At 40.8% G+C, this 450,904-nt stretch overlaps 2 protein-coding genes across 2 annotated transcripts; one reads left to right on the forward strand and one right to left on the reverse strand.

Annotated features, from left to right (window-relative positions):
- The first annotated feature begins 34,199 nt into the window (after positions 1-34,199).
- On the forward strand, positions 34,200-447,118 carry syn2b (synapsin IIb). The gene is made up of 13 exons (XM_043707946.2): positions 34,200-35,188; positions 267,786-267,843; positions 277,899-277,990; positions 303,160-303,316; positions 305,148-305,237; positions 361,569-361,631; positions 362,139-362,281; positions 376,988-377,062; positions 395,473-395,575; positions 425,875-426,024; positions 428,084-428,150; positions 443,829-444,123; positions 445,838-447,118. The coding sequence occupies exons 1-13, from the start codon at positions 34,893-34,895 to the stop codon at positions 445,971-445,973; spliced, it is 1,725 nt and encodes a 574-aa protein (XP_043563881.2). The 5' UTR covers positions 34,200-34,892; the 3' UTR covers positions 445,974-447,118.
- LOC122558957 (metalloproteinase inhibitor 3-like) lies at positions 306,940-337,323 on the reverse strand. The gene is made up of 5 exons (XM_043707947.2): positions 337,058-337,323; positions 313,238-313,326; positions 310,823-310,931; positions 310,032-310,159; positions 306,940-308,736 (listed from the first exon to the last, which is right to left on the reverse strand). Exons 1-5 carry the CDS (start codon positions 337,176-337,178, stop codon positions 308,539-308,541), a joined length of 645 nt encoding a protein of 214 aa, XP_043563882.1. The 5' UTR covers positions 337,179-337,323; the 3' UTR covers positions 306,940-308,538.
- Positions 447,119-450,904: the final 3,786 nt, after the last annotated feature.

Below are 450,904 nucleotides of genomic sequence, written 5' to 3' on the forward strand. Positions count from 1 at the left end.
ATTTCTAGCAACTAGGACATATGCCTACATTCATATAGTCCACTACATCTCCACACACACTTTCATTGCTGCTAGTCCCATACCTCCATCTCTCAGCTTCCATATCCATCTGGAAAAGAACTGCTGTGTGTAGCAGCATCATGGCTGTTAAAACACAAATAGATTGTTAACTTGTCCAAACAGTAACTTGCTAACTTGGCCAAACAGTGAGGATGCTGGATGCATTTGCTAAGTAGAACACTGAAATCACAAAACTAATACACCAGATGCTGTGCAAACACAGCAACAGTTATCCCGGACAGACATTCCCCAACAACTTATCCACTAAACAAAGGGGACCCAAACAGAAAGATATCAGGTCCTGCTACTCAAATTAGTGTCATCCAACTAATTGACTCTATTTCAAACTATTAAGTAGTCCAGAATTATAGAATGTTCCAGAAAACTATCTAAAAATGTACAAAAACAGGGTTCACCTGCAAACCACCCTCTTGAATCTTCTGGTGGCCTTCTGAGGAGACCAGTATGGTAAGAGGCGGAGACCAGCTGACCATCCAGGGCGAGGGAGAAAGAGAGAAAGAGAGAGGAAGAGAGAAAGCAGCTTCACAGACCCAGAGATAGAGCTAGAGAGACAACAACTGCATAAATCTACAAGAGAGTTGGGAAGTATTGTAAGCTTATGGGGTTGAATAGGATTAGAGAGATATGTTTAATATTAAAGGTTATTGTAACTTGTTTCTGAAAGAAGTTGGGACTGCTTTGCACTTGTACTGGCCTGTAGTGATTTTGACTGCTTCAGTATTGTGGGACACCTGGATGAATTAATTCATAACATGCTGGTCGGAGTTGTGTAAGAAGGAAGTAGACAACATGAGGGACAAACATGGCTGCAGGTATTTAGTCCATGAACAGAAGCATTATTGAGGCTGTAGCAAAGTGATGTTACTGAAGCAATCCAGAATGATGATTTAGTAACCTTCTCATACATGAATAGACCAATACAAACAAAATTTCTTACTGTACTGCCAAGCATGTCAGAATGTCTGTTGCCACTGTCAGGTAGTATGGAGAAATCTAACTCCAATGTAGCAAAGAGCTTCACTCATAGCTTAGAGTCCATCTGTTCTAGACTGGAAGCAGCGAGCAATTTCATTCTAACATTTGCAGACTCACATATCAGCTTCTATTCCAACAGAAACAGAAGCAGTGCCCTGTCTGTTTGTTGCAATGGAAGTTCAGATTGATATGACAGAGGTCCGTGCTTGTTGCTGTGCAAGTCCATCTTGGTAACATGCACTTCAACCATAGATTACTGTATTGACTGCTGGTCTTAGTTTTCAAAAATAGTGATAAATAAGGACTTTAGAATTTTAACTTCCTTTGTCTTATTGTTATACCAGAGAGCTTTCGTGAATTTTTTTTAAATGGAAGAAACTTGGGCCTAAATCGACTGCAGTAGTCACATGACCACACATCGAGGCACCCAGGAGGAAGAAACAACGCTCTCTGTGCTGAAATCACAATTTTTAATCCAAAGATATCAAAACGAAGCAATATCTAGAAAGTTGCATTTGCTGCTGTAATTCACACTTGTATGATAACTTCATGTATTTGAAGATGAGACTTGCCTCGCAACCAGCTAGATCTGAATGACAATGGAGCTCGAGTCAGGAGTATAGATCAAGACACTTACACATTAGCCAATGGGAAGATAGAGTGAAGAGCACTGTTAGAATTGTCACTCCAACTAGCTGGATGCAATATAAAAAGAAGTTTAAGAACCTCACACAAGGGGACATAGTCAGTGAGTACATCTTCAGTAGGAATGAGCTATTAACTATACCACAAAGTCTCTCACCCACTGTTCAATTCACTTCAGCTGTTTCACTCACCTGCCAAATACCCTGCGAGACAATACCCCGAGGTCATCTTCATCATAGCTGGTGACTTCAAAACAGGCCAATCTCAAGACTGTGCCACCAAAATATTAACAGCTCTCCTGTCCCACCAAGGGGCCGAACATTCTTCACCGTTGTTAGACAACCATCAAAGATACCAACGCCATCCCCCATCTGCACTTTGGAAAATCAGATCACAATGCAGTGTTCCTCCTCTCAGCTTACAAATAGAAATTGAAACATGAGAACCCACTACAGAAAGTAATATAATGCTGGTGTGAGGCAGTAGGGACTGCTTGGAATTGGTGGACTGGTCCATGTTCAACAAGTCAGCAACCAACCTAAATGAATATGCCACTAACATTACAGACTTCATTGGCAAGTGTGTAGAGGACTGCATGCCTAAGGCTTTAATCTGAATGTTCTCCAATTGGAAAATATGGATGAACCGGGAGGTACATTGCCTACTGAAGTCCAGGTGTGAGGTGTTGAAGTCAGATGACCCTGATCTTTGGAGGAAATCCAAATATGACCTCCATAGGCCATTAGACATGCCAAAAGGACTAAGCAAGAGACCCAAATTAACCACATGGACACCTGTTGTTTGTGGCAAGGCCTACACGACATAACAGGCTACAAAATAAAACAGAACAGGGTAGCAGACAAAAATACATCCTTCCCTGATGCACTCAATGCATTTCAAACAGAAGGTCAGTGCATCAACAGCCTCAGATGCACCTATTCCCTCAGTCACTGCTGCAGACATCAGATCAGACTTTTTATGAGTGAGCACACAGATGGAGTTTCCACACTGCACTCAGATCCAGTATGTACCAGCTGGTGGGAGTATTCACTGACATCTTTACCTTCTCCTTATTATGATCCGAAGTCCCCACCTGCTTCAAAAAGACCACCATCATCCTAGTACCAAAGAAATCTCATTTAGAATACCTCAATGGCTACTACCTGGTGGCTCTGACCTCTATTATTGTGAAGTGCTTCAAGAGGTTAGTCACGGCTCATATCAGTTCTAGCCTCTCAGTACGCCTTGATTCCTTGCAAATTTCCAACTATTGGGTCCATGGCAGGCCCCATCTCCCTGGCCGTACACTCCTCCCAGGAATATCTGGAATACAAGGAGACCTTCGCCAGGATCCTACTTATTGACTATAGCTCCACCTTCAACATCATGATTCCAACTAATCTCATCTCCAAACTCTGAGACCTAGATCTGTGCTCCCCACTCTGCAACTGGATCCTCAACTTCCTGACCCACAGGCTACAATCAGTGAGAATAGGAGCTGACACCTCCTCCACAATATTTGCTCAACACCGCTGCCCTGCAACGCTATGTATTCATCCCCTTACTATACACACTGTACACTTATGACTGTATGGCCAACTTCTGTTCTAACTACATCTACAAGTTCACTCCTGACAACACCATTGAAGGAGAAAGTGAGGACTGCAGATGCTGGAGATCAGACTCGAGAGTGTGATGCTGGAAAAGCATAGCAGCTCAGGTAGCATCTGAGGAACAGGAGAATTGATGTTTCAAGCATAAGCCCTTCAGATCACAAAAATAATGAGATAAAATACAGGAAAGAGAGTGTTTGGTGGCATGGCGTAAAGATCATAATTTCTTCCTCAATGTCAGAAAAATGAAAGAGCTGGTCATTGACATCAGGAAGTAAGGTGGATGGCATTCCCCCATCTATAGAATTGGAACTAAAGTGGAGATGGTCAAGAGCATCAACTTTCTAGGAGTGGTGATCACAATCTGTCCTGGACCACCCATGTTGAGGCAAAGAGTCAAGAAAGCACAATAATGCCTCTACTTCCTCAGGAGGCTAAGGAAATTTAGCGTGTCCTGAAAGACTTTTATGAATTTTTATAGATGCACCATTGAAAGCATTCTATCCAGATGCCTCACAGCTTGGCAGGGTGAATGTTTTAACCAGGAACATAAGAAACTACTGAGAGTTGTGGACACAGCCAAGTCCATCACGTGAGCCATCCTTCCATCCATTGACTCCATCTATACTTCTCGTGGCCTCAGGAAGGTAGCCAACATAATTAAAGACACCTTCCACCCCATTTTCCAACTCTCCTCCAACCTCTTTCATCAGATAGAAGATACAAAAGCTTAAACACATGGACCTAACATTCAAGAACAGCTTCTTTCTTGCTGTTATAGGACTTCTCACGTTTGGACCTCCTAAATTTTAAATTTGGTGTTGATCTCGCTCTTTGTGCACCTTCTCTGCAGCAATAGTATTGTATTCCTCACTCCATTCTATCAACCTGATGCACTTAGTATGGTATGATCTGCCTTTACTGCACACAAAACAAATCTTTTCACTGAACCTAGTTACATGTGACAGTAATAAATCAAAATCAAATCTGTCAGCAACCTCTAATTTATACACGTTATCTTTCCTTCTCATGCTTAACACTATTGCAAGCCTCACACCCACAAATCACAGCTTATACACATTGGCAGCTGTTCAACCATGACTGCCACATCCTCACAAATACTGCATGACACTCACTGTCACACTTCCCTGCAGGGGAGAGTTATGTACAACAGAAGGCAAAGAACAGGAGGAGGACCAGGTTTTAATTCTCATAGATGAGACAATGCTATTCTTTCTGGGAACTGCATTTGAAACCATTCAAAGAAGGTTCACTCCTGCAATGAGAGGTTTATTTTACGGGAAAGTGTTAGACAGGTTGGACCTAAATCCACTGAAGTTTAAAAGGATTGGAGGTGATTTTGTTGTAAGATCCTGAGGGAACTTGACAGGGTGAATGCTGCAAGGATGCTTTGCCTTGTGGGATAGACTAGAAAAAGGGGACAATGTTTAAAATGTGTTCTCCGATTCAAGACAGTGAGGAGGAGAAGTGTTTTCTGTCAGAGTGTTGGGAGCCTGTGGAACTCTTCCCTAGAGATCAATGGAGACCAATGGAGAAATTATCTTTAAGGCAGAGGTAGATAAATTTTTGACTAACTTGATGGGTATTGGAGTAGATAGGAAGGTGGAGGTGAAGCCACAATCAGATCAGCCGGAACCTTTTGAATTGTGGAACAAACATAAAGGGCCAAATGGCATCCTTCATCCAAATAATGGTTCAGATAAGGCAACGGAGGGTTATAGATTAGCTAGGAAGGATTTAAAGAGAGAGTTAAGAAGAGCAAAGAGAGGACATGAGCAGTCTTTAGCAAATAGAATAAAGGAGAACCCCAAAGCTCTCTATAGGTATGTGAGGAATGAAAGGAAGACTAGGGTAAGCATAGGGCCAGTCAAAGACAGAAGTGGGGAGTTGTGTCTGGACCCTGTGGAGATCGGAGAGATGCTAAATGAATATTTCTCATCGGTTTTCACTCAGGAAAAGGATAATATTGTGGAGGAAAAGAATGAGATATGAGCTATGGGATATGAGACTAGAAAGGATCGAGGTTAGTAAGGAAGAGGTGTTATCGATTCTAGAAGGAGTGAAAGTAGACAAGTCCCCTGGGCTGGATGAGATTTATCTGAGGATTCTCTGGGAAGCTAGGGAGGAGATGGTGGAGACTTTGGCTTTGATCTTTGAGTCGTCATTGTCTACAGGGTTAGTACCAGAGGACTGAAGGATTACAAATGTTGTGCTCTTGTTCAAGAAGGGCAGTAGAAATGACCCAGGTAATTATAGACCAGTGAGCCTTATGTCTGTTGTAGGAAAAGTTTTGGAAAGGATTATAAGAAATAGGATTTACAATCATCTAGCAAGCAACAATTTGATTTCAGATAGTCAACATGATTTTGTCAAGGGCAGGTCATATCTCACAAACCTCATTGTGTATTTTGAGAAGGTGACCAAGCATGTGGATGAGGATATGACAATTGATGTAGTGTACATGGACTTTAGTAAAGCCTTTGATAAGGTTCCACATGGTAGGCTGTTGGAGAAAATGCAAAGGCATGGGATTGAGGGTGATTTAGCAGTTTGGATTAAAAACTGGCTTTCTGTAAGAAGGCAGCGAGTGGTGGTTGATGGAAAATATTCAGCCTGGAGTCTGGTTACTGGTGATGTGCCACAAGGATCTGCTTTGGGACCACTGCTGTTTGTCATTTTCATAAATGACTTGGATGCAGGCATAGCTGGATGGGTTAGTAAATTGCAGATGACACTAAAGTTGGTGGAGTAGTGGACAGTGTGGAAGAATGTTGCAGGGGGACTTCGATAAACTGCAGAATTGGGCTGAGAAGTGGCAAATGGAGTTCAATGCAGCTAAATGTGAGGTGATTAATTTTGTGAAGAATAACAGAAGACAGAGTATTGGGTCAATGGAAAGATTCTTGGTAGTGTGGATGTGCAGAAGGATCTTGGAGTCTATGTACATAGATCCCGGCAAGTTGCCACCCAAGTTGATAGCACTGTTAAGAAGGCATAAGGTGTGTTAGGTTTTATTGATAGGATTGAGTTTCGGAGCTGTAATGTCATGCTGCAACTATACAAAATGCTAGTGTGGAGAAAAGGTCTTATGAGGAAAGGCTGAGAGACTTGTGTCTGTTCTCATTGAAAAGAAAAAGGCTCAGAAGGAATTTGATAGAGACACATAAGATGATCGGAGGATTAGATAGGGTAGACAGTGAAAGTCTTTTTCCTAGGATGATGACGTCAACTTGTATGAGGGGGCATAACTACACATTGAGGGTGATAGATTTAAGACAGATGTCAGAGGCAGGTTCTTTATTCAGAGAGTGGTAAGGGGGTGGAATGCCCTACTTGCCAATGTAGTTAACTCAGCCACATTAGGGGCATTTAAACAATCCTTGGATAAGCACATGGATGATGATGGGATAGTGTAGGGGGATGAGCTTAGATTAGTTCACAGATTGGCGCAACATCGAGCGTCAAAGAGCCTGTTCTGTGTATATTGTTCTATGTTCTATAAAAAAATGAAATAACTCCAGAAACAAAAATAGAAATTGCTGGAAAAGCTCAGCAGCTCTGGCAGCATTTGTGGAGAGAAAAATGAGTTAATGTTTCGGGTCAAGCGATCCTTCCTCTGAGGAACCCATTCCTGACAGAATGGAACGGTTAATCAACTACAACACATTAGTAAAACCCATATAATTTAGGGTCTAATTGTTGGTATCACAATTTCCATTGCAACTAAAATAACTTCTACGGCAGTATATGGCTGTGTTGGTAACTCTCCATGTGAGTTATAAGGCTTGTGTGTTCAAGTTCTAGTGCAAAACTTGAATATAACAGTCAAGTACAACACTCCAGCGCAGTACTGAACAAATGATGAACTTCATTGTAGTTTAAACAAATTTCTTTAGTTGCATTACAATCAAGAAATAGTATCAATCAATCTTTTTTCTCTTAACACAGTAAATCATGAAACCTTCAACAATTAAGAACGTAATGCTCTGTGGTTTAACACTTTCAACTAACCAAAGTTGATAGCAGCCTGCAATCATTAGGCATATACAATGTTTAATCCCAAGAGCAATTAGAGGCCAGGGTTGCTCAACCTGTCAAAAATGGCTGAATTATCTTAATTCTCAGTAGCATAGTGTTGAAGTATTTCAGACCAGCAGTCATCCAGGTCAGCTTCAGGAGGCATCTGTTATTGTTGCTATTGCCTCTCGCTGAACACTGCTGTTCTGTGACTTAAATATAAAAAAAACTCACACCTTACCCAAAAAGAAACAGATGGCTGGTTGCATCATATACTTCCAAGGGATGTGGTGAATATGTTCATAAATTCAGATTAGCAATCAAAAAACAACAGATCTCTCTTTCATCTTGTTTATTGATCATTGGTTATTAGCTTTCTGCCTCATTTTAACATTTTGGAGAAGGTTTCACAAGGCAACAAACAAGGCATTCTTGCCAGTTGAAATCAGCCAACTGCTCCTTAAAGTGGTACATATTTTCAATCACTATTCTTTAGCCTTCATTGAATGTCATTGCTTTAAACGTTATACAGCTTTGATACAGATAGACTAAATTAAAATTATTTTGTGAAATAATTCAAAAACAGCAAGATGTCTGGCATATGGGCGGCACGGTAGCACAGTGGTTAGCACTGCTGCTTCACAGCGCCAGAGACCCGCCTCAGGCAACTCTCTGTGTGGAGTTTGCACATTCTCCCCGTGTCTGCGTGGGTTTCCTCCGGGTGCTCCGGTTTCCTCCCACAGTCCAAAAATGTGCAGGGGTTAGGTGAATTGGCCATGCTAAATTGCCCGTAGTGTTAGGTGAAGGGGTAAATGTAGGAGAATGGGTCTGGGTGGGTTACGCTTCGGTGGGTCGGTGTGGACTTGTTGGGCCGAAGGGCCTGTTTCCACACTGTAAGTAATCTAATCTAATCTAATCTAATATAGTATTTAAAATGTGTCCCCTTCCCTCACTGACCCTCCCACCTCCAAAATATAACAAATAGATTTAACAATGAGCATGTGATGTCTGAGCTGAAAACCACTTGAGCATGAAGTGAGTAATTTTTGTTTTCTATCAATTACTAACTTAGTTTAGGCAACTTCTATTTTGTTTCATTTCAAAGTTTAAAAATAATTAATCTCAATCAGAGCAGTAGGGAGTATGCTTGGTGTGTGAGAAGCACAAACATTCACAAAAAGTGGAATAAATGTTGTTCTGTTGTAACTCAAAACAAAGACTATACATTATATTGTGCTGCGGCTATCTTTGCAACTTTATTATGCCTTTGTCCTTCTAATCCATGCATCCCAGAAGGCAACACTAATAAAGCTCACGAGTAACACATCTTGCATTCTTCAAAGTGGAGCTCCAAAAACAGCATTTCTGTATATTATTTGTTTTTTTCTGAAATTCCATACATCCTCAAGTTCTCTTGCTCCAGCATTAGTGAACATGCCTTGATTTGTCTGGGATCTGAAAGCAAAATGAAATTTGAAATAATTCCAGAAGAGCATAGGCTGCTCCTCATTAGAGAGAGGCGACTTTAACCTGAGGGTTACCACTCCTCAGCTGAGGGGCAAGGTTGAGAAGACAGGACCTTCATGGTGACTTCAGATGTCATTCTGTGTATTAAATCTAGTGCCCAACCAATCAAGATAACTGCTCCTAACCGCACGTAAGCTGCCTGCATCTTTCTCTTCCTTAGAGACACTCCTTAAAATTTACACTTTCAACAAGTTTTTGCTCACCTGCCCCACATCTCTTTATTGGCTTGGCACCAATTTCTTTCTGGTGTGTACCTTACTTAGGATGTGTACCTATATTGAAGATGCCATTTGTATGGAAAGTAGTTGACCTGGTAAGTTCTTACCCTGAAGAACTTTCTCAGTGATGTCCTGGGACTCAGATGATTGACCTGTAACAACCATAATTATCTTCCTTTGTTCCAGGTATGAATCCAACCAGTGGAAAGTTTTCCACCTAATTCCAGTTTTGCTGCAACTACTTTGATGACATACCTTGTCAAGGCAGCCACTCTCACTTTGCTGCTGGAATTCAGTTCTTATATTTAGACCAAAGCTGTGGTGAGGAACAGGAATAAGCCAATCAGCCCACTGAGTCTGCTCTGTCATTTGGTACAACCTTGGCTGATCAAAAAATGCAATGCCTTTGTCCTACACCATCTCCACCTCCACAGACTTTTATTTCTTTCGCAGTTAGGAATCAATCAATCTCTACTTCAAACGTACTCAAACAGTAAGCTATTCCATCCCTCTGGAGTAGAGAACTGCAAAGATTCACAACCCTTTAATTCAAAACATATCCTCATCTCCATGTTACATGGAATTCATTCTTATTTTTAAATTGTGCCTCCTCGTTTTACACTCCTCAACCAGGAGAAAATCTTGCTTGCATCTACCTTGTCTATCCTTATGAATATTTCCATGAGATCACCGCTCATTCTTCAAAACTCTAGAGAACTCAGGCCTAGTTAGCCCAATCTTTCTTCATAGAAAAGTCACACCATCCTGAGAACATTTTTGCTGAGCCTTTGTTGTACTTCCTCAAAAGCAATCACATCTTTCCTGAGGCCAACAGCCCAAAACTGCACACAGTACTCCAGGTACGGCCTAAACAACAATTGAAGTAAAAGTGCGTTATTCTTCGACTCAAATCCTCATGATAAAGGTTAATAATCCATTAGGCTTCTTAAGAGCTTGCTTTATGTGCAAGTTAGCTTTCAGTGACTAATCGATAAAGACACCTAGGGCTTTTTGTACATTTTTACTTCCTGGTCTTTTACAATTTAAAAAACACTCTGCACATGTGATCTTCCAACCAAAGTGGATAACCTCATATTTTCCACAATGTTTTCCATCTCCCATGTTAGAACATAGAACATTACAGCGCAGTACAGGCCCTTCGGCCCTCGATGTTCTTGCTCATCCGTAAAGCCTGTTCAATTCCTGTTTTACAGCTTTGTGGCAGCAGACATTCCCACTTAATCTTGTATCATCCCCAAATTTGCAAAAACTTACATTTGGTCCCCGACTCCAGATCGTTGATCTGTAGAATGAACAGTTGATCCCCAAAGTACAGTAACACTATGCACAGCCTGGCAATGTAAGAACACCCTGTATGTGCCTTTTCTCTGTTTTCTGCTTATTTGCTAATCCTCAATCCATTTCCTCTTATCCCATAAGCTTTAATTTTTCTAAACAAACTCTTGTGGTAGACCTCATCAAAAGCTTTCTGAAAATCCAAATATTGTATGCCCATCAACTTCCCTTTATCAATTTTGTTAGTAACATGAAATCCTATTTACAAATCAATGTTGACTATGCCCAATCATTATTATCCAAGTTTTCATTAGGTAAAAAAGTAAATGTAAAAAAGTAAGGTCACCATAGCCTTGGTAGGAATAACAGTAAAAAAGACTATTATTTGAATGATAAAAAAAAATTGCAGCATGCTGCTGTGCAGTGGGACCTGGGTGTCCTTGTGCACAAATCACAACTGGGGAACTGTGATAGAAAAATACTAGCAGATATACTACTGTGATAGTACCAAGATAGAAATAGAGAGGATGTTTCCACTGGTGGGTGAACATTAGGGGGAGCAGATTTAGGACTGAATTGAGAAGGAACTTCTTCACCCCATGGGTTGTGAATCTGTCGAATTCCCTGCTCAGTGAAATAATCGAGGCTTCCTCATTAAATGTTTTTAAAGCTAAGATAGATCATTTTTTGAACAGTAAAGGAATTAACGGTCATAATGAGAGGACGGGTACATTCAGCTGAGGCCATGAAAAGATCAGCCATGACCTTATTGAATGGTGGAGCAGGCTCGAAGGGCCAGCTGGTCTACTCCTGCTCCTAGTTCTTATATTCTTATGTACTAGGCCTACTATAGGGCTACTGTCTCATTCTGGTGTGTAGTCTGGAGTCAACATTCCCAGTAAACTGCGAGGCTGCACAGTCAATCGGCATATTGATAGATTGGCTTCTATTTGTGGACCCTGCCTGGACCTCATGGCATAAAATATTAGAGGCAATGTTGTTTGCAGTTCACTTTTTCCGACTCATTCCCTTCTTAAGTAGTAGAGTGACATTTACTAGTTTCCCATCAGGAGCTGTGTAGCCCTGGCGGACCCCAAACTGTGTACCATTGACCAGATTAGTGCTGAGAAAGTGCCACATGAAAACACTGTTGACAACCCCTTGTAGCACTTTGCTGGTGATTGAGAGCAGACTTTAAACAGTGGTAATTTCCTGCATTAGATTTGTGTAGCTTTTTGTGGACAGGACATATGAGGTTGATTTTTCACATTGCCGAGTAGATACTGTTTTTTTTTAGATGCGTTAGAGCAGTTTGCCTGTGGGCACAGCTAGCTCAGGAGTACAATTCTTCAGTCTTATTACTAGAATATTTGTCAGGATCAAAAGCTTTTGCAGTATCTGTTCATAGAACCATAGAATACATAGAATGCAGAAAGAGGCCATTCGGCCCATTAAGACCATCCCACCCAGACCCACCTCGCATGCAGTTTTACCATGTCTAACCCACATATTCTGCACATCCCTGGATGCTATGTGACAAGTTTTAGCATGGACAATTCACCTCACCAGCACTTCTGTTGGCATCAGCTGTTTCATGCTATCACATCGAGTGAAGCAAACCAGTCGAAGACTGGCATCTATGGTACTGGGCGCCTCAGGAGAAGACTGAGCTGAATCATACACTCGGCACACTGACTGGAAATGGTTACTAACAGTAATAGCATGAATAGTGGAGTAGCATAAGTATCAGAGTTTCTTTTACTTTACCTTAGATATACAGTTCTTCCTCATCATTTGTATCTTGCCTGTTGATAAATGTTGGGCCAGGACTTAATAAATCAGATTGTCCCAAAAATATTGGTATAAGTATACTATGTTAGTAACCCAGTAGAATTTTAACTATTTGATAACATTTTCATTTCCTCCATAATATATATAAAAATTACTTCTGTACTCACAACGACGGTGGATGAAAATAAGAGAATGCCTGTTTCAGGTACTGGCAATGGCAATATCCAGGCACCACCTCTAATTGAGGAATACAATGTGCAAAAGTTGTGCTGTTTATTCACACAAGCTATCATTGTGCTCCAGCCAGAGAGCAAGGCATAGCTTACCACAGGCTCAGCCAATGCACAGGTAGTGTCCAGTTCTTAAAGGCAGTCTGCTTCTATGAAAGGGTAGAGAAATTGGCCTGTGGCAGGTGCTGGAACAATACTGGTCCTCATGGCAGTCCAGCAGCATGTGCTCCGGTTGATTACTCGGTGAAATGGCAGTGATTAAATGGATTTTTAAAAAACTCTCATGTGGCATGGGTGTCGTTGGCTGGTCAGCACTTTTTGCCATTCTAATTGTCTTTGAGAAGGTGGTGGTGAGCTACCCTCTTGAACTGCTGCAGTTCATATGCTGTAGATAAATCGTCAATGACATTAAGGAGAGAATTCCAGGATTTTGACCCAATGACAGTGAAGGAACAGCAATATGTTTCCAAGTCAGGATGATAAGTGGCTTGGAGGGGAATTTTCAGCTGGTAGTACTGCCATGTATGTGCTGCCCTTGTTCTTCTAGATGGAAGTGGTCATGGAATTGGAAGATGCTCTCTAAGGATCTTTCATGAATTTTTGCAGTGCGTCTTGTAGGTAGGACATACTGCTGCTGAGAGTCAGTGGTGAAAGGACTGGATGCTTGTCAAAGTGGTGTCAATCTATTAGGCTGCTCTTTCCTCGATTGTGTCAAGCTTCTTGAGTATTTTCAGCATTGTTCAAGCACCCATCCAGGCAAATGAGGAGTATTCCATCACACTCCTGACTTGCGTTTTGTAGACAGTGGATAGGCTTTGGAGAGTCAGGAGGTGAATTACTCACTGCAGTATTGCTAGCCCCTAACCTCGTCTCATAAACATTGTATTTATGTGGTGAGTCCACTTGGATTTCTAGTCAATGGTAACCGCAAGAATTTTAATAGTGGGGGGTTCGGTGATTGTAACACCATTGAATGTCAAGAACCAGTAGTTAGATTAACTCTTATTGAAGATGGCATTTGCCTGCTATTTGTGTGGCATGAATATTACTTGTCATTTCTCATTCCAACTTGTTCTTTCTTAGGAGGACAACATTCATGTTCCCAGCACTGCTGCTCCACCAGTGTTCCTGATGATGTCTGCCAGCTAACCAGCCCAGATTGCTGCTCTCCACATTGAGGTGGTGCCATTGGAAGCTATGTTTGCAAGGTTCAGAACTGCTCAAGCATGCCCTGTAATACTAGCTGCAAACTCCCTCACTACAGGTCGGCCCTTTTGAAGCAAATGCAACATAATGCCACATCCTCTTCCTCCTCTTGAGGTGCCCTCCAAAGACCTGATGTTAAAGGCTATGTCCTAATATTGGCAATGTTGTGTAGGACACGTAGATGACCATGTACTTTGAGATTCTCTTTGGAAAGGAATAGAGGACTCTGCTTCAAGTGGTCCAGGCAGTGGAACCATTGTTTAATGATGCCAATGATTTGATCTGTGATGCTCCTGGTGGTGACTTAGCTCTTATTTTACAATGCTGTCCTGGATTGGTCAGTTCGAGGAAGGGAATCATGAGCAAAGTGTGGAGTGGGAAGCCTTGTCATCACACAGCCAGGCTTTGGTTCATTGTGATGGCCAGAGGATGAAAGGTATGGCTGACAGGTGATGATGAATTGTGGTTGTGGTTGCTGCCAAGATCACTGCCTGTACTGCTGTTCATGGAACCATCGTCTTTGTGATTGCAGTATAACTTGCTGCTGATTTGTGAACACACAGGGACACGTGTATGAATTCAATGGCATTCTGCAACACTGGGAATCCCACTGGCCAGGCAGAACCAATGCTCACTCCTCATGTTTCTCTGTGGTAAGGGAAAAGACAATGAAGTCCTCTCCCCTTCTATTTATGGCCTCTATCATGTTCCTAATAAAGTGTTCCTTACCCTGATGTGCAGATAGAATGCTTAGTGTCATGGTGCAAAGAAAGAATCCCTCCCTCAATGTCAGCAAAACTAAAGAGTTGATCATCAACTTCAGGAAGAAAGGAGGACATGGTCCTATCCACATCAATGCAGCTAAAGTGGAGAGGGTCAAGAGCATCATGTTTATAGGAGTGACATAACCAACAAGCTGTCCTGGGCTGGACCATCCATGCAGATGCAATGGCCAAGAAGGCACAACAATGCCTCTTCTTCCTCAGGAGGCGAAGAACCCTCATCAACTTCGACAGATACACCATAGAACGCATTCTATCAGGATGTATCACAGACTGGTATGGCAACTGCTCTACCCAGGACTATAAGAAACTACAGAGAGTTGTGAACATAGCCCAGATTATTACTCAAGTCAACCTTCCATTCATTGACTCCATCTACACTTCTCATTGCTGCAGAAAGGCAGCCAACATCAGCAATAACTCCAGTTATAATCTCTTCTAACCATCATACAGATGATACAAAAGCTTAAACTCATGTACCAACACATTCATGAACAGCTTCTTCCCCACTGTTATTAGACTTCCGAATGGATCTCTCAAATTTCGAATCTACTGTTAATCTTGCTTTTGTACACCTTCTGTGCAGCTGTAATTCTGTATGTCTTGTTCTGTTCAATTACTCTATGATCTGTGTGTCCTTGGATGTTATGATGTATCTGTACTGCATGGAAACAAGCTTTTCACTAAACTTAAGTACACGTGACCACAATAAATCCATTCAATTCAAATCAAATCAGATGCATGGTCAATTATAGAAGGTAGAATTATAGTTCAGTCAGCCTATCCTTGAGATGTCACAGAGGGTTCTTAGCCTCCTCAGGAAGAAGAGGCTCCCTTAAATCTTTGGTGCACGGTCTTCCGTGAAGAACTCCCCTCTTCCTCCCACTGTACACAGTTTCCTGTTTCTGCTGCCTGTGCTCCATTTTCAGGTTGCAATAACTGCGCAGAGGCTAGTATCCCATCACCAAGCTGCCCTCTATTTACATGTGCACAGTAACACTGGCTGTAACCACCCAACTCGGAGTCAGTCCCCTGGACTGCGGAGATTCTAACCCTGATTATATATTTTTTATGGAGAAAGTGAGGTCTGCAGATGCTGGAGATCAGAGCTGAAAATGTGTTGCTGGAAAAGCGCAGCAGATCAGGCAGCATCCAGGGAACAGGAAAATCGACGTTTCGGGCATAAGCCCTTCTTCAGGAATGAAGAAGGGCTTATGCCCGAAACGTCGATTCTCCTGTTCCCTGGATGCTGCCTGACCTGCTGCGCTTTTCCAGCAACACATTTTCAGCTATATATTTTTAATCTAATATAAACCCCCACGCTACCGCCTAACAACAGTAGTGCTTATTGTTCCCCAGCAACCATATCATGTGTATGCAGATGTAGGACACAGTGAAAGAAAACCTATGAGTGATTTAACTCCTGGTTATGTTATTTATTTTTCAGGAACACATTGACTATGGTCCAGCCAGCACAGAGTTAGTGCCCTAAACTGAGGATATTCTAAATATCCTGGTTATATCAATTTTTTTGAATCTCCTGGTTTTCTTTTATTTTCCCCCACACTACCGCCTAACAGCAGTAACTCCTAGTTATATCTTTTGTTATTTCTTTCTCTTTCCCCAGAGACAAAGCAGAAACCAACAGCAGCAGGAACACACTGACTATACCCCAGCCAGAACAGAGTCAGTGCTCTAAACTGTGGAGACTATGAATCTCCTGGTTATATATATTTTGTTCTTTTTTTAAAAATGCCCTGGTTTATTTTCTCCATACTACTGCCTAACAGTGGTAACTCCTGGTTATTGTGTTTTTGTGTGTAACCCAAATTTATTTCCAAGCAAGTTACAAAATAGCACATGAATGGTGCAGTGTGAAGGCAGGAACAAGGTCACAAGGGATAATACTGTATCACTCCAGCTTCTCCTCATTATATCACCAATGGACAAGATATAGTCAGGGCATGGCAGCAAACCACATACAATATTTACAGTGCAGTAACTGATGAAAAAAAGGAATCAACAGAAAGCATTTCCATCACTAGAGACAGCAGCCCAAAAGATCGATGGGCATGAGCACACAGCTTAGAGCCAACCAGATCTACATAACATGTCTGATTTTGCAAATTAATCAGTAACTTTAAGCTACAGCCATATTCATGCAGACAAAGTTAATAAACTGGGTGCAACAATCGTCAGTTTCCTAAATCTCTCAATTTAATTCTCCAATCATGTGAAGAGTCAGCAAATCATGCATTATTTTAAAGACTGCAAGACTGGACTCTTTTTAAATGTCAGAACACTTCTCATACACAATAGAATATTTTAAATACTCTAATGCATTCACTACGCATTTCTGTTCCAGCAATATCCCAAAGCACTGCACAAAACTGACGACTACAAACTAAGTGCAGGATGTACAAGTAGCAAGCAAGGAAAAAAATTTAGATGTTTGCAGGTATATTAGAAAACACATGAATTACCAGTAAATACAAAACAAAACGCTCATAATTCTTGGTTATACTTTCTTTTAAGGCCTAGGCAGCAGCAGCAATGCTGAGTTGTAGGCAAGCCTCAGGCTGCAGCAGTAGAGCAGGGCCAGGCTGCAGCAGCAGCAGTGATGGTAACTGCTTGTGCAGCTGAGCACAGCTCAAACGTACAGGAAAAACACAGCTAAAAAAAAACCCAAAAGAACAAATGCCTTCCCTAAACAAGCGGAAAGAAAGAGAAAACTCTTCTCCTCCAAAAAAAAGCAGAAACCAACAGTATCAGGAACACTTACTGTAGCAATCCCCGGATATATTTTTCTTTTCTTCCTTTTTCCTTTTTTACCCCCACACTACCGCCTAACTGCGGTAGTGCTTATTCTTTCCCCAGCACCCATGATGTGTGTGTGTGCAGGTGTGAGACACAGTGAAAGACACAAGGTGTACAAATCTTTATTCAATTTCCACCACCAGGAAGATAGGAAACACCCGAGTGGCCAGTGACAAACACTGCCCTTCACATCAAAGGGCAATGCTGTGTGATCAAACAGTGAAGGGGAGGGTAGGGATTAAATCAAAGTAGAGTTGGAAGGGGGAATAATGCACTCCACTCCTTGCGGCGCCCACCTCTCCCTGAACAACTCCAGGGTGTTGGTGGAGACCGCGTGCTCCTTCTCCAAGGACACCCGGGCCCTAACGTAACCGCGGAAGAGGGGCAGGCAGTCGGCCCTAACAACCCCCTCCACGGCCCGCTGCCTGGACCTGTTGATGGCCAGTTTGGCCAGGCCCAGGAGCAGATCCACGAGGAGGTCTTCAGACCTGCCCTCCCTCCTCCGTACCGGGTGCCCGAAGATCAGGAGCGTGGGACTGAAGTGCAACCAAAAGCAGAGGAGGAGGTTAAACTCCTGGTTATTTTTTTCTTTTCTTTCTTTTTTTTCTTTTTTTCTGCGGTAGTGCTTATTTTTTCCCCAGCACCCATGGTGTGTGTGTGTGCAGGTGCAACTCCTTGTTATTTTTTTTTATTATTTTATTTCTTTTTTTTCGTGATAATTCCCTGTTTATTTTTTTTCTTTCTTTTTTTAAAATTAACCCCCACACTACCGCCTAACTGCGGTAGTGCTTATTTTTTTCCCCAGCACCCATGGTGTGTGTATGCAGGTGCAACTCCTGGTTATTTTTTTCTTTTTTTGTGTGTGTGCAGGTGTGAGACACAGTGAAAGACACAAGGTGCACAAATCTTTATTCAGTTTCCACCACCAGGAAGACAGGAAAACACCTGAGTGGCCAGTGACAAGCACTGCCCTTCACATCAAAGGGCAATGCTGTGTGATCAAAACAGTGAAGTATCATGAACAGAAGTGACTTAGTCCTTATCACTTTCAGATTTAAAAGAATTGGTAGCTTTCACTTAAAGTCAAACTGCTGGAATTTCTTGAGTGTCTGCTCATGGAATAGCTTAGAGAAAAATTAATAATCAATTATTTTTGCAATTTCAATTTACTCTATTCTTTACATTTCCTAAGGTGTGTTATTACAGTTGATCCTATTATGAATGCTTTGCTGCATTTCAATAGGTCCAAAAACACTAATATCAATAATGGATTGTTGTATGTACCATATCTTTTCATTTTTCCATACATTTCATTTAATAGTAAATGAGAATCGCGCTGCCTTTAAAAGCCAGAGACTGTTGAAGGATTGCTTTACTTATTAAAAGCATGTAAACTGACACTCATTGTAAGTACAGCGTACACAGCTGCTTGTTCAAGCAGTATTGGAAAACTAGTTTGCCGATGGTTTGAAGCCAAAGGGTTTGTACAAATGGAGCTTTGATTAGCAACAAATAGCTGACTGATTTTAGAATTACTACAGTGTGGAAACAGGCCCTTCAGCCCAACACCAACCCACCCAGAACCATTCCCCTACCCTATATTTACCCCTGACTAATAACCTACACTATGGGCAGTTTACCTAGCCGAGACATGTTTAGATTGTGGGAAGAAACCGGAGAGCCTGGAGGAAACCCACGCAGACACAGGAAGAATGTGCCTACTCCATACAGATAGTCAGCCGAGCTGGAATCAAACCCAAGTCCCTGGTACTGTGAGGCAGCAGTGCTAACCACTGAGCCACCCTTTGTGGAATAATTATCCAGTTATCAAAAACAGTGACCTGCACCTTGCATCAAGCTTACACAGTAGGCAGATGGCTAGGGCCTTACTCATGAGGTTTCTAGTACAAGTGATCAGATGAAAAGGCCAACACCCACAATTCTTGGCCCCAAGATGTGCCCAGTGTCCCTCAGATTACTCTGGAAGGGGAAGGTGTTTCAAAAGTTTGAACAACAGGTAAAGCTAATTGTCTCATGTTACTATGATGTAGTAAACCCACAAGTGGTTTTTCTCTATTAATTGGATGCTATAGTCAAGCCAAAACAACATTTTGCTGATCATACCAATGCATAAAGCAATATGAGTTTCAGTGCCAGTGCTAGGTATGTAGGCTGTATACACTAACGCCTAGTGGACAATATTATACAACATGGTCCATTAACCATTCACAGTGAACATTATTCTTCTCATGTTCAACAGGCCTGAGTTGGAAGCCCATCTACCAGTAGATGGAATTCTGTTATTGGAAATCAGCTAGTGAATAATCAAGATTGTGCTAAGAGATACACCGGAAACCAATTTAAGTTCAGCAGTTAGCCTTGCATGGTGATACATTTCCACATACTGGAAACTACATATATAAACATAGAGCCTGCTTTAGAAGATAAAAGATATTTGTACATATATTACATCATTTTCATGTTCAAAAATGGATCATAGAGACAGCCAATCTTTGCTGCAACTACATGGCAACATAGCTGACCAATCAGAATTTGCTTGTGTGTTTCGGAAGGGTTTAAACTAGTTTGGCAGGGGGGTGGAAATCGGAACCACATATCTGAGAGGGGATCAGTTGCAGACAGGACAGTGACAGGATATATTGAATTGATCAGGAAGGTTTCTCATGTGATGAAACAAAGGGATCGGTTAAAGTTTGTCTGCTTTCATGCAAGGAGTGTCCGGAATAAGAGTGACAAACTTAGAGCATGGATCAGTACTTGGGACTACGATATTTTGGCCATAACGGAGACGTGGGTTTCACAGGGGCAGGGATGGTTGCCAGATGTTCCAGGGTTTAGAACGTTTAAAAAGAACAGGGAGGGTGGAAAAATAGGAGGGGGTGTAGCATTACTAATCAGAGAGTGAATCACAGCTACAGAAACAAAGGTTGTTGAGGAAGCTTTGTCTACTGAGTCAGTATGGGTGGAAGTTAGGAACAGCTCGGGAACAGACACCGCATTGGGGGTTTACTACAGACCAACTAATAGCAGTAGAGAGATTGAAGACCTCATAGGCGGGCAGATTTTGGAAAAATGCAGATGTAGCAGGGTTGTTGTTATGGGTAATTTTAACTTTCCCAATATCAACTGGAACCTCCGAAGTTCAGATGGTTTGGATGAAGCCGTTTTTGTCAGGTGTTCAGGAGGGTTTCCTTACTCAGTATGTAGACAGACCGATGAGGGGAGTGGCCATTTTGGATTTGGTGCTCGGCAACGAACAGGACAGGTGTCAGATCTCACGGTGGGAGAGCACTTTGGTAAAAGTGATCACAACTGCCTCACATTTAGCATAGCCTTGGAGAGTGAAAGGAGCAGTTACCGAGGGAAGATATTTAATTGGGGAAAAGGAAATTATGACGCTATCAGACAGGAGTTGGGAAGGACAGACTGGGAGCAATTGTTCCACATAAAAGGGCACAGCAGATATGTGGAGACTATTTAAGGAGCAGTTGTTGCGAGTGATGCACAAATTTGTTCCTCTGAGATGGGTAAGAAGGGGTAAGATTAAGGAACCTTGGATGACAAGAACAGAGGAGCTTCTCGTCAAAAGGAAGAAAGCAGCTTATGTAAGGTGGAGGAAGCAAGGATCTAGCATTGCTTTAGTGGATTACAGGCTTGCTAGAAAGGAGCTCAGAATTGGACTGAGGAAAGCCAGGAGGGGGCACGATAAAGGCTTGGCAAGACATATTAGGGATAACCCAAAGGCATTTTATTCATACATGAGGAATAAGAGAATGATCAGGGAGAAGGTAGGGCTGATCAGGGATAGCGTAGGGAACTTGTGCGTGGAGTCTGAGCAGATAGGGGAAGCTTGGATACAGTATTGATCAGATCAAGATTGATGAAGATGATGTGCTAGAAATTTTGGAAAACATTAAGATTGATAGGTCCCCAGGGCCAGACCAGATTTATCCTGGGCTGCTCCAGGAAGTGAGAAAGGAGGTTGCTAAGCCGCTGGCGAGGATCTTTGCCTCCTCACTCTCCACGGGAGTCGTACCGGAGGAGTGGAAGGAGGCGAATGTTGTTCCTCTTTTCAAGAAGGGTAATAGGGAAATCCCTGGCAATTACAGACCAGTTAGTCTCATGTCTGTGGTCAGCAAAGTTGTGGAAAGAATTCTGAGGGATAGGATTTATGACTATTTGGCAAAGTATAGCGTGATGAAAGGCAGTCAGCATGGCTTTGTGAGGGGCAGGTCATGCCTCACTATTCTTATTGAGTTCTTTGAGGAGGTGTCAATACAGGTCAATGACGGTCGAGCAGTGGATGTGGTGTATATGGACTTCAGCAAGGCATTTGATAGGGTTCCCCATGGTAGGTTCATTCATAAAGTCAGGAAGTATGGGATACAGGGAGATCTGACTATCTGGATTCAGAATTGGCTGGCTGACAGAAGACAGAGAGTGGTTGTAGATGGAAAGTATTTTGCCTGGAAGACAGTGTTGAGTGGGGTCTCGCAGGGCTCTGTTCTTGGGCCTCTGCTCTTTGTAGTTTTTATAGATGACTTGGATGAGGAGGTTGAGGGGTGAGTTAGTAAATTTGTAGATGACACAAAGGTTGGAGGTGTCGTTGATAGAATAGAGGGCTATTGCAGGCTGCAGCGTGACATAGACAGGATGCAGAGCTGGGCTGAGAAATGGGAGATGGAGTTCAACCTGGATAAATGCGAAGTGATGCATTTTGGAAGTTCAAACTCGAATGCTGAATATAGGATTAAAGACAGGATTCTTTGCAGTGTGGAGGAACATCGGGATCTGGGTGTGCAAGTACATTGATCCCTCAAAATTGCTACCCAAGTGGATAGGGTTGTTAAGAAAGCATATGGTGTTTTGGCTTTCATTAACAGGGGATCGAGTTTAAGAGACGCGAGGTTTTGCTGCAGCTCTACAAGTTCCTGGTGAGACACACTTGGAATATTGTGTCTAGTTCTGGTCACCCTACTACTATAGGAAAGATACAGAGGCTTTGGAGAGGATGCAAAGAAGGATGCAAAGGGGATGCAGGGCAGGATTGACTGGTACGAGAAGTCATAGTTTGAAGATAGGAGGAAGGTATAAAGGAGACATCAGAGATAGGTTCTTTACGCAGAGAGTTGTGAATGCATGGAATGCGTTGCCAGCTGTGGTGGTGGAAGCATAGTCATTAGGGACATTTAAGCGACGGCTGGACATGCACATGGATAGCAGTGAGTTGAGGGGTGCGTAGGGTAAGTTACTATATTTTACATTAGGATTAAACCTATCCATGCTCCTCATGATTTTATAAACCTCAATAAGGTCACTCCTCAGCCTCCGATGCTTCAGGGAAAACAGCCCCAGCCTAATCAACCTCTCCCTATAGCTCAAATCCTCCAAACCTGGCCAAATCCTTGTAAATTAAACCTCAGCACAACATCGTGGGCCAAAGGGCCTGTTCTGTGCTGTACTTTTCTATGTTCTATGTGCTAATTAAGGTTGACAGCTAACTGTTCTTGCTGCTTCAATGCCAATAATGACCAACCAATCAGCACCCCCTCTTTTCATGCTGGATAAAACGGTGGCCCTTCTTTTAAGTCTGCTTTGGCATTCTAGTTTTGATTAGTACAAATGGAAGGATGTTATGAAACATGAAAGGGTTCAGAAAAGATTTACAAGGATTTGGCCAGGTTTGGAGGGTTTGAGCTATAGGGAGAGGTTGATTAGGCTGGGGCTGTTTTCCCTGAAGCATCGGAGGCTGAGGAGTGACCTTATTGAGGTTTATAAAATCATGAGGGGCATGGATAGGATAAATAGACAAAATCTCTTCTCTCGAGTGGGGCAGTCCAGAACTAAAGGGCATAGGTTTAGGGTGAGCAGGGAAAGATATAAAAGAGACCTAAGGGGCAACTTTTTCAGGCAAAGGGTGGTACGTGTATGGAATGAGCTGCCAGAGGAAGTGGTGGAGGCTGGTACAATTGCACCATTTGAAAGGTATCTGGATGGGTATATCCTGTAACCAAGTCACTCTTTATTTATGCATGTATAGTACCTGTCACTGGTTTGGCTTCCTTCGAGCCAGCTCTCAAAGTGAACAGAATCTCTGACACTCCTGTATATATCTGTCAGCCAGTGGTCCCTGATTGGAATCCAGATTAACAGTCCCAGGGAATTCATATTTTATAAAGTCCACCTGGCTGACTTTGTTCCAATTACTACAAGCAGTGGTTATATGAGGAATTCGAAGTGTGCGTGAGAGCATGGGACAGATTAGAGATAGGTTGGAGGATGAAGAGATATGAGGGGTGAGGGGGCCTTGAACACAACAGAGCAGGTCTTCTAATAAGCTCATTTCTCCACTCTTTTGCCTGTGTGGTCATCTCTGACTTGTCTCTGGAAGCAGGGGCCTGACTTCATCTCATCCTCATTTCCCAGAACTGAGGGGTACATTTTGAAGGAGATGAGTGTACCAGATGAGATAATTTTCAGACTCTTCCTTAATGCCTATTAGTGAAAACATGACTGTGGACTGCAATTGGTAATAACTATTAGTTTGCTATCTTTTGATCTAGCTAAAAGGCATGTATTACGTTGGGTGAGTTTGTTGCTACCATGCAAATTATTTGCTGGTTTGAAGTTTAGCCTACCGTTTGAGAGAAACAGGCTTTTGAAATGATCTGAAGGTTCCTTCACAAGATCTTCGTGGCCTGAGTGTTGAGAAGGTAAATGTGTTGATGGTGGAATTCAGTTTGATTCCAAGGTTAAATGGAACTTGAGAATTTTAACCAGAAGGCATCATTAAAATGTTATTGGAATAGTCAAGAAGCAGATATGAAATGCCTGCTGGCCCTGTTCCAAACTCACAAGGTATAAGTCTGACTTAAATTGTCTTTATTGAACAGACTGTAAGGTGGATGCCTGCAGCAAGTGCCTCATGGTAGAAGTAACATGATTTTGACAAACCAGGAAGATATATTAGTACAGGATTGCATTTCTATCCTCATGGGCCTAGGGTAATTTAGGCAACATTCAACAGGCATGGAGGATTCTCAGTGTGTGCTGTGCAGGGAAGAAAGAGAGAGTCCAGGCCAGGAACGTAGACTTTCCAACTCCTCTAGGCCAAACAAAGGAAAATACTAACCTTATTTTGAAGGGCCTCTTTTGCTTCCAGTCCTTTTCCAAGTTGAGTTAGCTGGCAGAAAGACTATAGCGACTTCCTTGCTCGGGCCGAAGTTACAATAATAGGCAGACTAGATAATATCAACAGATCTCTTCATCTGCACAGATAAAGCAGGTCCTCCGTGGCTTCCGTTGGCATTTGCTCTGTACTTGCACTTGAGTAACACATTGACAGTAAATCATCAGGTCAATTGTTAACTGCTTCCCTGGCCAGACTACAAATAATCCTCTGTTTCTAAATCTGTAACCATCAAAATCAACACTTTCCTGAAAGATCAACGATCTTTCCATGATCAAACCGTAGAACAAATCATATAGCGGTCCAATTAATTTGGGAGTTTGTTTGTAATTCTGAACAAATCAATAATACTTCAGGCATGAATGAAAAGCCCAGGTACAAATGTAGAACATCTCCTCAGTGTAGTAGACAATTTTCATTGAATAATGGAAATCATTTTGGTAAGAGAACACAATATTCAAATACAAAATAAACAGCTTTGTGCACTTTAAAGCAGGGAAATGAGAGGCATACTAAGTAAATTAGCAAAGTTGATGTAAAATAAATCATCTGGTCTGGCTCCATTTTCAAAGTGGAAACACTAATTATCACTTTTGGATATTCAGAGATTAGAATATAATTTCAGCCTCAAAGGAGACCTTCCAAGCTTACCTGCTTGTGCAGTGCTGTATCTTCAGCTGTTCTCTTTAAAGCCCGCTTTTTTTGTTGTTAGCCTGTTCTTTTGACTTGTAGATGGAGCCAAAATTTCTTCCTTTATTTTCCTCATGCAACACCCTCCTCAAAAGTGGTAGAGGAAATTTCTGGCAGTTCTTCTGTGAGGAAAGAGTGGCTGGGGATAGATGCTGGGGTTGGATAAGCCATGGCTTCATGAGAGAGTCATAAGGAAGTGATTTCATTAATCCAAACCCCCATAATGAAAGTTTCTTTGTGCTTATCTTGATTGGCCTTTTCTGTTATTCCAGCAATTGCAGACCTGCTACAGGTTGGCAGGAATGTTACTGTGGTTTCCTTTGGAGGATATAGGTACCCTATTGACATAATAGGGTATTATGGATATTCAGATCATTTTCAGATAAATGCTGTGAATAGGTGGATTTTTTATCATAATCTAACTCTGCAAGTTAAAATCATAGAGGGTCAAGCTACAGTTGGATAAGTAACTGCCTCGTTTTAATTGTCCACCTTTCCAGTTTTTGCTGGATAGCTCAGTTAAAATTAAATGCATCCTTTAAATATTGTCCCAACCCTTGCATTTATTCACTTTCTCTCTCACTTCTCAACAATATTTTTCTTTTCCTTTTGGCATGTACTTTGTCAGTTTTGTCTTATTTTATTCTTTCCATGTTTAACCTTGCTTTGGCACTCCATCTGACGAAGGAGCAAGGCTCTGAAAGCTTGAGATTTCAAATAAACCAGTTGGGCTATAACTTAATGCCGTGTGACTTCTGACCTTATTCACTGATAGATTTAGTCATAGTTTGTCAGATTGCTGCCTTCCACTAACTTTGTTCTCCTGAGAAAACCAAGATCTAAATGCAACATAGAATCATTGTAAGCCAGACCAAGAAGGAATGTGACAGTTTTAATTAGTGGCTGAAGAGACAAGAAAATTGCACTTGATTGTTGCCTGTGGTAGAATAAAAACTACAATTCTCTTTCTACTGCACATTGAGAACTTTTGCTACAATGCTGAACAACTGGAAGATAAGATGCTGCAGCGGGCGAATGTAATTACAGGTTGACGCATTAAAGTGCGTAGTTTATATTATGAATCTCAGTGTAAGACGTTTACGTACACACATGACAGAAAAGATGACAATGGCTAGCAGGTTTTTGCAAGAAATGCTCAAAAATTAAATACTTGTGATATGTTATCAATTATATGGTTATTCAAGAACTTTGAAAAATAATACGGTTAAAGATTCCCTTTGTGAATACGCAAAAGTTTTGAATGCACCTTCTAAATCCAATGGAAAGTATACAGTTTTGTATTTGTTCATCTATGTTTATTTGTTTAGTGAGAGGATTCTTTCAAAACACATGTGCATAATACATTATTTATGATTGTATAAATAATAATGGGAAATCTTTAATTTAGCTAATGAGGTGTACCAAAGGTGTACCCTTTGAATATGTGGAAATTTTTTCCTAAATGTGGCTAAGTTTGAATTTGGCTAATTCTTTCTGGTGAAGGATACAAGGATAAACCCACAACAGCTTAGATTTAAGCCTTGTGGACTTTCAAGTCCTCAATTTCTGAAAATTCTTGATCCTTTAATTTGTGCTCTCTCTCGAGACTTTCATTCAGAATAGACAATATTGCTGTTCTTGAATTTTGGGAGCAGCAGATGCTGCAAATCATTTAAATAGTTGAAAACTATGGCTTTTATTGCACGTCAGGGAGGACGGGAGAAAGAAATAAGAAAGAAGCTGCATTTACCTTTGCTCATAGCAGAGGCTGCTTGCCATTTGTGACAACAAAATGTTTACATGCAGTGAATGATGTGTTCACCCAAATTGTATCTCTAGGAAGTGGTTCTTAATTAAATTCTGTCTGGCTTGTTATGCCTAATGATGCCTCGCTCTATCACAGTGTGAGTGATGCTCCTCCTGTTCAATGTCCTGATTTCCTCCTCAGAAAACTGCTGTCACTCTCCCAGCTCTTCAGCATCTATAAAATCCCCTTTTTGCCTGCTCCCATTGAGCCGAGTACAACTGGCTAGGATTATGAGTCATGGTCATCCGGAGTTTATTGCAATGCCCCTCAGATTGATTCTAGCATCAGCATCCATTCCTTTGTATGCAAAAGAATGAGCTGCATTGCATTGTAATTTGCCTTGGTCAGGACATTCCTGAAATGAGTCATCAGTAACGGTTGGAGAGGGAAGCCCTTGACTCTAACTAGCCATCCTTGTGTGGAATTTGTCCCTTTGAACATGTCAGGAATAAGAAAGTTATCAAGAATATTGGCATCATGGCAGCTGCCAGGATACCTGGTGCAGATCTGTGATGGGATGGTCTCCTATTTCCTCAGATCACAAGTGCTGCTCCAAAAGATGACAGAGTTCTGTAATGGTGCCCCAGGGTATGCTCAGTCTACGTCTGCACTGAGCTGAGGTCATGTGAGGAATGACAGCAAGGTTGGTTCACTCTTGGCCTTCCAAAGCTCCTCCACATCGTGAGAAGGATCTTCTGCTGGAGTTTCTTCAAGTGGAAGCTGTTCAGCATTAGCTGAAGGTTGCGGTTGGTCCTGGCCTTTCTGACTCCTTGATGCTCTTCAATGTGTCAACAATAATGATAGCACCTGCCATTAATGGATCCATTAGGGACAGTGCAGTGAACCTACATGGGAATATCAGGACAAAACACCTTATAGGAATTTTGAGTCCTGACAGTCATATCAAACATACAGACTGCTATACAAATGACATGGGGGCCTCCCAGAGGGAGGGCCATGAAATGCATCTAAATTGGTCTCTGAGATATTATACTTGATGCAGGGGTATAGCACAAGCCATGGCACAAATTTCCTTTATTGGTCAGAGCATTGAGTATAGGAGTTGGGATGTCATGTTGCGGCTGTACAGGCTGTTGGTTAGGCCGCTTTTGGAATATTGCGTGCAACTCTGACCTCCTTCATATTGGAAGGATGTTGTGAAACTCGAAAGGTTCAGAAAAGACTTACAAGGATGTTGCCAGGGTTGGAGGATTTGAGCTATAGGGAGAGACTGAACAGGCTGGGGCTGTTTTCCCTGGAGCATCGGAGGCTGAGGGGTGAGCTTATAGAGGTTTATAAAGTCACGAGGAGCATGGATAGGATAAACAGACAAGGTATTTTCCCTGGGGTGGGGGAGTCCAGAACTAGAGGGCATAGGTTAAGGGTGAGAGGGGAAAGATATAAAAGGGACCTAACTGGCAACTTTTTCACACAGAGGGTGGTGCGTGTATGGAATGAGCTGCCAGAGGAAGTGGTGGAGGCTGGTAAAATTACAGCATTTGAAAGGCATCTGGATGGGTATATGAATAGGAAGGGTTTAGAGGGATATGGGCTAAGTCCTGGTAAATGGGACTAGATTAGTTTAGGATATCTGGGCTGCATGGACGATTTGGACTGAAGGGTCTAATTCTGTGCTGTATATCTCCGTGACCCTATGACTCTAAATATTTTGGGATTTTGTAACTGTGGTGGGAGTACTACTATGTGCAAAAGAGATAGCCCATCCATGCTATCATGTTATGCTATAGCTGACCTCGCCCTTCTGTTTGGAATTGGCCTCTTCACAGTCATTATCCCCTCTGTGACTCAGCACAATGCCTCCAAACACCTGGCAAGTTCCCACATTCCCCAAAACAACATGGACTGGCCCATGATAACCCCAACTAACCCCCAAACCCCTCTCTTGATATCTACTGCCCAGACCCTAGGACTAGCTGTGGCCCACTACCTTCACTCAGATTGACCTGTTAGCATAGCCCCCGCTGAGGTTGGTGCAGCACCCAGACTGATGTCTCTACAGCTCCTTGAGAGGTCTTACCTCTAATCCCTGGACTGATAGGACTTGACCTACAGAACTGACCATGGCCTGATCCTTGGTTTGGACAAACAAGCATCCCCTGACCCCCAACTGCAGCAAGCACTTGTGGTCTATGAACACCCCCTTGAACTTGTATTGAGCAATGCCCTTGATTGAACATGATAGCACCCTGACTGATAGTCTCTCTTCACTTGACTGAGGACTACTCTCTTTAATGGTTCAAACATGGCTATTTGGTTGAAGCATATGCAGTGTGTTTGCTGTATAAGCTGTTGGTATGTGCTGTAAGTGTGATGTTGATGTAGCATAGTGCCGTACAGGCAAATGTGCACTTCTTGATTTTTTCATACTGACAAGTATGACAATGGTTTTCTGCCAATACTGAAAGGCAAGTGTGTTGTGAGCCTGTAGGTTTTGAATGAAGTAGCAATGCCCTAAAGGTAAAGCAAGACAGAGGCATTGTGAGTGCCCAAATAAGTGCAAAATGAATGAGTGCTAAGAAGGCAAGCCACGAGCTCGGAGATCATTGTGTGCAGGTGGATGAGATGGGTATCTGTACTTACATGCAAAGGAACATTGCAGTGGAGAAGTGCCAAGGTATCTTCTGAAGTGGCCTTATATCTACCATGATGATGTAATAAGGCTAGAGTCTTGCCAATGCCAACTTGTATGAATATAAGGTGGAGGTTATTGCAACCCATGGTCTGTGCCCTGAGATGTTGGGAAATGATGGCCAAGACGGAGGCTTGGAGAACACACTAGTGAGCTGCAGTTACCAAGTAACCACTCAGACTTAAAAGTTTGGAATTGGCTCAATCGATTCTCATTAAGCTATTGAAATCTTAAGGGGAATATCAGACTTTCTTCTCTAAACACTGACAGTCTAATTTTATCATTTTCACCACAAATTGTTCACTATTGCTCACACTACTTAAGGCCTGGGAAGATTCCGCCCACTGGTTATGTAATTGAATTGATGGGAAATGACGAGTGGTGTCCCACAAGGATTAGTGCTTGAGCTTCAACAGTTCACTATAGACATTTCTACCTTAGAAAACACACCAGAGAGTCACATATTTAGATTTGCTGATGACATAAATATTGTTGCTGTGGAAAGTATTGCAGATGGGACCATAACATTACAAGGCATTGATAAATTGAATGATTGCGCTAAACTACAGTGGATGGATTCCATGTTAGATTGTGCTTGCTGAACCAAAGGTGGATTAATTTGATTTTTTCTTTATTCATTAGGAAGGTAGAAACACCAAATGGTCAAAGTGATTTACGGATTCATATACACAGATAACAAAATTGTATTAGTCAGGTCCAAAAAAATTTCAAAACCTAACTGAATTTTTGTCTACATAATGAGAAAAATAGATTATTAGGAGAGGAAGTTTTGCTATAATCATATAAAGCCCTGGTGAAATAACATCTGGAACACTGTGCACTGTTCTGGGTACCACATGTGAGAAAGAATAATTGATTTTAAAAGGAATACAGCACTAATGCATCAAAATGTTACCAGGACTCATAACTTTAAATTATGAAGAGAGAATAAATCAACTCTTGGAACATAGAAGGTTAGGTAATTTGATTGGACTTCAGGATTTTGAAATAAATTCTTAGGTTAGATAAAAGAAACATTTTTCAGTCTGGAGGGAGCCTAGGAAGGGGAAGGTAACCTTAATGTCAAAGCCAGGTCATACAGCAGAGAGGTAAGGAAGAATTTCTTCACATAAAGGACAATAAAGTATGGAACACCCTCCCAGATAAATCCTTGCTCATTCAATTACTTTCAATCTGAGATCAATGGATTTTGAGCAGTCCAAGGTATTAAGGGATTATGGAGCCAAGTTGGGAGAAGCCATGATCAAATTGACTGGTAGAAGATGCTCAATGGGTTGAATGGCCTGCTTCAGCTACTATATCTTCTTGGGTTTTAGTATTGTTCTGAACAGTCTGTCCTGTAATTTTTCCATTTCCTTGTCAGCACAGAAACTACCATAAAGATTCAGTGTAAGCAGACTGCCTGTCATTTGATTCGTAACTGGGGAAGAAATCCAAGGTCAAAATGGATTTTCCCTGGTTATCTCTTGTCCTGGTCTCATCATATTGATTATTACAATTGACTTCACATTTTTCATTCATCCAGTAAAATACTTGCATTTCCTGCCTAATACAGTATAGTTAAACATGTCTGTTTTCCAATACATCTCATTCTGCACTCTGGCAAGCAGTGAAAGTGACAGTTTTTGTATGTCCTTCTCCAAATTGAAGCTAAATAGTCATGTTGTATGACAACCTTATAGCAAATAAGACAATACCCAAGTTGAAACCTATCTATATGGGCCTTTATGGGCGGCACGGTGGCACAGTGGTTAGCACTGCTGCCTCACAGCGCCAGAGACCCGGGTTCAATTCCCGCCTCAGGCGACTGACTGTGTGGAGTTTGCACGTTCTCCCCGTGTCTGCGTGGGTTTCCTCCGGGTGCTCCGGTTTCCTCCCACAGTCCAAAGATGTGCAGGGTCAGGTGAATTGGCCATACTAAATTGCCCGTTGTGTTCGGTAAGGGGTAAATGTAGGGGTATGGGTGGGTTTCGCTTCGGCGGGTCGGTGTGGACTTGTTGGGCCGAAGGGCCTGTTTCCACACTGTAATCTAATCTAAAAAAAAAACAGCAACTTATCATTATCTGTAAGAGAATGATGTCACTTTCTCATGTTATTTTAGCTGTATCTGTGAGGAAAGGCACAATTGGAAAATATACATAAAATAGGGTTCTGTGCATATGGATTCCCTTACTTTTTTTGTAGGTAGTTAGATTTTTTTAGTAGAAGTGATGGAGGGCCAGCAGAGTGCTTGTCCAAATGTAAATAGCTGCATTTAAATTGGTGTTCACGTATTACATCCTGTCTTTTTTGCTTTATTGGCACTGGATAATAATGACAGCAGCACACAACAAATATCCAGCCTTGCAACAAGTAAATGTCCAAAGCAGGTAGTATAATTAATGGCAGATCTACACATCAGTTTCATATTGTCACCCTATTAGTTCTTTAATCAGCATTGCTACTTCATCCACCCCATACCCTTTCATCCATGTATCCAAAGTGCGGTTGGGAATGTTGCTACAATCTACCACAAAAAAATTGAAATTAGACTGAGAAATCTATTTGGGCTTGAAGACAGTACAATGAATGGACATAGCCATCTCCCATTCTGCCAATGTTCGGCCGGTAATCCCAGCAAGCAGAAAATTGAGACAAAATAATTCACATATTGAAAAATCTCTGATAAAAATTGACTGAATGACCTGAATGTCTGTTTATACTTCAAAAAAATGTTTCTATGTGCCTACAAACATGTTATCTACATTTTAAACATTTCAGTTGAAAATGCTTCAGAAGCTTTTGGAGATAACACCATCCATCAATTATTTTTCACACATACGTCATTTTGAAATGCAGATTCTGATCTGACAGAAAGTGCAGTATGCTAAGACCCAACAACATAGCACAGTCTGATCATAGTGAAACAGTGCTATTAAATAGTGAGATAGAAGCTATTTTCTATTTTAGCATAATACTATTGCAAGTACTTTATTACAACAATTCTCTCTTGAAAAATTAATTTGCTAATTACATTACTTCAACATCAACGTGATCATAGTAATCCAAAAGGAGTAAGAGTTCAATATAAAGTCAAAGTCATATGCAGCCTCTGCTTTGAAGCAGTCTTCTAAGCAGCCATGTGGCACGGAATCAATATTGTGTTTTTTTTAAAATACTAGCTTGAGAAATCTTTCTTTTATTCTGCACCAGATGGGTAAATTCCATGAAGGAAATGTCTCTTCCAAGTCTACAAGACACTCTTGCAATTGGTTTGAATTATTGTATATGAGAAAACATAGGCATTTTGTATATGAGAAACTTGCCTTGACAATTCAGTTAGATGGACTGCCAGTTTGATAAATTAGGGGGATGTCAGTTCTCATGGAGCTATGCACTAGAAGACTTTACTACACATTACTAGAGGTTCAGTAACAAAACTAATACAAAGTCAGGAGCCAAATGATCATTATTGGTTATTGTAAGAATCTAATTCCTACATTGAAATTGTCTGAACAATGCAACAAAAGAGGAATACCCAATAAGAGCATTTACAATAATTAGAGCAGGGATATAAGCAACAGAGAGGTGAAGAAGAAATAATATAATAGGAATATTTCAAGTTATTCACCAAGAATTGCTTATTGAATATTTTGTCAACTGTCAAAAAAAATCATAATTCTGGATAACTGCCACTGAATACATGTTGGAAATGTAATAACCATTGATAGAGGCCTGACATAATCCTGAAAAGCTATTGTAATTTCAATGGAAGGCATTGGCAAACAATTCAAATTGGTTGCATAAATTTGCTCTTAAGTTAACAGACTTTATTAAAATATTGTGCATTGCCAATAAAAAAAATTGGTGTGATCTTTTTTTCTCTTTGTTTTACAAACCTCTATAATACCAGCATCACCCCAGATTTTCAAGCCCCCATACTTTATAATTATGTTGGATTCTGCAAACTGAATTTTCAAGGGAAGTTTCACATACACAAAATACCTGTGTTTTCTCATCCACAATAATTTTTGCAACCTGAGAGGGCTCCTCACACTTCCAGGCTTTCAGTACAAATGTGACAAGGTTGCAGTGGTTTGCTTCATTCAGAAAACACAGGGAACAAGCCCCCTTCTCTGGATGTGTACACTTCTGCAATTCTACTTCATAATGTTAAATTGTGTGTTGGTTATAGAAAATAATCTGGCAGGAATCGTAGGGTAGAACACACAGTGAGGAGTCAAACAGCAAGCAATTTATCAACATCATTAGTTATCAAAAACTCTACAACAGGGGAAGATCTGACGACAAAAACATGACAGGAGCTACATATCACTGCATCACATTTTCCTATTTACTCGCTCCCAAAGTGTTAAATCACTGTTTTCTATGGTGACAAAAATGAACATGAAATTCCAAAAGCAAATTACTTATTATTTTCATATTTATTTGGGAACATTTATACAAGTCTAAACTCTGACCTGTTCTGAAGCTGAATGATTGTGTAGTATGCTTGAAAGGATAATTATTAAAGAACAAAAATTTTTAAAATGCTCTTTGACTATATTTAATGGATTATTCATCTATTGATTACTGTAACATAAGGGCATTGCAGAGAAAACATATTATTGAAATCTTACTGGTAAAATAATGCAATTTAGCTGTGCCTGAGAATAACCTTTGGAACGAAATTCAAAGGCGTTGCATATTGAGAGGTTGCTGAGTGCATTTGTTAGCCACGGTTATTGGAAAGCTATAAATAAAACACATTGTGGCACATCTGTTTGTCCAGTGACGATATACATATAAATTTAATCTGTTCAGCTTTCTTTAATGCCCTGCAACTAAAAAGCAGGACTAAAAAGTCAGCAAGAAGTGTGGTCTATGTCCCACCTTTTATCTGAATATTTATGCAGGGGATTGACTGGCTGCCATGTGACAACTCCATGCCACCTATAACATTCAAGAGCACATCACTCGGAGCGTTCTGGATCGTGACAGAGGATGCAGTTTGCATTTGACTGCTAATCAGGCAGTGGCTGGGTCTGAGCAAGGCTTCAGTCAAGGAAGGCAGAGGAGAGCAAAGGCATCGGCTCTGTGACTACAGGCTCAGCAGCTGTGCCAGGGAAACGTCAGCATATGTGCGGATCTGATTCTCCAGCTGAGCACGCTTGACAGACACAGATATAAAGACATCGCACAGGAGCTTGCTCATTACGCAGGTTCGCTTCTGAAACTCCCCTGTCCAACTGCTTGGCGCCCAGCCTTTCTGTTTTTTTTTTGGTGCTCCAGGTTCCACCGTAAGATTCTGCACAAATGATGAACTTTCTGCGCCGGAGGCTCTCTGACAGCAGCTTTATTGCTAATTTGCCAAATGGATACATGACTGACCTGCAGCGTCCAGATCCCCCTCAGCCCCCTCCGCCGGTTTCCCCCACCCCAGAAAGGAGGCAGTCGAGCCAGTCTACCGGAAGCAGCTTCTTCAGCTCCATCTCAAATGCTGTCAAGCAAACTACGGCTGCTGCGGCTGCCGGATTGGTGGAGCAAACATCCACCGGCGCTGCCAAGAAAGCCAAAATTCTCCTCGTCATTGATGAACCTCACACCGACTGGTAGGTACCCCTGGGTCTGATCGTTCAAGGCAGCTTAGCACAACGTCGTGAGCAGTGTTCCCTGCTAAGCAATAGCGCAACAAAAAAGCACTCACTAAAATTGTATTCTTGGAGAAATAGCTTCAGTGTCATTGAAAAATACATGTCTGCGTTTGAAATATCGTTACAAGGCTTAATAAATGCTCTATTTTTGGACACATAATAAATGTAAAGGCAGTTGTAGATTCTCAATAAATTGTATCTATTTCCTTTTTATTGAGATAAGACTAGGACTGGGGGGTGGGGAAGCAGTGGTTTACTTGAGTTTTCAGTAACAAGCGGTTTGTACTTGCTGCTTTCTTCCTTTTTAATATTGATTGCTGTGGAGGAATACTCCAGACGGAGGAGGGGATATACCCAAAGTGCTCCTGTAACTCTCATGAGTCTTTACAACCTTCCACACTGCACTGCAGAGCAACAAGCCTGTGTTTTCCAGCTCTCTGAACCATACTTCCCCTACAAGGCAGCAGTCACAATATGAAAAAAAACATTTTATTTTGGCCGAAACATTACACACTGTTAGATGACTATTACATCAATACACACAAAGCTCTTATTTAACATAAGCACTTCATATCTGGCAATGGTATTTCACTCCAAGGCCGGGATTTCCCTCTTCATTGTATAGGTGTCTTGTCAAGAAAGATCAATGCAAAACAAAAATTGTTCAAGTGATCTCTGAGCTGAAGCAGCATTCTAGAAAGCCACAGACACTCATTTGTTTTTGAAAGCAAACATATTTTTAAGTGACATTTATTGTTAGCTTGAACTGAAATAATAAAATTAAGTGTATATCACAAATTAGCTTTTGCTGCATGCTGTCCAGCCACAATTGCTTGACAATATCAGTATTGTAATGTTTTATTAGAGATTGAAGCATTTGTGGTAGATCTCTCCTTTTCATTATGCTAATCAGTTCTCCACTCCTATTTATTGGGAATGTTTCTCAGTTGCTGCTCACCTTTCTGGCCCAGTGTCTTTGTGCCCTCCTGTATTTGAGTTGTTATGTTGCCATGACACCTCTTGCCCTGTTGTGAATGATGAGTAGACTGCACCTGCACAGATGTTGTGTTATACCCATTCTTCCATTACATCATTTCCAAATAATTGAACTAATGTTACATTGAGGCTGATAAGCCCTCAGTCTTGTTACTTAAATGGAATTTCCATCATGGCAACCAATGCTTAATTAAATGAACAATTTGATTTGGACCACTGTCATTCTATGGATTCTTAAAACAAGCAAATAATGATATACAATTAGTCAGTTAATTATAAAATTTATAGATATTGCTAACAGAGGTGTTTGTCACGAAAACTTTGTTTTGATATAACTGACTTTTAGAAGGTTCTTTTTAAACATCAATACATTTATTGTGATGTAAGATAATTCATTTTCAAAATGCCTATTATACACTTTAAAAAGGTGGATTGTTCTGAGTATAAAATGCCAGATAACCTGACCATTTTCCTCCATACACAAACATTGACGGAATTTGAGTCTACCTTAAGAATTTAATCATGGCAGGGAACTTAAAAAAAAATAATTTCACTGTCAGATAATGTGGGAGCTTATATTTTGTTTTTGCTATTCTTGTTGACTGCAAAATCAATATGTTGTTGCTTAGGTTTCAGAAAGTGTTAATCTGGATACAATGCATTTCAGTTTTTGCTCATCCACACATTTATGTTTACTGATGTGTGAGTATTAAATGCAATAGAACATTACAGGGACAATGTCAGATTCCTCACAGAGACTTTGATTTATTAAGTTTTATATTAATTTCATATGTATTTCTTTTATGACATTGCTGAGTCAGTTCCTCATCATTATACAGTAATACCGGACTTTATATCTACAAATGTAATTCATTAACCAGCTCAAAGGTGGTATGATTCTCAAATGATTGTGGATAATTGTTTAAAATAATTGTATCACATTCCTGTTCACTGCAGCATTATTGGGTGGAATTAATCAATTTTGACTGAGAAAACTTATCAATACATAACAGGCAAAGTTGTTCTGAAAAATAAATTTTAGTGCAAGATTATAACCAATATACAAATGTGATTTACCTAAATGAAGAAAAGTAAAATCAATTTACGCTAACGTTCAAGAAGAAAAATGAAAAACAATAAATTATAAATTACTGTTGAATAAATTGGTATTTTCGATTAATCAAGTATGTTAATGGCGCACAATCTGCTTTTGGACCCCTGATTATAATTTAATGAATGAACTGTTACAGTAAATATAAGAATATGTTTCCCTTGGATTCTCTCTTGCTTCTCCCGAGCTACAAAATGCAATTGCCCAGTTACAAAGTGTATGAAGGTTACGATAGTCTTCTGACCTTATATAGTTGCATAATAATTGAAACTAAGCTTGTGTATCTTTGTTATTTGCAAATTCTAAGTTGTGAAGTTTCTTTTTACTTATGAAGTAAAACATATATTAATACTCATCTGTGAGATGTAGATGCTGCAGGTAAGGTTGATGTTTATTACACCTCCCTGATTGCCCTTGAGAAGATTGTTCTTTTTGATCCACTGCAGTCCTTTTATTGAAGGTACTCCCACAGTGCAGTGTTACAGGCAGTTCCAGGATGTTAGTTTCATAACACCACAGAAGTCTATTGCACATAAAAAGCCCTTCAGCCCATTACGTCTGCACCAGTCAAAAACAACCACCTAACTATTCTACTCTCATTTTCTGCCACTTTGCCAATATATGCCTTGGCATTGCAAGTGCCTGTCTAAATACTTCTTAAAGTAGATCCTGGAATGATGAAGAAACATCAACACAAGTTTATGTTAGATAGTGTGTGATTTGCAGTGAAACCTGGAGATTATGGTGTTTCCATTCATCTGCTGCCCTTGTCATTCGAGACAATAGAGCTCAAGGGTTTGGGAAGTACCGCTAAAGATGACCTTCTGAACTGGAAATTGTACATGCAGACGGTAATCATATCAGTGGTGCATAGAGTGAATGTTTTAAGCTGATGGATGGGGTGTCAATTAGGTAGACTGCTTTATTCTAGGTCATGTTGAATTTGTTGAATATTGTTGCAGCTGCCCAATCCAGGCAGGTAAGGAACATTCCACCACACTTCTGATTTGTTGAGTGTTGAAGGAGAGGGGTTCAGAATGAAAGAAGTGAGTCATTTTACCACAGAACACCTAGCCTTTTGTCTGCTCTAGCAGACGTAGAGCATAAGCTTATAGGAGTCTGAGCAATGCAGGCTTTATCGAGATGTGAGGCAGAGTCAGACAGGAAGTCTGGAAAGGTCCATCTCTAGGTTGAGTTCATCTTGCTCTGTATTACAGTAAATGCTTTTCATAAACGGTGAGGTGAGATTTGTGCTAGGCATCAGCAAGATGCCAATTGATGGTGATTACCAAATGTTAGATACCTTATTAGGTACCACAACTTGCCTCATTAATATTCACCCTTCCATCTTAGCAAGCAATCTAAATGTCAGAGAAATCTGGCAAAGAAGCCAGAGTGTATACTTGGCAGATTCAGCTTGCTGCTTGCTCCAGATACCTTCCATTATTGGACAGGAGTCAACATCATCTTAGGGAATGGTACATGGGCACCAGCCAAATGCACTCCTCCTCCATGACCATTGGCAATGGAACCAATCAACCGATCATGAGCATACTGGCATTTATACTACGACCAGCAATGTGTTCTGGACACACAGACTTGCATTGCAGGGTACACCAACTAGCATTGTGCGACTGCACTGAGGACACTAAGAGGGAAGGAAACAGCTCATTGACAGGACCAAGCTGTATTGTAGGGATGCTTGCTTGCTTTCTTAGTACTTGCTCACTTTGTGCCAATCAACATGCTCACACATCCCTACCTTTGCTGCGTCCATGGAGACAGCCAGGTGGTCACATGACTCACTGCACTGGGCAATGAGAACTGTTATGTCTCTTATATTTGCTTGTAGCTCCTGTTCCTCCCTGTGCGTATGGATGAAGTCCCTGATTGCCAACACCACAGAATTGTCTCCTGCCTGGGGCTGAGCCTGGTCTCTGACAGTGTTCTGAGTGCCAACTCCTTGGCCATGTCTTCCCTGGCAAGCTGTAGAGCTCTTGCAGGGAAGTGCTCATCACATTGTATACCCACCCTCTCTGTGCCTGCACTTCCCACCAAGGTGTCAGTATCAACCTGGTGGGGAGTCAGCCTTGCTGATTTTTCCCCTGAAGCTTCAGTACTCTTGTCTTCAGAGGATGAGGAGGGTGATTCTTCCATAGCTAGATAGTCTGACAGAATTTGCAAGACAAAAAAGAGAGAAGGCGATGCAGCCAATCTTAAGAAATGATATGCAATGACTGAAAGTGACACTGGGCGCTAATGGAAGCGTAGCAGTGGAATAAGGAGTTGTGCTTAGTCATTAGGTGGTTTAGGAGTGGTATTGGTCTGTGAGGGCATGAATTCTCTCTTCATGGGGGCGAGAACATTGACGTCAGGTGCCCTCCAGCCATATGGGCCTGTCCTGTCATGAGTTGTCTTCTCCTGTAATGAGGAACAGGGGGAAATTAGTGACATTACAGTGGGTGACATAGTTATTAGTGCTGGTGCATGTTGAGGAAAGATGGGACAGAGATAGGTGAAAGAGACACAATGCAAGCAGGACAGATAATTAATGATGTGAGTTGTTAAGATGCAGTGAGAAATCCAACTGGACCTTTGTTATTAGGGACCCTCAAAAAAAACACTGACAAATCTCTGGATTAGCCAAAAACAAAACGTAATGGGCTACATGTTCTCAGGGTCTGAGTGATGTGGCTGTGGTGAGATGAGTACTAAAATTGGGCAAAATGTTCAGTGGACCCTATCTCAATGTTGAGATCATCTCGTTAAATCTTGGATTATTTTCTCAAGCAGTGTGGTGAGATTCTCTCAAGGCAATGATGAGTTCCCAGTTGACTCTCATTATTGCTTAGCCTCACTTTATCAATGGTCCAGTCTTTGGTCAGAGGATCACAGCGCAGTAAGTGATGACACCCCCTTGCTTACAGTTCTGGTCACCACACTACTAGAAGGATGTGGATGCTTTGGAGAGTGTGCAGAAAAGGTTTACCACGATGTTGCCTGTTATGGGGCATTGTAGCTATGAAGAGAGGTTGGATAGGCTGGGTTTGTTTTCACTGGCACACAGGAGATTGAGGGGCAAGCTGATAGAAGTTTGTGAATTGCACAGATAGAGTGGAAAGTGAGGCTTTTTCCAGAATGGAGGGGTCAATTACTCGGGGACACAGGTTCAACGTGTGGGGGAGATGTTTAAAAAAAATGTGCAAAGCAGGTTTTTCTCACAAAGATTGGTGAGTGCCTGGAACACATTGCCAGAGGTGGTGGTGGAAGCAGACACAATAGCAGCATTCAACAAAATCCTCTGCTGAAAAGGGGCAAGGATCCAACCAACAGACTGATTCAAATTTCACCTTCCTGCCCCACTGCTGCTAACAGTGACTATTGGCCATTGATTGACATGCCTTTATCATGCCTTAATTTGATGCCTGGTTATCATATTCTCCAGTGTTTCTCTTCTCTAAATTCAAAACATGCATATCATTTTTAAGCTAGGATGTTGTCTGATTATTTTAATTGAGGCATTCAATAATACATGATGTTAAAACAATTAACCAGGTTTATGAATTCAGCTTTGACCAATCCATTGTGTCTATCTCTTAAATAATTTCTTGTACTTAATAATCACATCAAGCTTTTAAATTTAGATTTTTTTTTAGATTTGAAAATTATCCATAATGTACAAGAGTTCTCTGGCACTATCCTTAGAGCAGGAGGTCATTCAACCCCTCAATATTATTCTGCCATGACTGTGGCTGATTTACATTCATCTGCCTTGCTCTAATATCTCCTAATACTTTGACCTAACAGTAAAGTATCAGTCTCAGTTCTGAGCATTTTAGCTGACCTGGCGTTCACATTCTTTTGAGGAATGAATGTTGAATTTCCATGATAATCTTTTTTAAAGATGCACTTTCACTCTTGAAAGATCTAGCTCTAGTTTTAAAATTATGGCATCTTGTACCAGAGTTCCAACCATCAGAGGAAACAATTATATTTAGCCTCCCAAATTCCTTCAACATTTTAAATAGGTGAATTAAATCAACACACTTCCTTTTACTGAAGGCAAGTCTACATGACATATTCTACCCTTTCATAACTTAACCTTCCAAACGTTGGTACATTTCTGAATTACTCATGCACCCCTTCCATACATTTAATGAAGTTTGGAGCTCAAATTAAATGCAATATTCTAGATGGGGGTCATATTAAAGTTGTAAGTAACATCCTCAGTGACTGTGGTAAAAGTAAACTCTTCATTCTTGTATGATGTGAATGGTTTACCACTATCATCATGCAACAACTCTCCACTGTCATCTGGCTGTTTATGATCAATGTGCTGCCTCTCCGTGATAGCAAGCAAAAGCACAGCCTTCGTTTAAACATGTACTCTGACAGCCAGCTCAATCTCACCACCACTTCTCTCAATTCTTCAATGTTGTTAAATTATCAGGCTACTTATCCAACTTCCAGTGCTGGATGAGCAAACATTTCTTCAAATTAAATATTGGGAAGAGTGAAGACTAACTACTGAATGCTTTTAGGAGAAAGTGAAGATTGCAGATGCTGGAGGTCAGAGCTGAAAATGTGTTGCTGGAAAAGCGCAGCAGATCAGGCAGCATCCAAGGAACAGGAGAATCGACGATTCGGGCATAAGCCCTTCTTCAGGAATCCTTCTGTGCAGAGGAGATGACCTGGGGTGTGCAGTGAGAGAGGGACTCACTGAAATCCTTGTAGAGGGAGGAAGAGAGCTTCTTCAAGGAAGGCATCCTTGTAAGAGGATTCGCAGTAGGTTAAAATCTTCGGGGAGAAAGTGAGGACTGCAGATGCTGGAGATAAGAGCTGAAAATGTGTTGCTGGAAAAGCGCAGCAGGTCAGGCAGCATCCAAGGAACAGGAGAATCGACGTTTTGGGCATAAGCCCTTCTTTAGGAATCCTGAAGAAGGGCTTATGCCCGAAACGTCGATTCTCCTGTTCCTTGGATGCTGCTTGACCTACTGAATGCTTTTAGTCTTGGCTCAAAGTTCCTTTTTAATTACTGACTCTATCCACCTTCCTGCCAACACAGGCAAATAAGTCACATAAGCTTCAGACCTTATATTCATGGCATTTATCTAGACACCCGTAATATCATTCACCATTGCTCCTGCCTCAGCTCCTCCATGCCTTAACACTAATTCAATGCACTCCTAGTTGGTCTCCCACATTCTACTCTCTGTAAATGAGGTCATCTAGACCTTTTGCTTACAACAAGTCTTGATCCCCTATCACTTCTATGCTCGGCGATTTAGTTAGCTCCTCACCCAGCACCATCTTGATTTTGAAATTGTCATTCACATTTTCAAATCACTCTGCATCCTAGCTCTTTACAATCTCCTCCAGCCCCACAACTCAGAGGTATCTGTGCTTCTCTGCAGACTCTTTTTGTGCATTCCCAATCATAATTGCTCTGCTATTAGTGGTCGTGTCTTCAGTTGTCCAAACTCTAGAAAACCCCTCCCTCCCCCTTTGTGTACCAGAGCTCATGTTCCTACTTTAACACCTTTTTGAAAACCCACCTTTTTCACCAAACCTTTGGACATCTGATCTGATATCTCCTCATGGAGCTCAGCATCACACATTGTTTGATGATGGTACGGTCAAAGCCTTGGAATAGTAATTACATTAAAACACTATTTAGATAAAGGTGGTCATTGTCGATACAGACTCTGCAGCTGAAAAATAGATTTTTTTTTCCCTCTTGAATTCCAGGGCACTTAATTTTAAAGCAAAATTTATTTCAATTTAGAGATGATGGTGAGCAACTACAGTGATTGTCTGAGAAAGGGCAACATGTGCCCATCCACTTAAACTGCTGCCACTCACATGGAGCTGGAGCTCATCATTTGGACTGATTGGAGTGAGGGAAAACTGTCAACGTTGAGTGACTCCTTGAAACCTTTTTCCACGTGCAGCAAGAAGGACATCTGTCTGTTCAAGCAGGAGCACAGTTAGACCCTACTCTTTGAAATATTATATTCCATCTTAAGAGACCACAGTGGACTTGCATATGAACGTTAAAGCAAATAAAGGGAAGCAATGCCACAGGTCTCTCGAAAATCCAGACTACCACAGCCAATTTCCAGTTTTGTCTTGTTTTCTCATTCATACTCACATAGGTGGGCAGACCACCATGTGAATATCTCTCACAAGCTGTATCCAGTACTGGGAGCTCTTTTAACAGCTGTTTAAAACCAACAGTTTACGATTTTTTCCAATTCCGTCATTTTAAATATGGAAAAGTAGCCTGACAGTTCTCTCAGTGGATCAGAACAAGCCATCAGCTCAGAGAACTCTGTACAGAATCCCTTTCACAAAATGTTTTCAACACTGAGACAGAGATCAAAGGGTGCAGTCACAATGAGACTGTAGGAGATTACAAGTGCTACATGAGGGCTGGCGCCTCCTTCCAGCCCACATCGCCCAAGAAAAGGATCATTGCATATCTGAGCATGTTGCAGAATATTTGCAGTTCAAGGTGAGAGGATTCAATTCCATGTCCCTGTGCAGCCTAGTGGAACTTGCATTTGCTTTACATTTTATGCCTACAGGTGAAGATTTTACCTTCATCTGTGATTATTTCTGCTTCACAGAGAAGGCTACCTTTAATCTACAATGACCAATGACATAGTCTTGTTTGTTTTGAGACCAACATTTGTACCTCACACAGTTGGACTCTGCACACATTTCACATACACAATGTTATGATTACAGATCCCTTCAGCCTGTACGCTGCAAGTACATGATTGATACAGTTGCCCCTTGAAGGGCTTCCCATCTCTCAGAAGTGGATCTGATGTGTGGAACAGAAAGAAGACACTAACTCTGCCCACTCTGCGTCTGGTCACAGCCATTTTCCATTTGAAGTTCGCTTCTCGAAATCAATTACATTTGGAAGGCAACACTGGTTATATTTGGTACAATGAGGTTCATAGTCAGCCTGATAGTCAAGGTATCCCCTACCCTACCACAACCCATCTCCATTACCCCTTGGTCAGCATGTCACTACCAATCCCACGCATGTTTCTCCATACCACCTGGAATTACAACTGCTGTTCTCAACCTCCAAGCTCAGTCCCTACAGTTTAGTCCTACCCGCTGTTGTGCTGCACGCAGCTCCCCCACCCCATCAAGGCCGCAGTGGTTGTGACCACCTGATTAATTCTACACCCGCCTAGCAGATCTCCATGTCCTATTGTCTCCCCCCACTTCCTGACTTCACCGTCATGGACGGTGATCACACAATGCCCTTGACTTACAGAAGTGTGAACTCCGCTGGCTGATGGAAGACCACCTCTACATGATTGAGGATAGCATTCCTTCGACTTTTGATGCGTGTGCATCAAACAGCCATGCCATGTGTTTGCCATGAGATGGCTGGCGCATGCTGTATGTGTGAGATTGACATGGGATAGTGCTGTATTGCCACATGCCCACCCCCTTGTCTGATTACTGCTGACAATCATGACAAGCTGCTGGGCTGCCTGTTTGAGCTAACCTGCATGGCAAGTTGGTTTTAAAGATGCAGCTGAGGGTCAAAGTGCCAATAGGCAAGCCAGCGTATCTGTGAGCATTGAAGAAGGCACATAATGAGTGAGGGATAAGAAAGGTATGATTAGTCCTGAGGTGCTCCCTGAGCCAGCCCATGAGATGGGCTACTGTCTCTCTGCACAAAGTATCTTGGCAGCAGCATTGCAATGAAAGATAGCAGTGTAATCTGAAGTGCAACACTGAGGTGTCAAAACATAAGGAAATTGGATTGGAGATACATCATGAAGATATGGGGTGAGGCTGGTACATATTGGATGCCAATGTCTACGGATGGGCTATGTGTGCAGTCACTGCCCCATAACCTGTCCTGAGATGATAATATGTGGTGCCCAGGATGGAAGTCCAAAGGAGCAAGTGGTGAGTGCAAGTCATAGGTATCTGCTGTGACTTTTTATGTCACCATCTAGTTTCTGTCCCAGTGGATGGGAGATCAGAAACTGTATAATAACGAAATGAGATTCAGTGATATTGAGATAATTTGTGCTAATACATACAAATAGGCCTCTTGCCGCCCACTAGCAAGAATCTCATCTTGCCATTGAAACTCCTTGTTGGAAAGCTCACCCAATTTTCCCAACTTTCTCGGCATGGGCTGTGTAGATTCCATTTACAGTTGTTTTGTCATTGGCCATTAGATGTGACATGGTCTACAGGAACAATTGGCAGCTTAATAACAAATTAATTTTGCTGCAATGTCAATTTATTCCTCAACCATAGGCAAACAAGGTTCTTTGAAAGCAATCTCCTAATTTTATAATATCTTCTCTGAGATGGTAATCAAGGATGTAACATCAATTTCAGGGTATTGTGACCAAATTCAACAACTGGATCTGGATATAGGTTTGTTCACTGAGCTGGAAGGTTCATTTCCAGACGTTTCGTCACCCTACTAGGTAACATCTTCAGTGGGCCTCAGGCAAAGCACTGTACATGATTCCTGCTTTCTATTTATATGTTTGGGTTTCTTTGGGTTGTTGTCACTTCCTCTGGTGATGTCATTCACTTTTTCTCAGGGGGTGGTAGATGGGGTCTAATTTGATGTGTTTGTTGGTACAGTTCTGGTTGGAATGCCATGCCTCGAGGAATTCTCATACGTGTCTCTGTTTGGCTTGTCCTAAGATGGATGTGTTGTCCCAAAGTGGTGTCCTTCCTTATCTGTATGTAAGGATACTCGTGAGAGGGGGTCATGTTGTTTTGTGGCTAGTTGGTGTTCATGTATCCTGGTGGCTAGTTTCTGCCTGTTTGTCCAGTGTAATATTTGTAAATTAAGTTAGTTTTGCTTGTTGTCTGTATAGGGTCTTTCAAGTTCATTAGCTGCTGTTTTTAGTGTGTTGGTGGGTTTGTGGGCTATCATGATGCCAAGGGGTCTGAGTAATCTGGTAGTCATTTCCGAGATGTCTTTGATGTGGGGGAGAGTGGCTAGGGTTTCTGGATGTGTTTTTTTTTCGTCCAGAACAAAGCACGTCCAGAAACCCTAATTTCTCTCCCCTACATCAAAGACATCTCGGAAATGACTGCAAAACTACTCAGACCCCTTGGCATCATGGTAGCCCACAAACCCACCAACATACTAAAACAGCATCTAATGAACTTGAAAGACCCTATACAGACAACAAGCAAAACTAACTTAATTTACAAAATACTGTGCAAGAACTGTAACAAACACTACATTGGACAAACAGGCAGAAACTAGCCACCAGGATACATGAACACCAACTAGCCACAAAACAACATGACCCCCTCTCACGAGTATCCTTACATACAGATAAGGAAGGACACCACTTTGGGACAACGCATCCATCTTCGGACAAGCCAAATAGAGACACGCACGAGAATTCCTCGAAGCATGGCATTCCAACCGGAACTGTACCAACAAACACATCGACTTAGACCCCATCTACCACCCCATGAGAAAAAGAGCTGGAAATGACATCACCATAGGAAATGACATCAACAACCCAAAGAAACCCAAACATATAAATAGAAAGCAGGAATCATGTACAGAGCTTTGCCTGAGGCCCACTGAAGATGTTACCTAGTAGGGTGACGAAATGTCTGGAAATGAACCTTCCAGCTCAGTGAGCAAACCTATATCCAGAACCTCAATCTAAGCTACAAATCTTCGCAACTCGCTCAACAACTGGATCTCTAGCAGCCTAACCTGCAACCTTTAGAGGTTGTGTATGGTTTATTTCTAACTTACTCATGTGTAGCCACATTTCTAGAACAATACAACAGGCTGCTGCTTGCCACAACTAAGCCCCTCCTTTTCAAGGATTTCCCTCCCATAAAAAGGTAAAAACCATAGAGTCCTAGAGTATGGAAACAAACCCGTCGGTCCAACTAGTCCATGCTGACCATATTCCTAAAACCAAACAATCCGATTTGTGAGTTTGGCCCATATCCCTACAAACTTTTTGCTATTCATGTACTTATCCAACTGTTTTTTTTAAATGTTGTAACTGTATCTGTATCCATCAGTTTCCCTGGCTGTTCATTTCCATACTAACCACCCCATCTGTAAAATAAAAAAACTTGTCCCTTGTCCTTTTTTTAAATCTTTGTTCTCACACTTCAATATTTCAAACGGACACCATCTATGAGTTTGCTGATGACACCACCATGGTAAGATAGATATCAAACAATGACTAGTCAGAACACAGAAAGGAGATATAAGGCTTGGTGTTGTAGTGCAATGATTACAACCCCTGTCTTAATGTTGGCAAAAGTAAAGAACTGATCATTGACTTTGGAAAGGAAGGGGGAGAACACACCCCTAATTACATCAATGGAGCTGGGGTTGAGAGCAACAAGTTCCTAGAAGTGACAATAACCCGACAATCTGTTCTGGTTCCCCCACGTAGATGCAACAGTTAAGAAGACACAACAGTGTCTGTTCAGGCAGCTTAGGAAGCTCAGCATGTCCATAAAGACCCTCACCAACTTTTACTGATGAACCATAGAAAGCATATTGCCTGGGTGCATAATGGCCTGGTACAGCAACTGCTCTTCCCAGGGCTGTAAGAGCTGCACGGTGGCTCAGTGGTTAGCACTGCTGTCTCACAGCACCAGGGACCCAGGTTCAATTCCAGCCTCGGGCGACTGTCTGTGTGGAGTTTGCACATTCTCCCCGTGTCTGCATGGGTTTCCTCTGGGTGCTCTGGTTTCCTCCCACAGTCCAAAGATGTGCAGGTTAGGCGAATTGGCTGTGCTAAATTGCCCGTAGTGTTCAGGGATGTGTAGGTTGGGTGTGTTAGTCAGGAGTAAATATAGGGTAGGGGGAATGGGTCTGGGTGGGTTACCCTTCAGAGGGTCAGTGTGGACCTGTTGGGCCAAATGGCCTGTTTCCGCACTGTAGGGATTCTAATTCTAAACTACAGAAAGTTGAGTGCACAGCCCAGAGCATCATGGAAGCCAACCTCACAGCCACAGACTCAATTTACACTTCCCGCTGCTGCAGAAAGACTGCTGACATCATCAAGGACCCCTCCCACCCCGGGAATATTCTCCTACAACCTTTTCCGTCAGGCAGAAGATATAGGAGCCTGAACATGCATGAACAAGAACAGCTTCCCTGCTGTTAGTGGACTGATGAATGGACTTTCTTTCTTCAAGTAACATTGATCTTGTTAATGTTGATCTTGCTTTGCATACCTCCTGCGCAGTGTAACCTGTATGCCTCATTCTGTGTCTAAGCACTCTATATTCTGTATGTCCTTGTTTACTTTGATCTGCCTTTATTGCTCACAAAACCAAAGCTTTCATTATATTTAGGGACATGTGGCTACAATAAATCAAATCAAATAAACCCCTTAGTTTTGAACTCTACCACCCCCAAGAAAAGACCCTTGCATTTTACCTTATCTATGCCCTTCATGATTTAATAAACCTCTGTAAGGTCACCTCTCAAACTCCATTGAGAAAAATTCCAGCCTATCCGTTCCCAGCAACGTCCTGGTAAATCTTTTCTGAACCCTATCCTATTTAATAATATCCTTCCTATTACAGTGCTACCAGAACTGCACATAGTACTCCAGAAGAGATCACACCAATGTCCTGTAAACTGAACGTGATATCCAAACTCATTTACTCAAGGTCGCGGCAATGAGGATAAGTGTGCAAAATGCCTTCTTAACCACCCTGTCTACATGGGAAGCAAATTTCAATGAATTATGTAGCTTGAACCCCTAGATCGCTCTGTTCTACAACACCACCCTGGCCCTACCATTAATTGTATAAGTCCTGCACATATTTGCAATATTTCGCATTAAGCTTCATCTGTCACTCCTCAGCTCATTGACCCAATTGATCAAGGTCTCTTTGTAATCTTAAATAACCACCTTCACTGTCCACTATACCACCAATTTTGGTGTCATCCACAAACTTACTAACCGTGCCTCCTAAATTCTCATCCAAATCGTTTATACAAATGACCAGCAACAGCGAACCCAGTAGCAATCCCAGTGGAACACCTCTGGTCAAATAGTAGACGAAGAAGAAGACTATACTCCCCATTGAATGTGCACTGCTCAGCTTGGGCTCCATGTCCACATTCCTGCCAACTTCACACATCCCATAATTGCCTGAGCGATCTGAAAATCTGTTTATCTCAGTTTTAAATAATAACTTATCTACAACTGTCTGGGATAGGGAATTCACAATACTTTGAGCGAATATATTTCTCCTCAGTCTAACACAATTGCCCCCCCCCTTTCAAGATTCCCCAACCATAGGTACAACCTCTTAGTATCCATCTGTCAATTCCTATCAGAACCTTGGATGCTTCAATTAAGTTGTCTTCATTCTTCTAATATCTAGAGAACAGAAAGCTAGTTTGCTCAGCCTCTCATTATCGGACAATTTGCCCATTCTCATGAATCTTTGCTCTACTGCCTCCAATGCAAGGATATCCTTCCTTGAATATCAAGGCCAAAATTACACTCAGTATTGTAGATATAATCTCAGCAAAGTTGTTCATAATTAGAACCATAGAGTCCTAGAATCATACAATTACACAGATATCCTAAATTAATCTAGTCCCGTTTGCCAGCATTTGGCCCATATCTCTCTCAACCCTTCTACTTATATACCCATCCAGATTCCTTTTAATGTTGTGATTGTACCAGCCTCCAGCACTTCTCTTGCAGCTCATTCCATATGTGCATCACTCTCTGTGTGAAAAAGTTGCCCCTTGGATCCCTTTTAAATGTTTCCCCTCTCACTTTAAACCTATGCCCTCTAGTTTAGGACTCTGCCCCCCCCAATCCCCAGGGTGGAGATATTGTCTGTTCAGCTCTATCCATGCCCCTCATGATTTATGAACCTCTATAAGGTCACCTCTCAGCCTCTGATACTCCATGGAAAATAGCTCCACTCTATTCAGCCTTTCCCTCTTGCTCAAACCCTCCAAACCTGGCAACATCCCTGGAAGTCTTTTCTGAACAGTTTTAAGTTTTGCAACAACCTTTGTAAGAAGACTGCTCTGTTCTTGTATTCCAAAACATTTGTAATAAAGTCCAACATGCCATTTGTTTTCCTAATTATTTGTTGTAACTCTATGCTATTTTTATGTTTCTTCTATAAATACATCTCTAAACATCAAAAATTACAAAATGTGTTGAATATGCTCAGTAGGTCTGCTAGCTTCTGAAGAGAGAACACCAAATCATTGATGCAAACTAAATAGGACTCATCTCGAAAATGGCTGTGGTCAGTGGAACTGATCTGGGAAAGCGTTCAGAGGCAGCCACAAGAGCTACTGCATGCTTAGATGGGCTGTTCATGAGTCCTGGCTCAGAGCTGTGGTACTTCATCTCAGTTATATTAAAAACAGCAAGGTCCTTAGCCCTCATCTCTCATAGCTGTTCACTCCCCTTATCCGATCCATACAATCTCCACGTTCCCTTGTACTACCATAGCAAGCTTTGACTTTTCGATGTCTAATCACCCACTGCATAGAAACAATGAACTCTACCATATCCTATTGACAATATACAGCAACCTTACAAACATAGTTATTCATTCATATTTTTCTACTTCTTAAAATCTACTTCTTTTTCACTGGAGGGCAATAAAAGTATCAATTATTCCAATTTTTGAAAGCAGCAGTAGCAGAAACTATAATACTTGAAATATTGTTATTATCTGTAAATAAATATTATGTCATTAACTGAAGAGATCAGCGAGCCAAAGGTGTCTATTAACCATTGTTTAGCATGGGACTCAGTTGTTTCAACTATCTAATGGATGTCTTTGCTTACTGCCAAACCTCATTCTGCATTTGTCTGAAAATCAGATACCTTGGGAATGGGATCAGGCATCCCTGAATCAGGTCAGTCATCATTTTTGCCTCTCATCAAATCTCCCCAATTCCATGAAAACTCATCTCAGTACAACTGCATACAGTATATCAATATGAAGTATGAGGCAATTGCTGCTCTAGTGCACTGTAACAGGAAGATAAGATAATTTCTTGATAATCAAATAAACCTCATCAGTACATTGTGATAATGGTACTAAATCTTTAAAGACAGTATATTTAAAGTTCCTGTTCAATTTTGTTGAAGTTATCTACTTTATATTTTAATGGTTTCTACAATTGTCAATTAAATTGTGATCAGATAGAAAGCCTTTGGATAAGTCAATATCATATTCAAATGTTATATTAGATGTCTGTGTGTACAGCAATACTGATTCAGTTCAATATGGGAGTAACGTTCAATTCTCTATGAAGCAGAAATCATGTGGCTTTAAGACATTAGCAGCTAGGGAAGGTTAGATAATCTGGGGTTTGATGCTTGTTTGAAAAACCCAAAACAGTTTGCAGAGCAGAAGGTTACCCATGGTTGTTTATAGAATAATTTAGTAAATTCCCTACCACTGATGCGAGACTCACTGGTCTATAATTCTCTGGTTTATCTCTACCACCCTTCTGGAAAAGTGGAACACGTTATCCATCCTTGTTCTGTGGCATTTGCCCTGTGGCTAGAGAGGAATTAGATATTTGGGCCAGGGTTCCTGTAATTTCCACCTCCATCTTTTACAGGAGCCTAGGATGCAACTCACCAGACCTGGGCATTTGTCCACTTTTAAGCCTACCAAAACCTCCAATCTCTCCTGACTCCCTATACCAAGCTGCTGTATCTACATTCCTGACTTCTGTACATACATCCTCTTCCCAAGTGAAGACAGAAGTGAAGTACTTCTTTAACACTGACCAACAGCCTTTGGCTCCACACACTGATTTCTCCCTTGGGCCCTAATGGGCTCTATGCTTTCTCTGGTTATTCATTTTACCTTGATATACTTGTAGAATATCTTGGACTTCTCCCTAATCTTGCTAGCCAGCACTTTCTCATGCCCCTCGCTTTACTCGGCTAATTGCTTTCTTAAGGATACTCCCTGCACATTCTATAGTCCGCGAGACCTCTACTGACTTGCTCCTTTTATACCAGTGATATACCTCTCTTTCCTTTTATCCAATTCTGAATATTCCTAGGCATGCAGGGTATTCTGGGCCTGTTGCTCCTCCATTCCAGCCTAAAGAGGACTTGTTGAGCCTGTACTGTCCCCATTTCTTTTCTAAATGCCTCCCACTGTTTTGCTGTGCGTTTACCCTCTGTAGCTGCTCCCAGTCGATTTTGGCCATATGCTGCCTTATTAAATTGAAATTTGCCTTTTCTTTCTGAGTGCACCTTCTTCATTCTCCATAACAAACTTAAAACTTATTGTGTTGTGGTCACTATCATTAAAATACTCCCTCACTGCCACCTGTGTGTGTTGCTGGCTGGCCAGTATTTATTGGTTGCCCTTAAGGTGGTGATGGTGAGCTGCCCTCTTAAACCGCCGCAGTCCATCTGCCGTAAGTTGACCCACAGTGCCGTTGGGGTGTGAATTTTAGGATTTTGATCCTGCAACATTGAAAGAATGGCTATATATTTCCATGATGTGGAGGTGCCAATGTTGGACTGAGCTGGACAAAGTTTAAAAATCACACAACACCAGGTTATAGTCCAACAGGTTTATTTGGAAGTACAAGCTTTCGGAGTGCTGCTCCTTCAGGTAGCTGTGGAGCAGAATCAGAGGACACAGAATAGTGTTGTACAACTGGTGCAATATATTGAACAAACCTAGATTGCTGTTAAGTATTTCCTCTTTTAGAATGGGTTGCGGGTGTCGATTCATTAATATGTAAATCTCAGAACTTCTTTCAAGTCACGTTCCTGAGATAACTTGAGGTTTTACAAAAAAAAGTGATCTCTCAGTTCAGACAATGCATTAAAGGTGTCAGGTTACAGTCTGTATTCCAATCTAGAGCCAAACTTGATTTATTTCCAAAGTAGGAATTTATAAAATGTGACATGGATTGACTGCCTATACATTGTGTGCTTTTTGAACAAAATAGAATGTATCTGCAGATACTATTGTGTAAATACAAATTCACCCCATAGACTTGTGTGCATGTGCATGAGAGAGAGAGAGTGTGTGTGTGCGTGTGTGTGTGTCTGACTGAGAGAAGATCTACGTGAGTGTGTTCAATACCCATGAGGATGGCTTCAACCGGAACCTTGGGTTCATGTGACCCACCTACACTGTAATCACTCTCACTCTCTCACTCTTTCACTCTCTCTCTCACGCAGATGCACACGCAAGCACACACACACACTTACATGCTCACATGTTCAGACAGACCCTCCCTTGTACACATGCGCTCTCTCTCAGACACACACACACCCCACACTCTTTACCACGTTATCACCCTCTCGAAGACGTATACTCTGTCACGCTGATGCACACACTCTATCGAGTATGCACACACACACTCAAACTTCTCCCTCTCTCCCACACAGATGCAGACACACACACAGACTCTCACTATCTCTTGCTCACATACACATGCACACAAATATAAGCTTATGGGGTGAATTTGTCTTTGCAGATACATTCTATATTGGTCTATAAACACACAAGCTCTAGGCAATGAATCCATGTCACATTTTATAAATTCCTACTTTGGAAATAGAACCAGTCTGGCTCAAGATTGGAATACAGACAGATTCTAACCTCATACCTTTAATGAGCTGAAATGTCATTTTTTAAATCTAAAACCTCAAGTCATCTCGGGAATGTGACTTGAAAGAAGTTCTGAGATTTACATATTAATGAATCAAAACCTGCAACTCATTCTAAAAGATGAATTACTTAAACAGCAATCTAGGTTTGTTGAATATACAACACCAGCTGTATGACACGATGATCTTTTGGTATAAATTCTGTGTCCTATGATCCCGCCCCACTAGCCATCTGATGAAGGAGCAGTGCTCTGAAAGCTTTACCTTCCAAATAAACCTGTTGGACTATAATCTGGTATTGTGTGATTTTTAGCTATGTATTTCCCAGTTAGGATGGTGAGTGGCTTGCAGGAAAATTTGAAGGTGGTCATATTCCCATATATCTGCTGCCCTTGTCCTTCTAGATGGATCTGGTTGTGCATTTGGAAAGTGCTGGATTAGTGGTGCTGGAAGAGCACAGCAGTTCAGGCAGCATCCAAGGAGCAGTGAAATCGACGTTTCGGGCAAAACCCTTCATCAGGAATAAAGGTAGAGAGCCTGAAGCATGGAGAGATAAGCTAGAGGAGGGTGGGGGTGGGGAGAAAGTAGCATGGCGTACAATAGGTGAGTGGGGGAGGGGATGGAGGTGATAGGTCAAGGAGGTGAGGGTGGAGTGGATAGGTGGAAAAGGAGATAGGCAGGTAGGACAAGTCCGGACAAGTCATGGGGACAGTGCTGAGCTGGAAGTTTGGAACTAGGGTGAGGTGGGGGAAAGGGGAAATGAGGAAACTGTTGAAGTCCACATTGATGCCCTGGGGTTGAAGTGTTCCGAGGCGGAAGATGAGGCGTTCTTCCTCCAGGCATCTGGTGGTGAGAGAGCGGTGGTGAAGGAGGCCCAGGATCTCCATGTCCTCGGCAGAGTGGGAGGGGGAGTTGAAATGTTGGGCCACGGGGCGGTGTGGTTGATTGGTGCGGGTGTCCCGGAGATATTCCCTAAAGCGCTCTGCTAGGAGGCGCCCAGTCTCCCCAATGTAGAGGAGACCGCATCGGGAGCAACGGATACAATAAATGATATTAGTGGATGTGCAGGTAAAACTTTGATGGATTTGGAAGGCTCCTTTAGGGCCTTGGATGGAGGTGAGGGAGGAGGTGTGGGCGCAGGTTTTGCAGTTCCTGCGGTGGCAGGGGAAGGTGCCAGGATGGGAGGGTGGGTTGTAGGGGGGCGTGGAATTGACCAGGTAGTCACGGAGGGAACGGTCTTTGCAGAAGGCGGAAAGCGGTGGGGAGGGAAATATATCTCTGGTGGTGGGTTCTTTTTGGAGGAGGCAGAAATGTCGGCGGATGATTTGGTTTATGTGAAGGTTGGTAGGGTGGAAGGTGAGCACCAGGGCCGTTCTGTCCTTGTTAATGTTGGAGGGGTGGGATCTGAGGGCGGAGGTGTGGGATGTGGACAAGATGCGTTGGAGGGCATCTTTAACCACATAGGAAGGGAAAATGCAGTCTCTAAAGAAGGAGGCCATCTGGTGTGTTCTGTGGTGGAACTGGTCCTCCTGGGAGCAGATACGGCAGAGGCGGAGGAATTGGGAATGCGGGATGGCATTTTTGCAAGAGGTAGGGTGGGAAGAGGTGTAATCCAGGTAGCTATGGGAGTCGGTGGGTGTGTTTAAAAAAAAATGTCATGTCAAGTCGGTCGTCATTAATGGAGATGGAGAGGTCCAGGAAGGGGAGGGAGGTGTCAGAGATGGTCCAGGTAAATTTAAGGTCAGGGTGGAATGTGTTGGTGAAGTTGATGAATTGCTCAACCTCCTCGCAGGAGCACGAGGTGGCGCCAATGCAGTCATCAATGTAGCAGAGGAAGAGGTGGGGAGTGGTGCCTGTGTAATTATGGAAGATCAACTGCTCTACGTAGCCAACAAAGAGACAGGCATAGCTGGGGCCCATATGTGTGCCCATGGCTACCCCTTTGGTCTGGAGGAAGTGGGAGGATTCGAAGGAGAAATTGTTAAGGGTGAGGACCAGTTCGGCCAAACGAATGAGAGTGTCGGTGGAAGGGTACTATTGGGGACGTCTGGAGAGGAAAAAAACGGAGGGCTTGGAGGCCCTGGTCATGGTGGATGGAGGAGTAGAGGGATTGGATATCCATGGTGAAGATGAGGCGTTGGGGGCCGGGGAAACGGCAGTCTTGGAGGAGGTGGAGGGCGTGGGTGGTGTCTTGAACGTATGTGGGGAGTTCCTGGACTAGGGAATAGGACAGTGTTGAGGTAGGTAGAGATGAGTTCAGTGGGGCAGGAGCATGCTAAGACAATGGGTCGGCCAGAGTGGTCAGGCTTGTGGATCTTGGGAAGGAGGTAGAACCGGGCAGTGCAGGGTTGCTGTCTGAGGGTCTTTGGTGAATTTCTGCACTCTATCTTTATAGATAGTACACACTGCTGCTCCTGAGCTTTGGTGGTATAGGGAGTGGATGTTTGTGAATGTGTTGCTAATTGAGCCAGTTACTTTGTCCTGGATGGTCTTGAGTGTTGTTAGGGCTGCACTCATCCAGGCAAACTGGGAGTATTCCATCACACTCCTGACTTGTACCTTTTGTAGATGGTGGATAGGCTTTGGGGAGTCAGGAGGTGTTACTCGCTGCAGTAGCTACTGTGTTTATGTGGTGAGTCCAGTTGAGTTTCTGGTCAACAGTAACCCCCAGGATGTCAATAGTTGGTGATTCAGTGATGCAAACACCATTGAGTCTCAAGGGACAGTGGTTATGTTGTCTCTTATTTGTGATGGTCATAGCCTGGCATTTGTGTGGCATGAATGTTATTTGCCACTTGTCAGCTTAAGCCTGGACATTGTCTGGATCTTGTTGCGTTTGAACGTGGACTGCTTCACGGTCTGAGGAGTCATGAATCATGCTGAATATTGTGCAATCATCTGCGAACATCCCAAAGTCTGACCTTGTGATGGAGGAAAGGAAGCAGCTGAAGACGGTTGCCCTTAGGACACTACTCTGGGAGGTGTCCTGGAGCTGAGATAACTGACGTCCAACAACCATGACCATCTTCTATTGTGTGAGGTATGATACCAACCACCGGAGAGTTTGCCCATGATATCCATTGATTCCAGTTTTGTTAGGGCTCCTTGAAGCCACACACAGTCGAATGCAGGGTTGTTACTCTCACCTCCTGTCTGGAATTCAGCTCTTTTGTCCATGTTTGAACGAAGGCTGCAATGAGGTCAGGAACTGAGTGGCAATAGTGGAACCCAAACTGGGCTTTTCCTTCTGTGACCTCTTCCTTTAAACGCAGGGTCATTGGGATCGAAATGTTAACCCTGTTTTTCACTTTACAGATACTGCACCTGCTGCGTTTCTTCAGTACTTTGTTTTTTTTTCAGAGTTTTAAATTGATTTGATGACATTGTGTCATTAACATGTAGGTGGAATCTGACTTCGCCACATGGGTTATTTAAAATGCAGTTTGTGGGTTGTTCAAACACAGTTTGTCTGTTATTCGTATTTACCTCATGCCAATCCCACATCTTGGAGTCTAAGTTTTATACATAGTCTATATGGTTTGGAATCATTATCTCACCTGTTCAGCATCCCTATTTAGTCATTGTTTCTTATGTTTACATTGTTTGAGTTTTGTATAATAAAGCTTGTTTCATTGTTTCAATTCAATCCCTGAAAGCGGTCACACACTTCCTTGCATGTAGCTCTTTCTCTTATTATATTCTTTAAATGATTATGGTCCATCAAATCAAATCATAATAGTGATCTAGCTTGTCTAATGTTCTCAGAACTGAGATCCAGACAAGTGCCTGATCACTGAAAACCATTCATTTATGCAGTGTTATAATAGGGCTTATTGAGTGCACTTCAACAATGACTTGACAGAAATTTGAGGTGGTTTGAAAGGTGCATACTGTCAGATTGATATTAAGAGAGTTTTAGAAATATATCTCAGTCTGTCTTCTCACCCTGGTTTTGGCCAGTTAAAAACACTGATGGTCTATTTACACGTTAGCTGTTGAATAGGTTGCAGTGGCCTGACATTTGGACATTGCATTCTTTGTACTTTGGTTTCAGTGGCAGCAACCCCAGATATCCACCAAGTATGTGTTCAAATGGAACAATTGCTCCTAGACATGAGAAATAAAAAAAAACGTGTGAGGCAGGATTTGTAGTGATCCAATGATCAAGCGGGCCTGCCTATCTCTTGTCTTTTACAAAACAACCTTATTATCAATTTTGGCAGATGTAGGATTAATAATTGAGAACAGATGTTTCCTGATGTAATGCAAAACATCAAGAAACACAACCTCCGAAATGCTGATGTAAACACAGTAGGCTAATGCAGCTCCCACAAGGGAATTATGTGAACTCAATCCCCAGGTAGAGGAGCATTCATGGCATCAGTAACATGTATAAATATGTCTGTCAACAGTATATTTAATAAGATGTTGAAAACAACACTTAATTCCAAGGTATAAAAATTTAAGACTTTTAGTTGAGTGATTAAGAACATAAATTCTTAAATATCTATGGCCAACAAAAATTCATTTACCAAAAATGTGTAGATAGTTTATACTCTACAGAAAAAGTGTCAAATAAAACTTCCCTATTTTAATTATAGGAGTAATTTTTATAGTTGCCACTGCAAAATATAAAATTTCCCATTATTTTGTAACTATCAGTGATTCACCACAAATTCTTGCATGCTGTTCTTGACAGTTTAATAGCTTAGGAATTAGATTAAAACGCAAGGGGATAAGATTTGGTAGTTGCATTCCAAATCCTTATGTTACTAATCATTCAATAATGTCATTTTATGAAAAGAACCATAATAAATGAAATTGGGCCAAGTTAGTGTGTTTTAAATGAGAACCATTGTGCATTAAATTAAACCATTTACTCGTTATTGGTACGAGGTTTTTTTTGATTAGCTGACATCTTTATCCTAAAGCCTAATATGTAAGTCAATGACTATAAGCATAAACCTTCTTTTGCAATGATGGGTTGGATAACATTTGGCATCAGTCAGAAATCCCAGAAGAAAACATATGAGAAATATTGATGTCTAAGGTTCACTTTTCTTTATTTTGAGAAATGTTCACTTTAAGAAAATAAATATATCTCAGTTCAATCCTTCTCAATAGGCTGAACGTAGTACTGAATTTGAGTATTGAAGCTTTTGCCTTACAGCCATTAGGACGTTTTCAATAACAACAATGTAAAGAGGGCACTGCATTTTATTCTGAGGGGCGAGTGCTGATTGGTGAATAGGTGGACTCTGATCAATAGAGGCAATACCGTGGCAATTGCACCAATTAGTCCATGTTTGTCTATTCTATTGCAGGATACAAGCAATAAGGTACAAGCTGCAGCAAGAACATCCTTTATCATGAACATCGGAAAATGCAATATTTTCAAAGAAAAATGTGCACTACCTGATATTGATAATATTTTTATCATTTTGTTGCCGGAAATCTGTCTAAAATTTTTTAATTTTCTTGAGAATTAATATAAATTTTAAAAGGTGCATCTATTACAAATCTAATTATACTGCTTTGGTGTAATAAGATGTTCATCAGTAGTTACAACGACTTTTATTTATGTAGTGTTTTTAATGTCGCAAGACATCCCAAAGAATTCACTGGAGAATCATCAGAAAATTGTCAGATACTGAACAACAAAAGGAGATGTTAAAAAGAAAGAAAAGTGTAAATACTTTGCAGGCCTAGTAGGATCTATACAGAGAAAGAGAATTAGTGTTGCCAGTCAGTGATCCTTTAACTTGTGTTTCTGTCTGCAGTTTATGAAAGAAATTGGTGATGTTGAAGGGGACAGAATTGGAGGAGCACTTGGAAAGGGCTGAGGCCAGAGAGGGATTTGAATACTGAGGACGCAAATGTTAATATGGAGGCATTTCTAGAACAGAAGTCTATATAGGTCAGCAAGCCACAGGCACGAAGAGTGAGCAATGCTTGATGTGACACAGGGTATAGGCAGCAGAACCTTTGAATGAGCTCAAGTTACTGGAGGGTGTTAAGTCGGACCCTGACCAGGAAAGTATTAGAGGCAGAATTGAGGGTTACAGCAACAAATTGGCAGAGGTAGGGGCTGTGATGAGCAGTATTATGGATGTAACAGCAAGCAGTTATGGTAATAGAGTGGCCACGAGTATGGGGGCAAAGACAGACAATGTTGCAGAGATGTAAGTAGAAGGTTTACATGTTAAAATATAGTATTTAACAGTAAGGCAGTGACTTTGATTGGAATGGACTCATTTCAGGAATTACAAAAGTGGAATACTATAAAGTTAGCTTGCAGCTGGTGCATTTCCTTGATGTGCTTGTCTAAATTGGTCCAGTCCAGTTCAATCTGCATTGACTTTTTGTAATAAATGTGAGGAGACAGTTCTTCTCCAGTAGCCTTCATATCTGTCGATCTGGCAGAACCTCCAGCTATTTTTCTAACATTCATAAATTTTGTTCTGCTTCATGACTTGGCTAAAAATGTTAATGATTTCTGACATTGAAGCCATGAAATAAGATTATAATGGCTTATAATTTCCAGTGACTGGATCAGCAGCAGTCTAGGTCATGGCACCAAATTCACCATAATCAAATGTATGCAATGTCACTTGCTCTAAACATTGTCAGTTAAGCTATGAAATATAAAAAGGTCAGTGAAATTTGTTGGGGGTGAGTTCTTAAATTATACCATGACGCAAGCTGGATGGCATAAAATAAATCTGATTTGTTTTTAAGGAAAATTCAAATTCAATACAAGTCTGTATACTCAGACAAGATAAGCTTCGGTGACTTAAGCATGTTTTCATAATCAGAATTTCCATCACTACTTTGACTTAAATAATACAACAATGAGCATAAGGTCTGCTTATTTTCCTTAAAGTCATTTTCCTTCAGTATGACCTAAAATTGCTGTAAGTTCCATTAACATTAATGAGAATTCTTTAAATTTCTGAATGGTTAACTTGGTTTGCTTAAAGATCTGGTGGTTGAGGGAATCCGTCTGAATTTCACCCTGTTGCCAATAACAAAATATTTTAAGTTGTTATTTTTCCATAAACAACAAAGAGTGTAAATAATTTCAACATTCTTTTATAAATGTATAAGTTGCCAGAGGCATTAAGAAGCACAGAATTTGGTAGACTTTTCACGTAATGCTTTGGAATAGCCCAGCTTTGGTAATAGCTTCCAATGGTGAAATTCAGTCATATTTATTGCGCTTGTATTTTGACCGTGGCAGTTTTAAGTTTGTTCCTTCATATTTCATTCCTTTACGAGGACAAAAATTAAAGACCTAATACAGCTTGCTCTGTTAGTATAGTAAAATAAGAAATAAAATACAAATTTATAATTGGCAAAATGAAGATAGAAAGTATCAAGAGAACACTATGTTGAAAGCTGTACTGAGTAATCCTATTCTGCAAATGTAGATTAATAAATGTTAACAAAATACTGGTAAAAAGGATGATTCAGCTCACTAAATCATTGCTAAGGATGTTGAAGACTTTTCCACAGCTTTACAGTTAACTGAAAAGTCTATATTTCACTCTTATTTCAAATTGGTACTAATCAGTTTAATAATTGAGAAGGTTTTGAGTATTACTTCAGCCATAATGTCACAATAGAAATAGAAAATAGTAATATAATCCTTATATTTATTTTCCATGATGAAATTCCTCCAAACAATTTACAATGATAACTTTTTCAAATGACTGCTGTAATTTATTGGATTGGCCAACAATCGATGGTACTCCATCAAACTGGGAATTTGGAGGAAAGAAAGACAAAAACAGCAATAAATATTGATGAAAACTCATCAGTAAATTGAATTAAATACAAAAAGTTCTGGGAAGCAGCGGTTAATTCATACATTTCCAAAGTTGACGCATGTTCAATAGACTCCAATGGATGTGTACTGTTTGCATCCACTTTCTGTTGTCAGTTAATTAACATAACTTCAGATTCAAATACAGACAGTTATAGGGAGATCAGTAGTTGTGGATGCTTTCTGATGGAGAGAGTTAAAGAAATAGGATGGGGTTACAGAGTTTCACAATAAGATGGCAACATCTCTTTGAGGTATCACATTGCAGTTATTCACCCTGTCCAACAAGTGGTTCCATTAACTTTTAATAGAAATGATCAGATTGGGATGGACATGATACTGCCTCTTTTAAACTTAAAGTGCATTTTTTTCCCCTTCGCACCTCAGCCATGACCAGTTTCTAGCAAGAATAAATCAATAGAATGCCAAAATTGAGAAAAAAAATAGAAATCAAGATAGAGGCATTTATCTGTGGACACTTGCTATAGCCCAGAACAAACAAGATCTTTTATTAAATGGGAGAGTTATGATTCAGGCCATAAATGAATACTACTATCATTTGATGTATCAACTTTAGTAACATATTATTGCCAGTTAGCTTTGAAACAGGTGGCATGGTTCAGCATTGCTGATGCAAGCTTTGAGGACATGATTCCCTTTTAGTTATTAGTGTCCAATAGGCTTTGCCAAGTAGCTGTGAAAGGGCCTCCTACAAAGGAGGTTACAACTTGATAAATGAAACTAATTAAACTCAGTGGTTCATGATTTTTCATGCAGTGCCATAGGAACATGGGATATTGTGATTAAGCTACTTCTAAGGAAGCATCCATATGTAAGGTCAAATACCAGCAGTCTTAGTGGTCTGCTGTTCTCAGATTCCTCCTGAGATGAGATCCCTTTGCAAGCTCTTAGCATCTGGAGAGGTGCTATGTTTTTCATTTTTTTGTCATGTCATGTTTTTCATTTTGCCTGGCTTTCCTTTATTTTCCTCTTCCTCCAAATTAGCCAAGCTTTTCCAGTATGGTTACAACACTAGTTGTAACCTGACAATGTGGAAACTTCCCCAAGTGTGTCCTGTACATAAAAAGCAGGACAAATCCAGCCTTGGTCCAAACATGGATAAAAGAGCTACATTCAAAGAGGTGGTGTGAGTGTGACAGTCCTTGATGTCAAGGCTACATTTAACCACATGTGGCATTAAGGAGCCCTAGCAAAACTGGAATCGATGGGTATTGGGGGCAATCGCTCCGGTGGTTGGAGTCATACTTGACACCTGGAAGATGGTCATGGTTGTTCAAGGTCGGTCATCTCAGCTCCAGGACATCTCTGCAGGAGTTTCTCAGGATGTCCTCGACGCAACCATCTTCAGCTGCTTCATCAATGACCTTCCCTCCGTCAAAGGGACAGAAGTGGGGATGTTCGCCAATGATTGCACAATATTTAGCACCATTCGCAGCTCAACAGATACTGAAGCAGTCCATGTCCAAATGCAATAAGGTCTGTACAATATTGAGGTTTGGGCTAACAAGTGACAAGTAACATTCATGCCAACCAAATGCCAGGCTATGACCATCACCAATAGGAAACAATCTAACTACTGTCCCTTGATAATCAATTTTGCTGCCATCACTGAATCTTCCACTATCAACATCCTGGAGGATATCATTGACCAGAAATTCAACTGGACTCACCAAATTAACATGGCGAAAGTGAATACTGCAGATACTGGAGATCAGAGTCAAGATTAGAGTGGTGCTGGAATAACACAGCAGGACAGGCAGCATCTGAGGAGCAGGAAAATTGACGTTTCGGGCAAAAGCCTTTTATCAGGAATGCCTGAAACATAGATTTTCCTGCTCCTCTGATGCTGGCTGACCTGCTGTGGTTTTTCAGCACCACTCTAATCTTGACTCACCACATTAACACACCACCTGCCTCCTCGAAGTCTGTCCACCATCTGTAAGGCACAAGTCAGGAGTATGATGGAATACTCCCCAGTTGCCTGGATGAGTGCAGTTCCAACAACCATCCAGGACAAATAAACTGGCACCACAAGCATCACCTCCCTCCACCACTGATGCTCAGTAGCAGCGGTGTGTACTATCTACAAGATGCACTGCAGAAATTCACCAAAGATCCTTAGACAGTACCTTCAAAATGCATGAACACTTCCATCTCGAAGGACAAAGTCTACAGATATATTGGAATACAACCAACTTCAAGTTCCTCTCGAAGCCACTCACCATCCTCACTTTGAAATGTATCACTGTTCCTTCACTATCACTGTGTTAAAATTCTGGATTCCCTCCCTAAGGACATTGTGGGTCAACCACCAGCAGGTGGACTACAGTGGTTCAATAAGGCAGCTCACCACCACCTTCTCAAGAGCAATTAGGGACAGGCAATAAATGCTGGCCAGGCAGTGATGCTCACATCCCACAAATGAATTGAATTTTTTTTTAAATCGGAAAAAGATTTCCTATTGCTAAACTGCAGAGTAATAATGCTGAGGTTACTAGCATGGTAGATAGACAAGTATCTATGGATGTTATCTGCATGAACTTTCAGAAATTTAATATGGTTTATTAGCAAGAGTTATTGATTTTTTTTCTGAATATGCTGAGACATTCCACAGTAAAGTACTAAAGATTTTGACCTTGCTTCTAATCGATACAATAAAGGGCCAACAGGCCTCTGCCTCATTGGCTGATGAAAACATTGCCCAAGCCTTTAAGACTTTCAGACACTACTGCTCCAAAGCTTTCCAGATTCTTAACTTAAATTCATCCAAAAGCTCGGCTACCCTTATCCTGCCCTGCATCACATTCGGTACAACTTTCCTATTAGCCTTGTTACCTTCATTGAAGTTAAAATTTTCATCCTGCTTAAACTCCGTCATGATTTTAACCTCTTTATACCTAATGAATACGTCCCTACTCCAGGAAAACATATATTCCTTTTATTATGGCCTTCGGTTAATTCCACCTCCCTTCTTAGCCATATCAAAAGATGCTGACACTACCTTCTGGAGTCTTCAACAATAAACCTTGATGTATTTTGACCTCAGAGGTCAAAGTTCGGAGGAAGTGAGCAAGCTTCATTGTCATATTTTGTTAGAGACAAAAAAACTGCAGCTACTGGAATCCAAAGTAGACAGACAGGAGGCTGGAAGAACACAGCAAGCCAGGCAGCATCAGGAGGTGCAGAAGTCAACATTTCAGGTGTAACCATTCTTCAGGACTGGGGGTGGGTGTGGGGGTGCTGCTGATAAAGGGGGAGGCAAGGGCAGGGTGTTGAAGTGGGGTTAGGTGAAGACCGGTAGAATGTATGACCTGGTTGGTCAATGGGAGGAATGATTTCGGTTGGTGGCAGGGAGCAGTGGAAGGGGGGGGGAGGGGCTGGGAAGGGAGTCAGGGGGTGGGAGGGAGGTTATTTGAAATTGGAAAACTCAATGTTGAGTCATGTCTACAGGCCTACAGACTCCCATAAGTACTTGGACTACACCTCCTCCCACCCAGTATCCTGCAAGAACTCCATCCCATTGTCCCAATTTCTCCGCCTCCGTCGCATCTGCTCAGACGAGGAGACATTCCACTTGCAAGCATGTCCACCTATTTTGAGCAACACACTTTTTCCTCCCTCCGTCATCCAGACAGTCCTCCGCTGCACCACCTCCATTCCCCATTCCACTGCTCTAAACTGCCTCCCAATCTAATGACAGACTCACTCTTGTCCTCACCTACCACAGTCTCCACATCCAACGCATCACCCTCAAACAATTCCACCAACTCCAAATACACCCCACCACCAAGAACATCTACCCCTCCTCACCCTTCTCTGCCTTCCGCCAGGACCGTTCCCTTCACCAATCCTTAGTTCATGCTATCCCCTCATGTTATTCCCGCCAACGAACTCCCAGATACCTTCCCCTGCAACCAGAAAAGATGCAAAACCTGCCAGCACACCATCCCCCTCACCTCCATCTCGAGCCCCAAACAGTCCTTCCAGGTGAAAGAGGTTCACCTACCTCTTCCAAACTAGTTTACTGCATCAGGTGCTCCCGATTGGTCTTCTCTACACTGGGGAGATCACACGTAAACTTAGGGAGTGGCTCACAGAGCACCACAGCTGGGTCCGCAGTGGCTGACTGGACCTCCAAGTCACCACCCATTTTAATTCCCCCAACCACTCCCTTTCTGACATGACCATCCTTGGCTTCCTCCATTGTCAAAACAAACCACAGCGCTTTTGGAGGAACAACATCTTATTTTCTGACTCTATGTGGAATTCTCCAATTTCAAAAAGCTCTCTTCCCCCACCCCTTCCACTCCTGCTACCAACTGAATCATTCTTCCCACCAATCAACCAGATCGTATCCTCTAACTGTCTTCACCTATCCCCACTTCACCAACCTGTCTCCACTTCCTCCTTTATCTGCAGTTCTCCCACACACCCCAGCCCTGAAGAAGGCTTACACCCAAAACATCGACTTCTCCACTTTCTGGTGCTGCCTGGCTTGCTGTGTTCTTCCAGCTTCCTGCCTGCCTACCTCATTATCATATTTAGCATTTGAAGGAGCTACAAAGCGAAACCGACCAAATGTCCTAGTTGGAGATTTTGTCCTTGCACAGTTTGTTGTGGTCAATCAAGGTATGGAACCAGCACTGGTTTACATTGACAGCTGTGGCCAATCTAATGGGATGGAAGTGATTGGACCAGACAGATTATTTCAAGTTTGAGTATTGCACACAAGCTACTTTTTCCAATTGTGAATTGGTGAAGAATCTCCAGAATTGTGCTCATTTGAAATAGTGATTGGAATGAATGTGTGAAAGCTAAAACACTTAAGCATACTCAATCTTCCCCTTTAAGACTCTCCTTAATAGCTATCACTTGAGGGTATCTCTCCTAATATTTCCTTAATTAATCCTGCATCCACTCATTTGTTATCCCACCTTTGGGAAGCACCTAAGGATGTTTTGCTATATAAAAGTACTATATTGTAAATTTTATTGTTAATCAAGCCACATCTCATGGAGTAAATTTCCTTAGGTTCTACTCTTGCCTCATGACTGTACCTTTAATGGAGCCCCTGTGGATCTGTAATCTGACTTTCTGCTGAATTTCTGCAAAATTTACAGCATTCAGCCACATGAAGCCCTGAGTCAATTCACCCCTGTATAATAATTGCAGTTAGGTAGTGAAAGTGAAGTAAGTGCTAGAATGGGATATTGTTTCAAGCATTTACACCAAACTGTTTAAGGAATTCCTCATAAATACCAAACCTGCAAATCCAAAGAAAAATAATCAGATATTCCAGAAAATGAAGCTTTAACCAATCAAGCAGTTAGAAGTGACAATGTTAGTTGAAAGACTCCACCAAAGTATATAGGGGCTTTATATTTCAATTGTCTATTAGTACATGCCACTAGGACTTATATTTTTCCTTCATGGAACCAATGCCAAAAATGACCTGTACATGAAGTTCAACCTGAAACTTTCAAGTGTCTTCTTTACAGCAACTATTAAGAAATGAAGATCTGTATTTGACTGCAGTAATCATGGAAGTATTAAAAGACTCAGAGTTTAATAAAAAGCTGACAAGGTATGTCTGATCTTCAGGCTAAATATTCAGGAGATTATATTTGATTGTAAAGAGGTTGCATATGTCAGTTATTAATAATTTTATTCACTGGTTCTCATCACTATTGCCAACTTTGTAGCACTAGGAATGTTTTGGTATGGAAGAACTGAATACTTTTACAAGAGACTCATTTATAGATTTAAGAAAATGAATGGTAGAATAGAGTCACAGTCATAGAGCATAGAAACAAGCCATTCACCTGACCAAATTATACCTTCTACGCCCAAATCCAAGTCATTAATGTGCATAACAAACTGAAAGGGTCCCAGGACCTATCCCTGAAGTACCCCGCTAGTCACAGGCTTCCAATCACAAAAACATCCCTTCACCATCTCTGTTTGGATCCTGTTCACAGGCCAATGTTGGATCCAGCTTACCAACTTACCTTGAGTCCCATGGGCTCTTTTTTTTTGTGTGTGGATGAGCTTTCCATGTGGGACTTCATCAAGGCCTATGAAATCCCTGGATCTGTAAGAATTCAAACTGATTTTTTTTTGTTCAAATTATGAACATATGACCTTAAAATAAGTACTCTGGAAATAAGTATCTTCTAATAAATGACTAACTGAGTCTGATTATCACTGGCTAGCTCTTTGTTAATGACCATCTCTGTGCCAAGAAACTCTGATATGTTTGTTGCTGATATATGCAATTATTTTTACAATTAAGTGATTTGTTGTCAACTGGGACTGGAGTTATGTGCAAGCTAACTGGATGGGGATATAGATTCCTTCCCATTGATGATTACATTCTGAGCCTAAAATATCAGATTTATAATGTTAGTTTGATAACTTGTTATGATGGACTTTGAGACACTCAGTCTCTGGCATTTTAATCCATTCTGTACATATAAATGGTATTCCCTAAAAACTAGCTGATTTGTATTTGAAATTATTGTGCATACTTCGGGGTTGACTAGCAAATGCACGTTGCTTCCATACACATGCATTTATGATATATGCTAATATGAGAAGTTCTGACAAATATTAAAGATCTATTTATTCCTTCAGTAATTCTGAGATTAGAGGTGTCAGCATTGTAACTAACTAAAGTACAAGGTAACGTGTTTCCCTTTCAATTTAGATTAAAAGGTGCAGATTTATTCTTCCCTCATGTTTTATTGGGTTCTGACATTTTTTTGAAATCACATGATCCATGAGAAATGTAAAAAAAAATAACTTTTGCTTCACCTAAATAGGTGTTAGGGCAGAATCAAAATATGACGGACATATGATATCTGTATATTGGCTGTAGCTGCTAATGGAAAGTGACTTATTCAGGTCAGTCTCAGTATGAAAATGAATGATAGATAGCCAGTGGGAAATGTTGATGAAGTAGAGCAAGGAGGAGGGAAGTTATGAGAGATTGACTCAAAAGCACAGATTCCCTACGGTGTGGAAACAGGCCATCTGGCCCAACAAGTCCACACTGACCCTCCTGAAGAGTAACCCACACTGACCCATTCCCCTACTACTCTACATTTACCCCAGACTAATGCACCTAACCTACATATCCCTGTACACTGTAGGCAAATTAGTATGGCTAATTCACTTAACCTGCACATTTTTGAACTGTGTGAGGAAATGCACCCAGAAGAAGCCCACACAGACACAGGGAGAATGTGCAAACTCCACACAGTCACCCAAGGCTGGAATCGAACCCGGGTCCCTGGCACTGTGGGGCAGCAGTCCTAACTACTGAGCCACTGTGCTGCCCCAGTGCTTTGGGTCAATAATACAAAGCAGCCATTTGCAGGAAAATGTTGGTGTATATTTGCCTATGTTAACAAGGTGAAAATGTTTAATTAATTTACCTAACCTGTGACTGTATTTTATTAATCCTATTGCACTACGGTATACCTTTATCATCAGTGATGGAAATAACAGACAATATTATAAGCCTTCAGCAACCTATATGATGGGTGTGCTAGCAATCCTGCACGTGTTTAGTACACCATTGGTATTAAAGTGACAACCTGGATTGTTGTAAAATGGATAAGTGCTGGATGGAACAAATAATTCAAAATTCGTACTGCCAGGAGAATCAGGCCAGATTGGAGTGGTACTATTTGAAGTACTTGTATGGGCGGCATGGTGGCATAGTGGTTAGCACTGCTGCCTCACAGCGCCAGACACCCGGGTTCAATTCCCGCCTCAGGCGACTGACTGTGTGGAGTTTGCACGTTCTCCCCGTGTCGACGTGGGTTTCCTCCGGGTGCTCCGGTTTCCTCCCACAGTCCAAAGATGTGCAGGTCAGGTAAATTGGCCATGCTAAATTGCCCGTAGTGTTAGGTAAGGGGTAAATGCAGGGGTATGGGTGGGTTGTGCTTCGGCGGATTGGTGTGGACTTGTTGGGCCGAAGGGCCTGTTTCCACACTGTAAGTAATCTAATCTAATCTAAAAAAAAATTGCTTTTATATAGAGCTTTTCCCAATTACTGGATAACCAATGAAATAATTTTGAAATGTATTCATTCTTATGGAAATGTGGAGGTTAAGCTGCACTGAGCAAAGTCAAACAGCAATTTTGATGATGGTTTTTTTGTGTCGTTGTTTGAAGGATATATATTGGTCACCTCATGATGAATATCTCTCTCCCCTTCTCTTGTTGATTAGTGCCATGGGATCATTCACACCTTCCTGAGATGTTCATGCGCCATTCGTTTAATGTTTCATCTTAAAGATGGTTCTTCTGACACCGCAAAACTCCATCAGAACTTCACTAGAATGTTAGTGTAGATTTTTAGACTTCAGCCTAAAATGTGTTTTCAGAGCAAGTGAACCATAATGGAGAGTACAAATAGGACAACTAAGTGAATAAGAAACAACACACTTAGTTTGATGCTCACCACGTCCTACAGCAGCAACATGTTCAAAAAAGATAAAGCATTATAACTGTCATCAGTTCAGTATCAGACATGAGTCCTTGAAAACTAATTGTGCATTCTATGACTCACTGATGAATAAGCTGGTAATACATCACTATCTTAGTAATGCTGCAATTATAGATTTGAATAGGATATGATTTGTGTTTGAATTACTGTTAATATATTTACAGTGAAACAGTATTAATGAATGCAATAGATGCTCTAGATTATTTATAAGAATGTAAACTTAAGAGCTAAACTAAGCATTTACTAAATGTGATGAGATGAAATAGATTCTTTAATTCAATAATCTGAATAAAGATCCAAAAGGTGAAATACATAATGCAGTGGACTAAATGTCAATATTTAAAAAGTGTTTTGCAATATCAAGAAGTAGAGATGACAGGGTCGTTTTGGCCTAGCTAAGTTTCACCCATTTAGATATAGTCTACTGTCATCATAACATCCTATAATATAATTCAAAAGTTTTAACTCCACTATCCATTTCAGAACCCTTGTAACTTGTTGAAGAACATCCTACTGTCATTCCTAAATATATCTCTTGCCTGTCCTCACTGTCTAACACTTGTTCAACTTGTAGTAGTTTTCTGGATTTATTTCCAATTTCTTCACTGTTTGAAGGTATCAGAAGAAAAAGGATGGGTTAAAGGAAGATGTAGGCTGTGGAGCAGACAGTCCATGGTTAGACCATCAGCAGCTTACACATTTTACCAGAGAGCAGGATGAGGTTGAGCTATGCATTGAGTTATGCAATAACAGGAGCACACCATTCTCTTCAATGTTCTGAGTGGCATTAAATGCCATTCAGTCCATTACAGCCAGCTCCATGATTTTTCCCTTTAGAGTCACTGCTGCACATATTCTTGGCCACTACCAGTTTAGCCTGCTCTCTTCTACTCTGTACCGCCTTGTCCTGCAAGCCTGAGAACAAAATATCAGTAATCATGTAGCAATGTCTTTTGGTGATCTGCATTTCATAGCTGGAAGCTGCAAGATGTAAAAATAGCTAGCGTTGACTGTGAAACTCGCAACATTGCTAGATGCATATGAGTGAGGTGCTTAGTTATTGATATGAATCCTAAGTGCTAGGAAGTGATATTGTGTGTGTGTGTTTTGGAGCTATGTTCATTGAGTAGTTTGAGAGGTTGGTGTTGGTGGTAGGCATTACATTCACCAACCTTGACCATACATGTAAGGTCTTAGATGTGTACTCCAGTTCTGTCCACAGACATGATGCCTCCACAGTGTTTTAAAGAAGTGTGTTATTTTCCCTCCTTTTTCCAGTTCTATGAAATTCACTGAAAAGCGGATTGGAGTTTGTTTACTTTCTGTTTCAAACTGCAGATTGCAAGACCCTTCAACACATGGTGAATAAATCAAACACTCCTTTCTATTTTAATTTCCTGCTTTTGCTTTCTAATGCTGTGACTAGCTTCTAAAAGTTTAAAAATGGTTTATAAAGTATTTATATGTTCATGAGTTTGAGTAATAATGATTAATATTTATGACTATACAATAATAACATGCCATCTTTAATAATCTGGGAGTACTTGTTTGTCATCAACAAATTTCTTTCTTGGCAGTTCACTGCTCTACTTTTGAAGTCTCTCCCATAATTGTCCTTTCATTTCATCTTGAATTTCCATTTCTTTAGCACTGCTGAAGGAAATGGTCTGCCAAATTGTGAGCAGTGTCTCACAGAAGAGATTAAGCATTTTGAAAGGTATATCAGTTTTCTCTGATTAACAATTGCAAAGAGCTGTGTCACATACATAGCCTTCTCATACTTAATCAGATTTTGAGTTGCTTATTATTCATTTCTACTTCCAATTTCAACTAGAACAGCATCTCTCTCACCTTTTGGTAAGTTTATGTCTTCCTGTATCTGAACCCACAAGTGTCCACTAATCTGGTGTTGTTCAGGCTCATTGAACTACAGTACTAAATCTCAGACTTCACTCACAGGAAATTCAGTGATGGTAATGCAGTTGAAAGGCAAGGGACAATAGTTAGATTCTCTCTTGCTCTATTGCTTGCAGTGGGAGGAGAAGGGCTCTCAACAGAAGGCCATACTCACCTAAGGTCTTCAGCAAACACTTCACCTATCCCCAGCTCAGCCAAGGCATTTACATTTCACCATGTCGGACTGGATTTTCAGCTTCAGTACTGAGCAAGAAACTGGCTGCGAAGGTGAGGTGGAATGCTTATGCATGTTAGGTAAGAGACCTGACTGCTAGAGAATGTTGAAAATGAATGGCATGTAATACATTGAGTAGTGTGTGAAGTTAGTAATGTGATGGGTTGAAAATGGCCTTTTGTTTTAATCATTCATAGGATGTGTGCATTGCTGGTTGTATCAGCATTTATTGCCCATCCCGAGTTGCCCTTGAGAAGGTGTTGGTAAATTACATTCCTGAACCATTGCTGTTCATTTAGTGCAAGTATCCTCAGGGAATCCAGGATTTTGACCCAGTGACCGTGAAGGAATACCAATATATTTCCATGATTCGGAGATGCTGGTGTTGGACTGGGGTGTACAAAGTTAAAAATCACACAACACCAGGTTATAGTCCAACAGGTTTAATTGTAAGCACACTAGCTTTCGGAGTGACGCTCCTTCATCAGGTGATTTTTAACAATATATTTCCAAGTGAGGATGGTGAGGGGTTGGAGGGGAACATGTAGACAGTGATGTTCTCAACTATCTGGTCACAGTATTTATTATCACAAACAAAAACAGACATTGCTGGTAGTCCCTGTGGGGAAAACAGCAGAGTTAACTTTGAGTTTGGTGACTCTTCATCAGAACTTATAGCAGCTAGGAAAATGGTATTAATGCTAAAACCAAGCTGGAGAAGTCGGGGGGAAGTGGGGAGAGGTGAGCGAATAGGTAAAGATGGAGCCCAGAGAGGGAGAGAGACTGAGAGTGGTACAAAAGGGGTAACTAAACAGAAGATGATGCACAGCAGGCCAGGACAGAAGAGAAGTTAAACAAATAATAATAAGAGCTAGGATAGGAGAAAATCAGTAAGTTGTACTGAGTGCTGCCCATATAATGTGATAGTTGGTGAAGAGTATGTGAGAATGTTTTTAGCACAGTCACCCAACTAACATCATAAAATACTGTATGTGGGGTGGGTAAAAAAACATGGAAGAATGGAATCAGGCTCTATCGTTATTGAATTTGATGTTGTAGGATCCCCGAGTGAAAAATTAGATGTTGTTCTTTGAGCTTGCACTGAGGCTCACTGGAAGACCTTTACCATGTGTGTGAGGTCTTTTTGTCTATTGTCAGGTTCTTTGATCAAATTCCTTCCATTTGCTTCAATGGTATCCTGGCTTGCTGCTCCATTTCTCTTATTTCTTTCTTCTGACAGTCCCATCCATACCCATTGTGTGCCCTGCTACATGCAGAGTGCATTTCCTCAATAAGAAGTGCAGCTTGTCTTTGAGAAACACAGTATATCTTCAATGGGTACTTGCCTTGCACAAACTTGTACAAACCTCTGCTAAAGAAAGACTGCCAACATCATTAAAGTCCCATTCCACCCTGGTAATGCTGTCCTACAACCTTTCCCGTTAGGCAGAAAGTTCAATACACTCACCAGCAGGTTCATGAACAGCTTCTGCCTTGCTGTAATTAGACGATTGAATGGACTCTCTAACTTCACACAATGTTGATCTGGCCTCTCGCACGTTCTGTGTGGTGTAACTTTGTTTGCCTCACTCTAAATGTTTTTCAGCCTATGATCTGTATGTCCTTCCTTACAATAATCTGCCTGAAATGCTTGCAACAAAGCTTTTCACTGTACTTGGGTACTGAGCATGAGACCACCCAATAGCACATTTAGTGCCAGACTGCCTACCACCGTCATGGATGAGAACAAATACCATGAAATTTGCTTATTGCTTACATCACTTTCATCCAGGTCTGGTCATTTCACATCACAATCACCAGACTTACCAATGTATAACACCTGCTTATCCAACATTATCTTCCCCATTGAAATTTATAGTCAAAATGAACAAGTTAATTTAAAATAAAACAAAGAATTGTAGATAATGGAAATCTGAAACAAAACAGAAATTGCTGAAAAAACTCAGCAGGTCTGGCAACATCTCAGCAGAGAAAGCAGAGTTAATGTTTTAAGTCCAGTGATTGTTCTTCAGACCAGAACTTAATTTAAAATATTATCCTACAGAACATAAATGAAGAATCAGACTTGGACAGAACAAAATATCTGGTATAGATTGCTGGCAACGATATAGGATTATAAAATTCTCAAACTAATTTTCTCAATTATGTTTCACAATTAGAAGGATATAAATTGACCAACAGGTAAATAAAACTCCAGAAAATTAAAACTCTCAAACAGATCTCTCTTAATTTAGAACAAAGGGGAACAAGCCTTTAAGCCCATTGAGACTGCGCTGACACATGATGCCTTTCTAAACTACAAACCTTTTGCCACTATGCTGTTTGTATCCCGCTATTACCTGCCTGTTCATTGTCAAGTTAATTGTCTGTTCATTTTGGAAAGATCCCACAGAAGCTGAATTCCCCCCAACACACTGGAAAACTTGTCTGTCTTTCTTTAACCTATTAAATCAAACTGTTACACATCTAGTTGTCTGGACAATATCCGTAAAGCTGAAGCTTTTCTCTTGGTCCCAAGTCTTTCCCTTCAATCATGTTACCTTAACCCACAGAAAAACTAGTCTCTTTCACTAAGGTATTCTGTCATTAACTCAAGCATAGAAAGATTGGCACTTCCCACCTACTTGCTACTTTAACTCAACCAGGAGACTAAAGGGTTACACATTCTCTGAGCAATCCTCATAAATTTACCATTTCCCCACCTCAGCTAATCCTGGTTCACAAGCCTGAAATAACATATTTAATATCTCTGCTGTTAACATACCTTCAATTTGTCTTTCATACCTTTGGATATTTACTTCAGGGCATCATACAGATTTGGCATTTGTTTTGGATTAAATCCTTTTTCAAATATGAATCCTCCATATGGTGAAGGAACATGTGCTAACTCATTTTGCACACACTACCCCCTCAGGATAGCACTCAGTTACTTTCACCCACATTAATCTCAGAAAGCATTCTCTTCTTCCAGAGAAAATTGGAAGAAGAACTTAAATGAATTCTGCACAATGCCACTGCTGACTAACATAGCAATTAAGATGAGGCTTGATTGATGCTTATATATTTTCTCAGTAACTGCCACTGAATCGAACAAAAGGAAGCATTTCAAATTACTGGGTGTCTCAACAAAAATTGAAAAGGCACTGTTTGGAGTGATTCACAATGATATTATTAAATCACTCAAAGTTCTAATCTATTAACACCCGTTGCCAGGTTCATTTTAATTTCAAAGCTATTTTAACGCACATAGCCTTTACTGTATTTGTTACAAGGGCACCATGTTGTTTTCAGATGGGTATGGATTAAGGAAGAATTGCTGAAGGGGGTGTTGATCGAAGTACTTGTTATATGACATGATGGTCAGAGGTCTGAGAAACAAAAGAAGTATAAAGGTATCAAGTCAATGATATCAAGATGTAAGTGTCTGGTTTGCTTAATGAGAAGCTTGTAACCAGTTAAAAGATGATTTGTTTGGGGGGCTAAATATGAAACTAGTCATTGGGATTCATAATAGAATTGAGAGGATTTTCAGATGCTTTCCAAAAACAATGATTATCAATGAAGAAGACCCAGGAGGGACAATGTTCTTTCAGGGAAAAGAATCTTTAATTATTACCAGTTTTACCATGCTGCTTTTGTTTGAAATTGTTTGTTTAATGTCTTCCATGTTTTGAAGGTAATGAGGCCATAGTCCTGCTAGTTTAACGTGAGTGACATGGCACCTCAGGCAAGGGGCACGGTTGAAAAGGGGAGACCTTCATTGTGATCTCAACCAGTACAGGGATTGAACTCATGCAATTGGCATCCCCCTCTCTAGATTGCAAACCAGCTGTCCAGCTAACCCACCCCAATAATTAAATTACCAGACACTGCTATTACCCATCAATTTTTGTCAAATACCTAAGTTATCTTCACTCAGGTCATGACAGGTGAAGAGAGAACAAATAAAGTGGAAAACAGCTTGACTGACTCAGCTGAAATTATGACAGAGAATTTGCTCAATAGTGGTAGTTCTGTCTTTCAGAAATGAAAAGGGCTGGGTGCGTGTGCATGGAATGGGTGAAGATCAAAACAGCATGAAATTGGGAATGAAGAATCCTTCATTGTATCTTCTCTATCAAGAAATCTAGGTGTGAAAGGTGAAACAATACACACTGTGCAGGGTTAATACAAGGTTGGAAAAGAAGAAAGGGTACACTTATCAAGGTAAATCAGGAAGACGTCCAGACATTGCAGCTGGACAGTTGTGATCAGTAATTAGAATCATTGGCTTATATTGAAAGAACTGGAACTGAATTAGAGAGTGAACTTCCTATTATCTCAATGAAGAATTAGATAAAGGGGCTAAATATAAGTATAGCAAGATAATCAGGTATTCTAATGATAGACTCTGAACCCTCTTCTGCTGTATGTCACTAACTGGCTGTGAATATTAATCAGAAAATAACGGATATTCTTATAAATCAGTGGTTAGACCTAAGCTGAAATATTGTGGAGCATTCTAGGAACCACACTCCAGGAAAGATATAGATTAAGAAAGTTTTACCAGATGAGAAGTTTTATTAGTGATGAGAAGCTTGTTGGAGACATTGGAAAATCCAAACCATCTTTCCTTGGAACAGAGATAGTGAAGAGATTTTCATAGTCGATAGAAAAAGGTTGTTGCTTCTGACAAGTGGGTCGATAGATTTCTTCAATTTAAAATAATTGGCAAAGTAAATGGGTGGGGAGTTCTGCTTTCAGAGATGGTGAGATTGGAGACACAGGGTCCTGGAGATGGGGGCATACCCAAACCTCTCTGGATTGCCACTTCTACCAGAATTAAGTGGTGGTCAGGAAGGCTCATGGTTCATTTTTCCCATCCTACCACCAGTAGTAAATGGCCAACTAAGGATCATCTAAGGGACTCAGCCTGCGGCAGCTGGGATGAACCCAGCTGTAAGAGGGTCTGTTACTATATCGGGTGCACAATTACTACTGCCCTGGAGGTGACTTGCTGTAGTGCATTTTGTAGATGGTTCTCACTGCTGCCATTCTGCACTGGTGATGGAGGAAGTGAATGCTGAAGGTGTTGGATGGGGTAGCCAATCAGATGGAGTACTATGTCCTGGAGGATATCAAGAATCTTGAGTGCTGAAGCTGTCCACCAAGTAAGTGGACAGTGTTCCATCATATTCCTGACTTAGGCCTTCTAGATGGTAATGTTTTGGGATGTAAAAAGGTGAGTTGGCCACCTCAGAATTACTAAATTCTGACAGAACATTGTTGATGCAATGCCTAGTTTCTGGGTGATATTGATAGAAGTGTATTCGGTGATGGTGATACTGTTGAATGTAAAGATGAAATCATTAGAATTGATCTTGCTGGAGGTGATCATTATGTGGTATTTGTGTAGTGCAGACATTAATAACATGGAAAATAGGGACACAAGTAGACCATTCAGTCAATTGAGCCTGCTCCACATTCCCATAAGACCATAAGGCAATAAGACCATAAAATATAGGAGCAGAAGTTAGGCTATTCAGCCCATCGAGTCTGCTCCACCATTCAGTTGGCTGATCAGTTTCTCAAGCCCATTCTCCTGCTTAATCCCCATAACCTTTGATCCCCTTGTTACTCAAGAACTTATCTGTCTCAGTCTTAAATATACTCAATGACCTGGTCTCCACAGCCTTCTATGGCAATGAATTCCATAGATTCATCACTCTTTGGCTGAAGAAGTTTCTCCTTATCTTAGTTCGAAAAAGATCTTCCCTTTTCTCCAGGTTTGTGCCCTCAGGTCCTAGTCTCTTATACGAATAGAAACATCTTCCCAACATCCACTCTGTCCAGTATTCTTTATGTTTCAATTAGAGTCCCCCTCATCCTCCTAAACTCCAAATATATACCCAGAGTCCTCAAACGTTCCTCATACGATCCTCTGGCTCAGTTGGTTGCTTCACGGTTTCAAAATCTGTTTGTTTCTTAAATATATTTAATGGCTTGGCTTCTACAGCCTTCTGTGGTGGAGAATACCCCAGTCTCACTCTGTGAAGAAATTTCTCCTCATTTCAGCCCTCAATGACAACCCCGTATCCTGACCCGATTACACATTGTCCAAGAACCACCTAGACAGGACACACATCACCACCTCTCCCCCCCCCCCCCCCCCCGCCCCCATCAAGTCTGTCTAACCCTGTTAGAATGTTATATGTTTCAAAGAAATCCTCTCTCATTATGGAGAAAGTGAGAACTGCAGATGTTGGAGATCAGAGTCGACCGTGTGGTGCTGGAAAAGCACAGCAGGTCAGGCAGCATCCAAAGAGCAGGAAAATCGACGTTTTGGGCAAAAGTCCTTCCTGATACTGTCCGATGTGCAGTGCTTTTCCAGCACCACACGGTCGACTCCCCTCTTATTATTCTAAACTCTAGTAAATACAAGCCTAGCTGACTGAACCTCTTTGTTGACAGTCCTGCCACCCCACAGATCAATCTGATAAACCTTCACAGCATTCCCTCTCTGTCAAGTACATCCCCATGCAAAATTTTGGTTTTCTTATCAATGTGTGATCTCACCAAGGCTCTATACAACTGCAGTGAGATATCCCTGCTCCTGTGCTCAAATTTACTTTTAATGAAGGCCAACATACCATTTGCCTTGCTTTCCTGCACCTACATATGTGATTTCAGTGACTGGTGTACAGGAACACCATACTCTCTTTGCACATCAACATTTCCAAATCTAAATTTAAATACTATTCTACCATTCTGCTTTTTCTAATGAAGTGGATTGCCTCATCCTTATCCATGTTATGCTGCATCGGCTATGTATTTGCTAACTCAACTTGTCTAAATTGCCTTGAAGCCTCTTTACTGCCTCTTTACTTCTTCCTCACCACTCATCTACTCACAATTCCCACCTCGCTTTGTGTCAGCAGTAAAGTTGGAAATAGTATGCTTGATAACCTCATTCAAATTATTTATACATATTGTGAATAACTGGGGCATAAGCATTGATCCCTGAAGTAAATTGTGAATTATCACCATCCACTCTGAAAAAGATGAACTTATTATTACTCCCTGTTTCCAACCCTACAGAGGTTTATAAAATCATGAGGGCCATGGATAGGATAAATAGGCAAAGTCTTTTCCCTGGGTGGGGGAGTGCAGAACTAGAGGGCATAGGTTTAGGGTGAGAGCGGAAAGATTTCACGCAGAGGGTGAAACGTGTATGGAATGAGCTGCCGGAGGAAGTGGTGGAGGCTAGTGCAATTGCAACATATACCCATCCAAATGCCTTTTATATGAATAGGAAGGGTTTGGAGGGATATGGGCCGAGTGTTGGCAGATGGTTCTAGATTGGGTTGGGATATCTGGTTGGCATGGACGAGTTGGACCAAAGGGTCTGTTTCCCTGCTGTACATCTCTATGACTCGCTATGACTATACTAACCAATTTTCAGTCCATGCTAGTATTATCCTGAATCCCATGAGCTTTAATTTTGCACAATATCCTCCAGAGTGTAACTATATAAAAAGCTTTCTGAAAATCCAAGTACACACCCACTGGTTTTCCCTTATCTATTGTACTTATATCCTCAAAATATTTTTCAAGTTTGTCAAACCTGGTTTCCTTTTCATATATTTATGGAATCCCATTGACATTTTCCAAGTACCTGTTGGTATCTTGCCACTTATCAGCCCAAGCTTGGATGAGGGTCATCTAGGTTTTGCTTTGTAAGGACGTAGATTGAATCAGTAATTGAGTCACAAATGGTATTGAATACTGTGCAATCATTACTGAGTGTGCTGGACGGCAAGTCATTGATGAAGCAGATGAAGATTGTTGGGCCCAGGACCCTACCCTGGGAACTCAAACTCATACAGTGACATCCTGGGCCTGAGATGACTGACATCAACAATTACAATCAACTTCCTTCAGGTTAGCTATGACCTCAGCCAGCAAAGAGCTTTCCCCTGATTCTCATTGACTCTGTTTGCTATGGTTCCTTTCTGTCAAATGCTGACTTTATGCCATATGCTGTCACTTTTCATTCACTTCTTCTGTTCTGCTCTTTTATTCATGATTGGACTAAGACTGTGATGAAATTAGGAGCTGAATGGCCCTTACAGAACCCAAACTGAATGACAGTGAGCTGCTTGTTGCTGAGCAAGTGCCTCATGATAGTACTAGCAATGACCTGTACCGTCCCTTTGCATAATGTTCATAAGTGTGGCAACAGATCCTTCGGTCTAATTAGTCTATACTAACCATGTCCTCAAGCTAAGCTAGTCCCACTTGCATGCTTTTAGCCCATATCCTTCCAAACCTTTCCTATTCACATACTCATCCAAATGTCTTTTAAACATTTAAACCTGTACCTGCATCCACCACCTCCTCTTGGAGTTCATTCTACACTCTAATCAATTTGTGTAAGAAAGTTGTCCTTATGTCCTTTTTAAATATTTCTCCTCTCATCTTAAAACTATGCCCCCCTAGTTTTGAATTTTCCCACCTTAGGGAAAAATCCTCACTATCCTATATTATGGTGCCATGGTGGCACAGTGGTTAGCACTGCTGCCTCACAGCACCAGAGACCTGGGTTCAATTCCCGCTTCGGGCAACTGTCTGTGTGGAATTTGCACATTCTCCCCGTGTCTGCGTGGGTTTCCTCCGGGTGCTCCGGTTTCCTCCCACAGTCCAAAAATGTGCAGGTTAGGTGAATTGGCCATGTTAAATTGCCCGTAGTGTCCGGTGAAGGGGTAAATGTCGGGGAATGGGTCTGGGTGGGTTGCTCTTCGGAAGGTTAGTGTGGGTCGAAGGCCCCGTTTCCACACTGTAAGTAATCTAATCTAATTATTTATAAACTTCCATACAGTCACCCTTTTAATCTCCTACACTCTAGTAGAAAAAGGTCCCAGCTGACTTTTATATCTTAAACCGTCCATTTACTTCAACATCCTGGTAAATCTTTTCAGAACGCTCTCCTGTTTAATAATATTCTTCCCATAACAGGGTGACCAAATTGCACACAGTCCTCCAAAGAGGCCTCACCAACATCCTATATACTACAAGAGGAAGTCCCAACCCCTATACTCAAAGGTCTGAACAATGAATGTAAGCATACTAAATGCCTTCTTTGCTACCCTTTCTACTTTGATGCAAATTTCAAAGAGTTACGATTTGAGAGTAGACTGATCAAGTGATAATTAGCTGACCAGGCGATAATTAGCGTGTCCTGAAGAAGGTTCACTGGGCCCGGCATGTTAACTCTGATTTCTCTCCACAGATACTGCCAGACTTGCTGAAATTTTCCAGCACTTTATGATTTTGTTACAGATTTCTAACATCTGCTATTCTTTCAGTTTTTTTCGATAATCAGCTGTACTTTTTTTATCTGTACATGACATATCTGGTAATTTTCTGTATTGCCAGGTAGATGCCACTGTTGTAACTGTACTGTACCAACTTGGTTAAGGGCACCTCTAGTTCTAGAGTCATAGTGTCCTACAGCAGGAAAACAAGCCCTTCGGACCAATTCATACATTCCGATCAGGTCTCCTAAACTGAATTAGTCTCATTTGCCTGCATTTGGCCCATATCCCTCTAAACCTTTTGCATTCATGTACCTGTCCAAATGTCTTATGTTGTAATTGTAAGGACCTCCACCACTTCCTCTGAACCTTCCATTGCTTAACAATGTCAGACCCCCTAGCCTTTATTTGAATAGGAACATTTTAGAGGCGTATGGGCTAAATGCTGGCAAATGAGACTAGATTTATTTAGGACATCTGGTCAGCATAGATGAATCATAGAGTCATAGAGATGTACAGCAGACCCTTCTGTCCAACTCGTCCATGACAACCAGATATCCCAACCTAATCTAGTCCCATTGGTCAACATTTGGCCCATATCCATCTAAATCCTTCATATGCATAAACCCATGCGGATACATTTCAAATGTTTCAATTTTACCAGCCTCCACCATTTTCCCTGGCTGCTCATTCCATTCATGGACCACCCTCTGTGTGAAAAAGTTGCTTCTTAGGTCCCTTTTTATATTCTTGCCCTCTCACCCTAAACCTATGCCCACTAGTTCTGGACTCCCCACCACAGGGAAAAGATTTTGTCGATTCATCCTATCCCTGCCCCTCATAATTTTGTTAACCTCTGAGGTCACTCCTTAGCCTTCGACGTTCCAGGGAAAACAAACCCAGTCTGTTCAAACTCTCCCTAAAGCTCAAATCCTCCAGCTCTGGCAACATCCTTGTAAATCTTTTCTGAACCCTTTCAAGTTTCACACATCATTCCAATAGGAAGGAGACCCCAGAATTGCACGCAATATTACAAAAGTGGCCTAACCAATGTCCTATACAGCTGCAACATGACCCCCTAACTCCTACACTCAATGCTCTGACCAATAAAGGAAAGCATACTAAATGAGCACCTCACATTTATCTAAATCAAACTCCATCTGTCACTCCTCAGCCCACTGGTCCATCTGATCAAGATCCCGTTGTGATCGGAGGTAACCTTCTTCGCTGTGCATGACACGTCCTCCGCTCTGCCCTCATCAATCCTCTTTGTTACTTCATCAAAAAAACTCAATCCAGTTTGTGAGACATGATTTCCCACACACAAAGCTATGTTGACTATCCCTAATCAGTCCTTGCCTTTCCACATATGTGTAAATCCTGTCCCTCAGGATTCCCTCCAACAACTTGCCCACCACCGACGTCAGGCTCACTGGTCTATAGTTCCCTGGCTTGTCCTTACCAACTTTCTTAAATAATGGTACCACGTTAGCCAACCTCCATTCTTCTGGCACCTCACCTGTGACTATCGATGATACAAGTATCTTAGCAAGGGACTCAGCAATCGCTTCCCTAGCTCCCCACAGAGTTCTAGGGTACACCTGATCAGGTCTTGGGGATTTTTTCCACCTTTGTGATTCAAGGCATCCAATACTTCCTCCTTTTGTAATACGGACATTTTTCAGGTTGTCACCATCTATTTCCCTAAAATTCTATATCTTCTGCACAGTAAACACAGATGCCAAATACTCGTTTAATATCTGCCCCATCTCCTGTGGCTCCACAGAAAGGCTGCCTTGATGATTTTTGAGGGACCCTATTCTCTCTCACTAGTTACTCTTTTGTCCTTAATGTATTAATAAAATCCCTTTGGATTCTCCTTAACCCTATTTACAAAAGCTATCTCATGCCCCCTTTTTTGCCCTCCTGATTTCTCTTAAGTATACTCCTGCCTTTGTACTCTTCGCAGGATTCACTTGATCTCTCCTGTGCATACCTGTGCATCTCCTGTGCTTCCTTTTTTTTCTTAACTAAACCCTCAATTTCTTTAGTCATCCATCATTCCCTACACCTCCCAGCCTTTCCTTTCACCCCAACAGGAATATACTTTCTCTGGACTCTCGTTATCTCATTTCTGAAGGCTTCCCATTTTCTTGCCGTCCCTTTACCTGCGAACATCTGCTCCCAATCAGCTTTTGAAAGTTCTTGCCTAATGCCGTCAAAATTAGACTTCCTCCAATTTTGAACTTCAACTGTTTGATTTGGTATATCCTTTTTCAACACTTTTTAAAAACTAATAGAATTATGGTTGCTGGCCCCATTGTACTCCCCCACTGACACCTCAGTCACCTGCCTAGCCTTATTTCCCAAGAGTAGGTCAACTCTTGCCCTTCTCTCGTAGGTACATCCACATATTGACTCAAAATTTATTTGCACACAATTATCACATTCCTCTCCATCTAAACCCTTCACACTATGGCAGTCCCAGGCTATGTTTGGAAAAATTAAAATCCCCTACCTTAAACACCCTATTATTCTTACAGGTAACTGAAATCTCCTTACAAATTTTGTTTCTCAATTTCCTGCTGACTATTAGGTGTCTGTTATACAATGCCAATAAGGTGATCATCCTTTTCTTATTTCTCAGTTCCACCCAAATAACTTCCCTGGATGTATTTCTGGGAATATCCTCTCTCAGTATAGCTGTAATGCTATCCCTTATCAAAAATGCCACTCCCCCTCCTGTCTTGCCTTCCTTTCTGTCCTTCCTATTGCATTTGTATTCTGGAACATTAAACTGCCAGTCCTGTCTGTCACTGAGCCATGTTTTTGTAATTGCTATGATATCCCAATCCCATGTTCCTAACCATGCCCTGAGTTCATCTGCCTTCCCTGTTAGGCCCCTTGCATTGAAATAACTGCAGTTTAATTTATCAGTCATACCTTGTTCTCTGCTTTGTTCCTGTCTGCTCTGCATATTTGACTCACTTCTTTTCTCACTGTACCTGCCTCAGATTGATCTCTTTCCTCACTATCACCCTGCCCCCCCTCCCCCCCACCCCCATCTTACTAGTTTAAATCCTCCCAAGCATCTCTAGCATATCTCCCTGCCAAAATATTCGTCCCCAATTCAGGTGCAATCCATCCTCCTTATACAGATCAGTTCTACCCCAGATTCCAATGATCCAAAATGTGAATCCTTCTCCCATACGCCAGCTCTTCACCCATGCATTCATCTGCTCTATCCTCCTGTTCCGACTCTCGCTAGCTCATAGCACTGGGAGTAATCCAGATATCGCTACTCTCATGGATCTACTTTTTAAATTCCTGCCTCACTTTCTATATTCTTCCTTCAGAACCTTATCCTTTTCCCTTATGATGTCGTTGGTACCAATGTGTACAATGACCTCCTGCTGGTCCCTCTCCCCTTTGGGAACATCCTGCACCCTCTCTGAGACATCCTTGATCCTGGCACCAGGGAGGCAACACACCATTCTGATTTTTTGCTACTGGCCGCAGAAATGTCTGTCTGTGCCTCTGACTAGAGAATACCCTAACACAATCGATCACTTGGAACCGAATCTACCCCTCATTACATTAGTGCCAGTTTTGATACCAGAAACTTGGCTTGGACTAAAGGGTCTGTTTCTGTGGTGTACATCTCTATGACTCTATAACAGATTTACATCCTTCCTTCAATCAGGAAATCAAATACTGTCCCTCAGATATGGTCTCACCGATGCCCTAAACAACTGGGGCATTATCTCCCTACTTTTGTATCCAACTTGCCTCACAATGAGAGATAACATTCTATTGGGCCAGCATTTATTATCCATCCATAGTTGCCCTTGAGAAAGTGGCGATGAGCTACCATTTTGAAGGACAGCAATCGATCTGGTGTAGATACCCCTCACAAAGCTACTAGGGAGGGAGTTCCAGGATTATGAACCACTGATACTGAACAATTACACATTTTAAGGTCATGGTGATGAGTGGTTTGGAAGGGAACAAGCCATTGGTAGTGTTCCCATGTACCTGCTGCCTGTCTTTCTATATGGTAGTACTTGGAACGTGCCATGTAAGGAATGTCACTTACAATTTTTCACATTAGCTTTGGCCAAACTGTAACAGATTGACTTTGACTTTGAGAAAGTATTCAACAACATAGTCAAGAGCGTCATTGGGTAGATCTAGAGGAATATCTTGGCCTTTGTGTGCTTTGGGCAATCTGCTCAGCATGTCAGATGTAATCATCCTGGTACCTGGCTTTCTCTCACTTAGGTCATCTGCTTGGAGATCATGGACTGATTTGATTATATCATGTATGGCTGTTCTGATAAGTGGTTTGAACCTCCTGAATTGTCACCATACTAAGTTCTGTGCATGTTAGTACTCTTGGCATTGCTGGACCATGAATATCTAATAGCTAAGATTTTGGGAAATCAAGATGAGCTTATGTTTTGGCACTGCGGGTGTGATTCTGCCAATGCGCAGAACTGGCCACCTGTTATAAGCTGTAAGATGGTCTCTTAACGGCAATGCTATGGAGTACCACATCCTTAGGTTCATATCTTTCAGTTAGGTTAATATGTTGGCACTACTTTCCATGTCAATTTTAGCTTTTAGTGTTTGTTATTCTGCCTTTTCAGGTTATAAAAATCTCTGATTACCCTATGCTGATGGCATGGCGTGTGAGTTGAACATAGAACATAGAAAAGTACGCTCAGAACAGGCCCTTTGGCCCACGATGTTGTGCCAAGGTTTAATCCGAATGTAAAATATAATAACTTAACCTACGCACCCCTCAACTCACTGCTATCAATGTGTATGTCCAGCAGTCACTTAAATGTCCCCAATGACTCTGCTTCCACCACCATTCCATCCATTCACAACTCTTTGCATCAAGAATCTACCTCTGATGTCTCCTTTACACCTTTCTCCTAATATCTCATATCTATGACCCCTTGTACCAGTCAATCCTGCCCTGGGGAAAAGTCTCTGGCTATTGACTCTATCTATTCCACTCATTATCTTGTATATCTTGATCAAGTCTCCTCTCTTCCTCCTTCTCTCCAGAGAGAAAAGTCCAAGTTTATTCAACCTTTCTTCATAAGGCAAGCCCTCCAGTCCAGGCAGCATCCTGGTAAACCTTCTTTGCAACCTCTCCAAAGCCACTGTATCTTTCCTAGAGTAGGGCGACCTGAACCGGACACAATATTCCAAGTATGGTCTCACCAGGGACTTGTAGAGCTGCAGCAAAACCTTGTGGCTCTTAATCTTGATCCCCCTGTTAATGAAAGCCAAAACACCATATGCTTTCTTAACAACCCTATCCACCTGGGTGGCAACTTTGAGGGATCTATGTACTTGCACACCCAGATCCCAATGTTCCTCCATACTGCCAAGAATCCTGTCTTTAATACTATATTCAGCATTCTGGTTCGACCTTCCAAAATGCATTACTTCGCAATTGTCCAGGTTGAACTCCATTTGTCATTTCTCAGCCAGCTCTGCATACTGTCTATGTCGCGCTACAGCCCGCAGTAGCCCTCTATATTACCGACGATACCGCCAACCTTTGTGTCATTTGTAAATTTACTAAGCCACCCCTCAACCTCCTCATCCAAGTCACTTATAAAAACTACAAAGAGCAGGGGCCCAAGAACAGAGCCCTGTGGGTCCCCACTCGACACTGACCTCCAGACAGAATATTTTCCATCTACAACCACTCTCTGCCTTCTGTCAGCCAACTAATTCTGAATCCAGATAGCCTGAATCCAGATAGCCAAATCTCCCTGTATCCCATACTTCCTGACTTTATGAATGAGCCTACCATAGGGATCCTTATCAAATGCCTTGCTGAAGTCCATATACACCACATCCACTGCTTGACCTTTGTCGACATGTCTTGTCACCTCCTCAAAGAACTCAATAAGATTGGTGAGGCATAACCTGCCCCTCACAAAGCCATGCTGACTGCCTGTAATCACACTATGCTTTGTCAAATAGTCATAAATCCTATCCGTCAATTCTTTCCAAAACTTTGCTGGCCACAGATGAGAGACTGACTAGTCTATAATTGCCAGGGATTTCCCTATTACCCCTCTTCAAAAGAGGAACAACATTCTCCTCCTTCCAGTCCTCGGTACGACTCCGGTGGAGAGTGAGGCAAATATCCTGGCCAGCGGCTTAGCAACCTCCTTTCTTGCTTCCTGCAGCAGCCTAGAATAAATCTGGTCTGGCTCTGGGGACATACCAATCTTGATGTTTTTCAACATTTCCAGCTCATCAACGTCATCAATCTTGATCTGGTCCATACTGTATCCCAGCTTCTCAAAGTTTTCATTCACAACAACTTCCCTTTCCTTGGTGAAAACTGAAGCAAAAAACTTATCTAGGGCTTCCCCTATCTGCTCAGACTCCATGCACAAGTTCCCTCCGCTATCCCTGATCAGCCCTACCTTCTCCCTCATCATTCTCTTATTCCTCACGTATGAGTAAAATGTCTTTGGGTTCTCCCTAATCCATCTTGCCAAGCCTTTTTCGTGCCACCTCTTGGCTCTCCTCTATCCATTTGAGCTCATTTCTAGCAAACCTGTAATCCTCTAAAGCTGTGCTAGATCCTTGCTTCCTCCACCTTATGTAAGCTGCCTTCCTCTTTTTGACAAAAGCTCCTCTCTTCTCGTCATCCAAGGTTCCTTAATCTTACCCCTTCTTACCTGTCTCAGAGGAACAAATTCATGCGTCACTCACAATAACTGCTCCTTAAATAGTCTCCACATGTCTGCTGTGCCCTTTCCATGGAACAATTGCTCACAGTCTGTACTTCCCAACTCCTGTCTGATAGCTTCATAATTTCCTTTTTCCCAATTAAATATCTTTTCTTGGTAACTGCTCCTTTCCCTCTCCAAGGTTATGCTAAATGTGAGGCAGTTGTGGTCATTGTCACCAAAGTGCTCTCCCACCGTGAGACCTGACACCTGTCATGGCTCATTGCCGAGCACCAAATCCAAAATGGCCTCTCCCCTCGTCTGTCTACATACTGAGTAAGGAAACCCTCCTGAGCACACTTGACAAAAACGACTCCATCCAAACCATCTGCATTTAGGAGGTTCCAATTGATATTGGGAAAGTTGAAATCACCCATAACAACAACCCTGCTACGTCTGCATTTTTCCAGAATCTGCCCGCCTATGAGATCTTCAATCTCTCTACTGCTATTAGGTGGTCTGTAGAAAACTCCCAATGCGGTGGCGGTTCCCTTGCTGTTCCTAACTTCCACCCATAATAACAGTATGGAAAGCTTGGTCATTTTCTGAAATTTATCTTTAACTTCTTTGTTTCTGAACCTCTTTGATGTGTTTGCTTTTTTGTACTTTCCTTTGCAGCTAGCCTTATAGCATTTTACCATTTTATTGGTCACCTGTGTTTTGTTGTGGGATCTGTCTTGTTATTTGAAACCAGATTTCTTGCACATGCATACTCAGTGTTCCTGGTGCCACATGTTTAATTGGTCCTAGCTCAATGAGCACATCTGACATTTCTCTTCAGAAAAGTTACACTCGCACCTTTTGCTGCAGCATCTTTGATCAGAATGGTAAATAGAGTCTCAGGGTTGCTGCCTGTATGGTATGAGTTAGTCTGTTCATCCTGAAGTTAATTCTTATCTTGAGTTCGTTCTTGAGAACATCCAGATCTTTTTGATCATCAGAGGAAACATTCTGTCATGCTACACCTTGCTAATGGCAGCAAAAGAGCTTTTTTTCTTAGGATCATCAATGTTGATTTATAAAATACAACTACATCTATTGTTCAAACAGTATGAAATCAGGAAGGTTGTCATTGAATGTCCAGTCATTCATGAGATTAGGGTTATTCATGATTCCACTTTAAAAAGTATTGTACTGTATTACCTTCAGCCATTTAACCTGATTTTGTACCAGTGTCAGTTAAAAACTGCTCCTTCCTTAACAACAAATACTTTTATAGCTTGTTCTCAGAGACTGTCCCTGACACGTGATATGTGTAACAAAGTGTTTTAGTCTTCTGCCTTTCTGTACTACACTACACTTGGCTTTGTGTCCCAGCTTAAGAGTGCACTTTAGCCCTTTTTTATTTTTTCTTTAATTAAGGTAATCATAGAAATGTTTATCATCTTGAAAGAACTTACATTCTAATTAAGAATAAGTATATTATTCTTTTCTTTTTGGTTAATATTTTATCTCCAAGTCTATGTAGCTATCTATAATCACATGAACTGATGCTGCTTAAGAATGAGAAACATGCCTTTTTTTTTCCCAAAGTCTTTGTTGCTCAAGTTGTTGTTTGCTTCGTCTATAATTAGTTTGCCAAATGTCTACCACCAAGATATTTTATAGACAGTGACAGCTCTACCATGTTGTGAGTTTATCTTCAATCGGGTGATTTGTCTGATGTGGCAATGCTTATGTTAACTCCATGACATTCATGACATGGATGTCAATGCTGTTGAAAAATCCAACAGACATATATTCCAACTAACAATTATGTAAAAGTATTGCATACCTTTGGCACATAGCTTAATATTAGTCCAGATATCTATTATTATACAACAGAGAAGCATGCTACCAATAGAGATTTATACTTCAACTGATCCAAAGTATAATAGAATATGAGATGGTATGAGGTTACATGCCAAGATACAGCAGTGATGTCATAAGGATGTTTTCTAAAAGCATTCTAACTTACTAAAGTGAAATTTTGTGAGGCATAACATATTATCAAGTGCCACCTGGAAATCTAAATTGAGTACATCCACTGGTTCCCTTTTACCTGCTGAATATTACTTCTTCAAAGAACTCTAACAAACTCCAATAAATTGATTTAACATTATTTTCCTTCATGGAGTCCTTTTGAAGATGGATAGTGGATGGAGGGGAACCGGTGGATGGTGAAACTTGTTTACAGTAGTGTCCAATGCTCATCTGATATTGTATTTTATAAATCTCTGTAAATAACTTTATTTATGAAGCAAATGATGATTTATGCAATGTCAAAAATCACACAATACCAGGTTGTAGTCCAACAGGTTTATTTGACAACACTAGCTTTCAGAGTGCTGCTCCTTCATCAGGAACAGCATTGACATCCATGTCCAATTAATGTTATGGGAGTCAACGTGAAACACTCTATTGAAGATAAACTCACAACAGGGTAGAGATTAGATTACATTACATTACTTACAGTGTGGAAACAGGCCCTTCGGCCCAACAAGTCCACACTGACCCACCAAAGCGTAACCCACCCACACCCCTATATTTACCTAACACTACGGGCAATTTAGAATGGCCAATTCACCTGACCTGCACATCTTTGGACTGTAGGAGGAAACCGGAGCACCCGGAGGAAACCCACGCAGACACGGGGAGAATGTGCAAACTCCACACAATCAGTCACCTGAGGCGGGAACTGAACCCGGGTCTCTGGTGCTGTGAGGCAGCAGTGCTAACCACCGTGCCACCGTGCCGCCCAGATGTCACTGTCCATAACATATCTTGGTGGTAGACATTTGGAAAACTAATTGAAGACCAAGCAGACAACAGCTTGAGTCTGTTTATTGGACTGCCTAGAATATTGTGGTTGTCCTTGTGAATGCACTGTTAATGCACTCCACATCATACAAAATGTGAAGCAATGTTGTAGTGCATTAGTCTTCCACATGCAGTTTCATGGAGTTGTAAAAGCAGCTTCACAATCCATAATTCTTCTCGTACAACAGTAAATTCAACCACAGGAAGATTTGTGGTGTACTTGAAGAGGTAAATGAGGGAATGAATAGCTTGAAGAACTCTGTATGAATGAAGGATAGACCGATCATTGAACTGTTCTGGACATGTCCAGAAATTAAACAATGTCTACTGGAATGCTGGCTGTGTCTGGAGTACCATTCTGGCCAATGCAATTTGTAAACCGTGCATTGTCCTTGCAGTGATGCAGCATAGATTTACCAGAATGATACCTGAACTCCAAGGGTTAAATTTGGAGAAAGGTTACACAAACTATGATTGTATGCTTTGGAATTAAAAGGTTAAGAGATATTTGATTGTTATTTCTTTTTCCCAACAGATTAAGGGGAACTGATAGGTTAGGTAAGCGGAATCTGTTTCTCCATAACGAGAAAAGGCTGCTGCCATTTTAGTTTTCTAATGGCGGGGTGGGAATGGGGGAAGGGATCCACAATGATGGGAAATGACCTGGATTGAAATTAAAGCAAGACCTTTCAGGAGTGAAGTTCAGAAATACTTCATATAATTTTATCAGTTTCTAATTCAGTTTATGAAAGGTTTTGTGAAATTATTGTGACACCATGAAATTGATCATATGGGTGCAAATTTGAGTCAACCCAGTTATGGGTTTGAAATACTTGCGTGTTTTAAATGCCAGAGGCCCTTTTGGAAACTAGGTCTTTGGTCTCATCACCGTTTGAATGACAGTCTGTTCTAATGTAACATGATACTTACCTCCCATGTAATCCTGCATTATAAGAAAAGTATGTAACAGCAGCACCAGTTAAATCAATGGAACCAGAATTGCCCTATAGCCAATACAGATAAGGAAGGTTCATGTTCTACAAATAATGGTTCAAATTCTTCAATCGCGTTATAGCCAATTCACATTGAAGAGACATGCGTTAGAGCAGAACTGACTCTGTAAACACAGTGGGAATGAGATGTCTTGCTGGTTCCACAATGTTGTACCCATGACAGCAACACAGTGCTATAAACATACTTTTGGAATAAAGAAGGAAAAAAATGCTTAAGAGATGGTCAGTTATGGTTTGAATTAATGTGAAGCTGAGAAGAGCATTCTAACATCTCCGGCTCCACATTTAACAAAATATTTTTTAAAGGATCACTATTTTGTTGACAGTCTCTTTAAGGGCTGCTGGTTAAGTCTCATGCTGATAAAATTACCCTGAAAGCAGCAGTTAATCTGACATGTTGTTGTGTTGATTACATTCTGGGCAATCCAGCTTCAGGAAAAGAAGCTCAAAACAGCTTAACTTCTCGAATTTACAAGCACTCAGGCCATCTACATTGAAGCCTTTCCTAACACAGCAAGTGCACAGTTCAAGCTAGTAAAATGCACATACACTTGGCACCAAGCATGTTGGATACTTAACTGCTTCAATGAATTTCTATGACTTATAATTTAAACTGACATATTGGCCCGTATATATGATGTTGCTTTCTGCTTCTGGATAATAGGCTTTGATTCCAGTCACAACTAAGAAGAAAATCTCTATGGGTCACTTTTGCTTAAAGATTATATATCTCACAACTGACCTTGCCCCTCAGCGTGACCTTCTGGAGCCAAACAGTCTTCAATCTGCATGCTTTGCTTGTATTCCTGCTTTCAAAGACAGCTGAGTTGATTTACATGACTCAAAGCTGGATAAGTCACTGTTTTGTAATGAGAATTTTGCCCACACATATTTGCAATTATCTGAAAATGCCGTTGACATTTTCAGAGTGTAAAACGTTTGACTTTATTGCATATTTAATCCAGACCATCTCTATTGTCGATTCAGTGTGTTTATTTGCAGAGAATATGTTTGCATGGTGGGGTTTCTTTGCATCATTATTACTGGGAACACGCTCAGCAATGTTCCCTGTTCCACAGACTTGGTTACTCTGACATTTTTGAATAAATCAGAGCTATGTGATGTCACAGAAGAATTGAACCTGAGATCTGCAGTAAAGTGTCATTTCATTTCTTTTGTTTAAAGATTAATTTTTTGTTTAATAATTTACTTGTTTATGGAAGCCATAAGGTTTCTAATTTGAGAGCAGAAAAATGCAATCATTTTTAATATGAGGATAAGGCTAAGAAACATTTTTTTTCTCTCTTGTTTCAACTATAGATACCATGTCACATCATTCAGATATATTGTGTTAAATAGTCTGGCATTACTTTAACCAAGTATTACCATTATTTACATATGCCCAACTGAGTTTGACATATTATTTGCATTTTAACCTTGTCAAATATTGGTTACTATTACAATAAATTATAAGTGATCAATTTTCACTGAAACTGTGTCCATTTGAGAGTGCTGAGTAGACTTGTATTGCTACGCGAAAGCCTGTTTTCAGTGTTTTGATGCTCGTTATCTATCGTTCTGATATGATCTCATCATTGGGTTTGCAATTTCAGTGGTTCTCCATTGTGAGAAAAGGATGCTGTCTTTTGGTGTTCATTAGCTTTCTAGTGAGGGATAATTAGAAAGGTAGCTACTGGTTGGAGCTCAACCTTTTAAAAGGTAGTTGTGAAAGTATAATCACTTCCAATTTCTAGTGTGAGAATGAAATTTTTAGCATGTTGAATGTCAAGCTGTTTCAAATCTTTTTGATGACAGTAATAGAACAGCATCAAAGGATAATTGCACCTAAACTACCTATCTTCCCAATTCTTACTTCAAAAGTTTTGTGGAAATGCATTTTGTAATTATCAGACTTTATTAAGTCTAAAATACCATTGGCAATTCTTTTAAAAAGTTATTAAATAAGGTGCAGTCTTGAATTATTTAGATCTTTATATTTGAATATATTTATCATGCACCACAGATTTTAAAAAAAGTCAAGTGAAGTTCCTACACTTAAAGTGTATTTTGTTTTTGGTGTTAATTTGCATGTATGGCTGCATATATCTGAAGGGACCAGAATGTTCCAATCACTGTTTGTGGAGAAGTTAAAGGATTAAATTAGAAATTATAATGGTTGTGTTCAGTTTGATTCAATTTTCCAAGGTTATTCTCATACTAGATATGGTGTAGTATATGGTGTGTAGCAAGCAAATTATCGTGCTGCTCACGTATTTAATTGCAAAGAAGATCATCATTTTCTGTGTGTATTCCAGCATTTGCACTATTTTGTTTCTGTGTTAGTACTAATAGAAGGGTGTGAATTTATCTGCTGTACTTTATGTCAAATGATCTAGAATCATGGTCTTGTGCAAATTTAGAGAAGTCGATGTCACTGAGATGACTGTGTCCATGCTTTAGTTTTTGCTACGTCACTCAAAAACAAACTGTGCTTCTTTTTGGATGTGGTTTAGCCTGTTGGCTGGGCAGCTGGTTTGCTATACTGACTAGCACCAAAGGCTTGGACTCAATTCTCACATCAGCTAAGGTTACCATGAAGGACTCCCTCTCAACCTTTCTCAGCGGGGGTTTGGTGACCCTCAGGTTAAACCACCATCAATGCACTTTCTCTAATGAGAGAGCCACTGTGTGATGAGTGTATGTTTTCTCAACCTTCTTTCCTTCCCATGCTTAAAATATTTTCCAGTTTTCTTTTAAAAAATTGAATTATTTCTTGCTTACTCTTGTCCTGAAGTATGTGTGTTCTGACAGCTGTCCTTGTGAAAATATGTCTCCTCCCTCCCATCCTCACTACCTTAATGCCACTTTTAAACTAGTGTGTTACTAATTCTCCAAACAGAAGATGTAGTTATACAGAATACTCACTTTTAATTTCAAAAACCTCTTTAAACCCTCATTTGAGCCTCATCTTCATCGAGGGAAAGTTATAAAATTTATTCCTGGGATGTGGGCATCACTGGCTAAGCCCGACTTTATTTCCCTTTTTTAATCCTTCTGGAGAAGGGCATGATGAGCTGTTTTCTTGAACTGCTGCAGAGGTGGCACAGTGGCTCAGTGGTTAACATTGCTGTCTCATAGTGCTTGGGATTCTGGTTCAATTCCATCCTCGGGTGACAGTCTGTGTGGAGTTTGCCTATTCTCCCAGTGTCTGTGTGGGTTTCCTCCCACAGTCCAGAGATGTTCAGTTTAGGTGGATTAGCCATGGGTTTTTCAGGGATAGGTATCTGTCTGGGTGGATTCAATGGGCTGAATGGCCTGCTTCCACACTGCTGGGATTCTATGATTCATATGTGGTAAGTACATCTACAAAACTGTTAGGGAAGGGAATATACTGGACCCTGTTCTTTACTCACCCACCTCTTTGGTTGGATGCAGCAAGTTTAACTGAAAAAATAGAAACCTTCCCTTGTGGATACCAGGTCCTAATTAACTTATGTTTTAGAAGGAGCCAATTTAGCCAGACTTAAGTTAACAAAACGTGACTTTATTAATTACTAAATGTGAGAAGAATAAGTAATAAAACACACACATATGAATTAGAAATAAGAAATGAGTCAAAAAATGTACTTTTGAAGTACTGTGTATGGTTCTGGTTGTCCTGCTATAGGAAGGATATTATTAAATTGGAGAGGGTTCAGGAAAGATTTACCAGGATGTTGCTGGGACTGGAATTATAAGGAGAGGCTGGGACATGTTTTTTACTCGAGCATAGGAGGTTGAGGGGCGACCTTATAGAGGTTTATAAGATCATGGGGGGCATGAATAGGGAGAATAGCCAAGGTCTTTTCCCTAGCGTAGGGGACTTCAAAACTAGGTGGTATATTTTTAAAGTGAGTGGAGAAAGATTTGAAATGGACCTGAGGGGCAACTTTTTCACACAGTGTGGTTTGTATGTGGAATGAATTACCAGAGGAAGTGGAAGATGAGGATACAGTTACAGCATTTAAAGGCCATTTGGATAGGTACATTTATAGGAGAGGTTTAGAGGGATATGGGCCAAGCGCAGACAAGTGGGACTGGTTTAGTTTGAGAAATTTGATCAGCATGGATGAGTTGGACTGAAGGGCCTGTTTCTGTGCCGTAAGGTTCAATGAACCAATTAACACATGAATTATTAACGTGAAATGGATAGTTGAAGTGGAGTTTACCAATTGTGTAAATGTTGGTAGTTAAACAAGTGATATCAGAATTACTAGTTTTACATATTGGTTGAGATTCTGTTATGATTCCTTTCCACTGTCACTGAGTTCCGCATTCAGGATGAAAGGGAGTTCTTTTGTTGTCTTGTAGCTTTTAATCTGATTTACTAACTCGCTGCCTACTAGCACTCAGAATGAGATAGTCCCTTTACCTACAGCTCAGGTGTGATGAGGAGATTATGTCTTTGACTGTGATCTTCACATTATGTTAACGTTTGAATTCAGGTTAGTACACAGGTACCTTGCTCTCCAGGCATATACAACATGGGGCATTCAGTCCCACAAACATACTCCATTGAAGTTGACACTTGCTTTATAACTCCATTCCCTGTATATTCTTCAAAGTGAAAAACACAAAATGCTTCTGCAGTTTGGGGCATAGCCAATGGGAGTGGTGGGGAGAGGGCATAACATGGCTTGCTGTTGAGGAGGAGGCCATTAGCCTCTTATTGTTGTAATCATAAGAGATGAGAGTGACTTACCTCTTACCCCCATCTTGAAAGGTGGTAACTTTTTTGCTGTGAGAATTGCCATGAGGAAGGCCATAGTTCCTAGTTGTTAATGAAATTCACATTTTCTTTCTTGCTTTGACCAGTGAACTAGAGCTCAGATTCTGAGCAAACGTACACCAGTACAATTCCTTTTCTGCCATTTTTCCCTCAGCCCTTTATTCCTTCAGTATGTATTCTCAAGGAAACACAAGCACTTCCCGTATCTTGCCAAAATAGTTTAACTTAAACTTAAGCAAATGTAGGCTGGCTAATCATTCATATGGAGTGTCACAAATCAGCGAGCCACTAAATAAAGTCATTAATCTGTCAGGGAAATCATTATAATTGGCAGTCACTTATATGTACAATACACACTGTTATGCTAAATATGTGAGCATTTTTAAGTTTGTAATTTAAATTACTGTGTTTAGTTCCCTAACATTTAACTGGTAAATTTACTTAGAAGCTTCTTGTCAAGATGTTGGGCCTGAACTAAGTACCAAAATAATAGGAGGTTAATGGCATTCACTATCATTTTAAATGCATGTTGCAGAAAATCCTCAAGCAATGTGAAAATTGGAGGTTGCTGTCTAACACACACTGCTCCACCATTGTTTTCTTGTACCACCATCTGTCTGACTGGTCAGCATTGAAATGCTGTGTACAGTGCCAACTTGCTGTACTTATTATCTGGAAGTAAGAATCAGACTGGCCACAGTAAGTTTTCACTTGTCTACTGCAGCAATAGTATAATATTTATTAATTGATAAACACTTTGTTGACACTGAAAGTTATCCATTACAAGTGTGAAGTAATCTGTGACTTGTGGTTGGAGATTTTAAGAAAATTAAATTGCTTTTGTTTCTATCTTTTCTCTCTCTTATTCCAGTCTTTCCTTCTCTTTGATAACCTGATTTGACATTAAATTCTGTAATTTACACATCCTGGTCAGGTTTGGTGCTGTTCATTTCAGAATTATTCAATCTGATTAGTTAAGGAGTTATTTACCCAGTTCACTGATACCAGATGCCCTGTACGTGGTGCTAAACCATTTTTGATCTTCCACTTATGGCAATTTGCTGAGCAAAACCTCATTGCAGCAAACAGGCAAGTGCAAGTCTAATGAGTTGTGGCTGCCACTCGTTCACCAGCTATTGAAAATTCTGGCCCAGTGTGATAATGTGCCTTGTGTATAGTTTCCATTACTCCATTATTAATGATCATACTGAACACATCATACAAATCTCAGAAGACAGGGATATGACTGTGTCCTCAAATTAGAGACTGATTTCTGTAATTAGAATACATATCCTCTGGGAACAGTAAAGGCCTAAATTAAACAACATTATCATTAATATAAAACAGTCATGTACGTTTTGCTGCAGTTGGGTCAATACACATATTGGATTTCCCCCTCTGGTGTGGAGTACACAATGTTATTCTGTTATTCTACTTAGAGCTGTTGTTTTTTCTGAAACTGCAAATATCTAATGTTTTGTCATCCTAATCTGGATTTAATGATACAATGACCCAGAGTTTGTGGTCAGCAGTGGTGCTTGCTGCTAACCATTAAGATCTAGCAACCTCCCCGGTGAAACTTCCATCTCTATCCCAGTGCAGTGGCACTGCAATTGATTGCAGCATTTCAAGAGAGGAACTCGCAGTTTGAAACTGGAGTGATATCATTAGCCTGCCCGTGCAACAAATCACATGAAAACGTTTTCACAGAGAGCTAAGCAGTGGGGAAAAAAGTCAGTAAAATTTTTAATGTAGAACAAATTCATGGTTGGGACAAACACACTGCAGTGCAATTTTCTTTTCCATGGAGGTGGCAAGGAAGATGGTGAGAAGGATAAACAGTTGGGTGAAACACAAGCAGAAATTGCTGGAAAAATATATAGATCTGACAGCATCTGTGGAGAGAAAACAATATTAATGTATAGGGTCCAATGATTCATCTTCAGATTTGATTGTAGCTAGGAAAAGCTGGTATAAATGCTGAAGATGGGGTGGGGAGGGGTAAATGATAGGTGGAGACGGAGTCCATATAGAGAGAGAGAGAGAGAAAACAGTTAGGCAGACAAAGGATTGGGTAAGGGTCAGCTAGGAGAAGGAATAGCTGCAAATAGGGATCGTTAGTGGCTGACAATGGGTTGTTTGTGGTAGCAGCCTATATGAAAACATGGCCTAGTGTGTGGGGGTTAGGGTAACGACATGGGAGAAGGTATTAAGGCCCTAAAATTATTAAACTCGCTATTGGTTCCAGGGGACTGCACAGTCCCAAGCACAAAAGAAAAACTGTTCTTCCAGTTTGTACTGAGCAAGCCTGAGACAGATGTTGGCCAGGAAACGTGCTGTTATGTTAAAGTGGCAAGCACCAGGAAGCTCAGAGTCACTTTTGCAGACGGGATTTAGGTATTCTGCAAAGAAGTCACCCAGTCTGCATTTTGTCTCACCCACATAGAAGAGATACACTGTGAGCAATGAATACAATAGACTAAATTGAGTGAAGTGTAGGTAGACAAATGGGTGAATGGTCCTGGGAAGATACTTGCCCCAGCATCTAATCCCACACTCAACACTCCAGCAACTAAATGGTGAGAAGGTCTATCTGGGACCTTCTTGGCTAATCAACAATTAAGGTCCTTAAGTGGCCAGTTAATAGTTGGTTAAGAAGCTCAACACAGCACTGGCTCGATTACCTGCACTCCCCAAAGGGAAAAAAAACAGAGGAGCCTGATTCCTGACTGGAAAGCTCCAGGGAAACCTTGTCAAATGGGTTGGAAGAAGGGCCTCTATTTGCTCCAATCTGGGCCCAATTGGAAGCAGAGATGGGGGTCAAATAGTGATTTATGGAATTTCTAACAGCAACACATAGTTACAATCAACAGTGGCTTCAGTGATTGCTGGCTGCGATGGTCCAAATGTGGCGACTTGGTGGGTAAGGGGGCTGATGGTGAGTCGGGGCAATGAAGCTGGCAGGCAGCCTGTGGCTGAGCACTGTACAATAGAAAACAAATTCAGGATCAAGTCTTGAAGTTGTGATTGTTGACAGTTTACTACCAGCCTCCACACCACCACCATCAAAGACTCTCAAAATCCAAGCCATTGTGATCCATGACTGAGATTCCCTTGTGCATCCGAAAGTTTCTTTTCTTTGGCATATTACTGAGTGGATAATAATTACTCTGGCATTACACATCTGCAGGATCAGAAGATCTTGCAATTTTCCAGATCTCCTAAAGCCTTTTGTAAAGTGGAATTAATTCTCTGAACATTTGAGATTTCTTTGCTGCTGACTGTTTAATCCATAGAGGTTGACTGAGATTCTTAATCATTTAATCAAGCACCTTTTAATTAAAAAGGAGATTGTTGTTACATGTGGCCATTCTTTACAACCTTGACAGAAAAAAATGATTTATTTACTTCTATTAATAAGAACACTGTTTATTATTTTATTTCTCTTGTGAACATTGGTAGTTGGTCCATAGATATACCTGATATGTGAATTTGAACAGAGAACACAGCAGATTTAATTAAATTAAAAATAAAACTAGCTGGCCACGAAGAGATGAGCTTCTTTGAATTGTCATTACTTAGTATAAAATATGCTCTATTTATCTCCATTATGTAAAGAGAGATCATGTACTTTTTTTGTGACTTTGGTCTCCTGATATCCCAAAGCACTTCACAATAAATGAGCCACTTTTTAAAATGTCTTTACTGTCATTATGTAGGTAAGCATGGTAGCCAATTTGTTTCTTGTGAAATCCTAAAACCAATGCCAAGATAAATGACAAGTAACCTGCATTTTGATAGTGCTCTTTGTATGATAAATGGTAGCCACGAGATTCCGTCATCTATTTTTGAGCCATGTAAAAGAACTTTTTTTTTGTCTCTTTAGCCAACAAATGAAACTCTGATGCATAATGCACACTTCCTATAATTTCCAACTCTTTATCACAATTCAGATGTCATAGCCAAATTTGGCAAGGTAGTGGGAGAAAGTACAAAGGAGATTAAAAGTGATGAAACAACCCAAAACAGCTGAAGTTTGTAGATCTTGTTTATCTTAAAGACAGGATCTCGGTAACACTCAGTAGCTCTGGTTCCGATCCAGCAGGTTAGCAATAAAGGAATATGACAAGGAGAGATCAGCAATTTGGAGTGAATATCACCCCAGCAACCTATCTGTCCGTTCACATTGACGCTACAGTCAAGATAACACATCAATGCCTCTACTTCCTCAGGCTAAGGAAATTTGGCATGTCCACAATGACTATTACCAATTTTTATAGATGCACCATAGAAAGCATCCAATTCATATGCATCACAGCGTGGTATGGCAACTGCTCTACCCAAGACTACAAGAAATTACTGAATTGTGAGCGCAGCCCAGACCATCATGACAATTAAACTTCCTTTCATTGACTCAGTCTTTACTTCGCATTGCCTCAGGTAAGCAACCAACATATTCAAGGACCCCTCCCACACTGCTTATACTCTCTCCCATTGGGTAGAAGTTACCAAAGTTTGAAAACATGATTCACCAGATTTAAGAACAGCTTAAATGCATTAGAACATTATTTCAATGAGCCACCACCCACACTGCAGCACAGAGGAACTATGCAGAGCAGACGAAAATTGCCTATACTGTATATCCAAAAAGAGCGGGTACCCAATGAACACAGTCCGTGACAAACCCAAATAAACAGACAAAACACATCCAGAAACCCTATCCGCTCTCCCCTACATCAAAGGCATCTCAGAAATGACTGCCAGACTACTCAGACCCCTTGGCATCATGGTAGCCCACAAACCCACCAACACACTAAAACAGCAGCTAATGAACTTGAAAGACCCTATACAAACAACAGCAAAGCTAATATCATTTACTAAATACTGTGCAAGAACTGTAACAACCACTACATTGGATAAACAGGTGGAAAACTAGCCACCAGGATACATGAACATCAACTAGCCGCAAAACAACATGACCCACTCTTGCTAGTATCCTGACATATGCATGAGGAAGGGCACCACTTCGACTGAGACAACACATCCATCCTAGGACAAGCCAAACCGAGACACGCACGAGAATTCCAAGAAGCATGGCATTCCAACCAGAACTCTATCAACAAACACAATGAGTTAGATCCCATTTATCACTCACTGAGAAAAAGAACAGGAAATGTCACCACAGGAAATGACATCACCAACTCTAGGAAACTCAAACATATAAATAGAAAGCGGGCTACACCATCAGTGCTTCATTCGGAGGCTCACCGAAGATGTTACCTAGTATGGTGATGAAACGTCTACAAACGAACCTTCCAGCTCAGCAAGCAAACCTACATGCAAAATTTAATTTACAATCAAGCTCCCAATTGCACTGCAAGAATCTGATTTAGATATGATAAAACATGTTCTTCCTCTTCTTGACAGTGTACTCTGACATCCTGGTATCCACCGTTGTATAGGCACAGCAGTGGGTATGTAAGTAGCATGTTAGGGCTGGGTTCTGCAGACTTTGCTCCACTCAAAACCTCTTTCCACTCATTATATAGTTTGGTGAATATCACGATATGTCAGTGTGCACTTCAACACTGTGGGAAATGTCATTGGAGATTTATAATTAAAAATATTCAAATAATAATTAAGATTAATTGACACTCTCTTAGCAACCCCCATTTTGGCGACATATCCAGAGCATAGCATAAGTACAGTACATCATTAATAAAGGCATACATATCTGGTTATTCAGAAAGCTATATGCCTACATTGTTTCCAATCACCATTAAGACAAAGCAATAAAATAGAAAAAATAAATACACACAAGAAAGTTGAATCAAGCAAAATCAAATCATTAAGTTTATGTTGGCATCGGGTATGAAATGAAAATAGTGTATATCAGAGTAAGAATTCTTCTGCTAACTATGTTTGTCAAATCAAAAGTACATGAATGAAACTTGTTTTCTTTGGGATCCATGGGAGCTGGGCTCATTTAATGTGGACAGGCCCCAAGTCGATATCTTCACGACAGCAAAATCTCCCCTGATTAAATAAAACAAAGAACTGTGGATACTGGAGATCCGAAACAAAAACAGAAGTTGTTGGAGAAACTCTGCAGGTCTGGCAACATCTGTGTGAAGAAAGCAAAGTTAATGTTTTGAGTCCAGTAACTCCTCTTCAGAACTGATAGCAGCTAGGAAAAAGTTATTTATGCAGAAGATGGGATTGCGTGTTTATGAAATGGACAGGTAAACAAGGGCATTATGGATAGCAAGCCAGGATAGAAGAAAAGTTGAATAAATAATGAGAAGAGCGAAGAGTAGGAGAGAATGGGTGAACTGTTATGATTCAATGGGAGTTGCATGACCTCACTGCACTCCTGGTTCGGAGATCCAACGTCAAGACGATTGATCCTGACCTCTTGATCCAGGATGGATCTAAAGCCCCCATTCCTTTTCCCATTTAACTGAGAATGTGGGCAGAATGCAGATGTTGCGCAAAGCTGTCACCCAGTCTGCATTTCGTCTCCCCAGTATAGAGGAGACCACACTGGAAACAGTGAATACAGTAGGCTAGACTGAATGAAGTTGTAGTAAAATGCTGATTAATTTGGATGATGTGTCTGGGGCCTTGGGCGGTGAGGAGGGAGGAAGTAAACAGGCAGGTAACACACCTTCTTAGATTGAGATTACATTGGAAGATGCCATAGGGGTGTGGGAGGGGGGAGGTATTGGGAGTGGAGGGGAACTGAACCAGAATGTCCTAGAGGAAAAGGTGCCTGTGAAATGCTGACAAAGGAGGGGTTGGAGAATGGCTATCTGATTTTTGGCATCCCGTTGGAGGTGACAGAAATGGCAGCTTACAATTCTTTGGATATGGAGGCTGGTAGTGTGGTAAGTGAGGACCAGAGGGATCCTATCATTGTTGATGGGACGGAAAAGAACAGGTGAGGGGAGAAGTGTGGGAGATGGGTTGAACACAGTTAAGGGCCCTCTCGAGCACTGTTGTGGGGAGTCCCCCTGTGGAAGGTAATCCCCTGATTAAGCCGCGAGGTTGGCGGAGGTGGGTGGGGAGATGGGGAGGGGCAGAAGAGGCTGATGAGGGATACCGAGCTGCTGGCAGTGGAATGCCAGTTAGGCTAAACAATGGGTGAATTGATACCCATTATCCCTGAACTCACGTTAATTCAGTGGTGACTGAGGGATTCAATAGGACCTGCATGACCTCCTAGCACTCCTGGTTCAGAGATCCAACATCGAGATGATTGATCCTGACCTTCTGCTCCAGGATGGATCTAAAACCCCCATTCCTTCTCCCCCTGACAGTAGACTACAACCAACCTTCACGTAAGTGTGGGCTGGGGGTCCCACAGTGAACCTGGGCCTTTGGTGGTGCATTGCCACCAGCTTTCATCATTTGTTCAGCATGGGCAGCATAAGGAACTGCCAGCTTCTGGCTGTCCACCAGCTCTCAGTGGCAGGATCTGTACCACCAGAGTCCTTAGTCCAAGGGTGCCCTTGTTGAATGTTTGAGGACATTTCATTCCATTGGTATCCCCCACAGTCCCTATCTGTTGGGTGACCCCCATTGACATGAGAGAACTTCAGGCAGAGTGAACAAGCTTGTTTAGGAAGCTATATCAGTTCTTATATTGGATGCTTTTGCAGGACAAAGAGTCACTTTTTTTTAAATTTAACTCATTTTTCTAATCAACCAGTTTAGAGATGTTGTTACATACTCTGGAGCAGGTGGGACTTGAACCTGGGTCTTGCGGTCCAGGAGTGAGGACCATACCACTGCACCATAAGAGTTAACATTACATGGAATCCTCATTGTAAATACCACTTTTTAAAGTCTAATTTTTTTCATTATAAAATGGTTTCTTTTTTTATGTCCTCCCCATTTAAAGTGCGAGTACTCATTTTAACATCCCTTCCTGATTGTGTCTCACGTGGTTGCACTTCTCCTGTTATCGGGAGAATTGTGTTGTCACATCTTCAGCAGGTCCCCCTGACTGTGCTACTCATGTTGGTGCCATTGTCTCTGTGCCTTGCAGTTCGAAATCCTTTCTTTTATGTAGTTCTTTGTTCAGATACTGAAGTAAATTTATTTTGGTCTTTATTTTTAAAATTTCTCTGCTGTTGGTGCCTATTCCTGGAGAATCACTGCTGTGAATTTAGTTTTTTCCAAAGAATTATCTACTGTACTGCACTTGCCCTTTATAAATATAATTGTTGAGAAACTTCTACTGTGCCTACTGTAGATGTCTTTAAAGATTTCCCTAAAGCAAGAAGCCTGCTTAAGCCTGATGCCTTAATTGTTTTGTTTTACAGGTTATTTCAGCTTGGAATACATCGTGCTGCACATGTAAAAGCTGAAATACTGTGTTTTGCGTTGAGTTTTCTGAAAAAAAACATGCCCTCAGGAATTTGACTCTGGGTTTAACATTGATCCTGATGCAAAACCTTACTTCACTTAAAATTGTTTCACTTTAAGTAGTGATTTCTGTCATTGAATGAGATCAGAACTGATCTGATAGTCCTCAACTCCACATTCCTGCATTTTCTCTGTAACCCTTGATTCCCTTACTGATTAAAAATCTGTCTGTCTCAGGCTTTAACAGCCTAGCCTTGACAGCCTCTGTGGTAAAGACTTTCTCAGATCCAATATCCTCTGAAAAGAAATTCCTTCTCATCTCTGTCTTAAATGTGTGACCCCTTAAAAACAAAATTAAAACTTGCCTTTCGTATGTATGTCTGTCAATTAATTATGCTTTCTGGGAATATAGACTGCTTTTGAAGCAGTCACTGACTTTGCAGATGGTTGACTATTTCTAGCCATATTAATTTTTGTTGTGTAAACATCCAAGGAATATGAACAGCAAAGCAATGAATGGAGTTTTTGTTTTATTCATGTTTGTGGGACATAGGCATCACTGGCTGGCCAGCTTTTATTGCCTGTCCCTGGTTACCCTTGAGAAGGTGGTGGTGAGCTGCCTTCTTGAATTGTTGCAGTCCAACTGCTGTGGTTAGACTCACAATGCTATTAAAGGAGGGAATTCAAGGGGATCTAAGATGGCGGCGATCTGAGAAGATCACACTGCAGAGCTTCGCATCGCAGCAGGAGCAGGACAGTCCTTTAACCCACCCAACCCAGGTCATCAGGATTGCTTGGGGTGTTGGAAAGATTGTGGAGCCCCAAGAAACATATAAAAATTGACTTGCCTGTATTTTCAGCTGTCCAGAAATGCCTAAAAAGGGAGGAGGAGCATCTGAGGCCGGGCCTGCAGCAGCCTCAGAGCAGATTACTCTCCAGGACCTGGTGAACCAGCTCTCGAAATCTCGCGAGATGTTGGGGAAACAGATTGAAGAGAAGCTGGCTCCAGTCTCTCTCAGGCTGCAGAAACATGAGCAGCAGCTGGGAGACCTGGAGAAGAGGACGGATGAGGTGGAGCACAGGGTCACAGTGGTGGAAGCTGATGCCAGTTCATTCAAGGAAGAGATCCAAGCCCTGAAGACTCAGGTTCGTAATTTGCATGACCAAGTGGATGATCTTGAAAACAGGGGCAGGAGAAAAAACATTCGGTTCATCGGTCTGCCTGAGGGTAAGGAGGGTGAGCGGCCTGTGGAATTTGTTGAAGATTGGCTTCCAAAATTCCTTGACTTGGAGACTGGCATGAAAGGATTGAAGATAGAGAGGGCTCACCGGGTCGCAGCACGGAGGTAGTGTCTGGGTCAACGCCCTCGTCCTTTCCTGGTGTGGTTCCATCATTACCAGGATAACGAGAGAGTCATGGAGGCTTCCAGACTCCAGGGAAAGGATCCAAAGGCCCTAATTTACGAGGGGTCTAAGATCATGTTTTTTCAGGACTTTTCAGCGGCGGTGATCCAGAAACGAAAATCGTATGATGGTGTCAAGAGAAGACTAAAGGAGCTTGGGATTCAGTACTCCCTGAGATATCCGGCAGTGCTTCGGATCACCTTAGATGGATCCGTGTATCTCTTTGACACATCAGAGAAGGCAAGAGACTTTGTGGACAAACTAACCTAATTTAAACAATTGTAGTATGTATAAATATTGTTGCTTGGGTATGCGTTTATCATTCTGTAAAAGAAATGGAGGAAATCCGGTTGGAGCTTTGTTTTTCCCCCTTTTTTTTCCTCTATTCATAATAATTTGGTTAAAACTATGTCTGGCGGTGGTTAAGACGTACATTTTAAATTTCTAAGTTAGGACATACCAAAGGATGGATGGGGTATTTATTCCCCCTTTTTTTATAAAAGAATTTTTTTTTATTCATATTGATATTCTATGGGGTGTTTATTCTTTTTATCTTGTGCTTGCGATGTGGCTCGAGCTGGGAGAAGTGAAGGTGGTTGAGATGGTTAGATGCCTATTTATGGGCAGTTCGGGACGGGTAGTTGCCCCCTCCGGGCAGGGGGTGAGTTCCCCTACTCAGTGCTATTGGCACTTTATATGTTGGTTTGTTTTCTGGTTTTTGTTGTTTTTTATTTTTAATAATTTTGTATGTTTGTTAAATGTAGTGGTTTTAGTTTATGTAGTTTTTATATTTGGTGGATCATGCGACACTAAGGCTCAGCCATTTGTGGTTCAGGTTCTTCCTCTCTGGAATTTAAAGGTAATTGCAGAAGATTATGGCTAATGATTTGATTAAATGGTGAACCTGGAAAATCAAGGGAAGTCACTCACCAATTAAGAGGAAGAAGATACTCTTGAGTCTTAGAAAGGAGAAGGTGGATATTGCTTTGTTACAGGAGACACATTTGGATGACAAGGAGCGTCCGAAATTACAGCAGAATGGCTTTGACCGAGTTTATTTTTCATCATTTAATACCAGAAGTAGGGGAGTGGCTATATTGGTTAGGAAAAATCTCTTATTTAAATTGTTGGAATGTGTTAAAGACACATACAGGAGGTTTGTAATTCTTAAAGCCTTGATAAATGGGAAAGAATATGGCATTTTAAATGTTTATTGTCCCCCAGCTCATCCTCTTAAACTCTTGGTAGATGCTTTTTCTAAACTGATAAGTCTCAAGTCTCGGCACATCATTATAGGGGGAGATTCTAACTGCCTCATGGACCCCACAGTAGACAGATTGCCTAAAGGTCCCTCGATACCCTCTGCACAAACTAAACAGTTATTGGGTTTGTGTGGGGAATTAGGATTGGTGGACGTCTGGAGGTGTCTCCACCCTAAGGTAGGGATTTCTCCAATCCGCACAGATGTCACACGAGGATTGATTTCTTTTTTCTGACCCCTGCGGTAACCCTGGATCTGGTGGCATCCTGTACGATTGGTAATATTGCCATCTCTGATCATGCTCCAGTGTACCTCATGGCTAAAATTAAGGATGTTACAGTGGATTCAAGGTACTGGCGAATGGACCCCTTTATTCTCATGGACAGTAAGTTTGTGGAGTATTTCTCTAGGGAATTTCAGGCATTCCTAGACATCAACATAGGCTCGGTTGATAGCTCCTCTGTTCTCTGGGAAACTGCCAAAGCTTATGCCAGCGGGTTAGTTATTTCATATTCCACCAGTAGGAAGCGGCAGAAGGGTGAGCAGCAACGTCTCCTTGAAGCACGGTTGAAGGCAGCCGAGAAGGCCTATTTTGACAGACCCTCGTTGGTCAAACTACAGAGGATTACGGCACTGTGGTCTGCACTAAATTCCGTGCTCACGCAGATGGCAAAGAAGGAGCTGGCTTTTGTAAAGCAAAGGTTATACGAACATGGTGACAAATCAGGCAAATACTTAGCATACCTTGCCAGAAAGAGAAGTGCCCCACAAACCATTACAGCAATTAGGGAAGGGTCTGGGAACCTAACGTGATTCTAAAAAGACTAATGTGGCATTCCAGAGATTCTACTCTAAATTATATCAGTGTGGGAATTGAGAGGAGGGGCAGGCAAAATGGAATCCTTAGAGATCTGAAGCTCCCGGGTGTGACTCCCGAACAACAGTTCTTTCTCAATGCCCCATTATCAGAGCAAGAAGTGCAGGAAGCTGTGAGGCAGCTTCAGAGTGGAAAGGCGCCTGGTCCTGATGGACTTCCCAGTGAATTCTATAAGGAACTTATAAGTATACTGTCAGGCCAGTTGCTGAATATGTTTAATGATTCATACAGTCATGTTTGTCTCCCACCATCTCTGAGAGAGGCCAATATTTCACTTATTCTTAAAAAAGGGAAGGATCTGGAAGACAGGCCCATCTCACTCTTAAATGTGGACTTTAAGATCCTTTCTAAGGCTCTTGCATTAAGGCTGGAGACTGTGTTACCTTCTATTATTAAAGAGGATCAGACGGGCTTCGTAAAGGCTCGCCGATCCTCCAATAACATTAGGAGGCTGCTTAACGTAATTCAAGCATGCCAACAGCAGTCAATACAGGGATTGGTGATTTCTTTAGATGCAGAGAAGGCATTTGACCGAGTTGAGTGGCCATACCTTTTCTATACTCTGGACCGGTTTGGTCTGGGCGAAGTTTTCATAAGATGGGTAAAGGTTCTCTACAGTGTACCTCTCACTGCAGTCATCACCAACGGGGTACGATCAAACAATTTTAATATTTCTAGGGGCAGCCGACAGGGCTGTCCCCTTTCACCATTACTTTTTACGTTGGTGATTGAACCATTGGCAGAGACCATTCGTGGGGATCTCAATATATCAGCTCCAGAAAATTACATAAGATCTCACTGTATGCAGATGATGTTCTAATTTTCTTGACAAATCCAGCAGTTTCAGTGCCTTGCCTGATACAATGCATTCACGCGTTTGGCGCTTTTTCAGGGTATAAGATTAACTTTGCTAAATCAGAGGCTATGCCTATGGGTGGTCTTACGAAAGAGTTGGCTCTTGAGAGTGACTATAGATTCCCATTTGGGTGGTCACAGGGGTTTTTTGTGTATTTGGGCATATTCATTACTCCAGTTCTGGATTGGCTGTTCAAAGCCAATTTTACTCAATTATTTGAAAAAATTAAACAAGATCTCCAAAGATGGGAGGCACTTCCAGTCTCATGGTTGGGTCGGATAGCGCTTATTAAGAGGAATATTCTCCCTCGTTTGCTATACCCTATACGGATGCTCCCCCTGATTTTCAATAAACAAACACTCAGGAGACTGGACAGTTGGTTCAGCTCCTTTATCTGGCACCATAAATGGCCCCTCATTAAATTAGCCAAACTGAGTTGCCTCACAGATTGCGGGGGAGTAGACCTTCCGGACAATTACCAATTAAGCTTGCTTTTGACCTACATAAGTGATTGGATTTGTGGGGACCCTCTTTCAATATGGCTAGATATCGAAGTCTCCCAGGCAAGGTGCCCCTTACCAGTTTTCTGTTTTTGGACAAGGTGAGGACAGTTAGGGAATATTGCCATAACCCAATAGTCATCAATACTGTTAAAGCATGGAGGGCAATTTGGCAGAAAGAAGGTAATATTGGCAAAATATCTTTGTTTATACCTTTAGTGGATATGCCGAGTTTTCAACCAGGTATGATAGATTCAGGATTTAAACGTTGGGCAGCTAGGGGTATATCTTGCATGGGTGATTTATTTGAGGGAGATGTAATGATGTCCTTCGATCAGTTAGTACAGAAGTACGAGTTACCTAATAGAGACCTTTTTTCAAGTTAGGGATCTTATTCAAAAAAGGACCACATTTTTGACTGATCCCTACAAATCTGACATAGAAAGAGGGGTACTAAGGGCTAAGAGTACACTCTCTGTCAGTACTTTATATCACCAATTGGGGGGGTGCCACCTCAGTTGAGTCTGATCGACTCTGCAAGATGTGGGAAAGAGAGCTGGGTGTTGAAGTTTCTTCAGAGGCGTGGGAGGATATTTGGGAGAATGCAAGGAAGATATCAATTTGCAATAGGACCCATGCTTTACAGTTGAAGATTCTCCACAGGGTCCACTTAGCCCCAGACCGTTTGTCAAAATTTAAACCAGGGGTATCTTCAGCATGCCCCAAGTGCAAGGTCTGTATGGGTACTCTTACCCATTGTCTTTGGTCTTGTGACAGGCTTCAAACATATTGGAGCGCTGTGGTGGGTGCAATGGAGAGGACTTTAGGTGTAGGGGTGGAGAAGGACCCTATTTTGCTCCTTTCGGGCCTACCCATTGTATTTCTTGCAGACTCGCATAAGGCAAAACTTTTCAATATTCTTATAATCTGTGCAAGGAAGAATATCTTGCTAGGTTGGATATCAGAAAAACCCCCAGGCCTGTCGGGTTGGTGGAAGATTGTTATGGAGCATATTCCCCTGGATTTTCTCACAAATATGGTACACCACAAAACTGAGAATTTTTACAAGACATGGCAACACTTTTTGAAATACCTGGACATAGATTTATCTGCCACATTAACAAGGGCTTTTATATAGCCGTAACAATTGTGTTTCATGAGTCCAATATCCAGGGAGGTGGAATTGTTAATGTATGAGTGTTTTGTTTAGCTGGGCTGAGTTATTACTATTTATTTGTTTGTTGTTAGGTATTTATTTATTTAGTTAAATAGCTAGTTTAGGTTTTTTTTAATTTTATACTTCTCTATATATGTTTATACATTCGTATGGGAGGGTGGGTTGGGGAATTTTTTTTATTATTTGAGTTTAGTTTTGTACTGTTTTGAATTGCATTGTTTTGTATTTATTGTAATATTTAAAAATCTATTTTTTCTTAATAAAAATATATTATAAAAAAAAGGAGGGAATTCCAGGATTTTGATCCCGCAACAGTGAAGGAATGACTATATATTTCCAAGTCAGGACGGTGAGTGGCTTGGAGGGGAACTTGAAGGAGGTGGTGTTCCCATGCCCTTGTAATTTTAGATGGAATTGGTTGTGGGTTTGGGAGATGCTGTCTTAGGATCCTTGATGAATTTCTGCAGTGCATCTTGAAGATGGTACACACTGCTGCTACTGAGCATTGGTGAAGCTTGTGGATGTAGTGCCAATCAAGCCAGTTGCTCTGTCCTTGATGGTGTCAAACCTATTGAGTGTTGTTGGAACTACACCCATGCAGGCAAGTGGAGATTATTCCATCACACTCTTGACTTGTGCCTTGCTGATGGTGGACAGGCTTTGGGGAGTCAGGAGATGAGTTACTCTTGCAGTATTCCATGCTGCTGACCTGCTTTTGTAGCCACAATGTTTATGTGGTGAGTCTGGTTGACTTTCTGGTCAATAGTAACTCCCAGGATGTTGATAGTAGGGGATTCAGTGATGGCAACACGATTGAATGTGAAGAGGCGGTGATTAGATTGTCTCTTATTGAAGATGGTCATAGCCTGGCATTTGTGTGACACAAGTCTCAATTTCCTTTGCAAATATAATTCTGAGTTTTACAAAAATCACCAAGTAAACTACTAAAATCTAATTTTGAGCTGGTTTAAGTTACGTCAAATAATGAAGAGCGGTGGCAGCAATTAAAACATAAAGCAACACAAGTTTCAAATCATCCTTGCTTAGTACAAGTCTGAAGTCAGTTTGCTTTTTAATGTGGTGGACCATTTAAATGTAATTTCCAAATACAAGAATTACTATCTTTGAACATTACACCTCTTTACAATTTTATATTCAATACATAGTGAGATAATACCACACAAATTGGCATAATTCGTCACGAGCTATTGCACTTTCGATTTCCTCCAGGTATTTAGTCAAGTATTTATTCACAGTTCCTAATGATCATCATAGTCATGCTATCAGCTTTGCTGTATTATAGTTAAAACTTAGAAACTGTAATAGCTAAACCCAAGTTAAAATCTAAAAATGACCTTAAAATTTAAGTTTTTAATGTTTAGAAACAATTACTTTGACGTAACAAAATGTTTTATTCCTCCTATTTAAATTTTGCTACAAAAAGATAACTGTAGAGTCATAGAATCTGCTTGACTCTATAGTTGCCTTTTTGTCGCAAAATTTAAATGGGAGCAGTAAAACATTTTGTTGCTTCAAGTTAATTGTTACTAAACAATAACTAGCATGGGTGTCGATTTAGTTCTGTATTTTAACTGATTTTAACAGGGTAGAATTGGTTACAAATAGCTTTCTTGCCCCATTAACCTTAGTGCTGTACATAAATATCTTATAAAGTATCTAATGATGGCCACCCAAAATGCTCATTTATTTCAGGTAGTTGGTCCCTTTTAAGTGCAAATCAGGATCATAGGAGCCCAGCCATGACTCGAAGTGAGTACTGAGCAAAGTTTAAAATCGTTTTGCATGGTTCAGAACAGCTTACAGTCAGAAAGTTGTGGGTTCAATCGTCACTCTTAGGGGTGGGTTTTACAGGCTTAAATGGATGATAAACCACGCATGTCTCTAAGACAACCCACCAGAAATGGACAGGGGCGGCCCTTAATTGCTTTACCACTGGGATTTCCACTCTTTGGAAACAGAAAGATCTGTCCTAGAGAGCTGCTGGCCTATCTGATTAGGACAACATGTGGCCCTTAGAGACATGACATCTCCCCAACTTGACGACTGGGTATACCATTTGGAGGGTAACACTGAGGGGCACAGGAATCCAGATTCCTTCCTCTTCCCCCATCAACACATTCCTGCCAAAAGCAGGCTGTGCTGGCAACGCTGCTACAGATTCTGCCTTTCCCTTCCAATATTGGCCGCTTGAGGACCTCAATAAGCCTAATGCCTTACCCAACCCCCACAATATGAGGGACAGTTTAGGGATGGGTGGGAAGGCAGAGGTTTGACTATATGTTTCATTTTCTTGCACTTTGATCATGGTGGGGGAGGATAAAATATGTTAAAATTAACCCCCGGGTGCTTGAGTACAGAAGTCTGACTTGACACTCCAGTGGAGCATAGAAAGTGCTATTGTGTCAGAGGAGCCATCTTTTAAAATCATATGCATTTTAAAATTTTTTTTGAAGTGCACAAGTGAGGCATTCCTTTATCGTTAATACATTCAGAGCACATTTCAAAGGTCAGCTGCCATATTACATTAACTTACAATTTTGAATAAATTTCACAAAAGTGAAGAAGTCTTGCATTCATACCACAATTTGCAAACACCGGATAAAGTGCATTAGAGTCAATTAAGTACTTTTTACTCTTAGAATCAAGGAAACATGGTAATCACTGTATACCCAACAAGTTCCAACAGACACCAGCGTTTTGTGTTGTGAAACGAAGCAGAAATATTGGGCAGGATTTAACTTGCCTACTTTTCTTCAGTTATCGTGCCATGAGTTCTTTTACATCCACCTGGACAGGCTGGTGGGGGCCTGTGATGAATCAGGTGCTGGTGTCAATTTGAATGAGGGTCATGTGATTTTCTAATTGTGACATCATTTGGTTCCAAGCAATCACTGTGTGACCTGGAGTTGCCATGGGGATAACAGCTAAGAAGCAGAAGGTAAAAAGAAAGCTAATTACGATAGGGAGGGTGAGAGCCTGTTTTTGTTTTCTGTTGGTTTAGAAGAAAGACATTTGTGCCAGAGTCTCTCAGGATGGAACAGTTTTCTATTTGCCTGAGTTTGACCTCCTGGTATTGAAGCAGATCAATCAGAATAAGGTAGAGTCTGTGTTACTATGCTCATTACTTTCTAAAGATAGATGGGATAAAGCACTGAAGCCAGAAACAATGAGGGGTTGACAGGTTAGACAATATGCAGGTGCAGCAGTTGAAGTAATACGAGAGCCCACTAGCTCATCTAATGAGGCTAGTGAAAGTAGTCAATGGGAACTCTGTGCGACCAGTACTGTCATGATGCAAGTAAGAGAAGATTTGTAGATAAAGTGTGGATGCTGGTGATCCAAAGCAAAAACAAAGTGCTGGAGAAACAACATCTGTGGAGAGAAAAACAGAGTTAATGTTTCGGGTCATAGAGTCACAGAGATGGACAGCACAGAAACAGACCCTTCGGTCAAACTCATCCATGCTGACCAGATATCCTAATCTAATCTAGTCCCATTTGCCAGCACTTGGCCCATATCCCTCAAAATCCTTCCTATTCATCTACCCATCTCAGTGCCTTTTAAATGTTGTAATTGTACCAGTGTCCACTGTTTCCCTTGACAACTCATTCCATACATGCACCACCCTTTGCACGAAAACCTTGCCCCTTAGGTCCCTTATAAAATTTTCCCCTCTCACCCTAAACCTATGGCCTCTAGTTCTGGACTCTTCCACCCCCCCACCCCAGGGAAAATACCTTGTCTATTTACCCGAGCTATGTCCCTCATGATTTTATGAACCTCTATAAGGTCAAGGTCACCCCTCAGCCTCCAATACTCCAGGGAAAATGGACCCAGCCTATTTAGCCTCTCCCTAAAGCTCAACCTCACAAACCCTGGCAACATCCTTGTAAATCTTTTCTGAACCCTTTCAAGTTTCACAACATCCTTCCAATGGGATGGAGACCAGAATTGCACGCAATATTCCAAAAGTAGCCTAACCAATGTCCTGTATAGCCGCAACATGACCCTCCAACTCCTATATTCAATACTCTGACCAATATTCAGGATTTGTCAGGATTTGTAGATGTTCACTTTGTTTGTGTTAACCATATTGAAGGATTTTATATGGAATACAGCTGCTGGTGAATGGACTCAGAAAGAAAGATTTTTTTTATTCAAGTGTGTTAAATAGGTTCTTCCTGTTCAGCACCATTCACAATTCCTCAGATGCTGAAGCAGTCCATGTTCAAATGCAACAAGATCTGGACGACATCTAGGCTTGGGCTGACAAGTGGCAAGCAACAATCATACCACAAAAATGCTAGACAATGACCATCTTCAATAGCAGACAATCTAATCACCACCCTTTGACATTCAGTGGCTACAAGAGCAGGTCACAGGTTAGAAATACTGTAGTGAGTAGCTCACTCATGACTCCCTACATCTAATAAGCCTTCTACAAAGCGCAAGTCAGGAGTGGGATGGAATACTCCCCACTTGCCTGAATGTGTGTATCTCCAACAGTAGTCAAGAAGCTTGACACCATCCAAGCAGCCCACTTGATAGGCACCACATCCACAAACATCCATTCCCTCCACCACCAATGCTTAGTTACAACAGTGTGCACTATCTACAAAATACAGTGTAGAACTTCACCAAAGATCCTTAGACAGCACCTTCCAAACCCCCAACCACTTCCATCTAGAAGGACAAGGGCAGCAGATACATGGGAAGACCACCACCTTCACATTCCTCTCCAAGACACTCACCATCCTGAGTTGGAAATACATCACCATTCCTTCACTGTCGCTGGGTCAAAATCCTGGAATTTCCTCTCTAAGGGCATTGTGGGTTAATCTACATCATGTAGACTGCAGTGTTTCAAGAAGTAGCTCAGCACCACCTTCTCAAGGGCAACTAGGGATAGGCAATAAAATGCCAGCTATCCCTACATTCCATGAATGAATTTTTAAAAATGAGTTAGAAAATTTTAATCCTTATATAAATTCTGGGAGGCAGGCAAGCTCAATTGGCTAGACTAGTGTGGTTCATATTACTGCCAACTATCAGCATAGACTTTGATTTCTGTTATGGCAGAGGTAGACTCAGGCAGTGCTGCTATATCACCTTATGTGATGTAGACAAGTCATGATTGTTTAGCTGTGGCTTTGCAAAACAGGCAGAGTTTCTCTTCAGGCACAGAGCTTTCGAAGCTGATTTTATGATTGAGATCAATTCACCATTCTAATGTGCAATGACATTCAAAGCAAAGTAAGCAATGTTTCAAGATGGGTTGAGATTAGAGAGACGTGATTGTGGAATTGCCAAGGCAATGTTTAGGAAATAAAATTAGATGAAAGTAATAGGATATTTTTGGATTTTGTATCATAATAAATGTATTTTTAAATTGTTTTCATTTTTTTGTAGATAAATAATCACTGAACATTTAGGCAATTTAAACATTGTAATCTGCTAGAGAGCAGCTGTACATTTTGAACTGACCATTGGAAATCATGAATTTTCATGCTGTGAGGACTTATTTTGTTGACAACTACTAACTTACAAATTATATTAACTTCACATATGTATCCAGAATTTTTGTCATTAGATCTTAGATTGCTGACATTTTCTGGTGAATTTATGCTTCCTGCACAGTTCTCTGTTGCTACATTATTGTTTATTGAAATATCAACATTTCAGAGTAAAACGTCCAATTGAATGTTTCTGCAAAGTTTTATGAATAAAATATGCCTTTAAACTTTGTTTGAAAAAAGCTGCATCTTCTATGCAGCTTCCTCTCTGTACCCACCCCAGCACCCAAGCATGAGATATCTCTCCCTGTTTAAAATACACTTTGAAACTTTGACATTTAGTAGAGATGATTGACTAAGTTCACTATCAGTTTCTCCTACGAAGCATCTTAGAACATTTTATTAGGTTATAAATGGTCTATAACTAGATGTCATTGTATGATATGAAATTTGATCTTCTCTCTTAAATGTAATTTTCTTTTAATATGTCCATGGGCTATGGGATAGACCAGCATTTATTGCTCATCTCTAACTGCCCAGAAGGCAGTGAGGAATTGCCATATTGCACTTGAAGACTGACCTGTGTAATTTCTGGACTCTTAAAAGATCTGACTCATTGGATCAAACATTGGAAATGAGTAAATTAATCTTTAGTTTCCTGACATTTGCCCTGTACATGGTAAACAAGGGAAATTTGATGCCTCACTTTGCAGACAGGAACTTGAAAGTCTGAGGCAAAGGGATGACAGAGAGATCGGAAAGCCACAATCCACCCAATCATGTTAACTTAGTCTGAGGTTGCCTGTCCATTCAGTGCAGTCTCAGCTACCTGGAGAAATACACAGCAATGTAGGAAGAAGGTCAATGACTCGACCAGTGTAAGTAGCACCATCTACTTTCTGATACCTCGCACTCACTGTAGATCAGCTTCTGCACCAGCCATCAAGGCTCATTCTCTACCAATCTCATTTTTGTCTGAAACATCTTCTCTTACTAGCTCTCACCCACCACAATTCTTGACACCTGTAATCTTGCATAGTTTCTTTGCTGCCTGTTTACTGTATCTTGGAATATCTCCCCACTGGCACCAAAAGTAACACTGTGCCACCCACTTCCATCTCCTTTTTGTATCTGACTCACTCTCATTTCAGAAGGAAAACAGTCCCCCCTTGGCAGAAAGAGTCATGACAGGTGGTAGGCTGCCCACTATTTGTCTGCTTATGCTATATGAGGAGAGGATCGTGACTCTGACTGGTCCAAGTGGCTGACAGATACTGTCCAAGTGCCTGGACTGGTATCAGATGCTACTTGCTGTTTACTTGCTGTGTTGTGGCTCCTGAGAAAAGGCTATCTCCCATGGCTTGACTGAGGACTGCTGACAATCATGTCAAGCTTCCTGGCTACATGTCTGCAGTAAATGCCAAGACAATAAAATAGTACTTTGAGCCTGGTGTTTCTAGCTGAGGATATCAGGCACAAACAGGCCAAGCAAGACACGGATACTACAAGCATCCAGACAGTGTTCACTCACTGAACCTATGAGAATAAGTGAACAGCTGCTTAGATGCAACCCAATCCAGTCCATGGGCTGGGCACAGTGTCCTTGCTGCAGAATTACAATGAAACTGACTGAAAACACCCCAAGGTGAGGCTTTGAAATACAGAAGTGGTTTAAAGTGTGCCGTGCGTTTTCATAGAAGTTGGTACATATTTAATCCATGGACATGGACTGTATGTGGCTGGTACTAATAGACTGAGCCCTGAGATGTTAGTGCCATGAAGGTCCTTATAGAGCAAGTGGTGAACTGAAGTCACCAGGTACCCACTCTGACTTCCATGGTGAGAATGCTTCACATGTAGTTTGTTTGCAGTGGATGGTACAATAGGAAGCTAGCATATTAATGAGATGGGATCTTGGAATAATAAGGTCATTAACAAACAATTATCCATTTTAATTGGCAACTCTCATCGAGAATCTTGCAGCAACCCCCGGTTCTTAGTTAAAAGATTTGGCAAGTTCTCATTCCATGTTTCTGATGTTGAGATGGACTTCTCATGTGATTCTGCCACATTTTTCACTATAGCCCACATCATTCAGGTCTTTATAAGATTACAGCTGAAAATGTGTTGCTGGAAAAGCGCAGCAAGTCAGGCAGCATCCAAGGAACAGGAGAATCAACGTTTCGGGCATAAGCCCTTCTTCAGGAATGAGGAAAGTGTGTCCAGCAGGCTAAAATAAAAGGTAGGGAGGAGGGACTTGGGGGAGGGCCTTTGGAAATGCGATAGGTGGAGGGAGGTCAAGGTGAGGGTGATACGCCGGAGTGGGGTGGGGGCGGAGAGGTCAGGAAGATGATTGCAGGTTAGGAAGGCGGTGCTGAGTTCGAGGGATTTGATTGAGACAAAGTGAGGGGAGGAGAAATGAGGAAACTGGAGAAATCTGAGTTCATCCCTTGTGGTTGGAGGGTTCCCAGGCAGAAGATGAGGCGCTCTTCCTCCAACCGTCGTGTTGCCATGGTCTGGCGATGGAGGAGTCTAAGGACCTGCATGTCCTTGGTGGGTTGGGCTACGGGGTGGTTGGGTTGGTTGGTCCGGGTGTCCCAGAGGTGTTCTCTGAAACGTTCCGCAAGTAGGCGGCCTGTCTCCCCAATATAGAGGAGGCCACATTGGGTGCAGCGGATGCAATAGATGATGTGTGTGGAGGTGCAGGTGAATTTGTGGCGGATATGGAAGTGTCCCTTGGGGCCTTGGAGGGAAGTAAGGGGGGAGGTGTGGGCGCAAGTTTTGCATTTCTTGCAGTTGCAGGGGAAGGTGCCGGGAGTGGAGGTTGGGTTGGTGGGGGGTGTGGACCTGACGAGGGAGTCACGGAGGGAGTGGTCTTTTCGGAACGCTGATAGGGGAGGGGAGAGAAATATATCACTGGTGGTGGGGTCCGTTTGGAGGTGGCGGAAATGACGGCAGATGATACGTTGTACATGGAGGTTGGTGGGGTGGTAGGTGAGGACCAGTGGGGTTCTGTCCTGGTGGTGGTTGGAGGGGCGGGGCTCAAGGGCGGAGGAGGGGGAAGTGGAAGAGCTGTGGTGGAGGGCATCGTCGACTACGTCTGGCAGGAAATTGCGGTCCTTGAAGAAGGAGGCCATCTGGTTTGTATGGTTTTGGAACTGGTCCTCCTGGGAGCAGATGCAGCGGAGACGAAGGAATTGGGAATATGGGTGTCCGCGAGCTGGCGTTTAGCCTCAGCGGTGTAAAGATCCTTTACATCGCTGAGGCTAACCGCCAGCTCACGGAAACCTCGTCCTACTGCCCCCTTGACCATGACCCCACCCCCCACCACCAAACTATCATCTCCCAGACCGTCCATAACCTCATCACCTCGGGGGATCTCCCATCCACCGCCTCCAACCTCATAGTCCCACTACCCCGCACCGCTCGTTTCTACCTCCTGCCCAAAATCCACAAACCTGACTGCCCCGGCCGACCCATTGTCTCAGCCTGCTCCTGCCCCACCGAACTCATCTCTGCATACCTCGACACGATCCTGTCCCCCTTAGTTCAAGAACTCCCTACCTACGTTCGGGACACCACCCACGCCCTCCACCTCCTCCATGATTTTCGCTTCCCCGGTCCCCAACGCCTTATCTTCGCCATGGATATCCAATCCCTGTACACCTCCTTCTTCAAGGACCGCAGTTTCCCGCCAGACGTAGTCGACGATGCCCTCCACCGCATCTCTTCCACTTCCCACTCCTCCGCCCTTGAGCCCCGCCCCTCCAACTGCCACCAGGACAGAACCCCACTGGTCCTCACCTACCACCCCACCAACCTCCATGTACAAAGTATCATCCGCCGTCATTTCCGCCACCTCCAAACGGACCCCACCACCAGGGATATATTTCCCTCCCCTCCCCTATCAGCATTCCGAAAAGACCACTCCCTCCGTGACTCCCTCGTTAGGTCTACACCCCCCACCAACCCAACCTCCACTCCCGGCACCTTCCCCTGAGACCGCAAGAAATGCAAAACTTGCGCCCACACCCTCCCCCCTTACTTCCCTCCAAGGCCCCAAGGGACACTTCCATATCCGCCACAAATTCACCTGCACCTCCACACACACCATCTATTGCATCCGCTGCACCCAATGTGGCCTCCTCTATATTGGGGAGACAGGCCGCCTACTTGCGGAACATTTCAGAGAACACCTCTGGGACACCCGGACCAACCAACCCAACCATCCCGTAGCCCAACACTTTAACTCCCCCTCCCACTCCACCAAGGACATGCAGGTCCTTGGACTCCTCCATCGCCAGACCATGGCAACACGACGGTTGGAGGAAGAGCGCCTCGTCATCTGCCTGGGAATCCTCCAACCACAAGGGATGAACTCGGATTTCTTCAGTTTCCTCATTTCCCTTCCCCTCACTTTGTCTCAGTCAAATCCCTCGAACTCAGCACCACCTTCCTAACCTGCAATCATCTTCCTGACCTCTCCGCCCCCACCCCACTCCGGCGTATCACCCTCACCTTGACCTCCCTCCACCTATCGCATTTCCAAAGCCCCTCCCCCAAGTCCCTCCTCCCTACCTTTTATCTTAGCCTGCTGGACACACTTTCCTCATTCCTGAAGAAGGGCTTATGCCCGAAACGTTGATTCTCCTGTTCCTTGGATGCTGCCTGACCTGCTGCGCTTTTCCAGCAACACATTTTCAGCTCTGATCTCCAGCATCTGCAGCCCTCACTTTCTCTCTTTATAAGATTACACCCAATATATATTTTCCTTGCATTTTGGTTAATATAAACTTTTTGTTGTCTCTTTTATTCCTCTGGTGTATTTCCATATTTAGTCTCTCATTCCAAACTATGTTTTAAAGCAAAATAACATGACGATCTCTCCCAGCGGTCAATTCATCTACAGTCACAAGCAGAATGAGCTAAATACATGGCTGAAGTCCCTAGTGATTTCCATAGCCAACTTCTACAGCAGTGTTAAACGATGCAGAAAATTGTAAAACAATAGGGCAACAGTAGGTTTCTAAAGGAACAGAGAGGTGAGAGTGAACACACTTTGGTTTCTCTCAAGTTACCTAGTACTTGATTTAATGTGAAGAGGTTCTATTATTTTATTGGTTTTCAAACTAACTGCCAATTGGATATTATTTCATTATTAGTGTAAAATTATACTGCTCACCATTTAAATACCCACTGTCAACATCTGGTGAATCAGTGCAAATTTGGAATTTTAACAATAACCCAGAAATGTGCACTCGAGGATATTACTACAGCAGGATAAATCCCTGGGACCTGATCAGGTATACCCTAGAACTCTGTGGTAAGCTAGGGAAGTGATTGCTGGGCCGCTTGCTGAAATACTTGTATCATTGATAGCCACAGATGAGTTGCAAGAAGACTGGAGGTTGGCTAACATGGTGCCACTACTTAAGAAGGGCGCTAAGGAAAAGCCAGGGAAATATAGACTGCTGAGTCTGACATCGGTGGTGGGTAAGATGTTGGAGAGAAGCCTGAGGGACAGAATTTACATGTATTTGGGAAGGCAAATACTGATTAGGGATAGTCAATGTAGCTTTGTGCGTGGGAAATTGTCTCTCACAAACTTGATTGAGTTTTTTGAAGTAGCAAAACGAATTGATGAGGGAAGAGAAATGGACGCGATGTATGTAGACTTCAGTAAGGCATTTGACAAAGTTCTCATGGTAAACTGGTTAGCAAGGTTAGATCACATGGAATACAGGGAGAACTAGCTATTTGGATACAGAACTGGCTTGAAGGTAGAAGACAGAGGATGTTGGTAGGGGGTTGCTTTTCAGACTGGAGGCCTGTGACCAATGGTGTTCCCCAAAATCGGTGCTGGGTCCATTGCTTTTCGTCATTTATATAAATGATTTTGATCTGAACATGGGAAGGATAGTTAGTAATTTTAAAGATGACACCAAATTTGGAGGTGTCATGAACAGTAAAGAAGGTTACCTCCGATCACAACGGGATCTTGATCAGATGGGCCAATGGGCTATGGAGTGGCAGATGGAGTTTAATTTAGATAAATGTGAGGTGCTGCATTGTGCAAAGGCAAACCAGGACAGGACTTATACACTTAATGGTAAGGTCTTGGGGAGTGTTGCTGAACAGAGAGACCTTGGAGTGCACGTTCATAGTTCCTTGAAAGTGGAGACGCAGGTAGATAGGATTGGAAAGAAAGTGTTTGGTATGCTTTCCTTTATTTCTCAGTGCATTGAGTAGAGGAGTTGTGAGGTCATGTCACAGCTGTACAGGACATTGGTAAGGTCACTATTGGAATACTGCATGCAATTCTGATCTCCCTGCTATAGGAAGGATGTTGTGAAACTTGAAAGGTTATAGAAAAGATTTACAAGCATGATGTCAGGGTTGGAGGTGTTGTGGGGTAAACCACCAGCCTTGGAATCAGAGTCATGGTTCAACGACAGAGTTTATTGCATGAGGAAATACCAGATATCTGGGGAGAGAAAGATACCAACAGCACAATGGTCAGCTGCAAGTCTTCTTTCCACATGGAGCTCAGGTCAAGATACTTTCATATATTTTGTGATAAAATAGGTCAGTGATGAGGTTATTATCTTTGTAACATAGTTGTTTATTGTAAACATTGCAGATTCGTTGATAGTTTTGGTGTCATCATTGTCAGTTCTAGCACAGCCTTTGTTAAATTCAGCGTAGCCGTTGTCAGTTTCATTGTCTGTGTGGAAGTCCATTGCTATAGTAATGGGCGCTAATCGCTCTTCCTGAGAAGGACAATTATTGCAGCCTTGGCTATTAACACTTTGTATTGAGTCCATATCAAGCTGTTAGCATTTCTATCAAAGGTGCTGGCTGGACCCAGACACTTCGGCAGGCAGTGTACATTACTCATGAGGCTTGTTTCTGTAGTGTAGTGGTCATCACTTTCGGAGGCTTGTTTCTGTAGTGTAGTGGTCATCACATTCGGAGGCTTGTTTCTGTAGTGTAGTGGTCATCACGTTCGCGAGGCTTGTTTCTGTAGTGTAGTGGTCATCACGTTCGCGAGGCTTGTTTCTGTAGTGTAGTGGTCATCACGTTCGCGAGGCTTGTTTCTGTAGTGTAGTGGTTATCACGTTCGCCGAGGCTTGTTTCTGTAGTGTAGTGGTCATCACGTTCGCCGAGGCTTGTTTCTGTAGTGTAGTGGTCATCACGTTCGCCGAGGCTTGTTTCTGTAGTGTAGTGGTCATCACGTTCGCCGAGGCTTGTTTCTGTAGTGTAGTGGTCATCACGTTCGCGAGGCTTGTTTCTGTAGTGTAGTGGTCATCACGTTCGCCGAGGCTTGTTTCTGTAGTGTAGTGGTCATCACGTTCGCGAGGCTTGTTTCTATAGTGTAGTGGTCATCACGTTCACCGAGGCTTGTTTCTGTAGTGTAGTGGTCATCACGTTCGCCGAGGCTTGTTTCTGTAGTGTAGTGGTCATCACGTTCGTCGAGGCTTGTTTCTGTAGTGTAGTGGTCATCACGTTCGCCGAGGCTTGTTTCTGTAGTGTAGTGGTCATCACGTTCGCCACCTCCGCCCTCAGACCCAACCCCTCCAACCGCAAACAAAAAATCACCATGGATATCCAATCCCTCTACACCTCCATACGCCATGACCAGGGCCTCCAAGCCCTCCGTGTTTTCCTCTCCAGACGTTCCCAACAGTACCCCTCCACCGACACTCTCATTCGTTTGGCCGAACTGGTCCTCACCCTTAACAATTTCTCCTTTGAATCCTCCCACTTCCTCCAGACCAAAGGGGTAGCCATGGGCACACGTATGGGCCCCAGCTATGCCTGTCTCTTTGTTGGCTACGTAGAGCAGTTGATCTTCCGTAATTACACCGGCACCACTCCCCACCTCTTCCTCCGCTACATTGATGACTGCATTGGCGCCACCTCGTGCTCCCGCGAGGAGATTGAGCAATTCATCAACTTCACCAACACATTCCACCCTGACCTTAAATTTACCTGGACCATCTCTGACACCTCCCTCCCCTTCCTGGACCTCTCCATCTCCATCAGTGACGACCGACTTGACACTGACATCTTCTACAAACCCACCGACTCCCACAGCTACCTGGATTACACCTCTTCCCACCCTACCTCTTGCAAAAATGCCATCCCGTATTCCCAATTCCTCCGCCTCCGCCGTATCTGCTCCCAGGAGGAGCGGTTCCACCATAGAACACACCAGATGGCCTCCTTCTTTAGAGACCGCAATTTCCCTTCCCACATGGTTAAAGATGCCCTCCAACGCATCTCATCCACATCCCGCACCTCCGCCCTCAGACCCAACCCCTCCAACCGCAACAAGGACAGAACACCCCTGGTGCTCACCTTCCACCCTACCAACCTTCGCATAAACCAAATCATCCGCCGACATTTCCGCCACCTCCAAACAGACCCCACCACCAGGGATATATTTCCCTCCCCACCCCTCTCCGCCTTCCGCAAAGACCGTTCCCTCCATGACTACCTGGTCAGGTCCACGCCCCCCCTACGACCCACCCTCCCATCCTGGCACTTTCCCCTGCCACCGCAGGAACTATAAAACCTGCGCCCACACCTCCTCCCTCACCTCTATCCAAGGCCCCAAAGGAGCTTTCCACATCCATCAAAGTTTTACCTGCACATCCACTAATATCATCTATTGTATCCGTTGCTCCCGATGCGGTCTCCTCTACATTGGGGAGACTGGGCGCCTCCTAGCAGAGCGCTTTAGGGAACATCTCCGAGACACCCGCACCAATCAACCAAATCGCCCCGTGGCCCAACATTTCAACTCCCCCTCCGACTCTGCCGAGGACATGGAGGTCCTGGGCCTCCTCCACCGCCGCTCCCTCACCACCAGACGCCTGGAGGAAGAACGCCTCATCTTCCGCCTCGGAACACTTCAACCCCAGGGCATCAATGTGGATTTCAACAGTTTCCTCATTTCCCCTTCCCCCACCTCATCCTAGCTTCTAACCTCCAGCAACTCGATCCCCTGACCTGTCCGGACTTGTCCGACCTGCCCAGCTCCTTTTCCACCTATCCACTCCACCCTCTCCTCCCTGACCTATCACCTTCATCTCCTTCCCCACTGACCTATTGTACTCTATGCCACTCTCTCCCCACCCCCACCCTCCTCTAGCTTATCTCTCCACGCTTCAGGCTCTCTGCCTTTATTCCTGATGAAGGGCTTTTGCCCGAAACTTCGATTTTACCTGTCCTCGGATGCTGCCTGAATTGCTGTGCTCTTCCAGCACCACTGATCCAGAATCTGGTTTCCAGCATCTGCAGTCATTGTTTTTACCTCTTTTATTCTCTCCTCCACCCATCTTAAACTAATCAACTAGGTTGTGAGTGCCTTGTGCTGGCGTTCTGGTGGTCCAGGCAGCTCTGCTGTCTCTCTCCACATTGTTGTCCAGCAGCCATCTTGTGTGTCAAGTGGCTAACTTATGGCTCAGTGGCCATCTTGTGTGTCCATGTACCTAGTGTCACCCTACCCTGTGCCATCTCCCACTTCAGAGGTTTGAGCTATAAGGAGAGGCTGAACAGACTGGGGCTATTTTCCCTAGAGTGTTGGAGGCTGAGGGGTGACCCTGTAGATGTTTATCAAATCATGAGGGGAATGGACAGGGTAAATAGCCAGAGTCTTTTCACTGGGGTCAGGGAGTCCAAAACTAGAGAGTACAGGTTTAAAATGAGAGGGGAAAAATTTAAAAGGGACGTAAGGGGCAACATTTTCACACCGATGTTGGTGCATGTTTGTTGCCAGAGGAAGTGGTGGAGGCTGGTACAATTACAATTACAACATTTAAAAGTCATCGTGAATAGGAAGGGTTTAGAGAGATTTGGTCCAAATGCTGGCGAATTAGACGAATGTAATTAGGATATCTGGTCGGCATGAAAGAGTTGGTCCATCTCTGTGACTCTATGATTCGGTGTTTATTCAGGAGATTACTACTTATATCTATACCTTTGAATGAAGTTTGTTGATACAAGTGGAATTTTCAATCAAGCAATAAATAGATAAGAGATGAGTCTGTCAATAAAGGAATTTGTTTTAAGTTTGTTGTACAGCCAGGTTTTTCTCCTCTTCAATGGGATGTGTGTATCATTAACAGGAGTGACATTCGTTGTCCATTCCTAATTTCCTTAACTGAGTGGGTTGCTCACCATTTCAGACAGGCAGTTAAAAGTTAACTCCAAACCCACAGCAATGTGGTTATGTGTAGGCCAGACCAGGTGATGATGGCATATCAGTGAACCAGATAGGTTTAATAAAAATTGATAATGAATTGAATTGAATTGTCATGTGTACCGAGGCACAGTGAAAAGCTTTGTCTTGCGAGCAATACAGACAGATCACATAGTTAAGTAGCATAGATAGTAAATAATAGGTAAATAGTGTTTAGATAAGTTTCCATTAATTCCAGATTTATTAATTGGATTCAGATTCAATCACCTGCCAAGGTTGGATTCAAGCCCAGCTCACAGAACATCAGCTTAGGCCTCTGGATTGTTAGTCCAGTGTCATTATTACTGTGCTATATCTCAGTCATCTGGCTGACTAGTTTGCAATGCAGAGTGATACTGATACTGTGAGTTCAATTCCCATACTGGCTGAGGTCACCAAGAAAGTCCCACTTTCTGAACACTGCCCTTTGCCCAAGGTGCATTGACCTTCAGGTTAAACTCACCAGTGCAAAAAAAAAGCACTGCAGATAGAGATTTGAAGCAAAAATAGATATTGCTGATGGAACTCAGCAGGTCTGGCAGCATCTGTGGGAAGAAAGCAGAGTTAACGTTTGCACAAAATTTCTGTTCTTGTAAACTCACCAGTGGTTGTCTTTCTCCAGTAAGTCATGACTTGGAGGTGCCAGTCTTGGACTGGGATGGACAATGTTAAAAATCTCACAACACTAGATTATAGTCCAACAGGGTTATTTGGAAGCACTAGCTGTCAGAGCACTGCTCCTTCATCAGGCGGTTTTGAAGAGGTGCTCCGAAAGCTAGCACATAAACCTGTTGGACTATAACCTGGTGTTGTGTGATTTTTTAACTTTGTCCAATAAGACAGTGGGACTTTGGTTTCTGCTGCCTCTCTGCATTTGATGTCAACACATCAGTGTTAGGCACCTGTTTTAATGGCTATTTTAATTAGATTTATTTCACTTGATGTATTTAAGAGAAGGCATCTGGTTTGCTGTATAGGACTTTCATGACGTGAGACTGGTGGATCCCATTGGGGTTCATAGTAACCACATCTTTTCCTGCAGGAGCTCGGGCTCAGAGTTGATAAGCTGAATTCTGAGCTTCAAGCACTGCAATACATCAAGAAAGGGGGAGGGTTACCTAAATCCTATATTCCAAGAGGCAGTCACACCCTGTAGGTTAAGTACTTCAAATTCAGTCAGTGGTCAGAGACAGGAGGGTGCAACTAGAAGTGAGACAGGTAGAGGGATCTTGAATTTCACATTGGAGGAACCTCCACTCGAGACCTTGTCTAACAGGTATGAGGTACTTGGTCCTCGTGTGAATGAGGAAATGGATGGTAGGCAGGATTAGGAAACTGACCACTGCACTGTGCCACAGGAGGCTGTTCAAGCAGGGGAGCAAAAAGAAAATGGTCATGGTGGTGAGTCTATAATTGAAGGTATAGATAGCATCCTTTATAAGCAGGATTGTTAGTGAAGAAAGAGATCAGCTGAGACTGGTATAGTTGGAAAAAGAAGCAAGTCAAACAGGCAGGGACAAAGCAGAGAACAAGGTAGGACTGATAAATTAAATTGCATTTCTTTCAATGCAAGAGGCCTAAAGGGGAAGGCAGATGAACTCAGGGCATGGTTAGGAACGCGGAACTCGGATATCATAGCAATTACAGAGACTTGGCTCAGGGATGGACAGGACTGGTAGCTTAATGTACCAGGATACAAATGTTATAGGAAGAATAGAAAGAGTCCAGGTGGCGGTGGTTTGGAGGGGGAGGGGTGGTGCAAAGCGAAGGGGGAGTAGCATTTTTGATAATTGATAGCATTACAGCTGTACTTATGGAGAATATTCCTGGGAATACATCCAAGGAAGTTATTTGGGTGGAATTGAGAAAGATAAAAAGGATCATCACCTTATTAGAATTACAATTGTATATATTCCAACTCCCCCCCCCCCCCCCCCCCCCCACCCCAGTAGTCAGTGGGAAATTGAGAAACAAATTTGTAAGGAGATCTCGGTTATCTGTGAGAATAATAGAGTGGTAATGATAGGGGATTTTAACTTTCCAAACATAGACTAGGACTGCCGTAGTGTTAAGGGTTTAGATGGAGAAGAATTTGCTAAGTGTGTACAAGCCAATTTTCTGATTCTGTATGTGGATGTACCTATTAGAGAAGGTGCAAAACTTGACCTTCTCTTGGGGAAGTAAGGAAGAGCAAGTGACTGAGATGTCAGTGGGGAAAGATTTTGGGGCCAGCAACCATAATTCTATTAGTTTTAAAATAGTGATGGAAAAGGATAGATAGGATCTAAAAGTTCATGTTCAAAACTTGAGGAAGGCTAATTTTGACAGTGCTGAAAATGTGTTGCTGGAAAAGCGCAGCAGGTCAGGCAGCATCCAAGGAACAGGAGAATCGACGTTTCGGGCATAAGCCCTTCTTCAGGAATGACAGTAGCCTAGAAGTCTGTGGGAAGCTAGAGAAGTGGTTTCTGGGATCCTTGTTGAGGTACTTGAAGCATTGAATGTCACAGATGAGGTGCCAGAAGACTGGAGGTTGGCTAACATTTAAGAAAGGTGCTAAGGAAAAGCCAGGGAACTATAGACCTGTGAGCCTGACATCAATGGTGAGCAAGTTGTTGGAGGGAATCCTGAGGGACAGGATTTACATGTATTTGGAAAGGCAAGGACTGATTAGGAATAGTTAACATGGCTTTGTGCATGGAAAATCATGTCTCACAAACTTGAGGTTTTTGAAGAAGGGCAGAAGTGGATTGATGAGGGCAGATGGTGGATGTAATCTATTTGGACTTCAATAAGGCATTCGACAAGGTTCCTTTTGGTAGACTGGTTAGCAAGGTTAGATCACGTAGAATACAGGGTGAACTAGTCATTTAGATACAGAAGTAGCTCAAAGGTAGGAGACAAAGGGTGATGATGGAGGGTTGTCTCTCAGACTGAAGGCCTGTGACCAGTTCTGTGCCACAAGGATCAGTACTGGGTCCACTGTTTTCCATTATTTATATAAATGATTTGGATGTAAACTTGGGAGGTATAGTTAGTAAATTTGCAGATGACACCAAAATTGGAGGTATAGTGGACAATGAAGAAGATTACCTGAGAGTACAACAGGATCTTGATCAGATGGACAAGTGGGCCGAGGAGCGGCAGATGGAGTTTAATTTAGATAAATGTGAGGTACTGCATTTTGGAAAGATCAATCAGGACAAGACATATACATTTAATGGCAAGGTCCTGGGGAGTGTTGCTGAACAGAGAGACATTGGAGTGCAGGTTCATAGTTCCTTAAAGTAGAGTGTCAGGTGAATAGGATAGTGAAGACAGTGTTTCGTATGATTGCTTTTATTGGTCAGAGCATTGAGTATAGGAGTTGGGAGGTCATGTTGCAGTTGTACAGGTTTGGCCACTTTGGAATATTGTGTGCAATTCCAGTCTCCCTCCTATTGGAAGGATGTGTAAAACTTGAAAGGGTTCGTAAAAGATTTACAAGGATCTTGCCACGGTTGGAGGATTTGAGCTAGAGGGAGAGGCATAATAGGCTGGGGTTGGTTTCCCTGGAGTATCGGAGGCTTTGGGGTGATTTAATAGAGATTCATAAGGGGTATGGATAGGGTAAATAGACAAAGTCTATTCCCTGGGTTGGTTGAGTCAGGAACTAGAGGGCGTTAGTTTGAGGTGAGGGGGAAAGATAAAAGGGACCTAAGGGACAACATTTTAATGCAAAGGATGGTGCATGTATGGAATGAGCTGCCAGAGAAAGTGACAGAGCCTGGTACAATTACAACATTTAAAAGGCATTTGGATGGTTATATGAATAGGAAGGGTTTAGAGGGATATGGGCCAAGTGCTGGCAAATGAGACTAGATTAATTGAGGATATCTGGTTGGCATGGATGAGTTGGACCAAAGCGGTTGTTTCCGTGCTGTACCTAAGATTCTCTGACTCTTAAAAGGGCCTCGAGGGTTATAATCTTTGGAGTGTTTCCTGAGCTACATGCAAATTGCATAGAAATAAGAAAATTATGGAAGTAAATACATGTCTGAACGAGTGGCACCATTTCATGGGGCATTGGCATCAGTATATGGACAGGAAGGACTGTACCAGTTTGGATGGGGTTCGTCTGGGACAGGATCCTAGAAGAAAGACTAAATAGGTGGTCACTAGGACATTTAAATGATTTATAGGAGGGAAGAGCTCAGGAGAGGTTAATAATGTGTCCAGAACAAGTAATACAAAGAGTATGGAAAGGGTCAGGAATCTAACTTCAGGCGCAGCAGATAAGGGGATAACAATGAAAAGGGGATGCAGTCAAAGCAGGATGGAGAGTGTTGTGCATACATGAATGCAGTATACGAAACAAGTACTTGTAGTGCAGATTGAAATTGGCACTTAATCACAGAGACGTGGCTGCAACGGGGTCAGGGCTGGGAACTAAATTTCAATATGCAATCTATCGAAAGGACATGCAGGTGGGCAGAGGGGATGGGGTTGCATTGTTAGTAAGAAATGAAATTAAATGGATTTTGCTCTGTGAAAGTTAAGCTTGCATTTTTACATCAGCAGTCCGGCAACTGAACTTATCAAGTTTTATGTTTTCTTTTTGAGTTGAAACTACAGATTGTTATGACATCATTGCAGAGCATTATTCCCAGGAAATCAGGACCAGCACCATTCCACTTACATTTTGTATGATAGAACATAGAACATTACAGCGCAGTACAGGCCCTTCGGCCCTCGATGTTGCACCGCCCTGTCATACTAATCTGAAGCCCATCCCACCTACACTATTCCATGTACATCCAATTGCCTGTCCAATGACGACTTAAATGCACTTAAACTTGGTGAATCTACTACTGTTGCAGGCAAAGCATTCCATACCCTTATTACTCTCTGAGTAAAGAAACTATCTCTGATATCTGTCTTATACCTATCTCCCCTCACTTTAAAGTTGTGTCCCCTCGTGTTTGCCGTCCCCATACTTGGAAAAAGACTCTCCCTGTCCACCCTATCTAATCCTCTGATTATCTTGTATGTCTCTATTAAGTAACCTCTCAACCTTCTCTCTAACGAGAACAGCCTCAAGGCCCTCAGCCTTTCCTCGTAAGACATTCTTTCCATACCAGGCAACATCCTAGTAAATCCCCTTTGCTGGGTTACGCCAGCAATTGATCATAATTTCATAGGCAGAGGATTTATCTGGCTGGTCCAGTTCCATTTCTGGTCAATTGTAATCCCTGTGATGTTGATGGTGCATGATTCATTCAGTATCATAAATCGTAATGCCATTGAAGATCAGTGCAAGATGGTTAGATTGTTAGAAATAGTCAATGCCCGGCACAGTGTGTGTTGGGCATGAATTTTACTTGCCGCTTGTCAGCCCAAACCTAGATATTGTCCAGGCCTTTCTGCATTTGGATATCAACTGCTTCAATTTCTGAGGAGTTGTGAATGATGCTGAACATTGTGCAGTTCTCAGCAAACATAATTCAGGGAAAGTGATTGATGAAACAATTGATGAAAATGGTTGGGCCTAGGACATTACCCTAAGGAACTCCTGCAGAGATGTCCTGAAACTGAAATGAATCACATGCAACTGCATTAAATATCTACTGGTAATGTACTGGTAATGACTCCAACCTGCAGAGTTTTCTCTATAATTCCCATTGACTGCAGTTTTACTTGGGCTCCTCGATGCCATATTTGGTCAAATGCTATCTTGATGGCCCCATGGCTCCATGTGGGGCCAAGGTTGGGAGTGGCCCTGTTGGAACACAAACTGCATCAATGAGCATTTTATTCATATGCAAGTGCTGCTAAATCTCACTTTTGAAGATCCTTTCCAGCATTTTGCTGATGTCTGAGAGCAAAAGTCGATAAGCAAAACTGGAGTCATTAGGAATCAGGGGAAACACTCTGCTGGTTGGAGTCATACCATTCATAAAGGAAAGTGATTGTGATAAGTGCCGGTTTTTGGCTCAGTTGAATTCATTTTCACTGTCCTGTGCCTTTACCTATTTCTCGATATTCCTTGAAATGAATTGGATTAGCTGAATCTACATGCTGGAAAAATTGGTATAGGCTTTCTTAAAATGTTTCTAAGTTCACTTAAGTAACCTTACAAGTTATTTTACAACCATGTTAACACTCACTCATATTGTAGTCTTCTCGCCCTGTATAACTATAAAAGTAAGGAAGTCTGAACCTTCAGAAGACTCCAACACCAACTCGGAAGTGGGAACTGTTTCAGTGATTTCCAGATGTTAGATAATTGCCATTGCAAGTTTCAACTTCCTCACAAATTCCTGGGGAGTCGGCTGTATTGAGATTTGTGCATTGTCCTGATGTGCAACAACTGAAGCTTGGATTAGCTGCCACCACGCGCGGTGGGGAAAGACCACTGTGTAAGGCCCTTCTGCCTAAGAATAACAGGGGCCCATTCAGTAACTGGGTTCCGCTGATACCTCAGCTAAATGCCAAGAGGCTGGATGGTTAACATACGGAATTGTAAATACCAGTGAGTCAGTCTGTTCTCTGAATGTAAAGATGTGTAAAGTATACATCTGAATGGCATCATCAACCGTACAAAGATTTGTATGAATCAAAGATTTCTTTGAATAAAGTATATTTTTGAAATAAAAAAATTCTATTTCAGAACACTTGGAGCAATGTAGGATATTTTCATACAACATATGCTATTCTTCCTCAGGATCTTTGAAACCTCAAACTGGATTCTACAGTTGGAAAAATGTTTAATTTTCCAGAATATCTGGCTGCATTTGATGAGTGCAAAATTGACCCAACAATCATTTTGAAAGAATAATTAATGGATTCTATTTTGAGTAAATTAAGCTTGATAAGCTGATCGATCAGAATTAGTCTCATGAAATGACTTGATATTTTAACCAATAGTGTCATAGAGAGTTCATGTATAAGAATCTTTCCTGTCTTACTATGTGGTTTTAAATCCAAATCGTAGAATGTTAATCATATGAACCTATGTAGCATGGACAATTCCATATTGTATCCAAATCATGAATTTAAACATTGAACTTCTGTAAAATAGGAGGAGTAAATCATACCAATATATTAAGCTTACTTACTGTAAGACATTCTGAATAAGATCATCATCCATGTATGTATTACAGCTATCCCATTCTTAACACATACACACAGTTTTGTATTTGGGATGCATGGAGGAAATTCTCATCCACAAAGTCGTTATCAATTTAAAAACAAAATTGGTAAAACATCACATTGCAAAATTTATCAAATAGATTAGAAATTTTCAGTTCATTTCACCTATATTTAATAAAATGCCATGTTGAATGCTGTTCTGGTTTTTAAATTGGTTGCCACATTGCAAAGAAGACCATTTTCAGGAAAGCTAAGAGAAATTTGATGAGAGGAACTCTTAACAGAGTTCCAGGTATGTATGGAGAAACATAACACATCTTACAAAGAATGCCCCGTGTGTTTGGGAAAATTGACCAAAGCTGACCTTACTGACCTAAACATCCTTTAGCAGTCTCTGGGCTCAAATAAATTATGTAGCATGAACAATGTGGTCATCTGTCAATAGGCTGTGTAAGGAGCCAAATTAATGGGTTGAATGGCCTGAGGATCTCTTTTTTTTAAAATACTTCCCAAACATTTTTCCAACATGGAGCCATTTTGGTGCTTGCAAGTTCCAGGGACTCCAGACCTGTGAGAGCACTGGAACAGGGGAAAAGACCTGTGAATGCAAGCCTGGGTGTACCTGTGTGGGCCTTGGCATGGAGGTATACATGGGAGAGGCGTCCCAGATGGGGAAATCTAAATTAAAATCCAAATCATAAAACAACCAACCTTTTCAGGACACTTAAAAGGGGCCACACAGCTATTAAACACTCTGAATTCCATGGCAGCCAAAATTGCCTCAGATATCATGACCCAGAAAGCTTGCATTGTGCTCCCACTTGAGGTCGCAGCCCAGGTTTGGGAACCTCTGTCCTAAATCTTGGAAAAATATGTTGTTATGTCATTAGTAACCAAAATATCAGTTAGCAATGTAACAGCATTTTGTTTTTGTTATAAATAAAGGTTTATTGTCCAAGTTAAATGAATCCATTTTTGAACCAATAGTACTCCTCAGAACTATATGCTCAAGCAGAAATTATAATTTAAATCCACTTTTCATGTAATGATAAACTGATAGGGTCATTGGTATAAATTTCTTTTCTTTAATGTGTGTATAGTTTTGCCAGGTTTTAACGTAACACTGATTAAGCAAGAAAATATTACAGGCTTTAAACATTTTAATATTCCAGTTATCACATATCTAAATAGAACATTTTTGCTGAATTAATTGTAGACGATAAAGACCATAACCTGCAATTTTTAAAAAATTGCTTTTTAGTTGGATATTTGTTTTGAAATGTTACTATAAATCAAAATTGACATGACCAATAAGTTGCAAAATGTATTTTCAGCACTTATTCTTCGTAATAGGTCAGTAGAATAATTTGTTTGTTTGCCTGTAGCTTGCAGAAGTTTAATGAGCTGAAACTAGATCTCAACCCAAAAGAGAAAACCTATAAATGAGATAATTGTCCAGAACAGTGCTTCAGTAAAACCAAATTGTGTTTTGATGTTGTTTTTAATCTGGTTTTTCACTTTGGCAAAGCACCTTAGTTTTTTTATTGACTGAAAATCATTTTTAAAATGGTTACCGTGGTTGAAGTTGACCTCAGTTCTCCTCTTTAAATAGTGTTGTACAATTTTTATGACCCAGCGGCAGACCTTTGGGTAAAACTGGTCCATGATATGACACACAAAGTTAAATCTTATGTGCTTTGGCTAAGTATTAATTTTGTTGAGTTTCATTGGAGGAGTTCTTTCTGAGGCTTACTATGCATTTTCAGGTCATCATCCAGTTTCTCCTCATTAACCACCTACACCACCCCAATGGAACCCCCTCAACCAATGCTAATATGATTCTCCCACTCACCATAGCCAGAAGAACTCAGTGTTGCCCAGATATCCCAGAATGCACCACCACATTGGCACCAGTGACCTATTGTATATCCTACTTTCATTTCCCGCAATATCTACCTGTCTGTTTGAAGGAGTAAAGCAGCCCCCTAAAAAGCAAAAAAAAGTCAAGATTGATGGTGGGCTCCCAAACATTCAGCCCTCGCCCATTATAAGGACAGACCCCTGACAGCCCTAAGTGGCTGACTGAGCATGTCGAATCTCTGGGACTAGTAATGGAAGTTGTCCTTGATGTATTGTGGTGGAACCTGTGGGATGAGTGTGGGACCTTGACTTGACTGAGTGCTGCTGCCATCCAAGGCCGTGTTTCTGTCTTTGTGTCTGCACTAAATGATGGTGCAAGACAGAAGTACTAAGTTTGCTAGCTGTGGTTGAGGTGGCAAACCACAAAAAAAGGAAAAATAGGGATGCTGTGAGTAACTGAACAGGCTGAAGGTGAGGGAGGGGTAAGAGAGCGAGCGAGCAGCCCTGAAATATAGCCTGCTTCAGTCTGAGAGCTGGGTCCCTGCTGTGTATCTGTGCAGCAGCATTGCAGTGATCTTTGCTGGTGTGCCCCATTGTACAGTGTGGCTGTGCAACAGCAAGGTTCAAGTGGATCGGGGACATGCCATGGTGATAACGAGAGTCTGGCAAGTGTCTGATGCTCAGGCCTGTGGATGTGGGCAGATGTAGCCGCTGCCCATGGAGTTAGCCCTGAAATGCAGGAGCCGGGTGGCTATGTCAGAGATCCAGAGGTGGAAGCAGCAAACTAGACTCGCTAAGTATGCCCTTAGATTATCATGTCAGGAATTCTCAGCGACTAGTTTCCTCACTATAGGATAGAAAACTGTTTATTAACCAGTGAGATTTGCAGATCACAGGCTGACAGCAGGCAATAATTCCCATTAATAGGCATGTCACCACTCACTGGCAACATGTATCTCATCTCAATACCTCCAGCTCTGTTGGAAAAGGCAACTAGTTGCTCCTGTTGTCCCCCAGAAACGCCTCTCTGGACTTTCACATGATTGTGCAAGATTTCTCATCATTGACCATGTCACTCAGGTCCTATAAGATTCTATCCAACATTTCCTCCACTGTTATATTGTCCTGCCCTGTCCCCAGACCTCTCTATACCCCGCTCCTTCATTATGCATCATGTTTCCTCACAGAAACCTCAGTACAGATTGATTCTATTACAGCAAACTTTGTTTTAAATAGCACCTTATGAACCAGTACTTCTGATAAATAGGTAAAAATTATAAACCTCAAATACTGTATTACTCTAATTATTATAGTTTTAAAAGGTTATTTGCTTCAATGTAAATATACTTGTTCAATGAAATATTCACAGTTGATTCAATTTCTCCTCAATTACTGCAATCTTTTCCTGATTTCTGAGTAATTTGAATCTGAGTAATTTCTCCGGTCCTCCCTCCTTGTTCAATAAAGGATCAAGACAAAAGGTGGAAAATTATACACCAATTAGCCTAACCCCGGTTGTTGGTAAAATTCTAGAATCCATCGTTAAGGATGAGATTTCTAAATTCTTAGAAGTGCAGGGTTGGAATAGAACAAGTCAGCATGGATTTAATAAGAGGAGGCCGTGCCTGACAAACCTGTTAGAATTCTTTGAAGAGGTAACAAGTAGGTTAGACCAGGGAAACCCAGTGGATGTTATCTACCTAGACTTCCAAAAGGCCTTAGATAAGGTACCTCATGGGATGTTGCTGAGTAAGGTCAAGGCCCATGATGTTTGAGGTGAGCTACTGGCATGGATTCAAGATTGGCTGTCTGACAGAAGGTAGAGAGCTGGGCTAAAAGGTTCTAAATGTTCAAAATGACAGCTGGTGACAAATAGTGTCCTGCAGGGTTCAGTGTTTGGGCTGCACCTGTTCACTTTATATAGTAATGATCTGGATGAAGGGACTGGGGGCATTGTGATATAGTTTGCCGATAGTACAAAGTTAGGTGGACAGGCAGGTAGTATTGAGGAGGTGGGGAGGCTGCAGAAAGATCTAGACAGTTTAGGAGAGTGGCCCAGGAAATGGCTGATGAAATTCAACGTGAGCAAATGTGAGGTCTTGCACTTTGGAAAAAAGAATACAGGCATGGACTATTTTTTAAACGGTGAGAAAATTCATAGAGCTGAAGTATAAAGGGATCTGGGAGTGCTCGTCTAGGATTCTGTAAAGGTTGACTTGCAGATTGAGTCCGTGATTAAGAAAGCAAATGTAATGTTGTCATTTATCTCGAGAGGATTGGAATATTAAAGCAGCGATGTGCTTCTGAGACTTTATAAAGCTCTAGTTAGGCCCCATTTAGAATACTGTTTCCAAGTTTGGGCCCCACACCTCAGGAAGGACATACTGGCACTGGAGTGTGTCCAATGGAAATTCACACGAATGATCCCTGGAATGTAGCTCCAACATACGATGAACGGTTGAGGATCCTGGGATTGTATTCATTAAAGTTCAGAAAGTTGAGGGGAGATCTAATAGAAACTTACAAGAAAGTGCATGGCTTAGAAAGGGTGGATGCTGGGAAGTTGTTTCCATTAGGCAGGGAGACTAGGACCTGCGGGCACAGCCTTAGAATTAGAGGGGGTCAACTTAGAACAGAAATGAGGAGACATTTCTGCAGCCAGAGAGTGGTGGGCCTGTGGAATTCATTGCCACGGAGTGTAGTGGAGGCTGGGACGTTAAATGTCTTCAAGGCTGAGATTGGTAAATTCTTGATCTCGGCTATGAATTAAGGGCAATGGGGAGAGTGTGGGTAAGTGGAGTTGAAATGTCTATCAATCATGATTAAATGGCGGAGTGAACTCGATGGGCTGAATGGCCTCACTTCCACTCCTATGTCTTATGGTCTAATTAGTTGAGGGACTAAGTGAGAAGTCTCTCTACTGATAAGTTTTATTTAAGGCAAAATTGCATTACTATTTCAGTGATATATGCTGTGATGTGTATACCCCCGTGTAATGTTTCCATTACGTAGTGTGTGTTTTTACATTTGATTATGTGGACCCCCTGATTATCCGAAATATTTGATCAACCAACACGCCCCATAGGTGATGGTTAATAAAATACTGTCTATAATGTAGCAGTGAGCTTCATCTTCTTATTGCTCTCCATGGAAATAAATTCCTCCAAAATTCTGTATTTGACATGTCAGCTGTGATGATATTGTATTTCTGCCTTTGTTCAGGACTCATGTACAAGTACAAAAAAAGTTTCTCCTTATCCACAGCATTGGATTTCTTTACAGATTTGAAGACCTGTATTAGGTCTCCTCTCAGTTTTTCCTTTTCTTGAGAAGATAGTCCCAGCCTGCTGAAAGTTTCTTGGAAGCTACGATTCTCAATTTTAATCACATTGTCTGCCCTGTCTCTGTCATTTTATGTCTTGCTAATTTGCAGAGATAACACATACATTCCTATGTTTAGAAGTGTTTTGTTTACAATGCTTCTAAAATGTCCCTGCTCAAGGTCACAGCTTCTTACTTCTGTTTCTCTGTCGCCACACCCTGGAAACCAACAGTGAGCAAAGAACATGTAGATGTGCCTACTCCAACAAATGAACAATTGAGTGCTGTCGGTGTAATCTTTTGTCCTTGCTCATGATGAGTGTGGTAGTGCAAGGCATTTAATCAGGCGAAAAGGCGTGGATGGACAGATTGCTCCCTTCCTTTCTCCAACTTCCCACTCCATTCCTGCCTCCACCCACCCACTCACTTCCTATCTCCACTTGATATCCATGACAGGAAAATCAATGGATTGCCTTCCTGCCCTGTTGCCAATTGAGGCCCTAAAAAACAGTTAATGCCCACTTAAAAACCACATCCCATTGCTGCAATTATTAATCCAGTGGTGTGTGTGATGGGTGGGATGGTCATCGTGAGAGAGGAACAACAAGAAAAACCTGGCTTCTGGACCTCCAGGGTTAGTCCCTTATTCAACGACACTCAATGCCTGATTGAGGGACCCAGCACCACAAAGCCAGGATCCACATGAGAACTATCGCTGCCCTTATTGGTCAAACCCAGTCTTTCTCCTCCCTCACAAGTCCCTTCCCACCATCCCTCGTGTGGGACTGGATATTCTTCTACCTAGTCAATCTGAGGTCTCAGATGGCTGTAGTACCAACAACAGCCACTGTCTCCCTGGGTGTGCAGCTGAGGTACTGCTTGGCCTCTGATTGGTTGACAGCTCTTGGCAGGAAGGACCTCTATTTCCAGGCTGTTTAATTCAGGGTATGACCTGCCCTGATAAAAGATGCAAGGAACTTGTCAAAAAGAGACAACGTGGACTTCACACCAGTTTCTAGCCAGTGGGTAAGAATCCATTATCTCCATTAGATTTCAACCTACAACCTCTCTCCCTTGCATAAGTAAAGGACTTTATTTAATACATGACCATCCTACACAACAAACACAGTGCTCAAATCTAGGAACTTAAGGTCATGGTGATTGGTTCAATGAGATGGATGATCAACACGGTCACTCAACAGCAAAAGAAATTTTTTTCATGGTCACTGTGCTTGAAGTACCATGGTCTGCTCAATATAAAGTAACTCACATTCTGTTTTATAAAGTTATCCAACTATGATTTGGTCATTTGATGTGATAGACCTCAACTTCCAACTTCACATCATGGTTCCCTTGTGCCTTTTCGCTTGTTGAAACAGTTTTTTTTACCTTGAGATGTGAATTTTGCTTAAGCAGGGTTTTTAGCAATGCTAATGTTAACCCTTGTAACATAAGAAACTAGACATGAATACCACGATATTGAAGAACCCAGCAGACATTTATTACAAGTAGCTATTATATCACTTTCACAGACACACAGGTACCTGGGCAAACATTCCACTTTTAGATTAAACAGACAGCATACTTTCAATAGCATGTCATGCTTCAAGTGATGTCAGGCTAAGATAGAGTATGAGATCTTTATACCCTCAGGTCACCTGAAATGACAGCAATGGCATCATGAGCATGTCATTTAATTGTACATTGGCAATATTCACTCTATCTTTCAGCAAGATGACGGCAGAGTAAGATACTCCAGCAAGAGTGCCTCTCCTCAGCCTGTTCTTTTACTTTTTACTCTCTCTTTTTATTGCCTTCTTTCTACATTTGTTTTTCAAGTAATGACTTGAACTTACCTGGAGGGGAATGGAGGAGTTGGCAAGTCCCGGAGGCAAATCCAGAATGAAGACCTGTGCAAAGAAGCAGTCCTGGAGGGGAATAGAGTCCCGGAGGGGAATAGAGTCCCAGAGCGGAGGCCGGCAAGGGGGAAATGTGTCCCAGAGCGGAGGCCGGCGAGGGGAGGCAAACCCGGAGCATTGACAGGCGAGGGGAGGCAATCCTGGAGTGGAGGCTAGCATGGGGGGTGGGGGGGGGCGCAGTCCTGGAGGAAACTTACCTTGGAGCAGCTGAGAGCTGGTGTGGAACAGACTGGAGGCTTAGAGTGGAGCGGGGACGGTTGTTGGACTGGGGCCTGGCACGGGTGGTCAGACCATGTGTGGAAGCTTCTGTGCTCAGCTCCTGCAATGTAATATTTATTTGTAATTTGTTTATCTGACTGTAATGTCTATCCTTTTAACTATGTCTTATTTCTAACTTATAATGTGAATCACTGAAAAATAATGCAACTACTTCTCTTTTTTTTGTATCTAAGATTTGTACCTAGGGATTATATGATGCCATAAGTGGCGATATTGTAAAACTTTTCACTGTGCTCCTGTACTTCTGTATTTGAGTACACGTGACAGCTAAGGATGTTCTATATTAACTGTGATTGCTTCTAATTTCACTCTGAGATTCTAATTCGATAATGTTGGTTTAAGAATAGTCAGTGGCGTGTGAAAGTTACAATCAGTCATAGTTTTAGCCGGAGTGTAGTCAGAGAGCATAGGATGGATTGATACATATGAAGTATGATATGACTGGATTGTTCAGATGCTTTCTCCTCTGACATGCTCAGCTTGTTCAGTGCTGCCATTTTACTCTGGGTTACATCATGATATTAGACATTGGTGAATTCCATACTCACTAGGATCTCCATGATTGATGGGAAGTAAAGTTAAGTCCCTTGTTTGCATGGTAGGCTCCAGAAAACCACATGTTGTAAACAACCCTACGAGAGTGTTAATGACCGAAGTGGTGGTTAAGGAGTTTGAAGTAATTTCCAGTCATTTGCTTGGATATTGAACAATACACAAACACATTGATTGAAAGGGCTGCCTGCAGTTCTCCAAAAATATCCGCTGGAAGTTGTTGCCATGGTTTTATGGCCATGAAGTCAATTCTGGAGGTGCAGGACAGATTTTAACAGATTTCTCATTGAATGTACATGCTACACCATTCCTAATGAAACTTTCTGTGCAGCAATTTATTTCTGGCTGCCGGACTGCTTCCCAGGATTGTTATCTCATCTTAACAACATCCTGATGTTGTTCATAGAAAAGGTGCAATATTCATTGTTGTTGCACTTTCAGATTAAATGCTCAAATTCTGCATGCAACAGTTTTCAGCAAACATTGTCTGTTCATTGCATATTCTGTAATACCAGATCAGTTTTTCCTGGATTTCATGAGGGCAGTTGGCTTCTAACTAATGACTTACTTTCTGTCCTATACCATCTGTCACTGATTCTGCCTTTAGCACTTCTATAGGTGCAAGTAGAGGTTGCAGTTCTACTGTCCCCATGGCCCCCTCATATCTCTATGCCAACTTATTGCCTACACACCCCTTCTCCTAACATGCCAACTAATTGAGATTCCAAAGTACCCATGTACATAGGACGGAAATATGTAGTTCTATTACTAAAGTTTTATTATCAAATTTATTGATAATTGAGAAAAGCAATGTCATTCATAAAACTATCTTTTTGACACTTTTTGACAAGTCCCAATAAGTTGGGGCAGTTTCAAGAGGTTATCATGTTAATGGATCAGAATCCTGAAGTACTGTTAGCAATTTAAATCTGCAATTCCAAAGCTGTTTTTAAAAGAGGACTGATACAGCCCATAGGCAATGTTCCAGTCCACGAGCTGGGTGTGTGTCCCTGAGCACAGTGTCCTGGCTGAAACATTGCAATGATAGTTGGCAGTGCAGCATTGAAGGGCGGGCATGTCCTGTACCTAGATCAGAGATGTTCCAATATGGCTTTGAGGCTGGCACATTTGGATGCCAACAATCTGTAGACATTGGTTCTAAGCAACCAGCACCCATATCTTCAGATTGTTGATGCCTGGTTTCGAATGTGGAAGTTCCTCACAGCCAGCAGTGAGCTAAAGCCACCAAGTACCCACTCTGCCCTCCATGTCAAGACTTCTTGACATCTAGCTTGTTTGGCACATTTGCTAAGAGTAGAAGTTGAATGTTGATGAGATGAATTGCAGTGATACAAAGTTGTTTAACAAGTTATAAGCTCCTTTTACTATGCAATTTGCTGCTGCCTAGTGAAAAACTCACCTTGCCACACAGCAGTTGCATGAAAGACTCAATAAGTTTCTTCTCATGCTGAGCATCTCATGTGGTTATGCTGCAATTTGGTGCCAGAGCTTGTATCATTCAGAGCACAATAAAATTCCACAATAAGCCCATGTTTGCTCATTTTTATGTCTGATGCTATTTCTTTATTTGGATTCTAGTGCCTTTCCCATCTTCTCTCAAGTTTGTTTGAGTAGTCACAGATATAATTCACCTGGATCTGGGGTCTTCCCCTTGGGTTTGTCTATTTCAGTAGATTAATTACCACGTAACATTTACGTGAGGGATTTTCATCATCAGATCGTGCTCTTGAAAACCACTAATATATTTAACAGTACTGTACATAGGCATGCTACACCTTTTCTCAAATGACCATCTAAATCAGTTCTGTGACATTAGCAAATAATGCAGTAATCTGATTCGGTGGTTCATTGTGTCAAGATACCATTACAAAGATTTCTTTGTTTGGTCAATGTATTTGATTTGCTACAATCTTTTGCATTGGCGTTGTGTTCACCTGCTGTGTATGCATTCTGTACTGTAATAAATTCTTCTTTCATTAGTTAAATAATTCCTCACAGTTAAAGCTTGAGTTGTATTGTACAAATGCAAGTTTATATCACAGACACGCAAATAACGATTATAGTGATTACACTGTAAACTTATTGAAACTGGTGTTCTGGATACCAGGATCAGACTTGGTTTCTGTGAATTTCTCTTCTGACTGCCTGTGAGCTTTCCTCCAAAGGGGCATCACTATTCTCGGAGAACTTTATGCTAATTCCTCCTAATAATAAAGTCCAGACCTCCTTCTCTATGTCAAATCATGTTACCTGCTGCTCACCAATGTAAAATGAAGTGAGGTTCCATCTGGCCAACCCTCCAGACACCAATATAATGGCCATCTAGATAGTTTAATTGCTTAATTTAATTTAATTTAATTTAATTTAATTTTAGCTGGTGTGTCCTGTTAGGCAACATGAGATGCCTTGGGCATCTCAGATAATGTGATGACATACTGGCTGCATTATTCTAGTTAATCTTCAATGTTAATCCAAACCCTTATCTGAGATCTTGTTACCTTAGATGGGATATAAAGCAAGTTCTAACATCCATACAATTCCTACTGTGCAGCCAGAGGCCATTCAGCCGATTGAGTCAGCACCAACACTCTAAAGAGCATCCCACCCAGACCCATGACCCCACCCTATACCCATAGCTCTGCATTATCCATGGTTAATCCACTAAGCCTGCACATCTCTAGACAATATGGGGTAATTTAGCATGGCCAGTTCATCTAGACTGCACATCTTTGAACTGCAGGAGGAAACCAGAGCACCTGGTGGAAACCCATGCAGACACAGAGAGAATGTGCAAATTCCATATAGACAGTCACCCAAGGCTGGAATTGAACATGGGTTCCTGGCACTGTAAGGCAGCAATACTAACCGCTATTTGTAGTTTGTACTTTGAATTTTTATTTAGTTAAATTCATATTGATCTTATCTTTATAGTTGAATTTGCTTAAAAACATTTTGTCTGTAAAATAGTAAACTTTCTTGACTTGCTTGGGAACTTCCACTATGTAATTAACTGCTGCGTATACTTTGCCGTGTTGACTCTCATTTGACTTAATTTTCCTTAATGTTCCAATTTCTGCTGTGAGGATTTGGGCACCTAATTAGAAAGCACCTTGCAATATTTCATGTAAACTTCTAACTCTGTCTAAGAATCTGTTTTCAAAGGCTCTACTGTTAGAGGAACACAATGATATTACATTACTAAAACTTTGAAAAACTAACCCTACTTGAAGTGACCGAAGAGATGAAAAGGTAACTTAATTCTAACAGTCCTTTCTAAGAAAGAAATTATCACAATAGATACAGAAAATGACTTAGAATTGTGATCTACAAAAAGCAAAGCCAAAAGTAGAGGTTGTATAACTTTGTACTTGATTATAAAAGGTTAGTTAATTTGCTAGGAGTGAAATCTTGTGGAGTGTGTAGGGGACTTGGCTGCTGGCTGGAGAGCAAGCAACAGATGCCCACCTCCTATTTCATGGCAGGTCCACCACATATTATTCCACTCAGGCACTTGACAGTCTGGCGATGGGCCTTCGATCAAAGGCCCTGGGTGGAGATATCATTGGCAATAGGCACTGAGTGTGTTTGAATGAGAGACTTCCCTGGGAGCATGTGTAAGAAACACTGCATGGAGTTGTTTTCTGTAGTCTCTGTGTGGTTAGCCCATTGCCCACTTTAAATAAGGCTCCAAATGGGCAATTAGCAGTGAATAAGGAAGGCCATGCATTGGCCTTCCTGCCATGGACATAATCGCAGTGGAGGCAGGAAGTGGGTATTTTCACAGAAGATCCCACCTGAGGAATTTAACTGGGAACTCAATAGAAACCGTAATGAAAACATTGCTAAAACATTATTCACTTACTTGTGAGAGGAGTACAAATAAAATGTCCTCAATCTGTCTTTGTTCCTAATGCTCAGTTCTACACCCAAAATCTCCTTTCTCCCTTGGTGATGCTTTGATGGGAAATGAATTATCATTTTGCTGAGCAGTGATGGCCAAAAGATGAATCAATCTTTGGACCAGCATGCAGATTTTCTTTTTGCTCTTTACTGAAGTGTAAATGCATGATATATTTTGTCTTCCACATGCTCTGAAATTATCGTAATCAAGGTGCTCTGTTACCCATTGAGAATAGAGATTTTATTCAGAAGCTCTGACATGAAATCCCTTGTCTAATTGAAAAAGAAGTTATACTGGTTATTAAGAGGTTCAGAGGCTGACCAACCCATGTAATTGTACGCTGTTTTACATTGCAGTAGTGTTGGGAGATGATTGGTCATAGCTCCTGATTTATTCTACGTGGCCAACAGAAATGTAAAATTAATTATTGCAATCCCAAATTTTATAAACCATTAAACTTGTAAATCTTTGTGGGATGTTAATTCTCTATCAATATCTCAATTAATATGAATTTAAAACTACAAACCCGCAGAAGCCATATACATAAATTCTTGCTTTATTGACCAGGATGCAAAACATAATGGAAAAAAGATGCTGAGTAGCCTAGAGATTCCCCATGATTTCCATCCAGATGGTGGTTTAATCTAATTGGAATTGAATAAAAGTGCTTAAAATATTCAGGATTCTGCCAGGTGCACTCAGCTCCTGACCTCATTAGTCAAGGTTTAAACATGGACAAAGAGCTGAACATGAGGCAGTCACCTTCACTTCCCCTCTTAAGGCATCAAAACAACATTTGACGAGGTGTGGCTTCAAGAAGTACTGAGCCCAACTTGAGTCAATGGAATCAGGTATCAATCTCCACTGTTTGGAATGATACTTAGTGCAAAGGAAGTTAGTTGTGTTCAGTTAGGGTGAATTATCTCAATCCAAGAATATCACTTCAAGAGTTTCTCAGAGTGGAGTGCTGGGTTCAATCATCTTCAGCTACTTCATCAATGGCCTTCCCTCCATCATAAGGTCAGAGGTCTACCTGCAACTCCACTAGGTGAGATATGCAGCTGCACCCCAAGGTGTCTTTATTCAGCAACACTACAATTAACTGTATAAGTCCTGCCCTGGTTTGCCTTACCAAAATTCCCTCACATTTATCTAAATTAAATTCTATCTGCCATCCCCAGAGTCCTGTTGTACTCTGAGATATTCTTCGCTGTCTATTACATCACCTATTTTGGTGTCATCTGCAAACTGACTAACCATGCATGTCATCTTTCAGATGTAGAGATGTTGTATACCAAAGGAACAGGTGGGACTTAAACTCAGCCCTTCTGGCTCAATAGTTTTGGGACAGTATCACTGCATCACAAGAGCCCATGCTGTCACCTGGACACTTATTGACATCTAAAAGTCAATTTGTCTTAAACAGACCCGATCGTGAAACTGGTCACGTCCCTAGCTTAGAATGCTGATTTCCACTAATTGAATCTTTATGGGGTTTTCATGGTATTACACCCAGAGTCTTTAAGCTGCAAGCAAATTCTAACTACCTGAGGTTTCATAGGGGAAAATAAAATCAGTTGGGGTTTTTCCAAATCCTGCTTCAGTGTTAGATGAAATTTTTATTGGAGCAATAGTACCAAGGAATGCTCAGCTAGTACACAGCACCACGATGCTCCAGCTCAGATTCCTCTAATGCTAACTCATTCTTATACCTCACTGTAACCCTTCAAACTTTGAACCAGACTATTCTCCTTTGTATGTGGACTTGATTATCAGTTTCCCCCGTAACAACAAAAGCCTCTTAGCTCATGGCACTGTGCATAGTCTCATAGGGCATGTATCTTTCTCCTCATGAGGTTTGTTCCTTTATTATTCATCAGCTTAATCTATCTAAATATAATTGCTTTAAAAAAATGGCTGGCAAGAATATTAGCTTTCTCCTCAGCCTCCATTCAATAATGCTTGGTCATTTTGTTTCAAATTTTTGTCCTGTGTAAGGACTTGAGAAATAGGAACACAGTTAGTACTTTCGGGCCCTTCCAGCCTGCTCTGCCATTCAATAAGATAATAACTGATTTTCTGCCTCAACCTCACATTCCAGTCTTATCTCTTGCTTCTGTCAGTAACAATCCATCTATCACCATTGTGAATAGACTCTATGACTCAGCACCCGCAGCTCTGCAGACAGAGAATTGCAAAGATTTAAAAAGCAAATGTTAATTTGAGGAAAATATTTGTTTACAGAATGAGTGATTCACGTCTGAATTGAACTGTCTGGGTGGAGGTAGGTTCCACTGAGATATTCAAGGGGGCATTAGATGATTATTTGAACTGGAACCGTGTGCAAGGCTTTGGGGAAAAGCGACAGAGAATGGGGCTAAGTCATGATGCTCATTTGTTGAGCCAGTCCAGGTACAGACTGGCCTCCTTCTGTATCCTGAGATTCTGTGATTCTTTGAATGCTGAAATTTCTCCACACTGCAGTCCTAAATGGATGACCCTTTATTTTGAAATCATGACCTCTAGTTCTGGTTTGAGGAAACGTCCAGCCAGCATCTACCCTGTCAGCTTCTGTATGTTTTAATTCATCCATATCTGTTCATCTGAGTATGAGAGAATATAGGCCTAATCTACTCATTCTTTCTTCATACCACAATTGCCTCATTGCAGGATCCTGTCCAAAATGTCACATTTTAGCAAAACCAATTTTAAATCTCCTCTTTTATTCCAGTCTATTATTCTAATATTTTATTCGTGAGAAAAAGCACCAAAGATTCAGACAGTACTCCAGATTTGGCTCATTCGAGCTTTACAAAACTGTAGACATGCTTTTTTATTCACACACTCCAGTCGCTTTTTAATAAAGGATAATACAACACTTACTTTCCCAATTGTTTGCTTTACCCACCTGTTATTATAATCTGTCATTATTACTGACAAGTCAGATCCCAGACAAAAATCTGGCTTGTTATGTTGTTGGGTTTTTTTCTATTCAGAAAGGTAGTCTTTCACTGAGAGACAAGCATGCACTGTTGAAGATTTGGTTTTAGCAATAAAATAGAAATTCATTAGACAAAATAAATAAAGCTAAAATAGAATAGATTTTTTTTTACACGTCACACAATATAGAAATTTTGCAACACATGGTGAAATGAGAGCAAACAGAATGCTGGAGAAACCATCAATGTCTGGTAGCATCAGTGGAGTGAGAAACAGAGTTAGTGTTTCAAGGCCAATATACATAGAGTGATAGAGGTGTACATCACAGAAACAGACCCTTCAGTCCAACTCATCCACGTCGACCAGATATCCTAAATTAATCTAGTCCCACTTGCCAGCATTTTACCCATATCCCTCTAAGCCCTTCCTATTTATGTACCCATCCAGATGCTTTTTAAATGTTGTAATTGTAACCAGCATCCACCACTTCCTCTGGCAGCTCATTCTATACACGCACAACCATCTGTGTGAAGAAGTTGCCCCTTGGGTCTCTTTTAAATTTTTCCTCTCTCACCTTAAACCTAGTTTTGGACTCCACTACCTAGGGGAAAAGACCTTGGCTATTCTCCCTATCTATGCCCCTCCTGATTTTATCAACTTCTGTAAAACGTTTGAGCTATAGGGAGGGGCTGAATAGACTAGGGCTATTTTCCCTGGAGTATTGGAAGCTGAGGGGTGATTTTATAAACTTCTATAAAATCACCCCTCAGCCTACGATACTCCAGGGAAAATAGCCCTAGCCTATTCAGCCTCTCCCTATTGCTCAAACCTTCCAAACTTTGCATCATCCTTGTAAATCTTTTCTGAACCATTTCAGGTTTCACAACATCCTCCCTATAGCAGGGAGACCAGAATTGAATGCAGTATTCTAAACGTGGCTTAGCCAATGTCCAGTACAGCTGCAGCATGACTTCCCAACTCCTATACTCAATGCACTGATTAATAAAGGCAAGCATACCAAATGCCGCCTTCACTATCCTGTCTACTTGTAACTTTACTTTCCAGGAACTATGAACCTGCACTCCAAGGTCTCTTTGTTCAACAATACCCCCAGGACCTTTCCATTAAGTATATAGGTCCTGCCCTGATTTGCCTCTCCAAAATGCAGCACCTCACATTTATCTAAATTAAACTCCATTTGCCACTCCTTGGCCCACTCGCCCATCTGATCAAGGTCCCATTGTACTCTGGGGTAACCTTCCTGGCTGTCCACTACACATCCAATTTTGATGTCATCTGCAAACTTACTAATCATACCGCTTATGTTCACTTCCAAATAATTTATATGAATTACAATAAGCAGTGAACCCAGCACCGATCCTTGTGGCACGCCATTGGTCACAGGCCTCCAGTTTGAAAAACAACCATCCACCAATGCCCTCTTTACTACCTTCAAGCCAATTCTCTATGCAAGTGGCTAGTTCTCATTTATTCCAAGTGATGTAACTTTTTCAGAATGGGTAACATATAAATCCATCTATCCAATACCATCACGTTACAGTACTCAAACAAGGAGAGAGTACACTCCTGTATCAGATCAATCGATTTCAGTTAGCTGTTTGTTTCAATTCCTGGTCTTGAGTTGAGAAAAAAGGACAAAAACAGCCTTTTTTCTTGATTTGTCACATAATTGAGGATAAATCTTCTGAGCTTCAATAATTCCCTTAAGTTCACAACAAAACGGGTTTCAAACATGAATCAATACATAGTGCTGGATGAGGTTCTGGGCAAAGAAGCCAGGAAAGTGATCCTTGTGGCAGTGGGGGAACATTTTAGCAATAGCAACCACAACATTGTTCAAATTTGTTCTGGACAAGGAGAAAGGTGGCCTGCAGAAGGTGGCTTTGGATTGGGGGAAAACTGATTTTATTAAAACAAAGCAGGATTAATGTTGTGAAACTTGAAAGGGTTCATAAAAGATTTACAAGGATGTTGCAAGGGTTGGAGGATATGAGCTATAGGGAGGGGCTGAATAGGCTGGGGTTGTTTTCCCTGGAGTGTCGGAGGCTGAGGGGTGACCTCAGCAATACCCCCAGGACCATGAGGGGCATGGATAGGGTAAATAGCCAAAGTCTTTCTCTGAGATGGAGGAGTGCAGAACTAGAAGGCATAGGTTATGGGTGAGAAGGGAAAGATAGAAAAGAGACCTAAGGGGCAACTTTTTCATGCAGAGGGTGGTGCGTGTGTGGAATGAGCTGCCAAAGGAAGTGGTGGAGGCTAGTACAATTGCAACATTTAAAAGGCATCTGGATGGGTATATGAATAGGAAGGGTTTAGAGGGATATGGGCCAAATGCTGGCAAATGGGACGAGATTGGGTTGGGATATCTGGTCAGTATGGACGAGGTGAACTGAAGGGTCTGTTTCCGTGCTATACATCTCTATGACTCTATAACTGTATCTGGCCACAGTTGACTGGGAACAGTTCTTTGCAGCTAAGGCTACAGCAGAGCAATTGGGACCATTCAGAAAGGAGCTGGGGAGAGTATGGGTCCAACATGTTCCCTTGAGATAGACATGTAAAAGCAATAAACTCAGAGGGCCCTGAATGTCTTGGATAACACAGGACTGGATGAGAAAGAAGAGAAGGGGTTTTAGCAAGTCCAAAGGGACCAGTTCAGCTGCAGCCTTAGAGGAATACAGGAAGTGCAGGAGGGACCTTAAGAAAGCAATTAGAAGTGCAAAAAGGTCTTGCAAATAGGATTAGGGAGAACCCTAAGATATTATAAATACATTAGAAAAAGATGTTAACCATGGAAAGAGTGGGGCCCATTAGGAACCAAGGGGGCAATCTGTTTGTGAAGCCACAGAATATTAGGGAGTGTTAAATGAGTACAGAGGAACGAGATGGGTGGGCACTATTTTGTTCGGATAATTGATTATTCAGTTAACTGATTCAATGCCTTTCCTCTGGGGCTCAGAGCTTTCTGTTAAGTCCACTCCCCGTTCAGGGGACATGGCAGCAGTACACTAGACACGAGCCCACGCTACATTCTATTTGTCAACTTCTTAGCTCCTCATAATGGATATATCATTATTTAGTCACATTGTACTTGAAATGTTACCTCTATTTTGTCACTCCACAGACACTACCAGAGGGCTGGGTTTCTCTAGCAATTCTGATTTTATTTACATCCTTTCATAGCATCGCTGTTCTTTTTACAGTTTACTTTCCAACGTAGCTTTGTATCCTTGACAAATTTGGATTTTTTTTCCCTTCATCAAATAATGGATATAGATTGAATAGAGCTGAAAGCCAATCATCAATCCTTGCAAAACTTCAGTTGTTAGAATCTACCAAATCAAAACTGACTGAGTTTATTCCTATTCTGTTTTCAATGCAATAATCAATCCACAATCCATATATTACCATTGATATCTTGCAACCTAAGCTTGTGCAATAACCTCTTATGTGGCATTTTATTGAATGAATTTCCAAAATCCACTTTGCTCCCCCTTATTTCTCTTGCTAGTTATAACATTAGTAATTACTGACAGATTTAATAACATCATTTTCTTTTCCATGTCAACTCAGTTTTTTTGTGTTTTCTCATTCACACTCGAAATGTTGGCTTCTCTGGCTGGAGCAGCATTTATTATCCATCCTGAATTGACCAGAGGGTAGTGTAAGAGTCAACCTTATTGCTGTGGGTCTGGAAGTCACATGTAGGCTGGACCAGGTAAGGATGACAGATTTCCATCCCTAAAGGACATTAGTGAACCAAGGGTTTTTCCAACAATCAACAAGTGTCATAATTGAACACTTAATTCCAGAATTTTTGTTGAATTCAAATTCCTCTATCTGCCATGATTAATTATGTTATGGTTTTCTAAGTGTCTGTCACTATATTCTGAATAAGAAATTCTAGATTTATTTTTTACTACTGATGTCAGGCTAACTAATCTCCCTCTTCTTTTGGTCACAGTAGCATGTTTACTAAAATATGGGAAATTCAGGAAGATCAAAGTTATTCCTTATCACTGTAGCTACCTCTTTTAATAATGTAGGATGTAAGCCATCAGTTTAATGGAATTGTTCAGAATTTGGATTGAAACCATCTAACTATTTTGGCTTGTTAATTGTTGTCACAGCTGTGGTTGCAGTATAAACAAATGATATTGGGAAAGCTCCCATTTCAAAATTCCTTTTCGAGTTATCTTTTTTCATTCACTTGTGGAAAGTAAGGATGAGGGAACATGAATCTGGATCAGTGGTGCTGGAAGAGCACAGCAGTTCAGGCAGCATCCAACGAGCAGCATCCAATCGACGTTTCGGGCAAATGCCCTTCATCAGGAATAAAGGCAGTGAGCCTGAAGCGTGGAGAGATAAGCTAGGGGAAGGTGGGGATGGGGAGAGAGTAGCATAGAGTACAATGGGTGAGTGGGGGAGGAGATGTAGGTCAGGGAGGAGAGGGTGGAGTGGATAGGTGGAAAAGGAGATAGGCAGGTCGGACAAGTCCGGACAAGTCATGGAGACAGTGCTGAGCTGGAAGTTTGAAACTAGGATGAGGTGGGGGAAGGGGAAAAGAGGAAGCTGTTGAAGTCCACATTGATGCCCTGGGGTTGAAGTGTTCCGAGGCGGAAGATGAGGCGTTCTTCCTCCAGGCGTCTGGTGGTGAGGGAGCGGCGGTGAAGGAGGCCCAGGACCTCCATGTCCGCGGCAGAGTGGGAGGGGGAGTTGAAATGTTGGGCCACGGGGCGGTGTGGTTGATTGGTGCGGGTGTCTCAGAAATGTTCCCTAAAGCGCTCTGCTAGGAGGCGCCCAGTCTCCCCAATGTAGAGGAGACTGCATCGGGAGCAACGGATACAATAAATGATATTAGTGGATGTGCAGGTAAAACTTTGATGGATGTGGAAGGCTCCTTTAGGGCCTTGGATAGAGGTGAGGGAAGAGGTGTGGGCACAGGTTTTATAGTTCCTGCGGTGGCAGGGGAAAGTGCCAGGATGAGAGGGTGGGTCGTAGGGGGGCATGGACCTGACCAGGTAGTCACGGAGGGAATGGTCTTTGCGGAAGGCGGAAAGGGGTGGGGAGGGAAATATATCCCTGGTGGTGGGGTCTTTTTGGAGGTGGCGGAAATGTCGGCGGATGATTTGGTTTATGCGAAGGTTTGTAGGGTGGAAGGTGAACACCAGGGGCGTTCTGTCCTTGTTACGGTTGGAGGGGTGGGGTCTGAAGGCGGAGGTGCGGGATGTGGACAAGATGCGTTGGAGGGCATCTTTAACCACGTGGGAAGGGAAATTGTGGTCTCTAAAGAAGGAGGCCATCTGGTGTGTTCTATGGTGCAACTGGTCCTCCTGGGAGCAGATACGGCGGAAGCGGAGCAATTGGGAATATGGGATGGCATTTTTGCAAGAGATAGGGTGGGAAGAGGTGTAATCCAGGTAGCTGTGGGAATCGGTGGGTTTGTAAAAAATGTCAGTGTCAAGTCAATCGTCACTAATGGAGATGGAGAGGTCCAGGAAGGGGAGGGAGGTGTCAGAAATGGTCCAGGTAAATTTAAGGTCAGGGTGGAATGTATTGGTGAAGTTGATGAATTGCTCAACCTCCTCACGGGAGCACGAGGTGGTGCCAATGCAGTCATCAATGTAGCTGAGGAAGAGGTGGGGAGTGGTGCCGGTGTAATTACGGAAGATCAACTGTTCGACATAGCCAACAAAGAGATAGGCATAGCTGGGGCCCAAAGTTGTGCCCATGGCTACCCCTTTGGGGAGACTGGGCGCCTCCTAGCAGAGCGCTTTAGGGAACATCTCCGAGACACCCGCACCAATCGACCACACCGCCCCATGGCCCAACATTTCAACTCCCCCCCTCCCACTCTGCCGCGGACATGGAGGTCCTGGGCCTCCTTCACTGCCGCTCCCTCACCACCAGACACCTGGAGGAAGAACGCCTCATCTTCCGCCTCAGAACACTTCAACCCCAGGGCATCAATGTGGACCTCAACAGCTTCCTCATTTCCCGTTCCCCCACCTCATCCTAGTTTCAAACTTCCAGCTCAGCACTGTCCCCATGACTTGTCCGTACTTATCTGACCTGCCTCGCTCCTTTTCCACCTATCCACTCCATCCTCTCCTCCCTGACCTATCACCTTCATCTCCTCCCCGACTCACCCATTGTACTCTATGCTACTCTCTCCCCATCCCCTAGCTTATCTCTCCACGCTTCAGGCTCTCTGCCTTTATTCCTGATGAAGGGCATTCGATTTCACTGCTCGTTGGATGCTGCCTGAACTGCTGTGCTCTTCCAGCACCACTGATCCAGATTCTGGTTTCCAGCATCTGCAGTCATTGTTTTTACATGAGGGAACATGAGTTGAACAGCACTGGCTTTAGGCTCAAAATCACCTTTGGCTGTTAAGTATGCAATTCCACTGATTTCTGAATAATTGAAGCTCTCCAAATCATATTTCACCATGGATAATAGACTTCTGAGAAATTCCTGATGAATTAATATATTTTTAAGTTTTCCATCACATAGCAGTTTATTATATCTGACAGATGAGCTCTTTCAAGGCATTAGAATTTGTAGTTAATAACATATAAGGATTTTTTGTCTGCTGAGCTCTCAGATGTCACTCAGTGAATTCCTACTAAGGTTCTGCCAGTGAAGCAGTTGGTGCATTAACCTGTCAAAATTGACATTGTTTCCTATCTTACAATTGCCCACATAAGTTTACTTTTCTATCTCTTGATCAATCTTTGAAAATTTTCAGATAAGAATCTCACTGTTCATGATCAATACTTGTGCTGTTCTGAAGTAAATTTAATACTGACATTTATCATGGGTACAATTTTCTTTTGAAATGCATTTGAGTACAAAAGTTACTAAACCTTAACATCCTATTGGCCATTGTCAATTTGAAAATTCCCCTCCCTACTTTGGCATGCAGGATTTCAACATAAACTTAACTCTACCCTTGAAAAGTATTTTATTTGTAAAAAACATTGAGTAATTTGAGTGTGCAAAACTGGATTGTTTGAAATTGGGCAAAATGTAACCATTTTGTTTAACTCAAATCTGTGTCCAACCATCTCCGAGCTCACCTTCTTCCAAGTCTAACTGGACAAGCAGTGGGTGATGGGCAACAGGATTCTTAAAAGATCACAGTGTGATCAGGCAGAACCAACAGGACTTTGTGAAAGGAAAATTTTAACAAACTAATCTATTAGAGCATTTTGATAAAGTTACGGCGCATAGTGGCTCAGTGGTTAGCACTGCAGCCTCACAGTGCGAGGGACCCGGGTTCAATTCCCACCTAGGGTGACTCGTCTGTGTGGAGTTTACACATTCTCCTAATGTCTGCATGGGTTTCCTTTGGGTGCTCCGGTTTCCTCCCACAATCCAAAGATGTGCAGGTCAGGTGAATTGGCCATGCTCAACTGGCCATAGTGTTGGGTGCATTATTAGATTAGATTATATTTCTTACAGTGCGGAAACAGGCCCTTTGGCCCAACAAGTCCACACGACTCTCCGAAGAACAGCCCACCGAGACACAGACCCCTACATTTACCCCTTCACCTAACACTACAGTGCTAACCACTGTGCCACCATGCCACCCCGTTAGTAAGGGGTAAGTGTAGGGAAATGGGTCTGGATGGGTTACTTTCAGAGGGTTAGTGTGGACTTGTTGGGCCAAGGGGTCTGTTTCTATACTGTAGGTAATCTAATATTCACAGTCCTTTTAGGGAACAGATAGCTATGGTATATTTATACTTCCAAAATGCACAAGAGCACATGTTTAGGGGGTAACATTAATGTGGATAAAGGTTTAATTAGGAATTAGAAACCAGAAAACAGTTATAACTGTATCATTCTCTGTTTGGCAAGCTGTAACTAGTAGAGTAGCACAGAACTCAGTGCTAGGTCCTTAACAATTTAAAATCCATATTGATGATTTGGATGAGGAGTCCAAATGTATGGTAGCTAAATTTGTTAATTCGACAGATAGTAGAACAGTAAATTGTGAAGGGCTTGTAGAGGGTCTGAAAAGGGATATAGACAGGTTAAGTGAGTAGGCAAACAATTGGCAGATGGAGTATAATATATTAATGTGAACTTGTCCACTTTGGTAAGCAGAATATAAAATCACGTTACTAGTTAAATAGAGAGAGATTGCAGAAACTCAATGTCACGGAGTGATCTATGCAACCTGGTACATAAATCATAGAAATTTAGTGTGCACACACAGCAAGTGTTTAGGAAGCTGAGTGGAATATTGTTGTTTAATGGAAGGGGAATGCGGTATAAAAGGAGGGAAGTTTGTTTGCAGCTGAACAGGTTGTTTGTGCTTACACAACTGACTCAGTTTTGACCAGACAGGAAACTTTTCAACACCTAAGCCTGATCCAGACTAAGATGACCTTTCATTCATATCCTTGACGTACAGTACACTGACAGCTATACACATGTCTCACATTGCAAGCAACATTAATCATATCTTAATCTTCTTCAACTCCACTTGCAAAGGGGATATTAATCTCTCACTCAATGCCAGCAGGACCAAAATCCTCCCTACCTCTCTGCCTGGACAACTATTTACATCTCCAGTTATTGTTATTAGTGGGGAGACTTTAGAAGTCATTGAACATTTGGCATATCTTGAAACTACCTTCCTCAAAGAATCACTGTTGAAGAGAAGATTATTATAGAAGCAGCTATGCCAGAGCAACTTTCCAAAAATTGCCTCACCTATTCTTTGAAAATAGAGATCTCCATAACAGAACACAGGTTTTAGTCTGCAAAATATTGTTTGTCACATCTTTCAGTATGATTGACCTGGGTCACCCAGCCAAGACCCCCTTACATGTTAGAGAACTTCCACCAGCAGTATCTCCACACAAAGGTCAAAGTGAAGAGGGAAGGCAGGTGCAAAACTTCCTGCATCATCACTGAAGCCTTTTCCTCCAACATTGCAACCAACTTTACCTCAAGGGATGTCATTAATTAAATTCCTACCCAAAAGTGAGTAAAGCACAATAGTGATTCTCAATGATCAAAAGATGCCTTCAAGCTGAATCTGTTTTATTCCTCCTGGGCAGGACTTTCTGCTTAGTGGCATTGATTTTCTGTTTTGGTGTCATTCACTCAAGTCAGTCATCCAGTACAAAGGATTGAGGAAGTTCAAACTCAGTTAAAATCCAGTGGAAATCAAGTCTCCACAGTCTTTAAAAACAGTGGAACAGTGAATTTTCCCTTACCTGGAGCTGGTGAGAAGAGGAAACAATTGGACAAGGTTGGATGATCTGTCTGTCAGGTTAGAGAAAGTTCTAATTACAAAAAATGGGGACAACAGGGGGCAGGAGGCAAAGATGTGGTAGTGGGGAGACACAGTGAAGGAGTCTGAAATCCATCCCACTGTCCTTACCTCCCTACCCCCAATCAAACCCCTTCTCCTCAGGACCCCTACCACAGAGAAGAGCTAAGTAGTGCTTAACTTCTCACTACTGGGTCTCCAGAGGATTTGGCCTAAAGTGGCAGACCTTCAGCTGCCATCCTGTAATTGGACAACAGCATCTGGGGACCCTGTGATTCACTGAGAAATTCATCTGTCAGCTCTTGATGAGCTATTTGATGAACAATTGAACAGGTTCACGTAGTTGTGGGGAGTGGCAGGTTCATCACCATCTAATAAACCTGCTCCTACACTTCAATAATGTGGAAGTGCAGTAGTTGGATTGGGGTGGACAAAGTCAGAAGTCATACAACACCAGGTTATAGTCCATGAGGCTTATTTGAAATCAAAAGCTTTTGGAGTGCTGCTCCTTTGTCAGGTGACAAAAGCTTGTGATTTCAAATAAACCTGGTGGGCTATAACCTGGTGTTGTGTGACTTCTGACTTTGCACAGTTCAATAAAATATGGGAAAATTCCACTCATTCTGCTAGAAATTGACCTTGTCCAGAAGCTGGCCATGAGCCCAGTTAAATTAATCACCATGATGAGATTACATTAATTGTGTCAGTTTAGTTCCCTCAAAGAAGTTCTTCAGATTTATTTAGGTGCAAGGGGACTAATGGTCCCCTTGTAAAAAGCCTTTTAAATAGTAAGTTTGATAAGCTGAATGGCCTCCTGTGCTATAGCATTCTGAGGTTACTTCATTTTAATTTTCTCAGAAACTGATTACTGCACACTAACTTGTTTCATTTAATATGAGATTGTGTCCAGGTGGTGAATGAGGCACTTGTTAAAAATGCATATTTATTTATGATAGATCCATTTTCAGCTGTGTTGACATAACTGCACCAGGTTATCACACTTGAAGACATTGGCAGACTTTTGTCAACAATATGCAAATTAGTGAAGTGGAGCAAAGAAACTACTTTTAAAAGCTGGCATTAATTTAAGTGCAGCTTGCACTCCAGTTCACCCAAAGTGACATTTTTTGCCTTTCTATTATTTTCCATCATCTCAATGATATCAACCTATCCCTTGGCTTCACTGGTCACTAATATGACTGATGTACAAACTGCAGAATAGGAACATTAAAAAATGTGGCCAAGGTAGGCCATTTGACATATTGAGCCAGTTCTGCAATTCAATATGATTATGATTTTTTTTAACTCTCCTGGTCTCTCCACACTCCTTGTCGCCTCTAGCTGCTGGAAATCTATCTAGTTGCTTCTTAAAGATATTCAAGCACTTGGCATCCATCGCTTTCTGTGCTAGACAATTCCACAGGTTCACCACACTCCTATTGAAGAGGTTTCTCCTCAACTCAACCTGAAAAGGCTGACCTTGTTTTCTGAGACCCTTTGTTCTGGATTAACTGGACAGAAAGAACATCATCCAGTCTTTAGCTCTGTCAGAATTTTATATGTTTCAATTAGATCCCCCCTTATTCTTCAAAACGCACCAGAAAATACAGGTCCAGTTAACCCACTGTCCCCTCACTCATCAAACCTAACATCCCAGGAATCAGTCTGGTGAATCCTTGTTGCATTCCGTCTCTGAAAATTGTATATTTTCTTAGGTCTGGAGAAAAAATGTGCACAATATTCTAGCTGTGGTCTCCCTAAGGTCTCCTATAGCCGTAATAAGACAGACTTATTCCTGTACTCAAATCCTCTTGCAATGAAACAAACCAGAAGGTGCTGGAGAAACTCAGCAGGTCTGGCAGCATCTGTGGAGAGAAGAACAGAGTTACCAATTTGAGGCCAGTGACTGTGTTTATCAGAACTGAAAGCAGCTGGGAAATGGTGGTACTTATCCTGATGAAGTTAGGGGGTGAAGTTAGGTGGGGAAATAGGAATGAGTCGAATAGATGGAGACAAAAGGATGGAAGCAGCCAAAGGGCTTGCTGATGACAGGCCAGATGAGAGATAAATCTGAAAGGATGCAACCAGAAAGTGACAATAGTTGAAAATGGGTTGGCTGCGCTGGGAACAACCCATACAGAACAGACCCTGTGTCTGTGCAAGTGGGTAATGAACATGGAGGAAGAGGGCTTCCCATTCTGAAATTATTAAACTCAAACATTGAGTCCTGAGAGCTGTAAGGTACCTAGGCAAAAGATGGGGTTTTGTTCCTCCAGTTTTGCTCTGAGACAAAAATGTTGACATCGGAACACGGTGGTGTGTAAAAGTGGCAAGCAACTGGAAACTTGGGGTCATTTTGGTTTCTTATTCAGCTTTATATATTTTCTGTCCACTGATGTTGCCAAACCTGCTGAGTTTCTCCTGCAATACTGTTTTTGTTTGTTTTCAGACCTCCAGCATCTTATCTTCTTTGATATTCAAAGTGATAATAAAACAATAGTCCCCAATCTATCCCTATTTAAATAATCCTCTGCCATTATGTTTGTCCTACCAAGGTGGACAACTTCACATTTATCCACATTATGCTGCATCTGCTATACATTTGCCCAGGTTCTCAACTTGTCAAAACTACTTGCAAGGCTCTTTACATTCTCTAACTACAAATACTCCCACCCAGTTTTGTGTCATTGACAAAGTTGGAAAAATTACATTTGATTCCAAATTCAAACCATTGCTATGTATCGTGAGTAACTGGGGTCCAAGCACTGATTTCTGCTGTATTTCATTGGTCAACACTTGCCACTCAAAACAACCCTTTTATTCCACTTCCTGCTCCCCATCTGCTAACCAATTCTTGATCCATGAGCCCCTATTCATCCTGATTACAAATGCATTAGCTATCACATCCTGTGTACAAATTGTTTTATTAGAAAATGAAAGTTAAATTGTTTGAGTACAGATGAAATAATTCCTTTTTTTGCCAAAGACCTTGACTTGAATTTTGGCATAATTTCAATATGAGGAAACAAGCATGATATAGAATAACTTGGCAGTTTAAAGCTGAGGTCTTTGTGAAAATGAACTTTTGGTTTTGCTAGGCAACCATGCTCTGCCATGCTGGATTAATCCAATGCATTCTGAATTTTCTGCTCTGCAAAGATAATCTTTTGTAACTGCTGTGGTTTTGTTTATACGAGTGTGTGGAGATTCAAAATATTGCACAGTTAACTTTCCTCTTCAGTTAGGAAATACTGCCCCTTTCATTTGATTATTTAAGTGTGTTTTGCTATTAATTGAAGTCATTTGGATAATGCATGCTAAATTAGATAGGTTTCAATCAGTGGTAGCTGAGCTACTGCAGAATCACAGCTATCACGATGTACTGCAGAAAAGAAATGAGCATGACTGCTGTCATCTGATTACATTACTGGTGGATCACCTTCACACTGCAGCAACGCACTGAAAGAATGATTTGTGAAGAAGGGGTTTTGTTGTTGCAGGATGTTTAAATTGAGCACTGTATCAACAGGTGCCATTTTACATTTTGGTTATGTGACCCAAGCCATATTCTTTCATACTGCAGAATTTGTACAACATTTAACAATAAGCAACCAGTTAAGTCACACATCAGTGAGACCCCTGCACAATGTTTCCCTTTAATTTTCACATTGCAGTTGTCAGGTTTTATACAAATATGAATTTGAGATAGGCATGAACTGGGGACACAAGGCTGGGTTCTGAGTGATGTGAGCTATGGCAAGATTTGTGACTGAATCAGATGAGAATCTGGTGACACCTGGTTCGATGTCAAGAATATCTTGTGGATCTCTGATGCCCTGGCCAAGTGGCAAGGCAGGTTTTTCATTCAGCAGCAGCAAGTTAATAATTAAGGCAGATTGTAACTTGTTAAATATTGAAAAGTGTGGCGCTGCAAATCAGGCAGCATCCGAGGAGCCGGAGAGTCGATGTTTCAGGCATAAGTCCTTCATCAGGATGCTGCCTGACTTGCTGCCCTTTTCCAGCGCCACACCTTTTGACTCTGACTCTCTAGCATCTGCAGTCCTCACTTTCTCTCTGTAACTTGTTATTTGCCTTGTTAACAACTTATTTAATCTTCAGATTCTTATCTTACCAAATACACCATACGTGAGAAATCTCGCTATGGAAATCAGAGCAGATACTTGTGACTTCAGTTTGTTCCTTGCTCCGAAGGACCTCCATATTGCTAATGAACTAATATCTCAGAGAAGTAGCTGCACACATCTCTTCTTCACAGACATTGACATCCAGCATTTGCCAACATCATACAATTCATCATAGCAGCTGTCTGATCCATAGACAGGCCAATCGGGAAGTACATACTTGCACTGAAAGGCTACAGCAATGACACTGTGCACAGGGCTAGGCACTGAACTGATGGGTTGGGCCAGGCTACAGCTCATGGCTGCTCACATGCTCTCTTCATGCTCACTCACTTCACACCTACTTGCATCCTCACAAGATCCATGCCTTTGCACTGCCTTGCCAGTTAACACATTGGCAATTCTGCCAGAGTCAAAGGCTATCAGTGTTGCCATATTGACATATCCTTTTGCACAGAACCACAGACCGCCTGCTGATCATGCTTGTCAGTAAAACATCTGTCCAATAGGGGTGGGACAGCTTGCTCTATGGCATACTGAGATGTCAATCTAACACCTGTGGTATATGCCAAATGCCTGCATAGCAAGCATACTATACTTGTATTCAACCAAATATCCAGGTCAGAAACTGGGCAGGGCATAATCCTCAGTCCAGTCAAGGGATGGGGCTACTGTTTGTCAGGGTACCCAAATATTATCAGACAGGACCACGGTCCGCACACAGTCAGGGTCTCAGCCATGATTAGTTATCAGCTTTGGATGCACACGGTCAGAGAGCCAGTCCTGCAGGTCAAGCAGCAGCAGCAGTCAGGGGAGTTGTGCATTATCAATCGCAGTCGGAGGTCTGGGAGTGCATCCATCGATCACTTCAGAGGGTGCAAGGTGGGCTAGTGGGGGAGATTACTGCCAATGTCAGGGGAACAAAGGATGGAGGTGGGGAAACAGAGGCATTTGTGAAACATAGAAAATAGGAGCAGGAGTAGGCCATTTTGCCCCATGAGTCTGTACCATTATCATTATGATCATACTTCATCATCCAACTCAGTTCTTGTTTCCAGTTTCTTCCCATTCACCCTTTGGTCATTTTAGCCCTAACAGCTATATTACCCCTCTTCTGGAATGGGAAGCAGGTTGGAGCCCTGCAGACATTCTGTCTTGGATGAAATCTGTTGGTCACTCAGCTGGTTCACTGAGTTGGTGCACATTCTGTGACCTGGGGCATGGTGGATCAGATCTCAAGTATCACCTGTACAGATTGTGCTGCATCATCCTGTGTCCTATGTTCTGCACAACTGAAGCAGGTAACAAGGCAATGTGATAGATGCTAAGGAAGTAGGGGAATATGTGCAGTCTTCTGGAGAGAAAGATAAGGACATTGGGGAAGAGGAAACTCTCCTTGTAATTGACAGAGATCAGTTATATCAGGTCGTACAAACAGACAGGACCTGACTGACCCAGGTTCTAGAAGATGAAACCATTATGGATAGTTAAGATTAAGATGTCAGCACTTGGTTTGTAATATGCAATCTGTAATCATTTCCTTTGTGCTCCCTTTTGCTGACTATCTACAAAAGCTCAGGTTTGGACTTGTCCTCATCGTGCCTGTAGGTATTGTTCCCTTACTGGACAATAAAAGATGCGAGTGACCACTGAAAGAGTATCAAGGATTCGGACAGGGTCTTCAAAAGGGGCATGTACAAGGACAGTTAAATTGAGTGGTGTGGTGTTCAAACGGTGACTAGGATGAGAGAATGGGGTTATATGTGCGAGGGAGTATTGACCGTGATAGCTATGCATTATGGACGGTGTGGCTTTTTGGCTGCCGGGCCATTAAATTGCCAGTGAGGGGCACTGCCAGATTGCCAATGCTTGTCCAGGTGCACAGCAGCCTATCAAAGATGATGCAGATACAAGAGATGTTGGTCTTTCAGTGGGTATCTACTGAGTGAGGAGGTGTTCTGGGAATGGTGAGTGTTAAGACATGGAGAGGATTAAGTGTGAAGCATGCCATAGGGATAGGTTAGGCAATTAATGAGGCGAGTTTAGTAAGATATGGTAAAAGTCTTGCTGGGCTTTGATGTGCGATCCGTTCAAAAGAACAGAAAGCAACCTAAATTTAACCAAAGCAAACCCTCAGCCCACAGTATTACTGCCTGACATCTGCTCCATGTCAAAGGAAAAGTAAGTAATGTAAATTTGTTTCTCAGTGCTAATATAGAGGATGGTTTTCAGAACAAGAAACCTTTGGACCCTAATTTTGCTATTAGATATAATAGCATATATTAAATTCCCAGGTTTCTGAAGTGACGGTTAAACACATAACTTTATGACTTAGAGGCACGAGTGCTATCAGTTATTACATTTCACAACACATGGTTCATCTGATCCATGGACTACCTCTGCAGGCCTGATCCTGACCTATTCAGTATCCCTTTTCCTCTTAAGCAAAGCATTAATCAGGTTAGACAGCTGCTGCTGGGGCAGCATAATAAATACAAATCAAATGAACAAAGGAAATATACAGATCTGGAACAGAAACGTATCAAAATCAAATCAAAATAACATTATCACAGTGGTAGTATCCCTTCTAACCTTCCATAAATATGTGCTACACAAGCTCAAAGTTGACAGCTCGTTATGTTATGGGCTGTGTTTTAATGTACATGGCTACCTCTTTCCTGAGCAAAGGAATTCCTGACCAGCACAGTCCCTCAGTGACCTTAGAGCTGCCTTTTGTTCCATGGGATTTTACCTTTGGTGACATTGGGAAGGACCTGGATTAGATTTCTAAGAAGTCATCTAAATTCGAAGATATTATGGTTTTCTTGATTTATATCTACACATTGGCTTAATAGAATGCCTTCTCGCATTCAAATGTTTTATGGAATTCATCCAGAACTAAGATACAAGACTAACTACAGAAATTAATTAATCTTTATCTTACAATGTCACCTTACAATTGAGAACATTTCGTATAAGTTGATGCTGACCAGAATACCACTACCTTAAAAGCTCTTTTTGAGCAAAGTGAGCTTCAGAAGTTACATGATGAATGAAAGAACAAATAGAAATGTCTTAGGAGCAATCTGTTTATCAGTTAAAAGCGTACAGTTCACAACATGATAATTTACTATCCCCAGTTTGTTGGCCTGCTCCATTAATTGGTATCCATGGATTAAAAAGATTAAGCCAAGACGCATTAAATGTCAGGGTCTGGGCATCCTGCCATTTGAAAAGGTTGTCGATTTTAAAAGGTTGGATCTGTTTTTAAATTATAGGTTTTTAGAGAAAATGGAATAAGAACTGTATATTCCAACACAATGTAATAAGGCTAATGGAATGCGGGTTGTTATAACTCAAAGACTAGAATATAAGTGGTTGAAACCAGGTGCAGCTATGTAAATTGGCCATACAGGTGGACTGTGTTCCATTCTAAGCATTGCATATTAGGAGGGATATATTGATATATGGGCACTTTGCAGAATGACATTTTTGAAAAAAATGTATTATTGTTTAAGGAGAAGTTAAACAAACTAGGGTTGTATTTCCTGGAATATAAAGAGTTGGAGTGATTTGATTAAAGATTAAGATATTAAAGGGAACAGGTGAGTCCACAACATGGATCATACTTTAAATCTTAGATGTTTCAGGAGTCATACACTACTACAGCATGGAGACAGGCCCTTTGATCCAAACTGGTCATGCCAACCAAAATGTCCATCCATGATAACCCCTTTTCCCTGCACTTGACCCATATCCTTGTAAACCTTTCCTATCCATGTATTTGTCCAAAGAACTTTTAAATGTTGTTAATGTACCCGCCTCAACCACTTCTGCTGGCAGCTCATTCCACATGTGTAAAAAAAATTGCACCTCAAGGTCCATTTCATTTTTTCCCCTCTAACCTTAACTGATGCCTCTAGTCCATGATTTCCTAACCAGGGAAAAAGACTGAGTGCATTCACCCTATCCATGCCTCTCATGATCTTATACACTTCTATAAGAGCCTCTCTCAGTCTCCCATGCTCTAAAGAAAAACATCCGAAAGAAAAACATTAGGGCGGCACGGTGGCACAGTGGTTAGCACTGCTGCCTCACAGCGCCAGAGGGGTAAATGTAGGGGAATGGGTCTGGGTGGTTTGCTCTTTGGAGGGTCGGTGTGGACTTGTTGGGCTGAAGGGCCTGTTTCCACACTTTAAGTAATCTAATCTAATCTAATCCTAGCTTGTCCAACCTCTCCTTATAATTCAGACTGTTGAGTCCTGGCAATATCCTTGTAAATTTCTTCTGCAATCTTTCCAGTTTAATAACATCCTGCAGCAAGGTGACCAAACTAAACACAAAATTCCAAGTGCGACCTCACCAACGTCTTGTACATGTTAGAAAACAGTTCTATCTACAAAAGATTGGCAGAGGTTTCAAACTGAATTCTGCAAATGACAGTTGGTGTTAGGTCAATTCGTAATTTTAAAAATAAGATTTTTTTTTCTAATCAAAAGCATTGGTAAGGTAGGTAGATAGAGTCAGATCATAGATTGACCACAATTTATTGAATAGTGGAGCAGGCTTGAAGGGCTAAACTGCCCATTCATATGCTCCAATGGCCCTGGGTTTGCTTTGACAGAATTTCAGAGGGCTGAGGAAACATTTGCTAACTGTCTGGAATTTAGCAGGATTATGGTGTGATCTTTGTAATGGAAATGCAGCTGTTTTATCATCACACAATGTTTACAGCACAGAAGCAGGCCATTCAGCCCAATAGGTCCCTGTAGGCATTTGTGTTCCATACAACCCTTTCTTTTTATCAAACTCTATCAACATATCCTTCTATTTTGCTTGCTCTCATGTGTTTAGTTTCTTTTTAAATGTATCAAGGCTATTCATCTCAAACATTCCATATGATGGTGAGTTCTATATTCTAAGCATTCACTGAGGCAAGGAACATCTCCTGAATTCTCTTATTGGATTTATTAATGACCCTCTGATATTTATGAGACCTAGTTCTGTCTGGAAACATCTCTTCTACATCTATCTTAAACACTTTCAAAGTAACATCCTCCATTAAGTAATTCCTCAAACATCCTTTTCCAAGAATCTGTCTGTCCAATCTTCCCAACAGATATAAGGACTCATATCGAGTGTCATATCATAAATCCTAGATCTTCAGGTGCACGAGGTATGCTGGAAGTGATACTGAAATTTGGGAGTTCCTGCCTCTGTTTCAGCATTGATTTTTCTGACCTCTAGTATCATGAAGGATTACTGTTTAAACATACTATTTAAGAATTGCACCTCTGAATGCTGGGAAGTTCAGGGGAGTTCAGGGTTAGGTTTAAATCCTACATGTCTCTATCCCCCAACCATCATGTTGATACATTGGCTTTTGCGTCTTGACAGGAAATACACTATTTTCCACATTAAAGCATAGGGAAATAAAGAGCACCAATAAAGAGACAACAAACATTTTCATTACTTTGCAAAGAAGTGGTCTGCACTGCTCACATGGGAAATAGAGAGATTTCCTCTGTATGTGTGAATAGTTCCATGGTGCTGTATTATGGCCAATCCCATTTTACTATGAGAATCCCAAAAAAATTCATGCCCTTCCATGTGAACCAGAAATACATCTGCAATGGGAAGTCAGCATCTGCAAAAAGTTATCAATTTGAAGACTGCTAAGGGTTATTGAGCATCATTTAATCTGATCAGCAAGAACACATTTAGACTGTTACATTTATTATCATTTGTAACTTGTTGAAATCTTAGGTTTAAACAACTCTAACAATTCCAAGTCAAGTATTGTATAATAGTCTGAACTAATATCAGGGAACAGAGTATGAGTAGTGCAGAGAAGCAGAGGAAAATTAACAAGCGAGCATGTGAAATCTTTGATGTGACTGGTGATATTCTCTACATTTGATTTCTTTGTTTTGACTTGTTTTAGTTGTCAAGAAACATTTGCCCATTTCTCAAAGATATTTTTGTTGTCCTGAAGTTACATGTATTTCTGTTTAGTTATTATCAGCAATACTAATCGATTGAAAGGTTAAGCCAGCAAAATGCAAGCACATGTCTAAAGTGAGTGCAAACAAAATAATGAAAGACTGAGGAATTCATTGCAATGATTGACATTCTTACAGAAGAGAAGGGAATGGGCCCTGAGACAATTAAAGGCTAAAAAAAACCCCTAAGATTCAATGATAATCATCCACAGTAACCTATAGTTATCTCCAGTCACGATTTGCCTGCAAAGACCAGTGGTTGATTTTGATGTTATTTTTGGATTCATTAGTAATACCAGGCACAGTCTTCAAAACCTTTGTAAAAACAGCTTGAAGGGAGAGAATTTGTCAGACTGTGGGGCAAAAAACAGGGAAGAGGGTCTAATTGGTCAGTGTTTCAAAGAACTAACATATGTATAATTGGTCAAATATCTTCCTTCTGTACTGTATGTCATGGATTTTTATTATTTTGTACAGAAAAGTGACGGACAGGCTCCAAAAAGAAGCAGAAAACAAAATGATTTTTTTTCAATAAGCTTAGCATTGATGCATCAATCACAGGTACATTTTAGAAACTGAAATTACAGTGCAATTTCAATCTGTCCACTGTGAATATTGCAACTGAATGCTTGCTTTCCTGGTCATTTGCTGTCCATCTTCAGTTAGCCTCAAACAAAATGTGTGAGTGATGAAATCTGATGTCCCTGACTGCAACAAATTCAACTCTTGTCTGATTGCTCAGAAGCTATGAATTGGCAAATGTGTATATATTAGAAACCTTCCCAGTAAACTGTAGAGAACAGACAATGAACAAAAGGCTGCTAAAGAGAAACAGAAATTGAGCATTGTACAATTCTGGTCACCCTGCTATAGGAAGGATGTTATTAAACTGGTGCAAAAAAAGATTTGTAAAGATGTTACTGAGACTAGAGCTGTGAGTTAATAGGAGAGGCTGGATAGGTTCAGAGATTTTTTCCCTGGAGCATAGGAGGCTGAGAGTAACCTTATAGAGGTTTAGAAAATCGCAAGGAGCATAGGCAGGGTGAATAGCCAAGGTCCTCCCCAGGGTAGGGAAATCTAAAACTAGAGGACATATTTTTAAGCTGAGAGCGATAAAATTTAAAAGGGACCTGAGGGGCAACTTCTTTCACACAAAGGATGGTGCATATATGGAATGTCCTGCAAGAGGATGTGGTGGAGGTGAGTACCATTAAAGCATTTAAAAGACATTTGGACAGGGTGCTTCACTAGCAAAAGTTTCAAGGGATATGGGCCAAACACAGGCAAATGGACTAATTCAGTTTAGAAAGCCTGGTTGGCATGGACGAGTTAGGCCAAAGGGTCTATTTCCTTGTTGCATGATTCTGTGACGCAATAATGTTTTATCCTTGAGATAGATTGATTGCAAGTTTATCAAACTACTGGCCAATAAACCTTCAAGATTTCTAAACCTATTGGTTTTGTATTGGATTGTGTATTCGCCTGCAGTAGTGACTGGTGCAGAATGTGCTATCAGAACTGTCTCTGTTATTAAAAAAACAGTCAAGGATGACCATGTAAAGCTATCAAATCGAATGATCCTTTCCATGGAAATTATATTTTAGAATCAATCACAAATAATGACATCATTTTGAATTTTATGTTGATGTTCAGCTTGGAAGAAGCTATTGATTGGTAAGTATTCTTTAAATCTGTGTTTGCTATTTTTACCAGCATAAAAGCTTCGCACAATGTTCTCAGTATATGGTTGTACAGACATTCTATGGTTGTACTTCCACAGATACTGGCAGTCTGGGAGAATATTGTACTCAAAGATGATAGACCCTGCCTTCCAAGACTTTGAGTGGAAGGAGATGAGAAGACAAGAGGATACTCTGTTGGCTGCTCTAAATAAATGTTCTGCAACTTGCCAGTAACTGCAATTTAGTCCTACCTGCTCAGAACAACATCTCCCAAAGTCAAGGACAGTAAATATGGGTCTGAAGTAAACCAAATTTATTGTTCAATGCTGAGAGTCACAGGATTCTTTGGGTTTCCTTGGCACATACATCAATAAGTAAAACCTTTCTCCAAGAAAACTAATTATATTGTGTCACCTAGAGTGTCATCTAGTATCCCTACAGTGTGGAAGCAAGTCATTTGGCCCCACACTGACTCTCTGATGAGCATCCCTTGCATTTCCCATGGCTAAGCCACCTAACCAGCACATCTCTAGACATTAGGGGAAATTTAACACACCAGTCCACCTAATCTTCACATCTTTGGACTGAGTACCCGGAGGAAACCCACAAAGACAGTTACCCGAGGGTGGAATCAAACCCAGATCCCTGGTACTATGAGACAATAATGCTGACCACTGAGCCACCTTGTCTCCCTAAGAACATTTTGAAATATACTATTTCTTAAAAGTGCGGTTGCTTTACCTGGCCATAAAAACCAATTCAGCTTATCAAATGCTAAAATATCAACAGACTTTGTGAAGGTCTTCTAAACCTTGCATGGTGTCCATTGGGTTTATATCTGTGCTAAACTTTACCTTTAGTCAGGTGGTACAGCTCTTGAGGGCAGGAGGAGGTATGTGTCTCAACATCTTCTGGAGTCAGAACCTAACTCAGGAAATGAAGGTCTTGTTTATCACTACTAATAGATAAAAATTATCCTTCTCGGAGAGTTGCAACACCTATTTGTTGTCCTTGACTTCAGGAAATGTTCTTCTCAGGAGGTAGGGCTATCTTATACTTACTGGGAGAAAGTGAGGACTGCAGATGCTGGAGATCAGAGCTGAAAATGTGTTGCTGGAAAAGCGCAGCAGGTCAGGCAACATCCAAGGAGCAGGAGAATCGACATTTTGTGCATGAGCCCTTCTTCAGGAATCTTTTCTTCCTGGCGATCGTGGAGGCAGTTGTCTAGGTGGCGATCGCGGAGGCTGCAAGGTCGGTGGGGGCGGAAGTGACGTCATGGTTCGTGGCGGCGGTTATACTTACTGGCAAGTTGCAGAACACCTAATTAGTAAGCAATAGAGCATCCTCTTGTCCTCCGATGCCCTCCACTAAGTCTTGGAAGACTGTATCCATTACATTTGCATTCCTTCACACATCGCAATCACCAGTCAATTAAAACACAATTAACTAGATCAAAATGAAGGAGCTAAATTACAAGGTTTTCTTGAGTGATAGAAGGATGAATTTTGACTAACTACTAATCCCAAAAAAACTAATAAAAATGTGACATCAAACACACATGAACACAGGTAATAAGTTTACAAAGAAGTTGGGGGAGCAGGTAGAGTGTCTAATACCAGCAGGAAAAAAACAGGAATTGCAGTTTAAACTTTTTAAGAGTCCTTGACTTGTAACAGTGACCTGAGTGCTGTTGCTGATCTCCTGTCCTGTTTCTTCAGCAGTTACAAAGCTTGCAGAAATCCTTGAATTCTTGATGCATGGCCAACCTACCAAATTGCTTTTTCACCAGGCATAGGATTTTGTCATTAAGAGAGACAGAGAGAGCAAGGTTTACAGTGTCCTATCTGTTATCAGTTTGTATTTCTTTCTCCCTCTGTTATGCATTTCAGAGCAGCTTTTGATATTAGACATTTGTATATTTCATTATCTGCCCTGTTGTCTTTCCAAATTTACAGTTGTATGTAATGTTTGATATCCAATATGAGCAACTTGTCACACATGTGAATCAAATAGGATGTGCAGACTTTACTGACATTGACTCACTTGGCTGGTTTTAGTGTTTGTGGGAATATTCTGATTTCAGTGCAGCCCATTTTAATTTTTCCATTTGGTACACAGATAGCCTCAATCTGTGTTCAGGTGATCACAGCAGCTTTTTAAAGTCAGTTTGGCTCTTTTAAAAAGGCACTTGTAATTCATGAAGGTCCCAGCTATAAAATGGAATATTGGAAGTTGAATATTGATATTTCATGTTCACAGTGATACACAAGCCTCAAGGACTCAACAGGTAAAAAGAGGTGAGAAGGGCTAAATGTTGGTGGGTCAGAAGCAGCAGCAATATTTCCTGTGCACTGAGTAAGTAAAGTTACAAATGCCGCAATTACTCAGGCCACCATCTCCTCATCTCTACAACATCTGTTGACAATTCTTGTGGCCACTGACTTTCCTGTAATCACTGTCCCACCAGTGACAAACAGACACAGCACCATCTCTAATCTCTCTCTGATGCCACCCCACACCTTCAACCTCTTGACTTTCTCTGAGTGCTTCTGTCAGCTAAAGTTTCAACGTGGCTTCAATTTCTTGTGTTTTTCTGCTGGTGAGATGGGCCAATCCATGGAAAATGGAATTCAATCTGAGTAGTGTGAGGTGAGCAGGACAAACATGGCAACGGAATACCTGATGAACGGGAGGACCCTGGGAAGCACGGTGAATCAGAGGGACCTTGGTGTGCATGTCCATTGGTTCTTTCACGTGGTGGGAGAGGTAGATAAAGGCAGTTGGGGTACTTTATAGTCAAGGCACAGAGTTTAAGAGCAGGGAAGTTGTGCTAGTTAGGCCTCAGCTATTGTATTGTGAACAGTTCTGAAATCTATATTATAGGAGGGATTTGATTGCACTAGAGAGAGTACAGAGGAGATTTGTCAGATTATTGTCTAGGCTGAAGAGTTTTTGTTAGGAAGAGACATTAGGCAGACTGGAATTGTCTTCCTTGGAGCAGAGGAGACTGAGGAGGGGACATGATTGTGATGTATAAAATTATGAGGGGCCTAGGGAGGAAAGAAGAGAAAGGAACATTTCCCCTTGATGGAGGAATCAACAACCACTGAGCAGAATGAAGGTCAATGCAGAAGTTTTAGAGAGAATGTGAAGAAAAATCCTTTCATCAAGAGGGTGGTGGGAATCTGGAACTCCCGGCCTGTAATGGTGGCAAAGGCAGAAACTCTCATAACATTTAGTCAGTGTTTAAATATGCTTTTGTGATGCCAAAGCATACAAGCCTATGGACCAAATGCTGGAAATTTGAATAGAATAGTCAGGTGCTTGTTTTTGTTACGATATGGGGTAAACCCTCCTGCTTAATTTAAAACCAGCAACACCTAAAAGATTTATCCCATGCAGGAGTCTGTAAACATTCGAGTGGCCAGGAATTATGTAAAGTAAAAATTAACAAGTTTACTTCTTAAAAGTAAAACAGAGAATAATTAACTAACCACTATTTACAATTTCTTTCTCTAACCTATGTTCCCTTCTATAATACTAGTCTGATAAAACTCCCAATTAAGATTTATAAAACAACACTACATATCTCAAAACCAGGTAGCTGCAGGTTCTTGTCTTCAGATCTTACTGTGTCTTAATTTCTTCTTGTTAGGAATTACTGCGTTACAGGTTACCGATCAAAAAGAGAGTTATTTTCAAGCAGTCTGTTTACATGCTGGTTCTCCTCTCAGCTGTTCAGTTTTCCCCGGTCTTATACTCCAGAGCATCAGATTGTGTCATTGGCCCTCAAGATTGTCAATATACTCAATACAAACTTGATTGGAGTTTGATATGTTTTGGATATAATTTAAACTGATTGGCTGAATTTGGGTTTGTTTTTGTCTCCAAGCAACGAACTATTAAGTTATTCAACCCTGTGTTACATAGTTACCTTTTTGAGTGCACTTGGTGCTGTGTCCATTAGTTCTGCTGCTTTTAACTCTCTGAAAGTACACCCACATCTTACACCTCTCCCCCCTCCGATAATCCATGCAGAATTGATGAGTCCCATCTGGTTTGGGAACTAAGACTATCGGCGAACTCCACTCACTCTGGCTTGGTTCGATGATGTTCTCATTGAACATGGCCTCCACCTCCTTCTAGCCCTGTCTGGCTTTGAGAAGAGTAAGCTGATAGGGGTGTAATTTTATAGGAGCAGTATTTCCTATGTCTACTTCATGTACAATAGCATTAGTCCTCAGTGTCTGATTCTTACATTTGTCCTTGTACTGTAGTAATAAATCTTTCAACTTTGCTCCATGCTCCTGAGACAGATAACTTATTAATCTATCCCACTCCTCAAGGACTTCTTCATTTTTTAATCTATTTTGAGGCACTTCAAAATCCATATCATCTGGATTTGATTCCTCACTCTGCAGTTCAGTAACTAACACCTGTTTCTCCAGTTCTTTCTCTCCGGTGTAATACAGTTTCAACATGATCACATGACATATCTGATATCTTTTAGTTCTATCTGGCATCTTTACTAAATAGTTCACCTGACTCAACTTTTTGTCAATTTGATATGGACCACTAAACCTTACTTTGAGGGGATCACCTATCGTTGGGAACAGCACTAACACGTTGTCCCCCTTGGGAAAATGTTTGAGTCTCAGAGTTTTTATGAGCCACCTGCTTCATTCTACAATGTGCCCTCTTTAGGTGCTGCTTAACTAACTCACCTACTCAATTTAATCTTTCCCTCACCTCTGATACATAATCAAATTGTGAGATCTCTGATTTTAGTCCTGTCAATTTTTCTTTAATTAATTTCAAAGGGCCTCTCACTTCATGACCGAATATTAACTCAAAGGGAGTAAACTGAGTAGATTCATTTGGGGCATCTCTAATGGCAAACAATACGAATGGGATACCCTTATCCCTATCATTTGAGTAACCCTGACAATATGCTCTCAACATGGTCTTCAAGGTCTGATGCCACCTTTCTAAAGCTCCCTGGGATTCAGGATGATACGCACTGGATTTAAAATGCTGTATACCTAAGCTGTCCATAACCTCCTCAAACAGTCTAGCAGTAAAATTTGACCCTTGGTTCGACTGAATCTCTCTGGATAGCTGATATCATGTGAAGAAAGCTACTAACTCCTCTACCATCTTTTTTTCCTGAAACTCCATAATGGAATTGCCTCCAGAAATCTGGTAGACACATCCATTATGATTAACACATACTTTCAGCTCTCGGGAGGTGACCTACACAATCAGTTATGTGAAAGGTTCTTCAAATACAAGAATTAGCAACAAAGGGGCTGGTTTTATTACCAGCTGTGGCTTACCTACGATTTGGCATGTATGACACGTTAACTACATCCTTGTGCATCCCAGGCCAATAAAAATGTTTTTGTACCTTAGCCTGAGTCTTTCATACCCCTAGGTGACCACCTACAGGTAGTTCATGTGCTACCCATAACACTTCCTGTCGGTATGCTACTGGTAACACAATCTGGTGCACTTTTGCCCATTACTCCTCTGCACTAATCTGCTGTGGTCTCCGTTTCCATCTGAGGATTCTATCTTTCAGTTAATAACCCTCAGAATATTGCCTGCCACTTTTTCAGAGTATTTTGTGAGGTGAATTTGTACTTGCAGAGTTACTTTGTACTTTCCTCAAAAACTGCATGAATTCATGTAAAACTCCGTTATCTCACTTTTTAGATTAGAATCAATCTAAACATCATGGCATAGACAGAGAACACAGGGGGCTAACACCTTCAACATATTGTCTAGCTATCGCCCATTGTTACAGCTAACCTGAGAATGCAACTTTTAAAAAAAGAAAAGGTTTTCTGATTTACACATGAAAGAAGTGAAACTATCATGATATTCAAACAGATGAAAGACTCAACAGACAATCAAGATATTTTTCAATGTATAATTTCAGTTACATCACACTGTAAATTATTGCTATAAATTCTGTGTCTTAGGTTTGAGTCCTCGACTATCACCTGATGAAGGAGCCTCGCTCCGAAAGCTAATGTGCTTCCAATTAAACCTGTTGGACTATAACCTGGTGTTGCGTGATTTTTAACTTTGTACACCCCAGTCCAACACCTGCATCTCCAAATCATGGCTAATTCTTCTGCCCTTCTCACTCCCTGAACTTCCTGTTCCTCCAAGTGAATTCTTACCATCTTTGGAAGTAAGTGTTTAAACTCCTCCAGCAGAATAATCTCTCTGTGAGCCTCAAATGTCTTATTGATTTTCAAAGCACATACCCATCGATTAAAATGACTGTTTAATTCTTTCGAACTCGATATAAGTCTGACCTGGTTCCTTCTTTGTGCTTCTGAACCACTGTCCGTATGCTTCTGGTACCAATTCATTAGCACATAAAATAGTCTGTTTTACCTCTTCATAGTCTCTTGACACCCCATCTGACAATGCGGCAAATACCACATTAGCTCTGCCTACCAATTTAGTCTGAACTAGCATTACCCATAAAGCCTTAGACCACTCCATCTGCCTAGCCAGTTTTTCAAATGAAATAAAGAAAGCTTCAACATCTTTCTCATCAAAATGTGACAGAGTTTTGACATATTTATACATATCACTATCTTCTCTTTTAATCTGCATATTGATAACTTTATTGTGCTGACCAAGTTGCAACTTCTCAAGTTCAAATTCTCTCTCTCGTTCTCTTTCCCTTTCTTCTCTCTCTCTCTTTGCTCAGCCAAGAACCTACTCTCTCTCTCTCTCTTTTTCCTCTCTCTTCCTCTCTTTTCTCTTTCCATTTCTCTTTCCCCCTTTCTTTCCTCTCTCTTCCTCTCTCTGTTTATCTTCTAACTCCATTTTCCCACATTGTAACTTAAGTTTTTCTACCTCTCCTGCACTGGTCTGTTTCTCTCTCACACCTACGTGTTTGAGTAACTCCCTTACAATTTCAGCTTTATTTTTGTCCTTGGTTAAACCCATATCTAACTGTTTTGCTAATTCTAAAAGTGTGGCCTTTTTCTTTCCTGATAAACCTTGGCAAATCAGAGAATCATCTTCAATCCCAGAATCTCTTTTTGCAATTTTAAGAGCCATTTCTCTCACATTTAATTTAATCAACCACAAGTCACCAAAATTAAACAAATTATCTCACCTGCATTTTATTTAAAAATCTAGAACCTGCAAGTGTTTAAATCTGGGATTTTTCATACCCTCAAATCTATTCAAATCTGTCTAAACCAGTTCAAAATCACGGGCCCGAGCCCCCAAGCTGTTACAACATGGGGTAAACCCTCCTCCTTAATTTAAAACCAGCAACACAGAAAAGATTTATCCCATGCAGTCATCTGTAAAGATTCGAGTGGCCATGAATTATATAAAGTAAAAATTAACAACTTTAATTATTCTGTTTTATTTTTAAGAAATAACTAACCACTATTTACAATTTCCTTCTCTAACCTATCTGTTACCTTGCCTTCTATAATACTCGTCTGATAAAACTCCCAATTAAGATTTACAAAATTGTCATACTTGGTAGTGTGGATGAGCAGAGGGATCTTGGTGTCCATGTACACAAATCTTTGAAAGTTGCCACCCAGGTAAATAGTGCGGTGAAGAAGGCATATGGCGTACTGGCTTTTTTTGGTAGAGGAATTGAGTTCCGGAGTACTGAGGTCATGTTGCAGTTGTATAAGACTCTGGTGCGGCCACATCTGAAGTATTGTGTGCAGTTTTGGTCGCCATACTATAGGAAGGATGTGGAGGCACTGGAACGGGTGCAGAGGAGGTTTACCAGGATGTTGCCTGGTATGGTAGAAAGATCGTATGAGGAAAGGCTGAGGCACTTGGGGTTGTTTTCATTGGAGAAAAGAAGGTTTAGGGGTGACTTGATAGAGGTGTATAAGATGATTAGGGGTTTAGATAGGGTCGACAGTGAGAATCTTTTTCCACGTATGGAGTCAGCTATTACAAGGGGGCATAGCTTTAAATTAAGGGGGGGTAGGTATAGGACAGATGTTAGGGGTAGGTTCTTTACTCAGCGAGTCGTGAGTTCATGGAATGCCCTGCCAGTAGCAGTGGTGGACTCTCCCTCATTATGGGCATTTAAGCAGGCATTGGATAGGCATATGGAGGATAGTGGGCTAGTGTAGGTTAGGTGGGCTTGGATCGGCGCAACATCGAGGGCCGAAGGGCCTGTACTGCGCTGTATTCTTCTATGTTCTATGTTCTATGTAAAACAACATTTCTTATCTCAAAACCAGGCAGCTGCATTTTCTTGTCTTCGGATCTAACTATGTCTTCTTTTCTGTTTGTTAGGAATTTCTGCATTACAGGTTACTGATTGAAACAGTACTTTTAAGAGAGAGCTATTTTCAAGCAGTCTATTTACATGCTGGGCTGTGGCAGTTCTCCTTTCAACTGTTCAGTTTCCCCCAGTATTATACTCCAGAGCATGGATTGTGTTACTGGCCCTCAAGTTGTCAATGTACTCAATTCAAACTTGATTGGAGTTTTATATATTTAAGGTATAATTTAAACTGATTGGCTGAGTTCAAATTTGTTTTTGTCTGCAAGCAATGAATTAATTGAGTTATTCGATCTATTGTCACCTTTTTGAGTACATTTGATGCTGTTTCCAGTAATTCTGCTGCTTTTAACTCTCTTAAAGTACACCCACATCTTCGTAACATTTTTGACTGGCACAGACTTGATCGGCCAAAGGACTATTTTCTGTGCTGTATGACTCTATGATGCTCCCCCCATCCTCCTTAGTCTTTGATCTTGCTACTTGATCACCCCAAACTCTCCAAGACAACATAATTTAACCTGATAAAGCAGGAAATAAATAGCAGGTCAGTCAGCATTTTTAAAGAGAAAATGCAGCTGTGTGCCTTAAATCAGAACACTATTTTTCCCCCTTACAAATGCTGTTTTCTTTATTGTCAACCAATTTAAAATTTATTTTTAAGATTTCCAATATCTACAGCATTTTATTTATAAATTTAAATTGTAATGTCTCTGGTTTCATTTCTCATCCTGAATTGTCGATTTGTTAGCAACAGAAATTCTTAACATGCAACACATTCTGAAACTTGCTCAGTTAGTAATAGCAATTGCTTGTCAGGTATCAGGTGTAAATGGAACACATGAAATGTCTAAAACATAAATTTTGGCTTACTTAAAGTTGAACATTAAAGCATTTCACACAAATTATACAAAGTAGTAAGAATTTGCATTGAGCAGGATTCTCACAGAGCAGATTTATCTTCAAAGCAGTGGAATGAACAATCTTTTTGGATCAAGAGTGCATTGAATGCTTTTTAATGGAAGCAAAACAACACAGTATGGTTTGAAGAATGGTCGGTAATCAGGAACAATTTTTAAATGGAATTTAAATTCATTGGGGTTGCTTTTGTTTAGTCATTTAGATCATAATGGAGCTCACTGTAAGCAATTAGATTGTTAATGAAGCACTATGCAGCACATAAATCCATTGCTTTCATTTTAACAATCCTCCTGGTTTGGTAAGGCATGCTCTATCATAATCCAAGTGCTTTTCCTTCTTAAAAACTGCTAATTGTTGTCTTTCACGGTGTGCTATCACTGGCAAATGCAAACAGAAAGATGGAATTTGTTGAAGAAAAAAAACATTTTTTTTCAAAAGACTTCATAAAGAAGAATAATTGGATCTAAAATGAGAGTCTGCCCTATTTGTTATATTTATTATTTTCTGTGTACTTGCTGAATATTTGTAAAGATTTTGCACAGTACTAAAAACTACCTTATTTATTTTTCCTGCGATCTGGGTGTCACTGAGTCGTAGAGCTGTACAGCATGGAAACAGGCCCTTTGGTCCAACCTGTCCATGCCGACCAGATATCCCAACCCAATCTAGTCCAAACTGCCAGCACCTGGCCCAGATCCCTCCAAACCCTTCCCATTCATATACCCATCCAAATGCCTCTTAAATGTTGCAATTGTACCAGCCTCCACCACTTCCCCGGCAGCTCATTCCATACATGTACCACCCTCTGTGTGAAAAAGTTGCCCCTTAGGTCTCTTTTATATCCTTCCCCTCTCACCCTAAACCTATGCCCTCTAGTTCTGGATTCCGCGAGCCCAGGGAAAATACTTTGTCTATTTATCCTATCCATGCCCCTCATGATTTTATAAACCTCTATAAAGTCACCCCTCAGCCTCTGACGCTCCATGGAAAACAACCCCAGCCTGTTCAGCCTCGCCCTAAAACTCAAATCCTCCAACCCTGACAACATCCTTATAAATCTTTTCTGAACCCTTTCAAGTTTCACAACATCTTTCCGATAGGAAGGAGACCTGATTGCACTAGCTAGGGCAATATTTATTACCCATCCTTAATAACCCTGCAGGAGTTGGTAATAATTAACCTTCTTAAACTGCTGTAATCCTTAGATTGCAGGGACATCTGCAGGCTGTGGGAAGTGAGGAAGTGAGTTTCAGAACTTTGATAGCAACTGTGAAGGAACAGCAAGTGAGGATGGTGTATGACTTGAAGGGGAATTGTAGCTTGTGATGTTTCCTTGTGTCTACAGCCATGCCCCTCTAGGTGGTTGAGGTCACAGGTTTGGAAGGTGCTGTCAAAGGAGTGTTGATGCATTACGTCAGTGCGTCTGTTAGATGGTACAAACTGCTGCCAATGTCCATTAGCGATGAAATGTGAAAATGTTGAAGATGGATGGGGTATCAATCTTGAGTGAAAATGACTGCTCCCATGTATAGAAGCGTAATAAGCATTGTGCTTAAGATTTTGTGAGAGACCTACATTCTAAAAATGCACAGTCCTATAGGTTCCAAGTAAAAAAGCAGAAGGAATTTTTTTTTGCTGTGCTTCCAATGTCCAGAGATTTGCTCCTTCTTTAGCTCTTTTGGCCTTGTGTGCTCCTGCCTCTACACCTCAAAATCAATAAGCAATAAAATATTGATCAGAATTGAGTGATATTGTATAAAATTACCAAAGTAGGGTTGTAGAGGATAATAAGAAATGATATCGAGAGAATAGGAGTTTTATTGGAGTAGGGGTACACAGTCTCATTGTGGAGGAATGCTGATTCTCTATGTTAGCTCAGAGTTGATCCAGTCTTGCCACATGCAGTCGTGAATTGTAGTGGACAATTAAACAACTCACTGGAGAAGGGGGCTCCACAAATATCCCCATCCTCAATGATGGAAGAGCTCAGCACATCAGTGCAACAGATAAGGGCAAAGCATTCATAGCAACCTTCAACCAGAAGTGCCGAATGATGTTATCAACAATGCTATTAAGCAGCACCTGCTCAATGATGCCCAGTTTGGGTTCTGCCAGGGCCACCTCATTACAGCCTTGGTTCAAACATGGACAAAAGAGCTGAATTCCAGAGGTGAAGTGAGAGTAACAGCCCTTGACCTCAAGGTTGTAATATTAAAACTTTTACAGCCACTAGGCCTGTTATAAAGAGCCATTGAATACAAAAATTGTATTCTCTGTGGTAGACACTTCAAACTGAATCATGTTTTTGTGGCTAAGTGGGAGTTCTATTGAGTCTTTTGGTGGATTTTTTTGGCACAAGACATAGCGATCTTGTTCACTGCATATTATCATGAACAACTTACCACAGCTATATAGTGTTCTTCTGATTTGATTTTATCACCCTCTTTGTCCTGGTTGGTGTCAAACCTCTCTTGAGTGTTGTTGGAGGTGCATTCATCTCGGCCAGTGGGTTGTATCACGCACCTGGCTTGTACCTTGTAAGTGATAAACAAGCATTGGGGAGTTGGGAAGTGAGTTACTTACTGCAGGATTTTTGCTCACTGATTTGATCTTGTTACCACAGTATGTGGCCTATCCAGTTCAGTTTCTGGTCAATGGTAACTTCCAGAATATTAATAGTGGAATATTCATTAACACTAATCTCAGTGACCATCAAGGGTTAATGTTTTGATTCTCTCTTGTTGGAGATTGTCAATGTTTGGCACTTACATGGCATGAATGTTACTTGTTACTTGTTTTTGGATTACCGTGAGGGTTTATGATAAGTGTGGTAAACATTGAAGCTCATTAGCTGTTTTTGTTTCAGAATAATCTATGATTGATCATGGTGTAGAAAAAACAGAGATTAAAAGGTTTTGGGTAGTTGAAAGGATTTCTGACTGGAGTTAAAAGCAAATATAATTGATCTCCTGAAGGAAATAGAGTACAGAATATTTCAGGTAAAGTACAGTTACTTCAGTAGAAATGTTTAGTGTGCAACTTCTACATCAGGAAATTTTGGTTAGAAATTTGCAGTAATTTAAAAGCTGAGAAACTCAAAGCTAATTGATTTGTGAGTATCCATGTAAGAAACCATCACAACTTACACAGAAGGACAATCAGTTATGTTTAATTAAAGATTTGATATAGAGGGGCTGTTTTTTCTGGATTTGATTCACTGTAAATTAGATTAGTTACAGTGTGGAAACAGGCCCTTCGGCCCAACAGGTCCACACTGACCCGTCGAAGCGCAACCCACTCAGACCCATTCTCCTACATTTACCCCTAACACTACGGGCAACTTAGCATGGCCAATTCAACTAACCTGCACGTTTTTAGACTGTGGGAGGAAACGGGAGCACCCAGAGGAAACCCACGCAGACACGGGGAGAATGTGCAAACTCCACACAGTCAGTCTCCTGATACTGTGGTGGAATAAACTGACACTTTGTCTTGTTGGGTCTTTTAAGTTTTTGGTTTCTAGTTGTATTCTTTGTCTGTATGGAGGAGAAAGTGAGGACTGCAGATGCAGGAGATCAGAGCTGAAAATGTGTTGCTGGAAAAGCGCAGCAGGTCAGGCAGCATCCAAGGAGCAGGAGAATCGACGTTTAGGGCATGAGCCCTTCCTGAAGATGAGCTCATGCCCGAAACGTCAATTGTCCTGCTGCGCTTTTCCAGCAACACATTTTCAGCTTCTTTGTCTGTATAACTTGGTTTGTTTTTATTTGATTTTCATCTTTTGTGCAATAAACCTCTGTTCTATTGCTCAAGAAACTCTCAAAACTTGTGTGACTATGTTTTCATAAATGACCACTCTATTAACACAAAGCAAACACATGGTCCATCAGGCCAGATTTCTTTCTGGGATCTGACACTTCCAGTGGTACCATGTCCTTGGATCATATCAATTTGGACGTGGACTATTTTGGTACCTGAGGAGTTGTGAATGGTGCTGAACACTGGGATGCTCACTAATAATTGCACACTTCTGACTTTATAATAGAAAAGGTCTCCATAATAGAGAGAAATTGTGCTGAACTTCGTGCAATCATCAGCGAACTTCTGATGGAGGGAAGATCATTGATGAAGCAGCTGAAGGTGGTTGGGCATAGGGCACATTCCGAGTAATGCCTGCAGAGATGGCTTGGAGCTGAGATGACTAACCTCCAGTAACCACAGCTCTTTTTCCTTTGTACCAGGTATGTCCTATCTACATGAACTTTCACCTGCCCATATTTCCCCCCTCCTTGCCCCTAGGATATGAGGGTAGCCATGCCATGTGGTCATACACTGTCTTCCCCTGAAGCCAAGGTGATCCTGACCGTTGACAAACTCCCTTTTGCATTAACTTATTCCCATCCATGCTTTACTATATCATGCCCTTATAAATATAGTTGACTGCCTTCAAGTTGTCATCCAACTTGCTTCCAGCTTTTGCATCCCCCCCAATGCTGACAAAGAGATTCCCATGTTTCCTTGCTGTGGGAGCTTGATATTAGTAAGGAATAACTCATATTATCACTACACCACTATCTCCTCTCATGGTTACATCTTATCTAAATGCTACTGATTTCTGCAGGGCCTCCTCCTGCAATAGACCAACCATTCTGGGCACCAGTTTCTCTTTTACCTCTGACAAAGAAGACCATTTTACTTGTCAAGTAGTTCTCAACTCCAGTCTGATTTCCCCACAATAACTGACTCCTCTGTGGAGCTGTAAGCCACACTTCCTGTTAAAGGCTAACCCAGCACCACCAAATTTCAGTGGAGTGGGGGTGCCTGAAATGTCCATCACTGCAATGGAGCCATCAAAGTTGGGACCTGACAAAAATTTCCAGAAATGGAACTGGGTCAGCCATCCTGGAATGGGGTTCCACTTGCCATGTTTATAGCCCTTCGTGTGTGTGTGTGTGTGTGTGTGTGTGTGTGTCTTTGTCTTTGTCTTTTTTGTAGATGTCAGATGAGGATTGCAGTGAGCTCATTGATTTTAATCAATGTTGATGTTTGTCACAAAGCAAATCAACATCAAAACTCCCTGCCTTCAAGAAAGGCAAAGACCAAACCTTAAAGAAAGAAGTATTTTGTTTCCCCTGTTCAGTTTGATCCGAGCAGGCAAGCAGCAAAAATGAAACCATTAATTCTCTGTCCCTGTACCTGTGCTTGGGAGACTCTGAGTAATTGCCAAAGGCCAGGAGAATACCAATGGAATTTTAACCCATCCTGCATGCAATGCATGCTGCTATTGTCTCACTCAGTGACAAGGACCTGCCAAGGTAGATAAAAAATGTCTACCTTAGTGCTCTTCTGGGCCCAATAAGGAAAGTATCATTCATCGCTGTGCAGAACCCTCCATCCCCATGTGCAAGATCCTGCCAAACAGCCCCCAAGTACATTTACTTGATGGAGAGCCTTCTCCTAGTATAAAAGCAAAAGACTGTGTTACCTAGAGCTGTGAAACTAAAGCAAAATATGCCAGAGGCACCCGAAAATATGTTTCCAGGAGTCAGATTTGGTACATTCACTATTTCTCTCTCCACAGCTGCTGCCAGACGTGCAGAGCTTCTCCAGTACTTTCAGCCTTCTCTTAGTGCTGGCCAATGTGCCCTTCAGACAATTCAACATTCACTCCTTACTGTCGACCAGTTGCCACTTTCTGCTAACCTCGGCAAAGGTGGGGTCTAGGAGTTAAAATACCTTAGGCTGAAACTTCTTGCAGTATGCGCATTTTGTACTGGGTCAAGAATAGAGTGGTGCTGGAAAAGCACAGCAGGTTAGGAAGCATCTGAGGAGCAGCAAAATCGATGTTTCAGGCAAAAGCCCTTGATCAGGAATGAGGCAGGGAGCCTCCTGGGTGAAGAGAGGTTTGGTCTCCACCCCGGAGGCTCCCTGCTTCATTCCTGACCTGCTGTGCCATTCCAGCACCACTCTGATCTTGACTCTGATCTCCAGCATCTGCAGTCCTCATTTTCACCATTTTGTACTGGGCCTACCTCCAGCCTGCTCAGGATTAAAACCCAAGCAATAATTGCAAATTAGAAGGAAAACAAAAGTGGCACCTGAATTGAGCATTAGCTAAATCAGAATATTGAGTACTAATGGTATGATACATTTGTTAAAGAGCTCAGATTCACTTTGAAATGAAGTCAGCAATCACCGTCAGAATTATGTTCTGAGTTTGTATTAATGAAGATATCTACCACTGTCCTTGAATCAAGACTTTGCTGGTTTTACCACGTTTTCATTTTTTTAACAAGAAGAGCGGTTCGCATGTGGAATTAACTTCCTGAGGAAGTGGTGGATGTGGGCACAGTTACAACATTTAAAAGACATTTGGATGGACACATGATTAGGAAAGGTTTGGAGCAATATGGGCCAGGAGCCTGCAGGTGGAACTAGTTAGTTTTTGATTATGTTCGGCATGGATTGGGTCTGTTTCTGTGTGTATGGCTCTAAGAAAAAACAATTACAGAGCCCTGAAATAACCGATTTAATAAACGCACGTATGTGAGGCATTCTCAAATGATTAGTAAAACATCTCAGTTTAGATGGAAAACTGGAGATATTTTTTAAAGACTATCATACTCGGCATCACTCAGGCATTGTACTTATACTTCGCATAGTGTTCTGTGCCGATGAGACTGGTACTTTAATGTATTTTTCTTCCACAAGATCACATTGTGGCATTTACCTCATCAGTCATTTGTACATTATGTCCACTGTGCCGTTCCCTTGATTCTATTAGGAAACGATGAAATGTTATTCAGAGTTTGGCAGATTTTGTAAACCAGTATTCTGAATGTAGAAGTTAAATAACTTTTTCACTGGATTAATGGGGTGAGAAATTAGAGTTGTACCTGAATTGTGAGGGAAAGTTAAATGAGTGGTGTCTATCTATCAAACCAACTCTAATCCAAGATGGAGGATGGGAAAAATTTCTGGCTGTAAGAGCTGCTCCTTTTTTGAGGTATTTTAGGTGCTGGAGGTGATTTTCTCGAATTCCAGGAGCAGAATTACTGTTTTATATGCTATTGCATTGTTTTGGAACTTTGGAAAAACAAAAGTCAAGACAACACCAGTTTTAAAAGAGAGAAGAACAGACAAAGGAAGCACATGGTGAGGACAGTGCAGGACGGACCGAGAGAGGGAGAGAAAACCTGCACAGTTACTGCCTTTACTGTTTTTGAATTCATGTGTCGCTGGACATTGGAATGCATCTGGGAAAATTAACAAACAGTGAATTTCACAACTAATCTTGGATGAACCGGTTTGGGCGAAGTTCACAGCACAGAATCAGATAAGTTAATTGTTGTTTTAAGTCTGTCCAAGGGAAAGGCTGTATTAATGAGTACAGTGGGTTCTATCTTGATTATATGTTTTTGGAGATAAATCTCTTGATTAAACATAAAATATAAGCTATAACTATTAATTTAACCTGGTGCAGTATTTTGGAGAGGAATAAGACGGTGTTATTTTCTAGGTCTGTAGATTGTGAAGGAGCAAAAATGGCCTTTGCAGTGATATGTACTTCTTGTCAGCTGTGGGAGTTTAAAGAGAATTTAAGGGTTCTGCGGATTATATCTGCCATAATGCTGTTGGATGCGAATCTTATAATCTTATCAGATCGAGTGGATCGGTTGGAGAGACAGACAGAAGCGATGAGGAATTTGTAACAGCAACAGTATGTGATGGATGGCAGTTATAGGAAGGGGGGAAAGTCTCAGATACAGTCACATAGACGGGTTAACACTAGGAAGGGTAAGAGAAGTAGGCACCTAGGGCAGGAGTCTTTTGTGGATACACCCATTTCAAACAGGTATGCTGTTTTGGAAAATGTAAGGGGTGATGGATTGTCAGGGGAACTTAGCACGAACAGCCAAGTTTCTGGTATTGAGACTGGCTCTAGTGCAACGAGGGGTATGTCGGCTTCCAAGATATCAATTGTGTTAGGGGATTCTGTAGTCAGAGGTACAGACAGACATTTCTGTGGCCAGCAGAGAAAAAGCAGAATGATGTGTTGTTTCCCTGGTGCCAGGATCAAGGATGTCTCAGAGAAGATGCAGAATGTTCTCACGGGGGAAGAGGGGCCAGCAGGAGGTCATTGTACACATTGGAACCAACGATATAGGAAGGGAAAAGGTTGAGATTCTGAAGGGAGATGACAGAGAGTTAGGCAGAAATTTAAAAAGGAGGTCCTCAAGTGTAGTAATATCTGGATTACTCCCAGTGCTACAACTAGTGAGGGCAGGAATAGGAAGACAGAGCAGATGAATGCATGGCTGAGTAGCTGGTGTATGGGAGAAGGATTCACATTTTTGGATCATTGGAATCTCTTTTGGGGTAGAAGTGACCTGTACAAGAAAGATGGATTGCACCTAAATTGGAAGGGGTCTAATATACTGGCACGGAAATTTGCTAGAACTGCTTGGGAGGATTTAAGCTAGTAAGGTGTGGGGGGACGGGGCCCAGGGAGATAGTGAGGAAAGAGATCAATCTGAGACTGGTACAGTTGAGAACAGAAGTGAATCAAACAGTCAGGGCAGGCTGGGACTAGGTAGGACTAATAAATTAAACTGCATTTATTTCAATGCAAGGGGCCTAACAGGGAAGGCAGATGAACACAGGGTATGGGTAGGAACATGGGACTGGGATATCATAGCAAATACAGAAACATGGCTCAGGGATGGGCATGACTGGCAGCTTAATGTTCCAGGATACAAATGCTACAGGAAGGATAGAAAGGGAGGCAAGAGAGGAGGGGGAGTGGCATTTTTGAAAAGGTAGAGCATTACATCTGTGCTGAGGGAGGATATTCCCGGAAATACATCCGGGAAGTTATTTGGGTGGAACTGAGAAATAAGAAAGGGATAATCACCTTATTGGGATTGTATTATAGACCCCTAATAGCCAGAGGGAAATTTGAGAAGCAAACTTGTAAGGAGATCTCGGGTATCTGTAAGAATAATAGGGTAGTTATGGTAGGGGATTTTAACTTTCCAAACATAAACTGGGACTGCCATAGTGTTAAAGGTTTAGATGGAGAGGAATTTCTTAAGTTTGTACAAGACAATTTTCTGATTCAGTATGTGGATGTACCTACTAGAGAAGTTGCAAAACTTGACCTACTCTTGGGAAATAAGGCAGGGCAGGTGACTGAGGTGTCAGTGGGGGAGCACTTTGGGGCCAGCGACCATAATTCTATTCGTTTTAAAATAGTGATGGAAAAGGATAGACCAGATCTAAAAGTTGAAGTTCTAAATTGGAGAAAGGCCAATTTTGACGGTATTAGGCAAGAACTTTCGAAAGCTGATTGGAGGCAGATGTTCACTGGTAAAGGGACGGCTGGAAAATGGGAAGCCTTCAGAAGTGAGATAACAAGAATCCAGAGAAAGTATATTCCTGTCAGGGTGAAAGGGAAGGCTGGTAGGTGTAGGGAATGCTGAATGACAAAGGAAATTGAGGGATGGTTAAGAAAAGGAAGCAAGCATATGTCAGGTATAGGCAGGATAGATCGAGTGAATCCTTAGAAGAGTATAAAGGAAGTAGAAGTATACTTAAGAGAGAAATCAAGACGGCAAAAAGGGGACATGAGATAGCTTTGGCAAATGGAATTAAGGAGAATCCAAAGAGTTTTTACAAATATATTAAGGACAAAAGAGTAATTAGGGAGAGAATAGGGCCCCTCAAAGATCAGCAAGGCGGCCTTTGTGTGGAGCCACAGAAAATGGGGGAGTTACTAAATGAATATTTTGCATCAGTATTTACTGTGGAAAAGGATATAGAAGATATAGACTGTAGGGAAATAGATGGTGACATCTTGCAAAATGTCCAGGTTACAGAGGAGGAAGTGCTGGATGTATTGAAATGGTTAAAGGTGGATAAAACCCCAGGACCTGATCAGGTGTACCCGAGAACTCTGTGGGAAGCTAGAGAAGTGATTGCTGGGCCTCTTGCTGAGATGAGGTGCCGGAAGACTAGAGATTGGCAAACGTGGTGCGACTGTGTAAGAAGGGTGGTAAAGACAAGCCAGGGAACTATAGACCGGTGAGCCTGACCTCAGTGGTGGGCAAGTTGTTGGAGGGAATCCTGAGGGACAGGATGTACATGAATTTGGAAAGGCAAGCACTGACGAGGGATAGCCAACATGGCTTTCTACGTGGGAAATCATGTCTCACAAACTTGATTGAGTTTTTTGAAGAAGTAACAAAGAAGATTGATCTATATGGGCTTCAGTAAGGCGTTCGACAAGGTTCCCCATGGGAGGCTTTTTAGCAAGGTTAGATCTCATGGAATACAGGGAGAACTAGCCATTTGGATACAGTACTGGCTCAAAGGTAGAAGACAGAGGGTGCTGGTGGAGGGTTGGTTTTCAGATTGGAGGCCTGTGACCAGTGGAGTGCCACAAGGATCAATGCTGGGTCCTCTACTTTTTGTCATTTACATAAATGATTTGGATGCGAGCATAAGAGGCACAGTTAGTAAGTTTGCAGATGACACCAAAATTGGAGGTGTAGTGGATGGCGAAGAGGGTTACCTCAGATTACAACAGGATCTGGACCAGATGGGCCAATGGGCTGAGAAGTGGCAGATGGAGTTTAATTCAGATAAATGCAATGTGCTGCATTTTGGGAAAGCATATCTTAGCAGGACTTACACACTTAATGGTGTTGCTGAACAAAGAGACCCTGGAGTGCAGGTTCATAGCTCGTTGAAAGTGGAGTCGCAGGTAGATAGGATAGTGACGAAGGCGTTTGGTATGCTTTCCTTTATTGGTCAGAGTGTTGAGTACAGGAATTGGGAGGTCATGTTGCGACTGTACAGAACATTGGTTAGGCCACTGTTGGAATATTGTGTGCAATTCTGGTCTCCTTCCTATCGGAAAGATGTTGTGAAACTTGAAAGGGTTCAGAAAAGATTTACAAGGATGTTGCCAAGGTTGGAGGATTTGAGCTATAGTGAGAAACTGAACAGGCTGGGGCTGTTTTCCCTGGAGCATTGGAGGCTGAGGGGTGACCTTATAGAGGTTTACAAAATTATGAGGGGCATGGATAGGATAAATAGACAAAGTCTTTTCCCTGCGGTCGGGGAGTCCAGAACTAAGGGCATAGGTTTCGGGTGAGAAGGGAAAGATATAAAAGAGACCTAAGGGGCAACTTTTTCAGGCCGAGGGTGGTACGTGTATGGAATGAGCTGCCAGAGGATGTGGTGGAGGCTGGTACAATTGCAACATTTAAGAGACATTTGGATGGGTATATGAATAGGAAGGGTTTGGAGGGATCTGGGCCAGGTGCTGGCAGGTGGGACTAGATTTGGTTGGGATATCCGGTCAACGTGGACAGGTTGGACCGAAAGGTCTATTTCCATGCTGTACATCTCTATGACTCTATGACCTGTGGCAAATTCAGCATCAAACCTCACTTGAATGCAGTTTGCCAACTGATAGTTTTCAGTGGGGGTTGATTGCAATACTGCCAATGGCTCTTAATTAGATTCTTGAGGTGGGGAGGTAAATAGGACAGAGTTAGCACTGCCTGCTGTAACTGGTTAACTAATATTTGAAGGTTTTGTGTCAGAAGTTGTCATTAGTGTTATCACTGTGACAGGACAGCTCTTTTCTGATGTGCTGCTATTACAATGATATAATTTTAGGATTCTGTATTTGAAGTGGGCTGATACCTTTGGCAGCATCCAAGCATACATCCCTTAGGTTCCTTGTAAACAGACAGCCATAGTCTTGAGGTATCCTACCCTTGCATGGGCTTTGCATGCTTGAGAACATTCACAGTCTACATTCTTAGCATTGACTCCAAGCCCTCCAGAAGCGAGTAATATTAACATATCTCACTCCACTTTGGAATTAGTTAAGCCATAGAGTCATACAGCATGGAAATAGACCATGTGGTCCAACTAATCTATGCTGACCAAGTTTTCCAAACAAAATTTGTCCCACTTGCCTGGCCCATATCCCTGTAAACCTTTTCTATTCATTTATCTGTCCAAGTGTCTTTTCACTGCTGTAACTGCACTTGCATATGCCACTTCCTCAGGCAGTTCATTCCATATATGAGCCACCCTCTGTGTGAAAAAGTTGTACCTCAGGCCGCTTTTAAATCTTTCTCCTCTCACTTTAAAAATATGCCCTCTGCTTTTGAACTATCCTACAACAGGAAAAAGACTTTAGTTATACACCTTATGCATCCATGTTCCTTATGATTTCATAAGCTTCTATAAAATCACCCCTCAACCTTCAACTCTCTGGGGAAAAACATCCCAGCCTAACCAGTCTCTCTATACAGAAAATTAACATACAGAACATCACAAACACATGCATAAAGATAGCAGTAAATAATATTCAGGGAAGTATATTGGCCAGGAGAGGAATTGAAAAAGGTGTCTGTTGTATAAGACAATGTTTCTGAAATGGTCAATGGTGTAAACTACATTAAGAGCTGAAAATGTGTTGCTGGAAAAGCGCAGCAGGTTAGGCAGCATCCAGGGAACAGGAGAATCGACGTTTCGGGCATAAGCCCTTCTTCAGGAATGAGGAATCCTACATTAAGCTCCACCTAATCTGATGATGTCATACAGTCTTGAATGGGAAAATTGGGAGAATAGCTTTGGATCTTAATTGGGGACAGATTTATCAACCATGTTTTCCAGTACTGAATTTCTAAATACTTAATGTAACCACCTAATTGCTATCATGCAATAAATTACATTTTGTTAAGACAAGAAGCTCTTCTTGTTAAGACTGTCTACCAATGTAAATGGTTGTCTTTCTACCAATATAAATCTAATAGGACTTCAGACCAAGGAAAGGAAAGAGAAATAGCAGCAGCATCCTTCTACACAAAACCCATAGTGTTTAACTTTACAAACAACTTAACAACAATACAGAAAGAGAAACTGTTTCCACTCACTGAAAGATCGATAGGTAGACAACAGAGATTAAGATGATTAACAAAAGAACTTGGGGTGACATTCGGCATGATGAGTAGAATGTATTCTCTGATTAGGCATGGTGGTACAGGGTCAATAGCAGACTTCAAAAGAAAATTTAATAAATATTTGAAGGGAAAGTTTGCAGGGATATGGCAAGAACAAGGCAAAGAGATGAATTGAATTTCTGAAGGAACTGACAGAGGCTTAATGGGCTGAAAAGCCTCTTCCAGTGTTGTACTATTCTGTCCTTCTACAATTGGTCTAATCATTTCAAACTATTCTCTGATTAAAGGTGTAAGTGTTGTCAGAATTGCTTGGGCAGCAAGTAGCAACATGCTCTGTGTTGGGTTTCTCCCAGAACCTCTCGATGGTTAGATTCCCCAACTTTCTTTTGTCAGTGACTCAAATACCCTGTTGCCTTTGAAATGCATGTAAAGTATGACAAATTGCATTGAAATATAACATCATGCAGTGTCATAGTGCAGATACAACCATAAAAAATTGTAATTGTTCCTGTGGTGATGATCCCGGGATGATTTAGATTGCTTACACCACTATGTCTTCCTGGCTTAATGAACACATTTATCTATTTCTTTCAAGCTAAATCACCTTCGGAAGTCAAGAGCAATGTGTGTTTGGAGCTTCCTGAGCCAGTATGAGCAGCAGGATACATCAGTGTGAGTGAATCTGTATGTGGTGTAGTTGGCTCTGTTGCCCCAGGTGGTACTGACCAGTTTCCATTTGATTGTCAACAGCTCTCAGTCATGTCAAGCGAGAAAGCCTTCAGTCAAGACATTGCAATACAGAAAGTCAGGGGCAGCCTGTGATATCAGTCAGAGCTTGGGACATTGTCAAGGTCAGAGTGGTGCTGGAAAAGCACAGCAGGTCAGGCAGCATCTGAGGAGCAGGAAAAACCTGATGAAGGACTTTTGCCCGAAACATCAATTTTCCTGCTCCTTGGATGCTGCCTGACATGCTGTGCTTTTCCAGCACCACTCTAATCTAGACTCTGGTTTCCAGCATCTGCAGTACTCGTTTTTGCCTTGGACATTGTCAGTCATTCGAGGTGGCAAGGCATATATTCCAGCCCACACAGCTACTGCATCTTTAAACAGTTACATGACATCATGGTGTGAAACATTCCTGTATGAAGTTACTTGACTCACCTTCATTCTCACTCTCTGTGTAATGGATTTAATGTAGCTGTTCAGTCAGTCAGATCACTACATGTAAAATACATTAACATCTGTTAGAGAATCCAGACTATAAGATTAAGTTTACATTTTTTTTTGGAAGTATCAATTTTATTGAATTTTATGGAAAATTTCTCTCATGAGGCCCAACACAGAGAATGTGAGTGAAGGCAACGCAAGTACCTTTATACTGGAACATCATATATCATGATGTAATGTAACTGTCTGAAAGATATAGTGCCTGTATGGCTGGAATCTATGTCATAATATAACAGCAGTCTTTTTTTAAACTGCAATTCATCCAGTGTAGTTACTTTGATACTTAAAATTGCCTTTGATTAAATTTGTCTATCTCTGTGATATATTTCAAAATGTAAGAGACAGAATACCAGAATTGATTTGCAGAATGAGGGAGAGAGAAAGAGATGCTGTTATATTCTCTGCAAAGAGTTTGTCTTGATGTCACTGTGGCAGCCTGCAGACTCTCCTAGATGCTGCTGTTTTATAAACACCTTCCCTGTCATTTCCTGCAGTTGCCAGAAAGGTGGCTACTGTCACATGACTATCCTTCAATCTGCTCAGTAATGGTCGCATCAGGTAGCAGGGTTCTGTTACATCTGTTGTTTGAAGTGCTTTAGATCAAAGCTGGTCTTCAACAAAAACAGCCAATTAATAATTTCTACCCTTTTAACCATCGTAATAGCCAAAGGTGATTAAATATTAATGTCTCAGCCAAAACCCAGAATGATCCTCCATCAGGTAGGAAGAAATTATTCTCATTTTCAAGTGGTCATTGTTTACACAGGATGTTGTAGACAAAGGGAATCTTACAGAGGTTTGAGCAATGTGGGTTTTGGCGGTCTGTCAAGATTGTAGATTTTTAGATTTTAGATGTTTTTGATGGCCTAGTGATTTTATCACTAGACAATTAATCCAGAAACTCAGGTAACGTTCTGGGGACCTGGGTTCAAATTCTACCATGGCAGATGGTGGAATTTGAATTCAATAACAATCTGAAATGAGAGTCTAAATGATGATCATGAAACCATTGTCAATTGTCAAGAAAAACCCATCTGGTTCACTAATGTCCTTTAGGGAAGGAAACTGCTTTCCTGACCTGGTTTGGACTACATGTGACTCCAAACCCACAGCAATGTGGTGATTCCATCTGCTTTCTGAGCAATGAATGCTAGCCAAGCCAGTGACACTCCCATCCTGTGAATGAATGAATTAAAAAAGATCCATCTTGACATCAGCTGCATCCTCTGTGCTTTTGCTGAGCTGTAAGATGAGTTCCTTGCTAGGTAGCAGTTAGAGGGATTGCAACTTTTAAATTCCTTACTGATGGCACAACTTGTTTTATTAATATTCTGCTTCCTATTTTACTAAAAGCACAATATATGATACATTGCAAGTTCTTGACATGGAAGTCAGCAAGTATCTGGCAACTTCAGCTTGTGAACAGCCTCCATGTTGTTCAGCATCAAAGAGCAAATCAGGGCATGAACCATGGGCTCCAGTCACACATATGCTCCATCCACCAGCATCAAACAATTGCCAACCCTTTAAAGCAATCAAGACACCCCTCTGACTTACAGGCTGTTCAGGAAGCAGAAACTTGCATTGCAGAGTGCACCGATGATGGCATTGAAAGGCTGCAGCAAGGACACTTTGAGCAGGGTGGCTCTCCATGAGCACACAGGTCAGACCAGGCCATATCTCAGGGCTGCTTGCTTGCTGTCTTAGCACTCAATCATTTAGCATCTGTATGCTCCACATAGACCCATGTTCAAACTTGCCTTGCCAGGCCTTAGGGTGCAGCCAAAGCCAAAGGCTATCATTCCCGCCATTTAAGGTTCTCTTTAGATTAGCCGCATATGTGAGCTATTTGACAGTAGGAATTGTCCAGGCGGGTGGGATATCTTGATGTACAACACACCAAGACCTCATTTTAATATCTACAGCATGTGTCAGCTGCCTATGCACCAAACACACTCCATATTTAGTCATGTCAGAAACTGGATGTAGACTTGCCCTCAGTCCAAATCAAGGAAGGGTTGCTGTCATTCAGAGGGTTCTGGTACCGTCAGGAAGGGGCACAGTCCACATACAGTCCAGGGGTTTGACCATCAGGGGATCAGTCCAACAACAGTCCAAGGCGTGGGCAACAGTCAGTCCTGTAGGGCCTGCAGCAGCAGTCAGTGTATCATTAGTCCGGGAGCTGTACAGACAGCGATCAGTTGTCTGGTCAATCATATCAAACAGCTCCTTGTGGCAAAATGGAGCATCCTGAGTGACCATCTGTCAACGGTTAAGGAGAGTGCGAGGGGAGCCTATAAAGCCAGTACAGGATCACTGCTGAAAGGATTAAGGGAGTCAAAACTGTGGAAGCAGAAGCATTCGCGGAGGTGGGAATGGGGGAATCTCAAGGTCTGGGACATATGGCCTGTAGAATACAGGAGGACGCCAGTATTAAAGGCAGTGACCATTACTGTTGCCTCCATACCCGACCCTTCCTCCCTCACCCAGAGGGAAGGGCAGGGAATAGGGTGGACATCGTTAAGATGTAATGCTGAGGATGAGGGTTCAGTCAGCGATGCAGTTCAGTGCTGTGAGAGATCGCACTCAGTGGATGGGAGGTACATGGAAATATGCTGTCAGGGTGGTGACCAGGCAAGGCTTGATGCTGATGTGCTCACTGTGAGCTGTGAAAACATGGTTTTGACAGTGCTCATGGTGGGGGAATCACTGTCACTTTGATAGGTGAAAGCGCAGCATCTGTATCTGCTAAACTTTAGGACATTGGATGGGCAACAACATAAAATACTTGTGTTTGCACACTGCAGTTACATTTCATTTGTGAGCATTTCTTTGCACATATGCACTGCATATTGAGTGAATGTTGGTCAAAACCAAATTGCACCATGCTACTGGTTCTAGCTAGCCTAACCTTGTCACCTCCATGATGCGGAGGTTAGTGGCAATAACTTAAGAGGAGGTGAACGCTGAATGATAGCACCCCACCATTTGTGGAGCTTCCGAAGATACCATGAGACAAGGGAAACATCACTGCATCCTAGCTTGTGTGAGTATGATGATAGACTCCAGTGATTGCAATAGAAAGTGGAATTGCTGATGTGGGTATAGGATAGGATGGGACAGGATGGGGCTCAAAGTGCATTGGGCATTCCTTTTTTGATGTAATGCATTGGTCATTGAGCTGGTGCAACCTCACCTTCATTAAATGGGAACATGCTGTGATCGGGCCTAAGGTGGGAAGATGATTGGCCTATGGAAGGCACTGCCAGGTTTTTTTTTTGTGTGTGTTGTGTGTGTTGTGTGTGAGTGAGGTGGTGCAGTAGGGCCCTCGGTAAAATCCACACAGAGCAGTATGCACCATCCTGACGTGCTGTGCTCTGCACTGGTTGGAGTGATGTCATAGAATCTGAGGAGTTGGGGAACAGAGCAGTCATCTGAGGACATTCAGCTGGAAAAAGCTCTCTGCATGTCAGGGCCGAACTGACTCAGATGCTAACTGGGTGGATTGACATGGTCAAGATGTCAACATTTGATTAGTATTGTGAAGATAACATGCTGCCTGTATTAATTTCTTTTGTGCTCCTTTTTGATAACTGTCAACAAAAGCTTAGGTTTCCATTTATCCTAATCTTTCCTGTATGTGACCATCCCTTACTGGACAATGAAAACAGAAAGGGGACCAAGTGGCAGCGGGGAAAGAGTAAGGTGAAATCAGAGAGGGTCCTCAAACAAGAAGTATCTGAGAACAGTAAAGTGTGTGGCATGGTGTTTAAACATGACTTGGGTGAGTGAATGAGGTTGTATGTGTCAGTCATGCTGACTTTGTGTTATGAGCAGCTTGACTGCTGTGTGGTGCTGAAAAAAGCACAGCAGATCAGGCAGGAAGTGAAGAATCAAGGTTTCGGGCAGTACCTTTCATCAGGGCGGTCAGATCAACTCTCGTCCTCCTCGGGTGCTGTCTGACCTGCTGTGCTTTTTCCAGCGCCACACTTTATTGACTCTGATTGTCCAGCATCTGCAATCCACACTGTCTCCTAGCTTAACTGTTGTGCCATTGAATTGCTGGTGTAGGGCAATGCTGGTTTGCCAATGCTTGTCCAGGTGCACAGCGACCTTTCAAAGGTAGCACAGATGCAAGGGATGTCAGTCTTTCAGTAGATATTGCTGAGTGGTGAGTTGTTCTGGGTTTGTGCTTGATAAGGTGGGTTTGAATCAGATGTGAGAGATGCGATACAGGCTAAATTAAAGTTAATGAGGTGAATTTGGTACAATATGGTGAGAAATGTCACTAGGCCTCAGCAAAAATCTATCAGAAAAACTTGACGCAACTCACAATAAGCCAAGAAGTGTATGATTCGGTCCAAAGTGTCTGTGCCATGGTCATTTTCAATTATCCTAACACAAATTAATTTATTAGCAATAGTTTTTATAATTTCATATTTTAATTTCCTTTGGAGCTTGACCTGTTTGCAGACTAGATGGCTTTTTCAATCATTTAGCTCAGTGTTATGGCTCATTTAAAGCTGTTTTTTTTCAAGTAAGTCTCCAAATTATTAACTGAATCAATGGAATTAGAGGTTAATAGTCCAAATATTAAAAAGTTTGCGTTAATATGAGGGACATGGGAAATCATCTTCTTAAAGTTGAATTGAAAGTGAACCTGATATGAAAGCTCATAGGTACCATCTAAGACTGCTTCTCTCATCCTGATCTAACCAATAGCAGGGCTCAAGAGCCAGCACACAAACATGGTAGATATCCAGCTCCAAGACACTATGGGATCATTTCAGGAACATTAAGTTAAGCATAGCCCAAGTGGCTTCCTGTTCTTGCAAATACTGAAAGTCCTGATGCATCTGGATAATATCCTTCTGAAAGAACTGGTTGACAACAAGTGAAGCACTTATATGGATATTGCACATCTGTCCAGGGAGACAAGAGATGGATTAAAATGTGCTAAAATGCTGGCTGCTGCTTGTGATTAAGATAGTCTGTCTGGTCTGCTTGCAACACTAGGAGGTGTTAGTCATTTTGTCTTTAAAATTAGTAAATGTTAGTAAAAATACGAGGCGTATATATTCTAAGTAAGTTAGAAATTATACCTGTGCGTAATAAAAGAATAAAGAGTATTAAACTGATAACTGCAACTGGATTGTGAGATTTATTTACCATTTGCCGGTATGCGTTTCATTCATTCATGCAATTTCATGGAAGTGCTGTTCAGTCAGTTAGTTTCTTAACTGGATAATTGCCCAGTTAGAAAGTATTTAACAGGTACTTACTAACTGGGGAATCTATTCAGTCCAGGCGATGGTTGGTAAGGGCTAATTAATATTATAATGTTTTGTGGAGACTTGATGGGGATGATATTGTTATGTATGCTACACTTATTCAGAGGTAAACACTGCTTGTAGCAAGGGCTGATAAGGTGTGAAAATGCAGTGAAATATAGCAAGCTGGTGAGTGAGTTAATAAAGATAACCTATAACACAATATCTCATAACCCAATATCTCACACCAGTAGTGGTTCATGTTGATTGTGGAAGGATTATGGCAATGGATACAAGTACTGGTTATGATGTCCATTCCTAATGCAGATAATCTGGTAAAGAGCCATTTTTGGTGTATCTAGAACCACATCAACACTGATTAAAACAACATTCGGCCACTGATGACACAATTCTAAGATGGAGATTAATGCATTGCAATACCTTTTGAATTAGAATTCCTACAGTGTGGAAACAGGACCTTTGGACCAACAAATCCATACTGATCCTCTGAAGAGTATCCCACCCAAACCCAATCCCCTTTACTCTACATTTATCCCTGACTAATGCACCTAACCTACACATCCCTGAACACTATAGGCAATTTAGCATGGCCAATTCATCTAATCTGCACATCATTGGATTATGGGAGGAAACAGGAGTGCCCACAGTCAACCTATGCAAACACAGGGAGAATGTGCAAACCCCACACAGATAGCCGCACAAGGCTGGAATCGAACCCAGGTCCCTGGTCCTGTGAGGCAGCAGTGCTAATCATTCAGCCACCATGCCGGCCATTATGGTAATGTGTATCCTTAAAGTACTTCAAAACTCTGGATGATATTATATTTCTGAGATGACGGTGTTTCTCTGATTGCATAGTATTCTCAAATGTTGAATGTCACTCTCAAAATATCATTCAATTTCCTCTAAGTTTAGGATATTAATCTCATTTAATCACCTTATCGTCCATCTGCACTGGAGGATCAGCTCACGTTGTTGGGGTTGAACCTTTATTCTTTTGATTGGGTGACATTTTCAATACGTTTGCAAACAAAAACGTTCATCAAACTTTTTTCATGAAGGTGAAGCTCTCTCACATTATAGCAAGGTCACAGAACTTTGCAGCACAGATGGAGACCAGTTGGCAATGTGTCTGTGCTCCATTTAGTTTTGCTTTTCTGTCATTTTCCCTCAGCCATTAAAAAGTTTCCTTTAGATTATTTGAATATTGCTGAATGGAGAGCCACGTCGGTGAACTTTTCACCTCATATTCATCAGGAAAAACACAAGAGTGCAAAATTGCAAATTACCCTAGCTGAGAATAAAGGAGAAAAGGTCCCTGATCTGTGAGCAAAACAACACTGATTGATCAAGGTGTTGCCATGGAGAAAGCAATAGGACTGTAGGCTTCCAAACACCTAGATAATTCAAAAAGGCACAAGATTTAAATGTATTCATTTTGTTTGAAAATAATGGGTTCCAATATTATCTCTCATAACAAGAGCAAATGAGCCACATTATTAGCTCAGCTAATTGACTTAAATTGATAGTGTAGCTATCAGTGGACCCAGGATTATTAAGCCAGTACTGTCCTTATACCTAACAGTGGACTTGTAGGGGGTAAGTGCTGGCAGGTTGGGTTGAATATAATCTGTATGCTGTCTGTTATAGTGCAAGATGAAACTTCAGTAATCAATACTCTTTTCAGAAGTATTCAAACTCTATACTTCTTTGATATCGATTCGAATATTTACTCATGTTTTTCAGATAGACCATCCACAGAATGAAACTGGATTTTTTTAAGTCTTATGTAGCTTCCTATGCATACTTCCAACTGGAAGTACATCAGACACCATTTGGTAAAGCCTTTTACATGCTGCCACCTACAAACGACTGGCAAAAATAAAAACAAGAAGATTATAGCATCAATTACTGTGCAGTGCCAACTTAATGCCAGTGCTTACTTGTTTTGAACACTAAGCTCAAGGTTACATCTTGTCCTTCTGCAGTTGAACGCATGCTAAACAATAAACGGGGATCTTAAATTCAATTAGCAATAAAATTGGAATAAAATGTTAGGCTTATTAACAATGATCACAAAATGCCAGATTGTCATAAAAACACAAATGGTTTTCTAATGTTTTTCGGATGAGGATATCTGCTTCCTTTCCTGTCTGACCTACATGTGCCCCAGGTCCACAGCAATGTGGTTGACTCTTAACCACTTTCTGAAGTGGCCTAGCAAGACTTTTTTTATTTGTTTTATGGGATGAGGGCATCACTGTCCAGGCCAGCATTTATTGCCCATCCCAGAGGGCAGTTAAGAGTCAACCACATTGCTGTGGGTCTGGAGCCACCTGTTGTCCAGACCAGGTATGGATGGCAGTCACATCAGTTGCATCAAACTGCTACAAAGTAATTAAATCAAATTGAATCAAATGGACCACCTAGCATCAACCTAGACACTGAAAATGACACCCTGCCCACTCTATCCTGCAGGAGGAGGTTTAAATAAGCAAAGACACTTACTATCCTGATCATTTTAGTTCTATCGATGATGTCACTTCAATGTTGGTCAGAACTATTTCCGCCATAGTAATTAAAACATATCTTCCAGGTATCAACTCATCAACCAATGAACTTGATACAAGTAATCTATGGGCAGCAGAGCTCTGGGTGACATTAAGTTTAAAAAGGAAGGAACATAGGAGGCCTGACAGGAATGCATTAGGATAGATGAAGGACTTATGCACGAAACTTCAACTCTCCTGCTGCTCGGATGCTGCCTGACCTGCTGTGCTTTTCCAGCGCCACACTTTTTGAGATTAGAATAGATGAATCGACAAGTAACAATATCATATTTATATCCTCTTGAGCAACTCTTAACAACACTGAAAACTGAACGCAGTCTATTAACTGAAGCATAAATAATGATTTGTATTTGTTCACATCATTTTTTTAATTTAAAACTGTACCCCAATTTCAAAATATTAAATCATATTTTTCTTGATCAGTTTTATCATTTTTACAGTTTGTCTGAGCAGTGAATTCTTGTTGCTGTTTTACTTTTTTTAAAAATGTTACATTCAGTATATATCTCTCCTTTCCACCCACTAGCCTCCAGAGTTCATTGCATAACATTTAATTAGTTCTTTATTGGATTATCGAAAGATTTTTTTTTGATTTACAATATTCCCAAAGCTCATGGTCTTTATTTGCATTGTTTTCTATAATGTACTGGAAAGTATTTTAATCCATCCTACACTACCATATGGTCAGGGTAATCCAGATATAATGTTCTCCTTCATTTCTTTCTATAGGAAGTATATGTTGTACAATAGAATTTGCTTTATTTTCTTGTAATCGTAAATCTTCAAATCTAATAACAAACTATTACTTAATGTAAACAAAAACAATGCAAGAACTAAAGATGCTGGAAATCAGAAACAAAAACTAACATGTTCTGATGAAGGGACATTAGATCCAAAACATTAACTCTGCTTTCTCTCCACAGATGCTGCCAGACCTGCTGCAATTTTCCAGCAATTTCTGTTATTGTTTCATTCCTTAACATATAATCTAGAGATTTAGATAATCAAGATTAAAACCTAACTTTGATTGCCCATACCAAAAGTGAAGAGAGAAGGATTGCTGGTTACAACAAGTGAGATGAGATTAAAAATTGATTTTAAGATGCATTCCTCACCACTTGGAACATTCAAACATGCACAGTACTAGCCTGTCTTAGAATTACATGAAGTGTATAAGACAGAACAGGTCATTTAGTCTAACCAGCTTCAGTTTGTGTTTGTATTCCAGCTCTGTCTCCTTCCATTCCATCTATCTTATCTCAGCTTTTCATCAAATCTTTTCATTCCCATATCACCCATGTATTCATCTTTTAAAAGAGTTCTAAACTATTTGCCTTAACCAGTTCTTGTGGTAGCATGTTCCATATTTGAACCACTAATTTGGCCTCAACTGTTAAAGCTGTAGTAACAACTGTAGGTATGTTATATGACATTATTTTCCTATCCAGCATCACAGAAGCACATTCATTTCTTTAAATTGATTTCTGAAAATGATTCATGTCTGAAATCATTGCTCAGCTACTCAAAGAAAATTCCCTGATGAGTTGCTCATGGTCAATAAAGCTTAGTAGAAAATTGAACAGCATGGTGATTATGCTGTCTTGTTGATCCATTATTATACATTACTATATGTTTTTCAGACTTTAATTGAAATATGATAGTATCTCTTCAAAGTGGTAAGTTAATTTGATATATGAAAATAGCGTTCTTACTGTTCAGTATTTATGAAACTGTGTTTGAATTCTAATCTTACAAGTTATGTTAGGTTCAGTTCATTACAGATTTGCATTTTCTAAATCTGAGGGATCACTCTACTTACTTATTTATTTAAGTAAATTATGGCCTTTTAAGGGAAAATCTAGATATATAATTTATTGCAAAGAGGTGGAGTATAAGGAACACATTTTCTAACCTGTATGGACATCAGATACGACAATGTTACATCTTTCTAAGATAGTTGCTTCAACTTCCAGTAATTATGAAACAGCTCTTCCCTTTATGGGCTAACACAAAATAGTCCAAAAAGACCACTCCCTCCGTGACTCCCCCGTCAGGTCCACACCCCCCACCAACCCAACCTCCACTCCCGGCACCTTCCCCTGCAACTGCAAGAAATGCAAAACTTGCGCCCACACCTCCCCCCTTACTTCCCTCAAGGCCCCAAGGGATACTTCCATATCCGCCACAAATTCACCTGCACCTCCACACACATCATCTATTGCATCCGCTGCACACGATGTGGCCTCCTCTATATTGGGGAGACAGGCCGCCTACTTGCAGAACGGTTCAGAGAACACCTCTGGGACACCCGGACCAACCAACCCAACCACCCCGAGGCTCAACACTTCAACTTCCCCTCCCACTCCACCAAGGACATGCAGGTCCTTGGACTCCTCCATGGCCAGACCATAGCAACACGACGGTTGGAGGAAGACCACCTCATCTTCCGCCTAGGAACCCTCCAACCACAAGGGATGAACTCAGATTTCTCCAGTTTCCTCATTTCCCCTCCCCCCACCTTGTCTCAGTCAAATCCCTCGAACTCAGCACCGCCTTCCTAACCTACAATCTTCTTCCTGACCTCTCCGCCCCCCACCCCACTCCAGCCTATCACCCTCACTTTGACCTCCTTCCACCTATCGCATTTCCAACACCCATCCCCCAAGTCCCTCCTCCCTACCTTTTATCTTAGCCTACTGGGCACACTTTCCCCATTCCTGAAGAAGGGCTTATGCCCGAAACGTCGATTCTCCTGTTCCTTGGATGCTGCCTGACCTGCTGCGCTTTTCCAGCAATGCATTTTCAGCTCTGATCTCCAGCATCTGCAGTCCTCACTTTCTCCTCTAACACAAAATAGTGTCATGCTTGCACAAGACCACTAAACCTATGATTTTAACAAAGCTATTAGGCCTTAGTCCATGAGGTAGTGCATTAACTAAAGACATAGCAAGCGTTTCTATAAATCTATAAAATGAAGAAGAGTGGCTAAAGTAAATGTTGATCCTTCAGAGGATGAGAAGGAGCAGTTAGTTTTGGGATATGTGGCATTGAACAAGTACTTTGCATCGGTCTTCACAGTGCATGACACTAATAACGTGCCAGGAAGAGACGAAGATAGGTGAGGACCTGGAAACAATTATTATTAAGAAGAGCTAGTGTTGAGTAAGCTAATGGAGCTAAGGATAGATAAGTCTCCTGGCCCTGATGGAATGCAGGAATGGAAGGGATCCCTGAAGAAGGGTTTTTGCCTAAAACATCAATTTTCCTACTCCTTGGATGCTCCCTGACCTGCTGTGCTTTTCCAGCACTACTCTAATCTTGACTTTAACCTCCAGCATCTGCAGTACCCACTCTCACCTTGGAGAAATAGCAAATGCACTTGTAATTCGCCAAAATCCACTGGATTGTGGAGCAGTCCCAGCAGATTGGAAAATAGCAAATGTGATGCCACTGTTCAAAAAGGGAAGTAGACAAAAAAATAGGGCATTATAGACTAGTGAGCTTAACCTCTAATGGGGAAGATGCTTGAGTCTCTTATCAAGGAAGAAATAGCAGAGCATCTCGAACGAAACTGTCCCATTGTACAGACGTAGCATGGGTTCATGAACATGCTAAATGAACATTTCTCATCAGTTTTCACTCAGGAAAAGGAGAATATTGTGAAGAAGAAGAATGAGATATGAGATATTATACTAGAAAGGATCGAGGTTAGTTATGAAGAAATGTTATCAGTTCTAGAAGGAGTGAAAGTAGACAAGTCCCCTGGGCCAGATGGGATTTATCCGAGGATTCGCTGGGATGCTAGGGAGGAGATAGCAGAGCCTTTGGCTTTGATATTTGAGTTGTCATTGCCTACAGGTTTAGTACCAGGAGACTGGAGGATTGCAACTGTTGTGCCCTTGTTCAAGAAGGGCAGTAGAGATGACCCAGGTAATTATAGACCAGTGAGCCTTACTTCTGTTGTAGGTAAGGTTTTGGAAATGATTATAAGAGATAAGATTTATAACCATCTCGCAAGCAACAATTTGATTTCAGATAGTCAACATGGTTTTGTCAAGGGCAGGTCGTATCTCACAAACCTCATTGAGTTTTTTGAGAAGGTGTCCAAGCATGTAGACGAGAGTAGGGCAGTTGACATGGTATACATGGACTTCAGTAAAGCCTTAGATAAGGTTCCACATGGTAGGCTGTTGGAGAAAATGGATTCTGGATCAGTGGTGCTGGAAGAGCACAGCAATTCAGGCAGCATCCGAGGAGCCTGTTGGAGAAAATGCAGATGCATGGGATTGAGGGTGATTTAGTAGTTTGAATTAGAAACTGGCTTTCTGAAAGAAGGCAGTGAGTGGTGGTTGATGGAAAATATTCAGCCTGGAGTCCACTTATTAGTGGTGTGCCACAAGAATCTGTTTTGGGACCACTGCTGTTTGTCATTTTTATAAATGACTTAGATGCAGGCATAGGTGGATGGATTAGAAAATTTGCAGATGACACTGAAGTTGGTGGAGAGTGGACAGTTTGGAAGAATGTTACAGATTGCAGGGGGACTTGGATAAAATGCAGAATTGGGCTGAGAGGTGGCAAATGGAGTTCAATGCAGCTAAATGTGAAGTGATGCACTTTGGGAAGAATAACAGGAAGGCAGAATACTGGGTCAATGGAAAGATTGTTGGTAGTGTGGATGTGCAGAGTGATCTTGGTGTCCATGTACATAGATCCCTGAAAGTTGCCACCCAGGTTGATAGTCCTGTTAAGAAGGCATATGGTGTGGTAGGTTTCATTGGTAGAGGGATTGAGTTCCGGACCCACAATATCATGCTGCAACTATACAAAACGCTTGTGTGGCCGCACTTGGAATATTGCGTACATTTCTGGTCGTCATATTTCAGGAAGGATATGGAAGCATTGGAAAAGGTGCAGAGGAGATTTACTAGGATATTGCCTGGTCTGGAGGGAAAGTCTTATGAGGAAAGGCTGAGAGACTTGGGTCTGTTCTCATTGGAAAGAAGAAGGCTAAGAGGGCATTTGATAGAAACATACAAGATGATCAGAGGATTAGATAGGGTAGACAGTGAAAGTGTTTTTCCTAGGATGGTGATGTCAGGTTGTATGAGGGAACATAACTATAAATTGAGGGGTGATAGATTTAAGACCGATGACAGAGGTGGGTTCTTTACTCAGAGAGTGGTAAGGGTGTGGAATGCCCTGCCTGCCAATGTAGTTAACTCAGCCACATTAGGGAGATTTAAACAATCCTTGGATAAGCACATGTATGATGATGGGATAGTGTAGGGGGATGAGTTGAGAATAGTCCACAGGTCGGTGCAACATTGAGGGCCAAAGGGCCTGTTCTGCACTGTATTGTTCTATGCACTATGAAGGGCAGGCGTAAGGGAGGACTGCAGATTCTGGAGATCAGAGTCAAGATTAGAGTGGTGTTGAAAAAGCGCACCACCATCAGGCAGCATCTGAGGAGCAGGAAAATCGACGTTTCAGGCAGGAACCCTTCGTTCCTGCCTGGAACATCAATTTTCCTGCTTTTGGCAGGTCATGCTTCACAAATCTTTTGGAATTCTATGAAGATATTTCAAGCAAGGTGCATAACAGGGACCCAGTAGACGTGGTGTACCTAGATTTCCAAAAGACCTTTGACAAGGTGCCGCACATGAGGCTGCTGCATAAGATAAGGATGCATAGTGTAAGGGGTAGAGTATTAGCGTGGGTTGAGGATTGGTTGACTGACAGGAAGCAAAGAGTGGGAATAAATATGTGCTATTCTGGCTGGCAATCAGGGATCGGTATTGGGACCACAATTATTTACAATTTATATAGATGATTTGGAGTTGGGGACCACATGTACGGTGTCAAACTTTGCCGATGACACTACGATCAGTGACAGAGCAAAGTTACAGAGGACTGTGAAACTTTGCAGAGTAACATAGATACATTGAGTGAGTGGGCAAAGATCTGGCAGATGGAATACAATTTTAGTAAATGTGAAGTCATATGTTTTGATAGAAGTAACAGCAAAATAGATTATTACTTCAATGGTAAAAAGTTGCAGCATGTGACTTGCAGAAGGTCCTGGGTGTCCTTGTACACGAATCGCAGAAGGTTAGTCTGTAGGTACAACACGTAATTAGGAGGGCAAATGGAATTTTGTCCTTCATTGCTCAAGTGGTTGGGTTTAAAAGTAGAGAGGAGAAAGTGAGGTCTGCAGACGCTGGAGATCAAAGCTGAAACTTTATTGCTGGAACAGCACAGCAGGTCAGGCAGCATCTAGGGAACAGAAGATTCGACGTTTCGGGCACATGCCTGAAGAAGGGCATGTGCCCGAAACGTCGAATCTTCTGTTCCCTAGATGCTGCCTGACCTGCTGTGCTGTTCCAGCAATAAAGTTTCAGCTTTAAAAGTAGAGAGGTAATGTTACAGCTGTACAAGGTGCTGGTGAGGCCACACATGGAGTACTACGTGCAGATTTGGTCTCTTTACTTAAGAAAGGATGGCCTGGCATTGGAGGGGGTGCAGAGGTGGTTCACTTGTTTGATTCTGGAGTTGAGGGGGTTGGCTTATGAGGAAAGGCTGAGTAGACTGGGATTATATTCATTGGAATCCAAAAGAATGAGGGGGGATCTTATAGAAACATAAAATTATGAAGGGAATCGATAAAACAGAAATAGGTAGGATGTTTCCACTGGTAGGTGAGATTAGGACAAGAGGACATGGCCTCAAGGTTAGAGGAAGCAGGTTTGGAACTGAACTGAGAAGGAGCTTCTTTACCCAGTGGGTTGTTAATCTATGGAATCCTTGCGCAGGGAAGTAGTTGACACTACTTCAGTAATTGCTTTTAAAACTAAGGTAGATACTTTTTGAAAAATAAAGGAACTAATGGATATGGTGAAAACACAGGTAAGTGGAGCTGCATCCATGAAAAGGCTAGCCATGATCTTATTGAGTGGCGGAGCAGGCTCAAAAGGCCAGACGGCCTACTCCTGCTCCTAGTTCTTATGTTCTAAATAGTTTAGGAATGGTGTCTGCAGTAATATCATTTCTGCAGTAATATCATTGCATTAGAATATCTCCCTCCTAAAACCATGGTGCATAACACTGTCACAAATAACTACCCAATATGATGACCATATATTATTATACAAAGATTTGAAACTGGGAGAGTAATGGAAATTTTCTTGACGATCTAGACATCCACCAATTATGGTGAGGGATGTTGAAAAGCTCGAGCATTTTTTATCACATGCTGCCTTATTAATACCTAAGATATTTAAGTTGTGCTTTTCTTCTGTTTACAGCAATCTGTGTCTTAATTCCAGTCAGAAAGATTGCTTTGCATTTTTCAGTGTCTGGGCAATACTGTCTGAAGCTGCGTGTCTGTAAAATTATTCATGCTGATGATTATTATGATTTACAATAGGTTTAATATCCAGCATAGATGTTCACTTAAAATTAGCAAACACTTGAAAAAAGCAGAGCAACACAATACCTTCCATTAATTAAGAAAATGCCAGAATGACTGCAGGACTTATTTTCCCAGCAGTGTAATCAGTATGTGCTGATGACATTTTCAACCGCACAAGCGTCAAACAGTCTGCACATACCTGTTTCTGGATCAGTGGTGCTGGAAGAGCACAACAATTCAGGCAGCATCCAACGAGCAGCAAAATCGACGTTTCAGGCAAAAGCCCTTCATCAGGAAATTGGATGCTGCCTGAATTGCTGTGCTCTTCCAGCACCACTGATCCAGAATCTGGTTTCCAGCATCTACAGTTATTGTTTTTACCTTGCACATACCTGTTACTAGTTCAGCACTGCACTATATATATATTCATCAGCTTCAGCTAATGTCCTGATAAATCACCACAAATTTATCCGCAATGGTGGCCAGGCAATTAATTAAACATAAGTTTTTCTTGAGGTTCATGATCAGATGGATAAAACTGGCAACAGTTTGTTAGTTTCCATCACATATGTACTCATGACTGCACAAAGACTGTGACTTCAAATGTCATCAAGTGAAGGGTGTGAGATGTGATCATACTATTGAATATGTTCTAGATATTAGATAAAGTATGGTTGTGTGGCCAATTTTATCTTGGAGTTCAGATGTAAAAAATGCATTAATCATAATGGAACACACTCCATTAGGAGATATATTTCAGCGATGATATCATTCGGTATAATGCAGCCAAAGTTCAATTCAGAACATTTCTAAAATTTCTAAAGAAATCTAGGAAGTGCAAGAAGGAAGATTGGTAGAGTGGTTAAAAGCAAATAAAATGTTTGTAGGTTACAGGAAGGTGTAGATGGGTGGGTCAGATGTGCTGAGCAGTAGCAGATGGTATTTAACTCTTATTAAGTGAAAGATGATGCACTTTGGAAGTAGAAACAAGATGAGGGAGTACTTAATGAATGGAAGGACACTAGGTAGCTTAGAGAAACAGAGGGGTCTTGGGGTGATTTTTAACAGATCTCTGAAGTCAGGAGAGTGTGCGTGGATTGGATAGTTAAGAAGACATATAGGACACTTGCTTTCATCACTCATGGCATCAAGTATAAGAAGGTAATTTTGAAGTTGTACAGAGCTTTGGTTTGGCCACAGCTGGAGTACTGTGTGCAGTTCTGGTCACCTCACTACAGGAAAGATGTGATAGCACTGGAGGGGGTACTAAGGAGGTTCACCAGGATGTTGCCTGGGATGGTTAAATTGGTCTATCAATAGAGACTAGATTGGTTTGGATTGTTTTATTTAGAGAAGAGAAGGCTGAGGGGCACATGATTGAGGTGTATAAGATTATGAGGGGTATGGGTGAATAGAGAGCAGTTGTTCCCCTTGGTTGAGTGATCAATCACGGTGGGCCATAGATTTTAGGGTAAGGGGCAGGAGATTCAGAGAAGATTTGGGAGAGAAAAACCTTTTCACTCAGAGTGTGGTGGGAATCTGGAATGCATTGTCTGGGAAAGTATTAGAGGCTGGAAACCTTACAAGCATTTAAAAAAAATTTGGATGAGCACTTGAAATGTCATAACATTCAAGGATATGGGGCAAGTACAGGAGTTTGGGATTGGTGCACCTTTAGTGATAATGATTGTCGGTGCACATTCGAGAGGCCAAAGGCCTTTTCTGTGCTGTATGACTGTGTGACACTAAGTTTGTTGAATTCCAGCATAGAAAGAATAGATGAAAGAGCTCGACCCCATGTGCTGCACACTGTGCTTCTCTAACTGTGACGACTTGAACATCTGCTGCACTCTACCCAGTAATGTTTTGGAAGAGATATGCATTTTGGGAAGCTTGATGCATTATTTTTATATATCTTTTGCCTACTTTGCTCTGGAAGGTGCTTGAAAGTGTCTCTGTGCATGGGTCTATTTGCTTCCAATATCCATTAGGTTTTATTTGACCTGGAAGTAAGCATCATAAAAGGATGTGCCTGTAACAATAGGAATTAGTCAGGATCAAGTTCCAAAGTGGTCAGCTCAAATGTGATTATGTCTTGGAGGAGTGGATTTCTTTGATAATGACAGAATATTTCTAAATGCATTAAGTGGAATTCATTATTGGAATGATGTAATCTGACATTAGGAGAGAAACTAAATGATGTCAGAAAAATGTCAGGTTTGAAATCCAAACTTAATCTAGAAATTCTCCATTGAGTATGTGCCAGCTGGGGCTCCCAAACATTCAGCAAGTTTCCCTTCATTAAGCAACCTTAAATGTTGGAATAAAAGAGGAAAATATTGAACTGCTACTTGATTAACTATTGGGATTTTGTACAACCAGTTTTTCTACATATTTTGCAGAATTCAGCATGCCATAAGTTGTAGCCATTTGGCTCAGATACTGCAGAATTGCAATCAACAAACCGTATTATTTTTCTTGCCCACCTGCTCTTGAAGTAAAAACAACTAATCACTAGTAAGGATCTCATTCTGTCTCAGCTGTAATAACAGGCATGTGGAAGAGGTGGCCAACTTGTCATTTTAGACAGTGCAAGCTGCTTTTGGGAAGGAAGTGGAGTTATTTCCTTTGGGAACATCTCTAGGGACTTAACCCAAAGTACCATAGCATTGTACCTTCCCATCCTTTATCTTCTCAAACCTGAATCTCCGCAATCCTTCCTCACCGTCTGCCCTTGCCACGCTCCTCAGCCCCTGCCCTTGCACGATTCCTTCCTTAAAGTCCGGGAGACTTTTCTCTGTCTGCAGGGTAGAAATGGGTACTGCAGTTGCTGGAGATTAGAGGTAAAACCATGACTGCAGATGCTGGAAACCAGATTCTGGATTAGTGGTGCTGGAAGAGCACAGCAGTTCAGGCAGCATCCGAGGAGCGGCGAAATCGATCTTTTGGGCAAAAGCTCTTCATCAGGAATAAAGGCAGAGAGCCTGAAGCGTGGGGAGATAAGCTACAGGAGGGAGGGGGTGGGGAGAAAGTAGCATAGAGTACAATAGGTGAGTGGGGGAGGGAATGAAGGTGATAGTTCAGGGAGGAGAGGATGGAGTGGATAGGTGAAAAAGGAGATAGGCAGGTAGGACAAGTCCGGACAAGTCATGGGGACAGTGCTGAGCTGGAAGTTTGGAACTAGGGTGAGGTGGGGGAAGGGGAAATTAGGAAACTGTTGAAGTCCACATTGATGCCCTGGGGTTGAAGTGTTCCGAGGAGGAAAATGAGACGTTCTTCCTCCAGGCGTCTGGTGGTGAGGGAGCGGCGGTGAAGGAGGCCCAGGACCTCCATGTCCTCGGCAGAATGGGAAGGGGAATTGAAATGTTGGGCCACGAGGCGGTGTGGTTGATTGGTGCAGGTGTCCCGGAGATGTTCCCTAAAGTGCTCTGCTAGGAGGCGTCCAGTCTCCCCAATGTAGAGGAGACCGCATCGGGAGCAACGGATACAATAAATGATATTAGTGGATGTGCAAGTAAAACTTTGATGGATATGGAAGGCTCCTTTAGGGCCTTGGATAGAGGTGAGAGAGGAGGTGTGGGCACAGGTTTTACAGTTCCTGTGATGGCAGGGAAGGTACCAGGATGGGAGGGTGGGTTGTAGGGGGGCGTGGACCTGACCAGATAGTCACGGAGGGAACGGTCTTTGCAGAAGGCGGAAAGGGGTGGGGAGGGAGAGTCAAGATTAGAGTGGTGCTGGAAAAACACAGCAGGTCAGGCAGCATCCTTTCCTGATGAAGGGCTTTTGCCCGAAACGTCAATTTTCCTGCTCCTCAGATGCTGCCTGACCTGCGAGTTGCAGCCTGGCCAGCATTTATTGCCCATCCTTAGTTTCCCTTGACTGGGTGGTGATGAACTGCCTTCTTGAACTGTTACAGTCCACATGCTGTAGGTTGACCATAATGTCATAATGGAGGGAATTCCAGGATTTTGACCCAAAATAGACAGTGTCAACTGTCAGTGTATATTTTTTATAGACAGTGAAGGAAGTGGGATGTATTTCCAAGTCAAGATGGTGAGTGGCTTGGAGAGAAATTTGTAGCTAGTAGTGTTCCCATGTAACTGCTGCTCTTGTCCTTCTAAATGGAAGTGATCATGCATTTGGATCATGCTGTCTTAGGATCGTTGGTGAATTTCTGTTGGGCATCCTGTAGTTGACACACATAGCTGCTACTAAACATTGGGGTTGGGTATTCGTACACATATCAGTCAAACAGGTTACTTCATTCTGGATGATGTCATATCTCCTGAGTGTTGTTGGTGCTGTACTTATCCAGGCAAGTAGGAAGTATTTCACCACACTCCTGACTTGGTCCTGTTAGATGGTTGACAGGCTTCTGGGAGTCAGAAGGCATGTTACTCATTGCATTGCAACACTAGTGATGCCACTCTTACCTTAAAGGGAGCAAAAGAGAGAATGTCATTCATTGTGGCAGTCATAGGAGAGCTGCATTGCAATAGACAATTTCAGCATCATCACATGAGTGGTTACAGTCCTCACTGATTCAGGCTAGCGCCAGGATCCTATCCTCATAGAAGGTAGGGAACCATTGGTCTTGGCTTGTGCAAGTGGGGGAAAGATGGTAAGGTGTCCCAAGTGAGTGAGTAGGTGGCACAGAGGCCACGCAGGATTAGTAGTATGGGAGGTTGGGGGTTGAGAATGACAGAGGGAAGATATTGCATTCAACGAAGTGAGTGGTAGATCATGAGCTTTGGTGAGAGATGGATGCAGAGATAGAGTGTGAGGTAGCAGAGAGTAGGTGGTGATGCTTACTATCATGGAACCAAGAAGGTTATTGGCCTTGCAGCACTGCTCCCTTCCTCCGGACTGTGGGTATAGCACCGACATGGGTGGAAACTCTGATCAGGTTGGCAGGGTCTGGTGACGTGGCATCCTCTACTCATTTTGGAAGGAGAGAGAGGCTGTCTTCTGTATTAGCTCATCCTCCAGGACCTCCAGCTCCCTATCAGTAGAAGAAGGTGGCTATTTCCCCTGGCTGGATATGTCTAGGGCAATGACAGGAACTGTGCAGGCCAGCTCTGGACTGACAGTGCTCGATGTGATGCACAACTGCATTATAAACATGACATTGGTGCCAGGAATCCAAGGATGCTCCAATAGTGATGAGTACTTCCAATTGCAGCAAGTGAGAGAATACAATAAGTGGGGTGCCATCACGGTGTCAAACATCAATAACAAGGTGAATTCAGGAAGATAACATGAGAAAACACTCCAGGTCCCACAGAGAGACACCCTCCATGAAACCTACCAAAGTTAACACTTAGCTGATTTCTGGAAAAATCAACCATTTCATAATGATATAAAAGCACTGACAAGGGATTTGATCTAAAATTACAACACTTGCTATGGGGGTTTATTACTATAATTATTAACATGATTGGAATATTGTAAAATGCAGTCCATTGTGCAGCTCATGTAAAAGTTTCAATTAGGTAAATATTTTCTTTGTGTTTTACAGAGTATTTAGTTTTCAAACTGAGTCTGCTTAGGTCTAATTACTTTCTATTATATAAAGATTAAACCATAAGCCCAAAGCTGTAATAAGAGGTAAATTGCAATTCCTCAACAAGAGTCACAAAGTGTTTGAACAGTCACTTTTGGAGTGGAAGGTTAAATTAATTGAAAATCATCGAGCATCTGGCTTTAGATCCACTTCCAGTTTTCCCCATGGCTGAAATTGCACTCAGAATTGTTCAATGTTCACTATTGTTTTTCTAAATTTTCATTCTCCAATATAGAGAGAAACACAAAAGGCGATTGTTTTGGTGAAAAGACGAAAAAACGTGCTAAGATCTATCTATTTCAAAGTCTGATTTTGGTGCACATAGATTTGATCTTATTAGCTAAAAACTATAATTTTAATTTGTTTGGAGATGCTAAGACACCCGCAGGTTTAGCTCTCAAGTGGTTTGACAGAATGGAGAAAATTCCATTTCAGGCCCATTTTTAGAAGTGGGCTATTAATCTGCATTTGCCTGTTCCGATGAGGCAAGCAGCTTATATATATATATATTGTATTTTATACTTTCATTTGCTTTCAGCATTCAGCACACAATCCATGCTACTGGCTGGCCATATTCTTAACAGTGGTATGAGTGAGGGGCTTGCCAGTTTTAAGGACTATTAACCAGCCTTGATTCCAGCTACAGTCTGGACATAAAGGAAGTCACACAGCAGGTTGTTGACTGACACTGCACCAAGTGAAGGGGTTGGAATTGGAATATCAGGGCAGAAAGAAGACTCCATAGTTCAGTAATATTGCACTGGGGGCCTTGGTCATCTGGTTCAAATGTGGAGAATGTCTATGTTTATACAAGGGCCCAAAAAACCTTCAAAGACCACTCTCTGAAAGGAATGGGTGGCTAGAGTTGTTAATGGGCAGAGTCTATTCCTGAGGAGCCAAAAGCAGTATTAGAAGAGTTTTAATGGCCTTTCGTCATGAACTGCTCAGCTCTACCCAGCGTGCCATACCTGCTTTACTAATCTAGCAGCAGTCTCTGGAACCCAGAGCTCACGTCTAACATTCATGTACTCACACAGTCTGTGATGGTGCCACAAACTCATCTCTCACTGCCTGAATATACTTGTTCAGCTATGGCAGGTTCATCAAGCTAATGCAGTGAAACACAATTATTGACATTCTGCCCTCTATCTTGGAGAACAAGTTTACCTGTAAAAATAGGGAGCACCAAGGAAATGGCAGAAAGGCAAGGCATTGCTCTGAGACTGGTGAAGAAGCTGGTGCTATGTATCATTGGGCCTCCTGTAACAGAAACCAAAGCATTGGGTCTTGTTCAGAGTATTTAAGATGATGATGTATGCTGGTCTTTGTCCCTTCTTAATGTCCACCTTGTCCTCTGCCTGCTGAGTGAAATGATCTTCAAGATGTAGATGCTGTGGGCATTGATGTTTCTCTTTATTCACTACAACCTCCTCCCTTCACCACTGCGCACAACGTACCCCATCTGATTTTATGTTTGCAAGTGCTTATGAATTGCCACTTGGTCAGCCAGTGTAACCTTATGAGGATGAGTGAGAGCTGGTGAACAGCTTGGAACTGGAAACCAAGACTTCATCTGACACCCACAGCCAACAGCTCAGATACTGACAGTGCACAAGCTTAAGAGGCATCAGAGCAAGACTGGCCTGCAACCAGGTCAGGGGAAAGGCTGGCTCATTGGCAAGCTGTCCAGGGGCCACAGTTAGTTGCTGTTTGGGGCATCTGATGGGTCTGGTGTTGAGAAGCTGATATTGGGCATATTTCCAGATCCTGACTCTACTGGAGTCTGATGTCTGTCCACTGTCATTATGAATGGCAGCCAATTGAATGTCCATCATGGGAAGATGCAACAGAGTTGTGGGAAGCCCAGTCAATGGGCTTACAGCACGAGATGGCTGGCATCTTGCCAGCTGCTGCGGTGCCAGGCAGCAAAGTGTGAGGGCCTTTCTTTATGGAGGTGCCCTTGGAAGCCAAAAGTAAAGATGGTCTATAGACAGCTGTTCAGGCCATCAGTGTGAAGGGGAACATTTCCTCAGGCTTACCAGTGGTAGTGCCCAGTGACATTTTCATCTTTGCAACGCCTTCATTGGGCCAGTGAGAAGAGGTTCCAATGGGCCTCTGGCATAACACAAGGAGGCTATCTTCAAATAGCTGCTGAGGTCTGGTCAGTGGGAGACCAGTTCAATGCTGGGAAAAGCCAAAGGATTCAGAAAATAGCAACAATTTAGGTCTTAAGTTCCCTAATTGATCATCTACCTCACTGGTTCAGGTTGTTGATGTCTGTGAAGTCTTTTGGGGTAATCTGAGGATATGAATGCATTGTCAGAAGTCACACAATACCTGGTTGTAGTCCAACAGGTTTATTTGAATCACCAATTTTTGGAGCACTGCTTCTTCTTTAGGTGAAATGAAGAGAAGTGCACAGGCATAGAATTTATAGGCAGAGAGCTCAGAAGATCATACAAATGTGGTGTGAATAGAGTGTCGACAGGCTGAATAATAAGTCTCTACAGGTGATCCAATGTGTCAGACAGTGTGAGTAAAGTGCCAACAGCTGAATAACAAGTGAAGGGATGACCTATAATCTGATTAACTGAGGTGGAGAGATAATTACAAAACATTAAAAATTAGGTGGTTCTGGAGACAAACCAAATGGCTGGAATAAAATGATAGATATAAGACTTGCATGCCGAGAGTCTAAGCAAAGTAACAAGTAATCCAAACTAATTCAGGTAGAGAGATCGTAACACTTTATCAAGGTAATGATGTCAAAACAGGACAGTAAGGAAGATTTTACAAATACAGAACAACCTGGTGGGGTTACATGTAGAGTGACATGAACCCAATATCACAGTTGAGACTGTCTTCATGGGTACAGAACTTGGCTATCAGTTTCTGCTTGGTGATTCTGTGTTGTTGTGTACCTCAAAGGCTGCCTTGGAGGACACTTACCCAAATGAATGTGTTCTATCAGTGCAAACTTCCTCCTTTTTGTTATTATATTGTTCCTGCTTTTCTTCTTTTTTTTTGTTCTTTGCACAATGCCACAGGATTCTGGATTAGTGGTGCTGGAAGAGCACAGCAGTTCAGGCAGCATCCAAGGAGCTTCGAAATCGACGTTTCGGGCACAAGCCCTTCATCAGGATGGAAGGCTTTTGCCCGAAATGTCGATTACGAAGCTCCTTGGATGCTGCCTGAACTGCTGTGCTCTTCCAGCACCACTAATCCAGAATCTGGTTTCCAGCATCTGCAGTCATTGTTTTTTCCACAATGCCACAGGAGATGAACTAGTAGTCATTGATTAATTTATGACTTTTTTTACTTCAATCTGTTCCAATTTTTGGCAGTGTAGTTCAATCTGTAAGAGTGCCTCTGGGTCTGCTGCCCTATTTAAAAAGCTATTAGCTGAAAGGTGGTTTGGCAGATTTGAAGTAGTAGTAGTTTTGGTTCATAATGGACAAACACAAGATGTTCTTTCCAGACTGTTGTCTCCTTGGTAACATGGTGACATTGAGGGAGACATGGCCAAAACTAGCTATTAGGGTTCATTTAGACCATCCAGAGGTGGGAATAAATTGGCAGCTGTTTGGTGGAAGGCAGAGACACAATGGTCTGCTTGTCACCTGCCAGTGCTTAGTTGTAACAAAAGAGGAACTTTCACACAATCCTTCAGTTTAGGAGTGAATACCTGGGACATCAGAGTTGTAGGTTTACTGTGGGGACTAGAGGAAAACTCTTACATTTTCTAATCCTACAAATTTATGATTTAGGACCTTGTCTTAATAACTGACAGGTTTCCCTAATCCCTGGTCTGTAAACTGTCAGTTGCCATTGGGATCCTACAGAGTGCAGTAATGTGAGATTGAACACTTCAAAGTGAACTTCAACAGGCATTACTGGACATAACTAAACACAAAGGATGCTCAGAGGCGGCATCCCATTAGGCCCAGACTCCAGTTCACCTCATTATTACAGAACTCTGTTCACACATGCCTAGTAGCGATCATTAGAGTGAAGGTATAATTCTCTTTATTTTAATTCCAGGGTTAAAGCTGAAAAGGAGCAAAAATGGGGTGCCTAAAAGTTCAACTTCAGTTCACTTGTCTGTTGGTTTCAGCTGGGTGGGGAGAGTTAGGATTGTCCCAGTTTTTTCTTCTATGATTATGATAAACCTTTTATTTGCTTTACTTTGGTTTACTTTGCCAAGTACTTGGGTTAAACAAGAAGAATCAAAATTATTCAACAAGCATTTTTAACTTAAAGTGCAGTTGAAAACAAATTTGTCATCTCCCTTCAGAAGCGCTGAGACTGTGATATAAAAGATCTAAGTAAATCTTTTGTGAAATGTAGGACAGTAACAGTAGACCAGCATTATTATACTTTTCTATTTTGCAGTCTCAATTTCTGGAAGCTTTTTCAAAGTAGTCATTTCATGAATTTATGTGCCATATAGAATTGCAAATCAAAGACTGACTGAAGCTGAAATGGGAAAAGTGTGGAAAGAACATTATTATATAAGTACAAGATATCTCCATTCTTTTAAAGTAAGTTGGTAAGCTGCAAGAAAGTGATATAGGAAGAAAAGCCATAGTGTTACACATTTTCATTTGAATAATTTTAAATTCTAATCGTTTCAGTTTTATTTATGAAGACTTCTTGCAACCTTGGATACTCTTGAATTTATGACTTGATGTAAGATTTTGACCTGATAGATCCATGAGAATTAAACAATTACTTTGTCTCTTAAGGAGCTCAAGCTATGAATACTAATTCCAAGTAATTTAGTTAGATTTCTAACCAGTTATTTTAATCTAATTGAGTGTAAAAGAGAAACAAAATCTAGAACAATATTATCTTTGAGCTTTCATGCATTGGGGCATTTGATTGCAAATAGCTGTTGAACTACTTTCACTGATTCATGTAACTTTGAGGGCTTTCCTACTGGGTCAGTTAATAAATGATTTGTGTGATATGTAACTGAGCCATATTGACTTGCATGGTGCTGATATTACCTGACCTCATTCAGAATGATGTGATTAACACTTAAGTGTCAAGTGAAGTTTTCCAGGAAGCCACTCAGATAAATCAAACTGCTATCAGTGGTTCAAGGAGGTGTTTTGCCATTACCTTCCTGAGATAACTAGAAATAGGCAATAAGGTGACAGCTTTCCCAGTGGTACTCACTTCCTGCAAATGGGCATAATCGCAACTGCTTTCAATGAATTAGGGGAAGATATTTAACCAAGGTACCCATTTTGATCTCTGTGCTTGAGTTTGATACCAAGCAACAATTGGATTTGTGAAAGATATGAAGGTTTCCTGGTAAATGTCACCACCAAACCTCATTCATATCATAGGAAATAACAACAGAAGAGCAACAAAATACTTATCATTTATTAAAAAGTTTCAACATAGTAAAATGTCCTTGAGACACTTCACATTTTGATTACCCAACTCATTTGACTCCTAGCCACATAAGGAGATTATCATAAAGGTGACACAAAGTTTCGGCAAGTAAGTAGATTTTAGGAGCATCTTAAAGGAGCAAAAATGGAATAGTATGGGGATGACATTTCAGAGTTTGGGGTTATGACTGTCAAAAATGGAGTGGTTAAAATCATGAGTGTGTAAGAGATTGTAATTGGGAAAATCACAAACTGTTGAAAGGTTGGACAATGTTACTGACAGTTAAGGTCATGGAGAGATTTCAGAATTGAAAATAGTAGTGTCTTAGATGGTATCTTGAACTCCCTGCAAGGAGCATGGTTTAGGGGAGCAAATATTGAACAATTTTGAAATGATTGAAGAGCAGAAAGCTGGAAAGGAGTGATCATTTGCTTCTCCCAATTGAGGGCTCTCTTCAATCAATGTTTGAAAGAACTAGAGCACACTTGAAGTTTTCTTCCAGATGAGCATGGAGAAAGATTAAGGTGGAGGAATATCTGTGACAACAGCCTAGGTCAGTACTGCAAGCCTAGTCAATGATGTTAATTGTTCTCATTCAATGTAAAATTCAATGCTACAACTTGAGTACAATAAATACTCAACTGGCCAACTAGTTATTAATATATACACTACAGTAATCTTTCCAGAAAGTTTTCTCATGGGAACCCTGTTAAGCCTTTAATGTATTGTGCCTATGCTATGAACAAAGAAGCTATTTGCTCAACCAACTCAAAACTTATGAATGCCCTTCATGGCCAAATAACCTAATACATTAGCACATGAATTACACCATCAAGCCAGGAACACAGATTGCATCTTTGCATTTATAGAAACACAATTATTCTCCTGCTGGGTCACCTAGCCCTGGGCAAGTGCTTCCACTGGTGCATAATTTAAAATACTTAATGCATTTTCTTCAGGTAAATATGATACTCAATCATTCGACAGGAGATTCTGCCAATAATAACATCAAGAGCTGGATTTTAGTTTGTTCATAGACCATCATGCCACCAGTTACAGCGCATCTGCTTTAATCAACATAAACCCCGATATCAGATTTATGAAGGTATCCTGCCATACAGCAAATATAAAATAAAACTTTGCCAACAACAATGATCATCACCAACATCTATTATGAATTACATTACGAACAGCTTGAGAAAGGACATTTTCCAACTTTAATCAAATTAGCCTAATATGGTCTCCTTATGGTTCTAGAACTATCATCTGAAGTGTTCCAGCAAACCCCGCAGTTAAATCAAACCGCCATCAGTGGTTCAAGGAGATGTTTTGCCATTACCTTCCTGAGATAACTAGAAATGGGCAATAAGGTGTCAGCCTTCCCAGTGGTATTCACATCCTGCAAATGGGCATAATCGCAACTGGTTTCAACATGGAGTAGCCCCTAACGAAGTCCCTGTCCTTGATGGGCTAGGTGAGAAACCTGCTAATGGATATTCCATTGTAATCTACTGCAATCATACCGTCAGTATATGCATTGAGATCCCCACAGTTCCACATGCTACAAGATTAACCTCATTGACAACCTTATAAACAGGGCCCAAGTTATTTGCACAGTGTGCAATTTTGATGCCAAAGTAGAATGTATCAAATCTAAATCTCTCCTGTGGGATAATGTCTGTGCCAATCAAGTGATTGCTTGCTATGCATAGCAAGCAAACTTAGGAAGGGGCAAAAGGCTGTCACCTTTGCCCTGAGAAGTATCCATGTACCTGAAATTGCTTTGGAAGGCTAAGGTGTGGCAAAGCTTTTAGCAATAGGTGGAACTAGTTTTAACATGGTGCCAGTATGCAGTCGCAATACAAGTGGTATTCTTCAATACCAGGATGCTGTTGTCAATCCAAAAGCATACTCTATGACACTAATGAGTGATATGAATTATGAATTTCACTGCATGCATAATTCCAGGTCGGTGGGACATATATATCAAAGACCAATGAGTCATATAAAACAAAATACTCTTTTTGCAGTGTACAGCAAAGGACTGACAATACTTAATAAACATAAGCTTGAAAATTCAGAACATAGTGTCCAACATTAGATGTTATTTGTAATTGGACAACAGTTGTCAAACAATTCTGAGCGTGATGTGACTTACATTAATAATTCAAGATTATCAGTCAGACTTGCAATGCGGCTCATGTATGCTTGCTGGAAGCTGCATATTTTTATGTTTTTCAATTAACCTAAAGCATGGGGGAAAGCTGTTCCCTGGTACATTCTCCATGGCAACTCCTTGATAATTTAGAGAGATTTGCATTTCTTTTTAATTTAAACAACAGTAGGGAGACAACTGTTCCCTGCTGCATTCTCCATGGCAATGCTTTGACCAATCTGAGTAACTCGCCTATCAATCAGGATCCTTTTCACATGTTGTTTTCTATGGAATTTGGGTGCATCAGTACAAAATGAAAAGCTTTGATAGTATGTCTCTTTATTTAGCAATACTCAAATTCTGTACTAACACGTGATTGATTATTATTATGTTAAAACATTAGAGGGTTGCTGATGTCCCTGGATTTATAAACCAAAATGAGTCATTGCAGTTCGGAGATGTAAGGCAAGAGTAGATGGACAGGTAGGAAATGATGTACTTAATTCGTACAGGATGCTTTCTCATCATGGCTGAAACTTCCTAACCCCATACACATATGTAATCTCCAGGAGATTCAAGTAACAGAAATAATGTGTGTCAATAAGGAAATCTAGAAAATTTTTCTCTGATCTCTCAGCAAATCAAAGGCTGTGCAAGAGTTGACATTACTCATTCGTACATCAGCTGACAATCAACCAACCCTCTATCTGACACAATTACTTACTGAGCTAGAGTCCTCTTGTTGCTTTACAGAGAGTCAACATGTACAGTATAAACCATTTTAGGAATTTTTATGCAAAAGAGCAAGAAGATGTATGAATTCTGTCTGAAAAGTGATGTCTTTCATTTTCCTCTTGAGTGATTGAGATAACTTCAAATGTAGTAGGTGGGAATTTCACAAATATTTTCATCTTAGTACCTCCTTCAAAGGAGAGAGACGCACCTGTGGTGATTTTTCAATATGAAATTCTTGGAGATTTAAGACGATACATTAACTAAGTAGTATTATCGCTCGACTGTTAATCCAGAGAACTGGATACCTGGGTTCAAATCCAACAATGGCAAATGTTGGAATTTGAATCCAATACAAATGTGGAATTAAAGTCTAATGATAACCATTGCCGATTGTTGTAAAAATCCATTTGGTTCGCTAATGTTGGTTAGGGAGGGAAACTGCCATCCTTACATGGTCTGGCTGACATGTGACTTGCGACCCACAGCAATGTGGTTGACTCTTAACTGACTGATGGGCAATAAATGCTGCCCAGGCAGCAATACTCTCCTGTTGTGAATGAATAAAAAAAACTTGAGATCCTTCTGTGTCTCTGTGAAATTTTGAGAATCACTTGACTCGTGGCAGCCACCTTGTAGCCTTTCAACGTCCATTTAAAAAGGTTATTCCAGAGCATTCAAAACTAACTACAGTTTGTCATTTGCTGTAAAGTGTGGAAAGGCAATATGCAGTTATATAAAGTTTCTGTAACTTCCTCATCCATCGAGCTTATGGTGGTTTTCCAAGCAATTGAATTTAGAAAAGTAATTTTTGCTCTTTCTCAAAAATGAGAGTTGCAGTTCTACTGTTAAGATTCAGTTTAATTTTAAACTATATCTGTTGTTGAGGAGAATTTATTATGACAGCCAATTGCCAGAACACTTCAATATTCAATGAAAGTAAGAAAAAACATGATCAGAAAATACTGGGCCAAGTTATTTTTTATGTGAACTGTTTTCTGATGAATCCATATATAATGTACTCAATTATTCTGTCCAAATGTTTTGGTTTATATTTTCACAAAGTTGTATTGAATTCTTCCTATATTTTAGTTGAAGATTTACATGTATAATGTACATATGCAAATTGTTATAGCTTTGATTTGATTTAATTTATTATTGTCATGTACCTAGGTAAAGTGAAGTTTTGTTTTGTGTGTAGTACGGGCAGATCATACCATTCAAAGTACATCAGTGTAATAGAGCAGAGCGAAGAATACGATGTTACGGCTGCAGAGAGGGTTCACAAAGAGCAAGATCAACATTAAATTTAAAATTTGAGAGGTACATTCAGAAGTCAAATAATGGCAAGGAAGAATCCGTTCTTGTGTTTAAGCTTTTGTATCTTGTGCCTGACAGAAGGGTCTTTGAGGATGTTGGCTGCCTTTCCGAGACAGCAAGAAATATAGATGGAGTTAATGGATGGAAGGTTGGCTTGTGTGCTGGACTGGGCTGTATTCACAACTCTCTGTAGTTTCTTACAATTTCTTCTAGTTGTCGCATTGCATGTTTCATTCAGTCTTCCTATTTCCTATTTTGACCCAGCAACAGTTAAGTAATGGTCATTTAGATCAGGATTATGTGTATGCCCTTGAGGTGAATTTATAGTTAATGGTTTTCCCATGTGTCAGATGCCCTTTGATCTTCTAGGTCTTAAAGATTGCATATTTGCAATGTGTTATGAAAGGAGGCCTACATGGTGGCTGCAATATGTGTTTTAGATGGTACATACTGCTGCTGCAACATTACACAACGGAGTGACTACTTAAGATAGTAGTTGTAATGCTAATCAAGTAGATTGTTCTTTCCTGGGTGATAACAAGTTTGTTGACTGTTGTTGGAGCAAAACCGATCCAGGCAAGTAGGGAGTATTCCATCACACTCCGGACATTTGTAGGAAGAGAGATGGGGATTTAAGGCAGAAATTCAGGAAGCTAGGATGGAAGCTTAAAGCTAGGACGAACAGAGTTGTTGTCTCTGGTTTGTTGCCCGTGCCACGTGCTAGTGAGGTGAGGAATCGGGAGAGAGAGGAGTTGAACACGTGGCTACAGGGATGGTGCAGGTTTTGGATTCTTGGATAATTGGGGCTCTTTCTGGGGTAGGTGGGACCTCTACAAACAGGATGGTCTTCATCTGAACCAGAGGGGTACCAATATTCTGGGGGGGAAATTCGCTAAGGCTATTGGGGTGGGTTTAAACTAATCCAGCAGGGGGATGGGAACCAAAATTGTAGTTCGAGTACAGAAAAGGTTGAGAGGAGGGAGGTCCAAAATCAAGTTTCAGGGACGCAAGATGGCACCGGCAAGCAAGATGTTGGTTTGAAGTGTGTCTACTTCAACGCCAGGAGCATCCAGAATAAGGTGGGTGAACTTGCAGCTTGGGTTGGTACCTGGGACTTCGATGTTGTGGCCATTTCGGAGACATGGATAGAGCTGGGACAGAAATGGTTGTTGCAGGTTCCAGGATTTAAACGTTTCAGTAAGAACAGAGAAGATGGTAAAACAGAGTGGGGGTGGGGGGTGGGTGGCATTGTTGGTCAAGGACAATATTACAATTGCAAAAAGGATGTTTGGGGACTCGTCAACTGAGGTAGTATGGGCTGAGGTTAGAAACAGGAAAGGAGAGGTCACCCTGTTGGGGGTTTTCTATAGGCCTCCAAATAGTTCCAGAGATGTAGAGGAAAGGATAGCAAAGATGATTCTCAATAGGAGTGAGAGAGACAGGGTAGTTGTCATGGGGGACTTCAACTTTCCAAATATTAACTGGGCACACTATAGTACGAGTGCTATAGATGGGTCAGTTTTTGTACAGTGTCTGCAGGAAGGCTTCCTGACACAGTATGTAGACAGACCATCAAGGGGCAAAGCCACATTAGATTTGGTACTGGGTAATGAGCCAGACTAGGTGTTAGACTTGGAAGTAGATGAGCACTTTGGTGATAGCGATCTCAATTCTGTTATGTTTACTTTAGTGATAGAAAGGGATAGGTGTATACCACTGGGCAAGAGTTACAGCTGGGGGAAAGGCAATTACGATGTGATTAGGCAAGATTTAGGAAGCATAGGATGGGGAAGGAAACTGCAGAGGATGGGCACGTTAGAAATGTGGAGCTTATTCAAGGGAAAGCTCCTGTGTGTCCTAGATAAGTATGTACCTGTCAGGCAGGGAAGAAACTGTAGAGGGCAGGAGCCGTGGTTTACGAAGGAAGTGGAATCTCTGGTCAAGAGGAAGAAGAAGGCTTATGTTAGGCTGAGATGTGAAGGAGCAGGTCAGGCAGCATCAAAGGAGCAGGAGAATTGACATTTCAGGCATAAGCCCTTCTTCAGGAATGTGAATTCTTCAGGCTTATGCCCGAAACATCGATTCTCCTGCTCCTTTGATGCTGCCTGACTTGCTGCGCTTTTCCAGCAACACATTTTTCAGCTCTGATCTCCAGCATCTGCAGTTCTCACTTTCTCCTATGAGATGTGAAGGCTCAGTTAGGGTGCTTGAGGGTTACAAGGTAGCCAGGAAAAACCTAAAGAGAGAGCTCAGAAGAGCCAGGAGGAGACATGAGAAGTTGTTGGCGGATAGGATCAGGGTAAACCCCAAGGTATTTAAGGAATAAAAGAATGACGCGAGTAAGATTAGGGCCAATCAAGGATAGAAGTGGGAAGTTGTGTGTGGAGTCAGAGGAGATAGGGGAAGCACTAAATGAATATTTTTCGACAGTATTCACTCTAGAAAACGACAATGCTGCCGAGGAGAATACTGACATACAGGCTACTAGACTAGGTGGGATTGAGGTTCACAAGGAAAAGGTATTAGAAATCCTGCAGAGTGTGAAAATAGATAAGTCCCCTGGGCCGGATGGGATTTATCCTGGGATCCTCTTGTCATTGTCTACAGGAATCGTGCCAGAAGACTGGAGGATAGCAAATGTGGTTCCCCTGTTCAAGAAGGGGAATAGAGACAACCCTGGTAATTATAGACCAGTGAGCATTACTTCAGTTGTTGGTAAAGTGTTGGAAAAAGTTATAAGAGATAGGATTTATAATCATCTAGAAAAGAATAATTTGATTAGGGATAGTCAGCACGGTTTTGTGAAGGGTAGGTTGTGCCTCACAAATCTTATTGAGTTCTTTGAGAAGGTGACCAAACAGGTAAATGAGAGTAAACCGGTTGATGTGGTGTATATGGATTTCAGCAAGGTATTCGATAAGGTTCCCCACAGTAGGCTATTGTACAAAATGCAGAGGAATGGGATTGTGAGAGATATAGCAGTTTGGATCAGTAATTGGCTTGCTGAAAGAAGACAGAGGGTGGTGGTTGATGGGAAATGTTCATCCTGTAGTCCAGTTACTAATGGTGTACTGCAAGGGTCGGTATTGGGTCCACTGCTGTTTGTCATTTTTATAAACGACCTGGATGAGGGTGTAGAAGGGTATGTTAGTAAATTTGCAGATGACACTAAGGTCGGTGGAATTGTGGATAGTGACGAAGGATGTTGTAGGTTACAGAGAGACATAGCTAAGCTGCAGAGCTGGGCTGAGAGGTGGCAAATGGAGTTTAATGCGGACAAGTGTGAGGTGATTCACTTTGGTTGGAGTAACCAGAATGCAAAGTACTGGGCTAATGGTAAGATTCTTGGAAGTGTAGATGAGCAGAGAGATCTCGGTGTCCAGGTACACAGATCCTTGAAAGTTGCCACCCAGGTTGACAGGGCTGTTAAGAAGGCATACAGTGTTTTAGCTTTTATTAATAGAGGGAGTGAGTTCCGGAACCACGAGGTTATGCTACAGCTATACAAAACTCTGTTGCGGCCGCACTTGGAGTATTGTGTACAGTTCTGGTCACCGCATTATAAGAAGGATGTGGAAGCTTTGGAAATGGTGCAGAGGCGATTTACTAGGATGTTGCCTGGTATGGAGGGAAGGTCTTACGAGGAAAGGCTGAGGGACTTGAGGCTGTTTTCGTTAGAGAGGTAACTTAATAGAGACATATAAGATAATCAGAGGGTTAGTTAGGGTGGACAGGGAGAGCCTTTTTCCAAGTATGGTGACAGCCAGCACGAGGGGGCATAACTTTCAAATGAGGGGTGATAAATACAGGACAGATGTCAGAGGTAGTTTCTTTATTCGGAGTAGTAAGGGTATGGAATGCTTTGCCTACAACAGCAGTGGATTCGCCAACTTTAAGTGCATTTAAGTTGTCATTGGACAAGCATATGGATGTACATGGAATAGTGTAGGTTAGATGGGCTTCAGATTGGTATGACTGGTCGGTGCAACATCGAGGGCCGAAGGGCCTGTACTGCACTGTAATTTTCTATGTGTCTTGTGGATGATAAACAGGTCTTAACATGTTTAGCTCATCAACCTGTTCAGAGAGGTTATTACATACTTCTGGAACAGGTGGGACTTGAACCTGGGTCTCTCAGTCCAAGTCAGCAGGTGAGTTACCTACTGCAGAATTCCCAGCTTGTCGCCCGTTCTTATAGTCACAGTATTTGTGTGGCTGGTTCAATTAAAGTTCTGCTGCTGTTCTCAGTTCCCATATTCTAAAAATGAATGTGAGGCACTGGAAAAGGTGTAAATCATTTACAAGGACAATATCAGAAATGAGAAGTTAAACCTAGCATGAAAAATTTTAAAAATTTAGCAAGTAGAAAGCTGAGGCTGACTTAAAAGAAATGTTCAGATTATGATCAGGGTTTGTTTGGGCAGACATAGTGAAAGTATTTCTACTTGTGGGGAACAATACCAGGGATCACAAGTATCAGGTACTCATGAAAAGGTCAAACAGAAATTTGAGAGAAAAGTTGTTACCCAGAAAGTGAATAGAATGCAGAATTGGTTTCCACAAGAAGTATGTGAAATAAAGAAGATAGATTTTTGTTTTTGATATTCATTTATGAGCACCCCTGAGTATTTATTGCCCCCTGAGCCACTACAGTCTATTGGTGTGGGTGAACCCCACCCCTCCAACTGCAACAAAGATAGAACACTCCTGGTCCTCATCTTCCACCCCACAAATTTCCAGATACAGCACATCATCCTCTGCTATTTCCACCACCTACAATCAGACCCCACCACCAGAGACATGTTTCCCTTCCCACCGATATCTGCATTCTGCAGAGACCATTCCCTCTGCAAATCCCTCGTTAGGTCCACACCCCCCCGCCAAACCACCCTCCACTCCCGGCATCTTCCCTTGCTGCCACAAAAAGTATAAAACCTGCACCCACACCACCCCCTCACTTCCACTTAAGGTCCCAAAGGATCCTTCCACTTCTGGCAAAGATTTTCCTGCAGATCCAAACACGTCACCTACTGTGTCCATTTCTCTTGATGCGATCTCCTGTACATTGGGGAGACAGGACGCCAACTTGCAGAATGTTTCATAGAACATCTCTAGGACGCACACACCAAACAATTCCACCACCCTATGGCTGACCACTTCAACTCCCCCTTCCGATCTGCCAAGGACATGCAAGCCCTGGGCCTTCTCCACCACCGAAGGCAAGCCACCCAAACATTGGAGGAAGAACAGCTCATCTTCCAGATTGGGACCCTCCAACCGCTCCAGTCAATGGCAATTTCACCAGTTTCCTCATCTCCCCTCCAACCACTTCATCCCTGATCCAGCCCTCTAACTCAGCACTGCCCTCTTGAACAGTCCTACCTGTCCATCTTCCTTCTCACCTATCCGGATCCCCCTCCCCTTTGACCTATCACCATCGTCTCCCACCTGTACCTAACTATCACCTTCGCAGCTACCTTCCCCCCACCCCCACTCCCACCTTCCTGTTTATCTCTCAGCCCCTTCCTCTCCTCACCCCACATTCCTGATGAAAGGCTAATGCCCGAAAAGCCGACTTTCCTGCTCCTCAGATGAGCTCAGAAGGACCACAGGTTTTGACTATTTGGTATAGGTGTCCAATAGTGCTATTAGGGAGGGAGTCTGGGATTTTTACCCAGCTAGACTGAAGGAAGAGCAATATTTTTCCAATCCAGATCCTGAGTGACTGGAGGAGAACCTGTAGTGCTCCAAAAATTAGCTGACCTTGTCCCTTTAAGTGGTTGGGTATTTGGAAGGAGCTATCTGATGAGTGAATTTCTGTAGTCCATTTTGTAACAGGTATACACAGCTGTTTTGGAGCATTGCTGGCAGAGGAAGTGAATGTTTATGGACATGGAGTCAAGTGAGCTGCTTTACCTTGGATGGCATCAAGCTTCTTGAGTGTTGTTGGAGCTGCACAGATTCACGCAAGTGGTGAAGGTTCCATCATACTCCTGACTTGTGCCTTGAAGATGGTGGTCAGGCTTTAGAGAGTCACGAGTTGATATACATTGACAATGGGAGATTGCGTGATGGTAATGCCATCGAACGTCAAGGAGCAATGACCAGATTCTCTTTTCTTGGAATTAATCATTGATGCTAGTCGGAAAAGCACAGCAGGTCAGGCAGCTTCCGAGGAGCAGGAGAATCAATGTTTCGGGCATAAACCCTTCATCAGGAATGCCCTGACGAAGGGCTTATGCCCAAAATGTTGACTCTCATGCTCCTTGGTTGATGCCTGACCTGCTGTGCCTTTCCAGCGCAACTCTTTCCGACTGACTCTCCCGCATCTGGACATTATTCCCGTTATGCTGCAATTCAACACAGGCTGCTTTAGTACTTGAGGAGTCCTGAATGGCAATGAACATGAATTCCTTGCAAACCTCCCAACTTCTGACCTTATGTTTGAGGGAAAGTCATTGCTGAAGTGGCTGAAGATGGTTGAGCCTATGACACCACCCTGAGGAACTCTTGCAGAGATGTCCTGTTTTAATTGAAGAGTATAGCTACATAAAAAAGAATTACAAGTATTTGTTGTGCCAATTAAAGGGGTTAAAGCCTTTCATCGCCTAACCAGAAGAGGGCCCAGCTCTATGTGATCTGACATCACTGTTGATGCATTCTAACTACACCTGTCTCAATACTGAAATTGCTTCACGCATCAGCTGTTTCCCACATAAATGATAAACTATTTGCATTTTAATCCTATGTCTACTTTCTATAAGCACACAGACACACACACACACACTTACACACCAAGTCCTTTCCTCCTAATGCATCAATCTCCAAAGGACATATGCTCTCCCTTATTCTCTCCTTGGAAGGCAGACACACCGTGGAAGTGGGATGCCAGGCTCTCATAACAGCTGGTACCTGTGGTGTGACATTTACAATACATGAGGGTAAAAATATTTCAGACTGATTAAGGAAGGACTAATTCAAGAGACAAATCTTCAGAACTTTAACTCTTCAAAATTCCATGTAACTGGAATTCTCATAGACTTCATCTTCTGCTTTTCCTTCCTGCCCTCTCTGGAAAAATTAAGTTAACTGACTGAAAATATGAATTGCCTTCCACTCCTGTGAAGAATTTCACAGATGTATCCTTAACTTGGTTGTGACAATGGAAGAAATATTTAACATTTCATCCAGGAATGAATTGGGTAGTCAAAAAGGATGAAGAGCAATCTGCAGACATTGCTGAAGACAAAAGAACAATGATTACTTTTCTATTACTCAGCTCAGAATTTCTCTTTTTACGTGTAGCAGTATCACTATCACAGTTCCTTCAGCTTGGGACTGCTTCTCTACCGACAATGACATCTCAGGAAATCCCGCAGAAAGTAGGATTTCACCATCATACACGGCAGAAGAAACTTGAAAACTCAAGGAAATTAGAGCCTATTAAACACCTCCATCAATAGGAAATTAGATCAACAGGAAATTCTGCACAATATTATAGACTTGATTAAAAGTTCGAAATTAACATTTTCTGTGTAGGAGGTAAAGGTAACAGGAAAGACATTTAGACTTTGTATTTGTGCACTTACTTGCTCTGTGGCCAACAGTTTCCACTGGTGCCTTTTTAATCTGTTTAGCTGCAATGTGGCATTTACCCAATTTTCTATTTTTTGCATTATCTTCATAGTTGGTGGTACAGTATTTGGAGTCCTAGTGATGTACAGCATGGACACAGACCCTTCGGTCCAACTCATCCATGCTGACTAGATATCTTAACCTAATTTGGTCCCATTTGCCATTTACCAGCACTTGGCCCATATCACACGAAACCCATTTATCTCTCCACCCTGGAGGCTCCCTGCCTCTATTCCTGATGAAGAGCTTTTGCCCGAAACGTCGATTTTCCTGCTGTTCGGATGCTGCCTGACCTGCTGTGCTTTTCCAGCTCTACTCTGATCTAAACTCTGGCTTCCAGCATCTGCAGTCCTCACTTTTGCTACATCCCTCGATACCCTTCCTATTCATATCCATCAAGATGCCTTTTAAATGCGGTAATTGTATCAGCCTCCACCACTTCCTCTGGCAGGTCATTCCATACATGCACCACCCTCTGTGTGAAAAGATTGTCCCTTAGGTCCCTTTTATATCTTTCCCCTCTTGCCCTAAACCTATGCCTTCTAGCTCTGGACTCCCCCACCCCAGGGAAAAGAGCGTATCTATTTATCCTATCCATGATTTTAATAAACATCTATAAGGTCACCCCTCAGCCTCCGACAGCCCCAGCCTATTCAGTCTCTCCCTGTAGCCCAAATCCTCCAACTCTGGCAACATCCATGTAACTCTTTTCTGAACCCTTTCAAGTTTCACAACATCCTTTCGATAGGAGGGAGACCAGAATTACACACAATATTCCAAAAGTGGCCTAACCAATGTCCTGTACAACCGCAACATGACCTCCCAATTCCTATACTCAATACTCTGACCAATAAAGAAAAGCATACCAAGCACCTTCTTCACTATCCTATCTACCTGCGACTCCACTTTAAAGGAGCTATGAACCTGCACTCCAGGGTCTCTTTGTTCAGCAACACTCTCTAGGACCTTACCATTAAGTGTATAAGTCCTGCTAAGATTTGCTTTCCCAAAATGCAGCACCATGCATTTATCAAAGTTAAACTCCATTTGCAACTCCTCAGCTCATTGGCCCATCTGATCAAGATCCCATTGCAATCTGAGGTAGCTTTCTTTGCTGTTCACTACACCTCCAATTTCGGTGTCATCTGCAAACTTACTAACTGTACGTTCACATCCAAATCACTTATATAAATGACGAAAAGTAGTGGACCCAGCACCAATCCTTGTGGCACTTCACTGGTCACAGACCTCCAATCTGAAAAACAACTCTCCACCACCACCCTATGTCTTCTACCTTTGAGCCAGTTCCGTGTCCAAATGGCTAGTTCTCCCTGTATTCCATGAGATCTAACCTTGCTAACCAGTCTCCCATGGGGAATCTGGTCGAACGCCTTACTGACGTCCATATAGATCACATCTATCGCTCTGTCCTCATCAATCTTCTTTGCTACTTCTTCAAAAAACTCTATCAAGTTTGTGAGACGTGATTTCCCACACACAAAGTCATGTTGACTATCCCTAATCAGTCCTTGCCTTTCCAAATACATGTAAATCCTGGCCCTCAGGATTCCCTCCAACAATTTGCCCATCACCGATGTCAGGCTCACTGGTCTATAGTTCCCTGGCTTGTCCTTACCACCCTTCTTAAACAGTGGCACCACGTTAGCCAAGCTCTAGTCTTCTGGCACCTCACCTGTGACTATCGATGATACAAATATCTCAGCAAGAGCCCCAGCAATCACTTCCCTAGCTTCCCACAGAGTTCTCGGGTACACCCGATCAGGTTCTGGGGATTTATCCACTTTTATACATTTCAAGACATCCAGAACTTCCTCCTCTGTTAAATGGAATTTTCAACATTTCACCATTTATTTCCCTACATTCTATATCTTCCATATCCTTCTCCACTGTAGGCACTAATGCAAAATACTCATTTAGTATCTCCCCCATTTTCTGCAGTTCCACACCAAGGCTGCTTTGTTGATCTTTGAGGGGCCCTATTCCCTCCCTCATTACCCTTTTGTCCTTAATGTATTTGTAAACACCCTTTGGATTCTCCTTAACTCTATTTGCCAAAGCTATCTCATGTCCCCTTTTTGTCCTCCTGATTTCCAAATTAAGTATACTCCTACTGCTTTTATACTTTTATAAGGATTTGCTCGATCTATTCTGTCTATACTTGACATATGCTTCCTTCTTTTTCTTAACCAAACCCTCAATTTCTTTAGTCATCCAACATTTCCTTTCACCCTAACAGGAATATACTGTCTCATTTCTGAAGGCTTCCCATTTTTCATGATTTGGAGATGCCAGTGTTGGATTGGGGTAGACAAAGTTAAAAATCACACAATACCAGGTTATAGTTCAGCAGGTTTATTTGGAAGCATTAGCTTTCGGAGCACTGCTCCTTCATCAGGTGGTTGTGGAATATAAACTATTTGCCATTTTCCAGCTGTCCCTTTACCTGCGAACATCTGTCCCCAATCAGCTTACACAAAGACTAATTCTGGTAAATGCACATTGTCAAGTAGCATTTCTTAAGTAGACGAAACATAGCAATGGCTGATCATGTGCAAAGTTGGGGTCAAGCACCTGGACAGCAAGGACTCTACAGGAATGATGGAGTCTTGTTATATTTAATACAGTTAGTTCAGCATCCAATCTGTTGCTAGGCAATACTAACATGCAATATATTGATGAAAGTGGAGTGGGAATAATAGTTATAGATAGAGGCATCCATAAGGTCACAGAATGATTCAGTTAATGTGTTTGGGTGGTTAGCTTGAAAGACTTCCCAGTTAATCCAATCTCCATGGTTATCAGAACATTTAAATACAGCTGTTGTCTAGGAAACAAAAGAAAACTCAGTAATGAACAACACAGGCAAGATCAAATTTGGGCCAGTAACACCATTCTGTGGTCATGAATCTCAAAAGCCAATATAATTAGTAGCAGATTTTAATTGGTGACAGAGAAAAGGTTGCATTGCAATTATATACATAGTTTAAAACATATAAATCAATTCATTTTGCGGAATCAGCAGACTGTGCCTGCCCTCTACTGGCTAAATGGAAAGTTGCATTTTTGACAGCGAGCAGAAGCTTTGATAACTTGATCCTATATCATTGCATGTCTGCACAAGGCTGTGCCTTTTGCAAAGTAGAACAAACAGATCCTGTTTTTCAATTGTTGTAAACATTTCATTTTCCTTTTCTAATTAATGTTTGTTTACTTCCTTTTGAATTTCAGTGGTATTCCTGTGATTTATTTGTGAAAGCAATCGTTGCTTCTTTGAACAATGCTGAAGAAACAAAATGGACAGATGGAGGGAAAATGGGAATTTAGGTCACATTTAAGAAGTGCGATTCTGCACAGTGAATCATTGCAGAGGAGATGTTTCAGCTGCAGCAAACATATGCTGTTTAAACAGATCTCCCTTTTTGTTAGCACTATTGCGAGAATGCAAAGATGTCCTTTTCACTGTAATCATTAGGTGTTTAATTTTTGACCCAGAAATTATCTCCTGCGGTCCAGTTAACTTGTTATCATTGTTTATTGATCATAATTTCTAACATGATACATTTCAGTCCCAAATGCATCCAGTCAATCCATTTTCATTATGCTTTGTAAATCTAATAATAAGAACATAAGATATGGAACAAAAGCAAATGATAATTTAGCTGCACCGAAGTTGTAGCATGAAGGAAGACTTTTGGAAGAGTCATGGAGAATTGTTGGAATGTATAGGATATGCACAGTGTTTTTGGAAACAAACAAATAGGACTGTAAAAATAACTAATGTCACTATTATGTATGCACAAACGAGGCAGGAAATTCAAACATGCATAAATTTGCAGTTATGTGCAAAAATCTGTGAGGTGTGGTCCAAGCTGCTTCACTCCAGAGTCAAGTGCACAAAAATAGTATCTCACTGTCTGGCTCCTCTTTCAGATGTATTGAATGGTGTGATGTTCCTGTTACTAGTGTTGAAGATGTAAAATTAATTCCCCATTGAAAATTTGATTTTTTTTTAGGTCCCCTACCCTGGGGAAAAGACCTTGACTATTTACCCTAAGTGTGCCCCTCATGATTTTATAAACCTCTATAAGATCACCCCTCAGCCTCCAGTACTCCAGAGAAAACAGTCCCAATCTATTCAGCCTCTCCCTATAGCTCAATCCCTCCTATCCTGACAACATCCTTGTAAGTCTTTTTGAAGTCTTTCAAGTTTCACAACATCCTTCCTGTAGCAGGGAGACCAGAATTGTATGTAATATTCCAATAGCAGCCTAACCAATGTCCTGTAGAGCTGCAAAATGACCTCCCAACTCCTACACTCAATACACTGACCAGTAAAGGCAAGCATATCAAATACCTTTTTCACTACCTTATCTATCTGTGACTCCACTTTCAAGGAACAATGAACCTACACTCCAAGGTTTCTTTGTTCAGTAACACACCCCAGAATCGTATCATTAAGTGTATAAGTCTTGTCCTGACTTGCATTTCCAAAATGCAGCACCTTACATTTCTCTAAATTAAACTCCATCTGCCACTCCTCAAGACATGCCCACCTGATTGAGATCCCATTTTACTCTGAGGTAACTTTCTTCGCTGTCCACTACACATCCAATTTTGGTGTCATCTGCAAACTTATTAACTTATTACCTCCTATATTCACATCCCAATCATTTATATAAATGACACAAGAAATTTTTAACCAAGGTCATGATTTATAACAGAAGTTGTTTTGTACCGAATTTTCAAATGAAGTTAGAATCATGCAGGCATAAACTTTATTGGCTTTTTCACATTACCATAAAAAGAAACAGATTTATTAGCATGCATGTTTTTTTAATAGCGTGCTTTGGTTTGTTTCAGTATTGGATGCATTTGGTAAATATGTCTTCCAATTCCTTCCTCATTGTTGACATCTGTAGTGGATGGCTTTTTGTTGTATGCCCAGGATTACTCCACTTTGGTAATACAGTAGGTGGTTTCTTAAGAGCCATGCCATTAGTGGAAAAAAAACAAAGTTCACTGTTCATAAATTTGTCACTGAATCACTGAATGATAGGTATTCAATTAATATGAAACTACCTGAGACAGAAGAGGAATTTGAATATGAAAATTATGATTTGTGATGAAAATCTGGAATCAACAGGAAATCTAATACAAAAAATCTTAGACGCAATAAAACAAAACGCAAAATGTCTGTGAAGAGAATCGTTGACGTCATTAGGAGAAAGATTTGCGGATGTATGTGCACGTGTCAATATGCATCATGATGCAATTACTGGTGCAGAAGTAACAGAGATTAGCATAATTTCTGTGGCTGATTGAATCACTGTCTGTGCCAATGACACTGGATTTGTCGTGCTACATAATTTCTTTAATTCACTACCTCAAACGTAATGTTCTTGTTAAAATATTTGTTAAATTATGTTTGCATTAAACATGTATAATCTTTTGAGTGGGGTTTGTTGCTAAACATTGAATGGATTGGATTTGAATACGTATTGAGAGCTGTTGTAATCCAGCAGCAACCCATCAGCTCCCCACCCCCACCATGACCAGGGGCAATCCAAGTGTTATTGACCTTATTACCAGAATCAATCACATATTTGATAACAGTCTGACCTCACTTAATTGTGCAGTCCTTGTCCACATTATCTATTGTGCAAATGTTTACTAGAAAGTTCGATGTGATAACATTAAAAAGCTTATTGGAAACGTCGCATGTTATTTGAATAATGAGACAGTTCAGATCCCAAATGTCCCATGGGACTATCAAGAGCTGATTACTTTTCTCATTAACATCATAAGTAATCTTAGCAAAGTGTCCATTTTTTGCTTTTTAATATGCAATACAAGACTAAATGTATTGCACCTGGAGATATGTGATTAGTCTTTGCAGTTTGAAAGTCTGCCATGCCTGTTAGAAAACACAGCAAGATCAAAAGATTAGGCATTCGTTTACTAAAGGGCAAGCCAGAAATTTATCTCAGAGTACAGATGATGACCAGAGGCAAATATTTCATTAATTCTCCCCATTTTTTAAATCCCAAATCATAGATAGAATCTTAACAACCCCTGAATGATAAGGGCAATGGTGAGTTGGGAAAATGTGGTGAGAAAGGAAAATTAAGGTTCTTGTCTTTGAGATTTTCTACCTAACGTTAAATGAGGTGGATCGGAATCTTACAAGTGGACAACAGGAGGCCTGATTGCATGCATCAACATCTTACTATTACCAAATTGCACCTTGTTTATGTGCACCTTGCTACTTTCCCAGCCAGTGGAGAGCTACTGGATGGTGACAGTTCCTAACATGAAAGTCTGAGCGGGTGCTTGGAATTTGTAGCTTGCTGCTTGTTCTTCCAGTGTCCACTTGGGTCAACATCCCCCAGGATCTCTCAGCAGGCTCCATGGGCAGCAATCATCTGCAACCCCTCACCCCATTTCAGAGGTTGACATTAGTCCAACACTGGCCTCACCACATTAACAAGGTGCCAGTCTGGCTCACTTCTTGTATAACTTACCACTTCAATACTACACTTTGGAGCTCACCTGTACCTTTCATTGCAATGCTGTTGCCAGGCCATGGGGACCAGGATCCACCTCATGTAACAAAGCAGGGTGCAACTCTGGACTCTTAGCTTGGTCACTCAAATTGCATCCACTTGGGTACTGGCAGCATCTCTGCCTTGCCTTTTTGCACTCAGCCTGTATTATTCAGAACCTACAGCCACACTACTTCAGTGTTGACTGATCTTTTAGTGGAGACACAAAGCCAAGCAGCTTGTAATGGCTGTCAGCAATGGCCAGTCAAGGGGACAGAAACATTGCTGTACAACACTATATTACTTCAATGTCACACCAAAAGCTTACTCAGCAAATACATTGCATGTATTTGTCCCTGTCTGAAAGTTCAAAGGGTGTCATCCTCAGTTGAGTTCAGGGGCACTGGTACAGTCAGTCAACAGCATCCTAACAGGCCAAAGGCTTGGTTAGTTTTGATTGCTGAATCACACTCCCTTTAACCACCTCACCAGTTTGGAAGACAGAAAGACAGCAAAGAGACCATTAAAGGCATACTACAGCCTTTTAAAATAAATGATTTATAGGTGCCTGTGTTGGACTGGGGTGGACAATGTTAAAAATCACGAAACACCAGGTTATAGACCAACAGGTTTAATTGGAAGCACTCGCTTTCGGAGCACTGCTCCTTCATCAGGTGGTTGTGGAGAATAAGATTCATAAAGCTTATTCTCCACAACCACCTGATGAAGGAGCAGCACTTCAAAAGCAAGTGCTTCCAAATAAACCTGTTGGACTATAACCTGGTATTGTGTGATTTTTAACTTTTAAAAGAAAGTGTACATTGCAGTAGTACATGGTGGAAAGTGACTTTGGTGAAGCTGTAGACAGTATGGTTTAGACCTGGCTCTCTGGGTTTCCTAATACTAATATGCAATACAAGACTAAATGTATTGCACCTGGAGATATGTGACTAGTCTTTGCAGTTTGAAAGTCTGCCATGCCTGTTAGAAAACACAGGAAGATCAAAAGACTAGGCATTCGTTTACTAAAGGGCAAGCCAGAAATCTATCTCAGAGTACAGATGATGACCAGAGGCAAATATGGATATGCTCTAAGAACAACAAATAACAGGAAGGAAATCATCTTCTGCTCTGATGATGTCACATACCTATTCCAATGAGTCAGCAGCAATGAAAACAGATGGAAAGCAAATAAATACCATCACCACTTTTTCTGGCATCTAGCATCAATGCAGAAACAAAAATAATAACGTCAGCAGGACTGTCAAGGTAAGAAACTATTTCATATTTCCCTCACTTTCTACATAACCCTGCAACATTTCACTTTAATCCCAGCACAAGCAATTCCATTCTCCTCCTCAGTCATACTTCTCTTCCAATCACAACTGGACACTTCATGCATTATTATCTTTCTACTTTCACATGCTCAAGAGCTACCAATGCCCTCATAGCTACTTCTGTCTGTTTAGCACACTTGCTGCTGTTTTCTGGTCAGTCATACTTCGTTAAGCTGCCTCAGATATCTTCAAGGCCATTCAACAATACCTGTCTAAAGTCTTCTACTCTCCTTGCAGAAAGAACTGAAATATCTCACAAGAGAACAAGAATTTAACAACCATGCATCAAGACATACTCTGATACCTGTGAAAGAGAGAAGCTATATAACGTGAAACTGATCAGGCCACGTGGTTTGAGCAACAGGGTGTTTAGGAATTTTACATTCCTTTTTATTTTCTGCTTAACTTTCTCACTCATGTAATTGGTATAACAATAGCATTGGATCAAAAGCTAATCATCTGTTATTTTTGCCCTTGTCACCATGACGTGTTAACCTTAGTCCTTCTCTGGATTACTTTCTGAGTCAATTAAATATTTTGGGTTTTGTAGACTTACAGAATGAAGGGGCGAACTCTCTCTAAGATGAGCTATTACTTGTTGTATTGCTGTAAATTCTGGAAGAGTTACTGTTGAAGGTGTGGTAAGCTCCACCCAGCATGATGATATGACACAGTCTAGTACAACATCCCGATGGAGACAAACATGCCATTTCTGGCTCTTGATAGTGTTCGTAATTATGCCATCTATTCAATTTAATTTGCACCTATTAGTAACGTGCAATAAACTACATCTCGTGTTGTCGTGAGACAAATGCCTCTTCTCTTTAAAACGTCATAGTGGTTTACGCTTTACCACTGCTAATTAGATAGGCCCTTAGACTCAGCCTGCAAAGGAGGATTGGTTGGCAGCACTCTACCCAATGGTTCATATCACAAAATATGATGTTATTCACTTTCACCTTTCCAAGTGCAGCATAAAAACCAGCACCTCACTTTGTGCAGATAGGGAGATAAAGCAATCAACCTTGCGGTGATTCACTCAGCATAAATAGACAATTACAGCCACAGATTAAGTAGCAGCCTAAGAATTGCTCACGGGAATCTGGCTCACATTTAAGGAGGTCTGGAGATCATAAACACTGTTTTTCTGTAGATGAGCAATCAGCAATTACATCAGCAAAAATGCATTGGATTGGCTTACAAAATGAGTCTATAGAGTGTGAGGAATGAGGACTCATCCCTGATGAAGGGCTTTTGCCTGAAACATCGATTCTCCTGCTCCTCAGATGCTGCCTGGCCTGCTGTGCTTTTCCAGCATCCCACTCTTGACTCTGATCTCTAGCATCTGCAGTCCTCACTTTCTCCTTACAAAATGAGTCTGACAGTGTGGAGAAGAACACAACTTATTTAAAATTTATCCACTGGACATGGACATCACTGGCTAGGCCAGCATTTGTTGTCCATCCCTAATTTAAGAGCCAACTACATTGCTGTGGGTCTGGAGTCACATGTAGGCCAGATGGTGAGGATGGCAGTTTCCTTCCCTGAAGGACATTAGCAAGCTAGATGAGTTTTTCCCACAATTGACAACAGTTTCATGGTAATCATTTGGACTACTTTTTCCAGATTATTATTGAATTCATATCCCACCATCTGCCATGGCAAGATTCGAAACCAGGTCCCTAAAACATTACCTTGGTCTCTGGATTAATAGTCAAGCAATAATACCACCTTTAAGTAGGGTCCGGAACCATTGTTAACCGTGGAGTGCGTGGTCACGTCATTGGACACTACAGCTGGGCATTATCAGCAGGACAGCTGTAATAATATCTCTCATGGATGAACTTGTCAAAGCATCAATAGTATTTGGTCATCACATTTAACAGACATTGTAATTCTACTTGAAATCCAAGTATAAACCAAGGCACATAGCAGTGAGCCGAAATCAAGTGCACCAACACCAAGCCTTCTGCCATTTTAATAATGAGAAAACTACTACACCTCATTCTGCTGTAACGTGCATTTCAATAAAGCTAATTCGCTATAAAATGGTTGACGAATTGGTTACACTGTTTCTAAATGTGAACATTTAAAATGTGTTTAGGCTGTAATGCGATTAAATCACCAACACTTTAAGTACTGTTTCTAAAGCATGGTTTTCTATAACACGGGGTTGCACAAGAATACAACCATCACATTATAGACAACTACCTTTATAAGAAAGTGGTGTTGAATGAATGCAAGCAATAGAATATAATTACATATTAAGCAGAATATTAATGGTAGAATTATTGATAAAAGAAAGAGAAAGTCACTTCTGTATACTTGAAGTATTTTGTTGCACATTTTATTCATACTGCATAAACACACCTTCTTGACAGCATTTTTTTTCTATAAAAATTGTCTTTCTCACTGAGACTTCTTTGTCTATAAATGTAAAAGAATTTTTAATCCACTGTCAGATTCAAATATGTCACAGAAACAGATAGCAAACAATGAAGATACTGGTCTCTATGGTAACAGATAATTCCATGGCATTTTCTAGATAGATATTATGTAATATGCTTTGCACGTATTGTTTCACTATAAAAGTGAAACATTTGGTCTAGTCTGTAGAATTTAGTTGAAAATGTATAATTTGGATGATGTAAATTTTGTTCTAATTCTACATAGAGAAGAAAAATGTTCCTATCCCACATCAATACTTCCTTAGCCCCTTACATCTTCTCATTTACATACTGCCTTGGTTGACATTATGTAAAAACAGTGTCAACACCCAAGTGTACCTCACCACTATGTCTCAAAATCTTTCAAAGTCTTTTAATTGTCAGAGTGCTTAATTAACATCTAATATTGAGTGAAAATAATTTCCTCCATTTAAACATTGGGAAGATAAATGTCATTATATTTAGTGTCCAACACAAATTCTGTTCACTAGCCACTGATATCCTCCCTCTCTCTGTGGAGATGGTGGTATAGCATCTTAACCAGGGGCCAAGTCTAAAACACTGGGGACATGGGTTTAAATCCCACCATAGCATCTGGTGGAGTTTCAATTCAATTCAGAAATCTGGAATTGAAAGCAAGTTTCAGTAATGGTGACCACAAAGCTATAATTGTCATAAAACCCATCTGGTGTGTCCATGTCTGGCCTATTTCCCAGTTTTCTGGTGCAGAAAGAACTATGTTCTTCCCTTTTCTGTCAGGTGACGTGAGGCATGTGAAAAATTCAGTGAATGTAATGCAATAGTTAGTGATGGCAATGTTAAGTATAAACTCTAATGATAGAGATCACTTGAGCAAAGCCTGAAAGTGTAATAAAATTAGATCAGCCTATATTAACTCATATTTTCACAAATTTATTTATGTGATTGGGATCATTCTGGAAACTGCTCCATCCTCACTGGTTTGATCTGATCAAATCCTTTTAATAGATCTAAAATCACTTAGTTCTGATATAGGTTTATTGCCATTCTGTTAGGTTGAATTTACCTCATTTCAATATCTCATTCACAGAGCAGCACCCGAGTGTGAAATTGTTTTGACTTAATCAACACATCAAGCTAAAAATGTTGTTAATAAAATCTAGAGTGAAATGTGCTAAAACACTAACGGCACATGTTTTATTGGTTATACCTTTTTAAGAATGTTGTGTGATATTATTAAGTGTTCTTCAGTGACTGTCAGTCATGCCTGCTTACAATGCATTAGTCAGTTGGTGGCAGTAGTTCACAATAAAACTGGTGTCTGCTGTTGCACAGTCTGATTGAGAATTATTACTTATTACATGTTGAAATGTGAGTATATGTATAGAAAAGAAGGAAAGGGGATTTAGTGGAAGGATTGGGCTTGTAGAGCTGGAGGCCTTATAAGGGCAAGGCCGTGAAGGGAAATAAACATGAGGATAAGAAATTTCAACAAGTTATTGGCAAGAAAATAATGAAGTTAACATAGATTCACAAGTACAGATTGAGACAGCCGTGTTTAGGCTGAGCTGAAATGTACAGAGAGTGAAGAATAGGAGGCTGGTTGGGAGAAGCACTGGATAGAACTTGACTGCCTTGGTTCGGTCAACAAAACAGTAATAGTTGGAAGTGAGCATATTGGTACATGGGTGGCACAGTGGCTCAGTGGTTAGCACTGCAGTGGTTTGTGCCAGGGACCTGGGTTCAATTCCATTATTGGGTAACTGGCTATGTGGAGTTTTCACATTCTCCCCGTATCTGTGTGGGTTTCCTACAAGTGCTCTGGTTTCCTCCCACAGTCCAAAGATGTGCAGGCTAGGTGGATTAGCCATGGGAAATGGAGGGACATCCAGAGATACGGTAGGGAGTATGGGTCTGGGTGGGATGTCTTTGGAGGGTTGGTATGGACTTGATGGACTGAGCGTTCTGCTTCCACGCTGCAGGGATTGTACAATTCTATGGTATTGTTCATTCTGGAGCTCCATTTTGAGATGTGTTGGATGTAAGTTTCCTAAATTTCACCTGGTATTTCCTTGTGTGCTAGAAAAATGAACTGTTTTCCAAGATGTTGCCAGTCACCTGTTAAGCAGTAAACTCACTCTCTGAGAGAAGAAATTCTGTGAACGGTGGTCTCCCAATCACCATGGCTGGTGCTCTTCTGTGTACCCAATCAAATATTCACTGAGGAAGCTTTTCTCACTGATTACTCACCGTAGGTTTGCAATTGTCATTTGTAGTGACTAGATTCAATGCTAGGTTGTGTATCCAATTTCATTCCTTTCTTTAGGTTTCATAATATTTGATACAACTGAGTGGCTAGTTGACCATTTCAGAAGGCAGTTAAAAGTCAACTCTTTTACTCATGTAACAAGTAGGCCAGACTTGGGAAAGACAGCCAATTTCCTTCTCTAAAGAATTGGCTTTTATAACAATAGTTTTGTGGTCACCGTTGGACTAATTTTTAATTCTAGATTTCTTAATTGAGATTAAATGCCACCATTACCTGCTATTGCAGGAACTTGAGCCCACGCCCCCCAATACATAAGCCTAGGCCTCTGGACCTGCGCTTGTAAATCCAGCAAAATTAAAACTGTGCCACTGTCTCCTCCATTTAGGTGCCATGCTTCTTATCATTAATTATAATGCATATTTGATACAATTTGCATATTTCAACATTTCACTTCTAATTATTGAGCCCAAATTTCTTTTGTATATGGCACGCAACAGTGATTCTAATACTGTCAATTCAAGTAACTTAACTCTCACCTTCTGTTTTGTAACTATTGCTCAATTGATTCTGCTACCTGTCCTAGATATTGCATGTCAGTCATTTGCTGTCAGTCTGTTCCAAGGCAATTTGTTGCGTGCTTTCTGGAAGTCTATGTTTATATGATGTGTATTTGATTGCCTTTGACGACTCTATCTGTTATTTCTTCAAACAATTCAATAAGGTTGTTTAAAACATGACGGTCCCTTTAGAAATCCATACTAATTACTTTTTTTGTCGAAAGTGTGATGCTGGAAAAGCAACAGGAGAATCGACATCTCGTGCATAAACCCTTCATGTCTGATCTCCAGCATCGGCAATCCTCTCTTTCTCCTGATTATTTTTTTATTGTGTGCTCCATGTCTAGCTGTTTTTTATTCAAGATTTAGCAAAGAATCCTAATTAAGTTAACTATAATTCTTTGGATTCATTCCCTATTCCTTTTGTGCCATTTGTGAGTCCCGTGTTACTATTCATTTATTGTGTCCAGTTTATTTTGCGTAATGACTTGTGTCTCTACTTTTTTTTTGAAGGACAGCATGTGCAATCCATGTGTTGATAGCGTCTTCTTCTCCTTGACTTTGGGTTGGCTTGGTGAGGAGTCTTTGATTAAAATAGAAGTTAGGCTCCCAGACATCATGATCGATAGATTTGACTTACTGGTCAAAGACATAAATTATAAAACAGGAAATGCAGATAGGTCACTTTGTTATAACAGAGAAACCATAGAAACTGTCATGAGTTATTTTTGACATATCCATCTATTAGGTTGTCAAGTTAAAAGTTGACATTACATCTGATTTAGATTCCCTACAGTGTGGAAACAGGCCCTTCGGCCCAACCAGTCCACACCGACCCTCCAAAGAGTAACCCACCCAGATCCATTTCCCTCTGACTAATGCACCTAACACTGCACATCTTTGGACTGTGGGAGGAAACCCACACAGACATAGAGAGAATGTGCAAACTCCGCACAGACAGTCACCCGAGGCTGGAATAGAACCTGGGACCCTGGTGCAGTGAGGCAGCAGTGCTAACCACTGAGCCACCGTGCCACCCCAGTTCCATTTAGACAGTTTATAGAAGGAACCTTTAGACAGGGAGTTGTGTGGGGCAGACACACTGAGGAAATTGTAACTTGACTTTCAAGATGTGATTCACAACAGCTGGTGACCAAGGCTCCATAAACTACAGTTAACATGATTATAAAACTGGAATTTGATGGGAAGCAGAAGCAGCGCCCCCTTCACCACACCAATGCACTCAATACACGACTTGAAAGTAATCTCTGTCCCTCCTTATCTTCCAACAACCTGTGATAGAATCATTCAAAATATAATTTGAGGACTTCAGCATACATGCGATGAAGATTTCAGTTCAACAGCACATGTCAATGTGAGGCAAATTGGCCAATGTTCAATAATAACATTGTCTAAAAAATGAAGGTTCATTCAAACATGCTCTGGCCCACAATGTCATAAACATAGCCTCATTCCTGTTAGTCACATTCGCTTGGTATTCTTGCACTTAATTAGTAACATTTTTGCTCATCGAATCCTTAACACCCATTCAGTCCTTCTGGAAATGTTGTTTTATCCTTTACCTATCTCCATATCATTACAAAGATTCTAGAGGCACTGGAGAAGGTGTAAAAACAGTTACAGGGATGATTCCAGAACTGAGAGATTTTACCTATAAAAGGGGAATGAACAGACTGGAATTCTTTCCTCTAGAAAGTGGCTAAGATGTGACCTAGAAGACTGTGTGTTTATGAAAAGATTTAATCGGGGCCTGTAAATATATTCGCATTCTTGGAGGGAAGCAGAGTTAGAAAGCAGGAATATGAAATGGTTATGAATAAATCCAGTAAAGAGAGTAATTAAATTGTTGAAGCTGCTATCAGAAAGGGTAGCTGAAGTGAATAACATTCAGTTAAGAGGAAGCTAGATGTTATGCACCAGAAAGCCAGTTGGTGAAGGATATCATTGAAACCAATTTTTTATTCAGTTGTATATTTACTTCCAGAGTGAAACATTGAGTATTTACCTCCTAACCTACCAGCATCCTGCCAGGAGGTGTGTGGATAGGGTGGGGAGTCATAAAATTGTGCAGATTCCCCTATCCCACCTGACAGTTACATTATGGGGCAGGCGAAACATAGAGTGGCCCACTCACCCTCATCCTAGTTAAGGCTGTTATGTGGCCAATTAATGAGAGTAGGGATGCCATTCCTGTCAACATTTTCAGTGGCAACAGGAAATCCCAAGAAAAGTTCTGCCTTCTGTCCACAGTTTCAGTAAATGTTTCATATAATTAGGTTGAATGCAACCCTGGACATCACATCCTGAGGTAGAAATTGAACCTAGATATTGTGGTCCCGAAGTAGAGAAACCACTACCAACAATGGGCTGTGTGTAGAACATAGAACATAGAACAGTACAGCACAGAACAGGCCCTTCAGCCCACGATGTTGTGCCGACCATTGATCCTCATGTAAGGTAAACCTAATGTACGAACCCTCAAGTTTCTGTGATCATATCCATGTCCAGCAGTCTCTTAAATATCCCCAATGACCTCGCTTTCACAACTACTGCTGGCAACGCATTCCATGCTCTCACAACTTTCTGTGTAAAGAACCCGCCTCTGACTTCCCTTCTATACTTTCCGCCAAACAGCTTAAAACTATGACCCCTCGTTGTTAACAATTTCTGCCCTGGAAAAAAGTCTCTGGCTGTCAACTCTATCTATGCCTCTCATTATCTTGTACACTCCAATTAGGTCCCCTCTCTTCCTTCTTTTTTCCAATGGAAAAAGTCCGAGCTCAGTCAACGTCTGTTCGTAAGATAAGCCCTCCATTCCAGGCAGCATCCTGGTAAACCTCCTCTGAACCTTCTCCAAATAGGGAGACCAGAACTGGACACTGTATTCCAAGTGTGGTCTAACCAAAGTTTTATAGAGCTGCAACAAGATCTCATGGCTCTTAAACTCAATCCCCCTGTTAATGAAAGCCAAAACGCCATATGCTTTCTTAACAACCCTGTCCACTTGGGTGGCAATTGTAAGGGATCTATGTACCTGCACACCAAGATCCTGCTGTTCCTCCACACTGCCAAGAATCCTGTCTTTAATCCTGTACTTAACTTTCAAATTTGACCTTCCAAAATGCATCAATTCACATTTATCCAGGTTGAACTCCATCTGCCACCTCTCAGCCCATCTCTGCATCCTGTCAATGTCACATTACAGCCTACAACAGCCCTCTATACTGTCAACGACACCTCCAACCTTTGTGTCGTCTGCAAACTTGCTAACCCATCCTTCAATCTCCTCATCCAAGTCATGAATAAAAATTACAAAGAGTAGAGGCCCAAGAACACCACACACCACTGACTTCCAGGCAGAATACTCTCCTTCCACTACCACTCGCTGTCTTCTCTTGACTAGCCAATTCTGTATCCAGACAGCTAAATTTCCCATTTCTCCTGACCTTCTGAACGAGCCTACCGTGGGAAACCTTATCAAATGCCTTACTGAAGTCCATATACACCACATCCACCGCTCGACCCTCATCAACTTGTCTCGTAACATCCTCAAAGAACTCAATAAGATTTGTGAGGCATGACCTACCCCTCACAAAGCCGTGCTGACTGCATTTAATCAAGCCATGCTCTTCCAGATGGTCGTAAGTCCTATCCCTCAGAATCCTTTCTAACACCTTGCAGACGACAGACGTGAGACTGACTGGTCTGTAATTGCCGGGGATTTCCCTATTTCCTTTCTTGAAGAGAGGAATTACATTTGCCTCCCTCCAGTCCCCAGGTACGACTCCGGTGGAGAGCGAGGATGCAAAGAGCTTCACAAGCGGCGAAGCAATCACATTTCTCACTTCCCAAAGCAGCCGAGGACAATCTGATCCGGGCCTGGCGACTTGTCAATCTTAATGTTTGTCAAAATTTTCAGCACATCAGCTTCCTCAATCTCTATCTGTTCCAGCATGCTTTCCTGCTCCTCAATGGTTTCATTCCATACAAGATCCTTTTCTTTAGTAAAGACAGAAGCAAAAAACTCAATTAGGGCTTCCCCTACCTCCTCAGACTCTATACACAAGTTCCCTATGCTATCCTGATCGGCCCTACTCTTTCTTTGATCATTCGCTTATTCCTCACATACGTGTAAAATGCCTTTGGATTCTCCCTAATCCTTCCTGCCAAGCCTTTTTTGTGCCCCCTCCTGGCTCTCCTCAGACCATTTTTGAGCTCCTTCCTCGCCTGCCTGTAATCCTCTAGAGCTGAGCAAGACCCTTGCTTCCTCCACCTTACGTAAGCTGCCTTCTTTCTTTTGACGAGAAGCTCCTCCGCTCTCGTCTTCCATGGTTCCTTTATCTTTCCCCTTCTTGCCTGTCTCAGAGGAACACATTTATGCATCACTCGCAACAACTATTCCTTAAACAGTCTCCACATGTCTATAGTGCCCTTTCCATGGAGCAATTGCTCCCAGTCCATGCCTCCCAACTCACGTCTGATAGCATCATAGTTTCCTTTTCCCCAATTAAATATCCTCCCATTGTGCCTGCTTCTCTCCTTCTCCATATCTATGTAGAATGTGAGGCAGTTGTGGTCACTATCACCAAAATGCTCTCCCACCGCAAGATCTAACACCTGCCCCGGCTCATTGCCGAGCACCAAATCCAAAATGGCCTCTCCCCTCGTCGGCCTGTCAACGTACTGAGTTAGCAAACCCTCCTGAACACACCTTACAAAAGCAGCTCCTTCCAAACCATCTGCTCGAAGGAGGTTCCAATCAATATTGGGAAAGTTAAAGTCACCCATTACAAAAACCCTACTACATTCACACTTTTCTAAAATCTGCCGACCTATGCTTTCTTCAATCTCCCTGCTGCTATTGGGGGGCCTGTAGTAAACCCCTAATGAGGTGTCTGCTCCCTTACTGTTCCTAATTTCCACCCATACTGACTCAGTAGGCAGACCCTCCTCGACAATGGTAACTTCTGTAGCTGTGATACCCTCTCTGATTAGCAGTGTTACACCCCCTCTTCTTTTTCTCCCTCCCTATTCTTTTTAAATGTTCTAAACGCTGGGACATCCAGCAACCATTCCTGTCCCTGAGAAACCCACGTCTCTGTTATGGCCACAACATCATAGCACCAGGTACTGATCCATGCTCTAAGCTCATCACTTTTATTCTTAGTAGTACTTGTAGTTCTTGTATCACATAGTCTGCTAAACAACTCATTGTTAGCTACTAACAGTCTCCACGAATAGCTATCACCCTCAAGAACAAAGAACAATACAGCACAGGAACAGACCCTTCAGCCCTCTGAGCCTGCATTGACACATTTTGCCCTTCTATACAAAAACTGCCTTCACTTATAGGCTCCAAATCCCTCTATTCCCTTCCTATTCGTATTTTCATCTAGGTGTTTCTTGAATGCTGTTATTATGTCTGTATAATTTCCATCTTGGCTTGATCTTCCAAAACGCATCACCCCACATTTGTCCAGATTAAACTTCATTTGCCATTTCTCTGCCCATGCCTCCAAATGATCTTTATCCTGATGTATCGTCTGACAATCCTCCTCACTATCCACAACTCCACCGATCTTTGTATTGGTCTCCTTGCCAGATCATTATCCACTCCTTTGTTTACTCCTTACCCCTTCCCCGACCCTATCTTCTGCATATAAACCAACATTTTCCTAGTTACCATCAATTTTGAGGAAGGGTCACTTGACCCAAAAAAATTAGCCCTGATTTCTCTCCAGAGATGCTGCCAGATCTGCTGAACTTGTTCGTCTTTATAATGCTTGCTTCCACCTGGGTTTCTTCATCAATTTGGAAACTTGTTTTATGATAGAATAGATTGTTAATGATAACTAGCTATTAATTGTAAATGCAATCATATCTCCACAATATTAGCCAAAGTATTAGGATTAGTCCATTTAGAAATAATCAAGATATCAATGAGAAAGAAAGGGAAATTGTAATTGATGTGGGCCTCAAAAGAATAATACGTTTTAGGCTTTTTTTAAAAGTATACTGGAAATCTTTTATGAGACAGATATATTTTAAAAGCTATCATTGGAAGAGGCTTTGTGTATATGAGTAGTCCAATGTAATGAAATCATGAGTTCAAACAGTACTCCAGTGAAACATTACAATCAATGACTGCAGACTACAAATTCTTCAGTCAAAAACCTTAGAGAGGAAAAAATACAAAACCCCCATTAGCTGTTTGAATTCTCGTGAAATGTTAATGGATTGATTCTCTTGAAAGCAATGGGAGAATATCAACTCCCCAGCTAATTTGTGTTGTTAAAATGATGTTGGGGATTTGTCAATGGTTTCTGGCTGACTACGATTTTCAAATGGCCAGTAAAGAGTTAAACCTTCAACAGTGAGGGTTGTATAATTATGATATTTTCATGGTTTGCTTCCATTACTAACCTGTGATCTGAGTATGGGACAAACAGACAGCTTCCTTACTAGTTTAACTGTATGAAGAGGTCCAGGTAATTTATGTAAACTTACCTGCAAACTCCATACAAATCCCTTGATATTCTCCTGCCTTAGCGTTGTACTTCCTTCACATTTGACCACCATCTCTGGAATCACCCCACTCTCTCCCAAGCCTCCTAAATCTTCACCCCTACCTTAGTGGCAGGACCATTCTGTTAAACTTCTAGCAATGTCCTTCAGCCACCCAATTTCTGTTCCTGCCCATCACCCAGAAACTGAACCCACTAATACAAAACAAAGAACATCAGATGTTGGAAATCTGAAACAAAAGCATGAATTGCTAGAGAAACTCAGCAGTCTGGCAGCATCTGTGGAAAGCAGAATTGTTCTGAATAAGAGTTACTGGATCTGCAATGTTAACTCTGCTTTCCCTCCACATATGCTGCTAGACCTGCGAGTTTCACCAGCAATTTCTCTTACTGATCCTACTAGTGTCAGAAAGGTGGATAACTGTTTATATTAAAGTAACATCTGGGAGCTAATGTATCTTTGGGTCAAATGTGAAGCCAACACAAAAGTTGGCATCCTGCTCCCCCAGTTCTATGTTAGAATCCTACCTCTTTAAATGTGGAAATGACTTAGTCTGAAATTTGTTTCCTTCCCAGATTCTCCAAGATGAACCAATTTTCTAATGAGTACAGCTGCCGAGCACAAAATTAGGTCCACAATTGGTAAAAGCCAGTTTCAATCATGTTATATAGACCTCTACCATGGAAAGTGAAAATCCTGCTGGATAAATGAGAGGTATACTCTTTGGAAGGTGAGGTGAAACCCAATACTTGGAGCAGACTAGAGTTTGACCTTGTACGTAACCCATGCTGCTGGTATTCTGGCTGACAGGAGGAAGTGACATTTCTCTTGACAGCACAAATACTTTCACAAAGTGTAGCAGTGATATTTCAAAATTGAAGAAGTGAAGGGTAAGAAATAGCTTGTTGTTCTGCATTAAAGACATAAATCTAGAAGTTCAAATAGATCCATTTTTGATGGATAGTGCAATGGCTGAAAACAGGGTTGAGGAGTTATAAAAAAGTCAGGGTGTAGCAGCAGCCAGAGGAGTGATAATTGTTTGGAGAAATTATTAATCAATAGGATCTGGATGTTCAGGATGAAGGCAGCCATTAGCCATATTCTTTTGATGTGGGGTCAGGCGGAACATTGCCCTTCTACCTTGTTCCACAGTTAGCTACATAACGTTTAGAAACTTATTGATGCCACCGACATTTAAGAACTGCCTGTATTGCGATATATATAGACCTGGTTTTCCTGAATTCACCAACAATATTTATTACATATGCAAGTTCATAGCTCCTTGAAAGTGGGGTGAGATGGGAAAGATATAAAAGGGACCTACGGGGCAACTTTTTCCACGCAGAGGGTGGTACGTGTATGGAATGAGCTGCCAGAGGATGTGGTGGCGGCTGGTACAATTGCAACTTATGAGAGGCATTTGGATGGGTATATGAATAGGAAAGGTTTGGAGGGATATGGGCCAGGTGCTGGCAGCTGAGACTAGATTGGATTGGGATATCTGGTCGGCATGGACGGGTTGGACTGAAGGGTCTGTTTCCATGCTGTACATCTCTATGACTCTATGAGATACACAAATAATCATTAGTCATCAGTGAAAAACAAAGAATTCCTGTAAATGGCAGTGATAATACCGACATACTTACTGTTTATACATTGTTGGTGTCATGATAATTGGTTAAAATCCCAAATTACTTACAGAGGTGCTGAATCATTGGACAAGATATATTTTAAAAAATAGAATGCAAATCAAGATTGGATGATAATGGAATTTTGATGCATGAAATTCACTGACTATCCAAAGATTATTATGTGAACCCCTAGAATTTCAGAGCTTGAAGAGTGTCATGCAAACTTCAAAAAGAGAGAAACTTCAAAAGACAGAAGGGTAAGGCAATTTAATTATGACCTCCAGTAGGAAAATATCTCCAGTAGGAGACATGAGTTGTTCAACATACTTATGTTTTTACTCTTCCAAAAACGTACAAAATGTAGGTTAAAACTAACTGCTATCCTGGTCTGTGTTTAACAGACTAGTGTGCTGTGAAGAGCATAGCTAAAAACAGCAATTAAACACTCTTGCACTGCAGATAAGAAGGAAATGTTAATGTCTCACTCTGAGTGCCACAAGCTAGCCACTGTTGAAGCAACAAAAGAATTTCAGCTAACCTGCAAAGCCGAGCATCTCAAAATCAACTGCTCCCCTGCCAAAAGAAATAGTACTGGTGTCACCTAACAAAATGGCACAACATCCCATTGTCTATATTTCATGGAACTCAGAAACTGATCTTTATTTTTTAACTTTTGTCTCTTTTTGGACTCTCATTTGAAATCTGTACATATGTGATTCATTATTATTTCTTATCACATTTAGTAACTAATACTCTCACTAACTCAAGCCTGCTTAATTTGGCTGTTTTTAAAGTGTAAGTTCGGTGGGTCTGGGAGAAAGGGATCTACCATGAAAAGGACTTTTTTTGTTGTTGTTAATTAACCTTATTATGACAAACTGGCAGGAGAGCGGGCCTGGCTGCTGAAAAAAGAAGGGGAGCCATTTCAAACAATGCCCCTTGGGATCTTGACAATCTGGGATATCCTATCTGGGAACTTTGCATGTCATAAAAGTAGGCAAGAAATAAAGAATGCACAAGGCAGGAGCACTTTTATTGAGTTTGTACCAGAAAACAAAAATGAAAGCTAGCCTTTACATTGCTTACAAAGGTTCACAAACATGACTCAAGAAGGGGATTAATGTTTATAGACCAAATGCTAGAGGCTTCCTGCACACTGTTGAGTGTTGTGAAAGAATACCACAACAAATAATTTTAATATTGCGTTTGATTACCTTTGAGGAGCTGCATTCTGATTGATTAGCATTTGCATTTGGATTCAATGTTTGAATAATTATTCAAATAAAAGCAGTTATGCAGTTGCTAGAGATCTGATATTATAAACTGAAAGTGCTGAGAAACTTAGCACATCTGACACCATGTTCAGAGAGATGCCACAGACACTGCTAGACCTGCTGAGTTTCTCCAGTACTTCCTGTGATTAATAACTATCCAAAGACAACAAAAAAAACCAAAAGGATTGTGGATGCTGTAAATCAGAGACAAAAGTAGAAATTGCTGGAAAAGCTCAGTAAGTCTGGCAGTATCTGTGTAGAGAAATTAGAGTTAATGCTTCCAGTCAAGTAATTCTTCCCCAGTTCTGACGAAGGGTCACTCAACCTGAAACATTAACTCTGATTTTTCTCCACAGGTGCTGCCAGACTTGCTGAGCTTTTCCAGCAATTTCTACTCAAAGACAACAAGAAGGCACTATACATAACCATTGTATGTCCATCATCTCCAAATTGAAATCTTTCATATTAATTTCTTTGCCTCATATAAGTAGTAGAATATATATCAAATCTATTTTGCATGATAGTTTTTGTATTAAATATATTAATAATGATTTTGGGGGTTACTTTTTTATTTTAATAAATGGGTATTTTTCAGTTTGAGGAACATTAGTAAATCATGAAGATGAAAATTGCAAGAGATCTTCCAATTGTTCTCCAACTCAGGGCCATACAAAAGGATAGAAGGATATTAAATGTTATAGAGTTAGTGTTTCAAGTCCAATATGATTATTCCCGTGCTCTGTCATCTTTTGGCCTCCCTGTGTATTAAAGAAGGATTGGAAGATCGTCTCTGTCCACAGATGCTGCCTGTTGAGTTTCTACTGCATTTTCCATCTTTCAGTTTTCCAGCATTCACAGTATTTTGATTTTATTTAATGTTGTATCATAGTTCAAAAAAGGGTATAAAAGAAAGTTCAGCAATTATGGATCAGTTACTTTAACCTTCATTGTGGGAATATGTTTGGGAGAAGGGGGACAAATGCAGCACTCAGTTGACAAATATGGATTAATGCAAAAAATCCATCATAGATTCCTTAAAGTCAAATTATGGTTAACTAATTTAATGGAGTTGTTTGATAAAATAACAGATAGTTGATGAGAGTAATGCAGTTGATGTGGCAGCATAGATTTGACAAGAAGGAAATACAGAGAAATGGTGAGTGATCATTTTTCAGACTTGAGGGATAGACACAATATTTTTCTTAATGGGCCAGTTCTAAGGCCACTGCTGTTCTTGATCTTTTAATGAGCTACACTTAGGTGTGCAGTGCACAACTTTAAAACTTACACATGATTCAAAGCATCAAAGTCTTTTGAACTGTGAGGGCACTATTAAACGTCAAGAGAAAGTAGGCTGTGGAACTGGTGGACATGTTGCGAGAGAAATATAATGTCATGAAGTGATGCAGTTTGGTAACAAAATTGAGGAGAGGTAAAATAAAATAGTGTAGAGTTCTAATGAGGGTACAGAAACAATAGGATCTTAGAGTGTCTGTGCACAAATCACTACAAGTGGCGGGTCAAGTTGAGAGAAGACTTAATGAGCCACATAGAATCCTAGATTCTGTAATTAGAGCATAGAGTATGAAGGCAAGGTGAACTCTTAGAGAACACTCATTCAACCTCAACACAAACACTGGACAGAATCTTATCAAGGCCTGAACAATGTGGGCTACAGTAAGAAATATGCTAGAATCTAGTGAGAAGTTCAGCAACGACTAACTCAATGTCAGAAACAACTTGCTGCAACTTCTAACTAGCTTCCAATATCGAGGCAAGATTCTCATTTGGCAGTGGTGAGTTAACTCTGAAGGATGATTATTGCCTGTCAAAAGCCTTATTAACTGCATCTTTTGCCTCATTAATATGAAAATTTCTAGCATATCACCCGCAATGAACAAACTGACCACCAAGAATTCTCAACATGGAAGTCAAAGCAGACACCTAGCAACTTCAGATTGCCACCTGCTCCAAAGGATCTTCATGTTGGACATTCAACACCAGTGGACCAAATGATGCAATAACTCACCTGCTTTTGGATAAGAATGTGGTGTGGTGCCACTTGATAAGATGTCCATTATTAAGTTACTTTGTTGGAGGAATATGAGTTTACTGTTTTGTTCTAGTTAGTATCAATTAAGCGTCGTGTTATCAGAACACGTCCTGAACATATACAGATGATACGGATATTTGGAAGCAAAAAGAAAAAAACTTGCAGTGGGAGAGTAGCACAATTCGTCACTTGTAATTGAGCTTATTAGGTCAAGATGTGAAGGTTTCGCTTGATATTGAGGCAGACCTTTCTATAATGCTGGCAAACAACTCCCATCATAACTCGAGGTATGTTTGAGATGAATATGGTCTGGGCCATTTGACAATCCTGTGAAAGTTATATCTGAAGTTTAGGTCATTAAACTCATTTCACTGTGGCACAATGCCTCCTGTTTATGGCTGATGTAATACTCTGGCTTGATTATTGACAGCCTCTCACTTGTTCTGAGCAGGATTGCTGGGAACCTACTTAAAGGTCTTCTGGAAAATGGACTCAACAAAAGCATCTGAAAATAGTGGTAAATTATCAGGCAGGCTGAAGTTGAAAGTCACTGTGGTGAGATTTATTGAATTACATGTAAATTACTACAGTATTTCCACTGAGTGTGTGTGTGTATGTGTGTTAGAATATCCTTCCTCATCTCATTGTGGTAGATAGTTTACAAAGAGTAGAACAGTGCTGGTTTGTAAAGGAAGATTATTAGTGAGTAGTGTTGCTGAGAATATTGAATGTTTCATGAATCGGTGCAAAAACAGAAATTGCTGGGAAAACTCAGTAGGTCTGATAGCATCTATGGAGAGAAAGCAGAATTAACGTTTTGGGTAAGAAAAAAGAATTAACATTTTGTGGCCAGTGACCCTTCTTCAGATCTTTAGAAGGTTCTGAATAAAGGCCAGTGGACTCAAAATGTTAATTCTGTTTTCTCTCTACAAATGCTGCCATGCCTGCTGGGTTTTCCTGGAAAATTTTTGTTTTTGTTTCTGCTTTTCGATTTCCAGTTTCCACAGCTCTTTGTTTCTTTCTATCAAGCAATAGATACATTTGGATGGTGCTGTAAAATCCAAAATTTCCACGGTTCTCTGGAAATTGTTTGTTCACAAATTTCATTTTACCGTCATTAAAAACCATCATGCAAAATGGCTTCTGACACATTCCCTGAAAAAGCATTGGATAGTTCCCATAGTCAGCACAGTTATAGTATAGTATCTATACTATTCTTTTTAGTTCTGTAGAATGTTCTCCTCACTTTAAACTGAGGTTTTTATTTTTAATCAGTCTAGTCAAACTAGACAGTGAAGTGAAGGAATAATGAATCCATATCATATTCCAGAGAGCAGGTAAACAATTGTAGAAAATTGGTACATGAAATGGTTGAGCTCAGATCATATGTTGTTTTTGAGGATCATCCTTTTCTGCAAAAAGCAGCTGGAATCAGAATCAACATCTGGTCTCAAGACATCCAGTAAGAAAATATAAGTTTAAATCCACATTTATCATTCAGAAAATGTATTAAAATAGAAATTCCAAGCATTTTCATGTGTTCAATGCAGAAAAAGTTATTTTTCAAGGAAAATTGCAATGATTGCATTTTGGCCATAAATAATATGCTACTGCATCACTGCTTACCTTGGCCCACAGCTGCTTATTGTGAATCAGACATTCCCATTTATTTATCAGGTGCTCTGAGCAGTTGGTTCCTGGAACCTTCAAAAACAGCATCAAAAAATCATCCATTGGTAAACTATCCATTATAACTCAGTGATTGTGATTAATGACATCACAGAACCTCAAAAACGTCAATGGAGCTTTACCACAAGCAGACTGGAAATCTGCCAAAGTTAAACATTTTTAGTTAGGGAGTTTTACTTGGAAAAATTGGCTAGGTCTAATTGTGCTTTTATTTTTAAATCTGTGATGAGTTTTCGACAAATGTTCTTGTCCAGATAATCTAAGGTTTCCAAGCCAAGGCAAACAGTACTAGCATAATACTGCGATTTAAGATTGAATTTCAAATTTGCATTACAGTTATAAGATTGTGGAAGCTAAACATGCTTTTGATTCCAGAGACTGAGGGCTGAATTTTATCCAAAGAAACCTATGCACAGTTGGAACCCTGCTAGCAGTCTGGAACCCATATGTAATTGAAGCCAAGCTTTGCCAAATGACTTTAAGGTCACCACAGTATTAGCATCCTGTTTCCAGGTTTCTCAAACAATTAGGGAGATGGGGATGTGGTGGCAATATCACTGGACTGATAGTCCAGCGGACAACGCTAATCCTCTGTGGGCACACCTTCAAATCACACCATAGCAGCTAATGAAATAGAAAAGTGTGGAGAAACTCAGCAGGTCTGGCAGCATAGATGGAGACAGAAACAAAGTTAATGTTTTGAGTCCAATATGACTCTTCTTCAAAATGATAGGTTTCTGAAGCAGAGTCATGTCAGACTAAAAATATTAACTCATTTTCTCTGTTCACTGATGCTGTCAGACCTGCTGAGTTTCTCCAGCTTTATCTGCTTTTAACTCAGATTCCCAGCATCCAAGCATGTTTTTTACAGCAGCTTGTGGAACTTAAATTTAATTCACTATATTCATTGGAATTGAAAACTAGTCTCAGTAGTAGTGACTGTAAAGGTATTACCAATTTTTTGTAAAAACATATCTGGTTCACTCAGGTATTTTAGAGAAGGGAATCTGCCAAGTTTGCCTGGTCTGGCCTACATGTGACTCCAGACCCACAGCAATGTGTTTGACACTTGACTGCTCTCTGAAATGGCTTAGTGTACTATTCAGTTCAAGAGAAATTAGAGATAGGCAATAAATGCTGGCTTTGCTGGAGATGCCCCATGAAATAATAAATTTAAAGAAAAACTCAGTCTAGAAAATGATTGGTATATAATTATTGTATAGTATTATTTAAGATTAGTACTTTTTGTTAATTGCTGACATAGATGGTGTGCAGTTTCGCTGTTTGCTGGAGTCTTGTCATTGATTTGATGTTGCATCTATTGTCACTGAACTCCCTCTACCACTTTAGTGTCTGTACTTTGGGTACAAAATCCTATCTGAATATGTCTGCTTCAATTTCTTTAACAGATTATGATTTGTGAGTTATGGTCATACTGTGTTTACACAAATCAAATGTCTAACTGTTGTAGGAAATCAATCATCTGTTATCCAGTTTATTCCAAAAATTGATTTACACTGCATATGTGTTAAATTTTTAAAAAGATGTTCCTGTGGATATTACTGCTGATCATGCTCAATAGTTTTTCTAATGGGCTATAATTATACAAATGGTTTTAGTACTGTGATTCGCTTTTGGTGACCAGCTGCTGCCAAAACACAATCTTTGATGATGTGAGCACAATACACTTTTAGGTACAATTGTTTGACTTTAATGTCATCGGTAGACATATGGCACCATATTGCTGTGGAAGCAAAATTTATAGGGAATAGGTACTTTGACAATTAAGGTCAGAGTGAGGCATGACTTTGTAAAAGAAAATCATTGAATTACTTCTAAAATTAGAACATAGAACATAGAAGAATACAGCGCAGTACAGGCCCTTGGGCCCTCGATGTTGCGCCGATCCAAGCCCACCTAAACTACACTAACCCACTATCCTCCATATACCTATCCAATGCACTCTTAAATGCCCATAAAGAGGGAGAGTCCACCACTGTTACTGGCAGGGCATTCCATGAACTAACGACTCGCTGAGTGAAGAACCTACCCCTAACATCAGTCCTATATCTACCCCCCCTTAATTTAAAGCTATGCCCCCTTGTAATACCCGACTCAATACGCGGGAAAAGGTTCATACTGTCGACCCTATCTAACCCCCTAATCATCTTGTACACCTCAATCAAGTCACCCCTAAACCTTCTTTTCTCTAGTGAAAACAGCCCCAAGTGCCTCAGTCTTTCCTCATACGATTTTCCTTCCATACCAGGCAACATCCTGGTAAACCTCCTCTGCACCCGTTCCAATGCCTCCACATCCTTCCTATAGTATGGCGACCAAAACTGCACACAATATTCCAGATGCGGCCGTACCAGAGTCTTATACAACTGCATCATGACCTCAGGACTCCGGAACTCAATTCCTCTACCAATAAAAGCCAGTACGCCATATGCCTTCCTCACCGCACTATTTACCTGGGTGGCAACTTTCAGAGATCTGTGTACATGGACACCAAGATCCCTCTGCTCATCCACACTACCAAGTATCCGACCATTAGCCCAGTACCCCATCTTTTTGTTATTCTTCCCAAAGTGAATCACCTCGCACTTAGCTACATTGAATTCCATCTGCCACCTTTCTGCCCAGCTCTGCAGCTTCTCTATATCCTGCTGTAACCTGCCACATGCTTCCTCACTGTCAACAACTCCTCCGACTTTCGTGTCATCCGCAAACTTGCTCACCCAACCTTCTAACCCCTCTTCCAGGTCATTTATAAAAATGACAAACAGCAATGGTCCCAAAACAGATCCTTGCGGAACACCGCTAGTGACGGCACTCCATGAAGAAACTTTGCCATCAACTACTACCCTCTGTCTTCTTCCATCCAGCCAATTCCTAATCCAAACCTCCAACTCACCCTCAATGCCATATCTCCGTATTTTCTGCAGTAGCCTACCATGGGGAACCTTATCAAACGCCTTACTAAAATCCATATATACCACATCTACCGCTTTCCCCTCATCAACCTCCTTCGTCACCTTTTCAAAGAATTCAATAAGGTTTGTGAGGCACGACTTGCCCTTCACAAAACCATGCTGACTATCCTTGATCACATTATTCCTATCTAGATGTGCATAAATCCTATCCCTTACAATTCTCTCTAAGACTTTGCCCACAACAGAAGTGAGACTCACCGGCCTATAGTTACTAGGGCTATCCCTACTCCCCTTTTTGAACAAGGGAACCACATTTGCTATCCTCCAGTCTTCTGGGACTACTCCTGTAGACAAAGAGGACATAAAAATCAAGGCCAATGGCTCTGCAATCTCCTCCCTTGCTTCCCAGAGAATCCTAGGATAAATGCCATCAGGCCCAGGGGACTTATCTATTTTCACCTTTTCCAGGATTTCCAACACCTCTTCTCTACATACCTCAAAGCCATCCATTCTACTTATTTGTGCCTCAGTATTCTCATCGACAACAATGCCCTGTTCCTGAGTGAATACTGAAGAAAAGTATTCATTCAGTGTCTCCCCAATCTCTTCCGCCTCCACACGCAACTTCCCCCTACTATCCTTGACTGGACCTATTCCTACCCTAGTCATTCTTTTATTCCTAACATACCTATAGAAAGCCTTAGGGTTTTCCCTAATCCTATCTACTAAGGACCTTTCATGTCCCCTCCTTGCTGCTTTTAGCTCTCTCTTCAGGTCCTTCCTGGCTACCCTATAACTCTCAATCGCCCCAATTGAACCTTCACGTCTCATCTTGAGATAGGCCGCCCTCTTCCATTTAACAAGGGATTCCAATTCCTTATTAAACCACGGCTCCCTCGCACGACCCTTTCCTACCTGCCTGACAGGTACATAATTATCAAGGACACTCAAGAGTTGCCCCTTGAACAAGTTCCACATATCATTTACACTCTTGCCTTGGAGTCTACTTTTCCAAGCCACACATCCTAAGTCATGCCTCACCGCATCATAATTTCCCTTACCCCAGCTATAATTCTTGCCCTGTAGTACACACTTATCCCTCTCCATCACGAGTGTAAAAATCACCGAATTATGGTCACTATCCCCAAAGTGCTCACCTACCTCTAATTCTAACACCTGGCCTGGTTCGTTACCCAGAACCAAATCCAGTATGGCCTCACCTCTTGTTGGCCTGTCTACATATTGTGTCAGGAAACTCTCCTGCACACATTGAACAAACACTGACCCATCTAACGAACTTGAGCTATAGCTTTCCCAATCAATATCAGGAAAGTTAAAGTCCCCCATAACAACCACCCTATTACTGTCACTCATCTCCTGAATCACCTTCCCAATCCTTTCTTCAATGATTCTAGGACTATTAGGAGGCCTGTAAAAGACTCCTAACAGGGTGACCTCACCTTTCCTATTCCTAACCTCAGCCCAAACTACCTCAGATGGCAAGTCCTCATCCATCGTCCTTTCCACCGCTGTAATACTATCTTTGACAAGCAATGCCACACCTCCCCCTCTTTTACCCCCACCTCTAAACCTACTAAAACATTTAAATCCCGGAACCTGCAACAGCCAATCCTGTCCCTGTTCTAGCCATGTCTCCGTAATAGCCACAACATCGAAGTCCCAGGTACCAACCAACGCTGCAAGTTCACCTACCTTATTTCGTATACTTCTTGCATTGAAGTATACACACTTCAAGCCACTTCCCTGTTTACAGGCACCCTCCTTGGAAATTGATGCCATGTTCCTCACCTCCCTACACTCCAGGCCCTGCACCCTGAAGCTACAATCTGGGTTCCCATGCCCCTGCCGAGTTAGTTTAAACCCCCCCCAAGAGCACTAGCAAACCTCCCCCCAAGGATACTGGTTCCCCTCAGGTTCAGGTGTAGACCATCCTGTTTATAGAGGTCCCACCGTCCCCAGAAAGAACCCCAGTTATCCAAAAACTGGAACCCCTCCCTCCTGCACCATCCCTGAAGCCACGCATTTAATTGTTCTCTCTCCCTATTCCTCGAATCTCCTTCACGCTTTTAAAGGGGGAAAAAAACTAACCCAGCTAAGCTTACACTAACTGCTTCCGGGTCTCGGCTGCCCCTCTGCTTGCCGTCACTTCCTCTGCTGCTCCCGCTCTTTCTGTGAAGGAGAGAGAAAACAAAACACCGATGCCCGCTACAGGTAAGTAATTTTGAAAAAAACTCTTACCTTAGCTGTAGTCTCCCGGGTTCACCTCAACTCGGCCGCTGCTCCCACTCAAATTACTAAAAACTGGCAGAAAATCACTTTCAAATCCCTTCAGGATTGCATTGTAATTTTGAAGTGTATTTCTTTCATTTACTCTGGTGACATTATTGATCATTAATGTCAGGATAAATAAAGTTATGACTATCAATGTTCTAAACCTAGAACTGGATCGATTGACCAATGATCCTGCAAAATACTAGATGCACGAGGGTCATGTAATGTTAAAGCATATTGCTTCTTTGTTAATGCTGAAAAATGTTTTGTCACAGGGAGTCTAAATTTAATTTTTTAATAATCATTTCGTCATACTCACTGCCAGGACGGAACAGAAAGAGCATCATATGTAGATCTAAATGGCTTTAACACCAAATGTTGAAATTGCAAAATATCTGCTTTGTGTTTCATATAAGGTTAAATGCCAGAAAGTACCTAGTGCTCTAAATGAGTAATATAGAACGGCAGCCTAGGTTACTGCAGATAGAAAGTATTGTAGGAGCCAACAGAGTGCCACGTGGATCAGTGCTGGGTCCACTGGTTTTTGTCATTTATATAAATGTGAACATAAGAGGTATGGTTAGTAGGTTTGCAGATGACACAAAAATTTGAGGTGTAGTGGATAGCAAAGAAGGTTACCTCAGAGTACAACAGGATCTTGATCACATGGACCAAGGAGTAGCAGATGGAGTTTAATTTAGATAAATGTGAGGTGCTGATTTTCAAAAGACAAATCAGAGCAGCACTTATATACTTAATGGTAAGGTCCTGGAGAGTATTGTTGAACAAAGAGACCTTGGAGTGGAGGTTCATAGTTCCTTGAAAGTGGAGTTGCAGACAGTGAAGAAAGCATTTGGTATGCTTGCCTTTATTGGTCAGTGCATTCAGTTTCGGAATTGGGAGGTCCTGTTGCAGCTCTACAGGATATTGGTTAGGCCACTTTTGGAATACTGTGTGCAATTCTGGTTTCCCTCCTGTTGGAAGGGTGTTGTGAAATTTGCTGAAAATGTGTTGTGAAATTTGAAAAAGTTCAGAAAAGATTTGCAAAAACATTGCCAGAGTTGGAGGGTTTGCATTATGGGGAGAGGCTGAATAGACTGGGGCTATTTTCCTTGGACTGTTGGAGGTTGAGGGATGACCTTATAGAGGTTTATAAAATCATGAGGGACATGGATAGGGTAAGTTGACAATGTCTTTTCCCTGGGGTGGGGGAGTCCAAAAGTAGAGGGCATAGATTAGGGTGAGAGGCAAAAGATCTGAAAGGGACCTAAGGGACAACTTTTTCTAACAGAGGGTGGTGCGTATATGGAATGAGCTGTCAGAGAATGTGGTGGAGGCTGGTACAATTGCAACATTTAGAAGGCATCTGGATAAGTATGTGAATAGGAAGGGATTGAAGGGATATGGGCTAAATGCTGGCAAATTGGATATCTAGTCGGCATGGACTGAATGGTTAATTTCCATGCTGTACATCGCTGTGACTCTGACTCTATGTAATCAAGGGTTAGAAGTAATGTAAATGATGAAGAGGAAAAGAGAATTCCTTTTATTCTGTCCTATTAACACTATTGAATATTAAGGTTTGATGCTATCAAAAGGTTCCTGACCCAGTAGCTATACTCCAGCAGTTACAGCAGGACACTTCCATTAATATTGAAAAATTCATAGTTACCCTTGACTGGTGGAGTGAGGAATGTGTATCTTTGCGTTAATGCTTTCCTGCATTTTGGTGTACTTCTTTCATATTAAACTTTGAGCTATCTGCAAATTTTGAAATTGTGTTTTAGAAACTTGAGTCCAAACCTTTGATGTAAATTATAACAGCACTGTTCCCAGCACTGATCCCTGTGGGACACTATGTCCCACTTTATGCCAATCTAAGTGTCTATCCCTAACTACTACTCTCTGTTTTCTGTTTTGTAGCCAATTTGCTATCCATTCTGCAACTTGTCCCATGATTCCACATGCTTAATTTTATTTATGACCCAGACCTTATTTCGGACTTGCCATGTTGATCCATATCAAGGATGTTTTGAAAATGCAAATACACTGGAATACATTTAATGTACTATCCTCTTTTTGATATTTCTTCAAAGCATTCAAGAGATTGGTCAAGAATGTTTTAAATGTTTATGTTATCGCATCCCTAATTCCTATTAATATGCACGCTGCAATCCATCTGGGTCAATGGGTTTTATCCTGATTTTATTCCCCCATTTCAGTCTCAAATATCTTGATATATATTTAAATCTTTTCTAATACCATGGCTACCTTGTTACTTTTATTGGCAAATCCAGAGACAAATTGAGTCTTCAATGATTTTGCTATTTTGCTGTAATTGCCTGTGAATTTATCTTGCATATCATTTAGTGGCTCAATCCTCAAAGTTCCCTCAAAGTTGAGCAGTGACACAGCAATTCAGAATGTAAGAAGCAGTCCAAGGGTCATTACCCATTCCAAATTGGGTTTATTTTATCATTATGCCTGTAAAATAATTATAAAAACAAGAAGGAATTATGAAACTAAATTATCAAGGAAATATGAAATATATAGTAAATTATTTTTACTTCATTGTTTACCCCTTCATATTCCTTTTTTCTCTTGCTTTCCTTTGTCATCTGTATTATTATTGATGCCTTTTTCTTTAGTTGTAACTGTATCTTTTTCTCTTTGTTCATCCCTGGTTGGTATTGGTTAATTTGATCCTTTTTCAACCAGCATATTTCTCTTGAATCTGATTGATTCAGATATATTGTTTGAAATGTATTTCATTGCTATTCTATTTCTTTGTCATGTTTTCCCCAATTTATCGTGTCTGCCTACATCTTGACTCCCTCAAAATTATTATTTTTCCAACCTATCAAAGTTTTTTTTCCTCGACTGACATCTTTTTGAATTATTATTTTAAACCTTATTATGTTATGGCCATTGTGGCCTTGCTGTTTCTGTAGGTTTACTTTCCTAATTCACTTCAATAAATTTCCTATTTTGAGCTCCAGTGATGATACTCTTTTGCTGAAGTGCTTATGTCCTGCTTAAGAAATGAGGCATGAACTCCATTCCCAATTTTTCCTTCTTCAGTCTTTTCTAGCCAGTTTATTTGGTGAAAATCTCTTTATTATTATTATTATTCTACGTGTTTTATCCTTTTCATCGATTTGCCTATCAATTTTTTTTTCACTCCCCTACTTCGCTTCCATTATTACATGGTATGTCGATTGATAGAGGCAATGTAATAAATCCTGTTTTATCCTTTATCTCAATCCATATGGATTCTGATTTTTTTATTCATCCAAGGAACATAGGTGTCACTGGCTCGGCTAGTATTTATTGCCCAGAGGGTAGTTAAAAGTCAACCACATCACCACAGGTCAGGGAGTCATGTGTAGGCCAGACTGATTATGGATGCCAGTTTCCTTCTCCAAAGTTAGTGAACCAATTGGCTATTTTTTCCAACAATAAACTGTGATTTCACAGTCATCATTATATTATTAATTCTTGAATTTTGCAGAATTTAAATTCCACTATCTGCCACAGCAGAATTCAACCTGGGTTTCCAGACCATTACCTTGATGTCTGGATTAATGTTACCTCAAGGCCATTGCCTCCCCTTCTATCTTAATATTAGATACATCCCTTTTTTTTTTAACTCACATTGTATCATCTTTAAACAATACAGCTACCCCACCATCCCATCTTCCTTTTCTACTGCTTTCGATTTTGGCCAATTGCTGGAAAATGGGATTAAAATAGATACATATGCGATGACCAGTGCAGTCATGATAGGCTTAAGGGCCTTTATCTGCAATGTAAAAACTCAATGACTCTATTTAACCACCAGTTTGTGTCTGTTAAACCAATTTTCCATTTTTCCAGACTGCATCTGACTATTCACCATGAATTATTACCTCCAATTCTCTGCAGTTTAATTTGTGCTCATTAATTGTTTCCTTCAGTTTATTTCAGCAATCTTTTAATATCCATGTCCCATAATTGTAAGTGTTCTCTGACTGTTTATGTTACTGTTATTGCTTACCTCGGCCTGACCTTAACTCTCATCTTCTTCATCTTCTATTTTCAGGTTGCCTGATTTCTCGCAGGTCCCTTCCCCAAATTACTTATGTTCTGTGGGTTTGACATTAAATTCAAATTTTAAAACAGAATACCAGTTGGTTAAAATGTGTTTAAGAAGCTAACAATCTTGTTTATGTATTACTTAAAATGGTCAATGCCTAATTGAAATTAATTTATAATTTTATTTTTTCTCAGGGCGAAACTGTTCCGTGGGAAAAAAGTCCATGGAGAATATGATATCAGAGTGGAACAGGTTGGTTTTTCTTTCTATTTTCGAAGCTGTTTTGAGTACCATGTAGCATATATGAGTTGTGATTAATGTTTCTGTATAATAGTCTAACCTCCTGCAGTAAAATGCTAACCTGCATGGGTAATAAATTGGCACTTAACAGAATTCCATTTTGGCATTTTCCTGCTATTTAGTACATTGATTAAGCATCTGTCTCATTATACCACTGGATTAAATAGTAAAGATTGAAGAGCCATCATTTGTAAATAGCAATTTTCCATAATAGGTGGCAATAAACAATAGTGTTGAGGGATCGACAGTAGGAACTAGAATAATGACAATTACCTCCAGAGGCCAGAAAAATGAAAATGTGTATTACATTTGGTTTGTTTAAATGTAAAGTATCTTGATAATATACCAAGCAAATAATGAATGAGGTGTAAAATCTGTCAATCCTTGTACGTGTTACCTAGGTTTAGATGTTTGCTTTGGGAATTTCATAACACAGTCTTATTTTCTTCATATGACTTCATTAACCTTTACAGAAAACAGAAAACACTAATATCAAAAAGAAAACAGGGCCATAGGCTTTTTAAAATCTCATACAAGGAGCTCGAGGTTTCCTTTGTTTATTTGATTTGAAGCAAAGGTACAATAAAATACTTCTGTAAGTATTTCTTTGACTTGTTAATAGTTTGGTCATTGTATTAAAATTTATATTGTTGATTCCCTTTAATCAACAAGTGAATGGAACACCTCCCCCCCCCCCAAACCTGTCTTGACTTTTGCATGCCCAGTCATCAGGCCACACTGGCAAACCGGTGAGGCAGTCAAGAGGTCTCTCTAGTTTTGAAGCTCTGATATGTTTTACATTCCAAGTAGGTCTCCCTGCACAGCTCATCATGTTTGAAAAGGAAAACATGCCAGTGATGCTGATGTAAAGGTACCTTACAGGTGTAGGGTCATGCTTTACCGTTGTGGAGAATGGTGCCCCAAAGCAACAGCAGCCCTGATGATTTTGATGCATCCTAGAGGCGACCTCCTGTTCCTTTGAGATCTACAAAACTCTGCTAACTTATCCCTTTTGTTGGTTTTGCTATTTTCCATCGCCACTGGATTTAGTTGAAGCCTGTTCTGCAGCAATTCTTACCTCATGCACATATCCAAACAATAGTTCTGCAGTTTTTACATTCGAAAAGGAACCAATTACCTGTAAAGGGTGAGTAGGTGAACCCCATTTAAAATTGAATCAACTGCATAGTTGATGTTAATGGGATAGTAAAGCTATCTGTTCCATTCTGCAGCTGATATTTCCCTGTTTATGCCAAGCGAAGTGAATGAAAATTGACCCGATAATTGATCACTGAGTCAAAATCTCTCACATTTGATAATATATGTAGTTTTAAGCAAATTGATTAATTGAGAAATGAACAGTATTAGGACTGAAAAGAAATAAAAAATTACAACAGGGGTATTCATTGCCAAACCAGGTACAAAAAGATAAGTAAATCAAGGGATAGTAAGATTGGATTAAGAGTGTAAGAGCAAAGAGATAGCAAGGGAAACTACATAAACAATTAATTCTTGAAATAACTTCACATTAATCTTCAATGCTGCAGAGATTGAATGAAAGCAAATAATGCTGATCATAGCATTAACAGGGTTATTTAGATTGCAATACCTTGATTTCCAGACCATGCTTGGCTGTATCTACCAAGCAAATACTTTGTACTGTTCAATATGGTTCACTGGAGAAACTGACACTCAATAGTGAGGTAGACATTAAGATGCTATTTTCACGGTGGAGCTCAACACCTTGGATTTTAAAAATTTTGTCTGGGCCGTCTGCCTTTGCCTGAAGCTGCTGTACCAATTGTGCAGAAATAACAGAAATGGCATGATCCTCATCATTAGTTCGAGAGCAAAACCTGGGCCATTATATACAATCTAAAGGGCACAAACAGCTTTTCTTTGTGTGTACTAATTCAAAGAACAGCAACTTGTTTTCTGTTTGGGGACCCCACAGCTTTTGGGATGCAGCATCAATTTCAATAAGAGGCCGATTCCATCCTTCTACGTTTTTCACCCACACCACCCAGAGTTCTGTTATGACAGGGTTGCTTTTAGCACAGATAACATTGCTGTCAGACCATTACATCACATTAGAGTCATAGAGTCATAGAGCACAGAAACAAAACATTCAGACCAAGCACTCATGCCTACCATAATCCCAAGCAAACTAGTCCCACCTGCCAGCACTTGGCCCATAATCCTCTGAACCTTTCTTATTCATGTACTTAGGCAAATGTCTTTTAAATGTTGTAGCTGGACTCATATCCACGACTTCCTCTGGAAGCTCATTCCACACACAAACCACTCTCTTTGTAAAAACATTGTGCCTGATTTTTTTTTAATCTTTCACCTCTCAGCATAAATATATGACCCCTAGTCTTGAATTCCCCCACCCTGGGAAAAGACATCTGCCTTCACTTATCTATACCCCTCATGATTTTATAAACATCTATAAGGTCTTCCATCAACCTGCTATGCTTCAGTGAAAAGAAGCCCCATCCTAGCGAACCTCTACTTCTAATGCAAACCCTCAATTCCCAGAAACATCCTGGGGAGTATTTTTTGAACCCTCTCCAGCTTAATAATATCCTTCCTATGACAGGGAGACCAGAACTGGACACAGTATTCCAGAAGATGCCTCAACATCCTGTAGAACCTCAGCATGATGTCCCAATTCCTATATGCCAAAGGTTTGAACAATGAGGGCAAACATGTTAAATCCCTTCTTAACCACCCTATCCACATATGATGCAAACTTCAAAGAATTATGTGCCTGAACCCCTAAATCTCTTTGTCCAAGGCACTATTTTTATTAGTATATGGCATGTCCTTGTTTTCTTTTACCAAAATGGAATGCTACACTCAAATCTTCATTATCACTTATTCAGCTTCTCTTCTGTCCTAGCCTGGCACTCATAATCCCCTTGTTTACCTCTCTTAGAGTGACCCTTCGAAAGTTGTGCCTTAGGTCCCTTTTAAAACTTTCCCCTCTCACCCTAAACCTATTGTCTCCATTTTTGGACTCCCCCAACCCAGGGAAAGGACCTTGTCTATTTACACTAACCATGAGTAAAAAATGATATTTCTGCCAGACTAGGACTATAGCAAGTGATGACAGGAGCAACAAAACAGAAAATGTTATTTCTGCTCTCTGGGTTCCATTTCCACCTATTCACTCAGTTTACCCTTCCTGCCTTTCCCCAACCTCATCTTCAGCATAAATACCAATCTTTCCAAAATACTATAAGTTTTGAGTCACCTGACTCAAAATATTAACTCTGCTGTAAGAACTTAGAACTTAGAATCTTAGAACTTAGATTCCCTACAGTGTGGAAACTGGCCCTTGGCCCAACAAGTCTACACCGACCCTCCGAAAAGCAACCTACCAAGACCCCTTTCCCTACACTATTATCCTATATTTACCCCTGACTAATATACCTAATGTACACATCCTTGAACACAATGGGCAATTCAGCTTGGCCAATTCATTTAACCTGCACATCTTTGGATTGTGGGAGGAAACCGGAGCACCTGGAGGAAACCCACATAGACATGGGGAGAATGTGCAAACTCTACGCAGACAGACACCCAAGTTCAGAATTGAACTCGGGTCCCTTCTTTTCAATTCTTAGACTTGACAGTTTGACAGCTTCTTTCTTGATTATTGTGAAATTATGGTGGCTTCAACTTTCTTAGTTTCAAATAACTCCTTCAGGATTCTAACAAATGCTTCTGGTCTGGAATTTACAAACTAAAACCCTTGCTCTGAGGTAATGTATTTTCTAACTGCTCTGAATTAACTCCTTTCTTCCTGGAAATTGTTTTTACATCTGACACCATGCCACCTGCAATCTGAAACCAAAAGTTTTACAATCTGTGTGTTTCCTTAAATAAAATAATCAGTTTTTGATTCTTTCAAAGTTTGCTCTCTTCACTTATAAAGCTTTCACAATACACCCAAACTCACATTACCACTCAAAGAGGGTCCCAGTCACCTGCAGTCTCATTTGAAATCACAGTTTCAGAAAGACTGGCAGGTTAACTCAGTGGTTCAGTGGTTAGCACTGCTGCCTCACAACACCAGGGATCTGGGTTCGATTCCAGCCTCAGGTGACTGCCTGTGTGGAGTTTGTGAATTTTCCCTGTGTCTGCATGGGTTTCCTCCCACAATCCAAAGATGTGAATTGTTCATGCTAAATTGCCCATAGTGTTCAGGGATATGTAGGTTAGGTGCACTAGTCAGGGGTAAATGTAGAGTAATAGGGAACTAGGTCTGGGTGGGATACTCTCCAGAGAATCGGTGTGGACTTGCTGGGCTGAAGGGCCTGTTACCCACTGAAGGGATTCTATGATTCTACAACATAGATCAAACCCTGACTATCATTAATAGAAAATCCAAACCCCAATGTATGCATAAATCACCATTCTTTATTTGGTAGTGGGAAAGCCATATGTTTTTTATTTAATCTCCAAGGTACCAGTAAATTGGAGTGAGGCCAGTAATGATGGATGCTAATTGGTTCGTTAATGAACAAAGCTATTTCCCACTGCTGACAGCCAGCTGGCTGGGCTTTAGCACTGACTTAACCACACAATATGTAGCCACTGCTGAGAGACTGGCTCAGGCCTCACTATGATTAAGAAGGCCCAGCACTGTATTTCCCACTGTGACAGGCAGCATTATATCCAAGTCATTATCCATACTAACAGGCTTTCTCAAATTGATATACATTTATATCTAGAGGCTTGCTCACTGGACCTAGAGATTGCTATTGCTGATAATTATTAAAATGTACCTCTAACATTTCAGAGATATTCCCCATTCCCATTTAAAATAAAGAATATAATACAAGAAAATAATAGAATAGCAATGTCATTTTTAGGTATTAAGTATTTCATGGGTAACAGCAGTCATTTCTTGTTCTTATATTTGAATATTGCCTACACCTGTAAAAACATATTAAAGAAATAAGTTCATTCTATTTTGGATTTATCAGTCCCATAGGATTATGGAAACTATGAGCCATACAAGGTTCTCCAACACTGAGAAAATGAGAACTGCGGATGCTGGAGATGAGAGTCGAGTGTGTGTTGTTGGGAAAGCACAGATGGTCAGGCAGCAGCCGAGGAATAGGAGAATCGAAGTTTCACGCATAAGCCCTTCATCAGGAATGAGGCTTGTGGCCTGGGGCTGAGAGATAAATGGGGGGGAATGGGGTTAGGTGCAAGGTAGCTGAGAAAACGATAGATGGGGGAAAGTGATAGGTCAGAGGGGGACATGATGGATGGATCTTGAGGCTGGTGCCGAGTTGGAGGCTTGGGGGCTGGGATAATGTTGGGGGGGAGGGGACATGAGGAAGCTAGTGAAATCCAGATTTATCCTGTGTGGTTGCAGGGTCCCAAGGTGGAATATAAGGCGTTCTTCCTCCAGGCGTCGGCTGGTCATGGTTTGGCGGTGGAGGAGACCCAGCACCTGCATGTCCTTGACAGAGTGGGAAGGGGAGTTGAGGTGTTCAGCCACAGGGCGGTGGGGTTGATGGGTGCAGGTGTCCCAGAGATGTTCTCTGAAACGATCTACAAGAAGGCGCCCTGTCTCTCCAATATAGAGGAGACCGGGTGTAATGGATGCAGTTGATGACATTGGTAGAGGTACAGGTTAAAAAAAAGGTTTTCCAACATACATCGTTGGAGCTGAAATTCCTCCCATCAGTCATTTTGGTGATAGAGTTGAGGCAAGTAACAGATGGGGTTTCTTTGCTAATATTATTTGACAGGCGGAATCCTATTCCCTTGATGTTTCAAGAGTTATTAGGACTGATTCACTTTGGAAATGATCATTACTACTTGTGACTTCCAGCAATTCCCTGGAGGCAGAAAAATTCATTTCATATCCGCTATTACCAAATACTAATAAATATCTTACTCTTTGATGGGTCTGTCCTATACTACAAATTGAAGAAAGAAGGGTGTCACACTAACTGATTTGCTTCTTTATCACCAATTGATGTATTACACTATACTGAAGAGAGGTAATGGTATTGTGGTAACATCAGTTGATTTGTAATCCAGAGCGTCAGGCTAATGTTCTGGGGCATGAGTTTGAATTCCTACAATGGCAGCTGGTGAAATTTAAATTCAATAAGGAAGTGAATTAAAAGCGTGCTTAATGATGACCATGTAACTGTTTCGGTTTCCATAAAGACATATCTCTTTCAATAAAATCCTTCAGGGAATGAATTCTGTCTTTCTACTTTAGTAATTGTAACAAGGTCAGCCAAGTGAATCTCATGGAATGTAAGTTCCCTGATTGGCCTGTTAATTTGGTCTAATCAGGGAACCCTAGCTGACAGATAAAAACAGGAGTGTCAAAAGTTTTGTTTACCCTGAGAGCTGGCTCTGAGGAAGCCACATCAATATCAAATACTACGCATGCGTAAATAAAGAGTGACTTAGCAATAGGAAACCGGTCTCTATGGAATTATTTTAGCGGCAACAAGAGAAAAAATGACATTACTGAAGAAATTAGCTCGCAACGATCATTTGAGTAAATAAACATTTTTGGCATAATGCCGTTATTTGGGGAGCTTAACTCGTTCGATCCTGCTATCGAAGACTAGGCCCAATGTGTGGAAGGAACGCATTTTTCCAAACAAACAGCATTGGAGCACATGAAAAGCAATGAGTAATTCTCTTGACAGGTTGTGGACCTGCAGCTTTTCAGTTATTAAGGAGCCTAACATCACCTGAGGGACCAGATACTAAAACCTTTCAAGAGTTGACAGATTTAGTTAAGGAATATTATGACTTCAAGCCCCTTCTAATTCTGAGATACTATTGGTTTTACTCGGCGGTTCGAGAGCCAGGAAATCCACGTGGGATTTTTTGATGAGGTTACATCGACTGGCAGAGATATCTGACTTCAGATTAACCCTTAATGAGATGCTAAGAGACCATTTGATATGTGGGATTAACAATGAAACCATGCAAAAGCGCCTTATAGATGAAGTGCAACTGGACTTCATACAGGCACTACAACTGGCTTTGTCACTAGAAAATGTGGCAAGGGGAGCAAATGAGTTACAGGGCATGCCAATGGAAGTGGACACTCTTGCCAGGCTGACTGAGCTTGGGAGACACCACTTGAGTGAAGGCAATTGCATAACCTCTCTCAGGACATGTCCTGAACAGAGGGACTCTAGGTCAGCCCACAGCAAAACCGCAAAACAAAGCCAAACCTCTGCCAAATGGTTAAAATTTTCTTCAGGGTATGGACTGGCAAGCCATCATAGTTCCTGCCAGTATGTGGATTTGAGACAGTTAAAGAGCCCCTCGAGAACTAAATTGAGTAAGAGAACTTTTAGGCATTCAGAAAAGTGCATACCTGGAATGTCCACCTATGCCTGATTTGGAACAGTGAAAAGCTTGGGCCCAAACCTGATGGGGTAAAATTGGTTGAGAAGGCTTCACCTTGATTGACTTAACATTTTTCACTTAGAAAATGGCTGCATGAGTGAAGTCCCAAATAAACATCCAGAAGATATTCAGGAAGGTTTAGGGATTATCAAAGGAGCCAAGGCCACCTTGCATGTTGACCAGAAAGCAATTACATAATTCTGCAAGGCTATTTGTCTTACATGTAAAGTAAAGGCAGAAATCAGGAGGCTGGAAAGCAAAGGAATTATCAAACCAGTGCAGTTTACAGAATGGGCAGGTCTGGTCGTACTGATTATAAAGCCCAGCGTGGCATGATTACAGAGCTGATTGTGAAAGATCAAAACATTTCACTTTCTTCTGAAGTAATGGAGTGAAACATTTTACTCTTTGGAGTGGAGAGAAAAATGAAAGTTCAAAAGAAAAGGGTTAACTCAGGATAAATCCAAATTTGAGAATATTATCCCTCTGATAATGGAATCTTCAGGTGATACCTCTGTTCAGATCAAAAGCAAGAGGAAACTACAAGCTCTGCACATGTTTTTGGAACTAAAGAGTAAGTGAGAATGTTACAATTCACTTTTCAGTACTTTAAACTCTTTCTACTTAATCTTCACTATTACAAATTTTCATGGCTAGATATGATCTTGTCAAGATTTGCAGATCCTTTGCCAAAGTTCCTAACGTGAGAAGTAAGAAAAACATTATTATAATGAAATTTCACTTAGAATCTCACAGTATTGGCTCTGTATTTTTAAGAAAATAATTTATCACCATGAAAAGTTTAAATTATTCAGTGGTGATACTATGTTTCTTAAATGAGAGCTGCTATTCTCTAATGTGATAATTAATCTGACTGAAGTATTAATTGCGATTTACACAGATCCTGTACCTTATTTATCCATTTTATAAGAATGTGGTCATGAGTATAATAAACCTCATCATTGATGGTGAAATTTCTGAGACTATGAAAGAGCAGAACAGTGTTTAGAAAAGCACAGCAGGTCAGGCAGAATCCGAGGAGCAGGAAAATCGACGTTTCAGGCAAAAGCCCTTCATCATGAAGAGCAGAACAGTGTCTGCCTTTGAACAGACCAGCTAAAATCTGTTTATTAAAAATATGTAGCGGATTACACTGGAGAAATGAATTAATACCATGATGCACTGGATTATAAAGTAATTGGCTGGAGCTTCACGCAACTGGTTTTAAACTTCAGTTACAGTGTCATGGTGCTCCTTCAGGTGACAGGGAGACTTGCTGCACCCAGTGTGGAGTTGAATGGCTGCATCTTGTAGTGATCAGATCAAGAGAGGATGCATGTCAACGGTGGATGTAGGTCACCGTCTAGCAGGGTAAATGTTAATAACCACTACACATGTAAAAAGAATATGACTCCCAATACATCAATGCTATTGTTTCCAAAATGATGATGTTTTGACAATATGTCAAGAGGTGATTTGATTTTATCGTAGCATTGGACTATGGTGATAATCCAAGTTTCTTTGTTATTAACTCTGCTCATTTCTAGTATTTGCAGAACTTGGCCTATGTTCTAAGAGCTGCCAAGGGACTAGAGGTTTGTAAAACAATGACTTGTTTAGAACCTGTTAGTTTTTTTAACAGCTGACCTCCATTCTCTTGTGGCCTCATTAAAATGAATGGGAGCCTACCTTCCAGACTGAGTAGTTGAATGAAAGCTTTATTTGTTTTGATGATTTTGTGTATTTTGCCACTTAATGTCATGCTCCTCACAGATCATTATTCACAGCAGGGAATGCTCTTAGCTTAAAATACCACTGAAGTATTACAAACACTGGTCAAAGGTCATGTGCAGCAACACTTTCTAAAATTACAATTACAGTGAAAAATGAAGATCCAAAGTTAAAAATAATCTTGTGTGTGGGTGGATGGATGGAGTCAAACACCTTTATAGGACTCGCTTTCATTGTGGCCATTTTATATGTAAATGTCAGGATTGTACTGCAGTGCAGGCTTAGATAAATAACCAATATCATTCAAATAAGAATTTTTATTCAATCCTCAAAATAACTTAAAACTGTGATGTTTAAGTCATCTACCTGTAAAGCAGTGTTATAAGCTCAATGTTGATGTCAATGAAACATTAAGGATTCAAATATGTAACTTAATCAGATGATTGTGCAACTCTTATCGATGTGCTCAATTGTCCATTGTCTTCAGGAATGTGTATGTTAGATGCCCTGGTCAGGGTAAATCTAGGATAACAGGGTCAGGGAATGGGTCTATGTGGGTTACTCTACGGAGGGTCGGTGTGAACTTTTTGGACTGAAGGACCTGTTTCCACACTGTAGGGATTCTACTCTATTTTTATCTGCAGACATTAAAATGGACTCAATTATTAATTACTGTATGTACTTAAACTGAACAGACATTCTGATTTTTCTATTTGAAATATTGATGCTCTACACACATTTTTTCATAAAAGGGAGAGCAGTAGATATATCCACATTACATTTACTATACAACTCAATGTATTTTGTTAATTCCAGTTGACCTTTCACTGTGCTTTGAATTGTTGTTTCAATTGTTTTTTCAGGCAGAATTTGCTGAGATTAACCTGATTGCTCAAGCAGATGGTACCTGCATGGTCGACATGCAAGTTTTGCGAAATGGCACAAAAGTTGTCAGGTGAGACAAGGAATTACATGGACAAAGCAAGAGGAACAGCACGACGTGTCTGTTTTTTATTAGCCATCTTGTTGCCTCAGAAAATTGCATATCCATATAATTCCACACATGTTTTTATAAAGGCCAGTTAGTATGCTGATTGATTTGGTTCTTCATATAACACTTCATCACCTCCTAATGAGGCATACTGTATCCCAGCAATGAAGAAAGATTAGCTGTGGAGTTGAACAATAACTTTGGAACAAGGTCATGTAATAGCAGGTAAAGTTGTAATTAATGCACATATGTTTTGGTGGTTTAAGATATCACCTGGAACTGAAAGCAAATTCTAGCCAGATGTTAGACATTCTACTTTCTGTCTGGAAAATAGTTGCCAATAGTTACCTGCATGTCCAGGAATGTAACGTTAGGTGAGAGATTTATCAAGTACATTGCAAGGTGAAACATAAAACCCAGTTTCTTTTTTGATATCAGGATAATTGTAATTGTTTGCAATGGAAATCGTTACATCAATTCAGAATACCATAACCTCAAAAAAATAGAAAGACAGTTTTCAATTCTTTCCTTGCAGTGGTTGGAATTCTGCATTTGTATGCGCAGACAGATGATAGTCTACAGTTACATATCCAATTAACCAAAACAAGGATGAGTACACAATGCAAATGAGCAATTTATGTGAGATCGGTTTCAAAATATTCTTATAATAATGAAAATTTTGTTCAGTCTACGTCAGTGCAGATGACTACCATTGTAACTGCCACTTTTATGGGACTTAAGAGTAAACTAATTTGATAAATTGAGATTCAATGATTGGGACAAAGTGTTTATTTAGCTGAACCCACAATAAACACAAAATCTTTGGATTAAATATGTATCCAAATACTTTCTTCATTGCCATATTCTAGTATTAAATATGCACTATTTTAAATATTTTTAAGCCTGATTTTCTTAATATGATCATGTTTGGAAGAAGTCAAATAATTTCAAAATGCAAGTAGATCTAAAAGAAATCAGCCTTGTGAGCACCTTGCCAAGATTCAGAGTTGGAAGCCTCTGACTTCATTGTTAAAGGGCACTTACAGTCAAAACATTAAAATCAAATAGCGAACTATATAGGACACAAGGTGTTAGAGAGTTAAATTTTGTGAAATCGTGATAGCATTTTGAACTTTTCAAATCTCAGTTGAAAGCAATTAGGCTGTATTTAGTGCCTCATTAATGACTCATTTGACACCCCCTTATCCCTGAGTCTTCCAAGATTTAATTGTGGTTTGGGGATTAAATGGAGGCCATATGTTTTTCCACAGCCTCTGTACCTGATCAAGGGAGCTGACATCAGAAGGTGCCTGGCCATTGAAAGCTAACTTCTACCACTGACCATGACTCCCATTTGATACCATCCCAGCTTTTCTCACCTTTACAGGTCATTCTGCTATAACGTGCGATTCATTAACTCGAATTCACTATAATGCGATTGACAAGTTGCAGACATTGTTTCTAAAGCACGAACTTTTAAAATCTATGTTGACTGTAATGTAATTACATCACCAACACTTTAAGTACTGTTTTCAAAGCGTGATTTTTCTATAACACGGCGTTGCACAAAGAATGCAGACATCGTGTTAAAGAAGAACTGCCTGTACTCTTTGGCCCCATGTTGATCCTGGGTTTCTGGTGCAACAAAAAAAGTTCCTGTTGGCCCTGTGACAATGGTGAACTGGTAGCCTCTGAATGATTGGCTGGCGGCTTTCAGTAGGAAGGATCTCTGCAGCCAGGGATCACAATCATGGGGAAGATCTAACAGTGGCCACACAGTGCCTGAAGGTCCCCTGATATCCATCAGGCTTTCTCATGGAAGGATTCCTACAGTGAAAATATCAGTGTCAGTAGGAGTAGCCCTAAAGTGATTATTCATTGGCACAAGAGTGGGCACTGCTGGTTACACTTCAGCAGAGATCTGTAGTTGAAAGGCGTGATACCCCACAAGAGATTTTTATGCTTATTACTCAGCTCATTGTGATGTGTAAATTTCTGGTTATTGTGTTTAAATGTGAACGTCAGGGTGAAAGAGAAGTCAGGAAAAAGAGCAGAAAACAGGCAATACTTTTGTCCCTTGTGATTTTTAAGCATGTTCCAATCAAATGCCCAATGGTTCCTGCTGCCGCAATAGTGAATAAACTGACGATATCCGACTCCAGAAAAATAGATCTGGGGTGATTGTGGGGTCAGAGAAATGGGAGAGGAGAATGTATCTTCTTATAACCATGCCAGTCAATTACTCCATGCTGCTGAATTCTATCCAACCTTTGCTCACTGAGTGGCTTAATGTCACTCTGCAATCTGGCTTGTTTCCTTACAGTTCATTAATACTCAACATAGCATTTAACCTTTCTGCTGGATATTTCTTCTCACTGTTAAAACTAAGAGATAAGAAAAGCATAAACTAATCAAGGCTACTTATGAAAAATTATGCAAAAAGCTGAGCCAAACCCCATGGACAACAATGACCATCACTTTGTGGAGAAAAACGAAATTTGACATTTTAGATTAGATTACTTACAGTGTGGAAACAGGCCCTTCGGCCCAACAAGTCCACATCGACCCGCCGAAGCGCAACCCACCCATACCCCTACATTTACCCCTTTACCTAACACTGCGGGCAATTTAGCATGGCCAATTCACCTGACCTGCACATCTTTGGACTGTGGGAGGAAACCGGAGCACCCGGAGGAAACCCACGCAGACACGGGGAGAACGTGCAAACTCCACACAGTCAATCGCCTGAGTTGGGAATTGAACCCGGGTCTCTGGCACTGTGAGGCAGCAGTGCTAACCACTGTGCCACCGTGCCGCCCAGTAAAAATCAAACTTCCTGATGAGATACTGAATATTAGGTTTGCTATCGTCCTCTGTATTGTAGGAGTTCTATAGCAGATCTGTGAACACTTGGAATAAAAATAAAAGCAGCATTAGAAAATTTGCAGAATTTTCCAAAAGTTGGTCTTCCAGGTTTTTTTTGGAAAAGAGATTTATTACACGAATCTATAGTTTGCAGTCAGTGTATTTGATACTTAGATTATTGAAACCTTAAACTGGGTGGTCACAATCTTTCTAACAACTTGTTGGATTTCATCATCCTCTGCTATATTCAATAAACACGGTGGCTCAGTGGTTAGCACTGCTACCTCACAGCACCAGGGTCCCAGGTTCGATTCCAGCCTTGGGCAACTGTCTGTGTGGAGTTTGCACATTCTCCCTGTGTCTGTGTGAGTTTCCTCCCACAGTCACAAAGATGTGCAGGTCAGGTGAATTGGCCAAATTGCCCATAGTGTTAGGTGCATTAGTCAGAGGGAAATGGGTCTGGGTGGGTTACTCTTCAGAGGGTCAGTGTGGACTTGTTGGGCCGAAGGGCCTGTTTCCACACTGTAGGGAATCTAATCTAAACAGGTTGCACAGTGAGATTGTAGCAATATAATTAATGCTTTTCTTGCCATTAAGAGCATAACTCATTTTGTATTCCTGCCATGCAAATTGCTTGGTCTTATGTTGCAAATCAGGTATGCATCTCTCAGGAATATATATATATATATATATTAATAAAAATGCAAATAAGAGCTGTAAATTACAGCTCTTTCCTCATGGCACATTCAAGGTAGATGTGAAAGCTTAAACTGGTGCCTGATGCTGTAGTTATGTGAAAATTATTACAATAGATATTAATCATTTAAGCTGTCTAGCCGGGCACTTTCTCTAAAAACGGCAATAACATGAATGCAATTCGATCAGGGTCATGACGGAGAGTTCACAATGTAATTGTGGTGTAGGCTGTCTCTGGTGTTGTATGAAGAATGTTGCATTGAATTCTAAATTACAAAAATGCAGGCGGAAACAGAAACCATCGCCTGTAGTAATAAACCCTTTATCATTAATTATAGTCAAAACCTAGCCAACTAAATAACACAAACAATCTGCAATCTCTGATGCTTTCAATAATGTAAACATGCTGGGTGACCCACTGTGAGTGAGGGAGGATGGTAGAATGAAACTGGTCTGAACTGGGCTAGTTTTATCCAGTTATACATTTGCCCCTCTGCTTCTTGGAGATTAGTTTCACTTGTGATTAAGCCTGTGCACCATTCAGGATATTGATCCCTCTCTGTAGATCTGAAAACTTATTTAATATTTGTTATGGTTTGATTTTTGTTACAATAAAGTTTGCTAGCAGACTCTTGCATATGTATTTGATATTTCTGTGAACTCGGACATCCATAGGATCTAAGAGTAACCCTGAATATATGGGAAAATGACCAGACAATGGGGAAAGTAATCTGCAGGTCAGTTGGCACCTGTGGAGAGAGAAATAAATTAAATGACTTGATTTCCCCTTGGGCTTTAAGAATTCGATGTTATTATGAAATGGGGAGCTTTATTTGATACTTTACGCTAAAATATTTTACTTGGATAAAAGTATCCAGCTCTGATGAACAACCATTGAGCTGAAATGTTGGGCTAGATCTTCCATTGTTGGAATATTAACATAGTTGGATGTTGATACGTTTTAACCAATATACTCTTACAGGCTGTTGGCTCCTTATCCTAAAATAAAGCTCTTATCCCCCTGACCTACAACACTCTTCTATTTACATTGGTACATTGTATGTTACAAAATATACCTCCCTAGAATAGTGTCTGAGAGCTTTCTGTTTAAATGCTCCTTTCATACATTTAAACATATGAATTAGGATCACAAGTAACTCATTCATTCCCTTGAGCTTGATTCCAGATTGAGTAAGATCATAGGTGATCTGATGTATTTTAAATTCAAGGCTCCCATCTAACTTTTAATCAGTGCTCCCTCGTTTTCAACTCATGTACAAGAGGGCACATCCTTTCCAATCTGTCTTGCTGATGTCAGAATAACATCATCATCATTTGCCTATTCATTGTACTGCATAGGGCTCTGAATGTTCAATCAGTCACACTGGGAGCAGTGTGCACAAATGATGGTGCCGCAGTATGGAGTCATTTTCATTGGAGAATTTAATAAGTTTGAAGCTGATAGGCCATCACGTGGATCATAAGGTTCCAATATTTCATGCTTGAAGCCTCGTCATTGTGGAGCCATTGGTCAACTAAGGCCTATCATACAAACTCCCCGTCCATTGAGGACACATAATGGGTGGGGTACTGCACTGCTGGCAGCAAGTAGCCAGCGATTCCTTATCATTTTCCAAACCCAACCTCATACCATTGAGACCTGGAGGAAACTAGCTCAATGGTCATTCATCAGAGCTGGATACTTTTATTGAAGTAAGAGGTTTTAGGCAAATACAGAGGCAAGGAATTGGCAGACACTTTGAGATCAATTTCACAATTCTCAACAAAGTATATTCCATTGAGAAAGAAAGACACTATCAGATGGATGAACCATTTGTAGCTAGCTAACGGAGTTAAGGGTCATAGCAAGTATAAAAACATTGAAAGAAAGACATAAATCAGTAGCCAATAAGATTGGGAAGATGTTAGAAACTAGCAAAGGATGACCAAAAAAAAATGCCATTATGAGAATTGGAGTATGGAAGAAAACTAGTAAGAAATATAAAAACAGACAGGAAATCTTCTTCAAGTATGTAAAAAGTTGGAAAGTTACTCAAGTAATCATTGATCTTTTAGAAGGTGAGACTGAAGTATTTTTAATGAGAAATAAGAAAATCGCAGACATTTGGAGTAAGTACTTTAGACCTGTCTTCGTAATAGAAATCACAAAAAGCACCCCAAGAATAGTAAGAATCAAGATACAAAAGGAGTGAAGGAACTTAAAACAATCACAACTGCAAAAGAAAATGTTTCAGAAAGTTTCTGAGACTAAAGGCTGAGAAATTTTCCAGACCTGAGGACCTGCAGGCGAGGGTCTTAAAGGAAATGGCCACAGAGACAATGGATGTGATTGTAACTGGAGTGACTATAATCTTTTTAAATTCTCTAGGTTCTGGAAGGACCTCAGAGTGTTGAAAAACTGCATATGTAATATCACTGGTCAAGGACAGAGAGTGACAGAAAGGAGAGAACCAAAGGCCAGTTAATGTAACGTCCATCATAGGAAAATCCATCATCAAGCAGGTAGTTATAGAACACTCAAATATATCATGACATCATCAGACAGTCAATATGACTTTGTGAAAAGGAAGATACACTGGACAATAAGGGACAACTAAATACCACCCCTTGACATTCAATGGTATGATTATTACTGAATCCCCTATTACCAACATTCTGGGGATTACCATTGATCAGAAATTCAGCTGGACTCACCACATAAATACAGTGGCTAAAAGAGCAGTTCAGAAAGTAGGAATCTGCAGTGAGTAATTCACCTCCTGAACTCCCAAAGCTGTCCACCCTCTACAAAGCACAAGTCAGGAGAGTGTTGGAATACTCCCACTTGCCTGGATGGGTGCAGTTCCAACAAAAAATATGACACCATCCAGGACAAAGTAGCCTGCTTGATTGGCACCACATCCAAAAGCACCCACTCCCTCCACCACTAACGCTCAGTAGCAACAAGATGCACTGCAGAAATTCATCAAAGGTCCTCAGATAGCACCTCCCAAACTACTACTATCTACAAGGAAGCAGATACATGGGAACACCACCAGCTTCAACTTCCCCTCCAAGCCACTTACCATTCTGACTTGGAAATATGTGACCTTTCATTCACTGTCGCTGGGTAAAAATCCTGGAATTCCCTCCCTAATGGCATTGTGGGTCAATTCCCAGGAGGTGGACTACAGAGGCTCAAGAGGCAGCTCACCACTACCTTGTCAAGGGCAGCTAGGGACAGGTAATAAATGTTGGCCCAGCCAGCAGTATTCACATCCATAAATGAATAAAAAAAACAAATTTATTGGAATTCTTTGAGGATGTAACAAACCGGGTAGAGCTCCTTACTTAAGGAGAGATATATCTTGCATTGGAAGCAGTTCGGAGAAGGTTCGCTAGTCTGGTTGCTGGGATATAGAGTTTGTTCTGTGAGGACAGAGTGAACATGTTGGAACTGAACCTTATAAAATTCGAAAAAATAAGAAATGATCTTATTGAAACATAAAATTCTGAGGAAGCCTGACAGGATAAATGTTGGAAGGGTGTTTCCACCTGTGGTGGAAGCTAGAACCCGGGGGCACACTTTAAAAATAAGATGCCTGCCATTTAATATAAGATGAGGAGAAAATTCTTATTTCAGAGGATCGTTAGGTTATGCAATTCTCTTCTATAGGGAGCAGTAGAGGTCGGGTTATAGTAGCTGTCTATTATTCTTCGGTGGTATCTCTTGCTCCTTACCCAACACTCTAACCAAGTCCATAACTTGCCTTTGTGTCATGCACGTCAACTTTAGATGCCAATCTTTTATGAAGAGCTTTAATAAACATTTTCTAGAAGATAACGTGCGTAAAAATCTCTTGAGTACTTTTGACATTACTGAAGCTACTTCTGTGTGAAAAACGTTACCCCTTAAGTCCTTTTTAAGGTTTTCCCATCTCACGTATGGCCTCTAGTTTTGGACTCTTCTACCCTTGGAAAAATGTCTTGCTATTCACCCTATCCACGCCCTTCATGACTTTGTAAATCCCTATAAGATCACTTGTCAGTCTCCAAAACTCCAGGGAAAACACTCCCTACCTATTCAGCCTCTCCCTATAGCTCAACCCCTCAACCAAGGCAATAGCCTTGTAAATCTTTTCTGCAGCCTCTCAAGTTTAACATCTTTTCTACAGAAGGGCTACAAGAATTGTATGCAGTATTCCAAAAGTAGCTTCAGTAATGTCAAAAGTACTCAAGATTTATTAACAGTTATTAACAAGATTTGTAGAATCCTTGGGCTTATAAATAGAGGTAAAACTCATTAAAGCATCTTTCCAAATCACTGGTCCGACCACATTTGGAGTCTGAGTTGAGAAGTGTGATGCTGGAAAAGCACAGCCGGTCAGGCAACATCCGAGGAGCAGGAGAATTGATGTTTTGGGCATAAGCCCTTCATCAGGAATGGAGTATGTTCAGTTCTGTTCTGGGCACCTCTTTGAAGGATTGATGTTTAAGGGCTGTGGGAGGAAACTGAACCACCCAAAGGAAACCCACAAAGACATAGGGAGAATATGCAAACACCACACAGTCACCTATGGCTGGAATCAAGATGTTCAATATTGTGAATAATTTTAACAAAGTAAAGAGGGATCTTCTATTTCCACGAGTCAGTATCTCAGTAACTATGGGCACAATTTCAAGATTGTCACCAAGGGAGTTAGGAGTGAGATGGTGAGAAACTTGTTAGAGGGTTGTTAGGAATTTGAATGTGCTGCCTGGGAGAGTATTGGAGGCAAGTTCAATACTGGGTTTCAGATAAGAGCTGGATGTATATTTGAAACTGATGAATTTAGGGAGATGGGGCTGGCTGGGTAACTCTTTCGCAAGCTGGTACAGACATGGCGGGTTGTACTGTACAGTCCTTCTGTACTGTAAATTCCATGATTCAATGATTTTATGACTAGGCTTCCCATTGGCCTTTTAAGTGCCCTATAGGTACAGAGTGTAGGATCCTCCCTTAAAAGGTCATTTGGGGTCTCAGTGGCTCTTTGACTGGCTGCTGAGAAGCCAATCACCTCCACAAGATTCTGCTCAATGTATTCCACTCTTCAGGAACGATGGTTTGACCTTGGAGGAAGTGTAGTGTAGATTTACCAAATAATTCTTGCCAAATGTTAAAATACAAAGAGAAATAAAATAAACTATAATTTAAGATTATGGAGTGATTTAATCAAAGTTTTTAAGCTATTGAAGGAAACTCACAATAGGGTAAATACACAAAATGTTTCTGTATTTTAGGAATGGACAAAAAGTGCAAACATTAGAGCGAGGTGTGATCTTAGGAAATACTCCTACAAAGAATTCTTCCTCCTTACTGGGATATACCTTTATTGTGAGTCATGAACTATTTCCTTAAATGGCTAACATTGTTTATCAACCACCTTTTCTTCTAGACCTCCTTCCCAGTCCACTTCAGTCAACTCTGCCTTCATTCATTTGTAATTACCCTTATTTAAGTTTAACACAGTTGCTCTGATCTCGTTTTCCCCTCTCAAAGGGAATGCTAAATCCTGCTATGATATTGTCACTGTTTGCCAGGGGATCTTTAAACCTGCTTCATTACACATGACCAGATCCAAATAACCTGATCCATGAAACTAAAACCCATTCCTTCCACAGCAATCTTTGAGCCACGTATTTAACTCCTTGACTTTCCTTACTCTATGACAGTTTGCTGATAGATAAGGTAGTAGCCCATAGATTATTGCCACAGAGTTTCTTCCTTCTAATTTAGTTCCTAGATGTTCAAAGTCTTTCAGTTTATTTCTTGTCTTTTCAATGTCATTAGTACCAATCTGAACAATGTCAACTGGATCCCTCCCATCCCACTCCAAGTTCCCTTTAGCCCTGAGGAGATGTCCTTTACCCTAACACCTGCAGGTACATAGGGTGAAAGAATTAGGAGAGAGAAGAGGTTGAGTCAGGGCTCAGCAAGACGAGAAAAGAGAGAGATGGAGAGAGAAAGAAGGAACAGAGTGAGGCGAGAGAGGGAGAGAGGCAAAGAGAAAAGGGGAAGTGAGAGGCTGCCAAACCTACTGAGTTTCTCGAACAATTGCATCTTTATTTAGGGTCTCCAGCCTCTGCAATACTTTGCTTTTAATTAACCTCTTTATAGTGGATCAGGCCTTATATAATTCTATGTAAGGATCCTGGTTGTCATTTACGCAATGCATTACGCAAGTCACATAGCAATTCACTTTCTGAGGCAGACCAACATCACAAGTGGTATTACATTAAAACAAAGATGAATTGAAATGTTTTAAAGTAATATTTTAAAATTCCTTTCAGTTCTCAGTATTCTGATGTTTATTTTTAATTCATATTGTTACTGGCCCCTTTTTTCACCTTCTTCAGAGACAGACAGAGAGTTCTCAGCCTGTGTTAGGTGCTACATCCTTAGTTTCATCTCTCTGCCAAGCTCGTTTCTACTTTCGTCTGTCTATGTTCATAGTCTCCAATAATTGGAGTGGAAGTTTTCATCTCTGACATACCAATATTCCCATGAAGTTAAATCAAACTAGAAGATTTTCATGCTTCCTTTGGAGGCGTTGACAGATCTCTTTGCCTTTGGATAAAATGTTAATTGCAGTTCAGATTGGCTGCTGTTAATTCCATGTTGGTTTCTTGACCTTTGGTCAACCTGTGTAGTCAGGTCTTAGCTATGGCCATTTAAGCCAGTATTTTGGTCCCTTTTTAAAGATTGTTTCAGTCCATGGAAGTCCAGATATTACATTGAAAGATGGAATTCAAAAATTAATTCACATGATCATGACAATATATCTAGTCCCTTTCATTAGCTTTGATCCTAGTTGAAGAAGATTAATAACAATACTCATATATGCAAATTATAAATATGTATCCCTTCTATATCCTGAAGTTTGCAGACTGCTGAAGATGTTGGTCATTTAGCCTTGTCCACATAATTTCCTCTTTTTATGTCAACTCTGAACAAATGCTTAGAGCAAAACTCAAATATGAATTAAGCTAGCAAAGTACAGTTGAAGTAGGAGCATTAGTGCTTAAGGAACAAAAGAAAAAGCAACCATTATACCTTTTCCATTATATATTTTCAATCAATGTAATTTAGCTCATTTATTAATTTGAAGCAAGGAAAAATCCTCCTTAGATACAGCCAAGCATTAGGATTACATCCAGAATTATCAAGTATTGAAATGAAATTGGAGATATAATTAATTAAATTACCTCATTACGGCTCTTTTGAAAAATGCTTGTCTCAAGTTATGAATTGGAAGTGAAATTTGACGAAGAGCTGTGCCAAGCAGATACATAGAGTCAAAATACAGCATCTCTGAAGAGTAAGTCTACAATAGAATAGCTTGGAAAGTGATATTGAGGCTTCTGTCAAAGTGTTTGACTTTTGAGGAAGGAAATTTTAACATTTCCCATCTGTTAAAGATTTAAAGCAATATATAAAGATAATAAGTTGTCATTAGTCAAATTAGGCTAAGTAGCTGGCAGTAATTGTGAATAATCAATCCTAGGCTTGCCTGTTGAATATCAGAATCTGAGAAAGGACCAGGATCAGATTCAAAAGCAGAGTCAGTAAATAGTCATTTAGCTGTACAGACTTAGGTACTGCTGAGAAATAGAGATATTTTGTTGAAGCTGTTGTTCAGTTGTACAGTATTAAAATGTAACCCTTGCAAAGCATCTTGATGCATGCTATAAACTTAATAAAATTGCTAATGGATTAAATTTGCATAAATGTAGTTTAAATATATTGGGATATGATAAAAAGTTGAAATATCAAAGTAGAGATTTGACAGTCTAGCGCCAAATATTTGATCCATAACCTGGCTTCTGGGCCTTCAGTGTGGCAGGCAGAGAGCATGTGGGTAATTCCAGCCGGAAGTGCACAGACTGCTAAACTGGATAAGGAGGCTGTTTTGAAATCATAAATAAAAATAAGGAATAACCAACAGTGAAAACAATTAATTTAAACTCCCGTGCCTCTTGCAGAATCCATTGTCCATCGAGACTTCTCTAACATGGAACTGGGAGGAGGGACCCTCATCCCTAAGGTCCCAGAAATAGGGCAGCCACATTGTTAACCCTTTATGCCAAACTTAAAAAATAAACTTGGTAAGAGAGGGTGATAGCACTAAAGTAGGAGAGTGCCCCTGAAGAACAGGTGGGTAGAGACTGGCCAAGGGGAGAAAGACAAGAACAATGGTTTATAGGCAGATTTTCTGTCATTATGACAGGTTCATAGTTCCTTGAAAATAGCCTCACAGAGAGACAGGATAGTAAAGAAGGCGTTTGGTATGCATTCCTTTACTGGTCAGGACATTGAGTATGGGAATTGACCGATCATGTTGTGGCTGTAGAGGACATTGGTTAGACCACTTTTGGACCATTGTGCGCAATTCTGGTCTCCGTCTTATCGGAAGGATATTGTGAAACTTGAAAGGGTTCACAAAAGATTTACAAGGATGCTGCCAGGTTTGGAGGGTTTGAGCTATAGGGAGAGGTTGAATAAGCTGAGATTAATTTCCCTGTAGTGTCAGAGGCTGAGAGATGACCTTGTAGAGGTTTATAACATCATTAGAGAGTTGGATAGGGTAAATAGACAAAGTCTTTTCCCTGGCATGGGGAGTCCAGAACTAGAAGGCATAGGTTTAGGGTGAGAGGCAAAAAATTTAAAAGGGACCTAAGGGGCAACGTTTTCACACAGAGGGTGGTGCATGCATGGAATGAGCTGCCAGAAGAAGTGATGGAGGCTTGTACACTTACAACATTTAAAAGGCATCTGGATGGGTATATTAATAAGAATGATTTAGGGGAATATGGGTCAAATGCTGGCAAATGGACCTAGGTTAGTTTATGGTATCTGGTTGGCATGGATGAGTTGGAATGAAGAGATTATTTCCATGCTATACATATCTATGACTCTATCTGTGTGTTTTCATGATCATTTAAAGGACGAGCATCTAATATTGGACTTGTCAACAACACTTAGATCTCCTGAAAGAATTTTTAAAATTGTAATTTGTTTAGGATTCAACATCTAACTGTCTGCCAATACAGGTATTTAAATTTCAATTTGAATTCATAGTTTGGAGATTGTCAGTTGACATTCTAAGAGCTAATCATATTTCCCTTTGTTATTGTCCAGCTCTTTGTGAGATTAAAACATGGATCCATCAGTTCACCTGACCACCTCCTTTGCAGTGGGTCACATTTACACAATGACTGCATCCACTCAAGTGCTGCCAGAGGCTGCCAACTATGGAGGACAGTCATTTGAAAACAACTATTGTCATCCAACTCTAAGCCATTCCTAGCGAGTTTCGAGAGATTTGTAGCTCAGGTTGAGGTTCTGGATGTAGGTTTGCTTGCTGGTTCATTTCCAGACGTTTCATCACCGTACTAAGTAACATCTTCAGTGGGCCTCCGGGTGAAGCACTCCTGATGATTTATATGTTTTTTATTTATATGGTTTGGTTTCTTTGGGTTGGTAATGTCATTTCCTTTGGTGTCGTCATTTCCTGTTCTTTTTCTTAGGGGGTGATAGATGGGGTCTAACTCAATGTGTTTGTTGATAGAGTTCCGGCTGGAATGCCATGGTTTTAGGAATTCTCATGCGTGTCTCTATTTGGCTTGTCCTAGGATGGATGTGTTGTTCCAGTCGAAGTGGTGTCCTTCCTCATCCGTATGTGAGGATACTAGTGAGAGAGGGTCATGTTGTTTTGTGACTAGTTGATGTTCATGTATCCCGGTGGCTGATTTTCTTGCTGTTTGTCCAATGTAGTGTTTGTTACAGTCATTGCATGGTATTTTGTAAATTACATTAGTTTTGCTTGTTGTCTGTATAAGGTCTTTCAAGTCCATTAGCTGCTATTTTAGTGTATTGGTGGGTTTGTGTGCTACCATGGTGCCAAGGGGTCTGAGTAGTCTGGCAGTCATTTCCGAGATATCTTTGATGTAGGGGAGACTGGCTAGGATTTCTGGACGGGTTTGTCTGCTTGTTTGGGTTTGTTGCTGAGAAATCGGCGGACTGTGTTCATTGGGTACCCATTCTTCTTGAATACATGGTATAGCTGATTTTCCTCTGCTCTGCGTAATTCCTCTGTGCTGCAGTGTGTATTGGCTCATTGAAATATTGTTCTGATGCAGCTTCATTTGTGGATGTTGGGATGATTGCTTCTGTAGTTCAATATTTGGTCTGTATGTGTTGTTTTTCTGTAGACGCTGGTTTGAAGTTCCCCATTGGCTGTTCGCAATACTGTGACATCTAGGAATGGCAGTTTGTTGTTGTTTTCCTCCTCTTTAGTGAATTTTATGCCGGTAAGGGTATTATTGATGGTCTTGAAGGTTTCCTCTAATTTGTTTCGATTACAAAGGTGACAAAGGTGTCTTCTGCGTAGCGGACCCAAAGTTTGGGTTGGATGGTTGGCAGAGCTGTTCCAGTTTTTAGTTTGATTTTAAGATCAAAGTAATTCTAATTTCATGAACTAAATTAGATTGTTATCTGATTTTTGTTTTAGTCAATCTCTTTTATGCTTTAAACAATTAGTTCCCAATTCTGCTGACTAGCAATTGTGCAGGTCATTCCAAGGTATTATTAAGTCACCAAAAGTCACACTGGTGTTTCTCATCATTTCTCCCCTCTATCCCACATGGAAGTGCTTGCCATCTCCTTCTATTGACAGTGCCGCTAACATCAGAAACATGACCCTAAACAGTGTATATCCCATTGTAGCTAAGTACATTGATGCACCAATGTGTTCGATAACTGGACTACCCTTTGTGGTCAATTGCTTGGTATTTTCAAGATACTTTTCTATGCATAACTCATGTTGTTCAATTATAAAACCATAGGTTCAAATGTTAAGGTTGGGTAGAAGTGACAGTGAAAGGAATTTCACTTTTCACAAAATTAATTTCAGTCAGTGTCAGCTGTGGGGGATCTCTTTTACCTAGCAACACTCATGTCAATCAAGCAGGTTAAGCAGCCAATTATATTGAAGAATTTCCAAGGCTAGCCAATCAAGAAGTGAATGCACTGATTATCCTCAACTTTTGAATTATTTTTCAGAGACAAATTAGAAATTTGGAAGTGGACAAGCAGATTAAGATGGAAGTTGAAATACTATAGATAAAGTTTTAAAAATACATTATTTTTTAAAAATTAAGAAGAATCTGTAGTTTTTATGTCATAGTGGAGAAATTTAACCTCTAACAAATGTAAAATCATTTAAAATTAGCAAGAAATGTTCAGCTATGTGGTATCTGTTAAAGAGACAATTGTCCCTCACAATAAAACAAAACTTTTTATCAGGTATTTAAAGCAAAATAATGGCATAAAAGATCATGTCAAGCCAAGTGTGGTCTTATTCAGCACACCCTGTGAAGGAACAGGGAGTCACAGAGTGCAAGCTCTGGACTTCAATGTTTAATTGCACATTTATAAACAACAGAGGTTGCTGTCAGTCTTGCAGTTTAATTGATAATGAAGGTTACTGTTTCACCAGCATTGCAAGTGTAAAATCTGGCCCCTTAAGACAGGAATACTTTGTAGGTTGATTGAGAAAATGTGTGGTAGCATTTTACATTCAGTTGGAAACTTATGCCATTATTTTTGAACTTGATAATGCAGAAGGTAGGTTGTCATGTTCCCAGTGATATATTTAAAATATAAATGAGCTTAACAGTCTTCAGTGCTCTCATCAAAATAATCAGCGTGGTTAGATTTTGTCATGAATATTCCATTACAATTATTATATTTTAAGGTAAATGTTGTGAGTCCTTTCTGCAAAAATTACTTTCCAACGCTTTATAACTGCTGTGATTTGGGAGTTTGCACGAAGTGTATAATTACATGATCACATAATTAGTCAGGCTTGCATAAAAACTTTATTGCACTAATGCCCAAAAGGCATTGGGTTATCGAGCCATAAAAATGAAGTGATTTTGAGTATATATCAAGAAGAATTGACTCCCAGACATACGAAAGCCCATGATCTCACACAGCTTGGGAATCAAAGATCAAAGAAAACTCTAAGGCCTTCTATAGGTATATCAGAAACAAACGAATGACTAGAGTAAGGTTAGAGCCAATCAAAAATAGTAGTGGAAAGTTGTGTGTGGAATCTGAGGACATGGAAAACACTTAATGAATACTTTTCGTTAATATTCACATTGGAAAGAACAATGTTAGTGAGAATATGGAGATACAGGCAAAAAGATTAGATTTAGATTACCTACAGTGTGGAAACAAGCCCTTCGGCCCAACAAGTCCACACCGACCCGCCGAAGCGTAACCCACCCAGACCCATTCTCCTACATTTACCCCTTACCTAACACTATGGGCAATTTAGCGTGGCCAATTCACCTAACCTGCACTTTTTTGGATTGTGGGAGGAAACCGGAGCACCCGGAGGAAACCCACGCAGTCACGGGGAGAATGTGCAAACTCCACACAGTCAGTCGCCTGAGGCGGGAATTGAACCCGGGTCTCTGGCGCTGTGAGGCTGCAGTGCTAACCACTGTGCCACCGTGCCGCCCACATTAGATGGGATTGATGTTGACAAAGAGAGGTTTTAACAATTTTGGAAGATGTGAAAATAAATAAGACCCCGGGGCCAGGTAGGACTTATCCTCTGATTCTAATGAGAAGCCAGGGAGGACATTGCAGAGTCTTTGGCTTCAATCTTTTTGTCATCATTGTCAACAGGAGTGGTGCCAGAAGGCTGGAGGATAGCAAATGTTGTTCCTTTGTTTAAGAAGGGGAGTCAGGACAACCTTGGTAATTATAGGCCAGTGAGCTTTACTTCGGTTGTGGGTAAGGTGTTGGAAAAGGTTATAAGAGACAGGATTTATAATGATCTGGAAAGAAATAATTTGATTAGGGATAGTCAACACAGTTTTGTGGAGGATAGGTCATGCCTCACGAATGTTATTGAGTTCTTCAAGATGGTGACAAAACAGGCGGTTGATGTGGTGTATATGGACTTCAGTAAGGCGTTTGATAAGGTTCCACACAGTAGGCTGTTGCATAAAATAAGGAGTTTTGGGATTGAAGGTGATTTAGCGGTTTGGATCAGACATTGACTAGCTGAAAGAAGACAGAGGGTGATGGTTGATGGGAAATGTTCATCCTGGAGCTAAGTTACCAATTGTGTGCCGCAAGGATCTGTTTTGGGGGCCATTGTTGTTTTCTAATTGATCTGGAGTTGGGTTAGAAGGATGGGTTAGTAAATTTGCAGATGACACTAAGGTAGGCAGAGTTGTAGATAATGTGGAAAGATGTTGTGGGTTACAGAGGGACAAGGATAAGATGCAGAGCTGGGCTGAGAAGTGGCAAATGGAGTTTAATGCAAAAGAGTGTGAGGTAGTTCACTTTGGAAGAAATAACAGGAATGCAGAGTGCTGGGCTAATGATAAAACTTGTGGCAGTGTAGATGAACAGAGACATCTCTGTGTCCAGGTACACAAATCTTTGAAAGTTGCCACCCAGATTGATAGGGTTGTGAAGAAGGCATATGGTGTGTTGGTGTTTATTGGTAGGGAGATTGGATTCCGCAGCCACGAGGTCATGCTTCAGATGTACAAGACATTGTTAAGGCTGCAGCTGGAGTATTGTGTGCAGTTCTGGTCACTGCATTACAGGAAGGATGTGGAAGCATTGGAAAGGGCTCAGAGGAGATTTACTAGGGTGTTGCCTGGTATGGAAGGAAAGTCTTACGAGGAAAGGCTGAGGAAAGTGAGGCTGTTTTTATTGGAGAGAAGAAGGTTGAGAGGTGACTTAATCAAGACGTTTAAGATAATCAGAGGGTTAGATAGGGTGAACAGTGAGAGCCTTTTTCCTCGGATGGTGAAGGCTACCTTGAGGGATCATAGCTTTAAATTGAGGGGTGATAGATTTAGGACAGATATCAGGGGTAGTTGCTTTACTCAGAGAATAATAGGGGCGTGGAACGGCCTGCCTGCAACAATAGTAGACTCACCAATGTTAAGGGCATTTAAATGGGCATTGGACATACATATGGACAATAATGGAACGATGTAGGTTAGATAGGCATCAGATTAATTTCACAGGTTGGCACAACATCAAGGACTACTGCGCTGTAACGTTCTATGTTCTATGCCTCCTCTGAGTTCCCAGGTAAAAAGTTCCAAAGTCACATGACAGGCTAAGGGAGAAAAATTCTCTTTATCACTGTCTTAAAAGGTGTCTTGTAATTTTTATACTGTACCCCCTTGACCTGGATTCACCTTCAAGAGGAAAGATAATTTCCATATTCATTTTATGTAGACTATTCAGGATTTTATGTATTTAAATCAAGTCACCCTGCTCCCTGCCCCCCGGCTTACTCTTGTATCACACATGATTAATCCAAATATCACGAGCACCATTTGTTTTTATCAATTTCATAAATTGTGAGTACTGTTAGGGAACCTAAAGACCACTCCTCATATGACTTTTTTTCCCTCCCATCCCTCATCTCCATCCAAACCACTGTGTGTTCTGATCTCCTATACCAAAATCATTGTTAACCAATTGCACCAATGCTATCTCTTATTAGCGATGTTACCCTCTACCTCTGTCCAGCTTGGTACCCTTCAGCATGCAGGATCCAAGCCTTGTCAACCTGCAACAACATCTCTGTAATTACACAACATCTACTTACTTCAGTGTGTGTGATTAATTCATTTGTGTTGCAATAAGTGCTATGCACATTCAGGTACAGAGCCTCTTGGTTGCGTCTTTTTCTTATTTATTCTAATATCGAGTCTTAATTGTAGCTGTGGATATTTTTAATCAACACATGTACATGTATTATGACAGACCTCTGGAGCAGGTAGGTCTTGAGCCTCCTGGCTCAAAGTTAGGGAAGCTACCGCTGTGCCGCAAGACCGTTATTAAACAGTATCTCACAGTCAGGCTCGTCAATAAAATGCAGTGAATGATATGGAGTAGCTGCAGTTGCAAGGCAAGCACAAGATAGATGTTATCCTAATCAAATTTTACAGAAATATTATGACACATCATTGGAGCAAGCCTCCTGGGTCAGAAGTAGGCACACTACCATTGCACCACATAAACCCTTTGACTGTTGGTTCTTTAGAAGACTGTTGGCTTTTAATTCTCTGACCTTTCATACAAATCTCTGACCTTCGCTCCCATGTTACTGTTTTGCTGTTCTGTTTAGGCTCTATTCCTTGATTTCCTACATTTACCCAAGCTTAATCCCTCATCTCTCCTTGTTTAGCTTAAAGTCCTCTCCAGTTACATGGATCATTAGAACACCCATGCCAGCACAGTTCAGGTATACTGGCGCCAGTGCCCACTGAGCCAGAATCCACTTCTCCCAAACCAGTTTTTGTGTGACACATTAATTTCTGCCTTTGTTTGCAATGTACCAGGTTGCACATGGTTCAGGTAGTAATCCAGAGACTTTAACCTTTAACATTCTGCTATTACTGCCTGGTTTGTTATAGTCATAGAGTCATCTGCCATCATTTTTGGTATTGACCTTGACCGCCCCACTGGATCATCTAACTCCTACTGCAAGTTCTTGTTCAGTCCAGAGTAGATCTCGCAAAGCTTTGGCACTTGGCAGACAACATAGTTGTCAAGGCTCACATTCTTTGCTGCAGAGCATCGTGTCAATTGCCATCTTTATATTGCCCCCAACTACAACCACAATCCTGTTTGTTCCCCACTCTTGAAAGGGTTCAGGTCTGATGGTTGATTATTTCAGCCCTCACTCCCAATGAAACAAGTCAAAAAAACCTTAACCATGTTGGACAATTGCAAAGGCTCCTGCTCTCTTATCCTTTGGGTTCCCTTTCCTGCCTCCTGCCTCCCACCTCTCGCCTTCCTTGCAGTCACACCTTCCTGAATCTGACCACTGTCCAATGGTAGATTTCTTCTCCATAATGCACATTTGTGAACCACGTGGATTTGTACAACAGTTGATAATAGTTTTCATGGTTACCATCACTGATAACTAGTTTTAAATTCAAACTTACTAATTGAATTTAAATTCTATTAGCTGTCAAGTGTGAGATTTGAACTCATATCCCCAGAGGATTTGTCTAGAACTTTGGATTACTGGGCCAGTGATATTACCATTAAGCCACCTTTAAAGATTAAGTGTTGAGACCTTTAATGGCTGCACTGAGAAATTATGAAAGGTGTCCACACCAGGAAAGCATAATGCTCTATACATTTAATCAGATTGTCTCGATTATCCGTCTCAGACCAGTTGTGTGGTTCCATTCTCGGCTATCCCTCCCATTGTGATATATAATTGCATCTTAAAGAAATTCAGCATTTATCTTTATAATTTTGTTTGGTATATATTTCAATTTTTTTTACACTTTAAGTAAATGTATTTGTCTTGTCTCTATTTTAAATTTGCTTTTCACTCGTTTCCCTTAATGTGTTCTGGGTCACAATTGCTTGGTGTACTGTGAAGTAGTAATCTGTTTTCCTCATCTGTTACAGTTGATATTTTACATAATTTCACAATGTTTTCCCTTAAACTGAACTTATAAAATAGAAATCTTAAATTTCTCTAAAGCATCCTCATAGCTCATTTTCCCTTTGTGCTCAACACATTAGAAGTCATAGAGTCATAGAGAAATATAGCAACAGATCCTTCAGTCTAAATCGTCCATGCCTACCAGATATCCCAACCTAATCTAGTCTCATTTGCCAGCATTTGGCCCATATTCCTCTAAACCCTTCCTATTCATATACCCATCCAGGTGCCTTTTAAATGTTGCAATTGTACCAGCCTCCACCATTTCCTCTGGCAGTTCATTCCACACACGCACCACCCTCTGCGTGAAAACAGTTGCCCCTCAGGTCCCTTTTATATCTTTCCCCTCTCACCCTAAACATATGCCCTCTAATTCTGGACTCCCTGGGAATAGACTTTGTCTATTTATCCTATTCATGCCTCTCATGATTTTATAAACCTCTATGAGGTCAGTCCTCAGAGTCATTATGGGATCATACTTCTCACTGTTTCCTGCTCATGTTGCTTTCATTATTTAACCTTATCTGGTTTCCCACCAAAGCATCATTTCCTGGATAAATGCTGTTCATCTGTGATATCTTCAAGATGTGAGAAAAGGTCCACACCTAAATTGTTAATTTGTCACAGCTGCTAACTCACCTACTGAGAATCTCCTGCATTTACCATTCTAATTTCAGGTTTCCCACAGCTGCAGTTCTTTGTTTCTTCCTTTTGGCTTGTACCCTTCCTGTTTATCTGTGTCCAAAAGTTATTTGTATGTAAATAATCATGCAGCTTGACCTTTACAATAGGGTGCGTAATTTTACCTTATATTGATGTTACCCAGCAGCCTGCAGTTGCCATGGTCAGTTTTATTGCCCTCTTCAAATATAAATATCATTTTTGCACATAGCTTGCTATATAGAATATCATGGTATACAAGATGTGGAGGTGCTGGTATTGGACTGGGGTGGACAAAGTTAAAAATCACACAACACTTTGGAAGCACTAGCTTTCGGACTACTGCTCCTTCTTCAGGTATACAAGAATTCATAACAACAGACAATGCTGTACTGGTTAGCTGCCCAGATTCATTCAACATCTAAGCAAATAGATAGGTGTCATGGTGGTTAGCACTGCTGTCTTTCAGCACCAGGGATGCAGGTTTGATTCTAGCCTCAGGCAACTGTCTGTGCAGTTTGCACATTCTCCTCGTGTCTGCGTGGGTTTCCTCTGGGTGCTCCAGTTTCCTCCCATAGTCCAAAGATGTACAGTTTAGGTGGGTTGATCATGCTAAAATTGTCCATATGGGCAGGCTAGGTGGATTAGCCATGTGTATTTGCAGGGTTACAGGGATAAGGTAGGGGGATGGATCTGGGTGGGATACTCCTCGCAGTGTGGGTGTGGATTCAATGGGCTGAATAGCCTGCTTCCTAACTGTAGGAACAAATCAATTGACTGCAAGAATTTTTAACTTCACTAAAATTATCTCATATGTTGGTGTTTGTGGCAGTAATTTCTTGATATAAACGACAGCAAAATTATTTTCTATTGAGCATTCTGAACAATATTCATTGAATGTATTATCATTTAACTTCAATATCTTAATATTCTTGTATTATTTTGTTACTAGAAGAAGCTAAAAGGGCTAAGATCCTATGCAGAAAGTGTCAAATAATTTGAAAGTGGCAGAAGTAAAACAAAAATAGTGACTAGGTAATGTTTTGAAATCCACTTCATGTGTTAACTAAAATACTTCTCCTGATGACCAAGCTGTGTGCATCTGAGCTGATTGAGTTGTGTGAATGGTGCTTTGCTAAAATAAGTAACATCATCTGAGGAGTATAAAACCTCCTCCAGCAATATTTACTCAAGGACACTTTTAACACCATGAGAGATGAATGGCATGAATTAGAACTGACAAGGTGAGACAGTACTAAGTCATCATTGTGCAGATCATATTTCAATCCCTGGTTACAGTCTACATGATTGAGTGTCTGTATCTATGCTTTATTTATCTCACTTGTTCCTCCCATGTATGGGAACAGAACTTCCCCATGGGACTTTACAGCCATGATGTCCAGGGACACATCTGTTAAATATGGTGCAGTCTTAGCATATTGAGCCTCTATTTGTCCATTTGCCATTCTCAGTTTTGACACTACTAGAACAGTACCATTGCAAGATTCCTTAAATATTGCAGCTGAAGAAGACTGATGGTTGTTATCATGCCAGTCTGCCTCAGATTGATCAGGAAATCCAGAAGTCAATGCAAATGCAAGACCAGTCCTTGCCAATCCTTACACAACATGTGTAGAAAGTTGAATGACAGCTCAGTTGGGAGCACTCTAACTCCTGTGTTCAAATGTTGTAGATTTACCACTCGTTCCTTTTGTGTGACATAATGGTTCTGAAAGTGTCAATGTTGAAGCTGCTTTGGCTGGACCCAATCTGATGTGTAATAAAATCAGTTGGTGCAGGCCAGTGAGTTCTACACTCACCTTCACAGGGAGCAAATATATTCTGTACATCTCCTGAGAGTCCTCAGTAATTTGGCTAGACTAGTAATATAAACTACACTTATTGCTATCATGCAATAAACCAGCCTGTTAAATAAGACAAATAACTCTTCTGTTTAGACCCACCAGTGCTCCACCTTCTGCCACTGATCATTTGACTGGCCTCAGACGAAGGAGTATTGATAGCAGCAAATTATCACCCCAAGCCAAACACTGGCAGTGGCAAATACCACAGTCTCCCAGGGCCTAAAATCAATACTGATTGATCTCTTGCAATAATGAGGGAGGGCTACACAATCACAGATGCTGTTTTCTGAAAGAAATATTAATCTAAGATTTCCTTTTTTCTCTCAAGTGAATGAAAAGAAGAGCATGGGAATTATCCATGCAGTCCTGGCTAATATTTATCCCAAAATCAACAGCACAAAACATATTAAAACTGAAAGAAATGTGGATGCTGTAAGTCAAAAACAAGAACAGAAATTTCAGGAAAAGCTTACCAGGTCTGGCAGCATCTGTGGAAAGGAATCAGTTAACGTTTCAGGTCCAGTGACCCTTCTGAGGAAAGACTGTGGGTGCTGTAAATCAGGAACAAAAGCAGAAATTGTTGAAAAAGCTCAGCAGGTCTGGAGGCATCTGTGGAGAGAAATCAGAGTTAACATTCCTCAGAAGGGTCACTGGCCCCAAAATATTAACTCTAATTCTCTCCACAGACGCTGTCAGACCTATTGAGCTTTATGAACAATTTCTGTTTTCATTTCTCGAAAACATATTGTCTTGATGTTTTCACATTTCTGTCTGTGGGAGGTTGCTGTGTGCAGGTTGCATGTCCTACATTACAGCAGTGACTATATTTTAAAAGGACTTCATTAGCTGTAAATACTTTCAGACATACTGAGGTCATGACAGGCACAGGGTAGAGGCAAGCCTTTTTGTCTTGGATGTGTACAAATTATCACAATTCTTCTGCCTGAAATGATAAACCTCCCTTCATTTGTGCTTTCTTTTTTGAACTTGTGGATGCTGCACTTGTCATGCTCACAATAGAGCACTTTTGAATTCTGGTAATTTTATCATGGTGAAAATGTTGCTGAGCTTTCCCATCACCCTGTATTGTTTCTCATTTCACATCTGTCAGGTTGAGCGATGCAAGAATATTCCTGTGTGATCAACCATACAGTTAATCAGTATTTTTCAGCTTCAACGGCTTATTTTCAATGTATTAACATTTCCAATTAATTTTTCCAGCTTCACCATTAATCAAATTAAACATTCTCTCAAAAAAGGTCTAGCAATATCAACATGCATCATGTTTAATTTGACTTGACACAACTTATATTTTAGAATACTCTATGACTGCACTCTATAGATTGAATATGGGTTTGATCTTCCTGTTTACTGCTTATAATTTATTTTATTTTAATTTATTTTGATTATTGGGAATACTTCAGCAATATTGAGTAAAAGCTTACTTTTGTTGCCATAAGAAAATGGAGGACTAGCGAACACCCTCAATCTAGCACAAGAGAAGTTATCTTTCCTCGATTGCCAAATCACTCAAATAGGTTATAGTGGATTAGATTGTTTTTTGACACCATGAAAGATCTTCAGTGATCCATATATATTGATTCCACATCGCAGATGACAGGAACCCATCATGGAACAGAGTCTGTCTTTCTAAGGCTAACAAAACGATCACAGGAACAGACAGTACTAATAAAACAGAGCAGCAAAAATATAGACAGGCTTCTGAAAAAGAGCTTATGCTCAAAACATCAACTCTCCTGCTCCTTGGATGCTGCCTGACCTGCTGTGCTTTTCCAGCACCACACTTTTTGACTCTGATCTCCAGCATCTGCAGTCCTCACCTTTTTCTCACAGGAACAGTAACAGCTGCTCATTTAAGGTGGCATGGTGGCTCAATGGTTAGCACTGCTGCCTTACAGTGCCAGGAACCCAGGTTTGATTCCAGCCTCAGTTGACTGTCTGTGTGGAGTTTGCACATTCTCCCTGTGGCTGCATGAGCTTCCTCCAGGTGCTCCTGTTTTCTCCCACAGATTAGGTGAATTGGCCAAGCTAAATTGTCCATAGTGTTCAGGGGTGTGTAGGTTAGGTGCAATAGTCAGGGGAAATGTAGAATAGTGGGGGAATGGGTCTGGGTGGGATACTCTTCCGAGGGTCAGTGTGGACTTGTTGGGCCATATGGCCTGTTTCCACACTGTAGGTATTCTATTTAGTGTTCATATATTGCTGTAATAAGTGGAAAACCCAAATGGACAAGAACAGGAGGGAAAAGGTTGAGTGAAAACTTTTGATGCATGTCTAATAAAACTTTTCATAGAATTTTCAGTTATTGATGAGACAAACCATCTGATTTCTGCTCATTGTTAACAAACAACTTGGTTGAAACCAAAATCAAACTGAGATGAGGCAGGGGCCACAGACAACTTAAAAAGACAATACACTGTTTATTGTCAAACAGCTTTAACATAGATTTATTTTACGGTTTTATCAACAGATCATTCAAACCTGACTTTATCATTGTGAGGCAACATCCCTACAGCATGGCAGAAAATGAAGATTTCCGGAATATTATTATAGGATTTCAGTATGGTGGCCTTCCAAGTGTGAACTCATTAGAATCCATCTACAACTTCTGTGACAAGCCATGGGTGGTAAGTTCAAATAATAGGTGAAATAATTAATTTCATTCTTAAAAAACATTTAAATGAATTCAATGTTAAATATCAAAATTTCAAGGAACACATAACTTGGATTTTCATCAGAGACTTGGGGACTGTGAGTTGAGCCAATTCCTGAAGTAGCAATCTTGAGATCTGAATGAGCATACACACATGTGAAACTTACTCCTCAGGGAGTCAGAGTCCAGCTGAAATTGGAGCCAGTGTCTCCTGAATGAGGTGTGAACTAGGAACAAAGGTAAATGGATGTTGAGGTCAGTAGACTTGTCACATTGGCTCAGTTCTGTTCATGGCTATAGGGTACCTAGTTGTCACCACTAGCCAAACTGCAATAAATATCAAGGACCTGTGAAGGGTAAGTCCTCAACATTAGTGCCATCAGAACTTTATACTTCTATAAGTCTCTTGAGTGTTTTTCCCCCATTTTTAACATTATACATTTGTGCATATAATTACATTTAAAACCGCCCCATCTCCCCCACCCCTCCTGCCCCTCACCCATCCCTTGCTTTACATATTCAGCAGTCTCACTCATGAAGGAGGTGAGAGTGGAAATTGCAGGAACATGGACCATAATATTTCAATCTTCCCTACACTCAGGAAAGTGTCAAAGGACTTGAAAACTGCAGATGTGAAATATTTATTCAAGAAAGGTGATAAGGATAAGTCTACCAGTTACAGACCAGTCAGTCTAACATCTATGGTGGAAAAGCTTCTAGAAACAATTGTTTGGGATAGAATTAAACATCTGTGGCAGGGAAGCTTCTAGAAACAATTATTTGGGATAGAATTAGTAGCCAAACTAAAAAAAAGTAGGTTGATCAGGGAGAGCCAGCAAGAACTTCTAAAGTGGAAATCACATTTAGATAAGTTTTTATAATGGTAACCAAAAAGGTTGATGAAGGAAATATTGATGATGTGAGGCACATGACTTTCAAAAGGCATTTGATCCAATGTCTCATAAGACTTTTCAAACTCTCCTCTTTACCTATGCACCATGCCTTGTTGTACCCCACTCATTATATTCTGCCACTCTCACTCTCAGAAGGAAGTACATGCCACTGCTGGGATCTCCTAGAATTCTTGATGCCATCTTTAAAGCCCAGCCATGAACCCAGATAAGCATCGTCAATCTCAAACTTACTTTTTTATTCACACTACATTCACACTCTATTTACACTGCATAGTTTAGTGAAATGCCCCAGATGCCTGAAAGAAGGAAATTGGCACCCCTCTTTGCCAACAGAGACCAGATATCCTGTTTGTTGGGCTAGTGTAGCAGAGAATTCTTGTCTTCCCTTAAGGCTGACTGAGGAGATGATGCTACCAGACGATGCCAGCCTAGCCCGATGTTGCCACCTGGCTCAGTCCTGTTTAGGTGATCTGGAGAATTGCCCAGCAATTCCACAAGGTCAATAATCTTCTGCAGTCTGCCAGGCTAAGTGCCATCATCTTCCATCTGTTACTTCACGAGATAAGATGAATAGCAAAGGCCTTTTCTCTAGGGTAAGGGAGGCCATAATTTTAAGGTGAAAGGAGAAAGATTTAAGAGGAACCTAAAGGGCAACCTTTTCACACAGAGGGTGTTTTTTATGTGAAATGAAGTGCCAGAGAAAGTGATAGATGCAGATACAGTTAACACATTTAAAAGGCATGTTGACAGGCATTGTCATAGCTGTTTATTCTCGAAAATGTTTTGCATCCTCTGAGATATTGATAGGAATGAAAGCGTGAAATGTCAGAGGCAAATCCATAGAAGTGTTATTGACATCACTGACAATGAGATGTCTTTATTCTGTTTCAGTTTGCTCAGTTAGTAAGCATCTACAAAAGCATGGGCCCAGAGAAATTTCCACTGATTGAACAGGTCTTTTATCCAAATCATAAGGAAATGGTAAGTGTCATTCTAGTCTGTTCTACTTTGTTATGTGGGGAAGACAATGATAAGATTCTGAAACTAAAAATACACTGACTTCAGTATTCAGGTACAGCAAATGTAGAGGGTTTAAGAAACTGTATTTATAATAACGATAACCACAACGTGAAGGATTAATAAGGGTGGGGGGGTGGGGTCTCCTCAGACATTGTATACTACATTTGCTAAAGCTATTTCTTTTTGTTCTTTTATAATTGAAATGTAGGACTTCAAAATGTGGCCTTTAACAGACTTGTTATCTCATTAAAAATCCGATAAATCATTTCAAGACTCATTCAAAGCAATGAAAATTATTAGTTGCGCACACAATCAAATTTTTATATTTACACCATCTAAATGTTCCGTTATTATATGTTCATTAAGAATTATCTTCCTGATACTACAAGTAAATGAAATAATTCATTCTGTACTTCAGTATGCTATATTTATGGATACATGCAAAATCTATACTTCTAATTATTGGTATATTAGACTTCATTAATAATCACAAAATCACAAGCTGGAGTTACCTGTGTTGTGCTTTTATGACATGAAGTTGACATGCATGTCACAACACAAGCTGTCTGGTGTATGCTGTTTTCTCATATTGAAGGCAGAAGCCTGTCATGTGACTCATGAAGTAAAGCTGAGACTTGGACTAAAAGCAGCCAGAGGGAATTCTGCAAGTGAAAAATCATTATTGCTCATTCTGTGCTAAATTGTGCTGCTTGCTGAGCCACTAAATCTTGTAAAACCTGAGCACCAACACTTGCCATTATGTAAGAATTAACTGCTGACTATTCTGGGCAGGAAGTAAACTTAGTCAAAAAACAACATGGTAATGAAAACCTGGTAACCTGAACCAAAGCTGAAAATGTGTTGCTGGAAAAGTGCAGCAGGTCAGGCAGCATCCAGGGAACAGGAGAATCGACGTTTCGGGCATAAGCCCTTCTTCAGGACCTGAACCTGAACCAAAGCCAGGCCAGCTATAATATCAGAGTCTTATTAATGATTGAACATAGGAACAGAAGTAGGCCATTCAGCCTAATGAGCTTGCTCCACAATTCATAATCATGGCAAATCAAGCACATCAATCCTTTTATCCACACTAGCCCCATAACCCTCTACCCCATTGATAATCATTAGTTATCAACCTCTACCTTAAATATATTCAATGTCTGAGCTTCTAGAGCCCTTTGGGGTAAAGAATTCCAATATTCACTACCCTCTTAGTAAAAGAATTCTCATCTCAGTCCTAAATGACATCCCCCTTATTTCTGAATTGTGCCCCTGATTCTAGACTTCTCAACCATGGGATAATATCATACCTACATCTACCTTGTCTATCCCTTTAAGTATTCGGTAGATTTCAATGAGTCTACCTCTCATTCCTCAAAACTCTAGACTACTGAGTAAGTAGAACTGTTGCTTGATTGAGCCCTATTGAATGGGATGGGACTACTTGGATAAACAGTACTGGTTTACTCTGCACTCTGCACATAGCTAGTTAAATTCTAGAATTATCTATGGATAAATTCAGGAGCTGTAAGCCTCAGCGTATCAGCTTGTGCTTAAGTTTAATGAGCTTAAGGAAGTGGAGTGATTCTTACTAGGAAAGAGTATGCACTCCACATTTGGCAAACAGGAATTTTACTTAAATGAATTTCACATAGTTTTAAAACTAAAGTATAGCAACGAGTTTCCAACTTTTCTGATTTAAAGTTAATCAAAAATAAATTAAACATACACACTTAGATACTTCCAAAATAAAGCATGACTGAGGTCTCAGAAATACTACAGAAATCTCACATCACATTTATTAAAATGAATAAGAAAGCTTTTCGTTAGATATTTGACAAGATGGTATAATTCCTACAAAGCACAACAAACATCAAATGAGAATATTTTGTATCTTTATTTTAAAGCAGTTTATAAATGAGTACATTTCAAACTTATGTGGTTTGACTGAAAATGAAGGAGGAACTGCAAAGGAATTGGACTTAAATTTGAATATATTGTCAATTTCAGTTTTGTGCTTTTTTAACTGAATTTGAAGAAACTTTGAAATTAGTTAAATAATTAGATTGAATATTCTGATTAAAAAAAAATTTTCCCAGTTCCCTTTTGTACCTAGTAAGTTAAAGCAATCAAAAATTTTCAATGAGAAATTTATGGTATTTACAAGTATACAAGCTTGAAGGCTGATTCTTGGGGTCCCCACTAGTTATGATGTTCTATCCTTGTATTCATTCCCAGAATTTTTCAAGTGTACATAGTTTCTAATAACTATCTTTTTAAAAAGCGGTTAGAACCAGTATTTTGTGGGCCAAATAATTCGTGAACATCAGTTACTGGTCTTGCTACAGTAGGTGAATGATAAAACACTGAATTTCTTTTTTACACAACATATATCTGAGATAACTTAAGATCTAGCATGCATACATTGTGCTCAAGTATATGACATTTGGCTGTAGCCCCACTTTATCCTTTGTAGCGCCAGCGCAGATTATATTTTACCACAGGCAATGGGGCAAAGAATGCTAATAAGATCATCTGATAATTCATTTTATTTGGTACTAAACTTCTGAAAACAAACAATTTCCTTTTAATAGGACTCTGTCCCTCAAAAGGATTTTTTTTAAAAAATTGAATATTTCACGGGACAAAGGAAGAAACAGCCTTTTTTGATTGTTACCACTCATCATGTTCATTTGTCCTGATGTATCACACATAATGGCAGCTGATGTGTCCTTTGTGCTGTCAACCACATTTTAATATATTCTTGTATGTAGCACAGCCTCAAAAAAAAACAAATTTTGATTGTAATCTCATCACCATCAGTGCAAAAATTAAATTGTTGCACATTAGATTTTTAACCTTGATTTTCAAAAGTCTTGAAAAAGATAATTAATCCAGCATCATTCCTAATTACCAAGACATTTTTTTTCTTTCTAGTTCCACTGAGAACAGTTTTGATGTAAAACTTCACCAGTCAAATACAGAGCTGATATACTTTTTACAAGAAGTGTGGTGGTGGTTATGTTTCAGTTTGCCTCATGTGACAAAACCTATCATTGCAGCAGAATCTAGTGAGGGGCCATAACTTTTTTCATTCATTAGGGTAAGAGCGAACGAAGAAAGTGCTATGCTTCACATAGCAAATAAGAATGCAGTAAGCCAATAAAATGTTTGTATAAACAGAAGAACCTAGGGATCTTTGATACTGCTGCACCACCTGCAGCCGATGGAGAAACACAACTTTTGTGGGGTGAAGGGAGATTCAGGGTTCGCTGTAATAGATATTCTCATTCGCACTGGCTGATCCTTCTCCGCACCAGTGACAGAAACCATCATCTCTCTTCATGCAGACATTGTACTTTGCCTGAGATCCAGCTGGGGTCTTCTCAGTTGCCAGGTCAGTCCAAATGCACTGGTTCTTTGCTGGAGAAGAGCATGGTAGGCTGTGGCAGCTGACAATCTGAAGAACAGAAATATAAAAATGCTGTTGTGAAAGTGTTTTACAAACAAACATCAATTCAGATTATTGATGACTTACACATATAATACTTGTGGAGTAAGGTTGAGTTTATTCAAAGTTAAACTCTGGAGAGTCTGAAATTCTGTTCATTTTGGGTTTATGAATTACAGGACAACGTCGATTATCCAAATGAAACAGGCAGGGAGTACTTTATTTGGATAATGTTTTTACAGGACCTTGACATCTTGTTCAGATAATCCAAAATTTGGACAATTGATGTTTGGATAACCGAGGTTGTACTGTTGTTTGGTATCTCCAGTATATCAGCTAATAAAGAAATCAGGAACCAGTTGCTATTATACAGACCTAGGTGTCTAATGAATTAAACTGATTTATACAAACAATTTCAATCGAAAGGTTAAAAATCGATTATAATTGTGCTGACAGTAGTACAAAGGCTATTACATTGCACCAGAATTGTACTAGTGCAAGGAATACAAGAGTTGTGAGGCTATGATGGAGTTGTATAGAACATTAGTTAGGCCACAGCTGGAGGATTGTTTGTAGTTCTGGTCATCACACAATGGAAAGGATGTGATTACTCGGAACAGGATATTGAGAAGATTCATCAGGGCGTTGCCTGGGCTGGAGCCTTTATGTTGTGAAACAAGACTTCATAGACTAGCCTTGTTTTCCTTGGAGCAGAGAAGGCTGAGGGCACTAGATTTAGGTCTACAAGACTCTGGGAGGCAGAGATGGGGTCAGTAGGAAAAAACCTTTCACCAGAGTAAAGGGGCCAAATACTCAGGGGCAGAGATTCAAGAGGCAAGAGGCTTGGGAGGTATTTAAGAAGGATATTTTTTCCACCAAGAGAATGGGTATCTGGAGCTCACTGTCTGAAAGTTAGAGACAGGACCCATTACAGTGTTTAACAAATATTGTAGATGATCCAGTGAAACACCAGAGTATACAAGGCTATAATGCCGGGAACAACAATTGGCATTTGCCATGGAGGGGACAAATCAGCCAGGGTTTCTATCCCTGATTGCTATTGGTAATCCTGGGTGAAAGCACACTTTTCAAGTGAGGACAGAATTATTTGCCTTGTAATGGCCTCTGTAATACTTGTCATCCTTCACTGTTTCTGCTCACATTAAGGAGCGCTGCACTGTACTGAAATGTCATTAGTTCCCAGAACAGTTCCACTGTAGCAATTCACTGCCATATAGAAAGAGGTGTTGGGGGGAAAATAAAGAAACAAGAAGATGGAAAAATGTCTCAGAAATTTGACTTACTTGACAGGAGCAGCCTGTTTTGTATTTGTTCCACTTCAGGTTCCGTTTTTGCAATGAAGTTAAATCATCCCATGGGACAATCCAATTACAAATCCCAATATGAACTTTTCCCTGAGTATCAAGTTGGCCTAAAGCAAGAGAAAAAGTGTTCCTATTTAATACAGGAAGGGGCAAAAATTGCAATCAGCTCCTCTTGGAGCTACATTAGACATAGGTTTGAAATGTAAACTTGGGAATCCAAAGTTGTAGCACTTTCAAGACTAAAGTCCAGTTTTAAAGTAAATGCTAAATACTGCAGATGCTGGAAATCTGCAACAAACACAGAAAATGCTGGAGAAGCACTGCGGGTCTGGCAGTAGCTGTGGAGAGAGTGAAACCCAGAGTTAATGTTTCAAATCTGGTTGTTCAATTCTTCAGTTCTTTCCTCTCTCCTCCAGCCCATCCCCTGTCCAGTTAAATCATTCACTTTGGTGAAATCACGGGAGATCTGAATTAAAAGCAGAAAAACTGGAAAAACTCAGCAGGCCTTGCAGCATTTATGTAAAGTGAAACAGTGTTATTTTTTCCAGTCTAACATGACTTTTATTCTTCAGTTCCAAAGAAATTGTGCTTTTCTCTCTCTGAAGATGCTTCCAGACCTGCTGAGTTTCTCCAGACCTTCTTTATTTTAATTTCAAATCTCTAGCAAATACAGAACTCTGCTGTTATCACAGGAAATTTGGCTGTTTTAAATGTAATATAAACAACTGCATTCAAACTATGAAACTTGTCCCACTAAGTTCTTATCTTACCTGTTATGAGGTACTGAATACTGAGTTTGAGCTCTACACCACATGCAGCAGAGCTAGAAGCTGTGTAGACATATTCCACCATTTTCTTCTTTTCAAATCCTTCATAAATCTGGTAAAGGTTTCAACATTAATTCTTTTAGAACAAAGCTGCATTATCATAATCAAAAATTTCACTTGAACACTGAACTTGTGAAATTACACCAAATCTTCATGAGAAAAGCTAGTTTTCTAATTAATAACTGCAGTTTCCTACATGAATAATTGTTGCAAAACTCATGTTCATTGTGGAGTTGTTTACATTGTTCGGGTTCCTGAGAGGAATTGTATGGATATAACAGTCAGTCCATGCATTAGAGCGATCTTTGCAGTAAATTACTCAAATATAATTATGTTTAATATTATTCAATATCAATGTCTAAGACTTAGTTAATTAATTAAATATATTGCTGTGATATTATGACAAATATGTTTTTATTAAACATTCGTTCGTAGGATGTAAGCATTGCTGGCAGAATTTATTGCCCATCCCTAATTAAGAGTCAACAACTTTGCCACGAGTCTGGAGTCACATGTAGGTCAGATTTCCTTCCCTAAAGCAATGGTGAACCAGATGGGTTTTTATGACAATCAACAGTTGTTCCACAACTACCATTAGGCCAGCTCTTTATTTCAGATTTTATTAAATTTAAATTTCACCATCTGCTATTAAGGAAATTGAATCCAGTCCCCAAATCATTGGCTGTGGTTTCAGATTGCTTACTTAGTGGCATTACCACTACAGCACTTGTAGGTTGGTAAGCTCAGTTGCCTGAATGGCTGGTTTGTGATGTTAATAGCATGGGCTTAATTCACACACTAGCTGAGATGATCATAAGAGGGGCTCTTCTTCTCAACCTCTCTCCTTGCCTGAGGGATGGTGACACTCATGTTAAACCACAAGCCCGTCGTCTTTCTCTATATTGAAGGAGCAGCCCAATGGTCCATTAGGACTATGGTGACTTTATACAACAGGAAAATAAACCTTCAGTAAACTTTTTTACATAGTGATAATGCAGAAATTTATTGTGGAAATGGAAAGATCAAAGAACATCAAAAGAACTACTTCTAATGAGTTGTGGTAATTTTGGCAAATTATAAAGTCATAGAGATGTACAGCATGGAAACAGACCCTTCGGTCCAACCCGTCCATGCTGACCAGATATCCCAACCCAATCTAGTCCCACCTGCCAGCACCCAGCCCATATCCCTCCAAACCCTTCCTATTCATATACCCATCCAAATGCCTCTTAAATGTTGCAATTGTTCCAGCCTCCACCACTTCCTCTGGCAGCTCATTCCATACCCGTACCACCCTCTGCATGAAAAGGTTTCCCCTTATGTCTCTTTTATCTCTTTCCCCTCTCACCTTAAACCTATGCCCTCTCGTTCTGGACTCCCTGACCCCAGGGAAAAGCCTTTGCCTTCACACTATCCATGCCCCTCATTTTGTAAAGCTGCATAATGTCACCCCTCAGCCTCTGACGCTCCAGGGAAAACAGCCCCAGCCTGTTCAGCCTCTCCTTATAGCTCAAATCTTCCAACCCTGGCAACATCTTTATAAATCTTTTCTGAACTCTTTCAAGTTTCACAACATCTTTCCGATAGGAAGGAGACCAGAATTGCATGCAATTTTCCAACAGTGGCCTAGCCAATGTCCTCTACAGCTGCAACATGACCTCCCAACTCCAGTTCTCAATATTCTAACCAATAAAGGAAAGCATACCAAACGCCACCTTCACTATCCTATCTACCTGTGACTCCACTTTCAAGGAGCTATGAACCTGCACTCCAAGGTCTCTTTGCTGTCCACTACACCTCCAATTTTGATGTCATCTACAAACTTACTAACTTGTACCTCTTATGCTCGCATCCAAATCATTTATGTAAATGACAAAAAGTAGTGGACCCAGCACCGATCCTTGTGGCACACCACTGGTCACAGGTCTCCAGTCTGAAAAACAACCCTCCACCACCACCCTCTGTCTTCCATCTTTGAGCCCGTTCTGTATCCAAATGGATAGTTCTCCCTGAACCAGCACAGATGTTGGAAATTATAATTGAATTATAAATATGGAAATTATATTTTGAAGGCAAGGTATAAAGGGTATTGTAGCCAATGTAAACATCTAAGATAAAAAAGAACAACAATGATTCCTGAAAGTCCAAATAAAAAAAAACACACAGGTAATGCTATAAATTCACAGCTGGGTCAACTATCATTTCATCGAAACAATGAGAGTTACAATTTGGATGGGATTCTTTGTCAGAACATTAACCTGTCTTTGTCTATAAGCCACTGGCATTTTCAAAGTTTTCCATTTTCAGTTTATATCCAAAGGCCCATTCTGTTAGCCAGAGTCTTTAACCTTTACTTACCTTTTCTTGCTTTACTGCATATTGGATCGTATAAGGTTCCATGTTGTTAGAAGAAACCAAACTTTTACTAGTGACCGATACTCGTATCACTATTAAAAACAAAATAAGAGAGAATATTATCCTAACATAACATGTGAATAAACAGGCAGGATATTTAAGATGATTTGTAACAGAGTTGTAATACAGTGTAACAAGAAAAGTTTCCAATGATGCAGCTTTTGTTGCTAGTTTTAATTTTATTCGTAGGAAAAGTTTTCAGTTTATTCTCGCATAATTCAAAGGTCCAACTGCTAATGGTGAGGATTTTCCTTATGAGAAAGAATATGTCATATTAATCTGTCATGCCAATGGTATCCCGGAACAGTTGAAAATAATTCTGCACTTTTAACTCTGTTTAGTTCCTCTGTGTTCAGCCGCAGTTGCTTCCATCCACTAAATCTATAATCAACAAAGCTCATCAAAAATTAAACAGTAACTTCTATAGTTGGGAGTACCAATGAATATTCATTAGGTGTAGAAAAATGTAACATTTTTATGTTTTTGGAGAGTAGCAGATCGAATCAATGCAAAAGCACAATGGTTTTGATTTTCATTATGAAGTTGGAGATGCAGAACTGGGAGAAATTCCAGGTCTACAAATCTGACAATTAACAATGGCTGCCTGCACTCCGGAGTTTTCATCTGGGTTCTGACGAAGAGTCATATTGGGCTTGAAATGTTAAGTCCGCTTCTTTCTGTAGAAATGTTGCCAGACCTGTTGAGTTTCTCTAAGAATGTTTTGGGGCAAGAAAAATCGTTCGACAACATGGATCCTTTGAAAAATGCCAAAGCTAACCATCTTTCTGTCAACTGCTTAATGCCCAGATAAGGTGTATGCTGCACCCATTAGTCCAACATAATCATAGTCAGGGATTTACAACCACAGCAGATCCTTGATGCAGAAAGCCTCCCACCTGTATTTGGCCAGAGTTAAGTGCACTCACCTGAAAGGCCTGTTGGAAACAGAATCAGCCATGCGAAAAGATGTCCAAGGTGCCTGCCAGATGTTTACTGTGATTGTTTTTTCAGGATTTGGCAGTTGCCATTTTGAATTTCAAGGTGTAGCTCATGTATAACAAATGAAAATGCAACATCTTGTCATATAGAATGTATCTAGTCCTCAGTGCAAGGCTGCTTAATTCAGATTGTATAATAGTGGTTCACCATCACCTTCTCAAATGCAATTAGGGATGAGCAATAAATACTGGTGTAGCTAGGACTGCCACATCCTATGAAAGAAACAAAATCTAGCAATTTTGGAATTTTTAGTTCTATCTTTTCATGTTGTCCTATTTATATTGAATAATCCGGTTATCTGAATCAAGCATTTTTTCAAGTCAAGAAACGAATAGTCGGACATGAGCTCCAATTTAAACACCTGTTTTAATATCCTGAGAATCCATATTAATTATAGACCAAAACTATACATGAGGTAAGAGTAATAGCTGAAGATATTTTCAGGAATGGACCTAATACGAATTCATCCAACAAGCTGTGGTTGCCAGACATGCACTCCCTTTTCTCTCACCAGCTTTGGAAAGCTAAAAGTCACCCAGTCTCTGCATGAAGCCAGCCAGCTGCTTAGTCCTGCATTTTGGAAGAGGCAGCAGAAACTGGCATTTGGGGGATGGGGGGGACGGGGGGTGGGGTTGGCGGTGATAGTGTCAGTTGTGGAATCAATCCTCATTAGATCAGAGAAAATGTTCATCCTTCCACTCAGCTGGGTAACTATCCCATCAGGATTTTGATATGATGAATTCTCCCAGTATTAGACATTGCATCAAGATACTGCAGTAAGTGTTCCTGACAGGCACAGCTTGGGTGTATTAGGAATCCAGCTGCATCTGGTGTATCATACATTTTACTATAATTAATATTCTGCTGCTGTTACTTAGTGCTTAACCCTTGTTCTGTGCTGTCAATAGAATACTCCTGATGATAGTTAATGTATAATGGGAGAGAACTGAAAGCCAATCCTACAATTACATGATATTAGCATCTTTACAGCAGAATATTTAAGATGAAAACAAATACACTTTATGTTTAATCTTGTTGGTAAAATTGCTTTGTGGACAGACTGAATTTTTTTAAAAATCAGACTAACATTCACATTCTCTGCTGGAAAAAGTCTATTTCTTATTTGTAATTTCTTTGCTTGATGAAAGAAAATGTTACTTTTCAGCCTTCTTCTGTATGCAGATTAACTCATTGTACAATTCAGTCACAGGTACAATGCAGCCAGATGCAAAGAGGAATACTATTTCATAGTTCACCCCATTGCTACCTAATGTCTGTTTCTCTCAGTATTTTAATCTGTCCTGCTGCATAATAACAGCCTGTTTTACTAAGTGTAAACTATTGATTTACAAAATGAAAATAGAATTACAAATTGAGGCGGCATGTAAATTTTACCTAAAATGTTTAAATTAAACCAATTTTATTGTTTTGAATTCCAGATCAGCAATTTAATTTGCATATCTGCAAACTCACAAATGCAAAACAGTCTAATCTTTAATTAGTCATGTTTAAAATTCCTAGGAACCAGTGCTATAGAAATCATAAGGAGGCTGACAGGAGAATAACAGAGATCAGACTGAGACACAACATAAAAGGGTAATATCCCAATGTAGCCTACATACCTGATACAAACAAATATACACAATAATGTGATTTGTAATGGAGGAAGAATCTTTACTTAATCAAAGATCTATTTGGTTTTGTCTATTAGATGGCAACTGAATGGCCTTGAAATTCAACAATAGTATTTACACTTTTACCTTTCAAACCTTTCCTTGACAAAAATATATTCTCCATCCTCCTTTCCTTGCAAACTTAGTCCTTTTCTCTCCATAATCCTGGAACATCTTGTTTCCTTCTTACTTTCATGTCTGAATCTCCCATTATTCTATTTGAAGGTCTTCAGTTAGGTTTTCATCCTCCTAACAATATCGAAATGACAATAACCAAAAACACACATAATACTATCTGTAACTGTGATCATTGTATGTAGTCCTTCCTCTGTCTCTTTTACTCCTTTGCTTTCTTTAACACAATAGATGATATGATTTTGTCCTTGCCAGTTCCATAGAATTGATCTTGTTTGGCCCCATTTATCCCTCACAATCAAAATTAAAAAATCTCCAAGAATGTTCCCAGACTCTAGCTTAGCTCCACACTATCATCCCAGTTTCCTGTATTGTTCAGTCCCCATTTTGAGCTACACACTGAACCTCGATGACATTATTTGAAACCATGCTATCAAATTCCTGATATAATCCAATAACATCCAGGTCTGTCTTTCACCCTCTCTCTCAATTTCCCTCCAACCCTTCACTGCTACTGTACTGTAAGGCTACTTGTGAATATTCAGTTTTGACTGAGCTACAGCCTTGTCCAATTAAGCTTGTCTTCAGGCCCCACCACAAATGCCATGCCTCACCACTAAGGCCATCACTTCCATATTTGCAGTTTTGGCATTCTGTCCTATGGAGCTGAGTTTCCTATTTTACATCCATTCCATCACAAAAACATAACACATGAGCTCAGTTTATCGGCTGCTGAATCTCAATTCATATCATTACCACTACAATTATTCCAATTGGATTCTGGCTGGTCCCACATCAATCATTACATATAAACTTCATTGTGACCAAACTCAGCAAGCTGCCTCTGATTATCCTGCACCAAGCTATGCCATTACTGACCTAAAAAAGATCACCTATACAGTGTATTCAAAAAGACGGGTACCCAATGAACACAGTCCGCAGATTTCTCAGCAACAAGCCCAAACAAGGAGACAAAACGCGTCCAGAAACTCTAGCCACTCTCCTCTACATCAAAGACATCTTGGGAATGACTGCCAGACTACTCAGACCCCTTGGCATTCATGGTAACCCACAAACCCACCAACACACTAAAACAGCAGCTATTGAACTTGAAAGACCCCATACAGACAACAAGCAAAACTAATATTATTTACAAAATACCGTGTAAGGACTGTAACAAACACTACATTGGACAAACAGGCAGAAAACTAGCCACCAAGATACATGAACACCAACTAGCCACAAAAAGACATGACCCTCTCTCACTAGTATCCTCACATACGGATGAGGAAGGACACCACTTCGACTGGGACAATACATCCATCCTAGGACAAGCCAAACAAAGACACGCACGAGAATTCCTAGAAGCATGGCATTCCAACCAAACTCTATCAACAAACACATCGAGTTCGACCCCCATCTATCACTCCCTGAGAAAAGGAACGGGAAGTGACTTCACCACAGGAAATGACATCACAAACCCAAAGAATCCCAAACGTATAAATAGAAAGCAGGAATTATCAACAGTGTTTTGCCCGGAGGCCCACTGAAGATGTTACCTAGTAGGGTGATGAAACGTCTAGAAATGAAACTTCCAGCTCAGCAAGCAAACCTACATCCAGAACTTCAACTTGAGCTACAAATCTTCTCAAAACATGCTATGACCTACACTGTCTTTCAATTCACCAATACCTTACATTTAAAATCCTCATGCTTATGATTAAATTGTTTCATGCTACAGTCATTGGAACCAGGCAGATCTCGTTGACTAGGTAATCCTTGATTAGGGTTGTTAACCTAGTCCAAAAAGTCTACCCTGGTTGACCAAGATAAACAGTGCATTCAGAATCATCTCAGTTCAGAGGACTATCTCCAAGCTGGCTGGCTGGCTTGCAAGTAAAGGGTGACAGGATACTGACTTTTGTGCAGTTACTTCACATGGACTCACCCCTTCTGAATTCTGTAACGTTCTCATTCATCACAAACCCGACATTCCTAAAATTCTAATCTCATGTCTCTTCTCCCAAACTTTTTCCTTTTCTCCAAAATCCTGGAACATCTTGTTTTCTTCTAACATAATGTCTGAATCTCCCACTATTGAAATGACAATAAACAAAGTCACAAACATTGGTCTGTAACAGTGATCATGGTGCATAGTCCTTCCTGTTTCTTCATAGCAACCATATCTGCAGCCACCTTGTCCACTCTTTGGAATTCCTCCAATTGACCTTTCCACCATTTTCTCATACTTTTTTCTTAAATTCCACTCTTCATATTATCAGTTTTCCTTATTTTCCTTTCAAACTATAATGAAATGAGAGCAGATTTTGTCTTGTTTGAGACTGACAGCAAATTTGGGAGATAATTATATGCTGTGTTAAATTTGGAAAGTCAGAATTGCTGTCAGTGGTTCCACCCTTCTCCATACTGAATTCTTTCCCCACCTCCCCATTGAAGTCAATGGTAATCAGGGAACACTGTCCATTGGTGATTTATACCTAACATAAATGAAGGTGACTTTAGCTTTTAGAGGCCAATTATCTCAGCTACAGGATATCTCTGCAGGGGTTCTTCAGATTTAATATCTTCTAATCAACCTGTTCAGAGACATTATTGCTCACTTCTGGAGTAGGTGGGGCTTGAAACTGGGCCTCTTGGATCAGAGGTAGGGTTACTACCTCTGCACCACAAAACCCAGTTTCTCAAGGTAGCACATGAGGCCTTATCATCTTCATCAATAACCATCCCTCTAAATGAGGTCAGAAAAGTAAAGTTTACTGATATGTTCTAGTAACAACTCCTTAGATATTGGAATGATCTGCGTCTGTACAGAGCAAGACCTGGACAACATTCAACCTATCACCTTCATCTCCTCCCCCACTCACCTATTGTACTCTATGCTACTTTCTCCCCACCCCCACCCTCCTCTAGCTTATCTCTCCACGCTTCAGGCTCTCTGCCTTTATTCCTAATGAAGGGCTTTTGCCCGAAACGTCGATTTTGCTGCTCATCGGATGCTGCCTGAATTGCTGTGCTCTTCCAGCACAACTGATCCAGAATCTGGACAACATTCAGCCTTGTGCTGATAAGTGGAAGTGACAATTGAGTCATATTAAGCCTGAAAATTCTTACAACATGAGAAAAAAAATCTAATCACCCACCCTATTGACATTCAATGGTATTTACCATTACTGAATCAAGCACTATTAATTTCTCTGGAGTGCTGCTTTCCAATGACCAAAAACATAACTGGGCCTGCCAGTGGGTGCAGATACCAATTGTAAGCTGCAAATACTGCAGCATGTAACTCATCTTCTGATTCTCCTAGGCCTGTTTTTACAAGATCCAAGTGAAACAGGTCATTTGCCCTCTTGCACAAACGAGTACTCAAAAAACCTGAGAATATCCAAAACAAAGCCATTTAATCAGCACCCAATCCATCAGCTTAATCAATCACCTCCTCTCCCTCTGATACACAATGGTAGCAATGTATGCTATTTACAAAATGTACTGGAGTGATTCCAAAAGCTCCTCTAACAAGGGTCTTCCAAACCAGCACTCTATCATCCAGGGAGAACAAAACAGAAGAATTCTTTCTTCACATTTAGGGGCTAAGGGTTAGCACTATTGCCCATTTCTGAATGCCCTGGACAAGGTGGTGGTGGTGGTGCACTGCCTTCTTGAACTGTTGTAGCCAATTTGGTGTAGGCACACCAACAATGCTATTAGGGAGTGATTTGCAGGATTTGACCCAACATTAAAGAAATGGTGAAGGATTTCGAAGTCAGAATGGTAAATAGCTTGGAGGGCAACTTGCAGGTTGTGATATTGCCATTATCTGCTGCCCTTGTTCATCTTAGTAGTAATTACTGTGGATTTAGAAAGTGCTGTCTAAGAAACCTTAGTACACACTGTTGCACTGAGCATTGGTGGTGGAGAGAGTGAGTGTTTGTGGATATGATGCCAATCAAGTGGACTGCTTTGTCCTGGATGCTATCAAATGTTGTTGGAGCTGCCTTCATCCAGGCAAGTAGGAAGTATTCCATCATACTCCTGACTTGATCTATAGGAACAGTGCCACCTCATCATTCCTTTTCAAGTCACACATTTTCTGATTTGGAAAGGTAGTCCTATTTCTGCTAGATTGGTCCTACAGTAGGTGATAAAACAGCCAGCACAAAGGAAAAATCTACTGGACCTTGTGTTCCCCAATCTACATGTCACAAGTACATCTGTCTGTGATAATTTTTGGTAGTGCCCACCTGTCCTAAGTGGGATAGATTTCAACAGATCTAGCAACTCAAAACTGAGCATCTATGAGGCATTGTGGGACCATTGACAGCAGCAGAGTTGTATTTGCTGCAGTCTGTAACCTCTTTGTCTGATATATATCTCACTGTGTCTTTACTATCAATCCAGGGACTAACTCTGGTTCAATTGAGGAGGGTCAAAATGCATGCCAGCAGCAGAAGCAAGCATACCTAAAAATGAGATGTCATCCTGGTGAAGGTACAATGCATTACCATATACATGCCATAGAGTGGAAGCAGAATCCCAAACCCAAAGGATCAGATCAAAGTTTTGTGGTCCAACCACTTCTAGTCATGAATGCTGTCTGATCGTTAAATGACTAGCCAGACAAGGGATGGAATTACCAGCTCCCAGAGATGGCAAACCTAGAGGCATGAAGGCCATGGTGATCTGTTATGTCACCATTCTAATACCTAATGAAGTGCCCTCCAGCCTCTACAGATTTAAGATATGGACAGTAAAGTCTTTATCTAGTTAATTAAGGACCACGTAAGGTCCTCAAGCCATTGCTGCTGGGATTAATCCAGCTGCAGAGTGACCTATTGCCATGCAGCAATCCCAGTAGCTGCTATCCTGCAGGAACCTTGTCATTTCAGCTGCCCTGCGATTGACTGCATTCCTTGTTTGATGTTGTCATGAATACTGGCATCTTGGGAAACCCTTGACTTGGTACAAGATTCAAAATCGCCTCAAGGAAAGAAGGTCAATACACAAAGATCACTAGATCTTTATGTGCAGCGTTGTTAGAGGTCAACAATTAATGATTTGCTATTAACCACAACATCTAGGTCACAGAGTAATGCAGCTCGGAAACAGATCCTTCAGTCCAACCAGTCCATGCTGACCATAATCCCAAACTAAGCTCGTCCCACCTGTCTGCTCCTGGCCTATTTCGCTCCAAATCTTTCTTATTTGTGTATTTATCCATATGTCTTTTAAATATTGTAAGTGTACCCACATTCAACACTTCCTCAGGAAGTTCATTGCACACGCAAACCACTCTCCGTGTAAAAGATTTGTCCCTCATGTCTTTTTGAATCTCTCTCCTCTCCCCTTAAAAAAATGCCACTTCGTCTTAAAATCTCCCATCCTAGGGAAAATACAGCTACTATTAACTCTATCGATTCCTCCCATTATTTTATAAACTTCTATAAGGTTGCCCCTCAACCTCCTATGCTCCAGTGAGAAAAGTTCCAGCCTTTCTTTATAACGCAAACTTTCCATACCCAGCAACATTCTGATAAATCTCTTCTGAACCATCATAGTATTTGTAGTTAGGAAGGAAAGTCAAAAACTATTGATAATTTGTGTGGGCTAGTTCGAGTTGTTGAGATTACTGTCAGCTTTATAGTTAAAATCATTAAAGGGTCTCAAATGTAATGACTAATTTATTCAAACACTAAGAAAGTGTTCGCTAAAAGTGTTAGCTATTTTTCAATCAATTGTGCCATTTGAAACCAGTGGGTGGCCAATGGCCAGTAGATTTCCTACCTTTGAGGAATAAGATGGAATCTAGTAAATGGAAGGCAAGCAAGCGTTTGCATCACTTTATTTTGGGAAGGCCCATCACATTCTGCACCACTCAGCAACTTGACAGCCAAGTGGCAGGGATATCTTAACCTGCCCATCTACAGATGCAGGGATCTCAATTGAATGGGAGCACCACCAGGGAGGCAGTGGCTATAGCTGGTACAACACACACTAATGAAGCCTGGATTGCAGATCAGAGGTGAGTGATGACAGAAGGTGGTTCTCAGAATGAGAGAGGGGTTGGCAAGAGATCCCGCACCCACTGCAGGACCCATTAACAGCGGAACAAAAAAGGTGTTTGCTTGTTGTCCTCCTCAAATGGTGAGTCATTGCCTGGTTCTGGGTTAATATTATCAGAAGTAGAATTAGGCCCTTATATGAGCATTCATTGCCCACTTAATGACCTTGAGTGGCTGTGATGTTGAGAGGACTTCCTGCCACAGACTGAATTGGAATGGAGTCAGGAAGGTTGCAGATTGCTTATCCTCTGCCACTTTATCTGCCTCAGGGCAGAGCACAATCTCTGCAACATAGTTTCTGCTCTCTGTCTCTGGCATACTCTATTTTATCCAGTAATTAATCCATAAGTAATCAGTGCAATTTAAAAGATGGAACATTGGTGGAAATGATTTTTGTTGGTGATTATCTGCAGATGAACAGAGGATCATAGATGGCTTTGGGAAATCTAATAATTTTTTATAAAAACCCCATGAACTTCAGCCGTTCTAAATGAGGTACGAGTTGAGTATTTACAAATGTAAAGCATTTCAACAAATACTAAATAGATATTTTTCAAACTATCTTAAAAATATCAAGGACTAAAGCAACCGAGTATCTGCTGCTAGGACCTTGGACCAGATTCTCACTCCCTCATTGGGGAGCAGGGGTTGGGAAACTTCCTGCCCCTGCACCTGCTTCTGGAGAAACTCACTAAATGAGATGATCTGCAGTGGGTGAGAGTGCAATGCCGGATGGAATGAACACAGTTCGGACATGGCCACAGATTCAGCTAAATACCACGATAGGCTGATTAAAAACCCACCTGATTCTTTGTTGAAGTTCTTTTTAAATTGTTAGACCCTATAGACCTAATTACTTATGCTTGAAGCATCGATTCTCCTGCTCCTTGGATTAGATTAGATTAGATTACTTACAGTGTGGGAACAGGCCCTTCGACCCAACAAGTCCACACTGACCTGCTGAAGCGCAACCCACCCAGACCCATTCCCCTACATTTACCCCTTCACCTAACAATACGGGCAATTTAGCGTGGCCAATTCACCTAACCTGCACATTTTTTGGATTGTGGGAGGAAACTGGAGCTCCTGGAGGAAACCCACGCAGACATGGGGAGAATGTGCAAACTCCACACAGAGAGTCGCCTGAGACAGGAATTGAACCCGGGTCTCTAGCGCTGTGAGGCAGCAGTGCTAACCACTGTGCCACTGTGCCACCCTTAACCACTGTGGCACCATGCCACCCTTAACCATTGTGCCACCGTGCCACCCTTGCTGCCTGACCTGCTGTGTTTTTCCAGTGCCACACTTTTTGACTCTAATCCCTCATACACCCATATAACTCATGCTTCCTAACCATTCCCAAAGCCCCACCCATGATAACCAATACTTCCCAACTACTCTAATGTCCATCACATCCCCCATGCTAATTAAGTCATTATCCACCATTGACAGTCCTTAGCGTCATAGGGTTGCATAGTTTGAAAACAGACCCTTCAGTCCAATTTATCCATGCTGACCAGATATCCTAGATTAATCTTGTCATATTTGCCAGCATTTGGCTCCTATCCTTCTAAACCCTTCCTATTCATATACCCATTCCTTTTAAATGCATACACCAGTTCCTCTGGCAGCTCATTCTATACACACACCACCTTGTGTGAAAAAGTTGCCCCTTAGGTTCCTTTTTAAATCTTTCCCCTCTCAACTTAAACCTATGCCCACGAGTTTTGGACTCCACTATCCTGGAGAATATGTCCCGACTATTCACCCTATTCATTCCCCTCGTGATTTTATAAACTTCGATAAGGTCACCCCTCAAGTTGAGTTGAGATTAACAAAAATAAAGATTTAAATCTATTATAAGCTTCAGCACAATTTTAAAAATCCTCTGATATTCTTGAAAGCCTGTCAAAACATGTATATCTACTTAAGTATTTAATTCCTTTTAAAATAACAAACTGTTAAATTCATAACAAAAAAAATTGCTGGAGAAACTGAACATGTCTAGAGAGAAAATATGTTTCACATTTTGAGACCTGTGACCCTTATTCAGAACTAAATGACATAATGATAACCCTTGGTGTACTGTTAAGAAACAGCTGATCCACCTGCTAGATCAGATTTTTTTTCCAATTATCACTAACTCAGGCAGCCTATTTTTAATTTGTTTTAAAGAGCTGGGGAATTAAATAACTTCATAATTTCGTCATTTTTAACCTCTCACTGACACATTCAGGTTTTAAGAAAAATCAGTAGACTAGGGACTTGAATAACTTTACACCTTGGATAATGCAACAGAACTTTCAGGAGTATTTACAAATATTTTAAAGGTCATGAATCCCACATTGTTGATTAAGGACCTTGTTGCAGAAAAAATGGTGTCTATTTGAAATCTGCACAGAGTTCAAAAGGCCCTGTTACGTTTAGATGTCTCTCATATGAGTCATGCCCCAAACCGTTTCCCCAGCAGGAAAATGCAATTTAGAGCCATAGAATCTTGCAGCATGGAAACTCTTCAGTCCAACCAGTCCACACTGACCATGTTCTCAAACTAAAGTAATCCCGCCTGCGCTTGGCCTGTATCCCTCCCAGCATTTCCTATTCATGAACTGATTCATGTGTCTTTTAAAAGTTGGAACTATAACTGTATCCACCACTTCCTCTGGCAGTTCATTTCATACACAAACCATTTTGCGTAGAAAAAAAAGTTGCCCTTCATGTCTTTTTTGAATATTTCTCCTCTCACCTTAAATATACCACAAGTTTTAAAGTCCCCTACCCTAAGGAAAGAAACCCTTGTCATTCATCTTATCTATGCCGCTCATGATTTTATAAAAATCAATAAGGTCACCCCTCAACTTCCTACTCTCGACTGAAAAAAAATCCCAGCCTTTCCAGTCTATTTTTATATCTCAAACCCTCCATTCCCAGCAACATGCTGGTAAATCTTCTCTGAAGCCTTTCCAGTTCAATAATATCTTTTCTATAACAGGGTGACCAGAATTGCACACAGTAGTTCAAAAGAGGTTTCACCAACGTCCTGCAAACCTTAACATGATGTCCCAATTCCTGTACTCAAATGTTTGAGCAATGTAGGCAAGCATGCTAAATGTCTTCTTAACCACCCTGTCTACCTGTGATGCAAATATCAAGGAATTATGTACCTGAACCCATAGGTCTCTCTGTTCTACAACACTACCACTAATTGTACAAGTCCTGTCATTGTTTGTATTGCCAAAATACACTACCTCACATTTATCCACATTATACTCCATCTGACACTCCTCAGCCCATTGACCACGATCTCTTAGATAACCTTCTTCACTGTCCACTATACAATCAATTTTGGTGTCCGTAAACTTACTAATCATTTGTTGGAAAAATAGTTGAGACTTCCAGATCCAGGACCTGCTTGAAGGTCCTCAGATTCTTCATGACACTGCAAAAGTCCTAGTCTTAAATTCTTAAGGATGAAAACCACTACTTACAAAGTAATTACAAAAGACAGTCTGTTGAGCCCACATTAGCTTACCTGTTCAGGAAACTGTTTAAATACACTACTACCAAACTGGATCTTGGATGAATCTCAAATTTTTCATAGAATCCCCACAGTGTGGCAACAGGCCATTCAGCCCAACAAGTCCACACTGACTCTCTGAAGTGCATCCCACGCAGAATCACTTCCCTACCCTATCCCTAGTGCCCTGCATTTCCCATGGCTAATCCACCTAACCTACATATCTTTGGACTGTAGTTGGAAACTGGAGCACCTGGAGGAAACCCACGCAGTCACCATGGCTGGAATTGAACCAGGATCCCTGGCACTGTGAGGGAGCAGTGCTAACCACTGAGCTGTCATGACACACTCCTGTCTATATTATTCTACAAATAATTACTGGAGAAAAGCAAATGACAAACAACATACTGTAGATCACAAACCATAATGAAGCAGGATATGCTTTGAATATTTTGCGTGAAAATTATTCACATACATTGTTGAGGTTGCCTAAGCTCTGGCTCACTGTTACTGGAACTATGTTAAAATGAGCATGTTATTATCTATGACAGGTTAGCATACCACAAAATTATAGTTCATGGGGAAGGTACAGCTGTTACTAGCCTCAGTTCTAATACACAGACAGATGGAATACTGATATAGGTTCAGATCTCATGGGGCATAAGATGTCATGAACTGCATAAAACTGGAAAATGCTTTGGCTTCCTCTGTAAGCTCATTGAGTTAATTAAACTTGGGTTCACTACCCTAAAAAACCATTTTATCAGCTGCCAATGCCTGTTCAAAAAAGAAAATGAATATGTTCCAAAGGATTCAGACTGCAACAGTGCTGAACATGGCTATAATGTTCAAGTTATTGTAAAATCCTATGACATAAATACTTTATGCAAAATTGACAGTAGGCCTAACACCATCCAATGCACCAATAAACCAGCCCATTCTGAATTAATTGAGAGCTTCACCTGCTAATTGGTAGAGAAAAAAAACAGTGTTTCCGAGATATTTTCTCCCTGTATCCATTGCTTAAGGAACTAAAGTTAGCCAGGAATAGCAGCAATTTGCACAGTATAATAGTTTGAAAGCTAGTAAAGATAAACTATAGTTCCTCAAGGTATTCTGCAAAAAAAAGGTTCAAAATTCTGGAAGTTTGCTTAATTCCGCTATAATATTGACCAGAATGAGTGTGAAAACTGGCTTTTGGTATAAACTCTTTTCAATAGCAACTGGATGCTGAGGTCCTGTCCTTCAGTATTCAATAATTCATATAAATAATAAAAGCAAAATATTGCAGGTGCTAGAAATCTGAAACAAACACAGAACGCTGAAGAAACTCAGCAAATATAGAAGCATGTGTGAGAGAGAAATGGATTTGTCGTTTCAAGTCTGGTATGCAGTGGTTAGCAGTGCTGCCTCACAGCACCAGAGACCCGGGTTCAATTCCCGCCTCAGGCAACTGACTGTGTGGAGTTTGCATGTTCTCCTTGTGTCTGCGTGGGTTTCCTCCAAGTGCTCCGGTTTCCTCCCACAGTCCAAAAATGTGCAGGTTAGTTGAATTGGCCATGCTAAAATTGCCCGTAGTGTTAGGTGAAGGGGTAAATGGAGGGGAATGGGTTGCGCTTCGGCGGGTCGGTGTGGACTTGTTGGGCTGAAGGCCTGTTTCCACACTGTAAGTAATCTAATCTGGTCTAAAAAAAAGTTCTAAAGAAAATGTTAACTCTGTTTCTCTTCCACTGATGCTGCAAAACCTGCTGAGTTTCTCCAGCATTCTCCGTGTTTGTTCCAAGTATCCATCCTGGCAAATATTGTCCATTAAGAAAGCTAACTGATGTTTTTCATGACCTCACTTTTAAAATTTATAAAATCTGTCAATAGAGTCAGAGTGACTGAGTATGAAATATGAGCTAAGTACATATGGGTTTGTAAAGGTAAATCATATCAAATAACTTGATTTTTGTGAAAACCAACATACTAGATAAGGGAATGACAATGAATATTATTCATATGGACTTCAAACATTTGATATAGTTCCAAAACCAAGACTATAAGACCATAAGACCATAAGACATAGGAGTGGAAGTAAGGCCATTCGGCCCATCGAGTCCACTCCGCCATTCAATCATGGCTGATGCGCATTTCAGCTCCACTTACCAGCGTTCTCCCCGTAGCCCTTAATTCCTCTAGACAACAAGAATCTATCAATCTCGGCCTTGAAGACATTTAGCGTCCCGGCTTCCACTGCACTCCGTGGCAATGAATTTCACAGGCCCACCACTCTCTGGCTGAAGAAATGTCTCCGCATTTCTGTTCTGAAATGACCCCCTCTAATTCTAAGGCTGTGTCCACGGGTCCTAGTCTCCTCGTTTAACTGAAACAATTTCCTAGCATCCACCTTTTCCAAGCCATGTATTATTTTGTACGTCTCTATTAAGTCTCCCCTTAATCTTCTAAACTCCAACGAATACAATCCCAGTATCCTCAGCCATTCCTCATATGTTAGACCTGTCATTCCAGGGATCATCCGTGTGAATCTCCGCTGGACACGTTCCAGTGCCAGTATGTCCTTCCTGAGGTGTGGGGACCAAAACTGGACACAGTACTCCAAATGGGGCCTAACCAGAGCTTTATAAAGTCTTAGTAGTACATCTCTGCTTTTATATTCCAACCCTCTTGAGATAAGAGACAACATTGCATTCGCTTTCTTAATCACGGACTCAACCTGCATGTTTACCTTTAGAGAATCCTGGACTAGCACTCCCAGATCCCTTTGTGCTTTGGCTTTATTAATTTTCTCACCATTTAGAAAGTAGTCTATGCTTTTATTCTTTTTGCCAAAGTGCAAGACTTCGCACTTGCTCACGTTAAATTCCATCAGCCATTTCCTGGACCACTCTCCCAACCTGTCTAGACCCTTCTGTAGCCTCCCCACTTCCTCAGTACTACCTACCTGTCCACCTAACTTCGTATCATTGGCAAACTTCGCTAGAATGCCCCCGGTTCCCTCATCCAAATCATTAATATATAATGCGAACAGCTGTGGCCCCAGCACCGAACCCTGCGGGACACCGCTCGTCACCGGCTGCCATTCTGAAAAAGAACCTTTTATCCCAACTCTCTGCCTTCTGTTAGACAGCCAATCCTCAATCCATCCCAGCAGCTCACCTCGAACACCATGGGCCCTCACCTTGCTCAGCAGCCTCCCGTGTGGCACCTTATCAAAGGCCTTTTGAAAGTCTAGATAGACCACATCCACTGGGTTTCCCTGGTCTAACCTACTTGTTACCTCTTCAAAAAATTCCAACAGGTTTGTCAGGCATGACCTCCCTTTACTAAATCCATGTTGACTTGTTCTAATCAGACTCTGCTCTTCCAAGAATTTAGAAACCTCATCCTTAATGATGGATTCTAGAATTTTACCGGACGAAGGGCTAATGCCCGAAACGTCGATTCTCCTGTTCCCTAGATGCTGCCTGACCTGCTGCGCTTTTCCAGCAACACATTTCCATCTAGAATTTTACCAACAACCGAGGTTAAGCTGATTGGCCTATAATTTTCCATCTTTTGCCTTGATCCATTCTTGAACAAGGGGGTTACAACAGCCATCTTCCAATCATCCGGGACCTTTCCTGACTCCAGTGACTCTTGAAAGATCTCAACCAATGCCTCTGCTATTTCCTCAGCCACCTCTGATAACACAAATGGAAACGAGTGGAATTGGAGGAATGTTTTTGACATGGGTAACGTATTGGTTAGGTGCTAAGAGTAAGAGATTAGGGGTAATGATAAATAACCCATTTGGTAGCATACAGCTGAGTTACATATCCAAGGATTGGTACTCAGGCTTCAGCTCTCTGTTGTATTTATTAATGATACAGATGAAAGAATAAAGATGTATTCTGCTAATACTTAGTTAGGTGGTACAATAAGTATTGTAACTGGGAGCAGAAACCTTCAAAGGACTATTGAAAGGTTAAGCAACCTGAAAAAAATTGTGAATTATGTGGGGAAGTGTGAGGTCATCCACTTTGAACACCAGGTAAATTGAAATGGTGAAATCTAGGAATGTGAAAGAGCAAATAAATGGAGGAGACCTTGTGTAAGAATTGCTATAAACTAGTGGAATGATACATTAAGTAATTTGAAAGCCTGATGGAATGTTACCTTTTATCCTGTTGATTAGAATGAGGGCCAGGTGGGTTCTCATAGTATATGAATTCCATAATTGAAATTGTGATTTGGAGATTTGAAATTATTAACCTGGGCCAATCAGGGAGCTCTCGCTGACAGATATAAACAGGAGATTAGAAGAAGAGGAGAATTTAAAAAAATAGATAGGAGATTGGGGTGGCATGGTGGCTCAGTGGTTAGCACTACTGCCTTACAGCACCAGGGACCCAGGTTCGATTCCAGCCTCGGGCAACTGTCTGTGTGGAGTTTGCACATTCTCCCCGTGTCTGCATGGGTTTCCTCCAGAGGCTCCGGTTTCCTCCCAAGGTCAAAAGATGTGCAGGTCAGGTGAATTGGTCATGCTAAATTGCCCATAGTGCTAGGTGCATTAGTCTGAGGGAAGTGAGTTACTCTTCGGAGGGTCGGTGTGGACTTGTTGGGTTGAAGGGCCTGTTTCCACACTGTACGGAATCCAATCGAATAAATGCCGATTACTATGGTAAATAGGTTTCAGTAAAAGGGGTAAGTTTAAAGGAGAGATGAGAAGCAACTTTAAACTATATTTAAAAATTCAGGAGATTCAGAGATTCTCCTCATTCTGGGGACTGGCTGTGAGCTGGCTGGTCAGATTCCATGTACTGTGTACTGTGTAAATAATGGGTGACTTAGTAATGGAATATCGACCTCTGTGGAGTTTTTTCACATCTCAAGAGGCTAGAATATGAAAGTGTCAATGTTATACTACAGTATAAGATTAACTTTTTGGATCATATCTAGAGTATTACATTCAGTTCTGGGTATTACCTACCTCTATCTACTTAATACCTATTACATCTCTAACCTTTCCCATTTCTGATGAAATTTTATCCATTTTAAACTACACGATCTTAGGGTGGCACATTGGCTAAGTAGTTATGACGGCTGCCTTATGGGACCTGGGCTCAATTCCGCCCTTTGGCAACTGTCTGTGCTGAGTTTGTACATTCTTCCCCATGTCTATATGGGTTTCCTCTCACAATCCAAAGATGTGCAGGTTGGGTGGATTAACTATGGGAAATGCAGAGATAAGGAAGGTGGATGGGATGCTCATTGGAGGTACATTGTGAATTTGATGGGCCAAATGGACTGCTTCCACACTGTAGAGATTCAGTGATTTTATTGTGCCCTAATCCATGGCAATTTACTGGTGGGGCTTGTGCCAGTGGATTGTAAAATAGCAAATGTAACATCCTGATTCAAAAAAGAAATGAGGCAGCAATTTGAGTCCTCAAGTACATGTCGTATTGGCAGGATTGATCACCTCCCCAATGGTGCTACAGAAGACCTGTCTGCTTCATATTGACTGGCACCTCACAGAGGATGGGACCTCTGCATCCCCCCCCCCCCCCCACCCTGAAGCCTTCGACCTGGGGGAAAGCCTGTTGCTGACCGATTAAATACCTGAATGGTACAAGATGTGGTGGGCTTTCCCAAAAAGAGGTGACACAAGAATTTTGTCACCTCTCCACCAGCAACCAAGACCCTCATTGCCTCCACAAGGTTCTCCCCAACAACTCTGTTTCTGTCTGCAGGTGCTGCCTGAATTGCTGAGAATTTCCATTTCTATTTTCGGCTCCTCAAATATTTTGCTTTTGTGTTGAGCAGTTTTAATTAGGCAATGGTACTAAGGGATATAAAACCCTGGCAGGTAAATTAAACTAAGATTCAGATCAGCCATGATCTAATTGATGGCACACTGGCTCAAGAGGCTGAATAGCTACTCCTGTTCTATGTTAAAAGGTCAATAACGGTTTTCTTTATTAAATATGGATATCTCTGTTAGGATTGTAACAATAATAAGTGTGTTGATAATGTTTGACAGCGTTTGAAATCTCATTCAGAAAGTTTCATCTTGAGTTTTTCCGTGTATCTAATTTGTTTTTCCAGAGAGGTAGGGAAGGCTATTTGCTCGTAATTTAATAATATGAGGTACAAGCAATGTTAAAATGTTGGAGTATTTAATTCCTGTCTATGAGAGATGTGATCTGGATTAGTATAAATTTATATAAATTTTGTATAAATATATTTTTTTTGTTGTTGGCATTGTTTCTGGGCAGCACAGTGGTTGGTACACTATTGTACAATGCTATACATCACAAGACATGGGAGATAGAAATGTGAAGTATTGGCACCAGAATGTTACAATAATTTGAATTAATTTTGCATTACAAACTTATACAATATCATTTGTGTTTAAATATCTAAGTTTTTCCATATTCAAGATGTACAGAAATTGCTCATACAAATCTCCAGTGGTTGAGAACAATTAGAAGGCTGACCCTACAGTAGATCATTTTCTTAATAGAAGTATTAATAGTATATTTAAACTGTTGTTAAACCATTGGAGTGCTGGTCTGTTTTGTTATTCTGGTGCAGTCCCTGAGAGTTGCACACTGTAGGAGTATTCGTTGTTTAGTTTACAGAGTTTACTGGAGACTTCACAACTAGAGTCTATGAATTGCAATAATCTGTATCATTATTTGTATTTGGCTTTCATTGTTGACATCAGTACCCTGTTCATGATTACCTGTTCATCCTTTATCCATAAAGGAAATCTATCCTCTATATAAAAAAATCAGTATGTTGTATTTTTCCTTTAACATATCTTATATAAAAGAAAAAGAAATCTCTTTGCATAAAAAGAAATTTACTTGCATCTGTATCTCCTAAAGCCAGCAATTATTTTTGACTGACAGATTAATTCCATCAGTATTTATTTAATAGTGACATCACAAACCTTAGTACGCAGTCTTCAATCAGGATGTTTGTTGCTAAATCTAATGGAATGAATACATAATTTCAATTGTGTATCAACAGTCAGCTACAGAGGCTGTTGCCAGGCCCAGAATTAGCACTGAGCAGCGTGTATTTGCCCAAACCGGAGGCCTGAGGCTCAGCTGAATCCAGTCTCAATTTGAGCATGCATGAATTGCAGGTGTCTTTTGAACCTCTATAGACAGCTGACCCTTTTGTAGCAAGTAATTTCAGACCACGTACTGGATCACATTGGCAGCAGCCACAGGTCAATGAATGGATGCTACAGGACAGCAGGGCAGGAGCAGATTGTGCTAACAGTATCGCTGTGGATCCAAAAAGACCCTGCCTGCTTTTCCTGGCTCTACAGGAAGGTTGGCAAATTTATTTTAAGACAATATTTCTCTTAGTCAGTGACTGTTCCTTCTGCTATCGAAGTTCCCTTGCTGCCCTATTTTCAGGGGACATAAAAGGCATTAAGCCCCTTATTTACATATGATCTGATACTGATTGTAGGCAGCAGGCAAGAATGCCTGAAAAATGGCAGGGCATTTTCACTCAATTTAGAATGTAAAATGTTGATCCCTGAAATTGGACCGCATTGTATTTATTCTGTGCACTTATAATGGGCACAATAACAGCCAACTACTGCCCAGTATTGTTTTAATGTTGTTTGGAAGCATTAAGAATTAACTATTAAACAGAAAATCCAGTCCATAAATAATAGTTTGCTTTTGAAATCTATTTATCAACTTAATTTTTAAAATCTTTATAAACAGAGGTCATGTGAATTATGGTGCATTGCTATTGGATTAGTATAACTGTTGAAGTGTGTTACAGAAAACAGATTTTGATTACGTTTGCTTACTGCACTGATAGGGTCTTCAAAATGGCATAAATGCATACAAGACAGATTAGTATTTGTTTAGCAGTGTAGAACATTTGTCATTTTCCCAATCACTTTGCTATTTGTAAATAATTTTGCTGGAAATTCACATAAACTTAAATGATTTATCTGAGTTTGTTTCAGCTTTGAAAGGCAAATTGGAAACATATTGAAAGGTAAGGATCATTGGGATTATGACATGAGGTCAGATTTTCAGACATGTTTTGGACAACTAGTTGAGAACATATTTTTTGGAATGATTGCTAGTTTTCTCAGCTTGCTTAACGTTTAAAACCAAAAGGACATATTAACATTGGACTCCAAATCCTGCAAATCAAATCTGAAAGGATCAGGCCTTGCCAGTTGTGTCTACCAATGGATTGATCTTGATTAACCATTGTCTTTAGAGTTGTGATCAGAAATAATCCGTGGATGTACTCCTAAAGTCAGCACCAGAACTAGGTAACAGGATGCAAAAATCTTCAAAATCTGAAGACAGGGGCAACTCTCAAAAATATGCGAAGGCAAGATTTTTTTTATTGTGCGCAGAATTTCACATGCTCCATGAGAAAGGAATGCGATCTGTGGAAACTGAAACCTGAAACAGATGCACAGAATGCTGGTGAAACTCAGCAAGTGTGGCAGCATCTGTGGAGAGAGAGAATCAAAATTAACATTTGGACTCCAGCATGACTGACGAAGTAAAAGTTCTGAAGAACAGTCATACTGCACTTGAACTGTTTACTCTGTTTCTCTCTCCACAAATGCTGCCAAACCTGCCGAGTTTCTTGAGCATTTTTTATATTCCTTCTACTGGAAAGAAGGTTTTGTTCCAGGAGACTGCCGTTTTCAGCAGTGACCAGTCGTGAAAGCCTGAATCTCCTGAGGCAGTGAGGCTGAAACAGGTTGAAAAAGAGCTGATCCTCTGCCTGTAATATCCATTTTAGTTGAAGGGGGGTTTGAGGGTCTTGCCTACTTTTAGCTGAAATTGCCCTGTGAAGGAGCATGGTGACTGTTCAGAATGTAATTGATTCTGCTGGTGTAGGTGACATTGGTGTTACTTCATCTCTGGTCTATCATTAGGGATTGAATCTGAAACTGAATGGTCTGCTCTCATGCCTTGGTGAAGGCTGATGTGTGAGAGTGTAGCTCAAGATGTGTGAAATGTTAAACAGGTGAAGCACCTTCCATGAAGGTGGCAATCACCTGGCAAGCACTGGAAATTAGTACTGGAAGAAACTGTACTTGTTAAATCATTTTAAAATTCCATAGTGGTAAATTTAATTCCATCAGAATGCTGACACTGTGCAACATTGCCTTGTAAGAGTTAATTTAGCATAATATTTGTATTTAAATATTCATGGATGCACAAAAAATCATTTACAGCTATTATGGGCCCACTATTAGTTAAGTAGTGGATATAATGAAGTGGTTGTGCATTTTGTCTTAGCTGCTATCTAATTCAGTCTCACTCTTCAACATAATGTTTGTCCTAATATCTAGCAAAGACATCAGAGGTTTTCTGATGATTATGGTACTCATGGTCTGATGGCAAATTAAAGAACTGCCTTTCAAAGCAAACATCAAAATGCCATAGCTACAAAATAAAATGTAACAAAAAAGACTTTTCTGAGTTTTGTCCTTAAGAACGCTAATTGGTACCTTACAAAAACATATAAACATTTTTTAAATGTAAGAAGGCTGTCCCTTTGAAAAACCAGTTTTAATATGCTGTTCTGCATTCACACAAGCGATATTTGAAGCAAAGTCAGCAACATTATACATAACCTCATAAGATGTTTTCATTCTCACAGGGTGACTTTGTTAAATTCATGAATGCAGACTTTTGGATTTGAAGAAAGCAAACTTTTGCCCTGAGAATCTAATTATTTGCATTAGAAAAAGGGACTGAGTAAAACAAGGCAGTGTTGTTGGCCCAAAGGAAAAATGAGGATTTAAACAAAAACCTCTGCAAATTGGGTTGCCATCTTTAACATAAAACATTACAGATTTTATTTTGCATTTTCTTATGTTCAAAAGTGGCTGCATTTATCAATCTTATCCTGGGTTATGGAAGAAGCTTTTCTCTCTGCTGCAAGCTTTGGGACTATTTCCATTCCTTTGCTAAGGTTCCCAAAGAGGAGCCCAAAAAATTCTATTATGTCGAAGTGTGTTCAGAGGATAGCTTTGTTAAGCAAACTGAAAAGATAGTGTGTTAAAACAAAACTCTAAAGCTGTCTCAAAACAGGCTCAGATTCAGTTACAGTAAAGAATGTTGTAAATTAACATTAATGGACACTTTATCAAATGAAAAACAAATCACTGAATACAAAGTGTGTATTTGTATTGATTCTTATGGTTAGTATAACTTGCCTGACAATAGTTATATAAAACCATATTTGTGTCTGAGTTTTATATCTGTGTTGTGGCACTACAATTTAGACAAATACTATTGTCAGACGTCAAAGTGCCAAAGAATCTTTCAGCTGTCAGTTTATATGCAGCTTTAGTCTAGTTTGGCATGCTGTGTGCTGGCTGAAATCTATTGAAGGGACAGGCTCATGGAATAAAAGCTACATTGTTAAGCTGTCCCTGAGTGCCACACTACTAATCACTTCAAAGAAGATGGACAGTAAAAGGTGCTTGGCCCAGGCTTAATCAATTCTGCTGCTTGTAACCATTAAGAAAAGACATGGAAAATGTGAAAGTTGTGGTGGTCTCTCAGAATTAAGCACTGACTGAATTCTCTGCATTCACTGCAAACTCTGAGTAAGCAATCCACCCAGCTAAGAGTATTAGATATGTTGTTAAATATTGATTTTTACACCACTGAGTGTTTCTGATCTATGTAACTGTTATAATTAGATTTGTATTTGAGATTGTTCAACAGCCTTTGTTTTACTGCAACAATAACAATCCAAATTGGAGAAAAACAGGTTAACGGCTTCTTCTACTGATTGAGAACCCCTGGGTCATTGCTAAAATCAGATCTGTTACTATTTAAACAGTCTTGTGTACCAAAGTTTATAAAGAGGATAAGAAAGTTGCTTCACAAAATACAAATTATAGCCATAATTATCCAAAAATCAGGATTTTTAATTTGTACATGCATCTTGCTGTCTGAATATTAAGGACAATTAATCAGTATGCAGAGAGAATAGTCTTTCCCAAGGAAATGCAAATTTTGTTTTTACATTTAATCTTAGTGTTTGGCGGATATCAATTTACAATTTGAAAATGTTGGAAAATTTTAAAATATTTAATAAACTAGTGTCTCAAACATTTTTTGTTAAAGCTATACATTAAAAAGATTGCATTAAATGAAATCAGAATCAAGCTTGAGAAAGTGGCATTTGAATTCAAGAGGACACTTTCTCCAATATTTAATATGCTCCCTGTTTTACTGAAGCAAATTGAAACAAATTTTTGTTTAATTCTGAAAAGCTTCAAAAATTTATTGAAAAAATGTTAATCGTACTTGAGCAAATGTGCAAATAGCTAGAGCATTTCACTTACCTATATCAGAATTACAAAATGCTGTTTGTGGGTGAACTGGAAGGCAGGTACATGCATCCACGAGTTCCTGAAGTCTCAGAGTCAGAACTGAGAGTAGCAAGCCAGTCACCAGGGTATTCATGGTAACTATCGCACAATACAGTATACCAGTCTTTCTGCTCAGCAGAGCTTGTGTGTGCAGACCTAACCTTGTGGAGCAGCGTCTCAGTAAACTTCTTTTGCCTGCAGCAGGAGTGACAGGAAGAAGCTTGTTTAGCAGTAGTACAATGCAGTAACCTTGTTTAAGGTTCTCTGACTGAGCAGCCTGATTTTCCACTTTCACTACAGTGGACCCTCATATTTATGGTCCTGCCACTTCATTTAAGCCCCGCCTTCCCATGAAGAAAATGGCCTGTCATTGCTTGAGATCATGTATGAAAGCACATTGTTGGAACTCCAACTCTCACGTAGACCAGTTATTTCAGGTGATTTAACCAAATATTTCTTATGATTCAATATAATTGCTGTGAAAATGATGCTTAGAGGAAACAAAAAGCTGCAGATATAAATTTAAATTATTTTAAAATTTTAAACAATAAAAATAGTTCTGCCTAACTTGTATCAATTGTTATACTTGTTTTTAAATATTAAAATAAGGCATTCCCAACAGGTTGTTTTAATTATATTGTTCTGAAAGTAATTGATTTTTTGTCAATTCTTTAATGGGTCAAAGCTTTGACAATTAAATCCACTGAAATGGTATGAAGATTTTTCAGTTTCCTGAAGAGCTCAATTTAATCCTATTCCTGAAGATCAATTGTCATGTCAGTAATCTGATTGTTAATTCACTAATCTGCTGCTCAATACAAAATATTATGTAAATCATTCCATTGTGCTTCTTTCAGTTGCAATGAAAGACTTTCTAATTTGTTCGCAGCTACTACAGTCGTTACTTCCTAATCCTAACTGAAGGTAGATCTATGAAACAAAAAAAGTCATTAATGAAAAATGGCTGTCTGTAACTCAGCAAAATCACATCAAAATCTGTAATCAATTCAAAATAGAATGCATTTGTGAAATGAATCCACTCACCGGTTTAGGCAGGAGGCATAAATGAAAAATTATTTCTATTTTCAATTTTAATGTAATGGTTATATACCTAGGTGTAGCTGGCTATGTGGGCTTAAAGTGACAGAGTTACAGTACTGTTCCCTCTCCACTTAAGGGTGATGTAGCCACAGGGGGGAGTTATCAACCAAGCTAGATTCCAGAAAGAATCTCTCCACAGACTCCGTTCAAACTTAGTAATGGATGCCTGAATAATTTTATACTGCAGCAGACACTATATCTGATGTAATGTTAACTTGTACTTTTATTTAGAATGAAATGTTTTCAATGCTGCAAATCTTGTGGGTGATGCTATTAAATTATCACCTTCTCATAAACCTTGATTTATAAAATATTTTTATCAGGATATCTGTGTGCAATAAATGCCATAGACAGAAGGAGGACATCAATAGACTGGTCAAGTGGGCAGAAAAGTGGCAAATAGAGTTTGATCAGAAGGAAATGAGAACAACAAGGCAACATTATACCACAATAAATGATAAGATAATAATTCTTATAGAGGATCTTGCTACATTTGGCCACAGAGCGCCACAGAGCATGTTAGTTGATATGGTAGTTAAGAAGGCATATGAGATACTTTGTTAGCGAAGGCATAGTGAATAATGTGCTCAATAAAACATTAGTTAAGCTATAGCTGGAGAACTGCGTGCAGTTCTGGTCACTTCACACATGACAGAGTAGAGAGGAAACATACAAAAATGTTGGAGGGTTTTGCTGCCACAGGGTCATAGAATCATAGAGGTGTGCAGCATGGAAACAACTTTGGTCCAACTTGTCTGTGCTCATCAGCTTTCCTAAATTAGTCTAATCCTATTTGCCAGCATTTGACTAATTTCCCTCTAAACCCTTCCTATTCATGAACTCATCCGGATGCTTTTTAAATATTGTAATTGTACCAGTTTCCATCACTTCCTCCAGCAATTCATTCCATACAGGGCCACCCACTTTGCCCCTTAGCTCTCTTTTAAGTCTTCCCCCTTTCACCTTAAACCTATACCGTATAGTTTTGGATTCCTCTACCGTAGGGAAAAGACCTGACCATTCACCCTATCCATGCCCTTCATGATTTTATAAACTTTACCAGGGTCACCCCTCAGCCTCTGATGCTCCAGCGAAAATACCCCAACCTATTCTGCCTCTCCTTATAGCTCAAACTCTCCAAACCTGGCAACATCCTTGTAAATATTTTATGAACCCTTTCAAGTTTCCTAACATCTTTCCTATATCAGGGAGACCAGAACTGAATGCAGTATTCCAAAAGTGGCCTAACCAATTTCCTGTACAACTGCAACATGATCTCCCAACTCTTATACTTGATGCACTGACTGAAAAAGGCGAGCATATGAAATGCCTTCTTCACTATTTTGTCTACCCTATGACTCCACTTTCAATGAACTATGCATCTAATGTCTCTTTGTTTGGTAATTCTCCCCAAGACCTTACCATTAAGTGTATAAGTCCTGTCCTGGTTTGCCTTACCAAAATGTAGCACCTCATATTTATCTAAATTAAACTCCATGTCCCACTCATCCCATTGGCCTATCTGATCAATGTCCCATTGTTCACTGAGGTAACTTTCTTCTCTGTCCACTATATACCCGCCACATTTAGTGTCATCTACAAACTTACTAACCACAACTGCTATATTCACAACCAATTCATCTGTATAATGATGAAAAACAGTGGACCCAGCACAGATCCTTGTGGCACACTGCTGGGCACAGGCCTCCATTCCGAAAAGCAACTCTCCACCACCACCCTTTTTCTCCTACCTTCATATCCAATGGCTAATTCTCCCTGTATTCCATGTGATCTAACCTTGTTAACCTGTCTACCATGCAAAACGTTGTTGAATGCCTTTCTGAAGTCCAATTACACAATGCCCATTGTCTCAACCCTCTTTTTCACTTCTTCAAAACTCAATCAAATTAGTGAGACACGATTTTCTAAGCACATAGCCATGCTGACTATCCCTAATGAGTCCTTGCCTTTCCAAATACATGTAAATCTGTCACTTAGAATTCTCTCCAATAACTTACCCACTATTGATGTCAGGCTCACCTGGCTCTTCTTTACCACTTTTCTTAAATAATGGCACCACATTAGCCAACCTCCAGTCTTCTGGCACCTCACCCATGGCTATCGATGATACAAATATCTCAGCAAGGGGCCCAGCAATCACTTCCCTAGCTTCCCACAAAGTTCTCGGTGACACCTGATCAGGTCCCAGTGATTTATCCTCCTTTATGCTTTTGAAGACTTCCAGTACCACAACCTGGGTTAAATGGAGACTTTTCAATACATCACAATTTATTCCTCCATATTTTCCAGCTTCCATATTCTTCTCTACAGTAAACACTGCCACAAAATACTCGTTTAATATCTCACCCATCGCCTGCGGTTCCACGCATATGTGGCCTTGTTGTTCCCTGCCTTGTTACTCTCTTGGCTTTAATGTATTTGTAGAATCTGTTTGGATTTTCGTTCACTCTATTTGCCAAAGCTATTTCATGTCCCCTTTTTGCCCTCCTGATTTCCCTCTCGAATATACTCCTACTGCCCTTATACTCTTCTAGGGATTTTTAGTCCCACTGTCTATACCTGACATATGCCTCCTTCTTTTTCTTGACCAGAGCCTCAATTTCTCTAGTCATCCAGCATTCCCTACACCTACCAGCCTTGTTCCTCGCACTAACAGGAATGTACTGTCTCTGGACTCTTGTTATTTCATTTCTGAAGGCCTCCCACTTTTCAGCCATCCATTTACCTGCAAACTGCCTCCCCCAGTCAACTTCTGCAAATTCTTGATAAAGGGCTTCGGCTCCTCGGATGCTGGCTGACCTGCTGTGCTTTTCCAGCAACACACTTTCAACTCTGATCTCCAGCATCTGCAGACCTCACTGTCTCCTTCTGTAAGTTCTTGCCTAGTAACTGTCAAAATTGGCGTTCTTCCAATTTAGAACTTTAACTTTTAGATCAGGCCTGTCCTTTTCCATGACTATTTTAAACCTAATAGAAATAAAGTCACCATCCCCAAAGTGCTCCCCCACCTTAGTCACTTAGCCCTGGAAAAAGTGAGGACTGCAGATGCTGGAGATCAGAGCTTAAAAATGTGTTGCTGGATAAGCACAGCAGGTCAGACAGCATCAAAGGAGCAGGAGAATCGCGTTTCAGGCATAAGCCCTTCTTCAGAAATTCCTGAAGGTGATAGGCGGAGAAAATAGGTGGGAAGAAAGATGGACACATAGGACAGTTCAAGAGGGCAGTGCTGAGTTGGAAGGTTGGATCTAGGATATGGTGGAAGATGGGGAAATGAGGAAACTGGTGAATTCCATATTGATCATGTGATTGGAGGGTCCCAAGGCAGAAGATGAGGCATTCTTCCTCCAGATGTTGAGTAGTAAGGGTTTGGCGATGGAAGAGGCCCAGAACCTACATATCCTTGGTGGAGTGGGAGGGGGTGTTAAAGTGTTCAGCCACAGGGCACTGAGGTTGTGTAGTTCGGGTGTCCCAGAGATGTTCTCTAAAATGATCCGCAAGTTCGGCGTCCTGTCTCCCTGATGTAAAGAAGACCATTGGGAGCAACGGACACAGTAAATGAATTGTGTGGAAGTACAGGTAAATCTCTGTTGGGTGTGAAAGGGCCTTAGATGGAAGTGAGGGAGAGGTGTGGGCGCAGAGTTTGCACTTCTTGTGGTTACAGGAGAAGGTGCCAGGAGTGGAGGGTGGATTGGTGGGGGCACGTGGACCTGACAAGTGAGTCACGGAGGGAATGGTCTCTCTGGAGTGCAGGTAGGGAGAGGAGGAAAATATATCTCTGGTGGTGGGGTCTGTTTGTAGGTGGCGGAAATGGCGGAGGATAATGTGAAGTATCCAGAGGTTTGTGGGGTGGAAAGTGAGGACCTGGGGCTTCTGCCCTTGTTGCAATTAGAGGGGTAAGGCTCAAGGGCAGAGATGCAGGAAGTGAAAGAGATGTGCTGGGGGGCATCGTCGACCACATGGGAGGGGAAATTATGGTCTTTGTAAAAGGATCTTCAGTGTTGCAATTGGTCCTCCTGGGAGCAGATGCTGCAGAGGTGGAGGAATTGGGAATAAGGGATAGTGTTTTTACAGGAGGCAGAGTGGGAGGAGGAGTAGTCCAGGTAGCTGTGGAAGTCAGTGGGTTTGTAGATGTCTGTGTTGAGTCTGTTGCTGGAAATGGAGATGGAGAGGTCCAGGAGGGGAAGGGAGGTGTCCAAGATGGTCCAAGCAAACTTGAGGTCGGGCTGGAAGGTATTTGTGAAGTTGATGAACTGTTGCTGGCAATGCTGGGAATCCCATCTTACTGCGTTCCACTTGTCAGAACAACTCACCACTCAGCGGATATCCATGGAAAAGATTGGCAAACCTTGCACCTACATCATCTTTAAAATGCCTTTGTGCACCCAGACGAGCATTAGCAATCTTGTATTTGCCCTCACTAGCAGTATAATGGCACACTATCAACAAAGCCTTGCTGCCCATGACAGATAATCAGCACACTTGACATTCCATGCAAGCCCATTCTTTTCCACAGCATGTGCACCAACTTGCTGGAGATGCCACATTGGCTGAATGACCAACATATTCCATCAAAAAGGGTATGTGACCCTCTTTTTCAGATCCTCCTCAACTATACCACATTGCATTGAATTCAGTAGAGGCCACCATCATATTTACTTGACATATGATGAAGAGATGATGATGTTCCTGTCATTCAACAGTATATTTGGAAGTTTCACAACTGATGGGATGCTTTTACCCAGCATTCATCTTCCTTTATATCATAGTTGCTAACTTCTACATCATTAAGATGGCAATGTTAGATTTGCAAGTACTCATGGCATGGTGCAATTCGCTTTTGACCAGCATTTGAACCCGAAGAATGTTCACTCTGCATGCATTGCAAATTAGCAAAGAAATTATTGTGAATGAAATGCAGCTAGAGTCTGCAAATGCAAGCTTCATGTATTTGCCCCTTCAGTGTCCTAATGTCCAGCAGATGTGGATCCCAATCTTTCACCCAGCAAAGGTTACTGATTCCATTAACTCTGGGCATTGCCCCAGCCATTCTGCTGTTGCATTTCAAGTTTACAGTGATGGCAAAGAATACAGCTCATCTGGACACATCAGCACCAGGCCCCATCCAGTTGCCAGATCCCACCACCACCACCAACCCATACCACCCAGAGCCACCATGTCAATTCGCCAACAGCACATTTCTATTTATTCCCTGACTACATTGTTCTTTGCCTCCAACTGTCCTCCCTGCTCTCTGAGCTGTGATATTGCACATCACGATGCCTGCCATGTCCTCTATGTTCCTTCTGTGGAGGTCACAGTGATTGCCATTGAGAATAAATACCATCTCATAGATTACCATGCCCTCTGCTGATGTTCCACCTATCCCATATACCTTGAGTTTACTCCTGTCTCTGTTCTTGTCCCCACATCTACACATGCTTCTGTTCCCCTCCCAGCCTGGACACCCCACTCCATTGACAGTGATCCCACAGTTACACTTACAGACTTTCTTGTATCTATCTCAAACTAAAGACCCAGACAGACACCCCAAACTAGAAACCCTGATAGACACTGGGCGATTATGGCAAGGACTGAATGACATCACAGGTTCTAAAAAGAGACAGAGCAAGATAGCAGACGATGACACATCCCTCCCAGATCGTCTCAAAGCCTTCTACGCTCGCTTTGAGCAGAATTTCGGCGGAGAGGTAACACCTATTCCAACAAGTCCTGACGAACCTACCCCAACAGTCACTGCATCAGAGGTCAGATCAGTTTTCCTTCGTGTGAATCCAAGGAAAGTGATGGGGCCAGTCGGAGTACCAGGCTGTGCACTCAGAGCATGTACAGATCAACTGGCAGAGGCCTTCTTGGACAGCTTCAACCTCTCCCTGTAGCAGGCCACTCTCCCTGCCTGTTTCAGGAGATCCAACATCATCCCTGTGCCTAAGACTCATGCAGCATGTCTCAATGACTACCGCCCAGTGGCCCTAACTTCGGTGGTCATGAAGTGCTTTGAAAGGCTGGTCATGGCATTAATCAATCCCAGCCTCCCCACTACTCTTGACCCACTCCAATTTGCCTATCGGACCAACAGATCCACGTCAGATGCCATATCACTTGCCCTTCACTCCTCCCAAGAACATCTTGACATCAAGAACAGCTACGTAAGAATCCTACTCATTGACTACAGTTCAGCCTTCAACACTATTGTCCCCTCGAAACTGATTACTAAACTTAGCGACCTCAGACTAAGCCCCACTCTCTGCAACTGGATCCTCAGTTTCCTGACCCACAGTGAAGATTGGGACAATATTTCATCCTCACTAACACTCAACACTGGAGCCCCCAGGGGTGCGTATTCAGCTCCCTACTGTACTCACTGTATACCCATGACTGCGTCACCAAATGCTAAACTAATATCATTTACAAGTTCGCTGATGACACCACCATAGTCAGTCGAATCTCAGATGGGGATGAAACAGACTACAGATGGGAGGTGGAAGATCTGGAAAAATGGTGCACTGAAAGCAACCTAACTCACAATGCTGGCAAAACCAAGGAACGTATTATTGACTTTCAGCAGGATGTTACTCATGCCCTCCTACACATTAACAACACAGAGGTGGAACGAATGGAGAGTGTCTGGATGTATCTCTACCTGATATGGCAACTGTACCATTCAAGATCAGAGATGGTTACAGAGTATGGTGACCTTGGCCCGGACAGTCACAAAGGCTAACCTCCCATATAGAATCCATCTACCAGGCCCGCTGTCAAGGAAAGGCCACCAACATTCTCAAAGATCCATCCCATCCTGGCAATGCTTTCCTACAACCTCTACCATTGGGGAGAAGGTACAGAAGCCTAAACACCAGCTGGTTTTGAAACAGTTTCTACCCAACTGTTGTTTGAATACTGAATGGACTCACAAACTCTTAGCATTTGCCTGGACCTATGTTTTTGTTTTGCCGCTGTTTACCTATTATTTTCTTGTCTATGCTATTTAACTATGTGATCTGCCTGTATTGCTCGCAAGACAAAGCTTTTCACTGTACCTCGGTACACGTGACAATAAATTCAATTCAATTCAACAACCAGCAGATTCTTTTCCAGGTGTACTCACCCCAACCCTCTAACTAAGCCTTTTTTTTTAATCCTCTTGTGGGACATGGGGAATGCGACTGGCCAACATTTATTGTCTATTCCTAGTTACCTTTGAGAAGGTGATGATGAGCTGAAGGTAGAATCACAATGCCATTAGGGAGAGAATTCCAGGATTTTGACCAAGTGACAGTGAAGGAACATCATTATATTTTCACATCAGGATGGTGAGTGTCTTGGACAGGAACTTGCCGGTGGTGGTTTTTCCATGCATCTGCTCCCCTTGTCCTTCTAGCTGGAAGTAGTCATGGGTTTAGAAGGTGCTGGCTAATTTCTTTGGCAAATTTCTGCGGTGCATCTTTAAATACACACTGCTGCTACTGAGCATCAGTGGTGGAGGGGGTGGATGTTTGTGGATATGATACCAATCAAAAGGGCTGCTTTGTCTTGGATCATGTCAAGCTTCTTGAGTGTTGTTGGAACTGCACTCATCCAAGCCAGGGGAAAGTATTCCATCACACTCCTGACTTGAACCTTGTAGATGGTGAGGAAGTCAGAACATGATTTATTCTCTGCAATATTCCTAACCTTTGGCATGCTTTTGTAGCCACTGTGGTTATACGGCAAATTGAGTTGAGCATATAGTCAATGGAAATCCCTAGGATGTTGATAGTGGGGGATTCAGCGATGGTAACACCATTGAATGTCAAGGGTCAGTGGTTAGATTGCCCCTTATTGGAGATGGTCTTTGTAAGGCATTTGTGTGCCATGAATGTTACTTGACACTTGTCAGCCCAAGCTTCGACAAACAGCTCCTAGACATGACAGACCAAACCCCAACCCCTGTCTTTGCAGCTTCCTGATGGATGATATGCAACTGGTGGATGTCTTCTGATAGCCCTGCAGGATTGACTTTTCCCACTCCCTGTCCTGTAGTTGGACATCTCTTCTGAATGTGCCCCTTGAGTGTGTGCAGACTGTGTCTGTGATTGACACTACCAGGACTCCCGAACCAACAGTTATACCCTTTGGCTGGACTGAGGACTGAGCTCCCACCCACTTTCCAACATCATCATTTGATTGATTAAATGTTCTGTGTTTACATTAGATTAGATTACTTACAGTGTGGAAACAGGCCGTTCGGCCCAACAAGTCCACACCGACCCGCCGAAGTGTACCCACCCAGACCCATTCCCCTACATATACCCCTGCACCTAACACTACGGGCAACTTAGCATGGTCAATTCACCTAACCTGCACATCTTTGGACTGTGGGAGGAAACCAGAGCACCCGGAGGAAACTCATGCAGACACGGGGAGAATGTGCAAACTCCACACAGTCAGTCGCCTGAGGCGGGAATTGAACCCAGGTCTCTGGCGCTGTGAGGCAGCAGTGCTAACAACTGTGCCACCGTGCCACCCTACACCGTACTGTGTAGGGAGCTTACATATGGTGAAGGTGTTAGATTGACTTCTTGGGGTGCTGTACATAAACATGTCTCCCCGGGACCTGACATCTACTGACAAGCATCTTGTCTGTGTGTCTACATAAAAGGGCACATTATTAGGCAGTACTAATAGTGGGTTCAAGCTGAAGTGTCAATGTTCTAATGAGCATGGTACATCAAGGCAAAGTAAGACAGGAGTGCTGTATACATACAAATAAACATGAAGTGATCAAACTCAAGCAAGTGCACAGCCTTGGAATGCAGCCTGCTCCAATCTGTGAGCTGGATGCCTGTCTCCGCACACTGGGTGTCCTTGAAGCAGCCTTTCAATGCTGGTTACTAGCGTGCCCCACAATGAAATGCAAGTCTCTGCTCCGAAGTGTTCCACAAATGGATTGAAGAGGTGCCATAATAATAAAACAAAAACAGAATTCTGAAACAAAAACAGAAATTACCGGAGAAACTCAGCAGGTCTGGCAGCATTTGAAGAGAGAAAACAGAGATAACATTTTGAGTTCAGTGACCTTTGCAAAATGCTGGACACCAAATTCTGTGGTCATGGGATGTACATAATTGTTCCAGATTTCCACCTCTCTGAGTGAAATAAATTCTCCTCAACTCTCCTCTCGGCCTTCTACCTCTCAACTTAAATCCATGCTCCCTATTTATTGATCCCTTCACTCATGGAAAACATGCCTTCCAATTCAGCCCATCAGTGCTTCTCATAATCTTATACACCTCTATCAGGTCACTCTCAACCCTTGCTGCTCTAAGGGAAACAACTCCAGCTTATCCAATCTTTCCTCAACACAGACCCATTCAGGTCAGGCAGCATCTTACTAAATCTCTTCTGCATCCTCTCAAGTGCAATCACATCCTTCCTATAATATAGTCACCAGAACGCCATACAGTACTCAAATTGTGACCTCACCTGCATATAATATATCTCTAGCATAACCCCTTTGATCTTGTGTTCTATACCTATGGCAAATATTCCATATGCCTTCTTAGCCACCTTATCCACCTACCCTGCTACCTTCAGTGTCCTGTGGATATGTACAGCAAAGTCCCTTTGATCTTCAGTAAACTTTCTACAGTCCTACCGCTCTTAGTGTAAGGCTTTGCTGTTAGCCCTCTTCAAGAGAATTACTTTGCACTTTTCAGGTTGAATTCCATATGCTGCTGCAAACAAACCATATATATGGCTTGTAAAGTTTACCATCTTTTGCGCTTCCAGCAAGAGAAGGAAATTACATCAGAAGATCTTTAGCTTTTATTCGGTCCATTAAAGTTCATATGTCCCCCGATCCTACTGCTCAATACAATATTTAAACTATAGTGAGTTTTTGAATTGCTAAAAATCAACTGAGACTCAGTATTAATATTTAGCATCACATCTTCCCCTGAAAACCTCCCTCATCGCCTATCTGAAATCCTTTCCCTCGATTTGCTGGGGACAGGCATGTTGTTTGTACCAGATCCACCTGCACTGAAAGGTCAGAAACATAAACATTTGGGTGAGAAGAGATAATAGGATAACTTAGATTTTGGTAGGATAAGCAAATTGCAAATTTGCAAATTCAAACTTATTTTGTGTGTAAATTACAAATCAATGACTCAGACGTTATGTGTAAATGGGAGTTTGATCATCATACAGAATATAGTTTCTTAAATAACAGAGATCAATTCAAAAGACCAAAATGAAACAACAGAGACCAGCAGTCTACATTAAATTTTACATTAATCAATTTTCTATGTCCCAATCTGATGGGACCATCTCTAAACCAATTAAAATTAAAACCAATTTGTCAATTATCTCACTAGCTGCTTCTTTTAAGCCCCTAGGATGTTGTTCCATTAGAAAGCAATCACTTGTCGGCCCTCGGCTCCAACAGTTTACACTGTATATTTCTTAGGAGATTGTGATCTTCCAGAGTTTCTCCCTCCCTTCCATTTCCTGAATTGTTGCTGCTTCTTGGAAATTAGTTAGTTGTATCTATTGTAGTGAAAATTGATGCAAAATCCATGTTCAATTCATCTGCCATTTCCTTGTTCCCATTATCAATTCTCCAGCCTCACTTTCTATAGGACCAATGCTGCTTTTCTTTCTTAATTATCCATGGAAACTCTTATCCATTTTTTAAAATTTCTGGCTCGTTCTCTCTGATACACTTATTTTTCTTTCACTGTTTATTCATTTTTTGGTCTTTTGACCTGACACCTGTATTTGCACAATTTTATGCATTTTCTTTCAGTTCTGTACTGTCTTTATGATTTCTTCTTAAGATTTCTTGATGGTGGTTCTATCACTTGGAATTTTTCTTTACTCATTAGACCATAAGACCATAAGAAATAGGAGTGGAAGTAAGGCCATTCGGCCCATTGAGTCCACTCCGCCATTCAATCATGGCTGATGGGCATTTCAACCCCAACTACCCGCACTCTCCCCATATCCTTTCATTCCTTGTGGGATTAAGATTTTATCAATCTCTGCCTTGAAGACATTTAATGTCCCAACCTCCACTGCGCTTCGTGGTAATGAATTCCACAGGCCCACCACTCTCTGGCTGAAGAAATGTCTCCTCATTTCCATTCTAAATTGACCCCCTCTAATTCTAAGGCTGTGCCCATGGGTCCTAGTATCCCCACCTGACAGAAACAATTTCTCAGCGTCCACCCTTTCTAAGCCATGAATTATCTTGTAAGTTTCTATTAGATCTCCCCTCAATCTTTTAAACTCTAATGAATACAATCCCAGGATCCTCAGCCGTTCATCGTTTATTAGGCCTACCATCCGTGTGAATCTCCCCTGGACACGCTCCAGTGCCAGTATGTCCTTCCTGAGGTGTGGGGCCCAAACCTGGACACAGTATTCTAAATGGGGCCTAACTACAGCTTTATAGTCTCAGTAGCACATCACTGCTTTTACATTCCAACCTTCTTGAGATAATTGACATTACATCCGCTTTCTTAACCACAGACTCAACCTGCAACTCAACCTTTAGAGAATCCTGTACTAGCACTCCCAGATCCCTTTATACTTTGGTTCTCTGAGTTTTCTCAGAGTTTAGAAAAATTTTCTCACTGTTTAGAAAATAGTCCATGCCTGTATTCTGTTTTCCAAAGTGCAAGACCTCGCATTGAAATTCATCAGCCATTTCTTGGACCACTCTCCTAAACTGTCTAAATCTTTCTGTAGACTCCCCACTTCCTCAGTACTACCTGCCTGTCCACCTAACTTAGTATCATTGGCAAACTTCACCAGAATGCCCCCCAGTCCTTCGTCCAGAACATTAATATATAAAGTGAACAGCTGAGGCCCCAACATTGAACCCTGCAGGACACCACTTGTCACTAGCAGCCATTCCAAAAAAGAACCATTTATCCCAACTCCCTGCCTTCTGTCAGACAGCCAATCCTCAATCCATGCCAGTAGCTCACTTCGAATACCACAGCCCTCACCTTACCCAGCACCATCCCGTGAGGCACCTTATCAAAGGCCTTTAGAAAGTCTAGGTAGATAATATCCACTGGGTTTCCCTGGTCTAACCTACTTGTTACCTCTTCAAAGAATTCTAACAGGTTTATCAGGCATGACCTTCCCTTACTAAATCCATGCTGACATGAACTAATCCAACCCTGCACTTCCAAGAATTTAGATATCTCATCCTTAATGATGGATTCTAGAATTTTACCTACAATCAAAGTTAAGCTAATTGGCCTATAATTTTCCATCTTTTGTCTTATCCTTTCTTGAACAGGGGCTTACAACAGCGATTTTCCAATCATCTGGTACTTTCCCTGACTCCAGTGACTTTTGAAAGATCACAACCAACGCCTCTGCTATTTCTCAGCCATTTCCCTCAGAACTCTAGGATGTATCCCATCCGGGCCAGGAGATTTATCAATTTTTAAATCTTTTAGCTTTTCAAGTACTTTCTCTTTTGTATGTCTGCCATACTCAAATCTGCCCCTTGACTCTTCTTAATTGTTGGGATATTACTCATGTCTTCCATTGTGAAGACCGACACAAAGTATTATTAAGTTCTTCAGCTATTTCCTTATCTCCCATCACTAGCCTTCCTGCATCAATTTGGAGCGATTTCTCCAATTTCTACTTTTGCCTCTCGTTTATTTCTTACGTATTGAAAGAAACTTTTACTATTATTTCTAATATTACTGGATAACTTACCTTCATACTTGATCCTCTCCTTTCTTATTTTCTCTTTGTTATCCTCTGTTTGTTTTTGTAGTCTTCCCAATCTGCTGATTTTCCAGTGCTCTTGGCCACTTTATAGGCGCTCTCTTTTTGTTTGATACATTTCCTGACTCCCTTTGTCAGCCATGGTTGTCTAATTTCCCCAACCCCACCCTGGGTAATCTTTTTTTTCTTTGAAATGAACCTCTGTACTGTGTCCTCAATTACAACCAGAAACTCCTGCCATTGTTGCTCTACTGTCTTCCCCACTACGCTCTGCTTCCAGTCAATCTTTGTCAGTTCCTCTCTCATGCACCTGTAATTATGTTTATTTAACTGTAACACCATTTCATCCGATTTTGCCTTCTCTCTTTCAAACTGCTGTCTGAACTCTACCATATTATGATCGCTGCCTCCTAATTGTTCCCTGACTTTAAGATCTTTTATAAAGTCTGGCTCATTACATAGCACTAAGTCCAGAATAGCCTGCTCCCTTGTGGGGTCCATCATAAGCTGTTCCAAAAAGCCATCCTGTAAGCATTCCATGAATTCCCTTTCTTTGGATCCACCGGCAACATTATTCGTCCATATTGTGACCTTATCTTTCTGAAATGCCCTATCTATTTCCTGGTACATCTTATGCCCCTGGTCCTTACCATTGCTGGGAGGTCTGTACATAACTCCCATTATGATTTTTTTGCCTTTGTGGTTCCTCAACTCCACCCACACAGACATCATCTGACCCTATGTCATTCAGTGCCATAGATATCATTTCATTCTTAACTAACAAGGCAATCCTGCCCCCTTCTGCCCACCTCCCTGTCTTTTCAATAAGTAGTAAATATTTTGAAGTTTAACTGCCAGTCCTGAACCCCATCTCTGTGATGCCTACCACATCATAATCATTTACAATGATTTGTGTTATTAATTCATTTACTTTGTTACAAATACAACGAGCATTCAGGTAAAGCACCTTGATGCTAATTTTCTTATCCCCATGATTTCCATCACCTTTTGTAATATGTCCTAAGTTATTCCTCCTTTTTGCTTCATTCCTAGTCTGCCTCGAAGTTAAACACTGCACATGCTAACCTGCTGCTTATCTTTCTACTTGACTCCATGCTCCCTGTTGCTTTCGCTTTCCCTTCCCCCAGACTTGCACCTTTAAAGTCCTAGTGACCACCCTATTTATCATTTGGAATGTATCGAAACTATATATTCATCTGCCACTTTATCTCTATTAAGCTAGCCTTGAAACTAATTTGCCAGTTCAGTTTAACCAACTCTGCTTTTATGCCCTCATAATTCCTTTTATTTAAATTTAAAAAAATAGATTCGGATCAATTCCTTTCTCCCTCAAACTGAATTTAAAATCCAATCATATTATGGGGCACTTTCTCTCTGAGATAATACATTAATGCTATCTCATTGCACAATACCAGGTCTAATATAGCCTGTTCTCTGAATGGTTCAAATATACTCTGTTCCAGGAAACTATCCTGAAAACATTCTATGAGCTCCTCATTTGGACTAACTTTGCTCATTTGACTTTGCCAATTGATAGGTAGATTAAAATCTCCAAAGGTTATTGCTGTGTCTTTCTGACAAGCTCCCATTATTCCCGCCTTTATTCTCATTCCTTCGATATGTGTTCCAATGTATATATTGCATTCTCCCTTCTAGATGGAAGGTACTGTCTAAGGAGTCCTGGTGAATCTCTGCTGTGAATCTTGTAAACAGTACACAATGCTGCTATTATCCATTTGTGCTGGAGAGAATGAATGGTTGTGGATTTGGTGCCAATCAAGTTGGCTGCTTTGTCCTGGATGTTGTCAAGGTCATTTTTTTTAATTCCATATTTTTATTGAACTCAAATTTCACTACTACCATGGTGGAATTTGGACCCATGTCCCCAAATTATGAATTTGGGCTCTGAATTAACAGTTCAATGACATTACCATTACACCACTGCCTCCCACCTAAAGGAACAGTTGACAGTGATGCAGAAGTGGGAGAGGATGGTGAGGTATCCCCATTGTATGAGTAGGCTGTGCATTGGGAGTAAAGGGTTTATATTTGGGAGGATGAGATAAATGAGATCTATTGAATTGGCAAGATGCATACAATACTGAGAGTTATAGTCTTTGAGTCTTATGAAAGATGTGTTCAGTGGCAGATTTAGATTGAGTGGAGGCCTTGTGAGTATGAAGTAACAGAGTTCCTGTAGTATTGAGCATTCCTTTTGACATGAGAAACAGCACTGACCAGTTGCTGGCTGAGTTGGTGACACAGCCTCCTTTACCAATGATCAGGAAAAAGCACTGGTCTCCTTTCTAATTCCCAATCCACCAGCAGCTCCACACCCCTGTCAGCAAAGCAAGATGCCAGCTCTGGGTAATTGCCTTCGCGTTGATGGTCAAGCACCAGAGTGTGAAGAGCAGTTCCTGGCTTGCAGTGTCTGAAGCAGGGCACAGCTGGGGTTTAAATGTATTGCCAGTGCCGTAAACGTAGCAAACTCGCGGCAGCAGTGACCACTTGAACTTCTGCTGCACAATTCCACAAGCCTATGCCAAAGATGCAGGTTGCATATTTAATGAGGGAAGGAGCAGAAAATCGTGTGAAAGAGGTTGACATGGGCCAAGGTGGATTTGCCACCATGAATTGCACTCAGGAAAACACTACCAAAAATGGGAACATTTACTCTGTTGTATCCATTACATATGGTTTTTACTATAGTATTTATATTTCTCTCTTGTGTTGGGCTTTGAGTATATACAACTTAATTCACAAATCTTAAATTTAAGTTGCAATGACCCTAGTGCTCATTAATTTTTCTCAGAGCTGCTGAGCTTTCTAGCAGGTGAATTACTTTCTCATAGAATTCACATCCATGTGAAATAAATTACTGTGTAAACATTTTACTACAGAATATTTGTTTAATAAATAACCTCAATAACTTAGTAACTGGAAACATAAGTTTTAAAAAATAACAATTACGTCAATAAATTCTTCCCAACAAATGGGTTGCTGGAAAATGAATTTAGTTCAATAAGTCCTCAACTTGGTTTTCAATTTCAATTTTTTCAGTTTCTTGTGAAATTAGTATTGCTTCTATAATGGTTTCCACAGAACTTCAATGAAATTACTGCCCAGCGCATGTTTAATTTTCTTCCATTCCAATTTGTTCAACCAATCCAATTCATTTGATCCTTCTAAAATCCCTGTTCAACAAATAGCTTCATTCTGCCCACCTTTTCCATTTGCTTATTCTATTCAATCTAATTGGATTTTCAATCCATTTTATTTGGTCCCTGGTTTGGTCCCTGAGCATTTATTGGTCATTTAAGGACATCAACTGATAGTGGACACAAGTCTTTCCTTAACAGACTTAAATTGGGCTGGAGGTAGAAAAATCCCCCAGTCACTACCTTCCCACTTAATTAAATATCCAGGCAGGGCATTAAATTCCACCACAATGTTCCTATATTTTAGCAGTTACTATCTTTCAAATGTACTTTCTTGGCTCGAAAACACCTAGGGGCATCTTGACATCATGAAAGGCATTACATAAATATAAATCATTTTGTAATCTTTCTACTATTCTCAAAGATTCCCGATTAGATTCTTAAAGTAGGTTTTTGAAGTTAATGTTGCGAACTTACACTCAACAAATTTTAACAAACAGCAATGTCATAAGGGTCAGATAATCTGCTTCTTGTAATGTTGAGGGAGGGATAAATATTGGACCTAAGTTTGAACTCTGTGAGTAGGCTGCACTTGCTAACAATCCTGAGTGCACAAACAAATATGTTAACAGCCATTTTAAGGTAATCTCTCAAAGTTGTAATGTGTCTCATTTAGGTCACTAGTGGTGACCTACACTTTAAACAAAAGAAATATGTTCAGGCCTTACCTTTTTGAGATTGTAGTTTCCCATTGCTTCCCACAGTGCAACATCTCAACCAGTCACAGCTGGGAGACTGGCAGACAAATGAAGTTGGATATCTAATTGGTTCCTGCCTCCACACCCCTTCTGTTCACAATGTCACCATGGTTAACAAAAAGCAAATAGCTCAGTATAAAAAAACAAAAATTACTTATCATGTCACACATGGGTTGAATGTATAGTTTACAAACTGTAAATGTGTGCCAATTGGGTTTGTCTAAGCCAAGAGGAAGACTTGGCCCAGTGGTTATTTATTATTCATTAGCTGCTATAAATTAGGCGGAATATTTTGGTTTGTTCTTGGTGAAAAACAAAATGATGTTGGTATCAGAGCTCAAGATCAGAAGGAAAAAACAGCCTGCAGGTCCATCCAGCTGAGTAGCCTTGCTTCTAATGATCTAAACATTGTGAACTGTGGGAGAAAACAGTTCCTTGGAAGACTGCAGTACAAACTTTTGACCAGCATGACCCAAAGTAGCAGATAAAGATCAAGAATGCATAAACGGTTATTGAAAGGACAATTGTTTTCTGTGCAGCAGTTTGAATTATTACGACAATTCTAAGAAAATTAACTATTAGCATAACGTTAATGCTTGTGAGCTCACAGCTCTTGATTAGTATGTCAAGCCAAAGGACAGGACAAGGTCACCTAAGCCAATACCTTTTGGACAGTAAATTGTACAATGCTCTTTGCAACAATGGTAAGCTGCCAAAATCTGTTGAATGCATCGCCAAAGTGTTGTAGTCGAACAATAAAGAATTAATGAGAACGAGCAGCAAATCAAAGATGGCTGTGCACAACCACTATTGGTATTGGTACCTGAGAGGTCAATGTGAATACAAATGTTGTCCCAAGCAAAAGAGAAACTGAGGAACCAAGACAGATAATCAGTGCGATTTCATTCAAACATTTTACCACAGCCCAGAAAAGCAATTTTCATACTGATTGTCACAATACTGGTAAGCATGGGACATATGATGGTAGAAGTGGTATGGAACTCGTAATGAGAAGAGAGAGCACTATTATTGGAGTACAGCAAGTTTAGAAATCCTGACATTGTTTGACCAATAGCTGATAGATTTTTAAAATACAGATTAATAGACCTGGGACTAATGCAATATAAAATGAAAGACTTTGTATTATCTTTAATTTTCTGCTTGGCCATTTAGTTATACAGTTCATATTGTAGTCTGACTGATTAAAATAAATGGCTGTGTAACTTGACACTTCAGTTTCATTTCTTCATACTTCATAATTGAATTAAACAGAAGCATTTGGATAAAGTATTGGGTGGTGAAATATATCTCATTTTGAAATTATGAAACAGGGAGTTGCACTTCCCCAAATCATAAACAGATTTTTTGAAACTGTTTACGTGGATTGGCAGATTTTATAATCCTTTGGTTAGCCTAGAAATGTTAGTATCTCTAACAAACACCATCCCAAAATATTTATCCCCGAGTATGTAAGCAGAAAGAGCCTCTAGTGACATAATTAAGAGGATGTTATTGATTGGGATATTGGGATCCATAACCACTTGGCTTGAGAGGCTTGGGATCAAAGTCATCTTGATCCTACTTTTATAAGAATGATGTTTGAGGAACAATCAAGTATCTTTGTGAGCATTGTTGTACTATTTAGGAATCATGACTCATATGTGCAGTGTCATCTTGGAAGCTTTGAAACACAGTAGTTCACCATGGAGCATGGGAAATTCTAAGAACATCGATATGTTGGTATAAGTGAAGAGTGTTTAAACAGGAAGACAGCAAAGAAGGTCACGTCAAAATACAACAGGATCTTGACCAGATGGGCCAATGGGCTGAGAAGTGGCAGATGAAGTTTAATTTTGATTAATGTAAGGTGCTGCATTTTGGGAAAGCAAATCTTAGCAGGACTTATACACTTAATGGTAAGGTCCTAGAGAGTGTTGCTGAACAAAGAATCTTTGGAGTGCAGATTCATGGCTCCTTGAAAGTGGAGTCACAGGTAGATAGGATAGTGAAGAAGGCGTTTGGTATGCTTTCTTTTATTGGTCAGAGTATTGAATACAGGATTTGGGAAGTCAAGTTGCAACTGTACAGGACATTGGTTTGGCCACGGTTGGAATATTGCGTGCAATTCTGGTCTCCTTCCTATCAGAAAGATGTTGTGAAACTTGAAAGGGTTCAGAAAAGATCTACAAGGATGTTGCCAGGGTTGGAGGATTTGAGCTATAGGGAGAGGCTGTTTTCCCTGGAGAGTCAGAGGCTGAGGGGTGACCTTATTAGAGGTTTACAAAATTATAAGGGGCATGGATAGGATAAATAGACAAAGTCTTTTCCTTGGGGTGGGGGAGTCCAGAACGAGAGGGCATAGGTTTAGGGTGAGATGGGAAAGATATAAAAGAGACCTACAGGGCAACTTTTTCATACAGAGGGTAGTACGTGTATGGAATGAGCTGCCAGAGGAAGTGTTGGAGGCTGGTACAATTGCAACATTTAAAAGGCATTTGGATGGGTTTATGAATAGGAAGGGTTTGGAGGGATATGGGCCAGGTGTTGGCAGGTGGGATTAGATTGGGTTGGGATATCTGTTCGGCATGGACGGGTTGGACCAAAGGGTCTGTTTCCATGCTGTACATCTCTATGACTCTATGAGGACTCTGTGCTTTGCTAATATCTAAACTACTGTCATAGAAACCTGGAATGTCAGATTCAATAGTGTTGTCTCTTCCAGCCTCAAATGATAGAACTCAATAAAACAAGCTCTGGCCTGGACATACAGCTGAAAGGACCCAAAGTCAGACTGTCAATGCAGTGCTACAAATGATGTAGTCAGCATTACCCCAACTTCGGATTTGTTTCCATTTGAAAATGGCTACTCTATAGTTCACTGAAATGGTTCAACATTCCGACAGCTCCCAGGGTAGGATTTCCTGTACGATATTCACAAATCGGTATCAAATAAAGGAATGATTGTGAAAGCACTACACAATCCTACACGATGTGGAGGAACACATTAAAATTATCGTTTTGCTAGTTGGTGTGGTATGAACATACTGTTCTTGGTTAATCCATCTTGTTCTCAATGCAGAACAGGGAACAAGATAAGAAAATTTGCAGGAATAAACATTAAAAGCAAATGTGATGGATTTGGCATATAATAGAGGACTCTGGAAGAATGAGGCAGGATGTAGGTACACTGAATAGGCAGACGTTTAAAAGATTCATTTAAGTACACAGAGATTGTGTAATAATACATTTGGAGTGGAAAAGCAAGAAATGGGAGGTAAAATGGAGAAGAAAGACCTAATAGGGGCATTAATACTACTAGAGCAACTAAATAATGATTGAACCATACAAAGCAGTGATAAGGCCACTGTTAGAAGATTCTACTCAATTTGAGGCATCACATTAAATAAACCTTATAACTAAATAGGCGAAAGTGAGGACTGCAGATACTGGAGATTAAAGTCAAGAGTGTCGTGCATGGAAAAGCATAGCAGGTCAGGCAGCATCTGAGAAGTAGGAAAATCGATGTTTCAGGCTTTTGCCCGAAATGTTGATTCTCCTGCTCCTCAGATGCTGCCTGAGCTTTTCCAGCACGACACTCTCGACTCGTATGATTAAAAGCTCATGCACGGCGAACAGTGTTTTTTCCACCAGGGTGAGAAACTCTACTTATGAGGAGAAAATGGAAAATGGAAATATCAGGGTTTTTATAAGAGGATATTTCTCTGGTTTATAAACTTTTGCAAATTGTAGAAAGAGTGAAAAGGGAAAGAACATTACCTCTGTATCAAGGGAGCACCACATTAAAATTTTCATTAAGAAAATGAACAGAGGGGTTAGGGGAGTATTTGGGTTATTTGGAAAATACTTTGTCATTGGGCATAGTAGAGACAGAGATCGATGCACATCATAAGGGAAGAGTAGATGATTTGAAGCAGACAATAATATTGGGCTATGGAGAAAGTAGGAATGAATTGTTCTGGCCAAGAGTTGATGCATAGATAATAGGATCAGTAGTTTCCTTTTGGTCAATCAACAATGCCATAGAGCAGCTTATTGAATCTTCCACACAAGAGGATTACTTGCTTCTGGACTTTCGTTCCTATCATTGCAGAGCACAAACTTAGACTGATGAACTGCCAATAAAGGAGCACAGATCTGTCCGTCTGACGTAATGCATAAGTGGCTGACTAGATTGAGAAATGCCCTGGAGATTGACACGCATTCTGCAGTGGCTTTTGAGAATCTTCTGTTCTCTTTCCATACACAGCAAATAAGAATATAATTTGCCATATCTGTGAATCTAGGGTATATCTGCCATTAATTACATATGTAATTGTATGATTAGGTTCTTTAATATTTGAGGACACAAGTTGTTGAAAGTGCAAGTTGATGTCAGAGTGAGGAGGAAATTGGCATTTTGGAACTGAATGAACTGGACCAAAAGCAATTTATAAAAGCAAAATACAAAAAAGGAAATAATGATTAAAACAGAAAATGCTGGTAATACTGTACACTGCTGCTCCTGAGCATTGGTGGTGGAGGGAGTGGATATTTATGGATGTGGAGCCAATGAAATGAGCTGCTTTGCCCTGGACGGTATCAAATTTCTTGAGTGTTGATGGAGCTGCACTTCTCCAGGCAAGTGGGGAGTATTCCATCACTTTTCAGACTTTTGACTTTTAGGTGGCTTTGAGGAATCAGGAGGTGACTTACTCACTGAAGGATTCCCAGCCTCTCACCTTCTCTTGTAGCCACTGTATTTAAATGGAGAGTTTAGTTGAGTTTCTGGTCAATGGTAATACCCCCCAAAACTTTGATAGTGGGGGATTGAATATCATTTACTATCAAGGGACAATGGTTAGACTGCCTCTTATTAGAGATGGTTATAGCCTGGCATTTGTGTGGCACAAATGTTACTTGCCACTTGTCAGCCCAAGCCTGGATATTGTCCAGATCTTATTGCATTTGGAATGGGGCACTTCTATATGTGACGAATCATGAATAGAGGTGAACATTGTGCAATCATTAGTGAACATCCCCACTTCTGACCTTATGATGGAGATAAGATCATTGATGAAGAAGATGAAGACAGTCGGGTCTAGGACACTCCCTTGATAAACTCCTGCAGAGGTGTCCTGGAACTGTGATGTCTTACCACCAACAACCACAACCATCTTTCCTTGTCTCTGATATGACTGCAGTCAGTGGAGAGTTTTCACTTGATTCCCTTTGACACCAGTTTTACTAGAGTTCCCCGATGCCACACTTGGTCAAATATGACCCTGATGTCAAGGATAGTCCCTCTTACCTCACCTTTGGAATTTAGCCCTTTTGTCCACGTTTGAACCAAAGCTGACTCAAATGATGACAGGAGAGGGAATTGTGAGATGGGCTTCATTAAAATGGAAGGTCCAATAACTAGGCATCATTTTCCATGCTGTCCAGCAATTCAGAGGTGGAAAGGCAATGGCCCCTACCCACTGCCCTCTTGCCAAATTAAATGTTCCCTGCAGCACGATCAACTCCAATTAATTCGGTTTCTCTCTCAGGTGCTGACTGCCAATACTAATATACCACCTCACCTACCACCCCACCAATCTCCATGTACAGCGCATCATCCGCCGTCATTTCCGCCACCTCCAAACGGACCCCACCACCAAGGATATATTTCCCTCCCCTCCCCTATCAGCATTCCGTAAAGACCACTCCCTCCGTGACTCCCTCGTCAGATCCACACCCCCCACCAACCCAACCTCCACTCACGGCACCTTCCCCTGCAACTGCAGGAGGTGCAAGACTTGCGCCCACACCTCCCCCCTCACCTCCCTCCAAGGCCCCAAAGGAAACTTCCATATCCGCCACAGATTCACCTGCACCTCCACACACATCATCTATTGCATCCTCTGCACCCGATGTGGCCTCCTCCATATTGGGGAGATAGGCCGGCTACTTGCGGAGCGTTTCAGAGAACACCTCTGGGACACCCGGACCAACCAACCCAACCACCCTGTGGCTCAACACTTCAACTCCCCCTCCCACTCCACCAAGGATATGCAGGTCTTTGGACTCCTCTATCGCCAGACCACAACAACACGACGGTTGGAGGAAGAGCGCCTCATCTTCCGCCTAGGAACCCTCCAACCACAAGGGATGAACTCGGATTTCACCAGTTTCCTCATTTCCCCTCCCCCCACCTTGTCTCAGTCAAATCCATCGAATTCAGCACCGCCTTCCTAACCTGCAATCTTCTTCCTGACCTCTCCGCCCCCACTCCAGTCTGACCTATCACCCTCACCTTGACCTCTTTCCACCTATCACATTTCCGACGCCCCTCCCCCAAGTCCCTCCTCCCTACCTTTTATCTTAGCCTGCTGGACAAACTTTCCTCATTCCTGAAGAAGGGCTTATGCCCGAAACGTCGATTCTCCTGTTCCCTGGATGCTGCCTGACCTGCTGCGCTTTTCCAGCAACACATTTTCAGCAAGAGTTTCAATAGTTATCCATATGAATTGTCATTGAATTGCAAAATCCCTGTTGAATGATTAACTATGAACAGAACTCAATGTTCTTGCTAATATCTGATATGTAATGAAATGTGTTCCATTTAAGCATGATGTGAATAAAAGTGAAGTGTATTAAATGTAATGGGAGCATTTTCTGTGTTTTCAGTTAACCATGCCAACATTTCCTGCTGTTGTGAAGATTGGACATGCTCATTCAGGCATGGGAAAGGTAACTAATCCTTTGCAATTGTCTCAGCCAAAATTCTGTATTGCATCAAAAATATTTGAACAGAAAGATTTCTCTAAACTTTAAATTAGAAATTCTTCCTGCTTCCCAGTAATGACATGTTACAGAATTACAGTATAGTAGCACTGTAATTCTTTGACAATGCAAACCAGCCCAATGTGTCTACCAAGTACTGACCAAGTGCCTGCAAGATCAGAAGATTGTATGCAACGTAAGCTAAAACTTCCAATGTTATTTAACCAAAGATTCCTTCTGTTTGTCACCATTGGCATAAATTTATCCAATATTCAAAAGTTTATATCAAAGTTTGTATTTTGTATAGATTGTATAGAATTATATTATTTAATTTAAGTATATCAGATACTTACAAAACTCTCATGGAAGAAAATTGCTTCTATATTATTTCAGAGAAGTAACGTAATCCGATTCTTTTCTCTTTTCTCTCTCTCTCTTCTCTTTCCTATATGCTGCCTTTATTGGATGCACCAGGTGAAAGTAGAAAATCACTACGATTTTCAGGACATAGCAAGTGTGGTAGCTCTAACAAACACTTACGCCACAACTGAACCTTTCATAGACTCCAAGTATGATATAAGGATTCAAAAAATAGGCAATAATTACAAGGCTTACATGTGAGCAAATATTAAATATATTTATCTGAAAACTCATTTCCTTTTTTATCTTTAGTTGATTATTTTCAATAGCTGTATTGGTGTAAACTTTTTTTTAGTACAGTTCCTACTACTTATGTTGAGTTTTTTCATGCTGTATGGTAAGTGAGTATCGCTTTTAATAAGTTACTAATGCCTGAAGGATGTTTAAATCCACAAACAGGAAGTTGTTGCTGTTCAGAGAAACAATTAGGGTACAGGCTGGTTTGCTGTAGTCATGTGATCTCTACTTCGCCTAGAAGTGCCTTTGACTGAAGTCTGTGGGAGCCACTAAAACACATCATTTGTAACATGCTGTCAGTGTCAGCTGTTGAAGGAAACAGCAACAAGTACATTTTAAAAAGCAATCTGGATTCTGAAGAAGCATCACTGGACCCAAAATATTAACTCTGCTTTCTCTCCAAGGATGCTACCAGACTTGCTGAGTTTTTCTAGCAATTTCTGTTTTTCTTTTACATTTAGTGGGTGAGCCAAAACTGCAATGCATTTTCTAGTCCTTGTTACTATGGAAATTAAATGAGATATGGGACAGAATTGGAGTTTTTTTTCACACTCAATGTCAAAAAACTGAAATAGTAACAGAGTTAACTAAAAACCAGATTATATAAGAGTACCATCTTGCTATTGATGCTGAGGAAAGAATTCTGCAAGCTTTATTGCAGTCTAGATCTCAATGGGGAGAGAAATGGCAGGCAGGAGAGATTCTGTAGGATTTGAAAACACACTTTGAACCTCTATTAATCTTATTTATAAATAGTATGTGTTCAATATCAGAGCTCAAGTTTAATATGTACTGCATCTACCCTATAATGTGGAAAACTTCCCAAGTTTATCTTATACACAAAAAGCAGGACAAATCCAACACAGCCAATTACCACCCTATCAGTCTCCTCTTGAACATCAGTGAAGTGATGTAAGGGGTCAGCATTAGTGCTATCAAGGGCATTTGCTGAAAAATAAATTGCCGATTCTGAATTTGTGTTTCACTTGGGCCACTCTGCTCCTGACCTCAAGAGAAGAAATTTTCTCATCTCCATCTTAAATGGGAGACCTAGATATAAGTGACAGTTTCGGAATTACATTCTGGAGGTTATTCTGGAGATACAAAGGGTTGCACGTGTTAGTTGACACTTACACTGCTCCAGAAGAACAACACAAGATAGTCAGTGTTTTCTGCAGTGGAAGTTATTGTAGATGATCTGATAATTTATTAAGACATAATGGAAAAAGACTTTGCAGATCAGAATCTATTGTAACTGCTAGAAATAGCTCAGCAGATGAACCTGAAGCTGAACAAGAAAAAGATGCAGTGAAGATGCCTAAATTCAGAGCAGACAGTAAAAGTACTTTGCCCAGATATTTTTTTTTCATGGTTCAATCAAGGAAAGTGGGCTCCACTGGCTGCTCATTTATTGCCCATCTGTAAGCAAAATATGGTGGATGCTGGAAAACTAAAATAAAAATAGGAAGTGTTAGAGAAAGGTCAGTAGGTCTGGCAGCATCTGTGGAGAGAGAAATAGAGTTAATGTTTTGAGCCCAATACAACTGGAACTAATTCTGAGGAAGAGTTGGACTTAAAATATTAACTCTTTCTGTCCACAGATGCTGCCAGACCTGTTGTCTATTGTCTGTTGAGTTTCTCCAGCATTTTCTGTTTTTGTTTATTGCCCATCCTTAGTTAATCTTAAAGATTTCATGGTGAGAGCTCCTTTCTTAAACTTTTGCAATCCATATATTATAGATTCACCAACATTTCCTGACATGATGAAAGCTGCTAGCAGAGATGTAGTGATCAAAAGATGTGAAAGCAAAGCAATGATTTGATGGATTCCTAAAATCTTTAGCGAAATTCTTGCCTAACTTTCTCATCCAAGTATGAAACTCTACATAAGCTCACTGCCAAGGATGTGCTGTGGTATGGGAGTATAGGACAAGAAGTGATTTTCACCAAAACTAACTAACTAACTAACCAGTGACAAAAACAGCAATACTGAGGTACTACAATGTCAATGATGAAGTAACCTTGCAGCATGATGCCATGAGATGGGATTTGGAGCAAACTTTATGCAACAAAAATAGCTATATGCATCCAGACTGTGAACCCAAACTAAATGCTCAGGTGCAAATAGAGAAAAAAGTGCCTTGCTGTAGTTCTTAAATGTAAGCATCTTCATGTTTGGGAGACAAAATGACTGGATTTCAGCAAATTCAATGCATCTCCCTCAAACTGTCTCTATGTGCTCCAAAAGATTTTACAAAGAATATATTCTTGTTTGTAGAGATATAAAGTTACCAAGTCATGGAGTCATGCAGCAAAGAAACAGGTCCAATTCGTCTGCACCAACCAGACATCCCAATCTGATCTTGTGCCATTTGCCAGTATTTGGCCCGTATCCCTCTAAACCCTTCTTACTCATGTATCCATCCAGATCCTTCTAAATGTTGTAATTGTACCTACCTCCGCTACTTCTTCTGGCAGCTTGTTCCATACACACACCACCCTCTGTGTGAAAAAAAGTTACCCCTCGTGTTCTTTTTAAATCTTTCCTCTCTCACCTTAAACCTATGCCCTTTAGTTTGGACTCTGCCACCCTGGGAGAAATACCTTGGCTATTTACCTTATCCATGTCCCTCATGATTTTATAAACTTCTATGAGGTTCCAATGCTCCAGGGAAAGAAGCCCCAGCTTATTCTGCTTCTCCCTGTAATTCAAACCCTCCAGTCACAGCAACATCTTTGTAAATCATTTGTGCATCCTGTAAAGTTTACCAAATCCTTCCGATAGATTAGTAACCAGAATTGTATACAGTATTCTAAATGTGGTCTCACCGATATCCTATACCACTGCAGTATGAAATCTCAACTCCCATACTCTATGTTCTGACCAATGAAGTCAAACGTGTCAAACACCTTCTTCAACATCCTGTGCACCTGCGACTCCACTTTCAAGAAACTATGCCCCTGCATCCTGAGATCTCATTGTTCAGGAACATTCTCTAAGGCCCTACCATTAACTATATAAGTCTAGCCCTGGTTTGCCTGACCAAAATGCCACACCTCACATTTATCTAAAGTAAACTCCATCTGCCACTCCTCGGCTCATTGGCCCATCTGAACAAGGTTCCATTGTACTCTGGGATAATCTTCTTCACGATGTACTACACTTCCTATTTTGGTGTCATCTGCAAACTTACTAACCATACCTCCTAAATCAACATCTAAATCATTTATATAAATGACAAAAAGCAGTGGACCCAGCACCGATGCTTGTGGTACACCACTGGTCACGGGTCTCTAGTATGAATAGCAACCCTCTACCAACACCCTCTGTCTCCTACCTTCGAGCCAATTTTGTATCCAATTGGCTAGCTCCCCCATATCCCATTTGATCTAACCTTACTAACCAATCTACCAGACAGAACCTTGTCAAATACTTTGCTGATGTCCATATGAACAGCTCTGTCTTCAATCCTCTTTGTTACCTCTTCAATTAAGATACAACTTCCCACACACCAAGCCACATTGACTATCCCTAATCAATCCTTGCCTTTTCAAATGCATGTAAATCCAGTTATTTAAAATCCCCTCCAACAACTTACCTACCACTGACGTAAGGCTAAACAATCTTTTGTTCCAATTTTTCCTTACAGCCTTCCTTAAATAATGGCACCACATTAGTCAATCTCTAGTCTTCCAGCACCTCACCTGTGGCTATCAATGATACAACTATCCAAGCAAGAGGCCCAGCAATATATTCCCTGGCTTCCCACAAAGTTCTGGGAAACACCTGATCTGGTCCTGGGGATTTATCTACCTCTATATGTTTTAAGACCTCCAGCAACTCTCTTCTGAAATATGAACTCTTTTCAAAACATCACTATTTATTTCTCCATGTACCGTAGCTTCCATGTCCTTGTCCACAGTAAATACTGATGTGAAATATTCATTTAGTGTTTCATCCATCTCCTGTAGTTCCACACATAAACAGCACGTTGATCTTTAAGGGGTCCTATTCTCTCCCAAGTTACCCTTTTGTCCTGAATGTTCTTATAGAATCTGTTTGGATTGTCCTTAGCACTATTTGCCAAAGTTTGCCACTATTTCCTTCTTTGATTTCTTGATTTCCCTCTTAAGTATACTCCTACTGCCCTTATATTCTTTGAGGGATTCATTGGATCCCAGTTGCCTTTACCTGAACAATGCCTCTTTTTTCTCGATGCTTCAATTTCTCACATCATCCAGCATTCCATACACCTATCCGCCTTGCTCTTCACACTAACTATATTGGCTCTAGACTCTACTTCATTTTTGAAAGCCTCCCATTTCCCAACTGTCCCTTTACCTGCCAAAAGCCTCCCCAATCAACTTCTGAAAGTTCCTGTCTACCATAAAAATTGGCCTTACTCCAATTCAGAATCTTAAGTTTTTGATTAATTCTATCCTTTTCCATAACTATTTTAAAATTAATAGAACTATGATCACTTGGAGAAAGTGAGGACTGCAGGTGCTGGAGATCAGAGCTTAAACATGTCTTGCTGGAAAAGCGCAGCAGGTCAGGCAGCATCAAAGGAACATCCATGACGTTTCAGGCATAAGCCCTTCTTCAGGAATGAGGAGGGTGTGCCAAGCAGGCTAAGATAAAAGGTAGAGAGGAGGGACTTGGGGGAGGGGCGTTGGGAATACAATAGGTGGAAGGAGGTTAAGGTGAGGGTGATAGGCCAGAGAGGGGGTGGGGCGGAGAGGTCAGGAAGAAGATTGCAGGTCAAGAAGGCGGTGCTGAGTCTGAGGGTTGGGACTGAGAAAAGGTGGGGGGAGGGGAAATGAGAAAGCTGGAGAAAGCTGCTTTCATCCCTTGTGGTTGGAGGGTTCCTAGGCAGAAGATGAGGCGCTCTTCCTCCAGGCGTCACGTTGCCATGGTCTGGCGATGGAGGAGGCCAAGGACCTGCATGTCCTTGGCGGAGTGGGAGGGGGAGTTAAAGTGTTCAGCCACGGGGCGGTTGGGTTGGTTGGTGCGGGTGTCCCAGAGGTGTTCTCTGAAACGTTCCGCAAGTAGGTGGCCTGTCTCCCCAATGTATAGGAGGCCATATTGGGTGCAGCGGATGCAGTAACTGATGTGTGTGGAGGTGCAGGTGAATTTCTGACGGATATGGAAGGATCCCTTGGGGCCTTGGAGGGAAGTGAGGGGGGAGATGTGGGCGCAAGTTTTGCATTTCTTGCGGTTGCAGGGGAAGGTGCCAGGAGTGGAGGTTGGGTTGGTGAGGGGTGTGGATCTGATGAGGGAGTCGCGGAGGGAGTGGTCTTTCTGGAACGCTGATAGGGGAGGGGAGGGAAATATATCCTTGGTGGTGGGGTCTGTTTGGAGGTGGCGGAAATGACGAAGGATGATACAATGTATCTGGAGGTTGGTTGGGTGGTAGGTGAGGACCAGTGGGGTTCTGTCCTGGTGGCGATTGGAGGGGCGGGGTTCAAGGGCGGAGGAGCGGGAAGTGGAGGAGATGCGGTGGAGAGCATCGTCAACCACGTTCTGAGAGGAAATTGCGGTCTTTGAAGAAGGAGGCCATCTGGGTTGTTCGGTATTGGAATTGGTCCTCCTGGGAACAAATGCGGCAAAGGCGAAGGAATTGGGAATATGGGATGGCATTTTTACAGGGGCCAGGGTGGGAGGAGGTGTAATCTAGGTAGCTGTGGGAGTCAGTTGGTTTATAGTAAACGTCCGTGTTGAGTCGGTCTTCCGAGATAGAAATGGAGAGGTCTAGGAAGGGGAGGGAGGAGTCTGAGATGGTCCAGGTGAATTTGAGATCGGGGTGGAAGGTGTTAGTAAAGTGGATGAACTGTTCAACCTCCTCGTGGGAGCACGAGGTAGCACTGATACAGTCATCAATGTAGCGGAGGAAAAGGTGAGGGGTGGTGCCAGTGTAGCTGCGGAAGATGGACTGTTCCACATATCCAACAAAGAGGCAGGCATAGCTGGGGCCCATGCGGGTGCCCATGGCTACTCCTTTGGTTTGGAGGAAGTGGGAGGATTGGAAAGAGAAGTTGTTCAGAGTGAGGACCAGTTCAGTCAGTCAAAGGAGGGTGTCAGTGGACGGGTACTGGTTGGTTCAGCGGGAAAGGAAGAAATGGAGGGCTTTGAGGCCTTTGTGATGGGGGATGGAGGTGTATAGGGACTGGATGTACATGGTGAAGATAAGGCACTGGAGGCCGGGGAAGCAAAAATCATGGAGGAGGTGGAGGGTGTGGGTGGTGTCCCGAACGTAGGTGGGGAGTTCTTGGACTAAGGGGGACAGGACCGTGTCAAGGTATGCAGAAGTGAGTTCGGTGGGGCAGAAGCAGGCTGAGACAATGGGTCGGCCGGGGAAGTCAGGTTTGTGGATTTTGGGCAGGAGGTAGAAGCGGGCGGTGCGGGGTTGTGGGACTATGAGGTTGGAGGCAGCGGATGGGAGATCACCTGAGGTGATGAGGTTATGGATGGTCTGGGAGATGATGGTTTGGTGGTGGGAGGTGGGGTCATGTCAAGGGGGCAGTAGGAGGAGGTGTCCGCGAGCTGGCGTTTAGCCTCAGCAATATAAAGATCGGTGCGCCAAACTACCACCGCGCCTCCCTTGTCTGCCGGTATGATCACTTGCTCCAGAGTGGTCCCCCACTGACACCTCAGTCACTTGCCCTGCTTTATCTCCAACAGAAAGTCAGATTTTGCTCCTTCTCTAATAGGTACATCCACTTATTGAGTAAGAAAGTTTTAGATTAGATTCCTTACAGTGTGGAAACAGGCCCTTCATCCCAACCAGTCCACACTGACCCTCCAAAGAGTAACCCACCCAGACCCATTTCCCCCTGACTAATGCATCTAACACTTTGGGCAATTTAACATGGCCAATTCACCTGTCCTGCACATCTTTGGACTGTGGGAGGAAACCCACGCAGACACAGGGAGGATGTGCAAACTCCACACAGACAGTCCCCCGAGGCTGGAATCAAACCTGGGATCCTGGTGCTATGACGCAGTTAGCCACCGTGCCGCCCTGTACACCCTTTTCTTGTACACACTTAACAAATTCCTACCAATCCAAGTTCTTTAGACTAAAACAGTCCCATTCTTACAGATATCTGAGATCTCCTTACATATTTGCTTCTTGATTTCCCACTGACTGTTGGGGGCATATGGTACAATTCCAACAAGGTGATCATTCCTTTCTTATTTCTCAGTTCCACGAACACAACGTCTCTAGATCATTTCCCAGGTATATTCTCCATAAGTACAGCCATAATGTTATCCCTAACCAAAAATGCCACTCCCCCACCTTTCTTGCCTCCCTTTCTATCCTTCCTATGGCATCTATACCTTGAAACATTAAGCCGCCAGTCCTGCCCATCCCTGAGTGATGTTTCTGTCATCGCTTTGATACCCTTGTTCCATGTTCCCAACCGTGCCTAGGTTTATCCACCTTACCTATCAGGCCTCTTGCATTGAAGTAAATACAGTTTAATTTATCAGTCTTGTTTTGTTTTCTGCCCCAAGCACTTATCTGCCTTGACTATTTAATTTGCTTCCCCTTACCTAGTATGCCAGCCTCAGCCTTTGCTCTGTTCTCACTATTGCTTTGGTTCCCACCCCTCCTTACTAGTTTAAAGCCTCACAAGTAGCACTAGCAAATTTCCCTGCAAGGATATTGGTACAATGGGATTCATCCCTCTTATACAGCTCATTTCTACCCCTAAAGAGATCCCAACGGTCCAAAAATGTAAATCTTTGCCCTCTGCACCAGTTCCTCAGCCAAGCATTCATTTGCTCTATCCTCCTATTCCTACTTTCACTAGCACATGGCACTGGTAATAGTCCAGATTTTACTACGCTCAAGGACTTACATTTTAACCTCCTACATAGTTCCCTCCATTCTCTCCGCAGGACCTCATCCCTTTCTTTACCTATGTCATTCGTACCATACTGATAACCACTGGCTATTCACCTCATGCATTTGCTTCATTACATCCCTGACCCTGCCACACAGACAGGCAACATATCATTGTGGAATCTCTTCTGCAGCACAGATACACATGTCTGCTCCTCTTACTAATGAATCACTATAGCTCTGCCATTCTTCTTCCTCCCCTCTTGTGACCAGAATCACCCGTGTGTTAGTCACTCTCCCCTTTCAGAATATTCTGCACCTTCTCCAAGACATCCTTGACCTTGGTACCAGGGAGGCAAAACAGCATTCATATATTTCACTCCGACCAGAGAAATGTCTGTCAGTGATGGCTGCCTGGACATGACATTCAAGCAAAGGAAACACAGCAACGGTCCCTTAGAAGATAGTAGAAGAGTGTGACATCTTCCAGATTCAATGCGCTGCAATGGCTTGATATGCTCTGCAAGTCATCAACCCAGCAGAAACGTTCGATCTGTAGGGAAAGCACCTTGCCTCTGCCCCAAATATATTGATACCACTCCTGCCCACCTGCAACCTGTCCTGCTTGTACTGGTCCAATCTTCCCTAGAATGAGTCCCAATGTCCCAGGAATCTGAATCCCTCCCTCTTACATCTCTGCAGCCAAGTATTTATCTAGTTTGTCCCGTTATTTTTACTTTTGCTAGTAAATGGCACTGGTAGTAATTACTAATCTTGAGGTCCTATTTTTCAATTTATGCCCTAATTTTCTATATTCTGCTTTTAGGACCTTGTATCTATTTTTTTAACCAAACTGTTGGTTCTGAAATGTATCAAGAACTGAAATACCGATAACCACTGGCTATTCACCTCATGTATCTGCTCCATTACATCCTTGACCCTGGCACACAGAGAGGCAACATACTATGGAATCTCTTTTGCAGCACAGATACACATGTCTGTTCCTCTTACTAATGAATCCCCAAACGCTATATCTCTGCCATTCTTCTTCTTTCCCTCTTGTGACCAGAGTCACCTGTGGAGCAATGGATTTTGCTTCTGTTGCTATCCCCTGAAAATCCATTTCCTCTCAGAAAGTTTCTGTTTGAGCGTGGGGATGACCACAGGAACTCCTGCACAATTTGCCCATGTCTGCTGTGCTTGGTGTTCGCCTATTCCCTTTCTGCCTGTACTATCTTTACCTGTGGTGTGACTACCTCACTGAATGTGCTGTCCATGACAATCCCAGCATTGCAGGTGCTCCACAGTGAGTCCATCTGAGCTCCAGCTCTGAAATGCCATAGCCAGTAGCTGCAGCTGGACATACTACCTGCACACATGGTCACCAGGGACACACTGGAAATGTCATGACTTCCCACATAGTGCAGGACGATCATGAGGACAAATTTGTTCTCTTAAAGGATAATAATTCTGTGGAATTCTCTTCCACAGAAGGCTGAGGAGGCCATGTCACTGTATATTTTCAAGAAAAAGATTTATTTTAGATTTTAAAAGCATTAAGCATTATGGTGAGAAAGAAAATACCTGACATTGAGATAGAGGATCAGTCGTGTACATATTTAATGATGGAGTGGCTCGAAGGGTCAAATGGCGTACTCCTGTTCCTAGTTTCTATTTTTCTAAATCAATCAAACAATGCAATAATGTGTAACTCTTTCATGGTGCAGGAAATTGTGAAGAACAAAGGGTCTGAAACACCAAGAACATGCCTGTTACTGTAAGAGTTGGACATACAGACATAGAGTGATAGCCCAAGATAGCGTCAACCCTAATGAGATGAGAACAGAGATTCTGAAGTGCATCAATATGCACTAGCAAAGAATTGAATCTAGTTAGAGGAATGCAAGATAGGTGCCCTGCTGGCTGAACAAGGGCTAGGAAATTAAAGACCAAATCAGCCACTGCAGTGTTTTCAACAAATTCCAAGGTAAGCAAGCGAAAGAGCTGATTGATCCATGACATCCCAGACAGGTGAAGTTTGGAGTGAACCTCTTCATCCTGTGAGGAACTAATTATCTGTCACCATCAGTGACTATTCTGACTATTAGAAGTTAGACCAGTAAAACTGTAGAATGCCTGAAAGCATACATCAGTAATTATGGCATTCCATATAATGCATTGAGTGACAATGTCCCTCAATTCACAAGGGCAGGATTCAGGTGCTTCATAAAGTATTAGGAAATTCAACACCATCTCTAAAATATCCCCAGTCCCACGTGCTGCTCTGGGACTAGTTGACCATGTGGTACTCAGATTATCTGATTACATGGTACTCTGGGACTTGCTGACCATGTGGTACTCTGGGACTTGCTGACCACATGCTGCTCTGGAACTAGCTGACCACGTGGTGCTCTGGGACTAGCTGACCACATGCTGCTCTGGAACTAAATGACCATGTGGTGCTTTGGGACTAGCTGACCATGTGGTACTCTGGGACTAGCTACCCACGTGGTACTCTGGGTCTAGCTGACCACATGGTACCCTGGGACTTGCTGACCACATGGTACTCTGGGACTAGCTGACCACATGGTACTCTGGGACTAGCTGACCACGTGGTACTCTGGGACTAGCTGACCACATGGTAGTCTGGGACTCGCTGACCACGTGGTACCCTGGGACTAGCTGACCACGTGGTACTCAGGGACTAGCTGACCACGTGATACTCTGGGACTAGCTGACCATGTGGTACTCTTGGACTAGCTGACCACATGGTAGTCTGGGACTCACTGACCACGTGGTACTCTGGGACTAGCTGACCACGTGGTACTCTGGGCCTTGCTGACCACGTGCTGCTCTGGGACTCTGCTCACACGCTGCTCTTGCTGCCTGTGCCTGCTACTGCTTTGGGATTTGCTTCTAGGACTAAGGGGAGAGAAAAAGAAAAAGAGGAAAGAGAGAAAAAGAGAAAGAAAGAAAAAGAACAGGCGGAATTGAAGAGATCTGCCAGGTATGAGTCACAAAATAAAAGTGAAATGACAGTATTCCAAATTAAACTTTGATAAAGGTAATTTCTAGAGCTAAGCAATGGACCGCCCATCAGAGTACAAACATTCAATGCTCTCAACAAGAGTCAGACCATGTACCGATGTGGCACCTATGTTGAGTAGTTGTCAGCTTGAATATACAATGAACATGAATGATCAGATATATTTGATCACAGACTGCAGCATACAACTACAGCAGCAATGCCTTCACTAAAAGTAGTGGATCAAAAGGTGTGATCTCACCACCTGTATAGACCATTTCTTCCAGAGATTCAGCAATACCCTGCAATGAAAATGGATCAACAAGGAATAGGAATACAGTTATCATAGCGACAGCACTTCCCACATGAATGACACTCCCCGGAGAAGAAAAACTACCTTGGGAATGAGCAGATATCAGATAAACAGCCAATAATATTGCATATACATGTCATTAGAGACTTATGACTTAAATACTCTATATCCAATACCTCGTTAGAGACTGATGAAAGTAGAACTGACTAGACGTGACAGATTTGTTAATGAATGAAAATGTTATTTTCGACTATGTTCGGTAACTTGAAACTACAAAGGATTGTGCATGCAAATATTTCTACTTTCTTGTGAAAAGGGAAATGTTTGGAGTGATGAAAATGTATTCAGTACAGTATACAGAGGAACCTTGAATATCTGAACGAGATGGGTGGGCACTATTTCGTTCGGATAACATTATTTGGATAACTGATTCAATGCCACTCCTTTGGAACTCGGAGTTTTCTGAAGTTTCCTTTTTCCTCACACTGCCTGCCTTGCTCCCTCTCGCTGTCTCAGGGTTTGTTTCTGAGCAGACCCACACCTGTGTATAAGGGACCTGCAGCATTGCTGAAGCCTCTCCCTGCCGCTGCTTCACTTCGATGGGATTGACAGAGTGAGCACTTGCTATGTCCGCTCCCCATTTTGTGGAACATTTTGTGGTTCAGATCGCTTACCTATTGTCAGGATTAAGCACGATTTGCCTGGTTGCACTTTATCCCAATTCGACACAATAACTTACTTAATAATGACAAATGATCACATGCTGTCTGTTGGCTGTCAATTCATTATGGCTGCAGAAATTTAAGCGTTAACGTCAGGCAAAAATGGTAGAAAATACACAAGATGTTTTAAATTAGCACCCACTATTTGACCCTACTCACAACTGAATTTCCACCCTTGTCAAGCGTCCACTTTGGAAACTGTTTCCACTCAATATCTTTGACTAGGCAGCAGCACACCGCGCAACAGATCACAGCTCTGTGCCCCCGCATCCCCGCACCCCCTCCATGCAGTATGCTAATTATGACAGATATAATTTGCAGAGCATGATATAAATTACCAAAGACTATAAATGACTAATACAACAATTGTTTTTTGCTCTTCTTAGAGGATATTGGATTGAATGAATATTAGATGCATTTAGACCAGGAAAAAAAACAGCATTCTTGTTTTCCTTGATAAAGCCAACTTAGTATGGTTGAAGATTCCTTCCATGCAGTTTACTTATGGTTGGTATGTTAGCTTGTGCTGCATGTTTTGTTGTTGAGTATAGATGTTCCATGCACGGAAGGATTTATTTGCTGATAGAACTTATTAACTATGATTAATACAACAAGTGAGTAAGGACAACAATTCCTGCTTGAAATAACAACACTCTATTATAAAACACAAACAGAAATTGCTGGAGAAAATCAGCAGGTATGACAGCATCTGTGCAAAGAAAGCAGAGTTAACGTTTTAAGGCTGGTGGTACACAGGAGAGGTATTTGTGTTTTTTCTTTTCTGTAGTCCTCTCAGTATAACCAGGACTGTGAAATCTGGAAATTGTGATCCACGAACAAGTTCTACTCTTACACATACTTCCCTAATCTCCTGCTAACACCGTTTTTATAGCTGAAATGTGAATCATTCCTGACATAAGCTGCCTCCCATGCTCAGATGCTACCATAATAATTTAATTGCCCTGCCCAGAGACCTCAACATATCAACAGGAAGGTCAATTAGAGCAATTTCTCAAGATGATCTCTAGCCTGACCTCCCTCATCAATCAGATCTATGGATAGTTAACCATCTTTCCCATCACTGCTAGCTATCCACTGGCTACCCACTGAAAGTCTAGTTCTCAGCACCTTCCTCCGAGTTCAATAAATTGATTTTTTTCCAATTCCACCTGATGTTCTAAACCTTGAGCTCACTGAGTCAAAATGTGGCAATCTTCATGCATAGACACTTGCTCGTTATCATTTATTATGCCTTAAAAGCATTCAGCAAGAATAATAACAGAAAATACCAGAGATGCTGAAAAGTTGAGACAGTGGTGAAAAGAAGAACATTTTGTGGTTCAGATCACTTACCTATTGTCAGGATTAAGCACAATTTGCCTTGTTGCACTTTATCCCAATTCGACACAGTAGCTTACTTAACAATGACAGATAATCACATGCTGCCAGTTGGCTGTCAATTTATTATAGCTGCAGAAATTTAAACATTAACGTCAGGTAAAAAAGGGAGAAAATACACAAGATGTTTTAAATTAGTACTCACTATTTAATCCTACTCACAACTGAATTTCCACCCTTGTCAAATGCCCACTTTGGAAACTGTTTCCACTCAATATCTATGACCAGCTCAGTCCATAATGTTTTCCATTACTAGAACTTTTAAATCTGAAACAAAAACAAGCTAAAGGAAGCAGTTTTCAACAATTAAGTCATAAAAAGGAATATCTCTAAAAGGAGTTTTTAAAATGTAGGTGCAAAATTTAAGAGGAGCTACACTTTTACTTTAACAAAAACTTTTAATACATATTCAGACAGAAAACATGTATTTACTAATCATATTGCTTTGCCACACAATTGAATGACTATTGAATCAATTGCCTATTTTTGAAACCATACGGATTTACAAGATCTGCTGAAAAATGAAAATAAATAGTGTATTCGTGATGATTGAAAATGAAGATGATTAGTAAATGGTAAGCAAATGTAGCATTGAAGTGATTACTTCAAGCTGTGTATGAAACTGAACAGAGGCTTACTTACATTTGGATGTAGCCAAGTAAAACAAGCAGCAATATACTTAATTTTCCTTAGTCTCATCCAACATAGTAGAATCATAGAAACAGACCCTTCGGCCCAACAAGTCCACACCGACCCTCTAAGGAGTAACTCACGCAGACCCATTCCCCTAGCCTAGTATCCCTTATTTACCCCTGACTAATGCACCTAACCTACACATCTCTGAAAACTATGGGCAATTTAGCATGGCCAATTCACCTATTGTGGGAGGAAACCTGGGAGAATGTGCACACGCCACACAGACAGCCCAAGGCTGGAATCAAACCCGGGTCCCTGGTGCTGTGAGGCAGCAGTGCTAACCACTGAGCCACTGTGCTGCCCTGTTAGGGTCCTGTTCAAAAGAAGATAAAAATGTCTCTTTTTTTTAACTAGTTAAAATAATGTTAGAAGTCAACAGATTTATTTGAAATCATGAGCTTTCCGAGTACTGCTCCTTCATCAGGTGATGGAGCAGTACTCTGAAAGCACTATTAAGCTATAACCTGGTGTCATGTGACTTCTGACCTTGTCCACCCCAGTCCAATATCGTCATCTCCACATCATAAAATAATGTTAGTGATGATAGGCAATTGCATATAAATCATAGCTAAATATGTTTTGAAGTCATATTGAAATATTAAACTACAGAGTCTGAGAAATGGAACCGAATGCACCAGCTGTATTGTGTTTATCTTTTCCAGGAGAACATCAATATCCGGAAACTGGAAAACAAATACTGGGTCAGCCATGCTCGAACAGATTGCAATGACTGAAAGGTGGGTGCTTCACTGATACATAGACCTACAAATGTATTTTCTGATATATTCAAATATGAAGCTGTGAATATATGTGCATTATGTCTCAATCAGCATTAGAGAATAGTGGGCCAGTAATACAGTGTGATATACTAACAGAGTAAATGCTTTAAGTTAAAAATGCAGATCCTTTGCTCACTTCCGAGAGGATGAGGGTTGATGTATTAACATGTTAGTTTTTTGCTTATGCCCATTTCATGTATCAACTTTATTAAGGTCCTAAATTTTACACAGAAATACTTGGATGAGTACTTCACATAACCCACATGGTTCTTTCAGATTTGATATTTTATTAGAGCACAATGCAGTTTTCCACAGCAAAGAAGCTTCTTTAATAACAAAGGCTTTGCACAGAATTTATTTCCTCCCCATGGTGAATTTGGTGGTGGGTTGTGGGTGCACTTTATTAGGCAGAAAAGCAGCAGACAGGAACCCACCAGCTTCCTGCATCCATCCTGATTAACTCTGGGGAAGGGGGGAGCTTTTTGATGGCCTTCCTCCCACGTCAGCCAGTGGCAATTGAAGCCCTTAAGTGGCAGGCCCGCACCCTGCCAGCATTAGTATTAAGCTAGCAGCAAGGAAGGGCTTGCCATGGGGACATTATTATAGCTCCTACAGTGGAGGTTCCCATGTTCAAAGGCACTCAGTGCTTTTGATCTGACAAGGAGAATTCGGTGGCTTGCTGAGGACGACCTCCCAGCTCCCTTCCGATTGAAGCCTTTCTCGGAAACCCCACTCTGTCTCTTCTACCTGAGGTTGTGTTCCTCCTCAATCTGAGGCATCACATGAGAGTCATACCAGCAGCAGCGATGGCACTCCTGAGTACAGAAGAGCTGATGACTCAATTGGTCGCAGCTCTTGGCCAGTGTGACGTCCATCCTGCAGTCCTTAATCCCTAGGAAACCCAATCACAAGTGTGTATAATAACTTAGAACAAGATGCAGTGGGACTTCCTGAAAAGAGTAACAAGGGGCTCTTGCCAGCACACCAGCCAGCAGCCATGAGCCTTGTAATTTCCACAATATCCCACCATTTGGATCAGCTTTCTTTTTAGTACAGCTTTCATTGTACAGTTTTGTTCATTTTATTCAGCAGCATCTTCTTCTTCACTCCTTTAAGTATGTTTGTTTTTAAATTGTCTCATATGCAATGTTTCATGGTCAAGGTAGAATAAGTTAATAGGAGATTGGAAAACACTATATTTGTAAAACTAATAGTCTGCCTAGCAGATTGCCCTGGATCAGCTAATAACCAAATTCAGAGCTTTGCCATCTCGAGCAAGAGCACCCACAAACAAGTTAGAACATAAGGAGGACAGTGTTATCCACATCATCACTGCACACTTCCAAGCTGTTGGTTATTTCCATATGAACTACAATATTAGCTAAAGTGTTGCAGACATGCATATCAAACAAGGGACTGAGCTATTGCATTGTACAGTCCTCACTTTCATCTGCTTTCTCACTGAAAGGCAACCACCCAATTTTACTGCACTGGATTCAGTGACTATCATTTTATTATAGTCACAATATGGTAAAAACAATGACTGCAGATGCTGGAAACCAGATTCTGGATCAGTGGTGCTGGAAGAGCACAGCAATTCAGGCAGCATCCGACGAGCAGCAAAATCGACGTTTCGGGCAAAAGCCCTTCATCAGGAATAAAGGCAGAGAGCCTGAAGCGTGGAGAGATAAGCTAGTCACAATATGACAGGCAGATCATGGGAAGGCCCAGAAAGTGCAATTGAATGTTATAATGGTAGATTTTCAACAACAGATATATGGCTGTAACAGCTTCCACTCATAATTACTCACTATGCTGGCACAATTAGTACTCTGAAAATAGTGAGAAAATTCTGCATATTACTATGAATCATCATTTTGTACACCACAGGAATCTATTATTTTAAAGGAGAAAGAAAAGTTTCCTTGCTATATCGATAAACTTGATTGTGTGGCTGATGCCTGTTGAATAGATCACAGGTGATTCAATTCAAAACGATAGGTTTTGGAGTAAATAAGAAATAAGATTGAAATTCTTTCTTAAAAGTTTGAGTTTTTGTCAATATTGTTACCTTCCTGATTAGGGAAGTATGTTTCATTATGAATGTACTCATTGGCTTAGAACATAGGACATAGAAAAGTACAGCACAGAACAGCCCTTTTGGTCCACGATGTTGTGCCGAGATTTAATCCTAATGTCAAATACAGTAACTTAACCTACACACCCCTCAACTCACTGCTATCCATGTGCATGTCCAGCAGTCGCTTAAATGTCCCCAATGACTCTGCTTCCACCACCACAGCTGGCAACGCATTCCATGCATTCACAACTGTCTGCGTAAAGAACCTACCTCTGACATCTCCTTTATACCTTCCTCCTAATATCTTCAAACTATGACTTCTTGTACCAGTCAATCCTGCCCTGGGGAAAAGTCTCTGGCTATTGATTCTATCTATTCCTCTCATTATTTTGTACACCTCGATCAGGTCTCCTCTCTTGCTCCTTCTCTCCAGAGAGAAAAGTCCGAGCTTATTCAGCCTTTCTTCATAAGGCAAGCCCTCCAGTCCAGGCAGCATCCTGGTAAACCTTCTTTGCACCCTCTCCAAAGCTTCTGTATCTTTTCTGTAGAAGGGCGACCAAAACTGGACACAATATTCCAAGTGTTGACTCACCAGGGACTTGTAGAGCTGCAGCAAAACCTCACGGCTCTTAATCTCAATCCCCCTGTTAATGAAAGCCAAAACACCATATGCTTTCTTAACAACCCTATCCACTTGGGTGGCAACTTTGAGGGATCTGTGTACTTGCATACCCAGATCCCTCTGTTCCTCCACACTGCCAAGAATCCTGCCTTTAATCCTATACTCAGCATTCAAGTTTGACTTTCCAAAATGCATCACTTCACATTTATCCAGGTTGAACGCCATCTGTCATTTTTCAGCCCAGCTCTGCATCCTGTCTATGTTGCGCTGCAGCCTGCAGAGGCCTCTATACTATTGACGACACCTCCAAGCTTTGTGTCATCTGCAAATTTACTAACCCTCCCCTCAACCTCCTCATCCAAGTCATTTATAAAAACAACAAAGAGCAGAGGCCCAAGAACAGAGCCCCACTCAACGCTGTCCTCCAGGCAGAATACTTTCCATCTACAACCACTCTCTGCCTTCTGTCAGCCAGCCAATCTTGAATCCAGATAGCCAAATCTCCCTGTATCCCATACTTCCCGACTTTATGAATGGGCCTACCACGGGGAACCCTATAAAATGCCTTGCTGAAGTCCATATACACCACATCCACTGCTTGACCGTTGTCGACCTGTCTTGACATCTCCTCAAAGAACTCAATAAGATTTGTGAGGCCTGACCTGCCCCTCACAAAGCCATTATGACTGCTTTTAATCACACTATGCTTTGCCAAATAGTCATAAATCCTATCCCTCAGAATTCTTTCCAAACCTTTGCTGACCACAGATGTAAGACTGACTTGGTCTGTAATTGCCAGGGATTTCCCTATTACCCTTCTTGAAAAGAGGAACAACATTCCCCTCCCTTCAATTCTCCAGTATGACTCCCGTGGAGAGTGAGGAGGCAAATATTCTCGCCAGCGGCTTAGCAACCTCCTTCTTGCTTCCCGGAGCAGCCTAGGATAAATCTGGTCTGGTCCTGGAGACTTATCCATCTTAATGTTTTCCAAAATTTCTCGCACATCAATTTCATCAATCTTGATCTGGTCAAGACTGTATCCCAGCTCCTCTAAGTTTTCATTTACAACAAGTTCCCTTTCCTTGGTGAAAACCAAAGCAAAAAACTCATTTAGGCTTCCCTTATCTGCTCAGACTCCACGCACAAGTTCCCTCTGCTATTCCTGATCAGCCCTATCATCTCCCTGATCATTCTCTTATTCCTCATGTATGAGTAAAATGTCTTTGAGTTCTCCCTAATCCATCTTGCCAAGCCTTTTTCATGCCCCCTCCTCGCTCTCCTCAGTCCAATTCTGAGCTCTTTTCTAGCAAGCCTGTAATCCTCTAAAGCTATGCTAGATCCTTCCTTCCTCTACCTTACGTAAGCTGCCTTCTTCCGTTTGATGAGAAGTTCCTCTGTTCACGTCGTCCAAGGTTCCTTAATCTTACCCCTTCTAACCTGTCTCGGAGGAACAAATTTGCGCATCACTCGCAACAACTGCTCCTTAAACAGTCTCCACATATCTGCTGTGCCCTTTCTGTGGAACAATTGCTCCCAGTCTGTACTTCCCAACTCCTGTCTGATAGCGTCATAATTTCCTTTTTCCCAATTAAATATCTTCCCTCAGTAACTGCTCCTTTCACTCTCCAAGGCTATGCTAAATGTGAGGCAGTTGTGATCACTTTCCCACCACGAGATCTGACATCTGTCCTGGCTCATTGCAGAGCACCAAATTCAAAATAGCCTCTCCCCTCGTCAGTCTGTCTACATACTGACAAAAAGAGGTTCCACAACAACAACCCTGCTACATGCATTTTTCCAGAATCACACGAGCAAATCTCTACTGCTATTAGGTGGTCTGTAGAAAACCCCCAATGAGGTGGCTGTTCCCTTGCTGTTCCTAACTTGCACCCATACTGACTCAGTAGACAAATCTTCCTCAACAACCTTCACTTCTGTAGCTGTGATGCACTCTCCGATTAGCAATGCTACACCCCCTCCTCTTTTTCCACCCTCCCTGTTCTTTTTAAATGTTCTAAACCCTGGAACATCAAGCAACCATTCCTGCCCATGTGAAACCCACATCTCTGTTATGGCCACAACATCGTAGCCCCAAGTACTGATCCATGCTCTAAGTTCATCACTCTTATTTCTGACACTCCTTGCATTAAAGCAGACACACTTTAAATGATCCCTTTGTTTCATCGCGTGAGAAACCTTCCTGATAGATTCAATATATCCTATCACTGTCCCGTCTGCAATTGACCCCCTCTCAGAAATGTGGCTCTGATTCCCAACCCCCTGCCAAACTAGTTTAAATCCTCCCGAATCACACGAGCAAATCTCCCACCAAGGACATTTGTGTCCCTCCAGTTCAGGTGCAACCCTTCCTTCATGTACAGGTCCCACCTCCCCCAGAAGGTATCCCAATGGTCAAGGTATCTGAAGCCCTCCCTCCTGCACCAGCTTTGCAGCCACGTGTTAAACTGCATTCGATGACTGTTCCTCATCTCACTATCTCGTGGCACCGGTAGCAAACCTGAGATCACTACTCTACTCGTCCTGCTCTTCAGCTTCCAGCCTAACTCTCTGTAGTCACTTTTCAGATCCTTAATCCCTTTCCTGGCTATATCATCGGTGCCAATATGTAGTACGATTTCTGGCTGCTCACCCTCGCCCTTCAGAATCCTGTAAACTCGATCAGCGACATCCCGGACCCTGGCACCAGGGATGCAACATACCTTCCGGGAGTCCTGTTCCTGACCACAAAATTTACTGTCAATCCATCTAACTATTGAGTCCCCTACCACTAGCAGTTTTCTATTTTCCCCCCTTCCCTTCTGAGCCACAGTGCCAGGCTCAGTGTCAGAGACCGGACAACTATGGCTTTCCCCTGGTAGGCTGTCCCCACCAGCAGTATCCAAAACGGTATACTTATTACCTATGAACACGTTAGCACTGAAAGGACTTTGGAATTTCTGAATGTAGGCTGTTCTGTAAATGTTATGAACATTCGCATTTTACAATAAGATTGTACATTGCTGAATCATTGGTTATCTGAGGAATTGTTCATGGTAGCTTCATTATTATTCCTGCACTGAAGCCAAGCTGCCACATTTGATATACTTAAACGAAAATACTCCTAAGCTAACAAATCAGTAAAACTCCAATGGCAAAGAGTCAAATGGAAAAACTTTGTTAGAGAAGAAAATGTTTTAAAACCTAACATGAGCAATTAGTTTCTAAATTTGAATTCAGCACTTGACAGCACCAGCTAATGTTACCCACAGATTTATCATTAGTGTTTCACTTTCGTATCCTTTGCATTCTTCAAAGATTCTTTCAGTTAACAAGATGATTTTCTGCAGCTTTATTTTTAATCAGCTAAATGAGGAGGAGAAATAATAAAGGAAAAATATGCTGAAAACATCAAGGCAATGGAAGAAACAAAACAAAATTGAAAGTGTGTAATAAAAATAGACATGTCAGAGATATGTGCCAGAATTAATGTAGCCGTATGGCCTACTCCTGCTCATATTTATTGTGTTCTTATGCCAACTCCATCAATGCCCATATGTTTCCACCTTTTGTTTGGTCCTATTAATGGACTCACTTCTGTTTTAGTGTCCAATTCTATAAATGCTACATACCCAAGGTGTTAATATACCTTTCCTCTTTCAAAAAATCCAGATGGATCCAATGCGTGTTATCGAGACTTTTGTTTTTGTTTCAGGTTTTCAACATATATGCAGGGCCTTTTTTCCTTTTGAATTTTGCTTTCTATGGCTTCTCAGCTCAAGAAATGTTTCACATTTGCAGCCATAAGCTTTTAAATGTAGCACAATCCAACTGGGCACAAGATAAGGCTGAAGCATTTACAACAATCTTCAGTCAGAAGTTTCAAGTGACTGATCCAACTCAGTTTCTTCCATAGGTGCCCAGCGTCGCTGATACCAGTCTTAAGCCAATTCAGTTCACTCCATATAATATCAAGAAATAGCTGAAGGCACCAAGTATTACTAAGGCTATGGGCACTGGCAGCATTCTGGCAATAGCCGCATGCTCCAGAACTTGCAGTGACCCTAGCCAAGCTGTTCCAATACTGTTACAACCCTGGCATCTAGCCAGCAATGTAGAAAATTGCTAGGTATGCCCTATTCACAAAAAAAAACTGAAGGCTTCTTACACACTACCTTCAAAATCCCACAACTACTTTCATTGAGAAAGACAAGGGCAGTGGATACTTGGGAACACCATCTGTAAGTTTCCTTTCAAGCTGTCATCCTGTTTGAAAAGTTATATTGCATTTCTTCATTGTCACTAGATCAAAGCCAAGATGTCCTTCCCTCCTGGCATTGTGATGTCCCTACACTAAAAGGACTGCAATGGTTCAAGAGAGCTGCTCACCAAGACCTCTCAAAGACAACTGGGCAATAAATGCTTGCCCGGCTGGCAATGTCCATACCCCACAAATGATTTTTTTTTTAAATCCTGAGGTTGGTACCAAGTGTGGGTTGCATTTTCTGCTATTGCGATTAAGAGTGCAAACTTCCAGAAAGTAGACTCACAGCTGGCTGTCTCCACATACTCAGAATGGCAGCTGGCTTTTTGATGCCGTAGGTCAATTAGATGGAGGCATCCTCACCAGCCATTGCTAAGGGGTTGCACTGAAGGCTCTCAGACCCCTTAGGGGCAGTGGAGAGAAGGCAAAATTCTTCCATAAGCCTAGTCACTACTGAGGAAGTAGTCTTTCATCCATATGGCTCTGTCTTTGTGAACTGGACCCTCCCCAAATGGCCCCTGACCTGTCAACAGAAAGCTATCTTAATTGAGCATGGCGTCTCAAGAAATGATGGGGACAGGCTTGTTTTGAATCTTAGTAAAACATCAGCATTGACTCAAAATATTCCCGAAATGGAGCTTTAGTTGAAAGGATTAGTGTAGTGCCTTCACAGAGCAGGCAGCTAATCTTGTTCCAAGTTCACCCTTAGTAGGCCTCCAGGAATTGGGAATGCATTGTGGAGTCATCTCTACACATTCCTCTGCTACTTTCTGGGCATCATTCCCAGCCCTAGCATCCATCCACCATCAACCTTGCTTTCCTGAACCAGGAAAGTCCACTAGCCGGGCCACTGACATTACTGAAGTCATAATTTGAAAAACCGGTGCTGAATTTCCTCAGATTTTCTGTTGTACCTTGCCAGAAGTGCTACAGAAACCCTGTTTACATTTCTGCTGCATCTCTGGTGGTAGTATGGCAAACTCCTGGCAGTCACATTCTGGCGAGAGCTCTGAGGACATTCAGAAGATTTTACATTACCCATGACATTGGATGAGAGCAGACAAAATGTCAGATGGAGCAGACTGACAGATGGCCAGCATGATAAAAGAAAAGGGACATAATTGTTTAAATTCATTATAATGATACATTTATAATCAACCTCTTAGTTGAACTAGACAAGGCTGTAATTTAATTTTGCCAATAATGTTCTTGACAGGAGTTTAAAAATTTCAAAAACAGTATTTTTTGTTAGACGAGATAGAAATCAGAACACCTGAAAATCCCCAAGCTGCTAATAAGATGTCACACTCCCACTCTGTGTTGGGGAGCATGGATAAAGAGTTTAAATTGAGAAATTGTTCAGATAATGTTTACCCCAAAGCACATCTAAATAAGTATTCTGAATTCTTTCTACAGCTGTATGTTCAAATAACTGAAAACCATGAAAGAACATCATATTTAATCATTGCTGTTTTACGTAACACTGAACAGTGCTCTCAAGCAATTATCCCAAACTGTGATTGCTTAGGATTAGGTTTTTCCAATTTCTTAATTCAATGATTTTTTTAAAATTGGTTAGTGCCTGTAGCTGTCAGTGATGCATTTAACATTCCAGGTGTTGCAGCTGGTTAAATTAAATTTAAGGGAATTGTATCTGAAAATGTAACTGGTTGCAAAATCAATGTTCCCAGATACAAACAAAGGATGAGTTGAAAGAGGGTTTGAGCTCAGTGTCACTGACTCTGAAGTGCATCCCTTTCAACTTGAGTTCTCACATTAAAAGGTGGTAGCAGTTAAATCCCCTTTCCGAGCAGGATTTTCAGCCCCATTCAACAGTTTGCCTTCTTAGGTGGTTGGCAATAGGGATTTTGCCAATTGACTAGAACATTGATGGGAATCTTACATTTCACTTCTCCATTCCAAGACAATCTGGCATTTGCTTGAGTTGAACTAATCCCTGGACATGGCAGAAATCCAACCCCTGAGAAGTCACAGTCAATTGGAAACCAACAAATATCTAGTAGCCACCAGGAGCAATGTCCATTGCCAGTATTATACTCAAGTCTTCAGGAGGAATCACTGATGGCTTTGCATCCAGGTACACAGATCCTTGAAAGTTGCCACCCAGGTTGACAGGGTTGTTAAGAAGGCATACAGTGTTTTAGCTTTTATTAATAGAGGGAGTGAGGTTCCGGAACCATGAGGTTATGCTACAGCTGTACAAAACTCTGTTGTGGCCGCATTTGGAGTATTGTGTACAGTTCTGGTCACCGCATTATAAGAAGGATGTGGAAGCTTTGGAAAGGGTGCAGAGGCGATTTACTAGGATGTTGCCTGGTATGGAGGGAAGGTCTTACAAGGAAAGGCTGAGGGACTTGAGGCTGTTTTCGTTAGAGAGGTAACTTAATAGAGACATATAAGATAATCAGAGGGTTAGTTAGGGTGGACAGGGAGAGCCTTTTTCCAAGTATGGTGACGGCGAGCACAAAGGGGCATAGCTTTCAATTGAGGGGTGATAAATACAGGACAGATGTCAGAGGTAGTTTCTTTACTCAGAGTAGTAAGCGTATGGAATGCTTTGCCTACAACAGTAGTAGATTCGCCAACATTAAGTGCATTTAAGTCGTCATTGGACAAGCATATGGATGTACATGGAATAGTTTAGGTTAGATGGGCTTCAGATTGGTATGACTGGTCGGCACAACATCGAGGGCCGAAGGGCCTGTACTGCACTGTAATGTTCTATGTGTCTATAATGTTCTATAGACCCCCCACCCGTTTCCCCGATGTAGGGATATCAGGTTCCTTGACCCACACACCCACCTTTCATGAGACCACCTGTAAATCCAACAGGGTTTGTTCAGTGGTCTGACTAAGTAGCATGTTCTCCTCCAGCAGCGGCCTGGTAAGAGCCTTAAGGTTAAATAGGAGTCTCAATTTGCCTCTGGACTGTAAGGTCACATGCACCCACCTGCTTAAAATTTGATTGGATGCATTAGTAAACCCTGAATCCACCAGCCTAATTGAAAGGCCCACCACCGTCAACCTCCCCTTCCACAGAACATTAAATTCCACACTCTTTTCCTCTTCCTTTTCCATTTCTCCCCATTAGCACCTTCTGATCTACAATGCCATGATCTCCACCACAGATTAGGCAAGGAGTCAGGTGCCGATCTCCCCCCAGCTGGAACAGGGATCAAATCTTCTGCTATTGACACCAATCTGCTCCACACCAATTGTCCAACCAACTTAGCAAACTGGCACACCCCCAAGGTGTCTGAATTACTGGAGCAACATGCACTTTTACATTCATGTTGTACACTGGAGCAAAGGATAGTGATGGTACAAGATCCAATTTGTTTCCATTGCATGACTGACCAGGATCTTTCCTGCTCATGCCACCTTCTAATGGTATACATCTAAACGTTGGTACTCAATACATTTGAACACATTCTTTCTTGGCATTGAAGCTTTGAGGTGGAAAAATGTCTGGACCTTCTGGCTTGGAGGTGAGGACCTAGAGTCCACTTAGCCCTTTTTTACTCTAACTACTAAAGTGCATTCTAATTCACATTGCATTGAACTAAAAAATAGAATACAGGAAGCCTTTCTCTCTTCAGAGTCATAGAACTGTACAGCATTGAAACAGACCCTTCAGTCGAATTCTTCCGTGCTGACCAAATATCCTAAATTAATCTCGTCCCACCGGCCAACATTTGGCCCAAATCCCTGTAAACCCATTCTGTTCATATACCCATCCAGATGCCTTTTAAATGTTGTAATTGTATCAGCCTCCACCACTTCCTCAGGTAGTTCATTCCATACACACACCATTCTTCGAGTGAAAAAGTTGCCCTTTTAAATCTTTCCCCTCTCACATTAACCCTATGCTCTCTAGCTTTAGACTCCACTACCCTTGGCTCTTCACCCTACCTATGCCCTCGTGATTTTATAAACTTCTTTAAGGCCACCCCTCAGCCTCCAACGCTCCAGGGAAAATAGCCCCAGCCTATTCAACCTCTCCCTATAGCTCAAACCCTCCAACCCTGGCAACTTCCTTGCAAATCTTTTCTGCACCCTTTTAAATTTCACAACATCTTTCCAATAGCAGGGAAACCAGAATTGAATGCAGTATTCCAAAAGTGGCCTAACCAATGTCTTGTACAGCCGCAACATGATCTCAAAACTCTTATACTCAGTGCACTGACCAAAAAAGACAAGCATACCAAACGTCTTCTTCAGTATGCTGGCCACCTGTGACTCTATTTTCAAGGAACTATGAACCTGCACACCAAGGTCTCTTTGTTCAACAACACTTCCCAGGACTTTACTATTAAGTGCATAAGTTCTGCCCTCATTCACCTTTCCAAAACGCAGCACCTCACATTTATCTAAATTAAACTCCATCTGCCACTCCTCAAGATTCCATTATACTCAGAGATAGCCTTCCTACCTGTCCACTACACCTCCAATTTTGATGTCATCTGCAAACTTACTAACCATACTTCCTTTGTTCATATCCAAATCATATATATAAATGACAAAAAGCAGTAGTGAGGTGTAAATTACATTGACCAGCATTCGTGTCACTATCTCTTTTCTCCTGCTAGGCAGCTTGCTAATCATCTTGCTCCAGCTCCTCTCCAGCAAAAAGCAACATATCCATCAGCCCTTGAGCAACATTTCCCCTAAAAATACTGGCAAAATGTAACTGGAAGATCAGAATGGGAAAGGAACTGGAAGAGAAAAGGAGAAGTATACCACAATCCCTGTCCCAAGGAACATCATTTTAAACCCATCTCTCACTTACAATGCCAAGTTCAGCCCATGCCCAAAAGGAGAAATAATGTGTTAGGATTAGATGAGAAGAGAAGTAAGACAAAAGAAAACAGTTATACAAATCTGCACTAATGCATTATTTATGTGAATCCAGGAAATTCATGTGTGTGTTATTCAAATATCAGTTAAATAAATTACATTGTTTTGACATGCAGTAGAAGTGATGTAACCTGTCATAAATTAGCTCCTTCATAAGAACAACTTAGGTCTTATGGAGGTAATTTCACTGGAACCTTCCAGGGAATTTCAGCTCATATTAAGTCAAACAATGTCCCCCAGTTGTAGACCTCTCTATGTAGCAAGGTCACCATTACAATGCATGTCTTGTCCTTTAGCAGCAATCCTTCCATGTCTGGAAGGACTAAATATTGAGGTGAGCGCAGGGTGGGATAGATTCCCCTGGATAAATACATACTGACAATGCTTGGGTCCTGTTCTCAGCTCCTGTTTTTGCAATCAGAGACCACTTGAACTTTTAATGCAGAGATGGCTTTTTCCATTGATGAATATTTTTAGCTCGTGTTTTAATTCTCTAATGACATGTGCAATCAAAGATGCCCAGATGCGAGGAAAGCCAATCACTGCTGCAGATTGTTGAGTGTTAGCTGATGGGGTCAGTGAAGAAGGTGATGTACAACTGAGACAAACAGAGTCAAGTTAGCAAAAGCAAAATAGGCCATTGTTTTATAGAAACATCAGCATGCCATTGGTATTGAAGTATCTGAATGAATGAATGTTCTTTCAACAGGATTCAGAGAGTGTTGAAGGATATATCCAACAATGCAGAAGGATATATTCACATAGAAGTAAGTTTTCAGAAAAAGAGAAATGATTGGATCACTGTGCAGTTGTATCATTCCTTACAACTTACAACAAGGTGGTGGTGAGCTGCCTTCTTTGAATCATTGAATCCCTACAGTGTGGAAACAGGCCATTAGGCCCAACAAGTCCACACTGACCCTCCAAAGCGTATCCCACCCAGACCTGTTCCTCTACCCTTTTACTTTACATTTCCTCTGACTAATGTCAGAAGAAATGTAAAGTACCTACACATCAGTTAACACTATGGGCAATTTAGCATGGCCAATTCACTTAACCTGCACAGCTTTGGAATATGAGAGGGAACCAGAGCACCCAGAAGAAACCCACGCAGACACGGGGAGAATGTGCAAACTCCTCATAGACAGTCGCCCGAGGCAGGAATCAAACCAGGTTCCTGGCGCTGTGAGGCAGCAGTGCTAACCACTGAGCCATCATACCACCACCATGTTGCTGTCAATTATGTGTAGGGAGCCCCACAATACTGTTAGAAAGAGAGTTATAGGATTTTGATCCAGGGACACTGCAGGAGTGGCAGTTTGGGTCAGGTTGGGTTAGTTTGGATTCATGGAGGGGATTTTGCAGGTGGTGCTGTTGCCACGTGTCTGTTGCTCTTGACCTCCTATATGGTAATGGTCATGGTTTCTAAGAAGCCTTTGTGAATTTCTGCAGTGCACCATGTAGATGGTACACACTCCTGGTACTGTGCGTTGGTGGTGGAGATAGTGAATTTGCAGATATGATAAAAATCAAAAAAGCATTTTGCCCTGAATGATGTCAGACTTCTTGAGTGTTGAGTACCACCTCCGGTGATGGACATTGAAATCCCTTAACAAGAGTACATTGTGCTTTTGCCATCCTGTTCTTCGAAATGGTGCTGAACTTAATTAAATTGGGTCCTCAACAGGAGGCTTCCTTGCACATATTTGACCTGTCACCATGAGACTTCCTGGAGTTTGGAGTCTCAGAGCTATTCTCTCCTGACTGTATACCACTGTTTGCCTCCTCCGCCAGTGCATTTAGTTATATCCAAGGAATGATGATGGTGGTATTTGGGATATTGTCAGTATGGTATGAGTTTGAGTATGACTATATCAGGATTTGTTTGGCTAGTCGAAGATGTAGGCGGAAGTGGGTACTGCAAATGCTGGAGGTTAGAGTCAAGATTAGCGTGGTGCTGGAAAAGTACAGCAGGTCAGGCAGCATCTGAGGAGCAGGAAAATGGACTTTTCGGGCAAAAGCCCTTCATCAGGAATGACTGATGAAGGGCTTTTGCCAAAATGTCGATTTTCCTGCTCCTCGGATGCTGCCTGACCTGCTGTGCTTTTCCAGCACCACTCTAATCTAGTCGAAGAGGTAGCTGTCCTGTTTTGGCACAAGCCCCCAGATGTCAGTGAGGAGAATGATAGGGTTGAGTTTACTGTTGTTATTTTCAGTACCTAGATCAATATCAACCGATCCGTCCAGTTTAATTTCTTAGAGATTTTATAACAGTTTGATTCAAGTGAGTAGCATGCCGGGCCATTTCAGAGAGCAGTTAAGTTGCTGTGTGTCTAGAGTGACCTGTAGGCCACACCAGTAAAGATGTATTTTTCATTCCTAAATGGCATGAGTGAACCAGATGAATATTTACAGCAATAGACAATAATTTCATGGTCATTATTATTCTTTCAATTCCATCTGTTATGTAAGTCAAAGCAATGTAATTTATTTAAGCAACACTGTCCCTTTGTAAATAACCCTTCTGCTCAGGTGGGATTCAAACCCTGGAGTATTTCCTGGTTCTCGGAATTACTAGGAGAAAGTGAGGTCTGCAGATGCTGGAGATCAGAGCTGAAAATGTGTTGTTGGAAAAGCGCAGCAGGTCAGGCAGCATCCGAGGAGCAGGAAAATCGACATTTTGGGCAAAAGCCCTTCATCAGTCATTCCATTCCTGAGCCCTTCCATATGCCCTTCATTAGCCCTTCCATTCCTGAAGAAGGGCTTATGCCCGAAACGTCGATTCATTCCTGAAGAAGGGCTTATGCCCGAAACGTCGATTCTCCTGTTCCCTGGATGCTGCCTGACCTGCTGCGCTTTTCCAGCAACACATTTTCATCTCGGAATTACTAGTCCATGTGACTGTTGGGCATTATCCATACACTATTTGTAAAAGTGTTGACATTAACTTTCATCTGGGTTGACTTTAATCAGAGTTTAAATTATTTATTTGTTGGAACAGTTTGCTCTAGAGGAACAAACATTTAAATATTTCAGATATTGAGACACAATTGACTTTTTGTAGTAATAATTAAAATTTATTAAAATTGGGCATATTAAAGATTTAGTTTTAGACACCTTTAATTTGAAGGATAAGAAAACAAAACGTGTGAGTTAAATCTCACTTGCTATACCAGCCATTGTGATAGAGACCTTGAGTAAGCTTTTTAGTTACAGGTTGTTAACTCTAATTATCTGTCCACATTGCAGTATCAGGAGTTGGCAAAACATTTCATTCACAGATTATGAATTTCTACATACACAATTTTTGTGTCTCAACAAAGCCCTAGTATTCAGGTAGTTTCATTGTTTTATAGAGTCATAGAATCATAGAGATGTACAGCATGGAAACAGACCCTTCCGTCCAACCCGTCCATGCTGACCAGATATCCCAACCCAATCTAGTCCCACCTGCCAGCACCCAGCCCATATCCCTCCAAACTCTTCCTATTCATATACCCATCAAAATGCCTTTTAAACGGTGCAATCCTCTGGCAGCTCATTCCATACATGTACCACTCTCTGTGTGAAAAAGTTGCCCCTTAGGTCTCTTTTATATCTTTCCCCTCTCACCTTAAACCTATGCCCTCTAGCTCTGGACTCCCCAACCCCATGGAAAAGACTTTGCCTATTTACCCTATCCATGCCCCTCATAATTTTGTAAACCTCTATAAGGTCACCCCGCAGCCTCTGACGCTCCAGGGAAAATAGCCCCAGCCTGTTAAGCCTCTCCCTATAGCTCAAATCCTCCAATCTTGGCAACATCCTTATAAATCTTTTCTGAACTCTTTCAAGTTTCACAACTTTTTTCCAATAGGAACGAGATCAGAATTGCGTGCAATATTTCAACAGTGACAGAATAAATGAGGAGGAACACCTCATATTCCTCGCTGGGACCCTCCAACGACACAGAATCAATGTGGATTTCCTCAGTTTCCTCATCTCCCTTCCTCCCACCTAATCCCAGATCCACCCTCCAACGCGGCACTGCCGTTTTGAACTGTCCTACCTGTCCATCTTCCTTCCCACCTATCCACTCCACCCGCAACTCTGACCTATCACTATCACCCCCCATCTTCATCTACCTATCGCATTCTCAGCTATCTTCCCTCCAGCTCCACCCCCCCTCTCATTTATCTGTCAGCCCCTTTGGGCCACCACCCATTCCTGATGAATGGCTTATGCTCGAAACATCGATTGTCCTGCTCCTTGGATGCTGCCTGGCCTGCTGTGCTTTTCCAGCACCACACTTTTTGACTCTGATCTCCAGCATCTGCAGTCCTCATTTTCTCCTAGTTTTATAAACTTACTGCGAAGCCTGTTCCAAGGATGTTTACCTTGAAGAAGTTTTCCTCCTCCCTCTACAAGGATCTCAGTGAGTTTCTTTCTCACTCCACCGCTTGGTCATCTCCTCTGCCCTGAAGCTTTTCAGCCACGTCCTGAAGCAGACCCATTACCACAGCCACATCTCCTTCCCTAATCCATTCCCCGCTACCTTCTCCCCAGCCCCAGCCCCTCCCGTTTATCTCTCAGCCCCTTTGGGCTACCCCCTCATTCCTGATGAAGAGCTTATGCTTGAAAAGTTGACTCTCCTGCTCCTCGGATGCTGCCTGACCGGCTGCTTTTCCAGCACCACACTCTTCAACTGTGACCTCCAGCATCTGAAATCCTCACTTTCGACTAAATTTGCAGACAGTTTCAAGAATGGGGAGGATAAAGTCATTTCAATCACAATTTCTTCTGGCTTCCCACAACCTGCTGGCCTATAGACCAACGTGAGGAATTATAAACAATGACAATTCAGAGAAAACTAAAAAGAATAATTTGCACTTTGACTGTATTCTAAGTTTCAAATAATATCAAAATTGCCACATTTTATACAAGATTCTGCATTTGTCAGGGAGTTGCATTTATCAAACAGTACTTTGTGCTAATTTGGACTAATCCCGGAAATCCAGTTAGACAGCAAGTGTAATGTCTTTGTTTTTCATTTCCTGATTCTCATATTTTTCTTTGCTGTTTTTTATTCCTGAAGTTAATATAAAAGTAAATAATAGACTGTTAAAAGGGATGACAAACCTCAATTCCCTCCACAGACAAATTCCCATATAACGTCTATGATGCTACACTGTTGCACATATCTATATTTAAAGAATATAATTATCCTGATATAATTAGAGTTTCATTTTAGCAACTGTTTGCAAACAGAGGTGTTCAATGATGTGCCAAACCTATAGTCTAGTTAATTACGTTTGCTGATTTAGAGTATAAAATCACCTGAAGTCATCCTTTAAAGATCCTCAAGATCCTGAAATTCACAAGTGGGTGCAGAACTAAAATCTACAGAGCAGCTTGTTTCAGGAACAGGGAGTGACCAAAGGTTCCCTGTGACTGGCAAAATGTCATTTTATAAGAGCTGTAGCAAGTGGAAATTGAAAACTTTTTTTGAGCATGAATTTTATAGGGCTGCAATTCTACTCCATGTTACCAGCTGCATTGATAGCAGAATGAAACTGAAGAACAAGTACTCATTCTTGTCAGTGTCCCATTTAGGTTAACAAGTTCAAAATCAGCTGCATATTAAAAAGCATACGTTTTTAATGGAGACTCTTGTAAAAATGTCTGCAACCTTTCACTCGTATATTCATGATTCTGTAATTAAAGTATGCAATATCGCCACATCCTTCATTATTTTTCTATCTCCTTGTCAAAAGATTTTCAGGGCCGGTCACAATCCTGTCTACTGTGATAATAAAACTGGCAATAGCCAGAGTGATTGACCCACACTGATACCACTACTTTCCATTGATAGTGATCGTAATTCACTCTTCAGGACAGGCAAAAACACTCTGGAAGGCAGTTTGATCTTCATTTAAAATATGCAGATCAGGCTCACGTTAAGTAATCAGCATTCAGTTGCAATTTAGTCACACTCATTGGAGCCGCATTCTGGCTTCTCACCTATCTGGTGGCAAAAAGGACATGCACCAGGACCAGCATAAAGGTAAACAGTTTTATATGGTTTCATTGTGGGCCTCAGGCTTCCTTCTCCCTCCTTTAGCCAGGACGGAACCATTGTTTCAGGTCAGTTGTAGTGAGCTCCTGAACCCAAAATCCTGCTCCAAGACACCAATTAGCTGCAGCTTCCCACTTGATCTAAGCACCAGGCTAACAAAGTCTATGCTGATGAAACATAAGTGTTAAGATTTTCCAGGCCACTCACACCAGAATGGTTGGTCAGCTGCCTTTCTCTGTACACATAATGGTTAAAATTAAGACTTCTGTCTTTCCATACACAGATAAAGTTGAGCACAAGGACATCAATCATTTTCTCTGTACAGCAGAAACAGTTCTTGAAAGTAGTGGAAGAAGTTCTTTTCTCATTGTTACAGGAATGTTTGTGATCTGTTTGAAAAGGTGGCAGAGTTGAAATGAAATGAAATCTTTGGACACCAGCTGAAATCTATGTTTTCTTTTCTCTATGACAGGTACAGATTTTGGGTTGATAAATGCTGTGAAATGTTTGGTGGGTTGGATATCTGTGCTGTGAAAGCTGTCCATGGAAAGGATGGAAAGGATTATATAATTGAGGTAAGAAGGGGAGGGGAAAGGGGAACAGCAAGACCCTGATGGATCACCACACCACCCAACCCTATCTAGCAATGGTCAATAGAAATAATTAGCAATGTATTCGGCTTTATGCAAATCCCATTACTATGTCAGCCCTAATGCCACAAACACTAAATTCCATGGGAAATATCATGCAAATTTATTTTAATTAATTACCATGGAGTAGACAAACAGCAAATACTGGTATCCAGTTTAAAGCAAATCTATGAAAAAAAGGAGAATGTTCTATGGTCTCAGTAGTGACTGATGATGTTTAAAATGAAATGTGAACTTCAAGGTATCAACTAAAAGAATTGTGTCACAGAGTTCATATTTAAAACTAAGATATTTACTGTACTTAAGCAAAGCAAGTACTAGTAACTTAATTATGAACACAATTATTTTTAAGCTTGTAAGTTTCAAGGTGGCCCCATTGTACATTTATTTCCACCCAATGTTTTGCCTATTCTTTAAAGGATCTTGAGATCCCTTCATTTACCTAGATTTGGTCTACAGGGCAAAACTGGGCCATTTCCCACATTTTTAGTTAAACACCAGTGTTGTAGCTGTACTGGAACAAATTGGCTAGACACACAGCAAATTCTGGAATACATGGTTTCAGTACTATTTCCAGGATGTTGATATGGTACATGCTATATTGCAATATTCAGTGCCTTAGCCATTTTGATATCACAGGGTGTGAATTGAAGTGACTGAAGATTGACACCTTTATTTCTGGGGAGCTCCGATGGAGGCTGAGACGGACTAACCACTCAGCACTTTTGGCTGAACATTGTTGCTAGTGCTGCAGCCTTATCTTTGCACAGATGTGTTAGGTCCCAATCATTGAGGTTTGAGATATTTGCGGATCCTTCTCCTCTTGTTACCATCATTCTCAACTAGATTTGGCAGGATTGCAGAATGAAGATATGATCCATTGATTGTGGTATCACTTGCTGCTTATTCTGTTTGGCAAATAAGTAGTTCTGTGTTGTAGCTTCACCAGTTGACACAGTTTCCTTTTTTGGTTTGCCTGGTGCTGCTCTTGTTGTGCCCTCATGTACTCTCCATTGAACCAGAGTTGATCCCCGGGATTGATGATAATTACAGCATTTGCAATATGCCAAGTCATGAGACTGCAGATTGTGTTTGAGTACAATCAATATAACTTCAATCTTGCCAAACACATCAGCTCCATTATGAAACTATGCAAGGTCCTCTTGTTGTATATTATTTTCACACCTCTAACTCTAACCTCTATAAATGAACATGGAGCAATCTTTGAATTGTAATTATCTTCTGTCTGTTTATTAGTATTTCAAACCAGTTGCTTTATTGATCCACTGAAGGCTCAATCCCAAACTAAAAGTTCAAGGTACAATGTACATACACAATAAAGACACTAGCATTTCACTAGCTTGTGAGCTCAATGCTCAGTCTTGAGCTCCTCATATTTTTGGATCTTTCATGTTTAAATCAATCCTGTAACATGCCATTGTTATTGCTGTTTGTCATATATTATTTTATATGTGAAATGTACTGAAGACAGATTCATTAGTTTGTTTTTTTTCTTTTGTTCCATATTTTTAGCTCTCTAAAAGTACTGCTTTCAACCCCTTCTTGTTCCAAAATAGCAAGTTCATCTGTTCTAGATCAAGTTTTCCATTTATAGAGTCTTAGAATCATAGAGATATACAGCATGGAAACAGACCCTTTGGTCCAACCCGTCCATGCCGACCAGATATCCCAACCCAATCTAGTCCCACCTGCCAACACCCGGCCCATATCCCTCAAACCCTTCCTATTCATATACCCATCCAAATGCCTCTTAAATGTTGCAATTGTACCAGCCTCCACCACATCCTCTGGCAGCTCATTCCATACACGTACCACCCTCTGCGTGGAAAAGTTGCCCTTTAGGTCTCTTTTATATCTTTCCCCTCTCACCCTAAACCTATGCCCTCTAGTTCTGGACTCCCCGACCCCAGGGAAAAGACTTTGCCTATTTATTTTATCTATGCCCCTCATAATTTTGTAAACCTCTATAAGGTCACCCCTCAGCCTCCGACGCTCCAGGGAAAACAACCCCAGCCTGTTCAGCCTCTCCCTTTAGCTCAGATCCTCAGATCCTGGGAACATCCTTCTCTTCAAAGATCCTAAGCTGCTATGCTTCCCAATACATATTCAACTTTCCTGTAATTCTGAAGGTGAATTTCTGGCTTCTGCATGCCACAGTGCTGAAACACCTCGAAAAAAATGCACAAATGATAACCTGCTCATACTGTAACCATGGCCCTCCTTGTCCTCCTTGAAGCCTTTGACATGGTCAACCATACCATTTCCTGCAATGCTTTTCCAAGGTTGTCTAACTCAGTGACATTGCCATCAGTATAATTAAACCGACGCATCTCAACTCAAAATTTCTTCTTCCACTCTTTACACTGACATCTCTAGAGTTCACTATTAATCTATGGCTTCTTTTCCTCATTTACAAAAGGTTCCTTGGCAACTATCATCCAGTCAGATGTGGAGACTTTTCACTGATGTTTGCATGGATTTCAGCTCCATTTGCAATTTCTCAGATAAAAAAGTGGCCCATATCACATGCATCTAGACCTCAACATTGTCTAGTTTTCATACATAAAAAAGTCATCATCTCTCTTTGACAATCGGTGTTTAATGAATAAATTGAGTCCCTCCCATCATAAACCTGAGTATGACCATTGCCCAGACAATCAATTAAATTTTTTATTCAAATGTCATGACTATGCTACCATGTTAGAAGTTAGTTTTTCTACCAAAAGTGGTTCATTTCTGTTTTTTTTTAATAAAGCCTTTCTACCAACTAAAATATAGAAGTCAGGTGTGTGATGGAATATTCTTTAATTTCTTGCACTGGATGCAGAAAAACTGACAGGTTTAACACTACCCAAGACAAATAGATTGCTAGATCAGTAACCCATTCACTGGTTTAAACATTCCCCCCACCATTGACATATTGTAGCTGCTGTGTCTGCTCTCTCCATGCTGCAGGGCAGAAATTCACCAATCAGCAGCAGATTTCATTTCCAAACTTTGTCTATCAGGAAGGGTAAGGGCAATGGGTGCTGCTCAGGATAAACCTTTGCTCCAATTCAAACCATCTGAACTTAGACATATATCATCATTTCTTCATTATTGTCTCTTGGTCAAAATCCTGGAAATGCCCACCTAACAGAATTTTGAGACCACATTCAATGTGGGTGTAACATTTTTGAGATCTTTTGCTCGTGTAAGTTCCTCCTTGTTAGTCTGTTCAATGAGAACTGATTGAAAGTATCTGTTCACAATGTCTCCCATTTCAGTGTTGTTCCCTTTAAGTTTATTTAATTCCTCAACTAGTTGCTACTTGCATATCTTAATCTCCTTTTGTTACTTATGCCTCTATAGAATACTTCATTATTTCTTTTTGTATTCATTGTCTAAACTATGATTCCTTACAAATCTAGAATCCAATGGAAAAAGCTGTGCAAAGCATTTTTTAATTCAGTATTAAAGCAAGCTGGTTCAAAACTTAAAGTCGGAGTGGAATTGAATATAAGTGATAATTGAATAAAGCAAGTGGTCCAGGTACTATGACGTAATTAATGTTGTAATTCCTATGGTGTAGTTGCTAACACTTATAAAAGAGGTCACTAATGGGTAGTTAGTTGTAGATAATGAACTTCTTATTAGTACTGAGGGACATGGTTGGTGTGACTAACAGCAATATTATTTAGCAAAATTTATTGATATTAATAAACTTAAATTACACATGTAACTATTGTGTTTTAGTCTGCAGTAACCAGATTACTTCAGAGAGAACATTAAAGTACTAAGTTCATTTAGAACAAAACTGAAATTTGTAAAACGTATTTACCATATTAATAATGTGTTAATATATGAACTTCGCAAAAATTGAGAAATAGCAATCCCAACAGTTTATTCACATTTTATACATTTATGAACTCTAGATTTGGATTCCTTCTCAAATGTAAAATAATTATGTGTATCTACCTAATCAGCCTTATCTTCATTATAGCACAAAGTCTGTGGAAGGATTACTTTTTCTTATACTCCACTATTCTGTTTTGAATTAAATAAAGTAGAAAATTCTACTAGAATCAGCAAAGAAACAATTATTTTTCATAGTGCCAAGTTAATGAAAGACTGTAGAGGTGGAAAGAATTAGAGGAAGATTAATAGGTATACTAAATTGCAGTCAACTGACGCATTGCAGTATTTTAAATGAGAAGGTGTATTTGTACATTTATTTCTCTCCATAGTAAATTAAAGTCCTTCATCATTCTGCCACCCATATTTAGTGACTGCACAATGCTGAAGACAACCAAGGGTAGCCAGTTGGAAACCTGGTGACCCACTGATGCTAGGGTGCCACCACTCCTCTGATTTCACACCGCTTACAGGTGGAAGTTGTAACACGGTGCCTGAAATGTCCATTGACAATCAAACTTAATCTTTTATCCAAAGCTCTGATAATCACTAGCATACGGTACCTGACATATTTTCTAAAAGTGTATTTTGAAACACTTATTCTGTAGCATTTGTCATTGTGCATTTGTTAAATTGTGAATACATCTGACAGAATATTTCGATCAGTTTTGCACTGGTCTGTGAACCTGGTTACTTTCAACATTTCGGATGCAATGGTAACCATCATACTGATGTTCTGCACATCACATACTACCTTTAAGCAGCAGTACACCTTGGACAGGGAAAACTTATTCTATTTTGTGTAAACTGCCTTTTTCAAATTCTATGCAAATATGTTAAGGGAAACCTTAACTTTAATATGTATTAACAAAGTAAATTTGATTTAGGAACAAAGTAGTTACAACTGCAGGGTGAAATGTATCATTTATGGTCACAGTGAAGGCTTCCTCCATCGTGTTGTGTGGCACTATTGATGTGCGAGAACCAAACACTTTAAATGGATCTAGCAATTCATCCATGAGGCACAGTGGGCCATCAGCACAATCTGCTACCTCATAGCCCAGTATATTCTCCCACTCAACCATTACCATCAAGCCTGGTTTAATGGAGAATGTAGGTGGGCATGACAGAAGCAGCACCAGACATACCTCAAAATCAGGCGTCAAACTGGTGAAGCTACCAAACAGAACTGCGTGCCTACTAAACAGCAGAAGCAGCAAGTGATACACAGGTCTAAACAATCCCACAGCCAACATATCTGGTCTAAGCTCTGCAGTCCTGCCACATCCACTCTTGCATGGTGGTGGACTTCAAGAATGCAGCTCACTGCCACCTTCTCAATGGCAACCAGAGATGGGGAAGAAATGCTAGTCCAGCCAACAACATCCCATGAGGTAATAAAAATTTTCAGCTCTCTAATCAAGTCTGCCTCATTGTACATCACCAAATCAAGAAAAGGCCAATGTGTTCAAACATGGCTGATACTAAAACTGTTATAAAGCTTTTTGGAGCTAAGTAGTAGCAAATAAATTATTCAGATTTTATAGGAAATCGATTGTGAACAAAGTATGTATTATATGGATTGTAGTGGAAGATAATCACATTTCTTAAATCAGTACTCAAGTTACATAAAATATAACTTGCATGATTTAATGAATAACTTTCCTTCTGATATGTATCTAACATGGAATGGGAGCAAGTCTGTGTCAACAGAATTCAAACACATTAGACCACAAGAATTTTCCATAAATGTTTTGTAAAGGTTGTTAATTTAAACTTCAGCACTTGCATGAATTTCCTATCACTGCTTGGCAACTGAATTTCAGGTGAGGTGAAGAATAAAGAAGCCACATTCTGTTTGCATGATAAGTGCCTAAAAGGCATAGGGGGCAAAGAGGTTGCTGGGTGCACATTCATAAATCAATAGGAGTGTATTGTAAATTAATCAAGATGTTTAAAAAATATCAAGCAGCAGGGTTCATTCACAGAGGAATGTAATTGGATTATAGACAATGTGTGACACAGAAACACAACAATTAGCTAATTAGGCCATGCCTGAACTTATACTCCATCTGAGCTTTCTACCACCATTCCTCATCCAAGTCTGTCATTATTGCTCTTCATTTTCTTCTCCTTCATATGATTGTCTTGCTTTCTCTTAAATGCATCTATATTTGCTGGCACTGTGGCACAGCATCAAGGACTTGAGTTAGATTTCACCCTTGGGCGACTATCCGTGTGGAGTTTGCACATTCTCCCTAAATCTGTGTATGTTTTCTTTGCGTGCTCTGGTTTCCTCCCACAATTCAAAGAAGTGCAAGTTAGATGGATTCGCCATGCTAAATTGTCCATAGTGTTCAGGATGTGTAAGTCAGGTGGATAAGCCATGGGGAATGCAGGGTTGCAGAGATAGGATGGGTTTGGGTGGAATTATCTTCGGAGGGCAGGTGTGGACTTGATGGGCCAAATGGCCTGCTTCCACATAGTAGGGATTCTGTGATTTATTTCCATTAACCAATCCTCATGGAAGCATATTGCAGATTTGCACAGCTCTTTGGACAAAACAAGTTTCTTCTGAATCACATGTTCATTTTCTTAGTGAGTATCTTATATTGATAGACTCTTGTTATAATATTTCCTAGTTATAATATTTCCCCTCAAGAGAAAACATTCTCTCTCTATCCAGTCTTTCAAAATCTTTCATAATTTTAATTACCTCTATTAGGTCCCATTTCAGCCTTCTTTCTTTCAAGGAGGAGGAAACACAGCTTCTCAATCCATTACAGGTGTGTAAATCTAATGCAATTCCACAATGAATCTTCCTTCTAAATTGTCTCTGCATCCTCTCCAGTTCCACTATTGCCCTTTTATGACCAGAACTGCATGAAGTCCACCAAGTGTGGCGTCAACAATGTTCGATACAGATTGAACATAATTTCCCTACTTTTCATTTCTATTCCATGATTTTACTGAATGACAGAACATCCTAAAGAAGCTGGGTGGACTGTTCTTGCTTCTGATTAATTTAAGAAGCAAATTTTAGTGTTTGGTTTTCTTGTTTTATAATCCTGCATACAAAAAGTTGAGAAATTATGTTAAACTTCTCTTGAACCTTGGTTAGGTCACTTTTGGAACATTGTACACAGTTTATGGGGTGTCTATGTTATAAAAGATGACAGACAGGCATTGGGGAAGGTTAAAAGAAGATTCATATGCTGTCACCAGAACCTAGAAGTAATATATATCACAAAATGACAAACATGCTCAGTCTCTTTTTTTAATTCCTGTAGATAGAAGTCTGAGGAGTGGTCTGATCAAAGGCTTTAAGCTAATGAAATATTCTGATGAAGTAGACATACTGAAATATTTTCCACTTGAGGAGGGGGCTCATAAGTTTACGTTAGTTACTAATAATTCAAGAGAAACATCTTTATCCAAAGAATGAAGAATATGGAACATACAAAGAATAGTTGAGATCTATTGCAAAGGCTCATCAAAGGGAAAGTTAACTAAACACATAAGGGATCAAGAAATAGAGGATATGCTGGTAAGGATAATGAAGAACAGTGAAAGGAAGATAGTGTCATACATAAACATGATACCAACCCACTAGGCTGTAGTGTTGTTGTAAACTTCTCATTAGGAATTTTGTTTTCTAATGTTTCTAAATCAAAATATTCATTCACTTTTTACACAACAATCTTCAATTGTTTAAGCCCCTGGGTCTGTCAATAAGCATGAAATTGTTCAAATTATCACAAACTGCTCAGATTCAAACACATGCAAATTTAGTATCATTCAGTTGTGTACTTTGGATGCAGAAATGATTATCATATGCAGCAAGGTGTGCAATGAATAATCAGCTGCCACAGCAATGATCAAGGTCACTGCAAACACAAATAAAATGAAGGCCATTACAAATGAATTGACTACACTATGAAATGTCCTTGCATCAGGAATGTCACTCTGCATGTTTCATTTTTTCCCCTCTACATTATATCCTGGCAATCTCTTTAACCTTTTAGATAATTTGTTTCTCTATTCAGGGTTGTCATTATTTTCCTGAATGTGACAACTCCTTAGCGGTTTGATTTTCCTTGCTGTCACCAGATAGTCATTACACATTTGCATAAATTAGAAAACCTTTCATTATCACCGACATTAACTGGAGACATGATGGATGCTCGAATATGTTTAATAAAACTGGAGTAAATGTGAATGCTAATGTTATTGCAATTTTCGCTGAACATTGCAATAGATCTGGTGGTAAAGGCCTGCCAATTTAGTTACAATAAAAGGCACTATGTCCATGGTTCACCCAGGCTCACTGGGTGTGCTGTGTACATGCTAAGTAGGTAATGGTATACAAAATTGGTTTCAAAAAATATCACTGCTTCTCTGAAGAAGATTCTGAATTTTAATGGATTATAATGAATAATGCGACACTAGACCTATGCCCAAAAAAATGGCTGTCAACCTCCTCATTGGAATTAGGTACTAATTATTCTGTGTAGTGTTCTCTGCTATTCATGTCAATTTATTACTGTAACTTACTTTAAAATGCATCTTATTTTACAATTAATTGAATTTGAGATTATTTTCACTCTTTCATGGAATGGCTGACAAGGTTAGCATTGTTGACTGTCCCTAATTGCCCCCGAATTGAGTGGCTTCCTAGATGATTTCAAATGGCATTTAGAATCAACAATATTGTTCTGGGTTTGGAGTCACTTAAAGATCTGGGAAGGATGGCAGATTTCCTTCCCTAAATGATATCAGTGAACCAGATAGACATTTTTTTATGACAATTTGCAAATATTTCATAGTCACCATTACTGAGCCTCATTTTCAATTCCACATTTTATGAATTGAATTCAGATTTCACCAGCTGCTACAACAGGATATGAACCTATAACCCTACAGCATTACTAGTATTACTAGGCAAATGATGTTATCTCTGCATCAGAATCTAAGGAACAATATCATATTAACTTGCTTTGAAAAGTTTCAGCTTACTCTGATGTACTTTAAAATGTCAACCTTCTGCCAGGGAATTATCTGGAACAACTAGTGCAGTTTGTTTTAAGGAACAGTTTACACTCTGTAGTGCTGTGTCGTAATGAAAATATTATTTTTTCATGTGGTACATTGAGGAAAGGAAGAGTCAGGATACAAGAGGAGAATACAAGTGATAATGACGAAAAGAATGGATAAACAATTACACTTCTGAGCTGCCAAGACAGATCGAACGAGAACAGAGGATGTGGCTGGGATGGAGGGGCGGGGGCTTTCTTAAAGGTAATGCCAAATTTTCACAACAGAAAGCTGAATTTTGGAGCCAGCTAACTATTTCCTTCTACTTTGATTGAGAAATTGAAAAGGACCAGGCTCACACTCTGAAGGACGTACTTGCTTTGGAGGTAGTTCAGAGAAGGCTCACTAAGCTGATTCCTGGGGTGATAGAATAAAACAAAGAAATGCTGTGCTAGAAATCTGAAACTAAAACAGAAACTTCTGGACAAACTCAGCAGGTCTGGCAGCATCTGTGGAGAGAAAGCAGAACTAATGTTTTGGATCCAGTGACACTTCTTCAGATTAGTTGGGCCCACATTCATTGGAATTTAGAAGAATGAGAGATGTTCTTATTGAAACACGTAAGATGTTGAGGGAGCATGACAGGGCAAATGATCAGAAAACGTTGCCTCTCATATGGGATTCTCAAACCATGAGTCACAGAGTCATAGAGGTGTACAGCATGGAAACACACCCTTTGGTCCAACTCATCCACACTGACTAGATATCCCAACCCAATCTAGTCCCACTTGCCAGCACCTGGCCCATATCCCTCCAAACCCTTCCTATTCATGCATCCATCCAGATGCCTTTAAAAAAGTTGCAATTGTACCAGCCTCCACCACTTCCTCTGACAGCTCATTCCATACACTCACCACCCTCTGCGAGAAAGGGTTGCTCCTCAGGTCTCTTCTATATCTTATCCCTCTGACACTAAACCTATGCCCTCTACTTCTGGACTCCCGAATTCCATGGAAAAGACCTTGTCTATTTTCCCTATCCATGCCCTTCATGATTTTATAAACCTCTATAAGGTCACCCCTCACCCTCAGCCTACATCTGGGAAAATGGCCCCAGCCTTTTCAACCTCTTCCTATAGTTCAAATCCTCCAACCCAGGCAATATCCTTGTAAATATTTTCCGAACCCTTGCAAGTTTCACAACATCCTTCTGATAGGAAAGAGACCAGAACTGCATGCAATATTCGAAAAATAGTCTAACCAACATCCTGTACAGCTGCAACATGACTTCCCACCTCCTATACTCAATGCTCTGACCAATAAAGAACCAATTAGAAATAGTCAACATTGCTTTGTGCATGGGAAATCATGTCTCACAAACTTGATTGAGCTTTTTGAAGAAGTATCAAAGAAAATTGATGAAGACAGAGTGGTAGATGTGATCTATATGAACTTCAGTAAGGCGTTCGACAAGGTTCCCCATGGGAGCCTGATTAGCATAAATGATTTGGATATGAGCATAATAGGTACAGTTAGTAGGTTTGCAGATGACACCAAAATTAGAGGTGTAGTGGACAGCGAAGAAGGTTACCTCAGATTACAACGGGATCTTGATCAGATGGTCCAATGGGCTAAGAAGTGGCAGATGGAGTTTAATTTAGATAAATGTGAGGTGCTGCATTTTGGGAAAGCAAATCTACACTTAATGGTAAGGTCCTAGGGAGTGTTGCTGAACAAAGAGACCTTGGAGTGCGGGTTCATAGCCCCTTGAAAGCGGAGTTGCACTTAGATAGGATAGTGAAGAAGGCATTTGGTATGCTTTCCTATATTGGTCAGAGTATTGAGTATAGGAGTTGGGAGGTCATGTTGCGGCTGTACAGGACATTGGTTCGGCTACTGTTGGAATATTGCGTGCAATTCTGGGCTCCTTCCTATCGGAAAGTTGTGAAACTTGAAAGGGTTCAGAAAAAGATTTACAAGGATGTTGCCAGGGTTGGAGGATTTAAGCTATAGGGAGAGGTTGAATAGGCTAGGGCTGTTTTCCCTGGAGAGTCAGAGGCTGAGGGGTGACCTAATAGAGTTTTATAAAATCATGAAGGGCATGGATAGGATAAATAGACAAAGTCTTTTCTCTGGGGTTGGGGAGTCCAGAACCAGAGGGCATAGGATTAGGGTGAGAGGGGAAAAATATAAAAGAGACCTAAGGGGCAACTTTTTCACGCAGAGGGTGGTATGTGTATGGAATGAGCTGCCAGAGGAAATAGTGAAGGCTAGTACAATTGCACCATTTAAAAAGCATCTGGATGGGTATATGAATAGGAAGAGTTTGGAGGGATATGGGCCAGGTGCTGGCAGATGGGACTAGATTGGACTGGGATATCTGGTCAGCATGAGCGGGTTGGACCGAAGGGTCTGTTTCTGTGCTGTACATCTGTATGACTCTGTAACATGCCTACCACTGACATCAAGCTCAACGGTCTGTAGTTCCCTGGCTTGTCCTTACCATCTTTCTTAAACAGTGGCACCATGTTAGCCAACCTCCAGTCTTCCGGCACCTTACCTGTGACTATCGATGATACAAATATCTCAGCAAGGAACCCAGCAATCACTTCCCTAGCTTCCCACAGAGTTCTAGGGTACACTGATCAGGTCCTGGGTTTTATCTATCTTTATGCATTTTCAGACAACCAGCGCTTCCTCCTCTGTAATATGGACATTTTTCAAGATGTCACCATCTATTTCTCTACATTCTATATCTTCCATGTCCTTCTCCACATAAACACTGATGCAAAATACTTGTTTATTATCTCCCTCATCTCCTGCGGCTCCACATAAAGGCCACCTTACTGATCTTTGAGGGGCCCTATTCTCTCCCTAGTTACCCTTTTGTCCTTAGTGTATTTTTAAAAACCCTTTGGATTCGCCTTCGCCCTATTTGCCAAAGCTATCTCATGTCCCCTTTTTGCCCTCCTGATTTCTCTCTTAAGTATACTCCTACTGCCTTTATACTCTTCTCAGGATTCACTCGATCTCTCCTGTCTATACCTGGCATATGTTTCCTTCTTTTTCTTGACCAAACCCTCAATTTCCCGAGTCATCCAGTATTCCCAACACCTAAGTGGCTTTCCTTTCACCCTAACAGGAATATACTATCTCTGGACACTCATTATCTCATTTCTGAAGGCTTCCCATTTTCCAGCTGTCCCTTTACTGTGAAAGTCTGCCCCCAGTCAGTTTTTGAAAGTTCTTCCCTAATACCATCAAAATTAGCCTTCCTCCAATTTAGAACTTCAACTTTTAGATCTAGTCTATCCTTTTCCATCACTATTTTAAAACTAATAGAATTATGGTCGCTGGCCCCAAAGTATTCCCCCCACTGACACCTCAGTCATCTACCCTGCCTTATTTCCCTAGAGTAAAGATAAGAGATCTCTCATTTAAGATGCAGATGAGGATATTTCTTCTCTCAGACAGCTATTTGACTTTGGATCTCTCTTTCACATTTCCATCAGAGGCTGGGTTGTTGGCATATTCAAGGCTAGCTAGATGTTTGACCTATATTTGATTGATAAGGGAACCAAGTCTAGGGAAGCAGATGGTGTTAAGGCTGCAATCAGATCAACCATAGTTTTACTGAATAGAGAAGCAGATTTGATAGATTTGAATGTCCAACTGCAGCTCCAAAGTCTTCTGATCTTATATTTTTACAAGAGTCAAACTACAAGCAAAAACAGGCAGACAAAAAAGCAGCCAAACAATTTCTTTCCTCTTTCTAAGTCAAACACATATTATAAAAGATATTGATGTTTTTAAAATAAGCAAGACCTCTTTAAGAGAAATAGATTGGGAGGGTTTGTAAAAGAAGAGAAATGGAGGGTTAGAGAGAAAAAGTATTTAGACAGAGTTCAAAGAAAATGGCATAGACAAACTTTACCAGACACTACTGTTGTAAAACGTATAATAAAATATCTGTGTTTTAATTAGCATTATAATGTTCTTTGTTAGGACAAAGAGGTTTAACTGATGTAAGATGGAGTCATTGCGTACAAAGAGTAAACATATGTAAAGCATTCTCTTTTACATTTTATATGTTATGACCAGTACTTGCAGAGTTCTCCAATTTGTTGCAGTTCCAGACAAGATACCCCAAATTATCAAGCTTTGAGGTGAGGATGGATGAGCTTCTTTATTCAACCACCATCACCTTCAATTGGTGGTAATAAGTTAAATTTAAAAAGGATCCTTTCTCTTGTGGATGCCTATCTTCCAGTCAGTCCCTCATTTTGTCTGCAGCCACAGGAAATCACTGTCCAGTTTGTTTTGATTTGCCTCTCTCCTATTGAAAGGTTGCAATGTGAAGTTCCCTTAGCCTTTTCATGTGTGATATTCCAGAGTTCCCCAGCAGACTGTCGCTACATTTGCATCTGCATCTGCATCTGCAGTCAACCTTTGGCTTTATATCACCCTTTTAAAAAACACACAATGCAATTAAAAGTTCATTATGTCTCTGAGTACCTCAAAATTCTCACATTGTCATATTTGAGTAATAACTGTTGGAATATTTAACTGCAGCCAAGAACACTTGGAGCAGCAAATGTCAGCCACCATAGGTCATTGAAATATATATAGTGCCATGATAACAGGTCAACAGGGGAAGGAATTCAGATCCACCAAGATCACTAGGAAATCAACCATTTGATTACAAAGCCTTTTTCAATATTGCTCATGAACCCTCTTCCTAAGAAAGCAGAAATACCTCAATATACAAGGAGATAGGGGAGAGTTGGTTAGGCATTTCCAGGATTGTTTTGAAGCGCATTCAGAGCAAGAATACTGTTTTAGATGCATTTACAACTGCAATTATTGCAAATTTTGAAGTCAGTCCATTCTTATGAACTTAACCAATCACAATCATTTATCATGACATCAGGTAAGCCAACTTTCGTGACCATTGCTGTAGTTACTTTAATCAACTTGTTCACATTATTTTGCTATTGGCAGGCGTAACTTGAACATAGAGGTAGGAATGGTACCACATAGCCACAAGACACCCTGACATCTTTTCCTGTATACTTGTAGTAAATGAATAATTATGTTTTAATTGAGAGTTATCAGGCAAACAAAGAATGCTGATGTGCATTAAAAGGAAGGATTTCCCATGTTGAAATAGTGTAAAAATCCAAGTGGAATTTGCAGATGGCCATAATTATGCTCATTAAGCGAATATATAGACAAATGTTTTAAGTAAATAACCCACCCATCACATTGATTGAGGAATGGTGGTTAACAAGTGAAAGCCTGACAAACGTCCACAAAATTCACCTGAAGGATGCAGAACACACAAAATTGTTAGATTAATCGACATGTGATGTTGATTGGATCTTAGTACTACTATTTCAGCTAACATCCTTTATCAAGGTTAAAAATCACACAACTCCAGGTTATAGTCTAACAGGTTTAATTGGAAGCACACTAGCTTTCGGAGCAATGCTCCTTCATCAGGTGATTGATGAAGGACCGTTGCTCCGAAAGCTAGTGTGCTTCCAATTAAACCTGTTGGACTATAACCTGGTGTTGTGTGATATTTAACTTTGTACACCCAGTCCAACACCGGCATCTCCGAATCATCCTTTATCAAACATGCATAATTGAGCATGTGTTCAGCAGTGGAAGGACCCCCAATCCTCCTTGAACAATTTAAGTGATTAGAGATGAACAGCACAGAAACAGACCTTCGGTCCAACCCGTCCATGCTGACCAGATATCCCAACCCAATCTAGTCCCACCTGCCAGCACCTGGCCCATATTCCTCCAAACACTTCCTATTACCAAATACATATAGATTAGTTGCTGATTTATTACAGTTGGCTGTTGTTGCTGCAATTCTCAAAACATCTGGCAGTTCCTGGAGTTCATTAAAGTCCAGAGAGTGGTGACTGTGCAAAGAACTTTGTTCTGACTTTAATGGTTTTGCATAAACCTCTTTACATGAGAACAATGGTAGGAATTTCCCTTGGAATACACCATGACTGGGAGAATGAGCAGAGATGACATTGTTCAGAAGAAGCTTCTTTTGATGGACTGGAGAAGGGCTTTAAGCAGGAGGTCCTATTGAGGGTATTAAGGCAGTAATCCTCCTAGCAAACATTAGGAAGGACACTTTCACTGTAGTAATGTCATCCTCAATGAAATCAGCCCCATGAGTGACTATTCTCTGTTTTACAGCAGGCTGCAGCTTGAGAGGTTTGCAATGCTGTAGATCTCTAAAACATCATTCTCGCTTCTCACTTTGTGGGCAGCCCATGCCTAGTCTTAGATATACCACAACCAAAAGGGAGTAAACTGACGTACAGCATTTCATGCAGGTCAGTATCCAAGTTACCTTCACTCTGAGGTTGGCAACAAACCAAAAGGTGATGAAGGCTATTCTTTGACAACATGACTCATGGCTCTGGTCCGCAACTCAGATGACAGCATGCAAACAACAACAGCCATGCTGCTACAAGAAATATCAGAGAGCAGATCATGGTTGTGCTAAAACAATGTTTGCATTGTGCGGACCACATTAAATAAACATTGCAATGCCTGACAGAGTCCATATTAAGATTTGCAGTGGTTTGCTGCATGCCAAACAACCTTAACATTCTGAGGAAACAGTTCTTGCCATCAAGTTTACAGGAGTTGAGAGTGTGTTGCAGGAAAAGCACAGCAGATCAGGCTGCATCCGAGGAGCAGGAAAATCGACATTTTGGGCTGGAGCCCCTCATCAGGAATGAGCTGGGAGCCTCAGGGGTGGAGAAATAAATGGGAGGGGGGTGAGGCTGGAGAGAAAGTAGGTAAAAACAATGACTGCAGATGCTGGAAACCAGATTCTGGATTAGTGGTGCTGGAAGGGCACAGCAGTTCAGGCAGCATCCGAGGAGCAGAAGGTAGCTGAGAGTGCAATAGGTGGATGGAGGTGGGGTTAAAGGTGATAGGCCAGAGAGGAGGGTGGAGCAGATAGGTAAGAAGGAAAATTGACAGGTGGGACAGGTCATGAGGGTGGTGCTGAGCTGGAAGGTTGGGACTGGGGTAAAGAGCGGGGAGAGGAAATGAGGAAACTGGTGAAGTCCACATTGATGCCCTGGGGTTGAAGGGTCCCGAGGCGGAAGATGAGGTGTTCTTCCTCCAGGCGTCAGGTGGTGAGGGAGCGGCAGTGGAAGAGGCCCAGGACCTGCATGTCCTCGGCAGAATTGGAGTGGTAGTTGAAATGTTCGGCCACAGAGCGGTGGTGCGGGTGTCCCGGAGATGTTCTCTGAAGCGCTCTGCGAGAAGGCATCCAGTCTCCCAATGTAGAGGAGACCACATCGGGAGCAACGGGTACAGTAAATGACATGTGTGGATGTACAGGTGAAGCTTTGATGGATGTGGAAGACTCCTTTGGGGTCCTGGACAGAGGTAAAGGGGGAGGTGTGGGCACAGGTTTTGCAATTCCTGCAGTAGCGGGGGGGAGGGGGTGGCTTGGTAGAGGGCTTGGAGCTGACCAGATAGTTGCAGAGGGAATGGTCTTTGCAGAAAGCGGATAAGGGTGGGAAGGGAAATATATCCCTAGTGGTGCGGTCCATTTGTAGGTGGCGGATGATGCGATTAATGCGGAGATTGGTGGGGTGGAAGGTGAGGACCAGGGATTTTTTTTAGATTAGATTAGATACCCGACAGTGTGGAAACAGGCCCTTCGGCCCAACAAGTCCACACCAACCCTCCGAAGAACAACCCACCCTGACCCATTCCCCTACATTTATCCCTGACTAACGCACCTAACACTACGGGTAAGTTAGCATGGCCAATTCATCTGACCTGCCCACCTTTGGAGTGTGGGAGGAAACTGGAGCACCTGGAGGAAACCCACACAGACACAGGGAGAATATGCAAATTCCACACAGACAGTTGCCCAAGGTGGGAATTGAACCTGGGTTCCTGGCATTGTGAGGCAGCAGTGCTAACCACTGAGCCACCGTGTCCTTGTTGCAGTTGGAGGGGTGGGGTTCAAGGGCAGGGGTGCGGGACATGGATGATATGCATTGCAGGGCATCTTCAACAACGTGGGAGGGGAAATTTCGGTCTTTAAAGAAGGAGGCCATCTGGTGTGTTCTGTTGTGGAACTGGTCCTCCTGGGAGCAGAGGCAGCAGAGGCGGAGGAATTGGGAATACGGGATAGCATTTTTGCAGGAGGAAGGGTGGGAGGAGGTGTAATCCTGGTAGCTGTGGGAGTCGGTGGGTTTGTGAAAAAATGTCAGTGTTGAGTCGGGGTCCTCGTGGATGGAGATGGAAAGGGAGCCTGTCAATATCAAACTGATGGTGACCAGTGTGAGTGGGTAACAGTGTTTCCTCTTTATCAGTTTTTTCCATCATTTCTTGCTCTTCCAGCACTTCTTGACCAGATCTCACTTCCTGGGTAGCTGAAAGGAAAAAAGCACAAAGGTGGGATTTGTTAGGGATCGAAGGGAACAGAATGTGGCAGTGATGGACTAACAGCTTCATGCTTACACAACCAAAGCTATTAAATCAGAATAGATTGTAACATGAAGTGAAGTATTTATTTAGCCTTAAGGAGTTTTTTATTACAGTGCCAGGGTAGAATTGTACTCATTTTGTGGGTTCAACCCACAGTTCACCATTATTCCTTGTGTCCATAGTGTGAAACTAAGCAGTTTATTTACTTTTATATGCATTATCTCAGGAATTGGTTGTTCAGTCCATTGTCAGAAGCATTGCAAAAATACATCAAAGGCACAAATACCCTGTTTGCATTGCAAAAGAGTTACCAAGAATTATACAAAAAAAACTAGGTAATGTGAGTAAAGACCGACAGAAGTAAGACCAGTTAAGAGAGTGACTAATGAGAGGAGAAATTTATAACAGACCTGAACTCTGAAGTATAAAGCAGGTCTGTCTGCTATATAATTTGAAATACAATATACATTTTGACTTGGAATTTTATATTGGACATTTGAAGCTGGAAGGAAAGAAATTGTAATCATTATTGTTGTGCTTTATTTTCAAATGTTACCATGACCTTTTAAGCAATACACCCAATAAATGGAGAAGGGACCAAAACCATGACAACTGCAAGAGAAATTGAAATTGATTTTACATTGTAAAATTGCAAGACTGAAGAAGTGCCTTCTCTGTAAAAGACTGAACAGTATATAATTCCACCAAACATAATAGAGAGCTGCCATAAGCTTATACAATTCATTTCACCAACTAGTTTGAGAATGTAGTCACAGATCGTAAAATGCACATTTTTTTTAAATGTACTCTTTACGCTCCTCCAATTTAGCATTTTGCCATTCCTAAAACTGAAGACAGATATCAACTGAAATCATTCCCTAATTCTTTCATTACATTTCTTTATTTATTTCATTTGAGAATTGCCAATGAAAGCTAACATGATGATTGATTCATAGATTTAATGCATGCTGTTTGTTTTCTTCAGTTTTCTGAATCAATTTATCTGAAGAACCATAATATAAATTTAGAGTTTTAGGAATTATAAATTGGATAAGGTCCACACACACAGGAATTGCCTGCTCACCTACATAATTGTTGTTCTGTATTGTTGCATGGCTGCAAACCAGTGAAGGAAGCAGAGAATCAAGAAAAGCTAGGACAAGTTTAAACTAGCCATGAGCCATTTAATATTTAAAAAGGATGCTATAATTCATTACACTGAACCTTTGAAGTAAGAAAGACAAAGAAATGTCATCATAGGCTACAGTGTGTGCTCCAAAATTCTCTAATACATCACTGAAGATCTTGGAATAAGAGAAAGATTCTCAATCCATTGGTGAGCAAGAAACACTCCAGCCAAATTCTGAGAATGCAGTGAGAGCAGATAATTGACCTGGAGTAGTTCAATAATCTCACACATGGTCAAGAATAGTGAGTGCGCCACATTTTACCAATTGCATTACTAAACTCATATGTTGTTCAATACAACACACCCAAACCACCAATAATCTTCATCAATCATGACTCATAACATTCATAACTTCACCTCACCCTTACTTACTAACACTTATAGGTGCATTCTCAGACCTTATACACACTGCTCACTATTCAGGCATGTCAATCATATCAAATAAACATGTTGCACTACAGTCACTGATAGACCTACAGCAAAGAGGTAGGTGTAAGTAAAACACAAATGAAGTCAGAAGCAGCTCGCCAGTGGTGTATTCCTGTGACAATCTCCTTGCACCCTCTCCAGTGCAATCATGTCCTTCCAATAGTGTGGTGGCCAGAACTGCACACAGTTGGACAAGACTTCCTTACTTTAATATTCTACAGCCCGACTATTGAAGGCAAGCATCCCATATGCTGCCTTCACCATCCTGTCCACATGTGGTGACACATTCAGGGATACATCAACTTGTGCGCCAAAGTCCATTTCTTCCTCAGTACTCTCTAAGGACATACCATTCATTGTGTACATCCTTCTCTTATTAGACCTCCCAAAATGCATCACCTCACACTTATCAGATTAATTTCCATCTGCCATTGCTCTGCCCAATTTACCAGCTGATCAATATCAGACTGTAGCCTGAGATCATCCTATCAACAACATCATCAATGTTTCTGCAAAATTACTAATTATATCTTCTACCTTCATGTATAAGATGTTAATGTACATAACAAACAGCAAGGGTACACTGCTGGTCACAGGCTTCCGATTACAAAATCATCCCTCCAGCATCATCGTTTGCCTTCTTTTTGTAAACTAACTGCAAATGTGTTTGCAATGTAAGTTACTGGCAAATGTGCAAATACAAGTTTCTCATGTCAAGGTGCTGTAAAGCAATCAGTCCACCTCCTTGGCTGATCATTGCTAATAACCATAACAAGCAGCCTGGCTTTGTGTTTGCTGTATAAATCAAAGCCAGACAGAAGTGTTTTAAGTCCAGTGTATCTGGCTGAAGGGACAAAGCACTTAAAGCAAGGTGAGGTAAGACATGGTTGGAATGCTGTGAACCTCCAGATAGACTTAAAGTAAGTGTACACCAAGACAGCAAATAAACAGCGCCAACCAGCAGCCTAGTCCAATCTGTGAGCAGGTCCTCTCCCTACACCTGAAGTGTCCTAACAGCAACATTGCAATGGGAGGTTCTGGTGCACCACAAAGTGCAGCATTAAATATAGAATCATCCTGTAAGTTAATTGGGAGTGTACCACAAGGATGGAGAGGCCGGTAGCTGTTGGATGCTAGTATCCATGATTGTGGGATACTGTGGTCACTACTCATGGAGAATGCCCTGAGATGTCCATGATGGAAGTCTAGAGGACCAAGTAACAAGCTAAACGCTCCAGTTACCCACTCTGACTTTTGTGATGGGCCTTTTTGGTGTCTAGCTTCTATATAGCTGATGGTAGAAGAGGAGAGTGCATATTAATAAGGCAAAATTAGATAATAATGAATGATGATAAAAGATCATCTCCATAAATAGGCCTGCTCACTAGTGAAAATTTTATCTCAGCATCCAGAACTTAGTATAAAATTGCTAATTGTCAGTTTCAACATCGAGAAAGGCCTCGCTTGATAGTTTGTGATTCTCCCAAGTTTCTCACCATTGCTCCCATCTCAGGGCCAAGAAAGATGTCACTCTCAGTGATAATACACATTCTTAAAACTTACTGAAAAATGATAAAACCAAATTGGGATTCAAACTGTATATATCAAAGCACAAGAGTGTGATGCTGGAAAAGCACAGCAGGTCAAGCAGCATCTGAGGAGCAGGAGAATCGACGTTTCGGGCATAATTTCTTATACGTTTGCTGCTTTTATCTCAATTTTTAAAATCACTGGAGAAAAATCTAGTATTAAAGATAATTGCAGGCAAAATGGAACAGTCTTTCCCTAAATTAATAGTTCTTTGCTCATCTGAAAAGAGTGATTTTGTATGTGAAAAACAAAATAACACTTTTTACAAATGAATAAAAGCAAATTACTGCGGATGTTGGAATCTGAAACCAAAAAAGAGAAAATGCTGGAAAATCTCTGTCTGGCAAGTCTGGCAGCATCTGTAAGGAGAGAAAAGAGCTGACGTTTCGAGTCTAACTGACCCTTTGTCAAAGCTACAAAAAGTAGAAATAGGGAGGTATTTATACTAGGCCGAGAGAAGGTGAGTCATGGCTCCAGAAGCAAAGGTAGCAATAAATTCTCCAGATGAGCAGGGAAGAACACATGCCAATTACAGTCTTATCATCCTTCCCAACTAATTAAACTTCTTGTGTTCTGCCATGACAGGATAGATTAAAATCTATGCCACTACCTTTGCAAAGTATATCCTTGGAGATTTTGTAATGCAGATTCAACTGAAAAGCTTAATGTTTCATGTTATGAAATTGACTTTCATGTCTGGAACACTTTAGTTGGCATGTATCTATTCCACCCAGGCAATACAGTCACCTGAGGATCTGTGTCATTTCTATGGCCAGGCTGAATTTGATAGGACTTGAAAAGCTGTGGTTGTTTACTCACAGTTCCTATAAAAACGTGCAGATTGAGAGGGCAAGAAATCTGGTTTGGCAGCCATTTTGAAAAACAGCCTACAGCTCCTTAAGGGAAATTGTATCTTTCCATAGAGGAGTGTTTTTAAGAAACCACATGCAAGTGCAGTGATTGTAATGTGGTCAGCCAGGTGGACCTCCATAGAGTACGAATTCCCTGATTGGGAAGTGTCAGACATCCTGTTCACTCTGACAGCTGACTCTGAGAGAGCTGGAGCAGTGTTGAGGAGTCTTCATGTGTCAATAAAGGGTGACTCAATGATGGGATACTAGCCTCTATCAAGTTATTTCATAAGGCCTTCAAGTTTTCTCTCTGGTGGTGATTTTTATAGTGTACGTTAGTAGCAGAAAAGCGGCCCTTTCTCCCATCCGTGAGCGATGCATGCCTATTCAAAGTTCAGCTGCAGTAATATACGAACAATGTGGAGATGCTGGTGTTGGACTGGGGTGAACAAAATTAAAAATCACACAATACCAGGTTATAGTCCAATAGGTTTATTTGGAAGTACAAGCTTTCCGAGAGCTGCTCCTTCGTCAGGTAATATATGAAAGCAAGTCAGTTCCAACAGCTTTGTTTCCATCACCAGCTGAAGTACAAGAAAGATACATAATCACCAGAATCTGGAGTATTTTGTGCCATTTTGGATTTATTTACAAAAAGAACTCCTTCCTATAGAAGGAGGGCAACAAAAAATTTACTGAATTAATTCCTAGGATGGAGGAATTACACTATAAGGAAAGATTAATAGATTGGGATATTATTCTCTGGGGTTTGGAAGAATGAGAGGTGATCTCATTGAAGCATACAAAATTCTTTCAGAGCTTGTGAAGGAGATGCAATATGGATATTTCTCTGTATATTCCTATGAAGCTGAGGGGATTTGGAGGGTAGGAGGCAGGGGAAAGCTGTCTGGAGTCAGGGAACTCAGTTTAGGAGTAAGGTACAGACAATTTCGGATTGAGATGAGGATGAAATTTTTCACTCCTATGTCTTATATTCTAAAGTAAGACACCCTTCTGTATATTTCAGTGTTTGAGCACCCTGCATTATCCCAAAGATCTTCACAGATCATCGTCAATTTTTGTCCAGCACACTGTCTGAAATTATTGAATTTGTTTATATGTTAAAGGCACTGCATATATAATTGTTTTTATTTGCTATTATTTTGTTATTGTCATTTAGGCCCAATATTATCAATCCTTCCTTTCCTCTCTGACTCCCCACACATAATTCTCTCCTGCTGTTGCTTTCTGCTTGTAGTCAGACTCTTAACATTTGCTGCTGCCCTCACCCTGACTTTATCCTTTTGGATGAACGTGTAGTTATATTGCTTCATCATACACACAGTGCTAATGTGTCTCAAACATGTTGAGAACCCTTCAACAGAGCACATTCATTCTTATTGCAAGAGAAACACTCATATCTGTACCTTACCTTAAGTAAGTTCACTTTTCAGCTCTCCATGTGTTGTATACAATGTTATGACTGTCGGAAATTACTCTGTTATGAGTTTGCAAACTGCAAACACAGACATCAGTTGCTTTGCTGTATTTTCTACTTCATAACTTTGAGTGTGTTTTAATGTTTTAAACTAATCAATAGAGTTAATCAATCTTTGATGAGCCATCCATTATCAGACCATTAATACCTACATGAAATGGTGAAAAGCAGTGAAAACATTGTGCTAATGAGGCCTATCATGCTTGAACAGTCATAAAGTAAATTAATATACAGGTGAAATACATGGCAGACTGTCCAAAACCATACTAAAGCATTTGAGATAACTCTTGTTGTCTTTATTTGTTACAGAGTCAGTAGTCAATGTACGGTGATAGCACACTGACAAGTAGACACATCCCCATTGACACGCTAGTTAAACGCAATTGATAAAGCAAAGTGGTCAAGGTGTGTGCCCAATCAATAGCAAGAAAAGGAAGGTCAAATGCATTTTGTCAGAATATCCACAAAATTCCCTAGTTTAAATTGGAACACATAACAGAATTTAAAATCTTTAAATAGCAGCTAGAGATAAGGTTTATAGATTCATTTCTAAATTATTGTGAATCTGTTGGAGGCATTAGATACTCTGCAAAGGCTATGGGCCCTGAGAACATTACAGCAATAGTACTGAAGAGTTGAGCTCCAGCCACTCCTCTCGTCAAACTCTTCCAGCTCACTTTCACCACTGGCATCTACCTGACAATGCGGAAAATTGCCTAGGTATTTGAGATTTTGCAGAAGATCTGTATGTTCAGGTTGTGGATCAGGTTGTAAGTCTGCTTACTGAGCTGGTAGATTTGTTCTTAGATGTTTCATCACCATGCTTGGTAACATCATCAATGAGCCACCAGTGAAGGGTTGGCGTTCTGTCCAACTTGCTATTTATCTGTCTTGATTTGTTGTGGTAAGTGATATCACTTCTGGTTGTGTTTCTGAGAGGTTGGTAAATGGGGTCCAGATCTATATAGAGTCATAGAGTCATAGAGATGTACAGCGTGGAAACAGACCCTTCAGTCCAACTCGTCCATGCCAACCAGATATCCCAACCCAATCTCGTCCCACCTGCTAGCATCCGGCCCATATCCCTCCAAACCCTTCCTATTCATATACCCATCCAGATGACTTTTAAATGTTGCAATTGTACCAGCCTCCACCACTTTGTCTGGCAGCTCATTCCATACATGTACCACCCTCTGAGTGAAACATTTGCCCCTTAGGTCTCTTTTATATCTTTCCCCTCTCGATCTAAACCTATGCCCTCTAGTTCTGAACTCCCCCAACCCAGGGAAAAGACTTTGTTTATTTATCCTATCCATGCCGCTCATGATCTTGTAAACCTCTATAAGGTCACCCTTCAGCCTCCGACACTCCAGGGAAAACAGTGCTAGCTTACTCAACCTTTCCCTATAGCTCAAAACCTCCAAGCCTGGCAACATCCTTGTAAATCATTTTTGTACCCTTTCAAGTTTCACAACATCTTTCTGATAGGAAGGAGACCAGAATTGCACGCAATATTCCAACAGTGGCCTAACCAATGTCCTGTACAGCCGCAACATAATCTCCTAACTATCTGACCAATAAAGGAAAGCATACCAAATGTCTTCTTCACTATCCTATCTACCTGTGATTCCACTTTCAAGAAGCTATGAAACTGCACTCCAAGGTCTCTTTGTCCAGCAACACTCCTTAGGACCTTACCATTAAATGTATAAGTCCTGCTAAGATGTGCTTTCCCAAAATGCAGCACCTTACATTAATCTAAATTAAACTCCATCTGCCACTTCTCAGCCCATTGGCCCATCTGATCAAGATCCTGTTGTAACCTAAGGTAACCTTCTTCGCTGTCCATTACACCTCCAATTTTGGTGTCATGTGCAAACTGACTAAATATACCTCTTATAGTCACATCCAAATCATTTATATAAATGACGAAAACTAGTGGACCCAGCACTGATCCTTGTGGCACTCCACTGGTCACTGGCCTCCAGTCTGAAAAACAACCCTCCACCACCACCCTCTGTCTTCTACCTTTGAACCAGTTCTGTATCCAAATCGTGAGTTCTCCCTGTATTCCATGAGATCTAACCTTGCTCACCAGTCTCCCATGGGGAACCTTGTTGAACGCTTTACTGAAGTCCATATAGATCACATCTACCGCTCTGCCCTCATTAATCATCTTTGTTACTTCTTCAAAAAACTCAATCAAGTTTGTGAGACATGATTTCTCACACGTAAAGCCATGTTGACTGTCCCTAATCAGTCCTTGCCTTTCCAAATACATGTACATCCTTTCCCTCAGGATTCCCTGTTTGTTAATGGAGTTCCAGTTTGAATGCCAGGCCTCGAGGAATTCCTGTGCGTGTCTGTATTTAGCCTGTCCCAGGATGGACAAACGGGCAGGAAGCTAGCCACCATGATAGATGAGCACCAACTAGCCACCAAAAGATATGACTAACTATCACTGATATCCATACACACAGAGAAAGAGGGACACCAATTCGACTGGGACAATACATCCATCCTGGGACAAGCTAAACAAAGACACACACAGGAATTCGTATAAGCCTGGTGTTCAAACTGGAACTCCATTAACAAACATATGATTTGGACCCCATTTACCAACCTTCCAAAAACATAACTTGAAGTGACATCACCTACCACAACAAACCATGTCAGATAAACAGCAATCGGGAAAAAACACCAATGCTTCATCAGAGGCTGACTAATAATGTTACCTAGCATGGTGACGAAATGTGCAAGAACAAATTGCCCAGGAATGTCCTGTACAGAAAAAGCAGGAAATTACCACCCCAGCATTCTACCCTTGATTATGAGTTAAGCGATGGAAACGTGTCATTAACAGTGGCATCAAGCAGCACCTGTTCAACAATAGCCTGTTCAGTGATGCTCAGGTTGGATTCTGCCAGAGCCACTCAGCTCATGACCTTATTACTGTCCTGGTTCAAACATGGACGAAAGAGGTGAATATGAGAGGTGAAACAAGAATGGCAGCTCTTGACATCAAGGCTACATTCGTAAATGTGTTTTATGCAAAAAGAACAAGCCATGAAGATTTGCTTGGCAACTGGGAACAAAGATCTACACTAACTTAATATCAGGATTAATAGCTAAAGAGCTACAACCTCCCCAAAAGATACAGAACATATTAGAAGGCCAATTTAGAATGATTATATCAATTCTTATGAAAGCTTTCTAGAAAAATATGCTAATGAACTGAAATATTACAATGTTGAAGAGTTACTGAAGGATGGACTTAATATGAAACAATCCTCACAGCTTAGAGGTTCTTTTATGATGCTAGACACAATCACTATAACACCTATAGTAGCAGGAAATGTAAAAGGTTTTACCTTCTGCATGTACCAATTAAATGCCTCACTTTCAATCAATTTTGCTGGGCCACTGGTACAGGCAGTGCACTAGAACAAAAGCAAATACAGCTAGAAAGATCCATGCATCAACCCAATGTACTACACACTAGGAATAACATTAACTTTCAACAAAGACCATGTGATATCCCAATAGGGGTATATACATGAAGTGATCAACAAACCAGAATCAGACAATGTATATGACGAGATTAAAAATGGTGAACAAATGTTTTACACTGTCAATCTCATTTTAAAAAGTATCATCAAATCGTATAAAGTGGTAAAAATTTCAGGTTATCTTTCTTCAGAAAACCGGTGACTCCTTGTAATAGGCTAAGATTGGTCCAGGGGCAAGTGTCAAAATACTTCCCCTGAGAATTTTAAAAACCACATATTTACAGACAAGGGAAAGCCATTGTGAAAGCTATCAATGTAAAATGTTCAGTTTATTATGGTTCACCAATTCCACATGTGGGATTAATAATGATCAAGTGTAAATACAAACAACCCACCTTAAATTGTGGACACTGCTCTCCCAGACAATGCAAATATACCAGTGTGCTGTGACATTTCACTAATCACAATCTATAGAATCAGTCAAACTTTGAAGGTACAGCAGAAACTGTAGCAAAATATTCAGAAGGAACTGTCCTTGAAGAGCCTGGAAATTAATAGAGCTGGGTGAGAAGGAGGTAATATATTGGACCAATAGAAGGCTAAAACATTGATAAGATTCAAAGAATCTACAATGTAAAACTTGAAGTTTGAAAGTGAGCTTGCTGAAGGAACAAATGGTAAATACCAAGAAAATCTGAACCACTCGAAATAGCTTGATGAATGAAATCAAATTAGTGGCTTGACAACACAAGCAGGAATGACAAACAATATCATTAATGACTGTCGAAATCAACAGCACCACCAGACAAAATCATCATCACAAGCTCTGGATATATCCGCAAAGTACTATTGGAATTATCTGGTTCACTAGTTCTTGTAAATAGAGTAGTGCGGGAAAAGCACAGCAAGTCAGGTAGCATCTGAGGAGCAGGAAAATTGATGTTTCGGACAAAAGCCCTTCATCAGGAACATTCCTGATGAAGGGCTTTTGCCCGAAACGTCAATTTTCCTGCTCCTCAGATGCTGCCTGACCTGCTGCACTATTCTAATCTTGGCTCAAATCTCCAGCATCTGCAGTACCCACTTTCACCTAGTTCTTGTAAATAGTTAACTATCATTTTGGAAAGGAGAGAAATGCTTTAGTTTGTCTTGAAGAAAGTTCAACTTTAAGGACTCCATGTGCTGTGTGTATACAATGATGTAACTCTGCCCGCCAAACAGTCTGCTATGAGTTTAGAAGTTATATACACAGAAACCAGTTGCTTTGCACTTCATATTTATGATGTGTTTTACCATTTTTTTCATAAAGGAACCCATCATTAATTAATCCATGATGAGTAATTGATTATTAGATCATTATCATTAGCATGACAGAAGTTAGGCACACAACAGAGGGGAGAATACAAAAACAAAGGGGGGTCCTGTTTCAATTAGTAGCCGACACAGTGTGTGTGTGTGTGAGAGAGAGAGAGAGAGAGAGCGCGAGAGAGAGCATGGACCACTGAAGATATTTAGGTCTGATGCCACCTACTGCACTTAGTTGTATATCTTCCCTTCCTTTTCTATTTCTTCTCAACTCCTTTAACTCACTCACACACTCATGTGCCCTAGCAAAACTGCAGTTAATGGGAATCTGGAGAAAATTCTCCATTCATTGGAGTCATAGCTGGCACAATGAAAGATGATTGTGTTTGGTGAAGATCAGTGATCTCAGCTCCACGACATCACAATGGGAGTTCCTCAGAGAAGTATCTTTAGACTAACCATCTTCAACTGCTTCATCCATTACATCAATGATACTCATGCCATGCTAAGCAATAACCTTCTCCAACAAGAGAGAATCTAACCATCACCCTTGACATTCAATGGCATTACTATCATATCAATATCCTGGAAGTTCCCACTGGTCAGAAGCACCAGACATATAAATACTGTGATTATAAAAGCAGGTGAGAGGCTAGGAACTCTGAGGTGAGTAACTCACCCCCTGCCTCTTTGAAGCCTGTTTACCATCTGCAAGGAGAGTAATAGAATACTCTCCACTTTCTTGGATGATGTAGCTCCAACAAAACTCAAGAAATTGAACAACCTCTAATATGAAAAGCAACCCATTTAATGACGCCATCCAAAACTATGACCTTTACCACAAGGAACGAACAGTTGCAGCAGGTACCTGGGGGGGCAACACCATCAAGTTCCCAAGCCACACGCCATCCTCACTTGGAACTGCATAATCATGTATTCTCTGTTTCTGGATTAAAATGCTGGAACACCCTCTCTAAAAACAATGTCAATGTCCCTACCCATCCATGCAACAATACAAGGAGACAGCTCACCACCATCTTCTCAGGGGCAACTATTGAGGAATAGTGAATACTGGCCCAGCTAAACACAGACAAATTCTATGAACAATTTTTTTTTTAAAAAATCAATTACTGCAGAAAAGAGACACCTAACTTAATATCCTTGAACTGAAAGATAATTTTTGAATATTTTAAGGCTTGTTAATTAAAGAATTCCAAGAGCAGAGTGACATTTTATTGGTTTATCATTTGGTACTGAGGCTCCTGCACTGTTCACATTTCCCCTAATAGTCTGTCAGCCACGTTCACTACTAAAAGGGCCCAACTCCATTACAGTTGCAGGATGGATTCAGGTTTAAAATGCTCTCCCTACATTAGAACTGGGAAGCATTTTGAGCAGCTCTGTGCACCCTTACCCCATGCCAGTGGAAATTGCCAAAAATGGGAATTGGCTAATCCATGTCCATCCTACATTTTTAAAGGGCTCCCAAGTCATCTCATCTCAGTAAACATTTGGGCCTTTTAAGGAATGCTATTGTAGTGGAGGAATGGCACCATCAAATGCTTCTATGAGTGGTATTTTGTGGAGACAACAGGTGTTTTAGCCACAGGCTGGAAAGTGGGGTGACCCCTGCACTACCTCTTTTCAAGATGGCCATCTTCATTTTGTGCCACTCAGGCACTTTATAGGCCATTACAAGCTTCCTCCAAGGTAGAAGTCCTGCCTGTCAAGAGCTACCAGCCAATCAGAGACTCGAACTCTTCAGTACTCAGCAACACCAATGGAGAGACAGTGACTGCTGACACTACGACACACGCCCAGGGCACAAGATAAAGGGAAAACCCAGGCACAAGGGTGATGGCATGGTAAGAGCTGCGAGGGAGGGGAGTAGTCACCAGAAAGAGCATGGGTGGTTTTAATTCGCTCCTACCATCCCAAAACCGTATCTCTCAGTCAGGAACTCAGTGTCTTTGAATGAAGGACGCAGGCCCAGGATCCAGCAACGAAACACGAAGCAGGGTTTCCTTGTTGTGCTTTCCACATGGTCACCCCCAGCAGTGGCAGGGTAGGCCAATTGGTAGCAGGGTAGGAAGGCTGTCCATGAGCTCTTTCTCCAAGTACTTAATCATATGGAGATGAGAAGGTGACATGACCACAATCTGTGACCCTGTCACCCTAATAACAACAATACATAACCGTTTGGATTGCATATGGAAAGAGTGACATACTAAGTGGGAATGTAAATGGAAGAGCAGGACTACAAATTACACTGACCTGGTGATGCATATAGCAAACAGGCTCTCCATTAAATAATCCAATGCTTGAAATAATTATGCTGTTTCACTGAGGATTTGTGATAGAATGAAACAATTTATCACCAGCAAAAAAATTCACATTTACGATCTTTTATAGGTCATGGACTGTACAATGCCATTGATTGGGGAGCACCAGGCTGAAGACAGAGAGCTTCTAACTGAATTAGTTTTAGCCAAAATGAACAAACTGATACCAAGGACACCAATTCCCTCACCTCAGAGGCCTGCTGCTACACAACAACCACAGGCAAGCCAAACAAAGAAAAAATATTAATGTATCTAATGTGCTTACCTTTTATATTTAAAGTGCTAAACATGGTGATCTAAATCATTCAGAAATACTTATTAATTTTGAGGTAACATGTTTATGTTACATAGTAAGACTTCAGTAATTTTTGCATCGCAGTGTGATCTAAATCCAATTTACTGTCATTATAAAGCAATCAGATACAATATTACTTTAGTGAAACAATTGGTTTAATCCTTATATTCCCTTTGATCATTTGCTTAAAGGTATAGAATATAGAAATAGAATTCCTCAGAACATTATTACAGTATGTACAGCAACAGTTAAATTTCATGTTAGTATCCCAGTTATGGAAAGACTCCAGTCTTCCGAGAAGTGGCAATCATTGGATTGTTGGTCTACTTGAAAATTCCCCTCATTCAGAACTGCTCTGCATTTCTTTGGGACCTTCCACCTGGCTTCCAGAAATGCGCAGCAGAATGTTCCTTCAAGAAAGCACTGAATTGGAGTAAAGCTATCACATGGTAAGTTTAAATGTGCAATTTCCAAAGTAAAGAATGGATGAATGACTGAATGGATATGACGGGTGCATGCATACAGTCAGTAGATCCGTGGGTGAGGTAATTAGTGAGTACATAGGTGGATGTTGGGTGAGATGAGTAGCTATGAAGGATAATGAACTGAGTAGGGTGAGTGAGGTAACTGGGTAAGTGTGAGTTTGGAGCTAAGGTGCATTGGTGAATGGGTCGGGAAGGGTTTAAGCAGATGAGGTGAATGGGCTGGTGGAATGGTTAGGTGGGTATATTGGCTAAGTCAGTGTGCTAAATGGGTGGGATGGATAGATGGGTGAGGTTGATAGGTGGGTAGGTGGATGGGTGGGTGAATTGGATAACTTAGTTGGGAAGTGGATAGATGGGTCATGCAGTAGTCAGGTCTAGTTGGCTGGTCAGGTCTAGTCTGGGATGTATTTGGATTAGGGTGAGATAGTCTGATCTGATCTGGTTGAGTGACTGGGCCTGGTTGGTGGAGTAGAGGTGGTTGGGACTAGTCATAGGTTGTGAGGGAGGGTGGGAGGTGGGGTTTGTTATTCAAAGGGAGCAGGTGAGGCGTTGGGAGATAACCAGGGATTCAGTGTGAGTGATTTGGGGTGTCAGCTCTGCAGTTACCCAGGTGTTGGAGTAGGTATTAATCTATGAATTCCTGGGTAACTCCAAGTAAGTGTATCAGAACTGGCCGAAGTCTCAGATTCTAATTCAGAGTTGGAGTTGTTCAAAAAAAATCTCAGGAGTAGGACATTGCCAGTCTGAGGTTCAGACTTCCTGGACAATACCTGCCTACAAAGATTGATGCATCGGGACTTCCATAAGGTTCTGAACTGTGATTGTAAATCTGAAGAGGAGTGTTGTATTCGTTCAAAACATTGGAAGATATGGCCCAAAATTTCTTCCACAGTGCCATGCTGACCTAGGTCAGCAACATTGCTCATTTCAATGAAATTCTAACATTATCACTTTAAGTACTGCCAACAATAGCATCTCCTAATAACTGTCATCAGCAGCAATATATTAGCATTGAAATTAGAAGCTTACCTAAGATCTACCCTGGTATCCCTATTCCTCTCATGATGTGGCATAAATGAACCTTTGTTACAGTCACCTGATAACCCATGTGGCCCAGGATAGCCCGACTTGTTCTTATGTATGATTTAACAGGTCTTTATAGTGATAGGGATGAGTAAGTGGATTAAAACAATGATATTCATACCAAAATAAACCTAATATTTGGAAACCGTATCTGCCAAGGTGAATTGTTTACATTTTTTTTCAAATCCAAGTTTTGAGTAATTATTTTGAACTTGCTACTTAATTAGTTCAATACTGTAATCACAAACAAGCCATTCTTGTATGAAGTATTTCATTCAAAACCAATAGGTGGATCATGATCACATTCAGCAGTTCCTACTGGTGCCATTTAAGAACTTTTTGGAACAATGCTACTGATGCAAATAGATTACATCTAAATACTAGACTTAATTTGGATTTGATGTTTTCTTTTGCAGGGTGGAAGTTTGAAGGAGGCACAGGCACAGCCAGGCTCATTTCCTCAGCAGCGACCACCACCACAAGGTTGTTTACAGTATATTCTCGACTGTAATGGCGTTGCAGTAGGACCAAAACAAGTCCAGGCTTCCTAAAAAAAAGATAAAAGGATGGAGATTTTTAGCTAAAACTGAAAAGTTTTCTTGGCAATTTTTGGCAGTGTTTCAGTGCTGACCTGGACTGTGTTTTTCTATGCAGTGTCAATTGTACTGTCTTATGTTTATTTGTCAATGTTTGTGCTCGTAATTGATGGCCATGTTTTACTGTACACTTTGTGACCTTGGGACTGCAGTTTAAGCCACAGTGTTGTAAACATTACACACAACTGTGCCTCTACAGAGTCCAGTGCTGCTGTACTTCATTCAATAGTTAGATATGGTGTTTCAAAAGTATTTTATGTTGTGAGGTGAATGGTTCCAGGAGTTAATCCTTTGCTTTTACCACATGCTACTAGTTGTTCTGCATGGGAATTAATGGAACAGGTAAAGATCATTAAAAGCTCAAATTTATTATATTAATTTATGAATTAATTATTAGCATTTTTATTTTACTGCTGATGATTTAGTGTTTTACAGATTTTTTATGTAGTTCCTGTAATAACTAGAGCAACTCAATTCGTCATCACTCTCACAGTTTTGACATTTTAGTTTAGTGAATCATTTCACTTTGGAATGGTTTACAGAAACTCCAGAGAGTAATTTGAGCAAAGGATGACACCAGCAGCTCAAAAGAGGCATTACAAGGCAATATTAACCCTGTGAATTTTATATATTCTTGTACTTGTTTGATTAGAGACATTACTTCTTGTTGCCTCCCATCCGGGTCCTGCAAATTATAACAGTTTGTTGAGATATTAGTTTCTAAGATCTAGGCATCCTTCAGTATCTTGCTGAAGTGGCCAATATGCACATTTGAACCTTGTTGTAAATTATATGTGCAGCTATTTGACCACATGCATCAAACATGTTCAAACCTCCTGTTATCTTAGAGTTATGCATGCTCAAAGAATTTTCCCCTTTCGAGCCTCAGAGCATTGATGATGACTACAACACTTCTACACATTGAATGTAGTCAACTAACTCAGCACAAAGTGTGAGTGATCCCTGGACTTTCCTGGGATTAACACCTTCACACAATTACTGATTTATTCATGTTACTTCAGTGGATTAAAGCAAAAGCTGTCAGAATTTAGTTTTCTGAATTTATCTGTAAAGAATTGATAGGCTGAATCTCCTTTCCCGTGATAAAAAGTTAGCTGAGGGGGGCACCATACATAATTTAAAATTATGTAAAGTTTGATGGAATTGATAGCGAGAATGTTTTCTGATATGATGAAGAGTATAACTAGAAGTTATTATAAAAACATAAGAACAAGATACAGGAATAAGTCGCACAGATCCTCAACCCTGCTTTGCTGAATAAGAACATGGTTGAGCTGATTATGGCCTTCTGTCCACTCTGTTGCTTACTCCTTCACCTGACTCTCTTGTAGATTTAAAACCTGATACAAAAATATTCAATGATATATTCAAATATTCAAAAATATTCAATACTCTATGATTCTATGACTCAAAAATCACACTCAGAAAAGAAGTTCTTCATCAGCTCTGTCTTGAATTCCCCTTGTTTTGAAACTGTGCCCACAAGCCTATATTCCCTAATGAGAGAAAACACCTCTCAGCATCTAACCTGTGAAGTCTCCTTGGAATCTTATTCTTCTAAACTCCAGTGAAAGTAGTTGAAGCCTGGATGATCTTTCCTCATAGGACAACCTCTTTGTCACAAGAATCAATTGAATGAACCTTCCCTGAACTACCTCCAATGCAAGTACATCTCATTAACTAAGGAAATGATGTGACCCCACTAATATCCTGTACATTTGCAGCAAAACGTATCGACTTTTATTCTGAATTCCCATTCCAATAAAGGCCAACATTACTTTGCCTTCCTAATTACTTGTTGTTAACTATGCCTGGATGTTTGTGATTTGTGCATAAGGACACCATATCCTTTCATACCACAACATTCTGCAATCTTATTCCATTTAAATAATATTTTCTTGTGATTGCCAAAGAAAATCCAATCATGAATTATGGAGAAATCTTTTTACTGGTGAGAATATGTTGCTTGCCACCACAGGAAGTAGCTAATGTGATAGCATAGATGCATTTAAAAGGAAGCTGCACAACAAATTTAAGGAGAAGGATTATTTTGATAGATTTAGGTATGGAAAGATAGGTAGAAGTTCAAGTGAAGCATAAACCTTGGTACAAACTATTTGGGCTGAATGGATTGTTTCTGTATTGTCTATCCTACATTATCATTTACAATTCTCCATTAATGAGTCAATAAATTTAATGTCTGGCAGATTTTTAAGTTCAGATATAACTTACTAAGAAAACTAAGTTATGTAGTTATAAATTATCAATTGGCCCTGGTGTATAGCATTCCAATATTTAGAACAGTAGAATTGAAAGGTTAACACCTAACTGGGCAGAAGTATGCAATTTATGAAAAAATTAGGAGAAATTACTAAGTCAAAATATGCTTGAACCTTGTACAGGAGTGAACAGTGCAACGTGCTATCTTCTGTCTGTACCACTGGTAACAGCCTAGATTTCTCAACTAATATTGTATTTATTAACAGAACTTGGCATACAGAATTACAGTCACTGAAGTTTTAGTCATTTAATGTTCTGATCCTGACTGAATATTGTGTTAAAATGTCTATTGTAATTAGGTGCATACATATTTTCCTGATCTCTCATTAATATTGGTAGGAGTGCCCTAGTGTTTTAGTAACAGGACTTATAATGCTGCATTAAAAAAAGGGCCACAATGTCTTCTATTCCTACCCTATATTCCTCATAGAAGTTTGAAACCTGAAAGCATCTTGATTTGAAACTAAATACATCATGAAGAAATAAGAATGGTTTGTTCACAGATAATAATATGTCTTAAGGTCAAACAAAGTTTTGTTCTTCATTGGTCAAGCTAAAGTGAATACATTAACGCTACAAACTTGAATATCTTTGGCTTTCAAATATTAACTAGACATGCAGAATAGCAATTCCCAGAAGTTGGCACATGTGAAAACAGAAGAAAGTGAGGACTGCAGATCGCAGCTGTTTTCATGTGCATTCATTCCCTCAACCAGCACTTTCAGATCACCTGACTGGATCCACAATGCACAAGCCGAGCAAACTTCATACAATCAAATCACATTGGAGACAGGCAAGATCACCCAGTGTGCCGTGAATTAGCTTGTTTTTGTATGAAAACATATGCAAATTTCTCAGATCTCAATAAATATCTGCAAAATCCAAGCCTTTATACTTTAAAAATTCAACATCCAACCTAACATGCTGAAATCAAAATTACTTTGAACACAAATGATCCAAGTATCTTCACAGACCCTAAAAGTCAAATTATTCTATTAATCTTAAGCAACCCAAGCACTCATGCTGATTAATCCATATGCCATAATTCCTACCCTTTCAAAAATCTAAACTCTGATACAATAAAAGTTCAACCTCAATAAATCAAGAATTCATCCTACATTGATGAAACTCCCTCCACAAAAATTTACTTTTCAAACAGTACAACATTAGCAACCAAAGCATTAAAGATCTAAATCTCATTTATTAAAATTTTAACATGAACACTGTATCTTGTTCTCTTTGTTTCCTTCATTGTCTTATACTCCTTAACCAGCTCCATCACCATCTTTTGCCACCTTTGATTATCAATGCTACCTTCCCAGAGGGAAAACAACGTTTAAAATAACAGTGATACCTGGAAATGAATGTATTGATTCTACAGGTCCCTACATTTTGAAGTGTAGAAGACTAGTTGGACCAGTATATCTCATTCAACAGTTTTACTGTTTATCTTTCCAGGTTGCCACTCCCACTGTAATCATTGCCCTCCACACTTAAATGCACCAAACACCAATGCATCATCAATGTTCACTGCTATCCAGGAAACTTTTGGAAATTGCATAGTTGAAAATCCTGGTGTCTAAACCAACTGGGTCCGAAAAACTGATAATGTTACGTTCTACATCAATGTTATATTCGTCACCATGTACAGCATCACACATAGAGAAGTCCTACTGGAATATTGGGCATGGAGAAAAATACACATTTACGTAGGTGGAACATCACATTGGCATAATCAATAAGCAACATTCAAACCAAAGTGTAGCCTGTACTATGCTATTAGTGTAATATAAATTTTCCTGACTTGCTTTGACAAACACACAACAATCGACATGTTTCAGACCACGTAAGAAAGAAACCTACTGGCATTTCTCCTATCGTGTAGGACTATGTTGCACATCTATGAGAATTGAGAGTTTCCAAATTTATAATTGCAAAGCTCATCTACTATAGAAATATCCTGGAAAACGGGGTTAAACTGTGCTTCCAGTTTTACAGGCTTGAGTACACAAATATGTTCCATTTGTTTTCAAACTCAATTTCAGTAATTTCTAGAAAATAAATAGGGAAAATTAACCAAAAGGTCAGTCTTCATTATATTCAAACAAACTCCTCAAAGAAACGAATATCTATTGATCAGTTATTTTCTTAATCAATATTATATTTACATTCTTGTTTGCAAGAACAAATGAAGGGATTATTGAACATCATAGAGAAAAGTAAAACACATCTTCACAATCTTTTGTTGGCTTATACTATAGTTGTTTCAATATTTTGTGAGAACTAGGCCAACATTCCGTCAATGACAATGTAAGTATTTTAATGTAGCAGATGCTGTAAACAAATGTAATTTAAAGAGATACATTTTCAACCCCCACTGGACCAAGAGGGGTGGTGGGCCGACAGTAAAAGTAGCATTGCCAGGCTTCCCAATTCCATCCCAACTCTGGGCCATTATCCTGGAGGTGGGCTAGATGAATTCAGGACTCACCTGCCTACATGTAATGAGGAGTTAACTGTCCTAATTAAAGGAGTGTAAGGGAGGCATCATGGATTTAGAAAGGCTTCTCTTCACAGTGGGATCTTGCTGGAAAGGCCATTTTTAACTGAAATTTTAAGAAGTTGGAGAGAGGGCCCTTATATTTTGAAGCTTCCTCTTCCTCATTCATGATTGACTGTTCATTTTTGAGAGGCTGCCTGCCATCCTTAACTGGATAGTCAGCCCGCTTTCCAGTCATCACTTGATCACTTCATGGAAGATCAAATGACTGTTTTCCAAACAGTTTGGGTTTTGGACCCCATTTAAGACTGACAATAGGTTAAGAAGCAGGGAAAATATTGCCCAACCTGTCATTTTTGTTATCTACAGGTATCCACAGTGCCTCACCGATTAAATTATATTCAATAATTTCAAGCATTTCTATAAAAGAGCCAAACAATCCAATAGGACGGGAGAAATGATAATGGTTTGTTATCCTTTCTTATCTGTACCTGTGTATGGCTTATAATCTCAATAGCCCCAGGAATCCAATCACTTAGAAGACTAAAACAGATGAAATATTTGTGTTTTTCAAATGTTCACTTTTGTAAAATTTGTATGTTCTACGTCATGTTGATATAACAATGTTTGTGCTGTTTTCAAAAAGCTGTGATAATTCTTTGAAACCTTTGTGCTCATTAACCAATCTGGATTTCCGTGCTCACTTAATTTGTTCACTTGTGCACCCACATAATTATGAAAAGTTTCTTAAGTCTCTTTTATTAAGGCCTTATGAGTAGAAAGCTGCATGGAGGGAAGAGTAGTTTTAATAATCTACACAAGCTTTTTTTAACGCTATTTCACTGTTGAGTGTAAGCGTACAAACAGTCCATTAATATTTCCGGTCAGTCATACCATTATTTACACATGTCTGTATTTTCATAACAGTTTAAACACAGAGGAAAATACCTGTCTTGTGACTTCAAATGGCCCAAAATTTGCTGCCAAAATAATGGCAATGCTCAGCATCATGTATACATCACAAATGTCACAGCAGTGTGAGTTGAGGACAGATGTAGGATTAAACTAGAAAATGAAAGCATTGCTGTTACAGATAAAATTAAATTTCTGATATAAGATTTGCGAAAATGGTACTTTGTTGTTTGGTTTCCCCCTCAAACGCAGTGACCATGCGAAGCTGCAGTTTTTGCATGGTGGATACAAGGTAAGTCTATGTGGGAAGTTAAGTCAAGTTATTTCAAGTCTTAAGTGGATATTTTACTGATAAGTACAATCTACATCTCTGGCAATGCAATTAACTTATTATATGCATAGAGTTTAATTTCCTTTGGTTTTTAATTGTTGTTGGAGATACTTCAAACAATTAACATTTTTACTTTGTCATTTTTCTTTCTCTTCAGTTCTGATTTTTGTTCTCTTTGTAGGTTTCTCTACACCTGATTTGAAATTAAATTCAACATTCTGAATTATATTTACTTCTCAGTCCTTACATTGTTCATTTTACAACCTTTCATTGGTTTAGGAGATTCACAGTTGCTTGTCTTGCCAATTATTGGTCATATTTCATAGTTAAAGCAACTTAAGTGGCAAAATAGCATCAAAGTAAAAATAACAAGGCCATTCATAAAGCAACGGATGCTGTTCATTGTCATGTCACAGCAGATTTTGAGCCATTATTGCTAAAATTAATGGATGCAAGGGTATGCATGCAATTTGCTAATATGTGCTCCAAACATGTGGGGCTACATGTCAGGAGCATATATTTCCAAAATGCCTTGAAATGAATACATAAAATTGTCATAATGTGCTGGTGTGTGGCTAAGGAATACCCTGTTATTGTTGAAAGTTTGGAAAAAGGTATCTTGCCCACTGCTAAAACCTAAATAGGTGTGCTTCTGAACTCATGTTGTAATCTGCATGTAATTCTGCAGTCGTCCTAATCATATGAAGTAGATATGGTTGACCTTGTACATTGCTTTAGGAGAGACATTTGTTGAGATAAAGTGCAGTGTTATGGCTGAAAGAAACAAAAATGGCTTAATATTTTAATTCCTGGAGGACACTGAATTGCACAGCCAGAAATAAACATTCCTAAAAGTGCATTTGGATTTGCATGCAAGCATGCTATATGCAAAGTTTAATGTTACAGTTGAGGTCATAACAAAATGTGTTCAGTTGTTTGTAAAAGTCTCTTTTTTTATTATAATTGTATTTGGTTTTAAAAAATGCTCAGGTTCTACTGCAGTATTTTACATAATGTGGCTACACACTTGTACAGCTTTAATGTGCAATAAAAACACAAAAGGTAGATGGGTCTTTATGATATAGTTTTTACACACATACCTATAAAACACAAAAATAAATATTGAAGTGCATTTACAGACAATGTTTCCTACACCGTCAATTCGCACAAAAAATACATTAAAGGAAACAGTTATGTACAAACAAAAACAGGAGATAGCACAGGAAAGTAAGTTTAATTACGGATTCAAATATAAAAGTATCAGCAGCTTTCATGACATTTTAAACATTAACTTATCTAATGTGGCATTCCTTGTCCATAGTAATACAATAATTGATGACAATGATTTAAAGACTATGCATACTGAGTGAACACCTCTGTATGAGTTGGATTCAAATATTACAATCACTGCTTATCCCTAAATAGGCAGTTCCTTCTCTGAGTAAGCTTATAAAACAAAGCAATTTTAAGATGTACACATGTTTGCTGAGATCAGTATTTAAGAGTTGTCTCTTTTTATTCTTAATAAAATGAGTTTTAACTGTGCAATGAAAATCATTGGACTTGTTAGATTAGAATTAATTTATTTTAGCGTACAGGCCTAGTAGAGTTCCTACCTGGGTTCACATTTCAACTATTCCAGAGATGTGCAATAACATCTCTGAACAAATAAATTAGAAAATATCAATAGATCCTAAATACACATGTATCCGTTATTGTATTTAATGTATCTTGATATATTGAAGAATAATGCAAGGCTCTTGGCACTGTTAATTTTTGCTGTCAACATCTTTGTGATTCTGTGTTCAGTTGTCAGTAACTCAAGTTCCCTGTTGAAACACTCAATCAAAATTGTTGATTCAAATTTAATTGAAATTTGAATGTAATGAAAAAATGTACTGTTTAAAAGTCAATCAAAATTCCTTTTTCAAGCAATCTATTTTACATAATCACTTGTATTGTACATTATAACAATGGAATATTGTGAATTTATCTAAATCCAGCACTTGCTTATGCTTTGAAAATGTAATCTGAGATTTTTGTATAGTTGCATTGGCCATTTTAAAAATTATTACTGAAACTTTAAGAGACAAATTAAGGGATACATGTTGAAGCAATTACGATTATCAATATAGTGAGTAATCAACTTCAACCACTATTAGCGACAGGTGAGGTCAAACACATCCCACATGGAGAGATGGTACATTAGAGGGAGAGTTGCATTGAATCCCTCAAACAGATCTTCACAGTCTTCTAAAGAATTACAAAGGCTTTACAACTACAAAGTTGTCAGTCCTCTGAATAATCCAAGTAATAAAAAAAATTCAGGAGAGGGCAAAATTACTTAATAAATGGAGAATAATAAATAAAAGATTGTTAATGGTACTGAGAGAGATAACCAAGATTTTTTCCTCTATCCAAGATCAAACAGAACTGTATCACAGACCAAGTACATCCATCTTCAAGTACACTGTTCTAGCATTACAGGTTGGCTGTTTGTAACCAAGGTGGGTGGCTCAGATCAGGAAATGTCAGACCCTGAAGACCTGTTTTGGTTTAAAGGACCCTGTTATTTCCAATTTTCATATCAGGAAGGTGATCATGGGATATAATTAGGCCCTATGGAAACAGATCATATGTGGCTAACAAGGCCCAGCAATTGCTGAATTGGGCTGGTGGCCAGCGCAGTATTCTTGAACCTCAGTTGACTTAAAAGCTGTAACTCCTTCTAGCCCTCACTTCTCTTACCCTCTAACCCACAACTCATCTATCCTCTAGGCTCCCTTCATTCAAACTCATGCCCTATCTGTGTTACCTCATACCCACAAACCATCTTTACAGACACAAGCACAGTATCCACTATGGGCAGACATCAGTAGCTATGTGATACTGAAAAACATCTAGTACTCTAATAGAGCTCTTCCTCACACATTCTTGAAATTGACAAATAAACTTCCATTTATTAAACACATTTGATGATTTTAAATCCCCTCAAGTATTCAATGTTATAAAAACAAAGTTCAATTCAGTAACCACATTAAAGGTAACTAATCCTTTGATAATGTCTTTTAACTTTCAATCAAAATGTGAACTCAGCACCATGCTGAGATAAAAAGAATCTACCTTGTAAAATTCATTTAAATTTTCAGAATGACCTCAGCTGTAATAGCAGTCATTGGTAAATAGCAAAAAAGAATGCTATTGAAGCCTCAGGAAGTGACGGCAATGGTGTTTTCTAACCTACACCCAATGGCCTGACAATCAAAGCAATTCAGTAGAGGATCTTCTAACCCTAACTGATCACTTCAGTTTGTTTTTTTTTGTATTTAAAGGACTTCAAGTTGTTACAAACTTGAACTTAGCTTAATTCCAGGAAATGGAGGGGGATTCTGATTCTTATCAGCCCAAGAAATATGACACAAACTATCCATAGTGCCTTTGAGTTTCTGTTTTACAGTTGATGGCTGTCACTTAAAGTTAACACATCACCGTTGAGGTCATGTAGAGTGAGAACCAAAGACACAGTACCATGCAATAAAGGGAGAGACCTGTGAGACAGAGGGTGACAGAATCTTGGAGGAGAAAACTACTGGAAGATGAGGTCTTACAACAAAAAAAACTGTATCAGCAGTTTCTGTGCAGCTAGGGCTCAGACAAATCTTTAAAGCTATCAGGTGGAGCTAAGAGTTGAGATGAGGGCTCCAAGGAAGCCTGGCTAACCATCCATTCTAGTTGAGACTGAGAGGATGCCATCAAGAGGTATAAAGGTTTCAGGAGGTCAATGACTGCTGCTGACTGGGGGAAAAGTTACACTTTTAAGCAGTTGTGTTCTTTTCTAGAGGGTAAAGCATTGGGATTGTGGCCATAAGTCAGTAATGGAGTAAAGAAAATGGCCATTGAGAATCCATGGGAATGCACCCTAAGGAAAAGAGATTTTATTCACTGGGTAGTCACAATTATTTTATTCTTGTGGATTGTGAGGGCAATTCAGATGCAGGACCTTTTGAAGTAAAGAGTTGAAACTCATGTTGATTACTGACGTCTGAGTGGGTCGCTGAAAAACCCCTCTGAACTATCTTGGTTGCATTTGCCTTAGCGAGGTGTTTTACTACATCTTGCTTGTTAATACAGGGTACATGTTTATATCATGTTAAATCTACATTTTAGATTAGTAAATACATATTGGCCTATATTGTCCCACAACATGGATAACGATGTCAAAATAAAAACTGAAAGAACTGAGAACGCTGTAAATCAGAAACAAAAACAGAAATTGCTGGAAAAGCTCAGTAGATCTGGCAGCATCTGTGGAGAGAAATCAGAGTTTACGTTTTGGGTCAAGTGACCCTTCCCTAGAACGATGATGTGTCTATTGGGAAACTATTGTAAGATTCTCAAAGTCCAGTATCAATAGATGAGAATCTCAGTAGCGAACAGTGAGGGACCAATTTGCACTATTGCACTATTATCTATTCTCAACTTGTTTGCTATTTTCCATGCGGCAGATAGAACCAGGCAGCAACAGTTCCCAAAATGAAAATTTTCCAGCATCTCCAACTCACCATCTGCTGCTCCAGGCCTCCACCTTGGACAGAAGTCTCTAATATCTAAGGATATACTTCATGGGGAGTGACCATCTGTACCTCCATCCCCATCCATGGAAATTGGCCATCAGACACACATGGGCCTCACATTATCATCATGTCACATCTCCAACTCACTTATAATAGTTATCCACTTAATGCTGCACCTTGAGAGAGCATCAACACCTTTCATTGTGATGCTGCTGCTAGACCACTTTCCATCTCATGCATCGGATCAAGGTATAGCTTTGGGGTAGCTCACCTGCTATCTTCATGCTCACTCAATCTCCTCCAGAGGTCACAACATCACAGGTGCCGGTCTTCAGCAAAATTGAGTCACTCCATGTGTTACAAAGAAATGGTTGGAGGCACTGGATACTGAAAAGGCTGACAATATTCTGGAAATAGTACTGAAGACTTGTGTTCAAAACTTGTTGCATCTCCTTAAAGGTGTTCCTACGGCTACAATACTGGCATCTACCCATTAACGTGAAAAGTTTGGCAGGTGTGTCCTGTACACCAAAAGCAGGACAAATCCAACCTGACCAATTACCAGACCATCAATCTACTCTGTCATTAATAAATTGATGTAAGCTATTAACAACAATGCTATCAAGCAGCACTTACTCAGCAGTAGCCTGAACATTGATGCCCAGTCTGGGTTCCACCAAGATGCGATCTCATTAAAGCTGTGGTTCATACATGGACAAAAGAGCTAAATTTCAGAGGTGAGGTGAAAGTGACTGCTCCTCTACATCACCACTGAATTTGACCAGGTATGGCATCAAGGAGCCCCAGCAAACCTGGTGTCAATGGAAATTAGGGGGAAACTTTTCTGCTGGTTGGAGTCATACCTGGCACAAAGGAGGATGGTTGAAGTTGTTGGGATCATGACATCTCTGCAGCAGTCCCATAGGTTAGTGTCTGTGGGACTGCATTTTCAGTTACTTCATCAACAACCTTTCCTCCTTCGTAATGTCACAATGTTCACTGATAATTGCACAATGTTCAGCTCTATTCACAACTTCTCAGATCCTGAAGCAGCTCATGTTCAAATGCAACAAGATCTGGACAATAACCAGGCTTGGGGTGAAATGTGGCAAGTAACGCTCAAGCCACACAAATGCTAGGAATTGACAATCTCCAATAAGAGACTAGCTAACCACTGTACCTTGGCATTCAATGACATTACAATTACTTAATTCTCCCACTATCAACATCCTAGGATTACCATTGACAAGAAACTGAATTGGCCTAGCCATATAAATATAGTGGTTACAAGAGCACATCAGAGGCTAAGAATCCTGCAGCAAGTATTTCACCTCCTAACTCCCCAAAGTCTGTCAACTCAAGGCAGAAGTGCAATGGAATACTCCCCACTTGCCTGGATGAGCGCAGCTCCAACAACACTGAAGAAGCTTGAATTATCCAGGACAAAGCAGCCCACTTGATTGGCATTACATCTACAGACATGCACTCCCTCCACCACCAACATTCAATAGCAGCAGTATGTACTAACGATAAAATGCATTGCAGAAATTCACCAACGCTCCTTAGACATCACCTTGCACACCCACAACAATTTCCATCTAGAAGGACAAGAGCAACAGACATGTGGGAATGTCATGACCTGCAAGATTCCATCCAAGCCACCAGCCTTCCTGACTTGAAAATATATCGCCATTCCTTCGTGTTGGATCAAAATCATGAATTCCCATCCTTACAGCATTCTGGGTCTACTTATAGCATGGGATTGCAGCAGTTAAAGAAAGCAGATCACCACCAACTTCTCGAGGATAACTAAGGATGGCCACCAAATGCTGGCTCAGCTAGTGACACCCACATGCCATGAATAATTTTGTTTTAAAACTCAGTTTGCATCTACTTTGCTCATAGCATCTCTGCATTTGTCTTTTTCTGCTTTTCCACTTATTCAAAACTTATAGGCTTATAGTCATTCTGTCTTGTAGCACAGACACAAAGCTCAGCAGCTTGTCATGATGGTTTGCAGTGATCAGTCAGGAAGATGGATATATTGCTGCACAGTACCATGTTATATCAATGTCACACCCAAAGCATCTGCCAGCAGTTTACATAGCAAATTCACTACATGTGGTTAACCAAATGGCTATGTCTCAAAGTCTAAGGGTAGTAATCCTCAAGCAAGTGAAGAGGGACCCTTGTCAATTGGGTCTGTCCACTGAAAGTTAAAGAGCATTATTAAGTTCCTAATATGTATCCTGTGGTAGGGAAGTTGGGAAATCAATTGTTGGATTGAAAGCAGCACAGGGAACAATATATGTGACAGAGGGCAGCTCAATATTTATAAGTGGGAGACAATAGTGCATTGGAAGACATAGATTACTGCAGGAAGGATTAATTGATGGCCTCCACACCCCTGCCTTCAATGGTGTGACAATACATCATGATTTTGGCATGACAAAGCTCTTGACCCCAGGGCTCAGAGGGTAACATTGGGAAATGAAAACATAAATGTGAGTTGAGTGAGAATTTGTGCAAGCTCAGGATTGATGGAGTTGACAGGAAGCGCAAAGAAGAAAGAAAGAAATACGGAGGTTGGGGGTCTCAGATTACTAGGCTGAGCCTATGACTGACTCTGCAAAGTGTGACCTGTGTTCTACCCTCATCCTAATTACAAATGCACAATAGAAATAAAAAGCAGCTGTGAACACCTGGAATCGATGGAGTAAGTGTCTTTTCCTGTTTGAACTTGCAGGCTCTACTTGTGAGCAGCATGAAGTACTTCAATGGCATTCATCTGGACACTTATACAGTACTGATTTAAGATATTTCTAATCATAGAGTCCTGTTTGCAAAACGCATGCGAATATGTGAGATACAAATCCTGGTCACAAGCAATCTTGAGCATGTCACTGGTTATTAAACTTGATGATAGTCATTTCTGTGAAGAAAAGCAAAGACTTTCTTCTTCGTTTCTCTTGTTGTTGAATAAAAGTTAACTTTTTTCAACAGTTTGAAGACTCACACATTGAAAAATAAGATATGCTATGCTGGACATTGGCAAAAGAGGAGCACTCTCTTCTATTCTAACATGATATGGCATCAAGGATGGGTAGCCTGTGGATTTTAATTCTCATACTGGAGTTAATTGTAAGACAGGTGGTGATGTTAAGTAGCAATACACTTACAAATATGATCTTCTATTACCAATGAGAAGTCACCTGTTTGCCTTCAAAAATTGTTCTTTTTCATTTCCCTTCCATTACATATACTATGAAGGGCCATTTGTGATTGACCTAGTGCACAGCTGGGCTTTAAATATGGTACTGGTGGCAAGGTCTGGGGGATCCAAGCAATGGCAAGTGCTTCCACTGCTGGTGAGAGTATGATAGAGCATGCACAGCACCATCGAGCCATAGTCCATACAAGTGGAACAGCGGAGGTACCTCACAGAACTAATTGGGAGAAATCCACCATGAAATGTCCTGAACTTTACACTTTGCTGAATCTTGCTAAACGTTTTGCTAAAATTCAGCCCATTATAAATTCTTGACTTTGAGTAGTAAAGTAAATTTTGTTGGTTTAAAACCCTAGAATCTTGCAGTTTTATTCTCTTTGTAAGTAACAGCAAACTTGGAGGGCTTTTGGATCATAAGAAAATCATGAAGCTCAAACAGATCCATGCACTCTTCACAAACGTTTATATCTACTTAATAAATATGGAATTACCACATTATGGGTTTTGATCCTTGAAGCTGCAAAGATGCGGTCTACTTGAACTTAGCTCTAATTTCAAATGATCAGAGTGCATGATTCCTACACCTGTGATTCACACTATTCCCTCTTCCCTCATTAACAAAACTGACTTCCTTCAGAAATAGGGGTGAGACTTCAGGATTGGGCCCCATCCAGCATTTTCAAAGGCCTCTAAAGTCAGCCCGAAACTTCAAATGTTCAATGGTTATGTATCAATTAATTCATTAATTATGTACTGTTTTTTCAATGACCCTACATGCCCATGTAGGTATTTTCTCTAGCTTAAATCACATGAAATTTTATATTGATGTTTTAACATCTTTTTACCTGATGTTTTGCCCATTTTGAATTATCAAAGGATTACTTGATTAGCACATTAACAAATTTCTAACTTCCCACCAAAGTTTTATGCAGGAAAGAAAACATGATTGATAAACTTCAAAAAAATGTTCTTTTTTAATTTATGGTACTTTATTAATTAGCAATCTATGACCTACAAATATTATGAGTTTAACACAAAATTTCTCTTGATTCCTTAAAATATGCTTAATGTTTGTGGAAAAATACATTGATCGTGACAGTTAAGTATTGAATGAACCTTATGTTTAATTGACTGGCTACATTAAGAAAATAGAATTTAAATTTAGGAGTAATAAAGACAGTAAAATGGTCCACTGACTGTTTAACAGCAAACTAGTCATCAACTGGTGACTTTTATAATTAGAGTCAACATAGATTTCTTTAAGTTTTGTAACTTTTCTGCTCAGTTTTCTTATGGCCCCCAACCGACTGCTTATTCTAATCTTGTATTTTTCTGCTTTCTCTGGACTTTTCTATTGTTTTTGCTTTCAGCGACCTAGTATGCTATCTTCATGGATTGTTTACTTATAACTTAAGTACTCTAGCTCCTGTGTTAAACTATTTTAACACTGATCTTGCCTTCAGAATCAAATTTGTACTTTATTGGGGAGAAATGTTTGAGTTATTGCTTGCAATTAAGACTTTAAACTTAAATGTAGCCATTGACCTAAAATGTTTAAAGGTTTAAATTGAACTTCACAAAATATCACACTTTGGAACATCATCAGGAACATGTAAATAACCCCCTTTAATTTTATAGTAAGTAAGTGCTGGATTTCAAACTTTTTAAGGAATTTCTATAAATGTAACATTATATAGTGTTTCTTGTGCTGAACATAGGGGGCCCAACACAACCCCAAGGACCACATCCACAAAGCCAAGGCCTACTGCCACAACATCATGCTTCTTCTGAGGGGCCACGTGCACAAGGAGGTCCGCGTCCCACTGGCCCCCCAACTCAACAACAAAGGCAACCAAGCCAAGCAATGCAACAACCACGGACTACTTTGCAAACCCAGCGATCACAAGGTCAACCAGTGAGGGGGCAACCTGAACAAAAGATACAAGCACAGCCCATACTCAAATCCCAGCCAACAACCCCTCAACAACAGCCACAGCCTCATCCTCAGTTAAAGTAAGATTTTGTTAATTTTAGCTTTTTTTAAATAAACTTTCAAATGTTAGACAACAAATATTGGTAAGCCAGCAAGAAAAATAGTATTTGACTCCTAGTTCAAATTCAGAGCTTCAAACTATTAAAATTGGATACAAATTAGGCAAGCAAGGAGCTCTCCTTCCTTTTCATAAGATCGGAAAATATTGAATGTGCAATATGAAACTCAAGGTATTCCATTCATCAGAATACAAGTCTCCTCATCCCACTTTTTCCTTCATCTCCATTCTAGCCCTTCCTTTTATCCCTTACCTCAACCCATCTCTTAACCAGCTATTACGTTCCCACAACTATTTTCAATTCATTTTTATTTTTGATGGACTCAGTTCCCCACTTTCTCTCTCATCCCCTTTACCATTTACCTCTTTCTTGTCCTTTTTACTTCTTATATTTGTACATCTCTTCTCTATCTTCATACACGCCCTCTCTCCCTCCTCCTCAGTTCTCTGTTTTGGTTCAGCCATGATTTTATTATTTTCATTCTTCATTCTGAAATGTACATTATATCTCCTACACTGCAAGCCAGTTAAAAGGATGTGCGCTACAATTAAAAGACAGTTTTTTAAAAATTAACTGAGAGTACCTTGGTATCTGGGTTCCTAATTCAAGGCACCAGTTGTACCAGATTCAACAGTACATAGAAAATTGAAATGAAAACATGAAATGCTGGAAATACTCAGCAAGTGAGACAATATCAAAGGTGAAAGAAACGGAGTTGCAAATTTAAAAAGCTTTCTAGGTGTTTTGATCTGAATTCACTCCCAAGTCAACTGCTCATAGTGATAGTACCTCCAAGAAAATGCTACCAGGCCACAAATTATAAAATCATAATTCAAGATAACTCATGTAGTTGCTCAGACACTGAAGGTGCAGGTCGCTTGCCATTTCAAATCAATTTACTAATTTCCCCTTTGCCTACACTGACTTATTAAAGTACTAAGCTTGCCATTGCTTGCACTTAGTGCACAAGAGACAAGTTTGTTCAGGCAGGACTCCTGACAAATTTTATATGTTTTTCCTGATGCAACCAAAGGTGGCAAACTTAAGACATAGCTCTGTTGGCTGATAATCTTAGAAATTAACATCTCTTAAATCATTGTTTTTGCAAAATCCTGTGTGTCATGAAACTATTCCTTATTTTGTTTATGACAAGTCAATGTCGCTTCTGTGAGCTATAAGCAGATGTATGGACAGATATCAGAAATATATTTCAGTTTTTAAAAATATCAAACTGTAAATTTCTTGATTTAAGCTTATTTCCCTCAAAATCAGCATCAACAGGAAAGTTACCATTTTTCAGTCATATCAGCACATCAGAAGGTTGAACTCAATGAGAAATTGAAATCTGAATTTATTATTGATCTATTTAAAAGTTTTAACATATTATGCACCTACAGAAGTTAGATCAATAGCTTTTTCAATTAACAATTAAGTCATATTAAACAACAATGGCATAATACAAGGCAGCAATAGAAAATATTGTTAATTGACTGGTGTCATAGATTGATTAGAGCATATTTTACAGTGCTTATAGAAAAAAGATAAGACATGAATTGAGATGTTAATACTTTCAAGATGGAGATGTTTTTCTGAGAATAAAAATGAGATGGTTTATTGAAAATTTAATATTTCCATTTATGTAAAAAAAATAAGCATATTTTCTTTTGGTTTTCAGCAAATCACAATCTTTGACCAATGCATTCAACATTACGGAATCATCATTATTTCGATCAAATTTGAATGAGGATGAAGCTAAGGCTGAAACAATTCGTAATTTGAGGAAGTCCTTTGCCAGCTTATTTTCTGATTAGAAGAAATTGAATGGCTTGAAGTGTTGGTTTACCCCATGTCAATGTTACACGAAGCTGTAGAGCGCTACTTTCAGTGACGGTAGACAAATTCTGTTTTGTTGCCCTAAAGTTGATGCCTTCTATAATGCACTTGCAGGTGACTAGTGTGATGTGTACATAATGGGATGTGGTTTAATAAGTTGTTTTATGTCAGTTAGATGTAACAAGACTCTGGTAAACTTAAAACAGATCATACTCGATTTAAGTCAGAATGAGTGCAATATTTGAGTGGTTTCAACAGGGGAAAGAAAATAATCTTTAGCATATTCACTGTGATGTTGTGGTATGTGCACAGAGATGCCTTATAGTGAATGTATCATTTCTATATTTTATCCATAATGAAGTATGACAATATGGTATTCAATTAAACCATGCTTATTTCTGTTCAATGTCATGACAGAATGCAATATTAATTAACAAACTGCTTTTGTGATTAAGTAGACTATGCTGTAATAAGTTTGACTCAGTACATGTGTTGTGGCCAATCTACAAATTACTTTTGAATTGGTCAAAAGTAACAAAAAAAACCGCCAGTATTAACTGTGAATTGATTGAAATCACTTTGTAATATTAGGAATGAATAAACATTGCATTCCTTGACATTTGCACTTCTAAAAATTGCTTTCTTCTTAAATGTAACAACTTATATAAAAGTAACTGCAGTAATAGAATAATTTACTATAGACAATGTAATTTAAAAAGTTTATTATCTTAGTGTGTCATAAAATCTAATATGTTGTAAGTTGTTGTCATTAATATATTTTAGTCTTTTGCTTGCTTTTCTAACCCAGTATAGCTTGTATGATCTGATAAAACTGAACAACTTTGTGTCCAGTGAGTGTATGCTCATCAAACACCTGAGAGCATACTGACTATTTGAGGAGATACCTCCAAAGGAAACCAGACATTACCGCATATTGAAGTTGTCATATTTTACTCTATATAATAGCCATGTGAGCACCATCTGATATAACTGATATATTACCATTTTGGTATTTCATCACTTTATTGTAGAATGTTGGTGAATTAAATCTGCAGTATACCACACACCAATCATATACTGATACTTATCAACATCAAGAATAAAGTCACAGAAATTCAACATCTTTAACAGCAATCAGTCTCTTATTATAGTGCAGACCCAAAGCTGAAAAGGGTATTGTAAAAGTTAAGCACAGAAGTAAGCTTTGGTAAATTGTAGATAACTAAGAAGTTAGGGAAGTTTAAAACTGAAAGTTGTAAGTAAAGAAAGTGGAAGACAGCTTGGCAAGCTACTCATTGAAAAAGGTTCGAAGCTTTTCGGATGCTGCCTGAATTGCTGTGCTCTTCCAGCACCACTGATCCAGAATCTGGTTTCCAGCATCTGCAGTCATTGTTTTTACTCATTGAAAAAGCCTGACTCAATGTTTTTGCAGAGCTAGGTGCAATTTCACATTAGTTCATTTGCTAATCCTTCATCCTAGAACCAGCCAAATAGATCACAATAGCAAGTCCGTACATTTCGAAGTACATTCCTCAACCTGAAGTAACATGTAATAATAATATCTTTATCTATGTTCGTAATATGAAAATACAATTTGTCATTCCTGGTTGTAACTTAAGTTGACAAAGGAATTGCATTAGCTCCCTGAGCATGTTTTATTTTTCAATCTTTCTAAATGTTTGACAATATATTGCCAACATTGTGTTCTCCCTCATGCCTTCTAACTAAGACACCAATAGGAATAAACTACCCTGTCTGCTTTTCCTGATGGAATTATGCAACAGGATGAGTCTTATTTAAGAATGCTCTAACTGTGGTTATCGGGTTTTACACTCAAATGAAAGGCTTTGCAAGTAAATGTCCATTGATGCAATGCAGGTAATTCGGTATTAGTAGTTACATTAATCCCTATTAATCTTATTTAATTAAACAATACAGTACTTTAAATCCAAATTATATTTATGAACCATAACAGTTCATTGTTATATTCAGGTAGCCCAATGATAGCAAAATTCATACCATCCCAAGATTTCATAGCAAAGTGTTCTCAATAAAGATTTTATCCAAAATTACAATGTAATTCACAACAACACGTGAAAAAGAGGACAGCAAGGCCTTGTCAAACAAGTATATAAAAGAAACCGCATTATTCTAAACTAAACTAGATTTATCAAGCTGCCATTTTGTTATCCTGCCACTAAATGGTAGATATACAGTACAAAGTTAAGGGAATGTGATCCACCACAGTTTCAATTGCACAAAATAATTTTGTTTTTAGTAAATAATTTATGAGGTTTGCTTTTAGTGGACTGGAGTGGTTCAAAAAGGCAGCTTACCACCATCTTCTCAAGGGCAAATAGGAACAAGCAATAAATGCTAGCCAGCCAGCAATGCCCACATCCCATGAACGAATAAAAATACATTCTTAGTTTAGATATTAATTTTTGGCTTTTCAATATTGTTTAAATATAATTAATAGAAAATTCATTGGGAATGATTTTATAATTAACAAATATCATGTGGAGGTTGCAATTATAATCAATATATATCTCAGAGATACATTTTAGCCATGAAAATATACCTCAAGGTAATTTAAGATTCACCAATGTTTTCGTGTATGCTGTTATCTGAGAAACATGCTTTTGATTGCCATGTCCTTGCAGCACTTGAACTTGGATTTGGTCTTGAGCAATATTGAGAGAAAATGCTTCTATAAAACTGTCAATCTTTGTTCTATATTAAAGAAAAAACTTGCACAGCACCTTTTACGGCATATGGATATACCAGAATATTTCACTAATCAAGTATTTTTGTAGTCTTTTTTATTTAGTAAAACAAATATATAGTCAATTAGGTTCCATAAATCGAAATGAGATGGATAATTGGACATTTTTTTTCATTATGTTAGGGATATGTTTTAGCGAGGGCACTGTGAATGTTCCTCTTCCTTTGCTGGGATGGGAACCTTTGTGTTAACTTGAGATAGTTGACAAGGACACTGATATTTTCATAAGAACTTCAGAAAATTCTTGATGCCAGTCCAGTAATATTTTGCTGTTCCTTTTTCACAATGATGCCAAAGCACATTATTGTCAAGGAAGTCAGCTTTCTTTAATCTTAAGGCTATCAATTTTATTTGTTATAATTGTTTTAACTCTCACTTCTATGGATAGTTGGGGAGATGATATGCCATTATTCATCAAGAATGACTTTTTAGTGCCTTGGTTATGGCATTAACTGAGAAACAACATTATCTGTGCAGTTAAATTATCACAAGTCCATTCTAATTTAAACAATCAGCAGTTTCTACAATTATAGTAGGGGCAAGTATGTAATTAAAATTTTGTGTATTCATAGAATCTTTACATTGTGGAGAGGCCATTCAGCCCATCGTGTCTACACCCTCCATCCAAATAGCATCCCACTCATATTTACCCTATCCCTGCAACCCTGCATTTCCCAAAGCTGACCCACCTAGACCACACCTACTTGGATGCTAAGGGCAACTTAGTATGGCCAATATACCTAACCTGCGTATCTTTGAACTGTGTGAGGAAGCTAGAGCACCTGTGACAAATCCACGTAGACATGGGGAGAATGTGTGAACTCCACATAGACAGTCACCCAAGGGTGGGATCAAACCTGGGTCCCTGGTGCTGTGAGGCAGCAGTGCTAACCACTGAGCTACCATTGTTTAGCGATACTGGAAAAAAAGATATTCATTAATTAAATTATTTTAAAATGTAAGGTTCTCAAAAACTAGAAACAAATCTATGAATATATGAGAAAATAATCTATGAATATCGATGCAAGAATTATTTGTATATTATGAAAACATCCTTTTTTTAACATCCTTCTCTGAAGGACATTAGTGAACTAGATGGGCTTTTCCTGACATCAGAAATGATTTCATTGTCATCAATTGACTCTTAATTCCAGATTATTGTTGAATTCAAATTCTACCATCCGCCATGGTAGGATTTGAACCTAGGTCCCCAGAACATTATCTGGACCTTTGGAGTAATATTCTAGTGATAATACCACTAGGTTATCACCTACCTCTTGGCACCATTTCAATGACACAATTTAGAACTTGCCCTTTTCAGGATAAAAGCAGCAACTCGTTAATGAGGGATGGTGGGGTAGCAAAAATGGTACTGACAGTGGCAAGTTGGGCTTGGGAAGTAGAAGTGTTGTATCCCACAGCTTTTGGGTATCAGTGGAGGTGGGGTGATACATCCCAGGCAGCAGATGTTTGGATTTTGATTATGGGTCCTGTTGGAAAAGCCCTGTTGCTCCTGGCCCCGATAAAGAAATCTTTTCTACTTTTATTGGCACTTCTGGCTTTCCATCAGCTTTTAATTTTATTGGCAGGGTGGTCACAAGAGGGAGCCCAATTCAGCAAGAAATTAAGATGTATTTTGGTTTACGCCTGTCACATGTCATGGATTTTCATCTATTTATGAAGCTCCTAACATACTTCAGAGGGAGCTTTATTCCCCCAATTAAAAATCAGAGGCATTAAATGATCAATCAACAACAATAGAGCAATTTCATGTTAAATGCTCTCCTGTCTTTCTCTCACTATTTGGGAAAAGTTAAGGTACTCATCGTTCCTTTTTTTTCAATCGGTCCATAGAATAATGTACTCAACCAAAATAACAGAAAATGGATTATTCTGTTACATAAGCTTAATGTGGTATCGGTGCTGTAGTTTATGTTCATGTACAAACAGATATCCAGAATCTCATCTATTTGATGTTAATACTCATGAAGCATGTGACAAATTGAGAGTAATGAGGTCTTAAGCACAAAGGAAAGGCAAAAAGGGGTAAGAAAAGATTTATAAGAAAGCAACAGTGGGAAAAACTTCCTCTCATTTTCCAAAAACACAGTTTAATAGTGTAAT

This window comes from Chiloscyllium plagiosum, unplaced genomic scaffold (genome assembly GCF_037043375.1).
Source record: "Chiloscyllium plagiosum isolate Xiang-an unplaced genomic scaffold, Cpla_swu_hap1 HiC_scaffold_14, whole genome shotgun sequence".
In the NCBI taxonomy this organism is placed as follows: Eukaryota; Metazoa; Chordata; class Chondrichthyes; order Orectolobiformes; family Hemiscylliidae; genus Chiloscyllium; species Chiloscyllium plagiosum.

What these genes read in the sequence shown, in the direction of transcription:
- syn2b (XM_043707946.2), top strand. Translation starts at nt 34,893, where the DNA reads ATGATGAACTTTCTGCGCCGGAGGCTCTCTGACAGCAGCTTTATTGCT. An exon ending in CTCATTCAGGCATGGGAAAG is followed by an intron (nt 361,632 to 362,138) that starts GTAACTAATCCT and finishes TGGATGCACCAG; the next exon opens with GTGAAAGTAGAAAATCACTA. An exon ending in CAGCCTCATCCTCAGTTAAA is followed by an intron (nt 444,124 to 445,837) that starts GTAAGATTTTGT and finishes TTTGGTTTTCAG; the next exon opens with CAAATCACAATCTTTGACCA.
- LOC122558957 (XM_043707947.2), bottom strand. Translation starts at nt 337,178, where the DNA reads ATGAATACCCTGGTGACTGGCTTGCTACTCTCAGTTCTGACTCTGAGA. An exon ending in ATGCAGTAAAGCAAGAAAAG is followed by an intron (nt 310,932 to 313,237) that starts GTAAGTAAAGGT and finishes AACCTTTACCAG; the next exon opens with ATTTATGAAGGATTTGAAAA. An exon ending in TATTCAGTACCTCATAACAG is followed by an intron (nt 310,160 to 310,822) that starts GTAAGATAAGAA and finishes CTCTTGCTTTAG; the next exon opens with GCCAACTTGATACTCAGGGA.